The sequence below is a fragment of the Sciurus vulgaris genome, assembly GCF_902686455.1.
Source record: "Sciurus vulgaris genome assembly, chromosome: 12".
Lineage (NCBI taxonomy): Eukaryota > Metazoa > Chordata > Mammalia > Rodentia > Sciuridae > Sciurus > Sciurus vulgaris.
Genome location: NC_136473.1, coordinates 103,922,958 through 104,410,544, shown reverse-complemented (window position 1 = coordinate 104,410,544; position 487,587 = coordinate 103,922,958). Strand labels below are relative to the sequence as shown.

Genomic DNA, 487,587 nt, shown 5'->3' with positions numbered 1-487,587 from the left:
TTTGTGGCTCCTACTGAAGACACATGGTGTCACTTCCGTCCTAACCTGTTGGTCACAAACCTGTCTGGAGTCAAGGGCAGAGGCAGCAGAACGCACTTCTAGAGGGGAGGGGTGGGAGAATGTGTGTCCATGGTTTAAAACTGCCCCCCCGTCGTCATCTTCCTTTAATCACCCCTGCTTCGCAGGCAGGAGGACTTTGATGATGGCTTTTCCAGAGGGCGTCTGAAGCCCAGGCTCCTAACATCTGATTGCTGAAGAATTTAAAGGGAATCACATGTTTTGGTGGCAGCCCAGATAACATCTAAAGTTACATTGTAGAGAGGAAGAAAGAGATTAAGTGTTTGGGCTCCCCACTGCGAGGCCTTGCAAAACAGCCAGCCTCTTCCAGATGCCTCTAGAGAGTGCAGGTCCAGGACTGGAGGGCCTTTTGTAACCTTCCCTTGGATGCCTGAAGTTCAGAGTCTCTCAGAGCATCCTGTATGTCTTAGTCCTAGCTCTTCTTAGCTTGTTAGGTTAGGCTCACTAGGTAACTTTCCCCATAAAAAGTGATGCTCCCTGAGAAAATCAGCTTGCATCCTCTGCATTGTTAATGATGTCTGAAATACAGCAGACCTGGAATGCATACATTTTTATTGACTAATAACTTGGAGAAGGTGGTAAAGAGGAGATGAGACAAATAGTAACAATTGGCCATGAAAAATTCAACTTTTTTTTCTATTAGAATGAAGGATATATAAGGCCTATATATTTAAAGTCTTGACAACTCCCCAGTCGGTCCAACCAGATCACTCAAATTATGGAGGTGTGAGGCAATATCGGCACACCCAACACTTACTAACAGCTTTGTTTATTATTTAGTTGATTACTTCATTTTTATAATCATACAATAATTCTCTTTCAAACAACACTGTTATACTTGAAGGTGGTCACATTATATTCTTTCTTCCTTCTACTGTAGTAAAGTATTTCTTTCCACACTTGGTTTTTTTTTTTTAATAGAACATTTGAATATCAAGAAATGCAGTTAACTAAAAAGAACAATGGACCAAACTCCGTGGAAAACACTTGCACACTCAGTTAAAGGTCTACTGCTATTACAGCGGTTCACGTACATCAGGCAGGACACGGAGGAGATCTCAAGGGGACGTGGAGCTGGGGTGTTGGTGGGTGGCAGGGACTCCCTAAGACCTGTTTGGCAGCTTGGAAGCTTGAAGTCTAATACTGGCTCAGTCCCATCACTCCTTCTAGCCAGGATGGGTGCCTCCAGGCAAGCACGGGAACATCAGCAAGGTGTGGGCCATAGTGACCCCAGGGAAAAGTCCCCCCCGGTATTTGTACACCCTCCCTAAGACGACCCACAGCCCACTGGTGTTGGCCTTTTAAACTTGAAAGTAAACTGGACCTGGTCACAAGGAGGTGTTCAGTGTGTAGGGTGTGGGGGGCCGTGGACGGGCATGTGCAGTAAGGGGAACATGAGAGGCCACCAAGAAGGAACAGAATTGTGGGCAAGGGAAAGGAGGAAGGCCAGACGAAGCTAAGGGAGGAAACAAAGCAAAAAACCAGCAAGGGGAGAAGACAAAGGGGACAAAATGGAGGTGGAGGGCCGGGGCTGAGCAGGGCACAGAGCCCGAAGGACAGAGGAAGGCAGTGGCCTTTATGAAACAAAACAGGATGAGGGCCACTACTTGGCTTCACTCCCAGGCCCGTCAGCTCCTGTCCCCAGAGCAGTTGGGAGGCGCTGGCGGCCTGGCCATCTTGCGCTCCACGTCAGGACGCCATCTTCTGCGCCCGCTGAAAGGGAGCCCGGCAGCCAGGTGCTGCAGGCCTGCCCCGCCGGCCCCTGGCACCCTCTGCTCTGGCAGTGGTGGGCGGCGGCTCTTGAGGCACTTTACCTGAGGCCCCTGCCTCGACTGCGTGGGGCAGCCATGTTCTCTGCTGTCCTTTGCTCGGGAAGGAGGGGCGCCTGAGGCAGGTGCATTAGAAAGAATGAAATTCATCTTTCAGGGTTCTCTGGAGAAAGCAGAGAGGGGAGCAAGGCCGTCTGGGCCCTCGGCCCCATCCTAGGTTCATTCCCATCACTGGCAGACTGTGTGCGGCAGAGCTGCGGGGACCAAAGGTGCCTTGCTCCACGGCTCAGGCTCGCTTTGGCTCCCCCGGTCCACGGCGCAGTGGCCACGTCTGTGCCATGGGTGCTTGGGAAGGGTGGAGCTCAGAGCTGGGACAGCTGTGTGCCACAAGCCGGGAGCTGCTAGAACCCCACACCCTGGAGTCCAACAGCCCGGACTCATTCTGTCACTCAGCATATGGTGCATGAGGGACTGGGGACAAGTCGAGTCACCTCTTTGCCTTGGTTTCCTCTTCACTGAAATGTGGACAGGAACAGCACTTTCCCCAGGAGGTTGTTGTATGAATTCAAGGATATTTAAAGGGCCCAGTGCCTGGCACATGGCATGCACCCCAAAAATGTTGTGTGTCCTTATTTCCATTTAGAAAAATTGGTAAGGTTCAACTCATGGGTCCTGCACCTCCTCCTGACCTCTGTCATGGGTTTCCACATAAGGGATTCTGGACAAAGCAAGGGTGGCTGAACATAAGGTGTGGGCAGTTAAGGCCATCGATGGTCAACATGGCCCCGGGAACGTTTTTCTGGAAGGCTGGCTTCCAGTTAGCTGGACCACTGGGCAATGCTCAGGCAGAAGGCAGAGGTGGTGTCCCAGCCCTTCGCTGTGCTCAGTGCTGATTGGCAGCAGAGAAACTCCGCTATTCCCAGTAGCCAGAGAGGGTGACAAGGATGGCGCCCTCCTGCTGATGGTCACCAGGGAATCAACTGGCAGAACTAGCAGTTCAGCCAGTTTAGCAAAGAGGGGGAGAGGACAGACCTTTCTGGGGATCAGTAATGGCTCTAGTTCACTGAAACACTGACATGGAATACCAACCCCACTGGGACTGAACCATACCTCAGCCGAGCCTCATCCGCCCTGGGTAGAGGTACAGGCGCCAAGAACCCAGGCGCTGGGACGTACATTAGTGGTCTGGAGAGGGCCTTTCAAAGGAGTAGAGGAGTTCTTTTAAATGATGGACTCCACTTACTTCCCTAGGTTGTAGACTGCCAACTAGTCTCCCAGGTGGGTGTCTCCGAAGGACAGTTGGCAGGTGGCATCTAGTTGCCACTTAGAAACGTCTTGTTCCTGGAGATTTCACAGGGGGCCTCTTGTCACTGCTGAGAGATCATAGTGATCAGAGGGCAGAGCCAAGGTCCCCCGAGGGGGTTTAATTTCAGACCTGCCTTACAACGGGAGCCCTGAAGGCCTGGGAGGCCCGCCAGGCCCATCCAGCAGCGAGGCTGAGGCTCCCCTCCAGGTGTGCAGCGAGTGCTCGGGGGGCCTAGAGGAAACCGCGAGACCCAGGCAAGCGCCAGTCCCCAGCTTGCTTTGCGTCTTTCTCCCAAAGTGAGACGTTTCCCAAGGAATGCCTGAGGTCAGGCGCAGTGCAGGGTCTCGCTTTCCAGTGTCACCTCTGTCCCCAGTTGCAATGGACCCAGGGACTCAGTGGGCACCGGGGCCTTGACTAGGTGGACATTTCCTGGGAAGTATGACAGAACTCGAGTATTTTGACAAAACTCTTGGGGAAAAAAATAAGAATGGAACAAATTAACACCAAAACAAGTCCCAAAGTTACCCTGGAAGGAAAAAAGGTGCTGCATGAAGCCACTGACAGGCAGGCTAGGCTGACCAGTCACGCAGACGGAGAACATCGTCCTCAAGAAGTTCTGCAGGGAGCAAGGGTCCCTTCCTCCCTGCCGTAGATGTCATCTCTGGAGCTCATAATGTTTCATTAAAAAATGATAAAAACCTACAAACCAACCCGGACAGCCCCAGCCCCTCTCCTGCCCCAGTTTGGCAGCCACTCTCTGGCCTCGCAGTGTTAGATGTCCTTGCTGTCCCCATAGTCATTGTAGGGGATGCTCAGGGTCTGCTCCTCACAGGTCTTCCTGAGGTCCCGGCTGAGCTCTGACCAGTCGAGCCCGTAGGGCCGGATCTCGCTGTAGCGGCAGCCCAGGTACTTGAGTGCGCTGCGGCGCAGGCCTATCTTGGGCTCCTGGAGGAGTCCATCGCACCAGCTGCTGAGGTCCCCGAGCTGGGACAGGATGAGGCCGGCTTTCCTGTGGAGTGAGCATGCAGGATACTTAGGTTAGAGAGAGAGGAAGGCAGAGGGACAGAGAGCCACCATTCGTGGGAGACTCTCAAGTTCCAGAGGACAGAGGAGATGTGCTCTGTGGACCGTTGTATCTTTGGCACTTAACAACTGATCCAGCAGATAGATGCCTGCGCACAGTGGGGCAGGCACCAAGAAGAAAAAGAGAAGATGTAAGAAGGAGAAATAAAGAAGAGGAAGAAAACCCTAATATTTTAATGGGAATGCACACCTTTCAAAACAATGGGGTCAGCAGTCTTCAAAGACAAATCGGTTTTCTTTAAAGCCATCACTGAATGACAAGTGATGTGCTTTGCTGAATCTCCCCACTTTCAAGGCTGTCTCTGAACCGACAAAGGGAGCCAGCCTGTGGAATACATGGGGGGACCTTCTAATGTGACCTGTGAAGCCTGTGTTTAGGTGACGATAATACAGCCAGGGCCAGGACAGCAGTGCCCTCCGGTGACACTGACACAGTGACAGCCATTGGTCAGCGCAGACTCTCAGGGGCACGTGTCACCTAGCTAACCTCCAGGGGAGCTCATGCTCCATACCCCTGTCTCCCCCAGGAGTGGCGAGGCCACCTCAACACCAGGAAGCCCCAGTTGAAAGAGTGAGAAAGAAGGGGTGAGAGGGCTCCTGGAGACAGGAGAGGGGTGGGAGGCGGCCCGGCTCACGCACCCTGGAAAGCAGTGAGCCCCCGGGTTGGGAATACAGAGTGTGAGAGCCTCTGACACCCATCTGGGGACAGGGCAGCCCCAGGCCTCAGCCCTGCAGCCCCGCCTTCCGGGCACCCACCTGCTGTCAGAGATCGGTGCTACCTGAGGGCGGGTCCTCAGACCCAGGTGGCTTTCCCTCACCACTTAGGATGAGTGAAGGATTTCCTCACTGTTTATCATCATCATCATTATTATTAAAGACCCAGTGACCCGAGGCTCGTGAAGGACGATTCTCTTATTTGACCAAGTTCACGTGGGGCTGCCTAATGCCCTTCTGGAACACCCAACCAACCGTCCGCCTTGCGTGAGATGGCTGGGCTCATGCAAGGAGCCGTCCCTTCTCTAGTTTAATCAACAGTTCCTTCCAGAAGCTGGAGGTTTTCTGCACCCCATTTAGAATGAACTTTCAAAGAACGGCAACCACGCTCCTATATTCCTCTTCTTCTGTCCTGGCAGCGAGCATCCCCGAGGGGTGGTCTCCCTGCGTTCCTAAGAGGCCACAGGGAAGCGAGGGTGGGTGACGCTGGAGGGAAGGTGTTGAGCTAGTCGGCAGCAAAGTCCAGGGGCCAAGGGCGGTGGGGAGTCACCGCAGGGAGGGCACGTTTCCTCTGACGCCAGTGGCGGGTCAGCGCCAATCAAACAAACACTCGGCCGACTAAACAACCTGTCGGGCGGACGATCTGTGCTCTATCCGCTTCTGCAGCTTAGCCAAGCGGGTTTCCAAGCACTCGTCAGCGAGGACGCTGGTGGCCCTTCCTCTTGATCGACCCTACTGTATGGCATTCATGGCTCACAAGTTCCTGGGAGGTGAGGAGGGGAGCTGAGAAGAGCGAGGGCAGCCTCCACCACACCTTCAGGAAACGTGAGGGAGGCATCCTGGCCACCGGCTTCAAGAGCGCACGAAGGAGCCCGCTGGCCTCTGGGAGACTTTCATGGCTCCCACTTTGGTTTTTCAACAATAATCACTTGACCATCTCAGAGCCCAGGGCCTTCTTTCTCCGTAACACAGCGACTCTCAAAGTAGTTTCGACCTTTACTCAATCTGGAGGCGGCCGCCGGTTTTCACGGCCGTGGATTTTACTGGACCCAGGGAGGCCTCTCTGCTGCTCATGGGAAGTGTGTACCCACAGACCCATTTTTACTCATTTTCTCAGCTAACCCCAGAGTGGGCTGATGTAGCTGAGGGCAGGATCTGTGGTCCTCCTGAGATCCATGACTCTATGAAGAAAAACTTTATTTTCTATGGGCTAATGAAACTACACAATGTCTTCTAACATTTTTTTTTTTTTTTTTTCTGTAAAAGACCAGTATTACACAGGAAAGAGGCCCCCGGAGAAGAGAGAACAGTCAGTAGCCAGCTCGCTGTTACAGCGAGACCTACATTTCTTCCTCTGTTCACTTTCTTCATTAACCAATTTTCCTTCTAACTTTTGAGTTACAAAAGAGAAATTTTACAAAGACTCCAAATGCCCTTAGAAAGCAAGATGAAATATGAAAGTAAGTACTATCCAAATTGAGGCATTTATTCTCCCTAACATAGAATTGGGTATGTACTCAATAACTGTCAGAAGAAAGGCAGGCAGAGGGGAGCAGCCTGGGGCCAGGGGATGCTGGGAAGCACTGTGCTACTGCAGCGTAGGGCACAGTAAGGCCGAGGAGGGTCTCCAGCAACCCTCATGTTGCTCTCCAAGAGAATGTGGAATTTGACTCAAGACAAGTCTGCACAATGCAAATCATATGCAAAGTTCCTGTGCAATCAATATTTTTGGATAAACTCCTTGATAAATTCCTAACTTCCCTCCCCAAGACTAAGCTTTGGGCGCCTACAGTTTTGGCATTTGGAATTCAGTGTCAGCATAATTCAAAGGACAAAGAAGGTCAGGAGCAAAGGTTTCAGGAAATGCATTCAGGACTTGACTGCTTAAAGAGCTTATCCAAACTAATCTGCACGACCACAGCCATCAGAAAGCAGAGGACTTATTTCTTGGAGCTTACCCAGGAGATCTCTGCAATCACAGAGCAAGAGGCACAAAAATTCAAAAGAAACTTTAGAGGAGACACCGCAGTCCGTTGGTTACCTGGGGCCTAGCTCATCCTCACACCGCCAGGTGAATTCCCCAAAACTCTCATAGTGCTGGTTATAGTGGTAGAGAACTCGATGTAAGGTGGGGGACCCCAGATCCAGAAGAGTGTTATAGGCAGTCTGCTGCTCCTTCCCGCTGGTGTAGCCGTTGAAGAGGTTGTAGATCTTGTCCGCTATTTCTGAGGAGGAAAGAAAAAGCAAACAAACCATGTGGCCTTCATTGAGGGGTCTGAGAAAGGCATCCTAGGCGACTTCAGCCTTACACAAACCGAGAGCGCACAGCCGACCACACACGGGGCTTTGTGGTCTGTGGGGGCCACAGTCTATCGCTCCCAGATCAGGATGCACAAGACAGGAAGAGATTAAATCAGGCCCAAGAGAAAGGGCGTGTCTGAGATGTGGTGACATGAGATACATGCAGCTGCTGTTGGCGCAACCTCTCTTTTTAGGTGAGATACACTCTAAAATAATGACAAAAAATAGTGTGCAGTAAATACACAAATCGATCACATAGCCATCTGTCAGCATGATCACAAGTTGTGTTCTGCCCTGAATGCAGGGGTTGGGCTTCAGTGTGACTGCGTGTCGCTGGTATGTTTCTGCCAGCGTCACCACAGACGATGAGAATGCATTCCACTACAACATCATGACACCATAACATCCCTCCACGAAGACCGGGATTTTCCAGCTCCATTATAATCTCTGGGACCACTGCTGTACGTGCCATCTATCCAACAGTGACCCGACAGTGCTACGCGGCATGTGACTGTAAACACGTTCCCATGTATCTAACGTATATGCACGTGTGTGTATGTACATGTGCCCTCATATACACGTGTGGTCGTGTGTGCGATGTTAAAGGACCCTGAACCTAAAGACTAGAGAAGGTGGATTGCATGATCCAGTTCGCCTCTGCCGCACCAACCTTCAGGTTTTCCTCGTAGAAGATAAAAGTGCTCAGTTAGGATACCTCTGAGGTCAGGTTCAGTCACAGTGCTCTGTCTTTACCCAGGTTTCTAAAAATATGTAACCTGAAGTAAAAGCTCGGAGAGTCACACTGATTGGCAGGTGCAATCCCAGGGAAGCAGGAGGGAAGCGAAAGAGAAAGGAGGCAAGAGGAAGTACCGGAAGTGCACAGAGGAACTGGGCCGCCCCCTCCGGAGAAGCCTTTTGTATGAAGCCCCTGGATCCCCAGTGTCTCTCCAGAGGGAGAAAGACAGACTCTATCCCCAGCTGGTCCAGGTTTGCTCCCCTAGGATTAACAGTCTGCATTTCTAGGCTGCACGTGTCTGGGCACAGTGGCAGCCCCAGCAGCAGGTGGCAGGCCTTTGCTCAGGGGTGAGGTGAAGCACTAGCAGGTCCTGCAGGGAGCAGCGTGAATGAAGAACCTGAGTGGCAATGACCGAGGGACACAGCACCTTTGCTAGAACCACCTAGACCTGATGGGAGGCAGGCATGTCGCCGGGTGGCGGTGCAGACGTCACCTCTGGAGCACCCTGCAGCTCCCCATGAGCCCTCTTCTTTCAGTTTCCTTCATCTTTCCAGAATTCCGGCCTCAAGCCCAAGCCTGAGCTTGGTGATGCGGCAGAGGACACTGATTCTGTGCAGCCTGGCGTGTCTCCTTCTGTAGCTCACAGCACTTAGTCATTACTTGTTTCCTCGTTAAAACTGCCAGAAAGAAGAGGTACTGACACTCTTCCGCAACGGCCGGGAGCAAAGCTGGGTGAGCAAGGCTGGTCTCGGGAAGCACGGGGAGCAAAGCAGTCTGCTCTGCCTGAGCCTCTGGGAGAGGCAGGCAAGCAACCCAGTTCCTCTCCACTCCCCTGGGGGATGCAGGGCTGCTGGCAATGAGAGCTTCATCCAGGAGCGTCCTGGGCGGAGGCGTGAACGTGGTACCTCGAGCCCGGGAGCACATTCCCTTGCTTGTCTATCTTGTCCTCTGTGAGGACAGGAGCCAGATCTGAATTTCCTGGTGTCCTGGGTAGCTAGCAGAGGGCCAGAAAATACAGCCAATCAAAAATGTTAGGTAGATTCATGGACCTCATAACATTGGGTACAATACAAATCTACCGCAGGGCGGTTTCTTGGGCTCTCTCTCCATGTGGGGTTGGGCCAACCCTTTAGCAACCCAACTTAAAGTTGATATATTTAGCTGCACTAAAACTAATTTTGTTTCAGAAATGCATGTAGATTTTCAAGTTGTTAAAATGGGATCAAGACATAAAGTGGACAGTGATTTAGAAAATGAAGATCTATGGTGTCCCCAGTTATTTATTAAAGACTTATGAGTGCCAATAATTTTACATACATGAATTCCAATCCTTACCCCTCCACTGCAGATGGATTTAAATGTCCTTGTATTACAAAGGAGGAGAATCAGAGAGGCCAGATTACTTGCCCAAGGTCACACAGCCAGTTTGAGCTACAGTTAAGTTTCCACAGTGTATCCATCTGCCATTGCTATTTTACACTGATACTAGATAGTAGGTTGTGTATACCCAGTTTAAGGCACCGGAGGCCAAGTCTTGGGGATGGGGAATCTGGAGTTTCTGTCGTGAGTGGAGGACATTGTTCTGATTGGACCTATGTGCACAGTCAGTGGGAGTCATTCTGGATCTGAGAGAGAAGGAAGCAGAGGGCCTATTCTAAGAGCCATGTGCTCAGTGGGAGGCCGGCAGTACCTGCTCAGACAAGAACGACGGGCAGGGGAAACGTCGGTGATCAGACAGCGCTTAGCCGGGAGGTCGGGGTTCCCTCTCCTACCCCTGCTCTGGTGCCACCGTGTTATTCTTGCAATGGGAAACAGCCCGGATCCCAGGCCTGGCATGGCAGCCTGCTGAGGAAGGACACCGGCCGGGGCGATTCCCAGCAGCTTTGCCATTATCACAACGTGACTCCTTTCCAGACGGACAAGGCGATGCTTCCGTCACCTCAGCAGGTGGGACCAGACAGCTTCCACCCAATCTCAGGAAACCAAATGCCCCAATCCAGGGCACGCTGAGGAGCCCACACCGTCCACGGGGCCTGCGTGCGGCCCCCAGAGCACCGGCCTTCCTGGCCTCCATCTCCACGGAGCAGAGAGCTCGTTCATCAGCCTCCGTCCACGGCCTCTCCAGGGTCCTCCGGCTCAAAGGACGGGGAAGAACATAGGCTTTCTGAATTGCCATTTTGCCCAGCTTTAGCCTCGCAGAAGTCCAGTTATCCAGGACAGACGCCTATCCTCCCCCTTTGCAATGTGCATGATGATCAGAAAGAGACAGAGCACAGGTGGAAAGGCAGCAAGGAGTCTGTCCACGCAGCCTCATCTCAAACCGGAAACCGAGGTATTATAAGATACCAAGATCTCTCAGGCGGCAGAATATCAACAGGGCTGGGACTGAGGCCCTCAGACCCACAGGTCTGGTTAAGAGCAGACACTCTAGCATCTGATGGAGTCAAAGCCACTATACTAGCTGTGTGGCCTTGGACAAGTTACTTAACCTCTCTGCATCTTAGTTTCATGGTGGTTAATAATACCTGCTTTCCAAGATCATTGTCATCATAAAAGGGTCGTTAAATGTACAGCCTTGATTTAGCACAATATCTGGCTATACTAAACATGTTTGCTTGATCATTCAATAACACTGTTTTTTCGATTTTTTAAAACTCGTGGTACGTTGAAATCAGACACAGTAGTGGGATTCATTGTGCCGTATTCACACATGCACAGACATAATTGGACGAGATTGATGAGTAACACTGAGTGTTAGCAATGGTGAATATTTTTGTATGTATTTGGGCGACATCAGTGAGAGAATCTGAGAAAAATCCTCCCGGGTCCCTGCAGCCCAGTCACAGGAGACAGTCAAGTAAGCCTGAAGCACAGGGAGCGAGAGGTGTGCGTCAGTGTGCGAGGGGTGGGAGTGCTAGGGGCAGGCGGTGGGGAGAGTGGCCCTGGGGAGCCACGAACAGTGGCACAGGCTGCAACTCGGGAGGGGAGGGCGTGAGCGGCACCGCGTCTGGGAAGAGCCCCGGGAAGAGCAGACGCCAGCGCCAAGCTCCCAGGTGACCGTGGGCAGTGGGTCTGGAACAAGGCAAGTGAAGGGACAGAGGGACGGAACTTAGGAGACGCGGTCTTTGCGTCAGTTATTTACTAGATCCTGCTTTCCCCAAGTCCAGGAGAAGGAGAGGGGGACTGAGACCCGAGTCCAAGAGAGGGCGGGACAGAGTTGGATTCAGGGAGCCTCCCGGGCAGGGCTTTCTCGTCTCCTAGGGGTCGACCAGCCCCGGTGCAGGAACGGGATGGGCGTCCTGGGCGCCTTCCATCAGTGGGTGGCCCCGTGACCATCTCATTATTTCTCAGGGGCGACCTGCGACCTCCACCTGCCCCACCCAGGGCACTGATGGTACCGCTCCTTCTGAAGCTCAAGGGGCTGGGGCAGAAGACCTCCACCTTGTCCCTAGAGCTGTGGTCCTGCAAGCTCCCTCTGCCCTGCCCAGCCCCAGCCCTGCCCCTCCGCCTCCCTCCCAAGCGGCTCTGTGCGTCCTGCACTCGGGATCCGCTCACCTGTGTGTCCCCCAGTCATCAGGAGCCTGACCCCAGCCCAGCTCGAGTTTCTGCTTCGCTGGGTCTCAGGCGGAGGCTGGGCGGGTGAAGGTTGGGGCTTCGCTGCTGCTGCTGCTGGTCTGGGCACCACATCGGGGACCACCAACGGCCCGATCCGTCCTCTCCACACTTCCATTACTTCCCTCTGGGACCACGCAACCTCCTCTTCACCCTGGGCGTGGGCACAGTCTCCCTCCCCGGGGTCCTGTGCTGGCCGAAGCCTTCCCCAGGACCGAGGGCCCTTCTCCATCTCCACCCGCGGCTCCCAGCCTCTCAGACCCTGCACACTTCCTCTGCAGGTGCCCGAGTCCGTCCACGTTCAGACTCACCTGCTTCTCTTTGCCTCCAACTCGTCTTCTGACCTTCTACACCCGTTGAAGGATCTGGCTTCTGCTTTGTGGCCAGCTCTGCTCCACGGAGGGTGACTTTGCTCTCTTTCAGTCTAGAGGCCTCCAGCCACCAGAAGCCATCACCGACCCCGAGAAGGGCTCCGCCTTGCCATAGTGAACTTGACCTCCCACGCTGAGTTCCACATCCCCTCCCCAGCTTCTCTGTTTCTTCCCGCTGTGAAATCTGCTCTGCAACCATGGAAACCCAAGAGCTTCCGTTCCTCCATCCACGCCAGGAGAGACCCTCTGTCTACTTCTCTGCCTGACCTAATCCACAGGCCATGGCTAGTGCCCCACCTGGCTCTCCCTTCTGCTTGCTGCCCGCAGCCTGGGTCTTCCTGGGGGGATCTGCAGGCCCTGGACCAGGCAAGCCTGTGTGTCCTTCAGCACCCTGCCCTGACCTGCCCGCGTGCCTGTCACAATACGCGACAAGACCGACATCACTCTCCCTTCTCTTGCGCCACATCCAGCCACTGGCAAATGCTTTCGGCTCCCTGTCAGCATGATTGAGAACCAGACAAGCTTGGACCGCCTCTGGGATCCGTCCTAGGACGTCCTTCCTCCGCTAAGTTGCCCCAGGCTCCTACTTCCACCCTGGACCAGCTTTGAGGCAGTCCTCAGCACGGCGGTCAGGAAGACCTGGAAAGCACCAGGTCCAGGCCGCCAGCCTCCTGCTCCAAGTCCTTGGGTCTCCCATCGCAATCCCAGGAGTCCGGTCTCCATGACAACCAGGCCCTACCAGACCTGCGGAGTCCCTGGAGCCTGTCCTGCCCCCGCTCCTCTCCATCCTCTTCCAACTGAGCCAAGGGCCTCGAGCCTGTCTCCTCTCCCAACAAGCCACGGATCTCTGTGCTGCTGCTTCCGATATGACGTCCTAGACATCCATCCACCTCTTCCTGGACCTCTTCCCGAAAAGCCCACCAGCACTTCCGCACCCTGTCCCGCTTGGGCACCTCCCCAAGATTCACCGTCATCCGAAGTAGGAGATGGTTCACTCCCTGGTTGCCGGCGTCTGTCGCCTCTGCCCAAAGGTGAACTCCAGGAGGCCAGGGCTCTGTTCCCAAGGCCTAGTAAGGACTGAATAGTTGTTGGGTAAATTAATAAATTCTTAAAATCCGAGGATAAACTTCTTGAAAATAGATCGGGTCTGATTATTTTTGTTTCTTCATCCTCTAACGCCAGGATTGGTAAGTAGCTGTGGAAGCAGCAAATGAAGGAAGGGCCACGAGTTGCTGCCTGGCTCCAGGGAGGGTGCCGGGTGACCGAGGACTGGCGCCCCTCCGTGGCTCTCCGTCAAGAGCTCTGGGGAGGCCCTGCCCAGCCTCACCCTGGGGTTGGGCTGGTCTCGGTCAAACGCTGGTAGGATCTCAAATGCACGGCGGTCGCTGTCATGATGTGATAAAAATTCCTAGAAGGTATTTCATTTAGGAAAGATTTTCACATGAGGGACGGAGTCTGGCTCCTGGCTGGGTGATTAGGAGCTGAAGTCATGCTCTGGGCCACTTAGAAGGTAATTCCCATTTGTTATTAGATTCACGCTCAGAGCCGAGCAGACAGTATTTACGATCTCCATCCGGGTGTGAGGGAGACGAGGCGTGTGGCTCTGTTGGAAGAACCGCTGGAGCCGATTGATTTGCAAGGATCCCCTCGATTACCCAACTCCTTCATCTCCAGATTGCCCTGAGCAGGTTCCTCCTGGCTGAAGGATCCAGGGCCCCAAAGTGTTCTTTCTTTCTCTCGGCATGGAATTGGCTCTCGCGCTCCCAGCTGGTCTGCTGGGATTCCAGAAACTTCTTTTTCGGAAAGCACAAGCAGAGTTCATCTTGATACGCTCTGGGACTGCCGCTGACCCTGAGGAGCCCCTCGGACACAACGGTCCGTGCCTGGAAAATCCCCATGTCCGCCGTGGTGCTTGAGAGCTGCTTCCCACCACCCGCCCTGCAGCTGGCACCAGGCTGCCTGGCTTCCGCGGGCCGTCACCGCCAGAAACCGTGGCGGCTGCCACCACCTGCAGACACCAGCAAACTCCCAGCACAGGAAACGCTGAGGCAGCTGCTGTCGCCACTCCCTGCGGCTTGGAGGAAGAAATGGACACAGGAGGACGCACGGGCGCCCGGAGCTTCCCGGGGCACTCCCTCAGGGACGGGCCATCCCACAGCGCGTCCCAGAGGACACTCGGTCCCCAAAGGGGGATGCTTCTGGTCTCTTTTCTCACGCAAGCTTTCGCTTCTCGTCAATGTTTAGAAACAAAGGAAAGGTTTTCAATCTGTCGCAGAAGAGCCCTCCGAACATCTAGCGTAACAGTAAAAACGGGATCAGGCGGTCACCCGCCTTACTCCGAATCTGTTTCCAAGGCTATGAAATTCACCTGCCGTCCATGCAGCAGATGCCGAGTCCCTGCTAAAGGGCAGGCGCGAGGCACTCTTGTGCCTTTTAAAATATCACCTTAAGTGACTTAACTCCGATCTCACCAGGACCTCACTGGCTGGGGTACGATGGCTTCCTCTCCATCCCACAGATGAGCACACCGAGGCCTGCAGTGAAGTGAGGGACTGAGGTCCAGAAGGCGGACGGTGGAGTAGGAACGTGAGCTTGGGCTGTGGCCTCCAGAGGCCAATCAGCCAACCATTCCGCCTTCTAGGTGTCAGGGACATGAGGGTGGGTGAAAGGAGCTGGGCCGTCCTCACTCTCGGGGAGGTAAACAGACATTATAATTGCTATAATAAGAGATTGGAAGGAATGTCGTGAAGGAAAGAAGTGAGGACATCTAACTGTGGCTCCTGCCCCCTCCTGGTGTATGCAAGCAGCACCATCTAGAAGGTGCAGGCTGAAAGGAATCTGTTGGAAGGGGTGAGGTGGAGAACACTTGAAATGATGGGACCAATTTGTGCAAAGGCCCTGTGGTAGAAGTAGGAACAAGCGGAGGAATTGAGGAAGACAGTAGGGCTGGAATGCAGACTGACCAAGTGAGCAGGGAGTGGGCAAGGAGGTGTTGGAGATGTTGGGTGGACAAGGACCACCCATTTCAGTTCTAATATAACTATTTTTTGTCACAAGAGGAATGAAAATTTATTAAAGAGTTTTAAGAAGGGGCCATGATATGATCAGATGCCTGTGTTGAACACCAGGTCTCAACAGGCCGTGCAGATTAAACATGAACAGGTTCTCAGAAGTCACCCAGTGGGACAGTGTCAGTGGTTTTAACTAAAGCAGTCTGTCGCTGTTCCACCTGACTTCCCATTACCCTGATGTCACCCTTTGGGCCTTCTGGGACTGTGGCCCTGCTGATCAATCAGATCACAGCCAGAGTCAGGAGCCACATGCAAGGTGACCCTCTTGTTGGAATCTGCACAACCTAACCTTCCAGCAGTCGATGTCTGTCGATGGGCAAATGCCATGAGTCTGATTCTCTCCAACTGATACTGATGATTGACTGGGTCACTTTCGTGAGTGTGGAGCCCTGTAGAAGTGGGGACCAGGAAGAGAAAGTTCTAGATGGGTAGGGGATGCAAAGAACTTAGAGGGAGGTGATGTCAAGACCCGCCTGGGAGCATACTGAGTGATGGTTGTTGACTCTGACCCACCCTGCCTAACTGACAGGGCCAATCTGGTGTTTGTGTGTGTGTCTCAGGGTGGTCACCAAAGAGGGACAGGCCTTTACCAAAGAACTGACTATAAGAACTCCAAAATGAAGGCTTGGAGACCTCAATACACCGTTGCTGGGAGGGAGTGAAGTACAATGGATTCCAGATCTGCAGCCTTGCCGTGTGTTCGTCCAGAGTCACACCCCTGTTCAGAGGGCCATGAGAGAGCACAGGCCCGCGGGCGGGCGACCCCAGGTTGCGGTTCCTCAGCACCCACCTAGGCAGCTGGGGTGCCGACCCTCACCAGTGTCTCCTAGACTCCTTGACCCATGGCCCAGTGGGATGATGGAGTACAACGCAGTCAGGGGACGAGGCTGAGGAGGAACGCTGGGAGGGTGCGGGTCCCCCTGGCCTGGCCCACTTCTCTTCCCACCACCTCAGGGTGGTCCTGCGTGATGCCAAGGCCCCCTCCTCACAGCCAGAGGTCGCTGGGGACCCGCGTGGACGCTGCTGGCCTGGTCTCTTACCTTGGGCTTTGACGTCGTCCACCACGGGGCACGGGGTCTTCACGATCACATCGCTGGGCCGCGAGCGCCGTCCAGTGTTGTCCACGCCCCAGAGGGTGAACCTGGCAGGGAGGCGGAGGCAGCGTGAGCAGAGGGCACTGGCCGGAGCAGGGCTCTGAGCCCAGGCCGAGCCAGCCTCTCCCGGGGGGCCGGTCATGCCCCTGGCTGCTGCCACGTGAGCCACCTACCGCCACGGCTCGGCCTCTGGCTGCTCCCTGTGGCCTGGCACGGGATCTGCTGTCCCAGGGTATCATCTGGGGTCAGCCCCCTGCTGTGGACCCTGGGTGTCCTCCGGGGCCCAGGCCGGCAGCTCAGCCTCCTGGGGAGCTGCTTGGGCCCCACCCCGGACCTGCTGGACCAGCCTGGGACCAGAGCACTGCGCTTCACCCGCCTTCCAGCTCCTCCCTCGTCTTTTGTTTTTTATCTTTTCCCTCCTTCCTTTTTTTCCCATTTTTTAACAGGGAGCCTTTCTATGTTGCCCAGGCTGGTGTTGAACTCCTGGGCTCCGATGAGCCTCCTGCCTCGACCTCCGAGGAGCAGGGCCCAGAGGCTGCTCCACCAGCCCTGCCTCCCTCCCAGGTGACTCTGATGCCCGTTTAATTCTGTCACCTGCCGAGCGGGAGAGCACATGTCTTTGGAAACAGGGTCAGAACTCGGCCACCTGGAGTCAGAGTAACTCCCGGGAGCTTGGTTTCTCCTTATCTGTGAAACAGGGATGACGACTAGATCAGTCCCTTCAGTAGGAAATGAGATAAGAGTGCAGGAAAGACCTGGAACGCCACAGGACGACAGGACAGAATCCTGTCCTCTCTGCCCTGCACCGTCCTGCGCTCGCCGACGGCTCCACGCAAGACCCGAGGGCTGCTTCAGTCTCTAAAGTCTGAAGCCAGAGGGGAGGGCCCCTTGGCGTCTGTGGCCGGACCCTTCCTGGCCCGCACACTGCCTGCCCCACTGAGCTGCTCCCACCGCGGGCCAGGAATCCAGCCAGAGACCCTGCGATCCCAAAAACAAGAAGACCCAGGTCCGAGGAATCCCCGGAGCAGCCTGGAGACTTGGCAGTCCAAGACCTGGAGCAGAGCTTCCTCCCTGGTGGTGGAGCCGGATGGAGGAAGAGGGAGCGGCTGGAGCCTGCAATGCGGAGAGGCTGTCGAACATCACCCTGAAAACAGGCCCGAGTCTCGGGGCCTCCAAGGACTGGCCGTCTGGGTGTCTCGAGGGCTGCCCTCCCTGCCCCTCCCTCCACTGTGGCCACGGGAGCTGGGTTTATTGGCAAATATGGGTGTTTATTCCTGCTGGCAGAGTCACAGGGAGGCATGGGGCGCAAGGAGGAGAGAAGTCATAAGGTGGAGTGGCCCAGGGAAGCGTTAGCTGGCCCCAAAGCTGAACTGGTGAACCGGAAGGAAATGGAGATCACCCAGTGACTCTCTCAAGAAGTACGCGCGCCTCTCAAGCAGAGAAGTGACCTGATGGCTGCCACTCCCTCTCCAGAGAGAAACCCTAGAGCAGTCAGAGCAAGGACCTGCGGTACCGCCAGATGCCATTTGTCCTCTTCAGCCTTCCAGCCGGCCCTGGTGCCACAGGGCCTCAGGAGCGGGCTCCATCCAGCAACCCTGCGCTGGGGGCAGCCGTCTGGGTCCAGGAGGGTGCAGCCCGCACCACAGCTGCTGGATTCCTAAGGGACTCCCCTCCTCCTTGCTGACCAGTCAGGACCAAGCACTCAGCTTTCCCACCCTCTCTGCATAGGTGGCTCAGTGCGCTCCACTGGCCTCCACACATGTCCTGCTCCTGTGCTGTGATCACTTAACCCCCCTTGACCCTTGAACTGAGCGTCCTGCCCTCCTTACTCCTGCCACCCCTCTCTCCCTGCCACCAGTCCACACAGCTCCCAGGGACGGCGCTGGGCTCCCTCAGACAGCCTCAGCATTTCCTCTCAGGCTTCCTCAGCTTCTTGGTCCCGATTCTAGAATCACAGCTGAGGCCGCCAAACCCTAGAGCTGGTGCCTCTGACCAGACCTGCCGGAACCAGCTCCACTCCAGTCTAACCTCAGCCGGGTCTAGGAGCCCAGGACCCTTCCCTCTCTGCTCACGTGCCCAGACCACCGTCAGCTAAGCTTCCAGGGTGGCCCAGAGCTAGGGGGGGGGGGGGGGCGCCAGACTGCAGGCTTGCAGCTTGCGGGCTGGGATTCCCATGCTGAGAAGTTCCTGGGGCTCCGACCTAGCAGGAAGCCACAAAGTCCAAGGACCTGGTGTGGCACAAACCTGGGGAGGGCTGTCCTCTAGGGGGGAGGAGCCCCTTCCTGATCAGGGCCCTCGTGTGCAGGAAGGTCATCTCCCACCCAGAGATGGCTGGCTTGACCTTTGCTGGAGAAGCTTCCCTGGTTCTGCTTCCGCAGTTGTTCGCAGCAGAACCAGGAGGCAGGAAGCTTCCACTCCAGGCTGGGTGGCCAGGGCTGGGGCAGGAGGAGTCCTGAGGCGCTCCGCTTCCATCGGCACCTGTTGTCCCTCACTGCGTCCGTCCACCGGAGCCCAGCCTGGGTTCCGTGGCTGAGGCCTGACGTGCCCCGGGCCCTGCAGTCTGCTCCTGCTTTCTCTGCTTGCTCTCCTCTCAGGGCCCTGAGCGTGGCCTTGGAGCTCCAGGTCAGGGTGGCTGTCTGGTTATCCCCTGGCGAGCTCAGATTTAATCCTAGGCCCTTAATTCCGAGCAGTTTCCCTGGCCTACGATGGGAAATGTCCCAAGCCTCAGGTGCCAACGTGGCTGCCAGGTGACCCCACTTGGCACGTGGGCTGGAGTCCGTTCCCCGCTCACCCCCTCTTGCCCTGCTCCTCTGGCAGGCAGCTCTGCGCTACCCTGCGTCTGACTGTGAATTCCACTCGGAACCAAAGCCCCCGAGCTTACACGATTCTCATGTGACCTGAGGGGCAGCTATTGTGACAATTAGGTTCCCAGGACATGAAGCAGACCCTGGGAGAGGCGACACTCAGCACGACCTTCCCAGGTCAGACGGAGCTGGGCCTCAGACCCTCCCGGGAAGCCCCAGCCCCTCGGTCCCCGCGACACAGAGAGCAGCAGTTCATTTTGCTAGCGAGGCGGGGAGCACGCTGCACCCCTCCCTGCACCGTCACCTCAGGAAGCCTTCTCTGTTCATTGTTAGCGCTGTCGTCCCCACCACTGAACGCTCGCGGGACAGCTGGATTACTGGGCAGAGGAGATAAGCTGTGCGCCAATCCAGAGGGCTCGTGTGTAAGTCCATTTACTGCTTCGTCTGAAGCTTCTGGGCTCCTTCCACCGCCGCCAGGCAGGGACCGTCGTGTGCGTAGTTAGAGACGCGGCGATGACATGGGTCTGGGTGTGTGCATGTGCGTGTGCATGGGCACTGACTGGCTTTGATTCCAGGGCCAGCCCTCGGAGGCCTGGAACTCCATGTGCCCGGGATCACAGGCCTCCCCTCCAGCTGCTTGCCTGCCTCCCTTCTCCAGGCCTGCTGGATTCTGCTGACCCTTTTCTGACTGTCTGCTGTCACGTGTCCAGAAGGGCAGGGGCTCGCCCGTGAGCAGGTGTGATGGGGGCAGGGGCTGCAGGGCCTTTGGGCCATGTCTCCACTCTGTAAAGTGAACATGTCAGACCAGACTCTCTTTAGGATCCCTCTCACCCCAAGCTTCTTGACCTGGTGTGTGCCAAGGACCCTTCTCGGAATAAGGCTTTTAAAATATTCAGATGACTAAGGAAGCGCACTGGAGGCCAGCGTGGCCTCCACGGCCTGTGAGGATCCAGCTCTCACTTCATGTGCCTTAGGAAGATCTTGCGGCTCGATCCTCATGGTGACCTTGGTGTCTGGGTAAGACACAGCGTGGGCAAAAACAAAACGCAAACCTGATGCAATTCCACACCCCAGACAGCTCGCTGTGTGGTTCTGGGGGAGTTACTCAGCTTTGCTGAACCTGTTTTCTCAACTCTAAAATGAGAATCAGTCCAAGCTCACAGGGACAAAGAGGATTCCCAGACACACCAGGACAAAGCACCCGTCCGCTCTCCCCCTGGCAGCTGCCCTCCTCCTACAGACAGGAAAGCTCCCTTGCAGAAAGCTCAAGGCTCCTACAGTCCCTTGGTGGCTAAGAACAAAACCGGCTTGGGGCTCATGTATTCCCAACTCTCATCCAGAGCTCTCTCCCTGTCCCAGGGCCTGAAGCGCAGGCTTCCCTGCGTCTTTGAGTGGCATGTCCCGGCCAGGCCACCAACCTCACCCGCTCTGTGCAATCTGCAGCGCCACCTTGTGGAAGCCCGCGGTTTCTTCCTTTGCCTCCAACTTCTTGAATAATAAACTTTGACAGGAAGTTTGTTTCCCAAGACACTGGAGGGTAGCACTGGGGGTCACCAGGAGAACAGAGTGAGGACGGGACTGGCCTGAGAAGCCAAACCAGGCCCATGTGAGTCGCGTCCCAGTCTGGGTAAAGGCTGCCACTCCTAAAAGATGACTGCCCAATCTCCTACCCGTCGAAACTGTGAAACCCCTAATCCCCAGTGTGACTTAGTGACCAGCATCACTGCGCCCTTGTCACGAAGGATGACGCCAGCCTCCCTGAGTTGGAGAGGTTCCACAGGGTTGGTGGCGTGCCTTCTCAGGTCCTCGCCGTTTCACAGACTCTCCTCCCAGGGAAGGGCCCCCGCTGCCCAGTACGGGGAGAGGACCGTCCGCCCTCGCCTGAAGAGCTGACAGCCTCCCTGGGTCTTGTCACCTACTCGCGCATGCTTCCCCACTCCCCTGGAATGTCCCTTGTCCCCAGGTGCCTCATTTCCTGATGCATGGACTCTGCTCAGGGCTGTCCTCCTGTGCTGAAGGTGTTCGGCCAGAGCAGTGAGATCGCTGCATGCCCAGCACTTCCCATCTCTGGACCCCACTGTGGGGGTGGACGTGATTTATTCTGGAAACCTTGACTCTCTTCCTGTGACCTCATCCATAAACTGTGAGATGCTTTTCGTACCGATGGGGTCAAGAGGCCCCAGAACCACATCACTTAGCTCTGCCTTAGCCCCCAGATTTTTCCATCATGACTTAGATTCTATCACTGTCTCTCTCCTCTTTTGGCATCTTTTATGCCTCCGCTTCATAACTATTGTACGATTGTCCCCAGAGCACAGGGAGAGCCGGGAAAGAGTTCACAGAGAAAACAGTGTTGGTATAAGTGTCATGGCATAATTCACGGTAATTTCTTTGAAGAAAAATGCTGACCAGTTCTAAGCTCTATAAATTATTTCAGTGCCACTAACGCTAGCTTTCTTAAAGCACAGTTCTTAGTGTTCTTTCCTCCAAAAGAAAAAAAAAAATTAATGGTCTCCTCTGACATTCAGCGTCCACCATTCTGCCAGTCTCGTTTTCCTCCGGTGCCTCTTCCTCAGCCGCCAGCTTCCCCCTTCGGTCCACTTGCCACTTCCCTCTGTGTCCCTTGACTTCAGCCTGCTGTTCCCGTCCCCATTTTCCTAGCGATGGAAGGCTGAGGACCTGGGAGAGAGGGCACCGCACTCGTTGGGAGGAATCGCTTCCGTCTTTTCTCTTTGACACGTTCCCTGCTCTTCCATCAAACGTTCAGCCTTTCCACCTTGTGTTCAAACCCGTTGTCTATATATTTGTTCTCTGCCTTGCAAACCCCTTGAGGGACAGGATGGCTTCTCCCTATTTCCTACCCTCTCCACTACCTAAGCATCCAAGAAGCTTCTCTAAAATGGCCCATTGGGGTAAGACTTCAGAGCCTCAAAATCTTTTGCCAAGTCTCTAAAGGAAGCCAAGTAGCAAAGGGGGACCAGTAAAGAGCCTCAGGACTTTCTGGGCAAAGAATCCCCAGGCAGGTGTGGGTCACTCACATGTAAATGGTGTCTGGTTCCAGGCATCGAATGATGAGAGAGATGGTGGTGAACTGCTTGTCCGGCACTTGAGATGGCATGGCACAAGGGGACTTTGCTCCAGAGATGATGTCGTCCACGAAACTCAACACTGTTTCTATCCAGAGGGGAAGAATTGGGAGAGGCCTGAGAAGCAGTGGTGGCCGAGCAATGACGAGATGGGATTGACTCAATGAGAACTTACTAAAATTGCTTGGTCCCCAATCTTCTTAAATTCCTAGTTTAGGGGGAGAAACCTAGAAGAATATTTTTTTCTGACTTTCATATTTAGTCAATCAGTTTAGAGCTGTTTTTCCAGAGTTAGTTTGGAAAGGACTCAGGTAAAATGTGCATACCATATATGTGAACTCTTTCCTGGGACACTCCTGGCGTGGACAAAGTCAGTGGATCGCTGCCATGCCTCCGCCGTACCTGTGCACCCCAGGGGAAGCGCCTAAGGAGAAGCAGTAGATGTCTCTCCAGGCCTGAAGGCAGCTAGCTATACGTGAGACCCAGCGTGTCTCAGTGGCTGGTGCACCAGAAGCTACTTACCCTGATTGTGGACGTCCCTACCCTGACGGGGACATCCCTGCCTAAATCTCAGAGATTATGTTGACCATTCCCTCTGCATAGACAGGGCGATAACAAGGTCTGGAACATTTTTCACGGTGTGTTTTTACTCCTTTAAGGCTTCCCTCTCTTGGTTGGACCCAACACAAGCAGCGTTTGCTTCAGGAGGAAACATGGAGCCTGTGCATCTGTTTGCACATGCTTCCGCCCGAGGGGGTTATTAGCTAAGACATTTTTTTTTTTTTTTCTGTAATCATGAGAGTGGTTAGCAGAGAATTGTTTCCTAATTGTGGGCGAGGATGACTAGTGTATTCTATTGCTGTTTCTTTGTGAGTGGGCCCAGAGGCAAAGAAATGGACACTTCTTTTATAAACAAAAAGAGAAGCAAAATCAAAACAAGATTCTGTTGGAGGCTCATCATACAAAGACTCTGAAATGGACAAGATGGGCTGCTGCTTGCAAGAGTGGGCAGCCTCCCTGTCCTCCTGTGCTGCTCTGGGTCCCGGGGACTGGGGCAGAGCGGGAGGCAGGGCGATCTGTTTTATTTCTACCCCGGCTGTCGACCAGCCCCACGCCCGGGGTGTGCTCACCCGTCTCCACTTTGGAGTGGTCCATCCTGTCGGTGACTTTCTCTTGACGGATGAGGTAATCCACAATCTGCACCCCGATTGGTGGCTCCGAATGCTCCCACTCCAGGACCACCAGGGTGCTGCTGGGCTCGTGGGCCGTGGAGAGTCTCAGCCTGCACACAGACAGGAAGGCACGTGAGACGGGCGCCCAGCAGAGACCTGCGCTGGCCGCTGGGCAACTCCCAACTGTTCCCTGGTACCCTTTTCTTTCTTCAGCTACGGAGGTGACCTCTTTGGGGGCCTTTCTCTTTCACTAGACAGTAAGGGTCTTCAGGATCCTTAGTATCTGTTCTATGCACCTAAGCACCTGTTGCAGATTAGGAACTCGATGAACGTTCGTAAATAAATAAACAGACAATAACAATGAATGAAGGAGTGTTACATGGATGGGGGTAGGTTTTGGGGGTGGCACTCCTTTACATGCTTGAAAATATAATTTTGGGATTTTTTTCTTGAGAAATATTAACAGAATTGTGTCCCACTGAAGATGGTGACCAAGGGAAACTTGCGTTAAGGTCACACTTAGTTCAGGTTCTGTAACGTCAGTGGGATCTGCCCTGCTGTCCTTGCCCACTGACTCCCTTGCTTCTTCCCCGTCTTCCCTGGCTTGGGCCTGGCTGCTTAGAAGTGGTGCTCATCAGGGGCTTCAGCGGGTGTGAGAACGCTGTCAAGTCCCCCTCAGGTCCATGTCCTCAACCTGCCTGCTCAGGTCCTGGTACATTTTGCCTTTGCTCTTGGGTTTCTGTGAATATGCTGGTTATTATTCCATTATCTATTTATTTTTCCCTGATTCAAAATCTCATTCTTCACAAGATGTCCACTTTGGCCAACGCTCTGCCTTGCCCTCTCTTCCTTTTGTACCTCAGTAATCATTATTGACATTGACTGGTGTGGCTCTCCTGATCATCCAAGTGGTTTCAATTCACTGCCTGTTCCGACTGCTTGTGGGGACTCAGGTTTCCCTCCTGCTTCCAATTCCCCACTTCTTTCTGGATTCTGAGAATTTTCCAAGCTCCTGCACACTCCAGCCTCCGTCCCTAACAAGGATCCCTGCCACTCGCCCCTGTCCTTGGTCTCTGAATCCCACAACCATCGGCAATTCGGGCCCTCCTGCCCTCCACTCAGCTACCAGGTGACTTGTCAAGACAATGGGCACAACACTGTCTGTAATGTTCTATTTTAATTCAGTAAATATTTATAAAGTACCTGTTATTTGTAAGGATGTGCTTGATGCTAGGAATACAGTGGCCCCAACCCCTTCTTTTATGTAGCTCAGTGGGTAATAGAACTATACAATTATACATGTGATAAAAACTTCAACAGGAAATCACAGGACACTGTGGGAGCAATAGTAAGGAGTTTAGCTAGTGGGAAAATAATCAAAAACACATGCTCTTCTGCTGGTGGCTACTATACAGGAGGGCATAGTCTGCATATGACATTAGGAGGGAATGAACCCAAAACAGTGTGGATATTGACAAATTCATTAATTAGAGTCATATGCAGAATGCTATTTTGAAGAAAAAGCATTAGGAAGCTTAAGTAAGTAACTAAGCCTTCTGAGAACTCAAATTCTGTGAAAATCTGGATTAAGACCAGCCCCTATTGAGAAATAGAAGTGTGTATGATTTACACAGACTTGTGTAAAATTAGAGTGCATTTCTATTTCCAACTATCAATTAAAATGCAAGAAACTAAGGTCTGTAATTGAAAGAAGTGATCAGAGTTGACAAGAAAAGCGAAGTACTTAATTGACATTTCCTGTTGATGATACTTTAACCCAACCCGCTCTTTAGCTATGATATTTAGCAAATGCAGGGTTAGAGATGAAGCCAGCCCTGGGACAGTGGGTGGGTCTGTGTCTACTTGACAACTTTGGTGGCTTCAGTGGTACCTTCCAAAGGTGGCTTTCTTTCCTGGTAAGTCAGTCCAACAGCATGAGATTCTGGTGCACTCTTTCCCCTAAATGAGAGAACTTACTAATAAGGAACTTGGTTCACTTTTGACTCCAGAATTCCAAGTTATGATACAAAGAGCCAGTGCTCGGTGAGTCTAAAATCACCCACATGGAGAAGGAAAGCTGGAGGCAAGAGAAGACACTGGCTTGGAATGACACTCTGTCAACGTCTCCTCTTTCTGTTTTCTTCTTACTCAGTCCTGAGCCTTTAATGTCCACCTCACCTCCGTGAAATAGGCCTGGTCTCCACCTACTGCCTGTGCTCCCACTTACTCAGCTCTCAGTTACCATGGGTCCTACTAGCCTTGGGATTCCTTGCTTTACCAACCCATGGGGTCTTGCTCCACCACTTTTGGACACAATATTCTGTGGCTTTACTAGCATGGCAGATGCCACGTTAGAGGCTAAGCCGAGTCCTGCCTCGGGCCCTGGCCCCTCGGCTTGCCCAGTTCTGGTGAGTCTTCCCTCGAGGGGGAGGAAATTGGAGCTGTTCATTCTCAGGCACTTTTGCAGTGCCTCCTCCTCTTCTGCGCCTCACAGTACTTGCTCCAGAGCATCCTTTCTTATAACCATGGGCCTGTCTCCTCTGTGGGAGGATTGACAGAAATCTTGTCATCTCCAGTTCACTTTCTCACAGAGCTCCATCCTCCTCTCTGCCACCGATCCTCTATAGAACAACCCCACCACAGCTCCCAGGCAAGCCCAAATGGAACTGGCCTCCGCAAACCACGTATCCTTTCATGCTTCCCCTCTCTTTCCAACCAGCTGGGTCTTAAGCCTTGAGGTCACTCTCAGCTTCTCCTTCCTCCCCTTGTGCACAGTCATCAGTCACCAGATCCTGTGGCTTCTACCCCAAACCGTCTCTCAGTTTCATCCTTTCCATATTATAATGGATGATGTCACGGTTTAGATATAAGGTTTAGAGATGAGCTCATGTGTGAGACAATGCAAGAATTTTCAGAAGTGAAATGATCAGAGCACAGAAAGTATAATCTAGGTGGATTAATCCACTGATATAGATTAACTCAGAGGTAATGATGGGCAGGTAGAGTGTGACTGGAGGAAGTAGGTCACTGGGGGTGTCCCTCTGGGGTTTATATTTGGGGTGAGTGGAGTTCTCTTTCTGCTTCCTGGTTGCCATGTCCTGAACAGCTTTCCTCCACCGTGTCCTTCTACCATGTTGTTCTGCCTCACCTTGGGCCCAGAGCTATGGAGTCAGCCAAGCATGGACTGAACATCTGAAACCGTGCACCACAATAGACTCTCCCTTTCTTTAAGTTGTTCTGGTCAGGTCTTTTGGTCACAGTGATGCAAAGCTAGTTGAAAACATGACTTACTTCTCAGTCATGACCCTGCTTCCTGCTCTATCACCTTGAATAAATTTTTCAATCCATTTGAAGCTATTTCCTGTCTATTAATGGGAGGGGTGAGAGCAGCATCTAATCACTCTACACAGTGCCAAGAATCCAGTGAGTGTGTGATGGATGGTGGTGTCACTGGTCTAGTTCAGACCTCACTGAGGACCTCTAACACCCTCCATCCACGGCCCTGTCACCCTTTTCTCTCTTAACTATGTTGTTGTTCTTCCACATTCAAGGTGAAGTTCCAGTGCTACCTCTTCCATGAAGCCTTCACCACTGCCCAGATTTGGACTCAAGCAACCCCTCTTCACCCTGACTTTAAATGTCTGCAACACTTGCCACACAATTTCTTGTACTATAACAGCTCCCTGTAAGCAGGCACCATGCCACGCTCTTCTTCCTAACCCCAGTATGCATCCTACTTAGCCCTTCGGTACTTCCTTGCAGAACGATGCTGAGGCCCACGTGCAAGAGAGGCGGAGAGGGAACCTACACAGGCTGAGGGAGCGGCGCGCAGGTGGGCAGTCCGTCAGCTCCGAAAGCAGTGGAGTCGCAACGACACCAGTCCTCGATGACGTCTCCAGTGCCCGAGCACCAGAGAGAGCTCATGGTGGCCTCCTGTAAGAGCTGCACGAGAGAGCGAAGAGTGAGCACCGGAGGCCAGGGCTGGGCTGTCGGGATCAGGAGGTGGCAGGTCAAGTCTCCGCGCCACCCGGAGTGATCTCCAGAGAGCGCGCTGTTCACCATTTCACCATTTTTTCTAATCCTGGGAGATGGTTTCTGGGGAGGCTGAGCCCTGTGGGTCCTCGGGGTCTCTCTCCTGTAAGCTAAGAGCTCGACCTGTGGTTGAAAGGGGTCACCTTGGAAGCAAGACAGCTCCCTCCCCGTGTGCTCCGTCACTCCACGCCACGCTCCAGGGACAGCGCCGTCTTCAACACATCTCTGGGAGCTGGCCTCTCCCGCTCTTTCCTCTCCCCGGAGGCACTTTGCCTTTTCAAATACCTCCGTCTGCACCCTCGCCTGCCCTCTGCATCTTGCCCTAGCATTCCCTTCCCACTCCTTCAACACGCTTTGTGAACCACTTACAAAACAGCTGCGATTCTGCCTTGGGCTGTGGTGGGGCAGCTCTTTCTCAGGGGACCATGAATAGGGGAAGCCATGTTGCACAAAAGCTAAGAAGTAGGCTCTGGTCAGTCTGTCCTGGGTGAGAGTTCCAGCCTTGTCAATCACTGCCCTGTGGCCTTGGGCAAGTGACATGAACTCAGTTTTCTCAGTGATAAAGTAGGGTAAAAATAGCACTTTCCTAATAGGGGTGTTGTGATAATTAAGTGGAATAATATATGCCAAGTGAAATAAAAAGTACAGCACCTGGCACACATTAGTCGTCAATAAACCCTATCTATTGTTATTGTCTTTGTTCTTATATAGAACCTGGTGACCGCCACAGAGCCTAGTGCAATGGGCTTCACACAGTTGATTACTATTCAGCAGTGCATAAAATTAGACCGCCAAAGTGACAGAACTGGAATAGGCAATTCCCAGGTGAAAAGTGGATTCTGATGGGCTTCTGACCCAGGAGTGGGGCCCTGCTTCCTCGTCCCCAGGTCAGGGTAAATGGGAGAGACTGCTTCCGGCTCCTGAGCTCAGAGCTTTCCCTTGGCCACTCTCCCTCGGCTGCTTTCCCTCAGGGTCACTTCTCCCTCTGCAGAAGAGTCTCCCCTCCTGTTCCACGCTCCACACCCACAGCTGATGGGCAGACTAGAGGAATGAAGTCTAGCTGTCCGGGAAGAATTGAGACCCAAAAGTTCATGAAGAAAAGAAGAGGAAGAAGAAAAGGAAGGGAGGAAGAAAGGAAGAAGGAAGGGAGGAAGGGAAAAGAAAGGAAGGGAACAGAAAATATGACCCTGTGAAAAGTCCAAACGCCTGTACCTTGAGCAGGAACCTCTGTCCCGGTCTTTCAGAGCTCAGCCTAGACACCTTAGGTTAGGAGAGTCGGGAGCGTTTCTTGATTTTCACTTCTGAGGAGGTTGTAATTTATAAGGCTATTTCTGTTGCTAACTCTTTGGTAAATGGTTCTCATGTTTAGCAGGGGATGATCCTGAGTGTTAAAGAAGCTGGGTGACCTGCCCAGGGTCACCAGCTAGTGAGTGGGGCAGCCCCCAGACCTGAGTTCAGCATGACCTGCTGGACATCAGAGGCTCTTGACTAATGTGTCCACCAGCCAGGGGCTCATTTTATGCCATGTCTAACTGAACCAAATCCAAACCAAAGGCTGCAGGATTGAACACTAGGAAAACAGACTTTCTCTGAGGTTCATAGAATAAAAAAGAAATTGTGACTGCTGCCTGCTAGTCTTCAATCAACAATTACTTGCTAAGCATCTAGGAAGGGCCGTTTCCTGTGCTGAGTGTGAAGGACAGGAGGACGCACAAGACACACAGGACTCCTGTCTGCATGAATCTTCCAGCCAGGTGATGGACAAGCAAACCAAAGTTACGTAAATACCCAGGTACCCTCAGTTGAGGGGAGGGCTCCAAAGCTCTGAGGTGCACGAGAAGGAAGGTTGGGTGACCCCACAGAGGGTCTAGGAAGGTCTCTGTAAGTGGGGACTTTTTTATCTCAGCTTTGAGGGATAGGTCAAGGGTCATCTGATCACAATGCTGAGATAAGGCCACAGGTAGAATAAATAATATTAAGACAACTTGGGCCTGGATGAAGGTTGGTTTCTAAAATCAACTGAAAAAGACCAGTCTCCTTACAAAGAGACAGAGTAGGGGGATGTGCAGCAAGCGAGAGGGAGATCGGGCTAGATTATAGAGGGCCACATGGGCTGAGGTAAGGAGGGGATGGTGTTTCAAGAGCAATGGTAAGACATTAAACGTCATAACAGGGGAGCGACGTGACCAATCCTTCCATCCAAAGAAGTGTGGAAAAACGAAATGTCCTCTCTTCATATGCTTTAACTTTCTACCTTTGATTCATACCACTCCATGAGAATTTCTGTATTCTGAATCCTGGGTCACAGTTAACTAAAAAAAGTTGAATGAGGGTACAAGAGAGAAATCAAGGAGAATCCCTTTAGAAAAGGAAGAGAAAAGGAAATTGCATTTTTCTTAGTATCTACAAGGCGCCATGCATTGCATGAGGAATCTCTGTGTTATCAGATTTATTCCTGAGTCCAGAAAAGAAACAGAATTTTTTAGTGTTTTTTTTTTTTTTTGTGCATGTGTGTGCTTCTCTAAAGAGAACAGCTGAACTTCCAAGCCAATGTGTGTTCCAATCTACACATTAATTTAAATACTTACCCACCCATTTATTCACTCACTTAGCACAGTGCCAACTCTGCACCAACCACTGCAAGGCATGCTGTAGAAGCAGCTTTTCTCTCGGTCTAAACAGGAGTGAATACCTTTGTGAGCAATTCTGCTGGCAGGCAATGCTTCCTCTGAGAGAGGTATACACATGCCATGGGAATTCCATGACCGGATACTTGAACTGGGAGTCAAGGGAGGCCCCCAGTGTTTGGGCTGAACCTTGATGTAATATTAGGAGTCTGAGAAACGTGGGAGATGACATTCTTGGGACAGAGTTGGAAGTCAGCAGGGCCAGATGTACAATGGACAATGTGAGGGGGTACAAGGAGCAAAATTTTGGAGCATGACGTGTAAGGTATAGAATAGGAACAACAAAATCATGCAAGTGAAGACAAATTGGATCATGAACTTCCTTGTGATATTGTGCTAAGGACTCTAGATTGTATTCCATCTACAGAGCCATTAAATCATTTTGGTACAATATGGTCAGAAATCCATTTAAATAGTAAAGTTGGGTTACTGTAATAAGATGGCAGCCCAGTACTACAATAGGTAGTTGGACTGTGAGAGGGATCTCATAAAAAGTATGATTTAAGAGACTGTTGCTGCCCTTGGTAATGGAATAGACACTGGTAATCACAAGGAAAATCTAGGAAGCACCCCTGGACTCCAGTTTGGCAAGTTAAGGAAGAAAGTGATGTTCACTGAGATGGTAGCACAACGGCTATGTGCTTGGGACACAAGATGGTGAGCTCAAGTTTGTCAGGCTGGCTACATGGTTTGACCTACTTGTTTCTTTATCAGAAGTATAGATTACACTGAAACGCGGCACCAGAGATTATCCAGTCCAAGAGAAGGAGGACGTGAAAACACACGCTGAGTCACTAATGTCATGACTTAGCCCCACCCATTTCTCCTTAGCCTCACGTCTCCATTGTTTGGGAGGAAGAACAAACACAGGAAGAACAGACAGCAGAGGGATGGCAGAGACTCAGGGAACCATGGGAGGGGGACCGAACTCCTCTGGGACCACCTCGTCGCCGTGTTTAGGACTTAAAGTGCTCAAGTTGTGACCAGATGGAGAGCACCTCCACACCTCTCCCTGAAGACTGGCGCAGGCAGAGCGGGAAGGGCTGATACTTGGCCTTTGAACTGGGATTGCTGAAGACAAACTCTGTCGGGCATCTTCTCTTTGCTTGCGATCCCCCCACAGAAAGTAGAGGTGCATCCTCCTCCCACCAAGCTCTCCTCTACGCAGCAGCTTTGTGCACCCTGATTCAAAGGATTGTTCTGGTGAATTCTCTGACCCTACTGTGCCCAGCCAGGTGGCATAGGAACCCTTGGGTTGGCCGATGCGGCAGCGTTGGGGAAGACAAGGTGAGGTGGGCAAGAGAGGTGGGCAATGCCCGAGTCCCTGCAGCTCTGGGCCTCCAGGGTGACCTGGCCCCCTCCTTTCTTCCTTCAAGCCCCCTTCAGGGGTCTCTTCTCCCCCCACTCCTCTTCCCATAGCCACCTGGATCAGATTCAAGAGGAATTTGTAGGCCACAGGAACAATTCCTCTTTTCCTTCCTGGGGTGAAAAAAAATGTATTTTCAAACATTCAGTGAAGTATCTGTGGCAGAGGCAGCTAGGCAAGAAAACACTCATGCACACCATCCCTCCTGCCGGTCTGCGCAACACCTTGGAAACAAACCGACACACCAGGTGTCCCTTCAAAGAGAAAGGAAAGCAATTATCGCCCCACCTGGACCGCAAGCCTCCCAGTCAGGTGAGCAGCTTGGCTGAGGTCTTCTCCCAGGCTGGGCTGCCGGTGGTCCCACCCAGGGCCTCCCTGCGTGGACTTCCCGGGGGTGGTGGCTGTGTGTCTGTGTTTGGGCTACTCTGATCTGGATGTCCCTGAGGAGGTCGGAGGGCTAGGAGATGCGCGAAGCCACTGCCTCCGCCCCCTTTCTCCTCCCGGCTCTATTCCTTTTCTCCTGACATCTTTGAAGAGGGAGAGGACTGGCAAAGAGGAGTGGCTGGGAAAGGGCACGACCCAGCAGCATAATCACAGGCAGAAAGAGCCGCAAGGATGTGGCGTTTTGTTCTTCCAGCCAGCGTGATGGGCAGGAAACCAACCCCTCCAGGTTGAGGCTGCCAGATCCTTCCTCTGGCACCTGTGCCTGATAAGCTCCTTCCAGTCCAGACACAGCTGGTCCCAGGCTTAGGAATCAGCTGGGAGAGCTGCCCACCTCCCATGCCAACAAGGGTGGGCCAGGGCTGAGCCACTTCCTCACACCGACCCTTGCGATACGAGGGCTCTCCACCCAATGCGACCTTGGCCAGTACAGTCCTTGTGCCTCCCTACGTATTTCCTCCAGTCCGTTTTGCTCAAAGACTCTACAAGTGCTCAGCTGTGACCCCCGAGTCATATTAGCATGGGTGTTGAGGATGCATCTCTTTGACTTAATATGCAAAGATGCAAATCTAAGTAAATTAGGTCACTGGATTAGCTAAACAAAAAGCCTCATCACCCAGAGCTAGCATGGAGCTCTGCTGTACCCTGTCGCTCCCTCAGGCCACTTGAAAAGCCCTCTGTTGCTGTTGGCGCTTCCCAGAGCCAAGGGTCCCAGCCTCTTACCCTCTGGGTCTGGTTGTTAGTCACCAGTTCATAGATGGGGGCTGCTCTGGTCACCTCCAGCAGGACCGGCTCAGCAGGCGTGTCAGGGCTGGAGGTCACATGACACAAGGGGCAAGATGAGGGACATCGCCCTTTGCTCTGGCACTCCATGCGGACTCCGGCTGCCATGCGCTTGGTGCCAGAGTCGGACAGGCTAGCGATGTATTCTGGGAACGTCAGCACCTTGGGGTCTCTTTCCCGCTCCTCCGACTCGTCAGATGGGGAGTTGCCTGCCAGACACAAAATGAAGAGAAACAGTGAGGGAGGCACCTAGCAAGGACCTCCATGACCTGGTGGCCCCTGAGTGCCAGAGTCCAGTCCTTGAGAGATCGGAAAGTGCAGTTGAGAGGGGAAGAATGTCATCCCATCATCCCACTTAATTTAGGGCACACACCCCCAGTGACACAGAGCTGGAGATGACCCTTCCAAGCGTGTGACCAGGTTGCTTCTTTTCTGAGAATCATCAGCCCCAGAGGGATGCATCTGGAGGGTGTGCTGCTGACCACCACCAGGAACACAGACAAGACACCAATTGTCCCATGACCCAGTTTCTTCATGTATGCAGCGGAGAGACGAAGCGTCCCTACCTCCAGCTTTATGAAATGAATAACCACAAAATGTTTATAGAGCACACACCACGGTGGCTAGCACATGTCAGATCCTCAGCATTGTCCTTTCCATCAGGACAGTAGCTGAGGTGTATGGGTCCTGCACTGTAAGGAGATGGGTTCCAGATCTCGTTTAGTCATGGCATGCATGGGGTTCACCTCCAGACCCGTTTTATAGAGGAGGGAGGTGAAACAAGTAACCCGGTTATAGTTGGTTCTGGAAAATCCCCCCAAAACAGGTTGGAAGACTTGGTCCCCAGTGAAGCTGTGTTCGAGTGGGATTTGGGGGAAGTAATCGGATCATGAGGGCCCTGACTTCATCAGTGGGTTGGTCCATGATGGATTTAAAGCTGCATGGACTATTGAGAGATGACAGAAACTGTAACTGGTGGAAACTAGTTGAAGGGAGTGGGTCCTTGGAGGTGTGCCTTTGGGGACTGTACCTTGTCCCTAAGCCCGTGCCCCCACCCCAGCTTCCCAGCTCCCATGAACTGAGCAGTTTACTTCCGCCACCTCATTGCTCCTAATGAGCGCCCTCACCACAGGCCGCAGTGATGGGGCTGGGTGCCTACAGACTGAAACCAGAGGCCAAGTGCATCCTTCCTCCTTTAAGTCTCTTTTCTAAGGTAGTTTGTCTCAGAGAGTGGCAGAGGGCCAGCTGACAGAGACTTAAGGTCACGCAGCGAGAGTACTGTGTGAGCTAGAACTTGAATCCACTCATCTGATCCAAAGGAAGAGCAGGACCTCTCTGCTTTATGATTAGTCCATGTATTTGTGACGGGGGGGACATTTTGGCTTTTTCAAAAAGATCAGGCTCTTGTTTGATGAGTAAAAGGAAGTTAGAGAAACTCTTCGTCAATCTTTGGTGGTGACCATGGGAAATGCCTATCAGATAATGACGGTTAGTTCACCACATGAGAAAACACGGCCTGATATTTCACTTCCCAGTCATCCCCCGATTCTCTCCATTTACCTCATTAGCTCTGAAGGAGTCGGCTGGCAAAAAGCACAAGGTGCCTTAAAAAGTTTCTGACTCCTTTCGGCAGCTCCTTCCTCTACCAGGAAGCACTTCTGGAGATCCCTGTGCTCCTGGAAACCGTGGGTATGTGTAGGCATTGATGCTGGTCTGTGGCCTCATGGAGAATACAAGACTGGATGAGCCAGATCTTTGAGTGAACTGATTGGAAGGATTTGTAAAGTGGTTCCAGAAGGTCATTGTGAGATTTGACACACCTCCTTTATAAACAGTCCTCTCCCAAGGGGACCAGGGAGCTGCTGTGCACCTCCCTCTTGTGTGCTGTGTAATTTGAGCCCATTTGGAAACATGAGGCCTTGCCTGAGCAGTTCCACGGGGCTGTTTCTCAGGTGAGTATCATCCTGCAGCTCCACGGACGTGGGACTTCTTGACATGAGGGCGAAGCACCACTCAGTGACCATGAATATGGGACATAATTTATTTAGCATTTGCATCTGATAACAGGCCCAGAGTTGAGCTCATTTCCTTCCAGGAGCATAAGAAAAGTGTGCAGTTGTCCACACCCAAACTAAGAATGGTGGCCTCCAACAGGAGGCCCAGGAGGACGCTCCACCTTGCCAAAGCTCTTCCTCCACAGGCACATCTCTACCAACATTTAGGTTTATGCAACAGGGTTGGCCCATGGCTGGGAGTGTCCACAAGTAGCTGAGACTTTCCTCATTCAGGGTCTGACCAGGTCTTCCTCAGTCTGCTATATGGACTACCAGGAATCAGTAGGGTGGAGTGAAACCTTTGACCCTTGGTCTGATATGAGCCAACCAGCCTTCAATCACTGGGAAGGGAATACAATTTTAAAAACTGGTAAAGATGCAGAATTTCTTCCAAAAATAATATTTTTGAAAAATTTTCGTGGAAGTTTTGCCAGAGGGTCGAAGGTCTCCTGGTTGGCTCTTAGGTCTCTTCCTATCAGTTTCTTCCCAACCCACAGCCCTCCTTTGTTGAGAACCCCTTCAACTGAAGGTGGGGAAAGAATTTCAAAAAAATGCCACTAGATGGTGGTATCGAATCTCAAATGACATTGAGAACTAAATTGTGTGAGCAGAGGTTTTGGCATCACAGAAAATAAACTTAAGAAAAAGTAACACTTGGCTCTTTTGACAATTTTGTGTAAATACAATTTTTTTTCAATTGGATAATAAAAACAAATGAGTAAAACAATCACATACCACTTATCCTAAAGAGAAAAAATATAATGTGAGGCAGAAGATAACGACAGAATAACTAAGAGAAAATGAAGCCCACAAGAGAAAATTAAAAACTCCCTCAAAATCCTTCCATAGGGTAGAACTTCCTTCCACCACGTTCCATTTTCTCACTTTTAATAAAATACCCAGGAAATCTTGGGCTCAATACTTTGGACACACAGTGCCAGCAGGTAGATATTGCCACTAGGGGGCACTGTGAGCACAGACGCCGTGGGCTGCCAGGGTCTGACAGCCTCCTGCCCTCCAGCTCTCCATCATTAAGGCTTGTAATTGCTGCAAACATGAGGGGCTGCTCCCCTTGCTGCTGTCTGCTGGCTATTCCAATTAAAATCAAGATGCAGCTAATCCCTGTCAATACCCTTCAGCCCCAGACACTTGACAAGATCAGGGAGTGAAGAGGAACGGGGTAGGTGCCACGAAGATGACAGGGAGGCCACCAAGCTCCTTTAAATCCAGAATCTTATTTCCCATCTTCTGGAAGTAGTTAGGGCCATACAAGGAGTCCCTGCTGGAGGGCAAGACCAAGTGTCCCTGTGGTCCCTTAGTGACACCGGATGGCCTGTCAAGACAGGAGCTGGATTTGCACGGAAGCAATGAACAGGGAGCTCCCACAAGCCATCTATTCAGGTTCCAGCGAAGAATGGAGATGTGTGTGAGAGAGAGATTTTTCAAAGAGGAAACGCATTTTCTATGTGCAGTTAAAGATACAATTGGGAAATACTCCTTAAAATGATGGAGTCCAGTGGTGAAGGCCCAGATAAATCTCCCTCAGCCGCGAGAGCACTCCTATAACCACGGTGTCTGTGAAAGAGTGGTTCTGGTCCTAAAAGCTTTAGGAGAGTCTGATCTTTGACACTTACTTCCTTTTAGCTCTCCCTGTGTGGGCTGGAGTGAGTGGTAGAGAGGTTTTTGGGTAGACAGAAGCAGGGAGGAAAGGCCACCTATTTCCATGGGTTCAATGGCTCTCACCTCCAGGGCCCACTCCTCTTACAGTCCCTTGGTATATCTTCCTTCATCTACCCTCAAGGGCCTGGGTAGAAACGCTCCAGGAATTTGAGACATCATGCTGTCTCTCACTAAGATGGATATTCTATTTCAATAAGTGCACAGTCTCTGGACATAAAAAATAAGTTAAAAGATATAATGTGCATAGGTGCTTTCAGATAATGAATACCCCAGGATGCCCTCCTCCCACCCGTTTGCCAGAATTCACCCGGTTGCTCTCAGGGGAGACTCTCGAGTCCAGCTGTGACACTCGGCTTTCTTACAAGTAGAGGAACATCCAACCTGAAATGTAGTTAACAACCTTAAAACTGCAAAGCATTTTGCAAATACAGGTTGCTATAAATAAATGCCATTTGCTTTAGGCTAAATCTGTATCCTCCAGCACACAGTAGATGAATTTCCCCAATAGAATATCCTGGTGGGAGAATATTGGCGTCCTTAATGCTCAGAATCTCCTTGTGTATGTGCCCATGGCCGCAGGCATGTACATATTGACCCTCCCAGATCCAGGGCGCATACGGATAGCTAAAGTGACCAAGCCAGTCTCTTGCTCTGCTGGTGGGAACTGACAGGTCTCAAAGGTGAATTCCTTGTTATTAGTAAATTGGTACAAGTCCTGCAGGATTCCGGGGCTGCTTAAGAATCTCTCTCCTGAGCTGGTACCCTCGGCAAGGCGATGCTAATGACATCACAGCTAGACCTACAGACGCAGCTCATTAGGCAGCAACGACGTCAAATGTAAGTGGATCAGATCACAGCTTCCGAAGTGGCTTCGGACCCTAGGGAGGAAGGCGTGGCATGGGCAGAGGAGGTACCGCCACAGCAAGTTGTACCCTGACGCCCACCCCTGCCCTGCATACCAGGCCCTACCCTGTTCTCACCCCAGTCTACCCTTTAACCCAGATGCCTGGGGTCACCTGAGTTCACATCTTCCATGCAGCCAGGCACAACCAGCCTCTCAGGAGGTGGTGGTCACTCTGGACATCAAGCAAACTGCTAGACCTGCCACAGTGACACACTCTAAGGCCCAGTGAAATGCAACATGACGGTTTGATAACTAGGAAAAGGAGATAGAGCGCGAGCCGCCCACCCTCTGCACCTCCCTGTGAGAGGAGTGACCTGGGACCAGGAACGTGTGCCCTTCACAGTGGACTCTCCGCCGCCTGGTCTACCTGTGTCTGACCGCTGCGGGCCTACCCTCTGTCTACCTACGTCTCTATCTGGGGACATATCCGAGTGATCAGTCACGACCACAGATTTGAATCATTTCAAAATGTCACACATAAGGAATAAAAGGAAGCATTGATAAACAGTCTCTAGCCCCTTCCTGCAGACAATCCAGTACAAAGAAGAAAGCATCCTTGTGGTGCCACGCCCCCGTGTCTGTGGCCAGGATCTCTGCCACAAGGAGCAGAGCCTTAAGAGGCATGCAGGGACATCTGCTGTGTGGCAGGCACCCCACACCCACCGTGTCCACACTGCAGAAATCATCTCCTGCACACTCTCCTGAGTAACCTGCTCCTCCCATAAGCCTTAGTTCAGGGGAGGGTACATTGACTTCCCAGGTGCTCGGCACAAAGCTGGTTCTGTGTTCATCCCTGCCCCCTCTTCTAACCAGGCACCTTATCTTAAATTTATATTCTCTGTCTCCTCAAACCCTCCACTCCTCCCTCTCCTACTAATCCAATGGCCTGGGTCTGACGTCCGACCTTGACCTTGCTGGCTATGTCCTTTGTGGTATTTCCTAGCCTTCCTGTGCCCAGGCTTCCACACGTATAAGGTACAGATAACGAACACAATTCAATAAGACTGTGGTGAAGGCTAACTGTGGAATCCACAAAGAGGGTTCTGACACGCTCAGGATGCAGAGGGTGCTCCCTCAAGTCACCCATCCACACAACACCAGGCACTTACCCACCGTGCCCACCTTCAACACCATCGTATGGTGTCTTGAAGGACAAAGCGATGTCTTGCTCTCCACTATAACATCCCACGGTGCCCGATATGCAATGGACACGAATTCATTCTACAAGTCATTAAGCAAATATTTATCGAATGACTGTGTTTGTTGAATTAATAAATCATTTTATTGACTCATGTGCAAAGTAACTACACTGTCATCTGCAGGCACTAACTAGACAGGCTGGGTTCAAGTTCATTTTGGACATTGCTGTCCTGGGTTCTTGTGAAATTTTCTAGTCCTGTCCTAAGAAGAGGGGCATCATCCCTGTCAGGTAGAAAGAGAATGATCCAGAGACGATAGGTGCAGGGATTTGAGGAAATACTGCAAAAAGCTCACTTGGTAAAACACACACACACACACCTCAAAGGTCATCCAACTGCTCTGCGTAATTACTTACCTTGGGATGGAAGGATTTAGGCTTAAGAAAGGGCACAGCTGGCTCCAGCGCCGAAGGGCAGACAGAGGTTTCCTGCGGCTAGGAGATCTGGGAAGTGGAGGTCGGCAATGTTGCAAAGTGGCAAGAGGACAGAGTGGCCTCCTGGGCTGGCCAGGGGATAGGAGCCAGCGAGGAGAGTGATCCTGCGTCACCTATTGCTCCTCACCAGCAGAAACAGCACCAGAGTGACGGCAAGAGAGAGACACCTAGACCCTGAGGGGCATCGTGAGGAAGAGGCCCGGACACCCACCTGAGTCTCCTGCAGACCTTTGGCTCCGCCCAGTCTCAGCCAGCCTCTCATCCACCCCCACCCACTAGCTCCGAGTAAGTGCATCTTTCCCTTGGGATGACGTAACGGAAAGTTGTTGGTCCACATCTGTCCAACACATCCTGAAAGAGTTGGAATGCCAAAGACTTTATACTCTCATCCTTTCCTACAAATGTTCTTCTTATTTTAAAACACGCTTTTTATTTTACTTGTTCTAATTAGTTGTATATGACAGTAGAATGCACTTATACATTCTGACAGCTCATACATAAAGTGTAATCTCTCATTTTTCTGAGTATACATATTGCAGGATCACATGGGTCATGCAGCCATACATGTGCATGAGGTGACAGTGTCCGTTTCACTCTGCTATCCTTCCTCCCCATACCCCTTCCCCTCCCTTCACTCCCTTCTACAATATGAAGTAACTTTATTCTTCCTTAATCTGCTACTCCTTATTGTGAATGAGCTTCCACATATCAGAGAAAACATTCAGCTTTTGGTTTTTTGGGTTTGGCTTATTTCACTTAGCAAGATATCTCTAACTCCATCCATTTACCAGCAAATGCCAGAATTTCATTCTCCTTTAAAGTTGAGTAATATTCCATTGTATGTATATATATCACATTTTCTTTATCCATTCATCTGTTGAAGGGCATCTAGGTTGGTTCCATAATTTAGCTATTGTGAATTGAGCTGCTATAAACATTGATATGACTGTGTCACTGAAGTGTGTTGCTTTTAAGTCCTTTGGGTATAAACCAAGGAGTGGGATAACTGGGTCAAATAGTTGTTCCATTCCAAGTTTTCTGAGGAATCTCCATATTGCTTTCCATAATGGTTGCATCAATTTGCATTCCTACCAGCAAAGTACGAGTGTACCTTTTCCCCCACATACTCACCAACACGTGTTGTTGCTGGTATTCTTGATAATTGCCATTCTGATAAGGATATATCCCCTATTTTGTGTTCCAAGATTAAGGCCACTATGCACATCAGACCTAGTTCTTTGGTATTTCCTTAGGAAGTTTCTAGAAGTAGCAGAAGGTCTGTGTTACAGTCATGCCCTGTGTCCAGTCCCTTGAGAGCTGTACCTAAGGGTGCCCTGTGGTGCATTGTGATTGATAACAGTCATGAGATGCCCACAGGCCACCATTGACTGGGATGTTCAAGAAGAGGTGTCTCCTGGAAAACTGAATTTTTGCTGAATTGATACTTAACCAGAAAATGCTTATTTTTCCTCCAATCCTTGTTGACATTTCTCTTTTCTAAAAATGTAGAGTTCCAATTTCCTGCCTGCCTTGTGAAGCATTGCCTACCAAACAGAATTAAACCTTTCCCCAAGGAGCCTCCAGGTGATGATTTTGTTCATCAATTATGACTATGCAGATTTGGAAGCTGTAGGAGACAGAAATAAAATGGGCTCTACCCCCAATGGCTTTTAGAAATTGATCCATAACATAAGGTTATATTTTGTTAAGTTGTCTTCTCTTTGTAGGCATGTTTTCAAACAAATAATTGTCTGCTTGAGGTTCCTGGATAATTAGGTTCTCAGTAAATTGGGGTTTTGGTGTAGATGTGGTGCTTGGAATTTGCCAAAAGTCATTAGTCAGCTTTGGCATGGGAACAGTAAATTTAATAACAATTTGACTAAACTCGCCAAAGCTTCCCATACGCCTCTTTTGGTCAGTGATAGCGATCTTCCATCTGGGATGAGGAGTTGAGCATAGGAATTGCAGGGCAGCAAAACCTACCAAAGGATGAATAAAAACACACATGAAAAAAATCCTTTGAAACTTCACCATGGCCCCCCTACACCCCTTTTAAATGGTCCATTTTATGTGAAAAAGCAGCTCCTCTGTAAGGATTCCTGGAGATCCATCTCGGCACAGCTGGTACGTCTCAGGAGGAACGAGGATCAGATCCAAGAACTGCTAGGAAGCCCTTAAGCTTTTGCTTCAAAAATGAACTCCTCAGATCAGCTGGACAGTGAGTTCCCAGCGGCAAGAAGCTGCCTTATGCTGGGCGGGTTGTCGTGGCACCTGCCCAAGGCCCCACGCTTGGAAGCGTTCAACAAATATGTGGGATGCAAAGGAGGGAAGGGGATTTAGCCATTTTAGTCTCTGATTGCCCCAAACTCAACTGGCAGCACGAGGCCTCATGAAGACTCACTGTAAAGGCGAGGCTGGGGTCCCGAGGCTCCGTCCTGGGTTCTCTAAAGACATTTGCTGGGCGAACACCTCCACACAGCGCTCTCTCTCTTCCTCCCATCCTTCCCTGCGTACTTCTTAAGAGCCACTCTGCTCCCCTCCTCCTTGATGGAAGCAGTTCTACGGGTACTCTGACCGCACTGTATTAGACTGTGCTTGGCTTCGTGGCCTGTCTGTCCCACCTGCTTCCAGGGCGTTACTTGCTCCTGGGTGCATCCCCAGAGTCCAGCTCTGTGATGGGGAAGAAGCACCCTCAGTTTGGGCTGAAGTGTGTGTGCACCTTGAGACTTCAGTCTGACAATGTAGAATTTATCTGATTCCATTTTTCCATGTGCCCCTTAAGGTCCTATTTCTTGATTCACCAAATGCCTTTTATGCAACTGAAAGCTGATGGCCAAGGTCTTTAAGTTCACAGCAAGTTTCTCCTCTTCAATTCCAGCAGCTACTTAACGAATTATCACCAACTGGCCAGATACGTCTCCCCCTCCAGTCCTGGAGGCTCAAAGTTCAAAACCAAGGTGCAGTAGGAGTCATGCTCTAGAGAAGTAAGTGCCCTCACTTCTTCCTAACTTCTGTGACTCTATCAGTCTAATCTAGGCCTCAGTGGTCACATGGTTTTCTTCTCTGTGTGTCTGTGTCCAAATCTACCTTCTTTAAAAAAAAAAAAAAAAAAAAAACTTAATTTTTTTTTAGTTGTCAGTGGACACAATATCTTTATTTTATTTATTTTTATGTGGAACTGAGGATCAAACCCAGAGCTTCACATGTGCTCGGTGAGCACTCTACCACTGAGCCACAACCCCAGACTCCAAATCTACCTTTTTTCCTCTTATATGACACCAGGTGTTGGATTCAGGGCTTCCCCTAACCTCCCATTCTAAGGTCCCAGGTAGGCATGAATTCTGGGGGGACACTGACAAAGCCAGTGTAGGATCCACAGCCTACAGAATTGTGACACTAACCAGTGAGTCCTCCTTGATCTGCAGCCTGTGCCCACTCATTCACCAGCCACGTGGGCACTGGCGTCCACCTGCGGGGCTGCCCCCGGGGAACATAAGCAGTGGGAAAAGGAATCAAGCTGCCGGCTGCCTCCCAGTCTCACGGTCCAGAAGCACCACGTGTGGCGTCTTGTCAGTGTCAAATGCCTTGGGGGCTGCGGAGCTGCACGGGGTAACCCTGCTGTTTGGCCACAGACGAGCGAGCGGCGTGGGGAGATGCAGCAGGGCAGTCCGGGCTGGGAGAGAGGTGGGCACAGGGACACCTGCGGAATTTGCTGTTTCAACTCTCCATCAGTAGAGGGACAGGTGAAGGGCGGGCCAGTTGGGGGTGCCGCACACTTATCTGGAGATGGTGGCTCCTCTTCATGTTTCTCTAGTCTGGCAGGATGAGCGCAGAAGCCAAGTGCGCATCCTTGGACCACTGCGGGGAGGGAGTGCTTCCCCTTTCTCCTGGTGCTTCCCAAGAGGCTGCCAGGAAAACTCTCAAAGGGACAGCCAAGGACAAGCAGAGGGAGAAAACTGTGACCAAGAGAAACAGAAGCAGCGAGTGCCTGAGCAAGAGCTTCCAACTCTGGCCTGGGCCTCTGCTGGCGCTCAGGGCTGTGCCCTTCTGCAGAGGATGGATAAGGCCCCTTCCCTGGGGTGTCCTGTCTCACCAGGGCTGCACCTGGGTTCCTTCAGCACTGCGGGACCCTGGGCCCAGCACGCCTCTCCTGCCTCCAGGAGCGCCTGCCGGCTCATGGCTCCCCTCCCCTCCCCGGCGCTCCTGCCTCTGCAGCTCTCTATGCTTCAGCCTTCAAACCTGTACAACAGCACAGGGAGCCCCTGGAAAGTTCTGAAATGCACACACCCGACATTTTACCACCACTTGTTTTGGCTCCGCATGATAAAAACCAGGGCTGTGTGCTGTATATCCAGCGAGCTCCGGGGCGAGGGCGCTCGCTGAGCTACCTGCAGGCGGGAGATTCAATGCCTCGCTGGAATGCTGCAAAGCCTGGCTTATAAATATCTTTAACTACCAAATGGTCTAGAAACGCTTAATAAAAATATTATTCAATAATAATACTGCTCCAACTGGCAAGGGAATCTTGTAACGGCCTCCATTTTCCTCTGGATACTCATCTGGCTCCTGTTTTTCAAATGAATTTGGATGTTAAATCCTTTTGCTGCCCTGACCAATTTATTCTGCAAATTAACTCTATGTGACAGAACTTAAAAGTCCGTTCCCACTTAGCTTTGCCACACTAAAATTGATGCGTCTCTCTGCGCACTGGAGCCACGGGCTCAGACAGACGGTGGCCTGGGTGGTGACCTGGGATTCGGCCCGGTTCTCTCTCCTGTGCGCCTCCCCTCTTGAGTTCTGAAATGCACCCCTGGGCCAGGCTCCTTTTGCCCCTCAGTGAACCTTGCCCTCTGTTCTCCGCAACAGCCTCTCCAGCCGGAACGACGCCCTCTTTATGAGCTCCAGTTTTGCTCAGCTGCAACCCCTCTGGAAGGAGGACTCAAGTGGACTTGGATGGTTTCCGTACCATCTGTAAATGGTGGAAATGACTGGCCCCCAGGGGAACAGAGGCTATGAGAGAATCAGCTACGGATGAGAAGAATATGGCCACAAAAGCCAATGGACAGATCTCAGTCCTATTAAGAGAGTGACCAAGATGCTGGAGAAACATGGCGCCCACAGATCACACAGGACAAATTGGGTCAGCTCTGGGGGGACCATGTAGAGAGTGACTGTCACCATGGAGGGCATGCAGCTGGATTGCAGGGCAACTGAGCACTGCGTCAAATGAACAATGTCTGAAGGAAACAGGTGTTTATGATGAATACGAGGAGGCCTAGAGGCAGGCTTAGCTGTGTTCTCATTAAATGTCTAAGGGACTGTAACCTTGAATGCGTCACATGAGTTCTGTGTATTTCCAGAGAACAGAATTCAGATCCAAGATAGGAAATAGCAGTGAGATAAGTTTATTGAGGCACAAATTTTTATTGAGTGCCTACTATGTGCCAGCAATAGTACTCAGTGTCCAATAAGAAAAGCACTCAGATAAATAAGGAAAAATAAAGCTCTTTTTCCAGGATGCACAGGGGTGGGGGAGAAAGTGGACAGAAAAGCAGACAATGATATTGATAAGGGGTGTTATCAGAGAGGTGGGAGAGATGCTTGGCGGACACAGGAAGAGGTATTTAAGTCTATTTCAGCAGAGGAGATGGGCTAAAGAAGGACACCTGCTTCCCTTGAGGATCTCTGTGAGGGAGATAGATGCACAGCCTTGGAGATGGTGATGGAGGGCCCTCAACTGGTACATGCATTCATGTGGATGTGGGCCAATGGCTTCTCAGAGCTGTCAGGAATGTCTCAGGAGTTCTGTGTCCCTTTAACAGCCAAATGTTAAGCTTCTATCATTCTGTGACCTGATCTTCTCATTATTTCCCATTAGTGGACTAGGAATCTGCATTTTATCAGGCATCCCAATGATTCCAACTCAGGCAGTCTCTAGATGGCATGCTGAGTCTCGCCACCCTTGATAAGAGTGACATTCTGTTAAATACTGCCAGAACACTTTCAAAAAATCTTATAAGTGCTACCAATACGTAAGAGGTGGGGGTGGGGTGGGAAATAGATTATTTAGGCAAACAATTCCATTGTTTATGGAGTAACTTTTTTAAAACATTTACTCAGAGCCCCAGGATATGGACACCTAATTTGAAAACCTGGTTTAGATTCTGATGTTGTTGGCCTGAACTATTATTCCAGAATTAAGCCCACATACTCCCCAACCAGGAGAATCACTGTGCTAGACCTGAATTGGTTACTGACACAAGCAACAGATTTTATCACTCATAGTCATTTGCCTCCTGGATTCTGCCAGACTCTAAGCCCTGTGAGGTTTTAATTTAGAAGTAAAGAATGAAAGTCAGAAAACTTCTATACACTTGACCAAAGAACGTACTCATCTATTCATGTTAAATTTATCTTCCTGTGAAGAAAGGATTTTATGGAGAAGAGAAGAAGACAAGACCCCAAGAGATAGCCCCAATCGGCAGGATGCACTCTGACAACAAAGGGGACAGATATAGATGCCAGATCCAGTACTGTCCTCCGGACAATGGTTATGAAGGTGTGTGGGTGTGTGTGTGTGTGTGTGTGTGTGTGTGTGTGCCACCAGATTTCAAGGTTAATTCATCTCCTTCAGTTGCCATGAAGAAAACTTTATCATTATGTCCAACCAAGATGGTGCTGTGATTTTATGTTGCTCCCCTGAATACTTATAATAGTAGTGGGTACTAAAACACTTCCAAACATTTAAACAAGAGAATTGAGTGGCCTCCAAACAGGTCCCTGCCAAGAAAGGTAGAGACTATAATTAGTGCAGAAGGTCCTAGCTGGCTGCTCTGATAACCAATAAAGATGGCCAACTTGTTATTTTGCCCACCAAAGCCCCTTCCAGCAGGCTTTCTTCTATGGTGCCACTATAGTTTGAGTGTGGTCTCCAGAGGCACATATGCTGGAGGTGTGGTCCTTGGTTTGGCAGTGTTCAGAGGTGGTGGAAATTTTTAAGAGGTGGATGCCAGAAGGTCACTGGGGACCTTGCCCTTGGAGGGGATTAAGACAGACCTCATGACACCCTGGAGCTAGGCCTTGTGAGGAGGTTGCTACAAAAGAACAGTCCTGGCGCCTTCCCAGCCTCTCTACCTTCCAGTCTAGCAACATGATCTTCCCTCTTGCATAAACTCCCACCACTGTGCTACCATCTGCCTTGAGGTCTTCATCAGCACCCAGCAGAAGTTCACACCATGTCCTTGGACCCCAGAATTGTGAGCTAAGCGACCCTCTTTTCTTTATACATAGTCTGCCTCAGGTGATTTGTTATAACAATGCAAAAAGCAGACTAGTACATACCCCTTAACATCTAACTCTTCTGTGCACATGTGTACAGTTTGTTTTCTAGCAAAGAAGTTCTGGATGAAGTTTGACTAAGGAGTAGCAGCAGCATTCATAGCAGAAAACTGACAGACAAAGATCTGGCCCTGCAGAGGAGGCTCCCAGGCCCAAAGGTCTGAGAGGACATGAGCCTTCCTCTATGAGGAGGCCAGAGTCTCTGGGATCATTGAGATTGGGTCACAGGGGAAATCAGCAAACAAGAGTGGCCCAGGAAACACAGGATGAAGGAAGCAGAGGGCTGTAGCAGCTCTGTCACATCTGAGAGTAAGTGCCTGAAGCAGAGGCTGTGACTGCACCAGATCCTCAGCTACCCCCTGAACTGGCAAAGACTTCACCTAGAATTCCTTTCTCAAGATACAAGGCAGGCAGTGCTGGGCTCAGATTCAGAGCTCTGAGACATTCTAACCTCTTTGGCCTTCAGTTTCATTATCTGCAAAATGGGTTAATAACAGAACTTACGTTCTGAGGGTTTAATGGGATAATGTGTGTGAGGCCTGTAGTCTGGCTTCTGGTATATAAGCTCTAATAGTAGTACCCTTGTTCACCATTTTATTACCATTGTCTAGCATGGTCTTGGCATCTAGTTTTGAAACCCCCTAGGCTCTCAGTAAATGCATAATGGAAAAAAATATATCAATGATCAAAAATAAAACAAGGGCCTCAATGGAAGAGAGACAGAACAAGAACATTCAGTAGTACACAAAGACTCAACTTGTAGACTTTAGGTCTGCAGGAACTTAACCCAACAAGGTGGCCACGAGGTCCATTCCCACAAAGGAAAGAGGCCAGAAGTCCTTCACAGTGCTGGGGACCAAAGCTAGGCCCCAGGGGTGGAATGAGATTTGGAGGAACTCTGTCACTTCCCCCCAAAATGCAGCTGAAGGAGCCATACCTTAATCCAGGCCTCTCACAGGACTGAGCTGCACACCTGTGGTGGAGGAGGGAGGAAGCCAGCATGTGACCCTGCTGACCCCCAGCTTCAGCACTGGAGCCACCTGATACCATTAGCACCACAGAGAGGGAAAAGGGGGAGGAAAGATAGTGTTATAGACAATTCATCTGTGACAACCGGCTTCCACGTATGGTTTTGTTACATGACTTCAATTAAAAGATGTGACCGGTTTGTCTAGTGGGGACATCTCAGGCATCCTTGCTGTCTCAGGCTGGCTTGTTCAGAGTGACATGATGCCTGTGCTACCAGGGTGGCTGGCAAGGCTAGCAACCAGCCTCTCTGGGAGTTGCTTACTAATTAGTTTTAAAAGAAAAGCAAACAGAAAAGACGCTACTGGCCAGGCTGAACTGAACTTCAAATAAGAATACTCCACTAGTAGAAGACTAAGCTTTGGTCCTGCACACCATCCTTTTTCAGAAGATTTCTCCTTGAAACATAACACTAGGTGGATGGTATATAAATGGCAGCCTGGAAGGACCTCCATCCCGTGTCTGGAATAACTTCATAATACTTAGCTCTTAGTACTAAGGGAGTGTTAGGATTTCTAGATTATCTTTTATTTTAACAGAAAATCAGCCTATCCCTCTTAGGTACCAGCAAGAGCCAGGTGGTATCTTTCCCCATCTAAATCTGGAATCAGAAACCCACAGAGAGATACAGACAATAAGCCACTTGGATATATTAAGTCATGAATTCTATCTATTTCCAAGTGTTCAGCTGTAGGATATTATATTTAATTTTCATTCCTACAGTAATGAGCCTACTGGAGGAAAATTCAGATATTGTCTTTATTCTACTCTAGTGTCAAACAAAACCACATAGTGAAATGCCTGTCTCTGTGCACACCCACCCCTAACAAAACACCCCAATGCCAGGGAATTAAATGGTGTTAAGCAAACTGAGAGAACAGGGCCCTTTTACCCAGTTAAGAAAATTCATTATATTCCCAAAGCCCGAGGCACATCTAACTTTATTTCCAGAAACAGCAAGAAGTACATGTTGTCAACTAGTAATATGCTGAAAGTCCCCATCTCAAGATGGTTACTTTTCTTTCTTTCTTAAGTTTCCCCTTCCTTCCTTCCTTCCTTCCTTCCTTCCTTCCTTCCTTCCTTCCTTCCTTCCTTCCTTCCTTCCTTCCTTCCTTCCTTCCTTCCTTCGTGCAAATCTTTTTAGATACTTCTTGTGTATCTGACTTCAGTCTCCCAGGACCTTCTTTCCATCAAAAAGCTTATTGACATCAGGTGAAAGTCAGAAGACCCAAACTGGAACTCAACTCAATTCAACAGAGCAAATACAAAGTTATTGAATGTCTATTTACTAGACACTAGGCGGGTCTTCCGAATGTACCAAATGAATTATATGTAATCCCTACATCCAAAGCATGCATTATCTCACAGAGGACATAAGGCAGACAAACAAAATATAAATGCCCTTAAAAGAGGATCAACTAAGGACCAGATCCTATCAGGATGTAGACTAGGGGGGTTTCACTGAGGAGGGGGCTTCTGGGATGAACCTCAAAGGAACACAGCATCCTCAGTAAGAGCCACAGTGGCGGGCTTTATCTGCGAAAGGCCAGATGGATGAAGTCTCAGACTTGGGGGCCATGCATTCACTGCTGTGCTACTCAGCTGCACCTGTAGTGCAGAAACAGCTGCAGCCTCAGGTAAATGAATGGGCCTTTACCATTCAATCTGCTCCAGTAAGACACTATTTATGGAGACTAAATGTAAGTTTCACATATTTTCCACGTGTCACAAGATGTTATTTCCTTTTATTATTTTTTATTTTTCAATCGCTTAAAAGGTAGAAACTGTTCTTACTTTGAAAATCTGATCAAAACAGGCAGCAGATCAGCTTTGCCGATGGCTCATAGTTGACTGATCCCTGCTCTATTGACTTTTCACCACAGATACATGCTTTATTCTACGGTTCTCACTGGATCCTCACACCTGCTCTGCGAAGCGGGTATGTTCGTGTCCATTTTCTAGATATCCAGGATGGAGTGTATAGAACTCAGGTGGCACAGATTTCAAAGGCCTCGCTTCTCGCCACTAGGTCATGTTACCTCCCAGTAACGGTAAGGAAAATGTGGAATGGTGCAATGGATACAGGTCTCCCTAGCCAGGGGCATTGAACACCCTGAAAGACCTTTGAACAATGAGCATGTGTACCATCATTGGCTTTCTCACGATAAACTCATTTTAGATCTCTGGGTCACCATATTCCGTCTTTTCACAAGTCATACAGGGGATGTGTACGATGTGTAATAACCTCTTTTTCCAGGATATATCTTTCCCCCATGTTTGAGGAAAAAAGAGCAGCCTTCCAGCACGTGTTGCGACCTCTCCCACCTCCCTTGGCTGCTGGAAGTGCCACGTGGAAGGTCTTGCTGGCCCCTGCAGGTAACGGGTACGCTTGAAGATTGAACTCTCCCAAAGCCCCTCACTTTTCTCTTTCCTTTCTCACCATTTTGAGCAACAATTCTATTTTACCTGGCTTCTTCACTATCTCTTGTTTAAGAGCCATTTTAGATATTAGAGAAGATGGAAGAAAAACAGGGGCTGCCATGTTCCCTCACCTATCTGCTAAGGTTACGCAGGTGTCATCTTTCTGGAATCACCTTCTTTCTCTGAATGGAACTAAATACCTTTCCAACTATCATTGGGCTTTTCACAAATGTCAGGTCACACTAGGTTTCAGCTTCTCCATGATACTGAGGGGCTGGTCACTCAGTGTGCATCCCCTGAAGATCTTCTGTGGGGCTGGCCCCGTGCAGATATGGGAGCCAGATTTGGAGCTCTTTGGGGAGTTCCAAAGACAGCAGAGGATACTTTCCTCAATGAATTATAATCTACCTGGGATTTAATAGTGATACCAACAGAGATACCAGCTGCTCTTTATGACCCTGTTCTAAGTCCCTGGGACTCTGCAGAACACTTTGTATGTGTTCTGTCAATAGGAAACATATTTGGATTTAGGAGAGGTTATCCAAAGGGCTTATTGCCAAGGTGGCAGTGGGGGGTCTAGAGTCTACGGGGAGAGGAAATCTTCAGTTTGCAGCATTCACCTGATCACACCTGACTGAGAGATGCAGAAGAGTTGGGAAAAAAGAGTTTTTGACATTTACAGAAAGAAGTAGCCGACACTAGGGAGAGTCAGGTGTGGGCATCAGGACGGAGTCCAGTCTGCCTCCCAGGTGGCTGTGTGCTGGCTCAGGCAGAGGTGGGCCGGAGACCAAGGGCCTGGAGCAAGGGCCTGGAGCAATGCTGAACCAGAGTTTGATCAACAAGCCTTTAGTTCTGATTAATCGTTGGGCAAGAAATTCAGCTGCTCACTTATGAATCACAGAATGGGATTTGGAGAGACTGCATTCAGTCTGCTCATAGGTAAATCAGAGAGTCCCTGGGGCTGCATCGAAGTTTCCCAGGGAAGGATGGTTCTCTGCTATAAGTGAGTCTTTTCCACAGCACAGAAGGATGAAGGGATTTCTTAACCTGCCAGTGAAATGCAACATTGTCAGTTCTCTATGCGAACTTTAGAGGTTGGTACTGAAACGATACCTACTTTAGACATGACAAAACTGAGTAACAGAAAAATTTATCACCTTGTCTAAACTCACATGATTCTAAGTAGAAGACTTGGAACTCACACCCAGTTCTGACCAACTCCAAGGCAAACAATGAGTCCTAAAGTTCATGGTAGAGTCCGCATGTGTAACAGGAGTTGGGAGAAAAGAGAGGTCACCAGGGCTTCCTGAGGACCGTTCTGAAGAATGAGAAGGTGCTGACTAGGTAGTTAGGGACGGCGAGGGTTACTCAGGGAGAGGCGATGCAGGAGGCGGCAGTCACAGAGTTCTTACCTCTACCACAGGGTGTTAACTGGAAAATGAATGAAAGAGCACCAAAGGCAAGGAGGTAGGGTAGGGCCATGTTGAATGGACTCCCGAAGAACCTGACCAGTTCTTACCTGTGATTTAGAACAAATGAATGTTTGAAGGAACGGAAGACTGGTGGCAGAACAGCCAAGGGGAAGGGACTGCTGCACAGGCTTAGAAGTCGGAGGGTCAGACGAGAGTTGGACCATGTACAGAGAATGAGGGACGAGTGAGGGGTTTTTTCAGGAGAAATGAGAGGATTTGGCGCCAGATCAAGATGAGGTTAAACAGAAAGCTTCCACTAGTTAGAGGCTGCATAACAAAGAGGTTTTCTGAGTAGCTTTAGGACTTTTTAACAGCAATATGCAAAATGAATATAGACAAACACAAAAATATTCATGCTCTCACACGATGGGACAACCTGAATTAAACTTAGGCAGGTCTTTTGTAAATCTTTGAAAAGTTTTTAAAATCTTAATATGTATCATAAATCTCCAGGGAAGAAATATAACGTGCAGGGTTAATCAAAAATAATTCAAATGCAGAACTCATCTCTTGTTAGACTGGTGCGCTTCTGAGCCCCTTTGGAAATACCCTAATGGTGACATTATTGAGGACCTAATATGGGCCAGCTGCTCCACCAGTCTTAAAACTCTGAGTCCTACAATGTTCTTATTATACCATTTTGCAGATGTGAACACTGAGAATCGGAGGTTTTAGGCCACCTCTTTTACCATCATTCAACCTCTGAGGATCTAGCTTCCAAATCCCCTCACCCCTGCAGCATGCTTCCTTCCACATTATAGATGCCCAGGATCTTCACGATCAGACTTTTGCAGCTGACTCTGGAGCACCTGATTACTGGATTTTTCCGAGTTGTTTTTGACAACGTCTGAAGTCCTTGCCTGGGATGCAGGATTTCACACACCATGGGCCTGCTGATACTGGCTTCCAATCTATTGGCATTCACCTGCCGTCAGACACGGCTGCTGGTGGTATCATTCGGATTTTAGATTACTCCTCTCCCTTTGTTCCCCAGAACCTGACATCTATAAACACGACAGCACAGGCAGGAAAGGGCACAATGAGCAATCTCCAGCTTCTTAATGCAGGCTGGTGTGGCCTGGGGAGGGAAGGGAGGGCACAGATCAGGTCCCGGTGTCTCACACGTCGCTAGAATTGACATGCACCAGGCCAGTGCTCGCAGTTGCTACCATCAAGAACCGTTTAGTGTTAAATTTAGAATAAAAACCAATTAAAAGATAACAAGGAAACATATGCTCAGAATAGCAAGAATCAAACGCGCGACTGCTAGTTACTGCAGGGAAGCCTTAGTACATTTTGCAAACCCGAGTCCTCCTCACCCCGTCTCAGTCTCTCACCCACGTCCCTGGCTCATCTCCACCAGATGGCTTCAGAGTGAAAACTAGTGGGAATTTTACTACAGTGGATGGAGTCACCTGTGTCTGAAACACTAGAGTTCAAAAAGAATCGCTGTTAAGTTTTTACCCCATACTAGGCCAGATGGCTGTGTCTGCCCGGTTCAAGGATGCATGGGAATAATGGCATTAGCTGGGTTCGAGGTACTTCCACTAGGGATTACTGCCCAGGGAGAGGTGACTTGTGAGGTAAGCACACAGCTGCATGCGTCAGTTCTCCTTCCTTTCTTATATGTCAGGAAGGTGTTCCTGCAGTTCAGGAGCTTAGGAAAGACACCCGGAAAGATGAGCTTGCTGCCTTCAGCATGCCCAGGCTTGTCAGCATCTAGAAGCAAATTCACTGTCACACAAGGCAATAATTCTGCTACTCCGAGATCCATGTCAATCGGGTTAACGCCTGGGCTGAAGATCTCCATGGTCTTGCTGTGCCTTGCTGGGCAGGGCCCGTGTGGGTTCCATGGATGCCTTCCTGGGACATTTCCTTGGGGTGGCGGTGCTGTGGCCACCAAGACCTCACACTCCACATCCAGCAAGGCTTCCTACCGTTCTCATGCCCACCTCCATTGACAGTTCTTCCCCTTCGCCCAGACCCTCAGCACTCGCCGCCTGGTCAGCCTCTCCTGAGTTCCGTCTCCCAGCCATCCTTGCGCCTGGTCAGCTGTGCTTCCGCAGCCCCCGCAGAACCTGCCTTCTCCTGCTGCAGCCTTAGTGCTCTCCACGACGTGACGATGAAAGCCAGACGGGCGGGCCCTCCTGCGTGCGGGCCCTGTGCTCCCTCCCAGCCCTGGCTTCACGTGCCCGCCTTTTCCCACCCAGGACGCCTTTCCTGGAGTCAGCCCCACCCACGTTCCCTCCCCGGGTCGCAGTCCAGGCCGTCAGTCCTGCTCGTCTGCATCAGGAGCTTCTCTCTGGCTCTTCCTGACATCCGGAGTCTGAGAGCTCCTCTCTTTTCGTTGTCACTTCTGGGTTACTGGACACTTGCCATCTGCAAAGCGAGGGGCCCTGGCTCCCCTTCACAGAAGCACTCCGGCATTTCACACAGGGATGCTGCTCCACCCCGTCTGGCAGGCGCCGTTTATGGAGTGGGGCTCTCTGCAGGGGTGGGGTGGCAAGGTGGGAACCGGGCAGAGTTTTCTTTCGTCCGCTCTCATGTTAGTACTGCCTAATAACAATCCGACTGCAGAAGGCATTATCCTCTGGTCTGGCATGTGGTGGGCAGGTGCAGCATCGGGGGCAGGCCGCAAGCTGAGGAGGCAGGCCCAGCCGTGGGACCGTCCTCAGAGCCCTCCTGGATTCCAGCCCCAGGAAAGCAAGCAAGGAGCTCCGGGAGGCCAGGATACTGTGTGCTCCAGGCCTGGGCCCGGGATTCAGGGAGCAGTTCTCTGTGCCTCTCCGCCTGTGGGCCTCAGCCCTGCCCCTTTGGAGGTGGGGTGCTGGAGGAGTGGGAGGGGACTAGGGCAGGGACACGGCATGTGTGGGCAGATGTCCCAAGGAGTGGCTCTTATGCCAGTGCCCCTAGCATCCGGGACAGCAACTCATCCTGGACTCAGGGGACGGAGCTCTGCTGGGCAATGTGCCCTTTAGGGTTTCATAGCTCCTAGTGAAGCCATTGTGAATGACGCAGCTCAGGAAGACTTCACCCAGTGGGGTCCTAATGTGTGACCTCCCTCCTCGTGTCACCGAGTGGTGACAAATACAGTCCAGGGGGAAGTGCGGCTCGCTGTGAGTTCCTGCATGATATCCCATCATATTTATTTCACAGGGCATTTGCGGTGAGAATACTCACAGTCTCTGTGTGACACAGGAAAGGGCTTGATCTACTCCTTTCACTAGATGACACAGCTGCTCACTGCCCCGGTGACAGCAACCCTCCTGGGCCCCCTGCCTTCAGGCTGCTCCTCGGCGTCCCCTCTGTTGCCACCTGACCTCTGACGGGAGCATTTCCTGGCCTAGGCCTCTCTGCTCTTCCTCCTCAGGGGCAGTCCTCCATCTGGGACCTTAGATGCAGATTGGACCCTGAAGACTCACAGATTAATGCCTCCAGCTCTGCCCTTTCCTCTGAGCTCCACCTGTGCCTCCAGTGGCCTGCTTGGCTTCTCCATGGCAACTCAAATCCACTGGCCTACCGGAAGCTCTTTGTTCCTCTCCCTCTCCCAGCCTGTTCCCTCCTGGTGTTCCCACGCTAGTAACTGGCATTTCAGTTGCTCAAGTAAATACCCAGGGGTTACGGCTGGATCCTCTCTCGTCCCTTGTTCCTCCCTCTCCCAGGCCCACCCCAGCACCAAGATTTCCTGTCCACTAAACGAACCTAAGTCTGTTCTTTGCTCTCCATGTCTGCTGCCTGGTTTACTGCCTCAGGCCTGTAACCGTTGCCCCTGTGTCCACTCAGGCTTCATTAATGACCTCTGCCGGCCAAGTGCATGCAAGATTGACAATCTACACAGATCCCCAAACATTGATCACCCTTGAAGACAGAGATGGTGGGAGGTTTTAAGGCATCCTTTCCTCTCCTTCCTACCCAGACCTGTGGAAAAATCCAGAGAGCTGCTGTTTCCTCATCCACTTCACCGTGGTCAATATGGAATGAGGACACCCTGGGAGCAGAATCTATGGCAACACCTACAGAGAAGAAGTGGGACAGGGCCTCCACTCCTCGAGGGAAGACGCAAAACAGACCAAATAAAAATACATAAAGTGTAAATGCCCCCAACACATCGATATCTGTGGACCCAATTACCCAGTCATCGAATCGGCTTTGAAGAGACTGACAGGTGGACTGTGGGAGTCAGCAGGGCAGTGGAGACACGCGCGGGAGAGGCTTTATAGGCCCCCTCTGTGGAATAAACCTGCCAGAGAAAGACTCCAAGGAACGTGCAAGACACCAGGGAGCGTGGGCAGGGGCTCGCCTCTGAGCCATCTCCCCGTGGCAGGCCTCGCGTTTCACCTATAAAGTGCACACTTCACCCCAAAGATTTATTGGGAAATTGAGCTGAAGAAATGCTTCTTTCTACCTTTTTCTTTCTTTCTTGGCTTTTGATTAATCAGCACAACAAAAATATTCCCAGGGTCTTTTTGATCCTGCCTGGTCCCTGCAGCTGCTCTGAACTGAGGCTCTTGCAATGCTGGGCTCTGAGCTGGGGCAACAGCCACTCCGCACCAGGAGAGGCGTGTGCCTGGGCTTCGTGTGCGTGTTCCCGGCTAATGACACCGTGCTTTAGCAGGAGACCAGCCTGACTGCATTCTAGAACCCCAGGGTAGGAGCGGTTTGGACCCCTTTTCTCCCCTCTGCAGGCTCAGCAGGTAGTCACCAGGCCCTGAGCAGTCCAGTCTACAGTCCCCCACAAGGCTGTGGGACATGTCTGGACATCCATGTGTCTCATCAACAGGTCCTCTCTCTTGAAATGCTTGAGGTCACAAGGCATCTCTCATTCAATCTCCACACATGCTTCCTCCTCACCCTGCCTCAGATTCCTGAGGAACCCGGCCACCTTTGCGACAGGCACTTTGATACCTGACCATCAAGCCCTGCCCCCTGAGGATCTTCCCAAGAAGCAGGTGAACTGTCCAGGCCAGAGTATTCTGGACTGTGCAACAGCTCTCCTCGCCTCTCCTTGGCTCCCCATGCTGTGCCCTTGTCTCTCTCCATGCCCAGAACCCCCTGTGAGCGAGGAGTCTTCTTCTGTTAACCGTGATATGCCTCGTGCCTGGTGCTGTGTCTGACCACAGCGAGCACTCAGCACACATTCTTGGTGACGACATAAACACGGCAACTTTGCAGAAGAACTGTGGCCTTCCCTCAAGGTGCTGTACCTATCACAGACTCTGCAGACGGCAATATATCAACAATAAAGGTTCACCCGGGAGTTTTTCTATTTTTAGTTTTTAATTTAGAGGCAGGCCTCACTGGGGACTTGCTAAGTTGCTGAGGCTGGCTTTGAACTCATGATCCTCCTGACTCAGCCTCCCGAGCTGCTGGGATTACAGGCTTGCGCCACTGTGCCCAGCTCATCTGGAAATTTTTAAGAGAAGGAAGTTGATGTGACTGGAGAACCGTCCACCTATCACTGGTAAGAGACTGGCTGTATGTCAGGGCCTTTGACAGCTATAGTATCCATTTTTTATATAATTGGTCATTGGTCAGGTTTGAAAATGTCACTACTCTTCTTTTAAAAAACTTACCTGTTCTGTTTCTTGCCGATTTATTTAACATTAGTTTTTATTTTAATATACTTTTTACTTGTTCTAATTAGTTGTACATGACAGAATGCATTTATACATTTTGATAGATCATACATAAATGGAGCGTAATCTCTCATTTTTCTGATTGTACGTATCATAAGATCACATCGGTCATGCAGTTATACATGTACATGAGGTAATAATGTCTGTTTCACTCTACTATCATTCCTTCCCCCATACTCCTTCCCTTCCCTTCATTCCGCTCTACCCAATATAAAGTAACTCTATTCTTCCCTACCCACCCCCACCTTATTGTGAATTAGCATCCACATATCAGAGAAAACATTCAGCTTTTTGTTTTTTGGGTTGGGATTATTTTACGTGGCATGGTATTATCTAACTCCATCCATTTACCAGCAAATGCCAGAATTTCATTCTTCTTTAAAACTGAGAACATAGTTATACTTTTTTCCTTTTAATTTTTATCTTCTATTAATTGAACCAACTTCCAAAATGTTCTATGAGATTCAAGGGAACTACCTCTGATGAGGTATAGAGGAATACAGATCAGGAATGACCACAAATGACCAGTGACCAAACAGATGAAAGTTTAGGCAAAAGATGTTTTGATTATTTGTTGCTTGAGGTTAAACTATTTTTATGTCAGTTTAAACACATGTTGCCTGTTCACCTAACACATATTTCCTTATCACTACACCAGGAACTTTCCTACTCATTTTATAAAAGGAGAGCACTGGTAAGAAAGGTAGTAAAGGAAAGACTATTGTTGACTCTGGTGACATTAACTAGTAGCTGGAAGCTGGAATAATAATCACAAGTTGGTGGTTCACATCCGGGTCTAACCCAGCTCTGAGTAATGACTTCTAGTGCCGCCTTGTATTGGACCACTGGTTTTTCACATCGAGCCTGTTCTTTTACTGCCAAGTCCCTGGACACCACACTACCCACCAGCCTGCCCTCCATTCACACCTGGAGATCTGAGAGGAAGATGGACAGCTGCAGCCAGGCTGCCTTTGGGGTGGTGAGGGGTGGCGAGGGGTGGAGTGGAGGGAGCTTGGGAGGACCGTTAAACAATGTGCTCTCCCTTCCCTTGGAGAGGGAAGCAGAGAAACAAACAGCACTCCTTCACTTATCCATCCAGAGAATATTCAGTACTGCGAGCTGGGTGCTGTTCGTGGCGGGATGCGTTGGGAGAGATGGGCAGAACAGGGAGAGGATGCCGAGACTGGAGAGCCTGCTCTCAGCAATTGTGTGTGAACCCTCTTATGACCCTGAAGGAGCAAGATGTTCCTCTAATGCAGGATTATTAATTGCAATCAGGAAACTATATGAATCTAATGGAAATACAAACATTACAAAGTTAGCTCTCAACTCCCGATAGCCACGTATGAATGCACTGGGATGTTAATAGAGTTGTGGGGGCACCAGGGGGACCAGCCTGTGCCTCTGTAGCAGCCTGTGGGACCAGACGAGCCGGCCTGAAGCCAGGTAAAAGGAAAAACTGGTGCAGCTGGACCCTGTCCTGGCCCTTCCTGAGTGGAGAATGTGCCTGCCAATTCCTTTGCACTTCAAAGGCTGCTCCTCAGGGGTCCTGAGCTCATTCCTATGCCCCTCCCCAGTAAATCCCCTCTTGCTGGGAATGAAGGTTTGATGCTCCTGTTCCAATGGCCTGGTTAGTTGGAGATCCGTGATTTCTGAAATATACACATCAGTTGTTACTGTGAAAAGTGAGTACGTTTTAACAATATCCCTTAAAATTTTTTGTCAGTAGCTATTTTGTTCAAAAACAGGGAGGTAAACTGAAAATTTCATTAAAGTAATGGTAATAACAATAAAAGTAATCAATAGTACTAGTAATAACATGAGCTCCAATGCATTAAATGCTTACAAAATGCTAGACATTGTGCTTTACATACAGTAGGTGAATTCAATTCTTCCACAACCTTGTAACATAAGTACTAATAACCCTATTTTACAGACATAGGAACTGAGGCTCACGGCCATTAAATAAACTTCTCAAGAGCCACATCTAGTGAAAATTCCTATGCAATTCTGTCAGGCAACCTTGCTACAAGCAGGTATGTTAAACTCCTTCCCTTGCAATATTGGATGAATTAACCTATTTAGCCTTGAGTCAGGCATTATTAAATGCTGCATTCTGTTATCAGAAATAGAAATCATTTGCTGAGTTTATGGAGTCACAGAACATTAGAAGTAGGAGAAACTCTAAGGATAATCTAATTCAAGTTCGTTATTATACAGATGAGGAAATTATTTTGAAGAGGGTTAGGTAATTTATTCAAGGTCAGCTGTCTGGCTAATGGCTTCGCTGAAACAAAGACTCTAGTTCTCCTGAACCCCAATCCAGCGCACACCCTCAAGAGCTGCCTTAGAGCAGGACGGACAGGAGGCGCTCACCCCGGCAGATGTGAAGAGCCAATGAGGTCAGGTCGGATTCTCATCTTTACGTAGACTCTCACCTTGCGCTTCCCTTCATCTTGTGATTTTCCCCGGCCCCATATCTCTCGTATAGATAATCAGCTGTGCAATGCCACACACAACTTGATCAAGATAAAAGCCTGGCAAGTCTATGCCTTGTACTAGGAAGTCTCTGGTCGTATGCTTTATTTCTCTTGGGTCTGGGCCACCACAGCTAGTCCAGGGGCACACTGAGATAGCGGCATGCTGGATAAAAGAAGATGAGCTAACAAATCACCCCATTTCAGCGTGCTAAATCTAGCCAACAGGACAGCTTAGGCCGTAAGTAGTTTCTTCTCTTCATGCCCATCAGAGAATTCAGGTCTCTCTCTTCTCCACGGTCGTGTTGGTTTTCGATCTAATATTTAGCAATCACCTCCTAGATGGACTCCCATATTCTCGGAGCAAGGGGAATCAGGAAAAGATTGTTAGAGCTGTGTTCTTTCTTCCGGTGCCCAGGTTGTTTTGCCCTGATCTTTGCCTGGTCAGCCCCTTCTTGTCTTCCTGGCCTCAGCTCAGAAGCCCCCTGTGCCCAAGCCTCCAATCCACCGCTAGCACATCAACTGGCTTCGGTTTCTTCATAGTGCACCTCACTAGCTGAATTTATTTCTTTCACATATTTGTTACTTGCTATTTTCTGTCTCTTCTCCCTGGGATATAAGTTCTACACAGCAGAAATTTTTTTTGTGTCATTCATCATCATGTGCTCAGGGCCTGAACTATGTCTAGGTAGAGAAGTGATGGATAATGAATGAGTAAATCCATTCCCAGGGAAGCAATCAATCAAGTTATGCAAGCAAAGCTTACGTATTTGGCGTGGTTGAGAATAATCCAGATACAATACAAGTTGTAAGACACCAACTATGTGTTACTACTATAATATGTTACTACTGACATCAACACCAGAATTGTCCCATCAACCAAAATCCTATCCAGTTTCAAATGTGAAACTCTAAAACCCTTTGTGGTTTCTAGAGGTAATGAATAATTAAGTGAACCTCTGTGAATACTGTTTCAAGCAACCAAGGTGGAATCTTCTGGAGTGGTAAGAGGAAGACGGTGTTGCTTAGAGTTCAAAACTAAAAGAAAAGTCCGCTTATCATCTTTAATCCTGACGTTGGCATATTTCCAGTGCCTTCCAGGGCCCGAGGCTGAAGACAGGTCTGTGCTGTGCACAAACCTAGTGATCAATGGCTTCATCAGAAAAGGGTCTTGGTCCGAAGTAAAAACTACTCAGGACAGTCATCCGGCCTGTGCCACTCGCTGTAAGTTTGACACCAGGACGTGGCCCTGGAGGTTATGGCCATGCTCCAGTGGCGATGCTCACACCTGGACAGGATGGGTAGGGATGACTGGAGAACCCCTGCCTGTCCATCTTTGAGAAAAGTGAATGGAATGTGGTACTGGAGCTAACAGCTTTGGCAACATCCAGCAGGGTTATTGCTTGGATCTGGAATGTTCCCCAAAAGCTCACGTGTGGAAGTCTTGGTCCCCAGTGCAGCAGGGTTCAGAGGTGGCACTTTGGGGAGGTGATTAGAGCCTGAGGCTCTAACCCCATGAATGGATAACACCTTGATGGGTTCATAGCTCAATGGGTTACTGGGAAATGGGAGGTATTTCAGGAGGTAAGGCTTACCTGGACAAGAGGTCACTGGGGGTGTGGCTTTGAGCACATTTTACCCCTGGCCTCTTCCTCTTTCTCTCTTTGCTTTCTTGCTGCCATAAAATGCACAGCCTCTGCTGCCACACACTCCAACCACCATGCTGTCCACCCCGGAAACAAAAGAGGCCCGTGACTGTGAACTAAAATCTCTGAAGCTGTAAACCAAAGCACAACTCCCCTCCTCTTAAGTTGTTTTTCTCAGGTATTTTGTCACAGCTATGGACAGCTGACTAATACAGGGAGCTTGCTAGAAATACGAAATCTCAGACCCTACCCACATTTACTGAATTAGAGTCTGCAACTTAATAATATTCTATTTAATACAGGTGCACATTAACTTTTGAGAAAGGCCACTAAATAAGGTAATAACAACTACTCCAACAAACAAAAACATCCCACAACAAACGACACAAAAAATCCAGAAAATTCAAGGTGAGTGACAGAGGATCCACCATGAAGTCTAACCAGGGTGGACATTTAGCCCTGGGTTAGTGTCCTGACCAAAGTCTTGGCTTCAATTATTTCTTGATGTCATACTGAATTCTTGTATGCTTATCAGAAAACATGGTATCAAGTTATACCTGACATAGGAGCATAGGTAAGGGTATTCTTTTTAGTCCTAACCCAGCTCAAAGTAAGCTCAAAGTGGCTCAAAACAAGCACTTGAAAGATGGTAGCTATTTAGTACTATTATCCTTAGTAACCTCCTCCCTCAACCTCCAGATCCAGTTTACTCTGGACTCACTGCATCAGAGCTTGAAGCTTAAACCAAATTCTCACACTCAAGCTTAGAGACTCCTGCAGATGACTTGCTTGTGACATCTTCTTCAGGTCTATGTGCCTATGAGTGCCTCCAAGCAGACCAATTGTCTAGATCTCCACTCTGTTCACCACAGGGCTTTGCATACAGCAGGTGCTCAGTGAACATGTGTTGGATGAATATATTAATCATGTGGAGCTAATAGCTGTACACCTTAACTGCTTTGCTACTTGAGGGCTGACTTTGGGTGTAGAAAGGTCCTTTAGAGCCAGTTTGCAACCCAAAGGCTGTAAAACCATAAAGGATCATAGAAACAAGTTTCCACTCCTTACTGCACTCTGTAAGCTTAAGCCACTTGCCTCAATTTTGCACATTAGCTTCAAAGTGCCCCAAAGTGCACAGGACTAAGTCGTGGCTGGCCAGCACTCAGACTGGGATCAGGAGGCTCCGTGAGATTCGGGTGCTGCTTTGGTTGTATCTGTGTCCCAAGCCTGTGCACTGGAGCCTGCCCTGCACTATCTCCACTTAAGAACAGAGTGGCAGAACACAGAAGATGTGTGTTCCTGCGGGGGGACAGGCGAGGCCACAGAGCCGCCTTTCTCCCTCCTGTGATTGGACTGGAGGTCACCTCAGGGGAAGGACCGTGCTTGTGTGTTGGGAAGAGGAAGGACACTTCTCAGCTTGCCCCAGGGGATGGAGGCCACTCCTGGACAGGAAGGGAGTGTGGACTATGGATTAGAAGTCGCAGCAGAGGACAAAACCTAGCTTACTGCCATCGTCACCCAGATGACTCCACTGAGACTCTCCAAGAGCAAAGGCCAGAAAGGCGAAGGCGAAGTGCGGATCTACAGCAACCGTGAAAGCGACATGGGAAGAGAAAGGGAAGAAAGACCCATGCAAACCCAGTCCAGGACGGAGCACGAAAAATAAAAGATGGAAGGAAGCTCTTTGACGCTTTTTGCACCAGGTGGGGGTTAATCTACAGCCCTGCCAGCCGAATTGGAGGCTCAGTTTCCTTGGTCACTTCTCTAACTAAGATCTGCAGGCCTACAGCTCTTCGCTTGTTTCTTCCGAAGTAAGGGAAGGTAGAGGATTTGTTCCCCTGACAAACTGCGGACGCTAATTGCGTGCCTGGCACTGGGTCAAGGATGAAGACGCCAAGATTAGTAAGAGGTGACCACCTTATTTTGTACTTTCTCCCAGGTTTCTGTCCAAAGTTCAACTTTCTGAAGATATGATTGTATGCTTTGCTTTTTTTAGGTTAACTTTCTAAGTCTTTATTCAAAATAACATAAGCCTTTCAGAAAATGTTTTGCAGTCATTTAAAAGAATTATTAAAGAGGCAAATGCCTTCTGTGGAAAAAGTAATGTAGAAGTTTTCAGTACAAAATAAGTAAATAAAAGTCCCTTACCCTATCCCCAATCTTGGTGCAAACAGATAATTTGCTCTTACATATAAATCAAGCTATTTTGAGGTTAGGTAGGCAAGTTTCTCTACATACCTTACATAGGTGTGTGCAAGTGTGTCTAAGCATGTGTGCAGACAGGGAGGGAGGACTTGAAGGATCATGTACAGATGTATGTATGTGTCTAATTTTTAAAGACCGGACCCTGAGCCATATCTCTTCTTCTACAGCTTGTTTGTTTAGTATCTCCAACGGGTAGGCCATAAACTGGTCCTAATGGTTGTCTGATCGCCTCTGGGGGTAGAACTAGATTCTTGGGAAATAAGAGCAAGAGAAGATTTACTTTTCATTTTATGCTGCTTTAAGTGTTTTGAATATTTTAAACAAACTTTCGAAATTAAAGAAAAGAAGAGAAATACGGTTAGTACCGTCAGGGCTGTGATGGTCGGAAACGGTCCCGCAGGGAAATGGCAATATGGAGAATGGGAAGGGCGGGGGGCAGAACAGTCGTCAAGAGCAGAGGGGCTCAGGCAGGCTGCAGGGAGCTCTGCTCAGAGCACCAGAGGCAGCAGGGGCGGCAAGCCGGTCGGCAGAGCAGGAAGGAGAAGGTGGCAGGGTGGAGCCGAGTAAGGCCAGCCTCAGGCTCCAGGGGAAGCCTCCACGCCCTCTTCCAAGATGGGAAGCTCCACTCCAGAGCTTCCCCAGGGAAATGGTCCTGTGGCTTTAACCCAAGGAGGCTGAATTTGGACTCCTGGCCTCAAGAACTTCAGAGAATAAATTTGCTTTGTCTTAAGCCACCAGGTTTGTGGTAGTTTGTTACAGTGGCCACAGGAAGCTGATCCAGGGAGTGAGTCATGCTTCCCGGGCTGAGAAGGCAGTAAGGAGTGAGCAAGGGCTTCAAGCTGAGGAGCGGTGCCATTAAATCGCATTTTAAAAAGGGAACAGATGGCGAATTGTTGAGTGCAGTACAGTGGCAGGAAACAGAGCGAAGGAGAGACATGAAGAAACTTCTTCAAATGCTTTTTATTGACACACAGTCACTGTACATATTTATAAGGAACAATGTGATATTTTGATTCATGTATACATTAGGTAATAATCAAATCAGGGTGATCAGCATCTCGAGCACTTTAAATCTTTCTCGTGTCTTCATCATAAGTACAGTCCTGTAGCTGTTTCGGGACACACTACCTATCTTGGCCCTACTGTGGACACCCGCCTTCCTCACACCCAACGGAAACGTCATGCCACTAACCAACCTGCCTCTATCACCCTTGCCCTTACTGTCCCACTCCGAATCCCTTCTGCGAGAGTTGGTAGTGTGGACGCAGGCAGCCCTGAAGAAACTGAGAGAAGACTGTGGAGGAAATATCAGGTGGCAGAATGTGACACCTGAATGTGACATCGAGGAGTCCTCGCTCTACATTCTGACCCATCAGAGGAGTGCACAAATCTTCTAGCAGATATAAAAAAGAGAAGAGATGCTGACCATTGTGGTGCCTGCAGAATATCCAGGTAGAAAAGGAAGTTTTGACTGTTGGAGAAACAGAGGAAATGGAGGTGTATGTCAGGGCAGATGCAGGCGGGACTCACCGACAGCAGTGGAGGAGAAAGGAACAAAATCTCTTTGCAACCCTTTTGATAAATGTAGACCATTTCTTTTAGAGGAATAAGGGCAAGAAGGAATGAGAAAAAAACCAAAGACTTATGAAGAGAATCTGAGTAGACCAGCACTGGGGGCATCAAGGGAAGAGAGGACTCCTGAGGAGCAGCTGGCCGAGAGGGACGGATTCTTTACTGGGACAAGGGAACGGTCCTGTGGAGCAAAGTCGAGGAAAGCAATGATTGGAAGAGAGGAGTTGAGGAAGCAGGGAAGAGACACGTGGATAAACGACTCTCTTAAGAAATCTGACACTAATGCCATGAAAGGATGCGTCTAAAGGTCGTAGAAGACACGAGGTTGGGGAAGAGCAAATTCAGTGGCTGGAGAGGCTGTAAAGGTGGAGAAGATGAGAATAAGGAACGGACCGGGGAGATACAGCGGTGGGGGTGGGGGACAGCTGGCACACAGGTGGAGGGCCAGCCTGGAGAGCAGGAACACAGGGAGAGGAGACGGAGTTAAGTCTGGATGTGGGGACAGGGCAGGCGGGGAACCTCAGGGCTAATAGCATTTGACTTGTGAGCAGAAAACATGAGGCGGATCTTAGACAATTAGACAGTCAGCACGCGTTCCATAGGCTTCCTCGGACTTACATGGAGGCAGCGATCCTAAGAACCAAATGGCAGGGTGGCGTTCGGACAGATGTGTGCCTGCGGAACGGAAGGCTGCTGCCTTCTGAGGGTGGGGCTCCTCTGCTCTCCCCAGTTGTGGACAGCTGAAGCCCATTGCACCGCACGGGAAACCCCAGAGGACTCAGCACCGCAGAGGGACCCTGCCCACCAGCACCATCACCACCATCTCCACTGAAAACAACAGGAACGAGGAAAACCAACAGCGGCCACGTGCTGAGCACCTGCTCACCCAGCTTCAGCTCAGGGAGTATAAAGATGAATGAGACTTGGGGTCTACTCCTTAGAATGTTACCAATTTTGTAGAAAGAAGACACTATTGTTTGGAAGTGCCCCCAACAGCCTATTGTGCTTGCTTCCCAGACCCTGGTGCTTCTGGGAGGTGGTGGAAATTACAGGATAGAACCTAGTGGATTTTCCAGTCACAGGGGTGTGCTCATAAAGAGATCCCAGGATCCTTGCCCCTCCCTGTCTCTCTCTTTGCTTCCCAGTCACCATGAGATGAGCAGCTTTGCCTAACCACATGCTCCCTACCTTGATATGCTGCCTTGCCACAGGCCCAAAGGCAACAGTGCCAACAATTATGGAATGAAAACTCTAAAACCATGAGGCAGAACAAACCTTTTCTCTTCTTAAGTTGATTATCTCAGGTATTTTGCTACAGTAACAGAAAACATACTAACACAGAGGAGAACGCTGTACCCAAATACCTGAGAATGATTCTCACATAAAGGAGCATTAATAAGGCCCCATAAGCTAACAGAGCTGGAGGACACAGAGAACAGGACATGTGGTCTGGATTATCAACTGACTAAAGTAAAATCACTCAGCCAATTCTAAACTTCTATCCCATAAGTCCTGTGCCCCTTCCATTTCATTTTACCACATAAAACTTTTTCTCCTATTCAATCTATAAGTAATTTTGGGTAACTGGTCATAGGTACAGAGCAAAGAATAGAGAAAGCCTTTTCACAGAAGGATTTTTAAGTTAGAGCTGGTGCGAACGCATAGTCAAAGGGCCAGTCAGGGCAGGGACAGTGCCATCAGGGACCTTGTGAGCCCAGGGTAAAGTCCCATTCTCTGCCAATCCTCTCTGAGGGCACAACAGTGGAAGAACTTCTTCCTTTGTCTTGTGAACTTATCATTCTTAATTAGTAGCTTGCCTGATGCAGGGGTTTGGAAGAAAGGAAAATTAGTGCCTAGAGGGGAGAAAGATATTTAATCATTAGAATCAGGCCAAACAACAAATTAGAGAAATCCCATAACTTCCAGGTGAGGCTCAGGAACAGAGGCAGACCTGGTTGACAGGTACCTGTCCAGTAGGGTTCACCAGTCGGGCATAATTAAAGGAAACATACTAAATGTGGGAATATCTTTTAAGGTGAATAAGAGGTGTTATGAAAATCACATTTCAGAGAACTCAAGTCCACAGCTGGACAGTGTTCCCCAGTCCAACAGCTGAGTGGCAGGAGGGGCTTGAGATGGAGGAACGGATGGCATAATGCCAGAGCAGCAGGCGGCCTTCCGTCCCCGGCTCCATGTTCAGCCTTGAGGATGCTGGCATGCTCCGGAGAGGAGCATGGTGTAGAACCAGCAGCTCTGGGTAAGGTCAGCCTCTCCTGTCCAGCAACCCCAGGCCCTGGCAATCCCTGGACCATGGCAAACAGGACGCAGGGGCTTTGCTTCCGTCCCCAGGCCCTGGCAGGAGAGGTGAGGAAGCTTTGCCAGCTGGAAGGGGGCTTATCGACATTCGCTCACATCACACCACTCTTGGCAGACTGGAACTGAACATGTTCGGATCCTAAGTTTGAGGGATACCAGAAGCCTGTGGGTGTTCCACTAAGTTGAGGAGAATCAGGGCTTGGGGGGAAATGCCTGCAGCAACTGCAGCCCAGAAACAAACCTCTGGCTCCTGGGAGGGAGGCCCCGCCAGAGGAGAGGAGGAGAGAGTGTGCCGGCTCACAGAACCAAGAGCACCTCAGCCATGGGAGCACATCCTGCTGACAGGGAGCCCGGGTCCCCAAGGAAGCCTGGGTGGCTGAGCCTGAAGGCCAGCCACTCCTCCGTTTCCCTTGGCTCGAGCATCGTTGCCCACCACAGCTCGTTCTCACGGGAAGGCCGCGTGGACACCCCCAGGAGGAAGGCCTGGCAGTTCCAAAGCAGCCCGGGGCCCTCAGACCACAGCGCCTTGGCCAGAGGGTGCACTCCAAAGGCCGGAAACGTCCCGATTTCTTGTAGCATCTCAGACCGAATGTTAACTCTTAAGAGCGTGGACGAGGGCTTAGTTGTGACGCTGTCACCCAGAGCCACATGACCACTAAACCAAAGGAGAAGTGCTGGCAACGCACATCAACAGGACGCAGGAGCCTACACGTGGGCCGGGAGGGGCGAGGAGGGCGAGCAGCTGCTCGGAGGGGATGTCTGTCCAGCAGCGTGTGGGCCCTCGGAAGCAGCAGGCGGGGGAACGGAGCGTTTCCCTCCCCTCTCCTCTCCCGTGACAGGGTCGTTCACAGGTGGTGAAGGGATGGTGGTGTCCGTCCTTCAGCAGATTCCCCCTGCGGTCACGCCGTGACCACACAGCTGTGACAGCGGCCCACGTCCACCAGTCCGCCAGACATTCTCATTCTGAGATTTGATCAAACCTTAAAAACCCCAAGGATGGGCACAGGGCACTGATGGGAAATCTGAGCTCCTGCTTCCCCTGTGGACTCCCCCAGGGTGGCTGTGTGGACAGCGCGTGGGTCGCCAGCGCCCGCAGGGGTGGAGCTGCCGCAGCGCACGCCACTCACCTTTACTGATGTCTTGGTACTCCAGCCAGAGTCGCCGCTGGACTTGCTTATTTGGGTACCAGATAGAACAGGACTCCTCAAAGCCGTAGATTGCTTCCTGGATGTAATGGTTGCCAAACTGGTCCAACAAGGCCACAAAGTCTGCACGAGATGTGGCCCCGTCCAGGGAGTGGAGCGCATTGCTGAAGGCTACGGAGGAACATGGCCCAAGGGGGAGGGTGAGGACTCACACGTGGGCTCTGGACCCCCAGGCATCTCAGCCCCAGATGTGACTGTGTGGTCCAAAGCGACCTGGGACAGCTGGCTAGGACTACCAGGTGATGTTTCCACGTGACCGGTCAGACAGTTCAGCTCCTGAACAGTCATCTGTCGGTCCTGCCATTACCTTTGTGCAGGTGAAGCAGAGCTTCACCAATTTCCACTCCCATACCCCTTAAGTAAACATCTCCCCCCAACACACTCGCAGGTCGTGACACTAAGTCAATGTAATCTGGTCAAATGATGGCCTTGTAAAAAAGACAAAGGAAAGCAGAGTCTAGAGCAGAAACACAAATACTAGCAGAGAGTGGTTCCCCTCATAAGATGAAGAATGGTTTCGTGGAATGTGTGAAGGTGGGAATGTGTATCACCAGGTCACACATAAAACGTACCCCAACTGTGGCTAGTGACCGAAAAAGTGTGTGAGATGTTGCCGTTAGGCAGAGACACAGGCAGTGGTCAGACAATGAGGGGAGGGAAGAGAAGTCCCGAACATGCTGCTTTAATTTTATGTCAGAAAATCCAAAGGGAAGGGACTGAAAATGACCCATGGAAAAAAATACCCTGCTTGCCTCTACCCCAAGCCCCACCCACTCCAGCCAAATCTCCTCAGGTTCTTTGCTCCTTAAGAGATTTACACTCACAAGACAAGCCGGCCTATGGTAAAACGTCCAAATCCAAAGTTTTCTGTCTCTAGCCAACTTCCTATGACACTCCTTTCCCCACAGGATCAGGGCAAGGTGGAATAGCTCAGGCGTGAGACCTAAGGTGCCAAGTGCCCATCACTTGGGACACCATTACATAACTTTAAAAAGGCCCATCACAACAGAGACATCCAGCCCTAGCCCTGGTGTGCACAGCATCTCTGCTATATGCACATTGAGTGTGTGGATGGTGGAGTTTTTACTGTGGGTTTTTCCGGCACAGTCCTCACTCTAATCCCCTCTTGCAAGAATTCTTGCAAATTCAAAAGAAAAAGTTCTGAGCTCTCTTCTGCCCCGTGGACATGTTCTAGTCCTTAATGCATGATTTTTGTGTATTCGGGAAGTGTTACCTTTGAAAGTGTGCATCTCGTTTCTCACCATGATCCTCCCATTGTCCTCTACCATTTACCTTCCTCTTGATGGCCGAAGACTCCAGCCACCTCCCCTTTGCTGACCCTGAGACCCTAAGTGAGTTTAGAACTCATGAATCCTTAATGTACTAGATGTAATTCACATATCCCTCCATATGTAATATAAACCATGAATGTTTTACTACACATAATTGCATTTCTCTGTTGCTCTGTATCTCCATCTCTCTATCACACTCACTCGCTCTTTAGGAAATTTAGGCTATTTCTCACCTCCCCGCCCGCACCCCATCCTGTTTTCCTTATGTCATTATGTGGAATTTTAAATCATTTTCTTTGCGTTTGGAATGTTGTATTCTGTCATTTTGTGAAAAGCCTGTAAGTTTTGAAATACCCTCTGCACAAGCTGGGGGACCCCAGAGAAAACAATAATGGTCACTGGCTCCAGCTGGTCCACCCCATCTCTTCTTCAATTCAGGATGAAACATGCAGTTGGATCTGACTTGGGAAAGGATACCACTCCCGCCATTTGTCCTCAAGAGTGCACATGGAGTAGCCACATGCAGGCAGCTCAGGACAGTGGGACAGTGGGGCTGTGCCCTGTGTCCTGGCGTGGGGGGCGCTGGCTGAGGGGCTCACCTTGAGAGACAGCCGCTTGGTTGAGTTTGATGTGGTACATCACAGATCGGACCTTCCAGTGCTGCAGCACAGGGTACCCAGACACTTCACTGAAGTTCACCATCCCTGGGGACAGAGGAGACACGGGTCAGTGTGTGAGCCGGGCTCACAAGTCCCTAGTGGAGGAAGGTAACCCCACTCCATTAGGTTCAGGATTAGAATTGTAAGAAAATGATAAAATGTTCTCTGATGAAGAGAATTTCTAGAATCACAGTGACAACAGCTATCGTTTATTGAACTTTTGCTCTGTGCCAGGCATTTCACTAAGCGCTTTGCATATATTAAGCCAGCTGAAGTGACTTGTGAATCATTGTGACTTGGGTGTTATTATTATTTGCATTTTATAAATGAGGATACTGAAGCTCAAAGAGGCTGTTTATATCAGGTCCCTAAAACACGAGGTAAGCCGGGATGGGGTTCCAGATGGCCTGAGCCCAGGGCCAGGGTTCCTACTAATTCTACCACAACACCCCATAATGAATTTATACTACACTCTGACTGCGACACGCCAGTTTACTGTCTTTAATAGTAGTAGTAATCGACTCAACTCACGTATCTGATAGCATTGATTTTTCTGTCTCATTTAACTGATTTGTGTTTGGTATTTAAGTTTTAATTACTCTGAGGCTGATAAAGCTCATTTTTTTTTTTTTTTTCTTTGCCAGAAGGGACAATGTCAGGGTGACTGAACCACTAGGGGGACAGAAAGAGCCAAATATCAAGGGCCATCTCTGTGCCAGGCAATGTTTGGGGCACTTACAGGACCCCTTTTGCTGATGGGGAGACAGAGGCTCTGAGAAGCTTAGTTAGCTGATCAAGATCACTCTCAATAAGCCCTTCCTGAGACCTTTAGAGAGATTATTAGCGGGTTGCTCTTCCTTAAGTGCTTTGGAGAAAGAGTGTCGCCCTGTTTAAATTCTAACCATTACTATAAATATAACATGCTAGAGAAACAAAATAATTAGGCCACAGGAAATAAAAAAATCACCTTTCTAAGTTTAGAGAACCAATTTTAACTTCATTTCTATACCCAATGTTTGTTATATGTGTAAGTTATAGGAATATACATATGCTTTTCTATATGTATATGTACATAAACATATACAGTAAACTTGTATATAGTATATAAAAACATATAAAACTAGATAACACATAGTGTACATAAAGTGTGTGTGTATACAACTATAATGGCAATAATGCACACATAGTTAATTATTCTGCTGCTTTGACCCATGCTTCCTTTAAGCTAAATCAACTAATTTAATACCTAAGCTGAATAAAGAGTAGGCAGGATTAATTAGCTGCTTGTCAACCCTGATCAAATTAGATGAGTAATTACCAAATTTCCATTTCTGTCTGAATCATATGGGAATAATTATTGGTAAGAAAAAAAGAAAAAAGGTCAGAAAAGGTGCTTAGTGAATCAATTGCTTAAATTTTATATTATGTAGTCAAAGATAAGTTGCCTAAAACTAAGAGAAGGTTTTCCGCACTTTCTTTCTTTCTTTCTAACGTTCTTTGAGGGCATTAAGCTTTGCAATACCAGTCATGTGACTGCATGTTTTGGCTTTTAACCTCCATGTTAACTTCAAAAGCATACAAATGGAGTTCTAACTGTACACGTGACGGCTTCAGTCACAGCCCTTACAGGTGCGTTCCATCAGCATGTCAGATGTGGGTGGCCTTCAGAACCACCGCTCCTCATGTCAGCGTGTCGGCTTTGCTGTTAATTAGAAAAGCCCAGGTATGAAGAAAACAGCGGGTCCAAACAATAAAGATGCCCAACTTATTTGGGGAAAGCTCCCTCTGTCGGACTTGCGCCACAGTGGAAAACGAATAGGCAAGGGAGGCGGTGGCAGGCGACAGTCTTTGTTTGAATGACCGTGCTTCTCAGGCCAGTCTCCTCTCTCTGGCTGCTGCCAAGGGAGTATTTTGGTTCCAGTTGTTTTGACTGAAGACTGAGAGGCTTGCTGAGATGATCCCTTGCTTCCTTTTCAAATCTGGGATGGCCACCTACTGTGTGATTTGGGGCTAGGCGACTCATTTCTTTTCGTTTTTCATATCTGGAAAGTGGGGATGACAGTGTGCAATCCCATTTACTCTACAGGTAGGTTGTGACAAAAAGAAAATTATAGGCACAAGAATACTTTGAGAAGAGATGAGGCATTGGACACACTGATGGCTTCCATCTCCTCCCCCTCCCCTCCTCTGCCTCCCTCTCCCCCTCCCCTCCTCCTCTTCCTCTCAGTCCTCTGCCATCCCCTAGCTGTATACACCTGGCACTTAACCGATGCTTTTGCTATTACTCCCTAGATGGCAGTCCAGATCAACAGGGGAAGAGGAGAAGGAAGGACAGGCATGGGCTGGGGAGGCCCGCTTGCCACATCTGCCTAGCCTGAGCCCCGCAACGGAACTCCATTGCTTCGCTGCCCACACGTGGCGACACTGGGTCAGGGGGACACTTACATAACCGTTAGAGCTTGGAAATGTTTCTCTGTGCCTACTTACAGAGACTATTTCCATTAGTTAAAAGGAAAAGGGTATTTTAAAGTGTGTGTTTTCTAGCTGAGTCCTATGATTCTTTCTCAGAGTGCCCTTGACTTGCAGTCAGGTTTAATGTTTTATTTTATTATCATTTTGAGACACATTTCTGCTGAATGGCTCTTTTTTCAAATGCAATGTTTTCTCAAGAAAGAACATCATTTGTTTTTCTACCTAATGACTCAACAGACCTGTGTGCAATGTGGAAGGAAGAAAGGAAGGAAGGAAGGAAGGAAGGAAGGAAGGAAGGAAGGAAGGAAGGAATAAAGAAGGAAAGAAAAGTAGCTTTCTCTTGCTATTTTATTTGAAATATCAGGAGCATATCTGATCCCAAAGTATTAAAGCCAAGAGTCTTTTTCCTTTAAATGAACTTGAAGCAGTTCCAAAGAGTCCACAGTTCTACATCTTCAAATAGATCCAATGACTGTGGCACCCAACAGGACTGTGGATACGGCCAGCAGCCCAGCCACCTCCTTCACCCATCTCCACACTTCCTCCTTTGTCTCCATTGAAAGACTGAATGCACAGACGGACAAAAGCCAGGCCTAAACAAAAACGAAACTCAGACCCACAATCTGTCGCAACCAGCTCAGGAAACCACCCCCGCTGGCTATAATAACCCATCAAGGAAGCGGATCCACTGTCCACGGCGCAGACTTGCAGGAGCCCCCCCACTACTCTAGCAGGTAGAAAAGGAGCCAAGCGATATCTCCTGTAATGACCGGGCTCGAACCACCAGCGCATCATCTCCAGCGACAGCTTCCCTACCTCTGGCTCCCACTTCCTAGGTCCAGCCACCAACAGCCAAAGGTGTACCCCTCATCAGTGGCATGGGATGTCCCAGGCCAACAGCCTCCAGTCCACCTGAAACCCTGCCGTTCTCACTCCTCTGCCTGCCCTTGGGTTCTGCCACCACACAAGTGATGACGGGCACGTCCCTTGCTATAGCCAGAGCAGAATGAAGAGCCTTTGCCTGTTCTCGTTGGGTGGGCCTGCGGTATCTGCACGCAGCATGCAACAACAAGCAGACCCACGAAGCTCCGCGTGCTCACGTATTACTGTGACGAAGCAAGGAAAGACACGTTCATCGGTGTCTCCCAGCGTGTTCTTTAACCAGTTCTGCCAGGTGGAAATAGAGGTTGCGGGTGAAAAGAACTCTCTGGTTAAGCAGGTTTGGGAATTGTTAGGTTCAATAAAGTGAAAAGGATGTCTTCTCCCACAGGAATCTCTTTCTAATGCTAAGGTGATACAGATAGCAAAGAGGACAATAGTCTCTCCAAATGTATTTGAAGACAGACCCATTTGTGAATGGAACTTGGATTTTTCATGAAAAAAATAAATAAAGCTTGCAAATGCTGATATAGAAGATTCTGAAGCTCACTTTAGCTTTAAACATCCTCTCTTGCTTATAAGTTTATGGGAACTATGACCTATAATAATAGAGTGTGAAATGATACGAAATTCACTGTATGCCTTTCAGGAAAGTTACCATTAAAATGTAACTTTACAACTGGAAGGATGACATCAAAGAAATTTGGTCAGCTCTCTCCTTCATCAATCCTTCTGGTCACTCTGGTATTTAGAAACAAGCTCATTCCTGCTTATGTCAAAGGAAGGGCATGCTCTTGGCCTAAGTGATACCATGTCCTGACCAAAATAGGCTAAAAGCAGAGCATCAGGTCAGGAAGCGCTCCCGCCTCGCGGTCAGGAGTGCGGGACTTTACACCTCACACAGGGAAGATGGCAGGGTCTTATCTGGACAGCTTCTCTATTTTTTTTTTTCCCTCCCTGTCCCCTGCAATAAGCTGTATTAGGAGAGGCCCAAGGGCATGGGGAGAAGGAAATTTCTTTGTGAAGGAGGACCAATTTGGGGGTCTCTTCCTTATTCCCCAAGTAGCAGATCTAAGCGGGTTCCTCTGATGTTATTCTGCTCCATCCACTGGCCCCTCCTAGAGAGCTCCAGGTATCGTCCAGAACTACCCTGGTGTCCTCCTGGTCTGATAAATGAGATGGAATCTGCCCTCAGCCAATAAGTCATAAAGTGTGCGGGGGGTTCTGGAGGGTCTGGAACCGAGGCAAGTGGTTTTGTAGTGGTGCAGAACCTGCCCTGTTTGTAGGGTCCACCTCGCCCCCCACCCAGCACAAGGCCCTGCACACACATCTGGGAGGTGCTTCTCAGCTAACCATGTACAGGCAGGAAACCAGATTCCCTAATGCCAGAGACAGAGGCTTTAGGGACAGTCCAGAGGCTGCAGTTTGATTTCTGTGTGTGCGTTTATATGTGTATTAATCTTTACAGAGTCTGTTCATCTTTTGAAGAGAATTATGGTTGGTCCAGAATAGATTGTTTTCTAAGTTCTTGTCCAATGAGGAAGAAACCACTTGGTAATTTTCATACTAATTTCCTTCTTGGTACACTGATTTAGTTCACAAACATGGATTTCAGTATGTGTTAGGAGCTGTTCTAAGAACTTTACTAACATGAATTTATTTGTTCTTCATATCAATTCTATAAGATTTATAATACCTATGGGTAATTGAGGCACAGAGAAGTTAAGTAACTTGCCCAGATCACACAGAAATGAGTAATTGTGCCAGGGACTTGGGCTCCGGAGCCCACCCTGTTGACCACCATGCAGCACTGCCTCAGGGGGACCTACCTCAAAGCCTGTGAAATCTGGAGAAGGCTTGCCCTCAGCCCACCCCATTCTTTAGAAAAGGAAAAACGAAGGAAAGTGAGCCCGGACTAAGGAACTTAGGAGTCAGGGAGGGAGGGAGGGAAAGACAAAGCCAACAGCAGTGGCCCTCACATCTCTCCTCAGCAAGTGACGCTCCCCGCCAGGTACAGCGTGGGTACGTTAAGGTCTCTCCTCTGGCCCAGGAGGTACCAGCTAGGAGTCTTCAGAGGCACAGAGGGAGGAGTGTACCCTGTGTTCCCACTTCTTCTGATCGACCCACACCCGAGTTCCACAGGGGGCCCAGAGGGAGAGCACCCCAGCTCAGAGCAGCAGGGACACACAGGTATCCCACCCCCAACTCATGACAGTGCCCCCCGAGGGCTGGAGAGATGATGTTGTCTGATGTCACACAGCCACACAGTCCCAAAGTAGTAGAGCTAGGACTCAAACCCAGGGTCCACTGACATCAGACCCTACCATTTTCATTTAAAAATTCTTTTTAGTTGTAGGTGGACATAATATCTTTTTATTTTATTTATTTATTCATATTCGGTGCTGAGGATCGAACCCAGGGCCTCACACGTGCGAGGTGAGTGCTCCACCACTGAGCCCCAGCCCCGCCCCAGAACGCTACCATTTTTATTTCTCCGCATGGCTCCATCAGTATTCCCAGGGGTCCCTACAGCAGCAATAACACATATTTAGGTGATAGTGGCAACCTAGCTCCTCTCTGCCTCTGTGACCTGGTTATTTCCGCCGACTCCACCCACACCTTCTATTATCTCATTTGTTTTCAAAGCATCCCTGGGAAACTACTAAGCAAAGATCTTATGACAAACATTCTGCAGGTGATTATATGATAATATGCACAATTTTACTGACAAATAATCCTAAGAGTGTTCCGTGTTATAAGTGAGCATTTATATATCAAAGAAACCAGTGGCTCAGAAACCAGAAGAGCAAGGTCAAGTCTTGATTTTTGAAGCCACACCCCTGCCTGGCTTTCGCTGGCTGAGGGGAGGCACTCACCAGTCAGGAAGTCGGGGTCTGGGGTGGGCTCTGAGATTTCCTCCAGGCACTGATTCTCCAAGGGGACAGTGGCCACCACAAGCCCATCTGGCAGTTGCTGGTCTAAACCACGAGCAAAGTTGTTTTGCCTAGAAACAGGGCATACTTTCATTTCTGAGCATCCAGCTGAGCCCCGCCCCCAGCGGGGCATTTTATTTCAACAGAAACGTAAAAGTCATATTTGGACCCACACATTCCCCTCACCCTGAGCCCCATTTAATATGTGAAGGGTAGGGAATGCTCCTCCCTGCCTCTCATCCCAGTCTTGCTCCCTGCCTGCTCAACAAGATCTCCAACACTCGGTCTCATCTCTGGGCCACAGTGAAGACAGACTTCGGCCATATTTCTTGGCTTTGGCAAACCATCCCAGACCCCAAAGCAGAAGCAACCTGCGAAGTCTGCTCTACGTTGTTGTAAGAACTAGTTTGGAAATTTACCCTCAGTTTGCTTGTAAGAGTCTAGACCTGGGCTGCTGTCAGGCTGGTCCATATGGTACCAGTGACAGCGTCATTGTCACCATCCTCTCTTGGATGACACTTCCCCACAGGATCTGAGGAAGATGCATTCAAAGAGCCAAGGTAAAATATGGACAGAGGTCAAACCGAGAACCTCGTACAGATATTCTAAGTAAATTTACTTGAACTATTTCGTTCCCAGGATCCCTTTATACTCGTAAAAATGATTGAAGGTCCCAAGTAACTTTATTATGTAAGAAAGCTCTAATTATATCTGTCACTATTTTCTGTGTTAGAAATTAAAATAGAAACTTTAAAATTAATTCACTTAAAAACACAATAAGTCTATTGAATATGAATGATCGGTAGGGCATTCTTGTACATGTTTTGGAAATTTTTAGAATGTCTGACTCAATAAAAGGCAACTAGATCCTCATTACCAAATCTCATGTATTACAGTGTATTGCTTAAGTACGGGAAGAATATCTGGCCTTTCTGCAGATGGAAAAGGCAGGAGCTAGGGTGTCCCCCAGGGCGCAGGGACCTCAGGGGTCCTTGGCTCCCAGTCTGGGGACTGCTCTTCTAGACCGACTCACATGCTGAGTCTTCTCTTCAGAGGCAAGATGGAACTTGGGGCATTCGGGGGTAGCTTTCTTACAAAACCTTTCAGCCCACACCTGAGCAAGGTAAAATCTCACTTTATACTTTACTCTTCACCTGGAGGAAGCATGGTTTTTGGATTCTTGAAGAATGTTACCTTGGAGAAGCAGCACGGTGAGAACAGGACCTAACCCCTTCGGCACTTGACATTTACCTTGCTCCAGGATACAAAACTTAGGGTGCATATAAAGCAATTCAGAGAAGCTCCGCGGACAGCCCTGAATAATCACTTCTGTGTGTACACGAGGTTCACCTGAATGTTCCTTTCAGCACCTGTCCAGAGGCCACTTCCTTGGAATGGTTGTTGTAACCAAAGAACATCTCCCCAAAGAGAGTCTGGTTCATGGGGAGCTCCCTGCTTTCCCCACAGTCGCCTCCCTCTGGGCAGGTCTCCGTGATGAGCTGGCAAGAGCGTCCGTCCACAGCAAGCTTGTAATCCTCGATGCACCTAATGCGGTGGACAACTCAAGATAAGAAGTTAGTCCATCTAAGAGCTATGCTGGCCCATCAGCTCAACCACTCGGGAAGAGATGCCTTTGAGAGAATGGAAATGGCCAAAGATTAGGACTATCCCATTTCGCTTCTGACCCCTTTATAAGTGAGTTTCTTAAGCCTCTAGATGCAGGCTCCCTCCATAATGTGATCATACCAAATTTTTTCCTTTCCTTTGAAGTTAGGTCTCTCAGAACTTTGGAGTGCTCTCTTTCCTAAGAGTTACCTGATTTCCCAAAGAAGATTCATGGGAGACAAGGTTGTAAATATGAGTTAACCATTTAAATCCAAGATATACTAGAGCTTTTCTCACAAGCACTCTGTACGACCAGGTTCTATATTCGTCAGGAGAGTCATTTGGCAGCAAAAGGAACAACACTGTGCTTAAGAAATTCATAGCTTTCTAATCTGGTCCTCTGACAACTCAACTCAGAATCAGGAAGATGGATGATCTCCTCGCTGTGCTCTGCTTGGATGTATCCAAACACAGGATCAACCCAGGCCAACTTCCCCTCTACCCGGAGTAGCCACCCTGAACTAAACAGATGCAGGGCATCTACCCCATGCACTGTAGCTGAGAGCTGCCTCCTGGTGCCCGCCCCCCAGGCAGGTACAGCTTCTGTACTGGGAAAGCGATGCTAATTTGGTAAACCTGGGTCAGTGACTCATAAATCATCATTTGGACCTTACTTGTAGTTATATTATGGAGAACATGTATTTGTTAGCTCAGGTGGGAACTACTTCTTTGACAACACTGTCATTGAAAAAGAATGTTGATTTAATTGGGTTCTCTCCTTAAAAATACAACAGACTTAGAATTTAAAGGTGCTCATGACATTAAAACACATCATTTATCACTATGTACAGTAAATGTTGTAATACTAGAAAGACCTCTGTCCTACATAGAAGAACAAATGATCGTGGTTTCAAGTAATGGGGAGCAAGACTGTAATAGCAAGGACTGTCTTCTTCCCTGGGTGATCTTAAACCAGTTGAGTAACCTCTCTGACTTCAAGACACTTGACGTAAGAACTAAGACATAGCCCTATAAACAGCTAGTACTCTTTGTATGTTGCTATTATTAGCAGCAAAGGTGCAATGAGGCCTGTGGTGATACAACTTTAACTGCTAGTTTTTCCCATTTATCGTTTATATATTTGTGTGAATAGGTGTGAGCAGAGCTCTTTAAGTGCATGTGAGCTGGTCATTATATAAAACCCTCAAATCCAGGCCTTCTTTGCCAGGCGGTGCATAGCATCTTGGAGAGCACTAAATGCACACATGTGCCTGGTTCTGATTAAACAGGAAAGAAGGCACAGCTAAGGTCCTGCCACCTTAGCCCAGGGAGCAGATGTGCCTTCAGACCCGCACTCCAGGGTTCCCTGGCTCTAGCAGAGCCTGGAAGCCTGACACCGAAGATAGTGCCGTGGCCCCTTCATTGAGCTGTGTGTAAACGGAGTTTCCGGGAAAAGGTTTTGAAATCGACTGCTTCCTCTCCAGGACACGCTGAACATCCTGACTGCTTCCCCTTCCACGTGACCCCAGCGCCCCTCCTCCTAGTCCTGGGTCCCCCTGAAGACTCTCTGAGGGAGAGACCAGAGCTGGCTCCTGCTGCTTCTCACAGGTCTGCCCCTCACTAGCTCCCAGCCCAAGGAGGTGCCCAGATATGTACTCATTAAACAAAAAGGGGCGTAACTTTGTCTGAGTGGACTTCTATAAATTGAAGTGGGTCAGCCTGGTTATTATAGAGATCATTATACTTTAGCACAGCTTCTATTTATAGAATGGGATTTTATGAGAAACTAAATATGAAAATTACTCAGTTGTGAAGAAATAAAAAATACAATAAAATAACATTACAACTCCACTGAACAACCTTTCCATAATTATTCAGCAGGTACTGCCTTTTAGAACAACTAGAGAGTTTTATTACTAGAAACACTGATTTTTTTGGTCACTGGGGGTTCAGGTGTGCTTCACCACTGAGTCACATCCCCCAGTCTTCTTTTTATTTATTTACTTATTTTTTTGAGACAGGGTCTCAATAAGTTGCTTAGAGCCTCGCCATGTTGCTGAGGCTGGCCTTGAAATTGCAATCCTCCTGCCTCGGCCTCCCCAGTCGCTGGGATTACAGATGTGCGTCACTGCACCCAGCCCTGATTTTCCTTGCAAGCTACTGGCAGGCAAGAACTCAGTGCTACTCCTCTTTGCAGCCCAGTGGCCAGCAGGGCATTTGGCTTGGAGTAAGTACTCTCTGCCTGACTCGCAGGAAGAGAGAGGGGAGAGGGAGGCAAGAAAATGATGGGTATAGCTGAATGTGATAAATATTTACTTTGTAAATATAGCATGAAAATGTCTTTGAATATAATTCCACTCGGTGATATAAATTTAAGTTTTGAAAAAATTGTAGAAGTTTTTAAAAAATCAGAGGAGGCCTGAAATCTGGTCTTAATCTTCCCACTTACTAAGTCCCCAGTCTTGGGAAGTCAACCTCACTGGGCATTAGTTTTCTCATCTGGGGAATGGGCTGGCCTTGCCTGCCCTGTGCCCTCACACCCTCCCAGAGCTATCTGTGAGCTTAAGGAGCAAGTGGGTGAGGGTCCACCAACCGTGAAGGGCTTACACTGAGGAAATGCGTCGCCTGAGGAAGGCTGGCCGCAAAGTGCTGGGACTTTGGGCCTTGAACGTGGAGAAGCTTTCGCTACTCCTTTCTTTGATAATTGATCAGTTTCACCCAATCTTTTCCAAGTTTTAGATCACCAAATGCTTTTTGTCACAAAGCCTTAATTAACATAGTTGCACAAAGCACACTGGAACATTCTGGCTTAATTAGGCCATGAGTTAAGCAAACCATGTGACTAATTCTCCCTTGCAGGTAAAAGAGGCTGGGTTCTCACACCCAGCCGGTGGGCCAGACTTGCCTAGGGGTCCTCCCAGCTCAGACTCTAGAGGGCTCCGCCTGAACTGCGGGTCCTTCCACAGGCCTCGGGGCTGGCCAGGGATAAGCAACTCATTCACAAGGACTCTCCACGGGGCCTCTGCCCTCCCCCGCCTCAGCAAGCCTCTGGTCCCGCTCACTCACCCGCAGAACATGAGGATGTTGTACAAGGTGGGGTCGTCCGGGAAGGGCGCCATCTGCTGGAGACACAGCTGCTCACAGCCGCCATTGAAGCCATCCGAGCAGTCCACCCCGATGTGGCGGTCATAGCAGCCTGAGCTGTCCTTCATGGGGCTGAGTCCCGACGGGCACTGGCACAAGCAGAGAGCATCCACACAGGTGGGTGAATCAGGGGACCGGGTCCTGCACCGGAACACAACCACTGACACCTGTATTTAGCACTGGGCCTGGAAACCCTTAACACCGACATGCAATCTGTGACTTTTCCTCTGCCCTAGATGCCACTAAAAAGCAAAGGACCTTTTTTGACACCTTGCTTCTCTCTGGGCATAATCATACACATGTGCATTAAGGCTGCTTTGTCCTCTGAATAGGCGGGAGGGGTGCCCTGCTGTGAGACAGATTCGAGGCCATCCCCGCTGGCCACAGAAGAGTGGAGGAGATAGTCCAGAGGTAAAGAAAAAAATAAGTCTCGGAAGGCATTCCTGTCGGTGAGGGAAGGGAGGCTGCTGTTTGGACTCAGCTTAAGATAACTTTTTCCACGTTCAAAGCACTCAGTGTGGATACCAGGCCGCAGAGCAGGAGGGAAGGGCGGAGCCAGGGCTTCCAGCCTGAAGTGGGAGCGGCCTTTCCTGCGACCCTGGAGGGGGCTTTGCCTGCACTCATGCTCATCCCTTCCAGCACCGCGGATGCCCCCTGAAAGACACACAGACAAGGGCACTGGCCAGAGGGGCACCCAAGGGTGCTGCCCCCGACTTTGAGCCAAAACCTCTTAATGTGAAATACTGACCTCTTCTACTACTTCATCCTCAATCAACTCCCCAGAATGAAGCAAGGGAGAAAGTCCGAGCGGAGAGGGCAGATCCCAGGGAAGCCCCCGGGGCTTGCCTCACCACGCAGCACCTGCGCCACCCACGCCAGGCAGTGGGCGGCCTCGCTGGCTCACTCAGTCCCCATGACGCCTGGTGGGCAAGAATTGCGAGCACCCCCCTTTGACCTATGAGGAAACTGAGGTTGGAGAGGTCAGCTTTCCTAAGGTCACACAGCTGCTCATGACAGGGCCACAACTAAGCTCCTGGCAGCTGCTGTGGAGTCCTGAGGGCTGCTCCGTCAATCACTCAGTCCGTGACTCAACACTGTTTACTGAACACTTAGGTTCCCGCCACCACGGTGCTAAGTACTCTCAGGGCATTTTATCTCACACCACCCTGTATTATCCCCATTTAGAGATAAGGAAACCATTAACATTGCCAATTAATTCACGAGTCCCTCCTTGCTCTGAGCTTCCTTTCAAAGCCGGGGACTCTTGCCATCCTGCTCCTGCGGTCTGCTCCTGTGTGTGAGAGCTGATCCTTCCTAACAGGTTGGGAGGAGGCGAATGACGTGCCTGCGCTTCAGCAGCTGGAGTGGGTGGGAGCTGGGGGTCTGTCCCGCTTCGACCCCTTAGGTTGGACTTCTAATGACTGTGTTATACACACACTGTCAGCTGCAAACCCTTCACCAAACCCAAACACAACTTGGAACACCCGGTGGAACAGTGGGAAACACGGCCCCTCCCTCCTGATGCGGGCTTGCTCTTCCTCTTGGCTGCCAAGCTCCTTGGCCTGCTGGTCCAGAGCTGCTGCAGATGAGCCTCTGCAAACCCACCTCTCCCCCTCCGTTCCAGTCAAAGAGCGCAGCAGGATGTGTGCTGTTTGCTGACACTAATTCTGCAATTTACCAAACAAACAACACCCTGTGGACCCGCCAGACCCCCAGCCTGGCCCATCCCTTCTCTTCCCATGGAGGTGCCTGCAGTGCTAGAAGGCCACAGCATTTAAAGAAGTTTCCAAGGTCTGCCCCCTGTGGTGTGAACCCAGATGTTCCTGATGATGGTAAACAAGAAGAGGCAGCTGAGGATGGCACCCCAGGTTTGTGAGCCCCCCACCCAGCGAATTCCTTGGCCACCCAGCTGTTAGGCCAGATGCGACACCAGAAGGGAGCTGGCTTCAGCACTGCCTGGCTGTCCAGCGCAGATGCTGGTAGACACAACAGAGTTGGGATGCAATGAAATGGACTGCCCTGGTGGCTGCAGAGCTGTTTTAGCTTTTGGCTTCCACAGAGCTTGCCAGAAGCCATCAAGCAGAGATGAAGCTAGTCTAGCCAGGCTCCTGTTATCCACCTCACACGGTTCACCCCTCTTACCAGCTTGCTACCTCAGTCGCCAGCCAGGGCTCCCCATCTTCCCAACCACCTGCTTCTTTCCAGAATGCTCCATCAAGCGTGGTGTTTGACAAACACTTCACTGAATAAAACATGAGCTGGAGGTTTTGTCCCAGAATTCCGAAACCTGACATGTCCACATCTTGCCTGGCCCCAGTGCCTAGGTGACCACTGCTGTCTCAAAGCACACCCCACATTTATGGTTTCTCAGGAGATCTGGAGAGAAGGCGGTGTAGCTGCCTGGTACAAGTCGGAGATTTTATTTTTTTCTTATAATCAAAGCTAAAAGTAACAATCACAGCTCTCAGGAATCAGGCAATTCTTGGTGCAGGTCATAGATCACCTGTATATATGCAGTCCCAACAACACAGGTCTACTCTCCCTTCCCATTTTACAGATGAGCAGAGTTACACTCAGAAAGACTAAGCAGCTCCTTTATAGTCACAGGGGTGGCACAGCAGACTCTGGGCCAGGCTCTGTCTGACCCCAAACTTGTGTGTCTCTTCCGTTCCTCCATTTTGCTCCCCAGGTGAGATAAACCTGGATTTACCGGAGGCCCAAAGCAATGAAGCCAGTGTGTCAATGAAGTGAATCGACCCTGTGGGTTTGACGCATGATTGCTTTAAGGCGTTCCTGGAGCTTATTCTCAGGTCCATTATGGACTTGTAGACTCCACCCAATAATCTTGGTCTCTTTGTCTCTTTCACTCTTGTCACATGTGCACACACACATGTACAAACACACACCATATCATGGGTGCAAATATTTTAGGGCAAAATATGGCAAACTGTGCAGAGTGACGGTGTTGAGGCCTGACAAGTTATCTTTACTGCACTATAGCAGGCTGGGTTACAATTCAGAGTAGGACTTTACAGGGAAAAGGTCTGAAAGGGAAGTGAGTTTTCTTCTTAACCCTTGGGAATCAGAGCATCCCCTCTGCAGGGAGTTAGTCTGCCAAGCTTCCCATGGTATACATTTCTCTCTTTTTCTTTTTCTTTTCCTCTTTTTTTGTTTTGGTGACTGTTCCTTCTGCTATTATAGTTACACTCTAGGCTTCCTCCAACTCTATAACTATGGAGAAGCTAAAGATTCCAAACCAGGCCCCTTCCTAGAAGTCACTGCAGCCAGAACCCGGCTGCCAGGGCAAATCCTGCCTCCAGGAGGAGCCTGGATTATCTGTTTGCAAGGACTGGCTGTTCTCACCCTGGCTGTGGACAGTCCCTCCACTTGTTCCTGGAAAGAGAGAGAGAGCCCCAAGGTCATGTGTTAACCCTGCCTTGCGTAGGTCACATTCAGCAGGCCCAGGGATTTTATAAACTACAGGCTTAAGAAGAAAACTCCATTCATTATGGCAGTAGCCCTCCCACCTTCAAGAAGGTCTAATAAATGAGCTCATATTTCTGTGACCCCTAAAATTCACAAGGTTAATCATCTTTCATGAGATGCTCATGGCTTCTTGACTTATTACTGGTCCAAGGCCTAATTTGCTAATGACATTAAAATGGTTTTCCCAATTCGACTCATTTTCCTGGCTATCTTTCCTTTCTTTTCTTACTGATGATTTTGGTTGATTAATCACCCAGGAGGCTGGTGAAATCTTCCTGAGTCTCAACACACACACCTCGGCGCCAGATCACCAAGTGAATGCTGTTGGCGGGCGTCTGTGAGTGATGGGCCATGAGCGTGCGTGTTCAGAGCCCCTGGGAGAAGAGGGATGGACTCCTGCAGCCTCGCCGGCCACCCTACCTGGATGAGTCATCCAACATGCAGCCCGAATTCCCACCCGACACAGGCTTCTCTTACTAGCTAGCAATCTTATTCTTTCACGAATAATGATCTTCCCAACTTTTGCTGGGCTCTGACAAGCAGGCCCAAGCCACACAGGACTTCTCCCAAGGGGGCAAGTTGGAGGGAGTTAAATGTCTATTTCAGGCTGTGATAGCCCCCATCCCAAGTCTTCTAGAAGCCTCTGAGGCACTTTCTTCTCCTTATTATTCCAGAGAGAGAGAGAGAGAGAGAGAGAGAGAGAGAGAGAGAGAGAGAGAGAGAGAGACATCTGTAATGGTCTGTACACATCTGTGCTCTGGGAGAGGTGAACTGACACATTCCATGGGCAACCATCGTGGACAGCATGTGGAGGGAAGGGCAGCCAGGTCACTGGGTAATTCAAAGCTCATTAGAGCACAGTGCTCTGGCAAGGAAGGTCACGTGCCCCACACACAGGAGAGCGTGGCCACCGACCTCTCCTGGCCCTGCATGGACACAGCCTGCTCATCAAGTACATTCCCACATCGTACAAAGCAAAGACATTTTAAAAATTTTGGACACTTGCAGGATGAGTGTGAAGATGAGGAAGGAGCATTTGAAACATTGGCTTTTTATTTCTCCTTTTATTGGAATAGCGTAAGAAATCACTTTCAAACGTTCAAACCTAGTTTCCCATTGAACCTCACTGACAGGCTGATAAGAACGAAGAGGTCCGTCAAAGCTGGGAGCGGGGCATCCTGCCTACCAACCTACTCCACCCTCCTGCCAGCCACTGCAGAGGGACCCCCAGATTTGTGTCTAGCACAATCTCAGGAACCTGGGAACCTATCACCTTCCATGGCAAAAGGGACTCAGCAGAAGTGAGTAGGTGAAGGAGCTTGAGATGAGGGGATCATGCTGGGCTCTTAAAAGTGGAAGAGGGAGGCAGAATGGGGAGAGAGAAGGGGACACTGAACAGAAGAGTGGTCAGGAAAAGGCAGTGCCGCTGACCCTAGCCAGCAACGTGGGTGGGCTCTGAGGGGGGAAAGGCCAGCGGGTGGACTCCCCCTAGGTATCGCTGAAAGGAAGACAGCCCTGGCGACCCTGGATGTTGGCCCAGGGGACTCCCATTCACAGAGCTGTGAGATGCTAGACTTGTGGAGCTTTAAGTCACTAAACTCTTGGCGATCGTTCAAGCAGGAATATGATAATACAGCACCCTTGAAGGACCCCCTAGTGCTCTACAGAACCTGGAACGGTTGCTCTGGGCTTCATGGGTGGGGACCACAGCCCATCTTGAACGTTACGACAACAGGTAAGATTGGGTCATCAGCAGTGGGTGGCGAGCCACAAGCTGGGGACCCTCCTTCCAAGATCCCCAGCTCTGGAGGGCACTCGGTTTGTAATGGAGCGATCGTGGTTTATACAAACCTGTGCCTTTAACAGGCATTTGGTTCCTGTCCTTGAAGACTTCACAAGCAACAGGGCAATTAACTGGGTGGCCACGAACCCTGTGGGAGCCCATCAAAACCAAAATGTGCCCCTCCCGGAAAGAAGCGGGAAGCAGCCCCTGGACACCAGCGCGAACCCCTCCTGTCTGGCTTGAATTAAGTCAGAGAAGCGTCCAGGCCCACTCAGCCTCCGCCTTGCCACACCGCTGCCCTGCCCAGGTTCCTGAATTGTCAACATGCTCCGTGTTTCTCATCTCTTTCTCTGTTCAAGGGAGGACGCTTTTGTTGGGAAGCCTTTCAGATCAGTACCCAGAGGACTGGACGGAAGTGTTTATGTGGAGAGGGGGAAGGGGGCCCTCAGATGGCAGTTGGTGCAGCTGGTGACTTTGCTGTGGTCTATCTTTGGATGACAAGGGACTTTCTTTACTAACACAACAGGGCCTGAAGACAGTACCATGCCCAGTGGAGTCAGGTCAGGCTCAAAGTCAAGTCCCTAATCTTTTTCTCAGTAGGGTCATAAGCATCAGGATGTGACACATCAGCTCTCAGCGCTCAGTCCTGCCTCAGGGATCATATGCTTCACAGCCAATGAGGAACCAAATGGATGTGTCTGCCAATCAGCCCTGCTCCTTCCTCCAGAGCCACGTGGACTAGTGACTTCAAAGTATTATGCAAATACCACATCCTGGTATAACTGAGTGACTTTCTGCGGTGACTCCAATTCTAAAATGCAGCAGCTTCATCGCAAATGCATATTCATAAGAACTATTCCTGCTAGCCGTCTCACAGACCAGCGCTAGAAGTGCAGCACTCCATCCGCTCAGCTGTGTGCCAAGCGGGAGGGGCTGGGATCAGCACCAGACCTCTGACAGGCTCCCGTACCCAAGGGGTCAGGGAGGCTCACAGACGTAGCAAGAGAGGAAGAACCCGCCCGTGTGTGTGTGTGTGTGTGTGTCTGAGTGTATGTGTGTATGTATGTGGGTATGTGTGTAAATGTGTGTATGCATGTATGTGTGTATGCGTGTGTATGTGTGTGTGCGTGTATATGTGTGTGAATGTGTATGTGTGTATATGTATGTGTGAATGTGTGTATAAATGTGTGTATGTGTGTATATGTATGTGGGTGTATTGTGTATGTGTGTAAATGTGTGCATGCATGTGTATGTGTGTATATGTATGTGGGTGTATGTGTATGTGTGTGAATGTGTGTATGTGTGTAAATGTATGTAGATGTATGTGGGTGCATGTGTGTATGTGTATAAATGTGTGTATGCATGTGTATGTGTGTATATGTATGTGGGTGTATGTGTGTATATGTATGTGCGTATGTGTGTATGGGTGTGTGCATATGCATATGTATATGTGTGTATATGTATGTGGGTGTATATGTGTGTGCATGTGTGCACGTGTGTGTATGTGTGTATATGTATGTGTCTCTGTGTGTACATGTGTGTCTGTGTGTATGCATGTGTATGCATGTGTATGTGTGTTTATGTACGTGGGTGTATGCTTGTGTGTATGTGTGTGTATGTGCGTATATGTGTGTGCGTATGTGTGTGTGTGTATGTCTGTGAGTATTGTGTGTATGTGTGTGTCTGTGGTGTCTATGTCTGTGTGTATGTGTACATGTATATGTATGTGCGTGTACATGTGCATGTGTATGCATATGTATGTGTGTTCATGTGCATATGTGTACATGTGCATGTGTGTATGTGTGCGTGCGTGTATGTGTGTGTTTGTGTGCGTGTATATGTGTGTGTGTGTGTGTGTGTGTGTGTGTGTGTGTGTGTGTGTGATACATGCTCACACACATGGGGGTGAGTTGGGAGGAGCCCGCGTGTGCCCAGACAGTACTTAGATAGACCGCAGAGAGCAATTAGGAATGGAAGTTGCGCCCTGGATGAAGAAAGGCAGGCTGGGTAGTGGAAGAGAAAAGGAAAGGTCCTGGCTGGGAGCCCCAGCAGACAGTGACCGGCGTCCCCTGAGGGACCTGAAGGGGAGCTCCTTGCTGAGCAGGATGTGCGGATGGCCTGCCAAGGGTGGGCTCCCTGTGGGACATGGCTTACCTCCGGCTGCTGTGGAAGGCAGGACCTAACAAGCACATTTCGGTCTCCTTCCTGATGGTTCTCTGTCCTTGGCCCCTCCTACGATCGCCTGCTGGCGCCCCGAGCCCCCAGCTCCCTTTCCCCTTTTCTTTATCAAGCTCTCCCTCCTCGGGTCCGTCCGTGCTGGTCCACTTGGCAACAGTCTGGGAGCCTCGGGGCTGGGAGACCTCCCCCTACAGGCCTGCTTCATATTTGTCTTTGATACAGAGCAACTTCCTGAAGAGATCAGGGGCTAGAGATGGAGGCAGGAGGGTGCCGATGGCACTCAGTGTCCTCAAGCGTCCCCTGCTCTGGGTCCCCTCACAGCCCAGCAGCCAGCTTGGAAAGCGGGTGGGGCAGCGGGAGCTCCTGGCCCTTTCCCAGCACCGAAGGGTTACGCGTCTCAATGCCTGCCTTCTCCCTCTCCTCTGCTCCCCTTGGCACGTCTTCCTTGCCAACTCTGTCTGCTCCCTCTCTTCTCTTGAGGAGGGCTGGACACTGACCATTGTGCTGATGTGGGAGAGCAACCCACAGAATGGAATCAGCCTCTGGCGGCCTCCGCTGTCCTGCCTCATCTGCCAGCAGGGTCCGTACCATCTCCACACCCATGCCGTGCCCACAGCCTGGTCTACCCAGCTCAAATACTCCTGCCAGTTGAGAGCATGGCATTTTTAAGGGTGGCCGAAGTCCACAGCACTGAACAGGAAGCAGAAGCACACTGTGGAGCAGCAGGACAGAGCTGGCGTGGCCCCGCCCGGATCATGTCTGTATTTACATTTTTCTCTACCTTTTCTGGCATAACTTCTTCATCCTGTCACTGTACCTGTGGGTAGGTGCTCCTGACACTTCCTGTTGTACAAAAGCACTTAATTAGTTCTCAAATAGTTCTCACCAACTGTTTTGCAAGACTGGAAAGATTCATGCTATGCAATTCGAGAAAATTCCCTCGGAGAGAATGCATCCTAGGTGCCATGTAAGGACTTCTTAATTAATGGGCTCGGGCTCAGCTCCTCATCCCTATCAAGAGAAAATTCCTAACATGGACTAGGAGGTGGTTACCACTGGGGTTGTGGTACATGGTCATCTGTGGTCTCTCTGCCTTGCGTCTCCCCTGTGCTTTCTACCCCACCCTCCCAACAAACGCCTAGCACAGCAGGACAGACATACCACACAACCCGTGGAGTCCAGCTTGCGATCTGAAATGCAGCGGAAATTCTTACTGCAGCCCCCGTTATCTTTGCTGCAGTCTCGCACGGGCCCAAAGGAGTCTAAGAGAACTTCCAGGCTGTCAAAGGAGGATGAAGTCATCAGCTCCTCTCTGCAGGGAGAAACAGCGGGAGGCAGGGAGCAGTCAAGGGGCTTCTAGAAGCGAGAGTGGTGTTCTATTCTCCTTTCCTATCTGGTCAACTGGATCAAGTCTTGCTCGCTCTTACAAAATTAAAGATCAACCATACAAGGAGGCTTGAACTAACAAATTATGGACATTTTCCACATCTGGGAAATGAGCCAAAGCTACGCCTGGTCCAAGAAGGAAGTCTAAACTTAGGCAAGGACATTAACATTTTATTGCCTGTCAGTCCTTGGGGTATGTGGGAAGTGCTTACAAACTCTAATTTTATGTCTTCTTCCAGTGAATGAGACTTGGGGTGTGCAATATTGACCCAGATAAAGAGCAGATCTTGGCACCACGTGTGGGGAATTTAAAGGCAACCTGCCAAGTTCTTCTTTTGGCTTGCAGTGACTTCTTTCCCAGCACCTAGAACCCTCAGGTCTTTCTCACGTGGTCTCCCGAGCCAAGCCAGACCCACCTGACCTCCACAGCATCCTCCATCACGGTCATGTCCGTCTTACACTTTGCGGAGGGGTTGATGGCCAGTTCTGCCGGCGGAATCACAAAGCTCTTGCTCAGGGGCAGCCACATGCCCTCACCCAGGGTGTAGGTGAATCTGCAGGGACACAGAGCACCAGGTGGTTAGGCCAGAGACACCACTGCCCCCACCAGAGGGTCCTGCACTTTGTGGCCAGCTGCTTCCTTCTCAGTCCCCCGCGGACCTCTCCAAAGAGGAGAGCTGACCGCCTTTCATTGGAGGAGACCGCTGAGTCGGAGGGAGGCCGAGGGGCCAGAGAGCGGGAGGACGCATCATGAGCCCATTCGCCAGGTACTGAAAGCAGTTCTTATCAAGTCACAGGAAGTGGGCCTCAGCGTCCCTCAGGTTTGAAGCTGGGCTTCCCGGTGTGAAGTCAGGTATAACTGGAAGCAGTTTAACTGGAGAGAGAGGCAGGCCCCCCAGCATCCCCAGCCTGCGGCTGCTCCCCCACAATGGTAGCCATGGTTTCTCCTCGTGCCTGGAGGAACCCTGGCCAGGAAAAAGCAGGAAGAAAGCACCCCTTTTCTGGCTTCTGTGACAGGACCAGAAATGACTGAGGCCAGGAGCCCCCGGGAGGAGAAGAGAGGGGATGAACAAATGAACAAAACAGCCCCACGTCTGTTCTCTGTGCTCCGCCCACACCCTGAGCCAGCCCACGGTGCTAACCCTCGGGATAGGGAGGATTCGGGTGTTTTTATTCTTATAACAAGGGCTAAGAGGAATAAAAGAATCAATCGGCATTTCAAGGGAGAGCTTCGGGAAACCGTGAGAGATTATTTGTTTATTTATTCATTCATTTCATTTCAAAGGCATTCAAATGCTCTATGTTCACAGTCAAAAATAGTCTGTGGGATAAAAGCCAGTGTGGGTGGGATATCACGAGGCTGTGGCAGTCTGTCCCCTCCACACTCAAGGCGGGGGAGGAACAATGGAGGAGGTGTACAGCGCAGCAGAGCCAGGGCCATGCTGGGCGCCACCCCTGGAGAACCCTGCTCCTCGCTCGCTCCTAACCCACATGTTCTCCTCTCCGCCCTGGGCTGCCTGAGGTGCTAGGAAAGCTGATCCAAGACTGGGGAGCTTTTATGAAAAGGGCAGTAGCCCTCTCTGTGACGCTGGCCACCGAGCAGACCCAGTGACCAGGGCTGCCCCCTATCCCACTTGCACACACCCTGACACCGGGCAGCTGCAAGAGGAGAAGGCAGGTGACAGCTTAACTGCAGGGACCCCCAGGAGAGAGGCAAGACCTCCCGGTAAGAGGGATGTGTTTGGGACTTGGGGGGCTTCCCCCCATTTCTGCCCTGCTCTACTCCTCTGATCTGTTGGGAGCCATAGGAGATGCTTTTTGACCTGCAGACTGGCTTCTTCCACCCTTGACGGCACCAGGTACTAGGCGGGGCTAGGTATGAGCCGGGAGGTGCCTGTGCCAGGGGAGCTGAGCCCATTACTTGGAGGACAAAAAAGCCATGCTTCATTCTGTTGTGGACCAAGTAGTGAACCTGGAGACACAACAGCACATTTACACACACGCACACACACAGGATATGAAGGAGCTGATTCAGGGCTAGCGATGGCCTCCAACATGCCTGGAATCTGGGACTTAGGGTGATTGTGGGTTGAAGGAAACAACTTCCAAGAATTTCTGTGATTTCACTTTGCACTTCACAATGGATTCTTGACAGCAACATCTCAAGAGGCACGCTCTGGTCAGGGCGCTGCTGCATTGTAACACATGGTTCCTGGGAGAACATCTACCAGTCTGAATGGTACCAGGGATGAGCAGTTCATTGGACCTAAAGATGAGGTTTGGGTTTCTATTTTGGTTTTGAACTTATAATTTTGTTTTGATTATGTAAGACTTTTGGAAGCTATTGACAGTTCTAGTACATTTCTGATAGCTCGTTCTTCTTTTGGAAGAGGGGGGTCTCTGGCTACTCAGCTCTGTTTTCCCTTTTTCCTCTGCAAAGTCAGCTGTCCAATGCATCCCATGCGTAGGGGGCAAAGTTCAAGCCCCAAAGGTGTCAAGTCATCCCACCCCACCTCTTCAGCTTCTCTCTGCAAATTCATGTCACTCTGCTCCTGCGGTGTCGACTGCCCTTCCTAAAGGGAACTAACTTCTCACTTCTTTTCTTTTGTTCATAATATTCTCTTTTGTTCTGGATTTTATTCCTTCTCTTCTTCTCCTGAATTTGATTCATTAAAGTTCCAACCTTTCCAGAAAGTCTCCCAGAACCTTGACTCTCAACCTGTAGACTGAGCAAGGGTCTGTCCTCTGTCCCCTTACACAGGGTCCTTGATACCCCGGAGATGCTGGATCGCACCTGTCTTTTCCTGTGTCCATCATCATTAATAAGGATGTGCTCCCTGGGGTGGCAGAGGACAGCTCTTTGTCATCTTTGTATCCTCACTGCCAAAAGTAGTTTTTGGCTCGAGGGTGCCACTCAGTGAATATTTATTGACTTATCAATAAGGAGGTTTTGTTTCTTTGGTTTGCATAGGTTTCTGGGGGTCTAGGGTTTTGATGTTGATATTTAAAATGGAAGAGATGATGAAGTTCATCTTCCATGAGGGGCAGGATGGATCTGGACTTGATATTTGAGGAACTTGCAAAGTGCACAGAAGCCTCTGCAACTCTACATTGCAAGCTAACAAGAAAACAAGGTAACCTCTGGTCTGCAGTAGGGTCAGGGTGAAACTCGGCCGGGAAGCCATGCTCAGCGTGGAGTGAAACCAGCCTTCACTGGGCACTCTCCAAGTCACAGGGCTCTGCTGATGCCCTTGCAAGATGCCTTGTCTATCCTCCCGACAGCCCTCTAAGCTTGTCAGTGTGACCCATCTTGCCAACTCATCATCTGGTATTCTAAGGAGGTTGATAGCTCCCCAAGGTCACCCCTTTGTAAGTGGGGAAGATGGGGATGGTCCAAGTCTCAGGGGCGAATGGCAGTCACTTTCCAGCTCATGCTGGCTCATGCCTATGAAATTCTAGAGTTTTCTTTCATCTGCAAAATCCACTGAGTAACTCCAAAAACCAAATATAGAATATGCTGTCAGAGAAAAGCTGTGTCCTAAAATCTCATCTGTCCCCCATTCATAAAGATTTGGCAGGAATGACTTCAAAACAGAAGTTGGGTGGGCAATTCCAATGCTCTCCCAAGATGGGCCTTCTCTGGGGACAGCTGGTGAAGGCCACTGAAGTGATGGCTCAGCTGCACGCTGCACGGTCCTGTTGAACAGAGCTTGAGAGTTCTGTTCTGAGGCAAAGCTTCGGCAGAAAGCACGGCATCCAATCAGCCTGTGCTCTCTCCATGGCTTGGCATGGAATAGAATGTGGGGAAACATGAATAGCTCTCAACCTGGCACCTTCACGCCTTCCCAGAGAAGGGTGTTCCAAGATGAGATATAGTTCCCAGGGATACACTTGGGAAGAAGGTCTCTGAGATAAATTTGGTTCACCCCCACAGAGCCTATGGGAATGAGGAGTGGTGTCATATTGGAAAGAGCACTAGAATGGGTTTGGTGGGAGGACTCGCGGGGGGCCCAGGGTGCTCGTGGACCCTCTTCGCCTAGCTTGGAGTTGCAGGCTACTCAGGTCGTCTGGGATTGCAGATGGTCAAGGTTGGGTTGGGCCTCAAGGACTTTTCCGAATCTGGTTTCAAGTCCTTGGGAAACACCTGAAATTCCATCTGTAGACAGCTCCACCAAAGGCAGGCGGTGCAGTGCTGTGTTTTAAAACTTCAGGGCCATTGAGGGTGCCGCCCTTTCCTCAAGAAGACAGCCAGCTCATTGGGAAACAAATAGGCAAGTTAAAAATAAATCTGAAATAAAGTAATTGACAACCAAATATCAGAGGCATAGACATTTGGAGGGGGAAACATGACTGTGGATCGTGCAGTGGGTGTGATTGAGGAATTGAGAGCAGCATTTCTCAATGCTGGCTTTGGATCCTGATTAATTCCATGATGCTTTTAAAAAGTGTTTATTCCCCAGCTACAGCTACACTGCCCTGAACTTTTTAATTAATTGGCTTGTGCTGATACAGTCATTGGTCCTTGTAAAGCACACAAGACATTCTCAGAGGGCCGGGCGGAGACCACTTCCTGCATGAGACTGTGAACACCTTTTTTTTGTTTTGTTTTGATTTCTTGTATTTAACACTCAGGGATACTTCACACTGAGCTGCATTCCCTAGTCCTATTTATTTATTTATTTGTTTGTTTATTTAGTTATTTGAGGCTGGGCCTTGCTAGGTTGCTGAAAGTCCTGCTAAGATGCTGAAGTGGGCCTTGAATTCATTCTCCTTCTACCTGGGATTGCAGGCATGCTCTGCCATGCTGGCAAGACTATAAATAAACTCTTCAAGGCAGGGACTCTCTTGGTCACATCTACAGCATCTGCAACAGGATTTTGCACAAGTAGGGACTCAAAAAACGATTGGTTTAGAGACTTGGTCTATGCCTTGAAAAGGGGTAATATTGACATTAGGAGGACAAGATGACACTTTTTTTTTTTTTTTTTTGGGGCATGGGGTACCAGGAATTGAACTCAGGGGCACTCAACCACTGAGCCCCACCCCTATTTTGTGTTTTATTTAGAGATAGGGTCTCACCGAGTTGCTTAGCACCTCACTTTTGCTGAGGTTGACTTTGGACTTGTAATCCTCCTGCTTCAGCCTCCTGCGCTGCTGGGATTATAGGCAGGCACCACCGCACCTGACAAGATGCTTTAATATTAAAGGAGAGTGTACAGTAAAATGTGCAAAATAGGTGATGTTCAAGTTATTGAAGTTATTGGAGGCAGTGGATCAGTTAGAAGACAGAGTTGACTAAGAACAGAAGGTTCCAAATGAGAAGAGCAGCTTAATTAAAAAGAGTTTTATGTTGACACTCAGTGATGGAAAGATTGGAATATCAGAGCTTCAATTTTACTCTGTGGTTTAGAGAAATGTGCACTGACTTGAAATTCAGCAGGACACTAAGACATGAGTGAGTAGGGTAGCAGGTAAATAGCCCCCTATAGTCACTGACCAAGTCATAGACATTTCCAGAGTGGCAATTGGTAGGTAGTTGACTCAGATTCCAGAGAGGTTCTGAATAAAATTCCTAATTCCTAAAATAAGCACACTATGACCAATTATTTCCATTTGAGAGACTAGTTATTGTCATTTAAGGGCCCCGAACTAGTAATCACTTATTGATGAACTGTAGGGATCCTGATTTGGGTGACCTCATGGATTACACTACACAACTAACCCCTTCTGGGTGCTCGGGTATCACATCCAACTGTCAGTCAAGTGTGCAAACACAAACGGTGTTTGTGGGGATGGAAACACAGCTTTGTGCAAGTTCTACCCTAATAGCAATTTATTAAAAACCTGTCTTTTAATATGCGCTTCTGGCTTTTAGGGAACAGGGAACTTTAGCTGTTAATCAGCAAAACTCCACCTAGTTCCCCATTGCCTTAGTTTCCTGTCCTTCGAAGGCCTTGGAAGACTGGCAGTAGGAAAAAGGAAGAAAAAAGTTGGCAAATGATAAATCATTGTTGGAAAGTATAAATGACTAAGTCACAGTCCAAGGAATTCAGCTGATATCTCTTAGAGCACAAATACTCCACAGCAGCCTGCAGCCAATGCCACTAACCTGATTCTTGCCACCCCGGGAGAGGGCTGCAGAAGAGCAAAGGGCAAGGACAGGCCCTCTGAGGAAGCAGTTCTGGAAATCCACTTTCTAGCTAAGAGCATGCCGGAGGGGAGCACTGCCCGGGCCAAGCCTGGTCAGCCAAGCTCCCAGCAGGGGCGGGAGAAGCTTTCCAGAGGCGTGAGCTCCAGGAGGCCAGAGCAGGAGCAAAAATTAACACCTAGGCCGGAAATGGCCAACAGAGAGGGCCTGGGGAAGGACTTAGAGAGGAGTCTCGGCAAACTTCATAGGTAAGGCAAGAAGGAAGCAAGACTTGCCTTTGCCCCCTGTGGCTTAGCATTTCTCTAACAACCCATGCTGAGGTGGACTTCATCCTCTGCCATCAGCCACCCGTGCAGGACTGTTCCCTTTAATGCTGGCTCATGAGGGGTGGTATTCATGTGCACAATCTTTGGTGCTTAGCAGACCGACATGTCCTGACTCTAAGATCTTAGACTGGACCTAAGCTGTGTTCCAGAGAAGGCCTGCTGTGAATTCAGTCTTATGAAAACCCAGTAGTGCCTACCTGCCACCCAAATTCTCGCTGGGCTAGTGGGCCTTTCTACCCTGTGTTATTCTACACAAGTAGAGATGTGGGAGGGACTAGAAACATCAGCTCTGACCAGGAGGGTAATAGGTAAAAGAAACTAATGATGAGGCAGAGTTTAGAAAAGGGGAGGCAGGGGTGGGAGCGATTCATCTTGAATAATCTAAGTCTCTATGAGGAAGGTGCAAATTAGATGCAGCACAGAGAGGCAGAAACTGACATTAATTGCCCGTTCTATGCCAGTTTCTGTGCCAGGGACCTTCACTGCATTATCTCGTATATCCTTCACGGTAATTTAGCCAGACGTGTAACAAATGCGGGGACTGGGGGTTCCAGGAGGCTAAGTAAATCATTGAGGTTCACAGGACTGGCGAGGAAAGAAAGCAGACCCCAGAGTCTGACTTCTAAGTGGTCCATGCTGTCACTGGCCATGCTTTGGGAGCGAGTGCTCTTATTACTAGGTGGACAGAACAAAAATTGCTTCCCATTTTATAGTTTACCTCTAGGAAAGGAAGTTCAGTGGGAAGTGGGACACCGGGCAATCCCCAGACAATCAACCACTTACCTGAATATTTTATCAGAGGGCTGCTCTCCCAAAACCAGGTCAAAGCCTCGCTGAAATATTGTGTAAGGCCAAGGCCTAAAAGGAGAAACATTATTCGATTAAAGTCCACTCGACAAACACTCCCTACATACTAGGCACCATGCTGGGTTGTAAAGACCCAAAGATGAAGAAGACACAGTCCCCATCCTCAAGATGCTCACTAAAGTGAGCTCGGATGACCTGGAATCCAGGAATCTATCTGACCAGGAGCACAGTCAATGTAAAAACCACTGAGCCACTAGCAGAATTGAATAGGCATAACCACTGAACTACACACAGAATAGGCTTTTATCAAGCTGGAGCTCAAACCGCCATGACTGATGGTCCTTCAGCTGGATATTTGCAGAACCTATTTCTGCTCTGCCTAAGAAGGGCTGCAAGGTTTCTTGAGGGAGGCCTTAGGGACCAGGCAGCTCTGGATTTAAACCCTGCTCTGCCATAGAGCCAACATCTGACTTTGGCACATTCTCTGCCTTATTGAACCTACTTCCCTCACTGTATAAACAAGTTAAGAAGAGCTGTCCAGAAGACCCTTACAAAAATCCAGCCAACCTCATAGGTCCAGGGCCACTGCTCACACAGGGTCTCCTTACTCAAAAGGACTTGAGGATTCGGGTTCTTGATAATGCCCAGATATCTCCAAACATTGTAATGTCACTCATCTAAACAGAAACAACTGAAATGGTATTTATATTATTAACTATAAGCCTCCCTAGGTATTGCCACAGGTACTAGAAAGTAGCAAAGTTCCTTTTGAATAGTGTTTCTTGTCTTTTCACCAGCTCAGACAGCTAAACCCAAAATGATTTGCTCATTCAAACAAAACCAAATGAAGTCAGAACTTCACTTGTGTTGAGTACTGAGCTATTGTGCATACTGGAGGGACTTAGTCCTCAAAGTCCCAAAACTTACAGTCTTATAACTGACCCAGTTATTGAAGATTTTACTATAGAAATTCCTTTATTTTCCAAGGATTATGGAAAGTCGGGAGAAGAAGGTGGAGTTATTATTTTGGGCTAAATCTAATGTTAGGAATTAACCTGGTTATCACCCAGAAGAGGGCGTTTGGGGAAACACACGTGGAGGTTCTTGAATAGCACCATGACTGGTGGGCATTACTGGCATTTGGAAGGTAGGGCTAGGATGGCTCAGGACAGCTCTGCACAAGAAAATTTCCCACATCCTACAAGTTTCTGAATGCCATTATAATCATTTCCTTAAGTATTTAAAACTTGCTTATAATGATCTGAACCTAGATGTAACTCCATTTACATATAAACACAAAACAGTTTAATGCAAGATGAATTTTCAGGTATATAACTACTATGTAAATTGAGGGAAGATTGCACATTGTGTAATCACTTGGGTTCACCCACAATGCATATCCACATCAGTCTGTGCTGCTCTTATACATATCACAGTCTACATTATATATTACATTATGATGAGTTTGTATTAGGTGCAAATGCCTGCCAACTTTATTATTTTTGTACTCTGATAGAGTATTTACAGATTAAAATTGTTATTATATCATTATAAATTACTTTCTTTGGGGGGCAATGGTGCTGGGGAGCAAACCAAAAGCCTCACACCTGCTAAGCTGCGCTCCCAGCCCTGTAAATTACCTTATTATTTCTCCTCCTTTAATTACTGTTAAGGCATTATATTTGTTGAAATATTGTGTATCAGATTTTATTATTTATGGATTTCATTTAAGAATAATAAGAGATTAAAAATATTTGCTATGAAGTAGGGTGCTGGGTCCAATAGAGTTCAGAACCATCAACTTAACCCAACCAGCTAACCAATTACCTCCTTATGGGAGTCAACAGTCATAAGGGGAGACCATTGGAGCAATATAAAGGAACAGCTAGAATGAATGTGTTCATTTTTAATGCCTACTATTTATAAACACTTTCTTCCTGAGATTCAATCTAGAGATAGCTCCAAAAAAGCACCCAAACACTACTCTGAATAACTCTTGCATGCAAGAATCAGTGCCCCACAGACACTCTTCATGTTAGTTCTGTTTATTGGAGGTGAATCCACAGAGTAGGACTTGCATCTGATTCTGTTCTGCTTAACAGTAAGTGCTAGTTTATGGATAGATAAAAACAGGAATTAGTTTAAGAAAATGTCTACAATTCATGAGAAAAAGAACAATTCCTATGATTTCAGACACCTAGAAAGGGCGATAAAAAGAGAAAAGGGACACGCAACTTTGTCTCTTCCTTTTGGAGAGAATCACATTTATTTACTCTAAGCTGAATAGTTTTTGCCTTCAAGTCATCTCTAATATTCGAAACTGGTACAATGTGTAATTAGAGTGAATTCTTGGCATGGATCCTATGTGGCTTGGAAATGTATTTTGAGAAGATAAATCTTTGGACTGGCGTTGATTACAATGTGAATAATTAACTGCATAGAATGATACAAATAAACCTGCATTCAGGACATAGTTAATGACTAATGAGCTTGGAGACATTTATTATGCACACATCCACATGTTGCTTATAAAGGTCAAGGAGACCGGCTCTTGATGCTCTCGAAAACAGTCAATTCATGCTGGGAAGGGCACAGCTACACAGCACGGACCCCTCCCTGATCTCAGGTAGAGGTGGCAAGGCCTGGGGCTCAGGGCAAGAGTTTTGGAATGAGCTGCCCATTGCCAAGTCCAACTCAGCCACCTGTGCGACCTTGTGCGACCTTGCTCAAGTTCCCCCATCTCTCTATCCCCATGTCCTCACCTATAAATGAGGTTGATGGCAATAACCATATTTACCTGGCAAGGTGGTTACAAGGAGGAACTAGTTAATATAGTTAAGTAGCTCAGAACGGTACCTGGCATTTCATGAATGCCATCAAAGCATTTACTAAGTTAAATTTACTAATTCCCTGAATCAAATATAAATCCTATGTAAAGAGCGAGTCCTGCTTTTCCTTTGAGGAAGAAGTACCTGGCCCTAAGGTGCAAATACAATGCCAGCTGAAGAGGAGACCATGGTGAGCGTGGGAAGACCGAGGCTCCCCCAGTCTCCTGCCCAGTGATCACATCGCAGAGCAGCTAACTATGCCATATTGATGCTAAATAAAGAGAAGGGGAGGGCTGTCCCGTGAAATGGCAGGAGAAATTAGAAAAGGGAATTCACTTATTTTCTTCCACCTGTCAGGGAGGATCTGCGGGAGAGGCGGGAACTTGTGCTTGATTGATTCAGCATATAGTTATGGAGGCCTACTGTGTGTAACCTGTGATTCCGGACAGAGGATTGGAATCGGGAGAACCTGACCCTCAGAGAATCTACAGTGTTCCTGAAGAAACACACCCCTGGGCTCAGACAGCCAGAAGAGAATGCTAAAGGGAAGAAGAGCGGAGTCGCAGACCACGGTTAAGAGGTATTGGTTGGTGGGGGATTTGCCGGCCTCGTGTATGGAAGGATGCGTGGGGAGGCTGGCCCACGTGACTGGAGAGGCCACAGGGAAGACACAGGAAAAGCTGATGAGAGATTTCTGCAGTAGGGTTCTTTGGGTGTAAGTCCAAGTAAGAAAACCAGAGTGGCCTCACCAGCTAGAGGCCCCTCAAGGAGTCGTATACCCAGGATTATAGGGGAGCTGCCTCTGGGGTGCTGCAAGCCAGCTCTGAAGTCCCCTGAAATGGTTGCTCTCCTCTCTTGGCTCTGTTACCTACACTACAGGCGTTATTCTGTCACATGGCTAATGAACACGGCAGGCGGCCCCCAGAAGCTCCGGCTCCTGTCTTCACTGGCTCAGACCTCGGAGGAGGCCACCCTCCTCCTCATCAAGAAAGAGTGATCTACAGAATTGCTTGGCATTTCCCGGGTCTGACGAGCACCCTGGATCAACTTCTGGGCCGGGGGCACAGAGGCACCTACCCACAACCACTGCCATTTGGTTCTGGACGGCAGGAGGAGAAGGGCGACAGAGGGTGAAGCGATCATCACAGTGGTTTCCACCTGGCTTCCCTCCATCTGCTGGTGGAGGAACGCGGGGCGTGAAGTCACTGAGCAGTCTGGGCCAACGTGCACTTTGTGGGAAGGGTGCTCAGCCACCCAGGAGCCCACAGGCAGTGTCCAGCCAGATGTGGGGCTGGGGGTTGATCCTCCCCTTGGATATGTGACCTCTAACGTACTCTGGATGCACTAACATCTTTGCTTGGAAAAATCAGCAGAACGTCTTTTTATTTGGTTGTTTGTGAAGCTTTTCATTCTGGCCAATCGAGACCCAGAAGATTATCCTCCTCCCTGGGCAGCTCCAGACGGCCTCCACTCAGGCGAATCACAGACCAACACGGGAACCAGCTCAGACTCATCGCCTCAGGCAGGAGCATAATGTGGAGCACAGAAGGGCCCCACTGAGGCGGAAGCACAGCAGCCAGCAGGGTGCACACACAACCGTGGATGCTGAGAAGTAAGAGTCGTCTTTTGTCATTTCTTTCTCTTCTTGTCTCAGAAAATACCCACCGTCTCTTCAGTCTCCTCCAATCGCTGACAATTTCCAGTGCTCGGTTTCCTTCCCCAGCTGTCCTCTCCCCAAGGACCTATCAGCAGTAGCAGGTTTTCCCTTCATCTGGAGGGTGTGCGGGGCCAGAATTATCTGTGGGCTCGACTTGCTGCTGGCCTTCATCCTGGCAGCTTGAGCACTCTGTCCACTATGAAACCCAGATCCAGCCGATGGAGCAAGAGCCCGACATGACCACCTGCCATCGTGAGCTTGGGTGATCACTTCGTAAGGAGTCCCTCGGTGCAGGATGGACTGCTTCTGCTCTGCACAAGGTCCTTTAAATGCTGCCTTTGATAAAGAGCTAATCCCATCTCTCCACCTAACACAGGAAACCCTGCTCAGAGGCTATCGGCCAGCTTGCCGGCTGATGGAATTCTTCATGTAAAACATCACCTGGGAGGTGAGAGGAGCAGTAGAGATGATAGGCAGGTAGGTAGACAGGTGTGTAGAAAATAGGTAGGACCACAAGGACACATATGTGCACGTGTGTTTCCACGTGTTAGGCATGTGTGTGGACAGTGGGGTTGTATTTTCTTTGATGCAGTCCAACACAGAGGTCATGTTTCAGCTAGAGGCCACGATGAACAATACGTTTTCTGATGAGCTTTTAGAAACTAGAACATTTTTCTGAACTTATATATTCCTCCACCTAGCACCAATGGGAACACTTTACAAACTAAAAGATTCTTTTCCTAGTGAAATAACAAAGCATTCTTTCAAGCCTGCTGGTGGCCTACATTAGGCTAAGTTTCCAGGAGAAGCATTCCAAAATTTCTTCCCAGTCATTCACAACACTTTGGGGACCCAGTATAGAATGTCATCTCCATATGTAATGTGAGAATTTTTGAGCAACATTTCTTCTCTTAACTAGATAAATGTGTTTTCAAGAAGGGAGCAGTAAAACCAAGATGGAACAGAGGTTTACTAAAAAGCGCTTCTGGAGTTTGCAAGACACAGGAGGAAGCGAGAGGCAGAAAATGGGGAAAAGGACTTTTCCAACTTTGCAGCTGGCTGAGCCATTCAGTGCCTCAGTTTGCCCTAATGGAAAGATGGGGGATGGCAATGTCCACTGTCTTCCCAGCCACTGCCAGTTCTGGAGGCAATAAGATCCTCAGATGACTGCTCCCTAGATTATCTGGTAAAATTGTGGCCTTATCAAATCAACGTGGACAATGAGAGATAACTATGCCCAAAGTTTATATAGACACCTTGGGGCTTTGGGCCTTTGTAGATTTTTCTCCAGCTGGAGTCTTCCTCGCCTGACCTCCAATACACTTGGATAATTTATATTAGCCTTTAAGTTTAGCTTAAAAATGATTTCCTAAGACAGGCCTTCCCTGGCACTCCAAGACAAAATTATGTACATTTGTCATATTCTCTTTGGCATCCTGAATTTTCTTTATAGAACCTATAGCTATGATTAATATGTTAAATATTTAGTCGATACTTCTGCTCACCAGATGTGAAGGCCTTGCCATCGTAAGTACTATATCCTTAGAACCTAGTGCAAAGGGACCCAAGGCAGGGATCCTCCATAAAGAACTTGGATCGTCACCAATGAGGCTGGACAGGCCTGGGCTTCAGGCCTGGACGAGGCAGGCAGAAGCCACTCGGCGATCACGACCTCAGTGACGTGTGGTCAAACGCACCACAGCGCAGCACTCAGCAGCCACTCGAGCTCAGTGCTCGGGATTTCAAAGAAGACCAGCGGGTGCAGTGCCAACTGCAAGCATTTGTGCCAACCACATGCATTTGTGCCAACACAGAAATGTAGCTACCGGATGTTGAGTTTAGCCAGTGTTGATGTGTTTTGGTGATTAAGGTAAAAGGTACCTAGTACACTCACGTGGACTCCATTTACCTTAGAACCTCGACTCCCAAGAGCATGTGTACGTGAAACAGCTTGTGGCCCATAGAATAACCTCAACAAATATGAGCTATTGCCCATGACAATTATCTTTCCCGCTTGGTGAATAGAAAAATATCTTTCTAACGTAATATTTAAAAAGTAAAGTGTGACGATCATGGTCTATTTTATAAACTTGTGTTATCTTTGAACATGCTAGTCTCGTGTAAAGCAAAATTGGATATTTATGTGATTGTATTCATTATTAAATGTCTATTAAGAGATTTTCAAATTCACCGAGTAGTTTTTATATAGAAAAATAGCACATTCATTACTATCGAGTGAAGCAGCGAGGTGCACAGGCTCAGGAGCCAGACTGGGTAGGCATAGGGCCTGGTCCTCTGATTTGACAGCCCCGGGACAGGGGCTCAGTCCATTACTTCATGCCACCAGGCTGTTCTGCCCACATCTGCTCCTTGCGCCAGTCATGCCCACGCTGCTTGCTTCTCCTCCCCTGCCGTTCAGAGCCTGGATCGCTGTCCCCTCCAAAGTTGCTCCATGCTTCTGGTGATGTCAGCCTCCACTAAGACGATGCTCTGGATGCTAGAGCCACCCAGTCCCTTGAGTTTTCCCCTCTAATGACCCTGTCTCCCACCCTCATGCCGGTGGTCCTACCCCCCACTGCCAATGTCAGCGACCTCCTCTTGGTCCTGAGTCCAAGAACCCACTGTCTGGCTCTCATCTCTCACCTTCCGGCCTCACTCCTTCTACTGCCATAACAATCTTCTCCCCTCCTGAGGCTTCAAAGTCACCCATTTTACCAGCGTTTTCCTGGCCCTCGCCCGCCTCACGTGCTCTCCTCCACTTAACTCAGATAAAACTCTGTCATTCATTGTGAGCACCCCCTTCCACGTCACCTCGACTCCCACACCCCTCCCTGCTTCTCCATGCTCGCCTGAAACCCTCCAACAGGGGTGAACCCCGAGGACCCCCGGTGACATTCCCGAGTCTGCACAAATGACTGCAGTTGGCAGCCACACTGATTGGCCTCATTGTCAATCTCTGGCCACTCACCTCAAGTGAGATCTGAACGCTGCCAGGTGATCAAACTGCGTGCTCCTTGTCCATTTCCCGTCCCTCTCTCTCGATCACCATTTCATACCTTCTTCTTTCTCCTCAAACCTCTGACACCTCCTCCCCCATCCTCGCCCTCAGCTAATAATCTGCTTCCTACGCAACTGAGAAAATAGATGCAATCAGAGTCCAAGCGTCCCCTGCCACATCTGCCCACCTGCCTGATCCTCTGCCTATTACTTGAGCGTTTTTATAATAATTAGGCAAGAAAACTCAGGTTCCCAACGGTAAGACTGCCATCTCAGCCCACCCTTCCACATCTTATAGGCAATGGGCTATACAGGCAGCGCCATATGCAATTTTCTTCACACATAAAGTGAGAACCATGAAGTGCAATGAGCTTCACATCAACTGTCCATCGTGGAACAAAGGGTGTAGACAAGTAATTTCAGATTCTGGAGGCTCTTTGGTTATTAGTTTTCTAATCAACGTTTGGGGCACTTTTCATTCTATATTTTGTACAAGTATGCACACACTGTGAAAACCCGACACAAGCGCTGCCTGCCTGACACCATCATCTCATCTACAGAAAGGGGGAAAGAATACCAGCCACCTACACATTGGCACAGTGTCCAATGAGCTTTTAACACGTGCAAATAACTTTCAGTCACCTTGGGATACAGGAAGTTCTAAGTAAATGTTAACTATTATCATTCACGTTAACAGGAATTCTGGTTCTCATGTAAAAAGGCAGTTTTGCCTGAAGAAATTTTAGAGGGCTGGAAAATAATTTTGAAAAGTAGAGTAGCAGTGGCTGGGCGCAGAGACACACACCAGTAATCCTAGCGACTCAGGAGGCTGAGGCCGGAGGATCTCAAGTTCAAAGTCAGCCTCAGTAACTCAGGGACCTAAGCAACTGGGCAAGAGCCTGTTTTCAAAATGAAAAATAAAAATGGCTGGGGATGTTGCTCAGTGGTTCAGCTCCCCTGGGTTCAATCCCCAGTAGAAGGAAGGAAGGAAGGAAGGAAGGAAAGAAGGAAGAAAAGTAGAGAGCAAAATGTTAAAATGTTACTTTCTGCCCCCAGATTTTGGAATTCAGGGGCACACCCTGTCTCTGACTGTGGCAATAAAGACACGTACATACACGTACACAAACATAAAACTCACACTTGGGCTTTTTGTCAAGAAAAAGCAAGGCAGAGAAGAAGGGAAGGGGGGTACTATCATGAACCCATTATACAGAAGACATTGCTACCTGGATTCCCCAGGAAAGGCTAGATATTCATCTGACTTGGGGGTCATCAGAGATGGCAGGGGGCAGTTCATGTGTCCTCGGATGGGGAAAGTTGGCCCAGACTTGCAATTCTTGGTATATTTTGAGATCAAGAATTATTTAAGGCAAAGGGAGAAAAAACTTGAATGAGTCAGGAAAAGCTGATAATAGTAGCTGCTATTTACCGAACCCGTACCCTGTGCCAAGCTGCTGTGCTCAGGGCCGACCATGTACAATTTCATAACCAGCTAGAGAACCCAACAGCTATGTAGTGGTTCTCCCCACGTTGCATACCAGACACAGATTCAGCAAGGTTAAGCGAGTTGCTCAAGGTCACACAGCTAGGAAGGGGCAGAAGCGAGGTTCAAAGTTTATCGTACAACCCGGGCTTTCTCCTACTCCCTGCTCTGCTCCTCTCCCCGCGTGGGCAGAAGCTGCTTGAGAAAACAGAAGAAGATCGCCCTAGACCTACACACCAGCTGTCACCTGGGCATTGGCCTGGCTTGCTGACCACTGTCTGCTGGGTGCAGAACATTGGGGGAGCAGAGGTCACCTATGGAGCTCAACAGGAATCACCCGCTGCCTTGCCCGTGTTCCCCCAGGGTGATCCTAGTCCTCATGGTGCGTTAGAGGCACTGGCCTCCCTGCCTTCCTCTGGGAGTGGCCTCCACTCTGAGCTAGAGTCTCCTGAGTCTTTCCTAAGAGACGACTAGAGGAATGCTTCTCAAACTCTAGGGTACAGCGGGTCCATCCCACATATGGATGCAATGGCCCTAGCGTTTCGGCTTCTCTGATTCCACTCACGTAGGTCGACACACATCAGTATTTCTGGAAGGTGGGCCGGATGATTCTAAAGCACACAGGGCTTAAGAACGGCTGACCTAGCCTGCCCGTCTGCACCCCAGCCGTCTCACAGATGTGTTTGGCCTTCTGTAAAACATGGCTGCCATAAAAACAGAAATTACAATGTAGCCTAGGAGTTCCTTGGAACCAATTTTTTTAAATTCCTGAATAATATTGAGAGTTGAAGCATATTGAGTTCCTTCCTTTCCCCTTTATTGATGAAATAAGATATCCCAAATCTCATTACGATCATATAACACGCACATTTGTTTCTGCACCGTGTCAGGCATTCTGATTTCTGAAGTTCCACATTTCCATTAAAACGGTGTGATGCAGAACTGAGATTCTCAAATGGATCCACAAGAGCACACGCCGGCCCCCACGTACCTACATGTGGCTGTGCACATGTGACACATGCCACATGCAGTCACAAAACTCACACGGTTATAGCTGCAGCGTGTCCTCTGGGGTCTGGAGGGCCATTTGGCTGGTGGGACTTGCAATAGCTGTCCTCTCTTCCTCTCCTGGCAGGTGGAAAGCACTTCTGCAGGAGAGAGGCAGCTGAGAGCTGGGTCCCTTGCTGACCTCAGAGCCCATGGGCCTCCACAGAAACCATGCCAGGAAGGTATCACCCTGGCTTCAAGGGTGTGGGCGGGTTCTGGAGAAAGACACGTGTCCATCCATGTTCAAGGTCTGGAGTTGAGTCCCTTGCTGGCTACATGAAACGGACACAAGTAAAAGCCCCCCTTTCCCTCCCATGGGAAGGCAATGACAGCAGCTCTCTGTTCCTTAGATGAAATGAACGGATGGACGGAGTCTCAGGACAATAACTGAGAGGCAGTTGTCACTTTTTACATACAGTTGTCAAGTTCCCTGCCCCATCCCTCTCTGGATTCTGCATCTAAAGGTTTTTTCCCTGGGCTAATGCAATCCAGGTCTCAAGTTCAGTCCTCCTGAAAGCTTGTTAGTCTCACTTACTCCCGTCCATGGACACAGCCCGCTGGGTGTCCCTGACACTGTCTTTACTCACAGATGAACAGGACCAGAGCTTGGCAGTGGATTGGTGTAAACCATTCCTGCAGGAGGAAAACAGCTCCCCACCTGTTGGCAGTGGAAATGCAACCTGTGTGTGCAAAAGAGGGTGCGGAATCCCAGCTTCCTCCTCCACAGACACACGTGTTGTATTCCATCCTGACGCAAGAGGAGGGCAAAGGACGAGGGCGCAGAGGTGCAGCAGAAGACACGGCTATGCCAGGGAGAGCTGGCTGTGTAAATAGACCTGCGAAGAATAAAATGTCCATCGAGGAACTGTGTGTGTATAGCTTTTGCCCTTTCCCGAAAGTCCTTTCCTAGCTCCTAATTTGTTTCAATTCAATATATATTTAGCCAATTTCACTTTTAATTGAGCCACTCATTCATTTATTCATTTATTTATTTACTTGAAAAATATTAATTAACCAACTGCCATGTAAAAACACTTTGCTAAACACTGTCAGGGGACCCAGGAATGATTTATACACGTTCTCTGCCATCAAGGACTTCGTTAATGAACCCAGGCATTCCCCAAGCATCTATTATGCACCTCCGCAGAGCCAGATGCTGCGGAGAACAGCGAGATACACAAATGGAAGGCTGGGTCCCTGTCTTGATCATGGTCCAGTGGGATAAAAAGGCACGTAAACAAACCATGGCATTTAGTTTGTCAATTTTCACCATTACACAAGTAAAAGTCACGGTTGCATATTAACAGTGGTCAAGGAGCCCAGTGCTTTCCGTTTATTATTTCACTTGATTCTCAATTAAAAAAAAAAAAACAAAACCCTGAAGTACAGCTATTATATTATTCCCACTTAATATATGGGGAAAGAGAGGCTTAGGAAATTTAAATAACTTTATCCAAAGTCTCAAAGCCTGACATGTGGCAGAGCCAGCACTTTCTGTGACATCTGGGAATCCCCACCACCTGCTGCTATGGGAGAACAAAGGAGAGATGCCGAGATGCACTGGTTGAAGGGCGAGGGAAGGGAGAACCCTGAGGAAGGAGAGGGAGTCCAAGGACAGGAAGCCAGTGCGACCAGTGTGAGAAGAGATCACATCCGGTTGAGCAGCCACGGAAAAGCCTCCTGCAGGGAAAGCTATTTTAGATAAGCTCAGACCAATGGGCCAAATCTGGGCGTTTATGATGCAGAGAACAGGGAAGGCCTGCTGCTGAAGGCAGTGTGTGGGGACAGGCGCACGTGCGGGGACATCGGGGACAGTGGAGGGTTTATGCCCCATGGGGGAGTGGGACTCACAGTTATGTCACGGTGGTTCCTGAAAGCCAATCTGCACCGGGAGGTCAGGAGGGGTCCTGAAGAGAGGAGCTGCCATCTCGGGACTTTGCTTCTCAGAAAGCAGGATAAATGGGCTAGAGAAAGGCCTGTGGAGCAGCCTTTTGTAATCAGGGCAAAAAAGAATAATTAGGGGCGAATTTGGTGGGGAGATGTGGACTTGGAGGAGGAGCCCCATCAGGCAGGTCTCTTGGTGGCTACTTCAAGCGGTGGCTGAGGGTCAGGAAGCAGTTTAGGATGGCCCGGAAGGAGCAGCACAATGGCTTTGCCATGAATTGAAACCAGCAGTTCCAAAGGATGCTTTTGTGGAGGTGGGGGCGAGGGGCAAGTCTAGAGGCACAAGGAGATGCTGAGAAGGCCGAGTCTCAGCTGGGAGCGCCTGCGAAGAGCAGCAGCAGGACAGACAGAGGACAGTGCAGGGATGGGTTTGGGGATGAAGGCAGAGACAGACCCCAGTGGTCAAGCACTGAGCACCCCGTTTTATAGCCAGGCTCACGTTGCCAAAACCGTAAGACACATGAGAAAAGGTGGCTCATTTGTTCGTTCATTCACAAACACGTGTCCCGCAGCTCTGACACGTGGGGCTGAGCAGAGGCGTGGGGTGGGCTATTTCACGGAGTTCAGTGAGCTTAGTGAGTCTGTAGCTGCGAGTCGAGGAGCGTCCTGAAGGAAGAAACAGGGCGCTTGAGTGCGCGACGTCAAGGAGCCAGGACCGGGCTCTGGGCGGGCAGCCATGCTGCCTCCCAGCTGCCAGTCCTTAGCCAGGCGGTCAGGCGGCTGCCTGACCCAGCCCTTCCCGCCAGCCAACCTGGCTGGTCCCATCCTCCCCACTTATTAGGGTGGAGCCATGGCGGCCGCAGTCCTAAAGGAGCTGGCACTTTCCTCCTCCAGTCCTCAAGGTCCCCCAGGACAGGGGGCTCCCTTCCCTCCTACCCGACTGGCACTTTCTCATCCCTCAGTTTCAATGGAGAGACAACCCAAATTTCAAGTCAGCCCCTCCCACCGCCGATGGTCCTTAGTCTACTTTTTGCAGCCCGTGAGTGCTTGTGATGTATTTCTTTTCCTCTGTGTTCCAATGGCCATCTCAGCCAACAGCTAGTCCCTTATGGCAGGGACCTGAAGATCTTTTCCAGCACTGTATCTGCAGCCTTTAGGTGAACTCAACACAGAGCAAAGGCCTCAGGAAAGAGCAAACTGTAATAAAGGAGCAAGCAAAAGGCCATCCGAAGCAGGACCCAGGGTGGGCCAGGCAGGGGTGGCAGAAGGTGAAAGAGACAAAGATTTGGGGTGACGAAGGGTATTTTTAAAGTGGTTTTCATGAGGTGGATGCTGGCTGAGGCGCTGGAAAAGTCTGAAAGGGGACAATGGGTGTGATGGATACAAGGAGGAAGACCAAGGAGTGGAGCTGGAGGAGGGATGGAATGGAGCAAGGAGAAGCTGGGGGTTGCAGAAAACTTCAGGGTTCACTAAGCTGTGCAGGGCCTCGCTAAGTGGATGAGGTTGGCCTCAAACGAGTGATCCTCCTGCCTCAGCCTCCCAAGTTGCTGGGTAACAATCATGCACCACAGTGCCGGGCCTTCTTTTCCCCCCTAAACACTGTATCCCAGAATGTGGACTTGTTTGGAAATGAGATTTTTGCAGATGCAGCTAGTTAAGATGAGACAAGGCTGGAGTAGGGTGAGCCCCTAATTCAGTGTGACCAGTGCCTTATAGGAGGCCCAAACACAGGGAAGAAGCCATGGAAGGCTGGAGGCAGGTATTAAAGAGAAGCATTTACATGCCAAGGAGCACCTGAGGAACGAGAGGGCTGGCAGGGGCCTGCAGAGGGAGCCTGGTTCTGCCAACACCTCCATTTCACACGTCTGTCCTCCGTGTCCACGAGATAGGACATTTCTGTTGTTTCAAACCACCCAGTTGATGGCACTTGGTTATCGAAGCCTGAGGAGGTGCACACATTTGGTAAAATGTGCTCAGTGTAGGGATGGTCAGGGTGGGATAGGTGTACGGAGGAAAGGTATCTACCAGGGACTGAAGCCAAAGAACGCTTCACAGAGGAGCTACAGGAAACCTCAATTTGCAGGACAGACATTAATCAATTCATCAGATATGGGGAGGTGCAGTCCTCTCTGGACTTGGCCTTGTATTTAATCACAGAAATTCATCGCTGCAGGTGGTTCTGCCCCTTGGAGCCCAACAAGCCCAACAGCCTGGACACAGGACCTAGAGAAGGGGTAGAGGTAGGAGGCAGAACAGAAGGCTTTGGTGCAAGCAGAAGGACTGAGAACTTTATCGTGAAAGGTGAGGGAGAGCTGCTGGGTTTACGTGGTGGGAGCAAGGAGCGTGGGCAGGAGGCTGGGAGGGAAGTCCTCATGAGAAACCAAGGCCCTGGTGGAGGGAGCAGGACAGAGGGGACAGCCCTAAGTGACGGCGAGGAAGTAGAGCTGACAGGACGAGAGATCGATTGGATGTGAGGATGGGGAGAGAGAAGAAGCCAGCAGAAGAGCCGGATCTCTGGTTTGACACCAGCTGCTGGTGGCCCCACTCACTGTGTCAGGGAATCCACAGGAGAAAGGCCTTTAAGTGAAGGGTCCATTTTGGATTGCGGAGTTTGAATTTTTTAGCCTGGGTAGGGATGAGTCATGGAAGTAAGAAGGGGAAGATCTGCGCCTGTTTTGTAGTGCTAAATAAAAGGTGTCTTAAGAGGTAGACGAGATAACCAGGAAGAGGAATGCAGTCAGAAGAGGGGCTTTCTGCACTACCTGAGCCCCAGAGCTTCCTGCTGCAGGATAAACACAAGGCAGCGTCTCTGCCAATTTCCGTCTTCAGGGGCTGGCAAATCTGCAGAAAAGTCCTGTGAGTTATGTGGGGTTTCTTATTAATTGATTCCTGAGGGGAAGAAATAGGAGGAAGATAGAGAACAAGATTCCAGAAGCCTGGCTTTATTAACTGCGTCTATTCTGGGAAGAAACCAAGGCCACACAATCGGAGGGACAGAGAAGTCAGGATGAATACATCAATGGTCCAGTTCAGCGCGTTTTGAGCACTCCCGTAGTAAAGCGGTGATTTTCCAACTTCACTGTACATCCGAATCACCTGAAGGGCTTATTAAAATGTGACTCTTGGGTTTCCACCTCCAGAATTTCTGGGTCAGTAGGTCTGGGTGCCTGAAGAATTTCCATAGCTACAAGCTCTTAGGTGATGCAGATGCTGCTGACCTGGGAATCATACTTGGAGAACCATCCACAAGAGGTTTTAAACATCATTGGCTTCCAGAATCACCTGGGAAGATTTTAACTCTCAGAGATTGCTGCCTTGGTAGGTCTTACAAGGGGCATGGCCATGACTTTGTTTAATCTGCCCCAGGAGAGTCTAATGAGCCTGGTAGAGAACAGTGGTTCTACTTCATGCCTGGAACTCTGATACACAATCCAGAAATTCAGTGGAGAGAGCTGGCCTGGGCCTTCAGGAGCTCATGATCCAGCAGGGAAGGGGGGTTACACATGCATATGTGTATACAGTGTAAGGGAGGTAAATAAGGAAGGGGTGAAGATGTGGTGTGCAGCTGAGGGCAGAGGGAGAAGCACAAAGATGGCGAGCAAGGTGAGGTTTGGGAAAGGAGACTAGAGAACAGGCTTGGGTTTCCCAGGCTTGCAAATGGCGGACATGACATTAGCAGTGATATGGCGCGGAGTGAAGTCTGATGGCGGAAGAGTTCCAGCCCAGGCTGGGAGAGAGCCTAAGGATGGGTGAGAGGGGTTGTTAGGATAACGCAGGCGCTTTAACATGGCGGACGCACCAGGGCTGAGGAAGACCAAGACCTGGGATGAGGCTGGACCCGCGGCAAGCAGCAGGTCAGAGTGGCACGCACACCAGACCTAGGGTCTGAGGTCCCCCTGGGGGTCCCCTACCCTATCCCCAGCATTCCCAGACTCCCTTCCCTCATTCACAGTCTCCCCTGAAAAGCACCACAGCTCCCCACATTTTCTTGTTATTTTTCATGTAAAAGACAGATAGGAAAAAGCAATTCGGTGCCTGGGTCTTGTTAGACTCGCAGTAGATTTCAATCCCTTTTACTTATTTATGGACCTATTTTTCCCAGGTGCTACTTTTCCCTGGTATGTTCGTAAACACCATTTTTATTCCACTTAATCCTTTTGGCAGCATTAACTCATTCTGCAACCCCCATCCTTATCTTTCCTATGAAGAGTGTTCACAGACATAGTTAAAATTCACAGATAGTTTGTTATTCTCTTCCAAAACTTTTTCTGATTTGGGGTTTGGGGATGCTGCCTTGTGCAGGCCATTTTTTGCTGAAGGCATCTCGCTCATCAGCTCAAAATGTTTTCTGTTTTTTGCGTCTCTGTGTCCCTGTGCTGTGGCACCAGCCTCTCTCTCTCTCTCTCAAGCCTAGCAAGTGTTCACTCTGACCTTGGACTTGGGCACAGTGGTCGACAGCTTCAGGCCTCTGGACTAACAAAAGGTTTCAGATCCGGTGGCTGTCCCTCATGCCTCTCACCAGCCTCAATTTCACTCATACAAATGACAGCCGCTGGGACTGCCACTGTTAGATTGTGCTGCTATAGAATGTTCCGGCCACAGTCTAATCTGTTCTGTCAAGCTGACTGCGAGTGGAGGCTTCAGGAAGGCCAGTGATTGTAACAGCCCAGCCAGAGGCAAGAGAGAGAAAGACAGCCGCAGAGACTGTCCTCCATGCCTCGTGGATGCTGTGAATGCTGTGCGATTTCTTGGGTCTTTTAGCATCTCCCAAGATGGGGCCTTATTCTCCCTGCACACCACTGGTGCAGCAGCCAGGAACAAAAAGCAAGGCTCAGTAATTGTTCAGAACAGACAGCAAGAAGAATGGAGTGTTCCAAAGTGCCACTCGGCAGCATTTGGCTTTTGATTTTCTCTCTCCGATGTAAGTGGTGGGGGATGGTGAGCATCGCTCTGGAGAAGGGAACAGAGGACTCCGCTTCCATTAGAACCACCCAGAAATGAAGACCCTTGCCTTGTAAGGTGGTGAGGTCTTCAAACCCCTGAAAGCTCAGAGGCTGGACCCTTTGGGAAGTGCTACTGGGATGATTATAGACTGTAAGGAAAGGCGGACTCTGCACCCTCATAAACTCACAGGATCTGAGACTGTCCCTCGCTACAGACCCACTCCACGTGCACCAGGTGGGAGTCCCAGCATTTCAGAGATTTCAGGGTATGACCCAGAGCATTTTATTTCTCAACAGTGTAAAGCATTCTTTTTTATTCTTTTTTTTTTTTTTTTTTTTTTTTTTTTTTAATTTGAACCAAAATCTGCTTCTCTATAATTTGTAACTATTATTCTTGGGTCTGACTTTCAAGGAAAAACAGATCAATTCTGATGTGCTTGGGAGAGTTATTAGCACACCTTCCCCTTGCTTCTCCCTCTCTAGAGTAAGCATCCCCAGGAGCTTTACCCAGTCCCACCAAGTGACCGGCCTCCAGTCCTTGTGGTCTGGACGTTCTCCAGTTGGTCACTGAACTACCTCGCATTAGAGCTTGAGATCTACGATTAATCAGACAAGCAACCCCAGAGAAGTCTGTGCATCTTATCCACCCTCTGCCTCCCTTCCCGTCAACCCTTTCCTGGATGTGCCCACCCTACAGACGCCTTTAGCCAAGGCTCCTCAAAGTGTCCCATTCCCCATGAGTTTGGCACTTGGGGCAAGTGGCAACATGGACACCCACCCTGCTGTTGTGGATGCCATGCAGGGCCACCCAGACACCCCCACAGCCTCAGGCGGAGCATCCCCAGGCCTGGGAGTGCGGCTGCTGAGAGTGCCCTCCTGCTCAGGGAAGCCCACACCCACGGCTGGCTGGGTGGGAGGCAAAGGGCTGGTCTCCTGGCTCCAATTTGAGACCACTGTGCAAGGTCCCCAGGGCACCAGCTGAGGCCTCTCTCGTCGCTGTGGCACAGCTGAGCATCTCCCGCAGCCCAGTCTGCTCCTCCGCACGGCAGATGCCCCAAGAACTCTCCCTGGTGACCCCCTGCACACAAGTCCCACCTCAAAGGACCACTCTGCTCCCCCAGAGTTCTGCACCCTCGCTGCAGCCCTGCTGAGCAGGTGCCCTGCTGCTCACTGCTCCGTCACACGTCTCTGCCAGTGTCCTCCCTGGTCCCCTCTGCTTGGCAGTCACTGTACCTTCGCACTCTTGGGAACTTAAAAAAGAAATGGGGCTGATCCAACAAGGACTCTGGCTAGATGGGAGAGAGTAAAGAGCCTGAGCAACAGGATTCTGCCGTCATCCTACCCCTTTGCTGCCTGCCACTACCTGGTGACTCCCCGACACCAGACCAAAGCCAGGGAAGCAGGTGGGTGGGTGCAGGTCCCCCCTGCCACACCCCTTCCTCTCTCCAGTGCTGAAAGCCCTTCTACCTGGAGAGGCAAGCCCGCTCCATCCTCTCCATCCTGACCCTCTGGGATCTAACCATTGACTCCCCTCCTCTATTTGGTGGGCTTATTATTTAATTTGAGACCATATTTGTTAGTCCTAGTTATTTTATTGCTCTTCTGTCTCCTGTCCAGGTCATCTTCCAAGTGAGAGACAGATACTGTCTTTTATTGCTGCAGAGATGGTCAACCAACCCCCGTGCTCACACTGAAACCCTAACTCAGCAGGCCAGTGATCAGGAAGAATTGAATGACAGGTTTCCAGGGGTGGTTGCTGAGTGGTGGCTTCTGGCACTTTCCAGGAAGCTGACCCTCAAGCCTTCTCTCTTGTCCCTAGAAGGACTGTCTCCCTTCTGCAAACGTCTTCCAGTTTATTTCATCTTACCAGATCCATCTTCCACCCATTCCTCCTAACAGCCCTGTACTCTCAGTGGACATAATAACCAGGATGATGACAGAATCATTGTCAGTTCCAAATGGGAAATTAAAATGGCGCCACACCACAGGAAAGGGGTTCTAATCACTTCACACGAGGGGTAGGAAATCACTCCTCTTAAAATGTGGTAGAGTGATAAAGAATATTAACACTGAGAGGAAAGCAACCATCTTGACAGTCCAAGACATATTATCCTGATTAATATATGTGCCTTGCTGGGGGAATTAACAGGGCAGTTGGGTGTGACATAAAAGGTACCTGAAGCAATTCTCCAGCTGGTTGTGGTTAGAATGAAATGAAATGGTTTGGAAGGAGGAAGAAGGAGATAGCTCAAAATGTCTATTTTCTACCACTCCAGTATCCATTACGACACCAAAACACATCAATTATGTTCTCCCATGGCTCAGTATAGCCTCACGGTTCAGCCTGCGAGCCGAGGAGCCAGACTGTGAGCTAAGACCTGGCTCTGACATGTTAACTGGGTGACCTGGAGTAAATCTTCCCTCTGTGCCTCGCTTTCTCCTGTGTAAAGCAGAGATGATCACATCCACATCCTGGATACTAATGAGAAAATGGGATCCTCCTTGGAGGACAGTTGAAAAGGCTCAAGGAGCCTCACAGGCAAGTGCTTGTGCTTACAGGGCAGGCACAGCTACACACTGCCAGTGTCCTCTGCCATCATCGTCATGAGCCTTGTTGCAGTTGCTTCCCACATTGTCCCCTACCCTGCTGGTCTCCCGGTCATCTACTGCAGAGGGCTGCAAGGTCTGTGTCTGGCAGGGTGATATCTACCCTGTCTCCTGGCTGGGGACCGTATGCAGACACTTTTGATTGACACGACTTGGGGTTGGGGTGCTATGTGTATGCAGTGGGTGAAGGTCAGGGACCCTGCTATATATCCTACAGTCATACAACAGTCTCCATAACAAGGACTTGTCCAGCCCTGAGTGTCAATTGTGCCAAGATTGAGAACTCCGGATCCAATGAAGGGTTGTCACACATTTTCTGTTAAAAAGACAGTAAGTATTTTTTTGGCTTTGCAGTCCATACAATCTCTGTTGTAACTCTGCCATCGCAGCAGGAAAGCAGACACAGGCAATACAGAAATGAATGGGTATTGCTGTGTTCCAATAAAACTTTATTTACAAAAACAGGCAGCAGACGGGATTTGACCTGAGGCCAGTAGTCTACAGATGCCTGGTCCAGGGCCTTCTCTGCCTTCCTGTAATGCCATCTCCAGCACCCCAGCCTTTCCTCAGAGACTTTATGGCTTCCCATTTCCAACTAGGTAAATCCAAGCTCCCTGTTTGGCATGCAAAGCCTTCTCTCTCTCTCTCTCTCCCTTGACTGGCGCGGCGGCCATGTCCTCCTCTGCCCTCTGCCCAGACTACCCTCCCTGCCATGCGTCCCTCCCCTTCCATTCTCTCTCGCCCTCCTCACTCTGCTCTCCATCAGCAGGTGGGCCTGATGGCAATGAGAGCAATTAGAAACACCTCCGGCAGGGCCACAGCTTTGGCAAAAGAAAGAAGCAGGTGGGATTCAGAGACATTCCCAAGGTGGACAAAGAGGATTTGGTGACTGAGAGAATGTGGATGAGTGGGGGAGAAGGGAGAGTCCCTGCGGGGGACTCCGGAGAATGACATGGAGAATGACCCCTGATTCTCTCATCTGGGCAAATGAGTGGCTGAAGATGCTCTTTATGTGGGTCAAGAATGAGGGGAGTTGGTGCGGGGACCAGGGTGGCCGTGGGGTTCAACTCTCCACAAGTTAATTTGAGGTCCTTGTACCAAATCATGAACAAGTGCCCAGAGGCAGGTGGAGATGGAGGGCGGCAAACAAGAAAGGAGGTCAGGACTGGAGAGACAGATTTGGAAAACAAGAGTGGAGGCCACAGTCAGGGCTCTGGGGCCGGGAGATCACCTGGGGACATGTGTAGTGCTGCAATAGAAGGCCTCCAGGGAGAGGGGGGAACTGAGGGAATGCCTTTGACAAAAAGTCCCCTTTCAGATCCACACACGCATGGGGTTCATCCAGGATAGTTTTATGATGGGAAAAGCAGAGGACCATGGTCTCAATGCAGGTTATATACAAATTAATAGATATAAGGAAAAATAAACTCTTATGCCTAGATAGAGTAACGAAGCCATTTCCAAAGAATTTCTTACTCATTCTAAAGAACTTGGCTCTGGATCTAAACCTACATTCTATCCAAACCTAAATGTGTTTGAAAGTCTCCAACTGCTATTAATTCTACCCTTGGATGTGAAGCTCAGAGACAGCATTTATTCCTTGAAGGAGACTATGTGATGCTAGCCCATTGGTCTCTCTACTTTTCAAAGGTATCCTGGTTTAAAGATCTTGAAAATTATTCAGAGTTAATTTAATAATCTATTCTTATGCCTGGCGCTCAGTACCAGGTCATGCCTGGTATATCACTCAATATAGGAGCATGCAGAATAACTCACTGATAGAGGAAATCAAGATTCAGCATTGAAATGGATAGTCCAGATGGAACTGCATGTTTGTACAGACACACTCAGTCTTCTGTCTGTGCAAATGAAGCTAAAATGATTGATTTCGTGTGTAAGAAACACTGGCTGTGATAGCTGCTCTTTTGTTAAAATCACGAGACTTTGAACAATGGGGTGAGCACAGAGTCTAAATGTACAAAGGTTTGCAATGATCCAGGCGGATGCTTCACCAGTGGAGAGATCTCCAGCACTCAGAAGGCTGAAACCCAGAAGTCGGAAGGGGTATCGCTCAATTTTGATGTGTCCTGACCCTTTATGGAATTGGATTTGGGGAGACAAAGTAGGTGTGCCACTATTTTCCTTACTTAGAGTTCTGGAGGAAGACTATTTTGGCAAGATGGTTCATTCCCATGTTTGGGATGCATGTGACTTTCTGATCGCCTCCAGGTTCAGGCCTTCAATTTATTCTTATTTAACAACTTTTTATCCAGCTGTCAAAGGCGTTAGATCTCATCACTGCCACTTTCTTTAGAGAACTGTAACCTCTGCAAGGAGATATCGTCCCTCCTTTTCAGTGGTAGGAAAAGAGCCAATTAAGCTCCATCTTGCAGAGGCTGGATGGCCGAGCAGACGGGTGTGACCCTCGCAGCTCCGCTCGGTCTTGCACGCATGACCCCAGAAAACTAAAACTGGCAGAGGCAACCATGCCAGCGGCTCCAGGCCTCAGAGGTTCGCTCTCTCTCTTTAAGCAGAGGGTCTGCATGGTCCCCTCCCTCCAGTTCATCTTTTCTCCCTTCCTACAGAGTGCAGGGAGAGGAGGAAGAAGAGAAGAGAGAAGAAGGGGTTAGTCTGGACCATGATTTTTGCCAGTGATGGATGAATAATGGTCCATTCCAGGAAGACAGGGAAAATGGGCTAAATGAGAAAACATTTCACAATGCTGGGCCTTGGTATCAAGTTGAGCCAAACTCAATCCAGCACAGCAATTTTCCACCTTCCAACTGTTTCTGCTTGTGCTCAAAGCTCCAATTATATCAGCCTGAATGCTTCTCGTAAGACTACTACTTCTCTTGTCTGCCGCCCCTGCCCCCAACCCGGGCTCCCTCTGGCTCCACGGGGGAGTGCGGACTGTCAGTGGATTCGGGCTCCCTCTCTCCTGCGGGCTTTCTTGAGCTGCCTCCCTCTTCTCCAGCTTCCTTTATTAAAAATGCTAATGCTACCATTTTCTGCCTGGATTTCTGTCAAAGGCAGTAAAAAGGAGCCGGGGATGGGAGGGAACGTGAGAGCAGAGATGAGCTGAACAAGGAGCAGCTTTTTATCCGGCTGTCCCTCAGCTGACGCTCACAGCCCAGGAATCCGTGCGTGCACAGCAGAGGGGTAGGAAGGAGGAGGCTGGAACACGTTTTTTTTTTTTTTTTTTTTTCCCCTTTTAAAATTAAAACCCCCTAAAAAGAAAATGCTGTCCTTGTAACTTTGGCAGGCAGGGACTTTCAGCTTTTGTTCTCTTTGTCAGGGTGGCAAATTTCATCTTCTATTTTGGAGGAAGAGAGAGGAAGAGCCGAGGCCTGGAAACCTGGAGCAGAGGAAGGTGAGGAAAGGGAGAACAATGACAGGAATACAGGAAGAGTGAGCAGGAGGGGTGGCGGCAGAAAGAGCTGAGGGGAAAAGAAATGGAGAGAAGCAGCTGGAATGGCCAGAAATGAACAGGAAGCGGGGGTACAGAGAGGGTAACGGGCACATAGGAGACAAATGGAAAAATATGGCTGAGAACCACAAAAAATTGCAAACAGGAGAGATCACCTAGGCGGGGGTCAGTGTGACTGCCCCTCAGGTGTTGGCACAGTACTTCTGTCAGGTGATACACAACTGACGACTGTCCCCTCCTCCCAGCCCCCTAGTAAACGTCCCATTGCCAGTCTAAAGTTCCTTTCTTCTTCTTGTCCCATCTCTAGATTATATGCCCTAAGTCACCTCTCTGTCCTGTCTTGTGACGTCTTTATCATTTAGTATTAAGAGAGCATGGCCACATCTCATGGAAGTGTGCCTAATGCACATCCTCCATCACATGCTTGTTGCTGTAGGGTTTTCCTATAAGCCAATCCCTTTAGCCCCATGATTAGCTTTGCTGTTCTTCCCCAAATGCCCTCATGTTTCTGTGGCTTCAAGTAATAAAACACCATCAACATTTTGATTAGAAAAACTATAGAAGCCATAATGAGTGGTTGTCCAAAGCTATGAAGGAGAAAGGGTGGAGTGGAGGAGAACTATTGCAGAGGTAGGAGTCAGGAGAGCCAACCCCTACGCAACAACCACTAACCAGTCATCTGACCAGCTAGATTGTGAGGCGGGCTGGCCGGCCACTGAGGCCTGCCTTAGCTCTGATGGTCCCTGCTCTGATCTTAGTTGGGTCTGCAGTTGAACAACATACTGGAGAAATGGATTTGGGAGTCTGACAGTCTTAGACTCAAGTGTTGGTTCTGCCACTTGCAAGCCATTTAAACAGGTAGTCATTTATTTGACCTTCTGATTTCAGTGTCATCTGAGCTAAGCTTGAGAGACACTGTATAAAGTAAAGGGAGGTTTAATTTGCTTGGTCATAGCACCCAAAGTGACTAACTAATCTTCTAACCTCCATTAGGCCCAATGAAATATCTATAAGATTCATATATATGAAACTTATTAACTATGTATTTACAGTAAATGTTAACAAGTATTTATATCAGAACAACTAACTTAGTAGCTATTAGAAGAAAGTAATACCGGTAAATTGAAAGTTCTTTGTGGTGTCTGACAGACATTACTGTTTCCTTGACAGTATCTCACAGAACCCAAGAGACAGCTGCTGGGCTCCACATCCCCTGGAGCTTAGCTGGGAATGATGGAAGCAAAGTGTAAGTAAAATTCTTTGTACGAACATGGAACAGAACAGAGTCGGCATCCAGCAAATGGAGCTATTTCTGCTACTAATGGGAACACGTCCCAGTCTCTGAATTGGACCTAAAGAAGTGAATCAAAGTCAATCCATCGGATCCATGGACTTCTCTCATAGTGTTAAAATATCAGCCTGAGGGAGATGGACAAAAATGGAAAAAGTGACCGCCTGGGTTGTACCCTGCCTTTAAGAAAAAGCACTGGCCTGGGGAGATAGCTCAGTGAGTAGAGTGCTTGCCTCACAAGCACAAGGCCCTGGGTTCAATCCTCAGCACCACAAAAAAAAAAAAGAAAAAGAAAAAGCACATACCTAGAGCATTATGAAAACGAGTTACAGAGACATGCATAGGGAGCGAGAATTCCGCTTCCAAACTCCTCCTTGGGCCCTTGTGGCGACTGACATGAAGAGGCAGATGAAAGGGTGTTCTCCTCATCTGTCCAGATTTGAACAGCAGGAAAATCTCTCATCTCCCTTGCTCTCTTCCCAGGAAGGTTTGGTACCCTGCTAAGATGATTCTGAAGCAGTCCGTCAGGTATTACTCTGGGGGAGGGTGGAAAAGTAGCAAAGACACAGAAGAGCAAGGAGATTCCTGTCACTTTACCCGTTCAGAAAGTGACCACAGGGACACTGTCAACACTGAGCCCTATTTGTGCATTGACACCTTCCTAAGTCCCTCTTCAGGATGCCTCCTTCTCCCTCATCCACTGGTCTCCGCTCCATTCGTTCCCTCCTCCACGTCGGCAGCCATTCCAGCACGCAGCCCCTTGCATCCTGTGCCCCCCGCACACTATACACCTGTCTGGGTTGAACGTGAATTTGCAAATTTTCATCTTCGTTATTCCTCTCTGGATTCCTCACTGGACGCTGACCCCTGTCGGAAACTTACCTGGGCGTGAGTGGTGTGTGCACATGTGGGTAGGTCTGTGTGTATGTGTGTATGTGTGTGTGTGTGCTATGTGCACATCAGTGCGTGTGTGTGTGTGTGTGTGTGTGTGTGTGTGTGTGTGCGCCTGTGTGTAGGTGGTGAATCGCCTAGGCTTTGTTCATTCTGACCTTATGGATGTGTCTGGAAGGTAACAGTTCCCCATGAAACTAGTAGACAAGTTAATATCAGCAGGTAGATTCTTCTCCTTTGCTGCCTATGCTCCACCTCACGGACTGTTTGGAAGTACAGATTTCCCTAAGTCCTGTGCCGCAGTTTGAAAGTCCCCTCCCAAACTCATGTTAAAATTTAAAGGTGACTGTGACACATTTAAAAGGTGGGGCTTTTAAGATGTCATTAGGTCATGAGGGCTCTGTCCTCCTGATTAGATGGACGTTATCACAGGAGCAGGTTAGTTATCTCATGAGTGTTGTTTGTATAAATATGAGTTAGCTGGAATTCCTCTCCTTGAATTGTGTGTGCTCACTTGCCCTTCTGCCATGCTATGATGCAGGAGGGGGCCCTGGCCAGAGCCCAGTAGCATGCACTTGGACTTTCACGCTTCCAAAACTATGAGCAAAAAGACTTCTATTGTTTATAAATCACCTAGTCTATGGTATTCTGTTATAGTAGCAGAAAACTAGGAAAATTGGAACCAGGAATGAGGCTGTTGCTATAACAAACACTGAACATACGGGTGATTCTGGTGAGGACTCAGAAGAAGACAGGAGCTCTAGGTAAGCTCTTACTCTTGGAGATTACTCATGTGGCTGTGAAGAGCAGATGTGAGTAAGTTCAGAGTTGTCGCAATTCAGAAGAGACCAAGTGCACGGGGTGGCCTCTTCACGCTAACTCACAGGAACTAGTTCACTCTGCAAGACCAGCGCTGTTCCCCTCAGGATGGTGCCCTCTTGGCCTCAGAGCTTCCCACCAGGCCCTGCCTCTAAAGGGTCCATCATGTCAACAACACCACATTGGGCAGAAAACCTGAAGCACGTGAACCTTTGAGGGACAAATCACAGTCAAACCAGAGCAAGGTCTCAGGTGGAAAAAGGAACCAGGTATCGGAAACTGGAGTAAAGGCCATTCTTGTTCCACAGGTGCAAAGAACGTAGTGAATTATATCCATGTCCTGTGGATGCATGGAAAGCAGAACTCAAGAGTCATGAGCTAGGACCTCCAGCAGAAGAAATATCTCGGCATCAAAGCATTGAAGCCGTTACGTGGCTGCTTTTAAACACACACACTGAGATCAAGAGCAAAGAGATGATTTAAAGAAGGAATCTATAATTAAAGGGGAAGCAGAATGGAAAGATTTGAAAAACTCTCAGTCTGACCATGTAAAGAGTTAAAAAGGTGCATTTCAGAGAGAATTCTAAGGGTGTGGCCAACCTAGACAATCAGAGAAACAGCTTGAAGATATTTCAAAGATCTTTGGGCTGCCTCTCCCACTCCCATAGAGGCCTAGAGTCACATCAGGTCTCTACTCTCGGGTAAAATGTTCCTTGGCAGCCCCAACCAGGACTTCTGTGCCCCAAGCACAGCCTGAACCACTCTGACTATTGTTCTACAAAGTACAGTCAGTCAACCCCAGTAGAGTGCACCTGGTCTCAGGTCTGCAGGTTTGTAGAACCTAAGAGCTGTAGAGGTATAGCCATCTCCAGCTAGGCTTTAAAGAATGTCTTGGTCACATGGGGGCCCAAACGGAAACTTATCACAGAGGCAGAGGCACTGCAGAGGGCCCCACCAAGGCAACGCCTGGTGGAAAGCAGGCATGGGGCCACACTCAAGGTCTCCAAATGCCTTCAGCTTCCAGTGTGCCAGGCCAGCCCGGGAGAGCTGCAGGCAGGAGACTCCAGACCAGAGAACTGGAACCTGGGCTGAGCCCAGCAAAACCACAGGGATGGAGCTGTTAGAGGTTTTGTGGGACAAGTTCCCCCAGGGCACCCACGTTGTCAGAAATGGAGTAAAAGGAGATCATTCTCCAACTTTGACAATTAATGTTATATTTCTCGGTGGGTTTTGGATTTCCTTGGGACCTGATAGGTAACAGACAGATGTGAACAGTGGAAACATGAGTTTATGGGGATAATTCTGTAAACTGGGCCTACTGTGCTGACCTCCACATGCTTTCTTTTAAAAAGCAATTTACCTGCAGCCCTGCCTGGCTTAAGTCAATAGGATATGATGCATTTATCAGCCAACAATCTGTTATCTGCAGAAGAGAAGCAGTCCCAAGAGGTTACTCCCTGTTGGTAAGTTTGTCCTGAAGTGGGGGAACTTTAGTGGTCTTTATACAGACCAGATTCCAGAACTCAGGGAGGTAGAAGGATTAGAAGCAAATCCCTGAGCCATAAAATCTGTAAGAACAAGTTCAATTAGAACAGATCAGCATGGGCCAACGTGACCCAGAGGTGCCTTGGATCTTTAGTATGTCTTTAGACATCTTTATGTCTAAAGAATATCCCTCCCACGGGGCAAGACCATGCACCGTGGGGACTTGAAGTCTGGAACAATCCTGCTGTCAGTCAAAAGTCAAATGATGAACCTGCGTGGGCCTCTCTGGAAACGTGGCTGGGACCACCCCCAAAACTGGAGGGCAAGAGGGTTATGCCATCTTTCTCCTCTCTGAGAGGACCCACTCTCTCCTTTGAGAGTGTTCTCTTTTCTCCTTTTTCTAGCCCTTCTGATAAATCCATGTCTGCTCCTTTGAGTGGTATATCTGAAGTCTCCCTGGCATGGCTGCAAGGGCCAGTGACTAAGGACTGTTGCAGCTGCCTTGGCTCCAGGGAAGGCCTTGCTCTGTAACACGACCAGTTGCCCCTCTTTCCTTGCCTACTGCTTTCTTTTGGAATGGAAATGTCTACTTGACGCCTGTACTGTGACTTACTTTGGAAGTAGACAACTTGTTTTGATTTCCGGGGCTCCCCACTGGAGAGAATTTGTCTCAGTATGAATCCTGCCTTCAGTCTCACCCCTATCTGGTTAAGGTGAGACTCCAGACTTTGGACTTTTGAGTTGATGCTGGACTGAGTTAGGACTTTGGGGCTATTAGGATGGAAGGACTGTGTTTTGCATGTGAGAAGGACATAAGTTTGGGACACTAGGGGAGGAGTACTATGGTTTCAAGGGCTCCTTTAAGACTCACTGAAATTTAACCACCTTTGTGATAAGGTTAAGAGTTGGGACCTTTTAGGGATGATGTCATCTCACAAACAGACTAACGTTGCCTCAGGAGGGGCTTCATTATCTCTAGGGTGGGTTTTCCATAAAAGTGAGTCGGCCCAATTTTGTTCTCTCTCTTCTCGTGTGAGCTTGCTTGCCTTCTGCCATGTTGTGACATAAACCAGAGGCCCTTTGTCAATACTGGAACCATGACCTTGGATTTCCCAGCCTCTAGAATAAACCCAGACTGTATTATCTTACTATATCAGGAGAAAATGGATTAAAACAGTTTGTCTGTACTGCATCCTGTGCATACAAAATCGTCTTCTTGTAAAGCTGTGGCCTGCTCACCAACATGCCACCTTATATTTCCTTCTTCCTGTCTCAGTTACCTTTCCCCCTCTCTTGCTGTCTTAAGATAGCACCTTCTTGTAAACATTAGCATATAAATTTTGTTTCTAGGATAATTAGGCTAAGACCTGTCTATGCACAGATGGTCCTCAACAATGGTTTGACTTACACGATTTTTACAATGGAGGTAATGTGACATGCACTCAGTAGAAACCGTACTTTGAATTTGGAATTTTAATGTTTTTCTGGGCTAGTTGTATGCAGGACGATATTCTCTCATGATGCTGGGCAAAGCCACCACTGCCAGTCAGCCACACATCACGAGGATAAACACCTGGCATTCTGGAGTCAACTATGCCACTAAGCTATGATATTCAGTAGGTAGGTGCATTTAGGACTTATAATATTTTCAACATATGGGTTTATTGGGATGTAACTCCATTGTAACTCAAGGAGCATCTGTACTTGAATTTCTTCAACTATGAAATGAAGATGGACTATAATGGTACCCATTCATAAAGTTGTTGTGGAGATTACATGAATTAATATTAAGTCTAGCATATAATAAGCCCTAACTGATTGTTTGCTCTTATTATCCATCTTCTTTCCCAGGTATTTAATACAATCCCTGAGACATGACTAAGTGTATTTTAAATGAATGAATGATGGATGTACCCTACTTCAGTGGCACTCGGAAGACAGATGAGTCAACTCAGAAAAGAACACCATGCCAAATGTTAAACACAAAAACACTGATTTCTCCTCTGTGGATAGAGAAACTTAAGCACTAGGAAATAACACTAAGAAAATCATGCAGAGGTTTGCCAGAGCTTGTATGCATCAACTTGTGTGCACCCATTCATTTATTCATTCAATGTAATGTTTACTTTCTGCTTAATATTGAATGTGATAGGAAAAACCATAGCATTACAAAAACGAGTAAGACACAATCCTAACCTTGCATCCGGTATAGTGAGGGCAGAGGCAGATAAGTGATCAGATGATTATAGTCATCAGATCATTATAATTAGTTTGAAAACAATAAGAGATCTATGCACGGATACCAAGAGAGGGTCACTTCATAAAGACTGGATCGTCAGATGGGTGTCTAAGAAGGGCTACCTAGATGCAGACTTAAACAGTAAGTAGGATAAGTCCTGGATGTTTGGGACTGGAGGAGGGGAAGTAGAAAAAGCCGTTCCAGGCACTGCAGAGTCAGGAGCAAATGCAGAGAACTTGGTGCAGCATGGAGCACCCACTGGCTCTACAGCAGATCCGATGCTGTGGAACATAAATCCCAAGCAGAGTGATTGGAGAGGAGGGGGCTGAAGGGGTGGCAGGAACCGGGTCACGAAGAGCTTGTAGGCTATCTTAGGAGGCTCCAAATTTATCTTCTGAATGGTCACAGAGATCACTCTTAGATCTTTTTGGTGGCTTCAGAGGAAGGACGTGAGGATAATTAAGGGGTGGGGAGCCATGTGAGAAACCTAGGATGGCGATCAGTGTGAGCCGTAGTGGTGGTGCTGGTGACCAGCACATGTGTGAGGGGCCCCTTTGATGATCTAGTACATGATGAGGGGCAGCAGGGAAGGGGAGACGCTCCGTGCTGGAGCTCTGCCAGGCCTGGGTTCTGCACCAGCACCCTCCCCTGGAGAAAGCCAGGATGGAGCCCACCAACAAGTGGGTCTTCCAAAGATAGCAGGTTAGGTGGTCAGGTCAGAGTCCTTGGATTTTAGTACTGAGATCTAAAAGCCCAGGTTCACACAGAAATCTAAACTCTGAGTCTAAGTAAATGACTGTTAAGAATTATTTAATTTATAATGTCCACTGAGCTTCATAGGGGTCAAGAAATAAAGACACTCCCAACTTCTCAGGTAAATGGCAAATAAGATGCAAAGCCATGATAAAAACCAAGACTGACTCTCTCTTCCTCTCTCTCTCCCTCCCCCACCCCACGTCCCCTCCTTCCTGCACATTCCTGCACACAGATTTCCAACTTCACAGCTCATAGTAATTATCAAGCACATTCTCAGTATCTAGAGCCTCCGAGCCAGTTTCCTCCTCTCGCCAGCCCCCATCCCGTGGTACCTCAGATTACCAACTGCAACTTTAACCATGCTCTACATTCTGGATCTCAGGCCTCGAAAGTGTAATTGCTAAATTGGTCGCAGACTGGAAGAATGGGGAGAGGTTTTGCAACAGCATCACCAGCCCTCTCCCTGGGCTTCAGTTCAAAGGAGTCGTGGTTCAGGGCCAGAGAGAGAACAGCAGACTTAATGCACATGGAGGCTCATCACTTCCTCCCTCTGCTCACTCCCTCCCTCTGCCGCCCTCTGGTACACAAGGGCACAGCAGGGGTTTCTGGGAAACGGAGTCTTTGATGATGTGCTCTCCCTGCTGTGAAGACTAATGACTTCAAAGAGGGCATCCTGCCACGCTGGGGGCTTCCATGGAAAATCTGACTGCAGAGTAATTAGGCAAGAGGCTCCAGTTCAGGCTAGCGTGTCCCACATCACCCTCCCCAGCCCTGCAGAAGGCACAATTTGGGGAAGGAAAAGACAAGGCTTTTGAAGAGTGGGAGTGTCTTTGATGATAGCAGAGAAAGGTGAAAAATTAAAACCACACCAAACCAAACCAGCCTGGTCAGGGGCTGCTGACCAGTGGCCGAGTTGAAAGGTTTTAAATATTGGAAGCAGGACCTCCCTGCTGAGAAGCATCTCCCTGACAGGTGTCAAGATGCCTGTGCTACAGATTCCGAGCACCTTAGAGGAAGATCCATCCGATCCCAATCACTGCCAGATATTACCAAGCGCCATCCATGAGCTGGACACTCGCTTCCCTTGACTCTATCATTGGCTGTCAGTGCTCTCTATCTGGGCCCTGTGTCCAAAAAAAAAAAAAAAAAAAAAAAAAAAATTGCATCTGTACCGAACATGCACAAACATGTTTTTCTTGTCATTATTCCCTAAACAACAGAGTATAACAACTATTCACATGGCATTCATATTTCACTAGGTACTCTAAGAAATCCAGAGATGATTCAAAGATGCAGGAGAATGGACACCGGTCGCACACAACTACTAATCCTTTTCATATAAGCACTGGAGCCGCCTCAGATTTTGGCATGCACAGGGTTTCATTACTTGATCTAATAATCTGCCGACACCGAGTGATGTCAGCAGTCCTCACGACAGCCCTACAGGGTGGTGACTATTCTGACCCCTAGTTCACAGGATGGGGGTGGGGCCTTTCAGGCTCAGAAAGCTCAGGTAATCTGCCCAAAGAGATGGGTAGTAAGTGAGTGGTAGAGTCGGTACTTAGACCAGGCAGTCTGGGTGTGCTGTCTTGACCTGAGTTCCTCTTCTGACCTGAGTTCCTCACACAGTGCCTAAAATGGAGTAGAATGGACCACACAGGAGTGTTGTGAGAAGTTTACAAGGTACCTGGCATAGAGAGGATCCTCAATAGAAGTGAGATTTTGGAAGTAATAGAAAGACACTCATTCCCTCTTTCATGTCCTATAAGCCCTGTAAGATGGTCACCCACATACATATCTCCCCCATCAGCCATAATGCTTGAAATCCACTAGGAGAAATTATTCAATTTTTATTGAACACCTATTATATGTGCTTGAGAATGTGTCTCAAAAATAAGTGTTGCTCCCAAAGACCTATGGTTCAGTAGGGGGTCAAGACAAGGAACAGAAATAGCACAGGGCCCCACGTGGCAATTGCCACAGAAGAATCACAGTCCTGAGGCTGCCGAAAGCTGTAAAGGTGTCTTCCAAATCGGAGTTGGGAAAGGTTTTGTGGTGCAGCAGCTCTTTGGACTGGTCTTCAGAATGGGGAGAACTAACCAGGTGGGGCCTGGGAGGAAGGGAACTGGAGGGGAACTAATGACCGAAGCAGAAGTGGACGGGCATAGGTAAAAGTCAAGCGTGTCCACAAGTGGCGTGGCGGGACTCAAATGAACTCTGGGTCTGTCTTACCAGGAGCCTCTCCAGACATACACTGGGTGGCATGTCCATCCTCATCCTCACACTGACAGCCTGGACCTCACGCTAGACATTGGAGGTCATCCCATCTCCTTCTTTTCCTACTGTGTGCTCTCAAGCAAGCCTGAGCCCCGTGCCACAGCTTCACGTCTGTAAACGTCAGCAGGAAGAAGAGCTATGATACCCATAATGCACTTACAAATGATGCCTGTCACATGAAAAGCACTCAGTCAGTATTACTACTACGATCCCAATGAGAGAACAGACATAAGGCACCTAGAACAGCTTGTCACGATGAAAGGAGTCCATGACTCGATGGTCTCCCTCCCTCACTTTTATTGGCCACAGAGCACCCTGAATACCTCTCCAAATGTCTTTTGTTGATGCCTGAAGATTTTATCCCTTTGGGTTAAACACCACTACTCTGTGGGTTCCTTTCAAAGAGCAAGCACTCCTGGGACCAGGGAGGAATCCATCTAGTGGCTAACAGTGGAGAGAAGACAATTACATCACTCGATCCCCAAAGCTAGAGAATCCAGGACACTGGCAGAAGCACAGTCCTGGAGTGAGCCTTCAGCTCCTGTGAGGCAGCCAGTTCAGCTGTCAGACTCACACCACCCTGGGGTTGGGGGAGAGGCCAAGGCAAAGCAAACAGGGGCTCTCACCACCCACAAATCTGCTTTACCACCCACGAAGTGGACTTATCCCTAAAGTGGACTGCCCTCCTCTGCAGAGGATCTCCCTCCTTGTAAGGCAAGACTCTTAGTGAGATAAAATGACAGGGCCCAGAGGAGGCTAAAACCGTGTGACAGCGTGGAGGCAAGATCTTAACCGCTTTGCTTTCTCCAGAGAATGAATCCATTCAAACATTTCCTTGAAAACAATGAAGGTCAAAGGCTAAGTTGGATTCACCAATGAGGCTGAGTCCAAAGAAAAGCTCCTGATCACTTCTGATGGCATCTCTAGGTCAGCATTTCTCAGGATGACACAAAAGCCATCTTTCTTGATTTTAGAAGGCTTTGGCTCCCAGGTTTGCAAAACATATTGAGCACCTGTTCTGAGCTAGACTCTTGGAAAAGTCCTTCATGTGGACTAGACAGAAATATGGTGAGCAATTACACACTTGATGAATTCCTGTGTGGTTGAATGAGTGTCACCAACAAGTCTTAAGTAAGGGGTCAAGGTCAGCCTGCAGGAAGGTCTCTCACAGGAGCTGGGGCTGACCTTGTTCTCTTTAACAATTCCACCAGTGACTCGGAGAAAAATCACTGAACCTATCTTAACTGCAGTAATACCCCTAGTCACAGGGGGTGAGTTCCAAGACCCCCAGACAGAGGCCTGAAAATGTGGATGGTACTGAATTCCAGACATTCTGTTTTTTTTTTTTTTTTTTTTTTCATACATACTGAACTTTCATCTTTCGTTTAAAGGAAGTGCTTTCTGATTTTTCCTTGGCATATCCAAATTGCCAGCATTACTACTCTTGCATTTTGGGACCATTAAGTAAAATAAGCATTCTTGAACACAAGCACTATGGTAAAGTAACGGATGCTCTGATAACTCAAGTGGCCACTAAGAAGCTCATGGGTGGTGGTGTGTACACCATGGGTATTCTGGAAAAAGAAATGAGTCACGTTCTGGGTGAAATGGAGAGATACCACACAAGATTTCAACATGCTTCTTAGAATGACATGCAATGGAAGACTTATGAATTAGTTATTCTAGAATTTTCCATTTAACATTTTCAGGCAATGGTTGACTGCAGGTTACTGAAACCTCAGGGAGTGAAATTTGCAAATTGCAGAAGGTAGGAGGGGTAGCTAGTGCGTGAGACAACAGAGTCGAGATTCAAAGGATTTCGATGGGCTGCATGTTAAAATTTAATAGGGTGTTGTATAAGAACTGCATCTAGGTCAAGACAATGGACTGTTGTCTTGAACATATTTGCTCTTTCTGACAGCAATCCTGTGAAAAAAGATCTTTAGCTGACCACAAAGTTGTAAGTCAACACCATGACTTTACTCTTAAAGGACTTAACATAAGTGTAACTTAGAATTCGTGAACAGAAAACACAGGACAAGAAACACACATGAGGAAGACCATGGAGTGATTTGATCAGTCTTAGACCTTAAGGGCATAACGACACACTAGGGGGACCCAGAAGACATCTAAACCAAGAGGTTTAGGACTTGCAATCTACAGAACAGTAGACAGGATCAGGTGCATTCAGAAGAGAAGGCTCAGTGGAGAGTCTATCCTCTAGGGAAGCAGGCAAACATCCACAAGAAGCCAGCCCACAGGAGGGGACTTATTTGTTCACAGACATCCACATCATGCTCTTCAGAAGATCAATGGATTTCTCTAATTCACACCAAGGTTCTTCTGCATGAACTAGCAGCCCAAAGCATAGAGAAAGAAGCCAACATATTCCTTATTCAAAGGACAGAGCTGACCAAACAGGTGGAAGTTACAGGGAAACACATTTTGGCTCAGCTTAAAGATCTGTCTAAGAATCCACATGGCAACAATGGAATGTGCTTCCTCTTCAAATAACACCGCCCCCATCGCCGGAGTGTGCAGTGGCTGGGAGGCCATCTGCTGAAACACTGCAGGAGGGATCTCTACACCAGGTGGCAGGTTGGATAATACGACCTCGAGGTGGGCTTCCAACTCCGAGTGTCTGGAATTGTCAGCAATCTAGCTGAGATTCCTACTCTTACTTCCTAAAATTAGGGAGGTGACTCACCACTTCCATGAGAGAAGCTGAAATTTCCTAGGGTTTACATAAGACCTGCATTCAGGTTCAGAAAACAGAGACCAAAGCAGTCTGCCCAAACCATCTCCAAAACACAGCAGGACTTGGAGGATGGTCACTAGGCATTGCTCATGAAGGTCACTGAAGGATGGGCACATTCCTTCATTTATTTAACAAATATTTATTGAGTACCTACTATGTTCCAGGTAGGACAGTGCAAGTGTATATAAGAGATGTTACTTCTACCCACTGGAATTTACTTGCCAGTGGTGACAATTCTACTCGGCTGCCAAATTGTCATTAAGATCACATCATTTGGTGAAAGTTCAAAGAATGTCAAGTTATGCCATGATCAGTGAGAGACATCATTGGGAAGGATCCTTACTGCCATCAGTAAGTATCCTAAGTGCTTAAATATTTCATAAGAGCAATATTTATTGAGTATCCTCTTTAGATTTTCTGAATAGTCCTTATAACAACTGATGATGAGATATAATACCTTATTTTCAGTGATGAGGAAATTGAGCCTTCTAAAGTTTACAGAGTTAGCCCCAAAGGGCTTTTAAGTAGAAGAAATAAAATTTGAGCCCAAGTCTGCCTGATTCCACCTCTGAGCTCTTCCCATGATGCTCTGCTGCCTCCCATAAACACGTGAGCAGGTGAGGGCCAAGGCGTGGCTCAGTGGTGGAGCACTTACCTAGCACACACAAGGCCCTCACTACAAAAACAAACGAAACCATGTGCCCAGGTGAGCATTACCTTTTTGAAGTGAAGTGCACTCAGCCTCCTGGCTAGGAGGAAGAGGTGTGACCCTAAGTGAAATCAGTTATTAAGACTACACCTAATCATGTCCCAGTACCTCCTTCCTAAGCCAGACAGTGTGAGAAAATAGATGGTCCTACTCACCAAGGGTGAGGGAGACATTGCTCCTGACCTGCTGGGCAAGGGTTCTGAAATCTCTGCCAGTAGAAAGGACCTGCCTCGGTATTTTACATCAGTGCTAGTAAATGGGTCCGTGCACCCCATGGGTGGAGTCCGTGGTACCGGCCGTGCCATGCTCTCTACTACAGCAGGTCCTCTGCGCTTGAACCCATGGCTACCCCTTCACAGCAGCCTTGGCACACAGCTATGCAGTAACGGGCCTGTCCCCACAGACAGCTACCAACTGGGCCTCCCAGCCCAAGCCCAACGGAAGTGCCTACTTCACCTGAACTGGGCCTCAGCCAGTGGCATTCACTGTGTTCGGCCCTCCAGCAAGGCCCCTCAGTGACTTGTCACTCTCCCCAGGCCTTTACATCATTCTGAAAGAGAGTCTCAGCTCAGGACTCACACTGAAAGTTTTAAACTAGGCTCAACTCGTGGAGCATTTGTTCTGGGTCTTCAGGATGAATTTCAGCTCTGTCACCTGAGGCTCTCAGGAACAAGAGCCCTTGAGGGGGCTGACAAAAGAATCTCTTTAGGAACTACACTTCTCTTTTCTTGCCTATGGGACTCTCCAGGTGCTGTGATACCCAAGAGATTCACCTGTGAAATGGGGACAAGAATAGTTCCTAGCTATGGTGATGAAATGAGAAGTACATCTGTGGGCGCAGGACAAGAGCTCCAAGGGTGCTGCTGCCTGGCAAGAACCGCCTAAACGGCAGCTTTGTCACTACTGGTCGCAACATAACCGGTGTTGCTACCATAGCTGCAGGGCAGAGGTGGAGGCTGCAGGGCAGAGGTGGGGGCTGCAGGGCAGAGGTGGAGGCTGCAGGGCAGAGGTGGGGGCTGCAGGGCAGAGGTAGGGGGGCTGCAGGGCAGAGGTGGGGGGGCTGCAGGGCAGAGGAGGGGGCTGCAGGGCAGAGGTGGAGGGGCTGCAGGGCAGAGGTGGGGGCTGCAGGGCAGAGGTGGGGGCTGCAGGGCAGAGGTAGGGGGGCTGCAATGTCAGGCAGGCAAAGTTCTGGCTCATCGGTATTTTTAACTCAATGCCAGTTCTACTTCCCCAGTGTGGACTCTGCTCCTATTTGTGACCATTCCATGGGGGGCACACTTGGTCCATTTAAAGTTGAGTTTTCCCACATGGTCATAAGCCAGAGCCCCTGCCATACCTCAGGATGGGGGAGGCCACGCTGAGAGCTGGCACCCCAGGGAGCCCTCCACCTGCAGGACTAATGGGGCTAATGTGGCCTCAGGGCTCTGAGCAGCTGTTGGACTCTGCGCCGTCTACTCAGCAGGTGTCTAGGGACCCTCTGACATCTAAGGGTCTTAAATCCAAAGCCAAAACCAAATGGCAGACCTGAAGTGGGCTTTATCTCCTCAAGCCAACGATGCCACCCTCCACCCGGAAAACCCTGTGGGACTAGGTGGGAAGGAGGCCACAGGGAAGGAAAGGGTAAGTACAGTGGTTGAAGCCCTTTATGGTCTCATGAAAAGACCTGGATGTTGCCTTGGAGTTCTGTTTCGCACTCGGTGACCCTGGGCACGAGCCACAGAGCCTCATATACACCTTTATCAGTATGTGCATACATACACGCACACGTGCATGCGTACATACATATAGACATATGATAAAAAGAAGGGATGGTTAAAAACAGCATTGTACCTAAACAAATAAAGCAAAAAGTCTGTATGAGTTCACTGGGACAGACTTTCTTTTTGCTGTTCTATTTTTTTTCTCAATTTTCTACCAATTGTGTGTATGTTAAGAGGAGTTTGTTCTGAATGCAAGTCTCTAAACCACTTTCTTTCAACAGGAAGAGGTTAAAGTTGATTGAGGGTTTTAATTTAGACATTAAGAATAACTTCAAATAATGTACCATAGTGGTAACTTTAAAACTTCTGTTCTGTATCTTCCCCCATTTTGTGATTAGAAAAGTACACACATTTATTGTTAAATTATGAGAGAACAAAAAATATGCAGTATTGCAGTGGATGACTGGAAGCAACTCTTTTAGTGCCCGGAAGAAGAAATTGGAAGGAAACATGTCAAAAAAGGCGGTGGTAGTTTCCTCTAAGCTTGAGATAATGAGTAAATTTCTTTTCCTATTGATTTAAAAAAAAAAAAAAAAAAAAGATAAACAGCCAAAATTTCCAAAACTGAGAAAAATAATAGCAGTCTCCCACCTAGTATTCTGATACTGAAACTCAAGGAAACTGAAGGTCCAGGGAGCATTCCTAGTGGAAAATATCCATGCATTCAGTGGAATATATAAATTCAGGACACTCTCTGGAAAGCATAGGCAAGACATAAAACATTCATTTCTATAAAATTGAAACAATTTATCTTCCATTCTTGAGCAGATGGGAAGGTAAATTGAGGTTGATTTTTTTTCACCCCGGTGGTCATGTTGGAGGAAATAAGTGTTCCCGCCTCCGGCACTGTTTAAAATAAGTCTCTCGGTGCAGTGACTGGACTGGTCAGAGGCAGCAGGACAGTTGAGTGTTGCCTCCTGTGGAGGAAGGCAGTACTGTTGATGGACACCTGTCAGCCAAGTGCAGGGGGCAGGGGGAGGAAGATGAGTCTGCTTGGTCCTGGGGGTGGGGTATGGAGGAGCAGAGGGTATCTGTCTACCTCCCCTCTGCAGCTGATAAATCTCAGAGTGTGATGTGCCTCTTAAATCTTTATTTGCCCACCTGATTTCTCTCCAATACCCAGTTATTAATATAGACTGGCCACCAGTCTGTGACCACCTGTGGTCACAGGTCACATTGCTTCACTTCTCGGTCCCTCCACTTCCTATCCAGTAAAATGCAAAGATTTGATAGGCTGCCCCCAGCCACTGGTCTACAAACCCCTTCTTAGCTCACTGGAGGGGATGGTGCCCCATAAGATGGTGCTCTCCAGGTCTAGCTCAGGAAGTGCTCCCAAGTCTGCTGTGCCTTAGACTCATCAGAGGGGGCAAGTTCAATGCACAGACTCTGGGCTCGCTTCTGGATCTATGGAATTAATATCACTAGGGGTAGGAATCAGATGTCAGTATTTTAAATAAGCTCCCTAGATGTTACCTAAGTAGCTGCTTCTCAGACTGGCCCCTGCTAGGGCATGCTAAATAACCAAGGTGACAACTGACTTCAAGAAAGAACCAAAGGGCCTCACCCCATACTGACCACAGGGTCAACACTAGTTCTTCAAGATTCTCGTGTGACTAAGAAAAAGGGGTCCATCAGGGCAAATAAGCTCTTCATCTCAGAGCTGGCTCGCCCTGGCCTACACAGTCTCCCCGGTTCCCTGTCTGCAGAAGATGAGGCGCCTCCCTCTCTCCGGCTGGCTGACCACGCAGTTTCTGTGAAAATGGGTCAAGAAAACTTATTTTCACTTGAGAAAAGCCCTGCAAACAAGATGCAGAGTGAGTCTGTGAAACCAACTGGGTGGGGTCTGGAGAGACTGAGGCCCTACCAAGCTGGCCAGAGATGCTGGTAGTGGAGATGCCCCTTCACACATCCAGGCCCTACCTGCTCACCCAGGGAGGCTGGGGTCTCCTCCCAGGGGCAGCATCTCCACTGGAAGCAGCTACAGGGGGCTTCTGCAGCGAAGGAAGTGGGGGCTTTGGGGTCCCTTCCAAGGGCCTCCTTCCTTAGAGTAATGGTGACATGAGAGGAGAGAAGAGAGCAGTCTGCACTGCCTCCGGGAGGAGGAAGAGGAGCAGGCAGCTAGCAGAATAGAACAGAAACAGGAGGGGAACACAGATCGAGAAATAACCAGCCAAGCAAATTCCCAGAAACCCGCCTGAGCGGCAAGTGACAGGACGGGGTGGGGGAGGAAGGGGGCTAATGGGAAGATGATCCCATTGGAGGATGGCGTGGCAGTGACCAGAGCTGGGCACAGACAGGGAGGTCTGGGCTGCGGGGCAGGAGAGGAGGGTGCCTGAGACAAAGGAGGGGTCACAGGCTGGCTGACAAATCTGGTCTGAGGGGTTGGGGGAAGGTAACCAGGGCAGCCCTGATGTGACCAGAGGGAGGGGAAGAAAAGCCAGACGAAACGGGCAAAAAAAAATCAGGAAATGTCACGTGTCACAAAGACTGTCTGACCCCAAGTGAGTCACTTCTGAAGAGACTCGGGGCTGCGGAAAGGCCAGACTCCGTCCAAGCCCTGGGCTGGCTCCATCCAGCATGCCAGTCACTGCCCTCCATGGGGTAGCCTTTGCGGTGTGGCTTTGACAGTCGAGGAGAGGGTTCCTGCTCAGCTCCGGGTGCCCAGGAGAAGGGAAGATGGGTTTTGGATCTTTCTGAAAAGGGCAGAGCTTGGTCTCAGCTCAATACCAGGAACCCAGGGGCAAAGGCATCCTTTTCCCCAGCCCTGGCCCTTGTTCTGTGAGGGGTCTCCAGCAAAATGTTTAAAGGGGCGTCATTCTGGCAACCCAATAAAATCACCTCCTGTCAAGGACAGGTTTGCAGAAAGACAGAGGGGCCGAGGCAGACCCTGGGGAACACGGTCCTCACGGTTGGCTGTAAGGAAGCTGGAGCCTATGTTTGGGACATTTGCTCTTTTTAAAGATTTAGTCCCTAAGAAGTCGCTCCCAGGTGGGTGAGAAGTGGGGAGAAGTCACAGAAATGGAAGGAAAGGAAAAGGAAGCAGGTGGGCCTGGGGAAAGGACCCTACTGAGAGAACACGGACGGCGTGTGAATGAGCATGTGCGCCTCTCTGGGGGCGCTGGCAGAGTCTCCTCCTGAGCAGCCCATGGAGAGAGGAGGGGTCGACTGAGCGCGGCCCTTCCTGACGACAGCTTTTAAATCCTTGGAGAAACACCTGTTCATTTTCCACAGCAGGTTTCTTCCCGTCTCATGAATTATCACTCTGTCTCCATCCTTCAGCATTGAAACCTAGTGATATTTGATATTTCTCTAGTGGAGAATCTCCTTGGTATTGCCCTCTGTAGCTGAGATGCCAGAATAAGAAATCAGACTATTATTTACCAGGAATCTTCAAATGCATGAATTTAATCTAATTGTGGTATTCTGAAAAATGTATCTAGAGGCCCCTGGGTACACTTTTAATTTAACAAAAAAACATTATTATGGCCTTTCTTAATAACTCCAAAGTAGCTAAATAAATTTGTTTTTTTCTTCTCTCATATTTTCATGTAAATCAATCTCTCTCGCCTCCTTCACCCTCCTATATTGTTTTCGTTTCTCATCTGTGAAAATTTCCAATTTGTCTTTGCTGTCCTAGCAAACAAATCTTAAATATAGACTCTAATAGTTCCCGGCTGTGTCCGCGCAGCTACAGGGGTGGGAGGCCAAGGAGTTACTCAGTGAATTCACGAAGGGAAGGCAGGAGCTGTTGCACACCACTGGGCTGGGTGAGGACCCTTCCCCCGGGGGCCTCTGACAGCTGGGTCACATGGGGGTGTGGGGAGGGGGTGTTGTGACAGGGAATGATTGATTTTGTTGCCAACATCGAGGGACAAGCATGTGACCTCCAACACCCCATGTTCTTTTAATGACCCATTAGAAATCTGCCATCCCTGACTTTAGATCTTTTTGAGGCTTTTAGCAAGTAGAACCTGAGTTCAATGATTTTACAACCTTCCTCCTGGACTCTGTCACCTGGAGGAAGAGAGTAAGGGCTTCACCAGCCAGCTCAACACATGGCTTCTCAACCTGCCTCCCTTCTCCCAGGCGTTTTTGGCAGAATGAGAGTCACTAGGAAAGTGTTAAAACCCCCTTGATTCATGTCCCTTATACACATGCTCTCCAATTCTCTTGTCATTTTTTGCTGTCTGTTCTTCAAAACTTTTATCTGCAGGATAGTTTCAGGAGTATATTTTACTTGGAGAATCCACATAAATAAAAATCTCCAGTGGATTTCATGTTCGCTTGAATTTTTGTTTCTCTTGGGATTACTTATTTGATTTTGAAGGGTCTCAAAAACAATGTGACAGTCAACCTGGAACATCCCTCCTCTGCTAACAGCTCCGGGGTCTGCACACGTGAGAGTAATGTCTAGCGCTTCCATAAATGAGACCTCTGAGACCTAGACTTCACCTGCCCCAGACTCCTCTGTCTCTGTCATTGACACTCTGACTGCATCTGCCCTTCCTGGGAAAACCATGCTTCGTATGTCTCCAGGCCTCTGTTCCCACCGTCCCCTTCACTTAGAGTCATCTTCTCCACCTGTCAATGGTTCAAAATCCAACTTCTCCTGAAGTCCAGCTCCAGATCCTTCAACCTCCTGTAAGTCACCCCTGAACTGGAATCTCATGCACCACTGCTCACACCTTTACTCTAAGAGGAGGTCTTAGAATTCAGTACAATTATTCAGTTACACTCTTTCCTACCTATGTAGACTATCAGTTCTTCCAGAGCAGAGGCCCCATCTTCTTATGTATAGCAACCTCGCACACTGAACCCCAAGGGTAACGAGCTGAATGTTTGTTAAAATCATAAATGAGTGGGAGAATAAATGATGGAATATCCTAGTGAGAGGATTCCTGAAATATGCTGGCTCCCTCACACACACAGATGTGTCCACACAGCACAGTCGCAAAGGTTGTGCGTATCCTAACATAATACGTACGCATCGCCCCACACATGCACAGCCAGGTAAAACAGAGAGCTAGACAGAAGCTGGGTAAAATTGCAGATGCAAGGCCTCTGCCCCCACAACCATCCATTTGTAACTTTTTTTATTAATGTCCTTGATCAGTTTTCTTCCCTGTCTGAAAGTCACGGATGCTTATTTCTATTTTTCTCCTGGTACAGCAACCCTGATTTTTCACAAAGGAATTTGTTTTAACTATTACTAGCCTAGGATTTGGTTGTTCTTTCTCAAAAGGATGTTCAGTTATCTGAACGTATGCAGCGTCAGAATGCTAAAGAAATAACATCAATCCCCACACGCAGGCTGCTTACCTTCGCCCTCCGGAACATTAAACAAAATTTCCAGAAAAACCGGCCTACCATTGATTTTTCCATAATACCCCAATACGTATCATTATTTGGCAATCTGTCAGGCAGTTTTCAATTTCAGTGACAGTCTTCGCATTCAAAGCAATTTCGATTAATTTTGTGAGAATCATTTAAAGAAACATGGCAGCAGGTCCCTGATTTAAATCAAGATGCATGGCATCTTCTACTTTTCGCTTTTCTTGTCATTTTAGGAGAAAAAAAAAATGCAGTCATTTGTCTGGCGCTGTTTTATAAACATCAACCCAGGCTGCTTATCACTCCTGGTTCCTTTATCCTCAGGAGAGTCACAGTTTTTCTTTCCTGCTAACATTTGCTCCATTATTTTATTAGTGTTCAAAATGAGACCTTGTAGACAGTGATGATCATAGAATAATGGAAATTAGAGATGGAAATGACAGATTAGGTCTCCTTGCCCGTTTCCTGGGGCCAATGTTCTCGTCAGTCTGCAGTTCCGTGCTTTAGCCTGTCTTGTTCTAGATGAACCAATGCAGGGTCCCCACTGTTCCCCGAGGCCCTTGTCTACATCCTAAGACTGTCTCTACACACAGCCAGAGGGGATGTCGAAGGCTTGTGCAATTACCAAGGGAAGTCAGGCCCATCCTCGCAGAACCCGTCTTCAAGGCCAGGGACGTGGAGGCTTGAGCGATTAACCACCAAATCCAATCACTGCAGAGAGCCAGACTGCAGCGTTCAGGGCAAAAGTGAAATGATATTTTGTAGTTGTTTTCTTCGGCAGCAAGTTTGTAGGGTAAGAGTTAGAGAGGAGGGATCCATCGCCCTTTATAATATCGTACTCAATGAAAATCACGGTCAACCGCGAGCCGCAGCCATCCCATAAGCGACAGGCGATAGGGCTGGCTCCACAGCAACTAGGCAAACATGAATTTCAGCGGTTCAGAGAGGGAGGCGACTCTGCGGATTCTAAATAGTGAGCAGCTCTCTTTTTCATACTGCTCTTGACATCTGTTTGCAAAGGCCTCTGGCTCCTCACCAATCCTTCAATCATAAAGACCACCTCGAATGTATTGACCCTTCTTAGGAACACCTTCCTCTGAATTTTGTGGACGGCCTCTCTGATCTCAGATCTGGCTGAAACCGAGCCATCCTTCATTTTCTCTAATAGAAAAATGTCACGGCATCAGGACTTCCCCAGGTTTTCTGACCTGTGACTCAGATTTCCTTCCCCTAACTCCGTTCTCCCTTGTCCTTAGCCCACCACTTCAACCTGTTCCAGAGCATTTGCCCTCTTCTCAGGCCTGCGGGCATCGATCACGCCTTGACTAGTCATCAGCTGGCCAAGTGCTCAGAGTTGAGTTCCTCTATCCCCTTATCATAAATCACTCCCTGGGGCTCTTCAATCATTTTTATTGCTCTTCTCCAAACCCTCACCCATTTGTCACCATATTTATTGCTTTGAGAGTCCAGAACTACATTCAGTATTCTAGGTTTGGTCTCATCAGACTCATACAGAAGGGGCTCACCGTCGACCTCAGGGACAAGAGTCCTCTGCGGCAATGTCTGAAAGGAGGTGCGCCTCTCTTTTCCACCTTGTCAGGCTGCAAATATCTAATTTTCAGTCCAAGTAGTCACTCCAAGATGCCATTTGCCTAGATTTCCTTCTTGTTTTCCCTGTTCAATTGATTTCTGTTATTAGTGAGCATTTATCGATCGCTTCCCCTCCCCCACTACTTAGCTAAAGCAGAAAGCAGGCTCTCAGCATCCAAAATAACGTACAAAATTGCTTTTTAAAATGCAGTGAGAGGTGTACGTACAGTGGTTTTATAGCAGTGTGGATATACTTAATGCCATAGAGTTGTACACTTTAGAAACGATTAAAATGGTAAATTTTATGTTAGGCATGTCATCACAATGCAAGCATTAAAACATGTGAAAAAATAAAAAATACTTCCAGATGTGGTGGCACATGCCTATAATCCCAGTGACTCAGGAGGTTGAGGGAGGTGGATCCTGAGCTTGAAGCCAGCCTCAGCAACTTATCGAGGCCCTACGCAACTCAGTGAGACCCTGTCTCTAAATGAAATATAAAAAAGGGCTGAGGATGTGGCTCAGTGGTTAAGCACCCCTGGGTTCAATCCTGCTCCCCCCAGTACTAAAATAAAAATAAAAAGTAGACCTTTCTAGAATGGTGTTGCACACCTGTAATCCCAGCAACTCAGGAGGATGAGTGAGAAGGATTGCAAGCTCAGCAACTTAGCAAGGTCCTTTTTCAAAATAAGAAATAGAAAAGACTGGGATGTAGCTCAGTGTTAAAGCTCCCCTTGGTTCAATCCCCCAGTACTGCATTAAAAATATAAGCAAATAAGTAAATAAAGTACAAGGTAACTTCTTTGTCCCAGCCATGAGAGCCCAGCCATGAGAGCTCAGGGGATAGCAAAGTTCCCACAGGGAAGTAGAACTGGGGACCTGGCAAAGATAGGCTTGCTCGTCCCAGAGTGTACCCTGAGCTTTTGCACTTCACCCCTGCTGATGGTGCTGGGGAAAAGTCCCTACTCATGTCAGTCTTGCAAAGCTGGTCAAGCTGCAAGAGCGCCACACCACAATCTGTGTGACTGAGGGTATCTGCCACTACATCACCAGCTAAGCTCAGCCTCCGGAATCCATGTGGCTGGGCTGGATGTGAAAGGGTGAGGCCCAATCTGGGGTCCAGATCCCAGCTGGCTGCTGCAGGCTGTGAATCAGAACCCTCATTCTGACTTACAAATGGATAAAGGGTGATTTGGACGTCGTGGGGTGGTATAAACATGGAAAGGCACAGTGAGTTTCAACCCAGTCACTGTTCAGAGTATAACTCCCCGTTAGCTCTGTGCCCCTCATTCAGTGGCTCCTGGGCCTGTGAAAGGCAGCGATGTCATGGGAACCTGCCCACCGGCCATCCCCTTACTTACCCCTGGTTGGTCCCCCATTCATTCCGAATGCAAAGGTGCTTGTGGACTGGATCCTTCATGTAACCTTCGTAGCAGAGGCACTCCCCTTAGCAGCAGAACAGGGAGGAAGAAAGAGAAACACGTGAATGGGCTAAGGTGGCTGCGCTGGGGAAAGGTAACAGGAAGCGGTCAGATTAAACTCCGAGTGCATGACAGAGGCAGTACGTCTCCTCATGTCATGTATTCTCCTGGGAATGAAGACCCCTCCGGCCTCTCCATTCTCCAGTACAGGACCACTTTCTCTACTGGAGGCATCCCAGCGTCAGCAACGCCCCTTCCCGGGTGCGCTGTGAGCACAGGGACCAGCAGCCCTTGGGGGAAGAGATGTTCTCTCTGCATTGTTTTGACATGCAGGACTTCAGGGCACCGACCGGCGGTGGATGAGTGTGGAAAGGCTGCACACGCGCGTTACTGTGTCAGATGTTTCCAAGAATCTTGAAAGGTAGGTATCATTAGCTAGATTATGCCAAAGGGGGAAACTAAGGCATAGAAACATCGGAAGATTTGTCCACAGCTTGGAAGTGGCAGAATTAATATTCATTCCTGTATCTGTCTGAGTCTAGACCTTCTCTCCCCACCATGCCAGGATGCTAGCTCTCAGAACAGCTCTACATTTAGAGGAGACCACGTGTACCTATTATGGTTTTATAGGAATGCTGGGTTTCAGCTTTTGAGTGAAAATGGCTAATTATCTTGGAACGGACAAACAGAAACATCATCTGCACTCTGTGTTCACTTAGGATATTACTATTCTGCGTTATTATTAGTTCCTCCCTTGGTACCACAAAGTCCATGAACCCTCTGGAATGGCATGCAAAACTATCTATGTGTGTGCATTCATTTTCCAAGACGGGGTTCCATAGCATTCATTTGATTTACAGGCAGACCCCAAAAGGTTAGCAATCATTGCCATATTTAGCATTGATCTTGAGGAAAATTGTTGCTACTTCCTTCTATTAATAATTCCACATGCAAAGCTATGTAACCCCAAACTACTGAGACCAGTTACAACAAAGCACTTGTTTTTGCTCTTTTAATGGCTGGTTATTTAATGCATAAATAAAAATAACAGCATGTGATTTCCTGAAATTGGTAAATAACAAAAATACCATGCCTTAAATAGACAATAGGCATACAGACTCTTTATCACCAAAGGAAGAGACATTGTAAAGGGACATAAATAGAATAATAGCGTTGATTGTTATTTTCCATTTTTGAAGATAAAACCTAGTAAAAATGAAGTTAGGGACCCCAGAGTAAAGGGAGATAGGACTGGGTAGTCTGAGCAAGGGTGTTTTTGTTGGAGGTTAGCCCAAGTATTCACTTAGAGATTGACCTTAAGCTGTTCTCCATCAGGACCTCACTTCCAGGTCATGGCCACTTTCCTTCCCCACAACTTCCCAGGTCCCTGCACTGGGGAGTGGACTGAATGTAGGGAGCACTCAATTTGTGAAAAATCCAAAGAGAATAAGAGATCACTACCCTGTTTCCTGTATGGCAAATTCTGGTTTCCATATCAAGGGCCATATGCTACTCAGCCACCATGGGTCCACATTTACTGCCTTCAGCGAGGCCAAGCTACATCCAGAAATGGTCAGGGAGCTCTCAGCCAGACAGGAAAACACAGCTTGCAGTTAGGCGGCTGGTGACAGCCAGTGAAGACTGTCCCTCTGATGAAAGGAAAGATAAAGAAGGCAAGAACCAGGGCAGTGAAAACAAAGGGCCGCACTGAGCCTGGCTTCATTCCTTATTAACTCCAGAACAAGCGTGGGCCCCAGGTTGTAAGCTTCCCAGGCCAGGGACAAGGCTGCTTCCTCCAAAGGGGCCAGCCTTTCATAAATACTGGGCGATGGAAAATTGATTGATTAATTCAAGGGGTTGCCCTGCATTTATAGAGAACACCGTTGCCCCTCAAGATGCAGATATCGAAGCCAATTAACAAGTCAAGGGCTCAAATATACTTCTTCCTTTGGGAAAGATACTCTCCTGATTGTCCCTGTGGGCAATTAGGTACAAACACGATGCTATGAAACAGGAAGTCACTTCAGGAGACTGTCAAAGCCATCACTCCGACTCTCAGAATAGTTTCAGCTGGACACTTGACTAGAATGAAGGATGTGCCAAGCAGAGGCTGCCCTCTCCCACATTTGATATCTGGGAACCACAAAACACGTAAAAATAAATTCAGTAACAACGGCATGTTCAAGTGGAGCCTCATTTTCCTAATGATGGCAATACCCACCATGTGTACAGCACATTTACCTTCTCAAATTGCCTTCACGGTCATTATCTCCTCATGAGGCTTCATCACTCATTACCATGTGGGGACACACTGCCGACAACAGATAAAGCTTTTCTCCATATAATGGCATATGTGGCCCACCGTAAGAGAAGCAGAAATTTTCAAACACATCAGACCAGAGTTTGAGGATATCCAAAATCTGCCTCTCAAAGGATCCTCATTTCCGGAACCCACCAAACTTGCCTCTTCTGTATTCCTCCACAAACCCAGTTTTGGCCATCTACATGGAAAGGAGTGCAGACTTGATGAGGGACGTTGCCATGGCAACCAACTGCTAAATCTTGACTTTAAGAGGGGTTTCGTGCAAGCACGGGCTCCGGCTGTTAGCTGTGAATTTTAAAGACCCCACAAGGGTGTTGGATGCCCTCCTAAGCTAGAAGTGTTACAGTCTCCGCATCTGCTGTGACAGATGGCGGGGAACACATGAGGCGCCGGCTCTGTGGTGGTGAACATAGGAATCCAACAGAGAGATGTGTCATGGCCACGGAGAATGCCCTGCCAGGGTAGAGTGTGCCCTGCGGGAGGCGCTTGGGCCTCCATACTGCCAGGGAGGGACCTGCCATGGTTGGTGCAGGGTCTGGAGACTGCTACGCCCACCTCGTGCCTGGTACCTGAAGACAAACACCTTGATCTGCCTTGTATGTGGGACAGGGCCTTTGGTTATTTCCCATCCTACAGAGGAAGCGCTGGGGCACAGATCTTGTGGGAGGATTAAAGAATGACCTTGAAGCTGGGGCTCCTCAGGCATGACTTGATCAATGCAGATCAAGTCCAAAAGCCCTGACTCATCCTGCTTCAGGTAGTGGTTGGCTTCTATTAACCGGAATTGGGTGTGCTTGATCTGAAAAGGGAAATCTCTGCAAGACATTCAAAGACATTCCTCTGATATTCCTCCCCTCTGCAGACATCAGCAAAGGGGGTCTCAGCCCCACAGGACTCTGAGAGGGGAGAAGAGAGGTGCCAAGGTGCATCTTGAAAGAAGATGCTTTAATGCAGTTGCAGAAGTGCATTTGGAATGAGTGGGCAATAGAGTGCAGGAAAAAATGGGACCAGCTCTCCTGCCAAACTGGGTTCAGCAACACCCAGGAAAGGTTATCGAGAGAGGCAGTGGCTTGGAGCATGCAACGGAGCAGAGACTGGCTTATCTGGCAACCTGGCTCAGTGGTCCTCAGCAGGTTTGCCCTTCTATTCATGGCTGGGTCTGGCCTGTAAAAGACCTGGGACAGAAGAGATTTCGGGGAACATCTTGGATCAAGATTAAAACTTGATTTAGCTTGGAAGCCTGTGCTCCTTGCAGACCTATAAAAGCTACAGATCTTGAAAAGGGCAATGAGGGTCTGTGGCCAGAATCAATGGGGCTGTGAAATTAAACAGGTGTGAGGAGCTTCCACAGCTGCCCATATGGCAGAACAAAGGCTGGCGGTGGAGTAGAGAAAAAAGTCACTGAAACCAGGTAGCATGTGTTTCCATAAAAACAAAACAAAACCAGACGGCAGACGGCCACAACAAAATACTTAGAAAATGCAGGAAAAGTCAACTTCAGCTGGATCCAGTGGGGGCACTAAGCCACATATTCTTAGTGCTTTGTGATTATCCCAAATGACCACAGCCATTCCTGGGAGGACCTGGGAGAGAATGTCAGAGTGCGGCTGGAAAAGGGGTTTGTCAGAGGGCTGCTACTCTCAGCGGCCACTTGGCAGGGGAACGATTTTTCTACCCAGTTCCCTTCCCAAAGGGCGAGCAGCACAAAGCGTCCTGGAGTGTGAACCGTGTGTCAGGCAGCATGAACTTGAAGTCCATCTTGGCTAGTAACTAGCTGACTGACCTTGAGCCAATTAGTCAACAACTCTGTAAAATGAGGCTAAAATACCATTTGCATCATAGCATTATTCTAAGGCTTCAAAGTCTAAGTAAAACACAGTGCTTGACAGAGAGTGAGCACTCAGTCAGCACGACCTATCCTGGTTTTTACCGAAAATCATTTTCCCACACATTGTCCACGGGTCGTCCCCAATGCAGCAGGCTTCTGGGAAGATGGACCACCGTGCATTTTCTGAATTTGTCATCAGGCTGGACCTAACTTACACACACCTGAGTTATCTAATAACCCAATGAGAGGACTTGTCACCAGATCACAACTTGTCATTGGTGGAGATCTGCTGGAGGAGGGTCACAGTGCTCAGCAGGAGATGGAAAACTGCAGAGAAATCTCAGGGTATATTTCTGTCATTCCTCAGGCACAACACATTCTTCAGGTCTGTGGACCCTGGGTGATGGTAAGAGCATTTGCTTGCATCTATTCTCTTCCAGGCATTGGGTTAAGAGCTTTAGACGGGCTCCCTCCCTCCCTCCCAGAAAGCATGTTGCTGGACATAAATGTGGAAGGAGGCTGGATGGAGTAGTTAGCAAGTGTCCTCCAGCTCCATTACTCCACAGGATCCCAACCCATCTTTAGAGGGTCTATAAACTGGGCTGGGGATTATGAAGAGGAAGCACAAGCTCATTCTGCCCCTTTCCTTGATGTGGTGTGTTTCTCACAATAGTATAATATTACCACAAGCTTAGTGTTCAAAAAGCATCGATTATTATCTCATAGTTCTGAAGGTCAGAAGTCAGACTTGGTTTCATGGGGCTAAAGTCTGGGCATCTTAAGGGCTGTGCTCCTTTCTGGAGGCTAGAAAGCAGACTCTGTTCCCTGGCCTGTCCATCTTTTAGAGCCTGCCCATGTCCCTGGCTCACCCCCTGTCCTCCATCTTCAAAGCCTGCAATGGCTGGCTGGGTCCCTCTACAGCAGATCACTCTGCTATCCTCTTCTGCCCTCCTCTTCCACTTTTAAAGACCTTTGTGTTACATTGGGTTGACCCAGACAACCAGGACAATCTTTCTGTCATAAAGCCAGCTATTTGGAAACCTCCAGTCCCCATCCTCCCTGGCCATGCAGCAGAACACACTCATAGATTTGAGGGATTATAATGTGGACATGCTGAGGAGTCCCTTTTTCTGCTTCCTCTGGAGTACTGTGCAGGTGATGGGTAAACACAGGCCTCGCCTTGGGACAGTGTTAGGGCAGATGCCTGAGGGGAGCTGCAGGCACTGGAGGCTGCTCCTTTGCAGTGACTGAGCATCTGTGTTTGTGTGCTTGTTTATGTGCATGTGTGTGTGCATGTGTGGAAAAGTATACAAGGGCTCTTGCACAACCCTATACATCCATATGGGCAGACCCCTCAGCATGGCTGGGAAAGCACATGTCCCAACACTCTGACATTTCCAAGGAAGCTAGCTGGAGGATTGCAAAAATAGCGTCAACTTGACTTGAAGCCAATTCCCACACTCAGTTCTTTGGAGAAGGCTCTAGGATAGAGTGTGGGAGGCGATAAAGTTTCTTACTGATGAGCGTGTGGGATGACCACCTCATCCATGTGCAGAAAGAAGCAGGGTGTGGCAGGTGGGGGGAGTCCAATTCCAGTATTAATGAAAATAAAGCTCTTTGTAGCATCGTTTCTCAGCTGCTACCCCAAATGAAGATGTTGAACCTGAGTTCTGCTGTGGGGTTTGTGTTCTTATTTTTAGCCTCTCTCCATGGTTTTCCAGTTGGAAATTCATCAGTATATCAGTCATCACATTTTCAGGGAAGGGGCTTCCCAAAGTCATCTTTAGTTAGGATCAGAAGTGAGACATCTGGAAGGAACGGAGAGTTGCAGGGAGAGCTCAGCAATTGACAAGCAGCTTCCTGGCACACAGAACAGCAGTGCTCAGTCATGACTGTTGCTTAAATGGTTTTGAGTGACAAATATGTTGGATCTGACATGTCTGGGGAAATTAAGCAACCCTTCATAATCCCACTTCTGCTCTGATTTCATGATAGATTAAACACAGACTCTCGCTGTAGGGAGCCATGGGGCTCTGGGCAAGTCATGGAACTTCTCAAGGAATCCAAATATTGATGTCAAATAAAGAGGTGGTTTATATCTGAGACCCGTAGAAGCATATGACATCAAGCCCTTCTTTTCACATGTAATCGTGGGTGCTTCCTCTTCTTTGAAACCCAAGTAGAAGCATCCAAGGTCCTCTGGAGATCATGCTTCTCTCAGAAGTGAGTTTAACAGTTAAGATTGTCCCAAATCCTCCTAATCCACACCAGCTGGAGAGTACGGGTCCCAGAGCCTGGATCAGTTGCATGGAGAGGATCCACCTCTGAGATGAGCTCTTTTTAATTTCTTCTGAGCACACTAGCTTTGGGCATGGTGCACAGCCCATCTGTTTGGTTTGGTGTTTGCCTGACAGCGTGGGCAGAGCAGCAAGTAAGCAGTCTTAGACATCAGATGTTTAAAATGCTGTACTTTCTCTTCCATATGGGGGCCTAGAATCTCTGTGATGGGCCCACATTAAATAACTCTAAAATCTAAGAACATGAACATGAACTTTAGATGTCTCAGTTACCTGCTGCTCTTCCAAGGAGATTTAGCAAGGGATTACAATAGAAATAAGAGTTAGGTACCTTAGACGCGATCGTTGGTGAGATTCTTTCACCTGAGTGCCTGAAGAAGGTACATCTGCACGTGTGGGTATGTGCCTGTGGCGTAGGGGCTGTCTCTGGTGGGTGTACTGACAGTTTGAGGAGCTGACCCCTGCCTCCAGCAACCTTTTTCTTGGAAGACCATTTATTTGCTTAAAGGTATCATAATACTTCTTTGAGAAGGATCACTCTTGGTACTCAATGTACTGGAAAGAAGTCTTTGTAATGACTACTGCGGATGAGCCCCTTCTAGTGAAAGTACAGAGCAATCTGGAACCAGAGATCTGTGCTGCTGGATGTACTGGATCTCGGGGTAACATGACTGCCTCAGCTCATGTCACACCAGAATGCAGGACATCACACAGAGATGCCCCAGTCCCACTGACGGCATGACAAAATTAGAGATGCTCATATTCTTACCACAAATCCCTCTCTAAATTCTTCAGATATATTTATCTGAAGAAGACTATTTGCCATGTCCCCCACATTTATGAGGAGAGATGTTCATTTTAATAGTATTTATAAAAATTAAAAATTTAGAGCCTCCTAAATGTCAAATAATAGGGAACTATTTAAATGAGCTATGGTATAGACAGACAAAGGATCCAAATGGCCATTAAAATTATACTATTGAGGATTATTGTGTGATTCTGGAGAACTCTGATGGAAAGTTAAGTGAAAAAAAAAAAAAAAAGCAAAAAACTCTACTAGACTTAGTATGCATCTAGGGAGCTTCAAAAAAAATCATGAGAGAAGGAATTGGAAGGGAAGACATGAAATTTCAAGAGGGACTTATCTGAGAGATAGACTATCATTTGCTGACTATCATTAGTCGACTCTCATTTGCTTCTATAAGAAAAATTTCCAAATTTTCTATAATAAACATGCTTTCATTTTCTATCATGACATGTCTGTGCCCAGCAGCTGAGTACCACTGACTAGATGACAGATGAAGCACCGAGTCCACTCTAACTGGTCTTTCTGGAGTGGGGCTACAGGGAGGATCCTGCCAAGGCTTCGGCAAGATGGCTGCACAGTTTGATGATCAGTGGCCCCACGACATGCTGTCAGCTGGCATGGTCCAGGCTCGAGATGGCAATGGGACACTGGAGTTGAGGGACATGGTCTGAGTTTTGAGGGAATGACTACAAGAGGCACGATCTCTCTGACAGTTACCCGCTGCCCGGTGCTCCTGCCTACCAGTTTCGGGGTCACATTGATGTTCACAGGGGTCCAGGAGCCGCCGGGCACAGAGGTCCATGGCCCAGGGCCCACTGGAGTTCTGCTGAGAGAAGAGCACCACTTGGGCAGGGTTCAACCAATCACTGGCATCCAGCTGGCTGCCCTCCAGCAGGATGAAGCGGCTCCCTGCAGGGAGACAGAGAGGAAGCACGTCTTATGTGCACATACAACACACGTACACAGTCACTAAGGCAGAGCAAGCCCCATCCAAGATCATTCCTCCCGCCAGTCCTTGTCTGTCATTAGCACTAGAGCAAGGGATCAGCAGATGGAGTATCAGCCATCACGTGGACTGGTGTGAGGCCAGGGATGTTAGGCCTTTCAGCCAGATCGCGCCCCACTGTCCTGCCCCATCCAATCTTGCCAGAGTGTTCCTAAGGGATACAGGGACAGAGCAGCTCTGTGACGGCTGTGGCATGGCTCCATCAGACCCAGCCACGGGCACTGGCACTCATCCAAGGAAAAGGGACCTGCTGCCTGTCTTCACTTGCCATGAAATAGCAGGCCCTCTGACACTGCAAGCAGTCCCCACCTGTTCCCAGCCTCACAGCAACCGAGAGAACAGACGTTAACAAGTCAATTAGGTGCTGTGGGCTTAAATGACTCAGGCACTCTCAGGACCTGTTATTACTCCCTCATTATATCGGGGTCCCCCTGGATGGAAGTAAATTTTTGCTTCCGAGTTCTAGGCATATAGCAAGTTACTGCGATTAGAAATTTCTCACCTGGGCAAAGCAAACCGAAGCATGGCTAATCCTTAAACACCTCTACTACTCCACTGAGCTTTCCCAAAGGCTAAGGGAATCTTGATGGCTACCTACCTACCAATGTAGCCCTGCGTCTCTCTACAAAGACAGGGGCTTATTTTAAAACTAACAGAAATAGAGTGGGTATGGGGAAAAAGAAGTGCTCTTTTCAGTTTGCTTTCTTAGCTTGTCTGTGGGCAATCCCATCTTGTCCTACATCTTACTTGTTCTGGTTTACAGCCCCCCACACCTGCAGGAAGAGGAAACAGTGGCCTCTGGTTTCTGTATCCTCTCCCAACCCAAAACCTTCCTCTCCAGGGCAGGAGGTCACCTTCTTGGAAGAATGAGCTCACCATCAGCAATCAGGTGCTCGGGGACGTGCAGCGTGATTTTGACAACCAGAGGGCAGCTGACGTGAGAGGAGCACACGAGGCCGATGACACAGCTGGTGATACTGATCAGGGTCAAGGTGGTCTTATTCACAGGACTCCGGGGAGAGCCCACTAAAGTGAGGGAAAAAAGAAGACACCGTGGTAAAAATCCCGTCACTGAAAGTCCAACTTGACTTTTTGTGGTCTAACTCGGCAAAGTGGGGAGGGAGTTGGCAACCATCACCCACCACAGGTGAGAAATGTCTCCAGCTGCCTGACCTCAGAGACCTTCTTTCTTAGAGACATCGTGTTATCAGTTAGAGTAGGGCAGTTGACCAACTGGTGACCCTCAGGGTCAATCGTGGTGAGTTGGGTGTAAATCCTTTGCACACTGCCTGGGCCACGTCCACAAAAGAAGTCATAACAGGGGACCCTCTCCCTCTACTTGCCTTGCTGAGCTCCAAGTTCTGGCCCAGGGAGGCAGGCACGAGCTAAGCCTACCCTGCACTTCCATCACTGTCCACAGAGGGCGCTCTAGCAGAGGTTCGAGCTCCCTGACTCAAAGGGTGGAGTCTCCTGAGCAGGAAGAGTTTGTGCTTTCTCTAGGGGTGATAGTCCTACCATTCTGAGCCCAGACTGAGGAAAATAGGGCAACTCTGCTCTGGATGAGTGGATGATGTCACATCAGAAAGCTCCCCACATTCCTGCAATCATTGGAGGGAATGGTCATTGCTAGGAAGAATACTCCTGGGTAGTCCCACTCTGGGGATGGGGAGGGAGGGGCTTGGGTTTTGTTTATTTTGCAGTTGGGTTTTTATAGTTTTTTTTTTTTTTTGGTTGGGGAGGCTGAAAAGGATAAAATGGTAGTAAGCAGAGGAGGTACTTTTTATTTTTATGTGGAGGGCAGGATAGATGTGAGCAAGTCAACAAAACATATAGGCCTTTAAGAATTCTCTTCTACGTTGATATTTATTATTAATAGCAATGAAGGGTATCCACTATGGTAGACACCATGCTGGGTTTCACATACATTATTTTCTTTGTAATATCTGCTTCCTTACAATACACCTCTAAGTCTGTATAGTAATGACCTACTTTATAGAGGAGAGCAAGTCTCAGAGAGAGGGACCACATCATGACAGTTCACACTTAGGCAGTGGTGACCACCAGGTCTGGGCATGGTTCGGATCACTGAATGATACCAGGTAAACATTGTGAGGCAACTCCCATTAAGGAGCAGAGAGTTAGAGAGGCTTCAGGGCAAGTTTAGGGCTGAGCAGTTATAAAGGCACGGAGCTGGGATCAAAACGCAGATCCAGTTGAGGCTCTAGCCCACAGGAACGACGAGCTATTCCTTCTTTTGGCGAGGAGGAGAGGTTTGAGGGCAGCAGGAAGCCTCTGGTTCCTCTGTCCTTGCTGGTTGGAGGTATTCCATTCAGGCTAGTATCCTTCCAGAACGGAGTTCATCTCCCCCCACTCAGATCTCCAGCCCCGCCAGCTTCAGCAGCCCATCCCCCTCCAGAGCATCCCTCGGGCAACAAAATGCAGCCCATCCACAAGTGGACTTGCCACCATCTCTCAAGCCCTGCTCCCATTTCCATTGCCCAGCAAATGGCTGTGGCATCAGCTTGATTTCACAATTCCAAAAACTCCATCATTTTTAACCCTTCCCTCTTGATCTCAGGCCACCCTCCTACCAACAATGCTATTCAATCTTTTTTTTTTTTTTTTCATTTTGTGTCCCAAATTTCTCTCACTTCCCTTCTCTTCATCTCTACCTCCCCTACCATTTTGTACCAGTGCCAGGGCAGTAGCCATCCACCTGTCTGACACATCTTCACCCCCCGCCCCACCCAACCTCCACACTTCCCCCAGAGGGATCCTTCACCAAGCGGGGCTGAGCAGGGCAGCCCTCTATAAATGCTCCCATGACTCCAGCTGAAAGGGCAGGTCCACGCCCAGCCCAGTCAAGGCCATGTCCTTTCTGGTTTCTGCTGATCTTCCAGCTTTGTTTCCTAAGCAACTGTACCCTAAGTTTAATTCTAATAAACTATTTGCTGCTCCCAGACGAGACCATCATCCCTTATGTCTCAGTGACTTTACACATATTATTTCCTCCTCCACAGAAGGCCATTTTGTCACCTTGTCATCCCGGTATACACCTACTCTTCAAGTCTCAGCTCAAACAATATCACTCTGTAAACACTTCCCCGAAACCTTCAAGAGCAGATTCTCACTCCCTGTTCATCCAGTCCTCTGTGCACCTGCTGTTACAGCTCTTATCACGCAGTGTGGCATGTCCTCACTGTTTACAGGCACTTGCCATTGCTCTCCGTGACTGCGATAACTTGCTGACATCCTTGACTCGCTCCTCTGTCTGCCTCACTGAGTCGTAATCCAGCATGCCTACCTGGCTTCCTTATTTGCCCACAGAAGCAAGTGCAAACCTAGTCACATGAAGTGTGTATGGTTCTTTGGCCGCTAACCTGCTCTCTAGCCTTGTCCCTACTACACCAGTGGGTTTATGCTTATATCCCACCTAGAACTACCATCTTGAATTTTACTTCCTTGGAAAAACCATGTTCTCTTGTGCTTTCACGGATCTTCATGCGCTGTCCACCTCTCTTGAAATGTTCTTACCCTGTACTTCTTCTCTTTCAGGAAGTCCTACACAATTTATATATCGCACTTCTAATTATTTTCTTCTTTGTTGCCTCCTATTGCTGCCAGGCAGGATTAACTGTCCTCTCTCCTAAGTACTCATTTTACTTTATTTATACCATTAAATGAAGCCTTATCATTGTACCATGTTTTCATGTTTCTACCACTATCGTAAAGCCTGACTCATAGTAGGTAGGTTATAAAATGCTTTTGCTGGTCTGATTGATGTATCTAGTCCAATTAAACAAGCACTTACAAGCATGTATTATAAGCAAAATCCTTTACTAGACACTTTGAGAAAATAATTAGGTGTGTTCCACCCCTAAGACGCTTACAGTCTAGTTAACAGCAATAGACAGCTGATGTACTAAGGAGAGCTTGGCATTTAAAAGAGTTTTAAGTGGTTAAGGAACTCATTCTAATTCATTATCATGGATTTTCTTTAACAAGATATGATTAAAGAAGGACACGCCCCGTTTGGATGTGGCCTGGGTTGGACTGGCCTAGGACAAGAACCTGCTGTATTAATAAGTAATGAGGAACAAAGGAGAGGGTGAGGCTGGCATCCATTCTCAACTCCGGGACACTGAGCTTAGCTTAGCTTTGGAAGCTAAGCTGCCCAGAGTCCCATGGATCGCTTCAGAAAAATGGTGAGAAATGTAATGCTGATGGTGTGATGACGGCAGAAGCCAGAATTTAGAATTAAAAGCTTCTTCCAGCCTCTGGAAAGGATGCCCTCTGCATGAAGAGATTCGAGTGGAGGAAGGACAGAGCTCAGATGTACGTCTTTTGGGGGGCACTGGTTAAATACTGGCTGGGAAAATGCTCGTGAGCTTAGCACAAGGTGATGTCACTCATCCTTCCCTGTATCTCAAGATGACTGTCCAAAATTTTAAGATGGGGCACTACAGAAACCTGAGATCACACACTGGAGAGATCTAATAGCAACAATAGAGATTTCATGGGGTTTCAGCAGCTGCCAAAACACCCTACCCTTTAACATAGTTTAATCTTGACAGTGGCCCAATATCTGAGGTATTGTCAACCCACTCTGAGAAGCTGGTGCCCTTATCCAGTATCACAAAGCAAGTGAAGGGTGGAGCTCACTGGTGTTTGGGCACACAGCTCCCTCAGAGATGGGGTGATGCCAGCCAAGTCACAGGCAGTGGCAGCTGCAGCTGCAGCAGTCACATCTCAAACCACTAAACACCAGCGCTGAGTAGCTGCTTGGAAGGACAGCTCTGTCAGTGCCGACCAGAATGAATTTGTCACCTAAATTCTGCCAGGAAGGAAGAGGGGCCTAGATCCAGACCATGAGAGTCTACCAGGTAGAAAATTAAAGGTCAAAGAAAATTACACATTTTTCAGGCTGTAGGATTCTTCAACTACTCTACCCACAGTACCCACCTAGCTCAATCCCCATGCCGATATGGCTGAGCAAACAAGGGGCATGAGGACTATTGTGGTTTGGATATGAAGTGCCCCCGAGAAGAACAGGTACTAGCTCAGGCAGGGATGTTCAGAGGTGAGATGGTGAGACTTGTAGGAGCTATATCCTAATTGGTGGGTTAATCCACCTGATGGATTAACAATTTGAAAGGACTACTGGGTGGCAATTGTAGGCAGGTGGGGTGTGCTTGGAGGAGGCGGGTCCCTGGGGGTGTGCTCTTGGGGTTCATATTCTGTCCCTGGATCCTCTCCCTGCTTCCCAGTACTCTTCTGCCACACCCTTTTGTCCTCAAGTTCTGCCTCACCTGTGGCCCAGAGCAATGGAGTTAGCTGACCATGGACGGAAACCTCTGAGACTGTGAGCCCCAAATAAACTTTCCTCTTCTAAGCTTTCTTGTCAGGGATTTTGGTCACAGCAATGAAAAGCTAACACAGGGACTATGCATTTTTTTCACCTATAACATACTTCATCAACTTTATTTCTTTCATCTAAACAGTAAAATATGACTTCTGAGGCTTCCAGAAGGAATTGAGAGTCTTCTGACCAAGAAATAGCCTTTCAAACAACTTGAAAACTTGTTTGAGAGTGCCATTATCTGGGAGAGATGATTCTCTGAAAACTTCCACCTACGCTCTTCTTTCTTCCTTAGGAGGAAACGCCAGTCCCCGTCTCAGAATTCTTCCTGCGTTGACTGGCTTTTGTCCCTCTGGAGGCCCTGCCTTCTCTGCCGCCTGCACCTGCACCGCTCCCCCCGCCCCTCCTGCCCCCATCCTTCCTACCTCGACTGCGCCTCCGGCTGCGAGAGGGGTCAGTGTAAAAGGTCAGCTGAGGGTCATTTTCTGCCTCTGTGCCAGAATCCCCTTCAGGGTTCAAGAAGGCGGAACCAGCTGAAATGAAACACAGCAAAGACAACATCTTCAGTTTTGTCTTCCTGACACCACATCACTGGGGAAGTTCAACAGAAAAATCAGTGAATTTGAGAGCAAGTTGACTGACAATTTGGGAACAGTAGCCAGGGGGCTGGGGCTTCCTGAAACCCACATCTGGGAAGATGTGGAGAAGCATACCTTCCTGTCAGCAATCACTGCAGCCCGACTACCCACCTCGCCCACGTTCCCAACACCTAGGGTCGCTTTGGGCACCTGCATGCCAGATAGAAAGAAAGGGAAATTCCCCTTGTGGTTGACAGAAGACAGGAATTATGTCACCAGAGCATAGGATGTCATACTTTTGTGTTTTCTTTTTTTTTCTGGTTCCAGAATTTATATATATATTTAATGTAAAAGAAAATATACAAAAAAATGTGTAAAGGGAAAAATTTTGATGTCCTCCAAATCCTTTAATTCAGAGAATTCTGTTAACATTCCAAGTATAGTCTCTCTTTTTCTGATACAGAAAGAGGTAAAGGGTTGTTAATTCTTCCTTAAAATGGCATTCTGCTATACCTTCTGTTTTATAACCTCATTTTTTCCTCATTTAATAGATGGGTAGGCAACTTTCCATATTAACAAATATAGATCTTTATTATCATTTAAAATGACTACATAAGAAGCTACTGGTCAGTAGACAGATGTGCCAGGTAGTTAACCAATTCCCTGTTGATGGACATTTAAGCTCCTTTTGATTTTTCACTCATTTAGGCAATGTTCTGATGGCCTCTCTTTTATACACATCTTTGCAGCCTCATCCAATCATTAACTAAATATACGTTCCTATTGGTGGAAACACTTGATCTAATTTTTTGGGACGTGATGCTTAGCTGACTTTCAGAAGGCTGAGCCAGGGCACATGCACTCAGTCACACATGTGATGTGGGTAAAGAGCACTGGCAGCCCCACTAGCGAGGATACCTCTTGCTTTGTTGTTGATCCGCTTTCTCTGGCTACTGGACGTGTGAGAGAGCAGGGTGGCCTGCTGGTGGTTGGAGTCCACGGGGCTGGTGGCAATGATGTTATCTTTGTACTTGTTCATCAGTGATAGCTTGGCATTGTCACTTCCTGTATAAGGAAAAGTTGAGGCAAAAATTTTAAGCGGCCAAAAGAGCATAAAAGCAAGGAAATCTGCATGAACCAAGTAGATGAGATTTCACAGGAGTGAAATAAGAAACTGTAAAGCGAGAGATTGGCACAAACTAAAATTCTCCTCTTTGATTTCTAGGGGCTATGGAATTATGGGAGGAGTGAAGTAAGAGGATTACAACTGAAAATCCAATTCAACTAATTCTGTATTGATATGGGCACTGCTTGCCACCCTTTGCTTAGAAACTGACTGCAGGGTCAGTAGAGTTGCAAAAGAATTTGAATTTGTGTGCATTCGGGAAGAACAGGCCCTATCTTTTTATCACAGTCTATATCATTCCATATTGTGTGACCTCCAGCTACTGCACATATTTGTGTGATCTGTCTGCCCCCTAAAGGCATCTGAGTTTGTAACCTCTGAGTACCATATGCTTACTTGGTGGTTGTAGCACCATGTCAGGTGCCGTGAAGAATATGAGAGATGCCAAGGACACCCCCTCGCCCCTATCTCAAAGAGTTCTCAGGCTTTAAATCTCATAAGGAAATGGTTATTCATGGTTGGAGATGTAGCTCAGTGGTAAAACACTTGTACAAGGTCCTGGGTTCAACCCAATATCACAAAAAGTTAAAAAATATAAATGGAAATGGTTGTTAATGTAGCATTACCTCTAGATAACAAACAGAATTTCCACTTTCCTCTGATTTCACTCTTTCAATCCCCACTGAAAGACTCTGTATCATAAGCAGCACACAGCACAAAATATGTCTTCCTTGAAGATAACTGGGCAGTGCCTTGAAAGATCACTGTCAAGCATTTATCTATGGGGAGGTGCTTACTCATAGCAGTTTGAAAGAAAGACAGGTGGGCAACTGTAAAAAATAGTCCTTCTCTCTCTGCATTTTCATTTTTGACCCTGATCTTATATTGGATTAAGTCCAAGTCTTTTCCACCAGTGTCTCTGTAGATACACAAAGCATACGAGGTCTGATACCTTGACTACATTCCTTCATTTTTCTTTGGAAAAAAATGCATGCTTTGTAGAGACCACAGAAGCATGGACAAGATAATATAACTAATAACCCCAGGCCAAATCTTGGGAGTCAGAGAAAAGAACAGACAGCACTGTCCCCTCCACTGCATTGGAGAATTAAACTGCCTATGCAAATATGTGACACACTAAAAAAATCAACACGTGTTGGTTTTTCCTACAATTACCTTACTTCCCAGAGGGTTGCTCATTACATATTGAACCGGCTCTAACTCACTCCTCTGTTGGATACAAAGGTACCTTTGCTTCCAGTGCATGGTGGAAGTGGAAGGGGTCCACCTGACACTGCTCTTCTGATTTCCCAGATTAGAAAATAGAATGGACATCTCAGGAAACGGGCTATTTCTGCCCACCCAGGGAAGAGCATTGGCACATTCCACCACATAAGACAAGCAGCTTTGTCAAACAGCTGTTCCTACCCACTCTCGGGCTCCCTGAGACAGAGGACTGACACCGCGCGGGCCCTCCCCCCACCTGGCGTGAGGTCCATCCCTGTCTTCTCATTGCAGCCCTGCAGGGAGTCCAGGGTGCGCGTGACCTGGCTGGCGAAGTCCTCCCCTCCGTTCATGCACTCCCTCTGCAGGTGGTGGCGCAGGTCCGTGATGTCGTACTCATAGCCGTCCAGGATAGGGGTCTCCCGGATGCTCAGCGTGCCACTGGAGTTGTGGCCCTGCACACGGGCATTGCGCAGACTCTCCCGCCCGTGGCCACCGATCAGCACAGAGGGGATGTAGTGGATCTCATTGGCTGCCTCCGCGCTGGCACTCTTCTGTGGCTGGGGGACTCGGCGGCGTTTACACCAGCGCCGTCGAGTGTACAGGATCATCACCAGACACAAGATGGACAGCAGCAGAGCGATCATGCCTCCCTGGGAAGAGAGGACAGCGCGTGGATGCGGGAAGACCGGCGGGCTCTCCCCATTAAGCGCCATTGCGCCTTCTGCTACCGGCATTCATCACTCACCCACCTGCACCTTCAGGCATGCCGAGCACTCAAGAGCCAGCCTCACTCGGCAGCGAAGGGCCAGCCTGCGCACCACTGCTCACCATGAGAGGGGTGGAACTGGTGTGCCCCGTGCAACATTTCAAGGCACCCAAGGCACCCAGTTGCTTTGGGTTTAGCAAACAATTAGAAGAGGAAACGTCTTTGGAGTTGTGTGTGTGAGAGATTTCAGCAGCAGAAGTTGGGAGGGAGTTTTTTCCCCTAAGGCCACTCTGCAAACTGCATACCTGGCTTAAGGCCCTTTTTATTTTAGCAGTATGGGGTGGTATCTAGTTTCTTCCTGTCTCACACTGAACAATCGATCCCAGGTGGGTTCTAACTCTGGATCCACAGATCAATGAGTCCTGTAAATTCTAAACCTCAGATTCCTCATCAGTAGTGTGGAGAAGATGCCACTTAACCACCCAGGGTGGTTGCAAGAATTAGGTTAGGTAACTATGCAAAGTGCCTGACTCTATACATCACACACAATCAAGGCTGTTCTCAGCATCACCTGAAACGTCTCCAGCTGAGTGACTGGCCCAGCAGGGAAAGCCACTGCCAAGTCCAAAGAGAAATTTGCATCCATCAGGAACTTGCCGCCGGTGTGGTGAGAAACCACACCATTGGAACGTGACTTTTGGACCACTGCTGTCACCTAATTATACTGTCCTGAGTGATGCTCCCCATGCTCACTCCTGCTAAGTGAAGGAACTGAGACCCATGTCCTGGAGACGGGATGGCAGAGGACTTTCCCTCTGAGTCTGCTGATGCTCAAAGGTCATCACCTCAAAAGCAATTCCTTACAAGCCAGTACACCACGTAGTCCTCTGTCAGAGGCAACGACACAGTGCTCAGTGAGATGGAGCACCTTGCCATGACATCCACCTGGGGCAGGGCCCAGAGGAGGGCCTTCCAGAGGGTGCACAGCAGGTGTAAATCTTCCAGTGCACAATCTGTATTCACTCCCTTTATGTTGGTCAATATCCCTTCAAACCTATTTCATTAGGCCAGGGTGTGCCAAATGGTTCTCCTCTCAACCTTGGACTTCAATCACTGCCACTCTGTTGTGTAGGGTAGAGATGAAAATCCCCTATTAATTCCCAGGGAGCCCACCCACACAAGGATGGGTCAAGAGTATTCCCCCAAACACATTAAAGAAGGCCTTTCTAGTCTCATAATAATTATATTTTGGATTTATAAAGTTCCTTTCTCAGTAAATCTTCCTGTTTAACCTCTCTCTCCTAATATCACCATGAGCAAAGGCACGCACGCGCACACACACACACACTGCCACTTTCAAACAGGCTTCACAGAGAAGCAGAGACCCGAGCCAACAGAGTCAGCTGCTGAGATACAGGAGTATCAAGTGACTTGTTGGGGTATACACAGGCTCCGCTTTTCAAGTTTGTCTTTTATCTAGAGGATCCTTTCTCCTGGTGCACTCTCTCACACAAATACAGAAAAAGAGGAAACATGTTCAACTAAATTAGGTTGTAGTGCAAAGATAGGCACTGAGGTCCACGCTAACTGCCACCTGTCCTGCTATCCATCCTGGCCACCCTGCAGACCCAGAACACTCTTGGGTCCCTGCAGAACCCTTCCTAAGAGACACAGCACCTCAGTGCTGCATAACCAAGCCCTGCACCATCTAGTGACCATGAACGTGTTGCCCAAACCAGTGGTTTTCAGCAGAACCTTTATCTCAGAGTCAGATCCACCTTCCTTTCCCTCGCCCCAAATTGAAACTGCGACAATAGGTAATTAAGCCACACAGAAAGAATAACTTCCTGACTGAAAGAAGTTGTCAGACATTAAATTAGGCTAGTGAAAGCCAGAGGTAATTTTATTCCCTAAAGAGCAATAAGGGCAGCATAAACATCAATCTCTAAGGAATTAAATACCGTCTTTCCAGCTCACACAGGGGTTTAGGAAGCCCCTCTTCTCTTCCTGTCTAATTCTCCTATCAGAGGGCAGGATACAGCTATGATGAGATCCAGGCTAGAGCTGCTTCTCTCCTAATACTCAATAATGAAGCAAGAACAGCTGTCTGTACCTGGGCATTTCCTATGGATCAGATATTTGTCCAAAATGCTCTGCAGTCGCATCTCTAGGAGGTAATGTCAATTGTCACCATTTTCCATTTGAAAAAGCTGAGGCACAGAGGTGAAATAATTTGCTCAAGGTCACACAGCAAATGACGAGTAGGTCTGGAAAGGAGCACAGTGACTCATTTCAGAGCCTACGTTCTTAACCTCTAGGTGTGGTCACCTTGAATGGGCTTTGTTGGCAGCAGACCTGCACATCCTGGTATCTACCTCAAAAACCAGAAGAGAAGGGAGCGGAGGATTTCACCCGTCTATCCTCACTTCTCAAAGAAAAAAGAGAAACTAGCTGGCAGTGGGTCAAAAGGGGTCTATCATAAACAGAGGGCCTTCTACTGAGCACCCACTAAGTATCCAAATCCAAGATCAGCTGGTAGTTTAAAAACTACCTTTTCTGATGCAGAAACCCAGGCTCAGAGAAGCTGCGCTAGACAGTCCTTGCTCGACCTCTCTCACCCCTCTGCCACATTATTAGGGTCGTCAAATATCTCTTTAGCATGCATGGAGCCCAGACCCTCAGTTAAAATGTCTTAGGCTTACTGTTGTAAACTTTTACCTTAGTAAAAGGAAGCTGGAACACAGAGTTGGTTCAGCAAAGTCAGTGCATTTAGCATCTCTAATCTTGCTTTAGTGAAATGTTTCCTCTGCTAAGAGGCCAAGACTCCTGACCACCTCAGCTTTTTTGTAATCAGCTACCAGTAAGGAGCTCTAGCCTGACTGTGGAGCTCAGCCCAGGCATATGAAAATGAATTCTCAGCACCTCAAGTAGTGCTATGGTTTCTCTCCTGTGACCAAAATTAGTGACAGGTGTCACAACAATTTGCAATGACTTATTAATTGTGATTTATTATGTAAATAATGCATATAATATAATAATGTCATATAATATTAATGTGTAATATAATGTAGTGATATTTTGTAATAATCATTTATAATATCACCACACAAATTCATCTGAAGCGCTTACCTGCTCTACCCAGATAGAAAAATAGAAATATGTAGGCCCTTGCTTATACCAGGAAAAGGCATGGGACCAGGCCCCTCGATAATGGTCCTTGTCCATTGAGAAGTTACAAATCTAGTGTTCTATTAAATTATTATTAGGTCCCTGTGATAAACCATAGTTCTTTGGCATATTCCTTATTTTTAACTCTTCTACCTCCTTAGAGGATTTTAAGCAGTTTCAAGGAAAAATCAGATGTTCTAGGTATTTCTTTCAAAGAACTGAATGAGACAAAGACTAAGCAGAAGAAAATGGAAAGTGGTCAAGGCTGTATCTGGGACCTTCCTAATAACCAAGTCCAAAAGAGAAAGGCAAAGGGCACACATGTTTTCATGTGACAAGAGAAAGGTCTGGGGGAGGAAGAAACCTTCTCCGGCATCCAAGTCCAAAGAGACTTCTGCCTAGAGTCCCCCCAGAGGCAGGCTGTCTAACCTGGGCAACAGCGGCCACCAAGCTAAAGGAAGAGGGTGGGCAATTCCTGGCCTGCCCTGCCTCGCTGTTTTTCTGGATTACCCCAGCTGTGTTCAGGGTATAATCTTTATTATTTGTGTTAGCTTCAAATTATATGGTAGATCTGGATTCAGATAACAAGCTGCAAACCTCAAACACGAAGAAAAAAATAACACTGGTGGCAAGATATAGAACTGTTTTTCTCCTTATTCATCTTTGCATGAGTTTTCTGATTATTCTATTGATTTCTCTGAAAACTGTTAACATTTTGTAACTAGAAGTGCATTTGGGGTATATGAGAGCTCCACATCTATTAACAAGTTTCTTGCCAAAAAAAGCAGCATTTTAAAATATATTTTTCTTTAAAAATCAATAAATCTTTTCAACTGGCTTTAATAGAGATCAGACAAATGAAATCAGCTTTTATTTTATTATGGAATTGACATTTTCAGCACTTACCTGAAAGAGTAATATGAGGTTTGTCAGACCGCTTGTAGATTTTGGAATTTTTATGTAACAATGTTTTATATAACATTGGTGGTGGTGGCTCAGGGATGGAAAACTCTGGCCAGGTCTCCCTTTCGGGTTCGTCCCAGTTGGTTGACCCAATCACAAGATTGCCTTGTATTCACCGGCACGTTCACTGGGCTCAGGGTCATGACACACTTACCCATCCTTCAAAGTCACACAGCCTCAGCCAACACCTCTGGTCTCACTGCGCTGTCTGCAGATCCTTTCGCACAGAGAAACACACGTACTCCTACCTTTGATTTGCTTGTCAGTCTCATCTATGAGAGTCCAGACTTCATAAGCTTCATGTCTGACAAATCTCTTACAGCTCCAGGGTCAATCCCAGTGCCTGGCATAAAGCAGACGGTCGATGGATGTTTGCGGAAGGAAGGGGAGGAGCAGAGTTGGTCACCCTGAGTGCATTTCCATACGGTTGTCTTCTGTGTTCCTGCAGCTAAGTCCTCCGCTCAGGTCATTCATTCTTACAATTCATTCCAAAGTTCTTCAACAAGTGATTACTGATCCCGGCTTTAGAGAGGCTTTTTTTCTAGCGATCACCTTATGGAGATTCTGAGTAATACCGAGCCTGATCTAATGGAGTCTACATTCTAATTAGAGAACATAAGCCACAAAATGTGTTTTTAAAAGGGAAATGCAGGCATAAAAGGAAGAAACACACACACACACACACACAATAGATGCTAGTTGTTGCTTCTCATAACAACAACAACAAAAAAATCGCAATACAAGAAGACACCTTGGACTGGTGTGAACCTCAGAGTAACAGCTGAGGCCAGCACAATCCTCTCTGAGTCAGTGTGACACGATCGATCAGTCCCAGAATAAAATAATTGGGATCTATCAAATGCTGCCAAAGTTTAGGGAGTCACCTGGGCTTGTGAACCCTTGGCAGAAACATGGAAAAGCTGAGATTTTGTTTCCAGCTGCCATCTGTCAAGAGGCTGCAGCCAATCAATCAGCTCACATTTCAAAGCTTAACTTCACCCTAGGAGTAACCGGAGGAGTGAATCCGAACATAATTAATTATCCCTCAAGGCGACTGGACATACTGAATTCAAATTATATTCTGAAAGGAATTAAATGGTGGCTTAAAAAAAAGTTAGAATCAAATAGACAAGTTTGGTGGCTCTCGTTTCTTGTTTTTCCTTAACAATGTCCAGAGGTCCAAAACCCTCTCTCCAGGGTGACAAAAATCACTTAAATCCATTTCTGACTTTTATAGAAGGCATAAAAAAAGAGGAAAAACACTGCAAGCCTTATAACAGCACTGGACGTCCTCCAGATGAAATATTTGGATCAAGTAGATGGGTTGACACTCTGTCGAGGTCCTATCGAATCCTGGGATTCTATGAGCCCACTGGAAAACTTGACCAGATTACTAACAACGTTTACATTACTTTCCAACGACAACAAAAAAGAGGGCTAACAAACTATGTGACTTTGTGTAAACTGTGTAGCCTCTGAACTTCACATAGGCCTTCACCTATAGCATGAGGTAACTGAAAGAAACACAGTGCTTTTTCAACTTGAAAAATGTCTTGATTATAACACTGAGTCCTGCCACGGTGGAAAAAGCTCTAACCCAGGAAACTAAAGGCACAGATGTTGCCCACGCATTCTTCCTGTCCAGTAAACCAAAAACCACACACCAAGGACATGATGGAGGTAATCCTTCAGAGGTAGGCCACCAACTCCATTTAGCGAGTGGAGCCTCTGATTAGCAGACACGCCCCTTCCCTAATGGTATAGTAAGGTCTTTGAATCATCAAAATTGTGGTAACATGTTCTTGACCTTGAGGATTCCTTAACTGCCAGAGGGAGTCACCCAAACTAGAGAGAAAGGCCTTTGGTTATCTCCTCTGACAGGTCCTCTCCTCCGTGGTGGCTGGTGAGTAGAAATACATTATCCCCTGCCCATCTCCTTCCCAAGTGGAAGTCAAGTGAAACACTTGAAGCATATTAAGTAGTGAGTTCAATTTATAAATTATTAGGAACATTACCTTCTCTGGGGGGTTCTCTGGGTCTTTAATGGTGTGGAAAGTCTTTCCAGTTGCCATGGGCCACCACGTTAATTAAGAGGCCTCAATACACCCTCTGGGGCTTCTGACGTGAAGTGCACATCCCACTGGTAAGGACAGTGGCCCTGGCTGGCCAGGCTCTCCACGGGGCCTGCTTCTCCTGCTGCCTCCAGACACTCCAGGAAGCCTTACCAGCAGTCTTGCTCCAAGTGCCCAGGCTTAGGGAAGAAGCAGGAAGTTCCCCAAGATCCTCTCTCATTAAAATGCCATTTGCTGGGTAAAGCTTGGGAACAGGCACCCTTCCGTGAACAAGAGACAAACTCAGACAAACAGCTCTCCAGGCAGGCAGGTGGATATTTGAGGGCCCTTCCCACCTACCAAGGCCAAGAATGCATTCTTCTCAGAAGGAAACTCAGCTTTGTAGCAACTTACTTAATCCGTTTCTTTGTTTTATTTTGTTTTGCTTCTCCTGAGTCTAAAAGTTTAATACAGTCAACTTTGATCACCATCTTTCCCCTTTAATCTGGGCAGTGCGTCTTCAATTCCTTTATGAGACTCAGGGTTTCATCTAATAAGATCCTGGAGCCCTACAGGGAGCTAGCGTGCCGGAGTCTGCCTGGGCTATTTCAGTTGTCCTCCTTCAGATTCTTTTCTTGGAGATGCTTTTTTGGTTCTTGAGATTTTTCTTCCCTCAGACCCTTGACTTTACTGTCCCAAAGAAAACACAAGGGAATGAATGCATGTGTCCATAAGCTGCTGAGAGTGTTCTGATCTTCAGGAACTTCAGTTACCTGCCACTTGCCGTAATGACACTGCTAAGGCTGAGTGAGGCTGAATGTCACAGGTTGACAGAGAAACAGCTCGCCATGAGCTGGGTGTTCAGGTCCTGCGCTCCCTTGGTGGATCCTCTCCTTCCAAAGACTGACCTAGATCTCTGCAGACCAGGAAGACAATGAGGACTAGGCTATCGGGGCAGAGCTGAGGTCCTTTGGTCCCTCTAGAAGTATATTTAATGCTTTTCTGAGAGGTGGTGCCACCTGGTCAGACTTGCTGGACGGGATCCCAATGAGTGCCGTGTATTAAGAGGCTAGCCTCACACCCCCCCATGCGTGTGGTACGTGTGCGTGCTTGCACGTGCACAAACGTGTGTGGTATGCGCGGCAGGCAGGCTAGGAGATAAAAAGGTCTGCACAGAAGCAAAGGCACTCCAGGTCGCTGTCTCAGCAACCCACGGGCAGAGCTGTGTGAGACAGACTCCCCCCGGGGCTGTGTGCACCAGCCCTCCACAACTTCACAAGCCAAGCGTGACACCAATAAATAAATATCTCCAGCTGGATGATGCTCAATGCCTTTTCTTGGCCATGTTCCTTTCCTCTTTCCTCTTTGTTTTTATGCAGTAGGTGATCTTGATGAAATAAAATAATGACAATAATCTGCTTCATTAGGACCAAACATTAAGGGAATTATTGAACAAATAACAGAAGAGGCGGCAGGCACAGGGTATGCTAATGACCACTTGACTCGGCCCCTCTTTCTCTCTAAGCAAATGGAGTTGCTAAATCCCTCTTGCTCCCATCGCCCCAGAAGCCCGTCAGCCAACTCCAGGGTAGGAGAGGAGGCTCGGGAGCTGGTAGCTCTGTGGGCACCAGCTGAGGCTGAGCAGATAAAATCAACAACATTAAAAACTAGTCAATGAGGCCAGACCTCATGCAAGGTACATGTGGGGGCTCCAATGACTTCGGATGAAAACTGCCTGGAACACAGTTAATTGGGAATAAAAGGGAGAGACCTGGTGTCAAGATCTCTCTGAATTGGGTACATCTTCTTCAGTACCACTATGTGAACTAGGAAAGATTTGGCCGATCCAGCTAGAGTGCGGTGGAGCCTTAAAGCTGGGCTATTCAGAGTTGGCTGCTGGTCAGGGCTGGTGGCAGCCCTCTCCCTTGGGGATGGCCTTGCTCTCAATCTTATTCAACACGTGGAGGTGCAGCTTGGTCATCATGATCACCAGGAGGTCTGGTGTGCCAGAGTCTCACACGTACTCAGGGACCCTGGTCCTTACAGGGGCTCTCCAAAGGCAGAGTCCTTATCCCGGAGGAAGCGCTCCCTGTACATAGCTGATGGCTTGTTCTGTGAAGAGCTCAGAGGTCACAAACCACTACAGAAGGACTAAGCATTGGCCAGCTTCCTACAGCCATCCACTCCCTGTCCTCAGCTCCCCTCTGAATTCTGGCCCCAGAATTCCTCCTGTGGCATTGGGACAGTGGGAAAGGAAACTACTTAGAACTACTGTTGTAAAGCGCTGGCCAGGTACTGGACAGCTGGCAGGTAACAGTCATCACTTCATTTAACCCTACCCATGAACATAGTAGTAGAAATTACTATTTTTGTTTTAAAAGAGAAAACAGAATATCAGAGGAGCTGATTAACTTGCACGTTTACATACAGGCAAGAGGTCAACCAGTGATCTCAGTAATTTGGTTTCAGGACCTTGTAGGATAGGAGGGGACCCATCATTGTAACCTGGGCCAATCACCCCTCTTTCCATCTTTACATTAAACTCTGGGCTACCTTGCTTCCACGTCTAACCTTAGGCCAGTGGGGACAAATGTCCACACTTAGTACTGTCTGTACTGCCTGCCTCAATGCCCTAATTCCTTCACTTAAGCTTGATCACTGGGTTGGCTAAATGTATGACTTCCAGCAATAATTTAATTGTGCCCAAAGCGGCCATACTTCCAGGCTGTCATTTTGACATAGGCAGGGAACATCCATGCAGATATCAGTCCTTGGGTAGATGATTTCTAATGTGAACTCAGCTGTGTTCAGAATCCGAGGGTGCAGAGGCTCAGCCATTTCCTGGATGGCATTCATACAGATCTGGGTCTCTCTGTTGTCACTAAGCCTTTGTTCTGCAGTTGGGGACCTAAGGGGAATAGGGGATGGTTTCCACACTATAACAGCACACATAGAAGACAGACGGGAGAGAAAATGTTGTACTTGATCACTTTCAGAGAAAATAGAAACTACATCACAGTCTGGTCACTCAAAAATATCTGGCCAATAGATTTAGAGAAGATAGGAAAAACTCTGTGGTGACATTTTGCGTTAGGACCCAAAGGATGACAACACTCGCTCCCAAATCACATCATTCAAAACTGGCCAAATACGAAGGCAAACATATATTGCTTTCTGCTCATAAAGCTCCTCCAGCTGGTAACTTGATTGGACTCACAACACTCAAAATTTCAATCATGAACTCCAGATTTTAACCGAAACCCAGGAGAATAGTGGGCATCTGCAGTCATGTCCCTTGTGTCAGCACAGCTGTGACTCGACCATGACATCCACACAAGATGCATAATAGAGTGAAGAGCTGTAGCAAGGGGACCAGAAGAGGGAACTGAGGACACAGGGGAGATGCTGACGTACCCAGGACAGAGCCTCAAATGCCAAGGTGCCTTCCAAGCCCAGGTTCCTTGCCAGTAGGCCCTGCCTAGCACCAAACAGGAGGGTGGTCAAGAGTCTTCCCTTGGGCCACGCACTCAGTGCTGTTATATCTCCTTAAAAATGATCAAATTCAGCTTCTCTCTGCCACTAATCAAGCACAGAATCTAGAGAAGAGGCCTGGTTTGTGGAGGCAGTTTCGGAGTGAGAACCCAACATCCTTATTACAGCAGGCTTTGTTAAGCCACCAGCTCCAACATCAGCAGCATATCGCTTTTAGCTAATTATATATTTTTTTCTGGCAAAACCATTGTACAAGTCTTCAAATCCTTCCCTATCACTATTTAAAACAATAAAACAAAATAAAAACAACAAAACCCAACTGCCCTTCTCTGCCCTGCCTCCTCTGTCCCTACCCACCCAGGCCGCATGCCTTCAGCTCTGATCTTCTGGTTCTCCAGTCTTCCTTTCTTGTATCTGGGTTTTGGGGGCAGGGCGGGGGGACAATGATGAGTGAGGCAGACAGCCCTTCCCATAAGCTCCATTCCTTCTCTAGCGAACGACGGCTCACTTCGTTCCCAGCCAGATGCTACTTACATACACCAGGACCTTGGCACAGGCCTGGTGCTCACCAGCCAGAGATGGACCAGGGCAGAGGGAAGCTGGAAGATGAATCCCAGCTTCTCCCCACTGCCACGGAAAGGGACAAAAGGCTCAACTCTGCTATTGTTTGTCAGATTTTAATTTACTGATCAGTGGCTCAATCATACAGTGTGAATCCCCAGGTCACTCTGATCCAGCCAGACACTCACATGATACAAAAGCAGTCAGAGGCTCTTGCTTCCAAGGCAACTGAAGAGGCAGACATCGTCTGCCAGGCCAATAATTCTAAACCTGGGCAGGCCTGCTTTCCTGGCCTTGTGAGGGCCATTCCCAACCAACCTGCAGCATCATTATGAATTCATTCACATCGCCATCTTTAGGAAGTTTTATTTTTATACTTTTTAATGTGATTTACTTTTTTCTATTCTTAACACATTCCGTTAAGGGGAGAGAGAGAAAGAGATAGAGAGTGACAGAGATAGACAGGAACGGAGAGAGAACAGGCATCTGGCAGAGGGCTGCTGTGCCCATCCTGAACCCCGCCCTGACCCTTCCATCTTACCTAGACCCTTCCCACCTTTTAAGTCCTAGCACACCTCCCTCTCCTTCCTGAACCTACGCTGATCACTTCAAAGACGTACAGATGGGTCGATTTCTTCCAACTCCTAAAGCAGGTATTTAAGTTAATCCTTAATCCCTAATTCTGATGTTGCCCTAGCATAGCTCTGGTTAGTCTTGCAGGCAGAAACCATACTTTAAAGACCTTCTCCAGCCCCTGCCTGAGCACAGTGCCCAGCACAGGTCTGACACTGGTAACACAGTTGCTTGAGGAATCACAGGGGTCACACATCCTGGCTTGGCAAGGCAGATGAAGTAAATGGCATTACTGTGGCACCATGTGCCAGCTCAGACCCAGGGCCCCCATCTGGAAGCCTGTCTTCATGCTTCTTGGTTGGCCACTGGGCTGACTCGAGGGTCACAGCCATGATTGCAGAGTCCTGGGAAGAGCCAGATGCAGGAGGGTGCTAGCTTCACCCTCACGGATGTCCAAATGGCAGGTGCGTAGTACAGGCACAGTGTCCAGAGGGTGCGGCTGCCGTTCAGGATGTGCGACATCCTGGCTTTGCTCAAATGCCCTCTAGCTCCTGCTTTTGGTGCCATCAGCAAGCAGTTGAGAGATGACTCAGGGCTCAATTACCTAGTGAAATGAACTGACCCACACTTGGATCTAACTCTTCCTGCTCCATCCACGGAGCTCTGAATGAATAGAGTCTCATCACCAGGGGTCAAAGAAATTTGTCATCAAATTTTTAAACATCTACTTAGCACTTAATTAGAAGCAGAGCTGTACATGTTTTACAAAGTGAATGGTGTAGAAAAGGCCCTTTTCTTATAAACTAAAGCTCTAAATCTCATTTGTATTAATCTATGCATGATATGTATTTATTTATATTTACTTATGCTAGTAATTCTGTTTCTACAGAACAACTGCAGAGAGCACAGAAAAGTTCTCATCAACTCAATTCTGTAATTGAGGAAAGTCAGTTTGGCTGAGGACCAAACACTGCCAGGCCAACTTTCCCTGCCACCTCACCTTGACAGACAAGAGCTACAAATGGGTGTACCCATGGCCCGCTGAAGGTTCAACAGACTCTGGCACGTGCCAAAGCCCCAGCTTTCACTCTGTTGGTCAAGAAACCCCACAAGAATGTGAGTTCAGTGCAAACGACCTTCTCAGAGGTCATTTATAACTCAAGCTTCACTCTAATGGGAAAAAGAAAACCAGTCACAAATTTTAGCACTTTACCTATTGTTAGAATCAAACGCACTTGTCACATCTTAACAATTGATGGGGACACACCAGGTATCATGACTGTGAACTGCAGAGGTGTGAAAGCAGCCACTGAGAACAGGGAAGAAGGTGCTGTCAGATTTGCCCAGAAGACCAGGCCAGGGACTGTCCTGACTCCAAGGCAGGAGGAGCCCTGCACACAGCTTCATGCCGTGGGGTCTCAGCCTGCACCCACCCCAGGCCTCAGAATACCTTGAGTCTCAGGAAATCTTTCACGGAGATTTGGCTCATGATCAATCCAAAAAAGTTATCATAACTATTCTATAAATTAGTTGTTCATGGGATTCGTTAGAATTTTTAAATTATACTTATGCATATTATAATGTAATATATATATATATATATACTATTGGAGGAGAGATGGCCTTGGGACCCACCTGCTTCTGGTGTGAGTGACAGTCTTCCCCTAAGGTTCTGGTTCCATGGTTTAGAGAAAGGAGAAAGAGAAGTGAGGGTTTGGTGAGGACAGGGAGTCACAGCAACCAGAGATGTGACCAGAAGGTTGAGCTGCAGAGGAAACACACCGATTGATCCTGCCCTAGTCCCAGCAGTGCCACTTAACAGTCACTTAGCCAGTCAGCCTCAGCCAGTTGCTATTTGGTCAGACTTGCTCAGCCTTCCTCACAGGGTTGTTCATTCATTCCCAAGGTCCCTCTTAGCTTCTCAGCAAAAGGCCAAGCCCTCCCCTAGGACACAAAGATGTACAATCCTCCTGCTGCCCACGCCTTGGCAAGGAGCCCACTCTCAGGGGAGCTGTGCATAAGCGTAGATAAGGACAATGAAGAAATACGCAGCAGGGATTGCATATCCCCACCACCTAAGGCAGCCCAAAGCAGAGACTGCAGGAAGGGCTTCCTAGAAGAAGTCATGGGGAAGAGCTGAGTCTTTAAAGAGCAGGAAGAGGACCCCCTCACAGCAAAGGAAAGAAATTCTAAGCCAAAGGGCCAGCTAAGTGAGACCCCAGAAGTACAAAACACAGCAGGTGGGTGTCCAGGAGTCAGGATGGAGCCAGGCAGGGTGGGTAGCACAGACCTGGGAGGCCAGAGTGCAGGAGATGAGGCTCAGGCCTCTAGTAGAGGAAACTCAAAAGCTCTTCACCAGGAAGGGGACACAGGCCAAGCTGCATTTATTAGGAACAGCCTAGTGATGATGAGAGAGAAGTTTTGAAAAGAAGTCAGGAGACAGAGGAACAGAGGAGAACCCTGGCCTCAGTCCAGGGACAGGGGGTAGCAGAGAGGGAAAGAAGTGTGGAAGATACGGTGAGCAGAGCCTGGTGAAAGGAGGATGCAGGAAGGGAATCTCACAGCCGTGGTGGGCACAGGGGCTGGAAGTCAGAGGCGCAGAAAGGGGAATGAACAGGAAGACTGAGCCCTCTCTGTCCCCAATGAAAATGCTCCACTTGCGTAGATGGTTTTCAAGTGTCTTTTCCTTCTGACTGTTCATGCTCCGTAGCCCTGGGGCCCTGAGTGCCCTTAGTGGGCCAGGCAGTGTTGCATGAGATGCTTGTGAACGTTCTGGAGGCAACAGCAAAGTTTGGAGGTGCTGCCCTGCCCCACAGGAGGTGTGGCCCCTTCGCTCCAATTCTTTTCATTTGATGGAATCAGGCAAAAAGGAGCCTGGGAATCAAGCTTGATCACAGAGACAAAGAAAGGATAGTGGTCAGAGGGGAGAACGGGAGTGGGGAAGAGGAAGGGATGCCCAGTCTCCAGTGCCTCAGGGAGAGCCTCCCCTTCCTAAAGGAAACATGGGACTGACCCCGGCCTCCTCCAGAGGCTGTACAGAAAACCAGCGAGGCCCACCTGGAAGGCCCACCTGCCCACCTGCATGCAGCTCCTAGCACTGCTACTTACTCAGCAAGGCACCATCCAGTCCTGTTAGGACTTTACCTTCTAGAGCAGATGTCTCCCTGCTCCTAGGAACAGGGCCGGGCAGCTGCAGCAACCACTCCCATGAGGAAGGAGCAGGAAAGCACGGGCTGGGTCAGCCGGGCAGCACTCGCTCTGCCTCTGCTTCACTCACGTCATTTCGGGCAGGATAAGTGTCCTCTTCTTAAAGGACTCAAAGTCCTCCAGAGGAGACTCTCGGAGATTATGCCTAACCAAGACCCCCTGTTCAGTCCACTGCTGTGACTACAGGGTCCAGGAGAACAACTTCAGAGGAGGAGAAGTTTATCTGAGGGCTCCTGCTTTCAGAGGTCTCAGTCCATAGAAGGCCAGCTTCATTCCTTGGGGCTCAAGGTGAGGCAGAACATCATGGCAGGAGAGTGTGACGAAGGGAAGCAGCTCACATTGTGGTGATCAGGAAGCAGACAGTCTCCACTTGTCAGATACAAATATATACCCAAAGCCACACCCCGGTTCAAGTGTATGCCTCCAGCCGCGCCCTACCACTTCAGCTACCACTCAGTTGACCCCTGTCAGGGGATTACATCACTGACTGGGTTAGGACTCTCCCACCCCAATCACTTCTCCTCTGAACCTCCTTGCATTGTCTCACATGTGAGCTTTTAGGGGATACTTCACATCCAAACCATAGTACCCCCAAAACTGGAAGTTGGATGCCACTCTCACACATGGTCTTGGACCACTCCACTCTGGCAGTAAAGGTGGGGGTATGTAGAGAGACACATGGGGACCCAGAGGAGCAGAGCCAGCTGAAAGCAAGGGGCCCTGGGCCAGCATTCAGCACACCCAGGCACCTGCAGAGAGGCCCCATGTGAAAGCTATCAGCCACCAAGCTCCTTCCAAGGACCAGCCAGAGGCCCACTGTGGAAAGCGACAACTCCCTACCAGCATGGAACTTCTTCAGTTCCACCTACAGCCACACAAGCCCAACATCTCCCCACAGACCGTCGTCTCAAGCAGAGCTGCTGCAAGGAATGGAAGAAAGCCTCTCCACACATCAGCTTCAGGTGTGTCCACCGGGGACCGCTAGTGTCCCCATGTCACTCATTTCCATGACCCTAGAAGGTCCCAGCCCAAGGCAACTCACCAAGGCTTCCAACCTGGGATTCTTGGAGCAGAGGACATACCCATTTATGTATGAGGACAACCCATCTGTGTTGTCCTGGTACACAGCAAGCCAATCACTGGTAAAGGATTGGACATTTTATTTTATTATTAATTTTTACAAAAGGTTAGTTTTCTCAGCATGTATTGAAATAATTACAACTTCAAAACTGTAATTTTATTGGTAATTTCATCTCAGATAAGACAGGAATAAGTTCAAGCAGGAATAGTCATTCAATTTAAATAAAAATATCCAGAAAATGCTAAATACAGATTGTATTAAAATGTGGTCCCCAAACAAATAAATAAAACCCCATGAATCCCTGAAATTTTGAGAACGATTATCTCAGTCCAGCCTCACATTTCCAGATCAGAAACAGACTCAGGAAGGTCAGGGGCTTTACTGAAGGCTTTTTAGGGGAAAGCACTGTGACCATCGCCTCCTGACTGGAGCTGGGTCTGCTTGTCTCCCAGGCCTAGCTCCAGTCACTGCTGAGGAGAGACAGGGACGATGGCGTCTCTGTGAGTGCTGCGGGGTCTAGGCCCATGCCACACTGCTGTAGAAATACCCTGTAAGCCAAGTCCCAGCTGGGACCAGTTGGTGCTGCCCTGTCTCCACCACAAAGGGAGTCCAAGGACAGTGATCATGACTTGGAGAGGCCAGGGCCTCAGATGCCAGGCTCTAAGACACATAGCACTGAGGAGAAAAGGGCTAGGACCCCCACAGCCAGCTGAAAGCCCAGGGATGGTGACTCAGACATGTACACTCGACGACATTTAGAGAATAAAAGAGGGACGTCTTGATATCACCGTTGGGAGGCAGCGCCCTTCGAGGTTTGTTCTCTGTGACAGTTTACCTCGCTTTGCCAGAATGTGGCTAGGGCCCACGAGCACCAGATGCTGACAGGTTCGTTCTTACAAACCCCAAATGCCTACAGGTCTTAGTCCCAAAGCCATCTATCTTCTCTGCAGACAAGGTGTAGGAAGGAGATGAGGGCTGAATCCCTTAATAAGCACCTGGTGTCTGAGCTCCCATCTGGATCTCCAGAACAACACTATCATGGCATTGGGACAGCAGAAGTCCCACCTCAGGCCACCCCAAGCAGTTGTATAAATCCCAAATGTCGGCATGGTAGCCAGAGCCCAGCAGGTCCCTGGTACTACTCACTGCTACCAGCCACAGCAGGATACATCAATGGACTGACATCAGGTGCATCCCAAGTCAGAAGGCCACCTGACTCATCTGGGGCTATTCACAGGTATCAGCAGCACCGGTAGAGGAATCAGCAGGGGCGTCATAAATAGGAAGGCAGCAGCAAAAAGTACCTGACCTTCCCAGATTCATCATAGAGAACCCCTCCCCAACCTAGGGGGGGACCTCTGACATCAGCCTCTCACAGAGGTAAGACATTTAATAAATTTTAACACATACGGAGAAGTGTCACAGCTGGTTTTATAAGACAAGGTCTAAAAACTCTCTGTCCACCCTGAGCCTCATCTGCATGGTGAGAGCCACCACTAGCTCCTCAAATCATCAGGTATCTGTCCCCTCACAAACCCACCTCATCATGACATTGTGTTTGGAAGCATAATTCTACTTCCTTTCTTAAACAATGACATTAGGCAGTTCGCCGTAACGGAGTGTTTTAACACAGTCTGGCATTTCATAAAAGTCTACTGTGTGCATCAAAGTTGAAGCCAAGCAGGAGCCATCAGATTTACAGGGGAGAAAAATAGCATATTTGCTAATAAGCATCCTGTTTAAACTTCTCTTGTCAAGGCTAGGCACAGTGTTGTTTTCAACATCTGTCTTGGCTAAACCCATCAGTACCTCTCAGGCGAGGTTAATGTGCTTGGATTTCTCCTGAATTGGTGAATACCACAGCCTTCAATTTATAGCAAGAACAATCTTTGTCAAAGCCTGCCTTAAGTGACAATTATAATCAATCTGTGAGGATGGGACTAAAACCAGCAAGTTAGCATTTTTCACACTGCAAATAGGACCCTGGTACTTCTCCCAAGTTGTGAGATTTTAGTCTCTAGGCTCTGAAGACAAAATGAGAAGAATGTACTAGATCAGGCTCAACAAACTATGGACTCTACTCCAAATGCAGCCCACTGCCCATTTTTATAAAGTTTTATTGGCATGCAGCCACGCCTGTTCATTTACATAGTGTGCATGGCTGCTTGGGTTCTGAATGGCAAGTGAGTGGTTGAAACAGAGCTCACGTGGCTTACCCTCTGGCCCTTTAAAGACCCGGGCCTAGATAACCCCTGGCATAGGCCATGCTGGCTAGTGTTCTCTCCATGGGTGTATGGCTGGCTATACCTACTAAAGCAGCCAGGGCCCGAAGGTGTGGGTTTGAGGTCAAATTTAAAGCAACCTCAGGTCTGTGAGAAAATCCCAAAACTTTAATAATCAGCAGAACATGAGGGAAAGACGATGATCTGGAGGAATGAAAATGGCACCAGGGATCAGAATCTCCGAGTTTTTACAATGGTCAGGAGCATAACCCCCCATTCTATGCCTGTTCTTTGTGGTGAAGGAGAGAAATAACAATCCCGGTATGTGTAGATGCCTGGGTAGAAAAGCAAGTCCCATAATGACATCATTTGGTTTGATTAAAAAATAAATTAGTGAAGTTCTTCCTGGGAAGTTGGAGCTAGGACTTTCATCTTTAACCATAGGCCACCTGCTAGGAAACCCTGTAAACAGTGAAACAGATGTGGCCTAACAATGCCCAGGATATACATGGCCACATCCTATAGTTTGTCATGGGCCTATTCTATTGCTCTGATGTCCCTAATTGCCTCAGTCTTTTCCCTGAGCACAGCCCCTCCAGGACTCCTATAAGAGGTTGCTATGATCCCAACTACTTTTCTGGCTCCCTAAGGTACTGGGTCCCTGGGTAACATTGCATGCAGAATTATTACAGGCAGCTTGCATAGCACCCCAAGAGTTTACCTAGCTAATATTTACTGGATGCTTCCCATGGGTCCAGCACTGCAGGAAGTGCTTTATAAGTATCAGCTTATTTAATCATCAGAATAGTCCTAGAAGTAGGATTTAGCATTACCCCCATTTTATGAATAAGGAAAGTGAGTTTAAAGACATTAAGCAATTTGTACAAGTCACTAAAAAATCTGTGGTAGTGGTAGAACTATGACTTCAATTGTTTTCTCTCTGGTAGCAAAGCCCTTGCAGTAAACTATGTCACTAAAATTCAATACCATAGAACTTAGAGTCCTCGCTGGCTTCTCAATAATTAGTGTGAGCTCAGAGACAATTCCAGGCTTCTTTGGAATGGTAGGTCATATTGCCCAGTCCAGATCTGCACATTTTGAAGCTCAGAGACCACACCATGATAGCATCCCCAGTAGCTTTATGAGCCGTCCTAATCTGCATCAAGTGAAGGGATTCTGCTTTCCTAGCTAAAAGAAGTAAAAGATTCCCAGCCTGGAAAACTAGAGAAGTAGGCCAATCCTGACACCACCAGCTAGGAGAATCTTGTGACAGAGACGAGTCTGGCATCAGAAGTCTTGAATCTTGGCTTCACCTCTCATGGCCTATGTGACCTTGGGCCTATAATTAACTTTCCCTGAACCTCAGTGTTCACATCTGGAAAGTGGAATTAACACCACTTTCACAAGGTTGCTGTGGAAGTTGATTGATACTATGCATAAAAACGATCTCATATAGTGCCAGTGATATTAAGGCTTAGTAAGCGTTAGCTTTATTACTATGAATATTACCAGTTTTGAATATTGATTTAAACCCAAAGGAGATTATGTCTCCTACTTTCAAAAGGATCTTCAGGGATTTGGAGGAACTAAATACTCAAAAGTAAATTGTTGGCTTCTACATCAAGTGAACTAAATTGCTGAACAGGATATTACATCAAGTTGTTAAAAGACGTCAGTATCCTTGTGAAAATTTGCCCTCTTAGCTATATTCCTTGCTGTCTGGGAAGATGGAGAAAGCTTTAGGCCTCTATGAATGTCAGAAAAGAGAAAAGAATTGTAAAGAAGGTGTAAAGAATGGAAAGGAATGAAAAAGAGTGGAGACACCCCACCTGGTGCCTGGTTCTGCCAAGGGCCACCTTCAAACCTTCAATATTAACAAAATGATTAAATGCTCCATGAAAGCAGAATCTTTTCTTATTCATCTTCTGCCTGGTTAGTATCTAAAAAAATCTCCAAAGCCTAAAGAATATTGTTGAATCCAAGAATCAAAATCTAAATGAATGAGTCAATGATTCTTTTAAGTCAATGGTAGGTCAGTACTGCTTGTAAAATACTTTTACATTTTTCTAAAATTTTCCTATGAAAGTGTGAGAGTATACAAATGAAGAAAGTTAAGCTTATTGTTACATGACTTTCACAATTCTGGAGCTGGAATTTCCCAACGACTCTCTTTTCCTCCTGCCAGTAAGCCCACCACCAGCTGTGAGGTGGTGAGACAGAAGCCAAGGCGAGCAGGTGGGTTTAGCGGAGCTCAACGAGTCTGAGCTTCGGGGGTGAGCGGCCTGGTAGGGCCATGTTCCAGCATGGCAGTGGGTCCGAGGGCTCAGAGAGTTGTCAGAGCCAAAGGAACGATGGGGGGAAGTGTCAGATTAGTCTCAGCAGACAAAAGTCAGCCCAACAATGAGAGCTGGTAAAGAAACGGGAGATGATTATATACTGACATTCACTGTGGGCCAGGGGAGCAGTGGGGTGCTTCTTAAAGCAAGAAACTAGACTCTCCCAACTATCACCATTCAAAGTCTAGTTCTGTAAACTAAGAGTTGTTTAACTGTGGGTAAGTCACTTAGCCTGTCTGGATCTCGGTCCCCTCACCTGAAAAATGCCCTAATAATAAATCCTATTTCATAGTATTGTGATGAGGAAAAAAAAAAAATAACAATATACATTGAAAGCACTTGCAACAGTTCCTGATGCATAGCAAATGAAAAATCAGATTTCGATGATGAAGTAGATGCTGATGGTGATGATGATGTCTCCGGTATCTTCCGATTGTCTTATCAACTCTACAAGTTAGGTCTTAGTATGCTTGTCATGCTGAAAGAAGAAATCAGGGAAGCACCATTGTCGAGCCTCTGCTAAAGGAAATGACCCCCAAGTGTGACAGGAACAGGAATGTGCTGTGTGAGTCCACGTTCCACAACCACAGCAGACAGAAGGACAGACACACAGCATGACATGGGCAATGAGCTGAATCCATCTGGCTGAGGAGTTGGAATTGGGGAAGGGGGAAGCAGAGAATTCTTTTTAATACCTTTATTTTATTTATTGTTTTTTATGTGGTGCTGAGGATCAAACCCAGTGCTAGGTAAGTGCCCTACCACTGAGCCACAACCCCAGCCGGAAAGTGGAGAGCATTTAACAGCAGCAGGGTCAAAGTTGGAAGCACTGGGAAGCTGAGAGAGGGAAGGAGGGGACACAAGGGAGGTGACTGCAAACATATGAAAGCATCATAATGGAGAAACATTTAAATGGTAGACTAGGCAAAGAAACTAACTCAGCAACAGAAGCAACAGGAGTAGGTGCCAGAGCCCGGTCACAACTTTGGAGGCTGAGTGATAATAACATAACCTGGGTGCTGCAACCCTCCAGTTCCAGGCATCATGGAAATCTACGTTTTGGACGTTTTAATCAGGTGAACTACAGTGAGACTCCATTATAGATAAAGAGGCTGAGTGAGGCTCCACTCTCCAAAGCTGAAGACCATGTCCAGCGCACTCATTCCCCATAAAGGTTCGTGAATTACCCAAAAGGGTGAAACTAGGACTTGCAGCTCACTCTTCCAACTCAAAATGGAGGATAGCTCTCCATTACAAGCTGGCTCTTGCTTTATAGGAACACAGAAAGCACAGAAGGAGAACGGAGTCAAGCCAGGTGTGGTGGCGCATGCCTGTAATCCCAGTGGCTCAGGAGGCTAAGACAGGAGGATCTCAGGTTCAAAGCCAGCCTCAGCAAAAGCAAGGTGCTAAGCAACTCAGTGAGACCCTGTCTCTAAATAAGATACAAAATAGGGCTAGAGATGTGGCTCAGTGGTTAGAACCCTGAGTTCAATCCCCAGTACCATAAAAAAGAAAAAAAAAGAATGGAGTAGCTGAGCCACTGAAAAGGCTAACAGATCTGATACCTGTGCCTGATGTATTTTAGCGAGAGACGCAGAGTCAGATGAAGGAGGCTTACATGCCAAACCTTGCTTGGCCCTGGGCACAGCCCCAAAGTAGACTCTGGCACCTCTTGGCTTTAGCGCCTCAGTCTTCCATACAAACAGAGCAAAGAGGTTTGTTTTAGGGGTCTCATTGATTAAGTTAGAAACTGCCTACCGCCCTCCCAGTGGAAGGCAAAATATTCAGTCATGGCTTCGGCAGGTGGTGATATGACCAGTCAGTCAGTCCCATGATGGATGGCTAGAATCACTAGCAAAGTCTTCCTCAAATGAAGACAGACATGCCTTTTGTCTTTTCCCACTTATTTCTTTGGTTCTGTTCAGTTTGGAAACATAAGACATGCCTCAACTCCTCCATCAGTTTCCTGATCATCAGATGGATTGACCCTGATAAATTAGGGCTTCGTGAGTTAGATGAAGCAAATATCAGCTGGCCACAAACCTGCAGAAGTGACCCTGATTAATGAATTTGCTAATGAATTTTCATAACAGATTTGCTGAAGGTAAAAGGTGCTGACAGAAAACTCATCCAGCTCTTTCTCCCTCTTGTCCTGTGGACACTTAATAAATACCTGATGGTCCTGATGGCACACGGTGATGACCCTGCTGGGGACTGTTCTTCCCGCCCCTGGGATGTGCCATGCTCTATGAGTCAAGAAACTCAAAAAGTAGCATGTGCTACTCAGGCAGCTGCACTGGACTTGAATGCAAACTCAATGGCAAGGATGGGCCCTTGGGCACAATGTCATTAGACCCCAGAGGCTCCCACAGGTGTGTTCTCGAAGGCCCAAAAGTTACTTGTCCAGAATGGAAGTACCCTAACTGACATTCTATTTGCTGGACTTTGGGACACTGAGATAGCACCTGCAGCCTCTTTTGTTCCCAAACTTTGTTCTTTACATTGTTCTCTCAAGTGAGAACTCTATACCTTGAGCTTACCTGGAGCTCCCAGGACCAGGGACCCTGAGGACAGGTGAACACCTCTGGTGGCAGGCAGCCATCAAAGGTCATGGGAGACTGCAGGTACCAACCCGTGGCCTTCACACAGCTGGGCCAGTGGTCCTGAGCAGCACCCAGGCTTGATGGATGGGTTTCATTCACCAAATGCTCATGGGGACACACAGAGGCTCAAAGATACATTCCCCCAACAATTGTGAACTGTGCCTAACTATAGGCTAAACTATTAAAGACATTTCCTGCAAGTGGAAGTTATCAAAATAAAAACACAGACGGCAGACAGACAGATGAATAGACAGGTATAAAACTGAAGCATTTTAAAAGGCTGCTTGCTGTGAAAAAATGTATTCAACCAGCCTGTATGTGTGTAAGAAATGTATTAATACTGCTATCTTTAATGAGAAGATGAAATAGATAGATAATACTGGCATTGTATTAGGTACCTTTAAATTCTTTTACATACTTTAAGAAGAAAAAATGTACACCATATGGTAAATTAGCAGAAGTACAATGTAGAAATTTAAATCCACAAAGAGTCAATATCTGATGTAAATTCATATTAAAATCTAGTTTTCTGCAGAGTAAATAATTTATCTTATCACTGAGGAATTTCTTGACTTTGGGTTTAAACTCCCACTCAGTTTTAATTTATCAATTCTGCTTCACTTGTTGAAGAGTTTGCAAAAGAGTATCCTTGTGTACTTTCATGATTCTAAATGTCAATTATCTTGCAAAATTTGAAATAAATCTCTTCAGCCAAGTTTGAATCATGCAGGAGGTTAAAATACATCATTTGACCCTCAAAGCAATAATGTAAGATTTCAGGAGGGAAATCCAATTATTCTACACAAGAAAGAAATGGTGCCTCTTTGGAAAAAATAATTCAAAAAATTTAGGATATGATTGAAACATTTTTAAAAAAGCAAAAGCTTTTCCAAAGTTTTAAATTGCCAAACTCCCAGCTGGGGTATTGGTTTTCTGCAAGACCTCGATTTTGCTGTTGACAGATTTATCCTGGGCAGAGTATAAAAGAGGACTTGCAAATTCTCATTCATATAGTGTTTAAGGATACTAGTATTGTTTGTATTTTGTGTTTAAAACAAAACACAGTAAATGCAAAATATGAAAATAAACTGTGGACCTTGGATTAAGGTAACTCAGATGAGGTCAGTGTAAACACAAAAGGAGAGAAATGCAAACCCGAAGGGTTTCACAGAATCACAGTTCCCTTGGAACATATCGGAAATACTCAAGATTATCAGTTATTTAAATATACACTTTTTCGACAAGGGAGAGACGGTTGGACAAACTCATATTTGGATGATAACCTCAATTCGTCTCTTTTACAAATTATGTGATTTTGAACCCATCTGAAAGCTGTCACTATTGATCATCACAGTTATTAAAAAAAAATAGCCCTGCTGTTGTCATTTCTTAAGTAAGAGAGTCGAGGCAACACGATTTTATTTAGGTTCGTCTCACTATCCAACACTGCTACTAGTCAAAGGATTTCACTACCTTCTGGCTATTAAAATGCTGCCACTCCAGATGCTACTCCAAAGGATATGGTATAAAGTGAATCAAATGAAGTCTACCAATCCCCGAGTCTCTTATGAAGAAGCCACCAGAGACCCCAGGAACGACATCTTCAAACAGGATACCCTCAGGCTTGATTTCTGAGCCGAGGGCAGACACCCGACTTCGGGCTTTGAAACTGTTTCTAGAACAGAATCCTAAGGATTGGAGAGGCAGCCTGCGAGGGCGTGTGGTGTGGAATGGGAATGGAGGGGGGATGGCTGGGTGGGCTGAGGGCGGCTCCGTTGACCCAACAGTCTTTGGCACACATGGGCTCGCATATTCAGCTCACCCCGAGGTCTCTGTTCTCCCACAGAGGTCAAAGGCCTTCCTGAATCTTTCATGGACCTGCTGGCCTGTCCACATCCAAGAGCCATGCCAGGGACAACACCCGAGTTCCTCCCTACCTTTTGCTGTGCCTTTTAACTCTTCCTCCTCTGGTCTGACAGAAAACTACATGGAAAAACTGAAATAAAGCTGAAGGATAGTTTTCTTCTACTTTATTTGGAAAAGACAATGTCATTGGTGGTCTGTCCTGGGGGACCAGCAGCACATACAGGAGACATCGCAGAGATAGAATTAAGGCTGACTCTTCTTCACTCTCAAATTCAGTGTCCCCTGCCCATTAATCCCTGCCCAGGGGACAGCATAAAAAAGCATTAGCAATGTAGGGCTTCTCATAGGGTTGTCATATTTTAAGAGTGCACAGTATTTCCTAAACCCCTTTGGGAGCCTCGATCAGCACATCTCTGTCTTCAAAGCCTCCCACCCACACATGCGCCTATCTGGAGAACATGCTGGGGCACCTTATCCTGAGAAAGGAAGGTAGGGTCCTTGCAGTACTGAAGCTATGGGGCAGCAGCCAGGGGAAGCTTCAGACTGTCTTTGGGCAGTGTGTGACACTATGCACCTGCCCCGCCAAACTCACCAATAGACATACTGCCTGTCTCAAGTTCTAGGGATCACAGTCTTTCTATCAGAAATAGTCACACCTCATATTCTTCCTTGGAAGTCTCTGTATACTTTTTATACCCTACACACTTTTTATGCCTTGCGGGGGAGGGTGGGGAGAAAAGAAAAGAAAAAGAAAAAGAAAACCAAACCAAACAAAAACTACCCATGACCACCACTGCTTCTCCCATGGATGGGCGGCTGGTGGACAGTCCACCTCTGCACCCTTCTTTTCTATCAGATCATGTTATCAGCATGAAGACAATCCCATCTTTGGACTGGTAAGGCTGTTCTCATCTCTCTCTGGGAACTAGAAGCCACACTGATGAAGAACCTTCTGAGAGAGGGGACACTAGGCTTTGAGGAAGGATGTGTAGATATTATACCTCCCATGTATGCACCTCAGTCACTCTGTATGTGTGAGGTCTAGCCGTCTCCTTAACTGCTGTCTCTGGCCTTACCTAGACATTGAGGTTTACCATTTGCGGTTCAAGGACTCTCTTTTCTGCACCATGTAGTTTAAACAAAGTGCCTGCGTTCATGCAAGTAACCTGCCAAGCCAGTTATTTATGGGGGGTACTGACTGAAGCAAAATATGGGAAGCTTACATGTTAAGATTTTATCAGAGATTTTTATGGGGAAATTTTCCATCCTCGATTTTTAGATAATGGAGATTTGTATATATCTAAAATGTGCTCAGTTTCCTTTCCATAGAACTAAACTGCATATAGTGATGGTAACAGAGCAATAGATGAATCAAAGTTAGACCATGGACTAAGCTGATTATGTGTTGGTTTTTCCTAATAGTAAAATACCCCAAGCCCTCGCATACTAATGGCTAATCAGTCAAGTCTCCACCTGCTCTCAGGCTACCCTATGAGCAGACAGTATATCAGTTTATCAGTATAAAAAGAACATATAAAATACCTGGTGAAACAGGATTTTCTATCTCCACTAGAAAATTCACTCATTTATTCCATAATGGTTGATTAAGAATTAACTATATGAATGTGCTGTTCTAGGTACTGGGATTCATCAATAAATAAAGCACCACCAGACACCTCTGCCCCATTCCTGACATTGCACTTACTCTCTAGTGAGACTATAGGACACAAGTTCCTAGAATTTTAGGAAGCATCTTCTAATTTTCTTGAGGTCTCACATTTCTACAAGACATAGAAGTGATACTGATGGTAGTTTTGACTGGGGCTAGAGTCGGGAGCAAGTATCTCTTGACATGCCCTTTATTGTAAAGAGGAGAGAAGCCAGGATGCTGATTTCTCCTGACTGGGATAAGTGAAAAGAGAACTTGGGAGCAGCAAGCAACTTAGAAATCCAGTCATTCAGCAAACATGTATGGAGCAACAACTCCAAGATGCTCTGATGTACTAGTTGAATAATTCCATTCCAAGGCAGCTACCCCATATCTAGGTGTGCTCTTAGAGAGAGTGGCTGGGGAACTGTGCTGTAGAAATACCTGCAGTGACTACTCGCAGCATGAGGGGCTGCATTTCTCACAAATGGGGAGGGTACTTATTACCATGATCAATGGTTATTACGGAATTGGGTCTCACAGGGCTACGTCTATGCCTATTGTTTGGATCTTGTTCATCTCACAAGGATTCAGTCTTGGAAGCTTTTTCCCCAGGGCGGTGGTATTGGGAAGTGGTGTGGAACCTTAAGAGGAGAGGGCTAGTGGGAGCTCCTTGTCAACTAGGGGCATGCCTTCGGAAAGGGCCGCAGGACCCCAGCCTCTCTAGCTTCCTGTATGGTGATGTGATTTCTGTCTTGCACACACCCTTTTGCTATTGCATCTGCCATGGTGTGATGCAGCAGAGAGCCCTCACCAGAGCTGAGCAGGTGCACATGCCATGTCCTTGAACCTCCAGAACTATAGGCTGAAATCTTTTTCCTCATAAGTAATCTATCTCAGATATCTGGTTAGAATAATAAAAACTCAATTCTTACATTTATGGCCGTGCTTCCCTTACCATGACGGAGATGTGGAGGATCCTCAGTTCCTCTTCAGCTGATTCATGCTGGGGTTCTTCAGTTGGGTCTTGCCCAGGGAGACTTGGGGCACCATCTTGGTGATGGATGTGAAAAAGCAAAGTGCCATTCTCCAGCCACTGCTGCCTCCAGCGTACTAGGGGGATGTCCTCTGTGTTCCCTGAGATCTCTAGAGGAGGAACACCAAAGGCCGAGGTTAGAATCTGAACAAGGTTTTCATCCTCTTCCTTGCCACTTGCACTAACCAGCCAGTTCTGTCCAAGGCAACAAAGGGCTCCGGACTACAGTCAGGTTAGACTCACTGCTGCTCACCGAGCTCAAGGAAGGGAAGGGATCCTTAGAAGAAGAAAATTCCCCCATCAGTCTTTCCACCATCAATCTAGTGAGCCAGGTTCTCACGCATTGAGAAAAATACTGAGGTGCAAATTCGAGTTCTTCCCCTAGTTCTATGATCCATAGCATCCTTCATACAGCACAGTTTGAATACCTGATAACCCCCGAGGTAAATACAAGGTTGTTTGCCTGTTGTAAATTTGAAAGTATGAGTTCCCCAGCAATTACTCCTAGACACACCAGTGAATCTACCATGGAGAGAGTTGGTAATTACTGTGCAGAGAACTGGCATTTATGGAATAGTCCTGGGAGGTTACTGCAGAGCTGCTGGGGCTGACAGGCTATTTCCAAAACCACAATCATTTGCTGCATAGTCCACTGGAGATGTCGGATAACTTGCTATGACAGGTAAAGTAATGTTTTAATTCCCTTAATTTCTTTCTCTTCAGCCTTGAAAGCAGAGGTGGAATGCATGAAGGGGAGGATGCAAATCGAGCTCTTTCCGTCCAGGCAAACACTTGCTTCTCAGGGGTCCAGATCAAAGGCTGGACAACCACCAACAACAAAACACCAAAACCCTGCTCTGCCCTCTGTACTGTAGTCGACGTTAAGGTCGTGCTGCCGAAAGACCCCATTGTGTGCCCATCCCTCTCACCTATATGCCTAAGTAATACCATCTTAGAGCTTCGAGACATCCCACAGTAGAGAAACTGATTCACTCAGCCCCGCCTGAACTCCATTCATTCAGCTCTCAGACCATTTTACCTTTAACAACTATTACCACATATGGGACCAGTGTTCTTGCTAAACACATTTTAACAAACCATTGCTTTATAAAATTTTGTTTTATAATATATATTATTATTATATATTAATATATTTTACACATATATATACACACACATATATACACACGTATGTATATTAATGCACACATATATATCCCATTGATATAAAAAAGATTTAATAGACACATTAAGAATGTATTCTCATCAAGTATCACAACCATAAAGAGGAAAGCAATTTTAAATATTATGGAGTTTATAAGCACCTTTCATTATTCGCAGGAGGGCACAAATGACGCTGTTTATTTATCTAGTCCTTCCTCTAACCAGCAGACATCGGGCATGCATTGTGCAGCCGACATTGTGCTAGGCACTCGGTGCTGACTGGAACAAGGCCCTTGGCGAGTTCCCCAACCCACCCAGAGTGAGCTAAGGTAGCAGGCATTTCATTAGGGGTGTGACTAGCTTTCTTGGGAGCAAAGGAGAAGGAAGGAGTGATCGTGCCTGGGTGGCAGGAGGAAATCATTTGTTTAAGTCAGTTTTTTCAATGCTGTGGCTAAATGACCCAACCAGAAAAACTGTAGAGGAGGAAAGGTTTATTTGAGGGCTCACAGTTTCAGAGGTCTTGGTCCATAGAAGGCCATTTTCATTCCTTAGGGCTTGAGGTGAGGCAGACATCATGGCAGAAGAATGTGGCAGAAGGAAACAGCTCACACCAAGGTGATCAGGAATCAAAGAGAGACTTCACTTGCCCGATACAAATATATACCCCAAAGCCACGCCCCAATTCCCACTTCCTCTAGCCACACCCTACCACTTCAGTTACCACTCAGTTAATCCCTCCCTGTTAGGGGATCAAATAACTGATTGGGTTAAGACAACTGTTTCTCCTTGGAACATTCTTGCATTGTCTTACACTTGAGCTTTTGGGGGACACCTCACATCCAAACCATAACAGCAGTATTCTCAGAGGAAGGTGACACTGGTGTTGGGCCTGGTGAGCGGTCCGTGGACCTCCTCTCAACAGGTAGAGGAGGGAAAGGATGTTCAGGAGAAGAAGCACCAGGATAAGAAGGAAGGAAGAATATCAGTGCGCCCTTTCTGGGTAGGCCACTTAGGTTATGGTGTGAGCCATAGGTCACTAGCTTGTCCCAGAGGATGCTGACAGGACTGCCAATCGCCTCCTGCTGTCTCACACACCAGGGAGAAGAGCAAAGTAGACAGCGTGAAAGAGGGCTGAGAAAACGGGACCAAAGCCCCCTTCATGCTCAGTCCCTCTCCCGATTGCCCTGTTGGATTGGTGTGCCATCCACAATCTGGAGCATGACTGGCATAGCAGAGGGAGTGAGGATGAAAGATCCCCTGCACCTTGGTCCCGCACGGCCCCATTTGTTAAGTGAGGTGGGGATACAGGCTTCCCGAGTCCATCTTTCCTGCGAGGAGGCTTTCCTGATTTCCAGGTGAGGAGAAACCCTCAGAATATCTCTGAGGGTGGGCATTTGGAGCAGTGGTCACCATGCAAATGCTCAGCACAGATGCCACAATCACACTTGGACTCTGGCCCTTCCAACCAGTCCTCATGCCTCCACAAAGCACCAGAAGACTTGTGAGAAATGGTGCCCCATAGTTCCTGTTCTGCAGTGGTAGTAGAAACCAAACCGTCTCCTCTCATCACAGACAAAAGCAAAAACAGAAAAACATAAGCAGTCCAGCTCCTAAGAGAGCACCAAGGCATGATTAAGTCACCTAGAGCAACACACATGCAGCCTAGGACTTATTCCACACCTGCCTGAGTGCCACTCAGTCCTTCCTATAACCACTGAGAAGGATCTGGAGACTCCTACCTCCAAATCACTTAACAAACTGGATTTCTGTTTCCCTGGAGATCCTCATCAAGTAGGCAGGCTCATTACCTCTTTTACAACTAGGGAAGCAAAAATGAGGAAATGCCTGGGCTGTAACCCCAGTGTGACACAGATCAGGGACTGAGATGGCTGGACTATCAGATCCCTTCTACCCACAGCACAACCAGCGGGCAGCATGACCTCAGAGTACACACAGAGGAAGTGCTGAGCAGAGGCCATGCGGTCATTTAGGATCTTCTGTGGCATGCCATTTTGTATGAGGTCTTAATGTGCCACGACTTCTTTTTTAAAATTTTAAATACAATTCGCATGCCATAAACTCACCCTTTCAGGTCTATAATTTGCTACGTTGTGCAACCATTCCCATTGTCTAAGTTCAGAATATCTTCATCAAAAAGAAGGCCCATATCCCTAAGCAGCCCATGGCCCTTTCAGAGGAAGAAGATGTTCTGTCCTACATCTTCAGAGGGGGAACACCTAAGGTATTCCAGATACAGTGGAGGACTGAGCAAGTGCACCCACCTGTGAGTCAGTGGGCTGCTAGCACAGAGGCCTTGCCTTGTAGGTCAGGCCACTGAACCCATCTGTGAGTTATTCATGTCCATCCCTCCAATGGGGACATCATGATTCTGCCCAGACTAGACTCACTACAGAGGGGAAAGGGGAAGGAAAGAGGCCACCATGCCTGCTAAGAGCACTCGTCTGTGTTTAGTTTCAAAATACTTACACAATGATAGCTTCTTCCTTGGCTTTTCCCCCTCTCTTGGCAGGACCTGACATGGAAGAGCTCAAATCTAAACCAGGAACTTATTTACTTATGCTATGTCTGGCCTGGTCAACTAATGAAAAACCACACAGGGCACAGTAAATGTCAATTTCTTCCCCAACAGGAGTGAGATCAGAGCTTGGAACACCAGTGTAATCATGTTGGTCCGGGTTTCAGCAGAATATCTCAAGAAGAGGAGAAATGCAATACAAGGCAGTCCGGAAACCCCGAAGGGCAAGTTATAGGAGGTCATAAAATAGTCCAGCCCAAAGTCATCTGCATTGCCAAAGAGGCTCCGATGGAAACTTCACTACATGTACTGAATAAAACAAGTGTCGGCAGGATCCTGCATGGGCATCTCAAGACACCACAGGTGTCACCAGGTGACACCAGTGCCATCATCATACTGTGGGCCAGGATACCTAGAAACATAAGCCGTCCTGACTGCACCATGTCCATTCTTCCTTTCCACAAACCTCACATCCCTCAGCACCTCCCAAAATTTCAGAACTGCCTGGAATACATGGAAACCAGGGTGCCATTTATTCTTACATACGTCTTATTTGGATCACAACTCGCCATTTAGAAAATTGTGCTAAGTGGTTCCTGCTCTCAAGGAGCTTTCAATCTAACAGGACACTTAAAACAGGGCAATGAATGAGCCCTCTGCATAGTAATAGCAGCACTGAGTGAGAGGCTGGAGCTTGGCTCCGTGTACATGGATGGGAAGAAAGAAAATGGGTAATAATGTTGGGAGGCAATTCCAAATGAAGAGTGAATGCAAAGGGATGAAGGATAATCCACGTTTGCAGAACCACGAGAGGTCTGGTGAAGTGGCGCAGGGAGGACAGAGAAGAATGGCTGCAGACCTAGGCTGAAATTCAGACTGGTATCAACAGCCAAAGTTGTGAATACCAGTTTAAGGAGTTCAGGGCTAATGGAAAGTCGTCTGTGGTTTTGCTCAGCAGAAGTGAGAGCTAAACCATCATTTAGAATGATCAGGAAGACCCAGAAAGAGAAGGGAAGATAAACTAGACTCGGAGTCTCACTCTGACTCTGAGCATACTGTATTCTGCAGGGACTAAAGCTGTGAAGGGGAACGCAGGAGCCTGGGCATGGTCTGAGGAACTGTGGGCAAGGTGCTCTGCTTTGAGGTTTCTGGTCTGTTTAAGAAGATCTGGAGAGATGAACTTCAAGATCGTTTGTAACTTCGATATCCTATGATTCTACGTCGGGAAGGGATATTAAGTTCAATGTTCCAAATGATATCACGCCTCCTCTCAAGTATAACATCGACTCCTTCCCTCATTTCCCTTGGCACTCAGACCGGATAGGTTTGAAGGAACTGGACCAGAGCCTCCCAGACCCAGGCCCTCTTTACAGTGGACGGCACATGGCAAGAAAGACTCTCATTCATCCTCCTACAGACATGTGATTCCCAAGAGCTTCTTCAGCCACAGAGGACTGCAGTGATAGGACATCAGGCAGGGAAAGTCACAAGAGAGAATCATCTGGGATGGGGAAAGGCAGAGAGAAGGAGATGAGATGAAATCACTTTTAAATTGCCTTAGTCATTGTTCTAAAGTTAGCTTGTGTGCTGTGAGCTTATAGTCTCTTTGTGGGGTGAGCTCAGGACACTCGAAACTTTGCTGCAAAATTCTTCCTCTGGTCTTACAATTTCCCTGTACCACCAGGCCCTTTTCCTTCATGGGGTGTGTCCTAGTGGTTGAGAGTTCCAATCTGAGCTGGAAAAGCAACACATCCTGGCAGGATCAGAATTTGCCCCAAAAGACCGGATCCATGATGTCCTTGCTCAAAGAGTTTGACTATTTAAATTCAAATATGGATTTGAGCTGGGAAAATTCTCCAGGACCTTTTAATTCACTGAATTACGGTACAGTGGCTTAGAGCAGTCCAGCATCCTGGGACCCTTTTCCACTCCGAGCAAGTCTGAGTCTCAAGCTGAATCCAGCTGAGTTGTAATGAGGTTACCGCGGTTGCCAAGGTCAAAGCGGGAGGAAGCATTAACTTGTCGATTCTTGGCCTCGTGTCGAGGGCATCTGAAGAACTGACCCTGTAAGTCTTTCAAGGTTGCGGATGCCACCCCCTGATGGCCATTACTGACTGTTGAAAGACCTCCTTAGATTTTCAAACTTGCTGTTGGTTTCAGAATCTTGCATCCAAACCAAATCTAATATGCTTTCTCAGGGGGTTCCCCAGAGCAGAGTTAGAAAAGGACTGGATCAATTGGAGGACAAGTAAAATGCACTGCTCAGATAGGTCCCTGCTGATAGAGGACTGGGAGGTGTCTAGGGGGTCTTAGTTTTGCTTGGTTGTTTTTCCATTATATTGAGTGTGATATTATGAAGAGCCTTCTATCCCTCCTGAAATAATTACAAGGAAAAGAGGACATCTCTAAAAATAGAATCCAACCATACCTCCACCTGTGCTAGCTCAGTGGCCATTATGAGTTTCCCTTGGTGATGAAGATTAAGCTCAGAACTTCAGTAGTGATAAGTCGGCTATCTAAAACTAAGAAGAACAAATGGACCTTGGCCATCAGATGGTGACTATCACTAAGGTTACCAAGGACAGGCTTACCACAGATAGAACTGCCCCCTTTTCTTTTGTTCTTTTTTACTCTCTTTTTTCCACCCTCTGATTTCAGAGTTTGAAAGATATTGATGGTGGACCTAGTTTCCCACATGGTTTCATTATGGTCTTCTGACTGAAACCATTAACAGTGGCATTAACTTTCAACACCTTTGTAAGAAAATAACCTGCTGGAGTCAGGGGTTAATCACAGTAGGGGATCACTAATTATCCTGCAAATCTTCACCCTGGTATCAAATGTGACACCAGTCTTTAATGTCTCTGGAACAGCAGCCTCCAAAGACCCCAACCTGTTTCATAAACAACAGCAGCAGCACATTAGTGTCCTGGCCATCTGTGAAGAAAGATGAGGGGCAGATGAGGAGCAAACAAAGGAGAAGGTGGCAGAAAGGACAAAGCCAAGAGGCATGAGGAAGTGAGACCAGGCAAGGAAACCAAGGCCTTGGGTGGAGTTGGTGGGCCTCTGAACCGCTCTCCAGAGGGACCATCTGGCATGGAGTTCTGAGGTAGGAAGATCCCAGGTCCCAGAGTAAGAGCCACAGAATAACAGCACACTGCCAGGTCTAAGTTCAGCCAGCATGGATGGCAGGCACACGGAGGGTTTGCTTGAAGTCTGTGCCCTGAAAGACCCAGCCAAGTGAACAACGGAATGGAAGATCCTGTAGCCAAGTTCTTCTGTGAAGATGTTCAGAGACCCATTAGCACACTCTCTGTGTGGAGCTGCTTCCTGTCATCACATTCTTCGTCCTCTGCCTCTAAGGACGAAGGCCAGGCTTGAGCGATGGCCACAAAACTACAAGCAACACATGCTTCAGAGCAAGATGGCTTAAAACTTCAAAAATCTCTCATCCAACAGCAATTTCCTCTCTCAAGTCACCAGAACCTTCTAGAATTGCTGGGAATTGGAATAGAAATTTTCATTTGTACCCAGGTGAAAGATAATAGAATTCCTATTCCCCCTTCTTGGTGACATCTGCCCTCATGGCAACTACAAGAGGCATGGAGTGTTACTAATCCAATGGAGAGAAACAGAATGGCAGGTTAGAGACAGTGCCGCACAGCGGCCCTGGAGAGTGAACTGCTGCCATCTCCGGAGCTCACTCTCCTCATCCATCTCCCAGTGATGGGATAAAGGTCTCTGGCGACTCTCTAGCACTGACCCGTTCTTCACACAAAACCAGTTGTCACACCTGGCTCCAGGTAGACCTGAGTCAGGTGCAGGTGTAGTGCACTTCTGCATAACAACTGGCTAAAAGTCTCAGATTCTCCTCTAGGAGTTTGGAAGGCTTCCATCTCAGCCCAGCCTGTTGATTTATATGCTAAGGCCTGGCTGGAGCAAAGCCCATGTGAAACCTACCAAATCTCCAATCTTGGGTCTCCAATAAGAATCATCCACAGAGAGAGGCTGCCCAGTGTTTCCAGTGAGTCGCTGACCCTTGATCAATTATGCTCATGTGGATAAGGGTAGTCTGGATAAGAAAGCTTCAGCTGACCTCTCTTGGTGGCTCCACCAATATCCCTTTATAGAACTATTCTCTGAAAATCTGAAGCATTAACTTCCTTTAAAGCTGCCCACTCACCCACTTCTCCTTTTCCAGAACAGGCAAAGATGGACTCAAATGAGCCAACCCAGGGAGCAGGAGTGATAAAAGACAGCCAACAAGGACCACATAGTCCATAGTACGTTGTCTCTGAGGGCAGCTGGGGGCGGGAGCTGCGGGAAGCAGAGGGTGGCTTTTTAAATCAGCCTTGATGGGAAGCAGCAAAGCTTTCTATGGATGCTGCTGGAAGTAGGTCACTCCACCCTACTCCGTGCTGGCATGAATAGCAATCCAGCAACTGCAGGAACATTCTATTTACCTAGCCATGGAGATGAAAACATTCCTGTGGGGGAAAAACGCAGCCAAAAGGTTCTGACACAACCAGAGAGATGAGGAGGCATTCAAATGGCTTGTGATTTCATCCAAAATGGTTTGCTTGTTCCTGCCACTGTGTTTCTCTGGATCTTTTCAAACCTCTGCAAAGAGTTTATCCACATGATACTCATTAAAGTCTCATTTGAAAAGGGGAAAAAAAGCCCAAAGCTCTTTGAAAAAGGCCTGGTTCTCCGAGACGCAGATGTACTGCTGAAAGGATTTCATACATAGATCTAGTTCTATTCTCCACTGCCACCCGACTGACCTTTGTAAATTGAGATAACGGCACACATTTAACAAAATCTGACATCAAGTAAGATGTGTAATAATATTTAAACTCTGGAATGTTAAAATATGTATTTATAGATCATTTGGTACATTGTGATGAGAATAAGTCATTTTGAAGCCTGAGCTTTCACAACTGGAATTGTGATTTTAGCTTCGTAAGTCCTTGGGGATCGCCCTCCCTGCTGTGGGGCATTGGAAGTATTATGGACACCTGGGTTCGGAAATCTGGAACACTGGTTGCAGATAGTGATAGGGAAACTGCCTACGAGCCTCAGTGGGAGTTCTATTCAATCTGATCCTCTCTCTTATATTCCTGTTCTTTCATTAACAGAGAATTGAGCATTTGCTGAACTTCTCTGATCTTGAACAATCTCTAGGCTCTCTGGTGCTATGAGTCTGGCCCAATAAAATAGATGGAAATATGAATCGATATTGACAAAATATCATCTTCAAATGATGTACGAAAGGTGAATAGCCTGTATGCTGTCCTAAAGTATCTCAGTTCATCTCCATTTCTAATCAGTTCTCATCCAGTTGTATTTCTGTTCTTATCTGTGATTCAACTCAGTAAGTAACGATGTCCCTATTATGTGCTGGCCTTGCTGAGAAGCTCCTCCAGCATTCCTGAGATAAGGGAGTCCTCAATGACCCCCTAATGTGGGTGTGCACCTCCCCATTTTACAGATGAGGAGCAGCCTATTTGATTTACCTACTTAGTAAATGTCAGAATTGGGGGGAAGGGAAATCTCAGGTCTCCTAGTTCTAAGGTCCCTGTTCCTTCTCACAATCTCAACTCCCTTCCCTCACCGTGCAAATCCCAATCTTGGGGTAATACAAGCAAATGCTGAACAGTTTCTGGCATTTAATTGTTCAATAAACATCAATATCATCATCATTATTAACATCGTGTTGGTTGCTGTCATTACTAGCATCACTCACATAGATCTAAAATTGAGTGATAATCTTTGATAGAATTAAGCAAATGGTACCTTAAATGGTTCTAGTTGCTTCTAAGTCTTCCTAAGTTCAGGAGGTAGCTCAGTTCCAACTGAGGGATCTGGGGTAGTTCACATGTGTACCTTCCTGTAAGTGCTCATTAGCAAACGGGACACTCTTTCACTGTCTGATACAACTTCACTTATACTACATTTGCTTTAAGACCCAGTCACAGGGCCTTCGCTCAGGGAAGCCATGCTATCAGTGGCCACCCAAGACTGGCAATCTGAGGGAGCCCTAGTGAATTTACGGTCAGGCCCTCTGCAAGACACTTGTGAATTGGAATGGACAGTCTGCCCAGAGGGATATGGTGGTGGTGACTGGAGAGGGCACAGGAAGAAGAGGATGGAGGCAATATTAAAACAACAGTTGAGGGCTGGGGTTGTGGCTCAGTGGGAGAGCGCTTGCCTAGCACGTGTGAGGCCCTGGGTTTGATCCTCAGCTCCACATAAAATAAATAAATAAATAATATAAAGGTATTGTGTCCATCTACAATAAAAAAAATTCTAAAACACAACAACAGTTGAGCTTCCTTCAGGGGAAAACTGGGGTCTTGCCATAAATGACAAGAGCGTCTGCATGCATGTGGGACCTTCTGTTCCCACCTACCCTGGAGAGCCAGGTTTCCCGCCCCGTTCCACAGTTGGTGAGCTTTCACTGCCGACCACGAGAAGCGCCACCTTATGCAGGCAGCTTGGAGGGCAGCCATTTCACCGGGATCTTCTCTGAACTACTTCTCCTTAACATCAATGCTGTGTTATTTGGTCTGAGAAAGTGGAAGAGCGAGAGAATTCAAGAAGACTCAAGCACATGGAAAATCCATTATCGTTTCCATGTTACAACTTGCAAAGACCTTTCTTCCAGGTCCCCTTTTCACTTGTTAACCCTCTGTAGTACGTTTTTTAGAACTACAAACCAGAGACCAAGGAGGGTACGTGACAGTTTCCAGGGCTAAAGCTAACGAGATGAGAGAACAGGGCTGGAACCCAGCCTCCTGACGCACGGCGCAGTACACCTTCTACCAGACTGTGCTGTCCACCAGAGCGATGTTTACTTACACCAAGAACCCATGCGTCATTGTGCTTGTATTTTGGATAAATGACTCAGATATACAGAAGATACGCATCAACAGTAAACACCGTCAGGAGTTGGAAGAGTTTGGGCTCAGAGAGCCAGGAATGAAGTTGAGTTATCAACCAATTCACACTGTGCACAAATCATACAGCATTCTGATGTGACTTCACTGCGACAGGCTCCCTGGAGGAGCAGATCTGCTCAGTCCATGGTCCAGTTCCTGGTCTAAAGATGCTTGACACTGCCTTGGACCCATCTCTGCAGGCTAATTTGTGCAAGTACTTATTACAGAGAGGGTCAAGATGACCTTTAAATGACCTGACAGACAAATACCCCCATGGCAGTGTTGATCTAGCCATTTGGTCCCTCCTGGAGGAATAATTTAAAAGAATATAAGGCCACTTGATGGCTATGGTGTGTTACTGCTCAACAGAGAATAACACATCGACAGGACCCTTATTTACTGCCTCCCTTTCTATATTTTCTATCTCAATTCTGGGCTCCTCCCTCTGCTCTGAGCCCTGTGCACCAAGTACCCATTAAGGGCCTGGCAGTAGGAAGCGGGCACCATTATTGGCACCTTTTCCATTCCCACTTTGTTCTTCCACCACTTCACTGTGCCAGCCACCGCCGCCGTGTGTCCCAATGTTTACATTCTCATGCGTACTTCCTGGTAGCCCTGCCCATTAATTACAGGCTGTAGTTAAAACAATGTTAGTTGAGTTTTACAAACTAATAACGAAGTGCTGGGTTTTCTGCTTCTGATGTGTAAGAGCACACTCTCAAAGAATGCAGCATAACCTTCACAAATGAGCCACAGCATGAACGCAAGTGAGAGCAACCGGAATGAGTGGATTATGGGTTTAAGTCAGGACTCGAAGACAGGAACTTAGGGACAGCTGTAAAATGTTGATAGCTCCTCTAGCTACTTCTCATTTGGAGGCCAAAAAGGCAGAGATGATTCTGCACCAAGGGACACTTGTCATCCCTGTCGTCAACCCTCAATCCGAGGGCCATCTCAGCTCCTAGCCTCAGACTCTGCCTCTTCTTTCAGAAACTGTCAGGATCTTGTTTTTGTTTGCTGTATCTCCATTTCTTGATCGGACTACACCTAGGGGAAAGAGTTCCGTGTGGACAACACCAGCTGGATGCCATAAACCCACCTTCCTTGAGTTTTGATGCAGCATCGCATCTTAGCTGGGTCAACATTTGGAGAACAGGGTCACATATACTTTATGTAATAAACATCCCTCTCTTCCTCTTTGCCTAGAATCACAGACTCCTCCGTATTTCTTTCACCCATAGGGGCCTGCTGCACCTAGTATGCATCTCAGTTTCTATTCTACCTACATGGAACCACACCCACTTCCTACTGATCACTGAACTCACCTTTCCATGCACTTTCTCTGGGTTCATTAAACGCATTCCCAGGAGCGGGGCAATGTGCCATTGCAGAAATAGGTAGTATTCTCACATTGGGAAGCTGAGGCTGAGGCCGGGGCCCTACATCTCCTACCTCTGAAGTTTTTCTGCCTCAGTTTACTTTTTCACAGAATGGGAAATAATACAAACACTATCTCACAGGGCTGTTAAAATGAAAATGCACCTAGAAATGCTTAGAAATATGATTTATTGTCATCATTAATTATCATTAGAAGTTAGTGACAGGAACAACTTATTTTACTCCTAATATCAAAATCAATGTGGTTCTAGGTAAGTGCAGAGCCTTGTGCTTCCCATGACCTTCGCAATGACATTGTGTTCCTTTTTCAGCCAGGACAGCAAATTGGGTCGATATTTTCAGAGAGTGGTTTTAATGAACTCTAGATCATTTTCCTGAATCATTAACGATATGACAGATTACTTTCTGTTACTATAGCCAGAGTCTTTATCTGGAAGAGCATTATCTTGAAGTGGATAACGTGAAGACCATGTGAAATTGTCTGTTTTCTGACCACTAACATAGATGCCTGGAATCCTCTTATGGTCTGCCCCACCAACTGGACTTTTTAGTATATAAAGTTTAGTACCACCTAAGTCAATTATAAAGACTGATAATTATGTTGTTTTCATAAGTGAAACTGTAGGCCCAACAGATATAGTGGTAACTCATCATTTAAGAAAATTTTATTTTAAAGGTGGAGCCTATTAAAAAGCTTGTTTGAAAATCTAAGTAGATCCCTTGTCTGTAGATCCCCTAAAAAACAGGGATCATTCAAATCTGGCTCCCCTGTAGATGCCCGGGGGCTCTATGCCCGGTGTTGCCACTGTGCCCAGCCCCTTACGCTTGGCCAAGTTCAGTTAGTGTTGCAGTATGTACAGGTCTGGTCCACTGCTATCAGCTCAGATGGCTTGCCACCAGTGAGGAGACAGATCCTTGCAAAAAGGACCCTTCCCCAGATGAGATGAACTATTTACTTTGACAGCTGCCTCCCCAACTTCAAATCTGAAGTTCTTTAGGACACATGTGCGTATTTCATGTAGCACCAGCAGTATAATTATTCATATTTCATAACCCAATTTGGGGGGTAGTCTTACTACTAATTATTCTTTATTTCAGTACTTCAATTTCAGAGGTAACATGCTTATTGAAATTTCACAAATTCTCCAATAAAAACAGAAAATTTATTCTATCAGTTATTTTTCTTATTTCCCCCTCTACAAAATTTAATAAATTTTGGTTTTTCTAACTGGCACCGTTTTCTCTTATCTTGCAGCAATGTCTTACACCCCTGATGGTTACAAACATCTATTTTTGGCTAACTAATTTCTACTTAACACCTTTTTTTTTTCATACATAGTCATTTAATAATTTGTTAGATTTTTCCAACTCCTTAAGTCCTTGCTTTAAAACATTTCTTTTTGATATATAAAAGGTTTCATTCATCCAAAACCTGTACTAGGTAGCTTTGCTTTCTTTGATAGAAGTTTCTTTCGTTGTTTAAGGAAGAAAAATTATATGCCACTTTGTGTTATCTTTGATTTTTCGTGAAAATATATTCCTGCGTTTGGTGGGGGAAATAAAGTTTCTTATTGCTTTTCTTTTTCTGGGCCTTTCTTTCTTAAGTGAGGGATCTCTAAACTGCACCCCATTTCCCTCCTGACAGAAGCAACCCAGAAAGCTTCCAGCATCTTCTCTCTGGGTGGGACAAATGGAAGAGGAAATCCTTTCTCTTCCCAGGAGGAGACCCACTGGTGGGAGGAGGGCTGAGAGAGGGAAAGATGTTTCCCGTCTAGAGTTTCTGAGGCTGTTAAAGATGATAAAACTAAGATGAAGGGACTTTAAAAAGGAGCTGGCTCTGCCTCTTTAATTACCCTGTCTAGAAAGAAAGTGTCATCAGGGCTGGAGACTGGATCTGCTCATGAGATTGATTGGAGTAAGACTTTTTTTTTGCCCAATCTAGATTGCTTCAGTTTTACTGGAATTGAGGCAGGCCATAAACCTATCAGTGACTCAAGAAAATTGAAGCAATTAAGTGTGCAGGTGTGCATATTTGTCATATTAATGATGGATCTGCGTTAATATAAGCCACAGAAGGCTTCGCACAGCACGTCCGCTTCCGCTGAGGCTGAAACCACCTGGAGGGGGCGCCACAACCCCGCAGTGCAGACACCTGGGCGCACCCTGGGCAGCCACCGACCTGCCTCTGGAACCACACAAAGCGAGGTCCCCACCCCAGCAGGGGCTTAGGGCGCTCTCCCATTGTCTCTCCAATTCCGATCAAATTATTTCGTGGACGCAGTGAGAGTGAGAGGAAGCGAGTATTGGTTAAAGACACCCAGGTGGATGCAGAAGGGGCCTCACTGACAGACATGATTTGGGAGTCCCAAAGGCCCGGTTTCAATATCAATGTCCCTACTTCAAACCGGTTTGTCTTCGACAGATTATTTAAGCCCAATAAGGATTATCAGAGCTACTTTATAAAGCTGTTGCGAGGAGGGACTGAAGAAATAAATGTAGAGCTCTCAACACGACGCCTCGTGGTTATGGTCACTTTAATGATTTCTCCTTTTCTAACCTTGAGAACACTTTAGCTCCTAGAAATTAATTTCCAGCCATTCCTCACAGACGGCCAGACAACTTGAGGGCAAGGAACAGCATTAGCAAGGGTTATGAACAGACCCATTAGGTACGTGCACCGGGTGTGCGAGTCCCGGCGCCTGCGCACTGCTCTGTCAGCGGAAGCCGCCAACTCCTGACAGTCTTTCCTGCGGCCCCCACAAAGACCCCTGCGAAGTGGGTACCCCACTCAAGGGCAGCCCATCTGCAGACGGTGCAGTGACCCATAACATGGCTTGACATAAAAAGATGAGCTAATCAGGTTCTTGCTCTTAGGAATTTGAAATGGGGACTATGGAACAAATCAGGCATAAATCAGCAGAAGCTGAGCTCAGAGAGATGCCCAGTAAGAGCACAGATGGGGAGTCTGGGCCATAAGGGCCACTTCAAGCTGTAGAGATGAGGAAATAGAAAAAAAAAAAAAATATATGAGTAAGCAAAAGCTCTGAGGTAGAGAAAAAAACATAGGGCAGAGAGGGAAGAGCTCAGCAAGATGGCAGGAAAGGAGTACAGATGTGTGTGTGGAAGGAGATGAGCTCACTGGTGCAGGGCAACACAGGGCTTGCCCACAGCCCTGCTGCACAGTCCCAGCTGCCCTGGACCCGGGTCCACCTGTCTCAAGGCCTCGCAGGCATGGCAGCTCCTGCACCTTGGCTTCTGTGAGGTCACTGTCTCCAAGTGGCATGTGCAGGCCAACAAGGATTCCCACCAGTAAATAACTCTGTGATTGCCTTGATGTGAACACCCTTCAGAAGATCTGGAACACTCAGACTTCTGATCTCTGGCACCCCACTAGGTGGCCTATCATGGCACCTGCCCCAAGCCTCCTCGGAGTTTACAGGAGTAACCCCCAGTACAATAGGGAAATGTATGCCATTCTGCGGGAGAAACGTCAACGAAAGCATGTGTTTTGGACAGTGAGAGTATAAACTGGGTTCCAGATTTCTTCACAACTGTATCTTTTCAAAATCTCTTTGGCCCTGAAGCTTCTTTATAATTCTTTTCCCATCTGCAGAATGAGAAACATGATAGTGAGAACATTGTTAAACCTCCATATTCCATATCCAGAAGGTCCTAAGAACACACAGGCAGATGATGATATTGGAAAGGCGACATATTCTTTTATATTACAAAAGGAAAGATTTTTCCTCTGCCAAACCACATAGCTTAACAGTCAGCAATAATGAGAAAGGGGAAAAAAACAGCACTGTACATGACAGCTAAAATCAGAATTTGATAAAATGTTCTACTTCTAAAGGGATACTGTCATGTAAAAAAAATCAATTTGAGTAAGAAAAAATCCGGTTTGTTTATTAGTTTTGCTTCTAATACCACCAAATGGACCTCAATCTGAAATGGCTTTTGAAATCAAATTTGCTGTTCTCCAATTTTGCAACTTACTCTTTATGCTAATTTGTCTGCACCTGTAGGGACAAAGAAGCTGGCAGCATTGAACATGAGATCCAGGAAGAAAAAGCAACACAAAGATTCAGGAAATGAAACCAGGACTAAATCATATTAGGTGTATGAAGGTTGGACTTCTTATAAAACAAGGAAAGAGTGGATTGAATATATGAGAGAGTATTCTGAATAAAGAAAATTATAGCCCCTTGGTGAGAGAGATGGTGTCTTTCTCAGGCTCCATAAGGGAAGAGTGGGGTGCGGACAGCAAGACAGCATTAGGCCTAGCCAAGTCTCTCTTGGCCTTCACATTCTTTAATCATGAGAGTTATTATAAAATTGTCTTCAAGAATTTCATCCTTCGGGAATTTAGCTTGTAGGAGTTGAGGTTAATTCTCCCTTCCAATCCAAAAAGTCTCTTTATTGGAGGCTTTATTTTGAAAGAAGAAGTACTATGACTTTCCAGAAAAGTCTTAGTTCCAATTTTCCTATGGCTCTTTGTTCTGTGTACCTCCAATTGCTCCCCACTCGTTTCTTCCTGCCACTCTGTCTCCAGATACACTGGGGCTGGGGTATCTATCTGGAATCTTAGTCACAACAACACTTGAGCATACAGTGGTACAGATGCTACCAAGGACTTAGAGATGTCATCCTCAGTCTGCAGAGGTTCAGCCCTTCAATGGCATAAATTCCACACACCCTGTTAAAATATATCCAGTGCTCAGAGAGCTCAGTATTTTGTTCAAGGATACACAGAACATTAACTCAGGAAATCCAGAGAAAGAATCCTAACCAGATCGCTTTCTCTTATGAAGCCATGCAAAATCCAGAAATAATTGAAAATATAATCTTTATGTTCTAGGATGCTTCTACTTTGCATACTTTCCCTCTCATCCTGTCCACTCTATTTAATTTTAGACTCTCTGAATTGTATAAAACACTGTCAACATTCAAATTCTGTCAACAACCAGTCACTGTTGAAGTGCAATGAATGTTGTGTTTAATGCCTAAGCAAAAATGTCACTTAATGCCAGTTTCTGGGAGAAATAAAGGTACTTTCATGGTTAGTAATTACATAAAGCGCACTTCTGTGGCAAATGACACTAACTCGTGTATGAAGCAACTTTTTCATTATTGGATGAGAAACAGCTGTGTCCCCTGTTTGTGACTATGAAGCCATGGAAAAGAAGAGGTTAACTGACTTTCTGAGAATCACACCACACAACAGGACTGGAGGTGGGGCTCCCGGCTCCTGCCTCGAGTCTGCTTTGTTATTGAAGTCACAGAAGAACGTCTTTTAGTGAAACTTTTTGAGATTTTATGTCCCTAATTCTGTTCTGTTTCCCCAGGGAGGAAGTTTAGTGAAGGGGAAAGAGAATGGGCTTTAGAATCCGACAGACGTGGTTCGACTGTCAACTCTGACACTGGCTAGTCCCAGGCTCCTAAGCCAGTTGCATAACCTGGGAGACTCTGGGGTGTCACTGGTTGAAATGCAGGTGACAATACCCACTTCCAAGTGGGTATTGATGAAATGGGACCACGTGTGATACGGACAGTAGATATTTGATACGAGTGTGCGGCCTTCTTTTCTGCATTCTGGTTTTTGATTTTTGCCTTTGTTGTTGTTTGGACAATTACAATATAATTGAAACATAAGATGGTGATGATAAAACCCTAGGTACCCAGGACCCCCCTCACATATTTCCAATTTGCTTCTTTTCAATCTGAAAGCGAGACAAATTTTGTGGAGAAAATGCTCTGTTTAAACATCAGGGCCTTTCCCTGGACAACGCAGATGCAAAAGGGAAGGAGGATCACAGGTCTCTAGCTGGGCCACTGGTGACTGTGTGAACTTTCATCCATACGTTTGTTCATTTATTCGCTCTTTACAAAGTATTTTGCTGAGTCCTACTTCATGCCAAACACTAAAGCTTACAAATATGAATGAGTCTGCTCCAAAAGGATTTATATTTTAGAATGGACCAGGAAAAAAATTAGTCATAAATCAAGAGGCTGCAGCAAAGGTGGGCACAGGATGGAGGGCACATGTTAGGAGAGAGTGGCCTATGGACAGAGGCCTGGGAGGGCTTCCAAGATGGGACACCTGCACTCGGCTGGAGGGTAAGAGGGGTTACACCACTGGTGTGTGTGGCAAGCATGGCAACCCGGTCACATGCTGAGCTAAAACATAGAGCCAAGTAATAACAGCAGGGCGCCTTCTGAGAACATCAAGATGCCACCTAGTAGGTGTTTGAAGATGACGTGCTCACGGAGGCCGTCTTCCAGAGGACACCGCCTGCCCTGCTTAAGAGTGTTACTTTATTATCTAGGTCCACAGGAGTGAAAGACATGACTGGAATTTTGCTTTTAAAATGGTAGATGAGAAAAGGCTAAGAACAATTAAGGGCTGGGCCTACTGAAAGGAGAAAAGAAAAAAGGCAGGAGAGAGATGGCAGGGGAGTTAAGGGGCAAGTCACTGCTTAAATGTGGAAGGAAAGGGAAGACCTGTGGATAATCCTGCGGGGTGAGGGTTTATTCCCTTCCCGGCCGCAGAAAGCACAGGATGGAGAAGCAGTTCAGGTGAGGAGTGGAGCGCTGGATTGCACGTCCAGTTAGAACTGCATGGCAGACCGCCATGTCAGAATATCCCAGACGGGGAAGTGGACCCATCAGGAGTGTATGGTAAATTCTGATCTCGAGGCCCGCCTGCCAGTGTGCAGTATGTAAAAGTCAAGGGTCACGAATAACGCCTGGGACGATGCTGTGCTGCAAGGGAAAGTCTCTGGACCTCAGTTTCCTCTTCTATTAAACAAGCTGTGTTTTCCTTAGGTTCCATTCACCTGCGATGTCTCACTCTGAGCTTTTTTATTTGGCTCAGGTTTTTACCTGCATGGCTCTCTTTTCTTTCTTCTGCCTTTGTTATTTTTGGAAAAGGCGGGTTTGAAGCTTAAGCTCCTCTGAAGTGGCCCTTGATCTTTCTGTCATGAGGACAACTCACACAAAGAGTGCAGCAGGGAGACGTTACAGGAGAAGAAAAGGCAAGGGAGAACCAGGGCGGGTCTCAGCGACTGGACGTGGCCTTTCTCACGCCTTCAAAGAAACTGCTCCTCAGTTGTTCAGGGCAGGTGTTTTTGATACAAACCAGAAAAATAACACGGGTGCCTTGTATTAAATACTCCTGGCTTCGTTTCCACACTCTTCCTCTACAGTAGATTGCGCCTAAGGTATTGGTACCTCGTTACTCGCTAGATTTAAAAATTATTGGGACCATGACATTTTCATTGGCCGTATCCTCATTTATAATTTTACCCACTCTTGCTTTTATCAGTGCACAATATTTCCTGTTTTCCTACATCCCTCTTGCAATAAGGCACATGTAGATGTTCTTGTTGGAAAATATACCCAAATTCCTATTAAACGCAAGATAAAGAGGAGGAAATTCAATTTATTTTTTGTATTCTGCCCGTTTCTCATTAGCCTTGACTTCTTAAGCCCTCAGGTTATGGGCCAGTGCTTATTTTCATGGCTGCATTACTAGATTATATTACATTTGTACCAAGAGGCAAGATAGTCTCATTTTATATCTGGAGAAATAGGTTTAGTGACCTGGTGACAGCAACTGGCCATGGATCAGTATATTTTCCTTATTATGTGAGTCTGGGGCCATATGTTTTTGGTTGTCTGGGCAGAGTATAAAATGTATTGCTCATCACATACAAATTCAACACTTGCGATCTGTTGCCCTCTTTCTAGAACCAACCAATATCAGGAGATGACAGCCCTCAGGATTTTCTACAGTTCTTATTAGTGAATCTGTAAGTCTGAAAGCATCCTTCTTCTCTCTATGCCAAATTAGGTCATGCGCTATTGAGAAAAAAAAATGCTTCATCTCATCTTTAAAAATAAAAACGTTGATTTTAGGTATTGGAAGTTAAGAATTCCAAGTGTGAAGTCAGAAATAAAAGAAAATTCAGCAACTGGAGCATTCCCTGTATTAAACTGTGACTAGGCATTTGGTTTTGAGCCCCTGCAATAAAAATCTTCACCTGTCATAAAGGACTTTACACACCAGGCAATCAACACAGTAATCTGTTTCTCTTTCTCTCTTCTCTCCCTCCTTCCCTCCTTCTCCCTCCCTCCCTTCCCCCTTTCTCCTCTCCTCTCTCTCTCTCTCTTCCTCTCTCTCTCTCTCTCTCTCTCTCTCCTTCTTTTGTAGCAAATAATTGGATTCAACAATTCTACCCCAAATCCTAAGCTGTCAACACAGTATACTAAGTGAACAGCCACTCCCAGGGGTAACAGCCTGGAGTCAAGGCAAGATTAAAGATTAAGTATAGAACTACAGGGGAGTCCTAACACCACCTGGTCCTAAGGCAGTTCTGCTCCTCACAGCTGAGGGTCTGGGGGTCTCTAGGGACAGATGGTCTGTATCCTTCTCCAAATCCTGTTCTGCAACATGTTTGTCTTAACTGACTAAGGTATTTTTCTTCTTTGGTTAGAGTAAATTCTCCCTTGCTATTATTTAAGCCTGTTTCTTTTAACATTGTCTTCTGTAGATGGAAAGAAACTAGTTTGGAAGCTCCTTATAATACCTGCAAATACATGACCACCTCCATCTGGAGCGCCATATGCCTCTGACTCCAAGCGCAGCACTGCTCCAGTCCCCGTTGAGTGGGAGTTAGCTTCCCATGGCCCCGCTTCAGAAACCCATCATGGAGTGAGTGCTTGGAGGTGACACAGCCTCCACTTGGGAGGAAAGACAGGACAATGGGGCTTCACCATTGTTATGCTTCACCACAATTCCCATTCTACAGGTCTCCCACCAAAGACAGAAGGTGCTATGCATGGACCAAAGATTTATGGAACTCCACAATCGCAGAGGAGACAAAGAATGTGCCCCTCCCTCCATAAATGTCCCCAGAGTTTGTACATTCTGAGCCCAATTCCTGTCTTCATAACTCAAACCTGTCATGCCAACCCCCATCTATCGGTTGGAAAAGTGAGTTTGCGCCATTAACTTCTTTGTTTTCACTTCAAGGCTTTTCATAGCTTCACATTTCACATGCATTCTGTCTTGGAGCGCTGCTCTGTTTCCTCCCAAGGTTAACCTTCTACCTGTGCCCTGATCCCTCCCTTTGTTTGCCACTTCCACAGATTTTTACACTTTTATATTGTCTCTTTTGGCTTCAGTCTCTCTTTGCACTCTTTGCTCCCTGCTCCTAATTAATGCTCAAAGTTACTCTCACTCACATCTCCTCAAAAACTACTTCTGACTTAATTTGGACTTTTGCTACTGTTCAACCCTTCCAACCTTGAGCCTATGAATTCGGTTTCCCTATTCACTCTCCCACTCACTTCTGAACTCACTAACATTTGCTTCTGCCCTAAATGATACAGTATGTAGGAAGAAAAGCATTGGCATGAGATACTGTGAACTTCTGGGTGGGTCGAGGGCTTCCTGAAAACCCGGCTTTGGTTCAGTCAGTGAATGCTGAATGAAAGGAGGGCGGAACACAGGAAAGCAATGGAGTAGCTTTGGGTTTCCATAAGGAAGCGCATTTGCTGAATGACTGGTAGGAGTCCATGCTGGACACTGTGTCAAGTGTTATAAATACGTGTCTCACTTGATTGAAGATGACTTTGAGGCTTACTTCAGTTCTGCTCCTAACCATCTAAATGATGTCGTAAGTCAATTAGCATTTCTGGACCCTAGTTTCTTATCTATAAAACAAAGTGGTTAGAGTAAAGGATTTCTCAAGCTTTTGATATACTAAAGATATTAAGGAAAAGTATTTGATTATATATGTTGGAGTAGACCTCAATAAGGAAATATTCCTGTGGTTTCTAGAACATCATTATTTTAAACCTATCAAAGGATCCTTGCATTCTATTTTTCTTCTGGTTTACCAAACATTTATTGAGTAATAATTCGTTGTTTTCCTTTTTTTTATTCAGTGACATATATGACTGGGGCCATGGGGTCCAGTGACAAAATCCTACTTTATGCAACCAGGCAGTATGGATTTGAATTCCACTTAGTCACTTACTAGCCATATGATCCTGGACAGGTTACTTAACTAATGGAGCCTCAGATTCCTTACCTGCCAAATGCAGTTAAGGCGGTAAAGGGCACCTGCAAACCGCCCCCCAAGCCCCGCCTCCCAGCATTGCTGGGAGAACAAAAGACAAAGTGCCTACTTCACACAATGCTTGGCATCCAGGAGGCATGAGATAAATGGAAGGCTCCCTGGTTTTCTTCTTCGGTCTTCCTTCAATAACAAGGGCAGGGTTCTCTTTGATTCTTCCTTTCACGGTGGCTCCTCGGTGGGCTGGTCTCTTTCACGGAAACCACTTAACCTGCTCCAACCTCCTCATTGTCCAATGAAACAGGAGAGCTTGCTCATTTGCCCAAGTCTGCAGGGTTAGTTAGCACATCAAAATCAGAGATCAGGGTACTTTCCTAAACATGCAGTTCAAGGCTCCTCACAGTGACACATGGGGAGACGTTCAGGGCCAGTTTTGTGCTCCTGTGTCCTCAGAAATGGAATATTTTCTTAACTCAATAATTGTGCTCTGACCCAAGCTTTCTCTATTAGCGGAGCTGTCGGATGCCCTGGTCTGTTGTCATGGAGGGAGCCCTCCCTTGCGCCCTGTTCCTGGTGGGCTTTTCTTCTTTCCTGCCTCTCTGGTGGCACCTTTTCTGCAGTGTTCATTCAACCAGCTCTTCTCTCCATTTAAATAGCTTTAGACAGAAACCCAAATTTTGAAAAGGGGAAAACCCAGCAATAACATTACAACCAAAACAAACAAATAACCAAACAACAAAATCAATAATTCAACTTTAAACAGATATACATTGTGGGAAAGAATTAGTCTAGAAATGATCTTCCCAGGTTTAAACAGGCAGACCCTGGAATTCATTCAGAAGCTAAGCAGAAGAGATAAATGGTGTGTGCATGTGGTGGAATAGTACATGCCATTGGCCATCAGTTTCAAAGAACAAAGTAGCGAATCACTCACAATATAAAATTTTTTAAACTTCTTTAATGTGTGCAAAATATGAGCTCAGTTTACTAAAAAAAATTGATCTGCATAGAAATTTGGCAGAATATGCAACTAATGCTTATAATTTCTCTCTGGAAAATGGGATTACAAGTGATCTTAAATTTCTTTATTTTTACTTTTTTGTTTTTTAGTCATTGTTTCATGATCAATAGTTTTTAATTAAAAGAAAATGACAGCTTTTATTTTGAGAACAGATTGTCAGATACCTTGTGGGATAACTAATATGCATACTCAGAGTGTTTTGTTTGTCAAACTGCCAAAGACACTTGCAGCTACCATCCTATAAGAGCTAGAGAAGACTAGGAAATGCCATCTATTCACAAACATTTTTTAAAAGCAAAACTCAAAAGAAAATATGCAGAGATGCTTATATGTCAACAAAGATATAAGAAGAATCGATTTTATCCCAGCAGGGACATCACACCAAAGTCCCATCATTCCCCACCGTCTCCCCCTCCTGGTAGCAGCTGACAGACATGTGTGAACCCTGTGGACACTAGAGAGCATAATTTGTAAAGATCTTGATTTGGTCCAATGTCTCCATGTCACCCGTGAAGGATCTGTCACTAAGTGAGGCAGTGGCTTGAATACATCGTTGGTTTTCCTGTCCCAGCATGCCCAAACAGAAAACCCCCGTCTGCAGACTTCCACGCTGGTTTCACAGGAGACACGTCTACATAAGAAGATCATCTTCCAGTGATGTTCTCGGGATCCCAGATCCAGTACCTTCGGTGCTGACAATGAATAGCCAGCCACCCTTGGCCGTGCAGTCAGCAAGCCCTACGCCCAGTTCTGCCCATTCAGCAAGAGCCTGAACATCATTCATTATTCAGAGGTGACCATGGCCTTTTTTACAACCTTCATACTTTGTGAGTCTCCTCTAATCCCCACCTCCACCCTCAGGCTGCCTAGGTTTACAAGAAATCCTAGTAAATCCTTTCCCCTGGTTGCAATGAATCAATGTCCCCGTCGTCATCTGCGAGTCCTCAACAGTGTTTCACACAGAGCCAACTTCTGGATGAAGCATAAAACTCCAGATCTTGCTGTAGCCATTCAGAGAGCCCGAGGTGTTTGTGGGAGCTGGGGAGTGTTAATCCCCTCTTGCCAGGCCAGCTCCTACTCTGTAATTACATTTCGCCTCAAAAGAGTGCTCCTGCCGCTGCCCTTGGATGCGGTCTTCATTTCCACCTCTCCAGGTGAAGTCTGGAGTTAGGTCTCTCTGAGGTGGCTGGCTGACACAGAGGCTGCTTCCTTCAGGAGATGGCTGCACTTTAGCACCAGCAGAGCCGGGCTCTCTGGGTCCTGGGGTTTGCCGAGCTGTTTGCAAAGGGTTTGGGATTAATGAAGTTGTGTACCTGTAAGGTGTTATTATCACCTAATCTTTTTCTATCTTCTACTCTGGTAATAGTGATGGGGAACCAACAGCATGTGCTTCGGCTTCAGTTTAATACAAATCTCAAGGCTGGGATTTTGACAATATATCTAAACCCCTCAGATGTGACAAAATTGCACTAGAAATCTACTTAAGCACAGAAAGAGAATGGGAGGTCTTGGGGACACCGGCCTGCTGCTTCTGCCTCTGCCATGAAGCCAAGGCCAAGTTCCCTACCAGAGTGGAATGATATTCACCCTGAAGGGTACAGCCGAGCTTGTGTGATGCTTTCCATTCCACAGAAGGAGAAACCGAGGCAGTCCTCAGGCTGGGCAGTGAGGCCAATAAGCCAAAGACGTGGACGGGGTGGAAGAGCAGTGACGGTCACCATGTGTCTTCACGGTACCTCATTCCCGACCATGCCTAGTGCCATCCCCAATGACATCAAGGAAGGACGTTCACAAGGGACAAACACCTGAGCTGTAGGGTGTCAACCAACCAAGAGGAACGGCTTTAATTTTTCAGAAAAACCCCACATTCTATTGACAGAATACTGCTTTAAAAGTCACATAAAATATTTTATCTAAAATCGTGATTTGCTCAAGAAATCAAACAACCCAGGGCTTCCGGAAGCAAACCCTTTGCTCCTCTGTCATCCAGTCCCATCCCTGGAAGTAACTGATTCCAAAGTTTGAAGCAGATCCTTGTGTGCCTTTCTCCAATTTGTGTAATATCTAGAAACACATCCGGGCTCTCCCTTCCTTCCTTCCTTCCTTGCCCTTGCTCAGCATGCCCAAGGGAAAAAAGAAAAGCTAGTTGTTGTACTTTGGTTAATGTGCTCATCTCTGATCCATGGCTTGCAGACCACGAGCACCCTCATCCAGTGCTCCAGGATATATTCTCTTGCACACTCACTCTCTCTCACACACACCCACTAGCCATGAACACACACTAGAGGGTCCTTGGTCTGTGGCCTACCCCCATACGGCCCCGTCCCCAGTCTCACCTTAACGTGCAGATCGTACCCTCCCCTTCACTGTTGGGTGCTTCTTCTACAGCCCTACAAACCCCACCAACATGGACTCTGAGGAAAAGGCTTGCAATCAGAGACTCAGATAGAAACAATAAGTCGCTGACATCGGTCTCCTTTTCTAATGCTGTGCCTGTGGTTGAGTGAAGATCTTACTTGGTTCAGTAAACCAAGGCGTTCTCTTCACGTCAGATACCAAAAGCACAGTTGCCCATATATTAATTTGGCCCTGCTCACATGAGTGTGGATGTCCACACAACACACAAACACACACACACACACACACACACACACACACCACACACCCCTCAGTCAGTGCCATCATCAACATAATACAAAACAAAGGCCCAGCAAGGTGGAGGGGTGTGATTTATACAGAGTCACCCTGATAAATCTCTGACCCGCCTTTGCCATAAAAGCTAACCATCCCATAGGACAATGCTCTAGTAGAGGTCTCGGAGACCCAGTCATCAGTGACATGCTCAACTTCACTCTGCTCAGGTTCTGTGGACACTTACTATATGCATTTAGCTTTTCTTTCCTAATTTAAAAGATCACTAAGATTCATTGAGTGTATATATATATATATATTATAGGCTAGACATAGATAGCTTTGCTTTATTGTATCACTTCTCAAAATAACTCCAAGGTGGTGATACTCTCATCATGGCTTTTAGACTGTGAGCTTCCTAAAGGGCAAGGTCCATGGGATAGTCTTCTGTTTCCAGACCCTGGTGTAGTGCCAAACAGATCAATATACTGTCAGAGTTGCTTGGCACAAATTAGCATCATGATAAAACCCCAAAACTAGAAACCATTTCCAAGGTCATAGAGGCCCTATGTCTATCTGAGAATAAACTCCATCTAAATGGCCATCAACCTGTGGGAATGCATTCTGCAGCCATGGAGGAGGGCCACCTGTCCTCAGAGAGCTCTGCTGAAACACTCTCTCCACTTTCAATCAGAGTCTTTCCTTCCAAGGTCTTTGCACATACACCCCTTCTGAGACTCATCTCCTTTCCCACAACTACATGAAAACCTTCAAATATTTGAAGCCAGCTCCCTTGGTTTCTAGATCCTTTCCTGATCAAACATAAGTAGTTCATTCAATTACTCCTTGTTTTTCAACATATTCTGGGACCGCATTACCATTCCATTTACATACCTTTACTTTCTAGATTGGGTGAAGCAGGAAGCAAAACTCAAATATTTATAAGCAGCAAGTGGGTAAGATGCATATACGTCAGGTCACACTGAGATAAGGAGGGCAAGACAGGGCTGATGGCCAACGGAAGGTTCAGCCCTACCTAAGTGCCTTCAAATGAAAGAACAGATTTTGTGAAAGCCAAATACAGTGTGTATTGGATGAAATTCACCCACTGAACTAGATGCTTCTGAAACACAGCAACCAGAACTGACCTCAAAAGCTTGAGTGTCATCTGACCTACTCTCAAAAAAGTGATGTGAATTCACTGGAGTAACTATACTTCTATTAATGCTGTAAATATGACATTAACTTCTTAGAATATGACATACTTTTGACTCCCATCAGGCTCCCTGTGAACTAAAGCCTGGAATTATTTTTATAGGGCTGTTATTAGTTGTTTTTCTGGAATGCAGTTTTAGGATTCTGTTTATTCCTATTAAAATTCACCACATCAGATTCTGCCCATCTTTCCAACCTGTCAAGTTTCTTCTGAGGACTGATTTCTATCTCTACCATTCAATGCAAATACCATTTTGCCAGTTTCATGCATCCCATAATTTCGATATACAAGTCCTTTTTACTGAGATATGATTTACCTACCATAAAATTCACTCTTATATAGGTATAATCGAGTAGCTTTTAATATTTCCACAAAGTTGTGCAACTGTCACTATTATCCAACTCCAGAACACTTTCCTTTATTCCGGTTAGCAGACCCCATCCCCCACCCATCCATCATCTGGCAACCACTAATTCACTTTCTATGTATGTGCCTATTATGGACGTCCCACATAAATGGAATCATACAACATGTGACCTTTTGTGTCTTATTCCTTTCATTTAGCCTAATACTTTTAAGACCCATGTATGCTGTAGCATGTATCAGTACTTCATTTTAATGACCAAATAATAATACGCCATATGGGTATAACATATTCTGTTTGTTTATACACAAGTTGGTGGACACATAAATTGTTTGTTTTTAATGTCATGAATCATGTTGCTATAAACAGTTATGTATACGTTTTTGTGGGAACAGATATTTCCAAAGTGGGCAGATATTTTCAATTCTCTTTCATATTCACCTCAAAGTGGAATGGCCGGGTCATATGGTGACACTGTGTTTGGTGCTCTGAAGAACTGAGCAGTTGTTTTCCACATCTGCTGAACCATTTTACCTTCCCGCCAACGATGCACAAGGGCTTTGAGTCCTGCATGTCCTCCACAGCAGCTACTATCATTTGTCTTTGTTATAGTCACCCTTGTGGCTGTGAAGCAGTATCTCACTGTGGCCTTGATTTGCATTTTCTAATGACTGATGATGTTGGGTATCTTTTCATGTGCTTATTGACTATTTGTGTATCTCCTTGGAGAAACAGCAATTCAAATATTTGCCAAATTTTAATTGGATTATTTGTCTCTTTATTGTTGGGTTACATGAGTTCTTTATATATTCTTACTGCAAACCCTATATCAGAAACATGATTTACAAATATTTCCTCTCATCCTGTGGGCTTTCATCTCACTTCCTTGATGGTGTTCTTAGAAACACAAGGTTTCACATTTTGATGAAGCCCGGTTTACCCAGCTTGCTTTGCTCACCTGTACTTTTGGTGGCATATTTAAACCCACCGCCTAATCCAAGATCATGTTGATGCGCATGTATGTTTTCTTCTAATAGTTTTATATTTCAGTCTTACATTTAGGTTGTTGATCTATTTTGAATTTGTTTTTGTATGAGGTATAAGCGAGAGTCCGATTTCATTGCTTTGCAGTGATGTGCAATTTCACAGTTGCCCCAGCACCAGTTGTTGAAAAGATTATTTTCCCCATTGAATGGTCTTGGCACCCTTGTCAAAAATGAATTTTGTCCTTAGAACTCTCAATTCTCTTCCACATCTACATCTATGCTTTGCTAGTACCTCGCTGTCTTTATCTCTGTAGTCTTGTAGGAGTCTTCAAATGCTACAGAAATGTTGAACCCAATAGGACCGAGGAAAGAGCCCTGTGGCATGTGAAGCCCTCGGAGGCAGGAGCTTCATCTTTTGTCACTAGTACATCCTGGGTACCTAGACAAGGTCCCACACATGGTTAGCTCTGCATAAAAATTTGTTGGCTAACTGCATGAATGCCTGAATGAAAAATACGACTGATATCCACTTTCAAATTCCAACCACATACGAATGTACTTAGCTAGGCTGCCTTCTGCCTTCCTTGCCATCGTGTCTGGAACGCTACAGTGGAAGACTTTTGCCAAACGCCTTGCTGAAGTCCAGCAGACATTCATTGCAACCCTCAGTGCCAGTACGTGGCATTGATCATCTTAGAGTCATCAAAAGAATGATTTTGCCCACTTCTGGCACAGGCAGGACTTCGCCTGAGGATTTAAGGAGGAAATCATCTATTTCTGCACTCTAAACCCATTACTTTACTAACCTGGAAGAACCACAAAATTTGAGCATAACCACTATCATACCATTTGGTGGGTTGAGAGTAAAAGACAAATCACCATCTGAATGGCTAATACTCTGAGGTGTCACTTTGCCCTTTGCAAAGAAGTGAACATAGAAAAGAAACAAAGAGGACCATGCACACCCTTCCCCAGATGGCTCTTCAGGGTTCCTGCTCCTGAACAGGCCTGGATGGGCTGAAAAAGACACAGGGGGTGATTATATCTGAAGATGAAATAAAAATCAACAAAGAAAAGGAGAGATTTCAATCATTCCCCACATTTTAAGGCTGATAACAGTTTTGCTTTTTAAAATTCTGCTTTTTCTCATTTGTATATGGCAGACAACTTTTCTCCACTGTGCAGGCACCCGGGGCTGGTGGGTCTCGGCACTCTGTTGAAGGTTGGCATTTTGGGATTTGTTCTTGGGTGCAGATCCACATACGAATCCTGACGCGGATGTTGGCTCCCAAGACAGCCTGCCTTGGCTGAAATTTCAGGCAACTCCCGTAACTCACCCATCACGCAGTCATGTGCCGAGGCTGCTTTCATGTTAATAAATGATAACCATCGCCTTTCTCACTTAGATTGTCACCCAGGTTACCTCGTTTAATCTCTTCCATTGAGATAGATGGTTATTCTCTTCTGTACAAACGTAAGCTCAGATGAGCTAAGGAAATTGTCGATTCATAATCAGCAGAGCCAGGACTCAAACTCAGATCATCTTGATACCAAACTGCCTGGCTTTAATCAGTGTGTTATCCTGCAACCCAAGAGAATACGCTGCACCAAAATAATGCACAGGACTGTCTTCAACGAAGAGAGGCTCCTGCGTAACTGGGGGATTCCTGAGTATAACCCAAGTGCTCCTCCTCCTCCACTCCCAGTCCTGGACTTGCCCAGCCCAAAAGTACAAAATCCCAAGATTTTCCTGTTTATCCTTCTCCAGTTCTCAATATGAACTTCCATTCTCAACGTTGCTTTTGTTATTGTGACAAAAATCACATAAAATGTACACTATCCTCTGGACAAATTTTTAAGTGTACAAGCCAACACTGATAACGATGTATACAAAGCTGTAAGCAGATCTCTGGAACTTTCCCACCCTGTGTAACTGGAACTCTATACCCACTGCACAGTCCCTGCCCCTCCCCAGCCCTGCCAACCTCCATCCTATTTTCTGCTCCTGTGAATCTGACTGCTTTAGATCCCCTAGAAGTAAAATCACCCGGTATTTTTGTCCTTCTGTGACTGGCTTATTTCAGTTAGTATGATGTCCCTAAAATTGAGCCATGTCGTAGCATCTGACAGGATTTCTTTCTTTTTAAAGACTGAAAAATATTTCAGTGTATGTATACAACACATTTTCTTTATTCATCCATTGACACTTACCTGATTTTGTATCTTGGCTTTTGTGAAAAACACTTCAATGAGCACAGGAGTACAGGTATCTCTTCAAGAGGCTCTTTTCATTTTTTTTTTTTTTTATAATACCAAGAAATAAGATTGGTAGATCATAAGGCAGATTGACTTAATTTTTTAAATGAATCTCCATACTATTTTCTATAGCAGCTGCAGCAGTTTACATTTCCAAAAGGTATAAGAGATCCAATGTCTCCACATCATTGCCAAAACTTCTGATTTTCTGGTGTGTGTTTTATATTGATAATGGCCATCCTAACAGGTATGAGGGAAACCTGACTATCTGATTTGCTTCTCCCTGATCATTAGTGATGCTAGCATCTCTTCTTATATCTGATGGTCATTTTAATGTCTGCTTTGGAGAAATATCTATTCAAGTCTGTTGCCCATTTTTAATTAAGTTATTTGAGGTTTCTGCTCTTAACTTGGAGGTGTTCCTTGCATACTTTGGACATTAACCCCTTACCACAACATGGCTTGAAAATACATTCTTCCATTCAGTAGGTTGCCTTTCACACTGCTGATTTCTGCTTTGCTGCACATATGCTTTTTAGATTGATATAGTCCCACTTGCCTATTTTTATATTTGTTTTGGTGCTTTTGATGTCAAATGTAGGAAATCTTTGCAGGACCAGTGTTACAAAGCTTTTCCCCTTGTTTCATCTAGATTTTATATAGTTTCAGGTCTTAAATTTGAGACTTTAATGCAACTTTTTGCATATGGCATACTATTAAAGGCCAATTTCATTAATCTGTGTACGGGTATCCAGTTTTCCCAACACCATTTGATGAAGAAACTTTGCTTTTCCTACTGTGCAATCTTGCCACCCCTACTGAAGACAATTTGACCACAGATGTGTGGGTTTATTTCTGGGCTCTCTTTTCTATTCCATTGATCCATGCCTATCTTCGTGCCAATACCATGCTGTTTTAATGACTGTAGTTGTATAATGTTTTGAAGTTAAAATAAAATAGACATCCTGTGTTTATGGGTTTAATATTTTTTAAATGTTTGTTAATACCCAAAGCAGTAAACAGATTCAACAGAATTCTTTTGGAAATCCGGATAGCATTGTTTTGCAGAAATAGAGTGGGGAGGTCTTAAATCATATGGAACCGCAAAGGATCCCAAAGAGCCAAACAATCTAGAGGAAGAACAACAAAGCTCAATGTGTGTCTTTATTCCTTGCCTTTTCTTGAAGATTCAGACTTAACAGGGCCACAGGAGGAACTTTTGCATTTCCATGGCACTCTCTTTGGACATCTTTCAAAGGGATTTAGAAGTCATTCAGATGCATGGATCCCAGGAAAACAAAGTCTGCTAGAACACCTCATATGAGTCCCACATAGCTAACTTGGGAGAGGGAAAGGGCTGCGGCCTGCATGTGTTGAACCTAATCGGCAATGTGATGATATGAGCAGCTGGAGACTTTGGGAAATCATCAGGTCATGAGGGCGGCTCACACAAAACGGGAGCATTACAAGTACCATTAAGAGAGGCCCAGAGGTTGCCTTGCCCCTTGCACATGTGAAGACACAGCGAGAAGGCACCATCGATGAGTCATGGGCCCACACCAGACACTGAATCTGCAGGCACCCTGCTTGGATTCCCAAACTCCAGAAATGTGAGAACCAAGCTTCTGTTACTTATCAGCTACAAGTGCATGGCATTTTGTTATCGCAGCCCAAATGGACTGAGATAGATGTCCAATGTATAGCAACCCATACAGAGATTTTAAGTGGCTTCCCAATTCCTCCCCAGCCTTGCCAAAGCTCCCATGATTTTTACTCAACACTTACCTTTCTCTCATGATCACTGCTATAAAAAGATGCTAATGTTTTCAGGGAAGATCTCGTTATTTTTCCTCTCACTGCCAAATCCTTCACCTTATTTTGTATGGAAATTCTTTGATACTAGTTCAACCTGCTGAGTCCAACTCCCCGAGCCCTTTAGGGTTAACCTGGTTTGGAGCATAGTACCATCCTCTAACAGCTGTGTGTCTCTACACAGTTCACTGAATTAACCCAAGCACCAATTTATTCATCTGAAAGCGATTATAATAATAATATTGCGATGCAGTGATATAAAAAGAAATGCATCTTTGGTCTTTTTCCCTGGTTCCTGGCACAGAGTTCTTAAAACCCTTGAAACATTCCAAGTGATAGGGGTAAGAAAACATTCTCCATTATTCAATCACTATCTGAGTTTATGATAATGAACTGACTCTTGATGGAACCCATAGCTTCAGGATGGGACTGTTCCAGGAACCAAACAGGTGATTAGAGTGTTGGAACCCTAGCCCCACCTCCAACCTCCAGGAAGGGAAGACGGGCTGGAGATTGAGTCATTCACCAATGGCGAAGGGTTTAATTAATCATATCTGTGTAATGGAGCTTATTCATACCCAGTAAATGACAGAATTCAGAGAACTTCTGGGTTGGCAAACGTATTGAGGTACTGGGAGAGAAGTGCTCTTGAAGAAACACGGAAGCCCTTCATATCCAGCATACATTGCTCTATGCATCTCATCCATTTGGCTGTTCCCTGAGTCGATAAATGCAAGTAAAGTGATTTTCTGAGTTCTAAGGCATTCTAACAAATTATAGAACCTAACGAAGGTGTCATGGAAAATTCTCCAATCCCCAGTTACATAGCTGGTTGGTCAGAAGAATGGGTTGGCTAGACTTGCAATTGGAGTCTGATGTGGGGCAGTCTTGTGGAATGCTCTGGGGTCTGAAGCTAACTCTGGGCAGTTAGTGTCAGAGTTGAACTGAATTGAGTTGTAAGACACCCAGTTGGTGGCTGAAGAGTTGAAGAATTGGTTGTTGGTATAAACACACACACACACACACACACTTGATGTCAGGAAGTACTGTAAGCACAGACAGCTTCACAGTAATAGAAGATATCAAAGGTATGTCAAAGAAATTGAATGACAGTAGCTCAGGAGGCTGAGGCAGGAAGGCTGCAAGTTCAAAGACAGCCTTGGCATCTTAGTGAGGCCCTAAGCAAGTTAGTGATAAAATGTCAAAAGGGCTTTGGATATGGCTCAGTGGTGAAGTAGGGGTACAATACCTGGTTCTAAAAAAAAAAAAGAAGAAGAAGAAGAAGAAGAAATTGAATGAAATGATACTGGGCCTGACACCTAGTGGACCCACATGCTAGCTCTTCTTATTTGTTATCACTTCCCTCTCTGGAACCTCGGGATCGTCCCTGTGTGCTGCCTCACCCACTAGGTACGCGGCGATAACTGGACCTCTCCCTACATGGCCGTTAGGTGTGAGGAACAGCTAACCTTGGCTGGGAAGAAGGAAGCAAGGCGAACAGATGCGGAGGAACAAATGAAGGGGACCAAAGAACGTGGTAAAACAGTGATTTAAGATAAAATCGTTGCTTATGTTCTCCTGTGATAAACTGATCTCTAGTCCTCTCTCCAGCTGCCCCAGGATGAGAAAATGCATGTCCCTGGGGAGATCAGGAGGGAATCTTTCCGTGACCTGTTGCTAACTGGCTGTCTGGTCAACCCTAATCTCTTAAATGACCCAGTCTGTGATTTAGGTTCCAAGAGGTCACGAGGAACCCTGATCACATTCTATTAACGTTAAGCGAGCCTATAAGTGCATTTCGGGCAGCAAATCAAAACCACAGTTAGCAGCTACTCCAGCACAGGAAGCTTCGGTTTCTTAAAGGACCAGCTGCCCTTTCATGAAAGACCATTTTTTCTATGAATAATGCATATTCTACTGGGGAAGAATATACATCCCCATTAAGCAACATCAATTCTCAACACACTGGATATGATCCCTTGCACTGCTATAATTAAAAATTAAATAAGAAGTATTATGTTGAAGAAACTCCAAAGCGGATTTTTATGTACTCTCTTTTTTCCTCTAAAAACATCATTCTTACTAGTTGTTTTTTTTTTTTTCCACTATAATTATATTCCAGGGAAAACAGGCAGGCAAAAAAGAATAAATCAACATATAATCTTTCTTTAAAGTCCTAGTTTATATTTTATGATCTTGAAAGACTGTTAAAAAATCAGGTCTAAAATTTTTTACAATGAACACATACTATTTTCCACTTTTTTTTAAAAAAAGGAAATCACATAAAATATCAGATTGGGTATATTTTTAGACCCAAGAGACAATCACAGACTTTCATAGGCTATGAGGGTTTCAGTTAACGTATTTCTTATCATAAGTACCTGACATATAGCTGGTGCTTAATGGATTTTTCTGAATGAATAAACATTAATATTAACAATAAAAACTAAGAAGATATTTGAGGTCTTGAAAATTCAATATTTTGCCAATATCATTGCCTAGGACATCTCCCCTTCTTAGGCTCCACTTCCCGCTTTGCTAAATAAAGTAAGGCCAGTCTCAAAGAAAATACTTCTGGGAAGGGTGAAGATTTTTATTATTTGCCTTCATTTATTTAGGAGGAGCATTTTTATCTTGTTTATTTAAGAAGGTCCATGGAAAAAGGTCATTGAACTCAGAGAAGTGTGAGCATCTATCTTCATAAAGTATGAAAGTAAGAAAAAAATGCATAGTTAAATGAAAGAAAATTTTGCTTAGATGCATGTTAATCAACATGTCCAAATGGTTTAAAATTCAAAACAAAAGAAGTTGCATGCAGGGCAGATCCTTTCACATCACCCAGCCCAACCCTCCTTTGAAATCTGTGGACACAGAAGAGACAGTCCCAACGATACAAAACCACTAATCGACAGACAGGACTTGTTCCTAGACACCTAATCCTTATTCTAACACATGTTCCACCACGCTGCACTCTACTATGAGCTCCTTAGTGCTTTATGGACAGATAATAAAAATTAGTTAAGGCAGATGATGATGATAATGAAATTTCACTGTACTGGAAACAGAGAAATGAGGTCAGTTAGCTAGCATTTGGGGAGGCTTTTGTTAAAGTAGATTGTCTATTCTTTTCCATCTCCCTCTGCATTAAAAAAAAAAAAAAATCCATGTACTTTGTTTGAAAAAAAAAAAAAAAAGCCTTAGGCAACTAAATATCATTCATTAAAACATTTAAGACAAGTGACAGCTCCTAGTGATACATTCCCAGGACAGAATAAGCAGGACAAGGATAGCTGAGAAGCTGCACACACGTAGAATTCTTCCGTGGACACCCCAAACCCCTGCTGGCCAAGTTTTAAAAGTGGGCCTTTATCATACCATAAAAATGAACAAGCTGAAGCTTTGACCTTCAGAGAAAGGCTGGTACCTCCATAGAAAATGCTTTTCCTAAGGAGTCTAGGAGGAAAGAAAAAGCACTAGCATGAGTAAGGACTGCTGACCGTCAGGATGGGACTTGTGAGTGACATACGCACTTCAGTTTGGGGAAGGTGACTCCATTTCTGAGTACAAATCAGTTATTGACAAGAACTTGGCTTTGGGGTCTTTTTTTAATGCGACCACTAATATAACCTTCTCCCTTATGAATGTGGAGAATTAGTGTTGGAGAACCATTTGGCAAAAGCTCTGCAAACTAATGAGCATTTGCACCCACATAAGCCAGAAATGCCAATCACTGGTATATGTCTAACTACGATGTGTTTATATATGAGTCAAAATACACGTGAAAGATCTTTCACAGCAGTCCTACTGAAAATAGCCCCAAACAGGAAATCAACAGCAGGATGGCCATCAACAGCAGGATAGATAAATACACCGTGATATTGTCACACAAAGGAATACGATTTACAGCCATAATGGGCAGACTACAGCTACTCTCCATAAGGAACAAACTTTCATGAGACCCATAAAGCAAAAGAAATCGCAGCCACAGAAAGTTTGCATGGCATGATTTCTTCATACAAAATTATAAAACAATCCAAGTTATCTATGACATTACAGTCAATTGAGTCTTTCTCCCGGGGACGTTGTGCCTGGAAGCAGAACAGGGATCATTTGGGGGGAAGGACTGGCGGGTCTGCTTCTCTATCAGGGTCCTGGTTACACAGTCACTATCTTTATTAAAATCCATTGACTTAGGATGCATTTTAAATGAACATATGTATGTGCCATTTAAGAAATATGAAGCACTGAGTTGTCTTATAAAAACATGACAGACAGAAGAGGGACACATTAGCAGAAGAAATGTTCTGTCAATATAGTAAAGAATGATTCATCCATAGGCAGCCTTTCCTTCCCCGCCCTCTCCTTCCCTCATCACTGATTAGGAGCTGGTCACCAGCTGCAAATGAGGAACACAAATGTGTGAATGTCACATTCTTATGCAGGAACTTAGGTGCTCACTTCTTTATGCCCCAAGGCAAGATTGGGTCTCAGTTTTTATATACTAAAAATGGACCTATTAGGATAATGAGTGAGCGCAAGTCTGTCATTTCCAAATTGATTGCTGGCAGTGTGCAGTATCTGAAGTGGGTCCCACTAATTACAGAGAGCAGTTGGACACACTCGGGGACATACATCATTTTGGGACATGGACTAATTGGGTGTTTGTCCTTTGCGCTCCCCTGTAAGGGCTATTGAGGGAAAGCCATCCTCGAGGTTCGATAAAGGAGGAAGGAAGGGGGATAAACTTTACGTGCATCCATTATGAGCTAATGAAGAGTTAAGCATGTACACAATCTCGAGAGCTTCTCAAGTAGGTTCCACAGCCTCATTTCACAGAACAGGACGCACACTGAGCCAGGAGGAACCCTATGCAAGTCACACCACTGATAGTGAGGGAAGAAGGTCTGAAATCTGGACCATCTAAGTCCTTTGGCTCTTTTGATCCTGCCAGGCGTCTTCCCACTGAGGTCGATGGCCTTTGCCAAACATCTGCATTCTTCAGAATGGGTTTCTCTCCATTCCCCTCAATTTTTTCCTAATACCACAGAGTATTCCAAAGTTAATGAAAAATACCAACAACCTCTTACCTATTAGGGAAAAAAAGTCTTTCATATTAGCCGCGGGAGTGAAAGGATACAATTCTATAATGTAAGAAATTCAGCTGTCATCATTGGTGAGATCCCATTCTCGGTCCAGTCTAATAGTCTTTTTTTCTTTTCTAGGTACTAGGGATTAAACCCAGGGGCACTTAACCACTGATCCACATCCCCAGCCCTTTTTTAATATATTTTATTTAGAGATAGGGTCTCGCTGATTTCCTTAGGACCTCTCTAAGTTGCTAACACTGGTTTTGAACTCACAATCCTCCTACCTCAGCTTCCCCAGCCACTGAGATTACAGGTACCACTGTGTCCGGCTTGACAGTCTTTTATAAATGATGACATCCAAGGGTGGTCTATGAGAGACCTCCCAAAGAGGAGGCCACAGAAGGTTAGGGGTCGACCTTCAGCATGTCTAATTTCTCTTAGAACAAAGAACATTCTCAACACTGTAGAACATATAGAATATATAAGGGGGGGGGGGGAACTGTGGCATCAACCTTAAAGACGTCCAAGAAACCACAATCCATTATATGCTGCTTTGAGTTATTGGGACCCAGACTAGAAGCTTCCCCTAAAAGCCATTCTCTCTCTGCTGTGACCTGGAATAAACATTTGACTTTCATACCTCAGTTTCCACACTGCAAAAGTATGATAATATCTACCTGTCCTTAGACTGTGCTAGAGTGACCAGCTAATGTCGTCAGAAAGCTCTGACAGTGAAAATCACCATGAAAGGGCTGAGACCCATGTGACCACCCGGCAGGAAGCCCTGAACAACACAAACTGGAGCTGGGCTCCTCCAGACCTCACGTGTTCGCAGCTCCCAACAGGGAAGGTTTGGGAACGACTTCCTGACTCATAATGAGATGCAAATGCAAACAGATGATGGGAAGTTATATTTGGGGACTGAATGGATCTAAAATCCAGAATAAAAACTTTAACGAGTGAAATTTGCCACACGAGAGAAGATCCGCAAGCAGCCTCTCCCTTGCATGAAAAGTTACAGGATGGACATTTGTCCTTCGGACTCTGGAAGTTTAGCAGGAGGGGACACTGGGAGAACTGACTGAAGCTTTCCTGGGCGGGACAGAGACGCCCTGATCCAACACTAGATTTGACAAGAGAATGAAGAAGAGGAGACAGGGCAGCAGATACTCAGTGAGTATGTAAACACGGAGAAACTACAGACGCACGAAACAGCGTCACGACCAGCCTCCGGGTGACACCCGGTGGAGTGAGTAGCAAGCATCTCCTAGGCCTGGAGTCAGATTGTTTCACACAAACCTCACAGTCCTCCAGCCAGCTCCTGAAAAGTGGATATTACCATTTTTAAAGAAGTGAGAGAAAAAGTAGCTCGCCTAAGATGGTAAGAAACAAAATCCTCACAAAAATAGAGATCTGGCTGACACAAGAGGCCTTGCTCATTCAGCTGGGTCCTATTGTCTCTCGTCAGTTACTGACAACGTGTGCTACCTCTGAGCAGATCCCAAAGCCAGCTCAGTGAGAAGTCCAAACCACAGTGGGTGCTGATTGGGAGGTAGAGGGCACAAGGTGGCCTTTGTAGAGGGTCTACTGTAGGCCAGGCTTGTGCTAGACAGGCTAATGCAGAAAAAGGAGGCCCTCCCCTGACCTGGGCACCTTCTGAATGCATCCTAGTAGCATGGCGTGGCAGCCATACTGGGCAAGTTCTCCAGGCTTCAGCCACAGCTGGTGAGATATGTAAGCAACCACTATAGTTACAGCCCCTTGAAAGCCTTTCTCAGCAAACAGGAGCCCCTTAGTAAACAGAACATATTCTTTAGTCTGAGTTTCGGCCATTCTTTATTAATCTCTTGAGGATTACGGTTAAAAAGAACTGCTGCATATCCCTTCGCTATTAATTACCGTCCCATGGAAGGTTTGGTATTTTTAAATGAGCAAAATTACTCCAGAAAAAAAAAATTAAAGCCCTTAATAATTTATTCATAATGCTATTAAGACAAAGTCATGTTTTATTGGACCACACATGTTTATGTTGTGATGCAGAAGTCGATAAGGAGCTTCAGTAATATACATTATCTATTAATATTCTCTACATATGTGCAAACGGTATCTCAGCATCAATAAATGATTTCAATAATTAAGAAGTATGATCTTCCCAGTTTAACTCTTTCCTGCTGGGAGACCACCAGGCTCATTCCCAGGGCCTTTCGTTCCCAACTGAAGCAACTGTACTCTGTGGAGCAGGTAGTGGAGAAGAACGGATGTGAGTCCAAAAAGAGGTTCTTGTCTCCGCTCTGACACTAGCCAGCAGTGACCTTGAGGTCCAGACCCTTCCTCCGCCATCCGCAGGATGAACAGATTTAGACGAGACCAGGCCCGCCTCTTCCCTGGCTTTGCGACCATGAAATCCTATTCCTCTGGGCATTAACTTTATCCCCTCCATCACCACAACCTCTCGTCAAGTGTCATTTTGAAATGAGTTTCCTTTTTCACAAATGGCATTCCTCCGCCACTACTCAGCCTGGCTCCCAGAGCTAATAGACAAAATGGAGGCTCCCGGCCGGGGAGCCCAGCCAGGCTTCTCTCTTCGATTCACTGTTTGCCCTTGAACAGTGAGTCGCTTAGGAATGCTAGGCCCATCATTTCCTCACTGATGGGGGATTATGTGACAACACCAAGCTACCACAAAAGAGTGGCAGAGGATTAAATAATATGCTTGTACGGGATTTAGGCAATACTTGACGTAACACTGGATCCTAGGTAATAATTACCTCTGAGTCTCAAAGAACTCACCTGAAATACCTTCCAGATTCAAGGGCAAATGGTTCTGTAAGAGGGTTTAGCTCCTTTTCATTTCCCCCAGGAGAACTGCACCCAAAGCTAGGAGGCTTGCCAGTCCTTTGGAAGCGTGGCTTCCCTACCTCAGGGGCCTGCCTCTGCCACCCCAAATCTCCTCCACACACCTTTCCAGACAGAGGTTTAGGTTTTTCCAGAGGGAAAGGCTCTTGTGTGTTCCCACACAGTTGGGAGACACACACAACCAGCACAGGCACTCGGCCATCCCTTCATTAACTGTATTTTCACCACGCTGGAAAAGATAACACTCAGGGAAGAAAAACCTCATATTTATGCAGGAAATCGACCTTGATTAGCTGATAATAATAATTATTGTTGGCAGTGATTGAAGCAGCAGCATCTTCGAGCACTGTCCTCAGTAATTTTCACTTAGCGATCCCTTTATTTGCTGAGACAGCCCTAGGAGTCTGTTCATGTCCGTCTGACTGTACGGGGAACACACAGCACCGAGGGGTGAAGCGCTCCCAAGGCCGCATTTTCCAGAACTGGTGCGTGCCGGATGTGAACCAGGCCATCTCGTTTAGAGTCAGCACTCTTCATCATTATGCTATTCTTCACAGAAGGTGCAATGATCCGAAATGAGTCTGTGTGGAGAACTGGCCATATTGTAAGCACTCCATAAATAGGATTTTTATATTATTTAGGTTAAAATAGCTATTTTCTTAGATGTTGTTGCTCTTCCCGGTGGATTGTGACACAAATCCATTTGTTAGAGTCCTCTTTGTTCCTTCACTTCCAATATTCTTAACTCCACTGGCCTCACTGCCACCTTGACCTGTGAACACAATGCCCAGTAACATCCAAAATCCTCCCGAGATCAATCTTCCTTACTCCCTCATTGTGGCCTCCCCAGATCCTGGGTTCAGAGTCCCGCTGCAATTGAAAAGTCCCTCCCTCCTCCTCCGTGTTCTCCCCTCTATTTATATAGGCTGAAGCATCTGAAAACTAGTACCTTACTTTATCAGTGTTGTTCCTAAGTTTTGCTGAAATCCTCTTGAACAGTAGGGGGAAAGATATGTTAAGATATCCAAAAGTTTGAGTCTGTGACACCTTACGCTCTTGAAGGGATGCTTACCCTCAGAGAAGTGGCTCCTCCCTTTCCTGCAACTCACTTATCCAATGGCCAAAACTTCAGCAGCATATTTGGCCCAGGTTAGCATTGAGCTAAATGATGTTTGGACACCCACAGCCACAGTGAGGCAGAGAGAGTGGCTCACAAGCCACTGTTCCAGAAGACAATCATGGCCATTTGCTGCCACCGTTCCTTCGCAAGTCCAGGGAGCAAGCAAGTGGCTTAAATCACACACAGAAGACAGAAGTCTCAAGGTGTGGAAAAGTGCATGGTAGACCTGAACCCTGGGGAAAGTGGCAAAGCCAAGACAATCAGGCAGCAGATGGCGGTCACTGCAGCAAGAAGGTGGGCCCTCCCACTACCTCACCTGCCAGACTTGGAGCAGCTGGCGGTTTACCTAATGACCATTTTCAAGTGGTTCAGGGACTTGTTCTTCAAATCCCTTCTGTGACCAGTCGCAGGGGCATCTCTTGGGAGCCTATTGCAAGTGAGGAGGCTGCCCAGATGGACAGAATCCAAATCAGCCTTAGAACAGAGGGGAGGGGAGCCCTATGTGGAAACCCGGGAAGGATGTCCTGTCCTGCTCGGTTCCCTGGGCTCAGGGTCCGCGAGGCTGACTGTGCAGAATCCTGCATGACTCCTTGGTCATCGCACCTCTGTTTGGGTCCAGGAGAGAAAGGGGCTGAAGGGCGAGATTCTGCAAGCGCTGGCCTCGGGCCTGCTGGGTTCCTCAGTAAGGGCATCACTCCCTCCAAGCCGCCTCCCGTCTCTGGTTCCAGTAACTGCCCTTTATCCCACACCCAGCCTAAGGCTGGACGCAGCACCTTCCATGATCAGCCCTGCACACTGCACGCCCCTTCCTGGGCCGTTTCAGCAATCCCTCAATAAACTGTCTAAAATACTCAGTCGGAATATATCACTTGTTTTCTTTTGGGACTCGGACTGATGGATTTGGCAAAACAATTCACTCCAAGAAAGAAAGGAGAAGGCGAAGCAATCAGCTATTGTTGGGGAAAGGAGTTAAAGGAATGATCCAGAAATAAAACAGTTACAATCGATTTGACCATGGGCCGATGTGCCTCCCACCTATGAGATCTGAATATGTGTGACAGTAAGCGTCCCCTCCATAGGTTACAAGTCTAACTCTAACCCTAATTCTCTGCATTTCGATCCAGATTCCTCATTGATCAAGAGCTTGCTGTTTGCAGCTCCCCTTCTGCCTTCACCCATGAGGCAGCCTCGGCGGTAGGACAGGTCCTGAGGATGGCCCCCGCCCACCTTCCTTCTCCCTCAGGGGCTGAGCTGGTTTCCCGTGAGACCCAGCCTTCCACCATCGGCTTCCGCAGTCCTGCCATCCTGCCTCTCCTTGACTCCTGTTTTCCAGAAACATCCGGAATTCGATCAGATGGAATTTCTTTTCTACTCCCTCACCTCACAGAATGTCAAATGTGTAACCGCACTAACTTACCTACAAAGCTGACAGTGTGGCACACGCCACTCCAGAGGACCCACTGCAGCAAGAGGTCGGATGGCCAGACTGGCCAGGCAACATGTCCCCACAGCTGCCCACCCATTACAGCACTGAGGTATCGAGCCCATTCCCACCACACCGAAGCATCCCTTGTGGGGTCCCTCCACCTCGAACCTTACTCCAACAACCACATCTTGGCTGATTCCAGGTTACCCAGGATTCTAGGTCCTTAGGAAGTCCTACAATCTTGGTAAAGCCTTCCTTGACCCCTAACACATAAAAATGTCTTCCTTATTCAACTCATTTGGCATTTTCTTGCTTCCAAGTCAGGACCCAAGGGATTTCCTTTAAAGAGGGTACAAGCAAACATATGTGGGTACACACGTCTTCCTTCAAGGTTTATCCACATTGTAATGTGTGTTAGCTCCTTCCTTTTGAAGGCTGAATACTATTCCATTATACACGTATACTATATTTCATTTATTCATACATCTGAAGATGGGCACTTGGGTTGCTTCCGCCCTTGGCAATTGTGAATAATGGGATGAGATAATTTAACCAAGGTAGGAAAAACAGAAGGAAGAAGCTTAAAAGGCAAAGGAGAAAGGGCAAATGCAGCTTAGGACATGTCAAGTTTCTGTGCCTGTGACATATATTGCTATGGTTTGAGAATAACCTGAGTGTCCCCTCAAGGTCCATATATAAGACTTGTTTCTGGGGTGATGATATTGAGAGATGGTGGAACCTGTGAGAGGTCCTTAGGTCACGGGGGACATGTCTCCAAAGGGGATTTGGGAACCTGGCAGGTCCTCTCTATCCACTGTCAGCTGGAGCCGTGAATGCTCACCCCTACACACTACTGCTGTGATGTGCTGCCCGCTGCTGTCCTTACCAGAACTGGGCCAATGAGGGCCCCATGCCTTTGATCCACCAACATTGTGAACTGAATAAATCTTTTCTCTTTATAAGTTAGTAGTGTCAGGCGTTTTGTTGCAGTAACATGAAACTGACCCATACATATATAAGTGTTCATATTTGGTAAATAAATATACAGATATAAGGTTCTCAACCTTAGAAAACGTCTAGATGTATGGTATAGATTCAGAAGTGGTCAGCATTTAGATGACAGTAGAAACCAAGAGAGTGGATAAGAGCAACTAGGGAAACCAGGCAGAATAAAAAGCAGGGGGTCTGGGGCTGAGTCCTGGAGAACTCCAATTTTGTGGTTAGGTTGAAGAAAATGAGCTAGAAAAGGAAACAGAACTATTCTTCTGCTTCTTAGCAGAAAAACAGAAATAAGTTCAACGGAGTGTGAAGTTGTTCCAAAAAACACCTGGAAAATATACAGAAATAAAGAGATCTATATACACACAAGGGTGTCAGGCCTCATCAGTTTGGTAAATCTAAGATGGAGAATAATCGAAATTCATTAACTTATGAATATTAGTTTCTCAAATATGGCATGCCAAACTTAAAAGAATCTACCTAAAGCTTGTAGGAAACAGTAAACCTAAGAAACTCATTTGCCCAAGGAATAGTGCAGAAACATAATCACTTATTGGAAAGGGGTTCATAAAATCACTCATTATATTTGTAACAAATTGTTAGAAGATGTTTAAGATACACCTGATGAAACTTCCAAAGAAGCTCGAAAGGAGAGAAATCAAACTTTCATGCACACATGCATGCACGCACGCACACACACACATACACACACACACACAATATCTGGAGAGACAGACAACTCCACACTGCACAAACGACAGCACACCCCAGCACGGCGTCTTGCATTCCTGTTCTTGGCAGTATAGTATCTATAAAATTAAGTGCTGAACAAGAAGCATGGGACTGGGGCTAGATTTCAGGACAAGCTCTCGGTGACTGGAAATTGTTAAAAACTAGAATGCTGATTGGAATCAGGAGACCACAGAACATCCTCCTCTAACATTGTTTAAACACAAAAATAGGTTCTCGTCTGTCTGGCGCTGTGAGCGTGCTTGGAGATGGAGAGGGCCGCCTGGAAGATCTCTCCCCGTCTCCCCTTTCCTAACTGCCTGCAATTCCACTGTTTTTCTGCTTGGGAGAAAAGCTTTCATCCTTCAGACTTCCAATGTCCTAGAATAGACAGTTCAGCCTATTCCTCAAACACACCGGCTTTTCTACTTCCTTGAAAAGCTCAGCCAAGGCATCTTTCATCTTTAATTATACCTTGGAATATTTTCCTCTTCCACTGCTTAGTGCAGTCACTAGGTTCTTTCCCTAACTTATTTATCTACTGGTAAAATACACCCATACTTTGTTTTGGGGTTTTTTTGTTGCTGTTGTTAATTTGCTTTTATTTTATTTGTTTATTTATTTTTATGTGGCGCTGAGATTCAAACCCAGTGCCTCACCCATGCTAGGCAAGCACTCTACCACCAACCCACAACCCCAGTCCCATACTTGGTTCCTTTCTTGCTGAAGTATAGTCTTTTGAGAACTCAGGGTTGATGGGTAAATATGAACTCTAGGTGACATGTGAAAAAGAAACATTAACAGAAATTTTACTAGGTCAGAATTTTATTGCTTTTGGCCAAAGGCCATAACAAGACCTAGAGAGGAAGATAACCTACAAAGAGATCTTTAAAATAAGTCGTAAAGATCAAAGGAGAGCCGAGTTAGAATGAGTTCCTAAGTGTAAAAATAGGTAACATTTCAAAGTTAATTTATTAAAACGAGTCATAAGACCTATATGTCATTGTACCATTTTGGCTGAAGTGTCTAACATCACCTTAGCCTGATTCTGAAGTGGCCATTAAGTAAGAGAAGAGCAAAATTATGTGTTTGTCCAAGACACACAAACCTGACTGTTCTAGTTATGTTCTAGAACATGTATTAGTTGAATGATCCCCCAAAATGGTTATTTCTAGATACAAAAAGAGAGGGCAAAAATAGCACATAGCACCTACTATGTGCAAGGTGCTGCCCTTCCAGCTGAATGTAACTTTTCACTTCATCTTCACAGTAACCCTCTGAGACAAGGATTTATCAGCTCTGTTTTTCTAGACAAGGAAACAAAGGTTCAGAGAGATAGACAATTCCCCCCGGGCCACACATTAGCAAACGGCAGGGCCAGAGTCTGGCTCCAAGATGGTTTATGCTCACAGCCCAGGCAGCTGATTCTCACTCCACTTGAGAGAAAAGGAACATGAAAGGTCAGGTTCCAGGTTACCTCTAATACAGGCTCAGCTGACCCAGAAATAAGCCAGCGTTGTGCCTTTAATTATGAAGTAGATATGATGCAAGGAAAAAGAAAAAGAAAAAAAAAAAAAAAAAACCAGCAGGGAAAGCCTGACTGAATTTAAGAGAGGTGAGATCTGTGTAGCAAAGAGAAGTGCCGGGAAACTCTCTCGGGGCTCTGAAAACACTGGTTTCTGCCACTGCCCTACTGGGGACAGGGGCAGGGCATTTTATTCTAAGGTCCTTGGTAGTAGGGAGCCTAAACTTTGCCAAGCTCCTTTCTTGGCTGGGTCTCCACCAGCTCACTCAATTCTCACAACCACCTGCCGTTATGATTTTACAATGGAGAAACTGAGACTTGAAGAAGCTCTTTTTTTTTTTCTTTTTTAATGTTTTTTTAGTTGTTGATGGACCTTTATTTTTATTTATTTATTTGCAGGGCTGAGACTCAAACCCAGTGCCTCACACATGCTAGGCGACTGCTCTACCACTAAGCCACAATCCCAGCCTAAAGAAGCTATTTCTTGATTGACATTACAAAGCCACAGAGCCAAGGTCTGAATCTAGGGCTAATTCCTAACACAGGGTTAGCTCCACAGTAAAGCCAACCAAGGGGAGCAAAACCCGTGTCCCCCGGGAAGAGCTTCACAGTCTTTAATGTGCATATGAATCACTGGGGATCTTGCACGGTGAGGTCTGATTCACCAGGTCTGGGCAGGGCCCCAGCATCTGCATTTCTAACCAGATCCCAGCTGATGCTGATGCTCTGGTCTGCCGACCACTCTCAAGAGTAGAAAGGCTGGAAGTTGACAAGCCAAGCCCTAGAAGAGTGAGCCAGACATGCCACTCTCCCGCTCGATGGCTTCAGCAGAAGAATATTCACTTTCTGCTTTGCTCTAATGGACAGGATGTCATCGTCTATCACGTAGCTACTAAGATACAGGTGGGTCTGGGAGTTGAGGGTGCCATCCTCTACCACCTCAAGCTGTCACCTGGCTTCTGCCAACGTCTGGGACAACCGCCTGACACTGAAAAGATTCCACAGCAAGAATAAGCTGCCCTTTCCTCAGGTAGAAGTTGGATTTGTCTGGTATGATCTTCAAGGGTGCAGCCGTCCTTGAAGGGACTGTGATTCCATCTTCAGGCACATCAGTGGGGGTCAGCAGTGGCCAACAGGGACGGGGACGGGAGGCAGCTTGGAGGGGTTTGGTGCAAAGCTGGGTTGCCTCATTTTGCCACGTTCCAGGGCTCCGCTGCATTTTGCTCACATTCTTCCAGCTCCCTCTTTGGCTCCTCACCAGAGCTGAGTGGCAAGTGACCCTCCTCCATGTCTGCATTCGGCCTTAAGCCTGGTTTCATTGAATATTCTGCTATTTCAGTGTAAACCAACTTCGCAGCAAATTGCTCCAGTTACCACTGGGGTCACTTAGGTGTTTGCATAGTCTGCAGTAATTGCTTTATTTCAGCAGGAAAAAAAAAATACTTATTACCATATTTTTGCAGCTGACAGTGACTTTTGTGTCGAGCATCCTTCACACTGAAGAAAGAGAAAACTTTGATGGCGCGCGCGCCAGCTGTTTTCGAGACTGCTCTCTCCTACCTGTCAGGCCGCCTCTGAGCCCCGGCAAGACCAGGATGTTCACCAAGCGGGAGCTCCTGGAGGACACTGCATTTGTCCCAGGCTGAGCAGGAGCAGGAACCACTGGCAACAACCAGACTTTGGGCGTGACTCAAAGGCAGATGCAGGTAATGAGGTCTGATGGGGGAAAAGCTTCAAATAAAGCTTTCTGTGCTTGCTCAATATTGCCACAATGAGTGGATTTTGCTCCTCCAAAATAGGCATCACTTTTTTTCTTCCTCTCACATCCGGATGCCCTGGGGTTTGAGATTTTCAGCCTGGGAAGGGAGGAGGAGAAGAGGAGCCTGCCGGGCAGACACCCCCAACTCTAATAAGACGGCTGTGCTGCCTTTTATCTGTACATTTCACGCAGCTTAGACAGTCCCGGGGCAGCCCAGAATCCTTTTCTCTTTTCCCTTTTCTGAGTCGGTCTGTTATCATGCCCAGAGTTCTTCTCATTAATTTTTTTCCCCCACATCATCCCCTGCTCCTCCCTCTGCAGTGACCTCTCTCCCCTGTGACTGGCTGCGCAGGTTCCCTTTAATTTCCCCTGTAAGGCAATCTTTGCAGAGCTAACTTTAACTCGCCAACCATTTCTTTTCTAATCCTGAACAAAGTGCTCCATGAAAAGACAGGTAAGCAAACACAGAGCCAACCTGCTCGAGGTCACCGGCCCTCCTGGCTCTCCCAGCCTCCTCCGCACACGCTCGGCATCTTCCTGAGATCACCTGGAAACTGCCTCTCCAGATCTCAAGAACTCAGGCACCGAGAGACACACGACAGTCAGTTCACCCCAGGAGGAAGTGACTCAACCACTGCTTGCTCCAAACCAGGCCATCCACATCCAAGGCTGTTTCCAGCTCCCACACAGCAGAAAGGAGCCCATTACTGCCCAACAAGGTCACCATGACATTGAGACATTCAAGGTTCAGTGGTTGAAGTCTGCCAGCCACTTGGAACCAGGTCCAGCTGGGCGGTGCACGTGCATGTCCTGGCCCTGGTTGCTTCTCATGGCAGCTGGGTGCAGATGGCACCACCCCTTGGTCTCTGACTTCTCCTCCTCTCCTCTGCCACTGTTTCCTGTGCATGAGGCCATGTCTGAGCTAACACGTCCCGGCCTTCGCCATCAGCCTTCCCCTTTCTGGGGTACCTGGTCTCAACCTCTCTTTGCTTTCACCTACAATACACTCACTCAACTGTCCCCCCAGCTTCAGACGCTGGGTTCTGCCCAGATAACCAGGTTTCAACCCCCTGCACCTTACTTTCCCAGGCTGGCCACAGATTCATCTGTCGTGGATCTCGGGTCCTGCCCAAACCTAATCTCAATAAATGATTAGTAGGTAAGGCGTGTCCCACAAAAACCTAGGAGAAGGAGTTCAATTTAAAAAGACATGGCAGGTTGTGAACTTGATTGACTGGAGAAAGTAAAATCAGTCATATAAATAATTGTAGTATTTAGATTAACTTGGAGGGGAACAAGCCCCAAAGGACCCATGTAAAGAAATGATGGCTGGGAGGAGCGAAGACACCTCTACCACCTGAGCTAAATGTCTTTCAAGGAACACACGGCACACAGTGGAGTCAGAACACGTGGGCGGCTTCCTCGCTGTGAGCTCCTTGCTGGGTGGGCATGGGCAAATCTCTGAGCTTTTTGAGCCTTCATTTCCTTATCTGTCCAATGAGGATGACAATTAATACCTATCATAAGACCAAGGGACTGATTAAAAGAGAATACTGCATGAGAAGTGCCTAGATACCACAGTGCCCAATACATAATAATTTCTTAATAGATATTTATTTAAAAATCCTTCATTTTACTATCAGAGCAGCATCCTGAGCCACACGGCCAATGGATCTTACGTGACATGAATGGCTTACACATGTATTTTTAATTTTTACTTAAATTTTTTGAGCTAATTATAGACACGTGCAGTTATAAGAAGCAGTACAAAGATATATCATATATCCTTTACCCAGTTTTCTCCAATGATTACATTACAGAAATCTACAATATTGCAAGTAGGCTATAGAGAGTGATATAATCCACCCATCCTAGTTAGAATTCCCCAATTCCCCTTATGCTCATTGTTGTGTGTGTGTGTGTGTGTGTGTGTGTGTGTGTGTGGGTGTGTAGTTATATGGGGTTTTATCGCATGCGCGAACCCATGTATCCACCAGCAGACAAGATTCACAATAGTGTCATCACCACAAGCATACCTTTTAAAATCAACGTTTTAAATGTTTGGATTGGGGGCGCCACAGTCAAAATGCTCACTTTGCCATCCTCAGTTTCCTGGGGTGTTTTTACCAATGACGTCCACACATTTTTCCTGAACTGGGTCTTCATCCCCCAATGCCTGTGGTTCAAAAGCACAATGGAAACAGTGCCAGACAGAGGAGGAGGGGGGGGGGGTTGGGGATGAGAAAGAGTGGGACTAGGAGGAGGGGGGCAAGAAGAGTAAACAGGGAGAGAGGGAGGAGGAAGAGGAAAGGGAAGGATCATCAGGGTGGCCTTCCCGTCCATCACCCACTGCACCCCAGGCTGGGCCTGGGAGAAGGAGGATTCTGACAAACGTCTACCCAGAACCGGTTCTGATCCACACTGAGCCTGACTGGAAACAGACTCACAGGGATTATAAAATTGGTCTTCCCAAACCCTAGTGAAAACTAAACAGAAAGACAGATACGAGAGAATACATAAGCAATTACACTTTTGTGGGTTTTCAATTCAGCTTTTAAATAATTTTCATGATTATGAAAATAATGTATATCCATTATATAAAACTTGGCAAGAACATAAAAGCATAAAGAGGAAAATAATAATCTCTCATAATCCCATCACCATAGATAACTACTGCTAACATTCCTGGGATATAATGTTCTTTCTGCTTCTTTTTTATACTAATATATCTACAATGCGCAACCTTTAATTTCACCCAAACTTGTATCATACCACACAGAGATTGTGTTCTGTATTTTCCTTGACTATTTTCATTCAGTTTGTTTCATGTTTTTGGATGGATTTTCGTGAGAACCTTCTAGAAGACAAGGTCAATGAACCCATCCCCTGCTAAAGTATCTCCACATCTAGAACTGCTGACATTTTCATGAAGCTCAAGTTCTAGAACTATCGTGTGCTCCCTGCATCAAGGCTGATGTGGCCTTGCTTGGAACTACATGGCCATCATCAGGGCACATGGGACAGGTGGGGACAGACAGACCTACTGCTACCTCTCTGACCCCAGCATTCACAGAAAGGAGCCTTCTTTACATGTACAAAATCCGAGAGTGCCAAAACGATAATTATTAGGAAGACTAAACTTCATCTTTATGGATTGCATCTGACACTGTCACATTAAAATTGTGCCCAGGTGTATTATTATACACACAGATGAAAGAGGGTTTGTAATGTCCCTTTTCTCAGAATCAAAATACTTTTTTTTTTCTGATATAACAAAACAACAGAATTTATCATTAAAGCTTTATATAACAGTTTCCTTCCCATTAGCTCAAAAACAAACTTCACTTCATAAAAAATAAAGTGTCTTTCATCAGCTATGACTTCCCTCCAGTTAACCTTCAGCCTGTCTTTTCCGCTTCTTTGCCAAGTGTCTTAAAGAGGCCGTCCACATTTGTGCCCTGTTTTCTCAGCCATTTTTTACTTCTTGTCAGGTAAGTCTCTGATTCCTCCATTCCACGGATTCCCAGGACCTCTCAGTGCACAGTCCAGTGGCTCTCACCAGCTTTCACCCTCCTTGCCATCTGACCACTGAGTTCTTCTGGTCCCCTCCTCAATCAGAAATCCCTCCTTCAACCTCTGTGACCTTCACTGATTTTAGTCTTGACTTTTCTACCATTTCTCAAGATCTTACATTTCCTACCCATTAAATGCAAACCTCAGCTTTGTTCTTCTGAGTCCTCAACCCCCTGGGAGACCCAGTGTCCCTCTTCTTGCACTTGAATGATTGTCTCCATCCTAAGGACTCCTGCACTCTGGACTCCAGTCCCCAAGTCCCAGTGAGGCACAGGAGGGAGCTCTCCTCCCTGATTTTCCCTCTGAGTCAAGTGTGCTACAAAATTTCTCAAACTCTACCATTCCAAAAGGGTGCTACTCCTCCCCCCAGTGACCCCACCCCCACTGAGTGGCCACTGCTCTCGGGGAGCTCTGCACCCCGTTAATGGCAGTCCCCACGGGAGGGGCACCTTGGCTGCTCAGTGGGCAAGTCCTCCAGCGCTTCTCTGTCTCCCCACTTACCGTTCTTCTCTTCCTCCCACCTTCACTCTCAGGCGTCTCTTGAGTTACAGGGAGAGTTTTCCAGGTTGAATCTCCTGCCTGAAATCCTTTCTGTTCCCTAATGCTCACATCATCCCCAGAAATAAATTCCTAAAGCCCTGTTGGAATCCCATTCGACAGATATCTATTAAAATGAACTAGGTGCCAGTCACTGGGGTAAGCTCTTGGGATATGTGAGCAAACAAGCCAGAGGCAGCCCCTCACCTAGTGGAACTTGAGTTCTTCCGAGTATACACAGACAAGGACAAACATCATGGCCACGCCTTCCTCCAACATCTTCATCTCCCCTCCCAGCCCGCAAATCAAGCCCAAACTGCTCAGCATGATGGTGGAGATTCTCCAACATCTAGAGCTGTTTCCACCGACCTCCTCACAGGACCGTTCACCACTTCCCAGGCACAGGCTACAACGTCCCACCGCCTAGCCTTTGCCTGGGCTGTTCCTCCAGGCTGCGCTGCCTACTAAACATCCACCACCTTTTGAAATTCTACCTAAATGTTACTTCTTCCATAAAGCTGTTCTTTCCTACCATCCCTGGACACCCATCGAAATGAATCATTTCTTCTCAGTATGTTTACAACACGTTTATTTATCCTATCAATCATTTTACACTTCCAAAATGTGTTGCGTGTGAGGCACAGTGCTAAGTTTTATATATATATATATATATATATTTGTGTATATACAGCAGTTGCTTCGTTCTGCTTTGTATCATATTTATTTATACATTTCCACCCTCCCTTCCACAAACACAGTAAATTGTAAGAGTCTTGAAAACAGGACTTGTTCTTTTTTATATTTATATCCCCACACAATGCCTTCACCGTAGCTGTTGGATGAATGGAAAGGTCTCGATATATGAGTAGTACTATCTGTTGTAATATTGACAATCTGATTATTTAGTGAATCTAGGTAATAAAATAGCCTTTGCATAAAAGTGCTTACTCAGTTGCAGCAATTTTCTTCTTTAAGGATGAGGGGTGTTATTTTTCAATTATCACCAATTAATATGCACAGAGTGTTCATGGGATGACTGGCATTGATCCTAGGGGGCTCTGTGGAACAGTTCTGGGGTGGGCCTTGCTCTCCAGCACTCTGAAAGAAGTCATTTATCTTTATATTCTTGGTGTCAGAATGCAAATTAGTACATCCCTGGTAGCATAAAGAAAGCAGCAAGTTAAAGACCACTCAGGTAGTTCAGAACAGGTACGTCCCTCTTTTAAAAAGTCATTAAATGCAGAGCCAATCTAATGGTCTGGATTTCTGAGGAGGAAAGTATTCTAATCCCCAAACAGAAGTCTTTTTTAAATATTTAATTACAAGCTGTCTTTAAAAATCAGCTCTGACCACCTTCGAGACCCCCATAGCCCTGGGTTTGTCAGAATTATTATTTCCACGTAATGTTGGAAATGCATTTGGCCCTCAAAAGAGGTGTAGCAGTAAAGCCCCACAAGGGCTTGGGACATGCTGTCAGTCCAAGGAGTTGAAATCAACCAAAAGTGGCAATGCTGCAGCTGGGGGCAGGGGCTGGGGGCAGGGCTGCGAGAGGGCAGAATCTGCTGGATGGGGGCCCTCAGGAACATGTCAGGAAACAAAATTCTTAATCGGGCTTCTTTCCTTCTTCGTGGATGTTATTCCCCTAGGATTTCCTTCTATTCTCTACCTGGGGAACTCCTACTCACTCCTTTTTGTCAGATCGTGAATGTCATCGTCACTGGGAAGCTGTCCCAGTGCCCTGCCAAAGGCACACCCTCCTCTGCTGGGAAGCCCACAGCGAGCGCTGCTGTGGGGGATCTCATGGGGCGGTAACTTTGTTTCTTTGACTGTTGTCCTCAGATCTCACTCTAGACAGCAGCTGCCTCAGTGTCAGGGACTAGGTCTTACTAACCTTGGTTCCCCACACGCACCACGCTGGTGCCTCACAGGTGCTCCGTAAACGCACAGAATTCATGTTTAACGTCAAGAAAGAGAAACAGCCTTTGCTACAGAATTCACAGACTGCTACATACCTCTATGTGTATATATTTAATGTTAATAATCCTGGAAACAAAACTTGTCCTGTAACGTTTCCTGGTTCGGAGGCACAAGCTCTGGAGTGGGCTGTCACAGCCTTGCAGGCTGCAAGCAGGTTGCCATGGTAACAAGGTTCTGGATGGAGGCTCTGGCTAAAGAGCCTTTCCCAACCCAAGAGAAGCCTTAGAAATGCAAAGGGTATCTTGGTTCCCTCCCCTCCTCTTCTTTCCTCCCAAGCTTCTCAACCTTTCCAGCAATTCCAAAGCTGAAATAAGCTGAGTTCAGGAGCCATTTCTCCCAGGAACCCACACACTGCTGGAATGGGCTTGACCACACACGACAGTGCGGATTTGGTTCTGGGCTACCGACGATCCCCGTGCTCCCTTTTCCACTCCTCTCCCTAGCTGGCGTTGCTCTTGACGTTACTCCTCCTTCCTCTGCCCCATTCCCAATGGCACACGCAACTGCCCCAAGTGCCAGTTGGTATCCGGTCTCTTCTGGATGCTTGTTGACCAGCAACAGCAGCCCCGCAGCCTGATACGAGCAGGACAAGAAAGAGGGCAGACCTGGGGGAAGCTGGTGCAGGTGCCCCTGCCTCCCACATGGAAGACAGGTGCCTCATGGCAGGGTCCACCAGAGGGTCAGCTCAACAAGGGGACCAAGAACCCAGGGCACAGCTCCCTGCTCACTCCTAGCAGCAGTGTTTCATTGATGGTTATTTGGTTCACTCTACACAATCAAAGCAGCATCAGTGTGGCCTCGGAGCTGGAAAATGGAGCAGCCGAGGAGCCCCAGCAGCTCATCTTGTGTTCGCAAGCCCCCAGAAGTATGTCTGTGACTGCTTGATACTCAATGGAAGCACAGGTGGCCCAGACTTACTGCATCTTACTCTTTGTTTTTAACTTTACAATGGTGCAAAACCAATGTGCCTTCTTTAGAGATCATGTTTCAGCTTTTGCATTCTGATCTTTTCCTGGGCTAGTGATATGGGGTCCAATACTCTCCTGCAGTGCGGGGCAGTGGTAGTGAGCCCCAGTTCCCGGTCAGCCCCAGGACCACAAGGGGATGGGGTGGATTCAGCAGTGTGCGGGGCTGCCGAGCTGCCATGCTCCGTGGGTCAGCTGCACCCGAGGCACATTCCAAGTGAGCCTCCAGCTTACAATGGATTCATCGGGACACAACCCCATCGTAAGTTGAGGAGGATCAGCACTGAAATTCTGAGCTGTGCCAATGACACCTTAACATCTGCAGCCACCCTGGTGGTTTTCATCACTGGCACGTTTGGGATAAAAACACTGTGAAAAATCAAGCATTGAGAAGCTTCCCTGGTTATGAGGACACCTGCCCACCACCTTGTCCCAAAAGCCTTTCTCCTAACCTCAGGGGTCCCGAAGGGGTTGTCTTGATCTGGTTTCCCACAAAGCTAAAATTCCAAAGCAAACCCCTGACAGAAACTTCCTTCCACAATCAAATTGAAAAGCCCTTCCTAAGGCTAGTTCCCAGGAGTTATTTAATTCTCTCAGCTTCTGGGTTTCTTTTTCTCCTCCTCTTAAATAAGCTTATTCTTTTGATGCAATATTCATGACTCCCAGACACAAGGAGGGCCCTCCAATGCAAAGAGACAGCACTTTCTTCTGTAATGAGTTTCACCCTTCCTATCTCACACTCGCAGGCTCCGTCTCTCAGGTTCTCCAAGCTGGTATTTGCCTTAGTGTTCCTTAGCAGCTGGAATGCTATGGGAGAACCAGGCAGCAAGTCCAGCCCAGGACAGAGGGCTTCCACATGACTGGACAATTCCACACACTCGGGAGAGACATTGCCCAGGCACCGTCCTTCCCTCTGATGGGGTCTTAGATGGGCCTTCCTCTCCCCTCTCAGCTGAGTGTGGCCCCTCCAAACCAGTATCTCCTCTAAGCACCCCGCTGCTGTGTGGGAGACTATCGTGCATTCACACTTAGAAATGGATGCTACTGACTAGTGTGGAGGTTTTTCATCCCAGAGAAATCAGATAACATGAAGTAAAACCTCCGCAGGCCAGGTTTGGTCTGTTTTTGTTTAATCTGTTGCTGACACTGCTGTATATCTGTCCATCTACAGAGGACAGAGGGGAGTGCCCGGGTGTCCCAGGAAGGGTACGGGTAAAGGACTGAGAGAGCGCCACCCATCGTGGCAGTTGTGTGGTCCTTGAACAGGGGAAACACAAACACTCCAGTTGCTGTGTGCTCCTCAGGAAATGGATGGATGGGCTGAGGACTTTTCAGGAGGGAAAAGGGCATTTCATGGGAGGAACGTGGGCCTTAAAATCAGACAGACTCGGGGTTGTGGCTATCAGAAAAACAAAACCTGTCCTTTGACAGCGGAGTGTTGTGAGGAAAGCTGCTGTTCTCTCTGAGCCTGAGATGTCTCTCTAAAAAATTTTAAAGATAATAATACCATTTATCCACTGTTACACTTGATGGGGTTAAAATAAAAATTAAATGATGTCGCTTTGTACTATTCTTACACTAGGTGTGACCCATCCCGGTGAGCATTCACAGGACAGTTCTGTGACTTACTGATCTGAGAACAACCTCAGGTAAAAAGGCCTAAGGAGTTCATATTCCCCGTGCCCCTTCCATGTATCTGTGGTGACAACACAGGTTTGACCAGGGAGGTGGGTTGACCCTGACAGGATCCCACACCGGGGAAGCACTGGTGGGAGACCTGCTGGTGGCACTGTGCCACCCAGGGGTATTGCCAGCAGATGCAAGAAAAGGAGAGGTCCTCCTGACCACTTCGCTCACAATCGGCAGCTCCGTGTCTTGGCTCAGGCAGGAAACATAAATGCTGAGGGAAAGAGGTGGCGGCCACTACCTGGACCACTTTGGGGTCATCGGGTTAGAGAAGAGATCGATGGGGACCCTACTGTTACCTGCCAAATCCCATTCTCCACTCGCCAAAGTGGTTGTCAAGAGTTGCAGCCTGGTCCTAGTGAGGGTGGCCCTGTGTCACTGAGGGCCTGAGAGCAGGTCCAGTGGATGTCTGCTGGCCAGAGACAGAGCAGGCTGCAGATGTGGGTCAGGAGTGACGGGAGCCACATCTGGCTGGTTCTGCAAGAGGCTCAGCATGACGCCACTCAAAACAGAACCCGGAGTGGAACTGCCTTCGCTTCCTGTCAGCCTGAGGAGCGGCTCTATCTGGGGACGCTGGGGCCGAGCAGTGACAGCTCCAATGGACGTGACTGCTGCTGGTGGGTGGCAGCAGCGCGGAGCATCAACTTGCAAGGTCAAGGGCACTAGATGCCCATCTCTTCAGGAGCAAGTTGGGACATTCCTGTTCCCTCTTCCCTCCCCCACCCCTCCTCACTGCGTAACGTGGGGCTTGGTCAGAGCTGAGGGCCACACAGCCCTCGCGAAGACCGGCCTACTCACGTCACCCCAGGGTGTGCATCTGGCCACCCCACTCCCTCTTACCTCACAGCGGGCCACGTCGTGTCCAGACATTACCTAACTCACCAGACCACTGCCTTCCCACAAGGGAGGCGACGCGAATTCTCCTCCTTATTTCAGAGAACCAGAGGCAGAAATGGGCTGGGTCTAAAAGGCCTTCCCAGCTGCTTGCAATAAATTATGGAAGAGGCTGGGAGAGAAGAGCCCTTGAGATGGGGAGCGGATCAAAACACCCCGCACTGCCCTTTCCAGCCACAGCCACCTTCTCTCCTGGGATTTTCGTGGCTACAGCACGTCACAAAGTGCCAGCCCGAGCTGCAAGGCCAGGGCACCTCACAACACTCTGGGGAATGCCCAGTGCAGCTGGCTCTGCCTCTCTCATTTTAACAGCAACATAAGCCACATGCAGCTGAACTTGACCACGGGGTTGGTTACCACTCAGGAGTAAAGAAACATGTTCCTCTGTGAGGCTTCATGGAGGGAGTCAGGAAACCAGCAGATGTCGCACAGAATGTATTTGCTGTTAATGGTCCCAAGCAAACAGTCCCTGTACAGGGGATATCTTTGTGCCAACAGTCAGTAGGAAACAGTCAATGCACATGCGCGTGAGAATTTTCAAGGTGTTCATTTGAAAACAAAGGGAAAACATTACGCCAACTAACAATAATTACTATTGGACTTTTTCCCCCACTAGTGACAATTAATGGAGTTACCCAGGTCTTTTGTTTTATTGAGTTCTGGAGAAGACTGCAGCTTCTGCTCCTCATCAGAACCTCTCCGAGGAGGCAGGTAGGTGCTACTGCTCCATTCTTACAGACGAGGCAGGCAACCAAGACCCCAAAACACATAACCCCAACTCAAGCTCCCAAAGACGGGGACCACAGATTCCGGAAGGCGGAACCTTACGGTCCTACCACACCCAACTTCCTACCCTAACCCCAACCCAGGAGCCTTCCTGGGGTGGAGGGGCTCCTTTGTACTGGGGTCAGGGGTTCCCAAGACAACTCTCCCTCTGCAGGCGGCAGTTTTTCATTCCAAGCTGCTGCTTCTCACCCAGCTCTATGAGCTGATTTCATCTTGGCCAGCGGTGCAGCAAGAAATTGGCACATCCAAGCCTTTGGGAGGCCTCGGGATTGACTTGTGAGCTCACCCCAGGCAGCAAGCAGAATTCAGTGGCTGATCAGCAAAGAAAGGACAGGAACAGGAATCAAGCCCCAGAATGGCAAGTCTATTTCCATCTCGCCTAGGAGGGGACAGGTCTATTGTGTAAAAGGTTTGATTTAAGGGCATCTAATTTTGTTCCGACGGAGATGTTTTCCAGGAAGCTTTTCAGGCGCACATCTGATTATCCCGGAGTTTGGGGAGCTGCTTCCCACCAAGGGCTTGACTCTTTCTTCCAGCTGAACCACGGCTCTCTTTCTAAGAAGCTCAGGAGCCAATTCGGTGTCTTTTCCCTGCTAAGATGAATCTATTAGCTTAAATCAGGTAATCAGAACGTGCAATCCTGGACAGGACGCCCCGACCTGCCCAGGAAGGCCACACTTTCCTCATCTGCCCAACACTGTACGTGTTTTCTCTCTGTTTCATCCTCACAGAACACATGGGGAAGATAATGAAACAGACTGATAAGGTTCAGAAGCATGTTTGGGGACACAGTACTCAAGGCTACATGTCTTTTCTGTACCCCCAGTTACAAATGAACCTCCTCCCTCAAGATAAGATGCAAGACCCTGGAGCCCCTCCGCTGTTTGGTAAGGGTGAGTGCGCACTGGGCATGCTCGGGCTGGACCCTGTACCATTCAGATGTCAGCCTGGGAGGAACCTCGTAATGATGGATTTCGGTATCTGATGAAAATCGCCCGAAGCATTTTGCTAACAGTTACCACAGAAGCCACTGCCCAGAGGAACAAAGGGAAAAGATAGGGCTGGAAAATTTGCTTTTTAAAATCAGGTAGGAGATTAAGTTCTCTTTAGTATCAATTAGGAGGTCTTTAGGATTCACCAGCACCGTTTTGATAGAGGAGGAGGAGTGGGAGGAAGCCAGCACCACTAAAAGGTGCAATAACTTTTATTACTCTCAGTGAAAATTAAGGACTGCTCTCATTATCCAAAAGCAATGAGGAGGCATTTACACTTGGAGGTGCAGAGAGCTGCCTGCCATCCCAAGTCGGATTGAAGGGCAGCCTATGAGCTCAGCAAGTGTTCAGCAAGCATCAACTAAGTGCCTGCCACTGTGCTAGATGCCGGGGGAACATCAAAGGGCTGTGAGATCTCACTCTTGCCCTTAGCAGGCTTTAAAATCTGGTTAGAATGACTTAATCTATATACAAAGTGATCAGCAACCAATTCAAGACTGCGTATTTATAATAAAGACAGCAAATGCCAAGTGATTTAAAGTTGCAAAAGGCCACAAGGAATGAAGTGGTGAAAGAAGATTCGGTGGAGGAAAGGGAATTGGCCTAAGTCTTTCTGAGGATGGATTGGATAAACAGGGAGAGAATGGAATCCAGTGTAGAGATTAATTTAGGCAAAGAACTAGAGTTCAGAATGAGTATGATGAAACTAACGTATTTTATATTTGTGTTTCAAATGACTAGGCAAAGATCAAGTGGACTGATTGCCCATTTAATTCCTCACCCGTTTGCAGAGGAGAATTAAATGCTAATAGACTGAGCATTGACAGAGGCAGCAGAGTCCTTAATGTGAACAGCCTCCTCCAACAGGAACACAAGATGCTTACCTAGATTGGAGGCAAGGGTTGTGAGGCACCCTCCCCAGCTCCCCACACCTCAGGGGAAAATGTCCCTCAGAGTACCACAGATACTCATGATGAAAATAGGCATGCAAAACACTCCACACTGGCTCAGAGCAATGATCCATTCAGAGCAGGATGCAGTCGTTGAAAATGACACCACATCTATTATGTGAAGGGCATCACTGTCTTTTGTGACCTCAATCTCCAAAGGTTAGGGCTGGCACCCTCAATACCCAGAGTTTCCTCATGGTAGCTGATTACGACTCCATAAAATATAAACTTACCTAAATTATTCTTCAACCAATTTGTACTTTTTGTCAATATCACCTTTAAGGGTAATATTTTTTATGTGTTTACAACCCACTATATTAACTAATAATACCTCCTTTCAAATTAACTCTCTTCTTCAAGCATCAAAGGATGCCCCTTGCTTCTAATATCTCAAGATGTTACATGTGTTTTCTAAAAACCTGTGTTCATTTAATTAAGGGTCCTCTTGGACTTCACCTGTACAAAGTATCCTCACATCAACATTTTCTCCCATCAATTTGTTGATTCTTGTTGGCATCCTCAGGTGCTTTTCCTGGCTCCATTTTGTGCTGGCAAGTTTTTTGGGGTGGTGGAGGTGGTGGTTCTCTTATGACCATCGCTATCATTATCAATCATCATCATCATCCTGTCACATACATCTTATGAGCATCATCTGATTCTCTTGCCTTCCCTACCTCTGAGAGCCTAAGCTACTTGCTTTGCTTCCTGGAACCAGCTACTTGACTAGGAATAAAAGACCCTCCTCCTGGCTACAGACACACAACCAGGCTAGCACGTTGCACCATTTGAGTCTCAGAAACTCCTGAAATTTAAAGATCAGTGGTAATACTGGTAATGGTCTTAGAATTTGAAATCTGGCTTGTTGACCACTGCAGGGACCAGACGATGTAACCTGGAGGTACAGTAAAGATAGTAAAATACCAAGGGGTAAGAGGAAAAGGGAAAAAGGCAAGCAGAAAAATGATCTCTTATCCCTACCTTCCAGGAACTGCTCAAGTAATGGTTAGTCCTGACCAGAGATCTCCCATTTAGCAGATCAAATGCCTGTGCCAAGCGAACTGCTGTCCTAAAGCAGTGGCCATTGTGGTCAGGGATCATGATGCATCATTTCCTGCTCTTTCCTGGCTTTCTCTTCACTCCTATGGTCCTTGCCTTTAGGGTGAAGCAACAAGATTTAGTGCTTGCCTCAAGTCTTATTTTCAAGGGAACCTGAGAGAAGGTAATCATCCAAAGTATCACTAAAGGGCTCTCTGCTTCCTGGCCATAACTGGAATAACACTCCGCACTACACCCTTCTGCCATGAAGTTCTGCCTCACCTCTTGCCTAAAGCAATGGAGTTGACCAACCACAGAATGAGATGTTTGAATCTGTAGTCATAAAAAAACTGTTCCTCTTCTAAGTTGTTCTGGTTAGATATTTTGGTCACAGTGATGAAAAGCTCACTAACACAGAAATTGGTACCAAGAAGTCGGGGGGTTGTTGCTCTGACTAATATGACCATGTGGTTCAGAAGCTTTTGGAACTTGATTGCAGTAGGATATTAGAAAAGCTTGGAGGCATAGGATGGAGAAATCTTAGAATGTTGTAAACAGAGCATAATAAGTGATTCTAGTGGGAGCTTTGAAGACCAGAATGCCAAAAGGAATGTGAACAGTAAAGATGTTCACAAAGTTTCAGAGGGGAAAGGGGACTCTATTGGAAATTGGACTAGAGTCTGTTCATGCAAAGAAGCCATCTTCATTTTGCCCATATCCTGAGAATCCATTAGACTGAATTTAAAGGTGATGAACTAATTAATCTGGTGGAGGAAATTTCAAGGCAGCACAGCATTCAGACAGTCTCATGGATATTATTGGCTTTTAGCTAGGTTTAGTGTAAGAATAAGAAGCAGAAAGCAAAGAAGGAGAATTTTTAAAACTCGTGATATGGCTAGAAAAGTATGTGTAAAATTGGGGCCAAGGAAGGTATGGTTGTTGAAGACATTACCACCACTAAAGAGAAGCACAATACATTGTACAGAGACAATAAGAAAGATGCCTTGAGGACATCTCAGGAATCAGCAAGACCACAGTCATTGTGAGGTCAAGGGTATAGAAGGAAAAATTCCTTTAAGAGACCGTGGGGTGCCTGCTTGCTTCCCTAGGATTTGTTTCATCATGCTCCTCTGCCTAGGCACTCAGAAACCACTGCAGCCATGGTATAAAGGGGATCTGTTACTGCGCCAGTTGTCATTCATGTGGTGCTGGTTCTGTAGGAATGCATGATGCCGGAGTTAAGGGATCATGGAGGCTTCCACTAAGACTCTTTCAAAAGTAGGCCTGGGAGGCCAAAGTATGGCAGGGTCTGAATTCCTATAGGCAGCCCCTGAGAGGGTGAAGCATGAAACTGAGAAGAAACCAAAGCTGCAGTGGGGACTCCTGAAAGTAAGAGATTCCAGTAAGTGGAATGTCTACTGAGGAAAGCTTCTGGCTAAGGACAGAGCCAGGCTGAAGGAGAGGCTACATGGGCTGCCACCAGCAAGGCCAAAGGGATGGAGCCACCCAAGTCCTTTGGAGATCACATCTCACCACCAGGCTCCCCAGATGCCAGTGGTGGAGCTACAGGAAATGTTTGCCAGGTTAGGTTTAGATCTTTCTTAGGCCCCATCCTTCCATTTTTCCTATTTTCCATCCTTCCTATTTCTCCCCTTTTACTCTGTGCTATTGTATATTGGATTATGAAACTTGCTTTCGATTTTTACAGGGGCTCACAGCTACGAGCTTGCTCTGGGTCTCAAAGGAAACTTTGCCACTGGACGTTAGGGCAATGCTGGAACTGTTAAGACTGGGGCTCTCGTTGACTAAATGCATTTTGCATTGTCAGATGGACGTGAGCTTTTTTGAGCCAAGGGTGGAATATTATGGCTTGGCTATGAGGTGTCCCCAAAAAGTCCTGTGTTCATACAGAAGGTGAAATGATCAGATTATGAAAGCTATAACCTAATCAGTAGATTAATACAGTTGATAGACTGATACTTTGAAAGGATTAACCAGCTGGTAACTGTAGGCAGGTGGAGCATGGCTAGAGGAAGTGGTTACCGGGAATGTTCCTTTGGGGATTATATTTTGTCCCCCTGGCTCCTCTGCTCCTCCTTCGATTCCTCCCTCCTTCTCTCTCTCTTTCTCTCTCTCTCTCTCCCTGCTTCCTGGCTGCCATGAACAAAGCAGGCTCTTCCACCTTGATATTCTGTCTCACTTCTTGCCCAGAGTGATGGAGTCAGCTGACCATGGACTGAAACCTCTGAAAATCTGAGTCAAAATAATCTTTTCCTTCTCTCATTATTCTTGTCAGGTATTTTGGTGACTGCAACAAAAAGCTGACTAACAGGGGGAAACTCCAGAGTGCTTGGTTGCACTTAGCACACCTGCCCCTGTGATTTATAAACTAGGTTCACGTAGGAAATGTGCAAACTGAATGGTTGTGACCTGCTTAAAATTTTATTATTGTTGTCAATTTCTCCTTCAGTTTCCAATAAAGTGTAGGTAATATAAAATAGCTCTCATTTGATGAGGGTGAAAAGGAGTAATATTTAGATTTGGGGAAAATAAGAAAAGGACATTATTATTATCCAGGAGCTCAGGTGGTGTTGGGGGGGAAGAGTGAAAGTAAAAAATCCCTAGATAAAGTTCACCCCTAGAACTCAGGAATAAATTATCTGAGATTGATTTTCATAAATCATGTCCTAGAATTTGTCCCCCGAAAAGACCAGTAGGCACATTCCTTGAAAATATTTATGCTACATTCTCTTTCAAAAGGTCCAAGGTAATGGAATATTATGTGTTGAAGAAATGCCTTTGTTAATATAAGTCCACATTTAAAAAAAGAACATCACCAAACGTTTGAGGATCTAATGGATTCTGGGCTGTGTGTTAGGTTCTCGTGGTACCAGAAGGCAAAATGCAAACTTATCAAAGATTCAAAATGTATACAGAAAAAATATCATTTTCAAGCTAACATATGCTACATGCCAAATAGAGAGCATAAATAATAAGCATAAAGACATTCCGAGGATGAGCACACACTGGAAGAGTCAGGAAAATCTTGTGAGGTAAATCATACTCACCTGGGCTGTAAAAATTAAGCTTTAATATTTTTTTAAAGCACCCTTCAACTCTCATCTAAGCGTCTCCAGTAGCTCTGAAATTTATTTCTATTGGCTTGACATTACTGTATGTGGAAGACTTTAATGTCGATTGAACACTAAAGAAATTTCATTATAGTCTCTCTCTTCTATAAAAATATTAAAATGTTAAATTAAAAAATTTGAAGTAGTGGTTTCTAGAAGACCCCACAGTTAATGCTTTTTATTCCGAGAAGCACCCATTTATTCTTTCCTTTGACATCTAAACCAGTTCATTACCCACATCACAGGTTTTTTCTGCCCATCTCTGCATACTGAGATTTTCTTCATAATCATCAGCCTGGACACACCTGACCCACCATGTTTTCAGGGTCTGAAGCCCAAGACCTTAGCCACCACACTAAGGTTCCCCTCTGGCTGTGGTTTTGCATCCCTTCAATGGCCCTTTTTGCCTCTTTCCTGCCATAGGAGAGTGATCTGCAGTCATGAAGGGCCCTTCTGGTCCCTGGATATCACTGACCCTTGTACAGGCACTGACGTGGGTGATCCGGGCTCAGATAGGAGCCATTGGACACCTTTGGCCCTTGCTTTTACAATTCCACTTTCAAGTTCTTTCAAAACTGGGGGATGGATGGCATCCCATTTGGATGATTTATTTAAACAGTTTGTCAGGTCAACAGCATCCTGTACGCATATGATTCAAAACATAAATGTTTGCTGTAGATGCAATTTTTCATGTCAACTTATGCACCAAGAGAAAATGACCTTTATTCCAGGGAGATGCAATTTCTTTACAAATAGTGACTCGCAATGCCCTGGTGAAACAATTGTCACATTCTGATAAAGTAAAATAATAACAGTATAAGTGTACATCTCAGTCGTACAGCCAGAGTACTTTGGGGGCCTTCATTTTTTCTTAATTACAACCCTGCGGGGGATGAAAGGGTTAGTCACACAATTTTCTGTTATTAGATAAATTTGAGCAAATAACATATTTCTGAAAAGGACTAGAAGTACTATATAAAAGAGAAGTACCCATTTCTCTTTTCTCATAAGCCTCTCTGGAGAGTATTTCTGACTGCCATAGGCTATGCTCACCCCCAATTTTCTCATTATGCAGCAGGAATGTGCTCTCCCTGATACTAGACTTTTTATGGTAAGTTCAAATATTGCAAACCACATTTACTATTTGCTTAATTGAATCAAAATCCTAAAAGTCAAAACATTATTAGAGAGTTAAACTTGTCACCTTCAAATTCTCCATGTATTGCTTGCAAAAGTCCAACAAGTTACTTTTGAACAAACCCACAATTTTAAAAATACTCTTTTCCTCAGTTTGGAGAACTAACAGTACCACTGCTATTTTTGAAGCCTGTGCATGTCTGTTTGTGCGTGCATGCACCAAATATGAGATCCCACAAGTGACTCCTAAATTAAAATCTAGAAGAAACATCTGTGAGAAAAATGACTCTTCTCTTTCTCCTGTGATTTCGACAGTGTGTTTATGGTCTTTGGGTATTTGACAAGAATCTAAAAGACCAGTCCCCTGTGGGGGCACCTGAGGGAAAGAGTTGTTTAATTCCATAGAATGGATTGAAAAGAAGCTGAAGGAGCGGGTAGAACTAGCAGCAAAATCAGGATCAGCCACTGGCCTTGGAATATAGCAATCTCTTATCTGAATACAATGTGAGGGATGGGATTTCTTATCAACCTTAAAAGAGGAATATGATAAATCATCCTAAAAGGAGTGTGAATCTAAGAATCTATGAACAGAGAAGAAATGGGCCTCTGGTTGTCAAAGGTCAAGTGGAGCTCCTAGGAAGGTCAGTGCCACCATTAGATTAATGCAGCTTTAAGAAGACTAGGTGTGCAAAGCTACCCTGGTAGATGAAGATGCCACACGTCACAAGTGATAGGATCAATCTCAGAGGGGAAAGAAACTCTTCGATGAGCTTCAGGCAAGGTCAGAATGTCCCAGTACCTTTGTAAGGGACAAGAGCCTAAATTGCGGAGCTGAACAATCTGTGGGCTCAGAAAACAAACTGATGTGAAGTGAGAAGTTCACACCCAGGACACTGGGAACCAGAGGAGAAAGAAAGGGGGTAATGTCAATGTCAAAAGCAAGCTGAAAATAACCTTGAGGACTGGAAAACAGTTTAGGGAGATTATAGAACAAGAGAAGAGTGCAGTTTTCCAAGACTGGAGGAAACCACCAAACGAGGAAAAAAGCAGTTATTGGAAGGGATCTGGACATACTGTCAACCCAAACCTTCCTCAGAACGGGCACCTGAATATCTCTTTTTATATCTACTTGAGACAGGAACTGATGAGAAAGGGAAAATAATAACCACCTAATGAGGGGGTGCGGGGCGCACCTGAGAGCCTTGAGCCCTGAGGATGTGTGAAAGTCAAGCCATTTTCTTCTCTGGACATTCCACCTTTTCTGTTAACAAGAATCCTGCAGTGGTGATCGATACCATCACCTGAATCTCACAGGTGAGGAAACTGAGGCTCACAGAGGTTAACTGATTTGTCCCAAGATCCCAGAGCTTGCAAATGGAAATCTCATTCATACCTAAATTTCAATTTGCAATCTCGTCTAATTGTTTTCCAATTTATTTGACTTTCTTTTCTTTTTTAATTGTTTCTTCCCATGGAAGCTTCTTTTGCGAGGCAGTAGTCTTAGGTTAGTTAATGAAGAAGGCCAGAGATAAGACTAGACCTTGCCAACGCAGGTCTACATCAGCCTTGCTTTAAGGTTAGGTTCTCCCTCCAGAGCCCTCAGCAAGCATATCCTTCCACCCCAGCCCTGTGACAGATCCACAGGAGATTTTAATCCAACAACAAAATAGTAAGATAGTCCATGTCCCCCAGACATTAACAGAATACAGAGGAGCTGCCAGGGTTCCTACTTATGCTGATGCTCTTAAAATGTCCCTGCATTTCTTCTTTCCTAATGATGTAGGGCCAGGAAAATATCATATGTCACCTCCCCACTTCGAAGCATCAGATTGCAGGTCACTTGATGGTGCCCTGTCATCTGCACTGAGGTCTCTGAGCTGGAAGCAGGTTTTATGCACCCGCCAGAGTCAGCCGGGTGAAGACCACACCCTTTAGGTAATGCTTTAAAACCCCAAGACGCAGCTCATTAGGGACCCCAGCTTGTTAAGGCCCATCACACACTGTCAAGGGTAATTAAATCAGGGATTAGTGTCACCTAGAGAGTTTGGCATGAGCCTGGTCCGTGTTAAAGTGCTTGACACTGAGCTGTGAAGGCAGACAAGGTTACCCGTAGCTCTTGGCATGCAGCGTTCTCTCTGAGGTTTGCAGGGGCTGGCTGTTAGGTCCCTTGAGCAGCAGAAAGCTTTAGATTTCAGTTCTCCTAAAATGTTTTTTCCTCTACTCTGAGACCCAGTTTGCACTTATTGGATTTTTTAATTAAAGTACATGACATACTTCACTTTCAGATCTTATTAAAAATACCTCAATTCACCAGAAGCTCTTCTTGTCCATCCTCCCAGATGGATGGAGCTGCCCAAGTGGTCCTTGAAGCTCTGTTTACCCCTTGTCTGCCTTTGGTACAGGGTGATGTGCCTCTCATCCACTTCTTGTGGAAATATAAATTAATACTCCATTTCTGGAAAGCTGTTTGGCATATGTTCCAAGAACTTTAAAATGTTTATACTTTTACCCTCTTGATTGTGTAATTGTGCTTCTAGGAATCTATCCTAAGACAATAATCAGAAATACAAGAAGACGTTGCAATACCAAAGATGTTCCCTGCAGCATTATGTATAATTGCAAAACATGACAATGTCAATATTATTTAGTAGAATGTTGGACATTCATATGTTAGAATATCATTGTTCATTTTACTGGACAAATGGAGAGAAGCAGATTTTTTTCACAAATTCTGTTAGGCCCTGAAAATTTAATAGCAAACTACCCACACCCTTTCCCTGACTTCCAGAATTGAGTTTTTTAGATTAAGAGGGAAATTTGTTTATATTAAAATTTTGAATGAAAAACCAAGATTTTAAGTTATGTATACCATAGTATTTTGAGTACTAAATACTATGTTATAAAGAAGAAAATATATTTAATGTCAATAAGGATACTCCTACTTGGTAGGGGTAAGTGGTTTTTTCTCTCTTTATTTTTTCTTATATTTTCTGAAGCAAATATTGTGAGTATGTATTGCCTTTATTATCTAAGGAGGCAGGAAAGCATTCCATTTATTTTTTAAATCATGCAAATAAACAAAGGCAAACAATCTAATCAGCTCCTTTCCCCTAAGTAGGAAAAGTAATTCTTACATCAGAGAAGAACTGCCGTCTTTCAGATTGTCAATTACTATCTCCTATTTGGACTTATTAATCACAGAGTATAGAAGAGTCACCAAGAGGAATAATGGCAATCTGCCTTCCTCTGCCACAGCTTCACTCAAGTGGTTCTGCGATTCTGAGGCCAAATCCCTTCTAACCCAACATCCCCCAAGCTCACTCATCAGGAAGGCAGTACAGGTAGATTAGCAGCAGGTCACACTTCCACCTTAAGGTCATGATTCCAGCAGCATAGTGGCAGTCTGGAAGCAGCAGTCCAGAATCCTGCCAAGGCCCGAGGAGGCGCTGGGGGGTGGCCACCTCCCTGCAGACACTGGACTCCACAGGCCCTGATGGAAAAACAGAGCTAACACAATCCTCTGCAAGCCGCCCAGGATCCTGCCTGGGTCTGTGTTCTACCATTTGCTTAGCAAAGTGCCGGCGCTGAACAGGTGTCAACTGCTACAATGCCAACAAGCTGTTCACTGAAGACCCGGCATCACACGCATTTACTTTTGGGTGTACCAGTTGCAAACACAGGTGTTAATGGATATTCATACCCAGAGTGAGAGGCGGGTAAAATGCAGAGAAAGATGTTCCAATGTTGGTAGTCTCCCTGTGTGTGTGACCTAGTGTGGGTCATCTTCTCCAGGAGATGAGCCTGGTTTGGGTTGGTTTGTAAAGCACAATGGATTACAAAGTACTTAAAAGATAGCTTTTAGAGGCGTTCAAACATCCCAGAGCCATGACCACATGTTGGCTTCCAACCTGGTGAATCTTGTTTTTATTTCACATAGCACCTTAGTTATCTAATCAATGTTTCTGCAAAGATGCCCCCAAGTAGTGACCTAAATAAGGATCAGAATCAGAACAATTAAGCAGCTATTATGTGTGGGAACTTGACTGTTTCTAAACTTCCTAGAGGTTGAAATGAGGCTCAGGGCAGATGGAATTCAAAACAGGGTCTGTCTGGATACAAAGCCCAAGCTCTTCTCTTTCCACAGCATACTGTCACCACACACACACACACACACACACACACACACACAAAAAAAAAAAAAAAAAAAAAAAAAAAAAAACCTTAGGATATTTTAAAGAGACTGAAATAACTTTCCTCTATGTAACAAACCACATGGTACAAAAGTCCCTGTGCCATGTAGACATGATGTTCCCGAATCCCAAACACCTCCCTGTGCCTTTCCCTTCTCTTGATGGATCACAGTGTTCAGAGCATAACGACAGGGCAGGAATAGGGCTCTATCTTTTTATTAACGGTACTTGCACATTGAATATCAGCAGAGCAAAGAAAAAGCCATTATTTTACCTCTTGTGTTAGTTAGATTTCTGTTGCTGTGACCAAAATACCCGACAAGAACACCTTAGAGGAGGAAAAGTTTATTTTGGCTCATGGTTTCAGAGGTTTTGTTCATGGTTGGCAGGTTCTATCACCCTGGCCGTAAGGGGAGGTGGACCATCACGTCAGGAGGGTGTAGTGGAGAAAAGCTGCTGAACTCACGTGGGACTCACGTGGGCAGGGAAGCAGAGAGGGGAAGGAATCCCAGATGAGATGAACCCTTCCAGGGCACATGCCCAGTGACCCACCTCGTCCAGCCATGCCCCACCTGCCTGTAGTTCCCACCCACTCCGTCCATTCAAACTAGGAGGGACCCATTAGGTTACAGCCCGGGGAATCCCATCATTTCGCCTCTGAATATTCCTGCATCAACACAGGAGCTTCATGGGGACACCTCAAACCATAACACCTGTCGTCCCACTAAGGTAAGAACTTTTCAGTTAAATCTTTGTTGGTAATTTGTAGGTAAGCATTTCCACTTACACACAAAAGCATGGGCAAGGTGGGGCTGGATGGGTTCATAGTCACCTCTGGAAGGGTCTGCTTTGTTTTGGGTTTTGAAGTAGAAAAAGTGAGACCCATGAACACGCCCATCTTGCTACAGCCTCGTCTTATGAAGGCTACGTGAGGGTGAGGAACATCCCTCCTTTGCCTTCTCACGTTGATCTGTTTAGCTAACTTCTCCTATACAACACGCTATACAACAGATACTGAGAGAAAAATCTTCTGTGTCTAGGACTGTGTTGTGTCCACAGTAGTCACCCAGGGATGGGTTCCAAAAGCATTTCTTTTTTTTTTCCTTTTGGATATAACAGTGGCAAAAACAAGGGCACATATCTCTGGGCTCCACAAATCCCCATCTATTGTGCCAACACCTACAAGATTCATCATTCCATGTCTGCAGTTGGCCTCTGTGCTTCCAAGGAGCCCTGAGATCTGCAGATCGGTAATGGATTGCAAACATAAGAATGTCATTTCATCAACACTAAATGGGTTACATTTTCATTTCACTGAGTGCCTTCTTGCTTCTGAAATGCAGGCCCTGGAAAGAAGTAGCACCTAACTGACCTCTCCACCACTCATTATCCACTCCTGCTCCTTCCAACAGCTCTAATCAGCTCGTACAGTCCTGATCTTGTTAGAGAACACCGGTCTCCCACCCCGGGAGCCCTGCCTAATTCACTATTGGAAGCAACCTTTCTGGAGTAGAGAATCACAAGGGGTCTGGGCTTCTGTTCTTAATATGGGTCCATTCTCCACCAACCCACGGGAGTGAACTTAGGCCAACACTAAACTGCCGTGTTTCCGTCTTGCTATTATTCAAAGGGGAATGGTACGAGCTACCCTCTTTAATGCTTTAAAGGGATAGGAAAGAGATTTATTGTCTCGCGTATGCACAAATCCTCAAAGAAAACTCCTGTGAAAAACAATGGGTCTTTACTGCTTAAAATATTGATTTTTTCCCCCCAAGTTTTAAAAATAGCCTCACTGGATGATTGCTACAGAATGCAAAAAGGAAGTGGTAAGAATGCACGCAGAGGGGAAGGCAAGCTTCAGCAATAATAACCACACTATGAGAAAAGATAGAATCATTATTTTCATACAAGTTTTGAGAAACGCCTTAGGAATTCCCAGAGGGATGTCCAAAGCTGACCATTTTGGTTAGTTATAGCAATGGCCTGATGAGAAACGGGATGCCAGAGAAGACATTACAGCAGATGAATAATGAAGAGGTTCAAGTGAATGAGGCATGGGTCTCCCTCTCCTCCTCCTCCCCTTCTTCCTGCTGCCCTCCAATGCAATATTAATAGCAGTGCTATCACCGGGATCCTGAGAGTCTTTGCTGTGCATCTGAGGGCATGTGGATGTGCTCACTGCCACAGGAAGCTGCTCTTGCGTTGTCGCCTGGTTTCTCAGCAGAGAGGAATGCCAGTTCCGATTAAGCTCTGCACATCTCATAACTCAGTGATGGCCCTGAGCCAACTTGAGACCAAAGTTAAAGCCCATCTCAAATAGGTGCACTCACAAAACAAAGATGGCGCCTACTTATCTAGCCAGCACCCCACCACCAGTCCCCAGCAATCTTCTGCCCACCCAGCCATGTTTCCTGTGTTCCTGATTCATTCCCTATATGTAGCAGGGAAAGAGCTAGGAGCAGAGGTGACCACAGGCATCCAAATGACAGAGGCATGATCGAAATGACTGTCCCCTTGATACCCAAATTCCCAGTCACCGTAGCTCACTTGTTTTTCCAGAAAGGAAGCCAAGGCCTGGCAACCCCAAGTGATTTGCTAAAATTCATCCAGCAATGTGGGAAGACTGGGGTGAGAGAGGACAGGGGCAAGAGTCTGGATTGGGCCTGGATATCTGCTCACCATGCTCTGCCCATGTCTGCCTCTGAGTCTCCAGACCTCAATTTCATCACCTGTGAAATACAGGCTTGTACTATAAATGACCTTGAGATACTTTCTAGCTTGAACATTTGCAAGCCTTTTCACTCAAGGTGTATTCACAGTCCAGCAATGTGAATACTACCTACGGCTTGTTAGAAACATGGCATCTTGGTCCCTACCCCAGAATTACCTCAAGAGACTGCATTTTATTTCACAATACCCCCAGGTGACTCATATGCACATTAAAGTTTTACAAGTTTTGTTCTGGAATATTTTATCACAGGTTCATAGAGAATCCCCAGCTCTAACTTGAGAATTATAAAATAAAGCAAAACAAATGTTAGATTAGATGTCCTCTCGTCCTTCAGAAAGTACTGTCATTCCCATGAAGCGGGACTGACACTGCTAATTTGTCATCAAATTAAGTCCCATCCCACTCAAGGATCACATCCTGCTTAGTCTGTACTCACAGCAGGCCCCCAGGGCCTCGCAATTCATTGCTACTGTGTCTCTGTGGCTGTCCTCCTGTAGAGTCACCTCTTTTGAACACATCTCAACCAGAGGGCCTTAGGGTCTTTCGTCTTACTATGCTGGACTAAAGATCTCAAAAGAATATTCTTCGGATATTTCAAAGTATCATGTGAAATATCAAAACTATGGTTTTGGTCAGATCTCTATTCAGGTCCTTAGATGTAGTTGTGAGATGTCAATATAACTAAATTCTGTCACTGAGCCTTAATTGCTCTGTTCACCTACCCAGGGGTTATTAGTCAAAAATAATAGATAATGGCTTCTCTTGTTATATGTAACCCTGTGCTGCATGCCATGCACATGCAGATGGGCAGAGTTCCTCCTCTGAAGGAATCAGAAATGGTTATGTGATGGTTTCTCAACCTCAGCACTATGAACATTTTGGACCTGGCCATTCTTTGTCCTGAAGGCTGCCCTGTGCATTTCAGGACATTAGCACATTCATGACCTATTCCCAATAGACACCAATAGCACCAAACGCTTCCTACCATTTCCAAATATTCCTTGGGTGGGGAAAGGGAAGTAAAATCACCCCTGCTTGAGAACCACTGAGTTAGAAAACACTAGTGTGGACAACCAGGAAAGAACAAGGAAGCCGACGAGGCTGTGATTCCCAAGAGCCACACACAGATGTTAAGTATTCCTATTAGCGGGCAAAAGAAGCCAAGAGGTTCCCAGCACATGCAAGTCAAGGGACTGATGAAGAGAGAAGGAAGAAGCAAGAGAGATTGGAAGAGGAGAAACCAAGGGGATCGTCTACCTCTCACCCCCAGCAAACTTCTCTACTGAAGACCTTGAGTCCTCATCAAGGGGTTTCCTGAGCCATAGACACAGTTAACATTGTAAGAGACTAACGATAGAGTTCAAGGACATCAGATGGGGGGCGGTTATTACGGTATGAAAATGCTACTTTGAAGTATTAATTCCTAGAAGCCATTCTGCCTCACACTGATTCATAAAATCTACAGCTGCAATGGGCACTGGGTGGACCTCCTCCAACGCTGTCATTACACACGTAACCCAGAGGGGTAGATGCACTTGGCCCAGGCGCAGCTACTTGGAGGAAGAGCAGGCGCCCAAAACTTCAAGGTCTATACAGGCTCAGGCTTGGCACTGACTGCCTTTGGATGCCCAGGTCCCAGAAGTGGGCCTGGAAAACACTGAGGACCCGTGAACCTGTGCAGTCAAACTCCTGCCTCTTAGCCTGATGCTCTGATACGCCTCTCTCTTTGTTGTGATTTATGGTGATTTTTATAGAATGGAAAGTCCATAAATGAAATGCTAACTAAAATAGCATCTAGTATATTGGAAAACATAAAAAATACATCTATGGGTCTTAGAATAGAAAATGATGAGGACAGGGTTGAGAACGAGGTTAAAATACCAGCACTCAAGGGCTGGAGAAAGTGCCTTCCAGGGCAGCAATGGTAGGGAATAGGGCCCTTCAGAGGCTAGAGGGGGCTACGACATGGTGCTCACTTCTTCACCCACCCCACATCAGAACAAGCTCCAGAACCAAAGCCCAGACCAACTCTTCCCAGAGAAGGAGGGAACACAGCCATCAAGGAAGAATAAAGATGTCCCCTCTGAGCTAGCACAGCCTATTACCTTCAAAAGGCTGAATCTGGTTTATGTTCAAGGTCAACTTTAGAACCAGCAGATTGGGATGGTAGAATTTCCCAGTCCTATAAAATCTCTCTGCTTGCTCATGCTGATCTCCCTTATCAGGGGACAAATCTTATTACACCACAGACATAAAACATTTAAAATATAACTGCTGGTTGGGGTAATACACTGGCTGAAACTCATTCACATTCAACTACAATCAGTTAACCAAAGAGCATTCATGAGATCGGATCCTCCAGTTTTTGTGGCGGGAATGGAAGAGATGCCACTGAGGAACCTCTGGTTGCTCAGGAAGGGAAGGAGAAGCCAAAACCCAGAAAGAAGAGGCTGCAGACCCAGATAAATCAAGAACACTTGTTCCTTTTGCTGAGCCAACATGGTCCACCTTCAACTGGACTGGGACAAATAGCTGTGTCCTGGGGTGGTTTTGTCATGCTAATGCACCCGGACAGCTCTGCTTCAGAAGATTTAGAGGAAGATTTTGTGAGTGTGTTTGCACCAAGCTGAGTTTCCCTAGAAATACTTCATTAATCAGGATATCACTGAATGGAGAAGGAAAGGGCACCTGGGAACTACCTGAGGAGGCAGAAGAGAGGGTGCTGCTTAGGTAAAGTCCAAGAGAGTAGCCAGAAGAGGCAGCTTCCTGGTGCCAAATCATGCACCAGTTTCCCACAAAAATAATTTCTCAGACTCTTGCAAAAAAAAAAAAAAAAAAATACTCTCTCTCTTATGCAGATGGGACGATTGATGTTCAAGGGCTTTGAGTAACACTTGGCTGTGGTGTTTTAAATAAGTGGTAGATTCTCATGCTCTTCCCACACTACCATGCAGAAAAGCAAGCAAGGAAACAGCAATCCCCCCGGAAAACCTTCCTGTGCAAGTCAGCAACAGGGCAAGATTTAGTGAATCCCAGCAGATGAGAACTCATGCATTTGTTCTGCAACTATTCACTGAGCTTCTGCAATGAGCAGAGCTTTGTTCTGGGCTTTGACAAGGTCAAGGGCTCTTACAAAAGATGTGTAAGAAAGAGTACCTCTTACAGATGAGCTTACTGTCTAGCTGGAAGAGAAAATGAATGCATATTGAAGAGTTAAGTAATATTAAATAATGCGAGTTAGATAATAAGAACTGCGGGATTTTAAAGATGTGGAATTCTAGGTGAGACAGGGCAGTTATGAGTGGCCTTTATCAAGGACAGGAACTCAGATTAATGTTTGCAGAATGACTAGTATTTACAGAAACAATGAGTCAAGAGCAATGGCACACACCTGTAATCCCAGCGATAGGAGGCTGAGGCAGGAGGATCACAAGTGCAAAGCCAGTCTCAGCAACTCAGAGAGATCCTAAGCAACTTAGCATGATCCTGTCTCTAAATATTTTTTTTTAAAGGGCCTGGGGATATGGCTCAGTGGTTAAGCACCCCTGGGTTCAGTCCCAAGGAAGGAAAGGAAAGGAAAGGAAAGGAAAGGAAGGAAGGAAGGAAGGAAGGAAGGAAGGAAGGAAGGAAGGAAGGAAGGAAGGAAGGAAGGAAGAGAAAGAAAGAAAGAAAGAAAGAAAGAAAGAAAGAGAGAGAGAGAGAGAGAGAAAGAAAGAAAGAAAGAAAGAAAGAAAGAAAGAAAGAAAGAAAGAAAGAAAGAAAGAAAGAAAGAAGAAAGAAAGAAAGAAAGGAAAAGAAAAGAAAGGGGGAGGGAGGTGGGGGGAGGCAGGAAAAAAAGGAAAGGGAGGAAAGGAAGGAAAGGAAAGAAGGAAGAAAAGAAAAGAGGAAGGGAAGGAAAGAACATTCCAGAAGGAAAGACAAGATGTGAACCAAATCAGGACCGGTGCATATAAGTCCCGAAGCTCAGTGTGAACCAAGGTGGGGCAGGATGAGGGCAGCCATGGTACTGCAGAGACACTGTGTGACTGAACATCAGTAAGTTTATTACTTGAGGGCAAATCCTGGTGGTTTTCCAGGATTGATCTGATATAATTGCTATTCTAATTTTACAAGCAGAAGACTTAGGTGGACAGAAGTCCCAGGGCTTTGTCAATAGTGAGCAGCAAAGGAGTCTGCCAAACCCAGGCAAACTCCCACTCATCTTTCTTGCTTCTCGTCCAGGGTCCCCGCCAAGATAATGTTCCCAAAGGATGAATCACAGGTAAACAGAGTTTCCAAAAAAAGCCTGAGTATATTCTATTACCCACACTATATAGGAGATTCTCTTTCATCCACAGGTAGGTTCACTGGGTATCCTTGTGTGTGTTAGCTAACTATAACTCTTCCTTACGAGTTCTCTCAGCTAAATCAGGTTGTTCTCACTATTGAGCAGACCATGAAGCCAACACATAGAAAGAATGGCACTATGTCCAGGGCACGTACTATGGTGAAAGTGCTTTTAAAGAAAAGATCTCTGGGACCTCACAGCACCCTGGTTAAGATGGCAGACTTTGGGATCCAGTAGTCTGAAGGATAAATTTTGTTCACTCACTGTCTTAGCTGTGTGACTTAGGGGAAGCTTCTTGTCCTAAGAAGTCCTGGTTTCTACACTAATGAAAGATTATTCACTTCCCTGGAAGTGCTGTGAGGACACAGTAATGGAGGGAGAGCCCTTAGCCAGGGACCTGGCAGTGTCTGAGGGCTGTGTGGAACCTCCCTTCCTGATGCAAGCTTCCGTGTGCAAAAGGTGCCTAGTGCGGTAGCATCGCTGGGCTCTACCCTTGCACTCCTCATGGGGAGAAGAGAAACCCATCTGACTGATGACAGGGAAAAAGAACTGTTTTGGCAGAGCTCACTCGGCCCCTTCTGCTCCCCTCTCTGTTCTTGGAGTCTGCACGCCCAGAGAACATGCACCCCCGTTCCATTCTCTGCGCTCTGTGCGGGCTTGGCAGGGCCAGCTCTGTTTCCAAGGAGGCCTGACATTTAGGGACATGAGTTTTGTTTAAAAGAATGTTAAGCAAGCCCTTTCACCACATCTAACCCTCGTCTCCTAGCATAGTTTTGTCAGTAATAAAGATGATATTTTCATTTCCACCTGCTGGCTTTTGTCTCTCTCTCTTAATTGGTTCTGAGTTGGGAATAGAAGGAGTGACATTCATTATGACCACTCGATCCCAACAGTAAGTATTCTGCAAATGGAACCTTAGTATGAAACCAAGCATAATTATGTGCTGTATTTTCTACTCGACTGTATGAAATCGCCCAATAGATTAGTTAGTACTGATGTCAGTGGTGAACAGGATATTACGGTCCGCGTGAAGTGTAGTAGCTCCCACCTGCCAAGTTAGGATGAATAAATGCCCAGTTTCCTGGATGCCCCCCATACATCCAGGGGTGGGTATTAGTGTTTACCAGAATTACAGTCACCACAGGGGACTGTACATCATTGTAGCATGAACCTCAGCTCTAATGGCTATGTAGACAGGATCTGAAGATGGCTCCCTTTGGTCATATTTATTCTGTGCTTATTGTTATTTGAGGCAATAAAAATAATAATTATACAGAGCCGGCAATTTTACAAATTCTAGGCAAGGTGGTCAGCATGTGGCTCAGTGGTTAAATTGCTGGTTTTTTTTTTTTTTTTTAATTATTCCTGTATTACCAGCAGTTGTTACATGATAGGCAAACCCAAAAAATGAAATAGAAAATTATAAACAAATAAAAAGCCAATGCAGAAATATTGAGTTAACTATAGTTTATGTGTTTAACATTTAGAAATCTGAAAGTAGTTGTCCATTGATATCCATGGGTGATTGGTTCCAGGACCCCTGGCAGAGATCGAAACCTTGAGGACGCTCAAGTCCCTTATATAAAATGGCAAAATATTTGCATTTACAACCTATATATATCTTCTCGTATACTTTAAAACATTCGGGATTATTTCTAATACCTAATGCAATGTAAATGCTATGAAAATAGTTGTTACACTGTATTGTTTAGGAAATAATGAAAAGAGAAAATGTCCATACATGTTCACATTTTTTTTTTTTTTAATATTTTCTTTCCATCTGTGGTTGGTTGAATTGACAGGTGCGACATCCTCAGGTAGCCAACCACACTCATCCTGCTATTCCAGAGCACCTCGGGACATAGAAAAAGCACCACAGAATACCAATCATGGGGTGGTCTGGAAAGACAGGCAAACATAAACAAGAAACACAGAAGACAGTCACGTGGCAGCCACCAGCCAGAAGGTGCCTCACACATCCCTGTCATCGCTGTCGTTCTTCACATTCAAGACACCGTGTAAAAAAGTAAACGGAAAAAGCCAGAGGATCTGAAAGTCAGTGGGACTGAGTCTATTTTCATCAATAAAGATTCTAAGAAAAAAAGATTCTAAAAGCATTCCCCGGGCCTAAAAGCACTTTTGCTCTACCTAGAAGTCATTATTTAATCCAGCCAGTTCCTGACTTCTTTTAAGAACAATGAAATGGTGCAGGGTGGGGGGCCTTCATTGAAGCCCAACATCCTCCAAAACCTGCACTCACCAGCAATGAGAACATGCAAGCGGGAATCAGGATTTTTGAGCCAGGGAGAAGGAGGGAGGAGAGAGAAAATGGCTGACTTTCAAGAGCCACAAATTATTTAAAGTGATCTGACTCCTGAGGGAAGAGGGCACACTGAACTTCAAAAGACAGATGTGGTCAGCAAATTTCCTTCCAGCTTGCACATGAGTCCTCCTCGCCTTCTGCACACCCCTGTGGCTATCCAAACCCCTCGCACAGCCACCCTGCTCCAGAGTTCTTAGTAATCGTCTCCGCACAGAACCTGGGAGGATGTAAAACTGCCAGCCAGCAGCGTGATTTACATGGCGACCTGGAGATGAAGGCAGTTTTTGCATTTATATTGGGGAAAATCCATTAACTGGATAATTTACATTTCCCTCTCAAATCTCCCTCTAGTATGAACATTTCCAAGTTGTTGTCAATGTCCAGTCTTCGGAAGAACATTAACTTCCATCATCAGCACCATAATCATCAATCTACATTGTAATGTGAGAATTATAGGAAAGTCAGATTTGCTATGGCCATGTTCAGGGACATTATTCTAGGCTTGACCATCATCAGCCTCCTGGATGGAGAATGCAAATCACTTGAAAGTGGCACTCTGAAATGGTAAAGCCCATCCTGGGAAGCTATCCTCCGAGGGGCGTCTACCGAGGTAGTGAGGGGGAAGGAAGTAAATTCTTCAGATTTCCATTTGTGCATTGACTTTGACAAAGATTCCCAAATGTCAGTCACTCAAGTACTACCTTCATCATTTATTTTTGTCATGCCCATGTACCACCTGAAATTTCAGTAATTGTTAAATTAAATTTTCCTTTTCATCTACTTTTTGCTTAATCTGAATCTCACTGTCAAAAATCAATGAAATTAAAAGTTTGATATGCCTATGATTTTTCTAACACACATTTTCTAATGTACATGTAAATGTTACATTTTTAAAAATGATAGCCAACTATCACCTAAAAGGCATTCTCATGCTTATGCTAATTTATTAGTTTTGATCAACGTACAACAGTTAGGCAAGATGATAAGAGAAAGTGATTAAAGCTTATATAGGTATTCTCTGCATTATTTTCATCACTCTTTGTAACCCTGATATTTCAAAATAATACACTGCCATTTGTTTTCGTCAGATTTTTCACTCTATGACTAAAAGGACCCAACCAACACAACTGTAGAGGAGGAAAAGTCTATTTAGGGCTCACAGTTTCAGAGTTCTCAATTCATAGACAGCAGGCTCCATTCCTTGGGGCTTGAGGTGAGGCAGGACATCATGGTGAAAGAGTGTGGCACAAGGATGCAGCTCACACGATGACCAGAAAGCAGAGAGAGAGACGCCACTCTCCAGAAACAAAATTTATACCCCATATTCATGCCCCCAGCAAACCACTACCTCCAGCCACACCTCACCTGCCTCCAGTTACCACTCGCTTCCCACCAGGGATTAATTCACTGATTAGGTTATGGTTATAACTCAATCGTTTCTTCTTGAATTGTCTCACACATGAGCTTTTGGGAGACACCTCATATCCAAATGGTAACGCCATTTATTGGGTGATACAGACATTAAACAAGCTCTAACCAATAAACAAATGTCATTTCCTTGCTTTTGGATGTAAGGCTAGTACTTTGTCAACTCCCTGTATGGTTATTACATGTTTTCACAGTCTCCAACTTGTGTTGATTATGTCCTAAGACATTCTGGGACATGTTCTCTATGCCAAATTACTGGACTAAATAGAAACAGCTCCTTCAGCTGGCACCAAAACAGGCTTACAGTAGGACTGGGGGTGGAACTCAATGCTTTGGAGTTATCGTTAAGCTTGCATGACACACTGGATGCCGGTCCCAGCAATTTGGGAGCAATTTGGTCTAATCAAGGTGCCACAAACTTCAAATGCTTGGGAATGTTATTGATGATGTCTCATGGCCTACGGGGAATCGAGAAGGTATGAGGAGCCTGTAGCCGCTTCCACAAAGTTGTTTTGGACTACACAAGGACTCCCTGGTAGGTATGCCACAGCATCTCAGCGCACCACAAAGAGGCTGCAGAGGTGCTACGGGATTGCCCCCACGCACTCAGGAAAACTGATGGGATATAAAACCCACTCCTTCAAACAAGAGAAGACACGTGATTCACCCAGGGAGGCAAAGAAATCGTCGTTCTTAGAGATATCCTGTCACGAAAAAGTTTGGGAAGCACTGACCCAAGAACTTTCAGGAGCCTAAATCCTTAAACCTCTGAGACTCCTAATGCCTGATCCCCAGAATTGCCCTGCTCTGGATCAGGATTTGAGAAACTCAGATGATTCGCCGGAGTCCTTTGACTTTCAAGCTTGGACAAATGAGCTTTCACCTCATTTCTCTGGTGATAAATGAAGGTAAAAATGCCTGGGATTGAGAGTGCTGGTCCTGAGCTAGCTCGAAGTCTTCCGGGTGACTCTAGAACAATAATCATCCCCAGCCCCTTTAATACCAAGGCCCCAGGGAAATAAGCCACAGTTGCTTTAAATGTCATAGTCTCTCAAGAGGTCTCCCCTGTGACCTTTAAGTAACCGTAACAGTATGCCTCCCAGCCTCACTATCTGTCTGTCCCAAGTCCTGAGGAAAGTGTCTAAAGCACCTCTGAAATCCCCTAGAAGTTCCAGGACTCTGAGACTCTTAACCAACCACATTTCCTTCAAGACCCACAGATGTTCCCCACATGGCTGAAGGGGGATGGGGCTAAGAACAGCAAGTCTAACTGGTAGAAATTATTGTGTGTGTGTCAAGTTCTGCCCTCCACAGGAGCACATAGCACGATGTAGTAACAAAAATCAGCCCTGGGAGCAGAATGAGATTAGGAGTCATTCATTCATTCATTCATTCATACCAAGTATCAGATGCATCAGTCTTAGGTTCACAGGCTAGAAAAAAACACCAACTCAAGTTACTCGTGGGCAGTGTTGTGATAAAGATGTAAACCAAGTGCTACAGCGTTCACATGCAGGACAATGAACCCTCCATGGGACATGGGGGTCCGTTCCCAGCTTAGGTGCCATGTGAGCTAGGTCAGCAGTCCTGAAACAACTCTTTTCCTTCCTAACTGAAAACCACAAACAGCTGCCATCTGTGTGAGTTATATCTACCAATGTGTACCATATTAGAAGACAGAACTAAGAAAGTTTTAAATATTTACTAATCCATTTTTAAAGTGATAAGAAATCCATTACGTTAACATGAACCACGCATTTTATGAAAAATAATTACATTTTTCTAAAACAAAAAATACTGAGAATAACAGTTTCTAATATATTTTTTGCATTGTATTGACTCAGTAGAAGACAAGGTAGATTCTCATCCCTACTTCAGCATTGAACACACTCTGGCACATTATTCTGGTTGAAGTATATGAAGAAAATCCTTCCTTGGGAGTGAAGATAGAAAAAGGAATATTTCAATATCCATTTCATATAATTGTGGATATATTTTTTGATACTACACTAAAACTCACCAAAACTTAATTTCTTTAAAGTACGTAGCAATGTGACAATGAAAATCATACATTGAACATTTTGCACACACTTTTCCAGGTTGACATTTGAATGTGCATTTAAATTACTCATGAACAATTTTGAAACATCACGCGTTAGTCATCTGGAAAATACTAGATCATGGAGGTACACACATCTTTGAAATGTTAGTACATTTCATTATAGGACTGAAAACTCTCACTAGTTAATATCATTACTGATTTCATCAGAAAAGTCAACATTGGAAAGCTGTCAAATCACTGTGGTGTTGACAAGTTTTAATAATATTTTTAAACTTTTTAATAATTTTTTTTTTTACAAAAGCTTAGAATTTTATTATCAGTAACAAATACTGCCAGTTGTTTTTCAAACTCCTTTTGTCCATATCTAAGAAAAATTTGGCCAAATATTCAAGTCTGAAAAACTAATTTGCTTGTCAGTTGTTCTTTCAAGTAAAAATTATGTCACAGACTAAAGCAGATAGTTCAGCTAGTAACTCAAACAACCTCACTTCAGCCAGCAGCAGAATAGCCTAAATGTACCTCCCACTTCAAGAATATTAGAAGACATACAAAAGAGTCAGTGTTTAATAAGCTGTTTGTACTGCTTCATTTCAAGTTATCTTTAAATAAATATTGACTGTACTAAAAAAAACTGACTACAGTGAAAAAGTACAATAACTGACTACTAGCATAGTGGGTATCACAGCATTAATTTCTGCAAAGAGGTCTGTGGTTGTTCCCGTTAGTTTTGCACCATCGGTGTAAGTATCAACACAATGAAAAACGCATTATGGTGAAGAGTGTTTTCATGTTCAAAGAGCATCTGGAAAGAGTCAGTTCAACCCCTCAGGAGGTCTGTGAACCACTTTGAGCATCACTGAGATAGACTGGAGGCTTTCTGAGGTAAGTTGAGTGAAGCTCAGTGGAACAGAGACTGGCATGCATTCACTAATTCCCTACCCCAAGTCAAGCAAGCCCAGTGCTGGAGTGAGGGATGCTGAGATGATTAGGAAACCTTCTGACTTTAAGGAGCAGAAAGTCTCATTGGTAGCAAAGAGGGAAGAAAATGATTTTATAATTAGAGAACTACCGGGCATGTGTGCATAGAGTGCTATGAGTACAGAGGGGCAAGAAACCCTCAGGAGTTTCCTAGATAGAGGTTGTAGCTAAAATGTATGTCGAAGGATTAAAGGAATCAGAAGGGGGAAAAGAAGCAGAAGTGAGACTAAGGCACTGTTTTGAAGAATGAGGTGGAGAGCTGTTGAAGCGACTGGCGTGGTCTCCTCATCTCGCTCCTCCAGGCCTCTGGGAGTTGGACTTCAGCTGCAGGAACGGACCCCCACTTTTCAGAAAGAAAAGTGCATCATTCTTGATACAGAAATTGCTCCAAGAATTGGCAGGCCTGACTCGATTCACATAAAAATTATCAAGGAATAGCTTGCAGAAGCTTTTGGGAGAAAGCAGCCTCCTTCCTTTTAAGAGAGGCCTGAGAAGCAATCCTGACTCTTCCCTGCTCCTTTTCCCACAGGAATATGATGCCAGAGCTGCTTCAGGTATCCTACTACCACTTCAAGGATGAAGACCACACACAGAGGTCAAAGCCACGAGAACAGCAGAGATACTCAGATGGCACACTGAAAGAAATCAACCCTGATTGCCTCCTTCATTGACCTCAGTCTGTGAATCCTTCTCATTTACATCACTTGGAGTATTCTCATGCTTGGAATGGAAATATTCCAAACTAATATGAGGTCAAATTAAGATGATGCTAGAGAGGTAGAAACCAAATGATGGAGTAACCTTCATGCCTGCTGAGAACTCGGGGCACTCTCTCACAGGTTCTGGGAGTCAGGTTACAATAGGCTGGGAAACAGCAAGGTCTTTGAATGTGCTACTAAGTGACTTTGGGAGGACTCCCTATTTTTGTGTCCAGACCCCTGGTTTTCTTTCAGTCATACAAGTTTCCTTCCTACCTATGTAGAGATTGTACATTACCCAAGCAAAGGAGGCAGCCGATTCCAAAACAATCAACAGTGGCAAGAGCCATAGAGATGAGGACAGAAGGGTTAACATTGGGGATCAGCGGCCACCTCAGTGCAATGAAGCATTCAGGTGCATGATCGCCACTGTGAACAGGGGGAGACGGATGGGATGCTTGCTGAGAGGGCACCCCAGGAAGTGGATGATTTTGTCTTGTTTTTAAGATGAGAGAGACCTGAGCATGGGTGTAGGCTAAAGGGAAGGATCTAGGACAGGGAGGGGACAAGACAAGGTAAAGATGTGGAAGAGAGGAAGGACAGACATGGTTGGGTCCTAGAAGCACGGAATTCTTGGTTCTGTGAAGGAAGGATTGTGTCTGTCTTCTCTCTCATGGCAATCCCAGAGCCTAAAGTCGTGACTGAGACTAAACACCTGCTCAAAAAATACTGGAAACTGGAGATGAAAAAGTAAGAATGAAAGTTGAGTTTATAAATTGGGGGATGAAGACGTACAGAAATTAGAGGTAATTCACAGCCTCAATTTTGAAGCAAAGTATAAGGCAAGGTTTTATGTAAGGACATGGGAATTAAGTTGAAAGCTTAACACTCTTACTAAAGGTTTGAAATAGTCACTTAGGGATGAGAGGAGAAGTTCATCAAGGTCAATAAAAAAATTAATAAGCAACTTTCAGGACCAAACTGGGATTAGAACTCAGATAGTTATAGTAACTCAAATCCACACAAATAGGAACATTTATGCACAAATCTCAGCATTCAGTCTGGGGATAAAAGTAAGGCAGATAGATTTGGGGAACTGATCCACATCCGGACATTTGACTGGTAGATGCCACACGATGACATGAAGCAAGAAGCAATTGAGGACACTGGTAAGAGATTAGGCCAGGAGAAGGATGAGGTACCAGAGCTTTCTAATAGCCATGGAAGATACAAAGGTTCAATGAGATCATGTGCTTTCAAGGACCAAGAATCAGGCATAGTGAAAGGGGGAACAGGAGGTGGAAGAAGGAAGTTGTGCATGACTGGGGTCAGTTCTGGGGCTGGACGACATTTAGGAATGAGGAGGGTGTTAATGTGGTCACAGGTAAGCAAAATGGAGTTTTGAAGGTGGAGCCATGGTAGCCAAGGCATTAGAAAGGAGGAAGTGAAGGTGCACTGACCACATCAAGGGTTGGAAAACAATGGTCCAGGGGTCACTTGCCTGTTCTTGTTAAGTTTTAGGTGGAACACAGGTATATCCATTCATCTGCCAATCGCCTATGGCTGCCTTTCCACTATCGAGGTTCACTGAGTAGTTACAACAGAGACTGTATGACCTAAAAGGACTAAAATGTTTACCGTCTCACCCTTTAAGAAAATATTGGTTGACCTGGGTCCACATGGTTAAATGGAATGTGTTCCTGGGCAAAGGCAGAGGATGGGACAGAATGACGACCAGGGCAGCACTCAGCACACTGTGAGTGACCTGGAAGCCATCCGTGGATGCAAGGAGAGGAGGAGCAGAAGACGATGGCACTGAGGATGTACACTTCCAAAAGGGAACAGAGGTGTTTCTGAAAGAAGAGTAGAATTATATGTGGGTAGAATATTGTTCTTTATTTTGGGGGAGTCTTATCCTAAGGAGTGCAAATTGGCAAAAAGAAAAACAAAAAAACCTATTCTTTCCTTCCTTCCCTTCTTTCTCTTGAATTTAAATTCAGCAAGGGCCACCCAGTTAACACTGCATTGCTCAGGGTCATTTGCTGGAATTTGGTTTGTGTAATAAAGTCCTCACCAATGGTATATGTTATGGTTTGGATGTGAGATGTTCCCCAAAAGTTCACGTGAGACAATGCAAGAAGGTTTAGAGGAGAAATGATTGGGTTGTTAGAGTCTTAACCCAATCAGTGAATTAATCACCTGATGGGATTGAGTGCTAATTGAAGTGGTGGGTGTGGCTGGAGGAGGAGGAGCATTGGGGGTGTGGCCTTGGGGTATTTATTTTATTCTCTCTGCTTCTTGATCATCATGTGAGCTGCTTCCTTCCAGGACACTCTTCCACCTTGATGTTCTGCCTCACTTCCAGTCTGGAGGAATGGAGTAAGTATTCTATTGACTTGGATCTCTGAAATCATGAGCCCTCAAATAAAGTCTTCTTCCTCTACAGTTGTTCTGGTCAGGTCTTCAATCACAGCAGCAAAAAAGTTGACTAAAACGGTATAGAAGTGGGAAGAATGTGTGCGACGTTTTCCTCACTTCCTTAAAAATAAAGCTAACCCTGGACATCTGCTCTTCCTCTTCCTGGAAGCTGAAACATGCATTCTCTGATGACCTGCTTTGCTATCCTGTGGGGCGAAGAGCAACAAGATAGACAGATCCTGGGTTTCCGAACCACTAGATGGAGTGGAGAGCAGAGGAGTGACCTACCGAACTGCACCACTAGCTCTGAACTGTCACCTGAGGGAGAAGCAGCTTTTCTCCTTTAAGTCACTTTGTAAAAGCCTTTTTGTTCTAGAAACTTAACCTCTATCCTACTTATAGTACCCTTTCAAAAATCTATTTTTAAATGCAATCCTTTCTAGGAATTGCACTTACACATAGATTTTATATTCAATGGACTCCCGGCCCATAAATGGTCCCGATGCTAATTACACGTGGTATAGCAGCAGCCACAGAATTAGCAGTGGAGAGAAAGGGAATGGCCGCCCCTTCCGGGCGCGTGGGAAACACTTTGGGAATGCATGCAGAGGACGCTTGTCAATAAAGTGGCCACTCTGTGCCACTGCGCCCTGTCCGGTTATGGCCCAAAATTGGTGCTAAACTGAAAAGAGCCATCCAGGGAATATCAGGAAGGACAGGAGAGGAGACATTGGGAAGAGTATAAGGTCAAGGCACGGGATGAGATTATCATGGAGAAAAATGAGTAAGACAGAATTTTAGTTCTCAGAATTCATGTTTGGAGAAAAACACGAAGCGAGGGAAAACAGGATAATCTGAAGCCATCAGTCCACAGAAGTTCACACTCCAGGGATGCTTTGTGCACAGGGATTGCACTGGGAATGGTACCTGGAGAAGCTTGGTGGTGTGGCAAATTCACACTTAGATGCCGGCAACGAAGAGTTTCGCGGGATACTGCACTGGTGTACATGCTTAATTTCATGTCCTCTCGACCAAAGGTCATCAGTTTTTAACACAAGTGCCAAATATTTAAGATGACCCTAAATATTTATGTACTGATCTATTTTAGTTTTCACACTTCCTACTTCCTGTTAATTAGGTTATAGCTAATAACTTCTCACCCAGACAAACTCCCAACATCTTCTGAATCTCAACCTAGACCACTTTTTCTGGAAAGAGTTTGGTCCTACTCTGACTGACTTAGCTGTTCAGTACTTTACAGTGTTACCAAATCTTCACTGAGTCATTATAATCACCACACTGATTAAGTAGAGCAGTTAAGATTGTGGGCATGATAGGTCATTTCAATGCAATCTAAATTATTGTAGCACAAAGAAAGAAACAAACTTGAACATTATTTTTATGAAATAAACATAAATTCATACTAAATCCTGACAAACATTATACACACACGATAAGATGACCTAAGATTAACCTCACTTAGGAATAGTCTTAATAAAATATTAATGACCAGAATTCGACAGCATGCTAAAGAAATAATTCATTACTACCAAGTGAGGAATTATTCAAGGAATGCTAGGATGGTTCGATATTAGCAAGTGAATTTACATAATTCATTATTTTAATAAATTTAAGGGAGTAAAAGTCATATTATTCTCTCTATAAATACTAAAAAAATTTAAATATTTTCTTTACAACCAAATAAAACAATCAATTCTTCCTCAATCTGATAACTTTTATTCATGTTAACCCAAGTTCAGAAACAAACCTAAATGTGTTATGAAATTTAGTATGTGATAAAGGTAACACCTCAAATCAGAGGGGAAGCCAAAGACTATTTAATAAATGGCACAAGACAGTTGAATAACTGTGTGGACATGTAAATGCAATACTATGTATATAGAACATCTGGATAAGGTTGTGTATCATTCTAAATACCAGAATAAATTCAAAATATATCAAATATTTAAATATAAAGAATAAAACCAGGGCTGTGGATACAGCTCAGTTGGTAGAGTGCTTGCCTCACAAGCACAAGGCCCTGGGTTCAAATCCCCAGCACCACAAAAAAAAAAAAAAAAAAAAGAATAAAACCATTAGAATATTAGCAGAAAAACTGGGGAATCCTTTTTATAATCTTTTTTGTGTGTGTGTGCTGGGAATTGAACCCACGGCCTTGTGCTTACAAGGCAAGCACTTTACCGACCAAGCTATCTCCCCAGCCTCTTTTTATAATCTTAATGTGAGGAAGACTCTCAACTAAGTCTTAGGGAATAGAAGCCAAGAAAAAAATAATTAATCGCTTTAATTACATAAAAATTCAAAGGATTTCAGAAAATCAACCCACCAAACAAGCAAACAAAAACTTAAACAAGGACAAGAAATATAATAATCAAGGAAAATTTTATTTGTAACTCATATAGTCAAAGAGATCATCTCCCTAGTATGGGAGATGATCCATGGGTTCCTAAAAATATAAAATAGAATAGTGAAGAGATGTCATTCTAGATATATTGAATTGACAAATATTAGGAAACTGCACAATGCCAAGCATTCATGGGTGTTCAGGCATATAGGAACCATCACATGTTTCTGATAAGCATGCAGATTGGGTCAGCCATCTGAGCACAATTCAGCAGTTATATATCCCAGAAAATTTTTCACAAAATTCCTTAAGGAAATATGCACAAAGGTGATAATTGCAGCCTTATTTACAGTGATAGGAACAAGAGCCAACCTAGGTGTCCATCATTAAGAGGATTGGTCAAATGTGGCAGAAGCCTATGATGGAGTGCTCCATAGAACCCAGAATCAATGGTGAGACCTGTGTGGTTCTACACACCTTCAGCAAGAAGCAAGTGTCCAGACTGTTCAATATGGTAGCTGGTAGCCATGAGGCTATTTAGGAGTATACTAAACAAATTTTTTAAATAAAAATTCAGTTTCTCTGATGTACGAGCTACATTTCAAGTGCTCAAGAGCCACATTGACTAGGAAGGGCCATACTGCATAGTGCAGGTAGAGAACAGGACCTTAGTTTTGCAGAAAGCTATATTGGACGGTACCGAGCGGAGAAAGCAAGAATCAGAGTGACATGACAGCACATCTTCCTTTACTAAAATTAAAAATGCATGAACATAAGCTATGCACATTTCACAATAAAAGAAGGATAAATATAGGTAAATGACAATCCTTGCTCTGGGGAAGGTTGGGTGGAAATTCAAATTAGAGATAAAGGGAAATAAACACACAAATGATCAGACACCTGGAAGAAGAGGGGCTTTCATAGACCTCTGATAAAATGCGCTGAGTTGAGGAATATGATTATTTCAATTCTGTGCATTGAGATCACAATAAATAAATGAAAGAAGGAAAGAAGGAAGAAAGGAAGCACACAACAACCTGTATGCAACTTTCATCCAGAGCCACCACCGTTTTCCAGGAATTCACCAAAGTAACCAACACAATGGAATCGAGGGGAGTTGCTCAATATTTCTAAAGTTCAGTATTTTGGGGCTTTTTAGAAAACGTGGATTTACTCCTTGGGTCACATACCTGGAGATCTACAAGAAAGATAATATTGTAGATGTCAGAGGAACAGGGACTGTTGAGAAAGGAGTGCATCACAGAAATGTTACCAGGTAAAACTGGAAGAGTCAACAGTGCTACCCAGCATACTGCGGGTGTGCTGTGTGCAAACAAGTTAAGGAAAATTCTCACCAAGAGAATTAATGAGTATTGAGCATGTTAAGCCCTCTAAGAGCTGAAATAGACTCCTGAGATGTATGACGAAATGATTCATCTTCATACATATACAAATGATAAGAAAAAGAAGGAAACCAAAGGGGAATGTACCAGGGTTCAGCTGAAGCTCCAGCCTGCTCAGCCCAGAGAGGTATACTTTGTAAGAATCAACAAACACGGTCAGAGCTGCTGGAAGCTATTCCCTAAGAATCCATGGCACAATGGATGTAAAACAGTAGAAGACCTCTGCACTGTAAAACTGTTTATTTAAATTGGGTAGAAGTGTGGTGTATTCTCTCCCCAAAAATATTTAAAGCAACAACAAAAAATGCCACATGCTAATATTTACAGTGCTTATCTTTATCATTGTTCAAAACTGGAAGTGGTTGATATATTCTTCAGTAGGTAGATGGATAAAAAAAAAATGGGGTATATGTATAAGGTAATATTATTCAGCAACAAAAGAAATGAGCTACCAACCCATGAAGAAAAAATAGAGCAAAGGGAAGAGGTAAGTCTGAAGAGGTTACAAATCACAGGTTCCAGCCACGGTCATTCAAGAACAGGCGACACCACAGTGACAGGACAAGATCAGTGCTTTCCAGGTTTGGGAGTAGGGAAGGGAGAACTGAGCAGAGGAAGGGCAGGGAATTCTGAGAGGCAAACTATTCCATATGCTTTAATTGTGGATATCTTACAGTGCACACTTGTCAAAACTCAGGTCACTTTCCAGGACATAAACCCAACCTTAATGTCTGCAAACTAAATCACTTAGGAGGTTGAGGGAGCCCAGGATGGAATGCAAAATGTGACAAAACACTAACTATAAAGGGTATTACAGTCTCACTGAAGGAGGTGAGGAGGAGAAGTGCTGACCTAAGTAAATTTGGGAATGAGTAGACTTCACAACTAAAGAAAGAGAAACTGGGCATAAGACTGTACTCTGATAAAGTTGTTCCCAATAGGGGAATGGAAGCAATTCTAAGACTGCTACAACGGCATCATGGAATGGAAACATTAAATAAATGAATGGCAGATGATTGGAACCAGGCTTCTCGTCGTTGGAGTAAGGTGAGGAGCATAGAATTGTCCATGGATTAGATAACAGATCAGATCAAAACAGTTGTTTAAGTAATGATAATGAACTCATGCTTAGCTCAAAATAGATAGACAGATAGATAGATAGATAGATAAATACTTATAAATGTGTGTATAAGTTTGTGTACATGTATCTATATCCTGGCTCTGTCAGCTGAGAGGAATGAGAAGCAACAACATCCCAGTATAGACAAGCTCACCTAAGGCCTACATCTTGGTTTCTAACACCATTCTCCATTAAGAACTATCCAGGTTTCTTAGAGAAACAGGTAATTCTCCATGCAGGCAGGAAACATACAAGATGAATCTGTGCCAGTTTATAGTGACAGAAAGTAATAAAGTGCTCAAAAAGCAAAAACAGGACTACATGAAAATCCACAATGACAGGGGCATGCCACAGACACATGAGAGCCGACTGGAAGGAGTTCCATTAGCTAAAGCTGGAACAAGCAATTTGAGCAATAAAATCAATAAAATAGTATAAAATAAATATTTATGAGTCCATTCAATATGAACAAATGATGAAATAAACAGAACATTCTCTCACATAGAATAATTCAAAATAATTTATGTTCTCAGGCTACAAAAAAGATGAATCATAACTCCCCACTTCTTTAATATGGTTTATCAAGTGAATTCTGCCAGAATAAAAACCAGGAGAAAAGCAAGAGTGGAGAAAGTCCACCTACCCCACCCTGATCAGGTGATCAAGGTCAACGGCCAGCCAAGTAGACAATACACACTCTTGGTGTGATGTAATAAAAGGACATCTCACAGCCTCCTCCCCTAAACTGGAAATCTAGTCTAATCATCAGAAAGACCCTAGGCAAATCCCAGTTGAGGATGGTCTATAAAATACCTGATCAGTATTCTTCAAACTGTCCAGGTCAGCAAAAACAAGCCAAGGAAAGGTCACAGCCGAGAACAGCTTAAGGGGTCATGATAACATAATGGAAAGTGGTGTTCCGGGTGGGGTCCGGGACAGAAGGAGGGTTGTTTCAGTCAGCTTTTTTGTTGCTGCGACTAAAAGATCTGACCAGAATAATTTTAGGAGAGGAAAAGTTTATTTGGGGGCTCACAGTTTCAGTCGTCTTAGTCCATAGAAGGCCAGCTCCATTACTCAGGGCCCAAGGTGAGGCAGAACATCATGGTGGAAGACTGTGGCAGAGGGAACCAGCTCACATGATGATCAGGAAGAAAGACTCCACTCTTCAAATACAAAACACACCCCATGGCCACGCCCCCAATGAACCACCTCCTCCAGCCACACCCAACCTGCCTCCAGTTACCACTCAGTTAATACCATCAGGGATTGATTCACCAATTAGGTTAAGGCTATAACCCAATCATTTCTCCTCCAGACCTTCTTGCATTGTCTCACACGTGCGCTTTTGGGGAACACCACATCTAAACCATAACAAGGGTATCAAGCAAAAACCAAGGAAATTGGAGTGACATAAAACTTTCAACAATAACGATGCATCAGCAATGACTCTTCAATTTTAACAAATGCACCACAGGGATGTTAATAAGAGGAGAACCAGGTATGGGGTCATGGGAACTCTCTGTACTATTATACTAATTTTCCCACACATCTAAAATTGTTCTAATTAAGTGTATCCTTTGGAAAAGGAGAACAAAAATCAAGTGCTGCCAGTATCTCCGGAGCTCCCTTTTCTATCTTTCCACGTCACATTATCTCCCCTTTCCTGGTGGCTTTTCATAAACATTTTAGCACTTATGTACATAATCTTAAACAACATGTTGCTTTGACTTTGTATGAATAAATTATACCTTATGTATTTTCAGTGAATTACTTACTCTCACTCATCATTATAGGTGTGAGATTTACACATATTGGTACTAGTACCTCAACCCATTTATTTTCATGGCTAGATAATATACCATTGGGCGAATGCACCATCTTGCTTACTTCCAGCATTCTATTAATGGCTGCTTCCAGGTTTTGCTATTACCAACAGGAATGCTACATTCCATGTATACATGTAAAACATCCTGTGCAATAAACAGCTAGCTAGAGGTGAAATTGCTCTGTCATCAGGCATGCACATTTTCAATCTTACTTTTCCAAAAGTTGTCATGTCAGTTTAGATTACCATTAGCAACAATTTAAGTTTTCTGAATTTTGTTCCTTGGGAACCTTCTGGAGATCCACAGAGATGTTGTCTTTTGTTTCCCTCAAAGTTTTAAAGTGTGTGTGATTTAAAAACAAAATATTAGTCATTTTGTATCTGTAATAAAAATAACATGGTGATAGATACCAAACTGTAATACACTAGAAATTGCCATAAGCTTTAACTTGTCCTGGGAGACTAACTTGCTCAAAATAGAGCTTTCTTTGATATCTGTGTGCATGTATTTGAAGTGGTATAAAAGCGAAAAAATAAAGACTTGGCATGACCCTGCAGAAAAGGTGCCCAATTCTGTTCTTATAAACTGGCCTTTATCTGAGAAACTACCAGTCTTTTATGTTTAATTGCATGTCAAGAACTAGGGAGGAAGGAAGGAAGGAAGAAAAGAATATATATATATATATATATATATATATATATATATATATATATATATACACACACACACACACACACATATATATATGGAATATGCATACAAGGTCTCAATCTTGCCTCCAAAGAGAAATAAAGAAATTAAGCTTGTACTTTATTTTTTCCTTCAAAAACTGCGATGACTTGAATTAGAGGCATATCAGCACATCCAGAAGAACATGTGAAGTGTTGTAAAATTCATCACTTCTGCATTCAAAATTCCTTTGATGTAAAAAATCTACATTTCTATAGCAGAACAGTAAATGACGACCCTCTCGATGCTATAAATGAGTGCATTCTGCCACTGAGAGGTATGTAAGTGCTGCCACCCTACCTTCAGATTGCTACCATTCACTCCAGCGTGTCCTGGGTGGGGCCGCCACGCTATGCAAATTTGTTCACTGTTAATCTAGACCACTCACCATAGTAGAAAGCAAAAGGAAGCAATGAAAAGAAATAAATTTTAACATTTTCCCCAAATGGTATCTTTCCTCGGATGGGAAGAGGGGTGAAAAGCAGTTAGAGATATTTAGGCATTTTAGTTGCTTCCTGTTCATCTAAAGCTCACCTGTAAGTAGAAAATGATATTCAATCTTACACCTGGAGCTGAGGGGAAAGCTCAGTCACAGCTACTCGCTGGGCCTTGGCAGTGCCTTCTGAGCATCGGGCTTTCTAGCACAAAGATCCAGGGCCTTCCACCTCACTGGCGATTAGAGTTTCAACATTTGAATTTTGTGAAGTGAAAAACATTTAGTCCATGACAGGCATCACACTGATTTTGTAATTAGTCATTACTTTACCAGTGAGGTTTAATTTAAAATTTCCTGTTTATTAGACAATTACAGTTTTTCTTGACATGAATAGGTAGGTACTTTACATCCTTTGCCACTTTTCTACTGAGGGGTCTATTTTTAATTTTTTTTTTTTTTTTTTTTTTTCTTGTAAGAGCTCTCTATATTGTAAGGAAACCCTAACCCTTGTAAAATTTTAGTTTGCTTTTCTTTTGAATCTTGTTTTTCAACTGTAATCTTAGTAATCTTAGTAAATAAATAAGTGGAAGCTTTACTTTTCATTAATAAAAAAAAAAAAAAAAAAAAAAACTTTTAAAGTTCAAAACAAGAAAAGAAAAGATCCGGGGCCTTGGACACAGGTGGCCTCTGGATGGCTCTGTGATCCCATCCCAAAGGCATTTCTAGAGGACCCTTCTCAGAAGAGCACTGACATGTTGTCTTCAGCCTGTGCATCTTACCTTGTTCATCACATCCCTTGGTGTCACAATATGTCACCAAGGAACATGGAGACTGACTACCCAAATCTGGAAACTACAAATGAAATAAGAATGCCCCCACTCTTCTGAAGGAATATACCTACCTGTGTGACATACTCCTTGACAGCTTCACCTCCCACATCACGGCTTGTGTAAGAAATCACGATGGGCAAGGAGAGTGTAGAGGTATTTGCACAGACACCATAAGGGACACCTTTCCCTATCCTAACCACTGTCAGGGCTCCTTTTATTCAACTAGGAAACAGATTTTGAGAAATGTTAAGGTATGTAAAATAGTAGCTAGAAGAAAGTAGCTAAACTTGACATTGACCTGAGTTCAAGTGACAGATTCATCATTTGTTAGCTAAGTGACCCTGAGTCATTCATTTACCCTCCCTGATCTGCTTTTCCCTCCACTGTTGGAAGAGGTGGCAAGCCAAGAGTTGACACCAGATCTGTCTTCATAGCCTGTTCTTTAAACCACTGCACTGGACTGCTTGAGATACTTCAAACAGCACCGTGCATGTGGGGACTACACCTCTGCAGACTGATGGATTTATCTTCAGGAATGCTTTGTTCAATCAAAAGCCATGACAGCTAAAGCAAAACTCCCAAGCACAAGAGAAATAGCTTTCTTCACTGAGTTTCATGCATGTAAAACCTCACTACTGGGTATGAACCAGAGGGTGTCACCTTCGAATAGCAACAGGACTGACAGATGCATTGTGTTCACAGCACAGAGTATCTGGAGGCCCCATTGCAGGTTCACCTATTGTCTCCAAATCAAATTTGCCTCCAAAATAGGAGTTTCCACTGTTTTGAAAGCTGAGATATGAAATTTCAGCTGATGAATCTGTCAAGCCTTTAAAAACTTCTGAGAGGATACTAAGACTTAGGTACCTAAGTATTTAAAATTAGAAACTGCAGTTATTTTTTAATACTCTGGAGACTTTTTATAGCACATCTTGAAATTGGTATTCAGATTACCCAACTTAGAGTTGCCAGATAAAGAAGAGGGCCAGACACAGTACAATGAGGATTTGTGGAAAGGACAGCAATCTAGAGATGACACCCCTGAGTAAACACAGTCCAGTTCAAAACTATGTGTAGTCCCCCTCCCCGCCCCCCACAAAACCCCATATCTGAAAGTCACATCTGCCCTTTGCACCTGAGTGCAATTTACAAACCCACCTCAAAGAAGAGGAGACATGGTCTCATCCCCCTCTGCCTGAGATTATCCTACAAGCAAAGGTAACAAGGCTGATGGCTGAGATGGCACCTGGGAGCCAAGCTCCACCGTTCTCCCTGGCCTCTATGAGGACACCCAAGCCCCCTCTCCAGAACCAGGCACAGTTCCCACCAGTCTCCCAGCCTGGCCGCTCTCCACACTGTGCTACAGGCTTGTGATTCCCACACTCAGATTCATTCCCCAAATGGCAGTTTGCTCTTCTCCTCCCCATGAGCTCAAATCCTCACCTCTCCTAATCCAAGCCAAATCCAAGCTTCCTTTAATTTCATTCATTTGCTTTGCATTTTAATCCATGTAAAGGACACAGAAGTGGGATGGACTAAGACCCCTTTAGAGGGAAGGGACGGCTTCATAGAGAGATAACCTCAGTGCAGGGTTCAGAAGGAAGCATGGATGGCCACCAGGTAAGAAAGGGACAAGGAGCCTTCTTTGCAGAGGGAATAGACATGCAAAGATTCAAAAGCGTTCTGAAAGCCCTGGAGGAACATGAAGTGTGAAAAGCCAGCTGCATACAATTTTTGAGAAAAACTTTGTTTGCATCATTGAAGTGATAGGTCTTGATCTGGAAACAAAGGGAAGTCAAGGCAAGGCTTGCTTTTGTTATTTGTTTTCTTCTCTTTTCCCTTTTTTTTTTTTTTTCTTTTTTTTCTTTTCTCCACTCAAAAGAGTAGCCTCTGGTCAAGTCCATGTCTTCTGTGGAGTCTGTACTTATTATGGAAACATCTCCTCCCTCAGCATTCCTAGACTGCTTTTTACATCCCTACTACACAATCATGTATCATTACAGTTCTAGCAGGTTTGGGGTGTTTCCAATGAGAGTACCTGAAAGTGGGAGCTTTTTATTTTTTAATTTGTCTTAGTGCCTAAGAGTGCTAAGCAAGTTCATGCTTAACAAATTCCTGGGTGTGACTGATTCAGATTTTTTTCAGGGGATGGAGAAAGCACACTGGATTCCAGAGAGGAAGTGAAGGACTGTAGTCATTATAGCCATCAGTATTGGCCATGAGTGATGGGATCCAGGACCACAGAAGTTAACTTCAAAAACACCTATTCTCGAGTCTGCCCTCCATTCCTCCATGAACTTGGACTCCTCTCCCTTTCTGCCCAGTTTGGCTCCACCAGTGAAGCTGAGACTTATCCTTGCTCCCCTTAGGAATACTGGGCCAGGAGGGATAATAGGTACCAGCAGATCTCTAGTTCCAGCACACCTCATTAACGGGGAGGACAGGGGAGGGACAATCAATGATGCCTTTAAACAGTGCACCTGGCCCAGAAGTGAGAGCTGTGCCTGTACCTATGTGCAAATGCCAAGTTGCAGCAGGTTACCATAGCAACCCAAACAAGGTGCTGCAGTGGGCAGCTTTGCACAGAGGTGCAGAAAACCCATTCTTTAACATCTGAGCTTTTGAAGTGCACATCAGATCCTGGTAGGCCTATCAAGATATTCAGTCCCAGCATTGGGATTCTGCAAAAAAAAAAAAGTGGAATTTTGAATACCTACTAGTCCAACCTGCCTCGTTCCATCCACACAAGTCCCTCTTTATGCACAATAAACACTGTATGCAGAACCCAAAAGAACCCCTTTAGAAACACGTAATTCTTCATACTCATTCTATATATTACGATGAACAGATTGTACTTGGACATCGGCATGACTTCCACCCGAAATTCACATCCACTGAATAACCCAGCAATTGTACATTGTAATGCGTAGCATATCCACAACATTCCCATTCTCAGACAGCCCCCAGTTTTTATTATGTTATTGGTGTTTTTAATGCGACAATAAGTAATTCTATCAAGAGTGTAGGTTGGTTTGAATGATTCAACTGAGGTGCACTCCAGGAACTATAAACCAACTTTTCAAAGGACCAGGCAATTTTTTAAATTACGTTTCCATAGGAGTTGGGAGTGAGGGTTTTCTTACCCACTTGCTCATGTTTTTACGATGAACATACCTCTTGAGAAGGGAGAACAACAGAGAGACTTAGCACTTGCCATATGGTTTCTAACTTACATTTGACTCTCAGGAAGCCGTGTCCCTGTGAGTAGGTAGAGCATTAAGAAGATGTAACAACGTCCTGGAAACACCCTCCCTCCCATCTCTTTCTTTCTTTCTATCTTTCCTCCTTACCCCCTTGGATCTAGAAACTGACTTGTGGCTTGTGGTTTTCTTTGAATTCTCTCCTGGGCAAAATAAGCCTCACTCAAGAAACAGATTGCACAATGGTGGTGCACAGCAGGGTGAGAGACACAGCTGCACCTGGAGAAGGGGAGAGGTTTGGTTAACTAAGTCCTGTGAACCTGTGGTGCTTCACAAGATGCTGAAACAGGACCTCAATTGCTTTCTGACTTGATAAAGAGAGGAAATCCAAAATGATACAGGAATTCCAGCACCTGAGGAGTTCTGCGGCCTAAGAAATGACAAGGATGGCACCAAAAGAGATAGATGTAAACAAACAAAGGAAAGAGGAGCCTCATGCCAGGGGAGGTCCTTCTGTGTGCACAGGTGCCTCTGCCTCTCTAAGGCAGCTCTGGGAACAAAGAAACCAATATAACAGAGCACAGTTGGGTGATCTCTTTATCCAGGGAACTGTGGTGACACATGGAGATGTGGAGGTGGCTGAGTGAGGGGGTTGCTACATTTAGGCACAGAGGTAGGACTTCCCAAGGATGAACACTCTGAGTACAAGAAACTTGAGTATTTGGAAGGAAGGTGTCGGCAACCTGGTGACACACAGGGCTGTCAGTGACTGAAGACTAGAGATACAGCCGGTGCAGCTGGGCCTGCACATGCCTGACAAGGTGATGACCAAATACCTGCCTCTAAAACCCCCAGGAATGGCTGTGGGTGGCTGCGGGTGTCCAGAGGGTGTGAAGCGAAGAGAGGAGCATGTGGTCAGGGAGCGGGGAGAAGGGCTCATGGGAGTTGAGCTGGTGGCAGACCAGAAGTGCCATGCGGATGTGGTCCTGAATTAAAGCCTGGAAGGGCGAGACCGGGAGAGGGTTCGCTCGTGCAACCTGTTCCTCTGGGGCAGGAGGCTGAGGGCCCAGCACCCAGGTCGGATCTGGGGGGAAGCCAAGCGCGGCGAGGCGCTAGCTTGCAAGTGGGTGTGGAGAACGGTCCGCGCGTGGGGCGGATCCAGGGGGTGGGGGAGGGGATGTCGCCGGCGAGTGGGTGTGTGGAGCGAGCCGGGGTGGGGGTTGGGGGCGCCGGTCCAGCGCCTGCGGCCGCCTCGACCTCCCCCGGGACTCACCCAGCACGAAGTAGGGCAGCTCGGTGTTCTCCAGGTCGTCCACCACGACCATCTCTCCCGGGAAGTCGTTGCGCACCGAGAAGAGGAGCTTGGGCTCGGAGGCCGAGGGGCTGTGCATGATGCTCAGGTCGTTCTCGCGCAGGAAGGGCAGCGCCGACACCGTGATGCTTTTGAGCTTGCACTCCAGCTCCTTGGAGGGGTCCCCGTCGCCGGCGGCCGTGGCCAGCACCGCCGCCGGCCCCCAGCAGCAGGCGAGCAGGGCGCAGAGCCGGGCTAAAGCCATCTTGAGCCCCAGCCGCTTCCTCCCAGCGCTGCGATGGTGGGGGAGGCAGCGAGCGGGGAGGGAGGGAACGAGCGAGCGAGGAGCGAGCGCGGGAGGCGGGGGAGGCTGGGGAGGGACGCGAGCCGGGAGCCCGGTCCCCGCAACCAGAAGCCGCCGGCAGGGCGCTCGCTGCAGGCGCTGCGGTCCGGAGAGCCGGCTTCTTTGTTTCCCGGAGCAGCTTATCTGGGAAAGGGAAAAAAGGGGGAGAGGGCGAGAAGCAGGCGAGGAAGGACGCTGGGAGGGACGAGGAAGGGAGCCGAGGATTCTAGGGAATCAGGTCAGCCCCCAGCTGGCTGCCGGGGCTCCCGCCTCTCTCCTCCTTTGCACCCCCCAGCACGAGCCACGCTCTCGGCTATTAACTATCTGCACTGCATTTTGAAAAATTCTCCTTTGCAATGCAAATTCTTCCCTGTCGCATTATCATCCAAACGCCTTGGGAAAGGCACGCACCTTAAAGGGCGCTTCCTGGGAGCAGGTGTGTGCGGTTGGTGATGATGTGGGGGGGTGTCTTTCTAGATGCAAATTCCCGTCGTGATTTTATGCATGTAGGTTGTCCCATTCTTGTCTCTTTGTGCCCACTAGTTAATTGGATTTGTCTGTTGGATAAGTGAGTGCCAAGATAAATGCACATGTGTATGTTTTTACTTAACATTAACTTTGCAAAGTAAAAAAAAAAAAGTGTTATATTGATAGAGATAGATACACCCAATAAAGAACCAAGTCAATGTATCTCATATGGCTAAGCAGGAGAGCAGAACTTTCACTGTTACAAGTGAGTTACATCTTGCCTTTTCACTTCATTTCTGTCACAAATGTTACCTACAGTATCCAATAAAAAGATGATTTGGGAAATGCTACAATGGATAGAAGGAGCAGACTTAGCCCAAAGAAATGTTGTCCCTTTGGTTTTAAAGGAACTGGTAAATAGAACAGATCTAGGAGAATATGTGAGAAAAATGGAAAAGCATCCTTAACAAGTGAAAAAGTAATAAAAGAATACCCTGAATGTGAGCCAAGTCAGTCCTAATTCATCAGGAGCAGAACAGAGTAAATATTTAGGCCTCTACCTACCTATTCAGAGAAATAAGAACGACACCAAAAACCCACGTAAGATCTGTCTGCAGTCGGGCAATGTTGCCTTTGAAAGATGACAACAGTGTGCAGAAAACAGTGATAGAAAAGTGACATTTGTGTGGTAGAAAAGGGAAACACTGGAACGTGATATTTAATGGAACTTTCTTACACATGATAACCAATAACTTGTCCAAAAGTCTGTCCTGCCAACGATATTTCTTCAACGCTGATTTTAAATACTAGGTGTTATGAAGACTAGTAAGCAGAGTTCCCATTCTATGAGTTTAATTCACCGCCCTTGCAGAGACCTCTACTTTAGGAACAATTGCATTCTTAATCTACCTGACATAAATTTATTGACATATCTAAATATGTGTCCTTTAATAGACAAAAGGGTGTGCCATACATTTCTCAAGGTTAATCTATTTGAGTAGTTGAGAAGTTCAATCTAGTCAAATCAGTCATATGTAAGGTCACACTTAAGGAGTGAAAGATCTATTTATCATCAAAATAAGCAAATATTTTGATATAGGTTTAGTTTTTAAACTTGACATACCAAAAATCAACCCAAAGCTGTATTACCACGAGCATTGCAAACTACTGCAAAAAAGATGTATCAGCAAATGATCTTCGAAAACTCATTCCCATCTTCGTTCTTCCCCTTAGAAGAGCATAGAATTCATGATTCCTTTTTTTCAACATTTTCTAGCATTAAAAAAAAAAGAGAGAGATGAAGCATAGATGGGCAAGTTGATTCGCCATTGAATAATCAAAGTAATGCCAAGAAAACACACTTAGTTCTAGAATGTGAGAAATGTCATGAAATTACCAGATAATCTACTACTTATGGATAAGGAAACTAAGGTGAGTGAGTTACTCTTCAGCGTCAATCTGCTAATATGGAGCTAAGACCACAGATAGGATTTTATGGACCACAATCATTCATTCAGCAAACTCTTGAAAGCCTCTTTTATCCTGTACATTTGTCAAAGCATGGGGGGAAAATGCTTTTTGGTAGTATGTAATCTATTCCCAGTTTGAAATCCTTTCTAACTTTCTGGAGAATCTTGAGTCATGTTGGAAAATGAAAGTGAATTATTTGGGGTTGATGTCTAGTCTTTTTAAAAATCTATATGAAGTTGGAAGTAATTAGAAATTGGCATCTCAATCCTTTAGGTACCTCTGTCTTTACGGAATGGGCATGGAAGAAAGCTGTGTAAATAGAAAGCATATTTGTCCAGGATACTTGATTCCTGTAGGAATGGGTGTAATGACATGTGGTCTCCTCTTTGAGGAAAAAAAAAAAAAAAAAAATCTAGAGATGGGATAGAAATTGCAATTCACAGAAGCCATATCTACCGAGTGATGCTTTGCATTTTCAATTGTGTGGGCCACGTGTACGCATCTCAGTCGTCACCTTTGTGTTAGGCAACATGATCTAGTGGAATCATAGACATGGATTCAAGTCTCTATTTGCAGGTGAGTTTGAACCATTTTTATCTTCAGCTTCCCCATCAATAAAAGAGGATCGCTCGTCTCTGCCCACCTCACAGGCCACAGATAATAAATATGCAAATATTTATATCATTTATAGCACTATAAGGTAGCAAGTCCTATTATCTCCAATCCTGAAGCCCAACTTCCTCTATTTGAGTGACAGTGGCCTCTCCTTGAATCTTACAGTAGCTTTGATTGCTTTTCCTGCTATCAACCAATTCTGTGCACAGGTACCAGGTTGATCTTCATGAAATCTTGCTCTCATCACGACATTTCTTTTCCTAAAGGTTCAAGTTCAAACACCATGGTTTGGAAATTTGAGGACTCTTCCAAATCTCACACTATGTATTCCCCGAGATGGATTACTCACAGCACTGCATCTCTTCTGTGCTCTCGGTGTGCACATGCATGCACACACACCTGGAATATTACACTCTTCATCCATCAGAGCATCCCATCCCCTCAGACCTACCTCCGGCCTCCCCTCTGCTGTGCGAACTTCTACCTCTTCTGTTTCTCATAGCTCCACTCACTAAGCGCATAGTCACACATACCTGCAGAAGGGGAAGGACCACGTTCAAATTGTGTGTCTTGTCTCTGAACAGAGTGTTTTGCATTTTGTAATATTTTATTTGGAAAACAAATAATAGTGCATAATTTAGGGTGGTCATAAGGAGGAAACGTGATTGTGTTTGTATGCAGAGGTTCTGACACATCCTTACCATTATCACCTCATTGTACTATTTGAGACAGAAAATAAACTTCAGAGTCATCTTCACAAGATTTTTTCTCCAGTGTAGAAATCAACAATTAAGTGATTTATACTCCTCAGTGTTTACCTACCATTAATAATGGCATGTGTACACACACTAAAGGATAAGTACAGGTTTACTGATAATAGACAAAAAATGGAGACAACCCACACACTCATCAATAGAAGAGATAAATGTCATATAGTCAAGCAATGGATCACTACACAGTTTTTTTTTTTTTAATGCAACTTCATAAATTAATCTCCCTGATGTAAGGATGAGTGAAAGAAACAAGACACAGAAGAATTTACACTCCGAAGATTCTTGAATTAGAAAATTCAAGAGCAGGTAACATTAACCTTTGGCAATGAAAGTCAGAATAGTAGTTATCTCAAGGGGTGGAGGGCTTACCAAAACGGGCAGCAATGTGCTTCCTGAGGTGCTGGAAATGATGTGGGTGTGGTTACATCACTAAACATATAGACAAACATTCATCAGACTGTACACTAGCAAAATGTTCTAGTGCATATCTTACCTCATTACATTTTTTGTTAAATGATTTGGGACACCATAGGAGAAGGAAGTACAGATAAATCTTATCTTTTTTCTTGTTTTTGTGCCTGCCAACCCCACCCCCTTCTGTCCTCAAATGATCTCAGAATCTCTCATTTTCTTTCCGCTCCCTTACACTATTTTACAAGAATGCCAATGTCCTATGTCACCACTTGGAACAAATTCAGTGTACCTCCATCCCTAGAAATCACAGGAGTAAATGCCCAAAGGTTGAGCAGCAATGGATTTAGACTTTCTCTCGTTCACTTAGATATTTTATCCTAGAAGAAGAGCTGGGGATCCTGTAGGATCACCATCCCCTGACATATTTTGTAACTTTGGTAGACAGACCTGCAGTATGCCGAAACAACGTCAGATTTGTATGAGAAACAGAGGAGAATATACAGGTGAAAGTCAGGGGTGGGTGAGAATGGGGTGTGCACGTGAGAGTCACCATTTCTAATTTTCCTCATTCATTCAGGACATCTAACTGCCTAACACTCTTTAGTTAATCCAGGTGCATGCTACTTCGACATTCACTAAACCTCTGAATTCCTATGTATATTTTTTTCTGATTCTTTACCAAATAATCTCTGGTGTTGCTCTCCACTCAAGGAAACTAAATTGAGAGATTTTCTCCTTTTCTGACTGTCTACTCTTTCCCCATGTTTCCACCATCCTACGACTTGATCTGAATCCCCCAAGTCCCTTTGCCAGTTTCAAACCCCAACTCTTCTGTTGAATTGGATTTTTCTTCAACAAGGACTCTCCCATGCCCTTGCCAAAATGTAGTGTAGTATGCCTGTTTGGTTTGCACCATCGTTAGGACATCAAAAATATATAATTCCCACCCTTCGGTGCAAAGTTGATGCTTTCTTCCTTTACTCTTTTCTGGCCCTCCCTCCCGATCCCCCCTCCCCCTCCCTCTGGCTTTTTTTCTCTCAATTCACAGGCTCAGCGACAGCACCTGCTTCACAGAGACAAGGCTGGTCCTGTTGTGATTTCTCTAATTTTCCTTTAAAAACCAAGTCTCTCTTCCTGACACAATCTGAAGTGAAAGGAACGCACAGAAGGAAAACACCACCAGCAAAACAATTCTTTTCTTTTCTTTTTATTTAATGTCTCCCCAGAACCCTGAAGTTATTCTTTCCTTGGTCTGCACAGTCCTGGTGTGGGGGCAGGATGTTTCTTAATTTAGCTGTCCAGCATCTCTGTTTCTCTCTAGCCGTATTAAGCAGTTCCTGCTATCTTTTGGCTTTCTCTCTCTCTTTCCTTCGTGTGCGTGTGTGTGTTTTTACTATTTCTCACTTGGGGCTCACTTCTGAGTAACTCAGGAAGCTGAAATGCACAAAACAACCAAATGAAACCTCAGATTAGAAGGAAAATGGGTCCCGATCTCTGGGAGTTCTGGTTAAGCAAGCAAACAAAATGGGCTGGGGCAAATGATGATTATAACTCGGGGAAGATTAGAAGAAAATGTAATGAGCTCCCCCGCTACTTCTTGTTCCCCAGCCTTCGTAGACTATCCAAACTTGACCCCCGCCCCCGCCCCAGCCCTTGAATTTATCCGAGGTTCCCTTATCTGTGCCAAAAAGTCCCTGCTGCAAAACCGGGAGGGTTAACTCTGAGCTGTGCCCCAGCCTGCCAGCTAGCCAAAGGAGATAGTCGCTGGGGCTCAGAGCCCGCCCCTGCCAGGCCGCCCAGCCAATGGGCACCTGTGGGGAATGTGTCGCTGCGTCCTATTGGCTGCCGACTTACATGCATAAGAAAAAAAGAGAGAGGCAGGCCGGGCAGCATTGTTATCTTAAGACACTCATCTGGTGTCTGAGTCTGCAGGTGACACTGCCTAGGTACGGAGCGCGGAGTGGCAGCGGGGACGCGCCGGGCTGCAGCCCTGGGATGGAAACCTTCCGCCTCGCCAGCTGCTCGCGGCTCCTCCGGCAGCGCCTCCGCTGAGCTCGGAGGATCGGGAGAGCACTTGTCCAGGGCTATGCACCTGCGGGGCGCTCCGAGGGCGCCGCTAGGTCTGCAGGCAGCCGGGCAAGCCGCGGGGCCGGAGGAAACGTCTTTGCCCATGTGCAAGGCTCCGATCTTGGATGACAGAGAGGGCGGGTGAGTCTTTAGAGTTGGAAAGAAGGCGAGACCTTAGGTTTCTCTCGGTAGAGGGACAGGGACTCCCCCAGCTGGGTTTTCCACTTTCCTCACCTCTCCCAACCCGCGTGCCCCCAGCCCAGCGCCAAAGCCTCACTTCAAAGATGCTCTGGGTGACTGGGATCCTTGCTGCTCAGCGGGAAGGCAGCAGGCAAGTGGTCTAACGGCGGCGGCGGCGGCAACAGCAAAGCGGAGAGCAGGAGAATTTGAAAAGAGACATCCGCTCCCTCTCACACGCTGAGGGGGAGGCATTCGCGTTTCCCCAAATGAGAAAGAGCCACAAGAAATCATGAAGTAAAAACTTTGGAGAGCTGCCACTAGAGATGTTGCACGAAAATCTGGAACCTTTTAGGAGCCTCCTCCCAGTCGTTGGAGGTTTGGGGAGCAGCTGATACGGCAAGGAGGGCTCTTGCAAGGATTCAAGGTAACAGTGCAGGGGTTTCGCGATTTTTCTCTATCTCCTCTTCGTTGTCCTTTGGTGCACGCATTGGTGAGGGTTCATCTTGCCCTCCTATAACCCTCGTGCCCTGGTGCCTGACAGTTGTAGGCAAAGGGGGTAATGATTCCAGGGCTCTTAGTTCTGTCTTGTGGACCTGAGCGGTGGACTTCAGGGGCTAGCTGGAGATCGCTCTGATTTTGTCTCCTGGTGTTGCATGGCTGTTACACGACTTGGACACTCTGCCTGACCTATATTGCTTTTGCTTGGTCTAAGTCCTCAAAGTTAGTGCAACTCCCATTAGCTTCAGAAAATCCAGTCGGGCTGCATAATTGCAGAAGATGACAAGGACTTTTGCCTGCTGAGCAGATGCTGAACCCAACTGTATGAGGTTCACTATATTTGGGAAGGACCCTAAGGCACCGAGATCCTGATGCACGGTACATCTGTCTTCACATGTTCAGAGAGCCCTGTAGCCTGCCTTTAGAGGCTAGTCCTACTCCCATGCACTTGCAGCTGGGGGGAGGGGGTTCCAAAGAGTGAACCCTTTAAGGTGCAAATAGTCTCCAGGGTGGTGGCAGAAGCCCCATTGATTGATGGAGCCCAGCAGAGCTTTGGAGACACTAGGAGAGAATATCCCTGTGCAGAAAGGGGGATGTGCTGGTATCATCTAGCAGATATCTCTCCCTGTTTCTGTGATCATCTGGGTACACAGTCCAATGCTGCCTGTAGTGTATGTGTGTGTGTGTGTGTGTGTGTGTGTGTACGCATGTGTGCGTGCGTGTTCACAGCTATCTGTAGGAAACTGGCTATCTACAGAAGAAGCAAGCATGCACAGTGCCCAGCGCGGGCCACGGGTGCCTGGAGTGGTCCTGCCTAGCTGGAGAATGAACTTGTGAGCTGCTATTCTAGCCCAGAGGAGTTTTCTCCTCCCCAAGCAGTCCCTCTGCATGGTACATATTTATCCAGGGTATATAGACTTACGCCAAATATTAACTAAAAATCAAGCTAATGCACTCTAACATGATTGAACAGACCCCTCTGTAAAGAACTGTGTGTGTGCTCTTCCTAGCCTTGGGAACAGGGTGCCCTGAGTAGGAGCAAATGTTTTGTTATAAGGATAATGATTATAAAAGGCCGTGCTCGTAGCCAGGCAATCTGGGCCTTATCCAACAAGCACAGTAAAATGTCAGCACAGACCAATCAGAAAGCTAAAATGTATATTGTAAGTCAATTATTTCTGCCCCCGTCCTTCTCCAGTTGTGTGTATGTTGAAGTGACTCTCTGACGGTGCTCACTAGAAGACATGCAATGCCAGTCTTACCCAAGCAGCTGAAGTATTTTACCAAATCCCCCGGGGGCAGTCTGATGACCTCAGGCAACAGCAGAGGGTGCTGAAGTTTGTGTTTCTCTCTTGACTTCACACAGTTGTGTGTATGCTGTTTGTTTAAAGCATGACTCTGAAGTTCCCCTTTCCCCCAATAAGTTGTTGTGCAGCATTGATGGCATGACCAAGCAAGGCTGCACAGTGATCCTGTCCTGTTGGTATCATAGCTGCTGCCTGCTCTGGGAAAAGATGCATGCTTTGCTTCTTTGAGGAGGGATGTGATGGGAAAAGATGCAGTGCCTGGATACTGAGGAATGTTGAAAACAGGAAGCAAATGTCAGACCATAGTCTTCCCTGCTGGAGAGCAGCTGGCTCCAAAGGTCTGACAGCTGGGCTGCAGCCCGGGAGAAGACAGAAACATTCTTGACTCTTGCTTTCCTCTCCTCACCAAAAATGGAGCTGTTTTTCTCCCCCAGAATGGAGTGGTGTGTGCTGTAGTGTGGGCATAAGAAAGGAGATGAGGAGGAAATGACTAGGGAGGGCAGGAGGTTCCTGCCCTGCTGCCTTGGTCTTGTCTCAAGAATGGGGGGCATCTTCTGTCCATGGCCCTCAAGATCCATTTCTGAGTGTTTCTTCCTGGCCTCCTGACAGGTTGTTTACTGACTGAGGCCAGAGGGCAGAGTGTCCCTGCGTCATCAGCTCCTCCACATCCCCTTTCCCAAGGCACAGGCTAGTCCCCAGGGAGAATCACATAAGTGAGATCCCCTCTGAGAGGGTGCTCCAAAATCCCTTTCCAGTTCACAAACAAGAGGTAATCTGGAGGGACTGGAGACATCTGCATGGGCACTTTCTGCTGACTGAGATGCTGCATGTTGAGGTTTGCTGGGTAGTGTTTATCAGAACACTGTGCAATGTGCTTTTGGTGATTCAACTCTTTCTCTTAAAACATAAGACCTTGGATACATTTTATAAAGGCATCCTTTTCCAATGGGGGGGGGGACATTGGAAATTTTAAATGCCGGGAGCATTTTACAAAGCTCCTCTAATCAATATTCTCATGGCAGATTGTCTCGTTTATCTTTGATTAGTCTAAGAAGTAGACTAGAGTGATTTTAGCCTTCTTCTTGGAAAAGGAAGGGGAGAGAACCTCAGAAAGAGAAATGCTTTAGTTTGGGTCACACACCAATTAAGGGAAATCTTGGAATGGGATCTGAGTCTTATTGCTCCTAAACCAACCCATCTCCGCCAGCTTCTTCTAAGGAGGGGTCAGTCTTGGTAGTTGTTGTCTGATTCAGTTATTCTGTACTTTACAAGGTTGGGAGGATGCTTCTTCCCAGAGCTTCTCCTCTGGCACTGACCTAAAGGTAGTAAAGGATAAAAGTCTTAAAAGCCTTTGCCCTCAATGATCTTCCAGTCTAGTTAGGGAAGCAGGCCTACATCTAGCACCAGGCAAATGATGATATAAGTTCTAAACAGCAGTTCAGTACAGGAGGGGCCAAGAGGCTGATCTAATTAATCTGCAATTGATTTTTACAGATAATGAGAGCTATCAGCATTCAGAGGAGAGCGAGTCTGAGCTGAGCCCTGGGGATGGGGTGGGATTAGTTCGGATGGGAGAGAAGGGGAGTTGGGTTCCAGCTCATGGAGACACCAAGTGCAGCACAGTTGAGAAAGCTGGACTCTTCACCAGTTCCTAGATGCTGACCCTGGATCACCTCTGCTCTCCCAACATGGAAACACTATAAATCTGGTTCCATTATTTTAAACATTCAATGACCTAGGAGAAGTTGCCTGAGGATCTGAACAGAGGGCTCTGAAATGCTGGGTATCTTTTTAGGCACTGAGAATGACCTGTGCTTCTGCCCAGCCCTAAGTCTAACCCACATACAAGGAGGAAAATGTTGCTCAAGGTCAGAGAGCTTATCAACCTCATATCCAAAAAACTGAGTACGGATATTAGGGGAAAGCAGGCAGTTTCAAGAGAACATGAGAAAATCTCATATTTTAGAATCAGAATATCTTAAGAGAGAGCTTTGATTTTCTTCCATTTCCTATTTCCCCACCCAAATGTTCCTCTTGGGGTTTACTTAGAGTCGGCAAAATGCCAAAGCCCTTAGGCATTTAGCACTGAGCAGAAGATTTTCAATCTTAAGATTCTTGAGCATGCCCATGTACATAACCTCTTGTCTCCCCTTCTCTTTCCCTTTTAATAAAACATATGCTGTAGCAGTCACCAAGGAGGAGACCACAAGAAAGCAAGAGGGGCAGGGTGTGGTACTGCCCACAGCTGTACCCCGGGCTACTGTTATTGCTCAGCTGAGCAGGAGAGGGGAGAGGCAGTCAGTCAGCCTGGTCAGCCCAAGGAAGGACCAAGGGCTGCCCACCAGCAGAAGGCTGGGTCTGCCAGCCACACATGTGCTCCTCTCCACACACAGTGGGCTTCTCTCCCAGGGAGAAGGTCAATGTGAAGCATGGTTCCTGTGAGAGGGCCAGTAACAACTGCCCTACTCCCTGGTCTTCATTTGTTGCGAGACGTCTATTCAGGCTGCACATCACTGCTCTGTGGCCCTATTCCTGTACTAGAGGGAGTTCATGTGCAGCACAAGAGTAAAATGACTTCCCTAAAGTCACACCGAAATTGTTCAGAGGTCAAGCGGGAAATCCCCAGGAAACCAGTCTGTTTGCGTGCTTTGCCTCAGGAGTTCATTCGGGGAACAGGTCTCTAGGGACATTTACTGGCTCTTGAATATCCTGCCCTAGACCTTGATTCCTGTATTCAATGACCATGCAGCTGGACTCTGGGCATGACCTTTCTTTTTACTCTTCAGAAGCATCCACTGCCATCTTTAGAGAATGTGAAGAAGGTCCAGGAGGGTGGGTGTGTGGTCAGTGGTTGTGGATTTAAGTCTTTTCTATTTATGAGAGAAGGGACAGGCAGAGCAGCTAGGCTTAGCCTCAGGGCTACAGTGAACTGGTCTCATCTGACCAATTAGGGGCAGGTTGGTCCCTCTTTAATTGCCACTCTGCCATGCAGAAGGAAGTGAATTTAAGTAGCATCATTACAGCATGGAATCTTCACTAGCCAGTCCCACCATTCCTGGTATAAAAGCTCACCCTGCAAATATATCCTGAATGATTAAGGGGTCAAAGGAGCCGAAGATTTATACCTCAGGACTGAACTGAACATGTCCTAACTGCCCAATAGGATAGCCACAGGTGGCCCTTGAGCATGTGAAACATGTACTGTAGTATAAAATTCACAGTGGATTTTGAATATTCATTTTAAAAGGAATGTAAAAGAATGTGTGTGTGTGTGTGTGTGTGTGTGTGTGTGTGTGTGTGTAATTTTTTTTTTTTTTTTTTGTACCAGGGATTGAACTTAGGGTCACTTGACTACTGAGTCACATCCCCAGCCCTAATTTGTATTTTATTTAGAGACAGGGTCTCACTGAGTGGTTTAGCACCTCACTTTTGCTGAGGCTGGCTTTGAACTCATGATCCTCCTGTCTCAGCCTCCCGAGCTGCAGGGATTACAGGCATATGCCTGGCTGTGCCTTGCTCATCAACAATTTTTAATGATGATCACATATTCTGGACATACTGCATGAAATAAAATATATTACGTTTGGTTTCACCATTTCTTTTTCCTATTTAATGTGGCTACTAGAAAAGTTAAATGTGGCCAGCGTTACATTTCTCTTGGAAAGTGCTGGTCTAGGCCCTGCAAAGAAGTGACAAGTTAATGGGGAGAAAGGGCAGAGCCACGAGACAAAGAGCCAGAGACGCGAAAAAGAGAACATGGAGGGTGAGGTCAAGAGCAGCCCCGGGGAGCCTGTGGACAGGTATTTCTGAAACTTAAAGTCGAGGAGGGCACAAATGGCTTATGTTGACCTGTATTTGTTTGAGGAGGGACCTCGCTAACCGTGGCTCAGCCCAGAGCCCTTGCAAAGCGTTGCAGCTCTCCGTTCATGCGCAAAGGTTGAGGAGATGGGAGGCCTGCGGATTGTATCCTGGTATTTTTGAGTCTCTTCCTGACAGTGGAAATAACCAAGCGACTGATCTTTACAGTGGGGATCATTTGGGTGTGTTCAATTTTCAAATTCCCTTCTTCTTTCTCGTCTCTGCCATATTAGGATCATACCTGTGAGAGGTTTTCCTTTTTCAAACTGGACATGTTGATAGTGTGACAGAGAGAAAGAAAAGGCACTGTTTTGTGTCAAAGATTATTTCATTGAATTATCAGTAAGAAGAAAGGGGAGAAGTCATGGTGATAGAATATCATTTAATAATTACAGATTTGAAAATCATAACTCATCTGTTGTCATTATGTTATTATTGCTAGTCACTGCAGTAAGGTTTGGCCCTGACTAGAGCTCATATTTGCTCAACATTTTATAATTCACAATTTTTTTCCACAGGCCATGTTTCACCTGCTTCTTACAATAACCCTGCAGGACAGTTAGGGTTCCATTCTAGGATTTCCACGATCTGCCCCCACATTACCTGTACGACTGTCTTTTCTAATCCTTCTCTTTACACGTTCTTTGTTCAGTGCGGCTTAATCACAATAATCTACTTAGAGTTCTTGAATGTTAACCATGAAGAAAAGATACTCTGAAGCTGAGTTTTGGTGCCCATGAAATAAAGACAATAATGTCCCATCTCTCAAAGTGTTGTTTTAAGTGTGAAGGAAGACAAAACACAGAAGGTGCCTAACACAGCTCCTGGCACAGGGTAGATGCCAAACAGTGCCACCCCTTTTCCTACTTTAGGTCTTCTGTTGAGTACCCACAAGGTCACAGTGTCCAAAGCTGGGGTCAGCATTCACACACCCACCCATTGCTTTCCCCAAATTCCCTGCTTTGGCCAGTGGCACAACCAGGCCTCCAGAGGCCTCAGTAAGCGTGTTGTCCGGTGCTGCACTCTTTCCCCCCACCCCCCGCCAATCCATTGCCAGGACTGGACAAGGTGCATCTGGGCTCTGTCTCAAGCTCCTACCACTCTTGGGTAGGAGCTGGCTCTTGTCCCTCCTCACCTGGACCTTCCCAGGCTCTGGTCTCCCTGTTTCCTGTCTTGAAGGCTCGCAGGTTCCCTCTGCAGCTGGCACCATCTTGCAGAATGGTACTTCCGGTCACACCTCTCTCCTTGTTACCACCAGAGACTCCCCGCGGTTGTCAGAATGCAGTCCAGATTCCTGAGCTGGTCCAACAGCCTCTCCCTGCTCATCTCTCCCGCCTCTGCTTCTCACTGCAGCACGTGACATGACAGGCAGCGACTCACAGGGATAGGGGGACTTAGCTGTGCCTCCTCGTGTTCCTGCAGAACCTTCCCCTGCCCTGCTCTCACTTCCTGAAGGGTTACCGAGTTTCAAGACTCTAAATATCACCTCCTTGAGACGGCGTCTCTGAGACCCTGGAGGGACTCGTCGCCTCCCCCTCTGTACTCCTACACATCTCCCTGCAACTCTGCTCGGCACTGCTCCACCACAGCGTAGTGACTTGTCTATGTGGCTCTCTCCTGCACTAAGTGCCAGGGTGGAGACTGGGGTTCTACGGCAGATTCCTCAGGAAATATTTATTGTGTGTATTGTTATGAGTGTGCACTGCATCCTATGCTGCAGCACAGGGGACTCGGCAGAGAACGCCACAGATCAGAGCCCTGCCGTCAAGTTGTTTCCGTTCTAGAGGAAAGCCAGGCCGATCACCATGGTGAGAGTGGGTATTTCAGACACTGATGATAATAGCAAACACACGCACGGTACCCACGGGTCAGGCACGGTACTGAAGACTTCACGCACATTAACTCGTTGATCTTGTAAGTTAGGTAGGTTTGCCATTCCCATTTCATAGATGATAAATTGGAGGTTCAGAGAGATTGCATAACTTGTCCAAGGTCACACAGCTAGTAAACAGGGGAGCTGGCGTTCTAAACAAGTTTAGATCCTGAGTTCTTACTCTTTATTTCCTTGGTATCCAGAAAACAAAGCATGTAGGTAAATAAATAAATGAGATAACTTCAGGTAGTGATAGTGGAGAAGATAAAATAAGGAGAGGGTGATTGAGAGTCAGGAAACTTTCAGGCAGATAACGTTGAAACAGTCACTTAAGAAAAGTGGATAGGGCTGAATCTGAACCCAAGACAGGGCTCAGCCTGGGACTTGAGGGGAGAAGTCATGCATTCGTTGTAACTGGGGCTCTGGATGCTGCTATGTCCCTCTCACCCTGCAGGCACCGGGTCTGCCCTGGGTGGTCTCAGGGAGGAGCAGAGCCCAGAGGTTTCAAGCCTCTCCCTCAGCAGTCCCCTTACCCATCCTGTTCTTCTGGGCAAGACATGTCTCACAAGGTGTCCAGTTGGCTGCTCTTGACAAGGTCAGAAGGCGCGTGCACACACACACACACACGCACATACACATGCCGGCTTTGCTGAACCACTTTATTTTACTTCCCTCTTGTGAATGACGTGTCACTCAGAACTGTAGAGAAGTGACAGGCACGGCAAAAGGGCTGGTGACAACCCAGAGGCATGAGCAAAGGGGAAAAGAAAATTATTTTTTAACAAGATGAGAAGCGAATTGGACTGGAGGGAGAGACAGGAATCTGACCAGGGAAGGACAGGCAGAGGGGACGCCTCTGACAGTTTGCTGGGTGGCACTTTGCCTTATGACTTTCCATGTAGCACACACGTGAGCACAAAGACATGCGTGCATATTCACACACACATGCACACCCCACCTAGACCCAGGTATACATCTATGTCTTCTCTATGAATAGTTCTCACAAAGAAACTTAAACGATTTAGAGCTGGATCAGGTGGCACATGCCTGTAAGCCCAGTGACTCAGGAGGCAGAGCAGGAAAACCACCAAGTCTGAGGCCAGCCTCTGCAATTTATAAGACTCATCAACTTAGTGAGACCCTGTGTCAAAATAGAAAATAAAAGGGCTGGAGATGTGGCTTAGTGGTGAAGCACCCCTGGGTTCAATCCTGGGCACCAAAAAAAAAAAAAAAAGAGAGAAATTCTAATTAATTTAGAGAACAGATAAAGCTTAGATGGAACAAGTTCATGTATATTTAACATACATTCAAAGCCTTCTTTATAATAAAAATTGTACTAGGCTTGGTTTTACTTGTACTATCTCATTTAATTTTTATTTCAAACTTATAAAGTAAGTATCATTCCTGTTTTGCGGATGGAAAGTGAGGACTGCAAGCTTAGAGGTTTTCAGACTCAGGACCCTGGGAAACACTAAGTCACGGGGGGAGAAAAGACCCCTGACTTTTGGGGCCAGATAAACTTGGACTTCAGTCTTGTCTCGGTTGTTTGCCAGCTGGGTGACCTTAGCTAGACTACATAAGCTCTTCAAGCATCCGTATCCCCATGCAACTGTCTTGGAGACAAAGAAATATCTCAGCCCACACCTGCCCCATGAGCATTCAGTTGGTGGGAGCTGCTGCTTTCGTTCCCCCAGGTGTGAGTGCTAGTGAGATGTTCAGCGAAGATGGGATTCAGCTGAGGTCACTGAGAGGCAGGTAGTGGCTTCAGTATATTGGAGGCCAGGGCCGGAGGACTTCCTGGGAATTGCTACCGCATGCCAGCATGCCAGGTACCATGCTAACTGCTTCCCAGGCACTGTCTCACTTAATCATAGCACAAACTTAAGGTGTGTTCCTACCTCTGTTTACAGATAAGGCAATTAAAGTTTAAAGAGATGAGATAGCTCGCCCAAGGTCTCACAGCTTGGATGGGGCCAGAGCTCAGATCTGACCCCAGATCAATCAGATGCAAAGCTATGATCTTCAACCTTGGGTTCTGCGATGTGGTCACTGTCTTAGGTCACATCCAGGGGAAAGGGCACCTTCTGTGGTCAAGGTAAAGGTAATGGTAGCTGTTCCACTTCCATCAGAATGGAGGAGAAGTGCTGTTAAACCCTGAAGGAACTTCCGGGAGCAGGCCACATGGGTTGTTCAGAAATTCCACTAAGTTTCTGGTTCAATTCCTTACACATCCCAGTTTCTTCGTACGTGTGAGCTGAATATTTCAAGCACCGCCATTTCCGAATACAGGTGTGCTCCATTTTCAAAAGAGCAGGATTTCAAAACAAATAAAATTAGAGACGAGTGTCCTTAGGCTTGGAAGAAAAGGTTTCCCTGAACTACACAAGAATATATTTGCCGTGGTTTTTAACCTTTCAAAAAAGCAGCAGAAGGCTTTAATCAATAAGCCCTTACCTAGAATCTCAATATATAAAGCAGACATGTGTGAACCGCCATGGTTGGAGAGACCTCTAGGGCTCTGTGATTCCATACCTGACCCTTCTGTTCCCCCACCCCAAGGGACGCCTGGGCACTTGGAATCTAAAGACTGCTCAAAACACATGGAAAACCTCTGTACTATAGAACTCCTTTAAAAAGCAAGACGTGATTAATTTAAAATAATAGGTGACATTAAAGTTGATCACAAAATGTAAGTCCAAACCAGTCACATCAGTGCCTGAGTGGAGGCCGAGTCACTGCTGTTTCCTCTTGCTTTCACAGAGAGAAAATGTATGAAATTCAACACCTATGAGTAAATACCCATGGTGTGTCAGGGATGGTGCTGGCATTCAGTTCTAAAAGCTCCCCCAAAAGCACAAATTATCATCCCCATTTTGAAGATGAGAAAAATTAAGTATAGAGAAGTGGTCAATTATCCAAGACCTCGTTCTAGTTAGCGGAGCTGGGATTTGAACCCATGTAGCAGAACAGATTAGAAAGCCCCAGTTGGACAGCCCGCCATTGCAACTTCAACAGGGACTGGAGGTAACATCACCTCTCTCAGAGTTTCTTACAGACTTTCTCTCAATACTCCTCAGTTGTGAAATTTCACTTCATGACTTCATTTTCACAAAGCACCCAGGTCCCCCAGGACCCAGGCTGTGGTCCTTCCTTCTCTTGCTCATCCTCAACCTCAGGGAAGGCCTGGCCATCTGGATCTACCCCCAGTGGCAGTAGGAGCTGGTATTTGGGGGGCCCAGCTCTGTTGTCCACTCCAGGGCCTGGTGCAGCTCCCTGGACGTGAGGCCGCCTGACTGAGTGGTCGTTGTAGGTTGGAGAGGTGGCATGCTGGAAGAGAGTGGGGGTGGGGGCTGCAGAGGATGGTCCATAGAAACACCTTGAGGCATAGCGAGGCTTCCACAAGGACTGCGGGGCAGTTCATTTAGGCTTCCCCATCACTTTGGGTTCAGCCATTAGGTGTACTATAAATGTGGAGGCGGGGGCAAGGCGGTGGATGAGCGGTTCCGGTGGGCCTTGGCGTCCTGGAAGGCGTCCTGCAAGCTCAGTCTCACACAGTCTCTTTGCGCAGTCTTTTGCCCTTGGGGATTTGAGCCCCGAGGGAAATCAGAGCAAGGTCAGCATCCTTTTGAAGCCTCGGGGCACTGGAGACCCCTAGAGGCCAAAGGCTGCGTTACAAGCCCCCGGGCTGCCCAGGTGCTTGCCTGAAGGTTGCTGGCCTGTAAGGACAGCTCGGGCAAGCTCAGAAGGGACAGCAGGGCGCCTGTGCACAGTGTGTGTGTGCGCGCGTGTGTACAGGCATCTGTGGAAGCAGTCCTGTCCTGCCCCTCCTTCCTGCCTGGCCCCTTTGGCCCCAGGCTGCCAAGATCTCACCCACCCCCGCAGCAGCAACCCAGAGACTGCCCTCCTTGGCAACTCCCCACTACCTCCATCAAGAAATCGTTCCCTCAGGGCCCTTTCACACCTGTTGGTAACCTGATCAACTAATTTGTGCTGAAGTATTAATGACTAGTAATGATTTAATGTGCTGCCCTCCCAATTAACATGTGAGCATTTCAAAAGAGAAATTCACAGATTTTAACCCAAAGAAGAGACCTATGTTTTTCCCTTTTGAGAGGAATCGTAGACCCTCCAACCGCCTGTTCAGTAGTATGCGCCTGATCTTAGCGGGGTCTGGAGGCGCCTGCGGAGCTCAAGTAGAATTTCCCAGAGAAGACCCCCTCTAATCCCCAACTCTGAAAGATAACATCCACTAGCCTTGAGTTGGAGGAGAAACCTGGAATACAGGAGTTGATGTGGATGCCTACTGGTATCTCAATGCCATGTCCCTAGAGGTCTGAAGGATCTTGTGACACAATCTCGTCATTGAGAGAAGAGGTGCAGATATGATTAACCTCGTTCAAGTCTTGGGCAGGCTCTGCCATGCACCAGCTGAGTGATCTTGCCAAATTGCTATGGAGTCTTGGTGCCCACATCTGCAAAATGGATATAGTAAAACTCACATCACAAGATTGCTGTGAGCATGAAATGAAATACTGCAGGCTTAGCAGTTATCACAACATTATGAACAGTACTCAGTGACAGTTCTTTTTCTTAAACTTATTTTATTATTTTTGCCCTAACTCAAACTTCCAGTGCAGGGCAGCATACAAATGCTGTGTTTATTTATTATTTAAAAGCAGGTGAAGCAATCCAGCCTCCTAGGCGTGGTTGGTTTGGTAATGAACTAGCTTTCCAGGTGACACTGTCTGAGATTCCCCCTTGCCCCCTGTGCTCGGTTTCTTTAAATGTATCTCACAAATGCAGTGAGTGAAATAGATTTGGCAGTGACTTAGAAAGACTTAATGCATTTTGGAAAGAAAAAAAAAAAGCCCTAACAAAAACTGGTTTGTTTTTGTGATATATGGTTCATTTGATATGACAAAAATCCATTTTTATGCTTAGGAAAATTGGCTAATTTTAAAACAGTTGACACATGCCATATGCATATAGAGTAATGATAGATTTTGCTCAGGCAAACAACAGAAGAACACAGGGCCAGAAATATCTCTGTTAGGGTTGCAGTCAGTTAAATTCTTATTTGATGTCAGCCCTGCCCCTCATAGGAAAGGAGAGTGACACAGGAAATGGACTCAAAGTGGCCTCAGGTGCTTGAGTCAGATATTTGATCATAAAAATACCATCTACCAAGAGCGGAACACGGACAGTGTGCTTTCATGAAATGAGCAGAGAGAGAGTTGGGAACCCCCCAGTGTAGCAAGCTTTATGTGCAAGAAATTAGTCTATAAAGATATTATCTGGATAGGAGATATGAATGCTGCAAAGCATATGGAATTGGTGAGCTACCCTGATTTGGGGAGACTTTTGAAATTTGGTCATTTATCCATAGGAGAAAAATGGATAACAATAGATAATATTTGGACTTTAAATATTATTTATAAATATTTTTATTTATATACTTCTGCTTTCGAGTGGTGCATAAATCACACTGAAAAGGGCATCCCAAGTGTTTTCAACTACTGTTATTAAGGGTAAAGAGGGGGCTAGGGAGATAGCTCAGTCGGTAGGTAGAGTGCTTGCCTTGCATGCACAAGACCCTGAGTTCGATCCCCAGCACCACAGAAAAAAAAAAAAAGGGTAAAGAGGTTACATATGAAAATAAGATGCTCCAAAGATTGCACAGAAAATAAGAAGTGGTTACAAGGAGTTTAAAACAGAGTCACGAACCCAGTCATCTTGATATTTCTCCTGCCGATCCCATCCCACTTTCAGTTCTCAGCACACATGGACCAGAATCCCAGCCTGTTATGGGCTAGTGGTGTGCAATCTTCTTGACTCAAAGCGTTTTGTGTTTTTTTCTTTCTTTTAAGGCCTGATTTAATTAGTGACTAAAGAAAAAAGCTGAATAACCTAGAGAGGATTTATGGGTAGGTCTGCAGGACTCAGCAGTTTGACATTCTAATCCTGTTATTTCTCACCTTAAACCAAACAGAGTCAGCAGGGTTGAGTTTCTTTCTTCCCATAATTCATCTCAGGTTTTCCCTCCCCTTACTCCTCACTCTCATCCTGTTTCATTTGACTTTTTGTCTTGTTTCTTATTGCACATTTCCCCTCCCCCAGAGAAAATTTTCCTCTCCCTACTTTGATTCCCAGAATCAACCCGCTGTCTCCCTTGTGAACTTGACTACTAACCTGACTGCATGCCAGGTTCTAGGGCGATGCCCAGAAAGGAGGCTGAGCAGTGGGCCTGGCTCCTTCTTCCCTGTACACACCTTGAAGGCAGGGGCTGAGTCCTGTTGGTCATTATCTCCCCACTCCCTGACACAGGGGAGACTTCTATGCTTATTAAGAGCCAAACAAAAAAAATCCCCAAACCTGGTCATTTACACCACCACACCCATTTTCATTAAAGTATGGTTTACTGGGAAGTTAACAAGCATCTTTCCTACGAAGGATATTTAGTATTCAGGCTTCAACTTCATAGAATTGCGAAGTTAGGGAAGTGTTTCCTTTAAGGCAGTGGTTCTCAAAATTTAATGTGCACCTGGGGAGCTTATTAAAATGCAGAATCTGCAGCCCCTCCTCCAAAGGATCTGATTCTGTAGGTCTTGTGTGTGATTCAGAAAACTGCATTTTAACAAGCAGATGATTTAAAAACCACACTTTGAGAAATACTGTTTTAAGTCAACCTGAATGAAATGTTACCAAATGCAGTTTAGTAGAATGTGAGCATCCCTTAAGTAGTTGGGGGTTCATGTAGAAAAAAAAAGTTCTGTGACTAGAAAAGTTGGGGAACATGGTGCTCTTATCACCTCCCACCCATCCCTCATGCATGCCTGGAGGTTTACCTGCACTTATCATGTTAGATGGTCTGGAAATTCCACAATAGACACATTTTAGCCTTGTGTAACCAAATATTTCATATATGTGTGCATGTGTATGTGTGTATATGTGTGTCTGTGTGCACACATATATATGAAACATATTTTATTACCAAATACCTATTAAATATTGACAGATTTGGTCTGCATAGCTCTGCCTTTGGGAGTGAGCAGCACCTACGGGACCAGGGTGGTATTGCAACCCAGCTGTATTACTCCTATTAGTTTAAGGAAAGAGAATTAGCAAAATGTGTGGGGAGTTGGGGCATCCATAACCATGGGGGTATCTTACAGTCTGGAGAAGTGTTTGTTAAGATAGCTAGCATGTATTAAGCATTTAATATTTGCAAGCACTATTGTACGTTTTAAGTTATGTGTTAACTCAGTTCTCAGAACAACCATGTGAATCAAATGCTCTTATTATCCCCATTTCACTGAGAAGAAAACCGAGATACAGAAAAACTAATCATATGCTGATCATGGAGTTAGGAAGTGGCATGATGCCATTTTAAGCCAGGGAGGCTGCCTCAAGACTCTGCCCTATTAACTGCTGTACCAGGCAGTATCTCTTCTGGTAGCGAGGTTCTGGAAATTCTTGCCAGTGAGGAAATGACAGGTCCTGGCAGACATAACCTGTTCAGGAGCCATACTGTGTCAGTGCCTGCAGATATTCGTCTGTGATGAGGGCCTATAATCATTGCCCTTTATTCATCAGAGTATTTATTATAATGACTGCCTATACCTCTGAAATATTTTGCTATACTTAAACACAAAACATGCTTAGCAAAACAAGCCGACAAGGGTAATTCATGGGTAGCAATTAGGTACGAAATCTTATGCCTACCAAATCCCAAACTGGGTTGAAGAACTGGTCATCCTGCTGACATCTGGCTATGGATTCTCCTCATTGCACCCAAGCACAAGAGGTATCCCTGAAGGGGAAAACTGGGCTAGAGGATGTAATTATGGTTTTGACTTTAGCATGCACGTTATTTTACCTTTTTGGGCTTCAATTTTCTAATCTGAATACAAAAAGAGGGAAGGAGACATTCATGATACCTGAATGATTATAAGCCAAATACACATGACTTATCCCAATGTTTGCCATGGGGAAGGTGTTTGGCCTCTTGTCTTTGGCCTGAGGATGACATGGTTTCATGTTAGTACCTTCAAAGGTGTTGATGTAGAGGTAACCCAAGTTGAAGTTATGGCTCTGGGGAATGAGAGGGGGTTGGGAAAGATGCATCTTAGCTTCCAGGTCCTGGATCTCTTCCAAAATGTATGTGGGGCTTATACTGTAACCAGGATTCCTGGGTACTTTAATTTCCTCCTTTATAGAATAGGAATAATACTAGTCATGGGCACATCCTGTTGGGAAACTGAGCCTTCTTCATTAAGGAATGCTGGGCTAGTGTCATGTGGTGAGGAGGGAGCATTTCCAACCCCACAGGGTACACATGTTCCACACATCATTTTGGATGCTCTACAAGTGCAAACTAAACAACATGTCTTTCCCCTAAATGACTAGAGAAAATGACCTGTAGACAACTTTGATGCTGACCTGAGGCCTCACAAGTGGGAGAGGCAGGGACTGAACCCAGTCAAATCTGCTTAACTCAAATCCCTATTTTTTCCTCTCAACCTTTTAGAAAACTACGGGAAGGAAAAGGGATGAGGGACAAACTAAGCAAGGAGGAACAAACTAAGTCTGGCATTGCACAGATGGGCTCTTGGAAACAAGTTTTAAAAATCATACTGGACTCTTTGGGGAACCAGCCTTTCCAGCACCCCACTCTTGTGCCCCAAGTTCTGTGGCTCCCCTAAGTCAACATTTCCCTGTTCTAGTCTGTTGTGTGCCAACATTAATAGAAAACGCTTGTGGTGTATCCAGGCTGCATCAGCCAGAAGCCCCAGTGGCCCAGCTAGAGATATCTAGCCTTGTCCTTGGCCACTTGATCTCCTTTTTGAACTTGCTTCTCTGGACCGCTGAACCCCTTGGCAGTGATTCATATGGGCAGAACATTCCTCCTTCCTCGACTTAGCACATGCACTTATCTAAATGAGTTCTTGAGCTCTTTTTTCTTGAATCAGACCTCATGGGTCCTGAGCTCAGGGATACTCACAGTAGGGACAGAGCTTCCGCCCCTGGGCTCACTTGAAGCCTGGAGAATCAACTGGCAAGTAGCTGGAAAAAGGAAGTTTAACTAACACAGGCCTCATGGAGGTGTCCCAATTGCTGAAATATGTGGAGTTCCATTCTTTCTGCTCTTGAAAAGAAGATCTCAGTGATCTGCTGTGATCTCAGTGACTTGAGAGGCTAAGACAGAGGACTGCAAGATTGAGCCAACCTGGACAACTTAGCAAGACCCTGTCTCAAAATAAAAAAATGAAAAGAACCGGGGATGTAGTGGAATGGTAGAGCACCCCTGGGTTCGATCTCCAGTGCCCAAAAAAAATCAAATATTCCATTTCACTTAATTGATATGTAGCAGATGATGAAGACCATGAACTCTGCCCTGGTTGCCCATGTTTTTGTCATTGTTGGCTGAAGCTGAACAATGGGTACACAGTATGAAACTTTCTACTTCTGTACATATTTGGAAATGCTCTATAACTAAAAGGATTAAAAAGAATCCACAGATTCTGGAATGAAAAGACCCTAGGCTGACAGTCCAGCACAAGCGCTTTCTTGCATTTGCATAACCTGGACCAGTGATTTAAGTTTTCTGAGACTCTTATCTCGTCAATAAAGTGGAGTTAATGTCTATCTCCAAGGATTATTTTGGAAATTAAATAAGATAGTGAAACAAGCTTAGCACACAATTGGGCCTCAAACACTTGATACATGACAGCCATCATCCATGTGGTTATTATTTCTATCTTGGTAGTTAGTGTCACTGTGTGTTCCTTACAACAGCTGCTGTAACTTGCTTTCATTTTCATTCTATCTACAGTTCAATTTCAAGCTCATATAATGAGAATAGCAAATATTTATTGAGTTCCTTTGAGGTTCCAGGCACTTTCTAGGAGCTTAAGAAAAAGCAAGGAACAAAGAGTAAAATCCCTGCCCTGGTGAAGCTTATATTTTGGTGGTGGTGGTGGGAGACAGAGAGTAAACAAAAAATAGAATAAGCGAGTTGTATTTTTGTTAGAAAGTAATGTGTTCTATAGGGAAAAAATAGCAGAGACAATTGGAACACTTGAGGAAGTTGGCAAGATGAAATGGCATGACCAGGGTCATCCCCAGTGAGAAGGGCACATTTTGAAAAGACTAGAAGGAGGTGGAAGTCTGCGCCCTGGGGCTATCTGGAGCATTTTCCCATGATGGGGAGTCAATACGTTTAGTCTGGTAACTGCGCCGTGATGCTCCTTGATATCCCTCCAACTCTTATGTTACCTCTTAACTTCTGAGGTTTTCTTGCTTTATTCCATTACAGGTTCCTGGAGGGCTTAGTGCAGGTGCTGTATTTTCCATTTCTGTTTGTTCACAGAGCTCCTGAGTCACTATTATGCTTAGGTTAAGAACTCAGTAATTGTTTGTAGAAAATAAACCCACACCTATTTTTCCTGGGAGTTGTTTTTCAAAAGCAGAAACTACAGTCTACAGTATACAGTGAAACTCACCTCTTTCACCCAGGCCTTTATAAAACACTCACCTTCTCTGCTTTCTATTAACTTGCAATTTTCAAGTAGCTACTCAGGACAAAGCATAAACTAATTGTGGAGAAAGCTGTAGCTCAGAGGTGAAGAAGGCCGGTGTGTAGGAAAATGAGAAAGATACACAGTTGATATCTTTAATGCAGCCCTAACTGTGACAAAACATTTAAAAATGTTAATGCTATTATGAATTGCAATTATACATTGTGTAAACTTAATTGAAAATGCTAGTCCTGGTCAGACTGAGTTCCAGAGATCCAAACAAATGACCAAAGACAACTAGTAAGAAAGCTCAAGAAAAGACATCCTGTGTTTTCTTGTGATACAGTCCACAAGACTTTTTGCCATAGAGTCACCTACAGGTATACCTGTTTGTCAACAAGGTCCTTCTGGCAATAAGGTCCTTCAGTAACCAAACCTCCCAGAGAAGAGTTCAAGACAGCCCTGCCTCTGGCCAAGGCTCTGTCCACAGTGACTGTTGAAGAAAGGTAGCAGAGTGATTCATTTTTTTTGTCCCCACTGTCTTCCAGAGAAGAACCACAACCAACCTGGTAAATGACCTCAAGGACAGCAAACTGCCTCCAGGCTAGTTATGGATCTAAGCAATCAGGGGCATTAATCTGTTGTCCTTCACACAGGCTGCCTTGTCTGGTGCTGAAGAATCTTTGAATCTTTTACCTCAAATAGTCGTGTCAATATAAATGCTGCTCAATCTGGGAGCAAGGGAACAGTGATCATTATTTTAAACAGAGGCCCCTACATTGAGATGTTTTGTCCTCATGGAGCCTGATGGAGTAACACATTGTATGGCTGCCACTCTCCAGAGAGACCCGCACAAAAGCAGGTTGTCCGTCTCCCGTCTCCTAAGGCAAACTCATGAATAAACCATCTAAACATTAAGTCATGTGCATAAATAATTTAAGATGGGCTTATGAGGGGAAAGGAAGGGTGGATATGTGTGACACACCATCAGTGAGCTCTCAGCCAAGATCTGGAAGAGTCCTTGGAGCTTGGTAACAGGTGGTGTATCTAGAAGGTCCAACTGAGCAGAAATTCCATTGCCTCTCACTGTCCTCCTTCCTGGAACTCCGTTAACCATGGACAGGGTCTGATAAAATTCAAGTTTCCTCAGGACATTCCCATCTTTTCTCTTTGGTGAGGCTGACTCCCAACCAGCATGACGCGGGCCGAGTCTCCTTCAGGAGTGAGTGTTTATCCGTGTCTTCCCGTGTGGGAGAATCCGGCCTGGATCTCTCAAGTCTTTCCATTGAGAAGCTGCAAAGACACCCCAGACAGGATCTTGCTCTCCTTGTTTCTGATTGTGTCTCTCTCCTCACTCACTTCTCCTCACCAGGCTGGAGTGATGTGACATTTAAAAAATGTCTTTTCAAGTCTATTTACCCATCTGTCGCCCAGAGCAGTCCCCAGCCCTCAATCCTTCTCTCCTCCACATGTATTTCAAGCGCAGCTCTTTCTGCTTATGTCACACTTCTCTCCAATCTCTTTCCCTTGTTCTTTGTCAGCCAGCAAAAATCTCCCTCTTCCCATCCCTGAAACAGCCTACACACCATCTGTCGAGGTTGGCAGTCTCCTGTTCTCTCCTCTCCTTCTTCCTCTGGTGGGAGTTGGTAAAGAAAAGCATGTGGATCCCCCTTTGAAGCAGCTATAGGCACAGTAGGCCCTTCTGGTAATTCCTCTTCACTGATGGATGGTAGTTCTACAGGATGGGAAGTGAACTTTGGAGTCACAGAATGCAGCCTGGAACTAAGCACAGTGAAGCACAATAGGCACTCATTAAGAGAACAGACTCTAGGGTCAGTTTGCCCAGTTTCCATTCTGGGAACCACTGGTCATGTGAGTCATTTAACAGATTTAACTCTCCTCGTGCAGAAAATGTAGATGATCATGTCTCTTCCTCATGGGTCACAGTGAGGAGTGAATAAGATAATTCAGGCCTTAACAGGGTTGTCCCGAAATCTTACTTGTTCTTATTACATCATTCTAAATGAGTGGACTAAAGCCCAGTATCTCCCTCAGTAGGAAGTACCTACTGAGAAGGACCCCAACACCTTCATATTTTAGAGGGACCTCATTGTGGTCACTAAGGGTCCAGAGAGCATTGTTCTTCTAGGAAAGTATGATAATCCCATTGACTTCTCAGTCACAGAACACAAGTTTACAGATTCAGAATCTCAATGCTGAAAAGTCCTGTCAAAACTCATGTCCTAATTGAACAAGTGGTAATTTGTGCAAAGAGCGTTTTTAGAACTGGTTTCAATAGTGCTAGCAGGGCTTGGGCCAGCAAGGCTTTATAATGGCAAACTGTTCCCCAGGCCTCTTCCTTTGGGAAATGTACTGCTTAAGACATCTCAAACTAAACTAGATAAAATCCTGGAGAATATTAGGATGAGAACAAACTCCAGTAGCCCTTGGGGACATAGAACTTAATGACCAACAATCCCATTCCATATCTGGCTCGTTTGATTCATGTGTCCTTATAATGTGTACAGAAGAAAATTAGAATGGAAACACCAAAAATATAGTTTTCCAGCTGCAGAATGTAAAACTAGAAGTGTACAGTGATTGGATCTATTTACAAAGATCAGATCTATTTTCTGTGTTGTAGAAATAAAGTATTTCTTCTTATATTTTCCTTAATATGTATCTTGGTTTAACTTTAAATTAGAAAAATAAAAGATGATAATGAAGACCATATTTCTTTCGAATAGGTTTAAAAGTGGCATCAATCAATGGGAATAATGAAAATAATGGGAAACAACTTTAAGTGTGAAGTTCATGTTCACAGTAGAGCAATTATTGCAATAATTGCTCTGCTATAAGCAGACATAATAGAGGTCTCCTGCAACTCTCACTTCCTCTCATTATCTCCCATCTATGGGGCAGAATCCTCATCAATCTCCTAAAGTTAAAAGTTTCTGATTTGAACCTCCTTAAACGTGGAAAGGGATGATCTTTTGCAGTGGAGACGAGAACTGGACTCTTTAGGCAGTCTCACCAAACCCATTTCTGCCATGGATGGAAGGGCCTGATAATTATGAAAGAATTAGTCCAAGAAGGAAATGATTTGCAGAATTTCAGGTGAGATGAGAGAGATTCACTGTGAAAGTGTTCAGGTCGCAAACTCAGTCTAACTTGTCTTCCCCCTTACTGCACTGCCTGGATCTGTACATATATATTGGTTTGTGGAGAGGAAATGAGCCCATCCTAGCACTAGACTTATTAAAAACATCACTCATCTTCTTGATACAACTGAGTTTCAAATTTTATTACTACCGCTGACCAATGGCCAGACATTGTATTCTACTTTGGATTATTTATTGTGGTGGGTGAGAACATGAGTAAATGCAATTTGCAAAACACTTGAAACTTATTTTAACCAAGCCTTCCCATGAATGTCTCATTATAGAAATGAACTAGTGTGAAATATATCAGGTTTTATCTTGCTCCACGAACATGTAGAAATGAATGAATTATCAGGTAATCACAAACAAAAGGAAGAAAATCAAATACCTTGAATGACTAAAAACTAGTCTAGATTTAGAAGTATACTCAAGATGAAATAGAATAACTAATATTTCCCCGAATGTAGGAGCCAGGCGGCAAGGGCCACAGGGTGAACCTGTGACATTGGATGTAACTACCAAAGCTGACAAATGTCTACCCACGTGGGGCAGGGGAGCCTCAGAGTTGGCAAACCCCCGGCTGTGAAGCATTACTGCTGGTGTCCCCAGGCAGTACAGGAGAAATGGGCGGGCTCTGTCTGCCTTTCGTCACCCTCCCTGCCTGTTTTGATGATGGGGATCTCAGTACCCATGTTCATTTCATCCACAGCCTGGTCAGAAGCCGTGAGCGTGGGGTGAGCGAAGGGAGGGACTGGATCGCCCCACGGACCGTCATGTTTTCCCAGCAGTTTTGATCAGCAGTAATAAATGCCTGGATTTGAGCAATTGCAAGCCATTTCCCAGGCTGTGAGGGGGAGGGATTAGGAAGACAATTAGGGAAAATCATCTGTGTTATCTCATTGAAAGCAAATATCTGCCTTATGTTAATGGCGTTTGTAGGATCCACAGAGGTAATACTAATAGAATTATGGAGGACGTGGCCAGGAATGCCCAACAGGCGTCTGTGGTAATTCAATTAGAAGAACCTTCAGGAACCATATAATTGCATGAAATTCTTAGTTTCCCCTTGTTGGACGATTTAGCAAAATCTTTATTTATCTGTCTCTCTTTACATGGAAAAGGAAATAGAAGTGTGTCCTCTTTTGAACTTGAACCATGTCACTAAAGCCTCCCTCAGGTGAATTCAACAGAAAACCCTACCACATCCAGCACGCACCGCGGGCTGAGGTCTCTCCCACAGACAGTGCTGGGGCGTTTACAGAATTGCGTGGTCCTCTGCTTGCCTCTCCCACCACATGGTGCAACTGTGTTTAAAAAGCTTGCCAGTGTTTGAAGGAGACACTCCTATGATCTACTCCAATACCTTCTTCTTATTCAGGAGACAACTTTAAAGCCCAGAGGAGTAGCTTGCCTCAGGGAGTGATCGACTTCCTGTGACAAAACTGGCCATTAGTGGAATCTGAAAATGGGACCCAGTCCCCTTTCTTCCCAGTCTGTCACCCTGATCTTCTGTATGCTACTATTGCACTGGAAATGCTGGAATCAGGACCAGACAGACTCTGACACGTGAAGAAGATACTAATGATGCTTATGAGATGTTTGGCTGTATATCTTATTGTTTGTATCAGGCAGAAAGGAATAACACTGACATTCTTTATCTTCCTTCATTATTCAGTAGAAGATACTAGGGGAGGTTTTGTTTGGTTTTGTTTTGTTTTTCCCAGTAACATTTGAAAAGTAACTTATAAGAAACTAGATTTTCTATTTCTCGCAGCACCCCAACAATATTTTTAAATGATATGATCTTAGTCCTGGTTCCTTCCCAATATATTTTACTTTGATATTGTTTTGTCATCCCAATTCAAAAAGGATAGATAATGGGGTTCATTTCCCCAACATAATGTTTCTGAGAACCCAAGTCTAGACCCCCAACATTGTGTGGCATCCTGGACTCTGCCTCAAAAGAACACCCATGCTCCAAAGGGAGAGTGTCACAAAGGAGACAGCCAGGCTCATTTTCCTGGTATCAGGAATGGGGATGAGATGCTTCTATAATTTGCAGGCAAAACCTTGTGTCTAACCACTCAGTGTATCAAATCTCCCTCTATCCCCTTTTGATTTTAATAAGCCTTCATTTTTTCCCTCCCTTCTGAACAGCTACCCATGACTAAGAAGCCTTAACTCTGTTTCCGTGCACATGTGTTTCATCCACATCTGCATGTGGGTAGGAAGTGCAGGAGTGTGAAGTGATGACCCTGATGTGCAGGCACACACGTGTGCGAGTACACATGCCTGGGTAGCCCATTCCAGGACTGGCGTTCCCAAGAAGAGGTGTCCCTCCAGTGCTTTTTGATCCCTTTGAGAACCTGGCACTCTCCCCGATAATAGCCTACTAGTTAGAACATTTTTGGACTTCCTATTCAAGACATTATTCTGGGCTTCAGAACAAAATAATTTCCACCCATTCGTTAATTTGCTCATAGTTTCAGCAAACCCCTATTGATTACCCACTGAACAGCAAGCAACATGGCGGGACCCATGGACACAAAATTCAAAACCAACACCAGCTGTGCCCGGAGGGGCCTTCCCAACAAACCCTCTTCATCTTCCACTGTCCTCTTTCGTCCTCATCATATTGGGATCTAAATGACTTTTGATCTAAACATAAATTATTCCCTCAAAGGACAAATATTTGCCACCATTAATTATATTTACAAGAATGTGCTGCGGGTTTTGGAGGCACTTCCAAAAATATTCCTGGGTCATTGCCACATCTCTGGAATAAAACAGGGCACCTAGGGGACTTCTTTGATGAGCAGAATTCTTCTTTTTGATGTTTCAATTCTAGCATATTTCACAAAGTTTTCTTTGTATTTTAGAGTCTAATTTTATGCCTGCAATTCAGCAGTGGGTCTGGGCAGACTCACGAAGGGCAAAGAGTCCCTTTCCTTTCAGTCTCTTCCTCCCTCTTCTGTGCTCACTTTTGACCTCACAGCATTGGGTCCTCCTGTGTTGTTGCTTGTTCCAAATGGGTTTGATTCCAAGGCTTGTCACTCACTGGCTTTGTGGCTCTAGGCAAGTCGCTTAACTCCTCTGAGCTCAAGTGATAGCCAAGCAACACCAACGCCTGCAAGGCAGAAGGGAATCACTTCCTGAAAAGCAGTTGGCAAAGAGACAAGCCCATCTGAATGCCAAAGGGCAAAGCAGAAGTCAATGACCAGCCATGGAACAACGCATGGGAAAAGCCAAGTACAGAAAAATGTGCAGGGCCCAAGTCCTGGACAAGCTGCGGGGACAGCCTATAGGTAGCATTGTTGATAACAGATAGGCCAAGAGCAAAAAACCTAGCAGATGGCGTTTTGCTGATGTGTTGCTTCTTTTAAAAGGGTTTGGTGAACCCCCTCTCTGGGCTGTTGCCTCAAAGCATTTGTAAAGAATGATACCTTCCTCACTGGGTTATTTTAAGATTTTGATGACACACTGCATATGAAAGTGCTTTGAAAACTGTAAAGTGCTGTACAAATGCTAATTTCTCTATCTACCCCTTTTCAAAACTGCTCAAAGCTGGCAATTTATAGTGGGATAAGAGAAACAAATTTATGGCCAGGAGTAGAGGGCTGATAATGTTGAATGAAATGCACATTTTAATGGATTGGCATTCCTCCAGCTCAGTTGTTTCAACCCCGATATGCACTAGCGCCATACAACAAACTTTTATACTTAGCAGTGCTTGGACCCCCCTCCCAGAGATTCTGTACTGATTGGTCCAAGAGGCCCAGGTATCAGCATGGCTAAAAGATGATTCTAATGTGTTGTGAGGCTGGAGGACCACCATCAAGAAAGGCAGTCTCACAGGTTAGAATTTAGGTGAAACCAAATGATAACCAGATTGCTCTTACATATACCCTCATGGAAGCATGAGACTCTGCATTCCTTTTTGTATCAAAATATATTTATGAGGGCAGCTTCTCTGTATCAGGCACATACCAGGAAGTCAAGGATCAATAATACAGAGTTCCCATTCTTCAACTCACAGTCCATGGAGCATGTAAGCATGCATATTACAATTCCACTGGAAAGTTCTATAATGAGGTAAAGAGGCTATAGCTGTAAGACTCTAAACTCTGCCAGGGAATAGCAGGAATACTTTCCAGCAAATCGAAGTTCGAGATGAGTGATGATAAACGTGTGATTTTGCCAGGCAAAGAATAATAATGACATCCAACATTCATTGGACAATTAGCAGAGCCAGTTACTGCTCTAAGTACTTCACCTTGTCACTCATCTAATCAGTCCAATGACAGACTTACAAGGTAGGTGCTAATATTAGTCCCATCTGATTATAGGGAAGTGGATCTCTAAATGTGATGCTTCCAACAGCAGCAGCATCACCTAGGAGCTTGAGAAGAACATCAAGGCCCAGGCCCCAGCCAGACCCAGAACTCCCTGGTGGCTTCAGTAACCTCTGTTTTAATAAGCATTTCAGTTGATTCTGCTGTGGGCACCTGGGAAGCCAAAGCACAGATGGGCTAAGTACCCTGCTCAAGGTCACTCAGAGACTAAAGGGCAGAAGAAGTACCAGGAATAGAACCTGTGGCTTTCTACCACTGTGCTGCACCCCAGCCCTTTCTAATTTTTGTTTTGAGACAGGTCTTACAAATTTATTCCGGCTGGGCCGGAACCTGCCATCCTCCTGCCTCTGCCTCTGCCTCAGAGGTTACTGGGAGTTTACAGGCATGCGTTACCACGTTCAGTTAGATTTTGCTTTTTTTTTTTTTTTTTTTTTTTTTTTATACTTGGGACACATCTTCAGACCTTTTTATTTTTTGAGACAGGATTTTGCTAAATTGTTTAGAGCCTCACTAAGTTGCTAAGGCTGACCTTGAGATTGCAATTCTCCTGCCTCCCAAGTTGCTGGGATTATAGGCATGGGCTGCTGCACCCCAAGCCAGTCTTAATATCCATGCTAAAAAGAAGGCAGAGTCCTCTTCCCATCCTGCCGCAGCCTTTATACCCTCCCTCTTCCTCCACTTCTTATGTTGAAGCCCCAAACCTAATGGGACCATACATAGAATTAGGATCTTCAGAAGATATTAAGGCTAAGTGAGACCAGAAGGAGGTTTCCTAGTCCTACAGGACTGTGGCCTTAAAAGAAGAGAGTGAGACACACACACCCAACGCCTGTCATGTGGAGACACAGTGAAATTGCGACTCTCTGCAAGCCAAGAAGAGAGAGCTTGCCAGAACACAAATGCTACCGGGCCTTGAACTTAGACTTCCCAGTCTCTAGAACTATGAGAAAATAAATTTCTCTGAAGTCCCCCAGTCTATGGTATTTTGCTGTGGCAGCCTAAGCAAATGGACACACTTCACACTTGACCTTTTAAGGGCAGCTCTGCAGACAGCAGCAGAGAGGATGCTTATGGGAGCCTGTGTGGTCATCACCAGGAAGTGAGGCGCATGTGTAAAAGACAGGAGTGTGTGAAACGTGCCCCAAGCACAAGATGAATAGGATGAGAAACAGGGATGAAGGGTGCATGGTATACTGAGGAGTGACAAGAACTAAAGCTGGAGAGACTGAAGTCAGATTCCGAGGGCCTTCGTAGGCAAGAGAAAGGTATTTGAACATGTTATGTGAGTGATGAGGGCCACTGAAGAATTTTAAGCAGATCCAATTTGCATATTAGAAAGATAACTATTAGGGGGAAAAAGATAGATGTGATTAGCCAGGGGGGTAGACAGATGGGCTAGGAAGTTGTTATGTGGTTCCAGATTCAAAGCAAAGAAAATGAATTAAAGTTACAGAGGTTTGGGTCTAAAGTCTAAATGTAAGAAGCACTGGGATTGAGATGTCTGTGGGAAATATATACAGAAATACCTACGTATGTCCTCTGTATGAACAGCCACATGTAGAGGGCAAGTGAGTGTGATGGAGAAAGTTGCTGAAAGGCGTATATGAAGCAGTCGACTTTCCTTACTCAGACTAGTGAACTAGGGGTGGAAAGAAGAAATCGGTGCTGTTCCCTATGCCTGGGTATTGTTCTACCTGTTGCATCGAGGTGGGTAGTTGCAACAGATACTTTTTCAACACACCCAGCAATGCTGGTGCATGCACAGGCCGTTCTGGGGCTCAGGTGGAGCTCCTTGGATTGAGAGGTTAACTGGGTAGCTGTGGATACCTGGGCTTTCAGAAACCTTGGGGATGAGGAAAAAAGTCCTCCGAGGAGGGCAAGCAGAGGCCTATCATCTCTATAGGATGGTTGAAGGAACACAGAGAACAGAGGAAGCCTGACTTATGAAAGGGCACCAGAAACGAGTCCAGAGAGCTGAGGAAGCAGATTCTTCATCCTCTGTCTGCCGGGTTCCTCCCGACACATGACAGATAAGTCAGTGGCTCAAGGGTTGTTGGGGAGAAAAGATGTGCTCAGGAAGCAGGGGCAGTGATACCCATATCACGTCCTGTTAGAAAATTCAGGTTAATCCTGCAAAAGGCCCCTTAAACTTGACAGTGTGGATGTCTCTGAGACTCAAAAGAAAGCAAGGACTTTTTTTTTATTTTCCTTTTCTTCCCTGTCGGGCATGGCTTGTATCTGACATCTCCCTTCCTAATTCTGAAGAGAAATATGCACTCATAGACACACAAACACACACTCCACACACACAGGCTTCCCACGGATGCTGATTCTATTTTTATCCCTGGGGTAATATATTAGGAAAGGGGAAGATAATCCTTAGAAGTGTTTCACTCCTGGAAAGAAGAGGGGGAAGCAAGTTTAAAGATCTCTCACCTTTATTGTGCCTTTTTGCTCCCAAACGGTGGCAGTCCTAAACTTTTAAACATGGCAGCATGGCTAATTTGCTTAGAGAGAGGAATTGTAGGCCAGATTTGAGAAAAATCAATGACCTATTTGCAGCAGGTAGTGGTTTTGGTTTTCTGCTTTGGCACCTGCACAGGAGCACTTTCTATTTGACTTTTTAAGGGCAACTTGGCACAGCATGAGACACCAGAGGGTGATTATCAGACACTGTTTGGTCATCCGCTCCTTCTGAGGCGAAAGTCACAAAGGTGGGAGGGGACTGAGAGGCCATCGGCCCTTTCCCAATGTCCCGGGCAGTCTGGAATGGAAGGCTATTTTAAGGATTCATCCCCATATTTAGTAACTCACCGCATCCGATCTGGATTTCCTTTGTATTCAGGTGGCATCTGTCAGGGTGCAGCCAAAGCCCTTCCTGTCTTTCTTCAGCAGAGATGCAGGAAAGGCAGAGAGCATTTTCAGGGTGGAAAGAACTTCTTAGCATTCTAATTGTAAATTTTTATTTAGGACGAGAGACTGAAAATTCACACATGTCCCAAGATAGTTTATTTATTTATTTTTTCCTGTTGTATAAAAGCAGAATGGGAAAGAACTGAAGAATGTCTTCTTTCAAAACAAGCCCTTAAATCTGGAGCTTGGCCAAATTCATTTCTTCCCCTCCCTCACCCCAGGCAATGCGGAGGGCTGTCCATGTCAGGTGCACAGAGCACCTGTCCAGTCTTTCCCAGCTCCACAGCCCCCACGTCTTTCTTCTGGTCCGTGGTTCTGACCTCTCAACTGGTTTCTCCTTTGGCCCTTGGCATCCCGGAGGCTACTCTCAGCCTAGTAGCCAGAGGAAGCCTTTCGCAGCCCAATGTCACACTGCGGTGAAAAACTCAAACTCCCCCAGGGTCTTGCAGAATCTGATCATCACTACCCAAATGACCTTCTCTTCTCTCTTGTCCCAATCACTGATTTGTCATCACTCTGCATCTTTGCCATTCTGGTGGCCAACAAAGCAAGCTCCAGCTACACCCACCCCTTCAGCCTCCACAGACCTTCTCAGGGGTGAACCTCACTTGCTTGAAGTCTTTGCCCAGTTACACCTTTTACTTGAGTACTCTGTAAACTCACGCTTCCGGCCCCCTGGCCTTGCATTATCCTTCCTGGCATTTGTGACCACTTGCTGCATTATATATTCACTTATTGATATATTTATTGTGTGGAACACCCCTCACTTTAATGCAAGCACCATAAAATTAAAGAAATAGTTGATTAGTGCTTAACATGTAGCAATTACTCACTGCTTTATGGAATGAGTATAAGAGATAAAGAGAATATTTATAGTGCCTCATAGTTTATAAAACAGGCATTTAATAGAATGTGGACATCCGTGCATTGTAGAGGGCCAAACGTATGATACCACATCTATGCCTGTGGTTCATTTTCTCCTAGCATGTTCCTCTTTTAATTAGGACGGGCTTGAAAGGATCCTTCAGGCAATTTTGGCTTTATCGATTGGATCATAAAGGACGGTTTCTTTAATGAAAGAGGGTGAAATGTTTCTCCAGTTTTTCTCTTGAGTCTGTAAAATGAGTCCTTGCCTGTCACTGGGAGCCGGAGATGGTGTTCTGCACCTGCTGGCAGCCTGCACCATCCCTGATGCACTGCCTTACTTACAGTTGGTTGACATTCGAAATCTTTGGCTTGAAAAGTAAAAATGGTTGACTATTTGGTTGATATGAATCTGTTATTTCCCCAAAGCTTAGGCCATGTATTGAGCTCCCATGGTTGAATCTGGACTGAGGATCCGTCTTTTAGGACTAGTTCCAGGCAGGGTCCACTGGGAAGAGGTGAGATCCATATATTCTGAGTGCACTGGGATGAATCAGGGTCTAAAACACCACATTTGATTCAGTTTTCATTACTTTAAGGACCATTTTGAGGGCCTTTTATGTGCTAAGGATAAGATGATGAGTCAGAAAATAATGGCAGAGCCTCCCATGTTATTTATTTATTTATTTTTTTGGTACTGGGGATCGAACTCGGTGCCTTGTGCTTGCGAGGCAAGCACTCTACCAGCTGAGCTATCTCCCCAGCCCCCTTCCATGTTATTTATATGCTAGTATGGAAGACAGTTTGACCAGTGATCCAAATGAGTCTGTAAGATCATGATTAACAGGTAAAAGAGATGGGTGAGATGCCATGAGTAAAAGAGATGTCACCGGAGGCTGTACTGAGAGTGTGGCCAGGACAGAGTCAAGGAAGAAGTCCTCAGAGGAGCGATTCTGGGACTGAGAGCTGTGGGCTGAGAAGGGCCACCAGGGAAGAGAGCCCCCAAGTCAGCAAAGCATCAGGAGCCAGTGCCCAGGTGCACTGTCCGGTCCAAGGCGCTCGCTGGCCCAGGCTCTTTGAGAAAGATCTGTGCGGCAGATACTGAGCCCAGACTATACGAGGCTGCAGAGGAAGGGAGGGGCCCAGCCATGGGCTAGGGATCCATTTTGATCCTTTTGATCACTTTAAGCACTCAGGCAGTTCATAAATCATACTGGTTCAGAAGGAAGGCCCCGGCAGGGTGCGGGGGTGGTCCCTAGGGACAGAGTTGGCCGGCCTGGAGCGCAGCTCTGAGAACCTCCAGACTGACCAACGTGATGTAGAAGTGCGAGGCTGAGGCGAGTTGAGGGGCAGGTCCAGGAAGCCCAAGGAGAGGCCGTGGTCAGCAGTGTTGGCCAGTGAACTCGAGCGACCAAGCTGTGGAGACAGAAGTGCCTGACTCCCCCTGACAAAGAATGTCAGGAGCTCTGCTGACTTTTAATGGAACCCCAAACTAGCATCTGAAACGCTTTGTCTTTTTTCCTCATTACAAAGGTAATGAGTGTAAAATATAGAGATTTTAGGAAAAACAGATTAACCAAACTGAAGGAAAGTTTAACTGCCTCATAAACCCACCAACCAGTGATGATAACTACAAATTGTATTTTTATATATATCTACATATATATATACACACACATACATATGCATAAATATATATATGTACTCATATACATACCGCCATGTACACATTGTGTGTGTTCTGTGTTTCTCCTTAGAGTCCTTTTCCACTATTATTTTTAGTGGAAAAATAACTTGCATTCCATTTGATAGCCTTATTCTTCAATTACTATATCCTTAATAATTTTCCATATCATTAAATATTTAATATTGAATATTAAATATTTAAAGGATTAACATACCTTTAAATCATTGCATTATACTGAATTGGGTGATCATACTATGATTTGCTCAAGTAATCTATTGTTTGACCTTTGAGTTGTTTTTAATTTTCCACTGTGATAAAAGTCACATTATAAAATATAAAATGTATTTTGGAATGTGGGGGGCATTCCTTTCTTCACCTCTATAGTAGGGATCCAACTGAGGAATGAGATACAAGTAAGTATCAGCTACACTTCAGAAAAGGTAAGGAGAGAATGTGACCCAGATCTGGAACCGAATCAGGCTCAGACAACACGAGCCATCCATTGCTACCTTTCCAAACCTTCCACTGAACAACAGAGGCAGAGTCTGCTAGGCTAAATTATGGGATAACAGAGAGGAGGCAGAATGCATATCCTTTATAGGCAGACAGCTGCCAAAGAGCAAAAAGACTAGAACAAAAGGAACCAATGAGCTCTGTGGTCGCCAACTCATAGCACAAGTAATCCTTTGTGAGCAGAGAGCAGGTTCTATTTTCCTCCATGACATCTCTTCTGTATGTGGTAGCAGACCTTCCAGGTGACCTTCGACCATCTGCAGCCCCTAATATTCACACCCTGGTGTAGACCCCACCCACAGTGTACAAGTGCTGGTCCACATGACCAGTAAATAGAGCAGCCGTGATGGCCTGTGACTTCTAAGTTCAGCTCGTGAAAGTCTTCACAGCTTCTACATTGCAGTCTCTTGGACACGTGCTCTGGAGGGAGCCAGATTCCAAGGTGGGAGGAGGTTCAAGCTGCCTTACAGAGAAGTTCAACAGCCAGCCCCACCCTGCCATTCTTGAAGATGAGCCACCTTGAACATGAATCCTCTGTCCCCAGTCAGATGTGTGAGACACTCAGAGCAAGAACCACCGAAACTCCTAACGCTCTGAGGTTGTGTGAGAGGGCGGGTCTTTATTGCTGCTCGCAGCTGAAAGGTTTGGGATCACCTGCTCGCTTGTTATGCAGTGTAGGCTGTGAGCATGCACCTTGTAAACAAGATATCAGCTAACTGGTGCTTTCCTTCTCCCAATTACCAACCAAAAAACATCCTGAACCCAGATCTTTGTATACATCTTCAAAGTCATGGTCCACAGGTGGACTCGCTAGATGAAAGGAGATGCAGAATTCTGATGTCAAGTGGTCGAGTTTTGCTTGTGCCGTTTTTGACATTATAGTGTTGGCCTTAAAGCACAGGGTCATGCCACCCCCACGCTGTCCCCACTCCACGCCTGTCTGAAGAACGCTCATCAAGACAGCTGGACTGGAATAGGGGTAGGAAAGACAATGATGGCATCCCTGAAGGTTGGCAGGAAGCACTAAGGGCCCTGGGCAGGTGCAGACTTTTGCAGGGTCATCTTTGTAAAGAGGTGGGAAGGATGTGCCAGGACTGCTCAGAGTCGCTCCTCTGACACTGAGACTTCAGGAGCTGGAACATGATGGATGGAAATGCGATCTACATCTGAGAGATGTGGAGAGGAGGGAAAGGAAGCAAGAATGAAGAAACAAAGAGCCCCCAACAATTGCTAATACCTATGGCCTTAGAGAGGGAAAGGAAAACACAGGCACCAAGGGAGAGGGAGATTTCAGCTAATAACCCCACCCTGTAGCAAGCTGCTCTGGCCTCTGGGAAGCTATAAAGTTCCAACAGTAGCAACTTCACGCTTTTCTAAGGCCTATTTTTAGAATGCTCCTGATAATGCCCTAGGAGTTGCTAGATATGAATTTAAAACTCCAGGACCCTCCCTCTCCACCCCTTTTCTAAATAAAGGGTTATTGATTTACTAATGGCCTTCATATCCTGCTGCAAATAACCCCAAAGAAGAAGAAAGATGTTATGTAGAGCCCAAGTTGGCTCACAGCTTGGAAGAAAATGTAGTCACGGGTGGATAGGCAAGCAGGAGACAGAAAACTTGAAGCCTAAGGCACAGGGAGGGGACCATGCAGAGTTAAAAAAAAAAAAAAAAGAAAAAAGAGGCATTTCCTGGGGAAGAGTGGAGCCCATGAAATAAACAACATAGGATGCAGCTGTGTGCACCAGGGGCCTCTTGGTCTTTGTTGAAACCACAGTTTTCTCAACAATGAAGGACCTCTGAATTGGGTGCAAAGGCCTGCCTTTATGTTAATCCCGGCCATCTCCTGGGTTGACTCCATAAACCTAATTCTTGTAGCCTGGCTCTGGACTCTGCTGCTTCCTCTCTGAAACAAGGGGCCTCCCTGGAGTCTAGGATTCCAGATGTCACCTGCTAATAAGGTAGCCATCTCCCTGGGATTTTCTTCTCTGCCTACAAGGTTTGCAGGTTTTCTCTGGTTGGTTCCTTTTCCCTGATCCCTCAAGAAGCCTGCCTCCCAGGCCTGGGAGTCAGGACAGACTTCCAAGGAGTGGAAGGAGGCTATCCAGGGAGGGGAAGTGATCACAATGCTGAATTCAGATGGGGAGTCAGGAAAACTGGGAGAAGGCAGGGATGTAGAAGCCAGGCAGGTGTGGGCAGCCGTGGCCAGTGCAGCACTGAAGAGTGGGTGATGTGGGAGAAAGTGGACTGAGGAGAGGAGACCCGGTGGCCACATCCTGGGCTCTGGATCCAGACAACCCACTTCAGCCATATAGTGCTGCTGCCTTGAGAACTTACTTTATCTCCTTAGTCTAATTTCCTCATCCATAAAAAGAAAATAGCAGGGGAGCACAGTGCTTTTTATTGTCTTGTGGATCAAATGAGACAATGTACGTAAAGCACTAAGAGCAAGGACCACTGCTGCTTATTACTTGGTAAGTGTTATCCGCAGGTGTGAAAATCTCTCCCAGTTTGGAGGTTGCAAAGTTGCTGTGGGTTTCCGGGAAGTCAAGCCTAATGTTTGTGCGAGGAGAGCTTGGCGGAGCAGAGCGCCTAAGGAAGTTTAAGAACGATGTCGTCAGGCAATTTGGGGAGGGATAGTTTAGCCAATGAAAAAAATTCAAGAAATGAGGATGGAAGATGTGTACTTTAAGGGCTGTGCTAACTGCCTCTCCACACTCCACCCCTGGGGTGGTGGCAATTTTGCTCTACTCACTGTTGACAAGGTCCTTTGGAGAATTGCCTTCAGAGGGCTGAATCCAAGAACAGAACGCACGACTCTCCGGCCCTCCTGCACTGTATTTATAGCATGGCTTCAGGTGTTTGGAACCTGGCGAGTCACTTCTGAGGATCTACACTAGGGGTCTGTTGATGGCACCCGGAAATATTGTGCCTGGTCACACAAATTTACCTTGATTCTTTTTCTGCTTCTTTGATCTTTCCTGGCATATGCTCCCTGCCCCTTTATGACTGTGCTGCTTCCCCAGGAGGGAGGCTTCGTGGCCATGCTGGAGATTAAGAGATAAAATGTCAGTCTCGGCAGGGTCCCTGGCGTGACCTGTGAAGGTTGGGTTCTCAGCAACCCGGGAGGCCTGGGAGGCCGTTCACTTGGACAATGGTGCAAATGGTACCCCTTGGTGTTTGCAAGGATACTCTGTCCCTCTGTGCAGTGGTCCTAGAAAGGAGGGGGAATCTAAATCAGGATATTAGACAACAAAAGCAAACAAAAACAGAACTAAAAGCAGCTTTAATTGAAATTTCTGGAGACAGCAAGCACAGAGAGCATATGTGCAAGGGCTCCGAGGCCCAGCACACCAGCTGGGATGGCAGGAGGGCAGTTTCAGCCTTCGGGCAGCTCATTAGGGCAGAGTGAGGATGGATGGGGGAGGCAGAGAGCCCCGTCCTGCTGAATCACCAGTGCCAGCTCCAGGATGTGCCTGGGCCATCCCCACGGCTGCCCGGCCAGAGACTAAGCACAGGCCTGCAGAGCTGGCAGTGCGTCAAGGCTGGCGGGCCGGCCATAGCCGAGGGAGTGACATTTGTGAATGAGTGTGATGAATTGTTTCTGTTTGTTTCAACGAAAGCCCAGCTCCGCCTCACACAAGTGGGGCACCCAAGTGAGGCTGCTGAGATGGCTGGAGACAGGCAAGGTCTGAGCAGCTGTGCAGGCTGGTGGCCGAGGCTGGTCGCGAGAGCCAGGAGGAGACCGAAGAGTGCTCCCGGCACCTTGCTTCCCACTGTTTAATTAGAAAAAGTTTTCTCTTTCTTCTGGTTATAAAAATACCCATTACTTTGTAGAAAATGTGGAAATATAGAAAATCATCCCAAAGAAAATAAAAAGTATCCACAATGGCAGCATTTGGCAACGATTATAATTGCCATTCATGCACGATGCTTCCCTCTCCAGAGACCCCAGACTGTGCAGGCAAGGTTGGGTCTGCAGTGAGGTTGTGGAGGGTGGATGGAACAGGGTGGCACATTCCTTGGTCACCTTCATGGGACAGACGTCAAAACCACAAAGTCATGACTTTGAGTAAGTGGTGATGGTTCTGTTCCCTGTCCTCTGGTTCTGGCTTCTAATAATAAACTAACCAGAACAACTGACCTTTGTTGTGTGCTTTTCAGTCTTAAAAAGGCTTTGCTTGGGGTTCCATTCTGCAGTGTATTTTCACATTTATTCATCTAAATTCTGGAGGAGAGAGCCACGATGAAGCGGTAACCCGGTATTTAAAAGTGGAAAACCAGGAGGCAGGACCTCTAATCTCTTTGCTCCGACATACCTTACCTATGTTGCTTGCAAGACCAAGAAGCTAATTTTAGATGTAGGGAATTTAAAAATAATTTTGGAATAACTCAGGTATGAGATCTATTTTTTAACTCTAAATATTTTTGAAGTCTAAATAGAGAATCAAGCATTTCTGATGGGAAATTAGTGTCTAAATCAAGATGTGCTGTGAGTATAAAATACATACCAGATCTCAGGCTCATTGTGAAAGAAATCTCAGTAGTAATTTTCTTATATTAATTATGTGTTCAATGGACAGTATCTTGCATTGATCAGATGCAATAAAATACTAAAATTAAGTGCATCTTTTTTGTCCTTTTAATGTAGCTATTTATGTAGTTTGTATTTGATGTTTTATTGGTTAGCCCTGTGTATATCTAGTTATGCCTACTAAGCTCTAAATGCTGAAGAGACTATCTTACAACAGCATCTTAGACATCCCTCACTTGTTTGAAGAGAAAACATATTTTTGAACCATGAACCAGGCACAGTGGCCCATGCCTATGATCGCACCCACATGGGAGGCTGGGGCAGGAGGATCAAAAGTTTGAGGTCACTTTGGGAAATTTAGCAAGACTGTTTTAAAATAAAAAATGAAAATGTTGGGGGTGTATCTCAGATGTAAAGCACCCCTGGTTCTGCTAAATAAATAAACAAACAAACAAACAAACTGTGGAGTGGGCAGCAGCACAGGTGTCAAAGTTAGAACAACTTTAGAGTTTCAGTGTTGACCCATTTCTCTGTAACCAAGGGGAACTTTCTTCTTTCTTTTTTTTCCCTTTTTCCTTTGTACTTTGCAACACTTTAACTCTTGCAGAGAAGTTATGCAAGAGTATAAAGCACTTTCTTGTGCCCTTTACCCAGAGACCCCATTCAAGTTATAAAACTGATCCAAGAATGTTCTTTCTGACAAAAGAGCTAATCCAAAATTGTCTGCTTTCTCTTCCTGGAGTGATTAGTTCTTCTGTCCCTCTTTGGCTTTTATAACCTTAATATTTTTGAAGTTTGAAGGCTCGTTATTTTGTAGGATGTTCCTCAATTTGTCTGCTATTTCCTCAGACTGAGATCCAAGCTGTGGTTGGGGGCAGGGCTTGCACAGCAGGGACCTTGTGGCCTCCCTGAATCCTCTCAGGTGGCAAATGATTTGTTTTTGTCTTATTACTGGTGATGTTAATGTTGACCACTTGAGTAAGACATGCTTGTTCTCTGGATGATTATTAAGTATTTTGAAGCAGATGCTTGGAGACAATAAAATACCTCATTCTTCCTCAACTTTTACCCTGGTTTGGCACTGATTTCTGTTTCTCGCCTGGTTGGATTGATTATCACTGTGATGACTAAGTGATGATTTTCCAATTCCATCATTTTTTCCTACATATATTCACTGGCATTTTATTGAAGGAAAATGTTTTCCTCCTCTCCTTCCCCACCTTCCTCTTTTCTTCTTCTTCCTCCTCTCCTCCTCCTCCTCCTTCCTCCTGTTCCTCTTCTCTCTTCATACTCACAGATGGATAAACAGATATAAAGTGTGGTCTCATTGATTCATTTTTTTCATTCAATGGAATATGACCTCTTATTTTTATCCTAGAGTTCATAAGAGAAGCTTTTGGAGGTGACTGTGCCTCTGGACATGAACCCATTGTCCTCTGGGTGTTTATTTTGTTATGCATTGTTGTGCAAGGGCTGGCTTCAGCCTATTTACTAAGAGCTCACTATAAAATTTGTGAGCCATCTGGATCAAGTTGGTAGCTTGGAATCAAGCATGATAAGAGTATTTACGTCATGGAATTTGGCAAATGTTACCATCAGAGCCTTTTCCCCAAGGACCTGGTTGTTAAAAATTTACCAACATACCACTGTTTCTGTCACAAAAAAAAGATGTTACAGAATCATATTATATTTTAACTACCACAGTTCTACAATCACCCATTTCTCTCAGGAGTCCTATTTCCTTGTAGTGGAGAACAGCACTTAGAAAGCAAGACCTTGAAGCCAGGCAAGGGCCGCTCAGTGGAGGCTGTGTGTGGGGGTGCCCACAAAGACTAGGAAACAAGTGCATGTGCATATATATATGCAGGTGTACATAAAATGTTTCCAAATAAACATTTTATTTTGGAATAATTTATATTTACAGAAAAGTCACAAAAGTACTCTTCACTCTGCTCCCCTTAATGTTCCTATCTCACACAATTATGGTACAGTTGTTAAAACTAAGAAATTAACCTTAATACTATTAACTAAACTACAAACCATAATTGGATTTCACCAGTTTTTCTACCAATATCCATGACTGTTCCAGAATCCAATCCAGAATACCATACTGCATTTAGCACCCGGACACACACATGTATCATTTTTACTTCTCTATCTACCTATCTATCTACCCATCCATCCATTTCTTCATCTATTTTTTTTTATCTATATGTAGAGACTTGAACTCATACAGGGCTTATTTTAGTTTTTGTCCTTTCCGTATTTATAAATCTCTTCTTTGACCAGGACACACTTGGTTCCTCTTATCCTCAATCTATGCATTTATTGTCTAAATCCCCCTTATGTGATCAGTTTCCTAACTCGACCAAGTAGATGCCCCACTTGACTGCCCAGCCCACATGGATCCAGGCTCTTACTAGGTTGCCACCCTCAACAGGCCTGCCTATTGGCTGAATTAATATGGAAAGAAAGATGAAAGGAAGTAAGCTAGTTGCACAAATTTCTTAATCTCTCAGAATCGTACTCTCCTTACAATAATTCCTCATGCATTAATAGTACCTACCTTGTTGAAAGTGAAGTACTTAGCACAATTCCTAGTAAAAGCACTCAATAAATAGCATTTTTCCAGTGGTTTTAATGTTATTAAGATCCTTTCAAGTTATTAATCCTGAAAGTAGAGACCTAGAATAAGGGGATGTAGAGTCCAAATTCCAGTCTTTGCTACCATGGTATGAAAAACTTCCCTAAAAAGTTGTTCTTCTTTTTTTTAAGAGATACCTCTCAAGTCGAGGTTCATTGGAATTTGTAGGCATAAGTTAGCATTTCTCAACCTCAGCACTACTGGTATTTGGGGTCAGAAAATTATTTACTATGGGGTGCTATTCTGTGTATTATAGAGCATTAATACATGTCTTGCCTTAAAAGTGCTGCATGTAGTGGGTCCCAAGCAAAAATTACTCTAGACATTGCCAAAGATCTCCTGAGGGGAAAAGTACCCTTCCTCTTGCTCCAGTTGAGAGCCACTGAAGTAAGTGGTTGACTCTAAGTAAATGTTTGGTTATTCAATAGGTTTGAGAAACAGAATATTTGATTTAATTGACTTTATCAGATTTTCTACCAATATCCATGTCTGTTCCAGAATCCAAATCAGAATATCATATCACATCAAGTACATGGTCATACATATGTGCAATCTTTACTTATTCATTTATCCATCCATCCATTTCTTCATCTATTTCTCTATATGTAGAAGATATATTTGATATATTTGATTTAATTTTTAGAATTCTCTATCAGTTACTTTTTCATTTGTCTGAAAACTACAGATACAATTCAAAGTTAGGTTGAAGACAATTTGATCTTAGTTTTGATTCAGAAGTCACTGTCTTGAGCCTCACTTACCACTGAGTTGTGGAGGTATATAAGTCCTGTTGACTTTGGGTAATAGGGTTTATAAAAATTGTTTCCACAAAACTGTCTTTCAAAGAAATCCAAACTTTACCTTTCAGGTTTTCTTTCACCTTGCCCTTCTTTCATTTCACAGTCTAGCTAAATGCGATGTTTTTGTTTGTTTATTTTGCTGAATAAACATGAATTGGGTGAATAAGTAGACATTTATTAACTTTTCTAAAAGGAAGGAAGAGGGAAAATTATTACCACATTTTACAATCTTTTCATTCATCAGACATAGTTTAGGAAATCAGTAGCAGTCTGAACCAGAACTAAGTCAGGCTTCTCTAGAATTACTCTAGTCTTTCCACTGGAAAAGACCACCAGGCAGTGCCCAAATCACGGCTGGCTCTCTCAGTCTATGGTCCTACTCTTTGGTGAAAAAAGAATTTGGTGTTAAATAATTAAGAGAAGCACAAAGAACAAAATTTGCAGTAATATAGTACTTGCACAAAATGTTCAACACAAGTAAAACCTTCACCCTCAGGACAGCACTGAAGTTGTTTTGAAAGCAAAGCATCAGCCCCTACAGTGGGGACATCTGGGATCTGAGCAGTGCACTAGGGGCTTTGTATCGACCCCCAAGATGGCACAGCCGACCAATCTTCTCCCTGAAGACTTGAGAGGCCCCAGTAAACTCTTCCAGGGTGCTGATTTTAGTGGATGAATACCAGCTTCTGACCTTGCCATTATTAATTTAATAGGTTGCTCATATGTAAATCCTGGTTGTCTGTGAAAATCTGAAGGAAGGAGAGCCATTTGGCTAGAACACTGAAGAGAGGACCCGAAGTGATGGACTGGCCAGCTACCCATTGCTGGGCCTCTGGAAACCTCCAAGGGGCATCAGAATATTCTTTCAAAAATGGCGCCTTGAGGCCAGCAATCCTAAAAGGCTGACCATCATATCCTAGTCTTCCTGAAGACTCTTCCAGCCAGCTCCCGCCACCACTCATGTTCCCCAATGAAGCAACCTTACCAAATGCACCCCCTTTGTCTCCTCACCCACCCCACGTTCCCCTAGCTGCCCACCAGTACCAGCAAGGGTAGGAAGTGGGGCAGAGTCACAGGGGAGAGTCACCTTCAGAAAAGAAGAAAGGAAGGAAAGACGATAGGAAGGGAAAGAAAAGGAAGAGAAAGAGAAAAAAAGAAAAGAAAGAAGGAAGCGGGGAGAAAGGCACTGAGGAATGGGTTTTAGACTACTACATGATGAAGAGGGATGATGATTCTCAGTGTACTTATTGACATTCATTGAGCAGCATGTAGTCTATTTTAGTTTGGGTTTGTGACGTAGCACCTATATTTAATTCTGCAAGCTGTCGGGCAACTCATGTATTTACAAACACAGTCCCGGAAACAATGTGTTTGCTGGTCACATCTGCATCTGTAACATCTTGGAAGCTCTGGGTTTGGCATCGCTCAGGGCATTATTGTTTTACATTCTGGCTGATGCCAAGGCTCACTAGGGTAGAGCCTGGGCTAAAAGTTCAGATTCAATGACAGGCCTGGCAGAAAACCAATAGCAAGAGAAACGCCAGAGCCCGCGGTCAGCGTGGAGAGCTGCTTGTCAGCCCCACGTTGCTTCTGCAGCCTGCAGGGCGATGAGCAGCCCCTCGTCGTTGGCTTGGATTTATTCTGGCTTTGTGGGCCTTGAACTGCTCTCTACGTATACTGAGGCACTACTGGAAGTGGGCTGGGACTTCAGCAATGGAAGCCAGGCTGGCGGGAGGAGGCAGAGACAGAGAAGGACTCCTCTCTGGAATATGGAACCTGCCGTTCTCAAAGGGCGTGAGGGGATAACCAAGCCATCTTCAATAGCTGGACCCAGGAAGGGTGGCCAAGCATGCCCAAGGGCAGAACCAAATGGCATGATTCAGCAGTCTTGGTAACGGAAGTGCCACTGGTTGGCCAGAATACAGGAGGAGCAACTCTAAGTGGAGGGCAGCAGGAAAAGGGCAAAGGGCCGGCAGTTCTTGGACATCTGTCTCCCGGCACTGGAAGTGGCAGTGGGAGGCTAGGAGCCTGCAAGGGTATACGTCCTTTATTCCTTGGCTAGACATGCTGAGACTGGAAAGGTGAGGGGTGGGCAACCCAGGCATAGAGTCAGTCAGGTTTGGGGTACAAGGGACGAACACTAACTCAAGGACATAGAGGCAGCCGGCAGCTGTGGGTTGTCCACCAGACTCAGGTTGGGGATTCTGCCTGACCTTGAGGTTTTTGAGGCAGTACAAGTAAATTGTCACTGCTTTCCCAAGAAGCCACCCTGTAGACCTTCTAAGCTTCCACAGAGCCGAGGCTTAAGCGCCCTTAACCAAGCAGGGAAAGCAATTTTAGGAAAATCCGCCTTGGTACTCTGAAATTTTAAATTTCTTTTCAATCCACAGCAACTTGCAAAATGAGTGAACTAAAGGAACCTAGGATTACCTCATGTGTCTGCAGCTCCCTTGTGGAAATTTGTGGCTCTTGGGTTTGTAGATCTTCTAGACAATCCTACGACTTTATTGGGAGGACATGGACATTATTGGCTTCTCTTTTCCTACATTTTCTCCTCTGTAAAATGAATATACTACAGATGCTACTTAATTTTTGATTGGGGTTATGTCCAGGTAAACCTATTGTATGTCAAAAATATAATGTTGAGAATGTTAAGACATCTAACCTGTGGAAGATCAAGGTCAGTAACACAGGGAACTCTGGAACATCAGCTGTTCACCCTCATGATCTGACTGACTGGAAGCTGCTCTCACTGCCAGGACTCATCATGAGAGAGTCTCGCAACACATGGCCCTAGGAAGGACATGATCAAAATTCACACTAAAAGAGTCTGGGGTGCAGCTCAGTGATCAAGCACTGCCCTGGTGTGCCCAAGGCCCTGAATTCAGTCCCCAGTACTGAAAACAAAAACCAAAACCACCCACCAACCACCCACACCAAAAATTCCACCAAGGTTCAGCTTTCACTGAATGAATATAGCTTTTAAACCCTAGTAAAATTTTAGAAGATCAGAAATGAAACCAATCTTAAGTGAAAGACCAGTGATAACAACATCAACCTCACAATTTCCTGAGCATTAAATGAGTTAATGTAGGTGAAGTGTGATCTGTGTCTAGAAGAGAATAACCAATATCTAAACATAATCGGAAGTGACCAGAATATATCTCTGGGACTTGTGGGTTTTGAAAATTTCCATTTACCACTGAAATTTTCCATTTGTCTGGGAAACAGAGACAGAATAAGCTCTAGGCTCGGGGTCGAGAGACCCAAGTTCAATCCTGGTGTTGTTCCCCACCAGAGGTAGGACCTTCAATGGCCACGGTACTTCTGTGTCCGTAAGTTTTCTCATCCACTGTACAATGTGAAGGGGAGTCCACCGCTGGCCCTCTACTGGGAATGGTGTCAAAATCTCATGTGGGCTTTAAAAATTATTCCCAAATATAAAAATATGCCCCAACCCAAGATCAGTCATATCTGCTTTCCTTCCTACCCTACTTCTGTTCTGCTTTATGCCCTGATCCCAAACACACACATACTCATGGTGACCAAGAATCTCACTGGCCTGGTGATCTCCAGTTCCATGATGTGATCAGGGGCTAAAGGGTGTAGAAGACAAGGTGACCACATCATAACACACAAACGAGCTTTGAAAGGTTCTTGGAGAAAATGAATCTGAAAGATGTAAGGGACAGCAGTGGGCACAGAGAGGACAGGCAGAGTGGGCATGCGGGCAGGACTCAGAGCCAGCCTTGGGGGATCAGGTGACCACAGGATGAAGGCAAAGCACCCCAACTGCTGAGCCCACTGCTGCTGTCATTAACTGTGGAGGTCTGGCAGGGGCAGCAGTGAGCTCCCTTGGGGGGCCTGCAGGGATGTCCACATTCACGAGGATGCAGCTGTGGTAGAGATCACCTTCCCGGGCCCCAGTCCTACCACCTGTAAACAACATCACAAACAAACCAAAGCCTCCGGTTGGGTGAGTCGGTGCCTACAGACTGCCTTCCACTCTGACAACCTGTTGGACCAACAGGAAAAGGAATGGCGAGCGCAGCCTCCTGGTACCCGACGGCTCGGCACTTTTTAAGCCCTTACAAACATTAACTTTTTAAATCCCCATGACCCCATGAAGTAGCGCCATGATTTTTTGTCCTTCTTTTAGCATCTTTCCAGCCACCACTCCACTTTGGAACAGCAGGTGGAGAGGTCCCAGTGCCTGGAAGAGGAAGGGAGACCGGTCCCCAGGGCTGCAGGAGCTTACAGACAGGGGTAGAAAGGGTTTTGAGGATGTGGTTCTGATCTGCATGGCGATGAGGTTTTAAAAGCTTCAAAATGTGCCCCTTTTCATTCCAAGGTTCTATTTGATCAGCAGTACTGTCTTTCTCTTTCCTGGAGATGGCCCCTGACCTCAAGGGAGGCCACGGGGCAAAAGGGCCTCCCTGGTGCACATGCTCTGGCCCTGACTGTCACACGTGAAGTGCTGGGCCGAACTGTCAGTTAGCTTCTCTGGCCAAGGAAAGTGCCAAGGACGCCTGGCTGCAAGAGGGAAGGCTCTGGCACTGACAGAGGACCCTGTCCTTGACAAGCGAAGGGCTGTTGTCACACCGAAAGACCTATAAATATGGACCCGAGGGATTAGAGCCTACAAGGCCTAACATCACCAGAGCTACCGGTGTCTGTGAGTGCTGTGCATGTGTGATTTTAAAGCTTATTTCAGGATTTGAAGTCCTGTGTTTCATTCCTGCCCCATGAGGCCAGGGCTGGGTCTGTCCTGTTCACCCAATTTACGCCTGTCACTATGCGGAGACATCGTTAATAACTGATTGACTGTTTGACGGACAGAGGTGGGTGAGGATAAAGAGCCGAGTTAGAGGTCTCCACATTAGAACGCCTGAGTTTTACTTCTCCTTCTTTGGAGTGGTCTCCAGAGAGCCCCTTCACCCTCTCTCAGCCTCCCCTCCAAAAGGTCTCAAATTAATGTAAGAACTTTTAGTAAATAGCAATTATGATTAGCTCTTTCCTTTGCATAAATAATCATTAATATTGTTGACCTGATTCTGTGCAGTGAGGATATCCAGATCCTCACCAGTTTTAAGTCGTTTCCTGACGAGCAGTGGGGTAGTGCATCCAATGCAGCTTGCTGGCTCCAGGCCAGGCCTGAGGGTGAAGCTGAAGGTCAAGTCACGGAGCCTGGGATGACAGTGGCAATAGACACGTCACACCTGCCTGGGTTCAAGTGGGAAATGATGGGGCTCCATGAAGTGCAACCAGGAGCTCACTGCCAGCGCGAAGGGCTCTGGTAAGTCTGTGGAGGCTGGCGTGCCTTCCCAACAGAGGGCAGGAGGCAATCGTTGATCCCAGCAGAGAGCATCCCCAAACCCACCCGACCTTTAGAATATCCTGTCATTCCGATTTCTCCTGTCTACCCTCTCTTTCTAGGAAAAACAGGTATTTTGCATCAACACGTTATGGATGATAAGAACAAATAACACTTCCACGATTTTTTAAAACCCTGACCCCCTCAGATTTATTCAAGAAAACATCTCAATATAGTTGGCCAATTAACCACTTAAATGGCTTGAAAACTTATTTAATGTCACTGCCTAATCATTTTATGAAATGTCACTGCTCCAGCAGGCAGAAATTTCTGCTTTCTACCTCACTTCTCTCGTGCTCCACTCTTTCGGAGACACAGAACTTCCTTCCAAAGAAAACTGAAATCTTAGTCCTCTCGCCCTCAGTACGTGTCCCTTGTATTTGCATAGTCATGTGGATCCTGGGGATCATCTCGCCTCAGGGATCAACTTACCAATGGCTAAAGTGAGGCTCCCAGAGGACAGTGTCTGGCACTAAGTTATAAGTGGCAGGGCCACCATGTTTACAGCTGCAAGTCATGTAACTGGTGCAGCCAGGGGTGGGTGGATCTGAAATACGTGACCACATGCACTTCACTATCCATGTCAGACCTCAGTGTCCTCACCTGTTCAGGGAGGTCATTTTATAATCTGTTTTATAAGCTGTAACTACCACACATATATTAAATGATTTATTCTGGTATTTCTTAGTAATAAGCAACATTAGCAATCAAATTAATTATAATAATACTGTCACACCCATAGCTTAGCCATACTCTTACCTCCTGTAGGATATAGATAGTTTTGTGTGTGTGTGTGTGTGTGTGTGTGTGTGTATTGCTGGGATGGAGCCCAGGGCCTCCTTACCCACGCCAGGCTAGTACTGTCCCTGAGCCACGCCCCAGCCCTATGATAATCTTCATGGAGGAATCCCTATTTCCACTTCATTTGCCAAGAGTGAGTGTACAGGCAGTTCACACCCTCACTGTAATTGCTCTTTCTTTTTACACACCAAGTATAAGAGGAGATTGCAAAACATGGTGATGGGGGGGGGACCTCAACAGAACCCCTAAAATCTCCTTAGCCAGTGATAGTCTCAGCATGGCTAAGCACTACCACTTTGAAGACTGTACTGCCTGCTGTCCACGTGACCTCATCTGTACTTGATTTTCTTTATTGACAAAACTGTGACCCACTTAATTCATGGCTTAAAGAGCAGATTTGAGTTAATGCACTCAGCCAAGGAAAACCCACGCTTATCTTACCTGGATCTTTGGTGTGAAGCCAATTTATTATTTTGCCTAGGTGGAACGTTGCCTTAAGTACAGTGAAAGTAAATGAAATTTTTTGGTTTTCAGAAGTAACTTCGTGGTGTTTTCTGTCAAGGCTGGTAGGGCCATCGTGTTAATGTGCTAACATGGGACATGGGGCCTTCCCGCGTTGTGAGCCCCAAGGACAAGAAGGAAAATGGAAGCTTGACATGGAAGGCTCTAATTGTCTCATCCTGTGCATGTTAGCAGTATCACCAGACGTTGTGAGAACCAGACAGTTAAAATTTGTTTGACAGGTTGCTGTTATGAAATTTAGTGATATTATTGTGGAGAATAAACAAGAAATGACCAAAAGCTATTCTCCTTCAAAAACTTGATTTTTATACAACTGTCAACACAGCAATTATTTTGTCTTTTTTTTTTTAAAGGGGAAGGAACACATTCTAGAAATTTTGCTTTAAAGAAAGTTTTGAAACCTTTTAACACTTCTCTTCCTTAAAAAGAGATTTTTTTATTTTTAAGTCAAAATGTCTTCAGATCCTGAGGAAAACCAATGAAGCAGAAAGCGTGTGATTCCAAGGCCAGGTTTTGGAGGGGATCAGTGAGCGCTGAATTCAGACGTTCCTGCTGCGCTCAGCACACTTGGCCCAGCAATCAAAACCATTTGATTCTGAAGCTGATATTCCTATAACCAGGCAGGTTCCAGCGCATTGTGAGCTCTGAAAAAGCATAATTACAAACAAAGAATGACAAGAAGTGCACTTAATATAGCTCCTTTCTCCAGGATGCCTATGAGTGCTCTCACCTGTCCCCAGGAGCCCTCCCTGGCAGGCGAGGTGGTGCAGCCTGGGAGGCCAGTGCCCCCGGAACTTAAGTGACTGGGTGTGGCCGCAAGTGGTCCCTGGGCCACAATGACCCCTTGACATAATGCATGGGATTGAGGCAACAAATGCATTTGAGGGCCAACTCTGTGTGAGATGGGATGACAAGAACAAAGAGGTGACCTCCAAGTTCGAAGGGTCCATAAACTAGGGAGGGTGTATAGTGTAAGGGCCCAGCTGGGGAGAGGATCAATATCGCTCTGCTCCAGAATCTGCCGTGCAAGCTTTTTCCCATATAGAGAATAACAGCTCATTTTCTTCAAGGAGCAAGAATCCTCCCCAGGCCAGCCTTAAGCCTAATGGGAGAGGGTGTAGCTATCTTTTATATTTTTGCATTATTTTTCTATTGCTGAGCAACAAATTACCACAAACAACAAATATGCTGTTTAATAGCATAAAACAATGCAAGTTTATTATATTGTTCTTTCAGTGGAACAGAGTCTGGATTCTTAGTTGAGTCCTTTGTTTATTATCTTGCCAGAGTGGAATCAAGGTGGTTTGCAGGGAAGAAGAGCTTCTCATTGTGGGCTCGGGGGCCCCTTCCAATCACACATCGTTGTTGGAAGAATTCCTTTCCTTGCGGTTATATGACTGAACTTCCCATTTTCTTGCTAGCTATTGAGTGGAGGTAGCTCTCGGCTCCTAGAGGCCACCTGCCATTCCTTGCCGTATGTCCTTCATGGGCAGTACACAGCCTGGCTGTTCTCTTCCAGGCCAGTTGGAACCTGTCTCCTTGACACTTCACTTTCTTCTAAAGAATCACCTGATTCCGCCAAGCCCACCCAGAATATTGCCCAAATTCATCCATAAGTCTTTATCCTAGATGCCATCATCACCATCTAAGCTCCCTGATGCATTCTGCAAGCATCAGCTCTCAACTCGAAGCTAGCTGATTATTTACCCGATCGTGCCAGTGACAGCTCATCCTCCTCACGGCCCGGCTCACACTCAGCAGGAGCAGGCTGCATGAAGCATGCACAGGAGGACATGGGATTCTTGGGGGGCCACTCTGAGACCCTGCTTCCCACATGTCTTCCCACCCATGTCTGCATTTCCATTTTGCTGTGTACCCTGCCTTGACCTCCTGCATCCAATAGCCACAGTCTCCCAGGTGAGCCCTCCTCCCCCTTCCATCAATATGCCTTTAAAAGATAGAGCAATATGTTATAAGAGGAATTAGTCACTAATAATGGAGTTTCAGGTAACATAACAAGCTCTTGCTTTTGTATTGTCGAAGCTTAGCATCGTGCCTGGCACCTAAGAATCCTCAGTTTATGGGTCTTTAGTGGATGAGTACGTGAACGAGTAAATGAGAAATACTTTGGGCATCAGATTTCATCCATATAAAAAATGCCTACTCCCTCCATATGCAAGGATGTTTCCTCCTTTTAGTTTTGAATCACTTTTTCTTTTTCCTGGTAATGCAGGCTTCTTATAAAACACTTGGGGATTTTCCTTCTTTCTATGATTTTATTTTTTACACTTAATTTTTAATCCAAGTGGAACCAAGTTCCCAATATATAAGTATAAAATATTCCATCCTTACCCAATTAGTCTGTGATGCTCCCCCCAACCCCCGTCACATACTAAATTCTTATATAAAAGGTTCTCTCGGCTGTGCTATTGCATTGGTCTGCCTGTCCAATTTGTGAGCCTATTTTAATTATTAGGATTTTTATCCTGTTTTAAGATCTGTCACTGTTCTTGTTTTCAGCTCCTCTCAGCCAGTTCATTAAGTGAGGATCTCTCTTGCCGCCTGCTCTAGATCCATAAGCAGTGTAGTACTTTTTGGCAAGGTCTGAACCTGGAGCCCTATCCAGGTGTATGTTCTACCTCTGTTTTCCATAGCTCACCTACTTTGGGTCCCAATGAAATGTGAATTTATAATAATAATAACAAGGCTTATGTAAAAACCTTACTATGAGAGTGAAGGCTACTTCTAAGAACAACCCAGCATGCAGTAGGTGCTTAACCAGCAGGAAGGGAGGATGGCCTCTGAATGTCCAGCCTCTCATGTTCCTGTTCCTCCATCCTTATGAGCAGGGACTCTTGAAAGCATCCTGTGCAAATGCAGAGGCATGGTATGCCTCTCAGATTCAGTCCAACCTTGAGTTGGGAGTTGAGGATTCATACCTGGATCCAGTCTCTGTGCAGTTCCTTTAAGGTTCTCCTTGATCCTGGGAACCCTGGGAAACTCTGGGAAGGGCATGAGTTGGGTGCTCAAGTCCACTTTGCTCTTTCTGGAAGTCCTTCATCCCCAGGGAGCCTGCCTCTGGGTTTTGGCAGCCAGAGCAAGTCCTCTAGCCATGAATTACAGGTACTGGGAGCTGGAAGTCATTCTGGCACACTGATGCAGAGTTGGCGAGGGGACATGGACGGGACTCTGACAGCATGTGCTAGAAATTAAAGATTGAAGAAATGATTACAATTCCAAGCAGCTCCACAGTACTGAATGATCCCTGTATCTGGCTTGAGGTTGATAAAGGTGACTAGTTGTCCTTAGATAAAGTGCAGGCCCTGGAAATCAGGCCTGTGGTGAGTCACCATGCAGCCAGGAACTGCCAGGCCCAGAAACTAACTCCTTTCCTGGCATCTTCCCTTCAACTCAGAGGCCAGGGCATGTACTCATTCATTCCTTCATGAAGGGTGTCTGGAGGCCGCTCTCTGCTCTTGGAGGTTGAGACAGAAGGATACAAGCGCGAGATGCTGCTCTGGCCTTGTGTAGCTCTCAGCCATGTGGTGAGGAGAGAGGGAGCCCCAGGGAGACCCTGGCATGTGTGGAGTGATCTGAAGACAGCAGTATGGCGGTATTTACCCCACTCAAACTCAGTCCCCGCGTGGCCTTCAACAAAAACAGACGAAAGTCTGATACTTGAAGAGAGCTTAGAGACTATCTAGTTCACCTCTTTATTTTCTAGAGGCTACAACGAACCCAGAAAGGAAGGTGATTGGCCCAAGTTCACCCAACTTCCTGGCAACAATGAGATTAGACTCCCTTTCTGCCCTCCCAGTCTCCATTTGAAAAACAGGTGGCTTCTTGCAGTGTGTGAGGTGGCTATGGGAACCCACTGAATGCTCTTGAGAGAGAAAGACAGAAATGGATGGTGCTGAATGAGTGGAGGTGGAAGCTCGGAAGCCATATGACATCAAGGTTAAGAGTCAGACCCCGAGTTCAAATTCTGAGCTTATCACTTCATGCTTGTATGGACTTGAGCAACTGCCTTAAACACTCTACGTCTTATTTTCTCATCTCTAAAATAATGACCATAGTGTTTCCTCAGGGGCTTTTTGAAGAACTAAGTAAGATGATGTACATCGAGGGCTTAGCTCCAGGCCAGGCACCAGGGTGAAGGATTTCCAGATGGCCCCACACGTCTGCCCTGCGTACAACGCAGGCCCGCAGGGTAACATCAGGCGCCCACCTGACATCTCCCTTTGCCCTTCTAGCTCCAGAGCCCTGGAAGAGCGGCACAGACGGGGAGAGCGTGGCAAGAGAATGAAGAAACCAAGCGCCCCGGAGAAGCATGAGGTGGCAGTGGGGCGCTCGGTTTAGAGGGCTTCGGCCGGCGGCCCCGTGGGCAGCGCTGCTCGCACTGGGCCTGCCCGGTTGGGTGCTGGCCGTCTCGGCCACGGTGGCCGCTGCGGTCCCCGAGCAGCATGCCGCCTCGGCCGGCCAGCCGCCCCTGGACTGGCTGCTCACAGACCGGGGTCCCTTCCACCGCGCCCAAGAGTATGCCGACTTCATGGAGCGCTACCGGCAGGGGTTCACCACCAGGTACAGGATCTACAGGTGAGTGGGGACCTGCTGGGCCAAGACGGGCCTCCCTCCCCCAGGACACAAGCTGGACAGGTGGCCCAGCATGCCGGTCCCACGGCGACAGCAGCCAGAATGCCCTCCAGCGGAACTAGAGGTGACAGCTGGAGGACACCAGGCAGGAAAAGGAGCTACCATGTTGGTTTTTAAAAACAGAAAGACGAAAACACATACGCGCTGGAAAGCCTGCTGCCGCCTCCTGGGGAGCCGAGCAAAAGGCTTTCTATTTATAGGTTGAGCTGCTTATAAATTGAGGACAAATCAGGCGGCATGGAGTCAGCGTGTGGCCCGGGCTGCCGTAGGAGGTCAGAGTCAAACGCTGGGGCCGGGTTTAACTAATGGGTTAGATACTTTTATGAGTTGTAATTGCTTAGACATGCAAATGAAGGAAGGGAAGCTCGGCCTGGCCTTAGAGGTCTGTGAGCGCTGTGGGGTCAGGGGCAGACCTGCCCCGCCCTTGTCAGCACGCAGGCACAGCTGACCTGTGCGTGGAAATGGGCTGCACCTTCCTGGCTCCTTAGGCCCATCTCCAGTAGACTTGGAGCTGAAAGTCAACACAGAGTCCTGTTGGGCCCTCTGAGGTGGGACAAGCCCTGCACACATTGGGCCCTGGACCAGTGCCTCAAAAGTAGAATGCCCTTCAGTTCTCCCCCTGGGTGGCCCTGGTGGCCCAGGACTCCCACAGGTGAATCCTCCCCCTGACCCCTCTGCCCTCCCCCTTGCCCTCCTTACCTTATCTGTATAAAAGAGATCTTTAGACAACCCTGGGACTTTACTGAATTTTCTTTTTTCAAAGACATTTATTTTTTAAATACAAATTAGTTTCTAATGCAAAAAAAAAAGGGGGGTGGAGAAAACATGAAAAAGCACAAAGAGAGACAAAAACACAAAATCACCCATTCTTTTAGCATCTGGAGATCACTATTGTTAACATTTTAGCGTGTGCATTTTCAATCCTGTGAGCAGACTAATGTTTTTGGATCTCTTGGCACTTTGCATGGCTTATGTAAATCACCTCACTGAATCCTTCCAATAACTCTTTGTTAGAAGAACAATTATTTTCCCTTTTTTACAGATGAGGAAATTCAGGCCCAGAAAAGTTGCACAACTTGCTGAAGAGCACACAGCAAGTCCATGGTGGAGCAGGGTTAGCTCCCAACGAGTCAGGCTTCAGAGTTTGAGTTCTTAAAATAGAGATGGTTTTGTGTTTCTGGGAGTTATTTTAACCTCTGCAGTAACCATGCAACCTATTTAGGTTGGTACGGGGTCACAGAAATCAGTTTTAGGAGAAATCAGCATTAAAGATCCCCAAATTGTGAGAGAGCAGCCGTTCGTGGAGGCCATTCATCTCTTTCATGATTTCCACACTTGGCTGCAGACAAAGGGGTGGGCGCAGATATTTGGGCGTCTGGTACCTCGTGGGGTATATAGAAATGGAATCTTGAGCTCAGGCCCGGCCTGCCCACATTTCCTTTCACACTGTGCCAACTCCAGTCTGGTCCGGGGGACTGTAGTTCATGCTTCCTGCTTTAGTGGCTCTTGTCCTTGTCATCCTCCAAAGAATGCAGCATAGATTGACATAGAACCACTAAGAATGGGAGAGGCCACCTCAGCCTGGGACTCTTGACGCCTGCTCAGGGGAAAGCAGATGAGAAGAACAGAGCAGAGTGTTAACTCCACCTCTAGGAAGTGCATAAGAATCTAGGCATGTGCCCCCACAAATCTGCTAACAAAGCAAATTCAGAGTGAGCCTTCTCTTATCAAAGGATTTATTTTTCCATCCCACTGGGCAGGGGGCTGGGATTAGAAAATCTACTCTAGAATGTGTTAAGCAGAAAATTCTTCCCATCTAGTAAAATAAAATTCAACTTACTTTGGAATATTTGGTTTATCCCAAGTCTCACAGAAACATCATTGTCACACAAATATATTTTTTTAAGTATATTGGAAGTGAAGTCAGGCTGAGAAGGCTGAGTTCCTGCCCTCACCAGAGGGCCACAGGAACTCGAGGGAAGGAACCATCAGTCTCCTCCCCTCAGTAGGTTTTTTTTTTTTTTTTTTTGGTCACCAAGCTCCAGTCCCTTGTCTGGGTAGCCTGACAGCCAGTTAACGGCTGGGCAGCCGCTGGGAGCTGGCCTGTGGGGAGCGTCCATAATCACTTCTGCACCATCAACCGTTCTATCAGTTGGTAATGGTTTTCTGATCATTTAATGTGACAAGCTCTTACACTGTGCCATTCTGTCTCTCTGGGGTCAGTTATTGCTCATGAACCTGCACTTGGGGGAAACAGTAACCAGTCATTCTGACAGGAATGCGGGATTCTGATTTGTGACCCTGGTGGGCTGAGAGAGTGGTCACACACCACTGCTCCAGGAGCATTCTGGGAGTTTTGCCTTCAGTTGTTAAGCACAATGGCAGTTCCGTATGCACGTGTAGGGCGTCTGTGTGACCCCACTGGGAATTCTCCGACCCCTTCCCCTTGGTCTTCAAGGGCGACTGCCTCTGGCAAATTCAGGACCTTGCTTACACTAATTAAAACAGGGCACAGAAAACTGGTAAAATATATATTGAGTCGTCCCCTGACCTTTCTCCTACTATCCAAAAGGGCAGAGGGAATCCAGAAGCTTACAGAGAATATCAATAATGCTTTTTGAAGACGTATAGGGTCTCAGACTGAATTAATGTTTCCTTTCATTCTTTAAGGAAGTTTGGGGCACATGGCAATCAGATGACAGCCACATGTGTCTTCTGCTGGATTGGGGTGGGAAAGAAAGAGACCTGTCAGTGGGACTAGAACGCTAGGGGCACAATCCCTTGAAACTCTCGCTCTCGTGTGGAGGGGTGGGGGGCAGGGAGCCCTCCGCCCTCTGTGTGGCAAGAATCTATATTAAATCCCCAGTCCCACCTCTTCTCAGCTGGAAATCAGGGTGAGCTCTTGCTTTGAGGAGATGACTCGTCATTCTGACTGTCTCCAGCCTCTCTAACTGTGGCCCCCAGAGAGCACATATTTGTATTCCTGCAGGTGTGGGAGCTACAGGGTGAAGACCCTAAAGCCAGGCGATGTGGGTTCTAATCCAGAGCTGCAGTTTTCTGGCCATTTCATTGTTAGACCAATTACCTCATTTCCTTGTTTCCCAATGTCCTTACTTGTAAAGTGAGGACTGTAGAGCCCATCTAATGGACTGAGGTGAAAATTAAATGGATTAATTGATGTGAGTTACTTAGAACAGTGCTTAATAAATATTACCTATTATTACTAGATTGTCCTCAATAAATACTGGACTTTGCAAGAATGGCAATGCAGTAGGATCCAGGGGTGCTATCTTTGCTACACTGTCTACTGAGGGCTTAGTAGTTGACAATCTCTATTAGGATGAGGAGAACTGTTCTCTTGCCTGCCTTTTTAAAGCACATTAACCCTTATCCCTCAATCTGTCTCTTTACCGGGAGAGGAACTCAACTGCAAAATGATGGACTCTCTCTCTGGGGTGTGCTCTTATTGGCCACAGGGCTGGTGGAGGCAGCAAGATGGGTTCCTGCACATTTTAGAGCTACCATGAATCAAGCTCTGGCTCCTAAAGTCAGGATTGCCTAGGGACTGGCCTCTGCTGGCTCCCTGGTTGGTCCCGGGGTGGAATACATAATCTCAGGGTGGTGCTGTTAAGAGGAGACAGTCTGATGTCCTAAAGAACAGGACAGGCCCAGGCATCTCACCCAACAGCTCTGCAGTTCCATTGCCCAACCTCTTAGCATGTTCTCTGCACCCATCAGACTAAGAGCTGAGCAATCAGCCCCTGCTCAGACGCCATCTCCTCATAGGTTAGTGGAAGAGCTCTCAGTGGAGATCCTGTCTCCAGTTCCATTTGTGACCCCAAGTGTCCCCTCCATAGCCCCCACTACAATAAATGCTTGAGTAACCAGCCCCTCGCAGCAGGCTCTGAGGCAGAGGGGGGCTGTTAGGGTCTAAGGCAGTGAAACAGAGTTGTTCAAGGTCAGAGACTAGCCAGACACAGCCAGAAATAGCACTCAGGGCTCCTGACTTGGAGTCTCCTGCTCGTTACTCCGGTCCACGCCACTTCCTTTTGACTGGTAAGTGCATCTTCATCATCACACGCAGCCTAATCAGGCACCTAAATTGAGCTGATGCAAATGTAAATATGGTTTCTCGAAACACTCTAGCAGTAATGTTCCATTCTCTCTTTGCTACAAATCAAAGTAATGAGCAGTCTGGTTTTTTTTTATTTCTTTTTGTATTAAGGTTTTAATAGAGAGATAATCATGGGATTGGAAAAAATCCAAGCGACTATGATGAAACACTTAAAACTCGGAAAGAATAAATTAAAATCGAGAAAGTTAGAAATCATACAGAACAATGAATATAATATGTCAGCTGGGAGGAAAGCAAGGCTAGGTATAATTCTGAAATATTGACCTTAGTCATTATGACCTCCATGTCTACCTACCTTTTTTTTGGAAAGAAAGGGTCTGGGGATACATTAGAAGGCTTTTGGCAACAAAACAAAACAAAAATTCAATAGATATCTTCATTGACAAAAGAGGGCAGTGCATTCTGGGGAAAGTTTGCTAATTTCTAGAATGAAGCAGAATGAAGCAGAAAACCAAGGGGGTGTGGGGTAGGTGGGGGTAGACTCAGGGGATGTGGTGAATGGCTGCAGTTAACAGGGCAAAAGTACCTTCCAGCAGGCACTAGAGCAATAACCCTAAAGAAAGACAATCTGTCTGGAATTTGACAGGATGAAACGTAAGATTTGGTGAGGTCCTAGGTATGAGGGAAGTGAGAAATAGAAAGAACCAAATATTAGATCCGTACTGTGCAGTGGGCCGTCTGTGGGCCAACAGCAGCAGCCGGCCCCGAGAGCACGTTAAACATGCAGAACCCCGGGCCTCACCCCAGACCTACAAAATCAGAACAGGGTCTGCATTTGAGCAGGGTCCCCGGATGCACAAGCTTGAGGGGTACAGGAGATGTGGAGATGGAGAGGGCGCAGGAACCGCCAGGGAGGCGCAGAAGAGAAGGCACCGTGGAGGGCTGCCCTCCCACCATGCACCGAGGCAGGAGACGATGCTCAGGGATGTTACAGATGAGAGAGGAGCGGAGTCAGGGGAGGTTAAATTTAGGAGTTATTAGTACCAAGGCGCTTGAACTCATCAGAGCACTTAGAGCAGCTGGGAGAAAAGTTTAAAAGCAGAAAAGTCTGCAGGGCCTCGAAGCAGCCTGTGAGTGCTCCTGGGAGAGGGGGAGGTGAGGAAGCAGAGAGCAGCTGTGGAAGCAATCGCAGGAGGAGCCCCAGAGCCGGTTTATCACCCGGACCACGTCTCACCCACTCACAAATACTGATTTGGATAAACAGCGAACCCTGGGAGAGGCACCATCTCCAATTAAGAGATCACAATCCACGTAAATAAAAGGCAACCCAAGGCAACCTCAGTCTGCTTAGGTAAATTCCAGTGATTTCTTAGGCGCTCACTATAGCTACTGAGCTAGAGAGGTAGCGTTATCCTGCGACTGCAGGACTCTGCCAGGAAAGCCATGGTTGCCGGGTGGGTGGGTCCAGCAAGGCAGGAGGGAGGACCAGGACCCAAGAAAATGGGTTGATCTCTGAAATTCTCACTGGGTTTACATTTCAGCTGCAAGGGAGTTTGTCTGGACAGGAAGTAAATGGTTCATCAACTGATATTGTGATTCAAATGAGAGCAAAATGCTGGGCATGTAGCTCAGTGGTAATGCTTGTCTAGCATGCATGAATTCCTAGGTTCAATCCCCAGCTCCAAAAAGAGACAGACAGGAAGCCAAATTAAGGCAACATTGCAACGATAAGCTCTCAGGTCTGGTCACTGGCACTCTTGCCCTGTATGAGTATGGAGGAGAGGGACAGAACAAAGTGGTTAGAAGTTGCTTTAATCCAGAGTCCAATGCTGGTGCGGTCTCTCTGATGTATAAATACTAATCTAGATCATAGACCCAGCAGAAGCATCTTAGCCCTTCCCCAAGGAATTTCATTCTTAGAAGTGTCTGGAGGATGAGACCCGGCATGCCATGGTCCGGCTGTAGAATCATGTACTCCCTGGCGTGGAAACATAACACACCAGCAACCACAGACTTGTGTGAAACCCTGTGATAGAAGACCCACAAAGAACTGAATGGAAAAGTGATCGGCTCTCTAGAAGCAAGGAGAAGGAGCACCTAACCAAACAGCTACAGTTTAAGAGTGCAATTAGAGGAGCCGTCATCTCACTCAACAATTGGCTTCAAGGCCAGCTCTGCTGATTACATCCCTAGATTCTGATAGGAGACTGTGAACAAGGTGGACACAGTTCTTGATTGAGTCGAACTTCCAGAGAAGTTCATCTGAAGAAAGTGCTAGACTACTGTATAGAGAGCTGAAATAGAGGGTAAGGCACAGGTGAAACCTGGTGGGTGGCTGGAAGCTCTCTAAATGGATGCTCAGGGAGTGGTTTTGTGACACAGGAGCAGGTATATTGGGAGCGTGAGAAGAGGTCAAAATATGTTAAATGCAGTACAGATATGCCACAATGTGAACCACTGTTCTGCATAATTCACGTGTTCTGCAAAATTCACCGATTTTTTAAAAGGTGTGGTTTAGGGACAAAGTGGTCAGTCCCATGCTGACATGAATGTCAAGAAGTCCCTCCTTTCCCTATCCTAATCTTATTTCTTCAAAATGCCAAAAATATCTCTGACACTGAGTATTTCCTAGGGTGCAATTTCAAAAACCTCTCACACAGAAGGGCAGACCATTTTCCAGCATTAGGGGTAAATAAAATGAAGTTAAAAATAGTTATGTGTCTAGGGCAGGTAGGACCAAAGGTCATTTTCCATTTCTACTTTGGAGTGTAAATACTCCCCTGGTGGAAAACGGCAAGTGAGTGCTCTAAGATCCTGTAAGGCCACTGGTTTCAATGAAAACTTAGCATCATTCATGCTTAAAAAATTGAATTAAGAATCACTGCTACATCATGAGTTGCTCATGAGGTTCTCTCACAAGTATTTGTGGTACATTTTCTTTGTACAAAACATTATTCTGGGCTTAGAGCAGGATTCAAAAGATGGAGAAAATAGCCTTCTACTGTTTCCTGGAGGATGAACAGCCAATTTGAGTGATAGCATGCAAACTTGAAGACACACTGGAATACAACACCTCAAGCACCAGTGAGAAGATGTTTAATTCATTCTCAGTGACCGATGGACGTATTTGGTCCACGGGTGCTGGGTTAGGATGAACCTCAGGATGCCAATCTCAAGTTCCCCCAGATACAATGACAAATTTTCTCCATCTTTTGGGGCTGTGCCTAGATTAGTCACCCTGGTTTGAGATAAGATTGCAAAGATGGTCTCTGAAGAGAAAAATAAAAATGTAAAAGTAAAAATGTCCTAGTAGTGAAGGGAGCATCCAGGATGGCTCAGGGGAGAGAGGGAGAGATGGGTTTTGTTTTCAGATGAGATTTTGTAGAGAGATCTTGAATCAGTCAAGCAGAGAAAAAGAGGATTAATTTTTGCTTTGAGAAATAATTAATTTTATTCATGAATGAGTTGCTACTGAGAGACCCACACATGTAAGAGGGAGTGAGGGAGACCTCATTTGGAACCTGCCACCGCACGTGCAGGCAGACAGGGACACTGGCTCTTTTTTTGTTTTGTTTTCTCTTCAAGAGAAGAGCTTTTTCTGGGTCAGAGATTCTCACTTTTTTTTTCTTTATTCAGTTTCTGCCACATTTCTCCCACCTCAGAGCTTCCCACATCTCCCACAAGAAAATTATTTCCGTACATGGAGCTTGGAACAGTAAGTGGCACGTGGTGTGGCCTTTCTTCTTTCAGTCCGTTGTTTAGGGAGCATCGAGGTGTGCTGGCCACGCCACAGGTGCTGGGGACACAGCTGGGCCCCAGGGAACCTAGCCCTCTAGGAAGAACCAGGAGGGGAAGCTCTCGGATGTGGGCTGAGGTCTGTGACACGGTGAAAGGGCACGTGAGAGGAGCCTGGCTCCCCTCTCCTCCTCCAGGATCAGAAGCGGGAGGTATGTGCACCAGCTGCTGATGGCAAACTGGTTTGCAGAGGAAGCTTTGCGCCTCGCTCTGAGACGGGGATTCCAATCCCACGATTCCACCCCTGCCTCAAACTAACGACAATGGACCTCGCCTGCCCATCTGACTGGCCTCAGTGAAGCCCCAAGAGGAGACATCACTGGCCCGTGTGACCAGGAGGCTCAGAGGAAGCTCAGCCAAGGGAGCGAGCAGCAAGGAGGAGGGAACAACCAGAGGGTGTCCACCAAAGGGCGTGTGCGTCCAAAAGACAAGAGCCTTGTGCGCGAGCATCTCATGCAGACTCCATGTGGACCCATGGAGCAGGCTCTCACCAGTCTCCCTGATGTCCCTGTGCAAAGAGAAGAATAAGGGGCAGAAAATAGATGGTTCTGAGAGGGCAGAAAAGAGCAGACCAAACTTCTGTTTAACTTAGGGAGGAAAGCAAAGACTTCTCTCTCTACTAATATTAATGTATTAATAAATAATAATGGCTAATATATATTGAATAGTCCTCATATACCTAACTTTTTACAAAGCGCTTTATATATATTACATAAAATTACTCTAATAGGAACCCCACGAAAGTGTGCTGTTTGTACACACATATTATAGATGGGGACCCTGGGTTTCAGGGGGTGTCACACATCTGGGAGGAGGAAGAGCCAGTGCTTAACTTATAATCAAGTAAGTCATCTGAGCCCAGGGCACTTAGTGTCCTGAGAGAAATGGCTCCCCCATTGGACCCAGCTTCCTTCTGGCATCCTTAGAGATCTTTGGGATGCAGAAGACAGGTCCCCAGGGGCTAGAAGATGGCTCATCCCACTTAGAGATCAGGCAGTCCCTTTTTTTCCCACCAGAAGTCCCCATCTGCACTTGGGCTCTGGGGAGCCCTGAGTGGGAGGGAGCCCCAGATGGATCTTCCTGAAACACTGTCCTCATGGCAAATTCCTTATGTGTTGGCTTTGCACCAAAGGTGTGTTTCTACAAGGATGCATGTCAATCGAATTTCTGTAGACCCAGTCCTCCACCGGAGGGACACTTAATGCCATTTCTAAGATGCAATATCTTATTTCTTGCCTGGCAGTGTTGAGTAAATCCCTGGCCCCTGACTTTAGGCTCTAGTAGGTATTGATTTGAAAACATACATGTGCACTTGGAGATGTCTCCTACCTCAAGGAATATTTTCATAAAACCAGGAGAAACCTGCAGTGCTGCACACAACCTACTTATTGGATGACTTTGCAAATTTAATTTTTTTTTTAATAGTGACAAGATTGTTATATGCTCTGGGACAGTCCCACTTGCTATGGCATCTATGACATACCATGTAATCAGATAAGGGGATGCAAAAAAGACCAAGAGCTTGGGACTCCTGAATCAGTTTTAGGATTTGTAGGTGTAGCTGTGGGCAGATTGGGGCTGTTCTAACCAGGGCATGTTTAGATGCAGGGAGATGCAGAGATCTGGCTGGGCTTCCCATCTGTGTCGTCCCTCTGTCTGGCTTATTGCTCCATGATTCTGTCGCCCTGCCAGGCTCTCCCACAGATCCAGAAATGTGCTCCTTCCCCCGCCCTCTGCAAAGAGCAGACAAGCTGTGGTCACCAGAATGAGTCCAGCGAGCGACAATCCTCACTGGCTGGCAGGAGGCTCTGATGGGAAAGGAACAAGGTGGCTGGAGCCAGGCTGCACGGAGTCCTTCGTCACAAAACCCAGGGCCTGGGAGAATTCTCATTTTCCCTGTGTGCCAGGAGAGCCTAGGTCTCACTGGGGACATACCAGTGACGGAGAAGGGACAGGAAAGGAAGTCTCTTTGGGGAGCGCCTTCTCCTGGGTCCACAGAGGCACATAGACACCAAGCGATCCCTCGACGTGGGTTACGGAGTTGGTTGACTGGAAACAGCAGTAAACTTTTGACTGGTTCTAAATGGCAAAGTCCCATAAGGAGGGCAGGGAGAGGAAGGAACCCGGGAAGTCCTGCAGCCCTAGCCAGTGGGTTGGGATAGTCTCAGGCAAGTCTCATCAGAGAAGGAAGGTGACAGGAGCTGGTCCCGTGTCCCCCTGCCCTCTGCAACCACAGCACGGAGCGCTGTACGTTTGGTGGCTGCGTGTGACAAGCTAGGTCCGAAGATGAAATCCGCACACCGCAGGACTCACTTGCTGGAGAAGAGAGGCCCAAGCTGCAAAGACAGCATCTGGGTGCGCGAGGAAGCCCAACCACAGGGAACGGCAGGTCAGAACCAAGCGACACCTGAACCTGTGAATTAGAGGGAAACTGTCAAGTCACCGTGTCCCACCCAAAGCAGGCCACCACTGTACAAACCTCCAAGAGGTGGACAAGCAGCCTCGGCGTGGGCAGCTCCTGCCAAGTTCAGATCAACAGCCCCAAACACTATAAAGAGCTTTCTGAAATGGAGCCGTAGTCTTCCCCACGACTTCACTTGCTGGTGCTGACTCTGCTTTCTCATCTCTTCAGCAAGCCCACTGCTGGGCTTCACAGCAGGCCTCTAGATATTTGAAAACAGTTATTATTCTCCCAGATTCCGAGGCTTGTCTGCACTCTATGACGCCCCCGAGGTCCTTCTCCCTCTCTTTCCCCTCCTCTCATGTTGCCTCTCATAAGCTGCCCTTGTTTCCTTGTTTCCCCAGCTCTACCTTCATCTTTCTTCATAAAGAAAATAGATGAAATTTCTTTTGACATCCGTTTTCTTCTTGAATCAATTCTGGTTCCTGGGGACCTTCCTTGCTAGCTCACTTTTCAAACTACTCAAGAATTTTGTCACGAATCTGTTCCAGTGCCCCACGCTGGAGTTTCTCCCTTCTCCACAGACTTCTTGAGCTCCTGGTGTTCTGGGCAGTTTGGGAGATGAAGCAGGGTGGCCGGGCTCTGGAATCCAAGCATCAGCTTCCAGAAAAGTTGGAGATGTGTGTTTAGAGTTGTTTAGAGAATACGGAATGTTTTCTTTTATTCATTCAAGTTAAATGTAGGAAAAAATTTTGACCTTTGTTTTCACCTTGCAGAATTCCACTTGCCGATTTGGTTTGATTCTGTCCCCTTGGTTTAGTTTCTGTGGTGAAATCATGAAATCATGGCCAGAAGAGGACCTGTCCTGCTTCCTTCGGCACCGACCGCCTCCCACGATCTTGGCCAGCCCTGCCCCTCCCCAGGGCTTCCGGGACGCTTGCCCTGGCCCCGTCTAGGCCTGTGGCTTCCTCCTCAGAGTCTCCTGCCACATCCAGCCTCTCTTCTCTTTTTCTGGCCTCATCCTTTAAAACCTGTACGTTCTTCACACCTCCAGTTCAACCTACCTGAAGTTCCCTGTCGGTCCCTCTGTACCCAGAGGATAAAACCCAAACCCCTTGTCTTAGCATGAAGGTCACTTTGGACTCATCCATTCCTATTTTGACAAAGAGTCAGTGAGGACCACCAGCCGTCCCACTGATGAGGCCTATCATTTCTTCCTGCTTTTCCTTCGTTCCAACGTCTGCAGATGCCAGTGCTTTCCCGCCCCACTCCCTCCTCCTGCAGAGCCCCTTTCATCGCCTCTGCTGCCTCCGCTCCTACTCACTCTCCAAACCCATTAACACCTCTCCTTCTGAAGTCCTCCTGCCTCCCCCAGGAGGACCCGTTAGTGCTGCCTGTGATCCCCCCACTCTCTTCATGCTTCTGCCTTAGAACTGTTCTTGTGCCTTTTTTTATCTCTGTTCTTCCCTTGGCTGTGAGTTCCTTCAGGCAAAGGACACATCTGACCTCACCTTCCTGTCTCCATTGCCATGTTGGCCACGTAGAAAGACACAAGAGCATGAAACATTTGGTAAAAGTTAGATGTTCTGGGACTGACTGAATGAACCGGAGTAGAAAACAAGTGGTTGAAACTCCAGGTTCTAGAATTTACTGCCTGGGCTTCAATTCTGCGGCCTCTCGAAGCGTGACCTTGTGTGAGCTGTCTTGTGACTCTTGTCCTCATTAGTCAAATTGATAGAATAATACAGCTTTGCTTGTATGATTATTAGGAGACGCCGGAAAACCAGAGTTCTTTCTTATGCTTTTCGTGAGAGGACCCCCAGGGGTTAATATGGCAGATTGTGGGGCGGGAGATCTAGAGGAGAGTATGGAAGAGAAAATGAACCTTCACCAAGAACGAGGACAGAGGAAAGAGGCAGTCTTACTCTTTCAAACTCCGTCTACCACATAAAATTCCTTATGTTAATTACATGTATCGCTTAAAACCCACTGTAACCTGGGTTAATCTATCTGTTGATTTTATAGTTTAGATAGTTTAAGATAAATCTTTAACAGTAACAGGTCCTTCCCCTGCAGAGCGTGGTGCATACACCATGACCCCACAGCTTCCAGTTGAGGCTTCGAGACCAACAGCACTTCCTGTGTGGACCCCAAAAGCAAGAAGAGGGTCCCCCAAGGAGGCACATTACTGAGCAGAGGAGGAATGGGAGAATGCTCACTGCAAGGAATCCTTACCCAACTGGGCGGTGCCAAGGAGCTGAGACGGCTTCACCGCCGAAATACTGCCTTGATAGAATCAAGACAGCATTAGCAAAGTAGGCTAACTGCTGAGACAAATGGCCCCCATCTCGGTGATGTCATGGTACTAGTTTACATTTTCGTTTATGTCACACTCCAACATAGTGTAGCATTTATGAGAGAGAGAAGAAGACGTTGCTTCATGACCTCATCCAGGGCAAGACTCCTTTGACCTGGTACTCTGCCATCGCTTAAGTCCTCAGAGTCTCTTCCAGATCTTGGGTAGATAAGAAAAGAGACGGAACATGAAGGATTTCATGGGGGGCCTTTGGCTAGGCCAGAATCTGTATTCCAGGGGCCCAAATTATGCCACGTGGCTACGCATAAGTGTACAGAAAGCTGGGGGAAACTGTCCCTCTGTGAGCCCAGGAGGAAAATGGAAACAGCTTACTCAACAACTTCCCAGTCTCTGTCACGAAGAGTGGAATGCAAGAAAAGAGTGAAATGCAAAGCCCTCAGTTTAAGCTAAAAATGTCGACTCCAGTAACACAGGATGGAGAGGGCCGCCTTGACTGATTCTTATGGGGAAAAAAAATTCTGAGACTGAAAAGAAATATGGAGTACTGGTTGACCGTAAAATTACTGGTAGCCGAGACTATTTTTATCTTTAAATAAAAGCAAATACAACATTGAAGTGTGTTAATAAAGGAAATATGGACAGTAGAAACAGCAGAGACTGTCTTCACCTCTTATGTAGCTGAATATCCCTGACTAAGACACTTACGAGAGCTCAGCTATCAAATAGGCTGTCTTGGGTATCATGGAGCTATTACTGCACTCATGCATATGGAGAAAAACAAAATTCAGTAGCTTAGAAGGATAATTTATTCTTACCATGCATGTGTAGGTTGGTTGCATTAGCTGCTCTTCAGACTGGAGGTCTGCAAGAAGGTCATTAGGTCTTTCTTCTGTGCTTATTCTGGGCCCAGGCTGAAGGAGCAGCACCTACAGTAGCTGGGAGAAGCAATTCCCAGTGAGGGCAGAGGTGGCGGCGGGAGAGTGGAAACATGCAGTGCCCCTTGATTTATCAGCTCAGAATTGGCACACTGTCACTTCTGCTCTCATTGCTTTGTCCATAACGGAGTCACACAACCATGCCAATATATATGGGGCTGAGAACCGAGTTCCATCCATTTAAGTGAGTGATCCTGCAAAGTCACCTGTTAAGAGCTTTTTAAGGCAGGCGAGAATGATGACCCAATCTACCATCCTGACGTCCGCAAGACCGTGGTGATGATCTAAATATATATAAAACATCCAGTCCCATTCCTGGAAACACAGGGGTTGAGTGCAAACTTGATCATGATAATGGCCGTAATGATGATGATCAGATGCATTCAGATCTCATATCCTAGTGTACCCTCCGGGGCTCAGAATATATCAACCGGATGGTGGTCAATTTTGGTTGCTGTCTTTAAAAAGAAATACACTGACAAGCAGATAGAGTTGAACATGAGAACCTAGAAAGCTGGAAACTCATGGCGGACCTAAAAGTAGTCCAAAGAAGTGTGGCCCCTATGAAAATGAATGCACCGAAGTCCCAGAAGGCCTATCGCACGGTCAGAAGAGTGAACTCGTGGCGTAATGGAAGCCGTGCAGCCTAGGGGAATTCTCCTGGGGTGGAATGGGTAATGGGAAGCCTACGAGAAAATCTGATGGGCCTGGACTGAACCAAAGCAAGAGCGACCGGAGGAGCAGAGTGCTGAGGAGTCTTTTCCTCCACAGAGAACAGATGAGCTCCGCGGGAGCAGAGAGAGCGGTCAGGGCAGAGCTGGGGCCTCTGCTGGAAAAGTCCATCTTGGCTCCCGCTTCAGCTCCTCCTGGTCTCACAGAGTCACCGGTCCTTCACTGCAATGTGTGCATTGCATTTCATGTTGATTCTAGAAACCTGCCACGTCCAGTGTCCTCTCCAAGTCCCCATGCCCCACGCCCCACCAGGGCAGTGTGAGACTCGCCAGACACCCATCTCCTCCTCCCCCTTCAGCTTGGCTCTCCCCTCCCCATTTCTCCCAATCAGCCTTAATTAAACTGTTTGAAAGCTGCAGCTTGATTTTAATTAGAGCAAAATTGAAAAGATTAGAATGAAATTGGCCAATCATTGTTTACGGGCCGTTGTTTGAGAACACAGCAGGGCTGCTAAATTACCTCCATGCCAGGACTCTTGAGCTCTTGCAGACAGTGGAAAGGACAGGGCACCAGGACCAGGGGAGGGCTGGCCTCATTTCTGCTCTTAGGCCTTCAAGAATCGTAGGGGCCCAGATATCCTCTAACCAAATGACTCCTGGCCAGAGGTCTTCCTGCCTATGGATCTTTCCTATGCACTGCGGAAACAAGGCCAAAGAATGACCTGGGAAGTAGGACAAATGTGGACAGTGGTCCCTAGCTTGAGCACAGGTCACAGTTCATTGATAACCTGACCTGGATCCCAGTCAACCTCTACCACTTATTAGCGGGGACTTGGGGCAAGTCACTTCTCTCAGTTTCTCTGTCCCTTCATTTGTTACCCTGTAAGAGTTTAGTAGTCGATTAATTAAATTTCTTCTTTCTCTTTTCTAAGGTCCTTGTATAGTTAAAATAGTTGAGCATGTGTAAAATTGTTTGCAAATTTTTAAAAACCTTAAAGAATACACTCACCAGTATAAGAGATTATGGTTTTTATTATCATTTCTTTTTATAGCTCAGATTAATCATGTCTGATTCATATAGAAGCAGAGGCTCTAATAGCTAAGTACATTACAGTAATCTGTTGTTGAGATAGGAATCTCCTGATGATGTGATGTGTCTAGAAATACTGCCTTCTGTACCGGAGCCAAAGCATGATAGATCCCTAAGACGTCCAGCTAGAAAATGTGAAGCCCTCTCGGCTGAGACACTGAGGTATAAACAGGCGACCCTCCACGCACGTGGAGACTCTGACAGTTCCTGTTCTCAGGAGTTTTTTCAAGATGAAAAATGCAAACCCCATGAAAAAGAAATAATGGTAATGACCCAGCTTGGTGCGACAGAGTCCTGGACATGAGGTACCTCAGAAGGAAGAAGCAGCAAGAGAAGGCCTCTTTTTTCCTAGAGTTCTTTAGGAAAATCAGCACCGCAAAACACAGTCTCCTGTGTCAAATGGGAGAGTCTCAAACTGGCTGGGGAAGACAGCGCTCCAGGAGAACAGGAACACCAGGGTGTGTCCAGAATCAGTTGATGTGGGACACTTTCTTATGGGTCATTGGTTGATGGTTTCAGCTGACAAAGTCAAATCGCAGGAAAAAAATGACAAGAAAACTATTCACGTCCCTGGCTGAAGGCTGATTCATCGTTTTCTCCAAAGGCCTTAAATATTTTATTCAATAACTGATCTTGTATCTTCCTTCATTTTTCAAGGAAAACCAGTCATATTTTTTCTTATAAGCATGGTCCACACCAAAGCGACCTGTTTGGAGCCTGACAGCTCAGTCCCCTGCCCCACTGCAGTCCCTCTGAGCATCAAGGTTGGAGGGCTGTGCCCCCCAATAAAGAGATCACTGCAAACACAGCAGAAGATTAAAAAGCAGAGAGGGATAATATTCCTGGCCACAATGGCTCACTGGTTTTGTTGTTGCAGAGTGGCACGTGGTGCAGGGCATGCTCCGGGGCTGTCTCAGGACTTCTCCTCAACCTCTCAGGGGGTCCCTGAGAAGAGCCGCCTGAGCAAGCAGGTGAAGATTGCCTGTCGCTGCTGGAAGCAGCATTGATTCCCTCCCCAGTAAACTCAGCCTGGAGTCTAACTCAGAAGGAACAAATGGCGCCTAGTCACTGGATCGGACGGCACCAAGTCTGCAGAGGTGCTGTGGGGGGCTGGGTGGGGAGAGCCATGTGCCCAGGATAGCGGGGTCATGACTTTCCAAGTGGTGACTACGTTGCTGGCCTTGAAATGCGCCCGAACGGTCTACCCCACAGAGGTGGAAAGATAAAATATTTGTTAGAAAGTCGGTAATAGAGTCATCGGCTGTCAGCATGAGGTCTCTGCCCAGCCACCCACATGGTGGGCTGCGTGTCGGTTCTTCTGGATTTAGCCTCAGTGAAGTATGGTCTGCATTTAAACATCTGTCCATCTGTCTGTCTGTCTCTATGTCTCTATCATCTATTTTTGAACACTCTCCCTTCGGGCTCTGCAGGAAGAGAGAACAGTCTTCCTGGGGGCTGGATTGACGTTCTCAGTTTACAAGCCAGAAAAGCTTGGGGAAGCAGCACCTGGGAGGGCAGACCCCGCTGTGCTCCCTCTGAGTCCTTCACCTCCAGGAGCTGAGAGACCCTGCAGGGGGATCTTGCAGGCAGGTTTCTGGTTGACCTTGAGTAACACGGAGAACACAGTGCTGTAGGGTGGCTGGTGACGTGGAGGCATCACTTTTTATCGGCATTTTTTGAATTAGGAACTCCTCATTGCTGTTTGGTGTTCTCATTAGGGACTCCCTTTGTGTTCAGACCCAGAGCTGACCCCGTCCCAAAGCCCCACGGCAGCTCCTGATGCTGAGGTCTGGCGCGGCTGTGGTTCAACCCTCCTATTGCAGAATCCCCCTTGGATTCTGGTGAGACCCTTAAAACCTGCACAACCAGAAACATCATTTATTGGTAATCTGGACCCTTAGTATTAAGTGGTGCAGGATAAAGGTAATTATGATCCCCTCAGAACATGCCTCTATCTTTATCTTTCTAATCTGTATATCTGTAAGTCTCTGGCTGATTGAAGACACTGCATTATACCTTCCCATCTGGATCTTACCTTTCTTAGACTTTGTCTAAGAAGATAATGATTTCATGGATATGTTAGCCCTTTGAAAGAAATGGGTATCATTCACTCAGTGCTAACCTAAAATATGCTGGAGGAAGACTGGAAATGGACTAAACTTCTGTTAGTGATGGCTGTCCAGGCCACAGAAGCACCCTCTTGAAGTGCCGTATGAATACATTTTCCAGGCCAAGTCATCCTGAAGAGCTGTTTACCCTTTGGCTCAACCTGTGTGCCCTTTATATAATGGTCTCTGCTGTTCTAAAGGCACTTTCCATAGGGACTACCGTGCTGTTTGAAATGTTTGCTTTTTCAGACTGTTTACTGTGTAACAAACACAGTGGGAGAAGATTTTAGGAGAAATGGCTAAATTGAAATGGAGATTTACTTGATGTCTTAATTGAAACAAAGATGATGGCTTAATTGAAGCAGTGTGTGTTAATATAATTGATATATAGAAAACATTCTTTTCTTAGGAAAAAAAAGAGCCTTGATTATTTTATTACTGGAAAAAACTGCTAAATGAAAAATCGGAAATGAACACTTATTCTCTGAATAGCTCAGGCTGCCTTCCAGTATTGCCTTCTGAGGTTTTCGGATGCTGGAAAGAACCAGGTTAATACATTCTGTAAGCACATTTTTACCACTTTCTGGCTCAAACTCCATTCACAGATGTTTCCCTATTATTTTGATTCAGTGAAGGGCCTCAAAGGGCAGGGAAGAAACTTATTAGAGTAGAAGAGAAAAGCACTGGAGCCTCAGAATCTAAACCTTTCTATGGTTTCTGCCTTGTGCCTAGTTCTGAGTTGATACCTATTTTGGTCAGTTTTCCATTACTATAAGAAAATATAGGAGGTTGGCTACTTTATAAAGAAGTTTATTTAGCTAACAGCTCTGGAGATTTAAGTACATGGCACTAGAATCAGTTCATGTCTGGAGAGGGTCTCCTTGGCTGCATCTTGTGGTGGATGATATCATGGTGGAAGTGTGTACAACAAGAAGAGATCACATGGTGAGACAGGAAGTCAGAGTCAAGAGGAAGGACCAGGCTTATTCTTTTATAACTACCGTCTCATGAGGACTAACTGGAGTTGCATGAGAACTCCCCTAATCCCTTCTGAGGGCAGCATTCCCATGACCTGTCTCTTCACCTCTTCAAGGTCCCACACTTCTTGATTGCTACACTGAGGTCCAAGTGTCCAACACGAACCTTCAGGGCCAACCCACGCTCTCAGCCTAGCAACACTCCACCATATCTCACTGTGGAAGCAGAATTTGCTTGGAGGTTTTGTTCGTTAGTTGGGTTTTGTAAACATAAGCCCTTTTATGCATTCTTTTGAATTCTTTCTCCAATTAAGTTCTCTGATGAAACTCTTCAAATATAGTCCCTATTCTTATGCAGTCTTTCTCCAGTGAAACTCTCCCCACACACCCACCCACACACACACATGCACATGCACACACATGCACACATGTGCACACATACACGCAAACATGCACGCACACGTGCACAAACATGCACGCACACACGTGCACAAACATGCACGCACACACATGCATGCACATGTGCACACGATGCACACATACTCATGCACACACATGCACACGTACACACACATGCACACACACAGTTCCACTCATACTCACAATATCACGATTGCCCTTTTGAGTTTCACAGGCAGAGGGCAGATACGGACCGTAGTGGTCAAACCTGTTCTGGAGAAAGACAGCCTGTGTTCAAATCTTGAAACTGTCCCCACTGCCTGTTACCTACTGGGCAAATTGATGTATTTGTGCCTCAGTCACATCATCCATAAGATGAGGATAATTGTATTTCCCTCATTATAGGAATATTTTATTAGCTAATCCTTATAAGATGCTTGGAATGCCTATCACATAGTACGAATTCATTAAATGTTAGCCATTACTTTTTATTCTTTGCTCATAAAGTGCTTCCTAAGACGCTATCATTCATTTTTCTAGGTCATTTGTTATTCTGTGTTATGATTCCTGAGCAGCTGTGGAAGCTGGATTCCTCCCATGATGCTCTGCGTATGAGCTTGATTGTTTTTGGTCAGTCTCAATTCCTCCTCCTGTAAATGGGCATGTGACCTTGAATCCAAAAATGTTTTGCCGTAGTACAAATATCGCACTGTGGTTTGAATATCTAATACATTCATGTTTTGTGTTTTGTATAGATAAATGGAATGATCTGGATAATAAAACTATTTTTGTTAAAAGGTAGTAAACATTTAAAAACAATTAGCATGTAATGAAGTGCTTAACTTCAGCTCCATGGAGGGACATGTCGTTGCAGAAAGAGCAGTATGGTGTTGACCTCAGCTGCTGACACTGGGCTTTAAGTTGAACTTTTCCACTTGCTGTGAGACTTCATCCTAGTCACTTAGTCTGCCTGGGTTTTAGGTGCTTCTGATGTCACCATTATCATGCTAGTTGGTTGGTTTTTGTAAACATAAGCTCTTTCCATGAGTTCTATCTGATACCCAACTGGTTATGTTGCAAACTGCTTGTCTTCTGTTTCATGGTTTTCTTGTAACCGAAGAGCATTGGAATTGAACTTCTCACCCAGCATACATGTCAGCAGCTGGGTGTGCTGCAGGTAGATCACAGGCAGGCAAATGCATTAGCCCCTCAGTCCTTGGGGCAACTGGGCAAAGACTGGGGTCACAGAACTTCTTCACTGACCTCCAGTCTGAGCAGTCCAGTCCATGACTCCAGTGCTTCCACAATAATGTGGAAAAGATGGGCAAATACTATTGAATGTTTGCTCCTAGTAGTTGTACAACATCAGACAAATTACTTAGCTTTCTGAACTTCAATTTCCTGATTTAAGGGAGATGCATTCCAAACTACTGGTTTGAATAAAATATGTTGACTTTCCAAGTCTGATGTCAAGCTGAGCAAGCGTGAAAAACTCTTAAGACTGTTGCTTCTTTTGGTGCTCTTTAACACAATGAGTGTGGCGGTAATGGCTGTCAGACCCAGGGCAGAGGAATGCAGGTATTGATCAACCGCATCTGGGTGTGAAGCACAGCAGAGTCTGACCAAGCGATTCTTCACTCTTTGGGCTTCCCACATGAACAGTGGACAGGCATAGGAAGTTGTCCGTGTCTGCTGAAAAAAACACAAGAGGACTCAGGCAGTGGAAGAGGATAAAATGGAAGCACATGCGAGCAGTGCCTTGGTTTCTATATTTAAAATGCACAATATTATACCTAGTTCATTCTTATAAGTCAAACCTAATTTTCTCATTGATAGGTGTACACATTTAGAATGCTTTACTTCATTTCAAATCAATCACTGATTGGTTGTTGCTCTCATAAATTCTCATCCTGTAACTGCTTTTTTTTTTTTAAATCAATTTGTCAATAATTTGTAGACAACTAGAGGATCAGAAAAACCCTGACATCAAATAAGTGATGTGAAGGATCTCTCATTTGATCATGCCACCAAACCATGTTGAACATCTATTATTGCCCTACTGTTAGGACCTGTAGCACTGTTCTATTTCTGGAGAGGGAGCTACATGGGACAAAAAGTCCCTTGGGCAGTTTAAATTCTAACGGAGATGAAGGGGTAGAAATGGGTGGCGTCATGGCCGGTAAGTGCGCAGAGCAGTGCCCACAGAAGGAGCCGGGAGGGTGCCCTTGGGGTAGGGGAGTGAGGGATGCTTCTCAGAGGAGGAAAATGCTGGGCGGTCCTAAGGGACGTCACTGAGCTAGCTGTGCCACTGCCACTTTTTATTTATTACATTTAATTAAAGTGAGGTCCACCTCTACAGCAAGTGGCCTTTCCTTTCAGGGAGAGACCTTGACTGTCTTAAGAAATGATGGAAGATGGAAGAATGCTTCCTTCCGCCTTAAAATCTCAAAAACGGATACGATAGAAATGGTTAGTTAATGAGGTCTCGGTGTGGCCTGTCCCAGGGCAGGGGGACCAGGTCTGATGACCCCGAGGGCTTTTTGTGGCTGGCTCTTTGCTCGTGTTTAGTGTCCTGGTTCTGTGACTCATCCATGTAATGATCCGGTAGCCAATGAGAGGCGGCGAGTTCCCATCCAGCCAATTGGAACCGAGATTGGGCACGTGCTCTTTACCCTGCCGCGGGACTCGGGAGAGAAAATGCTTTTGACAGATACCCTGTACTTTAATTAAAGTTTAGCATTTCCTGCACAAAAGAAATAACTGATAATGTGTTATTACCAACTTGCCTGCTTAGATAAATAAAGCCACACAGCAAGGATTTTTACAGACTTTGTTAGAACCAGAATTATTAGTCACCCGTTTCTCTTTGTCTTGCTGTGAAATTCGGCTCCCGCTCCTCCTCGCCATCGGCCTCTCGAGTTAGACGTGGGGAGACTCTACAACCTCAAAATGGCATGGGCTTTCGTTTGTTCCTTTTTAATTCTTTTGTTTTTATGCAGCCCCATTGTTGGGCTCCATGGCTTTGGATGGAAGGTTAGGCCGTGGCTTAGCACTGTTATTAGGGCAGAGCCAGGGTGGCCAAGGAGGTCGCCACAGTACCTTTGGTGGCTTCCTAAGGCAGCACAGGCAGCAGTCTTTACAAAGATTACCCGGGAGACGGTGCAAAACTTTTCCCACGAATGAATGTGATCCTTTAAATTTCATTCCAAGACCAAGATTCCCCCTTAGAAATCTTTCCCCTTCAGAATGCAAACATTTTAGCGAGGAACAAAGCATGAAGATTAAAATCTGGAGGACACTGGAGAGGAACTTGGCCGTCTCTGGAATAGGGCTTCTCAACATAGGGGCCTCGCGGTCCCTTTCAGTGTCCTGGTGACATCTGCACGGAAGGCACACAAGCAGAAGCGAATGAACGCGGGCATCTTAATGACAGTCGCACGGAAGGACACTGTGGTCATGTGCCCTTCATCATGACATCCACGACCCTCCACACACACCATGGGCATGTGCTAGCTTCACCTAAGAATGTCCTCAAAGCAGACACATGTATTAGCTTTGGGGAATCGTGACCTTGAGCTCATTTTTTTTAGCATTGTGTTTGATAAAGTGGGAAACACACATAAGACACCTCCTAGGCTGTTGATGAGCGATGGTGGACTCAGGGAAAATACACATGAGTTGCAGGATGATCTAGCAGATTCTTTCATGGAACCCCATTTTTCTCAGAAGCACAACCAACAATCTATGGTTATTCAGACTTGAGTGGTTGGCAGACATTTTCACACACACACACACACACACACACACACAATAGAAGTAAGCCAGCTTCTTTAAAGAACACTGACAGTATTTGTTACCAATGATGAAATTTAAGCTTTCAACTGAAAATTAGAATTTTGGAAAACTTGCATTTGTCATAGTGAGCTTGACAGGTTCCTAATATTTAAAGACTCTTCTGATGAGATTGGTGCTAATATTATTAACTAATGTGATGTTTTGATGTTGTATAATGAAAAGTGTCAAAATGTGGAAGATCTACATAACTCAGTGATCTGATATGTTCAAGATGACCAATGCTGCTGTTATATAATCATGCAGGGTTAAAAGGTCCATTCAAAGCACAATAGAGAACACGGGATTTTAACGTGGCAGTATGAAAGTGTGCCGATGTGGTTGTAGCTAACCTGCAAGAAGCTACCATTGTTTAATTTAAGTGTGGTCCTAAGGACAAAATCCTCACCAAATAAACGTAGAAGCAAGACCAGCAGTGCAGCCTCTTCACTAAGCCAGATGTGAAAGATATTTACAAAGAAGCAAAGCATGCTGCTCTTCTTGTTAAAAATTTTTTGGTCTCAAAACTTGCTGTTACTGTCATAAAATACCTTATTTATGTGTTTGTGATGGGTTTACCACTGTTATCTTCAAATGAAACAATACATACATTTTGCTCAGTTTTAATTTCCAAAATGGTAACTATCCAGAGAGAAAGGCCACACAAACAGGATCAACTCAGAAAAGTGAGAAGGGGATCTGAGACCAGGAAGCTGGAGAGCCATGGCTCTAGATCCGCCTTCCTGATTTCACCAGTGAGTGACTGAGGCCTCTGTGGGTGAGGTGGCTCATCTGAAGTGGGACATTGTGACCATGTATGTGTTCCCTGCTACCCCACACACCTTCTGTGACGAGTCATCAGTTACTTTCCAATAGAATACCGGGTGGGAGAGGCGCTGAGACAGGGCTTTCTCAAAGCCTGGGAATGGCAGGCCAGGCCCGGGCTCTGTGTGTCCCCACCTGGGGAAACCAGGGCTGCGAGTGAGGCCGGGCGTGACCACGTGGTCTGTGTGCCTCTTGTTCTGAGGCTGCATGAGCTCTTCCTTACCCCATGGTTTTCCTCCAGGGAGTTTGCCCGTTGGAAAGTGAACAATCTGGCTCTAGAACGGAAGGACTTCTTCAGTCTGCCTTTGCCTCTTGCCCCAGAGTTTGTCCGGAACATCCGCCTCCTGGGAAGGAGACCCAACCTGCAACAGGTTACGGAAAACCTGATTAAAAAGTACGGCACTCATTTCTTACTTTCCGCCACCCTTGGAGGTAAGCAGCATCTCCAGCCCCAGCTAACGGGTTGCCCGAGTGCTGAAAATAGCTTTATGACCTATTGAATGGAGCTCCAACGGTCTTTTTTCCTTCCTGGCCTAATATTTCCTGAGAAATTCTTTCTGGTGCATTGGAGAACAGTGTATTCTCTTGGAATCCAAATTTACCCCAGAACATTTCTATTTGCTTAAAAGCATCCTCCTGAGAGGGGGGTGCGGGGTAAGGAGGTCAGGGGACGGCTGGCTCCTACTAAGCACATACCAGCAGGGGGCGCTCCCAGTTTTCTTTTGACGGAGCCATCTGAATATTAGCCATTTCCTAATATTTGCTGTGGCTACAAATGTCAGACCCACCGGCTAAGAAGTAGGTGTCGGTTGAGTCCCTGACCCGTTTCCTCTCTATAAAGCATGGTAACCAGCCGACCCAATTCCAACAAGCTTCTAGGTTGGGGAGCCATCCCCTGGTTGGGGTGAGTGTGGGGGTGGGGATAGTGATGTGACTGGGACCTGGGCAGAATGGAAAGCTCTGCAAAGGCAGAGTCCTCTCCGCCCTGGGAAGAAGAAAGCAGGATCCGCTATCACATTCAGCTCGCCATCCATAGGATGGACAAAGAGAAGCTCCCCCAGGGTTCAGGCCAGCTGCCGGCATGGGGTAGGTATGCAGCGTTTGATGGGTGTGCAGAGGTAGCGTTTCAAGCCTTCTGCCCTTTCTGAGGGAGCAGAAATAGCCCTGGTGACTTCTCATAAACAACTTGAGAGAGAAGGAGAATTGCTCTTCCCCTGGAGGTAGATTGCCTGAGACACAGATCAATAGAGGATGTTAAAGGGATAAGCTGGGGCGAGGGGCTGAGCTTTGGGGGCCTTAAAGAACTGAGGAGAAGGAGGGCCTCTGGGCGGTGAGGCCTGGACCCTGTGGCGCAGTCCAAGGCGACTGCTTTAAAGCTGGGAGGGATGGGGAAGAGGTCCACAGCAGGGGCACGTCCCTCCCAGCCGCCGCTGCCCTGGCCAAGGGTTTCATGTTCTTATTGGTAAGGATTCAGGAGCCAGAGGCCTCACCAATGAACCCATGTTTTTCTTTTCTTTTCCCTTTTGTTTTTTGTTATAGGAGAAGAATCCCTGACCATTTTTGTGGACAAGCGGAAACTGAGCAGAAAGACAGAGACGGCAGGAGGTGGGCCTGTAGTCGGGGGCAGCGGGAACAGCTCGGCCGTGTCCCTGGAGACCCTGCACCAGTTGGCAGCCTCTTACTTCATTGACAGAGAGAGCACTCTGCGCCGGCTGCACCACATCCAGATAGCCACAGGGGCCATCAAGGTAACAGCCCCAGAGAGCCCGGGAGGCCAGAGCCCTGAGCAGCTCCCGGTCAGCCAGGCCTGACGGGTCAAGGCCCCAAAGCAGCTGCTGATGGCATCTCAGCCGGTCCTCAGACGGGGTGGGTCGTTCATCCCACGGCGAACATTCCTGGGATACCTGCTCTGAGGTGGGCTCCAGCCAGGGGACTGCAGAAGGTAGATAAGGTCCCTCCTCCCACAGAGGTTCCCTTCTGGGAGAGGATGAGGTCATGAGCAAAACAAAGTGGTTTCTGATAAAGATATGAGGAAAAGACGGTCCTCAGGGGGACATGTCCTGGAGTGCGGGGAGGGAGCAGCTAATGCCAGTTAGATTGGTCAGGAAGGACACTTGGAGGTTTAGGCTTTGAGGCTGATTGAATAATAGGAACCCAACTGTGTGTAGCACTGAGGGAGGAGTGTTTGGGCAGAGCAGCGAGTACTAAGGTCCTGAGGCAGGAACCAGTTTGGTGCCTTGTTAAAGCACAGAGAAGCCTGTTGTGACTCTAAAGAGGTGACCAAGAAAGACGCTGATACAAGAAGAGGTTCAGCTGCAGCTAGATCACATGGCCATGATGAGGAATCTTGATAAAAGTCACAGTGCGGTGGAAAAACCACAGGAGCGTTCCAGCAGGAGAGTGACATGATCTCATGCATATTTTTGAAAGATCAATAGATAGTATGACTTTAATTACTAGGATCTCCGGCCCATCCAGGCGAGTTTTAGTAAAATTCATCTTGTTCTAGGGAAGATTAATCAAAATAATTGACAATGCTGGGTTTTTAAAAAATTCGAAGTCTAACATTAAGGTGGTGAATAGACATCAAACTTGTGTTATATGCTGTTTTATCCCATCTGAAGCCAATGAGGACACTTTGTTCCCATTGATGAATTCATTTGACAAATATTTACTGAGGGTGTAACTATGTGTCAGGCACTGTTCTGGGTCCTAAAAATACAGGAGTGGACAAAGCATATGAGTCCTGCTCTCAAGAAGCTTATAATGGTGGAGCTACAGTTTAGTAAACATACAGTGTCAAGTGGCGACTGAGGGCATGGAGCAATGGATCCAGGTATGAAGGCAGAGAGTGATGGGGACGTGGCCCTCAGGATTGACCGCTCTGAAGGAGGACCCCTTAGGCAGAGACCCGAGGAAGTGAGGGAGCCATGCACGTGGTCTCTTGAGCAAGAAACTATGGACAGTGGGTAGAGCAAGTGCCAATGCCCCAGGGAAGCGAGCTTGCGTGTTCAGGGAACATGGCGGAGGGCAGGGCCCCTGTGTGGTGTACCAAGAGGGAGTGAGAGATGCCTCTCTGGGGTGGTTGGCCCAGTGGTCAGGCCCTTACCGATGAGGGAGGAGATGGAAAGCGATGCTGGAGACTCCTGCAGTGGCCATTGTGGTCACAAGGTGAGACACTGATGGTGGCTTGGACGAAGCCTAGAGGTAGCGAGGAGTTGATGGTAGAGCCTGCAGGGTTAGGTAATGGGCTGGAAGAAAGGATTCAAGATTAACAGCAAGATTTTTGGCCTCAGCAACCAGAGGAATAGTGATTCCATTTACAGAGAAGGATAACACTGACAGGGGGTCCAGATCTGGAAGAAATGAATCAAGCCTTGATTTTAAATGTGGCCATGTTAAATTTGACTTTCCTAGTAAACATCCAACTAGATAAATCTAACAGGCAGTTGGACATAAACACCAGGATTTCAAGAAAAAAAAATCATGATTGTGGATAAAAATTTTGCACACAAATATATACACAGGTGCAGTTGGTTCTTAAAAATGTGGAAAAGGAAGAGATGAGTGCCTTCCAGGAATGAGAGTAGATACTAGCCAGACAGCCCTGAGCCTGAGTGGAAAGCACCCCAATATTCAGAAATGGGAAGAGGGAGAGGATCCAGGCAAGAAGACTGCGGCAGGACAGAGACATAGGAAGAGAGGCAATGGGGGATCGCAAGAAAAGCAAAGTGCTTCACAGTCACTTGGAGCAGGGCAGCTGGGAGAAAGCCATTGAGTAGTCACCTTGGCCAAGATGGAGAACCGACCTTCAACTTGGCAACTTGAAGGTAGCTGTAACCTGTAGAGCCATGGCTTCAGTGACGTGAAGGGTACAAGAGGCTGAGTAGACGGGTCCCAGGAGAGGACGCACAGAGGATATCAGATTTGAAGAGACAGTGCCACTGCTATAGAGGCAAACAGAAGAACGGGCAGTGGCTGGGGAGCAGCGTGGGGTCAAGGGAGGCTGTGTTTGGTTTGAAGGTGGGACACTAAAACGATTCGTAGTAAGGGACACAGTGTCAGTGCAGGAGAGACGGGAGGTAATTGCAAGAGTACAGTCCTTGGGTGAGAGGGGTCTATTCTGTGTGTGAGTGGAGGGATTGGTCTTGCTCGGAAATGTGAACTCTTCATCCTTCGTAACAGGGACAAGAAGTGTACACAGGACACATGCTAGAGGCCAGTCGGGTGTGCTGGGAAGACACAGCTGCTCTCTTCTGATTGATTCTGTTTCCTTGGTGAAACAGTCAGTGAAGTCCTTGGTTAAAAGGAGGGAGAAGGAACTGTTGAGAAAATGTCCGCAATAGTCTTCTCAGAAAGCAGGAGCTACTGTCAGGACTGACTGGGTAAACGTGGTAGATTTCTGGGTAGCACAAAAGGCCCAAGTGAGATTCTTGCCTATGTTAGCTCTTTGTCACTGTGATTAAAATACCCATTAGAGGAGAAAAAGAACAACTTAGAGAAGGAATGGTTAGTTTTGGTGCATGGTGTCAGAGGTTTAGTCCATGACTCCATTGCTCTGGACCCAAGATGAGGCAAAACATCATGGCAGAAGGTCATGGTGGAGGAAAACTGCCCAGCTCATGACAGCCAGGAAGCAGAGAGGGAGGAGTGGGGGCTGCAGGGAAGATGCACCCTTCCAAGGCATGTCCCCCAGTGACCACGTCCTCCAGCCATTCCCCACCTGCCTGTAGTTACCACCCAGTCAGTCCATTCCAACTGGGATGGACTGATTAAGTTGTAGCTCTCACAATCCAATCACTTCATCTCTGAATATTCCCACATTTCCAAACTATAACAATGTCAATATGAGACCAGTTAGCAGAGTTGTGAGTTTTATCATCTACCTTGAAAAATAGTTCGTGTACAGGCAGGCATAGAAGAGGAGGAGAGTTGGATTTCACCAGGATACGAGTTTGTATAAGATAAAAGGGAAAAGAGGCCAGGATATTGAGAGTGTGTGCCAAGGAGTGATCATAGTGTCAGGCGAACGAACCTAAGTCAGGCAAGGAGGGGAAGGAGCTCAATAAGAGATGGGAAAAAGTGAGAAGTAGGTCAGGTCCAAAGCCTGGAAATCTAAGTAGCTTCAACAATTTGTTAGAGGGAAGGGACTAGAGAAAGTACGATTGCATGATACTTCATGTTCAGGTGGAATGTGGCTATCAACAAACAGGTTCTGGGGCTAGGGTGGCCAAGATGGGGTTAGAACACAATGAGAGGAGCCCACACCAGGTAAGGAGGCAAGGTTAGGTGACAGGGATCTGAGAAGCCAGGGCACTAAAGGATTATCTATGTGGATGCAGAAGTCAATAGGAATGATACAGGCGAGGCGCTGGAAGAGTAATGGTAAGTTTAACGCTGAGAATCTCAACAAGTGAGGGAGGGTGGCAAGAAAAATAGATTGCAACCAGGAGGGGTGTGGGGCGACATTGCCTGGAGGTTCTGCCTTCGAAGGAGCCAACTATACTTATACAGAAGGAAAAGGAGTATTCAGGAATCACAGTGGAGGAGCCACCTCCCTTCCGTGCCTAGGAGCGTGCGGGAGAGAGAGAAGACAGCCATGCTAGGGAAGGCTGTGGGGAAACACACCCTAGAGGCAGCTGGGCTGTGGTTAGATTAAACAAAAATGAAGCGGACTCTCAAGGAGAGGCTGCAATGATAGGGATTCTGTTGAGTTTGCTCATGAACTATAGAGGAAGTTCACCGAAGAGAAGGAATCAGATTAGCAGGGACACAGCGCCGGAGGGAGAGCCTGGGAGGTGGGGATGACTTTCCATTAGCAGGGATGAGAGATGCATTTATGAGACTGGTATCTTAGGCAGCCCAACACGCGCACAGGGACTATCAGCAGCATGGAGAGGGTTGGACCGAGGAGACAGGACTCTGTGGAAGCCCCTCTCCCTCTTCAATGCTGTAGCAGGTTCTGTCTAAGTTGGAGAACTGGGAAAGTCTCACAAGGAATTGAAATATGGGCACTGGATCAGCAACATGGGTCTCCTTAATGTCCCTTCCTGTCCTGGGCCTGACCAACTGTCCACTGCCCCTTCTCAGTCCCACTTCCCCCTTCCCCTAGCCTGGATTCGTGGCGCTCTCTCTATAGTCTCTCCCTTGCCTGTGTCGCCTTCTCCCCCTTTGGCATCCCCTCAACCCAAGTCCTCAGCTCTTGCTGGCGCTCTGTCCTTTTAACACATCTTTTCTATCTCCGTTCTCAGCAGTTCTCCCTGATCCACTCTCTGTGTGGTGACGGAGAGTGACGGAGAGTGAGTTGTCCGGTCACCTCATCCCTTGCTTCAGATGTCACTCCTACTGCCCACACCTGAGCCAGGGGGCAGAGTTCTTGGATGGAGAGGACCTTGACTCCAACCTGAGCATGATCTCAGTAACTGCTCATGGTGGGGCTTTGGATAAGCCACCTGACTTCTAGTTTCCTCATCCTAAAATGGTTGACTGATTAGAGCAACTTCAACCCAGAAGAATTTCTGTGATATTTATTAAGAAATATCCTTTTATCCTCCTCTCCATCCTCATTCTCTGGTCTCCCCTCTGTTGTCCATCCATATCCTAGAACCTAGCCCTACCTAAATGCCAGTCTATATTAAAATATGGCTTGCTTTCATGTGTCACCTCCCAGCCACTTGCTCTTGTGCACTGCAATGTTTGTCTGTTCACCCAAGTGGCTTTCGCTCACCCTTCTGGGTGAAGCTGGGGAAGGTAACTTGTGGTGAAGCTTTTCCTGACCCCCAAGGTAGCTAACACTCCTCCTCAGGGTTTCAAGCACACGTCTCTCCTACGGGGCTTGTCATCTGAACTGTAATTGCTAGCTAACATGATTATTTCCACATGAGACTCTCAGGTCCTTGTGAGAGAGACTGGGTCTTGTTCAGCTCTGGTTCCCTGGAAGATGCAGATCTTGCCACATTCTGGGTAATGAGCCGATAATTCACTGTTGAATGAAGAGTGAAAGCCCCAGGACCCAGCGTTTCCCAGATGCTTTAGGCTGGTCTGCTCAGGCTTGTGCAGAAGCATGGAGCATGTTTAGTTGAAAGCGTCAGGAATCTACTCAAGATGGCGCGACTACAAAGATGGCTTCCTAAGAGGACTCTGGTGAAGACTGTCACAGATCTCCAAGGATGCCAACTCCAACCCAGACATCTGGGGCTTGTGAAGGAGGGTCCTGCTCCCGGGTTACTCCCTCTGTTTCTTGTTGGAATACATGCCTCCACTTTCTGGTCTCCATCTGCTTCACCTTCCTGCTTCTCTTGTTTGAGAGTTACCATCTGTTGATTCCAGACCTTTCTGTGCCTCTGTGGTTTCTCCATGTAGCTTTGCCTCACAGCAGCACTGAGTCTGACCCTGGCTGCACCTCACCTTTCTGCTTCCCCTGTCATCCAGAGCCACCAGGGCAGGGACACTCTTTGTTCTTTCTTATGCCCCCGCCCCGAGAATGTGCTTGAGAATCATCTATTATCTCAATACTGGAAACATCTGTCATCACCCTTGGATTTTTCTCTCTCAGTGGCACAGTTCTTAATTCTCTTGAGAAAAAATGTGGGTCAAAGCCTGCCCTCAGCCCAATAATACAAAGACGGGGGCTTCAGAGGGTCCCGCCTCTTACGTAAAGCCCGCGTGGGGGGGTGGGCAGCGGGTAGGCATTGAAAACCACGTTTATTGTAATACCTGTGGATGCACAGCTCAAAAGAACCTGAGCAAACGAGGCTGATCTCATGCCTTCTCCTACCTCCACCCTCCATGTCTCCGTAGTTACAGATCCACTTAGCAAGGGCCAGTACCCTGGGCGCATCCCGCAGCCCATCCTTGCTAGCTGAGGTCCTTCCTGGGTGCTGTGGCCCTGCCGTCTCCCTGCCCTGACTGGACGTGCCTTAGCAGTAGTTGAGCTGGCTGCCAGGAGTCACTGCTCTGGGTGGGGCGGGCGAGGCGAGGGAGAGGTCCTGCTCACCGGTTCTGCCTTTGTGAAAGAAAAGTCCTCCAGGGCATCTGCCTCCAGGGCATCTGCCTGGTTGTGTTTCCCTAAGCAAATGTGCACTTACCTTTTACCCTTTCTTAGCACCTTCCTTGCACTAATGAGGAGAAAGAGGTGCCCTGCTGCCTCTTGTTCATCTGACATCTGCCTCTGGGACCCCACTGAACATCGCTGTCCATTGCAAGGTTCACCCTTATCAGCACGTGCTTCCGTTACAGGATTTGTCACCTGACGGTCGGGCTGTGCCTCCCCGATCTCCCCCTCCCACACCCGTGAGAGTACCCCCGGGAGCAGCAGGGACTCTGCACCACGCATGGCTGCAGGCCCCTCGACGGTGACGGGCGTGCTCAGTGGAAGGAAGGCTGGAAGGCAGGCTGCGGTTGAGCTTGGTGGCGTGGGAAGAGTCGGGTTTGGTTTCAGCCCTGATGCCTACTATTTCTGTGGCCTTGAGGAGTCATTGAACTCTGTTTCTCTCCTCAATGACCCTAATGACCAGCTGTTTACACTGGACTAATTTACCCAGATAATATGGCTACACTTCCATAAACTTCAACCCCCTGTGTACCACCCTAACAGCCCCTGCTCTCCCCTGGGACCTCCAGACCTCCTGTTCACAGCAACCAAGGGCAGATGCACCCCAGGAGGTCTCCAGGCCCCTGCCTGGGCACTGAGGCTGGCTTCTGCTCTGGCTAGTTCACGCACTCCTGTTCTGCCTCATGATAAATACAGTGACTGTCGCCCCTGACTCTGCCAGTGTTGGAGTGACACCAAATGATAGAGTCCACATGAAAACACCTTACAAACTGTAAAGGGTTGTGCACACGTGTCCTTTCTTTAATTCCCTGGAGGGATCAGAGCCGTAAAGGAAGGAAGAGAGCCTTTTTCTTAGAGCTCTGTTTAGTTGAAGAGTTTGGAAGGATTTGGTGGGGACGTTATGAAATGCCCTGAAGAGAACACACACGAAACTTGAGCTGGATCCTGGCTGGCCAGGGGAGCCTTTCCTCATCCTTAAAATGACTTGTGGGAATTCCTGCCACAGCAGCCTGGGCTTCTCTTGGCAGCCCTTGTTCAGCACACACCATAGGCTGCGCTCTCCAGGCCCCACCCTAGTCTCACAGGGAGAAGCCCCTTTATCGTGCAGGACATGTCGCAGGTGTCATCCTGGATAGAACAGAGCAGTGGGGGAGGGGGGGGGCGGGCGAGGACAGGGGCAGAAGAACGGGCTCTGAGCGTTTGCAGGATCTGGGATGTATGGAGAACTGGATGTGCTAATGAAGCTGAGATCCATCAGGGCTTTCTGGAGGCAGGATGGTTCTGTCAACAGACCAATTAGCACACAATTATTTTCCCTTTCTGGAAGCTTATCTGAGGCACTCTTTGAACACAATGTGCCTGAGTGAACCACACTTTCCATAACCTCTCTGGGCCTCTTTATAATCTGCCGGCTCGGCTCTGCGGAGCTGTCTACCACCTCTGCAGAGAAAGCTGCAGGATTGTCTTGACTGACCCTTCAGAGGCTCTGTGGCCTCTGGGGCCACACTGGGGAGGGGGCTTCTCAGGCTATTCAATTTACTCCAGTCGATGCTGGGCAATACCTGCAAGGGGACCTTGGCTAGTTCCCATCTTTTTCCCATCTCCTTGCTTTTTTAGGGAGGAGAGAAATTGTCTTAAGAGAACAGCAACAAAAAGGGCTATGACATTAGGATTTTGGGAAAATTGACTAAGTCTCTCTCACTTGCGGAGATCTGGTTCTGAGCCTCCTCTGCTTCAGGAAGTAAGCGAGAGGATCCGGTGAGGTCTCTTCCTCCTTCCCATCCTGGCACCACAATTAGCAAAGGGAAGCTACACACACCCTTGCAGTGACCTGCCTGACTGATTGTCTTCTTGTGGAACTGAACTTTGGAAACAGCAGAGTAAAAGTCATTATGTCAGGGCCGGTTCCAGAGTGGTGAACAAGATGGCAGAGGGGAGCAGATGGACTGTGGGTGGGGAATGGGGTGGGGTGAGGGAAGGAAGAGAATCTTCCGACTGTGGCTGTCCTCTGGCCTGTCCTCCTCTTTGGGTCACATCTTACTCTTACATAAAGTTTGTCAGCTCCCTCCCTGTCTAGACATGGTTGGTGAGTGATCAGTTCTGGAGTGTGTAGGTGGGAAAGCCAGTTCAAAACTTAGTGACATTTTGGTGACCAGCTTACTTGGAGGCAGGGACAGGCCAGTCTCCCCAATACCACACCCACCATTGTACCCCTGCTCTCCAGCCCACCCCATTCCAGAAAGGACAGTCTTCCCCAGAGTCACTAGACTATTTCTTGGTCATAGTTCTTCTTGTAGGAAATTTTACTCCATATAGAAAGAGAAGACTTGGCTTCAGTGAGTCTGTCTTCCCAGTCCAGTGTGACAACTAGCCACTCACCCAATAAGAAATACTGAGCACCCAGTGCTGTGGAAGAAGGCAGGTCCACACGGGAGAGCGCAAACATGTTCCGCTTATCTCTAAGCTCCTTGTAGGCAATGACTTGGTCTTATTCATCTATGATTTCTTGATACTCTTTGAATACTTGTTAAATAAACAAATAAGTGAATGGAAGAATGAAAGAATAAGTCAAAGGAATCCTAGCTCTGCCGTAACCTGAGTAGCTGTATGCCCTTGAGGGCATCGTTTAACTCATCTGGGTCTGGGTTTCCTAAGTTGTAATACAAGGATAATGACACTGATTTCACATCAATACAATTTCTCTTCCCCACATCAACATTCTGAGGAGCGGGCAGGTCACCATGTACGCTGGGTGGACTGGTCTGCTTACAATACTTGTTTCTTAGAGAGTGACCTCATCTTAGGCGGTTTCAGCCCACTTTGCTTTCTGCGGCCCTTTGACCTGCATTCTCAGGAGACAAAAAAGGTGTTGAGCTGCAGTCCAGACACTTAACACCTTCACCTGCTCTGTGGTCTTGGGCGGCAACGCTGAACCTTGCTCTCCTCTCTGGAGAGTAGCAGAGGTGAGCTTTGTCCCTGGGAAAACTGCAGGGAAGCGTCCCCGCTCCCGTCCTGCTCCTGTCCTGCTCTTCATCCGTTGGGTCTGGCTGCCTCTCGGGCGCTCTGTCTCTGCTGCCGCTCGGTCTTGGTCTGGAGTCGCCTTTCTTTCTTCATCGGCTCTCTCTCCCTTCCCACCCCTGCTTGTCTCTCAAGAACAGCACATGGCTCTCCCCAACGTGAAGCCCGACTGCTTTAAGCCCCTGTCTGTCCCTACTGTGTTTTTAGTTGGTAGAGCCCTGCTTCTCCCTCCGCTGCTCTGTCCCATGTGCAATTTTAAGGTACAAGCAGAAGCCCCTCTGCGATGCTATGATGTCACCTGCATGTTGGCGTGCCCCAGGGCCACCAGCAGGGTGCGACACCTGTGCTGCTTTTGAGCCCAGGTGCTGTAGATCTCATGGCCCCTTCTTTTTCCTTCAAGGTCTGTTCCCTCCCTTCTCTCCCTGCCCACTTTCTCCTTATCCTCGTGGACCAGCTCAGATGGTGTTTCCTCCGCCGCTTCTTGTTCTGCCTCTGTGCAGCGCTGTGCGCTCCTCAGGGCTCCTTCTGAGGCCTTCTTCTGCCACAACTTGCATTCTGTCACTCACATAGGAACCTGTCTCCCCACCCCCAGCACCCAGGCGTAACTTGTGCATCTTTGTGTCCACCTCCCCACCCTGCAAAGATAGAGCATGTTGCTCATCCATTCTGTGAATCATTGAGTGCCTACCATATGCCAGGCACTGGACTAGCTGCTGTCAATCACATGGTGAGAAAAATAACATGAGCTTACCTCTGTGGGGGTCATAGTGTGTGGGACCCAGACATGAATCGGCTACTCCCAGAAAAGGATCTAAAACTGCAGCTCATGCAGCAGCAAAGCCGAGGTGCCTGCAGCGCCAAGAGGAGGTCAGAGGTGTCAGGTGCCGTCCTGTAAGAACTCCGGCAGGTACTCCAGGAGGCTCTGATGAATGGCGTGGAGCTGAACAGCAGCTGCTCAATAAATACCCGTTGATTGGTTGATTGATCGTTGGCAAAGACTTCGGAGATCCTGAGAAGAAAGGGCCTCGGGTCCCCATCATTCTTACTACATAATTATTTTAGTGCATTTAAAACTCCCCATTTTTCATCTTATACTTTAAACATCAGGGAAAACTGATGGGCCAACTTTATAATATTTTAAAGTGACTCTCTGGTGTTTTGCAATATTACATGGCTCTAAGAGTTTATGTATATTTAATATACTCATTAAAATATGCAGTGAGCCCATGGCTGATTTTCTCTGAGGACATCTTGGTGCCGAGGTGGGACCTAAATGTTTAATACTAATAATAATACTCATAACTCATATTTCTCTAGTGCTTTCCATTCTCAGGATCCCTAAAACCTGTGGGCACCACATCAAGTGGCTGCAGCTGGGCTCAGCAGCAGGCTCACCAGGACCACATCTGGGCCCCACCTTCCTCTGGGGAGGAACAGGGTGATATGGCCATCCAGGTCTCACCTCTTCTCCAGCTTCCTCAGCCCACGTTGCATTTCCTCTTCCCTGATGCAGATTCCTGTTAGCTCTCTCTAAAGGGCTTGTCCTTACATGCAGCTATGCCACCAGTTATACATCAGAGGCAGTCTTAGGACAAGGAAGCAAAGTGACTGTGTTCCTTTGGTTGGACAGGGACAGGACAGGAGTCTCCGACTGGATGACTGGAGAAGGAATAGCTCCCTACTGTTTCCTAAATCCATCTCCTGCCCCTTCCTTCTCTAGGTCACGGAGACCAGAACCGGTCCTCTGGGCTGCAGCAACTATGACAATCTGGACTCGGTCAGCTCTGTCCTGGTGCAGAGCCCAGAGAACAAAGTGCAGTTACTGGGTAAGCAGCTCCGTGATGGTTTTCGTACTGCTCCTACCTGGTGGGAAACTGGATCACCAAAGAGCTAGGAAAGGTTCTGCCTTCCCATTCAGCCCATTCAGTTAGGCCCTTCTTACAACAAGAGCTGCCACCAATTCTGGGACCCATATTGAGCAACTTTCCATCATTCTTTTGAGAATATTCCTGATGGTTTGCCCTCCACCGAAGACCCACTGATCCCACCCCTTACACCTACATCCTCCCCTCTCATATTCCTTCTCAAAATCCCTGATACCACCCTAGAAGGAACAGCACATCCACCCTTAAGCCTTGACCTACTTCAGTGATCTGCTCTGTTACTCCTGAAAGTCCCTCTGCTTTATCCCACGGACTCACAGAGGAATAACTGGCCTTTGCAGAGTAGTTATGAGTTCACCCCCTTTGGCTCAATTAAGAGATCTACAAACTTTGGGACCCCTGGTTACCGTGACCATGACCTGAGCAGGGCCCCTGCTTTCTGTTATTAGTTTGTGGTCTTCCATGGCAGCTTCAAAGTCAGGAAAAGAGTTTGAGAGGAACTGGAGCCTTTTGACTGGAGAACAGAAGAGCAGGACTGAGGAAGAAAAAGGAAAGGGAGCTGCTATGGTCTGCAGGCTGGAGACAAGGGGAGGCACATTCCCTGCCCTCTGTCCCCCGAGCATCTTACGGGAAGAGCTGTGCAAACTGAGTCAGGAGGAAGAGCTCATTTTTCTTGTGGCCTAACTGAATTGGACTCTGCTTAAGATATTATTGTCTCAGCATTACAAAATCAATAACCCTCACCCAGGATCTACGATTACAAATTCCAGACAACCTGAGCCAGATGTGACCCAGTAATGCTTTAGGAATCCAGAAATATATAATAAAGAAGAGTAAAAGGTGCTTTTATTTAGAGCTTCCTAATACGATTAGCGTCTCTCTTCCCTGTTCCTGCATGGGTTGGGTGTGTCTGGAAATGAGCCATGAATGAAGTTCAAAACGTCTAGTGGTTCATTTGGAATCGTGATGCTGTTGGGATTTTACAGCCATCACGCATGCAGATGTTGCTCAGGGCACTTATTTTAGAGCAATGGGGAAATGAGACCATGCTAAGGAGGAGGACAGCCTGAGGGTGGAAGGAAAGTAGGTGGACAAGGTGTGTGGGGAGGACTGTTCTAGTTCCGTGGTGGCCCAGAGTCAAGAAAGGAACTTGCAGGAGCTGTTCAGAACAGGAGGCGGACCTCACGCAAGAACAACAGATGTCCACCGTTGCTGACAATTTTAAGTTATAGGTCTGCCCAGACTAGGATACACATTTTGAGCTCTGTGATTTTTGGCCAAGGGCAAGGTCAAGGGTGTGAAAATAGAGCTAGCATACTTTTAAGAAAAGGGGAGCCCTCAAATTCAGAAGTTCTCCAGTCCCCTTCTCTCCTGGCACAAGGTCTCATAGGGTCCCTATTGCCAGAGTTTCCTGCAGGTCTGACCTCAATCATGGCCCAGACTGCATCCAAAGGCATGATCATCCTTCATTCCTCTATTGGTAGGCTTCCAACAGCTACCTTTTCTGTGGCTTGAAGCCAACGAGGAGTACATTCTGCTGCTGGTAAACTGACATCCATCACAGATGGGTGAAAAAACTGAAGCTTGGAGAAATTTAGTGTTTCACATCCAAGATCAGAGGAAGCTGAGGGGAAGAGAGCTGAGAGCCATTCACATCGACCAGTCCTGACAGATCTGGGGGCACTGACCACCAACCTGCTCTTAGGTTTACTTAAGAATTAAATCATATTGAGATGAGGAAGTCATTCCCAAGTACGTGATCTGATGGGACAAGGACAGGGTTCTACCACCAAGCAAATTCTACCAGTTGGGTAACTTCGGCAGGTCACTGTCTTCTTAGGGCTTGAATTGCCTTATCTATGAAAACCACAGTATACCTGGGTGCAGGGGAGTGCACCTGTCATACCAGCTACTCAGGAGGCTGAGGTAAGAGGATCACGAGTTCCAGGCCAGCCTGGGTAACTTAGTGAGAACTTGTCTCAAAATTTAAAAATTAAAAACAACTGGGGTGCTGACTTAGTGGAATGCCCCTGTGGTCAATCCCCAATACCATATTGAATAAAAGAAAAAACTGAAGTATGGCGATCATGAGTGTTACTGGCAATTATACATAGAAGGTGCCTGGCATAGGTGATGAGCAAAGTTTGCTGGCCACCGTATACCTCACTTCTAACCAGGGCAGCCTCCTTAGTCATCACAGCTGGGATGGGACACCCAGGAGGGCCCGAATCCACAGCCTAGCATTCCTACTGCTAACCTCAGTTAAGCTAGTAGGATGACTGTCGCAGGCAGAGCCAGCCCATCAAGCCTTGATTCCTCCCCCATGAGAGCTGTAACATCTTTCTGTTTCCATCCTGGAAATGCTGATATGCAGCCAACAAGCCTGTTCTTACAACATGCACAGTCTCAATTTGGCTGACGCGAGGGGCCCAGTTAAGTGTTGGGCTTTGGTGCTTCTCATCTGCATTTTCAAATCCTCTGCCTTCTGTCCCTGGGGCAGGGATACCCCTCACTCCCAAACAGCGCAGCACGATCAGGCCCAGGAGGGACCGTGCTTGAGCCCAGGACTCACAAGTCAGCAGAACCCCAGCTCGGGTTCCTGCAGACTTGGGTGTGGGAAACAGAGTACCCACTGATTCCGCCCAGTGATTCCTTGACACATCCTTTCCCTAGGCCTGCAGGTACTGCTACCCGAGTACCTGCGTGAGCGTTTTGTCGCTGCGGCACTGAGCTATATCACGTGCAGCTCCGAGGGGGAGCTGGTCTGCAAGGAGAGTGACTGCTGGTGCAAGTGCAGCCCCACTTTCCCAGAATGCAACTGTCCCGACGCCGATATCCAGGCCATGGAGGACAGCTTGCTGCAGATCCAGGACGCCTGGGCCACTCACAACCGGCAGTTTGAGGAGTCAGGTGAGCAGCCAGCTGGCACAGAATCCCTCCTTGCCAAAGAGGGGTTAGCTGTGAAGTGCAAGGGCAAGAACATGGGGGGGTTTGGTTAGGAACCCAACCCAGTCACTATCTCTGTGACTTTAAGCAGGTCGGATTACAGCCCAGAGTCTCAAGAAGCTTGGGTTTTTCTTTATGTAAATAGACCTAATTCCTACCCAAGAAGTATGTTTCAAAGACTTAAGAAGCTATGATAAATATCCCTAAAGGCAGATCTCGTGAGTCTAGTTTGCTACTGATTCCACAGTGCCTAGAACAAGGCTTGCACACAAGGGGCACAATAAGTACTTGCTGAATAAACCCAGAGTGTAGACTGGCTCCAGGTGGCCCCTTGGAAGCTAGTGGTTGCTAGTTGTGTTATGACTCATACTAATATCACCTTAAGACCCGGATTCTAAGGAATTGATTTTGTATCTTTACCTTATTACTGACCAGCTTGAAAAGCTTGAATTGGCTATGCACCTTCTTGGTGCCTCCATTTCCCCATCTGTGAAAGTGGGAGAGTGGTGTGGATCACTTGTGGGAAGTAGCCAAGAAGAACACCACATTCCAGTCCCCTAGCCCCATGCTTTGGGCTAAGGTTGTGGGTTATGTTCCAGAACATAACTTCAGGCTCCCACTGCTGGGAGTTACTGCTCATGAGTACACAGAGGCTCAGACCTCCCCCACGGGACCTGATGGTTAGAGGCATCAAGTAAAAGCAGAGAAAAGGACCGAGACTGAGGATGTGCCCAAAGAGCTCTGAGGAGATGCAAGTTGAAGCAGGGAACCTGAAATCACCAAGTTTCCAGATTAGCTACAGGAAAGAATGGCCATCTGACCAAGAGCCAAAGAGAGGAAGAGCATCTTAGAGAGGCAGAGAGAAGGGTGTGGAAGGAGTGGCAGGTCTCAGGGACTGAAGAGTCTCCAAGAAGATTTCCGAGCTGAGTACCACACCTTCCTTGCCTGTCTGTGCGCACGCCCCCCTCTTCCACCAGGGCGCCCCCGGGGTTGTTGAAGATTGACCTGAGACAGGGCTGTGGATACTCGTCGGAGGTATAAAGGGGGAAGGGGAGCCATCTCAAGGTCATGAGCAAGAGCAGGACCTCTAGCCCTGCAGGTGGTGGCAGAAATTCAGAAAGGGGTAGGAAGGATAGGAAAAATCCTGAAGCCATGTTTGTATAATAATAATAATAATAATAGCAAAAGAGCCCAGGGCGGCGAATGCGCAGCCTCCGCCCTCGTGCAGCGACTCTCGGGCCCCTGGTCTGGGAGCAGCCGCCCTCCCAGGACTCCGCGCAGCGGCGCCCCCGCCGCCGCTCAGCTCCTGTGTTCTCGCCCACAGAAGAGTTCCAGGCCCTGCTGAAAAGGCTGCCCGATGATCGGTTCCTGAACTCCACAGCCATCTCCCAGTTCTGGGCCATGGACTCCAGCCTCCAGCACCGCTACCAGCAGCTGGGAGGCAGCTTGAAAGTGCTGTTCAAGAAGACCCATCGGATCGTCCGCCGCCTCTTCAACCTCTGCAAGCGCTGCCACCGGCAGCCTCGCTTCCGCCTCCCCAAGGAGAGGTGAGCACCCCGGGCCAGGGCCAGAGAGCGCTGCACCCCTGCAATAGCCGCCAAGGACGGGGAGGACCCGTGTCCAGCAGGGAAGATCGGCGGGTGGGACTCACACACAGCCATTTGGTTCCCACAATCGTGACCTTCTCACAAGTCCCCTTCCCAATGGTGAGTCGTGTCTGAAAAAGAAAAAGAAAGAGAAAACAGGCAAATTTTACTTGTGTCTAAATTTTAGTAGATTCGGACACTGTTCTACCGGGGCTCTCCTCACCCATTGCCCTTTGAACAAGTCCTTCAGGAAAGAGAGGGATGGAGTTCAAGCTCATCCACCAATTGTATATAATAAGAAAGACACATGGGTTGTTCAGACAAGCGGCTGCTCTGAGTCCCAGAAGAAAGAACGCTGAGTCCCAGGCCCCCCCCCACACACACACACAGCAGGCCACATTGTCCTAGGCATTCATCATCCGCCCATCCACTCCTTCATTCAAAGCTTCTTATTAACTTCGAATTCCAGGGCCTACTATTTAGCTGCAGGGGATATTATTGGGTAGGAAAGATTGAGCAAACACACGGAAACATAAAAACTAGAAAATTATAACTATGTGGCAGCCACTTATATTCATGGTGGCAAACATGAATCAAAGGGATGGTCTCAAGCGGCATGGACCAGAGAGGGAAGACTACTTAGAAAGGACACATTGGGCAGATTGAGCAGGAAGAGATGGAGACAGTCTGGTTCACACTGGGGAGACAGTGTTCTAAGAGAGGGGATCCCCTCTACAGCAGTCCAGGTGGGGCTCTACCTGAAGCACACAGGTGAGTGGAGAGGACGGGTCAACAGGATTTATGCAAGGGTTAATTTGTTTTCACCAACTAAGTACAAATGGCTCCCACATACCAGAAACAATCTTGGTCTCTGAGAATATGCTGGTCCCCCGCTCTCCCTGTGTTTGCAGGAGGGATGTGTTCTAGAAGCCAGGAAACAGCAACACACCCAATAATCATGGACACTGAGAATAACCATAGATTGAATGAAAGCAAGGTGATGTGAGAGCGACTGCTGGGTCCTTGGAGTAGGGCGACAGGAAAGACTTTTTTGAGGAGCTTGCAGAAGAGCTGAGCGTCAGTCATAGGAAATTCCCAGCCGTGGTGGAGGTGATAGCAACGGAGCAGATAGAAAGGAAGGAGTCCCTGAAGTAGGGATGAAGTTAGCAAGGAATTGGAGTGTTTGGAGAGTCTTCTAATGTAGAAGACTGAAAAGTGAGATTTGATACTAAAGAGGTCTTGCATTTTTGAAATTGGAGGTCTTCCGTTTTGGAAAAAAAGGAATGAAAACCATTGCCTGGCTGCTTCCAGTTCAAGTCTGGTATCCAGTATTTCTGGGCCAATGCATCAGATGCAGAGCTCCTGGCTTTCCTCAGCGGGTCCAGGGGGAGCATCAGGGTGTCCATCGCTCAGAGAACTTGGGGCATTGCCTTCATCAGAACCTCCTGCTCTGAGGGATGTTGATGGTGTGAAGCTTCTTTTGACTCTTGCTTCTATTTTCTCTCCCCGGCCCAAGGTCCTTGTCCTACTGGTGGAACCGAGTCCAGTCCCTCCTCTACTGTGGAGAAAGCACCCTCCCTGGCACCTTCCTGGAACAGAGCCACAGCTGCACCTGCCCCTATGACCAATCTTCCTGCCAGGGCCCCATCCCCTGTGCCTTGGGTGAAGGGCCTGCCTGCGCCCACTGCGCTCCAGACAACAGCACACGCTGCGGGAGCTGCAACCCTGGCTACGTGCTGGCCCAGGGTCTGTGCCGGCCAGAGGTGGCAGAGTCCCTGGAGAACTTTCTCGGGCTGGAGACAGACCTGCAGGACCTGGAGCTGAAGTACCTGCTGCAGAAGCGGGACAGCCGCATTGAGGTCCACTCCATCTTCATCAGCAACGACATGCGTCTGGGCAGCTGGTTTGACCCTTCCTGGAGGAAGCGCATGCTGCTCACTCTGAAGAGCAACAAGTACAAGCCTGGGCTGGTGCATGTGATGTTGGCCTTGTCCTTGCAGATCTGCCTCACCAAAAACAGCACCCTGGAGCCTGTCATGGCCATCTATGTCAACCCCTTTGGGGGCAGCCACTCTGAGAGCTGGTTCATGCCCGTGAACGAGGGCAACTTCCCCGACTGGGAAAGGACTAACGTGGACGCAGCTGCCCAGTGCCAAAACTGGACTATCACCTTGGGGAACAGGTGGAAGACCTTCTTTGAGACAGTCCATGTTTACCTACGGAGCCGGATCAAGTCCCTGGACGACAGCTCCAATGAGACAATCTACTATGAGCCGCTGGAGATGACTGACCCCTCTAAGAATCTGGGCTACATGAAAATCAACACTTTGCAGGTCTTTGGCTACAGCCTGCCCTTTGACCCAGATGCTATCCGGGACTTGATCCTCCAGCTGGACTACCCATACACTCAAGGCTCCCAGGACTCTGCGCTCTTGCAGCTCATTGAGCTTAGGGACCGGGTGAACCAGCTTTCCCCACCCGGCAAGGTCCGGCTTGACCTTTTCTCCTGCTTGCTCCGGCATCGGCTCAAGCTGGCCAACAATGAGGTGGGCAGGATCCAGTCCTCCCTGAGGGCTTTCAATTCTAAGCTGCCAAATCCTGTGGAGTACGAGACAGGCAAACTCTGTAGCTAATGGGGCAGGGGCTCGTCCAGTGCCCGGCAGGGAGAGGATCCCCAAATCCAGGGTGTAGAGAGAGAATCCAAGCCCTGCCTTAGTGCCAACAGGAGACTTTCAGCACCCAGGAGCTGGGACCTTGAAGCCTGGGTTAAGCAGGCAGGAGAGAAACAGCCTCTGCACCCGTGCACAGACACACGCGCGCGCGCACACACATGCACACTCACACACACTCACTGGAAGGCTGCAGCTCAGCAGCCTGGAATCTGCAGCAGGTGCTTTCTCAAATGAATGCAGTTGGAGGAGAGGAGCCAAAGAAGAGATGGAGAAGGAGAACCAGCCAGACCATGAAACCAACAAAAACCCTTCAAGTGATTCTTGTCACTCGAGAGAGCCAGAGGGAACAAAAATGGGTGGGATGGGCATTCTTCCTCCCCTCTGCGGAGTCACTTTTGTATTCTTTTTAACCACATTTCTTAAAGCGTCGTTTCTGTGGCTGCCCACGGTGGTTCCTCGTTTTTGTACACCGCCTCCTCTGCTCCCTCCAGTCCTGTGCTCACTGCTCCTGGGGCTGCTTCCTTTGGAGGCACCGGAAGTGAACCCAGGCCCAGGGAGGCTGGGCCTCCTTGCTCAGCCTCTCCTCCCCCTCCCTCCAGGCCCTCCTCCCAGGCCAAATCCCGGGCCTTGGCTTGTCCTGGGCTCCCCCAGTGGTCCATCCAGAGCTCCTCTTCCCTCAGCACCTGTTCTGTCCAGGAAAGCAGCTCCATCAAGAGAGAGACACTGTATAGGGAAATGTTCTTTTTTTAAAAAAAATAACAACAACAAAAAAAAACATTTATTTTGTGATTGTTTTCCTTGTCCATCTGCTGCAGCCACGCGAACATCTGAGTAAAAATATTACTTGGTTTAATAGATTTTTAAAAGGCCTTTTTAGGGGGAGGTAGAAGAGAGATAAGAAAGAGTGTAGTTCCTTGGGTGGCCTGGATTTTTTAAATTGTTGCGGGTGTGACACGGGTGTCCACGGAGGAGGGCTGTTGCTGCGTGGGAGGCTGGCTGATCAGTAGGCACGCACGCAGTCAGGGTAGGCCGTGTTGACTAGAGCTGAGGGGTGTGTGGACAGACAGACAGATTAAATGAGGAGTGAGGCGCGATGCTCCCAGGGAGTTCTGTGCACCCATCCTCTCCTCTCCTGTTTCCCCCAAGTTCAAGGACTCACATGGCTCTTACCACCAGGGATTCCCCTATCTGGACAAGAGTTGGAAATTCCTTGCTCACAAAGGAACCGCGGCCTCGGTGCTGGGCCAGTGCCTGCTGAGGGGCTCCTCCCCGTGGCTCCTGTGGTGGGCAACAGGAGCATTCTTCATCGCTCGTGGTCCAAGGTCACCCTTGGAGGAAATTAGGAGCGATGCAAATGTGGCATTGGTTTCCCAGCCTAAAAAGGAGCTCTGACACCCCTGAGATGGTGCACCTGCCCCCGACCCCCGGGAGCCTCCCGCCAGTGGGAAGGGGGGCTTCTCAGCATATCGTTTGGATTGGGAACCACTTCTCTGTGCTCCACACCTTCCAAGTATAATGTGTAGGCATGACAACCCTGGCTTTATTCAGAGGGAAGCCACCACATAAATACTAAGGAGTTCATTCCCTAACCGTGGTGCATCTTGGTTGGCAGAAAACAGGAGACAATGAGAAGAGAGTCCTGTCTTACCCACCCAAGAATCCTCTATGCTTATGGTTGCATAGGGGAGAATTTGATATTGCATTCGATCATTGGGCCATCTTTCGAGAATCTGAACTCCTGGGTAGATGAGCAGCCTGGGGTACTTCCACACAGCTCCCCTAAAGGCTTCCAGGGTAGAAATCCAGAGCGATAGGATGATGGAGATGAGCACAGCTATTGCCTGTTGCAGTTCAAGTCCCTGCTTACTTTGTGAGTTGATACCCGTGGGAGATGGAACCAGCAGATGACATCTTCAATGGGAGTGTTGAGATGTACCAGAGGAGGGGTTTGGTGGGGGAAGGGGGTTATCCTAGTGCAGACACGATAGTCTGATTTTAGCACTCTCAATGATCACGCCCAGTGCTGTAGGAGTGGGTGGGCAGAAACCGTCACTCATGAATTAAAGGTACACTTTTCATGAGCAAATAGTCAACTGCCACACACAGCAATATTCAGAGTGGGAGGATGGCAAAGGAGTTAGCAGAGTGGACCCTCGGGGGTGCGATCATAAGCGCCTCATGGGAACTGAGTGGACACAGGGGGGCTCACATCCAACAGGGCCAGATCCATAGCTGTGCTGAAGGCTGGGAAACCTTGGCCACCTGTCTCTGAATCAGAGACCAGACGGGGGTGGAGAAAGCACACTACACAGCTTCTAGTAAGGATGCCACTTTTACTTATTTAGAGATAAGAGATCTTATCTTGAGAGGCCTTGGGGAAGATGGTGGTGGGGTGTGTGATGGTTTTAGGAATGTATACATCCAGTTACAGAAACTTCCACTCTGTCTGCTGCTTGAAGTTTTAAACTCTGAAGCTAAGTGTACCAGCTCCATCTAAAAGTACTACTATGTTGGTAAATGGTTAGGAGTGCCCTTTTGATCTCAGGTGCAAGTAACATTGATAGAAAGCCTAAGCAAACATTCAATTACAGGTTTAGAGAAAAGTTTTTTTTTATATTTTACCTACTCATCTGTTCTCAGCAATGGACATCGGACTCATCTGTTCTGGAATAGTAACGGAGTGCCTGGGGTGGAAGAGCTTGGGGTATAGCAGCACCAAAGACTTTGCTTCTAGAAGACAGGCCTGAGGGTGTAAAGGAGGGGCAGGATCCCTTAAAGGGTTGTCTAGACTTGAAGCCACTAGTTCAGCTGTTTCTAGAACTAGGCTGAGAGAGATTCTATGATAAGAAAAGGCTGCCCACAGTTGAAATTTTCATCTGTAAAGTCTATAATAATCAAAAGATGTGAGCCACCTATTTTTAGTCACCGTTGCAAATAAAGAATTGTCTTTAATTAGTACTGGGTTGTCAGTGTTGGTGAACTCATTGTGGAATTAAGAGCTAAATCACAATTCAGTTACTACTATGCATTATAGAAGAACAATCGGGAATTCAAGCCTTAATTGTAACCCCAAAGAACTAATACATCAAATGCTAATCTGCCCTAATGCTTGAGACTAATACCTCTAATACTAAATAATATACTTAATACCTGCTACTAATAATATAATGCTATGTTCTGCAAGCCTACTCACGCATTGACAACCAAAGCATAGATGAAGATAATTTTCAATACTGGGTATCACAAATTGTTAAGAACCAGTTCTTGGCTTCTTTTTAATAACATGGAAATAGCAGTCATGATAGATGGAGTAGCCTTGAGGGTAGACAAAATATTATATCCTGCCCCAAAATACCAACTCCAAAATCTGTGGTTTCTTCAGGTAGGTCCTAAATTGCATAGAGGTCCCTTTTTTGCTATTCTTCATTAAAGCTAAGACAGCCTTTGGAAGACATAACCTTACAAATTAACCCAACGGCAACACAGAGAATTAGATTATTGGAATTGGAAGATGTCGAGAGGTCATCTAGTCTAATATGCTCATTTCAGACATCAGAAAAAGAGGTTGAAAAACTTGAGCAATTGAAGAGCTTGCCCAAGGTGGTATCTGTCAGTACAGCCAGGAACAGCAGTCTCTTCAGGTTCCTTCTCTACCTCTCTTTGCCAATAAATGACATCAGAGTCCTGGGGCATGAGAGAGACTCATGTTCAGTACTTGGAAGTGTGGGATGGAGGCGGGAAACAAGCTTCCAGGAAAGAGAAGACTGCTAGGAGATGGGAGTATCTGAATGTTTTTCCCTGTGATTGGTGCTAGCAAAAATAGCCAGCTACTGTATTAAGGAGGAGACTGAAGATTCTCCCCTGAAAAGCTTTCTGCACAGAGTACATTTCTCCAGCTAGGCTGGGGAAAGAGCAGTCAACCGGCTGCCTCTCTGATGACCCTATCAGCTCAGTGTTTTTAAATTGCAACATACTGCCTCTAATTTGTTGTTATTTTCTATAAATTACCAATAGAGACCTTGTATATCATTAAAAATCTGATCATTTATGCAAAACATCTTCCTCGTGAAGGCTAAAGGTGTCTGGTAGCACCAGCATCCAAGGGCTTTGGCCTGTGTGCCCCCTGTGGTCTAGATCTGGGGCAATGGCCAAAAAGAGCATCAAAGCCAGGCTCTGCTGTGTGCGAAGAGTCCTTTCTCCTTCCAACAGCCAAGTACAGAGAATAAGCACCCAGGGAGTCACCCCCCACCACACAAAGCTGGCCTGCACGCCCTCTCGGCCTCCTTCCTTTTCCTTTCATCCTTCATGTATTTGTGCTCGGTGCTGGCTAAGTGCATACGCAAGACTCTGTGGACCATGTTTCTGGGGATCTATTAAGACTGTGTGTGTGTGTGTGACAGGGGAATGGGAGGTTTGAACAAGTAGGAGAGGGGCATTCTCCAATACAGAGGATCCAGCAGAGAGTATGGAGTACAGGGCATCAGGAGAGCACAGAGAGGGAAAAACTCCCTGAAAAGGCTCAAATGACATTTGTTGTGAACCTTCTAATAAATAGGAGCACAAATGTCTCCAAGTTCCCCAAATGTTTTCCATCTCCATGAGGGCAATGCCCTAACGCGCGCATTCATCTCGGAGACAGAACAGAGCCCCAGCAGCGCCACGCCACACTGCAGGCACAGGCTGTATCCTTCTTTTTGACTGCTGAGCACCAGTCAGCACCTGGTTAATCACTCAGGAGACGTCCATGCTCCATAAGCTTAGGAAGCCTGTTTGGTAGACGAGAAGCCTCCGCCCCCGGAGGAGCACTGTGAAACCAGTGTTCCGCCCACTGTCATTCAGCCCTGGGTTCTGACTCACCAGGCAGATGCTGACTCACCAGGTCTGCATTCCTCCCAAGCTCCCAGGCAATGCTGCCGCTGCTGGGCCAGGGACCACGCTTTGAGGCACAGCCCTATAGAAAGCACATCTGTTTTTTTTTTGCTCAAGACTCCAAACAGGACCCTTTCAGAAAGTATAGGAAATAAGACACCAAAGCATCCCTCACATCTGGCTCTGAGGTGGGGACTTTGGGGACAAAAACCTCGGTGTTCTACTGGCCTTTCGTTTCTCCACCTATTAAGAGCCAGATGTCTGACCTATATATACGAGTGGGCTGAGAAGAGAGAGAGAGACAAGAGAAAAGAAAGGAAACCTAATTAAATAAAAATTCCAAGTTCTCTAAGCTGGCTTGCTTGTGAAGTGCTCACAGATAAGCAGCCCAGCAGACTGGCAGAATCACACTGGCTGGGTAAAGCTCTTTTCCTCCCAAGTCTAACGGAGTAAATCTGTTCTTAAGAGGGACAGAGAGTACCTGTCACTCGACAGAAACACACCTCAGACGAGATGATTAAATCCACACCAGCAAACTCCAGAGGCCCCTGACTTTAGACAGTGCCCTATGAACCCCCAGGTACCTCATCTAAGAAATGAAATGAATTATTTTTGTTTTTCGTTCTGTCCTTCTCTCCTCCAACCTGTGTGATTGCCACCCTTGCATCATTAATAGAAACAGCCATCAGAATTTATGAAGGGCCATTCTTCCAAGGATCTCAGAACCTAGAAGAATGAATCAATCAAAATTATTTATTGAGCGTTTTCAGCTAGGAGCCACGGGAAATAAAGCAAACATGGGTTTAGGACGTATGCTTCCTTAATTCAAAAGGTTTGCAGATGACTTAGAAAACAAAGCATGCGGGGATGGTCTAAAGGCAAAAGCTGGACTAGCATTGCTTTCTGGAGTCGGGCTGCCTTGGTTCAATCCCCTCCCTGCCACTTGCATAGTGTGTGGGGCTGGATGTCATTTAATATCTTTCAGCCTCATTTTACACATCTGCAGAAGAGGGACGATGAGCGTGTGCACCTCACAGTATGTTGTGGCTGCCAATCAAGATGCAGCATACAAAGGGCAGGGCGGGCCCATGGCACATGCTCAGTACGTTTGGGTTGTTCTTACTACATTAGAGGGTTCTATGGGTAAAAGGCAAGGAAAGGGAGGAGAAGGTATGTGTCACTCAACTGCTGAAAAAAACTTCCTGGAAACAAAGAGAAATTTATCATCTGGGCCCTTATATAAGGGTTATTGGGTAATACAATGAAAAAGGTCTTCGATGATAGTTTTTTAGAAGACACAGATAAGCCATTCAAATAGATGTTTCTTATATATTCCCTCTATAAAAGCAGAGAATATACTATTACAGCATAACTCATCACTGAAATGCCCGTGTCCAGCTTGGTCATGTGGCCTAGGAACATTGCTCTGAGGATATAACTTATTATAGTGAGAGAGTTTGGAGTACCTAAGAGAATGGCTAGTTAACATGCCCATTATACTGTCTCTTTCCAATAGTGCATCTTAAGTGCACTTTTAGCAAGTACCAAATTGCAGTCAATTCCAGGTTGAGTTATTTGATGGGGAGCCAGGGTACAGTACTGCCATAAGGTTTGTGGACGCAGACATAAGGGAGGCAGAGTTGATATTCCAGTTATATTGGAAGTATAAGATGTGGATCGTAGAAAGGCGGGGGAATGTAAGCAGTGGGAGCCGCATATACCTTTGCACATATTCACACACAGAATGAGAATTCGAGTTAATATTTTATTCCATAATCAGCCTCTAGAACCAATGCTCTTCATTTCATTCTTTTAAAAAAAAACAGCTTCATTAATATATAATTTATATATCATGAAGTTCACCCTTTTAAGTCATGCCATTTGGCAATTTTTATTTAAAAAGATGTACATAGATCACCACTATCTAATTCTAGAACGTTTATATCACCCAAGAAAGAAATCCTGCACCTGAGGCAGGTGGTCTCTGTTCCTCCTCAGTCTCCAACCCCAGGCAACCTATGATCTGCTTCCTCTCTCTATGGACCTGCCTATTCTGAACAGATCATAAGTGGAAGGATATAAAACATAGGCTTGTGTGTCTGGTTCCTTCACTTGGCATAAGGTTCATCCATGTTGTAGCATGTACCAGCATGTCATTTCTTGTAAAGATAAATAACATTCCATTGAATGGTTATTTTACATTTTGCTTATTCATTTGTCAGACTATGGGTATTAGGGTTGTTTCCACTTGGAAGCTATTAATGAATAATGCCGCCATATGCATTGTGTGCATGTTTCGTGTAAACATAGGTTTTCAATTTTCTTGATCATTTACCTAAAATGGAATTGCTGGGTAACATGATAACTGGTTTAGCATTGTGAGGACTGTTTTCCAGAGCTTCAGTATTTTATGTTCCCAATAGGACTTCCTTTCCAGCATATGTCGTTTTCTGCCTTTTGATCATAGCCATGCCAGTGGATATAAAGTGGTATCTCATTGAGAGTTTTATTTGTATTTCCCTAACATCTAATGTGGTTGAGGATGTTTTCATGGACTCATTGGACATTTGTATTTCTTCTTTGATGAAATGTCTATTCAAAAGTTTTGCTCACTGAAAAAAGTAGAAGTGTCTTTTTTGTTTTTGGTTGAGCTACAAAAGTTCTTTATATATTCTGCAGATGAGTTCCTTGTCAGATATATAATTTACAAATATTTTCTCCCATTAAGTGAATTGTCTTTTCACTTTCTTGATAATGTCCTTTGGAGCACAAAAGTTTTAAATTTTGACAAGGTCCAATTTACCTACTTTTTCTTTTGTTACTTACACTTTTGATGTCCAATATAAAAAAGCACTGCCAAACCCAAATGTATGCCTATGTTTTTTCCAAAGAGCTTTATAGATTCAGCCCTCAGTTTTAGGCCTCTCCTCCAATAAGGGTTAATTTTTGTATACAGTATGAACCAGGAGTCCAACTTTATTACTTAGCATGTGTATGTCCAGCCGTTTTGGTATCATTTGTTGAAAGATTTTTCTCCCATCATGGAGTCGTCTTGGCACAAGTGGCAAAATTAATTAATCATAAATGTATAGCTTGATTTCTGGATTTTCAATTATATTTGATTGATCTACATGTCTATTTTCATGCCAATATCACACTCTTTATTGTAGTTTTGTAGTAAATTTGCATTCAGGAAACGTATATCCTTCAACTTTGTTTTTCCTTGTCAAAATATTTTGACTATTCTGGGCCCCTTGTATTTCAACATAAATTTTAGGTTTAGCTTATCAGTTTCTACAAAACAGGCAGATGATATTTGATGTCAATTATGTTGACTATGTAGATCAATATAGGAACTATTGTTATCTTAACAATATTAAGTCTGCTGAACCATGAACATGGAATAGCTTCTCATTTGTTGAAGACTTTAATTTCTCTCAATGATGTTTTATAGTTCACAATGAACAAGTTACATTTTTAAAAAAATTATTCTTAAGTATTTCATTATTTTTATACAATTATGAATGGGGAATTTTTCTTAATTTCAAATTTTTTTGAAACCAAGGATTGAACACTCAGGGGCTCTTAACCACTGAAGAACATTCCTAGTCCTTTTTTGTATTTTGTTTAGAGGCAGGGTCTCACTGAGTTTCTTAGGACCTTGCTAAGTTGCTGAGGCTGGCTTTGAACTAACGATCCTCCTGCCTCAGTCACCCAAGCCTCTGGGATTACAGGTGTGTGCCACAGTGCCCAGCCTTAACTTCATTGTTTTTTGTATTGTTCATTGTATATAGAATTACAACTGATTTTCATATGTTGATCTTATATCCTCCAGTCTTGTTGAATTCATACTAGTTCTTGTTCATTAGTGTGTGTGTATGTGTGTGTGTGTGTGTGTGTGTGTGTGTGTGTGTGTGTGCATTCCTTATAATTTTCTCTATATAAGAGCAGACCATCTTCAAGTATAGTCTATTTCTTTTATTTGTGGACCCCTTCTTCAACTAATGCTTTCTGGCTCTTACTTTCAGAGTAGGAACAGGAAGACTTCTTTCTTTTACCAGAAGCATCTGAGAAAATTATTTTACTGCAGACTCAAATTGGTTTACAGAAAAATATATCCCTTCCAGCATTATCTGTGGGCATGCAAAGACATCCAATACGGTGAAAGGAGGAGAATTATCAATAATCCAGGGCACTAACTCGGTTTTTAGCCCACCTCCAACATTCCTGGCTGTCTCCCAGGACCAGTGCACAGCAACAGTGAGTGAATTTGTCTTAATTAGCGGGAATCCATGCATAACTTCTATACTTGCCATAGAATCAGGTACTGGTTTGTGCACCCCTTGTACCATGGCAACCAATGAAAGAGATGGGCTTACGTGAGCTGGCCAAGTCAATCCACCCTGTTGCTTAGTACCTCTTCCACAGGAAATGCTCTCTGGTAGACAGTAACAGGTAATTCAAACATCTAACACTTCCTCTCCCCTTCCTTAGATTTATCCACTCATCTCTTTCTCAGACCTCCTGTCTTTGATCTTTTAACCTGTTTCCTTCCAGGCCCTCGAGCAACCAACCAGGCCATTCACCAGCACCCGTGAGTTCACGCTTATTTTCACCTCGGGTCACTGCTCTTTCTACACAAAGTTGATGACTAATTGTATTCCACACAAGGATGGCCACTAGGAGGATTTTCCCTCCTCACTGTGCATGGGGGCCACTCTATAAGCAAGGCCTGGCCTTTAGACTTCTCTGCTCGCTGGACATAAAGACCCCTCCACTAAGCTGTAGATGTGAGCTGTGGAGAGAGGCCAGGACAGCACCGAAGGAGGGCATGGATTTCTGTGTCACCTGCATTTAGCTGACTTTGCACTCCAGCCCTGTTGGGCCCAATCTTGGGATGTACCCATGTTCATCTTAGAATGGATTGCTGCAGGGATAGCCCCAACCTATGACTGGGTAGCCCTTAGCTGACCCAGCTATAATGGGTAGCTCTGGCCATAAGTTCCCTTGGTGTCTTATGGTCATTAACTCTCTATTTGCCAGGGCCCAGTAGCTTGTTAGGAACTGCTTTCTGATGGAGTATTCTCTGTTGGCATGGACTTTCCCCAGAAAAACCCAAAGGTCTGCATTGTGGTTCTTCTACTGGGCTTTTGTATTAATTCCACAATCCTTTCACCATAAATGCCTCTAGCACTAATGTCTCTTGGGGTACATGGATCAAGTGTGGGGGCCAATTTTTCCATAGCCTGGTCCTTCTGCTTACCTCTTTACTGCTCTAGCCACTACTCAAAGCTACCAGCCTTTTGAATTACCCAGCAAATGGGTCAGGATAATATTTCCTAGCACCGAATATACTGCCTGTACAACCAGAAGAGACTATCAACTTTTGTGTTATTTTATTAGTAGTGGGAGGTACGAGATGTAATCCTTTGTCACCTAAGTTGGAGGGGACAACCTGGGGTGCTGTGGTACACTGACCCCTGAAAAAGTTCATTAGTGTGAAACTTTAATCTCCACTTTCAGGAGTATGTGTGCTTTGCTAAGACTTCCAATATTTTTGCCACTGCTTGTTAATATGGTCTTATTAGCATGACATTGTCAATATGATAGGCCAATGTGAAGTTCTATGAAATGCCAGACACTCCATCTCTCTTGTACAAATATCATGACCTAGGATCCTGAACAATACCATAATTGTATCCTCTTGTTCATCCCAGAATGTGAACTGCTTCTCATCCTCCTTTGTGAAAGGAATGGAAAAGAATGCATTCACCAGATCAATGGCTGCTTAGTATGTGTTGGAGTCATTGATTTTAGTGAAATCACATCTGGCATAGCAGCTGCAATTAGGGCCACTACTTGATTAAGTTTTCAGTAGTGATTCATTCGGTTGTGATTCATCCTATTTTTGTAGGGTCCATTCTGGTGAATTGAATGGGATTTGATATGATCCATCACGCTTGCATTCTTTGTGTCTTTGAAATTAGCACTGATCTCTATCATTTTCCCCAGGTTACAGCATTATTTTTTAATTTGCTCTTTGGTTAGATTCAGGGCACAGACTCAGAGTCTCCACTTGTTTTTTCTTACTATTACATTTCTTATCCTAATTGGTAAGGAATTAATGTGAAGATTTCCACCAAACTCCAATATCTATTCCAATTATGCCAGTAAATGATTGCCAGGTGGGATGAACCCAGTATATCACCATGAGCCAGACCTAAGATTCCAGGATTCCATTTATTTCCTGGCCCTATACAGCCCTATTCTAGCAGGAGAGTATTGTGGAGAGTGGATCCCCTATTGAGTATCAATGTCAATTCCGATGCAAGGTCTGACAGCCATTGGAAAATCTTAGTATTCTTTTCCCAATTGCAGTCACTTGAGTAAAAGACTCTAGACCCTGGGGGAAGGACTGAAGTAATTTCAACTATGGCTATGGTGTTACAAGATTCCTTTCCATTTGGAGAAAATATCTCTTTTTGCCCCTACTGTTCTTAGTCTAAGAACGACTCAAGTCTGAAAACTTAACAAATGAACATGAATTTGAAATCTGTGTAAACTAAGCAATATCCCCTTGAATTGCTCATCTAACTTGTCTCTGGAAACACCAACTCCCATTAATACCTCCATAGTTCTTTGAAGGTTAGAGGTCACTCCTCCAGCCCAATGCAAATGTCACTTGAGTTTTGCCGTACATCGTCATCTCTGTGGCTACCTTGCTTCACTACAGTAATTGCAACTTCCTTGATTCCAAGGTCTGAGTGCCATCTCCTGTACCTCCTTTGTTTGGGGGACTTAATCAGCTCATTGCTATCAGGAAGCCCATCTCTGTGCTGGCCTGTCCTGGACACTTGGAATGTCCTTCAGGCCCTTCCCTGGAACACGTTCAGCTGGTGAGTTTCCAGACCTATATACTAATGCACTCGGGAGCACCAGTTTCTTTGACCTTTTGATCTCTTCCTTCTCCATTCTCCATGGCAGTTCTGGTACTTCACTTTTTTCAGCATCTAGGACCCTTCTAGCAACTCATTGGTATCATTTCCTGAGTCCTTGTCAAGGTGTCAAATCATATTGAAAGGATTCTGTCCCTATGATGATAAACTCTTGATTATCCAACCTGGTACTGCCTCTCTTGATTTACCTTGGAATCTGGTCCTATGCATCAGCTACCAGCTACTACGGGAACATGACCAGATCATGCAGATCCTTTTGTGCTAGTCTCTCTCCTTCCACAGCAGTCCTAACGCATCTCTCTGGTTGTGCTATAATTTGATCTTCCTTATTGGACTAATTTCCAGGAGGGGAAGCGAGATGGATCCTGAAGCAGGCAGCACTGATTTTTATAGTACATGACTTTTTGAGATGTTCCCACCATTTTAAGCAAGAGGAGTGCTACTATCTCCTAATGAGGCAAGGGGGGGATGTGGAGGGGACCTCCATCTACTTATCTATCTGCCTTAAGCAGGAACTGATGAGCAAACAGAGAGACAGCATGAGGAGGAGGGATTAGCGGCAGACTGGAAGCCACCTGCATCCCAGACTCCAGGACAACAAAAGGGCCTTGGGACCCAGGACAGATTACAGATCTCCCTGGAGGATTTCCTGCCCCTCCTGTGCTCCAAACACAAGCCCAGATTGGGACAGGGAGCTACACTGCCCTGCCTCCCTGCTCTGGACCCCTCCTCTCACAGGGCAGCTGTTCCCAGACCCTGTGAGTGGACAGCTGCCAATCTGAGAGGGAAGCTAAGGGAGCAGGGCTGGGGCTGACATATATCTTTATCCCAAAGACTCGCTTTAATCAAAGCTCTTAACTGCATTTACTCAGCCCACCCAAGTCCCTGTTCCTTCTCTATGAAGCGCCTGTCCTCGGCAAGGGAGGATTACCAAGCCCCAGAATTCAATCCTGTCTTGATCCCCCACTGTAACACTAAGGCCAGAGCCTGGCTTCCTCTTCTTTTGGAATTTTGGCTGCAGGACATTAGGGCTTCCTAAATGCTGCTAAGGAGGCCCTCTGGCCTTCCTGTTTGTCTTGAAGTGGTAATTCATCATCTCAGCCTGTCATTATTTATCCCTCACAAATCAATAGTGCTCAGCAACAGTCACCCAAGTCTATCATCCTTCTAATTACCTCGTCCCTTGCAAGTACCAGCAACACCGGATGGGGACATGCACCCGCTTCCCTGGATAGCCCACATCCACCCGCCACTGGTACAAGTGTCAACCACTGCACAACCATTTCCCCAGTTTCAACCACCGCACGCTACAGATCACAGGGGTGAGCTGGATTCCACCCACTACTAGAGAAGAGGTCTGCATTTTCCCATTTGCAAAACCCCATTTAAAAACTTAGTCTCCCGGGCTGGGGATATAGCTCAGTTGATAGAGTGCCTGTCTCGCATGCACAAGGCCCTGGGTTCAATCCCCAGCACCACAAAACAAAAAACTCAGTTTCCTAAAACCACTTTTTGTACCAACAAATTCTAGATGGGAGTTTCTGGGCAAAGGCACTCTTGAAGGCAAATAAGTAAGAAAGTAAGGAGGTGGCTTCAGGCAGAGGGAGAAGCTGGCCTGTGCGGAGATTGGACTTCAGCCAGATTGATTCTCTGGGGAGCACAGGGGCCTGAGTAGCCTTTAGAGTTGTCCTGACATGAGGCAAGAGGGCAGGACTTTGTATCCCCAACCAGGCAGGCATTGGCAATGGACTACCTCCCTAGGGGAGGCGTGACTTTGGATCAGGCAATTTTCTGATTCCTGTCCTTGGACTAAGGATAATTTCTAGTAAGAAGCAGAAGAGGAGCAGTCAGCAGTTGATATTCCAGGAAGCTCGGGAATGTGTCTGTCAACCCTGCAGAGGGAAACCGCCACACCACATGTCTGCTACAATGACCCTCTCTACTGCTCCCGCCGCCAACACTGCTGCCTGGCACTCACTGTGCCCCACATGCTGAAATCCCCACACCTTTGCAGAGAGTGTCGCTTGCTCTGGATATTCAGGGATGCTTGGTAAAGCAAAAGTAAAGCCCTCTTTCACTGCCATGCTACCTTAGATGATCTGCTAAGCTTAGCTGGTAAGTGGGAACTCTGAGTGACAACCTGGTCCCCATCAGGGAAGGCAGCACTAGCCTGGTGGCTTGTTCTGTTGGCACTCGGCAGCAGCATCTCCTGTTGACTGAGAAAACTGATGAGATGGGTCTAGAGTATAAGAAAAAGATTTTGTTTGGTATTACAATAGCTCAACCACGGTGTTGTCCTGATTAATAATCACCTTGAAATTCTAGGGCATTACCTTCTAATTAATGTTGCCCCTCTCCTGAGGTCTCCTGACTCTTAAACCTCCAGGGGCAAGTCAGAGCATGAGAAGTCTATCTTAGTCTCATCAGAGAGGAGAGAGAGAGAGAGAGAGAGAGAGAGAGAGAGAGAGAGAGAGAGAGAATATACCAGAATGAAGACTGATGAGACTGATGAGCTGTTCAGTAAACATTTCCCTTCTCTCCTTTGGGACACAGTCTCTATTTACCAGCCTTCTTTGAAGTTTGGTGCTGTCATGTGCCTGAGCTCTGGACAAAAAGTAGGCAGAGGTGATTTTCCAGTCCTTCCCATGCCTGGCCCATGGATGCCCACACATGCAAATGCTTCCCTTTCTTTCTCATCCTAGGAGAAGACAGGACAGGTCTCTGAGCACTCAAGTTAGTCAAGGGTGGAGCCATGAGGTGGATGGTGTGGGGGTCCTTGGGTCTCTCTCTACTTGGAAGAGAGCTGTCCAGGGCCTGGCTCCTCCATATCAGTGCTGTTATGCAAATGATCACTGGTTGTCATCCCTGCGGGATGTTGGGGTTGCTTGTTGCAGCAGTTGGCTTCCACTGACTAATACAGAGATGGCAAATGACTGTGAGTCAGAGGGGACCCAAGGGAACGAGTGCTGAGCTTCTCGCCAGCTCTGGGCACTAATTGCTTGGGAACATTTTTAGATTCTCAGAACCTACTCAGTGACTTCAACCATCCAGCATAGTCATTTTGAAAATAAACAAATATTCATCTGAGATTCACCTTGGTGAGAAGAGGAGGCAGGCAGGACTTTTAGCCATCAGAAGGACCTTACTGTGGCTAAGATCTGTAGTTCAGAGTTACTCCTTGGACACCCTGCATGGGCTTTTCATGGAGTGAAGAATCATCCATCTTCCTACCCCTTGCCCCTGCCTCTCTCCTCAGCCCGAGCAACTCTATCTGCAGAGCTGAATCTGCATCTACTTAGGAATGCATTCCCCACCCCTAAAAAAAAACCATAGAAGCTGTTGATGTGTGCACTGGAGTTAGGCTGGGGAAACTCCCAAAGAGAGCAGGGCACATCAATCTGAAAAGCAAGGAATGTGGACTCTGGGGTGACATTCTTGCTCTTCACCATGCCAGGCTGGCGCTCCACGGTGCACACACTCCTACAATGGAGTTCTCAGTCACCTGCAGCCGCTGGCTGCTGATAGCCAGAGTGCTTGCTGCCCGGGTGTCAGCAGTACTGCTCTGCCACCTCCTCTGGACTGGCTTCACTGTGCTCCTCCAGCCTCCCAAGACAGTGGGGCACTCATTTCCCTCTTCCTGTGGAGGGAGACCCCTGGGCAGGTGCAGGGGCGCTAGCGTGCAGAGGTTCCCTTCAGGACCCACAGCTTCGCCTGTGCTCTGCTACTTCCGGGCTTCACACACTGCCTCCTCCTAGCGGGATGGTATTTCTCATCCTGAGGACAGCAAACAGCCTGCAGGGTGGAGAGAAAGTGCTGAGCACACATTCCCTGCCAGCCACGCACCGTCTCAGAGAACCTTCACGCTGCCCGGGAAGGGAAACATTGTATCCTGGTTTCAGAAAGGAAGGCACTCGCCAGAGCTTGACCACTTGACAGCCTGGCCCTCCCTCCCATCCCAACACCCTGGGTCAGACATTTACGACCTTCCCTTGACCTTGCATGTCCCTGTTTCTGCTCTCATCTCCAGGCTCCATTCACTTCTCACCACTGAAGCCATCAGCCAGGAGGGGCCCCTGAGCCCTTGCCAGGTGGCGAGATGATTAAGATGTGCTGCTGTAAATATAACGAGCACAATGGATTTTGGTGGCTTAGCACAATTAGAAGGAATGCAAAATATCTGGTGAACGAACAATGTGTCCATGTCGATGAGATTTTGAAATGCTTTTGCTGATTGTATTTTGGATACAGTACATGAAGATACATTATTAAAATTAATCTTTTCACTTTCTTTTTACTTATGTACTGTGGCTCCTAGAAGAGGTAAAGTTATGTGTGCAGGTGACGTTTCTGGCTCATGATGTCAATGAGGTAGCTCTCACAGGGTCTAGAGAGTGTCCAGAATGTTCCGTTGGAAACACAAACTGCCCGTCGCCTCCCTGCTCCCCACAGCAGCTGGACTCCTTCCAGGGTCTCTGACACGGCTGACGAGCGCTTCCGTGCTTGCTTCCTTGTCTCTCTCATGTCTCCCAACACTCCACTTCTAATTTTATGCTCCTGCCAGCTCTAGATGCGGGTCATTCTTCATCCACGCCTGTCTGTCTGGCTCCTCTGCTGCAGTGGTGCCCCGTTTGCCAGCAGGGCCTCTCCCTCCGAGTTGCCCAGTGCTCCTCCTGCTCATCTCTCCGACTTGATGACTATTCCAGAAGCCTCCCTCATCCTCCTGCCCTCCCCAGGGTGAGAACAAGGGTGAGGCAGATCGGACACCTGTGCACCAACCTCAAAGCGGGGCCTCCTGCAAGGCGTCCCTCGGCGCCTCACCTGGTCCCACAGGCCCGCCTCTCAGAATGGCACCCTCTTCACATAACGCCTCACCTCCGGCAGCACTCTGGATCCCTATGATGCCGTAGGCATTAGTGGATTCCCCAAAAGCTGAATGGGATGCTCACTAAGTGAAACTTCTTCATTCGGAGGCCTCGAGGTATCGTCAGGCCCTGGACTGTGGCAGGGGATCCAGCAAGGCACAGTCTCCGTCCTTAAGAAGCGCCACGGCGTTGGTTAGTGGGCCCTCCCTCCTTCCACTCTGAACACGAATTTCCCAACTTTGAGACGCGGGCTGCCCATGCGGCTGGGTGGAGTGTGGACTTGGGTCCCCTCCCAGGCGTTCTCATTCTGAAGGCCGATGGCGAGGCCCAGATGTTCCATGAGCGAACTCGGAGAGCGGTTCTCCTGCTGCACTCCCCGGCACGCACCCCCCGCCTGGGCGTGCATTGTGGAGCACCTGCACTGTCGTCTGTTTGAGGCCTGTCCAGGATGCCGAGGGGAATGGGGAAGAGCAGTGTTTTGCAGGCGCCTGTGATCCATGACCTGTTCCCGCGGGCACTCTTCTTTGGATGTGGAGAACCAAGATGAGGTCCCTTTTAGAGGTACCACTGCTTTGCCCAAGATCACAGGTGAGGAAGGAACAGGATGGCAATCCAGGCCACACGATGGGTTAGGAGTGGGGACTGGACGAGCCGGCTGTCTTCCCACTTGAGGAGGCGTTTGCCTTCAAAGGTGATCTTGAAAGTCTTAGGAATGTCATACCTAGGAATTCCAGACCAGCGGGGAGAAAAGGAAGGAGAAAGGAAAGGAACTGTGGAAGTCAATGCATGGGGGAGAAAGGCGAGGGCCAGCTCACCCTTGACCCTTGATGGTTGGCCGCTGCCGCAAGACCGTTGCTCAGTGTGACCCTGGCAGGTACAACCCCCTTGTACCCGTGTGCCTGGACTGGGTTTGGAACCGTCTGAACACAGTTCTGCCCTCGCCTCCCTGTACCCAGGGAGCCTGTCTTACCCCGACAGAGGCGGTGACCTGGGACAACCGTAACTTCTCTGCAACACCGCAGCCCTTTACATGGAGGCACCGCTCACCCTGTGTCCTGAGGCAGCCAGCCCAGCCAGGACAGCTCCCTGGGCTCCCGGGACCAGGTTGTCAGTTAAGCAGATCTGACAGCTGACAGCTTTCAGCAACAGCCGGAGCACAGTAGCTTCCTTCTCTCTCTCTCTTTTTTTCCTCCCCTTTCTTCCCCTGTTGTTGTTGCAAGACTGGAAGCCTGACTGGAATTTAAAGCAAGTCTTTGGGATAAAAATATATGTCAGCCTGAGCCCTGCTCCCTTGACTTCCCTCTCAGATTGGCAGCTGTCCACTCGCTGGGGTCTGGGAACAGATGCACTGTGAGAGGAGGGGTCCTGAGCAGGGAGGCAGGGCAGTGGCATTGTGTCCCAGCCTGGGCTTGTGTTTGGAGCACAGAAGGGGCAGCAAGGTCCTTTTGCTGTCCTGGAGTCTGGGATGCAGGTGGCTCCCAGTCTGTGGCTGATCCATCCTCCTCCTGCTGTCTGTCTGTTTGCCCATCAGTCCCTGCTTAAGGCAGATAGATAAGTAGATGGATAGATAAGAAGGGGGGACTCTAAACAGCTTAGATAAACCATCCTATTTACATCTCCGCTCCAATCTCTATCAATCCATCCTCTGTCGAGTGTGCACTATCTGTGGCTTCTACCTCCCTGAACTTTTCATCTGTCTTCCCTCTGCCCCACACTTTCCCTACCCAACCTCCATTTTCCAGCATCAAAATAAACCTGAAGCTGAGACACAATGAGGCATGTCCTTCCACTCCAGTTATCTTGGAAGGGTGGTGATGGTGGCTGACACTGTGGCTTCCTGTGACTCTCCTCAGGAAGTATGCAAATGTCCTTTTGAATGCTCAGGGGACAAACATCAAGTGTCAGATCTGCTGGGTTAGGCCTGCAATCACAGTTTTGCAAATAGAGCAAAAAGCTCCCTAATCTAGGCTCTCCTGGGATCAGGAGTTGGTGGGAGACCGCAGTGGGCTGGGGGAGGAGAAGCCATTTGAATTAATAAGGTGAGCAAGGAATTGAGGATGTGTACACTCAGTAGTCGGATCACTTTTTAGGTGATTTGGACTACCTGGAGGATGTGAAAGAATAGGAGAAGGAGGAGGAAGAAAGTGGGAATTTTCTAAATTTCACAATTAGCACTATTAACATTCAAATGGTTCACTTCTTTAGATCCTCTGAACTCCAAATTTCACTGCTAACAGCATAAGGGGCTAGTTTGAATGATAACATTCCCAGTAGAAGCAATGAAAATTCATGATATTAATTGTATATGAAAATATCAACAAAGAGAGGGGAAAAAAAAGACTGCTTGTCTTATTAAATGAAGTGCACTCTTTATGCCAGACACACATGGCTAGGACAACTGGCCCTTTCCTTGGGGCCACCAGGCATCAGATTTTGCTGGATCCAGAAAATGCAGCAAATCTCCCACTTTATGTTGCCCTGGTGAAGACCACTCCTGTTCCCACAATCCGTCCCATGACTGGAGTCCCAGCCGCTGACTCTAGGCCTTTCCTGGTGCCTTCATATCCCTTCTGTTGACTTCTGGATAAATAGGAGCTAAGGAAGCAGCACCTTTATCTAGAGATCCTTAAATGGAAGAACGTGCAGAAAACTTTAACTTCTGAGACTGGCCCTGTCTCCTGACCCACAGTCATAGAGGTAGGCCCATGCTCACAGAGTGCGACTTACCACAGGAGGCCAGTTCCAGAGGAAGAATGACGGAGGAGCCCCTGTGGCTGCAACCCTGCTCCAGCAGATCCTGGGGCAGCCTTCAGAAGCATCTGCCTCCCAGCCAGCGTGAAGGCTGCTACTGAAATAGGACCCGAACAGCCTGGAACTGGGGAGCAGCGCACACAGGAGAATCGGCACCCAGAGGGGAGCACTTCTGTCTTCTAAGGCCAGAGAGGCTGAACAAAAGCGAAGTCCCATTGTAGCCTGTAAAAATATGGTACAGTTAACACTTCATTCGTCTACCACTTAATAGATATTGGCTGGCTCACTTTGGTCCATGCAATATTTATGTATATGTGTGCACTGGTGAATATCACAAGATGTATGGGATTAGGAGCCCTCGAAGGAGAAAAGACCCCTTCCTCAAGCCAGCCAGGTGCATGGTCCAAGGTGGCCCTTCTAAAGGGAGAGGCTACTGTGCCATGCACTATTTCAGGATGAAAGGTTCTGAATATGCATTATTTTAAGAAAAAAGGAGATGGGAGACAGAAACCTATGCCTTCTATTTTCTGATCCTGACATTCAGAAAATCCATGTTCCTGACTCACTCCATGTAGCAGAGATAAGGAAATGACGCTAGCGGACTCTGCTGAGGACTGGTCCCTGGAGGCCCTCCCAGCTGTGATCATGATGCATCGTTTAGGGAAGAAGAGCTTCCTCCTTAGCTTGAGATAATCCTAAGGAAGAGAAATGCAAACAGTAAGTCAGAAAGGTAAGCTTCCCACATCCGACTTACTCAAGGCAAAGAAGGAGAAATACAAGGCTTTAAATCATGGGGTTGCTGGTGACAAGAGATCCCCTGAGAACGAATGCCAAGAACAAGTGGGAGGTGCGTGATAAATGTTTGCATGAATAGACGGATGAGCGAACCAATGAACCCAGAGGCTCTGAATCTTGGCTAGCTCACGTGACCCTTGGTACATCTCCAGTGAAGGAAATTGCAAAAATCCATGGAAATTCTTAAAAAGAGGCAGGGTGTTTGGTGTGGTGTTAGAAGTGGCCTCTGTGTAAGGCAAGCAAGAGCAGTGTGTGGACCGGCTGCATCACATGGCCCAGGAACCTGTGAAAAACAGATTCCCAGGTGCCACCTCGAACCCACTGGAATGGAGTCCCCAGGGTGGAACCTGGCAACTGTGTGTGGTCTGCTCCCAGCTGCTTCTCACATAGGCTGGCCAGACTTGGCCAATCGCCAGATAGCATTTGGGAACTACTGTTCTAGATGACGTCACAAGACCTTTCCAGCTCAGGATTCTGTGACTGTGAAAAGAAGATATCGGGGAGAAGAAATCTAGAGTTTATTCATTCCACATTTATTGAGCACATACTGCACACCAACCACTGGAAACTTAAGAGGGGGTAAAAAAACACAGACATGTTGCTCTGGTCCTTGCTGAGCAAGAACAACTTGACCTCCAGAGAAGACCAGTAGAAATCTAGCCCCACCATTACCAAGATCATCACAGAAGATAAGGATTAAAGAAAAAAAACTGTTTTTGCATTTCACAGAATTAAAGTAAGTCCTTAGATGTGTAATGTTTTACTTTAATAAAGTTTGTTTTTATACACAGTGTTCACATGACCCAGTGAAGTCGTTATGGTTATTATCTCCATTGCCTAAAAGAGAAATCAGGCTTAGGAAAATTAAATTACTTCCCCAGGGTCACTGTTTATATGTAGGGGGACAAGGAATCCAATCCGGAATTTTAAACCCCCACAGATTCTTCCACTGTGGAGTTCAGTTTACATGTCCCTATGAAATTACTGATGGTGTTCCATATTTTATCTGTGGGATGATATCATCTCCTGAGTCAAGGGAAGTGTTCATCTCACCAGTAAAATAAAACCCAGATGTACAGGGAGAAGGGTAGCTGGGTAAATGAGCTCTGATGTTTCCCCAAGGTTCATCTTTCTTTGTTAACATTTCCAAAGTCTGTTCCTCACTGCCAGCTCAGCAGACAGTACTGGGAAGGGAGCTTTGAGAAACACCCCACACCTCTAACCTGGTTTAGAGTCCCTGGTACTCGGCATGTGTTAGAGGCTGTGGTGAGTAGCATGGTGGGCTTGAAAAGAGGTCTATTCACATCTTAGTCCCAGTATCTCTAAATATTACCTTCTATGGCCAAGGGTGTGATTGGATTAAAGATCTGAGAGAAGCTTGTTGGGACCAAATGCCATTGCTGTGTCATTGTGGGAGGGCAGGCAGAGAAAGAATTCACACATTCAGAGGAGAAGTTCATGTGGAGACAGAGCAGAAATTTGGAGACACTGGCCTTGATGTTTGAGTGGTAGCTACAAGTCAAGAGATATTGACAAACACCAGAAGCTTGAAGAGGTAAGGAATGGGGTGTTCCCTGGAGCCCTCAGAGGTACAACCCTGCCAAGGCCTTGATCTCAGCCCAGGGACCCAGGTTCCAAGCTTCTACCCTCAGAACTGGGAGAGAATAAATCTCTGTAGCTTTCGGCACCGTGATGGTGGTTGTTACGGCAGCCATGGGGGATAAACACGAAGTTCTAGAGAAGTCTTGCTAGAAAAAAGTCCAGTTCAGTTGCTTAACCCAACACTCCACCAACTTACTGGATGGTGGCACTCTTTCCCCATCAGGCTTATTAATAGCCAAACAAAACACACATTACATGCAACCCACTTTGGAAAATGCTGCTGAGGGAAATCTTTTGCTAATTACTAGGGCCACCTCTGCTGGTCTGTGGGAGAGAGATGCTCCTGTTTAATGTTCTGACCAAACAAGAGCCAGGAACCTGGCCTGCCAACTCTGTCGCACAGCTGAGACCAAGGAGAATATTTAAATAAGATTTTCATGAAGGCTGGGGATTACAGAAGAAGGAAGTCAGAAAGGACATAAGAATGCAAAAGAACATAAAATTGGATGATCTTCCAGCCTAAAGGACTTTGGGGGTTGGTGACTTGAGCTTGCTACAGGCATGCTACCCTGGCTAGTGCTGACCACTGTCATGAGGCCACACATCTATGAACGTCAACACCCCAGGCACCCTGAACCACCTCTAGGTTTCTCTGCAGAGAGCAAGACCCATCTCTGCAAGAGGTCTCTCTATGAGATGGCTCTTCCCAAATGACCAAGACCTGGATGATGATCTTCTAGACCTCAGAAGAATAACTAACTGTTCAACAACAGCAAGAAAGGTTGTACATGGTGCAAGAACTAAGTCCAGGAGAAGACAAGGAGGCCGGCTTCTTCCCCTCACCTGGTTCAGCTGCCGGCCTCCTCCTCAGTAGGAGGACCACCTCAACAAAGGAGGCCCAGGCCGGGGCAGGTGTCCCCACCCGGCGGGAAATGCATCGCACTGGTTCTGCAGGAGCCACAGGGAATCCCACCAACGGGAAGGGCATATTTTCTCCTGGGCCCGCCCGCAGCCTGGCTTCCCCATACCTGCTTGTTGTGGTGACTATTAGCTTGACTTTACACGCCTCTTTCACATGAGCGGTTGGCCATAAAGATGCACTTGTTTTGCTTTATGGCCATTTGCCTTATGCAGGCCATTAAGGCTTTACCGCTCAGGCAAGGAGGTTTAATTTTATTTTTAAACAAGAAGCTTCTGTGACTTCAAGACATTTGCGAACTCCAGCTGGGAGAGCCGAGGAGTCAGCATCCTGGCCATTGAACAAGAGGGTTAGGATGACATTTCAAAAGTCCTTTCATAGGCTAGCTTGGTTGGAAAATCTTAGGGAAAAAAAAAAAAAAAACAGAGAAGTAAGAGAGAGAAGGGTAACAGCATGATGGAAAGAATGTTTAGAGAAGAAGGAGCCCAGGTAGCACATGTGATAGGCACACACAGAAAAGTGGCTCCCAGCTCGAGTCCAGGTTTCAGGGTAATGACTTGAAGCCAGACTGCCCCGCTCCTCACTCAGCTGATTCCTCCTGACGGGGAAGGGAAAGGGGCCGGAGGGAGTCGCCTCGCGTCTCCACCGCACTGGTGAATATTGTATGAACGCTCCTTTATGCTGGGAGAATGGCCAGGGAACCCTATTGATATTCACAATGTGCCAAGGTGGCCTCCCTGTAATCGACTCTAAAAGCTCTCACAAAAGCCTGGGAGCCCAGGAGGAGGTGTGTGTCTGTTCTTGGGATCTGAATGGAGTCCTTTTTTCAAAGAGTGACCTCAGGCTCTACCAGGCCACTTGCTTCCCCGTAGTTGCTTTATTAATAAGCAGAACAGGTGAGTCGGAGGGAATATCTCTAAGGAAGTTTCTATAAAATAATGGGAGAGGAAGCCACCTCTTCCCACCAGGGCAAAGGATGACCAGCTCTCTCCAGGCAACACCAAGAAGGGAGGAGAATGCATTCTTGGGATTGGCTGGGTGATGGGAGAAGGGCAAATATCACTCTGAGGCTCACCCCTCCTGCCCGGCTGAGTCTCGCAGCTCTGGGGACGCTCCCTGGGACTGAGACAGCTGGAAGCAGGTGGAGCAGTGCAGATAAAAGAACCCACCCCCGCCTTTGGCAGCATGGAGACAATCCCCACTAACCTTTATAGGAGGCATTTATTCTCTTCCAGCCATTGTCCCTGCCTCTCCGAAGCCCTGGACGGAGCCAGCACTGTAAATACCAATGTGCCGATTAAAAACGGAGGCTGTGAGGCCAGCTGTGCCCAGGTCCATTGGTCTGCAGTGGGACAGCAAGGTAGGGGAAAAAACCAAACTCTAGTGGACCCCCTTGGGGATCACCTGCCTCTACACACAATTCCTGCAATCATCACTGACCCAAAATGGGACCATCTGACGGGGAATGGGCTGCACAGTGCACAAACAGAGCCAGTGCCATATGGAGCAGGAATTCCAATTCCGCACAGCAATACATAAAAACAATTCAGGATGCAAACTCTATTTCCCTGGCAATCGAGTTTAACTATCACCGGGCTTGCTATAATCAGATTCTGCTGCTGTATTTATTAAATATAAGTTGCTAAACATATGGCCCAAGAGTTGGGTAATAGGACACAGAGCCTGGCTTAGCAGGGGTATCATTTTTCAGGTCTGCCCTCAGGTATTTGAGGCCAGCAGCAATCATCAGCCTGTCACTATTCAGAGCCTGTGAAGAATTGATCTTCTCAGTGACAGACATGGCTTCTCACAATGATATCTAGTTAGAAGTTACAGTCACAGAGGTCAAGATCATAGGTTCAGTTTCAGTGCCAGACAGTTCTGACTCCTCTTGATTCAGTCAAGAGTTTAATGAGCACTTATTATATACTGTGTCCAGTGCTAGGACTTAAAGAAACTAAACTGAGTAAATTATGGGCAATATACCAGCCTAGAAGTCACTCAGTCTAAGGTGGAAGAAGGCTAGGGAAATATAAATTTAGCTGCAGGGTGGTTTGTACTCTGAAAGAAATAGGCACAGCAGTTTATAACAGCTAAGCCTTACATAAAACGTAGAGATTTGTTTATTTCACAAGGGCAGAGATTGAAGTCAGAGATTTAGATTGTCCAAGGTTAGGCAATGAATGGCAGCCATGGGAAAACCCTCTCCTCCCCTGAGCCTTGTGGCCTGTCCACAGTGTGAGGTGCTATCACACACGGAGAGCCTGCTGGCAGAGCAGGACAGCACCCTCCCAAGACTCGGAGCTCACTCCCCTGACTGATGACCCTGCCACAGTACTTTCTCCTTATTAATTATCTGAACCGTGGTCCTTGTTATTCATGGTTCACTGTGCAGAACGCAGGAAGTGTAATTGTAAAGAGTGGCAGATTCAACACACCTGCATAACTATGCGCCTCCTGAAACTCTAGGAACATGATAATAAGGGATTTTTTAAAAAAAGACTGCATACATTCATAAGAATAAACATAAAAATGGAAGAAGAAAATGGCCACAGAATTTGAGAATTGGAAGCAGATGAACAAGTGATGAGGAACTTAATACGTTGGAACCAAAGTCAGCGGAGGGCAAAGTCCAGAAGCAAGCAGGTCTGTACCCCCAGAAGCCCAGAAAAGCCTAAGGAACGTGAGCCAAAAAATACTCCTAGGAGGAAGCAAGCAGGCAGAGGTGAGAATGGGAATGTCTGTCAGAAGCACAGGTCCCTCTATTCTGCTACTATTCTGCAGGACTAGGTGGCTGTCAGCCCCAGCGCTGGTGGAGAATGTGGGGTCTCTGAAGAGGGACTTCAGGCTCAGGGACATGAAGCTCAGCAGCATCTGCTGAACCCAGAGGGCTTACGTGGACCTTGGCCCAACCCCGCTCAGTTCTAAGAACGCTCTCTGGCTACCAACTATGTACCACCAGGCAAGAGATGAGGCTGCCCAAGACCTGCAATATCGGGGTGCTACGTCGAAGGGCCTAGAGCAACGCCTCCCTGTCAGTAAGCCAGGTGCAGACACTCGGAGCATCCAATTGGCATCATGATTCCACACCATTAACCTATCATGCAAGGTCTCAGGGAAGCCTTGAGTGTAAAAGAGACCAAAACCAACAACTAACTACGAAGAGAAAAAGAAGTGCAGAGGTGAAGCAGAAAGGAGAAAATCTTTTCAAGCAAAACTCTTATTATAGTTATCCTCAGAAAGATCAGAATGGCCGTCGCCCAGAAGACAATAAAGTCGGCATGTGCTGAGCACTTCCCAGGGCTGGCTCCGCTCCAAGTGCTTTCAGAGAGGCATGCAGAGTCCTCAGCATCAGCCTGCACAGTGAGTGTTGTGATCACTCCCATTTAACAGCCGGGAAAACTGAGCCACGCATGGTGTCAGTATGTCACCAACACCACAAAGCTGGTCTAGCAGGTAAACTGCAGTTTGTCCAGGCAATCTGCTTCCCCCATTTATGATCCCGACGACCATGCAAAGCATCCTGCTCCAAAACAAAGGACGGGTCCTAGAAAGGGACATGGAGAGAACAAAAGAAGTTCCTGGGAATGAAAAGTACAATTGCAGGTGAAATGTTTAGTCCTCAAAAGTAGAGAAAATATTTTAGAAAGCAAGTGGGGGCAGGAATAAGAGAGAATATATAACATCAAAAGCATCACACCCCTCCGCAAAGATCTAGAAGATCAACCCAGCAGGTTCGTCCCTGAAACGTAGATGTTTTAGCAAAAGGAAATGAAAATATGGAGGGAATAAAAATATAAGGAAAATTAATTACAGAAAATATCCCAGAAATGAAAGGTCCAAGTTTCTAGAGTAAAAATGCTTGGTACTTGTCCAGTATTATGAATGAACAAGATTCAGAGGCACGTTATGGCACTTCAGGCTGCTGGGAAAATGGGAACAGCATAATGCTTTCCAAAGAGAGAAACAGGTTAAAAATAAAAGATTGGGATTCAGAAAGTCTTCCTTTTTCAATAATACATGGGAAACCAGGAGACAGCGGGTGATGTCTTCAAGCTTAGAGGGAAGACAATTTCTATGCTCTATCACAGAGAATATAATAAAGGTTTTCTTCAGAAAGAAAATTATCTGAAATGTGTCTTCAACCCATGTGCTCTTTTGGGAAAGCTACTGGAAGATCTGAGAAGAAATCAATAAGGAGCAAGAAATGGGATCTAGAAAATCAGGAAACCCAACATAGCAGGGAGTGTAAGGGACCTGAGGACAACAGCAAAGGAAGATCCCAGGAGGGCCAATGGGGAGTCCACCCAGAGAGCAGCCAGGAATGGCCACACTGGTTGACTCTCCAGGGAGTACAGCCAAGGAAAACAGAGAAACCAACAGGCTACCAGATGTGCAGAGATCAGTAGCTCCCCGATGAATGAGAGATAGTTGTGAGCGTAACTGAGTGAAATGAAAATTTAGGCAAATTATTAACTAACTTCAGGGGGACAATTACACAAGAAGAAAAAAATCACCTTCCTCCCTATGACTCGGCAATGTGAGCATGTTATTTCCACTCTTGAAATAATGTGACTGATGCATAGTAACCTAATAGGAATTATGATATCACCATAACGGGAAAATGGAGGGGGAAGAGAAGCGTGTGTGTATGCATGTATGCGTGTGTGCACGTGTGTACCCGCATGTGAGAAATTATGAATACGTGCATCAGGGGCCCAAAGGAGAACATTTTATAGCAGGAAAATCAATAGATTATGCCTAAACTTCAAAAAACTAGCAGTGTAAGCATGTTATTTAAAATTATTGAGACAACTACCAAAGGAACTATTAAAATAATTGAAAGCAATTGCTTCTGGTATCCAGGGTTGGGGCAGGGGACTGAGGATCATGGAACTGTTTGAATTGTTTGAACTGTGTGCACCTTAGAAAATTAAACTATTAAAAGAGAGAAAGAGAGAGAGAGAGACAGAGAGAGAGAACTGTAATTGTCTTCCTGAAGGCAGTCACCAACGCACACTAAAGGGTCACTTTCCACTGCACTGATCCAGCGCCTTGAAGTGGCAGCCACTCCCGAAGGGTGACTGAAGAAGGGCACCCAGCCTGGCACGCTCAAATTCCACCCGCCGTGGGCTGCAGCTTGTCTGACCCAGGTGATCACATTTTTGTCCGTTGCGAGTGCTAAGAAACCCACTAATAGATCCTAAGGGAGGAGCAGGACGTGCTGACTGAGCAGGAGTCAGTGTGAGGCCCACCAAGCCCCCTGCTTTCCCAAAGCGGGCAGGCTGCCCTCACGTGCACGTTGTTTCCGGCAACAGTACTGTCCAGGGAAGGAGGGCAGAGGTTTCCAGGGAAATGGGGAAGGAGCAACTCTTCTACTGGTTTGAATTCAACCATGTTGGATGGTTTCATTCTTAACCTTATAAATCAGTAAGTCACACAGTAAAAATTGAATTTGTAGAGCTGGGTGAGGTGGTGCATGCCTATAATCCCAGCAGCTCAGGAGGCTGAGGCAGGAGGATGGCAAGTTCAAAGCCAACTCAACTTAGCAAAACCCTGAGCTACTTATTGAGACTCTGTCTTAAAATAAAAAATTAAAAATGGAATGGGGATGTGGCTCAGTGGTTAAGTACCCCTGGGCTCGATCCCTGCTACCAAGGAGGAGGAGGAGGAGGAGGAGGAGGAGGAGGAGGAGGAGGAGGAGGAGGAGGAGGAGGAGGAGAAGGAATTATTTTTGTGATGAAACCAAATGCTAGGGATAGGTTAGAGATAGATATAAAAGCAGCCAGTGAGGTTCACATTCTGATAGCAAAAACAGGGGGTGCCTGTGGGCCAGGTGCACGCCAGCATGCAGCCACCCTCAAGAGCTCCCAGGAGGTCCAGGACCTGGGGACCAGACCACATCCCGAATGGATGGCATTTCCCTTGCAAATCCAATTTCACCATAATTGTAACCAGAACCACCTCACACATCTCCATCGCAACCCTTGATGGGTAGAGGCCGTTCCTTGTCCCCCTGCCAAAAGGAAAATTGGTAAGGATGGGGGGATTTCTCCCACAAAGCCGCAGTCCCCTCCTTTCCATTGCAGGATCTGATTTTTCCTTTGCACCCTCTCTAGTGCTGAAACTTGGACACCAGCCTGAGCAGCCGCTGGGGAGCCCCTTCTCTGGCTTCAGGTTCCCCAGTGAAGGGACACTCTCTGGTGCCCTTCCTGGGGGAGAGGGATGACCATGGCTGGTGGCGTGGGTCAGGTTGGGATCAGTGCCTTCTTTTCTCTTGTTGGAGCATCAGCCTGCTTGGCGGGAGGTTCTTCTCTGCTTTTCCGTGGGGTGAATTTCAGATCTGGTGCCAGCTGGGGAGGCCGCCGTCTCCTCATTAGGTGAGCAAGTTTAATTACGAGGTTCCCTAGCAAGCCCCCTTTCCAGAGACCTGCCTTCAAATCTAGTCCCTGCCCCAGCAGTCAGGCTACCATTTTGACCTCCAACTGCCCGTTGCCCCTCATCCCTCTGGAGTGTCACTCACGTGTCCCCACCAGGCTGTTATTAGTTTCTGGAACAGGACAAACTGCTTTCCCCTCGGGGGCCTCTGTGTCTGCTGCCTCCTGGGCCTTCACTGATTTTCTCCCAGCCTCACAACTCTGACTCCTTCCTCAACTTTCAGCCCCAACTTAGGACCTCCTCAGGGGGGCTTCACAGACCTCCCCACCTAAGGGGGCCCTCTCCCTTTGCGTCACCCTTGTGACACTGCTCACAGTACACACGTTCTTATTTATTTTTTCTTTCCTGAGTTATAGTGTGCAGGCTTCCCTCTACAATGAGAGTTCCCGAGGGCAAGGACTCCACCTTGTTTTTTACTGTGTCTCCAGCACCTCCCACGATGTCTTGTAGGAGGTGTGTCCTTAATAAATGTTCTGTGAATCAGTTAATGGAGTTACTATTTTCTGCAGAAGGCGCTTAGCTCAGCTTTCAAGCATGGGATAGCTTCGTGACTACTATCGGTGAGTGGCTCATGGAGTACACTCTCTCCAGAGCCCCTGCCCCTGGTTTGCTAGCTTCTAGTGGCTCCTGGTCTAGCTGACAGCACGGGCTTCTGTTACCAGCCGTGCAGAGGTACAAGGTCCCTCCCGCCCCTCCCGCCCCTCCCGCCCCAAGCTGCCTCGTCTACTACCTCTCCCCGCATCCCTCCTGAGCCGAGTCCCCGGCGCAGACTCTGTTGAGCTTCTGTTACAATCCAGCCACCCTTTAGTTATTTCTTGCTGTTTCATTGCTTTCACGTCTTATCTTTTGGGTTGTCCCACTTCACTCCCTCCTTCCCATGTCTGATCTGCATTCGATTTTGCTTTTATAACCCTTTATGCTCTGTCCCAAGGCCTCTCAGCTCCTCCTCCTCCAATCTGGATATCATTTTTTCCCTGCTACTTCTCCTTCAGGGCTTCACAGCACTTTGCACTTAAAAATTAATATCTGTATACCTTTACAGGTTTTAAAAAGTCATGAAGACACTGCATTTATATTTTATTAGAATAACCCTCACCCACAGTCTAGGTGGCCTCTCTGAATCTCCATCCACAGCTGCATGAAGCTTCTATGCCAAGGCTCCAAGGACTGGAGTGAAACTCTGCAGTTGGAAAGTAGAGGGAGTCCGAGGGCTCCCTCTGGAGTCCCACGTCTTGATGACCCTCTGCTTTAGATGCTCCAGCCAGGACAAGGACAAAGGGCAAAGCAAATCATAGCAGATTTTATTCCCATGAGATTTTAAGTTTGGCACAATTAAACTTGACCTGTGTTGCTCCTAGGTAGTTCAAAATCCTTCCCAGGCTTTTCTGAAACTAATGTGAGATGTCCTGTTGATAGAGGCTCCACCCAGCGTGACTAGGGCACCGTGTACAGCCAGGCACGCATAGTGACTTTTCAGTCACCCATGCAGCACATGCACAATCCTTGATGGTCCCATCAGATATAAAGGAGCTGAGAGTTTCCTATCGCCCAGTGGCGCTGCAGGCACCATAACATGGTGGTGTGACACTCCACTCATGTGACTGCCGTGAAGCTGGCGTGAACAAGCCCACTGCACTGCTGGTTGTATAAAATTACAGCACAATTATACACACCAAGTAATGAATGCTCGCAACACAACGAATGACTATGTTACCGGTTTGTGTATTTGCCATACTGTGTGTTTTAGCAGGATTCTAGAGTGTACTCTCTGTTCCTATAAAAATGTAACTGGGACACGAGAGGGAGGAGGGGGCGGGGGTAGGAAAGATGGTGGACGAGACAGACATCATGACCCTATGTACATGTATGGTCACACAAATGGTGTGAATCTACATTGTGCACAGCCATAGAAATGAAAAGATGTGCCCCATCTATGTACACTGAGTCAAAATGCAGTCTGTAAAATTAAAAAAATAAACTAGTTTGCGCAATTATTCTCAAAAAAAAAAAAAAAAAGGGAACTGTTCCTAGTATGCCCCATTCCACCAGCAGCAGCCTCACGAATCACTGAATGTCACGCTGAGTGACTGATCTACACCATAGAGCTTTGTCACAATATGTCCTGTGAGGTTCACATAATGACAAAATGTTAGGGACGAATTTCTTAGTGCATATCCCCCTCATTAAGAAGCACATGCCTGTATATATGAATGAGCATGTGAGTGTGTATGTGTGTGTGTGTGTATGTATATATATAAAAACGTATTTAAGGCAGAGATGTAAATGGCCATTGAAAATAGAAAATTAGATATTCAATGCAAATGATGTTTCAAATTAGAACTTCTTTGTGGTGTTTTCTTTCTTTTTTTTTTTTACTCTACTGCTCATTTTTGTTTTATTCATAGTCTTGAGTAATTTTTTCCATGTTTCATTTTATTTCATTTTTTTTGTTTTTTATTTTTAAAAACTGCATTTTGATCATTGTACACAAATAGGGTGCAACTTTTCATTCCTATGGTTGTACACATTGTAGATTCATACTATTCGTGTAATCATGCATGTACATAGCATAATGATGTCTGTCTCATTCCACCGTCTTTCATACCCCTGCCCCCTCCTCCCTCTCATTTCCATATACATAATCTAAAGCTCCTAAATTCTTCTCCTACCCCTCATGCCCCCACCCCCATTATGTATCATCATCCACTTATCAGAGAAAATATTCAGCCTTTAGGTTTTTTTTTTTTTTTTTTTGACTTGGCTTATTTCACTTAGCAGGATATTCTCCAGTTCCATCCATTTATCTGCAAATGCCATAATATTATTCTTCTTTATGACTGAATAATATTCCATTGTGTATATGTACCACAGTCTCTTTATCCATTCATCTGTTGAAGGGCATCTAGGTTGGTTCCACAATCTAGCTATTGTGAATTGAGCTGCTATGAATATTGATGTGGCTGCATCACTGTAGTATGTTGATTTTAAGTCCTTTGTTTATAAACTGAGGAGTGGGATAGCTGGGTCAAATGGTGGGTCCATTCCAAGTTTTCTGAGGAATCTCCATACTGCTTTCCAGAGTGGCTACACCAATTTGCAACTCCACCAGCAATGTGTGAGTGTGCTTTCTTTGCTCTTTCCTTCCTAAGAAGATTGGTCTAGGGACAGATGTGTCCCTAAGACATTCCTGGATATCAGGAAATTCTTGTTCTTCTTATCCTCAACTGCTGTGGATGGACTTAGGCAGCCCAACATTTTTAAAGTAGGAACTGATTTGATACATAAATGGGCAGACATATCATATCTAGTGATGCCCAGATAATCTACAAAGATCTTAAACGACTAGCTGAGCTCATGCCTTCCCTGGAGAAAATGCATGGGAAGAAAAATATATTCTATTCTTTCCTTATTTTACCTTAATTTTAATGTCCTAATCCTGGTATCTTATACATTGAGCTTAGTTCTATTATATTCAATATATACAAAGGCAATATATTGTCTTAAGCATCATTTTATGTATAATATAAGTAGATACCCATACATAAAGGTATATATGTATGTGCATGTGTGTGTGTGTTTGTGTGTGTGTGTGTGTGTTTGTATACACACACATAAAAAGCATATATTGGGAAATGATCCTACATGAAATGCCTGGACCCAGTAAGATGTTCCTAACATGACCATTTGACCTGACAGAAACATTTGAAGTCTCCCATTTATTAAAAGTCAGTAAGTCTCCTGGTTATAAATATTCTGTGATGGACGATACAGGTTTATGGAAACAATTCTTAAAAGGAGAAAGTGTGCCTGATGATTTGCTTAAGCAAAGCTGTTGCCAGAGGCAACCTGAGTCATTGATGGCAAATGAAGTATTGGCCAGAAAGAGAGAAGATGGAAGGAGTTCTCAAGAAGGAAAAAAAAAAAAAAAAAAATGGAGATATATGCAAGGGAAGTGGTCTCTAGGCTCCAGTACATGATTTTCTCTGCCACCCTGTCCTCTAGGAGAGAAGACAGATTTCAGGGAGAATAGAGCTGAGAGAGAAAAGACAAATAAAATCTGTCCTTCTGATTCAAAAGGAAGTTGGGTTTCTAGTAATAAACAGATGGATGCCTGATCAAGACAGGATTCTGTCCTTCCTCAACCACTTTGCTTCATGAAATTCCCAAGGAGGGAGAATCTAAGTACCCCTAGTGCTTAAATTTGAACTTGGCGAGTCACATACTCCAGGTGTTCTCAGAGCAGTCCTGGCCTGTAACTCAAATCCTGTGGAAGAGAGGACCTCATAAGAAATACTGTCCCCAAAGAGGCAGAGAGGAGTTCTCGGCACCCTGGCCCCACAGGTCCCCTTGACTTTGTGCATTGAGATCATCTCTCCTTCACTGCGAGGTGTGGCTGGGGTGGGAGGGGCAGGGAGGTCACAGGGCTGCTCCTGGGCTGAGCACCACAGCTCAAGATTCCAAACCGGGTGACTAGGTCGCTAATAGCTGGGATGAGAGCCAAGAGGTCCCTGGGTCTCTGGAAGCAGAGGAAAGCCCCCCAGAGAGCTGCTATGGCAAAAAGCCTCCATGCTTATGTGCCAGCAGTGTGGAGCCGCACCCAGGTGGGATTCAGAGTTCATAACAAAGGAAGGAGGTGATTTTAATCAAGGAATGAGGATAAGATGAGAATTAGATTACCATAATTTGTGAGAAATGTTCTGTAAGAGCTTGTTCTTTCTGATTAGGTGCATCATCAATAAATTAGAAGTTGATAGCATAAGGTTTCTATATAAAAGTGGCAACAAATATGTTTATTTTCAGCTAAGGAAAATTTTCTGGAATGTAAGTAGTTTTGCCTTGCAATGTTCCGGGCACATGGGAGAGCTACTAAATATATGCTGAATTAATGTCAATGGTAGTTTTAACATCACGGTCTTCTGTTACACTGCCACCTAGTGGCTGCATGCCTAATTGTAAGCAAAGTGATAAAGGAAGAGGAAGTATTAACAATATTGGAATATTAGTAAATATTATTGGAAAGGGGGTTTTGTATGTGTTTTGTCCTGTGTGTGTGAGTGTGTGGTTTTATTTATTTATTTTTGCCAAGGAATGCACTAATAATGGATTGTATAACTGTTTTTATAGTTATTCTAGATGATTCAAGAGAGCACAGGAGAATCCATTTTGGAACTCCTATATTCTACATCTGGAATTTATCTTCAACTTCACAACATTCTCTCAGATTTAAGACTCTAATATTTATAATTCCCCTTGACTCAGAAGTTACAGGAGAACTAATGACTTAACTCAAAACTTTTCAAAGTGTTTAAGAAAATATTCAGTCTTCAGAGTCAGTGCAGGTCCAGTGGGCTTTCAGAACCACCTCCCCACCAGCAACCATGGACTCTCCTTTCTAGCTAAGAGGAGATTGTAGGGGGCTGACACAGGCTTCCATTTTTCACTTTAATGAATGCTATTTTCGTTTGCTTTAGAGGGCCGTCCCTAAGAAGACCAGTGACAAGATGAAGGTTCACTGGTCTGCTTCTTCCCTGACAGGTTCAAAAGTGCCATGCAGGTGGCAAATTAGAGTTGGCTTCCCATTAATTGGTAGGAAGAAACTTTCTCTCCTGTTGTTCATCTTGTCATTGGCTCCTTCAGTGCACATTGAGGTTCCGTGGAGTTATCATTATTATTACATTTATCATTGCTGCTTCCAGAGCAGCAGTGGGCAATATCTCTGAGAAAATGATGAAGGTCTGATATCAATTAGAAGCCTCTCTTAAATAGGTGTCTTAAAATAGCTAGAAACTTGAGATAACTCTTGGTGGGGTGAAGAGCACATTAACTGATAAAAATCTTATTGGGGTAAACCTGGATCTGGATATAAAAAAAACTATGAGATTTTCTTTAAAAAATGTGAAAAAAGTAATTCAAATAATATTGGCCATAATAATGAAGAAGATGTGCTATAATGTTTCAAATTCCTACAGTGTGCAGGTGGCATGCATTGTTTTACATCTATTCTGTCATTTAGTCTACAGGGTGACCCTAAGAGGTGATTATTCTTTGAGCCCTGAACAGGTAAAGGATTGGCCCAGCTCCACACAGCTTATAATGGCAAATCCATGATTCAACCTGAGTTTATCATTGGAAGGCCTACAGCAAAGTGCCCACGAGAGTGTAGATCTTTTCTTCCTAGGACATTCCAGTAAACAGAGCCAAAGATGGATGTGGTGAGTGAAGGGCTATGGAAAATAATATTCCTGTAAGGTAGCCCCGAAGAAAATATGGAGAGAGGTGAGGCTCGGGAGGAGGGAGCAGAAACTAGCCAAGGAACAATGTGCCCTGGGGGAAAGGGGCGGATACTGAATGCTGGGCCCTAAAGTTTGACTTTCCCCCATGGTAAATTAGCCCTAAATGGAAGTACCCCAAATACCAATGGGAAAGATTTGAGTACTCATCCCTTGGTGTCTGGACTCTTATCTCCTCAGACAACACTGAGTTTCAACTTTTACAATTACCCTCCTAAATTAAAGTTTTAACCTGTACAAGTAGCCCCTGACCGTCAAAACTGCATGTACACAGCTTCCGATGATGACATCATTATACCCTATAAAACCAAAATCCTCTCTGTAACTGGGGGCCATTTTCCCATTTGGAAAGTGGGCCTGATGGCGCCCGAGTCTGAGAATGAATAAAGGCTTCTCTGAACCTGTTGAGGTCTGCTTCCCATCCTTCTGCGCTCACAGTGAGACCAGACAGGGCTTAACCCTGAGGAGGACAACTAAGAGAAGAAGAGGAGAACATGTCTCTCTGAAGCTGGTGGTCTTTCCATGGAAGTCAGGGAAGGGTTTTTGACGGGCCAGCCCTAGATGTGACCTCGAGAGTGAAACAGAAGGATGCATTCAGTGCTGAGGTGGCCTTGTGGTGGCTTTGTGGTGGCCTTGTGATGGCTAAACAATATTAGCCCAGATTTCCTCCTTGGTGCATCCCTGGTTAGGATGGGCTACAAGAGAGATTATTTCAAGAGTATTGGAATGTCCAAGGGAGATGGCAGCCACTTTATAATAGACACATACCCTTTCTCAGTTATTCAGTCAAACATGAGTCTAGGTGCCCCTGCAAAGGGATTTTTACAGCTGGAATTCAAGTCCCAAATCAGTTGATTTTAATTTAATCAAAAGCAAGATTATCCTGGATAATCTTGAAAGCCCTTCCAAGAGGGACTAACCTTTCCTTGAACAATAAAGAGAAACAGAGAAGAAAGGAAAAATAGATAACGTTTCTACAACCTGGTACCTCTACACTCACCTCGTTGTTGGGGATCCGCTGATGAGCCTCATCTCCATGAAGCAGCAAATGGAACTGTAATTGTTTGCCCTTCCTTCTGGATCCTTCTCTCATGGTTTTCCACCTGGTGGGCTTGGGACTTGCACAGGTGTGAGTACATGTGTGCACACACACACACAAACACACACACACACACACACACACACACACACAGCCTTTAGGTGCTGTTCCTCTGGGTGCACTCAGACCTAAACACAAAGGAAGGGCAGAACCAGAGCACACTTGAAACCCAGCCCAGTCTGAAAACCAAGTTGTTTATGTAAGGAATCATCTCTCCAGAAGGAGAGGGGTCCTGGCTGGCACAGCATTCCAGGTGAAAACATATTCAGGAAACATTAATCTGTCCGACTGTGAGGAAGAGGGAGTTCTTCTAATGAAGCAACACATTTTGTTAGTCCACTTGGGCTGCCAACACAATACCACCAACTGTGGGTGTAAATAATGGAAATTTATGTTCACACAGCTCTGGAGGTTGGAAGTCAAGGCTGAGGTGCCAGCATGGTTGGCTTCTGGTGGGGCCTCTCTTCCGGCTTGCAGATAGCTGCGTCCTTGCTGGGTCTTCAAATGGCATTTTTTCTGTGTGTGAGTGGAGTCAGGAAACTCAGGCATCTCCTTCTTCTTGTAAGGACACCAGACCTGTTGAATGAGGGTCTCACCTTATGATCTCATTTAACTTTAATTCCCTGGATAAAGGTCCTATCTCCAAAGAAGGTCACAATGGGAGCCAGAGAATCAACCTATGAATTTTGGGGTACATAACTCAGTCTCTAACACATTTGTTAGTAAGAAAAAACAGAACAAAAATGTTTCCAAAATTTGTCAACCTGCAGAATGCACCGTTTCCACAGAGGGTTCACGAGTTATTGATAGAAAGTAATACCCTGCTGTCCTGGTCACCACTGAACACTGGGGACTCTCACTCAGCGCCCCCTGCCCTCTGCTTCCCATCACCCATATGGATGGAGATCTCTGTCTTGTCTTCACCGGAGTCCATGACCATCTGGCACTGATTATGAAGAAGAGTTTGTTGATAGATTTTACTGAAGATTTGTAAGACGGGCAGAGAGGAAAGTTTATGTTGTCCACTCTACAACTAAGTAAGCCCAGCGTTCTTGTCAGCTGGAACTCCTGTGCTTCTACTGTGGTGCCCCTAGGAAATCCCCACGCTAAAGTCAATCCTTTATTCCTCTACTGTCCCAAGCACCTCTGTCCCTAACCTCAGGCTCTGATTATTTAATATAATATCAACTTGTCCCATTCCACCAGCTCAAATGAGTTCTCAGACATCACATAGTGAGTGCACTCCCTTGAAAGAATTCTAATGAAACGTATTTTTCTCCAAAATAATGCTTCCAAGGGAAGGTGGCCTGATTCAGAAGCAGACAAGGGAGAGGAAGGTCAGGTGTAGAGTCATCAAAACGAGCAGATATCATTTCCTAAAGACCAGGCTGCTCTTTTCAGGAAAGGAGAAACACAGCACACCGCGTGTCACTGCCGTCACCGCTCCGAGTCAGCAGAGAGGGTCAGAAGCCATCTTGACAGTCTGTTGGGACAGTTGGGCTCACGGAACACAGGGCAACTCCTCCCGCAGGGACTCCCTCTGCTGCTCATAAAAATGGCTCATTTCACACACCATCAAATTAATAATGGGATGTAGCTTTGCCACAGCACCGGAGGCCTTCCAGTCGTCAGCTGGCTGTCGGGATGCGACCTCCCTGCCCTTCCCTCAACTCATTACACAGCACCTCTGTCTGGGGCTCCCTGAGAATGGTCCCCTGTGGGACTTTTCTACTCGGTACCTGGAAAACGCTTAGCTCTCCAGTGTGGGGAGTCGACACGGTGAACGGGGAGTTCGGGGTGATGCCTGTCAACGCGTGTGTTGAGTGAGGGAGAAGACGCCTAAGTGTGACTTTCCCTTGTGAGTCAGGAGAGGACAGTGCTAGCACCCAGGCTATTGGTGGCCTTCGGCAAATCTGCCTCTGGAGAATCCAGCTTCCTGGTTTGTGTAATGGTGGCATTGAACCAGATGCCTGTAAGGCCTATTGTGGCTCATCAGTGACCATCATCCCGATGGTGTGCCACATGGTCAATTCCTAACAAGCCCCTCTAGCTCTTTTATATGTACCATCCTGTTGCTCCTCACAAGGAACCCGTGGAAGTATCCCCAAAATCCGCATCCTTAATTTTCCAAGGGAAAAGTCAAACTGAGGCACAGTGAAATTAAATAGCTTGCCCAAAGTCATGCCTGTAAGAGGCAGAGCTAGGCTCCAAGCAGTCAATTTGCCTCTGGTGCCTACACCCGGCCACTATGCTATATGGCCCACCAACAGTGTAGTTCAATAAAAAGCAGAATTAAACAAACAAACAAAAAAAAAACCCAAAAACAAAAAATCCCCTTGAGACTTCCAACACCATGGCCAACATTCGACTGAGGATTTTTAAAATAGAGGTGGCAGTTTTATTGTTAGTCATTTATGTCTGTGTTCACATTTCTTATGACCACATGGAACCACTGGCCCCGAGTTGGCAGGGACACAGGGAGGGGAACAGGCGGAGCTAACGGCTTACCCAGGTTTGAACCCTTGGCCTGGGCACGTCATCTCTTGAAAATGCTTCACTTCCCAAGTCTGAGGCAGGTGTTTACACACGCAGTGCCTGGAGACCCGGCCGCAACCACCAGCCCTGTCTATCGACCGCACGTCACCTTGGGGGCCTTCCACTTAGCACTGAGAGACACTCGGAGCATTAGCCGCACAGGAGCCCTGATTTCTACTGCCGCTCAGCACATTTTCCACGCCAGCAATGGCTTCCTCCCCTCTCTGCTGACCCCAAACACAGCCTTCCAGAATAGATGCCATGTTGGTTTTCTCCTCTGAATCACGTAGCACTGTCAGGTCTGCTGAGTTCAGTGCCCTCTGGGAGCTTGGTCCTGCTGTTTTGTGAGTTTCACGTAGAGTTGGGTCTCTTTTGTATCAACAGATACCTTGGAGAAAACGAAGAATACCTCTTCAGACCCTCTGCAGCCTTCAGGTCAGTGACAAGCTGAGCTTGTGGTTCTGTGACCAGGCACCACACTGGCTGAATTGGGTCGAAGGAGGAATTGCATGCAGGGACCCTCCTCAGAAGGAGAACCTCAGCATCCAGGCCTCTTTGTGGAAATGAGACCTCCTAATCATGATCTGTGTGTGTTCTTCCGGACTTAGCCTCATACTGGGCATGTCCACCACTGACACTTCTTCAGATTGTGAACATTGACAAAGACCTCTAAGGAACAGGTGTCACCTGGAAGGACACCACAAACTACTACGGACACCATCAATACTTCAATCCCTTTAGTTTGGTAGAAAATCAGAGAGAAAACTGAAACCCCGTGGGAGATGTACCCAAGGAGGGCACGTCAACCCTAGAACAAGACCAGCCAAGGGGAGGGAAGCAGGCTGAGGAAAGCAGGACGGCCTCCAAAGGCGGCCCATGGGAAGAGTCCTGTGCTGAGCGTATTTCTGTGAAAACATGTGCTGCTGTACGTTGGAGACACCACAGAACAGTAGCTCATCAATCCACAGCTTGGGAAGCTCGGCCTCTCCTGATGTTGCCCACATGTAATTTGGCATTCTAGGCAGCTTGGAAAAGATGCATTTGATGGATATCTTATTTTGAAGAAACTGCCTCTGAATGATTCAGCTCTCAGCTCTTTCTGCAGAGAGTTTCACTGTGGTTTTCAAAGGGGACTTTCTGGGCTGCTGGGGCATTTGAGTATCTTCTGTTCACAAGGTTGGTGCAGCAGGTGGTGGAACGTCCAAGCTGCTCAACCAGGGAGAGGGCTAGACTCCCCCAGGTGGGGTGTGCCCAGGCCAAGGCAGGGCAGAGAGAGCATCCAGCAGTTCCCCTCAGGTCCTGTGTGAAGGGCTGTGAAAGGAACACAGGCAGATCCCAGCCAGCGGCCATCGCTGGCCAAGCCATCTGCAAACCACGTTTGGTGTTTGGCCGTGAGGGAAAGGGCTTGGCGCTCTCCGGTCTCATCTCCTGGGCCAGGGGAAGGTGTTGCCATTGATCTTTCCCAGGCATGGCTTGTTGTTTTTCTTTGTAGCTTTTATTCACTGGCAGCCAGAACCCTTGAGTAAGGAAATGAGCTTTTAGAAACAACAACAAAAAAAACCCTCTTTTGTATGTGGCATTTATGGACATCCAGAAGGGTCTTCCAGGCAGAGTTGGCTGGTGCTGGAGAGAGCGGCATCTCTGGGTCATAAAGCACCATGTCTCACGTATGCCGTGTCCACAGGCACTGTCCATGTGCAGTCCCATGTGCCCTGTCTGGACTTCCGTTTCTACTGCACTCTAGAGCTTTCTGCGGAATCACCATCTCTCACAAGGTCCTTTCATGGGGCTAGGAAGAGTGAGTGTGCTAGTCTCAGTACCTTCTCAGATGACTTTATTTTTTTGTTGACTGTTTCCAAATACTAACTTTTATTTTCTACAAAGTCAAAAAAAAAAAAAAAAAAAAAAAAAAGGAAAGAAAGAAAAAAGAAATAAATTAAAAAAAGGAAAAAAAAGTAAATAAATACCAACTATCGCAGATTGAAACCTTTGAACTTGACTGGATATTAAATTAAGCCCTACTGCACAAGTTTAACACAGTTTTTTTTTTTTTAAATTGCAGTAATTTCTTTATGGAGCCAAGAAAGTCTCTTGGCCAAGTGCCAGGAAGAGAAGCGTCGTGTCCAAGTGACTCGGCTGTACTCAGAGGCCTCTGCTCTTTTCTGTGAATCTTGTCATATCGCCCAAATCATTTCATTCTTTCCCCCAGGACATTTCTGTGATCTTTTTTTTATCATGAGAAAATATGCACATGAATTGTCTTCCTAAGTCCAAACTGGAATCACCTCTCTGAAATTTGGAAAAAGAAAGATTTTTCTGTGGGTCAGGGAGGATGCAGGTCAGAAAGGAAAAGGCGGCTCCTGCTTTCACTGATTCCTGCAGAGGCAGGACACCTGAGGCTGTCTACTGTCCTTTCCACGATGGGAAAGGCCACTGCACGTTTTGATAGAGTGACCTGTGAAAGAGAATTGATCACTTTTATTGATTTGCATAAGGAATGTAGCATTATTATCAGAGATTTTAAAAATTAGCCTTCATTTTTATATGCTTCATAACTTTAGGGGATTTCTTTTAGTAAAATGTAGGGCAACAGGAGAAGCTAGAAAATGTATGTTTTCATTCTTAAGTGAAATCAATGTGAATCTTTAATACTATTTATTCAAAATATGTCACATTGGAAAAAAGTGCATCTTTGGAACGTCTCTATGATGTCGTCCTCAGGGTCTATAGCTCAGAGCTGCCTCAGTCTAAAAATATTTCATAACTCTGATGCTGAGATGACAGAGTACTCTGTCTACAGTAGAGGATTCTGAAGAAAGACACATAATTTCTTTCAATTACATCCAAGGGATGGTGAGTGCATGTTCTCTATAAGAAAAGATAAGAAAATGAAAAAAAAAAATAAAGAAAATCTATAGTTGGATACATGGAAGAACTTTCCCGCAGTGTTTGTTAGACACACAAGATAACAGAGGTATGTTCTAGTCTTCCTTCCAGAACAGAGTTTTAGCGTAGAAGACATCAGTTGACTAGAGAGTGCTTAGGGTAAGTTTCATTTGCACGTTAAGGAGGGGTTGGGTCTTCCAATCCACAAACTCTTAAGACACACACAGACACACACAGACACACACAGACACACACACACACACACACACACACACACACAGTGTTCACCAGTGTTGCTGTGTTGCTGTTGTCAGGGAAAATTTCCTTACGTGGGGATGCTGTTCAAAATATAGATCCCATGGCCTGTTTTCAAAATGTTGATACAGTGATTATGGAGTGGTATCTAGAGATCTCTATGGATTCTGAAGCATTTTAAAGCTTGCAAAGCACAATTGTAGTGTTCGGCATCTGACTGAGGAGCCAGGAGCCTGGGTTCCTCCCCTGGTCCGTTAGCAATCCATTGCAGGAACTTGTCAGCTTCCCAAACAGAAATCCCACAAAGCCCCTGCTCTGCTTGCCTCACCTGGTCCTCCTAGTTTACGAGATACACCATAGGGAAGGTTCCATAAGGGAGATTTGCACATTGCAAATCTGATTGAATATTCCTTTTATCGAATCCTACATCCCTCGTTAATCACTCTCCCAAATTAATCAGAGAAGGCCTGCTCTTCTTCCAGCTAATTTTGCACATGGAATTTCAAAACCTCAGATATTAATTAGGCGCCTGCCCTGTGTGCAGACCCATGGCACCCAGTTTTGCTACTCCCCACCTCTGTGATGATTCAAATCACTGAGTTTCTTTATCCTCATTTGGTGCAGAGGGGATGCTTTTACCTGCCTCCCTGTTGTCCTGAGGAGGGAATCTGCCACCTTCCATGAGCTTCGATCTTCTCACCTCCTCGGTCACCACTTGGACTACAATTGAAAAGATCATCTTGTGTTGGCAACTGAATTCTCCATTGTATTTGGCAAATTCAGGTCAACAGAAAGTTACGTAGAATGAATAGAAATGAACTTCTTTCTCCTTTCCCCAACAGCTCAACAGATCTCATTAAAAAGAAACACCCAGAAGGGAGAGAGCAATGCCTAACCTTGGGTGGACAGCAAGGAGCACAGAATTCCCCCTGGGCTCCTGCCAAATCAGCTTTCCTAAGCACTCAAGGCCATTCAGCAAACAGAACACCCTGGAATCTCCAGAGGTTCCTGTAATGATGTTGAAAAAGCAAACAAAGGTATGTTCAGTGGGTCCTTCTGGCCTCAACCCTGGAATGATTTTTGCATTCATTCTGTGAAACAGAGCTTGGGGAGTGAATGGCTTGTTGGAGCTTCAGGGGCAGATGGAGAACAACCGAACCAGATTCTAAATGGAACTTTAAGAAATAAAGATATAGAGCTAGGTGTGGTGGCACACACCTGTAATACCAGCTACTTGGGAGGCCAAGGCTGGAGGATCACCAAGTTCAAGGCCAGCCTGGGCAACTTGGTAAGACTCTGTCTCAAAATGAAAATATAAAAAGGACTGCGGGTGTAGCTCAGTGGTAGAGCACGTGACTAGTGTATTGGGCCCTGGGTTTAATCCCTAATAACACACACACACACACACACACACACACACACACACACACACACAGAGATATAGGACATTTCACCCTCAACCTTTCTGATACAATAGAGAGCAGACATGGCAGGTGTCATTGGGAATGTGGGCTTTCTTTTCTCTTGGGGAGTCCTTATCATTTAAAGGTGTGTCCATGGGTCTGTACCTGTAGTGCTTAAAGAGCAAGTGACACCAACAAGAATGACTAACGATTTCTCTTTTATGTCAGACAAGCTCAACGTGATATGGAAGGTCTGCACAGCCTCAGCCAGAGCGTGACTTTGCAGGAGATGGTGGCACTGCAGGCTGATAATCGCTTAGTGCCTGGGAGGTTGCTTGTGAAATGCTTAGTGTCAGAAGAGATGCCGTGACAGAGGATGGTCAGTCGCCTCCCCGAGTTCAGGGCTGCAGAAGGAATCAGATGGAAGCCCAAACTCCCCCGTGTCTCCTGAGGCCCTTTCTGATAGGCCCCTGCTCCTCCCTCTCTTGCCACCCTGCCCCGCACTTGCCTCTTTCAAATCTAATCTAATCTCACCTCACTTTCTTCCAGAAACCAACCCAGCCATCTGCTCCTGCCCCTCAAACTGGGTAGGAACTCCTCTGCGCTTCATCACAGCACTTAACTCGTGCATGCATCCATTACGTGCCTACCTTTCTCCCCCATTGAATTGGGATCGCCAGAAAGCAGAGGGCAGGCCTATTCAGGTCTGCTCCTGTCCCCAGCCCCTGTTCAAAAGAGCCCAATGAATCTTCACAGACTGACTGATCAATTAGATGAATGGATGGATCCTTTCAAGTTCCTTCTCAGAAGTAAAGCTCCTGCCCTTGCCTCCTCCTCCTCACGACTCTGCCCTGGGCAGGTGGAGTGATGTCGTACTTTACATTTTCCTAGACCCAAACTGTTTGGAGTGAGGTGCTTGATTGACAGTTGAATCTCCCCATTTCTTTGGATTAAATGTGCCAATCCCATCCCACCACCAGGCCACGTGGGGAGCTCGGGCTTGGCCACCCTCCTTTGAAGGACCTGAGATCTGCTAATAACTGTGCTTCCACTGCATGGAGCTCTTCAGACCCCACACAGGCAGTGGTCCAGGCGCAGAAGGTGTGGCTTCAGGTTGGGCTGGTGGCAGGGGCTGTCTTCTCAGTTTTAGCCTTTAAAGGTGGGGAGGGTTCCGAAAAGCAACCTAGCACCTGTTTGCAGTTTGCATAATAGACAATTTTAAGTGGAGAGAGCAGTTGTCTTGGGAAAAGAATCCTGTAGGAGATAAAAAGGGGAAAAATTAAGAGGGGGCAAGTAGAGGAGCTTGTTTGAGGTTTCAGGCGAGGTTCTCCACCGTGGGGTGTCTTCCAGAATTGTCAGAGAGCACCTCGCGCCCGCTGCCTTTGTTTGAGGGGCCGGGAGCACTCAGTGCAGGTCTTTATTGGATAACCGCCCCCTGCCCACCACCTGTCATCACATCTCCATGTGTTAGTTCTCCAATGAGTATTTGATGTCTATTTATGGTGCATTTGGCATTGTGCTAAGCTTTGTGGGCCATATAGAAAATGTAAGAGGCACAGTTGTGTGCCCACGTTGTTTATGGTCTTACAGAGGAAACAAGGTTCATTTGTGTGCAGCAAGCATGAACACAGCAGAACGTGATGCAGAAAAGTACAGTTTACAAGGTACTCTGGTCAGAGGCTCATTGCCGCATATTAGAATCACTTGAGGAACTTTTTTGTACTGGGGATTGGACCCAGGGGCTCTTAACCGCTGATTCACATCCTTATCCCTTTTATAAAATATTTTTTTATTTTGATACAGGGTCTTGTTAAGTTGTTTAGGTCCTTGCTAAGTTTCTGAGGCTGGCCTCGAACCTGTGATCCTCCAGCCTCAGCCTCCCGAGTTGCTGGGATTACAGGCAGGTGCCACTCACTGTGCCCGGCTATTTGAGGAACATTTAAGAGGTCTTGATTTTAGGTCATACCCATATCTGTGAAATCAGAATCTAGGGAATAGGGTCCCAGACATCAGTATATCTTACTTTCCCAGGTGATTCCAAAGTCTAGTCAAGTTTGAGAAACTGTACTGAAGAGAGATTAGCGCTGATTGAAAAACATCTGAGCTGCCTGTTCATCAGTGCTCAACCTTAGGCTAGCCAATGGACATCTTTGGGCCTGGCTATTCCAGACATTTCTGTAAACCCTAGGGTAACTTATATCCCCAAATGCTTAGCATAATGACTGACATATGGAAGGTACTTATTTGAAGGAATAGTATATGGTGAGTTATTTAACGAGTCCATAGATGTAGTTATTAATAATGATACTATTTGCAAAATAAGAGGTAATATAAGTAATGATGGTCATGGTAACTCAGATTTCAAGGCATACAGTATAGAGAGTCCCAGTGTTTAAAATAGTAGCTGTACATAATGGTGCTGCAAACATTTGTTAAATTGATGAGTGTCTTGGGTGGGTTGGAAGAATCCAGAGCAAAGCTTTTTAGCTCACCTTGGGAATTTGCCTACTCTATTGCTTTGGTCTCTGTCCATCTGCCCATGTACTGAGATGCCAAACCAATAAGGCATGTGGCAGAGGTTCAGAAAAATGCAGAGGATGTGTGGGGGCAGGGGTGGAGATCAGGGAGAAAGGAGTCCTGGCAAAGAGGAAAGGAGAGGGTTGGGTTAATGACAGGGGAGGCAGCTGGGAGTGGTTGGGAGGGTGGGGACTGACTGAAGGGGTATGGGTTCAACAGTTCAAGGGGATGAAATGACAATAAAGGTTTTGCTTTATGTTAATTCAGAAGTCCAAGGACAGAGGGCAGAGGGAAGAAGGGGCTGGACTTGTAAGCCTTAACCGATCAACCGTAAGAATTCAATTGGACTCCGTAGCCCACCCAGGGCAGGCCACTTTGAAAGTCCAAAGGTCATGGAATCGCCTCCCATTCCGGAGGAGCCGGGGCAGGCAGCTCCCTCTGAGCTATGCGTGAACCCCGATGCCAGAAACGCGGCTCACTCCACTCGGCCGTCTGGTCTGCAGTCCTAGCAAGCACAATCAAACTTTATGAGGCTTGTTACAAGCAAATTACATGGGAAACTGCAAAGGACTGGAGGGGGTCAGCAGCGGGGAGCTGAGTACATGTCGGGAAGGGGAGCCGGGAGGAGAGTCTGGGCACAGCCCGAACTTGGAGCGCGGTAGAGCCCATCACTGAGCAGCTGGCAGCTCCTGCCTCCAGGGCCCAATTTTCCAAGCAATGACTTGAGTGTCCACACCTGCACTGGCTGAGATGGAGGCCTCCCTCGGCAGAGTTAATGGGGCAGGCAGGACCTAGGAGTGCTTTTGGCTGCAGCACAGACTCCTCTGCTCAGCCCCACCTTCTCTGCTGGCAGAGCGGGCTCCTCTCCGAGCATCCAGGCCTCCCGCTGCTGAGGTGTGCAGATGCCTCTGGCAAGGCAGCCGCACGGAGGAGGGCAGAAGAATCCCAGGGCTCTTCTCCTTAGTTGAGCATCCAGGTACCTCACCTCCTTCCCCAATAGCTTCCCTCTCCTCTTCCCCATGTACAGACCCCCAAAGTGTTTAAGACTTGACTTCTTTCCCTGTGAAATATAAGTTTGAATGATTCCTACTTCTTTTTTGGCTTCTCCTGGTGTTTTCTGCTGGAAACAAACTAGAGATGGAACAACTGGGAATGTCCCAGAAGCTGGGATTCCTGTGGCTTGGTATAACTCCTACAGAAAGAAGCAAAAAGATTTAAAAAAAAAAATTTAAAAATGCATGCATGGCATTTTTCTTGAACTCTTTCCATGGCAATTACTGCTAGGCCGCTAGGAGAGTATCCAAAAACCAGAGCTCACCTCCCATCATTGCTTCACTTGTGCATGAGTGTGCACACACACGCACCCCCAAGTGAATGCACACTCTGTCAGAATCTCACTGAGACGACCCTATGAGACTGCTCGCACAGGCCTTAAACATTCTGGACAGCGTAGGAGAGGGTGAGTTCAGTCTGGGCAGAGGATGGACGGATACCTGGGCCCAATCTGAATAGAGGAGGCCACAGGAGGGATGCCCCTTGAATGTCAGTACCTAAACATCCCCAGCCCACCCGAGGTCATAAAGATGCTGGCTCCAGCCAATGGGAGCTCCTTAAGCTCTCCCACTAATGCAGGAAAAGCATTCACTTAACAGGCTTGTCCAAACAATTCCCTTTTTAATTCAGACATGATGAACTGCAGGGGAGAAGCAGAGCCCCAGGCTGTCCGCCTCAATACCGTCACTCCTGACAGGGCGCCGGACACCCGGTTCACCGCAACGGTCCATTAAAAGGCCTGATGGGGAAGTGGTGCTTATGGCCAGGTTACAGAAACAGGTGGCAAGCAATCAATGCCTTCCTGGTCGCCGCCTGCCCCACCTCCCCTTCCCGACTCCTGTGCAGCAGGCGGGCAGGCCCAGCTCTCCTTCCCCGGCTCCTTCTCCGCCGCCTACCTTCTTGCACACGTGCCCACCGTGCGCAGTGGCTCCCTGAGTCTCCTGCAGGAGGAAGCAGCTTCCCGTTCCTCACGTGCTCAGGCCCCCTCAGATCGCGGCCTCCCCCACAGCCACCTCCTTTGCTCCATCCAGGTTCTTCCGAATTGATTTGCAGCTTCATCTCTGACCCTGAACCTGCCCCCATCTTTCTCCAGAAGACTTGCAGAAATTAAAAAAAAATACCTTCGCCTCTGCCCCTTCCTGAATCCTACCTTCCACCACGGCTCATCTGTCTCTCCATCTCTCAGTGGCCAAATCTATGCCCCTGGCCCTTCCTGGCACCCACAGCAAGCCTCTTCACGAGGCAGTCTTATAACTATTTTATTGCTTCATCTCTCTTTCAATATATTCCTGTCCTTCCAACTGCACTAGATTCTCCCGAGTTAAAAACCTGTCTCTGGGTTATGTAACAAGTTCCTTGGGGAATATATGAGGACTCAGCCACTTAGAAGTAAAGCAAACTGCCAAAAAAATCCCATATATATATGCACATACACATTTTAAAAATGGCTAGTTCACACAGGAACCTAATTAAAGGAAGATCTAGTTGGTGGAAAGTGGTGGAAATAAAAACAATTCCAGGCTGGCTAATGTTAGTTTCTTGTCCAACAGTCACTTTGCAAGTGCTAACAGGGTAAAAAATGCCATTGGGGAAAACACACATCTGTGAATCCCTAATACACGTGTCATGAGCTATGGAGCAAATACTGGGGCATTCACTGCAGCCATGCAGCATGGATGCCGCAGGTGTGATTAATTAGCCTGATTACCTCTACCATGTGAGAGGACATTTGCTACTATGAAGCTTAACCACACTGCCTATCACCCTGTGATCGATACCCCTTCGGTTTTTCAAATATGGTGGTGCTGCGCTTATAGTTTATAAGATATGGAAATCGCTGTAACACATTTCACACATATTTCCATAAATAACTTTTTCTGTGGTATTTTGGAAACTTGGATGTAACCCGCATGTGATTGCTCAAGTGAAACTGCGTGTGCGCTGAGTTCAACCAGTAGGCTGGCTTCCAAAAGGAGCAATAAGAGATGAACAGGAGTCATGCAGGTGGCTGCGCGGGGCCCATCGGGGCGAGAGGCATAACAGGGGAGGTCTTTCTCGACCTGCCTTTGCAGCTGGAGCCCCAGATGTGCCAGAAAAGAGATGCAGTAACAAATAATTGCTAAGTGCTTCTTGCTGAGGAAACTTTAAACCGAATTTATACACCTATGTTTCAGATGCTGTCCAGAGCAGGGGTCAGCATGCTATAAATCTGCCAGGAAAGGGCAGATTGTGAGTGTTTTTAGTTTTGTGGGTCCCGGTTGCAATTGCTCAACCCTGCCATTGTAGCAGAGAGAGTCATAGACAATAACCAGCGGGTGTGGCCATGGCCCAACAAAACTTTATTTATGGACTCTGACATTTGAAATTTCATATAATTTTCACAAGGCACAAAATATTTCTTCTTTTTTTCAACCATTTAAAAAAAATTCATGGCTCGTGAGCCAGACAGAAGTAGCCAGATTTACCTCCTGCTGTCCCTGATTTAGTGTTTTACTGTGGATAGTTTCTGATTCTTGCAAGTCTCCCCTGCCCCGCCTTCTCCCCTGCCATCATCTCTCTCTCAACATCTACCTGTCACCACCTCCAAGAATTTTCACGGGCTTACAGCAACACCCTTGAAGGACAGTGCTCCGTGGGTAAGGGTCCACATTTTGTCTGTGGTACTGTTGTCTAGGGTGGAGATTTCTGGGGCTCTCTCGAGGAAATGCCACTGAGAAGTGTTTTTCTGGACACACTCATCAAAGAAGCTGCTTCTTACCTACAAGAGAGGACAAGAGAGATTTTTTTCATAGATGGAAACAACAATCCTAAACTTGGGGAGGCGAGGGGAGAAAGTCTTCAAACACTAGCGTCTTAGCTGTTCCTTTGTTTCCTACAACACAACCCAGGCAACCCTTTGGAGAGTTTGTGAAGGGGTAAGAGTTTATCATTTATTTGAATCCCTGAACAAAACACAGGTACTGACAACCACCCCTGCACCCCCATGCCAGGTCCCCGTTGGGGGATCTCCAGAGACCACTTCAATGTCCACTCCTTACTTGGCAGTGGGAGATGTCTTAGTCCATGTTCTGCTGCTATAATGGAATACCAGAGACTGGGGAGCTTATAGTTAGCATTAATTTATTTTCTCACGGTTTTGGAGTCCATGAAGTTTACGATCAAGGTTCTAGCATCTGATGACAGCCTTCTTGTGTCATCATGAGCATCACATGGAAGAAGGCAGAAGGGCAAGAGCCTAAGAGTGTGAACCCACTCTTTGTGAGCCCTGTGCATAATGGCATTCATCTGTTCATGAGGTCAGAGCCTGTAGGTCCCCAATACCTCCATCAGCCCCCGCCCAACACTAGCACCAGGGATGAAGTCTCCAACACACACAAACCACGGGGTGAAAGGGAGGCCCTCAGGGCTGGCCACATCTCCGTTCCCAAGATTCCTCTTGACACACAGAGATGGAATTGGAAGAGGACCACCGAGGTGTTCAACAGGAATGAGGCGTGAGGAACAACGCTGCCTTAAGCCGCCCTCATTTTTACAGGCTGGGAGCGTTTACCAGAGCTGAACGACCTGTGAGGATCCAAGCAGAGTGCAGTATTATCCCACCTTCAGAGAGGGACACTGAGGCTCGAAGCCAGGGAGTAATATGCCCACTATTGGAACGTGAGATCCTGGTGTGGCAGAAAATCGAAATGGCTTCTCTGTATTCCAGGAGTCTCTGTGGGCAGGCGAGACTCTGACTTCAGTGGGTGCATTTCTACGATTGTGACTTTTACTAAATGCAACCACACCAGCTCCTTCAAAGTTCTGATCTGAACACTGCCCACTGCCACCTTCCTATCCCAGACTAGATCTGAAACAAAACAACACAAAAAACTATAGAATCACCAACAAGGATGCCTAGAAGATGAACAAATGCAAAGTCCTGGCCAGCTCTGGTGGTGTCCTTCCCTGGGCCACCCATGCTACTTGGTGAACGATCCTTACCCATGTAGCGCCAATGAGTTAAAGTTTAGTCAGGTCCGCAGAAGGTGAAATCTATCCGCATAGTCTAAAGCCATGCGAGCCCACACTCTCCCTCCAACTGGTTATTTTTAACCATATCAGCAAAATAGCTGCAGCAGAGCTACAGTGATAGGCAGCTGTGAAAGGGGTGCACCAAATACTCCTTTTCCCTGTCAAGAGGCAGGACAAACATCCTTCCTTTGCCTGGGAAGCTCATCTGCCCAGCAGCGTAGAATTCACATCAGCATTAAACCACTGGGCAAAGCGGGACTCTAGCTGTTGGCAAACCAATAATGCCACTCTCTTCTGCATTGCCATTGCAAAATGGTCAGAATGGATTTACTAAAAGCTTGCATTATGTGGGCAAAAGGCAGGAATCGATGGAAAAAAATGAAATTGATAGGAGGAAAGGGATTATGATTAGCCAGTGTCTCATTACTGTGAATCAAAACCCAGTCATAGGAAGAGTAGCCGGGACGGCCAAGACGCATCCAGGAGAACTCCACCGGAGCTCATAATTACATTCCTCTAAAGTATGAAGTATATGTTAAGCAAAGATTCTCGAATGTTTTATGAACCAAATTATCAAAAGCCAACTGTTGACCTTGTGTGTTTTCAGTATAAAGAGCCAGAACAGATGGTGGGTCCAGAAGTCCAGGGCCTAGGATTCTGGGGAAGGCGGGGTGGGTGGACAGGCCCAAACCACAGCTTAAAAGAAGCCTTGCCTGAACAGAATCGTATCTCACCAACTTCTTCAAGAAGGGTGCCAACATTAAAGTCCCAAAGGAGAATATGTTGTAAGCTCCTGGTGGTGACTGTGCCAATTGATTCCCAGTCTTCAGAGCCAGGAATGAAGAAAATGACCTAGTCAGAGACAAGCAGCACCCCACCCCTGGAGGAAGGCAGCCCGGACCGCCGCCAAGGGGCTCACTCTCCTGAGTTCACACACGCTTATCTGAACACCTACTCTACGCTGGGCTTTGGCGGGGGCTGTGGAGACAGCAAAATAAAAATAAAAGTGTAATCCTTGCCATCAGTTGACCTCCAGTCTCATGAGGAAATAGATATAAAAACGATTATAACACAACTGGACAATGCCTGGGAGAAGAGAGATGCAGAAGGGAAACGGGACTTGCAGCAAGCACACGAGGTGATCTGGGGTCAGACTATTCCCATTATTTACATACGACAAAAAAGGAGTGAGAGGGCCTGGAACAAGTGCCTTCATGTTCCCGGGAAGCTGAGGGAAAACTCTGGAAGATAATGGTGAAGATTTCCAGAAAGGCTTGCAGGGCCGAGGGTGTGTGGACAGAAGAGACAGCACACTGAGGCGTGGAGACCCAGAAAGTAACTGTGGTAATAAGAGGCTTCCTGAGGACCTCGAGAAGGTGAGGCCCTCCTTCCGCCAAGAAAACAGTGGGTGATCCTGCTGCTTCCCTCCAGCGGGAGGCTGTGGCCCCATTCTCCTCGGCAGCCCCTGTGGACCCTCTCCACACCCGCCTTTCCTTTCTGCGTCCTCACCAGGGACCATCCCAGGGGAGTGACAGATGACTGGTTTTCCAGCCAGTCATCAGGGACGGGCCAAGCAGTGCTGCAGCAAAACTGGCCTCCACTTATAATCTGGACCAGAGCCAGCCAGGGGGAACATGTTCTGAGGTCCCAGGGTCCAGGCATATTTCACTGCCACTGTGTCTAACCCTTCCTTCCTCCTAGATATTTGCTATTTCTGCTGACTAGAAAAATGGCATTTTGAAATGTAGTCTGTTGCAGTGGGAAAAACAATGGATTAGAAGAGAGCAGCCTGGGGGTCTCTGTGGGTCTACCTTTAATTAGCTATGGTACTTCTGCCACATCTCTTAATCTCTCTGAACCTTGGTTTCTACATCTTTAGAACAGATGGAGTAAGTAACTTCCGAAGTCCTTTTTGGCTCTAAAATTCTCTGTGTTGTTGTTACAATGGGCAGAAGCTATCATGATACTGAGTTTGGCCAGGTTCTGTGGCATAGAAGATGATTCTAGAACAAGAGTTGGCAAACTACAGTCTGTGGGCCATATTTGGCTATGGCCTGTTTTTGTACAGCCTACACAGTAAGAATGGTTCTCATAATTCATAGTGGATTGTAAGTTTAAAAAAAAAAAGAATATGCAACAAAGATTATATGTGACTAACAAAACTTAGGATATTTACTATCTGGTCTTTTGCAAAAAAAGAAAAAAGAAAAAATCTATTGACCTGTGTTCAGACTGCAGGCCCTGGTTATTTAATATTCTGCGGCAAAACAATGTTTCCTAACTCTGCTTCAGCTCTGTGGCAGATTAAACAGGGTTTTTCTACATTCTTCTCACTGACAGGTAGGTCTGTATCTGTCCTTTCCCCTTGACTCTGGGTTTTAGTCAGCTTTTTGGCTGCTGTGACTGAAAGATCTGACCAGAACAATTGTAGAGGGGGAAGGTGTATTTGAGGGCTCAGTTTTAGAGGTCTTAGTCCATAGAAGGCTGACTCCGTTCCTCAGGGCTCAAGGTGAGGCAGAACATCATGGTGGAAGAGTGTGGCAGAAGGAAGCAGCTCACATCGTAGTGATCAGGAAGCAGAGAGAGGTCTCCACTCACCAGATACAAATATATACCTAAAGCCACACCCCAATTCCCCGCTCCTCCAGCCGCACCCACCACTTCAGCTACCACTCAGTTAATCCCTGTCAGGTGATTAAATCACTGATTGGGTAAAGACTCTTACAACCCAATCAGTTCTCCTCTGAACCTTTCTTGCTCACAGGTGAGCTTTTGGGGGTGAGAACCTTAACACTCTGTCTCTGCTCGATCCTATAAAATATTGAGGAAGTGGTATTAAGCCAGTTTGGGGACGTAGGCCTTGAGTGATTGGCAGTTTCCCCACCCTGTCTCCTGGAATACTCTGTCTGGGAGCCCTTGGGTTGCATCCCTAGAAAAGTAACAGAATAGGAAGTGAAGCCATCATGGACCCTTCCAGGCCACTTCATCTGCTGGCTAGATGCCACCCAGGGACCTCAATCAGCACCACACAGAACAGAACTCTCTGGTCAAGTCCTGCCCAAATTCCTAACCATTAAAATCTGGAGATACAACAAAATGGTTGATGTTTTGAGGCTCTACATTTTGGGATAGTTTCGTTACACAGCAATAGGTCACTGAACAGGGTCAGAGTGTGGGGTGCATATGATATGTGCAGTAATCACCCCCTTCACTGCCCTGGGAAATTGCACATCAAGCAAGGCTGGACGTGCATCTTCACCCTGACTCTGCTCCTGTGGTAGGAGATTCCAGGACATGCTGAGGATTGTAAAAGAGCTCCTGGACTCTCCCAGGTACCTGCTGGGGACCCAGACTCAGCCCAGACCTACTTACAGCCCAACCCCCAATACCACTCACTCCCCAACAATAGAACTCCTTATTTGAAGAGAATACTCCCCAAGGCATTTGGGGACTAGGTTGATTCCAAGGTACTGAAAAGCCAGGCTTGGGTCGTGTTGGTCACCATGGCATCTTGCACCTGCTCAGGCATAAAGTAGCTTCTCAACCTGTTTACCAGTTGAAAACAAGCAATGATTTGCATAAAGTTACTCACCTTGTTTTCTGTGACAGCATGGTACCAAATATTTTATATAGATTGTCTCATTTAATCCTCATAACAATCTCAATCTCAGAACATCACTAGCCTTATCTCAGAAACAGCAAAACTGAAGTTCAGGGGAAAAAATGTCTAGAAAAGACAGAATGGTTGATGTTTTGAGGCTGTAAGTGGAGCAGATACTGTTCGATTTCAGTGCTCGTGACCACAGTAGTCCTCTCTCTCACCAAGGAGGTACCCATGGTCCCTGCCTTTGAGGGACTCTGAATCTAGAGGCGCCCGAACAGAACTGCACACCTGGAAACATTTTGCAAAGCAGATTATGTAAGTGGCCCAGCTCTGTCAGCAGAAAGCGGTAGGATCCATGAAAGCTATTAGTTTACTATGGCAGCATAGCAAATACCACACATTTAATGGCTTAAAAGAGATTTAGTTACTAGCTCACAGTTCAATGGGTCCAAAGTCCGAGCATGTCATGACTAGGTTCTCTGCCCAGGGTCATCCAAGGCCAAAAGAAAGATATTGGCTAATCTTTTTTTCTCCTCTGGAATGCAGGGTCTTCTTCCAAGATCATGTGGTCGTGGCAGAATTCAGTTTTGTGTAGTTGTAGGGCTGAGGTCTTTTTTCCTTTTTGGCTACTGTGGGAGGCTTCTATCAGCCTAGAAGTCATCCATATTCCTCATCACATGACCCCGCTGCTTGAGTCAGTTTTGCTTTGCTATGACCAAAAGACCTAACAAGAACAAAGTAGAGGAAGAAAAGTCTACTTTGGCTCACAGTTTCATTCAGAGGTTTAGTCCATGGCTGGTGGACTAAAGCTCTGTGCCCAAAGTGAGGCGGAACATCATGGTGGAAAGGCACGGTAGAGGAAAGCTCAGGACATAACAATCAGGGAGCAGGGAAAGAGAGCTCTGCTCACCAAGGACAAAACATAAACCCCAGTGACCCTCCTCCAGTCACACCCTGCCTGTTTACAGTTACTACCCAGTTAATCCCTCTCAGTGGGTGAATCCACTGACTAGGTTAAGACTTTCACAACCCAATTCTTCCACCTCTGAAACTTCTTGTGTCGTCTCACAGATGAGCTTTAGGGAGATGCCTCATATCTAAACAATAACACCCTCCATCCTCAATGCCAGCCCTGGGCTTCTTCCCTGAGGGTGAATCCATTGCACTCCCAAAGCTTCAGGAAAAGCCCAGTCTCATTTCAGGGTCCACCTGATTAGGTGAGGTTCAACCAAGATTCTCTCCTCACGTCACTCTTTGACATATTGATTGCATTTACAGAAGTCCTTCGGAGCAGCACCCGGATTGGAGTTTCCTGGATGGTTGGGAGAAGGTGGGCCTGAACTCAGGAATGGGACTCTCAGGAACCATCCTAGAATTCTGCCCACCATGGAAGCGCAGAGGAGGAACAGGCCAACAAATAGAAGCTGCTCCACAGGTTTGTCCTTTTGCAAAGACATTGTTTTTCTCCGTACTCAGAGGTCCCAGAAAAGAGGATCTGTTCTGGAACCTTAAGGCAGATGATTATGTAGTAATTTTTAATCTGGGAGTGGGGTTTGGAGAGAAGGGAGCGTAGGCCAGAAACAATGACTCTGCATGTTAATGTGCTGCACAAAGGTAGCGAGGCTGCGAACAGAGGCCCCCCATGCTGGCTCCCCATCTTTCTCCTCTTAATAAGGTCTCTGTGGAGATGATTCACTCCAGCGGGGATGAGCTGGGCAGGGTCTGCCTCTGCCTTTCCCCACAGCCCTGTGCTCTCTGCAGAATCTGCTGGTTTTGCAGTTGAAGTTGATTACTGAATAATGAATTATCATTCTTTTTTATTTTTTTTCCAGCCCTCTTCAGAAATGTGCTGCTCCTTTTCTATTTATTGAGACTCAAAAATGAAAAGAAAAAAAAAAACTCTTCTTTTATCCAGAGGGGAAAAACATAATTGTACCTAAAAACCCCATTTTGGTCCTGGAGACAATAGTAATGATTGTTTTAATTAATTCAATTTCCAATTTGGAGCAGTTTCATTTTTTTCTTTGGCTTGACAATAACATCTAGAATGAAGCAAAGCTTCACTTGATAATTCCAGGCAGGACCAAGTGATGGGAACAGCTCCTGCTCTCTTAGAGAGCTGCTTGTCCCCAGCTGCACAGGGGTGGGGGCGTGAAGAGGGCCAGGGGCCTGGAGGGAGCCGTGCATTTGGAGAAGAACCCTTAACTCAGCAAAGGCCTTTGTTCAAGGATGAAGAGCCATTTCTGTGCTAGAGACTAGAGACGTTCTCCAAAGTCCTTACCAGATCACAGTGGAGAGATGCGCTATGACCTTCTGAGGCCCCTCTCCTCAGCTTGCAGATGGCCACCGCCTCCCTGGCCCCTGCATGGCAGGCCCTCAACCTGCGCTATGTCCTTCTCTTCTTCCGAGGACACCAGACCTATTGGGTTGGGGCCCATCCATACGATTTTATTTATCCTTGATCCCCTCTTTAAAGACCCTGTCTCCAAATACAGTCCCATTCTGAGGTCCAGGGGGTTGGGACTTCAGTGTGTGAACGGGGGGGGGCGGGGGGGGCGGGGGGACACAAATCAGTCCACAGCGGTCCACCCACACAGACATTAGAATGGGGAAGGCTGGGGTTCCTAGACGGCAATGCAACCGGACACCGTCCAAAGGTGGCTTCTCGAAGACTCACCTACGACACGTGAGGGGTTCTTAAGTTACTGCATGCCGCTTGCTGAGGGAAGGAGCTCCAGAGACTGGGTCAGCGAAGGGGCTGAGTTAACCGTTCTTCTTTGAAGCTGATACAAATGCACAATTCCCTCCATGCTCCTTGGTAGGGGCTGCAGGGCTTTTGTGAAAAAGTTTTGTATGTGTGTGTGTGTGTGTGTGTGTGTGTGTGAATGCTTGTGATGCTGGAGAATCCTGACACGAGCCAGCATGCCTCAGCACCTGCTACACCTTCCAGCAAATTACTGGGTAGGGGAGGAGCCAGGGGCCAGGCAGGGCGGCCGTGAGGAGGCTGCAGGGCTGAGGTGAGAGAGGAACGCAGCCCAGCGAGCCTGCATGCTGGAGATGGGAAGCAGGGCCGATCTACATGCTCATGCTCAGGGATTGCGCACAGACCGCAGGCTCCTATTAATCCCAATCACTGGGGGCTCAAAATCAAAGATTAAAAATATTAATGTGTAGTATCCAGATGTCTTGCTTTCTCTTGAATTCATTCATCCCAAGTATATCCCAATTTTCCTATTTGTCCTGGGAGTTGATAAAAATCCCTTGGGAGAAGGACCAGCTTTGCTCTAGTCAGCTTGTCACTGCTGTGATCAAAACATCTGACAAGAACAATGCAGAGGAGGAAGAGTTTGTTTTGGCTCACGGTTTCAGAGGTCTCAGTTCATAGATGGTTGGCTCCATAGCTCTGGGCTTGAGGTGAGGCAGAGCATCATGTGGAAGAGAGTGGAGGAAAGCAGCTCAGGACATGGCATCAGGAAGCACAGAGAGCTCTGCTCCCCAGGGACAAAAATGCATACCCCAAAGTCATGCCCCCAGGGACCCGCCTCCAGCAGCCACACCCTGCCTGCCTATGGTTACCACCCAGTTAATCCATTCAAGCAGGCTAGTGCATTAATTAGTTTAATGCTTTCATAACCAAGTCATTTCACCTCCAAACTTCCTTGGGCTGTCTCACACATGAGCTTCTGGGGGTATCTAACATCTGAACCATAGCAAGCTTGCACAACCGCTGCACAGTCCTCTCAGATTCTTCCTCTGAGTGGGCTTGGGTTTTCTCCTTGGCACTTGGCAGTATGCAACTGGTACAGGCCCTTACCTTTTCTCTTTTTTATCCTCTGGCTCCTCGGGCCCTAGGTACTCTCCCTGGGGAAGGGGACTTGGCTCACAGTGTTCACTGTTCCATCTCCAGGACCTTAAGTAGAGGCTGACGTAGAACATCGATCCGGAAGCACTGTTGGGTGAATGGGTGCGTTTGGCGATGGCCTGCTGTGCTCAGGTGTTCTGCTATACCAGAGAAAGAATAAATAAGGTCTCAGGCCTTTCTGCCATTCCCCGTCACACGTAGGATCCGATCTGCTTGCAGACAGTTCGAGTGAGGCCAGCGAGGGTCAGTAGAAGCCCACCAGAGAGACAAGGGAAGGGGCTTCCAGAGGCCAGCCTCCCAGGAGACTTCCCAAAAAGCTGATGTTTGGAGTTTGCTGAGCATAAACAGGGCTCGCTGGTGTGGGAGCAGAGGAAAGGGTGATCCATGAGAGGGTGACAACCCAGCGAGGAGCCACATGGCATCATCGAGGACCTGCAGAATCCCCTATCCCTGGAGTTGTGTTCTGAAGCCAAGTGTAGTACCAAACTCCATATAGAGCTGTCCCTTGGTATCCGAGGAGAGTTGATTCCAGACTCCCCTCAGAGAATACCAAACTACATACACATAAAATGTGTGTAGCATTTGCCTGTAACCTACTGACATCCTTTACATGATCTCTAGATTTCTTATAATACCTAATACCATGTAAATGCTGCGTAAATAGTTGTTACACTGTATTAGTTTAGGGAATAATGACAAGAAAAAAGTTCCGTACATGTTCAGTGCAGATATAAAATTTTTTAAATCTTTTAAATCTTTCAGTTGGTTGAATCTACAGAAGCAGAACCCATTGATATGGACTGCTAACTGCACTTTTTTTTCATTCATATCTATGATAAATTTGAATTTATAAGTTAGACACAGTAAGAGGTTAATAATAATTCCTAATAATAGAATGATCATAACAATACACTGTAACAAAAATCATGTGAATGTGGTCTCTTTTTCTTGGCTGCTACAGGGCAGGTAGCATATACAGTGTGGATACTCTGGACAAAAGGATGGTTCACTTCCTGAGTTGGACAGAGTGGGATTGTGATGGGCTGACAGATCTGACACTATGAGAATGTTATAGGCCAGACTCCAGGAAATGACTAAACAGACTCCATTTTGCTCTGAGACTCCATGTTATGTAGGAAATAAGCTTCTCCCATGGGAGCACCCTGCCTCTGTACCCATCAGCAGTTACTTAGTGTGACATGTTTAACAATACAGAATGATAATTCCTATGTAAAGAAAAATTGCTCTCTTTTGATTCCCATTGCTCCTAAACAATGTACCATGTGAACAGTGATTGTATGGATGCTAGTAACCATTCTTTGGTTTGTACCTAGGTAAGGGTCATTTTGACCCACTTCCACCTCTGTCGATGATCTCATGAGGTTAATGTGTAATTTTGAATCATAGCAACAGACACTTATGATTGATGTGATTTTTGGTATAAGAACCCCTACACCCTGTGGTCAGGGTTGTTCTCCCAATAGCCATTTTGGGGGGGCATTGTGTGAGACAGTCAGCTGGCTGGCTTAATAAAGACTCTCAAATTTGGACTTCTCAGTGGTGATTGAGAAGTTGCACCCCATAACAGGGATGATGCAAGATTTCACAACACTGTGAAAAAGGGCAACTTAAAACTTATGAATTGCTTATTTCCAAATTTTTCATTAATACTTTCAGAACATATTTGATGGCAGATAACTGAAGTACAGGAAGGAAAATTGTGGGTAAGAGGAACTACTGTGTAAATCCAAGTGTAGAAAGGATGAGTCCAGAATATTAGAACTTTTGCAGGATAAGGATTGGAATCTTGTTGTGTAGGAGCCTGGGAGTTCTTTTTAAAGGATTTCAGGCAGATTGGGAATGTGATTAAATTGGCCATTGTGGCAGAGTAAAGGAGAGACGAGAAGGGAAGTCCAGCAGCAGAGATGGGTTAGGGCGGCTCTGCAGTGAGTGGCAGGGCCAGGAGGAGGACAGCCAGGGTGGAGCCAACACTCACAAGACAGAAATGACCTAAGGACCAAGAGAATGAGGGAGGGGACTGGGCTCAGGGGCTCTGAGCGTCTGACTGGAGCAACTGGGTTAACCGTGGCACCATTCACACAGAATAGAGAAAAACGCAGGCGGGTAACAGGGCATGAGTTGACATGAGCACACCCTGCTGAAGAAATCACGTGAGGCTTAAGAAAGAGTTTCTGTCCTCAGAGCCTGTGAGAGCCTTAGGACTGTTATCAGTCTCAGATGGAACTGGCAGGAAGATCATTTCCCGCCTCAGTGGCCCTCTCTGCCCCTGCCTCCAGCTTCCTGGGGAGGTGACATTCCCTCGGTCCTGCCTCGGTCCTCTGCTGACCTGTGCTCCCTTCCTATGACGCTGGTGTTATCTCACACGGTTGCCTCAGAGCCAAACCCAGCACAGCCAGGGCACCAAGGAGATCCCAGCTGCTGTTGACTTCAACCCCACATAGCTAAAGACTCAAAAGAGAGAAAGCCTCGCAGTTGTTTTTGTCATTTAAAAATTTTTCTTAGCTTTATATCTGATAAGAAAGGTCAGGAACACCAAGAAATACATAGAAATAAAAGCGCACGCAGTGGCTTCTGCCTATGAGAGATCTTGTGCTTCTCCTCACCTTGCTGGTTCAGCTGTCACTATCAGAACCCAGCTTTCCAGGTGAGCGCGTGGGCCCTGGCTGGGGAGGTAGGTGGAGAGATGGGAGGGGATGGCTCTCCAGCTTTCTCTGGGGTATCCTAGGGAAGTGCAAGGACAAGAGAGTAGGGGATGGGTGTGGGCAGCTTCCCCGCAGCGCGACCAGGTGGCCTCAGCCCTCACAACAACTGGGCACAAGTGACACTCTCCTGAGTCATAGGAGGCGCCCACTGGGAAAGAGACTGTCTCCTCAGATGGTCCATTACTACAGGACTACATTTGTAAAAATTAGCTAGACCCCTCACGAGGGAACCAGATTGAAGACACACGCTGCCTAGGTCGCCTTGTCCTCTCCCATTTCGATCAAGGCTCTGCAAACGCTCTCCAGCACTCGGGCTCGAATCCTGCGGTGGAGAGCAGCACAGGCCCTGGGGGAAGGAGGCCGCTGTCACAGCGTATGCAAGGATGCCACCGAAACCCTGCTGGGAGGGGCCTCAGTAGCAGGAGCTGAAGGGCCCAGGGCCCAGTGGCAGGAGGGTGGAAGTGTGAGTAGGGACAGGCAGGGTATCTGAGGACTCAGAAAACTGGGGAAACCTCACTCTATGAACTGAGAAGGAACAGGTTCCCAGACATGGCGGATCATGTGCCTGGATGGCACCAGCAGGGCTTCCGCAGACAGAGCAGCTCAGTTAGCACCCGAGGGCTTTCCTTCTGGCACTCAGTCATTGTGATCTCCATCCTCTGACACAGGATCACAAAGCCAAACTCCAGAGAGCTCAGGCAGGTCTTGGAATGAACGAACCCCTCGGGGGAGAGAAAAAAATTCCTCACCTGGATCTCACTGTGGATAGGGACACGGACACAGATGAAGAATTCCCTGCCCTCAGGGAGCCTGCAGTGGGAGGGGATGAGGATGGTCACCTGACCAGCAGCTGGCCTCCTGCCAGAAGAGAAGAGGGCTGGGTGGGAGGGGTGGTGACTGGGCGCGTACATGCCTGTCCTATGCGGGGGCCACCACGCCCAACACCCAATCGTCAGCCCAAGAGCCTGGGTGTCCAGAGGCTGCCATGTCTGATTATCAGGAGAAACTACTCTAATTTTTATACAATGTCTGCCAATTTAAATTTTTAAAAAAATTATACAAATAAAACACTTGGGTAGGTTGCATTCATCTTGCAAGAAATTAATTTAAAAACCTCCAACTTGGTCTAACTTTCTTTATAGGTGAGACAGCAGGCCCATAAAGAAGGGGCCCCCCGTGTACTGTGAACTGGGGCAAGACCACCTGTGGAGCCCAGCTGTCCCCAGATCACTGCGGCCTCTCCCATCATTCCAGGCTTCCTTTGGTGCCTCAGCCGCTCTCCCCCTCACAGCATGTTTTGGTCTCTTGTGCTGCCCCCTTGCTGTCAAAGGCATCACTGCAATTCCACATCAGGAGCCCTCGAAGCCACACAGGGTTCACCTGCACAAACAACAAACAACAATTACAACACCCATCCTTCAGGACGTGTCGGGGGGTGAATCTCATCACCCCCTATATGTTCCCATCCTAATCCTCAGAACCTGAGGATGCTATCTAATTTTGGAAAAGCGTCTCTGCAGATTGTAATTAGTTAATATTGAATGAGATCATTCTGGGTTATCCAAGTTGACCCTGAATCCAACCACAAGTGTCCTTATAAGAGGGAGGCAGAAGAAGACACAGAAGAGGAGACAGTGTGATTCTGGTGGCACGGACTGAAGTGATGTGGCCATAGTCCAGGAGTGCCGCAGCTGTTGAAGCCTGGGCCTCCCCAGTGGGCCTCCAGAGGACGCGCAGCCTTGCCAACACTTTGATTTCAGACTTCTGGCCTCTAGAACTATCGAAAAGCCAATTGCGCTCTCTTCAGTCGCCTAGCTTGTAGTACTTTGTTACAGGAGCCCCAGGAAACTATAGCAGGACATTCTTTTGGCTAAGGGCTGGGAGTGTCCTGCAACATGGATGACAATACAACTACAACCTGCTGGCATTTCATTCATACCAGGGACACTGGTTGGCTCCAGTGCTCAAGGCACTTTTTAACCAGGAGTTCTCTTCTCTCCACCCCTTTCCACCCCTCGTTACACCAGCTGGGGACACTGGAAAGCCACACGGCTCCTGAGCAGTGGAGCCAGGATTCCAGCCCCACGCTCTTTATTCTTTGTTCTCACTGCGTTGCTCAGGCAGAACCCCCGAGGACGCCTCTGGAGTACATGGTGACCTCCCGCAGCTCCAACGAGTGGCAGTGGGGCGGGGGGGGCATCATCCCAGCAGATTCACGTAGATGTTATTTGGGGAACGATGGTCAAGTTTCTAAGATTTACTGTTTTAAGTCAGATTATGTCAATCAATGTTAACAGAAGAAGTTGTGCCCGGGGGACACAGTCCAGGCAAAACTGGGCAAATGGACACCCAGAGGCCGGTGTTGCAGGACCATATCCTAGGAGGGTTGCCACGAGGACGAGCCCCGGCGCTCCTGCACCGGTGACGTCGTCCTTTCAGACCTCTGGTCACAGATGCCGCAAGGTCACGGCTTCCCCTAGCAGAGCAGAGGCAAACCACGGACTGGCCCAAAGCAGAACAGGCTTAAGGAGGGCCACGGAGGTTCCTGGAATCACATGAGGTTTAACTGGAAATACTTTAGGAAGGAGATTTGGATCCTGAGAAATAAAAACTAAGCATGGATTTTAAATATTAAGCTTTTCTTAGATAATTAAAGTTAATCTCTCTGAGCCTCAATTTGCAAATCTGTAAAACGTGAGGGGTAGAAATGCTGTGTACATACATGGAGCAGCGTCTGGCTCATATATGGTTCTCGATAAATAACGATTGTTAAATTATGGTTGCTGTCACTGCTGTGAAGTGTCCTCAGCTTGCTCCTTGCCTTGTCACACACATTTTTTGACTCAAATATCCTGGAAGAGGATATCATGAAAACAGCCCATCACCAGCTTAATTTCTCTTTTTCATAGTTACATAAAGAATGGCAATTTCACACCAGAAATAAGCACCCTTTCAAATTATCCTTTAAAATAACTTGTTGCAAGCAAACATCAATTCACTCCACGTATAATATTCTTTCAATTGACTTGGAGATATGAAGGCAGACTTGTTAGAGGAAGAAAATCTATAAAGTTCTGCACTCGTTCATCCACCAAATATTTATGGAGGAACATCTCCAGAATCGATGGAAAGTGCAATAATCGCCCTAGGAGCTAGGAGGGAAATGCTATGGGATTATAAACAGAAAAGTTAGTTAATTAAAAAATTAAGAGTGGATTCCCTTTCCATACAATGTGGAGTAGAGGGAGGGGGAGAGGAAAGCTCTCCGGAGGGGAGCATCTGAGAGGAGAAAGCCTTCAGGATGAACTTGAAGGGGGAGGCCACATTCGGATGGGGGAGCAAGGCCTTATAGTCAGAAACGACAGAGACAAAGCTGTAGGGACCCATGGGAAGCAGCAGACGGGTCTGTTGTGATGGGGCACATCATATATAAAAGTGGGTGTTTGCTCTAATACGGAAAAGTGGGTCGTAAGGCCGTAAATAAACCTGAGCATTGCGCACCCTGTTGGTTAGGTGACGGAGTCCCCCGCCACCCTTAGCAGAGAAAAGCCAGCGACTCCAGTGGGCACTTTGTGATTAAAGTGTGTGATCTCTGCTGGTGAGGACGGAGGCAGAGAGCCCAGTCAGGAGACTGTTTCAATGATCCAGGTGACAGGGATAGGTGGGGAGGGGAGGAGTCTGGAGCACAGACAAGAGGAGGCCAAGGCAGGGGCATCAGGTCAAAGGCGGGGTAGAGAGGAGTCAAGGGTGACTCTGAAGCTTTAAATCCCAATGTCTCAGCCACTCTTCCAGTGGTAGCCTCAATAGGGAACATGGAACAAAGGACAGAATTTTCTGGAAGAAATGATAGGTTTATTTTGGGAAGCCTGGAAAAGTTCATTATGCAAAGTGGAAAAAAGAAAGAAAAACAAGATTTTTGAAGACAGCTTGGTCCTGGAAATGGAGAAGCATAGTTCCATAAGGGAACAGGGAAGAACCTTGAGAAAGCTTGAGATTGCTAAAATACATAAATAAATAAGATATAGAGAAAGAAAAGAATGAGATGAGGACGGACTCTTGAGGGCAGTATCTAATTTGATGGAGTTAGGAGTGAAATAACACGCAGAGAAAGAGCAATCCGAGAGGTAAGAAGAAAATAAAATTGGTCCAAGCTCTTTTCTCTGTATTCATCAGGGTTTTCCAAAGAAATGGAACCAATAGAAGCCAGATAAGGAGACAGAGTAGATACAGATGATCTGGATACAGATGTGTGGGAAGGAGCCTCTCAGGAGAATCAGCTCACATGATTGTGGAGGCTGAGAAATCCCACAACAGGTCATTTGCAACCTGGAGAAACAGGGAGGCTGGGAACAGTTCAGTCCAAGGCCGAAGACCTCAGGTGCAGGTCCTAGAATCCAGAGACTGGAGATCCTGCAGTTCTGACGTCCAGATGCTAGAGAAAAGGTCCCAGCTCCAGAGGAGAGAGGAAGAATCCCCCTTTCCTCTCCTTTATTGTTCTATTCAGTCTCTTAACCAAAGGGATCGTGGCCCCTTACATGGGTTGAGAGTAGACCTTGCTTATTCAGTCTTCTGATTCAAATGCCAATCTCTTCCAGAAACAGCCTCACCGACATATCAAAAAACAACGTGGGTTTCCTTAGCCCAGTCAAGTTAACACCTAAATTTAACCATCAAAATCTCTAAAGCCTTTGAAAACAAGGAGTTAGAGTTATTTTAAAGGTCAGGATCCTAGAGAGAGCTGTGCTTCAGCCACCACTGTTTCCCTGTTTTTTTGTTTTTGTTTTATTATTATTATTATTATTATTATTATTATTATTATTATTATTTGGCACTGGGGATTGAACTCAGGGGCACTTTAACACTGAGCCACGTCCCCAGTCTTATTTTGAATTTTATTTAGAGACAGGGTCTCGCTGAGTTGCTTAGCACCTCACCATTGCTGAGGCTGGCTTTGAACTTGCAATTCTCCTGTCTCAGCCTCCCGAGCCGCTGGGATTACAGGTGTGCACCAAGGCGCCCGGCTCCCTGTTGAGATGATCACCCCACCCCTCCCATCTGGCCAATCCATCCACGAGGTTCATCTTAATGGGACTGCCTCCGTGAAGTCACCCCAAGCCACGTCCTCGGAAAACTCAGTCCCATTTTTTATTACAGAGATCCTCGCTCTCCAGTTTTGTCACCACCAGTCACATGATGAGGTGGTGGACATTCTCCAGGCGCTTGATGACAGGCACCAGAGCTAGTGGCAAAGGCATAGAGAGGGACTAGCTCCTATGAGGGCGAGTGACCTTTCTCTTCTCAGAGAGGTGAGAAGGGAAGGCCTCTGGGCTCAGCACCTAGACTCCACAGGCTTACAAAGGCTTGAAAAATATCCAAGACCTAAAATAAATAAACCTCTAAAATATGAAAAGGGAAAAACACTGAAAAAATGTTTAAATATCTACAAAAGTTACACCAAATAGTCAGCTATAATTCAAGTCAAATCTTCTATAATCAAGTATAAATTTGATTTAATGTGGGAAGTGGGTACATTAAATATGTACATAATATATAAACATGTTTGATATGGTCTGAGGCGATGCATCCAACAGTACGCATGCCCAGACCATGCGAAGATCTAAATCATCCTGAAACAAGACCATTCCAGGAATTTTGAAGGAGAGAGGAGGGAAAAAACAATATATACCTTATTGGCCCTCTGTGCTGCCACTGTATTATACAGTCACTTAAATAAAGGCATCTGATTAAGGTAAAGGCTGAGAAATTAATCCCATATAAATGTTGTCTTCCTCAGACCTTATTATTACCTAATTCATCCTTGTTTCATTGGCAGACTCACCAGTGACTGACAGGTGGGTCCATCAATCATGCCCTTGACCATGAGGAACAGCAGTCAGTCATCTCCAGTCTTAGCACTCTGGTGATCTCAGTCACACCCTCAGAAGTAAGCATTTAATTCTTATAAAAGCTTAAATTATGCATAGGTGCAAACAAAACAAGCTCTTGACATTTTGGGAAGAATAATTATGATACTTTCAAAAACAAGATATGATGTACCAGATAACTAAGTGCTTATAGGTGGCAACTTCTAGCTTATAGCAGATCTATACGTTCTTGTTTTCCTTACAAAATGCATTAACAAAGTAACAGCAGTATGGCCCCTGAAAGAGTACCAGGCCTGGTGAAGCCCTGAGGGGAATTTACAGAGTGAAAGGCAATCTGATCGTGATAAGCAATGTCTTTTCCCTTAAAAAAAAATTCAATGGAGTTTTTAAATTAACTTCAGACTTAAAAATTATTAAAAACGGAACTATATGAACAAAATATAATCCCATTTATGAAAATGACAGCCCAGAATCCTATTTCAGACCCAATTTTCAGTACATGGAAGTTGTTTGTGAGCATCTGAATCATGTTAGGCTATTCTTGTTAAAATTACCACAGTCTGTGGAGAAAATTAACTTTCTGAAGTATCATGTAGGTGCAAACATTACAGGCCTTTTTGAAGTTAACATTCAATTTTCTAAAATATAGAGCTAGGTTTTCCTATTAATGTGTAAATAAAATAGGCATCATCTATATTAAATGTATGTAAATTCAAACTGTATATTTTAATATAATTATGATATGATGATTTTATATTACATATCTGACATTATATCATTTTCTTTACATATGCATCTTTCTCCCTGCTTGTGTAAAATTAAAAAGCTCACTGGTGTTTTATCAACGCTTCTCTAAGGGGCAGAGGCAACCACCTTCCCTGGCAATCAACCACCTTCACGTTATTTTCAAATTTTCATCATGAAATTGCATTTGTGAAACCAGGAAGCCACAGAGGTGAGTGAGTGACTATTTCAAGACACCCAGTGAAGAGGCAAAGATTAAGTCAGAACCCAGAGCTCATTTCAAGGAACAAATATAAGACCAAGTTTAATTTTTTGAATAATCAAGCATTATCTCAACCACATGTGCCATTCTTGATATAAAGATGTGGCTTGGAGTCTTTCCCTTCCCTGAAACAGCACCGAAAAAAATCAAGAGTGCATGTCAGCCTTCTCAAAGCACCTGGGAGCTGGCAGAGGGACAGCGATCATGCAGAATGACAGAGACAGCAGGCTGGCGGTCAGTAATTGGCCCATCTGCATTTAATGGTCCTCTCTGCTGGCTTCCATTTTGTAGACCTTCTATTAATGATCAACAGGCTATGTATAAAGTACTCACTGAGCTTTTTAAACTTTTTAAACTACTTAGAGCCACTTACACATTTGGGGAAAATTCCATTTGCAGAAGCCAAGCTATTACATTAGTTGGGTGAATATGCATTTTAAGAATTACAGGTAAAAGCTGATCATTTAAAAAACTGACCAGGCTTGAATGCTGGGATTTTATGTACAAAAGAAAGTTCCTAATTGGGGTGTTGACTTGCCTGATGGAAGGGATTCCCGTGGTGCTCTTCTTCCCTCTGACTATAAAACTCTCCAGATCTTGGAGAAGGGTCACATCAATCAGCATGACATGTACCCTCCTCAGGCCAGGGGCACTCCCAGGCTCTCTGGCTACCTGTGCTGAGGTGGGAGGGTCCATCAGGTCAAATGTTTTCCTCTGGTTTTTAGTTGAGGGAAAGGTGTAGTTAGAGCAGCAGTGTCCAGACATTTAATGCACTCCCTCAGCTGAGAGAGAGGAATGGCAGGAGGATAAAGAGTAGATGAGGCAGGAGTTCAGAGAAGAGGCTAACCAGCCGTATACTGCTAATTAATCATGTCCTCGCTCCTGTCCAGAATATCCCCTGTTAGAATGACCAAGGGAACCAAGGGGAGGACCTGGGGGAGGGGCCTTGGTCAACTTAGGTGAAACCACACCCTGGCTACCCATTCCATATCATTACCTCACTAGCCCAAGGGATGGTCAAATAATTACCTCAATAGCCCATGCCATTTGTGCCTGGGCATTTGAGTTGCAATAAATTTTAAAATTGGAAGTGTCAGGTAAAACCAAATAACAGAAGCTCCCCATGGCCTGGGTTGCTGGGCTGGGGAACTGAGGCGGAGAGGGGCTTTTTGTACCTTACGTTTGTAATGCTCAACAAATGGGAGACCCCGAGGAATTCCAAGGAAGAGTAGAAGTCTCTCCAGAAGAAGATGGATTTGGCCCTGGGATCCCAATTCGCTGCAATTTCAAACGTCGTTTCAGCCCTCAGGACAGAGAAAGTGATCCATTGCAACTGTCAAAAAAAAAAAAAAAAAAAAAAAAACCCAAAAAATAACAAGAAGAAAACAACCTACTCCATTTTCTTCTCTCTGAGCAGAACAGAGGTCGAGGGACAAATTACTAATTTCAGACTGGACTGATGAGGAAAATAATGTGAAATTTAAAATAAGTAAACTCAGTTAATGAGATGATTATAAGAGTACAAAAAGCACCGTGAAGGAAGAGGATCACCATGGAGTCAGCAGGCTGTTGTGAAGTCGTTGTGTACACACAATGCCTGTAAAGACTCTAGAGAGATTCAGTCAGTGGCCACAAGATGTGCACCGTAGGGACTATGGTGATATGTGGCTTATCACAATTGTGTACGTCCAAACAAGACTGCAGCCTTCGTACCTGACACACTATTACCAAGGGACAGTAAAGCACAGAGGTTCTGATGAGGGAAACTCAGAAAGGCTGAGCCAATTGCCATGTCGCTCAATTTTTAACTTCAATTTCTTTCTCTCTTTTGAATGGGGATTCATGTTCAAATCCACTCCTGGGATTGTGAGGATCACAGTGCATGGGAAGCATTTAGCTTCAGACAACTTCAGTAAGAGCTCGGCCACAGTGGTCCCCTCTTATCTAAGGTTTCTCTTTCCATGGTTCCAGTTACCTATGATCAACTGAGGTTTGAAAATACCAACTGGAAAATTCCAAAAATAAAAAGAAATTTAAATTAGACACTGTTCTGGGTAGCATGATGAAATCTTGCAGCATCCTGCTCCATCCCACCCAGGACATGAATCAGCCCTTGGTTCAGCGTGTCCACGTGGTATAGGCTACCTGCCTGATAGTCATTTTGTAGCCATCACGATTATCAGATTGGCTATTGTGGCTATCACAGTGCTTATGTTCAAGGAATCCTTATTTTCTTAATGATGGCCCCACACACAAGAGTAGTGCTACAAAGGGACCAGGACATAAACCCACAGAAGGACAGGTCAACTCTTGTACTACATGGCAGCGCTGAGCACATAGGGGGAAAACCAGTACTGTACCCCTAAGGTTTGGCACCATCCACAGTTTCATACCTCCACCAGGGTCTTAGAGTACGCCCCACAGAGAGGGAGGGACTACTGTATACATTGTTATTGTTAGTGTCTCCATTCTGTTTTCTTGTAAACACACATCAAGGAATCAAGTTAAGCTATGGGTGGCATGATTGGTTTAGGTGAATACCTGTACTCCTTAACCTTAGCCACGCACCTGGTGGAACACAGATGTTGGTCCATGTCGCTCTGCAGTTGGTAATAGCATTAGTAGATGAGTTCTGAGCTCTCTTGTACTTAAGCACAATAATTTGGTATACGTGTATGGCCTGCAATACATTTTGGCAAATGACCAGCCATTTTGGCCTCTTATATCACTGAATGCTCTGATGAAAGCATGGTATCTGTCAGTCCTGGGCCCTGGGTGAGCCCCTCTCTACTCCCCACAGTGCATAAAGATCATATGGAATGACGGGTTTCACGGTAGCAAGTTCATGCATGCACATAATCTCTACTTGGATCAGACCTGCCACCCCCACTACCTTCCTTTACCTTCCCCATTCCACCTGGCCCCCCTTTTTCCCCCTAATCATCACCCTTCTATTTGATGTTATCTTTTTCGTTGTGTGTATGGTTCTGGGATCAATTGGGGTTTCCTACACATAGGTAAGTGCTCTACTGCTGAGCTACATCTCTAGCTGGGTGAGAGTCTTCTGAGGCAGGATGGTGCCCAGCCAGAATCCATTCTCCAGCACCTTCTGTGTGAGCTCCATAGTCCCCAAGAAGAGGATGGGAGCCTCAACACTAAGCCTACTTAGTCTCCCAGAATGCAACTCAAGGGCACCCTAATAGCAATCCAGGAAAAAGAATCAGGTGGTCCCTCGTCTGTGCTGCTTCTGGTGAGATAGCAGCAGTGGGGGCTCATTTCAGGGACAGTGTTATGACATCCACATATTGATCAACCAACCCTGAGAGCAGAGGGGAAGAGGAGACCATAAAACTCATCTCACAAGGAGAAGGCTTCCAAGAGGTAGTTAAAGAGCATTTTGCAAATTATAGCTACATTTAGATTATTATTATTATTTGTGTCAGAGATCAGAATTCCTCAAGGTAGAATGAGCAGTTAATGGGCTACTTTGTGGCTGATCCTTGTATCATCATTGAATTCGAGAGTGGGTACGCATGTTCCCCTAAGTACGCTGGAAGGCACAATGGTTTCAGTTACTTTTGTATTTATTGTTGCTATTGTTGTTTCATTAGCAGCTGATGAATTATTCCTAACACATCATCAAAGGCACTAATGATATCTGGGATCCTCTTTTCCACTAAGTATCTCCAGTGAGAAGACTTGGCACTATCAGGAAAGCTTCTCGGTTTTTTAATCATTTCTTCAGGTCTCACTTGACCTTTGCCACTTCTACAGGAGGTGAGGAGGGTGAGGCTGGGTATGAGCTGAGGGCCAGGGCAGACAGAGTGGGTGCTCCCCACTCCTCCAACAGGAGGAGAAGGAGCTCCAGGAAACCAATCAACCCCACTTCTCCTGCTCCTTTCTCCTTTTAGCCTCAACTGCTTAAATTAGCTTCAAGTTCCCTGAGGGTAGGAAAAAGGTCTATTTTCAAACTGTGTTCAGGATCTAGCACCTCGCTTAATCAATGTTAAATAGTAACAGTGCATTTTAATTGGCCTACTTTCAGAGCATCAGATTAAATTATTCTGCTAATTAATTGGTTGATCTCATATTTCACTTTTATTGTCAGGTTATTATTTTTCCCTTTAGGGCTCAAGACACCACTGACAGTTCAAATATTTCTTCATTAATTATCAGGTCTTAGATTTTGCATAATTTTATTATAATTATTTTGATACCATATTTATTGAGCACCAGCATACATTAGGAGCAGTTAAGAACAGAGAATCGGTTGCAACTCCTGTCATTAATACCCCCATCAGTTCACTGCTCAAAATCCAATGGACATGGCTTAGAAGAGCAGGGCTTTCAATTAGGTTTAATTGGTCAGACATTAAACTAGTTTCATGTAAGCGATCAATAAACATTTTATAGCATTGGATCAAGTTTCTTTTTCACCAGTCAAATGTTTCCTGTTAATTGACTCATCTTCTCTTCCCTAGATAGCTGTGATATTTAACTAAACCAGCCAGACATTTTAAGAGAAAACCAGGCAAACTTGTAGGTTTTCAAGAGAAAAGAAAGCAAGATAGAGAAGGTCAGCACAGGCCAAAAGGTTAAAGGAACTAAGAGCTTTTAGCCTAGAAAACAGAAGCTATGGTGGGACCCTACAACACTGAAACAGCATCCATGAGTAGGAAATGGATTTTTCTCATGTAACGAAGTCCAAGGGGTGGATGGTAAAGGGAGAGAAAATTTGCAAAATATGAGAAAATGTAAACAAATTGTCAAAATAATATACACGTTGGGGGCCTTAGTAATTCAGATATTCTCCTATTACTCAAGGAGGATAACAGGGAGTTAGAGAGATGGCCTTTGCTAAAACAGTGCCTCTACGTGGATGCCCGATGGGTAACAAAGTAGGATAAAGCTTGGCATCTCTGCCTTCATGTGGTGTCTCTTCCTTAAACTTCATCACCTGCTCAACTCTGCACACAGACCTGATAATCATTAAGGAGTGTTCGTGTAAGTTAGTAACTGATGGTTTACTAGCCCCAAATTTACCTAATCTAGCTTGTTCCCCTTCATGACTCAGGCAAGATTTGCAGGGCTCTTGGGCTGGGGAGATAGCACAGTGGATAGAGTGCGTGCCTTGGAAGCACAAGGCCCTGGGTTCAATCCCCAGCACCACCAGGAAAAAAAAAAAAGGGGGGGTGGTTTGCAGGGATCTTTTCGGCTTCTTGTTCCAGAGCTCTGGAAGTCTCCAACCATTGCCCGACACCTTTCTGGAACAGAGGCTCCTTGCGGGTACATCACCTCATGATGAGAGCCCCTGCCCCTACCCAACAGGAGCAGTCATCTCATAGGAACCAAATTGTCCCCTTCCTGTGATTACAGGACTGATGGACGCACCCTGTGTCCTGTAAAACAAATGAAGGTTGGCCCCTAGGGGTTAAGGACTATCCGCAGAGCCACCTCACAGATCTGGAACTGAATGATGATCCACCAGACCACAGTCGGACACTGTGTGGTCCTGAGTTTTCTTTAATTCAACCTATAGCCCACGTTAGTACCCGTAGACAGGGCTGAGTCTTGATCTCACTTTGCATTCTGACGTGGCCACAGTGATTCAAGTTCCTTTCCTGCTCTGCACCATTACTTCTCTGTTCATTTTTTGGAGTAAGGGGCTAAGCCAAGTTTGTTGGAACCCCCAGAGACAGGCTTTTGACCTAGGACTCTGGTAATAGTATGGAATGTTAGAATTTTTGAAAATTCAACAAAAATTATGAATATCTACTTGGCAAGGCACTTTTATAAGTAGAAATTAACAAATCTAAGTAACGGCTGTGAAGGAGTTTAATTTTAGAAGAAAATTTTTTTCTCTCTTTGTTTTTCTTTTCTCTTAGGGCTACGAACTGGACCCAGGGCCTTGCCCCTGCTAGGTAGGCCCTCTACCACTGAGCCCACCCAGCCCCTAGAAGTTAGTTTTTCTCTGTGTGTTTTGGTGTTTGGTAGTTGGGGCTGCAGCAGAAATAAGCAAACAATCTCATCCTGCGTGGTGGTAAGTGCTGTGCAGGATGTCAAGGAAGTGAGGTCAAGGAGCGGGGCGGGCTAAGCGGGGCGGGGATTTACAGGGGAGGGTGAGAGTTAAAGTTTTAATCTAAGTGCAGAGGAGTCTTTGGAGGGCATTAAGCAGAGAAGACATCATCTGATTTGCATTTTTAAAAGATCACTCTGGCAGCTGTGTGGAGAATGGACCACAGAGGAGGAAAAGAATGGAAGTAGGGAGACCAGTGAGGAGGCACTCGTGTGAGGCAGGTGAGCGGTGGGGGTGGGAGATTCAGAGAATGTTCTGGAAGAGGAATTGCTGCCAGATAAGAAGTGAGGGTGAAGGAATTGGGGAAAGGTGGCGACTACTTTAAGGGATGCTTGAAGCAGGAATTCTTACCAAGAATGGTTTCTAAAGGCCCTTTTTACCCAAGGTTGTGCTATGCATGGACAATTTTGGGTGAAGCGATTCCATGTCCTCTTTCTAGCTTCTGTTAATAGCACAGGCACTTTCGGGAACACCAACACTGATCATGGGACTGAGAGAGAACACAGTATCTAGGAAGCAGAGATGTTCTAGTGCTCCAGCACTGTACTCCTGGTGTCCAGGATAACAGCTAGCAAATCATCAGAATCGAATAAAGCTTTGATGAACAAATCAATAAGGATGAAGAAACACGAGACTGTAGCCTCTGAAACCTATAGTGATATTCAAACGAATTCATCCCCAACAGATCCACCTTGCTCTCGTGGTGAGGTAAGAGTCGTATTGGTGACCACAGGAGCTCAGCAGCTCAAACAGGCCAGAGTGCTGTGTTTCTCAGACTCACAAGTCTTGGAGTTGTCTTCTCTGGGTCAGCTATGCCAAGTCTTCCAAAGGAAGAAAAATTAAAAACAAAAATAAGAACGAAGACCATGCTAAAGTTAACTGAAACCATTTGAATAGCATGTCTGGGCTTCAAGGGTGCCTATGGTGCTGGGACAGGAGAGAAGCTTCTGCCAGACTGTACTGTGAATGCCAGGCCTGTCTCTGACAGGTCCTCAGGAAGGGACAGCGCATCCGCAATGTCTGAGTTTGCTGAGGGCGAGAAGAATATACCAGATGCACCTTGAGGAGACATTCAGCACCGCTGGCAAAGTCCCTGTTCCTGTGATTCTCACAGGGCATGGCCCATCATGCCAAAGCCTCTACTGACCTGCCTTTACATCATTATAGAAAAATTGCTTCCTGGTTTTAGCACCTTTTAAAATGCATACCTGCTCCACAGATTCCAAAGACCCAATGGTGCCTTTCTGGGGGCTTCTGTGCCTTCTCTCCCCTCTCCTCCTCTCCACCTCTCCTCCCTGAGGGGTGTCCTTTGTTCCCTCTCCTCCACTGAGTTTATCCACCACTCTGTACCATGAGGCAGACAGAAACAATGACAACCAACGGTAAACTTTGCTGGCAACAAACACAAGTTGTTGCCAAGGCAACCGAGCAAGAGAGTCCCTGCGTCCAGCCGCCACAGTGTGAAGTGAGTTTCAGAGGAGGAGATGGCTTAAGGGGTAAGGAGACCCTTCGGGAGAAAGCTGCCCTAATGAAAGAGCCAGCCAGTTGCCATTCCTGGTGATGTCTCTCTCCCTTTCTCAATAAAGAGAGGAGCTCTCAAAAGCCCCGGGAGACGGGCAGGCTGGGCCAATTCGATGGGATCTCACAGGGTTCTGTTCAATTAGTCCCTCTACAGGTAGATCAGAACCACTGTGCTTCCGGGTACAGCAGAGGTGAGACGTTCGGGTGAGGAGACACAAGGAAAGGGGAAAGGGCATGAAGCGCTTCTGAACCACTGTGTACACTCTAAATAGCAGTGATTGCCTTTATCTGTACAAAGCCTTTGTCCAGGAAGCTGTGTGCGCAGCACAGACACTACCTCCCCAGGCTTCCCAACACCCCTGTGAGCAGAGGATCAAGGATGGGGATTATTTTACAGATGGGAAAACTGGCACTTAGAAGCAGCCTGTGTGCCAAGGCCCCTTCAGAAGGCAGCAGCACAGCCAGAAACAGGATGCAGGTAAAAATAACAACAATACATTTTTCTTTTTTTAATTGCTTCTTAGCATCTCCCCTGCTGGATTGAGATCTGTTTCACAAAACTACTTTAAAGAGTCAAAGTCTTCTATTCTCGCTGGCAAAAGTGAACTTGCACACTCAGAATGAGGTCGTTCAAGCCCCTGGCCCTGCTGGCCGAGGGCATTGAGGGGGGCTGTGGACTCCCTTTATCAATGTGGAAAGCATTAAAGAAGCATCGTGACTGCTCTGGAATTCACTCTCCTGGTCTCATGGAAGTACTTTCAGGAGATTCATTTTGGTACCTCCCAACCATGTGGATGCTCCATCTGGGGACCTTAATCAATCAAACAAATGCTTATTGATTTCCTACCATGTTCAGATCTAGAGCCACAAATGAATAGCAAATGTTGCCCCTGGTCCTGCCCTGATTAAACCACTGTGTGCTTAGCACAACGCCTTTTAGAGAGCATGGAGAGCATCAGGTGCACAGGGAAGGAATGAAGAGAAGATGAACAGAGGTCACCTCAGGGGTGGCACAAGAGGGCACAATTGGGTTCTGAAGAAAGCAGGCTGTCACAGCCTGAGGTCAGGGAGCTGTGACCAAGGAGGGAGTCCTTCGACTGTGTCAGGAATCTGTGACTAGAATGAGACGGTGCCAGCACCAGAGAGTCGCCTCTGGACACCCAAGGTGTCACAACACTCCTGTTATGAACTTCAGACAGGACAGAGCTTGCTGAGCTGTGAACGTGTGCTTGCCTTCGGGATGCAGATCCTTCATGAGACCCAGTCCTTCCTGGCAGGGCCAGGCTACTGTCCAGGCTGTGCCCCAGTGCCTCGCCCTATGCCTGGCACAGAGCAAGTGACCATGACATGCATGGTGACATGTTCTGGACAGTAACAATAGTATAATGGTAAAGTCCAAGGCCGTGTTCCACGCCCCAAGGACAGAGTTGGCTCTAAGGGAAACCTGTACGTTCCCACTTTACCAAGAAGGCAAGACAGGGAGATTTGAGTCCTGGCTCTGCCACTTACCCCCCTTGTCCTGAGTGTAAGGCCCATGACTTCGTCTCTTCAGTCATAAAATATGAAAGAAATAATCATATTTATCTCAGTGGTTTTGTTAAGGATCACATTAAATAATGCATGAAAAACACTTTGCACGGTGTGGAGCCAGGATGGTGTGATTCAGCCCATCACTGATTACACTCTCCATTGCCTGCTCTCCTCAGAGGTGCTGTTGTGAATCACAGGCCAAGCATGGCCGCCAGGACCATAAGCCCTGGTTAGGTGGGGTGAGACCGTGTGGGAGTCATTGCTGGATCTACTAGTTCTTTGCAGAGCGTAAAGCCCAGGCTAGGCTTCAATGCCCACATGCTAAATGAGTGGGCTGGTAGTGAACTCTGCTAAGCAAGCTCTCTTCCAACCTCTCCTCTCCATTGTTACACACAAGCTCATAAACCTCCAGCCAAGCTTTACATCTACAAATTGTGTGCAATATATTCGGTGACCCTTGATAAAGGCAGCACTTCTAATGGTGGGCGGTCATTTGTGATGTTTATCTTTTTTCTCCCTCTGGTCCACTGGCAGCTGTCCTCTTATTCACCACCCCTTCTGCAAGAATCCCCTGACCTACAATTTCTGACCACAAGCCCCCCACAATTCTCACTCCTCTTTATACATTGACCAATAACTCACTACCATAGAATCACCCTCTCCAATCTTCTTCAAAAAAACCAGGTTTTAAGGTTGAGGGTATAACTCAGTGAAGACTGACTGCCTGGCATACAGGAAGCCCTGAATTCCATCCTCAACTCTACAAAACCAAACAAAGAAGTTCTCTTGCTTAGGACTGTGCCCAGGGTCCTAATCAGCATGAGCCCTACCTGATGTCCTCACTGTGTCCTCTTTAATGTGGTATATTTACAAACGGGCTTCGCTTTAGAAGTAAACAACAGGTATTGTGCATCTGTTATCTTTCCATCGCTATAATAAAACACCTGAGACAATTAATTTATGAAGAAGAAATGTTTATTTGACTCATAACTTTAGAGATTCCAATCCCTGATCTCAAGCAGACTCATTGCTGTTAGGCCTCTGGTGGGGGGTGCCAAAAGGCAATGGCAAAGAGCACATGACAAAGCAAACTACTCCCTGTATGGCCAGGAGCAAAAGAGACAGAGAAAAGGGTCTGGTGTCCCACAATCCACTTCAAGGACATGCCACCAGCAAATGACCTAAGTACCTCCCACAGGGTCCCTCTTCATGAAGGTTCACCACCTTCCAACAGTGCCACCCTGAGGACCAAGCCTTTACCACCTGGGTCTCTGGGGGATATTCAACCTCCAAACCACAGCAGCACCTGCTACAGACCGATACCGAATGCCACAGCAGCTGCATGGTGTGCCAGCTTCAGTCCCTGCCTTCTGGAACCTCGCAACTGGCTGGAGATCAAAGAAATACACATAAAACACCAGCGTGGCTTCCGGGGCGCTCCTGTCCCAGGTATCTCCCTCCCTTCCAAAGATCTATTTACACAGTCTGAGCTGTCCACTGCTTGTTTTCGTTCCTGTGTCCCTTTTGTGCTGTGATGTTTGTGAAGGTTTCTCCAAGTGTGTCACTTATGCACAGAGATATTTCTGTACGTGACTCTTTATGCATGCCCTGGCTCCCCTGCCAGAACACAGGCTGAAGGGTTGTGGTAATTAGGTCCTTTCTATCACTCACAGGCTGCTACCTGCAGTGGCTTTTAGGAAGTGGCAGTGGTGGAGGCTGGCTGAACGAGTCATCTGGCCTGGCTGCCACTGTCACACACACACACACACACACACACACACACACACACACACAGAGAGAGAGAGAGAGAGAGAGAGAGAGAGAGAGAGAGAGAACTGGGGTTGTTGAGCTCACTTGGAATCACAATGCCAACTCTTCCAGAGGAGTGTTAAAAAATCCACATCAACTTTCCTGCGATCAAGGACCCCACACCTTAACATGCCACTAGGTGGGAAGCAAATGTGCATGAATCAGGTGCCAAGAGTCAAAAAATGGCCAGAGCACGTATACCTCCCCAGGGCCTTCATGAGCCACTCCCTCCACTGCCTTCTAAGCAGAGAATTTGCCATCTCTTCTACGCGTTCAGCACGTAATGTATGATCTCTCTATTGTTAATGAAGTGATACATTCATTAAAATATTTGTGAAGCATTTATCTCTACTGCGTGCTGGTAAAAGAACAGGGCACTAGGCACAGTCTCTTTTCTTCAATTGCTTACTGTCCAGTGAAGGAACTAGAACAACAGTAAAATGCAAAATCCAACGGCTAAGTTCAGAAAGAGCTTCAAGGAGATCCAGGAGAGGTTTAGCAACCCAGGAAGGGCAGATTCCCATGAGGAGATGACCTTGAAACTTGACCTGAGGATGAGCTACTCTTTAGTGTGGTCCAAGGAGGAAGGAGGAGTGAGATCTACAGAGCTGACCATGTTACTACCACACATGTATTTTTTGGTGTTACATTCACATTGTAAAGTCCCAGAGGCAAATACTAAAACACACACGTGTGGCCTCCTTGGCCCCCAGTGCCAAGATCTGTGTATAAAGGTTGCTCAAACCCCATTGGCTGTGGCTAAAGAGAATTCTGTGTGGGCACTACAGTTGTCAAACTCTGAAGACCATAGCAGCCCTCCAGTGGGACAGGTCACAAGTCCTTCAGCTCAGCAGATGGGAAGCTGGTGCTACTGTGCAGGAGACTGCATCACCCCCACTGTGCTCAAGCACTCAGGAGTTAGACCTGTCCACCCTGAACCACACTCCTCTGTGGCCTGCCAAGACTGGGGACAGTGAAGGCCAGGAGCAGCCACATCGGAAAGAGAAGGGAATCACAGATGGTGCCCTCTCACGGGGCTTCGAGGCCAGGTTCAGGCCTGGTGGCATGAAATAACCCCCTGGCAGTAGTCTCTCCTCCCCATTTAGAAGCCCTGTCCACGAAGGCCTGCACTATAGACAGCTTCTTCTTCTCATGAGGAGGCAAAAAGGTGAGATCTGGCGTCCACATCCACATGGGCTCTCCTGTGACCCTTCCGAGAAAGAGCAGAGAAACTGCTCAGTGAGGAGCAAATAGACATGATAACAGAGTCTAGTCCCCATTCCCTCCACTCAGCTTGCCTGGCTCCTTTCCAAGTTCAGGTCCAAAGAACCACCCAGGAGGCATCTCTCTGTTCTATTACCACCCTGCGGGGGGAGACAGCTATAAATAGCTAAGACTCAGCAAGTCAAAAGTGCTATCTGAATGGTGGGATTTGGGCTCTTAGGAGATTCTCCCATAAGTCTCTCAAGTCTCCCAGGGTAACATTCTTTGCAAAGTCATCTTCCACTAAGCTAGGAAATCTACTGAGAGTAATGGAAAAGACATTCGGAGGGGCAGCTGGGAGTAAGAAGCCTTCTCTTGCCCCTCTGGGTGATGGGTACACTCCACATTGTTCACCTCCCCAGGCCACTATTCAGTTTAGTCCACGCAGGACATTGCAAATAGTGAGGTGAAGCATTACAACAGAAAAGGAAAAAAGAGATCAAAGGGAATTTTGAAAACAGATAAAATATAGATGAGAAAGTAACATAAAAGGCCAGAAAGCTGTAAAATGAGTTGCAGAGGACTGAAAACAATTAGGCAAGGAAAGAATTAAAATTTGGGCTTAGTATTTCAAACGGTTAAGGGTCCAAAAATAAGGTAGATAAGAAGGCAGAAGGAAATTGAAGGATATGGACGATAGGCTTCCTGTTCCCCTCCCACTCTTCCCGAAGTGATCCTGCCACCAAAACTCCTCCCAGGACCTGGCCCTGCCCCCCGCCTGTTAAAAGGGCCCACTACAGTCACTAAGTCCTCCCACGACCTGGTTCTGCCATAAGACCCAGATCCTGGGGGTGGCCCACTGCCATTTCCCCCGGAGATGTGCCCTTCCAGTGCTGAACAAAACATCACTGGTCCATGAGATCTGCGTCCATTTTTCTTTTTGTTTTCGTAGTCCCTTCTATGTGCTTTCATTCGGTTCCCTGACCAGGAAATGAGATGTTTGGGGGGTACTTTGTATCCCTCCCTATTTCAACAAACCTCCAGTTTCTCTCTCACTGAGACCTCCGGATCAGAGGCCACGGTCTGCCATTTTGTTCCCCAATGCCTCACCAGCCTTCTCATTCCTCAGAGAGCTCACCAGCCCCCCACAGTGAGGTATGTTGGGGAGGGCACCAGTCTGTGTTCAGGCCACTGTCTGCCACTGGTGGTGGTCCACAGGGCCTGGTCTCGCTTCCCCATTCCCCTTCACTCCCTTCCTAGGAGCCCCTGACTGCCACCACCACTGCATGACCTGGGCTGCTCTGAGGGTCACCACTGCTTGTGCCCACGCTCACCCTCCCGGGATGGGGCTCGCACCAGGGGAAGAAGCACACGTGCAGTGCTGTGCCCCAGGGATGTGTGGGCACCACTACGTCTTCTGCTATCTTGCATCAAAAGAGGATTCACCCAGATTTTGGGAATGTCTACCCTGATTTGCTTCAGCTTCTTGTCTGTGGGAGAAATGTGTGTGGGACGGGGGAAGGCAGCTGGTTAGGGCCACCCCCATACTGCATGAAGTTCCCAGGTCCTGAATCTGATCCACCTTCCTGATAACTCTGGCAGTTCATTTTGTATTCATCTCACTCCAGTACTCAGGTCTTTTGTTTCTCTCAGGAGTATCCACCCCCCAGATGACTTTACAACCCACTTATTCTGACCCAGGTTTTTGTCACAGACCCCTCCACTGACCCCAGACATTCTTAAGAGGGAAATCCAAATTGCTTTCCCCATGTCACCCCCTCTCAGATCCAAGCAGCCAAAGCCATTATCACTCAGTCAGTGTAGGTAATAAATCGTTGGACCAAGAAAGATGGGGGCTAATTCAGGAGAAAAGAAAATGTTAATACCTTTAGGACACTTCCCCCTCCTCCACCTTTATTAAGATAACCTACCTCCAGGGAACTGTTCCTCCCAAGAGGGAACTGTTAATGGATGAATGCCCCCGGGTGGCTCTGTTCCTGCCCTTGGATCACTCCACCATTAGCCCATCTTTTGTCACTAGTCACATAAGGATGGAGGGAGGAGAAAACATGCTAAATGCTGACCCCACATGCTTTCTTTTCCAAGAAGCAATTTACCTATAGTCCTGCCTGGCCTCTAAGGACAGGATAAGTCATGTTCCTTACCAAATTACTTGTTCACTGCAGAGAGATGCAGGCCCCAAATGGTGTTGAGAAGAGAAACCAAATTTCTCTGAAGGAAGAATCTTTTATAACCAGATCCTATTTGGCAGGAAAAAGACCAAAAATCTGTCTCAGTTAATTAGAGTAAAACTACCCCTCAACTGTCCTAGTTCAGGAAATCAAATTATTTATTTTCTCTTGTGGAGACATCATCCAGAGCACTAACAGGCTAGCCTTCCACTTCGAATTGAGGAGCATAATATGAAACCATGGTTCTGTGAGTAACATGAAAGAAATTTTAAGGGCACAACTGACTGGCAAATGTCCTTCCTTAAATTAAAAGTTATCAAGAAGTTAGTTAGTATCCTCTATTCTGTCTTTCCTTCCAGCAAGAGGTCATGGAAGACAAGGCAGAAACTGCTAACCCTAGAGACTCCAGCACTGAGGAGCTGCCCCCTAGCCAAAGAAACAGTTTTCTCAGCACAAGCACCCATATTTCTGCTCTCTTTATTTTGTTCAGAGGGAAGCCTGATCCTCAAAAGTAATAACAGTTTATTTTAATTATAGCAGTGCTATTTTTTCTTTCTTTTAGGCCTCTTGCTTTTTAAAAATTCTACATTTTTGAGCTCATTTTATGGTGAATTCACATTTGATCCTGCATGCCTAAATTAATATATTTTTCTGATCAGTCTTATTTGTAGAGGTTCTTTCACCCGGTTTTTGTTCAGAGGCCAAATTTTTCAAGGTTTAGCTCTCAGTCTAATACAGGCTTTAATGAACACTTGTAGCATTGCAGTGGAGACATACCTACAAACAGCTGCAGGATCTGTTTCCTGTCTGTCTTGTGTATGTGTGCACATATGTGCATTGTGTTTTGTTGACATATGCACTTGTTTTCATGTATCATATACATGGTATCAAAATTGACATATAGATAAATGAGCGCTCATAAATTCAAATTTAAATGAAAAATGAATCCAAATATCTTTAATTCACATGATTTAAAAAGTTCAATTTACATTGGAAAACAAATGAGAGTAAAGATGTCTTTAAAATTACTAACTCACAAATGTTTCAAGGTGGTCAAATTACTATTAAAATGTTGATGTTTACAGAATGTCTAAATGTAATATACCCATTGTTTCTAGGATTTTTCTTCAACAAGGAAGAGATGGCTAGTGCTGTTCAATACACTTGTCTGATACAGGATTAATCATGGATGTATTTGTTAGTGACATCTGATAAATTTACAAAGTACCCTTCCCCAACGGTCATGTTAAAAGGCTGATGAGACCTGGGAAGTGATTGTTGAGTGTCTGGCACCCCCATGGTTTTCTGAGGTTGGGGGAATCCCCAGCCACCACTCATGCAGCTATGGCTGACCCCCAAACTGACTGTGCTCCCCTTCCCTACAGAAAGAGATCCTTCACACTCTCTGAGTCCACTTTGGCTCCTGGCTGCTAGTATGTGGCCCGTAACCAACCTTAACTCTGGGTTAGGTTAGGTTTTCAAGACCTTATGCTACGTGGACAGTGCAAGTGTTTGTATCTAACCCTTTATCAGTGCTGAAGGCATCCTCTTTCTGACCTCCTTCACTCACCCTTGCCACCCTCTTTCCAATCCCTCTCCTTCACAATACCCTGCAGTCCTCTGATTCAGAGACCTCTTTGCCATTTTGTTCCTGCATCCAACACTGGCCTTCCCATTCTCCAGAAAGGTAAGACTTCCATTCAGTTTCCAGCAGATAGGTAACCTGCCCCCAAACTACACCTTTTGGTACACTGGGACTCTGGAGATTCCCCCACCATTGAGATTGGGTTGAAGATGTTCTCCCACTCTCTGGTGGAGTTGTCCAGTTCAGTGTCAGGAAGATTTTGTAGAATGCTCTAATTTCAAACTGATATCCCAGTCAAGTCTCTCCAATATGAGAATTTCTTAGTCCATTCCAAGGGACTCCCCTTTGGGTTGTCTTGTTAGTAATTTTAAGGCCATTTAATCCCAAACTCACCTTAAAATCAAATGCTTCATTAGGCTCAGCAATCAAATTTGGCCACAATATAAATTAAACAATTTGTACTAATGACCCAAGTATGAGACCTTTGATCAAGAAATTCTCCAAAACTTAGGGCTGGGGAGATAGCTCAGTTGATAAAGTGCTTGCCTTACAAGCACAGGGCCCTGGGTTCGATCCCCAGCACCGCAAAAAAAAAAATAAAAAATTCTCCAAAATTTAAAAAGTTGCCTGTTACAGAATGGCAAGTGATCTGAGATAACTTATCTCTAGGCCATCCTTTTCCTCAGCTCAAAGCCCTCATTATGTCAGCCTGCCCTGCTTTACAGTTAATCCTCAGCCACTCATAGCTCTCTTCCTCATGCACAGTCCCAGAAATAGCATATGAACCCCCTCCTTACAGTTCCTGGGGTCCCACCACCTCCTTATCAGGCTCCCCTCCCCAAAGTCCCACAGGCCCCCCAAGCAGGGTCCTCCCCGGCCCCAAGTCCCACTGCCTCCTCATCAGGCTCCTCTCCCAAAAACCCCTCTGCTCCCCCATCAGATCCTCCTCCTTGACCCCCACACTTCTCCTCTCCTCTCCTGCCATCCCCTCCCCAAACATGGTCTAAAACTCTCCCAGAAAAACACCTGTTCCCCTTTAGGAGGTGGCAAGGGCTGAAGGGACAGTTTGGGTACATGTCCCTTTCTCCATGAGAGAAATGTCCCACGTAGAGGACAGATTGGGCTATTTTCTGAAAACCCTACTAGGTATAGGAAGGAGTTTGCCCATCTGACTCAGGGTTACCACCTTACTTGGGCAGATGTGTACTATATATTAACTTCCACCTTGACCCCTGATGCCTGTATTTGGCAGACATCTAGAGAACATGCTGACCTCCTACATAGTCAAGACCCCCATATCCATCCTGCAGCAGAGGTTGCCATTCCTACATCTGAACCCAATTCGACATATCAGTCACAAGAGACTGGGGTTATTAGGCTCCAGTGCATGATGACTTGTCTCCTTAATGGCATGGCAAAAAATTCTCATACCTAAGTTAATTGGGACAAGGTAAAGGAAATTACCCAGAGGCCTGATGAAAACCCAGCCCTCTTTTTGGCCCAGCTTACTGAGGCTATTACCAAATTTACCAACCTAGACGTGAATCGTCCTGGCAGCATGCTCTTTCTTCATTTTAATTTTATTAGCAGGTCTGCACCTAATATTCATAAAAACTTACACAGAAAAAGGCCCTGAGAGACCCACTAACAATAGCTTTTAGACACTCCTTTCAAAGTTTTTTTTTTTTTTTTTTTTCCAGTGCTAGGGATTGAACCCAGGGCCTTGTGCATGCGAGGCAGGCACTCTACCAACTGAGGTATCTCCCCAGCCCCCAAAGTTTTTAACAACAGCAAAGATGAGGCCAAAAAGGAGAAAGATAAGCATCTTAAAACTAAATATCAGCTCCTGGCCTCAGTTATCCAGAGCTCTAAGAAAGCCCCTATGATTCGTTGCCCAACCAGATCCCCTAATCCACTTCCTGGGTCCTGCTATCAATGTAGGCAGACTGGTCACTGAGCAAGGGTCTGCCCTACGAGATCCCCACCAAGCGCTATTCCAACTGTGGGCAATGTGGACACTGAAAAGTAGACTGTCCCCAGGGAGAACACCCCTTCCCTCGGTGCAATCAACCACTTCCCAAGTCCCATTCACAGAGCTGCTGGAATGAGGGGGCCGGGCTCCATTACCCCTTCCATCCCAGGTGGTCCATCCAAGGAGCCCTGGGTTACAGGGGTGGTGAATGGCCACACTATTTTGTTTGCAGTTGACATTGGAGCAAGCCTTTCCCTTTTGACTCAGTGTCATGGATCCATGTTTAAGACAGATACCCCAATTATGGGAGTCTCAGGGATCCCTACATACCCACTAAAGACACTTCCCCCTTTTTGCACCTTTGGATCCCTCTCATTATCCCATTCTTTCATAGTCATGCCAAGTTGCCCTGTCCCTCTACTGGGTTGGGATCTCCTCCACAAATTAAAAGCCTCCATCATCCTTCCCCCTTTAAAGTCCACTACCATAGCTTCAATACATGCTGGCCTGGATCTGATCCCCATGCCCTCTGAGACTCCTAAGTATTCTTTTCTGGCTGGGATTAACCCCACAGTCTGGGATACTTCTCAATCTAAAATAGTTAAACAGCATTTTCTTGTTCATATCCAACTAAAAACCTCCACTCACTGTTACCCTTTCTCATTACCCTTTAACTCTCTTAACCCTCAGAGTTTTAAAACCCATCATTACAGGCTGAACTACTTATACCAGCCTATTCTCCTCATAGTTCCTCTATCCCTGGTGTAAAGAAATCCAGTGGCCAATCCTGGCTACTACAAAACTGCAGGAAAATCAATGAGGCAGTTGTTCCCACATACCCCGTAGTACCAAACCCCTACACCGTTTTATCTCATATCCCAACCTCCACCACACATTTCCCAAGCCTTCCTTACTATTCCCCTCCATCCTGCCTCACGCTCACTTTTTGTGTTTACCTAGACAGACCCCGACACTAAGTATTTGCAGTAGCTCACCTGGACCATTCTCCCACAAGGCTTCTGAGATATCCCCCACTACTTTGCCCAGGCTCTCCAACATGACCTGGTCACCCTAAATTTATCCCCTAGCTACCTCATACAGTACGTAGATGATCTCCTGCTCTGAAGTCCTTCACTAGAACATTACACATGCTACGTTACCACTCTCCTTAACTCCCTGGCTTTCTGGGGGATACCAGGTTTCTCCATTTAAGGCCTAGCTCTGCTCCCCTCAGGTGTAATATTCAAGCATCCTATTAAGCCCCACCTCCCGCACCATACCCCCAGAGAGACTCCAGGCTTTAAAGGACATTCCCCTATCATCCACAAAAAGGAACATGCTGTCCCTATTAGGCCTTTTTAATTATTTTTGCATCTGGATACCAAAATTCTCCCTCACAGCTAAGTCCCTTTATGAAGTTTCCGAAGGGACTCTTTCAGATCCTCTTCCATCTCTCCATTCTTTTTCTTCTACCATTTCTGCTCTCCAGAATTCTATCCTCAAATCCTCAATTCTTTATTTACCAAACTCTAATAAGCCTTTCCTTCTGTCATTCCACTCAGAACATGGGCAAGCCTTAGGAGTTCTTCACCAGAAGTCAGGGGATACCCCCACCCTGTTGCATTCTTATACAAATAATTAGATTTAGTTTATCAAGTCCGGCTCCAATCCTCAAGGTTTTAGCAACATCAGCTCTCCTGATGCCTGAGGCCAGAAAATTTGCATTATATCCACCCTTTACTGTCCTTACCACATACTCCCTCCCTGATCTTCTCAGTCATTATTCATTTTTGTTTCTCTTCCCCTACCAGAGTCCAATTACTGCATGCACAACTCCTGGACCCCCTAACTACCTTCCAGAAAGACTCCTTATTAAACCCTGCCACTTTTCTCCTAACAAAAACCCCTACTGTCCTTGTGATTTCTCACTCTTGTCCTGACACCCTTGATTTCTTAATGACTCCCTTTCACATATAACTGAAGTTGCTGATCCTCTTGCCCAAAATTCCTAATATCATTTTCTCAGACATCCTTCCTCATTTTCTTAACAACACTCTGAGACAAATTAAATTTATCATATTTATCGCCCCTTCAGTTTTCTCTTCCTCAAACTCTACACCTCATTTGGGATCTCTGGCTCCAAGGGACATTCATTGACCTGACCTCCATCCAAATTTCTTATTCTCCACATGTTTTCTACGTATCATCTTTAATAGCCACACTGGGCCTGAAACAACATAGGCAAGAGCTGGTTGATTCCTGGTGGTCCTCCTGGTTACTCTCCCTTATATTTCCCTAAATATTCATCCTTCTCATAATAGCTTTTCTTCCCTGTATTCTTAATTTTATACAGAAACAGCTTCTAAGTAAGGTGACCCAGTTAGTCCAAAATGACTCCAAGGAACATCTCAAAGTCACTCTCCTTCTGCATTTACAATCTAAGTTCTTGAAACCACAACAAGGAAAGATTGCCTGCAGTTACCCCAAAGTTCCTTCCATACATACCCCACTTCAGCTCCAATTGCCAGAATCCCTGTGTCCTCTCACAGAATTCTGAAAGGGAGTCCCCCTACTTTGCCCATTTATTGCAGGAAGCAGCCATATGTGAATATGGATGCCCCAATTCATTATACCCCTTTCAGAGTCTGGAATGAAGGATATGGACAATAGACCTATAGGGGAATAGGAACTTACATTCCTGTTCCCCTATCTGCCCTCCTACCCTACCCTGCCACCAAAACTCCTCCCAGGACTCGACCCTGCCTCCTGCCCATCAAAAGGGCCACCAAAGTCACTACCTTCTCCCATGACCCAGTTCTGCTATAAAATCCAGACCCTCAGGGTGGTCCACCACCATTTTGCCCTGAGGATATGCCCCTCCAGTGCTGACTAAAACATCACTGGTCCATGAGGTCTGCCTCCATTTTCCCTTTTCATTTTGTATTCCTTTCCATGTGCTTTCAGAAATAACAGGTTAGAAAACAGAGAGAAGGTCCAAGCTATGGAGGTAAGAGATTAGAACATGGAACTTGAAAGATGTAAGATTATAAAGAAACTCAAATCTGAAGATAAACCTAGAACTGTGAGTAAGTGGGGCTAATGAACAGAAAGAACTTGGGACGTGTGAAGATCTGAGAGGAGAGGCCCTGGGGGAAGGGTTTGAACCCTCTGGCTTTGGAGCAGAATAGGCTGCTTGTTTCATGGTGCAAAGGCAGTCAGTCATGAGCAACCATTCTTATCTTTGCCTTTTATAGTGTTTCTGGAAAGTTCTACTCCAATATCAGGTTCCATTTTCACTCTGCTAATGGGGAAGGAAGAGGAGTCATAGATCTTTCAGAGATGGCCAGTAGTTAACTAATTTCATCAGCTTCAAGACCCCAGAACTTGTACAATGTCACCTCTTCCCAGTCTTGGCTCTAGGACATCCTTCAGTTCTGTGTCAACCCTTTGGCTGACTGTGCTGGGCCAGCGGACAGCTGACTACTTGCAGTCAGTTGCCAAGGCACTCTGGCCTTCACCATCACCTCTGATATAAAAAATCATCAGCAGCTACACTGGACCCAATACATCAAAAAAATGGTCCAGACTGAGATATGGAACTATTTGGATCTCCCTACGTCCACATTCCCAGAGCCCGTGCTATGTTTCTCTCGCTTATTCTCCCCAGTGTTAATCTCTAACTAATCTGGCTTACTGAGTCCTCTCTCAGAGCAACTCCTCCACCACCATTTGCCTTTCGGATCATTGGCTGAACTGATTCTGTCACCACCTTGGTGACCCCATGGTGTCAATCATATTTCTCCAACAACACTGTGTGTGACAGCTGCTGTGTCTTCCAGTGATGGCATTCTGATTCCAACCAGTCTTCTCACAACACTTGTCATGAAGGACAGAGGAGTGTGTGTGTCTGGATCCACATAAAGTCATCCTGACTGCTGGAAGAACCAGCAGGATGCATGCTGTGTGAGAGGGGGCAGACATCACAGGAGGGGTGGCCCCTTCACTTTCCAGAATGGAGACACTTTGTGGGGGACAGTCTCTTACATCTCTCTTGTTCTTTACCTTCGATTAATTCTTTAAGATGTAAAAACAGCACCATGGGAGGAATATATATCCTGGTCTTGTTAAAACAATTTAGAGAAACCCTGGGAAACTCAGGTGGGTCAACACTGAGGTGATGACCATTCAGATCTGTGGCCCAACACAGTTTCCTGCCTCCCCACCTGAATCGTGAATTTCTAGATGTCAAATGAAGGCTGAGTGCCCCAGCGGGAGAGGAAGAACATCTGTGGTACTGCAAGTGACAATGCAGATGGGGCCTCGTGTTGCTTAAAGCACAGAAGTGACATCCTTAATGAGCAGCAGCTCAAAAGCCTGGGCATAGAAATGAGGCTGGGAGGGGATATCAAGCTAGAATGTACTAGATCTTCCTCTTGACAAACTAAACTTGCAGATGGAGCAACTAATTGAGCCCCATGTGTTGAATCCAGTGGGTTTTGTTTTGTTTTGTTTTGATGACCTGAAGCTGGAGTCAGAAAAGTGTGGTTTAAGGTAAACGACATGCAGTACTGTCCTAGGTCATGGAATCCTTGGAGAAAGCCCAGTGGTGGGAGCCTAGAGGGGCCAGGCAAATCAAGTGAGATGTTGCTCTGCTAGCTAGGGCAGGCTAGTGTCCTCTTGATATCTGCTGACCTCCTTGGAACATCTAGGTCAAGGTGGGAGAAGGGGTGCCTTTTGTTCTTTAATCCCAGTGCTGTTTATTTTCCCCGGAGCTGGATTAGTGTCCATTCAAAGAAAGAGGCAGAAAAACAGTAATCACTGTGTCAGGTTATCAATTGAGGGCTCACAGCTTTACAATTCAACAAAAAGAAGTCACCCAAGGGAGGGCTTAGATAGGGATGCAGCCTCTGCTAAAATCCCCAGCAGCAACGACTCCCAGCTTTTAGGACAAAAACGCACGCTCAGACGTTTAGAGGGCACATGCTGTTGCCCTGTGTGAAGCTTATTAGAGGTGGGACCATAGCAGAGTCTGTAAGTTTATTGAGTTTGGTACCCGTTCCCATTAAGTTAATACACAAGTCAGGTCCTTTGATAACATCTCCATTTTCTTCTGGGCAGGTACCGTGCTACGTGCTTCCGCCTTCTTCATGGTGAAGGAAATCATCTCCTCTGTCTCGGCTCTGTAGAACCTGTGCTCACTTCAGATCAAGATGGCGCACCTCTCATACTTTTAGCAGTCAGCTTGGACCCTGTCCACTGAGTTTCCCTGAACCTCTCTTTTCTGGGTATAAAAGAGCCAAGGTCTTGGCTATAGCCATGTACTCTGGCTCTCAACCTCCCACATCATCTCCAAATGACCTCTTGCATCTGCATCTTGACTCAGTTTTTCTGAAACAGCATCTGAATGTATTTTCTTTGTGAATCTTTTCGTGGTTGGAAACAACGAGGTTTTAACTTCTCCTTGGTCTAGGTACATGCTCCTTCCATGTATAGGAAACTTCTACCAGCAAAAATAAATCTGTTCTTAAATATTTTAATGGTCCAGTTGCCTTTTAATATCTATTCACCCAAGATAGAAGAGTGAGGATTCCTAATCCCTAAAGGTCTTTAGGGACCAGAGAGAATCACTGAAGATGACAAAATGGTAAATATGAAAACAAAAAGTCAAATTTAAAAAAAGTTGTGACTTTGGAGTACAAGGTTCAGTCTCTGAGAACACTAAATCGAACTTACATTTTAACTCTTGGTATTCTAGTAAGTCACACTGATGCAGAGTGATAGGAAGAGAAAGAAACAGGTAGAATCAAGGAGAACAAAAATTCCAGGTTCCCACAAGCCAAACAAGAGCTGATCATTTTAGGAATATGCCAAGTGAACGTACCTTTTTAAAAAAGGAAGGAAAGAAAAACCAACCAATTCGATTTATTTTAACTAGCAGGAATTTGGTTCGGGTGGCTGAGTAGGATGGGAGGATTCATTGTGATTATAATTTTTTGAGATGCACATAGAATGGAAGAGTCAGCAGGAGAGGCGTGAGTGCTGCTTAGGAGGTCCCTTCTTCAGGGAGGCACCTGGGAGAGGGGGCCATGGAGCTTGGCGATGGGTGTGTAGCTTCTCTGGTGGTTTTGCTTGTGGACCATGCGATGAGGGCTAAGGTTATAGATATAGGCTGCCTGTGCCACCGCTGGTATTTCAGATGTCTGTGGGCTGATATCACCTGCTGGTCTTGTATCATTAATTCCTGGGTTCCCACCCTAGAGACCTAGCTGTCCTTGTTCAACGTCTCATTGCAGCTCCAGGAAATGTAACACATTTAGAGTCCTAGTTGCAGAGCTAAGGGCTGGGGATGTAGCTCAGTTGGTGGAGTGCCTGCCTCACAAGCACAAGACCCTGGGTTCTATCCCCAGCACTGAAAAAAAAAGAAAAAAAAGAATTTGAGAATTGCAGAGCTAATATAACCAAGTTCTTATTCACTAACATTGCTTTTTCCAAATTATAAAATTTACGTTCTCACTTTAAGAATTATACAAATGAAAGGAGCTCTAATACAAACACCAGAGCTCTAAATTTCGGTTCAGCTTTGGTTTCGGGGAGGAGGAGTATGCATGCACACACCTGTGTGTATAGGTCTGCCTGAGCATGCATCACACTCGTTCCAATCTTATGGAATCGGCAGTATACTGCGTGTTCAATTTTTAACAGTAGGTACACGGTGTGGATGTGCCCACGTCAGTAGATACCCTTCAGAAGTCATGATTTGAAAAAATAATGTATGAAGAAATCCACAGAATATAAAATTAACGATTTAAAGCAGACAATTGAGTGGCACTAAAACCGCTACCTCTATCTAGCATCAAAATGTCCCTGTGACTCCAAGGAAAAGTCCAGACCCATCAAGCGGTCTCTCCTCATCTTCCCTTCCCACAAGCAGAAGCAGCTAGAAACCACTGATGCATGTTCTGTCTCTGGACTTTAGATACAGCCTGTTAATGGAATCATACAACACGTGGCCTCTTGTGCCTGAATTCTTCTGCTACTTATCATGTCTTTCAGGTTCACCTTCCTTATAGCATGTATGACTTCTTTATTCTTTTTGTGGCTGAAAACAATTTCATCAAGTGTGCATGCCCTTTGTTTATCATTTGCCCATGATGTTCTCAAGGTTGTTCTACCTTTTGGCTATGGTGAACACGATTGCTCTGAACATGAGTGTGCAGGTCTTGTTCCAGTGCCTGTTTTCAACTGGGTTGGACACCTAGGGTGGAGCTGTAGGACCATAAGGCAATTCTATGTTTCATTTTCCAAGGATCCACCAACTGTCTCCCACAGACACTGTGTCCTTTGGTATCCCCACCAGCCATGTGGAGGAGTGCTGATCTCTCCAAGTCTTCCCCAGAACTTGCTAATTTCATGAGATCCATCCAATGTGACGTGGTACCTCATGTAGGAAGATCACAATTGTCTTCAGTGCTTCTGTGTGGGTTTCCTGTGGTTTTCCCATAATGCATTAACCATTGTTGGCAGTTAGCTTGTTTTTAAATTGCTCCTATTGTAAACGGCCATGTGATAGAATCCTTGCACAATACATAAATCTTTAAATCTCATTGTTCCACAGCAAAACTTCCTGAGGGCGGTCATCTGATTTCACAGGTGAAGATGCTGCTCCTGGAATTGGGGTTGTCTTAAGCTCAGCCAGTGATTTCCTTTGATCTCGTGATGAGGTTGTTTTTCTACCTCCATGGGACACTGGGCTTGGGTGGGAGACTGACAAGCAGCTTTGTGTGTCATCTGCAGACCTCTATTTAAATGGTGTTTTCAATGAGGTTCGAGCTGGTGAGAGAGTGAGATCCAATGATACATTTTGAGATTTTTAGTGAGATCCCAAAAAGAAATATATCCAACCACATACAGTGCATAAAACTACAGTCTGTTTCCCCTCTAATTGGTAATAAATGTAAATGTTTAGTTATGCCTGGCTGGGGAGCTATGAACAACACATCTGTCTGCCTGCTTTTTCAGTCTTCACAAGGACTGCAGCATTTACACCATCTGTAGCTGTGGAAGAGGAGACGGGGAGAGTGAGGCTGGAATGTGGGGAAGGGATAGGAAGAGAAGTGGGTAAGGAATTGATTTCCTCAACACATATTTATTGAGGACCTCTCGCGGCCTGGGCCCCCAATGAGATTGCTGTTGAGTTGGAGGGAGATAATAAATTTCTCCCCCTCCCACATTCTAAATCAATTGATGTTGGTGGCAGTGTCAGGCAAATAGAGATGTAAATGTCAAATTTATTATTGAGAAGAGCTACTAGAGAAGGAGGAGTCTAGTGTTAAACAGGCACTCCTGCCCAGAACAGGTAGCACTCACGGACAACAGAGGGCAGAGCACAGACCACTGCTCTCCAGGCTGGGCTAGAAGCAGAACAGCAGAGCCTCTGCAGGCCAGAAGAGCCCAGGCAGGAGGAAGAGAAGGGCTGGCTATGGCCAGGCTTCCTCCTGTGGGAGTTCAGCAAAACCTAGACTCAATCCCTGAGCCCACAGATTGATTTCAATGGGCTGGAATTGGGCATGGCTATAGACTTTTTTTTTAAACCTCCAGGTAATTCTAAAAGTGACTCCAGAGTCGAGATTCATCTTTCTGGTAGAAAATGAAAGTGAAGGAACCCCACATTCCACAGCCCAGCAGGATACAATGATAGCATCCTACCTTCTGGCATCTCTCACTCTCCAAAGACAGAAGGCATTGGTGCAAACGGAGTGCCACATGCACCCAGAGGGTGAAGGGGCCAAAGGCCTGGGGATGGGACCTTCCCAGGACCATGGCTGGCCTGGGTTCAGAAGATCACCCTGGCAGCTGGGGAAGAGGTAACAAGAGGCAAATGACTGAGAGGCCCTTTGGAGGCCGCAGTACATGGAAAGAGTATAAAATAAAAAGAAGCCAGGTAGCGAGGAGCAGACTGCTCATTAATTAGCATCCTTTGGGTTCAGACCTGGGGTAACAAGCCTGGCTCTCGAGAGCAGGCGGCCTGTGCTCTGCCTTGGCCACACACATGTCCACCACTGGGACCGGGGTGCTGGGTGGAGGAGCTCAGCTTCTGGCGGAGGCACCGAGGGTCCGAGGAGAGGCTGGAGGCCGGTGCCCAGTGCGGAACACCTGCTTGCAGATGTGAGCCGAGGGCTGCTGCTCATTTAGAGAAGTGGCGGAGACAACTGGCAGCACAAGTCCTTCCTTGGCTTTCAGGGACTAGGGATTTTGCTGAAATCCCACAGATATTTCGCTCCCTTTTCTGGTTCAGTCATTCGTATTTGGCAACAAGGCAGCAAAGACACTGAGGACACCTGGACAGTGTGAGTTTTATGGATGATCAGACCAAAGCAGGATTCAATCCCAAAGGTTTTGCTCCATGTTCTGCTGCTCTAACAGAATCTTTGATATTGGGTGATTTTTAAAACTATACCTCACCTTAATCTTAATGGAGATACTGGGCAATTTCTAAAGAAGGGAGGTTTATTCAGCTCCTGGTCTGGAGTCTGGGAAATTCAAGTTTAGGCAGCTGCAGCTGGCAAGCGTCTCGTGCAGTGTCATGACAGGGAAGGTGGCAGACACCTGCTTCCATGCGTGACATGGAAGGAGGGAGCGTGGGTGAGACTGGTGGGCAGGTATGTGCGGAAGAAAGGGAGAGGGGAAGGTGCCGGGTGCTCTACACAATCCACACTCATGGCCACCAGCCCCATCCCAAGAAAGTGAGGACCTCTGAGGGGCAGCACTTACCCACCCACGAGGTTAGAATCCCCATGACCCAATCACCTCTTTTTAAAGGTCCCACCACTTCTCAGCACCACTACACAGGGGACCAGGTCTCCAACAAGTGAATTTTGCGGGGACAAACCATATTGACACAACGGTAGCAATAAGCCTTTTTCATCTTGTTTAATCCTCATAACTACTGTGTGAAATGCGTTTTATTATTTCACTTTACAGATAAGAAACTGAGCTTAGGGGGCTGAGGTTGTGGCTCAGTGGTGGAGACCACGTGTGAGTCACTGGGTTGAAATCTCAGCACCGCATGTAAAGAAATGAGTGAAAGAAAAGGTCCGTCCACAACTAAAAGGAAAAACAAAGAAACTGAGGCCAGGAGGTGCTCGATCCTTTTCCTAATATCAGCTTTTAATTACCAGAGGAGAGATGGGAATTCGGGGCTCTGATGCCACACCGGGCTCTGTTTTGATTACACTACAGCCAGGAAACAATGTTTTTGGCCTTTAGAGACAAGGAGGAAAAGAAAAGCACGATTCTCGAGCCCTCCGGAGGCACGTGCACACAGGTGGCCGTCATATGTGGAGGTGTGTGGTGCTCGTTCGAGAAGCCCTGTCACGCCCTGTGATCCACCATCGTCACTGTTTCTCTCAGAAAAACCTGAAAAAATTCCTCCCTTGAAGGCACAAGTAAATTAACACTCCCAAACTCCATCCGGGAGTTCAAGGGCTCTGTAGGATACCCTGCCAACCATGGAAAAATGAGAACTTCTGAACTCAGAATCACTTTTCCCCTAGTTTAATAGAACGCCATATGCCTTGGACGAGTGTCCTCGCTATGTGTTTCCTGTTCTGCAGGCAGTCCCTGGGGAAGTGCACAGAGAAGGTCGGCCATCAGCTCCTCACATCCACGCCTGTGCCTTCACGTGGCGGATACCTTTCTACCAAGTGAATGAATGAAACGTGGAAACGAGGAGCATTGTGGAATTCGAGGGGCCTTAGGAATACACTTGGAGGGTGACAGACCTCAAGAGCTGGAGTCTGACAGGACAAGGGAAGGCTGAGAAGGAAAGGGAGGTGTCCTCATTTCCTCCCTGACCTGGTGACAATATCTTTGGTGATGTCTGTAAGTGCTTGATGGCTTTACTCATCTTAATTTCAAATCACTTCTTTATTGCGAATCTGTTAGACACTGCGTGGTAGCAGCCCGGACAATATCGTTTGTCTCCTGGCCCTTCCTGGAGGCCCTATCTTGGCAGCACTTCCAGCTGACTTACAATTATCCCTACTTGCTTTTTAAAAAGGCATTTGACAAAAAAGGCATTGACTGCAAAGAGAAAGAAACGGTCACTTTTCCATGACTATCGCAAACAAAAATGGTGTCTCAAATTAGTTTCTCTCCACTTAGCAATCTCTGTTCTGTCCAACACACATTTATGGGGGTCATGCTCTGTGTGGGTTACTGGGAGAGAGATGCCAGCTATTTCGAGAATAAATAAGACCTGAGCTTTGTTTCCAGTAGAAACACGGTCGCGGGGACTAAGGTGTATGTGTGTAACGGTGGTGCACTATAGGTAGCTTAATAACTCCCCTCTGCTGCGGCTTCACAGAAGCTGTATTACCTTGGTCTTCGTCACCTATCTTATCATCCACCTTACTTAATATGGGTTTGGCCACAGATAGAAACTTGAGAACACATAATTGCAGCACTCGCCACTCCGAGTTCCCTGCATCCTGCTTCAGGGACATGAGAGATTATACCAAAAGTGTTTCTGAATCCCAGGTTTTGAAATATCAGGAACTATGAGTGACAGGGAAGTGCAGACACCTACATTTTGTAATGTAGGGGATCCGATACTATTTTGGTTCAAGAGCTCCACATCTATATTTGTTTCAGCCTCCTAAAGGGTATTTCACATCAGCAAACTTTTATGAAGTGCCTACTATGTGCTACCCATTTGGTTGTGTGCTATAGGGTGGGTATGAAGATGGATGAAAGATAGTTCCCATCTTTCAGGAGCTTGCAGTCTTGTGAGGGGTATAAAAATAAAGAAGTTCAATAAATAACACTGGGTACTTAGATAGGAAACAGCACAGGCCACTATCCAAGCAGAAAAGAGGAGTTTATAGCCCAGGCAGAGGGCTGCAAAAGGCTCCCTGGAGAATCACTGCCCGCCCTGGACTTGAAAGTTAGTGCTGGTCAGGGGAAGAAAGGTGCGAAGGCAAGTCCAGGCAGAGGGTCAGGGAAAGGAAGAGAAGGCATGGAGGACCGTGTGTGTGTGTGTGTGTGTGTGTGTGTGTCCTGGGTGGGGGTTCTCAGTTGCTTCCTTTAGAACCAATTGTGAGTCAGGAAAGGGGGATGCTGCTGGAGAGGCAGACAGGTCAGGCTAAAGGAGGTGTCTGGACGAGGCGAGGGGTCTTGGCTCCAGCACATGGAGCTGTGCTGAACATCACCGGGACTGCCACGTAGGATGGATTTAAGCAGAGAAAGGCAGGGGCGGGAAAGCCGGAAGCCCAGTGTAGAAGGCTATGACTAACAGGTTGTGAAGACCTGAGTCAGGGTGAGAAAGTAAGGGCGGAACAGCAGAGTCAGAAAGTGGACCCGGCTACTAGGAAGAAGAGGAAATCTACAAGGACTCTGAGGTTTGGGGCTTGGCTGATCAGGTAGGCTGGTGACATTTACAGACATTGGGAATAAAAGAGAAAAGAAGTTTAGGGGTGGGGGAGCAGAGTCCAGTTGGGGATGTATGTTGAAGTGGAGGTGTCAATGGGACAATCAAGGCAGAGTCAGAGAGGAAATGTGACATCCATATCTAAAGTCCCCTCCGGAGGCTACAGCTGGGAATGCAAGCCGGCCGCATCTTCTAGTTCACCTATCTTAGATCAGTGCCTGGAAGGAAGCTAGCAAGACAGTAAATAATACATGCTTAAGGCTGATTGCTTGGGGGCCATGGGGGGAACTATTTGCTCTAGGAGAGAAGAGTAAAGAAAATCTGTTAAGATTTTCTATGCCTTAAATTCTCCATTACAGGAAAACACTTCAGACCAGGACAGGAGTTGGCTGTTAATCACAGCTTGAAAGTATTTCTTCCTACTCTCTATTTATGGTGTCATTCCGTTTATTTTTAGACACCACTGGAATTAACTTTGGAGACTCTTCTCCTGGAATTTATCCAGGGGTAGGTGACCCGGATAGTGAAGTATGTGGAAATCCTTTCATATGAGGATTAATTTAAATACTTGCAGACAGCAAGCCAGGAGAAGGACACCACCCTTGCACACACAGCACGTGAAACAAAGGCTTCCTCCACATATTTAAAGGTCTATCACATGGAAGAAATAATGGGCTTAATCGAACATAACTCCAGCAGATCAATGACTGGACATCATATGCAGATAGAGTTCACCTTCACTCGATAAATAATTATTTAATCACCACATCTAGTTGCTTTTGTTCTAG

The 487,587-nt window shown here is 46.7% G+C and overlaps 2 protein-coding genes and 1 long non-coding RNA gene across 7 annotated transcripts; 2 read left to right on the top strand and 1 right to left on the bottom strand.

Moving 5' to 3' along the window:
• Positions 1-750: 750 nt before the first annotated feature.
• ASTN1 (astrotactin 1) lies at positions 751-287,888 on the bottom strand. Of its 3 annotated transcripts, none has more exons than XM_079107250.1 (23): positions 287,366-287,888; positions 187,377-187,564; positions 160,198-160,591; positions 158,507-158,653; positions 157,436-157,543; positions 152,528-152,677; positions 151,387-151,554; positions 143,330-143,414; positions 97,166-97,240; positions 90,325-90,462; positions 89,684-89,834; positions 80,998-81,164; positions 77,677-77,871; positions 76,270-76,397; positions 69,983-70,087; positions 68,014-68,202; positions 32,447-32,715; positions 27,006-27,139; positions 23,156-23,307; positions 21,978-22,107; positions 16,082-16,182; positions 6,992-7,175; positions 751-4,162 (listed from the first exon to the last, which is right to left on the bottom strand). In XM_079107250.1, exons 1-23 carry the CDS (start codon positions 287,646-287,648, stop codon positions 3,925-3,927), a joined length of 3,879 nt encoding a protein of 1,292 aa, XP_078963376.1. In that variant the 5' UTR covers positions 287,649-287,888; the 3' UTR covers positions 751-3,924. The 3 variants fall into 3 exon arrangements, with proteins under 3 accessions (XP_078963376.1, XP_078963377.1, XP_078963375.1); XM_079107251.1 differs by having other exon boundaries at positions 21,978-22,113; positions 89,684-89,801; XM_079107249.1 differs by having other exon boundaries at positions 21,978-22,113; positions 287,366-287,887.
• Positions 91,313-103,846, top strand: LOC306641900. The gene is made up of 3 exons (XR_013758335.1): positions 91,313-91,634; positions 100,375-100,597; positions 100,897-103,846. It is a non-coding gene; the product is annotated as an uncharacterized lncRNA (long non-coding RNA).
• A 5,474-nt stretch (positions 287,889-293,362) lies between the features above and the next one.
• Positions 293,363-389,020, top strand: BRINP2 (BMP/retinoic acid inducible neural specific 2). 3 transcript variants are annotated; one of them, XM_079105925.1, is made up of 9 exons: positions 293,363-293,674; positions 293,792-294,137; positions 344,182-344,524; positions 368,247-368,437; positions 369,545-369,753; positions 380,797-380,902; positions 383,633-383,869; positions 385,230-385,452; positions 387,008-389,020. In XM_079105925.1, exons 3-9 carry the CDS (start codon positions 344,259-344,261, stop codon positions 388,122-388,124), a joined length of 2,349 nt encoding a protein of 782 aa, XP_078962051.1. In that variant the 5' UTR covers positions 293,363-293,674; positions 293,792-294,137; positions 344,182-344,258; the 3' UTR covers positions 388,125-389,020. The 3 variants fall into 3 exon arrangements, with proteins under 3 accessions (XP_078962051.1, XP_078962052.1, XP_078962050.1); XM_079105926.1 differs by lacking the exon at positions 293,792-294,137; XM_079105924.1 differs by having other exon boundaries at positions 293,363-294,137.
• The last annotated feature ends 98,567 nt before the right edge of the window (positions 389,021-487,587 follow it).

Coding starts and splice junctions, on each gene's coding strand:
- ASTN1 (XM_079107249.1), bottom strand. CDS start 287,648: ATGGCTTTAGCCCGGCTCTGCGCCCTGCTCGCCTGCTGCTGGGGGCCG. Junction 158,654..160,197: donor AGGGATGGACCTCACGCCAG/GTGGGGGGAGGG, acceptor TTCCTTATACAG/GAAGTGACAATGCCAAGCTA. Junction 89,835..90,324: donor GAGGATGCTGTGGAGGTCAG/GTGGGTCTGGCT, acceptor TTCTCCCTGCAG/AGAGGAGCTGATGACTTCAT.
- BRINP2 (XM_079105926.1), top strand. CDS start 344,259: ATGAGGTGGCAGTGGGGCGCTCGGTTTAGAGGGCTTCGGCCGGCGGCC. Junction 368,438..369,544: donor ACTTTCCGCCACCCTTGGAG/GTAAGCAGCATC, acceptor TTTTTGTTATAG/GAGAAGAATCCCTGACCATT. Junction 369,754..380,796: donor TAGCCACAGGGGCCATCAAG/GTAACAGCCCCA, acceptor TTCCTTCTCTAG/GTCACGGAGACCAGAACCGG.